Source organism: Vipera berus (assembly GCF_964194415.1).
Source record: "Vipera berus genome assembly, chromosome: 2".
NCBI classification, from domain to species: Eukaryota; Metazoa; Chordata; class Lepidosauria; order Squamata; family Viperidae; genus Vipera; species Vipera berus.
In genome coordinates, this window is record NC_138203.1 from 155,836,367 (window position 1) to 156,329,877 (window position 493,511).

The following is a 493,511-nucleotide window of genomic DNA, read 5'->3' on the forward strand; positions in this document are numbered from 1 at the left end:
TCTGGACCAGCCTTCCCTATGTGTGTTGGAACTATAGCTCCCTAGAATTCATAGTCATTACTGAGCAAATTGTTAATCTCATTTGGAATCAGCTGGAACGATGGCAGCTGTTAAAAAGAGTTTTTAAAATCCATTGGACCAGTAGAAAGGAAAGAGAGGATAACCATTCCCATCTCCAAGTTTTAGCATGGATCTCTATTCTTTCATCTGTAGGCCAAGTCTTGTAAAAAAGAAACCCTTCAGGATTAGTCTAGCATCAAGAACTAAAAAGGATTATCCAAGGAAAAGAATGCGGGCGTTTGCATGTCTCTTCCAGGAAAAGGGGATCTTGATGAGGATTACTAACCATGGATTAGGAAATAAATGTATTCCTCTTTTGGCTGTTTGCTTTTTGTACTTTAAAATGTTGAGAGCAAAAGATGCACCTCATCCCCTTGCATGGGGAAGGATCTCTGCTGAAGCACAATTCCTACAATCCAAAGAGCATTCGTGGCCACAAACTGTCCGTCATATGGGCAGATACCACTCCAAACCTCAGGAAGATTTCACTCACTCTGAAACCCCAGTGGTTTGTTTTCCCTTTCTGACTTTTGAAATTCACCTAACAAGTACAAGTGCACTGCAGCCATTTGGCACACATAAAGCAATGAACGTGCTGAAATAGGCTAGTTAGCCTATGTGTCTGTGTGTATTATACCTTGATAAGACACTGTTTAGAAACAGGTTGGTCGTGTGTCAACCATTGATGCTCGATAAAAGAAGCATAGATCCAAATTGCATGTGACCTCTTTGCCTTGCAGGCCAGGTAATAACAAGGGCAACAATACCCTCAGTCAACAGATAAGAGTAGCACGCTTCCATAAGCCGGGAACTCCAGAAGCAGCTGAAAAATGCAGGACAGTACCTTAAAAGAAATAGTAAAGCTGAGCTGGCATTTTGGTGCCTTCTAGGCTCCCAGCAAGAAGTGCTGGGAAGTGTATCAAATGCTCAGAGGCCTTTCGAATTCTTTTTTATCTGCCTTTCACCCTGTGCCAGTGCATGCCTCTGATTCACTTGGGATGGCTCTGGACTGTCTCTTTTTCAGTCCAGTAGTCATGGCTCCCAGGGCTTCATTTACTAGACTCATCTGCCAGGAGTTTTAAGCTACACCTTGGCTGATAGGCTGCTGTTTCAGAGAAGAGCCTTTTGCTGTTCTATACTGTTCACTGGCATTCACTCACAATACTTCCCATTACAGACATTTTGACAACTTTTCCCCAATGGGTTGCATGTACACAACCTCAGATTACTTCACCCTGATCTAATTTCTCATTACTTAATGGCCAATCACTGAGAGTGAACAAACTAACACCAAGCAGAAGTTTTACAATTTTAAGGGGAGAATGAATGAGCAGGGATCAGGGTGTACCATCCATCCTTTGCCTGTGGATTCTCACACATGTTTGGCATTTGGAATCTAGCGAAGGGAGAAAAACCTGGGAAAACAGTTGCAAATAACAGTCAGCATGTGATGGAAAAGTTTACTCTCTCCTGATACCTGCTCCTTTTTTCTCACTTGCCAAAGATCTCCATTCTGTATTATTTTTATAAAGAACATTTAGTATGGGGAGGCCCATATTTTCTTACAACAGTACTCCCATCCCAAAGCCCAAGTTATGATATTGTCCCTTGGTTCTCTTGTTCCTAAATCACAGTGGACAACTCACCTGCGCCTCTGGATTGCCTATGGCTCCGAACACCCTGTTGGCATCTACCAGAGCTCTCCAAGATTGTGCCGCTAAACATCAACGGTAAACCTTTGCATCCTGAAAATGGAGTTTTGTGCTGGGATGGAGGGAAGGAAATAAAAAAAATGTGTTAAGCCTTAGAAAGAGTTAATAAATCAATGGAATGGAAGGGGAAAAGGGAAAAGGGAAAAGGGAAAAGGAAAGGAAAGGAAAGGAAAGGAAAGGAAAGGAAAGGAAAGGAAAGGAAAGGAAAGGAAAGGAAAGGAAAGGAAAGGAAAGGAAAGGAAAGGAAAGGAAAGGGGAAAGGCAAATCCAAGTGAAAATCAATGATCCATTTCTTGCAATGCTCAGCCAAACCCCGAGTTAAAACAAAAAAATCAGAAACTAATGTCTCTATCTCACAAAAAGTTGTATTGTCTATATCCTGGATAAACCTAACCAGCAAATGATTATTTTATCTGCTGCAGTATTTTTTTTTAAAAAATGAATGAATTATATATGAAGGGACAAATACCACTCCTGTCCCCATTGCCTTATCATAATTCAGAACTTCATTGGGAGGAAAGATACGTTTTCCTTACAACTGGAAACAACTTTGGATTGCTTCAGCAAGGTCCTTGGTGGGCCAGAGATGGCACCAAAAGTTGCTTTCCTGAGACACAGAGCTGATACCATTTATGGGGTTCACTGTCTACACGAAACAACTAGGGAGCAATGAGAGAGTTGGAGGGAGCTGATGCTACCCAGATTGACTGCTCCTCACTATCCAATTCCCAGGAAAGTTATGGGTACCTTTGAATATTATTGAGGGGCTAATGGGGCTGGAAAGAAGCTGAAATTCAATGCCAATGAGATGGAGTTGTGTTGGTAAATAGTATTCTTGGATTCTCAGCTCACAGTAAATTTCCAGATGGCCACTGTGGCAAACAGCCCTTTGGACCAATTTCTGCTAATGTTCCAGCTGCTGAACTGGAATTGGGACTGCTGCTGAATTGGACTAGAAGACCTCCAAAGTCCCTCCCAACTCTGCTATTCTGAAAATGTTGTGTGAAGAGCCAGGAAATCCCATAAACCCATAATGTACTTTATTTGTATGCATAGGGGTGCATAATGAGATATAGTATGACCCCAGCAACTCCCTTTGGTTATGTTGGTTTTAGATAGAGCATATGGTGCGAATCTAGCTTTTGCCCAGTCTGCTTTTCTGATATTCTTTGCCCTTTCATGCAACTTATAGTTTGTGATTCTTACACTGAAAGTACATACTATTTTTTTTTTAAAAGTGTTTTGTTGAGTTGTTGTTACATGTAAGAATAAATGTAAATTTTTCTTCCTCCCAATTCTCTTGATCAATGTCCTTAGTAGGATAAGAGGAACATTATCAAAGAAGGAGAACCCTGTTGTTGCTTTCTTGGGCCTTTGGCAAACTGTTGCCTAGCCATCTGTCTCCAAACCTAGTGTTGCAACTTGACGAATTGAGATGTAAGTATTAGCCTGTGCATTACATTCTACAACTTTTCTTCTGCTGCTTCCTGTTTGGCTCCTGATTCGTGTTTAGGGCTGAGTTTACACAGCACAGAAATCCATCATATGATTTGCTTGATTTTCATGTGTGTTTTCAAATCATGGCTTATGGCTTAATGTGTTGTGTGACCACAGCAAGGTTTAGCATGATCTGTGACCTCAGTCAGTCAGTGTTTTTTTAAAACCTTATATGAAGCAATCCCATTCTATGAAAAACTCCCTTATCTTTCAATAAGTTCAGTTCTACATTAATTAATCCAGACAATCTGAATAAATTAAATAGTTTTCTATGTAAGAAGAACATGATCTAAACCTATGCTTAACCAGCTGTCAGATCTCTTTAAGATGGAGCACACAGCTCAGCATGATCTAACTCCATTTCTCTAGACTCCTTAACAAGGAAGCATGCTACATTTTCTGAATTAAAAATTGGCAGCTTCCCTCTCTTCAACATTAGAAAGGACCTGGCAGAGAGGCATCCAAAGCATTCACTCAGGGAGAGATGCAACAGATAGACTGTTTGACAGCAGATAATTCTGAACTGACTCTTGAGTTACAAGAAATTACAGCAATATAGAAATGTAGAACCGAACAGGCAAATAAGCAAATGGTCTCCGTATTGTGACTGACGGTGGGACCGAGAAGAGAGAATAAAGGCAAAACATCTGGTTCTGTTTTCCCTTGTAAAATTGTCTCCTGCACTGACCAAGCAGGGTCTTCTCTGTAATGACTAAATGCAGAAGACTCAGACACACACATGGTTGTTATCGAGCAATATTGTGCAAAATTAAATTGGCTACTTTAGGCTAAAAACAGAGCCAGAGAGCAGACATTCCAAACATGTGCACTCCTTTTGGTGAGATCTGGAAGCCATCACAGTCCAAGGATGGCTACTTCAAACTATCTACAAATAGTAAAAAAAAAGGTTGCTCAATCAGATGAATACACAGGACTGTCTTTAATAAAGTTATCAAGAGCATAAAAGTAAAGGGGACGGGCACAGGCTGAAACTAATAAGCTGTTTGGTAAGCTTGAGATAGTTCATATGTGCAAAACATTCCTCAAAAGGCAACCTGAAAAGGCAAAGCACCATACTAAATTTACTAACTGTAGCAAGATGTGGAGGAAACTTTCCCCTTGGCTAGGCTTAAGTGGCTCAACTAGAGGCTGCATTCAGGACGTGAGCATCTCAGATATGAACAGAATATCTTTCAGAAGCTGTCAGTCTCCCTTGATACATATGACCAGGAAAAGCATTTTTTCCACACCCTGGAGATACGGGTATCTTAGAATTGCTACTTTCAAGTTACCAAAACATAACAGAGTCCATCCGATTAAGAACAAGAACACATTAACTAATCAAATTTGCAGATGACACTAAGCTGGCAGGAACAGCTAACACCCTATTATAGGCTCAAGATCCTGATGGATCTCGACAGACTTGAACAGTGGGCCCTATCTAACAAAATGAAATTCAACATAGAGAAAAGTAAAGTTTTACACTTAGGCAAGAAAAACCAAAAGTACATGTACAGATTAATAGTTACTCAATAGCAGTAACTGTGAGAGGGATCTCAGAGTCCTAGTGGACAATCAATTAAATATGAGCCAGCAGTGTGTGGCAGCAGCCAAAAAAGCCAATGCAATTCTAAATTGCATTAACAGAGGGATTGAATTAAGATCACTTGAGGTACTACAGTAGTACCCCTCTATAAAGCCTTAGTAAGGTCACACCTAGAATACTGCATCCAGTTTTGGTCACCACACAATGAAAAAGATATTGAAACACTAGAAAGGGTGCAGAGAAGAGCAACAAAGATGATTAGGGACCTGGAAGCTAAAACATATGAAGAATGGTTATAAGAATTGGGCATGGCTTGTCTAGTGAAGAGAACGACCAGGGGAGACATGATAGCAGTGTTCCAATATTTGAGGGGCTGTCATAGAGAAGAGGGGGACAACCTATTTTCCAAAGCACCTGAAGGTCAGATAAGGAGCAATGAATGGAAACTGATCAAGGAGAGATTTAATCTAGAAATAAGGAGAAATTTTCTGACAACAAGAACAATGAACCAATGGAACAGCTTGTCTTCAGAAGTTGTGGGTGCTTCATCACTGGAGGCTTTCAAGCCGAAACTTGAGAGCCACTTGTCAGAAATGGTATAGTGTCTCCTGCTTTAGCAGCGGGTTGGACTAGATGACCTACAAGATCCCTTCCAGCTCTGTTATTCTAGTCTATTCGCATGCCTTCAGCCTTTTCACATGCCTTTTCAGCCTTAATAGGATTTAAGTGTCTTAATTATGTTCGGATTCATAGCCCAAAGGAACTGTCTTGAGGTGGGCCAATTTCAATCAGGTAAAGTATTATCCTGCTTCAAGGTGAGCTTTACTGAACTTCAGGTAATTTCATAAACATGTCTAAGCAATTTTCTTGGCAATGATATAGAGATGGGTTGCCACTTTTTTCTGCCTGGATTTTATTTGACTTCCCAATCCAGCCTACACTCCTAGGAGCTCCTGGCAGTACTTTTATCTACCAATAGATGGCATAATAGAGGCTTTGTCTTTTGTTGGAAACACGGGTTCAATTTGTTGACCACAGACGTGGGTTTTTGTAACAGAATGCTGAAATACAGGTCATTCTCTATGTATCACCACAATTGAGCTCAAAATTTCTGTGGTTAAGCGAAACATTTATTAAGTGAATTTTGCCCCATTTTACGACCTTTCTTGGCACAGTTGTTAAGTGAATCACTGCAATTCTTAAGTTAGTAACACAGTTGTTAAATGAATCTGGCTTCCTCATTGACTTTGCTTGTCAGAAGGTTGCAAAAAGTGATCACGACCCTTGGACACTGCAGCCGTCAAAAATATGAGTCAGTTGCCAAACTGACTGAATTTTGATCACATGACCATAGGGATGCTAGAACGGTCGTAAATGTGAAAAACAGACATGTCACTTTTTTCAATGCTGTTGTAACTTTGAACAGTCTTTAAATGAACTACATGCCTCTACAAGTTTGTATATGTAAGTCACAAAGTCTTTGACTGACACCTGCCGTTAGAGAACTCTCAAGAAGAAGGAAAAAATTACATGAACTTCTAAGGTGGATCATTGCTCAAAAGTCCTATATTCACTATATTTACTCAAGATGCTTGCTGAACCATGATTTAGGAAACATATACACAACAGGCTAAATTAAACCATGGCTGATCAACTACTTTATGGTAGCCACAAAAAGGAAATACTTTTTTAACTGAACATGTGGTGTGAACCCCCCTATTTCCTAGGGATGAAAACATTCAAAAGAGCAATGTAGCCATTCAAAGAGCTAGTCATATAATCTGTTAAGCAAAGCTTCCTGGTTGATGAAACTGTGCAAGCCACCATCTTCAGAGGGCCCCCATGTGGCCCTTTCACCACAATCCCAGGTTTAATTGAGACTTTGTGTCTCATCTGAACTGGGACCAGCTGTTGGTTGCAGTTTGCAGGAAATGGAACTTGAAACCAAAATTGTACACTCCTGTTAACTATTAAAGTGGCCCAGTGGAGGGTATAAATCAGTCTGAATTACCTCTGCTGATGGCAAAAGCTTTTTGAGGGATTCTGCTTAACGGAAGTGGACCTCTCTCTTTCTGAAAGGGATACAAACACCTCTTCACACAGATGCCAAGTTGAGTAGAAACAGCATTGCGAAGGCTAAGAGTAGCCGGGATTTCATCAAGTGAAAAAAACATAAGCCTGTAATATTAAATCCCTGATTGTTTTTTAATTGCATACATTACAGAAATACTACATTAGTAGAACTGTGGGCACTTAAAACAGCTTTGATTTTCCTAAGCATATATTGTTATTTTATGGTTGTTTTATGTATGTAATGAGAAAGAGAACAAGGAAATATACAAAATGTAAATCTTTAAATGAACCCGAACACCAAAGAGATGCCATATAACTTTCTGAACAAATAAGAGGAAGAGAACTTCCTAGAGTTAATTAAGAGTTGTGGGTTTAGCTTTGTATCTCTAACACTTAAGAGCAGTGGAATGTGGCACGTTCAGGTAGCTCAAGAAAAGTGATGCTGATTTGTGTTTTTTTCCTTGTGGTGTATATTTTGATATCTATATTCGCATCAGTTTTCCTTAGGACAACAAAGAGACAGATTATTTGTCTTCATGATTTATTTGTCTTTTCAAGCTTAGGTTTTTCTTTACAAAGGATGTTAATGTACTTCCCTCTTCCACCTAGAGAAGAAGTCTTTGAACCGCCAATGCTCTAGTGATATCTCTTCCGATCTTTCTGATATCTTGGAAGATTCAATTCATGTTCTACTGTACTGCCACCTTTTTTAAAAATCACACTTGATTATATAGAGTATATTTTTATATAAAGTATCAATGGTTCCACTAGTTTTGAGGTTCCAAGGAAGAAATAATTTATTGCAGAGATAGATAGATAGATGATAGATAGATAGATAAATAGATAGATAGATAGATAGATAGATAGATAGATAGATAGATAGATAGATAGATAGATAGATAGATAGATAGATAGATAAGGTCCCATTATTGTGGCTATAACTGTAATGTGTTTAAGCTATTTTTTTAATAAAACAAAATATTCCAGTTGTAGAGTATATTTTTATTTATGTTTGTTGATTAGTCAAAACCTATAATAAAAATCAATTCCTTCATATTTCCCTAGATACATTGAAACCTCTAAGTAGCTCCAGCTTTTCCTACTATAAAGGATAGCGGTTGACTCAGAGGTTCTTCCAGGCAGAGAGGTATGCTGCCAATGCTGAGAATTTGTATGAAAGAAATTTAGCATTTTGCTAGACTTGTTTTTAAAGTGATGGAGATATGATGGAGTACACACTTGTCAGTTTTTCTGGCTTTCCATTAGTAGCTGGACTGGAGTCAAGGTACTGGCTCTCATTGTTTTAATGTTCTTCACAGCTCTGCTTTTGCATTCCTAGAGAAATTATTTCTTCTTATGCTTAATCATATACAGGGAAAGAACTGAGGATAGCTAAGTGCTGTGTTCACACAACACATATAACCAAGTCAATTAAAGGCCTAGCAACTAAATTTCTGTAACAGGCAAAACTGAGCAACTTTTAACCTAGGTTAGTTTTTTGACATCTTCACGCAGTGTACAAATCCAACCCATTTGGTTGTGTAAGGCAAACTTGGAATGTGGCTCAATTCAGTAATCAAGTTAAGCATGTTATGCAAATGCAATCAAAGTGCGCATTTGTTTGAGATAAAGTTAACACTTATTTTGGCCCTCATTTTAATGAAATTAGTGTGAAAATGGCTGATTTGGCACTACATATCAGCAGTGTAACCTGGAGGGGTTTTTAAGGCTGCCAAAATGGGACGAGAGTGTGATGTGACCACAGATTGCAGACTGGCCAAGATTTGTTTTTCTTAGTGCAGCTCACAACTCCACTGTTTCGTCCTCAATAAAACAGCTTGAAAATGCGATTCAGGCAGCAATCCAAAATACATCAGAGCAAGGAGAGGGGCTAACTTTTTAGCAGACATAAAGGGAAGGGCGTTATAATACCTTTAGCTTCCGGTGCAAATCTACCCACCAGTTTATTTCATGTATGGAAAAAAATGTTAAAAAGCACATTACAGTTACATTCTCAAATGAGCAAATATGAAACTATTTACTCTAGTTACAAATTCAAAGGAAAAACTCTCTATATAGTAGATATATGATGGAGTTGCATCCCGAAAGTCCCTGATAGGCACTCAAATTCCAGAGGTCCCCAACTCCGGGTCCATGCCAGTCCGTGGCATGCCAGCAACCAGTCCGCACAAACAAGCAAAACCCCATCCGAGGGATGCAGGCAGCACACAAAACTATGCACTCTCCAGTCTGAGGAAAAGCCTTTTTCCTCGGAACCGGTCCCTGGTGCCCAAAAGATTGGGGACTTCTGCTCTATTCCACAGCTACATTCTAATAAAAGGGGACTAGTGTTAAGTGTTGCATTAAGGTAGGGAGGACAGCCATATCCTGCACAGGGTCAAAAAACCCTCCACTTTACCAAATTAAAAAAAAAAAAGAATCTATCCCTTTAATTCCTTGCTTGTTCCCATTCCATTCAGAATAGCTCCTTTAATTCTTTGCCAGTATAACATTTCCACTATGCTTTTTTCTAAACTGTTATTCTAACTCTTGGAAATTTCTTTGATTTACTTAACATCTATAGATAGAAATTCATAAACAAGCATTTTATATGATTTTTTTCCATGATTCCTGGTTTTCCGAGACAGACTCTAGAACAACTTCTGCTATGCAAGTTGGTAAACACTGTATTAAATAACTCTCTCTCTCTCTCTCTCTCTCTCTCTCTCTCTCTCTCTCTCTCTCTCTCTCTCTCTCTCTCTCTCTCTCTCTCTCTCTCTCTCTCTCTCTCTCTCTCTCTCTCCCTCCCTCTCTCTCTCTCTCTCTCTGTGTGTGTGTGTGTGTATGTAATGTTGCCAGATGCTAAAAATTAAAGAAAATTAAAGAATTAAATTAAAATTAAAGAAAATTAACATTATTAGTTATGGATGGAATGGAGCAATCATTTCAAGATTTCTTTCTAGGAGTTCATCGCATATTTTTTTTTAGAACAACAGGAATGCACAGCTTAATGAATCAGAGAGCGGAAGATCTTAAACCTCCTCAGGATAGGAAAGATTTATTAGGATTCAGGAGACCCTGTTGGAATTGTGGATCTAACGAAACATTCACAGCTGGGACTTTGTTCTCTCTCACACAGTTGTGGAGAGCCAGGCTGAATTTGGGAGAGGATATTAGGCCCATCCTCAGCAGGATGACTTGGATATGCCGGTTAGCATTAAAAAGCAATTTAAAAAGCATAATGCACAGAAAGCACCTAATTTTACAGCCAGCTGGGTGTTAAATTAATTGTGCATATATAGAAAGCAGCAGAAGATCAGAGAATGAGAGAGTCGGCCTTTGAAGGTATGTGCTGGGTGAGTGGGGGGGGAAGCCCCTTTATTTCTTTGCTCTGAGGTGACTTTAGTCACCCTCATAAAAGATGCTTTGGTCAGCAGTGGAATGATATAGCAAAAGATTAAATTAATGCCTTTCTGACTGACTTGATGTGGAGCGTTGGTTATGAAATCATATTCAAGAGCTGGGCATTCAAAAAGCCCATAGTTGCAAGAGTGTGTGAGGAATAGGATACACAGAAAGACACCGTCCCAGGGACAATTTTTATATGCTCATCCCACTGAGAGCCTTGGTGGAGCAGTGGGCTAATGCCTCCTTAAGTAACACCAGCTGCCTGCAATTAGTGCAGGTTCGCATCCCACCAGGCTCAAGGTTGACTCATCCTTCCATCCTTCCGAGGTAGGTAAAATGAGGACCCAGATTGTTGGGGGCAATTAAGCTGACTTTGTAATAATGCCGCTTGGGTGTGTGTGTGAAAGCCCTAACAAGCAGGCATATACATAGAATGAAGGCTACTGCTAAGCTTGTAAGCCGCCCTGAGTCTTCGGAGAAGGGCGGGATATAAATGGAATTAAAATAAATAAATAAATAAATTTGATCCTCTCACTCTGAGCAGAAATGGTTTGCAAAGAACTTGCCTTGATAGCTACACATCTCCAAACAGGTTGTGAGGCATTCAAGAGCCACATATTCTACCTGACATTCATGGACTCCTACATATTTCTATGTTCATAATCTATTACAGGGGTCTCCAAACCTGGCGACTTCAAGACTTGTGGACTTCAACTCCCAGAATTCTTTAGCCAGCCATGAATTCTGGGAGTTGAAGTCCACAAGTCTTAAAGTTGCCAGGTTTGGAGAGCCCTGATCTATTACATGCATTCATTTACCTATTCCAAATGGTTTTGTGGTCCCACCTTCCCAAGAAGAGTCCCTGAATTTGGAATTCTACATCTAACTATTACTACCAGGTACAGGTGGTCCTTTATTTATAACCATTTGTTCAAAGTTACAACAGCACCAAAAGAAGTGATTTATGTCTAGTTTTCACACAACCATTGCAGCATCCCCCTTGTCACATGATCAAAATTTGGACACTTGGCAACTGGCATCTATTTATGATGGTTGCAGTGTCCTGGAGTCATGTTATTTACCTTTTGTGACCTTCTGACAAGCAAAGCCAGATTCACTTAACATCTGTGTCAAGAAAGGTTATGAAATGAGACAAAACTCATTTAACAACTCTTCTTTAGCAATGTAAATTTTGGGCTCAGTTGTGGTTGTGAGTCGAGGACTACTTGTGGCCTAGTGGTTAAACCTTGGCCCCAAGTAACTAAGATGTAAGATTCTTTTCAACCCTTTTGGGTGATTTTGAACCAATTTATATCTGAGTTCAAACAGGATTCTTGTTAAGGTGATCAAATGAACACCATGTAATGGCCTGATGAGGATTATTATTATTTTATCATAGATTAAAGTTTTGTGTGATTTCCATTCACATTTTTGTTTGCCTTCCAGAGTTGCTGTGACAAGAGGAACAGCCATATAAATAGCAATGAATAAATAATATTCTGATCAGAATCAAACCAGCTTTTTTCTTTTTTTAAAAAAAGGAATGAGCAGGAAGTGCAAATGATTGCAGCAATTGCTGTTCTTCCCCTGGGGAGATTTAGCCATTACACTGAAAGCTGCTTCTCTGATGAATTTTATCCCTCTTTGTAACACGTTTCTATCTTTCTATCCAATTATCCCTTCTTCTCATCTTAGCTCTATCTTGCCTTTCCCCTTCCCTTTTCCCCTACATTCTTCTCTCACTCTGTCCCCATCCTGCTTTTTCCTCTTCTTCTTTTCCATGGGAAGGAGTGAGGAAATCAAATTGTTTTATAAATGGAGGAGCTGATTTAATAAACAATTAAATTTAACCCATGACTCTGGTGTTTTGACTCTGGTGCTGCCGTTTTTGAAATCTGTATTAATGATAGCTGTATGTAATTGAATTACTACTACCCAGCCACCACGTTGCTTTTCAAATATGTGAATGTAATATCAGAAAATCAATGAAATTTGTATTAAACAAAATGCAGTTTGAGTGGAATTTGTTTTGGAAAGAGGGGGTCAACCTATTCTCCAAAGCACCTGAAAGAAGAACAAGAAGCAATAGATGGAAATTAATCAAGGAGAGATTTGATCTAGAACTAAGGAGAAAATTCCTGATAATTAGCACAATTAACTAGTGGAACGGCTTGCCTTCAGCAGTTGTGAGCGCTTCATCACTGGAAGTTTTAAAGAAGAGATTGGACAACCATTTCTCCAGAATGGCAGGTCTCCTGCCTTCAAGACCTCCTTCCAACTTTGTTATTCTGAAATCTAGCCTGGGTAGTGGGTGGAACAGAGAGCTATCTGATCAATATTCTAGGGGAGTTAAATTGCTGGATTGTATAGCAATTGATTTTTCCACAACAGAAGTCAACAGTTAGGGCAGCCTTTTCTCCTGGACTTTGTGGCTGCAGTCCTACTTGGGGAGACCATTTGGGGAAGAAAGCCATGTCAGATGGTTGGGAATAAGTGATATCACCTTGTTGCCACTCATCTATTACTGGAAGCAAGTCTTTTTTTTTCCTTTGGAAAAGTAAAAAATTGTATGTTCAAGTGAGCAATTGTCTATTCTTGACTAGTCAGTTAAAATTTGCTGGCTTCCGGTTCCGGACTTTTGGTGCTCCCAGACGACTTTCGGTGCTGCCAGTTTCCAGCCCTAATTGCAGACCTGCCATGAGGTCCTCATTTAGTGGCCGTTCTGCAAAACGCTTCCGCAGCTGATCAATATGGCGGCGAACAACTCACCTCCCCATCCATAGCCACCTCGTAAGAAAGAGGTCGTGAAATTTTGACAATTTTACCCAGCACCCACAAGTTCCCATGCCCATAGTTCCGGGCCCACACCCCATCACCCACTTGCAACCCCCTTGGAGCCTTTGGGTGTGCGGTGTCTGCTGCAACCCAGTCAGGATGTAACTGGTCCAGTTTCGTGACAACTGGGCCCCGTTGTCCGAGACTATGACGTCCGGCAGCCCGTGTGTAGCAAAAACCTTCCTAAGCAACTGGATGGTCCTAGCAGTAGTCATAGTAGATATAGGAATTACTTCCAACCATTTAAGAGTGGCTGTCGACCACTATCAAAAACAGCTGTCCCTGAAAGGGCCCAGTGAAGTCAATGTGAATCCTTGACCACGGTGTATGAGTCTCCTCCCATCGGTGGAGAGGGGTCTGTGGCATTTCTGGTCTGGACTGTTGACATGTGTAACACCCGTGTACTTGGGCTTTGATAGCCTTATCTAACCCTGGCCACCATAGGTAGCTTCGTGCCAGTGCCATCATCTGGACGATGCCCGGATGGCCCTCATGCAGAGACTGAAGCACATGGTGCCTTAATGAACTGGGGACAATAACCTGCTCTCCCATAAAATGCAACCTTCGTGAGCTCAAAGCTCGTGTCTATGAGTGAAGTAGCTCTGGAATCTTGGCCCAGGGCTATTTTCAAGCCACCTGGTGTAAATCCATGACAAAACTCTACTTAAAACTTTGTCTGCAGCAGTTTCTGCAGCCACGTTCCCAGCATGGAGGGCAAACTCAGGCAAATCTTGAATTGACAAGATGCGAGCTGGTGGACCCGGATCTGGCTCTACCTGTGGCAATGGCAACCTACTAAGGCCATCTGCATGGCCCATGTTTTTGCCGGGTTTGTGAAGCAGCCTGTAGCTGTAGGCTGACATGAAAATGGACCATCTTAACATTCTAGGGGACAGTATTTGAGGCATCTGCCTATCTGTAGTAAATAACCCCAACAGTGGCTTGTGGTCTGTGAAGACGTGAATTTCCTTCCATACAAGTAATCATGGAATTTCTTCACCCTGGCCACAATGGCCAAGGCCTCTTTGTCAATCTGAGCGTAATTGCGCTCAGCTGAGCACAATGTCCTTGAATAATAGGCAATAGGGACTTGAGTCCCATCACTAGACAATGGCTTACAACAGCCCCCACCCAATAAGGGGATGCATCACATGCAATGCATACGGGCAATGTTTCATTAAAATGCGTAAGCACTGAATTGTAGGACAGAAGTGATTTTACTGCCTTAAACTATTTTCGTGAACCTTGCTCCACTTCCATGGAGTGTTTTTATCTAAGAGCCCGTGTAACGGCTCTGCCACCACAGCCTTGTTAGGAAGGAACGCATGGTAAAAATTAAGGAGACCCAGGAATGCCTGAAGCTCTCCCTTAGACCTGGGGCTCGGTGCCAGCTGAATTGCCTTAAGCTTGGACTCCGCAGGATGGATGCCTTCAGCATCAATATGGAATCCCAGGAACTCAGTGGAAGGGACCCCAATGTTACACTTGTTCCTTTTCAATTTGAGTCCTGCTGTGCAGAACCATTGAAGGACAGCTTTGAGCCTCCTTGCAAGCACCTCAGTGGACTCACCAGCGATGAGCACATCATCAAAATAGGGGCAAACCCCCAGAATGCCCTTGAGTGTGCACTCCATAACTCCCTGGAAGATTCCTGGGGCTACGCTAACCCCGAATTGAAGGCATTCGACTTTAAAAGCCCCCCCATGTGTCACAATTGTTTGGGCAGCCACTGTGGCCTCATCCACAGGTAACTGCTGATAGGCCTGTGCCAAATCTTACTTAGCAAACACGGTACCCCCTTGCAGCGATGCCAAGATGTGGCTAACGACTGGCACCGAGTATGCATGCTGCTGTAGTGCCCGGTTAATGGTGCACTTATAATCAGTGTAAATTCTGACCTCCCCGTTGGCCTTAAGTGGCGTGATAATGGGAGTTTCCCATTCACCCCCATCTACGGACTGTAGTACCCCCTGACTGACTAGCTTGTCCAGCTCTGCGTTGATTTTGTGTTTCAGTGCAAATGGCGCTCTATGGGGCTTGATCCTAATAGGTGTTAGGGCAGGATCAAGCTTAAAGTCCTACGGGAATAGGGCGGTATATAAATTTAATAAAATAAATAAATAAATAAAGGCTATCGGAGGGCCCTTGTACTCTCCCAGGCTTGTGTCAAAAACATCTGTGAATTCCTCGCATACTGACGCCAAGTTTGCAGCTTGTCTCCAGTGGATCCTGGTTACTTGAATGCCCAAGCCATCAAACCAATCAAGCCCTATTAATCTTGTTCTCTGGCCCTCCACCACAATCACATCTAGGGGTCCCAAAAACCCCTTGAATTTGACAGCCAAGGTGGCCTCACCTTTGATGGCTACTCTGGAATTCTGGAAGTCAGTGAGAATGATGTCGAATGGCCTAAGCTTGGCCCATCTCTTGCTGCAGTTGCACACGAACTGGAAGGTCTCCAGGGAAATAATGGATACAACTGAACCAGTGTCCAGTTCCATCCTGCAAGGAATGCCTTGCAGCTTGACTTGAAGCCAAAGTTTTGGCTTAAGGGGACGGCGAGCTCCAGTGTGGCAAACACTCCGACAACTGGAGCAGAACCCTACTCTATGCTGCCCCAGGGCCCCAGTACCTCTCCTGATCGGATCGTCTAATTGGCAGTCCTTCTGGTGACCTCTACAGACTGCTGCAATGTGGCCACTTTTCCCGCAGGCCCGACACGTGGCTGTCCAGAACCAGCAGTCTGCTCATTGGTGGTGGCTGCCATAGCCCAAACACTGAAGGAAGGGAACTGCCTTGTAAGGGGACTTCAGTTCCTTGTCGTGGTGCCGTTGGATCTTGTTGACTTTGTGGTCAGAGTCGACATCTTCTGAATGCTTGGCCTCCTTGTGGTGGACGGCTTCCTTGTGAAGAGTGCTTTTGGTGGGCCACAACGACTTCACGGCCCTGCCGGCAGCTTCATCCTCCATGACCTCTTTTAAGGCTTCTTGGAGTGAGAGAGTCTCTTTGGCAAATAGTTTTTGTTGTAACTCTCTGCTCCTGAGTCCACAGACAAGTCAGTCGCGAAGTCTTTCTTCCAAGTCCGAAAATTGGCACAGGTGCGAAGCTTGTCTCAATGCCGTGATGAATTCTGTGGCCGTCTCGCCGGGTTGTTGAACTCGTTGTTTGAAGGCATGCCTCCACACTATCACCAACAGCTTCAGTTGGAACTGGTCGCCGAGCCATTTCTTCAGGTCCATGTAAGTAACAGACTCCAGCTGTGCCGGTGCAACTAAGTTCTCCGTGATGTCAAATGTTGCAGACCCACAGACACAGGCCTTCAAGCCATCTTCTGCGGAGGTAGTTCTCTACTCTTGAAATGTAGGACGACCATCTCTCTGGGTGAGTGACGTCGAATTCCTTGAGCTTTCCAACCTTCGACATGGTGAAGGTCTTCACGGCTCGGGTCTTGTGTTGCCTCTTTTGCTTCTTTGTTGTAGGCCCTGGGACCGGACCCCAGGGCAGGTGGTCACTAGTGTGGCTTGCTAGGCTGACCCGGGGGGGGAATGTGGTCCCTGCCAGGTGCTGTGCTGGCCTCACCCCCTAGTGATTTTCAGCTCTTTTGAAGAAAACAGGAACATTGCTTTATTGAGGCAAACAGGTACAGAACTGAAACAGAGGCTTCTGCGCAGCTATTTATACAGTTGGCTACTAGGCGGCAGCCAATAGGTTTAAAGGAACCCATTCCCGCCCCAAATCATCCAATGATCTTCTTGGAGACAGCAAGTCTGGCTAGTCAGTGACCATTACACAGACACACCAATTGAGCAACCTTAAGCAGCATTCAAACATACTCGTGAAACAGTTCAAGTAAAATCCCAATACATTACAGGTATATTATTATTATTTAGCAGCTGCCATGCTCAAAAATTCTGGAGATCCTAACAAAGCTGAAGCACAAGGAATAAAGCAAAAAGAACATAAGCATCTTGAACAAACTGTGATCAACCGGGATTCTTTAGATCTATTAACTATCCTGTGGGCTTTAGTCCAGAATGAAGAAAACACAGATTGCAGTTTCAAAAACACACATGAAGTTACTTCTTCAGCAGGTGAACTCTTTGGAAAAGGCCCTAACCTAATTTTTTTTTCTATTGCACTGCACCAACTTACTGGCCAGTAATTAGCTTTGTGAAATCCTGCACAGCAGTCCAAACAACTAAGGCCTGCAGTTTGGGAGGGACTGTTTCTGTGTGCCAAAACCCGAACAAATCTTTGTTTTAGCTCCTCCTGTGATCTTGCACGATGGAGCTAAGAACCTGGATTAAGGAAGAGTAATAAGCTAGAGAAGAAAAACATAAAACATTCACTCATTTATTTTAGATATGAAAGGGAAGGTGACCGTGGTGATAGCTTTTCTTTTTCTGATGATAAGAAGAAAACATTTGGAGTTTTTTTTTATTTAAAGAGGACTTTAAAAAGACAGAAAATTAGCAACATCTGGGCCAAGCCATAGAGGACGGATGAGAGAAGAGAGATAAAAGACAGAAGAATAAAAGACAAAAGGCATTTCAGAAGTCACTCTGCTCTCACAGAGGGTTAGTTTGAAGAAGATCTTTTTATATCCTTACTGTAGGAGGCTAGGACAATCTTGGCCACTGGCGTGAAGTCATATCATATCTGATGGCCTCTGTCTTTGTGGGGAGCTGGACCGGAACAGTCCCCAAAACAGGGAAGATGGGAGGAAGGAAGGAATAATTCCCTGTTTTCTCTTTTCAGAAATATAATAGAATAACAAAATAACATTTAATAACAGAACAGAATAACAACAACAATAACAACAATATACTCAGACATTACCTTAACAGTTCTTTTGGTTAGGACTTGAGCTGTGAAGTTTTTACTAGTCCCAGATTGTGAATCAAATTGAAGATTAAATCTATAATACTACTACTACTTCTAATAATAATAACAACAACAACACCATCTGAAATAGAATCGCTGCTCAACACTGTCTGTATATATAACCAAGATATTGCAATGGAATTTGGATTGGACAAACGTGCCACACTCACTATCAAACAAGGAAAAATAGTGAAAACTGAGGTAATCAAAGCACTTTTCCAGCTGATATCTGACTCCCTCGCTGAAGAGTTATTACATTTGTTTATATTTGTTATGATGAAGGGTGGAAGTCGCTTCTCTCGCTATATCTTTTCTTTTTCTTTATTATATTCTTTTCTTTTTCTTCTTTCTTTGCTTGCACTTTTTCTTCTTTCTTTCCATTCTCTTCTTTTGCTTTAAGTTTATTTTGCATTAGTTTTACTTTTGTAATTAAAATTCTTCTTAATTATATATTTTTTAAAAACCCTGTCTCTTTGCCTTTTAATCACATTTTTAAAAGTGTTCTGGTTTTGTTTATTTTCTTATGTAATTGTTATTTGGGCTTTTGTTGTTATTTTGGCTTTTTTGTGAGATGGGGGGGGCATATAAATATGATGAAATAAATACAGATAGTTTCTTGACTTACAACCATTTGTTTAGTGACCGTTCAAAGTTACAACAGCATTGAAAAAAGTGACACGACCATTTTTCACACTTGCAACCATTGCCGCATAGCCACGATCTAGTGATCAAAATTCAGACACTTGGCAACTGACTCGTATTTATGATGGTTGCAGTATCCCAGGATCATGTGATCACTTTTTGTGACCTTCTGACAAGCAAAATCAATGGGCAAGCCAGATTCACTTAACAACCGTGTTACCGATTACTGGTTCCTTAACAACTATAATGTTTCACTTAACAAGTATAGCAAGAAAGGTTGTAAAATGGGGCAAAACTCGCTTAACAATTGTCTTGCTTAGCAACAGAAATGTTGGGCTCAACTGTGGTCATAAGTTGAGGACTACCTGTAAACAAGGAATTTCAAATTGCCTTTCTCGGGAAGGTGTTTTATATAGATTAAAGCTTATTGCAGCTTTTTCTCAGTTGCTGTTGTGTAGAATGATATCTGGAGGACATAGAAGGAAAAAGGCACTCTCAGTTCATCTTATTTTCCAGTCGGATCCTTCTAATGTCACTACTGTAAATTCACATTGAATAGCAAAACCCAAATATTGTTCTCCAAAGCCAGCTTTGTCACCAACATCATCTCATTATTTGGTATTATATCACGGTACAAGGGCACATTAGATGGTTGGCATGTAACTGTAACAATCAGATAACTGGAGGAAATGTGGATGAGAGGAACTTCATGACGTCAAATCATACAAAGTAAAAATAAAGGGGCTTTCATTATAACACAAATGCAAGTGTTGGTTGTATACTAACCTTTGACTCAATCTCAGGGAAAATTTAAGTCCATTATTTCCAAATACATAGCAGCCTCCATCTTCGTGACTGGAATTATTCCAAAGAATTTGTAAAAAATCTAAATAGACTATTCATGAATTCAGGCCCAAATTCTTAAGAGACAAAAACCTAACATGTTACCTTTGCCCCAATTTCCATGAAGAAATCTATGGAAAGAAGGGATCTGGAACTTTAGATTGGCATGCGCAAATCAACACCATGCAAACAGACACTTATATTACAAGCACAATATTATTTATCTTATTAATCAAATGTGTACAGTTTCCCTCCCCCAATCTCACAAAATGAGACTCTGGGTGATATACGGTGCTCAAATAACAATGGATATAAAAATAGGCAATATAAAAATATAAACTTCAGATTAAAATAACAATTGTAAAAACTAATCTACCAACCCTAGAATAAGAATTGATACCTAGCCATGGAGCTATCTAGGCTTATCTCTGGTTTCCTGGCAACCCCCAGGCCTGATGACATAACCAGATCCCGAGGGACTTCTGGAGCATCAAAAGGGATGGAGATGATCTACTTCATGGAGGGGGTGGGGGAGGAACTTCCATAAGGCAGTCACCATGGCAGAGAAGGCATATTTCCTGGAACCCACTCAATGTAGATCTCAATGTAGGTCCTTAGCTTATGGTACCCATAGCACAATTTCTTTGCCACAGCAAACAGAATGGGCTGGGGGAAGCAGGGAGAGATGGTCCCCCAAATAGCCTGTCAAAGAGAAGAATCTCTTACATTCCCAATACATACCTTGATTAGAGTTTCACCAAAGGTGTAACAGTCTATCCACAATAATAACCACAATACAGGTAGTCCTCAACTTACGACCAGAACTGAGCCCAAAATTTCTGTTGCTAAGTGAGACATTTGTTAAGTGAGTTTTGCCTCATTTTACGAACTTTTTCACCACAGTTGTTAAGTGAATCACTCCAGTTTTTAGTAACACGGTTGTTAAGTGAATCTGGCTTCCTCATTTATTTTTAAACAAGTTTTATTGTTTTTTCAATTAAAATCTACATATTTAGAAAGCATCATGATGACTGGGTAATCAGAGATTCAGTAACAGAGATTTCAGTAGACAATTCAAGGTTACATTATCAAAACATCCTTCTCAATTTCCCTTAACATTTCATACAACCAGTTTAAACTAGTAAATTTCTAGAAATAGCATGGTCAGTTGAAAAATTTGTCAATTCAATTTCATTGAAATATATCTATATCCTGTTATTAAAGTTTGCCTAATTTTAATTATATTATTCAAATTTAGCCTTTAACATTCCAAATAATATTCACAACCTAAATTTCCCTTATTTCATTACAGCAAAAACTATAGCATCTAACATGTACGCAGTGGCTGAGTAGCTATGATCTACCTAATAAGCATCGTCTGTTTCACATCCTAATACATCACACGTTACTGACAGGACCATAGCCTATATTTAACAATCTGCAACTATTTATACACAACCAGATTCTGTTTTAAATTTTAGCTAATTCTTAATTCTTAAATAGAATAATCAAATGTCTTTTAGCATCAAAAGTGGGATCTATAAACCAAATTTCCATTATGTCAGTGCACAAATTATAATATCTAAAATAAGCCCAATAGATACATAAACACATTCTAGTTCTATCTCATAAACATTTTCTATTTTAGATCCTGATAGATCACTGATTACTAAAAGGATAACCTTTGATGGTTCTCTAAGAACTCACTTTTTAAATCCAACTTTGGGTTTCTTTTTTTCCAATCAGGTTTCCAAACCAAGGCCTTTGAATTAATAATAATAATAATAATAATAATAATAATAATAATAATAATAATAATAATAATAATAATAATAATAATAATAATAATAATAATAAAGTTGGAAGGGACCTTGGAGGTCATCTAGTCCAACCCCCTGCTCAGGCAGGAAACCTTATACCATTTCAGGCAAATGGCTGTCCAGTCTCTTCTTTTTTTTTTATTAAAGAGTTTTACAAAAACAAAAATTTACAATATATCCCCAAATCCCTCCCACCCCAAACCCACCCACTTCCCCCCCACACTTCCCAGAGCTAAATACAGGATTATAGTTACAATAATCATATTCTAAATAAGAATTATGCATAATATACAATTAACCAAATTCATAATGCGCTTTAACTCTCTTTTAACATATCTACCAACAACGTACCAATAACAATATCCCACTAAAATCTACTCATAAGCTAAATGGTACTTTTTAGTCCCATATTTGTTTTGAATATAATTTATCCATCTCCTCCAAACTGAAATATATCTTTCCTGTGAATGATCCTTCAGATAAGCAGAAATCTTAGACATTTCTGCAAGATTCGAAACTTTAAACACCCATTCTTCTACAGTGGGCAAACTATCCTTCTTCCAATATTGTCCCACCAGTAACCGTGCTGCCGTTATCATGTTCAACATCAAGTTAGTTTCTTTAACATCATAATCTACAACAATGCCCAATAAAAACAATTGCGGGGAAAACTTTATCTTTCTCTTAAAAATCTTTTGAATGTTCCACCAAATTTTAATCCAAAAAGCTTTTATATTTCTACAAGTCCACCACATGTGAAAATAGGTAGCTTCTAAACTACCACACCTCCAACATTTAGACTGTAAATTAGGATACATGTTGGACAACTTCTTGGGATCCAGATGCCATCTATAAAACATTTTATAAAAATTTTCTCTTAGATTTTGAGCCTGGGTAAATTTAACATTTCTGACCCAAATTATCTCCCAGGTGTCCAACGAAATTGGTTCCTGAATATTTTGTGCCCATTTTATCATGCAGTCTTTAACTAGTTCCGTTTCCGAATCCAATTCAATTAAAGCATTATATATCCTCTTTATATGTGCACAATTTGAATCTCTAATTTGCTTTACTAAATTTTGATCTGTAGTTGTGATGCCAACCTTTTGATCTGACTTCCACCTAGCTTTCAATTGGGTATATTGAAACCAAGAGTAACTTATGTTTTCTTGTCTTAACTCCTCTACTGGTTTAAGTTGCCAATCATTCCCTTGCAATCTAAGTAGTTCCTTATAAGAAACCATATCCATACTCACTCCCATAGATACGCCCTCTATCGCGTGTCCAGGAATTCCCCAAATCGGTATTTTATAATTTAACTTATAATAATACTTTTTCCAGACACGCAATAAAGCATTTCTAAGAATATGGGATTTAAAAGCCGTCTACCTTCTTATCATAAAGCAAGTATGCATGCCATCCATATACCAAATCCCATCCCTCAAGATGAAGTATTCTCTTGTTAGTTAGATTAAGCCAATCACTAACCCAGGTCAAGGCAACCGCATCATAGTACAATTTCAAATTCGGCGCCTTGAGTCCCCCTCTTTCCCTGGCATCTTGTAAAATCTTGAATTTAACTCTTGGTTTTTTCCCCGCCCAGATAAATTTGTTAATACCCTTCTGCCATTGATCAAGGTTGGCATCCTTTTTCAATATAGGTATCATCTGAAACAGAAAGAGAAACTTTGGTAGAACATTCATTTTAACAACTGCAATTCTTCCCAGTAATGATAATTGTAATTTTTTCCAATTATTTAAGTCCCTTTGTACCTTCAACCATAGTGTTTCATAATTATTCTTATACAATTTTACATTTGAGGCTGTCCAGTCTCTTCTTAAAAACCTCCAGTGTTGGAGCATTCACCACCTCTGGAGGCAGGTTGTTCCACTGGTTAATTGTTCTAACTGTCAGGAAGTTTCTCCTTAGTTCTAGGTTGCTTCTCTCCTTGACTAGTTTCCATCCATTGCTTCTTGTCCTGCTTTCAGGTGCTTTGGAGAATAGCTTGACTCCCTCTTCTTTGTGGTAGCCCCTGAGATATTGGAACACTGCCATCATGTCACCCCTCACCCTTCTCTTCATTAGACTACACATACCCAATTCCAGCAACCGTTCCCTTTGCCAGATAGGTCTCCCTTCACTCCAATACATATTATTTGAATCGAAGGAGGACATCTAGCCATCAGTGATCCACAAAATCCAAACCATTTGTAATCATTATGTTGTTGCCCTGTTAGTTCTAGTCTCTGTATTTGCTCTAAAAAAGTTATCTTCAGTTTGGTCTGGATTCCTCTTCTGTCTGGGTTAATCTGCTCTAAGTAAAGAGTCTTATCCAATTTTGTAATTAATGCTTGGCTATCCAGGCTTTCAGAAACTGTCTTTGTTGATCTTCCACGTCCTCTATGTTAGCATCACTATCTTGTACATAGTATACTTCTAAAGTTATAGGCTCTTTTGATGGAGTCAAAAGTTGAGTATTAAGTTTTCCCATAGTTTGTTGTTGGTCCTTAAGGTAATTTGCCATAGTGATAGTTCCTTGTACTTTTAGAGTTGTCCGTTCTTTGGATAGTTGTTGCTTATATTCCTCTGTCTCAATAGTAATATCTTCCAATTTTGTTATATTCTGAAGTATAAATTCTTTAGTTGCAGTCTGGGTTTCAATTTGTGACTTAAGGTTGGCATGTAAATTATTAAATCTGGAGATAGACATGTCAGTGACTCTGTAGATTGTTTCAAGTATGAGGTTATAATCAAGCAAAGTTTGTGGGTGATCCTTCTCCATTTTGTAATAATTATAAATAGTCCTTGGTGAAGGCTATGTTTCAAACAAAAATCAGTAAGAGTCCACCTCCACAAGTCTAAGCCAAATTCATCTCCAGCTGTTTCAGGTTTTTATCTTAATGCCAAGGTCAGTCCAAAATGTAAGCAAGCTTGTTGGCCAATAGTATTCACTAGATGTCACCAGAATACTTCAACATTTTCAGACAGTATCTTTTTACTTATTTCTTTTTTTTGTCCCCTTTTTTAGACTAATAGGTAGAATAGTCCATTTCTGTAAATATAGGAACTTTGGGCCAAAAGTAGAAAGGCAGTAAGTCCAATAAATCAGTATAATTTAGTAGAAGGCTGTTTCTTTTCTCTCCCAATGTAGACAAAGGCCGCTCTTAAGGAGGGTGGGGGGAAAAATCCCTTCCCTCTCTTCTCGCAGGGGGAAGCAAATTCAATAAGCTTTTGACAGGGAAAGTAGACAATTAGGAAAACAAGAAGGCAATTCTCACCCAGTTTTCAAGTGCTTTCAAGTGCTTGGTTGTGCTTCTGGCTTCATCAGGCTAAATGATGGACCATGGGAGTGGCCAATCTTTTCTTCTTTGGTTCGGAGAGTAGCTCCAATCCAACAGGAGGGCCGCCGCCCTTCTATCGCTGACTGGAGAGACCTCTTCCCTGCTCATCACCCCTCTAGGGTGACTTTCGACCCCTTTACAGGCCCCCCCCCGATGAAGAAATCCAGGCGACACGAGGAGCAATTCCCTCTCACATCTGGGAGCACCAAAAGTCCAGAACCGGAAGCCAATCTGGCTTCCACATTGATTTTGCCTGTCAGACGGTCACAAAAGGTCACACATGACAGCAAGACACTGCAACCATCATAAATATGAGTCAGCTGCCAAGCATCTGAATTTTGATGATGTGACCATGGGGATGTTGCAGTGGTCACTCTTTTCAGTGCCGTTGTAACTTCAAATGGTCAATAAATGAATTGCTGTAAGTCGAGGATTACCTGTACAGATTGCCATTAAAAAATCTATTTTAAAGGAATGTGAGGTGATTGCCCATCTTTCAAACATAATACCATCCATAATGTTAAGACTGAAATTCCCAGATTCCTAGCCAGCATGACCAGTTAGCCACCTTGCTTGGAAATTTGAGGAGACAGAATTCCAACATGTTTACCGAAGGTGTCAGTACTTAACCACCTGAATCTGAACTCAGAAAAGTTAAGCAGAGATGAAGATAACTAGATGGGAGACTATTAGGGAATCATAGTACTCCAGGCTGGGTTTGAAAGTTGAAAAACATCTGTTCCCCAAGCAGTGGCAAACCAGAGATAAGGTTGGCCTCATCACTCCTGAGGTTCTGAGGGTCCCTCAAGAACTTGTTATGCCAACAAGTCTGTTGACAGATGAACTCATGAGGTGGCTCCTTTATTATTAATATCCCTCCATCTATTATTCTCTTTTCCCACCTTAGCTTGATTTTTATATATTTTTTTAAAATAATAATTATACATTGATCTTAACTAACAATTGTCTTATTTATTTACTGAAATAGGATGCTTTATAAATTTAATTAATAAGTAAACAAATAAACTGGTTTGTTCATAGCATCCTAGGGAGCAGATCATCTTCTCAGCAGTCGAGAATCAAGAAAAAGAATAAAAGAGTTTTGGAGCGGGGACATCCATTCCTTGCTTCATAGAAATAAGATGAAGAAGATGAGGAGCACTCAGAGAAGCCAGACGTCGCAATTCTGTCCTGTCATTCCATGGTGCAGTAGCTCAATCAACTTCATGAATTTCCTTGAGCAATGGTAACATCTCATGATGATTGAGAGAGCCTCCCTGTTTACAGTGTCAAATGCCTTTGTTAGGTCAAGGAAGATAGAGTGAAAAGGCTTGATCTGCTCAATGCAGTTCGTCTTCAAGACTGAACGTTGTCATAAAATCAAAAGATACTTTAACAAAGTATTAGTTTCATTGTACATCTTTATACAACCACCTAACTGTAAGTTTTTTATTGTTACATTTTCCCTCTACAAGACTTCAGTTTGTTTTTCAATTGAATTGTACAGCTTATATGTTATATTTAAGGTGGAAATAATTCTGATTGGTCTGATTTTTTTAAAAAAAATAATCTCAAAAACCTAGCATGTAAACTTTCTATGTCCAAGTAATATAGAGTGATATCATTTTAAATCATTCAATTTAAAACAAGGAAAATAAAAAAAATAAAAAAGAAGACCTGCAAAGATCTCAGAAACAAAGTACCAACAAATTTGACTGAAAACCTCAAATATCCCTCTGGTTGAAGAAGAAAGAAAAAGTCTAATTAACCATTAACAGATAACCTTTATCAGCAATTGGTACAAATCAGGTACAGATTTATTCTTCCAATGTTGTAATAATCATTCTTTTGGCCAGCCTTCATGCACAAAAACTCCACAGCTCTTGATGTCTTGATAAATTTCAAATACTGGGAAGACAGCCAAGCAGAACATATGCATCTTCCATTTGCAGAGATTGTGCTACATTCTTGTTGAATGAATACTGTGGATTTCAGCCCAAAATGTGGCAACGATAGGGCAAGTCTAGACTATAGGAGTTAATATTCCAACATTAGTTGCTAGGGGTAGATGCTGCTATTACTCTATCAGCCACAACTCAACTGTTTGAAAATCTGAGTTTTAAGGAAGGGGACATCGCCAGAGTGACAGAAGAGATCCTCCTGTTTCTATCAGTAAAATTTCCTCAGTGCATTTGGAAAGAAATAGAATGATCTAATAGAGAGACTCCTTCTTATCCCAATCACTAGCTCAAAGTAAGAACAACACAATACCATGTTCATCTGTAATTTCAATTTCCCTCTTATCCAATTCCTGATTTGAAAAAAAAATAGTAAGGAAATTGTGCCAGCACATCAGCAACAAAAGTAAACGGCTGATTGTGAATTGTTTCTCTGCCATGTGTAAGTAGTAGTTGTCTGGTGCCTTCAAGTCAGTTTTGACTCATGGCAACTGCCTGGACAAATCCCTCCAAATTCTTGTCAAGGATTTTCAGAGATGGCTCCCCATTGCCTTCTTCCTAAGGCTGAGCAAGTAGGATTGGCCCAAGGCCAACTAGTTGGCTTCATGTCTAAGAGATGACTAGAATTTACAGTCTTCTGCTTTCCAGCCTGGTGCCTTTAAACATTGTATGAAATTGCCACCTGTGAAGTACCACTGGAATGAGAAGAAGTAGCAAATGATCTATGTCTAGCCAGAAAGGAAGAGAGTCAGATTCCATACAAGCACAGTTACTCAAGCATCACTAAGCAACTGCTCTCCAGATGTTTTACATCACAGCTCCTACACATTTCTGCCCTTTTAAACTAGGACTGACTGGATTCAAAATCCCCAAACTCTTTGGGATACCAGAATACTTATTCTCTATCAGAGTGTACTTGGACAAAAGTTTACATATATCATAAGAGGGCAATATGTTCAAAGGATGTAGCATCTATGCTAGTCTTATAAGGATCTCCCCTGATTCCGTTTTCCAGAGAACAAAGTTTTGTTTATGGTTGATCCCATTACTATTTACATTTTGTTTTAAATCTGGGAAACAGCAGAGAGGTGTTGAAAGTTTAATAGTAACATAATTGAATAAAAGTGAGAATACTAATGTGTTAGTAATATAATTTATTTCCCACCCGATTCATGGTAAGTGTGAAATTTCCATTGTATTACCTTAATTACATTAGCAATGCATGGGTGCATTTATTTTTCATTGTTGAATCATCAATCAAGTAATTACTGATTTGTGAGTGTGATGGTAGTAACATAGCATTCTGTACTATGTTCTAGAGTTTGTTCATGTATGAAAAGCATCATCTTTTCAAATCTGTGAACACCTAGAAATAAGCAAAGCATTACTGGAAGCCATCATGGGTTTGTCAAAAAGAGATCATGCCAGACACACCTTTTTGCATTCTTTGACAAAGTGACTAAATTAATGGACCCACAAAATGCTGTAGACACAGTATACTTGGACTTCAGTAGGCATTTGACAAAGTAGGACACAGCCTACATCGACAAGGAGGGAAGCATGCAATGGGGTACCCCAAGGTTCTGTCTTAGGCCCAATACTCTTCAACATCTTCATAAATGATTTAGATGAGGGGATATAAATCATCAAATTTTCAGATGACACCAAGCTGGTGGAAATAACCTGTAGAAAGATAGGCTCAAGATACGAAAGGATCTTGATAGACTTGAACACTGGGCCCTATATAACAAAATGCAATTCAATGGTTAGAAAAGTAAGATTTTACACTTAGACAAGAAAAAACCAAATGCACAAGTATGGAATAGATGATACCCGGCACAACAGTGATCTAGGGATTTAGGAGTCCTAGTGGACAACCACTTAAGTATGAGCCAATAGTGTGCTACAGCCAAAGCAGCATGGTGGCCTAGAGGTGAAGATGCTTGCCTCCTACTTGGATGGTTGAGAGTTCAATCCTAGGCAGTGACAGATGTTTCTCTATCAGGGCACAAAGAGAAAATATCTACTCTGAACTCTGAGTAGGCATTAGGAAGAGCATCCGGCCAGTAAATGCTCAGTTCCATTCAGCTATGACCCCACCCAAAGCAAGGGATCACAGGGTCTTAAAAAGAAAATAAAAGTGTGCTACAGCCACCAAAAAAAGCCAGTGCAATCCTAGGCTGCCTCAACAGAGGGATAGTATCAAGATCATGTGAAGTGTTAGTACCACTTTATGCTGCTTTGGTAAGACCACACTGCATGATACAAAAAAGATGTTGAAACTCTAGAAAGTATAAGAGAAGAGAAACAAAGATGATTAGGGGGCTGGAGGCTAAAACACACCATGAATGGTTGCAGGAACTGGGTATGTCTAGTCTAACAAAGAGAAAGACTAATGGTGACATGAGAGTAGTCTTCTAGTATTTGAGGGGCTGCCACAGAGAAGAGGGTGTCAATCTATTCTTCAAAGTATCTGAGTGCAGGACAAGATGTAATGGATGGAAACTAAGGAGAACTAAGGAGAAATTTCCTGACAGTGAGAACAATTAATCAGTGGAATGGCTTGCCTCCAGAAATTGTGGGCGCTCCATCATTGGAGGTTTTTAAGAAGAGATTGGACAGTCATATGTCCTGAATGGTACAGGATTTCCTGCTTGAGCAGGGGGTTGGACTAAAAAACCTCCAAGGTCCCTTCCAATTCTGTCATTCTGTATTTTATTCTGTATTTAAGGACCTGGCTCAGCCCTCTTGCTTTGGGGTCACAGACAAGCATGCAACTATGAGGTTGATTAGCACCCTGAAAGCCCTCCCCTTGCCTTTTAATCAAATTTGAATGTTGAATTTTAACTATTTTTGCATCTATTTAAAAATTCTATATTCATATTACATATTTAATATTTTATTTGTGCACTGTCCATGTTATGAAATGAGAAGCTTGCTCTCAAACATTTCAGCAACACCTAAAATGAAATTCCGCATCTACTGTGTTCTGAGCCAGAAGCGATCAGCTTATCTGGAATGTGCTCAAGAACCCAACTTTGGGGTGTAGCAAAATTGGGACTGTAGCCTGCTTTCTTGTCATTTCAGAAAAGCTTAGTTCCACTAGATGTACTACACAGCCTCTCTAAGAACTGCGCCCAGTTTTTGATGTTAACAATGAAAAATCAGTTTCTCAAGGCTTTTAAAATCTGAAGTTTTAGTTAACTTTTGCCTATGTCCATGTTTTCTTAGACATTTCCTCTGTCTGATAAACTAAGTCATACTCCAGACACAATTTTCTATAATAAATGATTCATAGAAAGAAAGATTACTGCAAGGTGCTAACATCAAGACTATATAGAAGTCAAATACCCATCTTATTGCTTCTGGGCCCAAATGTTATAGTTCTTTTCTGTTCCCTCCCAAATCCAAATAAAAACATTCTGAAATGGGCTTGCATGCAAAAAGACACAGAACAAGGCTTCATCTAAGGGAAAGAATATTGTTTGGGCAGGACAGAAAGCCAAGAAGGTCTTCCAATAATCATGCAGAAAACAGCTAAGCCTTAAGGCCTATATCTATATCTAGACTAACATGGCCTAACAGGTCTTGTGTGGGTTTCTACAGCCTTTCATACCAGTTAACTTTCAAATATCATATCATTTTTGGAGGTGGCAGCCAATGGAACAGAATAAAGCAATTAACTTTTTAGGCTACAATTTCTCGTATATAGGTGTTACAAGAACCAAAAGTAGACGTTATCTTTAATTTGGAAACTATGTCTTCTTGGTCTTAAGAAAGCTGGCAAAATTTCTGATTCACTGGTGTGACTATTGTAAGTGTGTTTTTAAATCTTTAGGGGGGCAATTATTACATTGTGAAGGTTAGGGTTAAAAGTGACTCTGAGCACACATTCATGAGAATTGGATGTCCAGATTAGGAATTTTAAAAAAGGAAATCAAAATGGAGCCTTCAACCCTATGACTGAAGCCTTATCACTTTTTAACTAAACATCACTCCTGTGCGAATACTTGTCATATCTGCATCTCAGCTGATGTTGATTCCCCTTTATGGTTTAAACATTGTTTAGTAACTTTCAAGAGGAAAGGTACTTTTTGGAATTGATCCATTTATTTCTTGCTATGAAAGACATAGCAACATTCTTAAACTACACACACACACACACACACAGACAGACAGACACAAACACACACATATATATTTTTTTTAGGATCTGAGGCTGCCAAGCTCTACAGCAGCAACTTCCTTTGGTCTTATTAGTCACAGATAGAGTATGAATGATTTGGCAGTGTTTACAAAGAGTGATTTGGTTATTTGACATTGGCCCTATTTTCTTTTCAAGAATCAGAGACACGACCGCATTTTCATTCCAGAATGATTTACAATCAGCAGCACGGGTTATATGCCTTATGCCTTATGACATTGCAATTTGTCTCCTCTCCAGCATGTAAGAGAGTTTAAAGTTGTCGTTAACTGTTCCAGTTTTACAATAGGGATTGTCTACTCTCCTTGACTGTGGACATGATGTAGCACATTGACAATGTGATTGGTGATGTGGTCAGGGATCTATCCTAGTGGAGACAGGTACTTTCTATGAGATCCCACATTATGGGCCTTAGGAGAAAACTGGTGTTTGCAAAGATGTCTTTCTGGATTACAAACGTATTCTGAAGTGTTAGTCAAGTTCTACACCAGCTTCTTATAAACACAGGCCTAGCATTTTTTTAAAAAAGAATACTAGTTATGTGTTGTATGAGAGGTTGGGTTAGCCCAGAAAAGACAGCTGTGTATTGTTGGATCTGTCACCAATATTCTATAGAAGGTTTCTGCTATTTCTGTTAACAAGAGATTTCATGTGACCATACTAACTATTGTTTTTAATTACTTTGTCACAGTACCATTTTATATACTCCACTGGTCCTTCTGATTGCTAATAGCCACAATCACTCACTGCTAGCATTGCTATTCCTTTGCAGCACAAATGGAGAATAATTCTCGATTATTCCCTTCTGGTTTATTTTCTTCTTCACACTGATTGAGAGATCAGGGGTAGAAGATGGACATGGGTAAAATGTAAGGAAACACCCCCAACCACGGGCAACCCCTTTCTTTGTGCCTGTGATCTGTCCATTTTTTAACATGGGTCTTGTTCTCTTTTGAAAGACCTTTCAATCCATATCAAAAACAGCCTGACAGGTCACAGCAGTGGAAAAAGGACAGGGGAAAATCAGGGGGGAGCTTTAAGGGCACAATCAGATGGCCATGTTAAAATACAATCCATTAGAAAAGTGTGCCAGGATCATATCTGCCACTCCAGTGTCAAGCACTGGGGAAATCAGGAGAGTCAGGCAGTTCAAATGAGTATAAAGATTTATTGCAAGCTTAAGCTCTCTACAAGAATCTGACCAACTTACAGTCAAGAGAAATGAGCAGGAGATAAGAAAAGCATTCAAGGTGGGATGGGCTTAGATTTCTTGTGGGCATGCAGGGACTCGTGATGTCTGCTCAATAAACCGTTCCTGAGAACTCAGCACTCGTCTTGGTTGCTTGATTTTCCTGCTCTCCGGACGAGGCTTGAGACGTGACTTGTGATACATTTGACCCTCCCTTGGGCTCAGCCTAGTTGTCTCCTACCTCCAGTGGCAGAGACCAATTTTGTCACATTAATGAAGCTAGCAAGTAGTGCAGCTTTTATGGTCTGAATGAGGGACAAGTCAAGGAAAGGAATTGGTTGATACCTTTGGCTTTATTTCCCCATTCGGTAAGCATCACCTGCTGGGGGATAAATTCCTTTCCTTACTATGTGATGGGCCCAAGCCAGGTGGATGCTGCCAGATGACTTGACAGGTTAATTTGGCTTCCTAACAAGTTGCCCAGCTACAAGGTTGCAAAGGGGAACCTTGCTTTGTGCCTGTGACCCCTCACTTGGGCCTGTTCAGGGTGTGAGTTCTATCCTTGTACAAGGCAGAGGGAATGGCCTTGAAGGATAGGAAGGAGAGCTGCTTACAAGAAAATGGTAGCAGATAGAGGGCCAGAGCCTGGGTCAAGAAAATAGGCAAACCCCTCACACAAAGATAAAGGAAGGGAGGAGAAAAGTGCATTCAGAATAACAGAGTTGGGAGGGACCTTGGAGGAGGAGCAGGAGACCCTATATAATTTCAGGCAAATGGTTGTCCAATCTCTTCTTAAAAATCTCCAGTGTTGGAGCACCTGCAACTTCTGGAGGCAAGCCAGTGGTGGGATTCAAATATGTGAACAACCAGTTCTCTGTGTGGATGTTGCTTCTGGGCCTGGGCAACAAAAAATTAGCTACCGGTTCTGCCAAACTGGTGCAAACCAGCTGAATCCCACCACTGGACGCAGCCCAACTGAAAGGTCATGGGCATGGAGGACAGGTTGCCAGAACCATCTCCCTCTTTGCCTTGCAGCCCTTCTCCACAGTATCATGTTGATTTTAGACACTGGATTCAGGTCAGAAGGATGTTTATTTTTTTTATTTTATCACGTCATATGAATAATTAGAAGTGGTGTTCATAGCCAAAAGTAAAAAGGGGAGAATACAATTTTTAGCCACTGAGCTGAGAAGTGTGATCACCTGTATACGGGAATTGAAGTGCTAATTCCGTTTCAGCTAGGGCTTTGCTGTTGTCAGATACATTATGTGGGAGAGATGAGTTTTACACTCTCCATAATGCTGAACAGTGGCATCCCTGCATACGAATGCAGAGAGATCTCTGAGCTTCAAAAGAGCAATATAGATTTGACATCTGATATGCAAATAAAGTTGCAATCGTGTCATTTCCTACGGTTCTGTCATTACAGAGGCGCATGATCAAAAAAATGGGACTGTGCCCACTTCAAAGAGAAATGTTAACAGTTCTTTGAGCTAATACTATTGCTGATAAGAAAGCAAACTTCATTATTCTTCCCCGACTTCAGATTTCCATAGCCTATTTCTGTTTACTTTCAGTAGGTAAACACACTTTTTTTCACCTCCCATTTTTTCATGACATGAGGGGTTTGGGAGGGGTGGTGGTGGATGTATGTTTATTGGAACTAAACTCTCCTCTCTTCTCCCCCTTTTGAACAGATATCTAATGCACTAATTGTAGGAAGAGAAACGATCTGCTCCCAACAAAATGTGCAACATTCCACACTAACTTCTTTGTCACTTACTGCTCCTTTGATGCTACTCTTTCAACTTTTCTGTCTCCCTCCTCTGTCCCCCCCTCTCTGTGTGTGTGTGTGTGTGTGTGTGTGTGTGTGTGTATTGTTTCTATTTTTAAGAGCCAGCGATCAAGACAATGCACTAAAAAGGTCTCCTTCCTGAGTGCTTTAGACAAATAATACAGTCTCAGCTTAAAGCCATGAAAGGATCCTTGATGCCTTGTGGGCATTTACTATTTTAATCTACCAAGAAGTTTGAGTTAAGGTGTTGTTGTTGTTTTTCCTTCCTCCTCTTAGCTTTCCATAAAGTAATTCCAAACTGTAAGCCACAGACTGACCTAACTACTTATTAAAAATGCTAATATGCTTTTGTGCTTTGATGTCTGGTGAACAATAAAAGGAGAGAGCTGCTCTGGGACACTCTAATCCTTTATTTGTCACCAAGTTATGACACCCAGCAGAGCCGTGTGACAGTCCAAATCAATCACTCCCTCCGCACTGCAGGCCTTCGCTGCCTCCTGCAGAGCCTATGCAGTTTAATTAGCTTTTTTTTCACACCAGCATAATGTACATCTGCAGCTTCAGCAAGAAAAAGGAATGGGGAATATTTCACTGCGATGAGGTTTTTAATAAAAAAAATAGTTCACCCTTTTTGTAAGAAAAAAAATGTCTTGGGGGAAAAAAAAGAAATATAGCAATCTTTTGTCATTTGACTTCTGAAGTTTGCAGCAGAGATCTACTTGGATGGAGTGCTCAACACTATGCCACATACATTTAAATTATTATTTTTTAAAAAGAGGTAACACAAAGCCCCTTTCAGTTAAAATCCAGCATTTCAAATGCCTGTTCTTTTATAATGGGTGATCAATCATGGCTGGATCTGTTTGCTTTCATGGACATGTGTGTGTTTGATCCTGCTTCTTCCTAGATATTTAAAACAAAATATGGTTCAATAGAGGCTTAAAAGTTCCCTTTGGAAAATTAAAGAATGTTCATTCTCTGTGTCCTTCGGTGATTGTGTTAGTCTGTGTTAAAACCACTGAAGTAAATAAAAGATGTCTGGATGAGGCATTGGGCCACCATGCCTCTTAATCTGAATATTCATTTTCTGGCCCTGAGTGTGTGACAAAGAAACTCCCCCTCAATCAACCATTGAAATCCAACATCAGAAGACCACTGGTAGAAAAGAATGTATGTCATCTAAGTGTGTGTGGGATCTTCCAGACTTCTAGGCTGAGACACCAGAAGCTCTTTAGATAAATGAGATGTCATCCTGAGGGAAGAAAAAGATATATATATATATATATATATATATATATATATATATATATATATATATATATATATATACACACACACACACACACACACACACACATACATAGAGAGAGAGAGTCTTTAACATCAAAGAGCTTTGATTCTGCCACATAGCATTACAAGCACTGTAGGTCTACAAAGATTTCAGATGAAAAGAAATTAAAGCTCAAGATTCAAGCCACTTATTCTGGACTAGCCCTTTGGAGACTGCACCAGAAGAAAGGAGTCCCTTCTGGAACATTCCTGGCTTTGCAGGATATAAAAGAAGGCTGCTGGAGTCACACCGAGGTGGCTAGAAGTTGAGGAGTTTCAGATGATACTCTTACAGCCAACATTATTAGGGCCACAGAAATCAATGTCAGCTCTTTGATGATATTGAAAAATCTTGCTAAATATATGACGACCGTATTAGATTATGAGATGGGCTACTCTCTAGGACTCTGGAGGCCTTTCTTTACTGGAATGGAAGCAAGTTGTGAGGCAACTTTGAAGGGGCAAAGGAGTGGCTTTCATCTGGGCAAGTTTTCTTTTCTAGTTTTGTCCATCTCTCCCCCTACCCAGGAAACAAAGTGCATAAAAAGTATTAGGCTTATATCACATTTTATCTTGGAGAGAAGCCAGGTGTCAGAAATGACTAGAAAGAGGAGAGGTAGAACAGGCATGGGTCATAGGGATAATCGATTTCATGCAAGTATCCTTTTCTTCCAGAGTAAAGATGGATGGATAACACTTCTGTGCAGCAGCAGGCATTGGCTTTTATACAATTTACGGCCACAACTGAGCCCCAAATTTAAGTTGCTAAGTGAAAAACATGTTAAATGAGCTTTGCCCCATTTTACAACTTTTCTTGCCACAGTTGTTAAGTGAATCACTGCAGTTGTTAAGTTAGTAACACGGTTGTTAAGTGAATCTGGCTTCCCCATTGGCTTTGCTTGTCAGAAGGTTGCAAAGGGGGATCACAAGGTCCCGGGACACTGCAACCGTCGTAAATATGAACCAGTTTTCAAGCATCCGAATGTAAATCACATGATCATGAGGATGCTTGCAACGATCATAAGTGTGAAAAATGGTCATGTCACTTTTTTCAGTGCCGTTGTAACTTCGAACGGTCACTAAACAAACTGTTGTAAGTTGAGGACTACCTGTACTGATTGTAATTGTCAAGGCCCCCTCAAAGAACCCCGAGAATTTTAAACTGAGGAGCACATATCTGCCTGACACTTGAGCAGGGGGCTGGACTAGAAGACCTCCAAGATCCCTTCCAGCTCTATTCTATTCCAAACTGCTGGTCAGATCCTAGATCAGGGGTGTCAAAATGCCAGGCCACAGGCCGGACCCATCATCCCAAAACCACGCCCACCCCATTTGCCGGCAATGGAGAAAAAGCTTCGATACATTGCGCGATGTCACGTGACGTTGCGAGTTGACGTGTCTGTCTTAGATCACGGACTCTGTTAAAAATCTGTAATTTTATCTATTTATTTATTTATTTGTATCCCATCTCTATTCTTTTTACAAATAAGGTGTATGAAATGTTGTTTTAGGCCAGGAAAAAGAGCTGGACTGTGCCAGTTGCGTATTATCAGTCTTGCCACCAATGAGTCAATTATAGATTTTCAGCCAGAAGAGCTTTTGAGCAGCCATACATTTTATGGTTTTTGTTACTTCGGGATTTTCCTATATTGCATACTCTATAGGATATTTCTGGTTGTTAATTGCCATCACCACTCACTGCTAGCATTCCTTTACAGAGAACATATAAGGTTTCTTTATTGAACTCCAAGCATCACCAAGAAAGATAAATTCTACTAAATCAACAGGGTACATTTACCCAAAATTAATATGCGGCTTCTCTTTCTCATTCGGTTTCTGCCCTACTCTTCATCAAAAAATGCAATGAGCAAGAAAAAAAATTTAAACTTAAAAGTGAAATATTTTAAAACACACAAAAATAAATCAGCAGAAGCAGCAATTAAAATGAAGCCTGAAATTTAGCAGAATGGATAAAAAACATTGCCAAATTGAATTATACTTATTGTCCCAATGCTCTGGCAAATTACAACTTCCTTTAAAGTTGAAGTAATCTTAAAGCTGATGCAGAGCAAATCTTGCGAGGGAAAGGATCTACCACGTATGAGAGAGGGAGAAATCAGATCAGCTCTGGTCTCACTTATCACCTCTCCAACTACATAAAATCAGGATCATTGACATAAAAAATAAAATCAGCTTTTAAACCTAGGTATTTTAATTCTAAGCTATGATATTAACATGGCAGGTGGGAGGTTTTTTTCACCATCCTCAAGAATAGTTAGAGTAGACAGTGTTCTCTGGAAAATAAGAGCCTTGGTGGAGCAGTGGGCTAATGCCTCCTTAAGTAACACCAGCTGCCTGCAATTAGTGCAGGTTCGCGTCCCACCAGGCTCAAGGTTGACTCAGCCTTCCATCCTTCCGAGGTAGGTAAAATGAGGACCCAGATTGTTGGGGGCAATTAAGCTGACTTTGTAATAATGCCGCTTGGGGTGTGTGTGAAAGCCCTAATAAGCAGGCATATACATAGAATGAAGGCTACTGCTAAGCTTGTAAGCCGCCCTGAGTCTTCGGAGAAGGGCGGGATATAAATGGAATTTTTTTAAAAAAATGCTAGCTCAGGAATTCTGGGAGTTGAAGTCCACAAGTCATAAAAGAGTCAAGGTTGCCTACCCCTGGTCTAGTGGTTAAGGCACTAGACTAGAAACTGGGAGACTGAGAGTTCTAGTCTTGTCTTCAGCTGAGCAATTTTGGGCCAATCACTCTCTCTCATCGCAACTCATCTCAGAGTTGTGGTGGGAAAAATAGGAGGAAGAAAGAGTTATAGATATGTTCATCGCCTTGAATTATTTATAAAAATATAAAAATATATTTCTCCTAGCAAGTAAATTGAAAACATCATATGATTCCGGAATTGCTGAATAGGAAACACTCCTATTGAATAGCCTTATATGCACATGCTACTGAATGCCAAGTCACAAGCCAGCCTCACTAAATTGCCCAATCTGGAACGGCACAATGTTGAAGCAATTGCATCTCTAACAGAGGTAAGATAGTCAGAGAACTCATGAGTAATCTCCATGCATTCCATTTATTAAAAGGGTTCCATTAGTTGAGCGGCTTTTTTTTGCCCAAGATGGCGACGGCTGCTGCCTAAGCTCCGTGCTCCCTGCGTTGGGCTCCAAATGAGCTCGGGGGGCGTCACAGCCGTGGCGGCGACCCGATGGAGAGGCTGGAGGTGTTGCCAGCAGTCGGGAGGCCGCTTTTGAGCGATGTGGAGGCTTTTTTCTTCTTTCCTGGTCCCGCTGGCCCGAAGATCGGCCGAGGCGGGGGGTGCCGGCTGTGGCGTCGCTGTTTCCAGCTGGTAGGCGCTTTTCTCTTTTCGGAAGGCCTCCTGGCCCGAAGATCAGCTGAGGTGCAGCCGCCCCGTGAGCATCATCGTCCCCAGTTCCATCAGGGGCTTCCCTCTTTCGGAAGACCTCCCAGCCCGAAGATTGGCCTGAGGATCGGCCGGGGTGGTTGTGCTGCTTGAACGCTATTTCAGCAGGTGGGCTCTCTTTTCCTTCGGCCTGAAGACACGCGCCATGTTGCTTGGATTGTTGCTGCCCCCAGCGATGGCAGACGCCGCGCTGCACTGGGCTGCATTGGGACTCCTTTTTGGGAGCCCTCCCGGCCCAAAGATCGGCTGGAGAAGGACCTTGCAGCTGGAACGGTTGCTGGACATTTGGCCCTACGGAGATATGAACAGGGGGTGGGCGCCTCTTTGGTGGTGTGAAGACCCCCCCTTCTCTGTCTGGACGCTCTGCTGGGCTAAAGGCTGGCTTGGATGAGCCCTTGCTGTCTGGTCTGCTGTTGGGTGTTTCTGTCAAAGATGGTGGCTTGATGGCCTGATGGCGTTTGGACCTTCCGTGATAAGACCTTGGTGTTTTGCTTGGTTAGGGAGGCCCTGGTTTGAGTTTCCTGGAATAGCTGACATACACTGTACTTGGCACGAAGGACTGCCTTCTTAATCGCCCGGTTGGTTGGAGCAGGGTGGAACATGAACATTATCCCCACTCCTAAGACTTCCTATTGCCAGTTGATATGTACCGGGATTACGCCGTGGTGAGAGGGCGGTGGGATTGTCCATCAACCACCCACTGATGTGAGATATCAGTGGGATGGGTTTCCCTGGTACCCTGGACTCAGTCCATCCCTGGTGGGCTTTCCTCAGCGGCGGTGAGAGAGTGGCTGCGGTTGATTCACCTGGTTGACTCGGGTGAGAGCCGAGTTGGACTGAGTTGGGGGGATTGAGATGCTTATCCTGGCTCATAACATCACATCATTATGTCATCTAATTGCTCATTGGTTTATGGCCCTATGCAGTTGTTATCATGATATGGTTCATATATAATACTCTAGCACGGACTTGTATGCTCTCAGGGGGGCTCCTCCCTCCTGGATATGACCGGTCGCTATGTCCCTTACTTCCCTTAAGGACGGGCCCAATTGTTGGGACCCTGAGAGGTGGCTGGGCTTAAATAGGGGCCTCTGGTGGAAATGCATTAAGAGGCCCCTTGTATTTAACATTTAAGCCGGTTGTTTTAAAGGGTTAGGGAGGGGGGGAATGGGAGGGAGGGGGGGAATCGGGGAGGGTTTTATCAACCGGCTGTCAGTCTGGGCCTCCAATAGTTCCCGGTGAGATGGGGTTGGGGGCGTGGGCTTTTGGTTCCATTGGTATTGGGGTGGGGTTAAAAATCCCCATGACGATTGGGAATGGCAGCAGGCGGTTACACAGAGGGCCATATCAATATCTGGGACCGCGCCCCCGCTATCTTCGAGCGGTGGCGTGTTCCGACCCTCCGGTTAGTACCCTTGTATCCGGGGGCGAGGGGGATCAGGACCCTGAGCTCAGACTGGTGTATTTCAATGCCAGATCCGTGGTGAACAAGGCTCCCCTCGTCCGGGAATTGATCAAGGAGGAACACACGGATCTGGCATGCATTATGGAGACCTGGTTGGGCCCAGAGGGCAGTGTCCCTCTGGTTGAACTTTGCCCTCTGGGTTTCTGTGTGCTACACCAGTCTCGGGCTCAGGGCAGGGGCGGTGGGGTGGCAGTGGTTATACAGGAGACCTTATGTCTGCGGGAGACCACCGTTGTCCAGATAGGCAGGAGTGAGTCCCTTCTCATGAGATGTGGCCCTCGGGCTCAGCTGGGTCTTTTGCTAACATACCTGGCACCCAGCTGTGTGGCAACGGCCCTGCCTGAGCTGCTCGACACCCTCTCAGGGTTGACGGTGGAGTTTCCCAGACTTATAGTTCTGGGCGATTTCAACCTGCCTTCCCTGGGAGAGTCATCAGAGTTAGCTCGGGAGTTCATGGCTTCCATGACGGCCATGGACCTGACCCAAGTAATTCAGGGCCCGACTCATGGGGCGGGTCACACCCTTGACCTGATTTTTCTATCTGGACAATAGTTGGATGATTTGGGAGGGGGCTCGCCATCTGTTGTCCCCCTGTCATGGTCCGATCATTATCTCCTGCGGCTGGTCTTCCATTGTGCCACCCCCCACTGCCGGGCTGTGGAACCGACCAGATGGTTCCGTCCCAGGCACCTAATGGACCCAGAACGGTTCCAGATGACGCTTGGGTCCTTACCTATCTCCCTTACTCACAGCCCGGTTGATGCCTTGGTTGATGCCTGGGAAAGGGCGGCTACCGAGGCACTCGACCGTGTTGTACCCTTGCGACCCCAGACTTGGCACAGATCCCGTTGGGCTCCATGGTTTACTGTGGAGCTCCGGGAGATGAAGTGTCAGAGATGGGCTCTAGAGAGCGGTTGGAGGTCCACCCGGTCTGAATCTGACCAATTGTGACTAAGAGCCTTCACAAGGTCTTACCTCGCTGCGATGAGGACGGCGAAGTCTAATTACTTCGCTGCCCTCATCGCGTCCGCAGATAATCGCCCAGCCGCCCTGTTTAGGGTGACTCGCTCTCTCCTTAATCGGGAGGTGAGGGAGGAATCCTTACAGGGTCGGGCTGAGGAATTTAGTCATCATCTGGTGGACAAAATCGCTCAGATCCGGACCGGTTTCGATTCTGACTGGGCAGAGTCTGGCATGGAGGATTCAAGCAGTCTTGAGCATGTTATCTGGACTGAGTTCGACCCTGTTTCTCCTGATGATGTGGACAGGATTATGAGGAGACTGAGCTCCACCATTTGTTTACTTAGGACCGCCCCCGACCTTCGCTCATTTCGTAGGGACTTGAAAACTTGGTTTTTTGAGTTGTCTGGCCCAGACTGAGGGGTTTTAATTATTTAATTAATGGGGTTTTAGTTAAGTTCATGGATTAATTTAATCTTAGTTTTAATCATTTTTAATTGTATATGATGTATTTTAACTTTTAATTTTCCCTGTAAACCGCCCTGAGTCCTACGGGAATAGGGCGGTATATAAATTTAAATATAAATAAATATAAATAAAGAAGAGGGAGTTAACCTATTCTCCAAAGCACCAGAAGGCAAACAAGAAGCAATGGATAGAAACTAATCAAGGAAAGAAGCAACCTAGAACTAAGGAGAAATTTCCTAACAGTCAGACCAATAAACCAGTGGAGTGGTGTGCCTTCAGAAGTTTTGGGTGCTCCATCTTTGACCACTGAATTTAACCCTTTTCTGTAATATCCAACAGAAATTCCCCCTCCTCCTTGCTATTAAGTTCAAGCCGAAACAGAGGCAGCTATAACAATAATCATAATGTAGCTATGGGACTTCTGGAATTTTGTTTTCTATTTTTAAAGTTGTCTATTTTTTTTTCTAAAAAAATAAATACAACCTGTCTGAATCTTACACTTTTCTATTTTTTATTTGCAATTGTTTTGCTTGCTCATTATCCTATCCCACTGTTGTTATGATTGTTATTGTCAATATGGTCAATGTTCATGAATGTCTTTGTCTATAAAGCATATTTTAAAAATAAACCTGTAATTTTGAATCTTACTGGATAGTTGAGCTACCCTTCTGCAACAATGATGTAACAGTCTCTCACTTTAAAGAAGCACTCTGCACACATCTTCTGTGGCTATAACACACTTTTTGAAAACGACCCCTTCTTTTGGGGGTTCATATAAGCATTTTGTGCATCACAGATACATAACAACAGCATATAAAACAGAAATTCTGTTCCTCTAATCTTCGCTCTCCATCTGTCTATCCTTTCTTGTTCCTCCACTCCCACCCCCAGATGCTTTTGGTATGATTAAATATTGTACAATTAATCAATTAATTGAACAATGCCTCCTTCCTTTGCTGTAATTTGGAATGGAAGAGTGTTTTATGAATCTTTTGTTTGGGCATTATGCTGATTTTATTTTATTATTCTTTCATGAGTGTCTCTGAAGGTTATTTTTCAGCACAAAGTGATGTCATTTATCTTTTCATATAAGCATGGAAACACAGTTTCTCCCTGATTTGGAACTTTTAGCTGGGACATAAATCATTGCTATATAATTAGTAGCTGGGGAAGGCCAGCAAATCATTGGTGTTACTCTGTAATTAAAAGATAATTAGTGAGATTGGTCAGATTTTACCTGGAATGGTTGTGAACGAGAAAGCAGTGATGAAATGGTAATTACACAACACAGAGGTCTGCATGATCCAGTGTTGACAAACCAGTAGCAGAATCCATGCCCCATCCAGATAAAGACATGGACATTTAATGTGTTTTGTTAACAAGGACTAAGTAGCAAATGCAATGAAACATTATCATGTTAATAAGTACTTGAAGACATCTGTTGATATGACAGATGATATAAACAAGACGAAAGAAGTGGGGATAAGATAGGCTTAAAATCTATCAAAATGATATTTTTCCTCAGCTTTACAATATCCTAAAGGTAAGATGGAAACAAAAGAAATATAAATGGGGGATGGGAGGAATGGCAAAGAAACAACCTGAAAAACGCACAGAAAGGTATAACATAATCAATACTTCATGCACCTGAATTATAGCATCACCAAAGACAGGAAAATTGTATGGAATTTGGGTCATAGCATGATGCAATTTGCAGCTTCTACTAGATGAGCCATAATAGCAGTGATGTTCAGTAAATAGTGGATTAAACAAACTGGAGTGAAATTGTATTCACTGCCAAATTCCATACGGCTGATGTTTACATATTACTGCCAAGAGAATGAATCTATCTCATATTCTTTCCACACAGAAAACTTTCTTCCTATTGTATTGTTTTTAATATAGTTATAGGATATCGAGCACATTTATGTATGTACTGTATGCATGAATGCATGCATGCATCCATCCATCCATCTAAAAGACTTATATGGCTGTCTCTCTTACTGCATATGCCATAATTCTGGGCAGCTCACACCAATAGCAATAAAAATATAAGCAATAAAAGCCAGCCTCCAAAAACCAATTCCCGGTGCCCCAAACAACACTTCCTAATACATAAACATCACAGTCACTCCAGACCAACTTTTAAAAGCCTTCCAGAAGGCCTGAAGGGAGAGGGCTGGAAGATCTCAGGTGCTCCACAGGACCATTTCTACTATTGAGAACAGCTCCACCACTTTCTTTGACAAGGTCATCCTGCAAGATTTTCAATGTGTAAATTACAATTATTTGTTCTGAAAGGTGGGTTTAATTTTCAATTTTTTTATTTATGTCTTCTGTTGAGCATTTCTACTTTCAGTCGTTGCTTGGAATAAGACATTTCAGAGTTCAGCTTCGCTTTGGGCTCAGAATTGTCATGGAATCTTAACATGAAGATGCTGGAAGAGAATCTGGGGATGATCTACTCCAATCCAATTCCCTACCAGTGGAGTAATCCAACACCACAGTATCCCTGACTGATGACCATCTAGCCTTTGTTTATACTTATCCATCAAAGAAGAGTCACCATCTTCCAAGACATTTGTTCTATTGTTGAACAACTCCTATATGAAGAATTTTTCTCTGATCTCCACCCAACATTCACTTCCTTGAAATGTAAATTCAATGCTACTTGTCTTCTTGAGAAAAGCCTGAACAATTCTTCTCTATCTTCTACATGACAACCCTTCAGATACTTGAAGGCAGCTGTGTCTTCCTTCAGTCTTGTCCTCTCCACGCTAAACATGCCCAGTTATCAGACCCCACTGAAATTTAGTCCCGTGACCCTTGTTTGTGTGGGGATCACTTGCACTGAATGCTGCAAAGGATACATGGAAAATACTGGGTCACAGATAGAACTCTGACCTGTTTATACATGAAGCAAATGCATATTTATCCATTTAAAACTAGGCCTCTTACAACAGTATTATTTTGGATAAACTCAGTTCTAAGGAAGTCATTAACAAAACGTTTACAGGATTAAAATGAATTTGCTTTATCTCAAGAGTATTTCTTGATGGAATAGTCCATTTGAGGATTTATTATTTGGCTTGTCTTCCAAAGCTCTACAGTGGTTAGAGGTTTTGGAAGAATCATTTTTGGTTCCTTCCTTCCTTCTTTATAAGAAGTTGATATAATTGATATTACTTACAAATGTAACAAATATTTACATTTAATGAGCTTAAATGTCCTGTCCTAGTAATAAGTGGAAGATTGCATTAAGCAATCTAGAGCCTTGGTGGAGCAGTGGGCTAATGCCTCCTTAAGTAACACCAGCTGCCTGCGATTAGTGCAGGTTCGTGTCCCACCAGGCTCAAGGTTGACTCAGCCTTCCATCCTTCCGAGGTAGGTAAAATGAGGACCCAGATTGTTGGGGGCAATAAGCTGACTTTGTAATAATGCCGCTTGGGGGGGGGCGACAGCCCTAATAAGCAGGCATATACATAGAATGGCTATTGCTAAGCACATTGATTTGTGCTTCTTAGATTGTAAGCCGCCCTGATTCTTCGGAGAAGGGCGGGATATAAGTGGGATTAAAATAATAATAATAAAAAAATTAATATTTTAAAAAGAGGTTAAGAACAAAAAATATTTTGGTGTTTACTGGATGTTTCAGGGATGGCTATAATCAGCTGGATATTGGAAAGGTAACTAAAGAGATACAAATATATGGTATTTGGTCTTATCTTAGTATTGTTATAACTGGGGTAAAAAATAACAGGATAGTTGACATGACTGTATCAGTTCTTTTATATATAGCTGTATATACATAATAAGATACCTATGAATGGGTTTTTAATAGTGTCTCCTATACTTGGAATTGATCAAAATATCAAGTATTATATATTTTTCAGGAATAGCTAAATTAATTATTATTCTTTACAGTACTGAAAGGAGAAATGGACTCCTGATTGTAGTAAGGAATGCCTTTTATGTATTATTTGCCAATGTATGAATTATTGTTTTTTCAGCTAAGGGGCAAAGACGATTTTCAAACAATAAGGTCAAAATATTTGAAACTGCTAAACTGCTCTGTTCAACAAAGCTATTAGCTTTATGGATGTTCAGACCTTCAAAAGATGAATGGAATTAGACATGGAATAATCAATTAGAAAATGTAATTTGTGACAGAATGTAAGACATATATCTGTATCTATATATCTATATTGTCTATATCTATATATCTCTGCCATCTATATTTATATCCAATTAAGTTTGTGCTGAGTGCAGCATTGCTCTTTCCCCCCCATCCCTCCCTCCCTCCCTCCCCCCCCTCATATGATTTACTATTTTTACATGGGAACTCTAAAGTAACACAAGGGCAAACTATGTCAAGCCCAAGAATGCTATATGACAACTATCCTCATCCCGGATCAGTTTGTAGTCTTCATTCATGAAGCACCGAGAGTTCAGAAAATGGCAGAAAGTGATAAAACAACCCATGCAGCTACTGCCTCTTACTGAAGGCACCGTGTGGACAGGACCATCTACCTTGGCCACTAGGGAAACAATTTGGGATAAGGTACCTGTACACTGGAAGTTGATCAGAGCAGTATGTTTATTGCTATTCACTTATTTACAAGAATCTCATTAGACTGACCACCCTGACTACAGAACAAGATAAGTATCCCAAGGTTAAGGGGGTCTGCTTTCCGCCACTTCCTTCCCTTCAACGATTCCAGCTAAGCAATTCTCTTAATGCCTCTCCCCACTTTAACTGCAGATTCCACCACAGCAGCAGTAGTTATAGCTCATTTAATTGATAATGACATATGAGAAAGAGATGTTGGGATAGGAAATGTATACCGAATAAGACCCAGCGTATGAACTACAGTATATAAAAAAGGCAAATGTAAATTGGGATGCATCAATAGAGATATAATTTCCAAAACAAATGAAGTAACAGAATAACAGAGTTGGAAGGGACCTTGCAGGTCAAATAAACTCATTGTTTATTTCATGCTGGAACTGTACTGGGGAAATGTCTGCAACAAGCCGCAATTATCTAAGGGAACACCTGCTGCCGGCATCAACTTCCCATCGTCCCGTGCGCTCCCACAGGGAGGGCCTTCTTAGGGTACCGCCGGTCAAGGAATGCCAGCGGGTTATCCCCAGGGGAAGGGCGTTCTCTGTGGGCACACCGGCCCTTTGGAACCATCTTCCCACGGAGCTTAGGACTGCCCCCGACCTTTGCTCATTTCGCAGGGATTTGAAAACTTGGCCTTTTGAGCTGTCTGGCCCAGACTGAGGGGTTTTAATTATTTATTAATGGGGTTTTAGTTAAATTCAGGGACTTAATTTAATTTTAGTTTTAATCGATTTTAACTTTATATGTATGTATTTTTAATTTTTCCCTGTAAACCGCCCTGAGTCCTACGGGAATAGGGCGGTATACAAGTTTAAATAATAAATAAATAAATATAGTCTAGCCCCTAGGCGGCAGCCAATAGGTTTGAATCAACCATTGCCGCCTCGAGATAGCCAATTGCAACACAGGAGACTTAAAGTCTGGGTTGCTGGAGAGCCGTTAGCTGCTCCAGCAACCCATGTGGTGTTTAACAAGAGCCCAGTACATAACACCAGGGAAGTCTTCTAGTCCAACCCCCTGCTTAGGCAGCAAACTCTATACCATTTCAGACAAATGGTTGTCCAATTTCTTCTTAAAAACCTCCAGTGTTGGAGCATTCACCACCTCTGGAGGCAGGTTGTTCCACTGATTAATTGTTCTAACTGTCAGGAAATTTCTCCTTAGTTCTAGGTTGCTTGTCTCTTTGATTAGTTTCCATCCGTTGCTTCCTGTCCTGCCTTCTGGTCCTTTGGAGAATAGGTTGTTCCCCTCCCCCTTCTTTGTGGCAGCCCCTGAGATATTGGAACACTGTTTATCATATCAGTCATTGTTCTGTCATGTTCTCATCACATTCCACTTTAAGTATAATATCTAGTTCTAGGAATCTCCTTTAAGAAGAATTCAGAGAAATGGAATAGTTTTAGAGAAGAACAATCAAGATGATTAGGGGACTAGAAAGTTCCTATGAAGGGAGTATGAAGAAAAAAGTTTAGCTTTAAAAAAACTTGAGGGATGAAGCAAATGTGACTGGGATTTTGATGGCTCTGACACCAAACATGATCATAATCTGGCTGACTAACCTCTTAACATTAAGAGCAGCTCAATATGAAAACCAGTTATCCAGAATAATGATTGTGTTCCTCTTCCCTGTATTCGAGTGAAAGCTAAGTGGACAGATGACTGCAAGAAATATAAACCTTTCTATTCTGCACCATTCAGTCGGAACTGAAGAAGTTTCTTGGATGAGAAGCTAAATGCCTTCAAGGAAAAACAAAGGGAGTCTAATTGCCTTTTGAAAAAGCATCTTTGGGACAACCATGACCTGGATGACTGAGAATGTCCATAGACATGAAAGCTAAGCAGCTAACTGGTTACAGTGTTTTTATTTGGATTCTTTTACTGAGTGGGGACCGAATTTAAATGATTCAGCTTCAGGATTCTTATTTACAAATCCCCAACATTGCAACATAAACAAAGTACCTCATTCTGACTTTAACATTCCATCTTCCAAAGAACTCATCTCAGCCTTTTATCCAGTCCCACTTTATATCACAGATTGGCATGGTAGCTTAAAGAGTAATTGAAAGATATTAAACAAGTTTTAATATAATGATACAATAACAGATATGAAAATCTAATTACTTACTAACAAATAGTTAGAAGAAGGCAGTGCCATCCATTAGCATATTATTTGGGCCACGAATAATGAGAAAATGTAGTCAGGAAGAAAAGGATGGTTGTTCATATCCAAATTTCTTCAAAGTTCCTAAAACACTTTTCTTTCAGTTGGGTTTATCGTCTGCTTTAGAGATGGCCAACTCATCTTAGATTGGCTGTGGATACTGATGTCTACAAGTATCAAATTTAGACTGCAAGGTTTCAGAGGGACCACTGCAGAGCCGTACAAAGATCCATAAAACTCTTTCCTGCCATCTAGTGGTCTTCTGGCTTTTTGCATTCCATGTATAAAGTCTATTTGTGTCTTACTTTGTAGTTCAATACCAAAGGTCAGTGCCTTCCATGGCAGAATACAATTGATGAAGTTATCAGTGTGTTGCATCGCACATGTTCTACTCTTTTGTACCACAAAGTAAGATGTTTTTGATCGCATCAGGTTTCCATACCCCAGCTTTCCCTACTTTACCCTTTGCATCTTAAATTATGATATTTAGGCAAGAGTAGAATCCTATCAAGTCCTCATTTTTTCTGCGGGGGAATTGTACCAACAAACATTTAATATCAAGCACAGGTTGTGGGGATTGCCTACCTGTAGTGGAATCAGAGCTACCTGGTGCTACTGCCATTGTCATGCCCCAGCATCCCATACACACAGCATCGCTGATGAGATTTAGATTTAACTATATTTGTTAATTGCTATGTCCACCAGTAACTCAATACTGTTTATTTTGTATTTGTATTTTTATTATATGTATTTCTATTTTTCCCCAGTTTCACCCATTCTGTTCCTTTCATAAAGCATTCAGATCTACCCACACGATCTGTCTTATTGGAAGATAGGTGGATTTAGCTGCATGTCAAGCTGCACGCACAGCAATGTGTAGTAAGGCGGAAGAGTCATAATGCATTTAGCCATCATTTTTCAATCCAGCATGGCCTCTGAATAAGGGATAGTTGCATAGTTGGGGTTAATTTTCAACCTGAATAAAGATATCTGCCATAAGAATTGCCAGTCTCTGCTAAACCTTTTTGGCCCAAGCAGGCAATGTGGAAATATAATTGGGCAAACAAAGCAAAGAACCATTAGAACAGAGTTATAAAGGGCAAGGAGGAAGACCGATAATTATCTTTAAAAAGAAACAGAAATGTTTACTTCTTAATAATCAGCTTTATTTATTCGAGTGCACCCAAATGCCCCCAATCCCTGTGGTCATCAAGTATGGCATTTGAAAAATGAAAAGATTCCATTTAAACGATAAACAGATCAACTGGAAAATATTTCTGTAGTCCCTCTTGGTTTATACTCTTACATTTGTTGATGTTTTAAGCTGCTCCAAATGTAAGGAAGCAGACAAATGGCAAACCGTTTCTGCTTCAAGCCAGGCAAAATGCACGAACACATCCAGGTAAAACCTCCAAGAGTTCAGGCAACTCAAAGATATTACTTTCTAAAATAAAATAAAATAAAATAAAATCGCAGAGCCTGTTTCCAAGTGGATAGTCACTGGGCTTCAGCAAGGCAGTTGGCTGTAAAAATATGGGAGCCAAGGGCGCTGCTGATTATTTTCAGAGACCAACAATACAGCAGAATCTTAGAGCTCTCCAAGACTTTGGAGGAAGAGGGTCTTCCATATGGACTGCCGTTAGCTCATTCCCTGCTGTAGGAGGTAGTGCTTGGCCACCTGCATTTTAATCTCCGAAGATGATAACCGAATGATAGGCATGTTTCCTTTTGCTCTTTGCCTTACAATAAACCTCACCAGATTATCTCATCTTCTGCTGAAAACCTTGCAGAAGAAAGTTCTCTCTGAATCCGATCGAGTAGGCTGGTAGAGGTTGGCTTTGGCACTTTCCAATAGAGCTGACTTCCCAATCTGGGATCCAAAGAAAGGGTTCTCCTTCTTTTCATTTCTTTTCTTTTTTTTTTCTTTCTGTCTGCAGCCTTTGAAAGCCTCTAACTTCCTGACACTTGAAAGTCTTTCCAACAGGGAAGGTAGGGATGGAGCTTCTGCAAAGACTTCTATCAAAGGGGAGGCCCCATCTTCAAAGCCTTGGTGCTGGCATCCCTTCTGAGAGTTGCTAGTGCTGGAGGGGATTCCTTCTTGAAAATCCTTCAGATCACAGAGGGGGAAGTCCTGCTTTGAAGATTCTTACTACAGTGGGGCCAAACCTCCTATTTTGCATTGCTTTTCAAAGGCAGGCAGAGGAGGGGCAGGGCAGAGAAGGGGAGAGAGTGGGATGAATATGCTCTTTTGCATGACATTTAGATGTGCCAACCTGCTCTTAAAGCAACAGGGCCAGGAGTCCCATGCCACAAGGGCTACCTGCCTTCAATTAGCTCAGATGCTCCCAGCAATTTAAAGAGGTGTGTAAAGGATGAACCAAGGTCAAGCATGTTCCACATGGTATGTTTGTTCTGTCAAGCTGTGGCTTGCTGCAGTGTGCCCAATGTTTGCAGCAAGGACTCTGGATTTTACAGATCGTGTCATGAACAAGACTAGTTATTAATGGGATAATGTTAGGTTTTCCTTTGTATCCTCCCCCCTCTTTTTAATAATTTCACTGCCAGGCATCTGTACCATTTTAGACTGAGGACACATCATTAGAGCATTACAGAGGAGACAGCAATGAATCAACTTCTTTGGTTTCTTTTCCTCTACTTCAAAAATCATGTGACATGGAATTGGGTATGTGTAGTTTAATGAAGAGAAGAACGAGGGGGGACATGATAGCAGTGTTCCAATATCTCAGGAGCTGCCACAAAGAAGAGGGAGTCAAGCTATTCTCCAAAGCGCCTGAAGGCAGGACAAGAAGCAACGGATGGAAACTAACCAAAGAGAGAAGCAACCTAGAACTAAGGAGAAGCTTCTTGACAGTCAGAACAATTAATCAGTGGAACAACCTGCCTCCAGAAGTTGTGAATGCTCCAACACTGGAAGTTTTTAAGAAGAGACTGGACGACCATTTGTCTGAAATAGTATACTATAGGGTTTCCTGCCTGAGCAGGGGGTTGGAGTAGATGACCTCCAAGGTCCCTGGTGTTATGTACTGGGCTCTTGTTAAACACCACGTGGGTTGCTGCAGCAGCTAATAGCTCTCCAGCAACCCAGACTTTAAGTCTCCTGTGCTGCAATTGGCTATCTCCAGGCGGCAATGGTTGATTCAAACCTATTGGCTGCCGCCTAGGGGCTAGACTATATATTGTGGCTTGTTGCAGACATTTCCCCAGTACAGTTCCAGCACAAAATAAACAATGAGTTATCCTGTACTCTGTTCTGCGTCTTCATTCCTGCACCAAAGAACCTGCTATTTAACAGTGGCGACAAAGGTGGGACCCTGCTTCTCTGACTAAAGAGCTGAAATATACAAGGGAAAGGCAGCACATGCCAGAGGGAAGAGGCATTTCCCCCCTCCCCCTCAAGGTTGGCTAGCAAGCTACACTAGCGACCTCGTGCTCGGTGGATTCATTCCCTGAGCCTGAAGCAGGATCCGGAAAATGCAGGAACCAGTAAGAAGAATGCCGAAGGTTGGCAAGTTGAGAGAGTTTGACGTGAAACACCCGGAGGAATGGCCATCATATCTTTTGCAAGTAGAAAACTACCTCAGAGCCAACCAGATCGCGGAAGAAGGACTGAAGACTGCAACGCTACTCTGCGTGTGCGGCCCAGCTACCTTTGATTTAGCTGAGAACCTTTTCACGCCAACACCAATCGAAGTGGTCTCTTTCACAGATCTCAAAAAGAGGCTAATTGGGCACTTCCAGGCCAAGATGTCTGAGATTGGCTTGGCAATTCAAGTTTGACCAGAGAGTGCAGCTTCCCAGGGAGACAGTGTCAGAATTCATTGCAGGCCTAAGGCAGGTCGCATGCCTATGCAAGTTTTCAAATTTAAAAGAGCGTCTACGAGACCGGCTTGTCTGTGGCCTACAGGACAGAATGCTTCAGCAGAGACTATTTGCTAGGCCAAATTTAACATTTTCGGAAGCACAGGATGAGGTGATGGCTGACGAAGCTGCCAGGGGGTGCCGTTCAAACTGTACAGCCGCCAAATTGACAAAGTTAGAAGAAACAGTCCACCGTTAGGATGCCAAGCGCACCAAAGAACTCTCCAAAGAAGAAGAACCTGAAATCAACTGACTCCAAAAGCAACCCAACGCGCCACACCACAAAGGCCAGCCGTGAGAGGACAATTACAAGGCAGCTCTCTTACCAAGATGTAAGGGGTGCAGCGGCAACCATTTCCACGCCAAATGCAGATTTCGTTCAGCTACGTGTAGAGCTTGCAGAAGGACAGGCCACATCGCTGTGGTTTGCAGAGCCCGCCAGAGAGACCGGCCACCCAAACACCAGTCAGAAGAACCGACTAGGAGAGGTACTGGGGCCCAGGGTCCAGTTAGTGTGGGATTCTTCAGAAGCCTTAGAAGCGTATGCCGCAGCGGGGCTCAACACCCCCTCAAACCCAAACTTAAGCTCATGGTAGAGCTACAAGGAGTTCCATGTAAGAAGGAATTGGACTCTGGCTCTGCAGTCTCAATCATTTCTCAAGACACTTTTAACTTTGTGTGCAGGCGCAGTAACAATTGGGCCAAACTAAGACCCTCAGATATAATCCTAACGGATTTTGAAAACGTGCATGTTAGTTAAGGGAGAAGCCACCTTGTTAGTTAAGTTTAAAGGGTTTTTGGGGCACCTGGATGTAATAGTAGTAGGGGGCCAGAGAACAAGTCTCATTGGACTTGATTGGTTTGATGCCTTAGGTATTCAGATTACTGGCATAAACCGGACACAAACTGCAGACCTCGCATCAGTGTGCGAGGAATACGTGGATGTTTTTGATTCAACCCTTGGAACATACACAGGCCCACCTATCTCATTTAAGCTTGATCCCAATGTAGTTCCAATCAGGGTTAAGCCTCGTAGGGTCCCCTTTGCCTTAAAACATAAAAATGATTCCAAAATCGATAAGCTGGTAGAACAGGGCGTGTTACAGCCTGTTGATGGGGGGTGGAGTGGGAAACTCCTATAGTCACCCCACTTAAAGCTAACGAGGAAGTTCGCATTTGTGCTGATTATAAATGCACACTAAATAAAGCCCTCAAGCAATACGCATACCCGGTCCCAGTAGTCAACCATATTTTAGCCTCCTTGCAAGGAGGTACTATTTTTGCTAAACTTGATTTAGCACATGCCTATCAGCAATTGCCAGTTGATGAAGCCACAGCCGCGGCTCAAACGATCATGACTCACAGGGGGGCTTTCAAAGTTAAACACTTACAGTTTGGAGTCAGTGTTGCACCGGGTATTTTTCAGGGAATCATGGAGCGTACACTTAAGGGTATTCAGGGTGTCTACCCTTATTTTGATGATGTTCTTATTGCAGGGGAATCCCCAGAAGTGTTGGCCAGTAGGCTCAACGCTGTTTTGCAGAGGCTTCACGAAGCAGGCCTCAAATTAAAAAAGAACAAGTGTAGTATTGGGGTTTCTTCAACAGAATTCCTGGGTTTCTGAATTGATGCTAACGACATTCACCCTGCTGATTCTAAAGTGAAGGCCATTAAAATGGCTCCTAGGCCCAAATCAAAAGGAGAGCTACAAGCATTCTTGGGTCTCCTAAACTTCTATCACACATTTCTACCTCATAAGGCTGCAATAGCAGAGCCCCTCCACAGGCTGTTGGATAAGAAAGCTCCATGGAAATGGACTAACTTACATGGAAAAAGTTTCCAGGAATTAAAAGCACTATTGTCAGAAAAGTCCACTGTAACTCACTACAAACAGTCTAAACCTGTATGTCTTGCATGTGATGCATCTCCCTATTGGGTGGGGGCAGTTTTAAGTCATAGAAAAAAAATGGGAAACAGGTTCCTATAGCATTCTACTCAAGGACATTGTCTTCTGCTGAGCGCAACTATACTCAGATTGACAAAGAGGCCCTAGCCATCGTTGCTGGAATCAAAAAATTCCATGACTATTTATATCGCAGGGATTTCACTGTCTACACTGACCACAAACTTCTGTTGGGACTTTTCACAACGGAGAAACAAACCCCCCACATACTATCTCCAAGAATGTTGAGATGGTCTATTTTCCTATCTGCATACAATTTTAAATTAGTTCACAAACCGGGCAAGGAAATGGGCCATGCTGATGGCCTCAGCAGACTACCACTGCCACTAATGGATCCAGATCTGGCTCCTGCTGCTAGAATATTGTCCATACAGGACATACCTGATTTTCCCCTCCATGCAGGGGACATTGCTGCTGAAACTGCCACAGATAAAATACTTAGTAGAGTGTTGTCATGGGTATACATGGGCTGGTTGGAAAAAAGTCCAGGCTCAGAATTTCAAAGCTATTTTGTCAGGAGGCATGAGTTATCTGCACATAAAGGGTGCATATTATGGGGGAACAGAGTCATAATTCCCACTTCCCTAAGAGACAGGGTTTTACAATCATTACATGAAGGCCATCCAGGCATTGTCAGAATGAAAGCTTTAGCTAGAAGCTACCTCTGGCGGCCTGGCCTTGATAAGGCCATTGAGGGTCAAGTCTATGGTTGTTATACATGCCAGCAATCTAGGCCTGAAATCCACAGGCTCCAATTCACAGGTGGGAGGAAACACATACTCCCTGTTCTAGGGTTCACATAGACTACACTGGGCCTTTTCAGGGGCAGCTCTTCCTGATAGTAGTGGAGAGCCACTCAAAATGGCTGGAAGTAATTCCAGTTCCTAACATGACTACTGCTAGGATCATCCAGGTGCTGAGAAAACTCTTTGCCACACATGGGTTGCCAGATGTCTTAGTTTCTGACAATGGGGCTCAATTCACTGCTGCCTTTTTTAAAGCTAATCTCATCAGACATGCAACGTCTGCACCTTTTCATCCATCTTCTAATGGTCAAGCTGAACGCATGGTGAGAACAATGAAGGAAGCACTCAAGCACATTGTTACAGGTGACTGGCATAACAGATTGGCAGATTTTTTACTCTGCCAGCATTCTACGCCCTACACTGCTACAGGCGAAAGTCCTGCAGAACTGCGTTAGGGGAGGCGTTTGATTACTAAACTGGACAGGTTGCATCCAGATAGAGTGGCAGCAGAAGCCTCTTGACCAAATGGGCGATTGGGTTTTGGCCAGGAACTATGGTCATGGGAATCTGTGGGTTCTTGGTCAAATGACCAAGGCATCCGGACCCCTATCTTATGAAGTGGGGGTGGAGAGAGGGCGAGTTGTCAGACGACACATTGATCAGCTCAGGAAATGGTTTCCAGAATGGCCACTAAGCGAGGACTGCATCATAAGTCCCTCCCAATGTCCTCAAACCTGTGGCCAAGCCAGGCCTCACATAGACTACCAGGACTTTTCCTTCTTCACTGAGGTGGAACCAGAGGGAGAACTGGGAAGCTCTGGAGTGCAACATGGACCTCCTGAAGGAGCAAGCCAACCAAATCTCAGCAACCGCTGTGCCTACTCTGCCGAACAGTCTGACTCTGGGGTGGGCCAACCTAGTGAGGCCCACCAGAGTGCATCGAATCCCCTTGACTCAGGAGCACAAAGGGACACAAGTCTACCCAGCCTACTGGGTAAGCTGGTAGACCACAAAGTGACAGGAACTCCGAGACGTTCCTCTAGGGCACACAAGCTTCCTTCATATCTTGCAGATTACATTGTAAAATAAAGAGCTATATATTGTTGTAAAACCTGTTGCCACTAGACTACAGAAACTAGTGCTATGTTGTAACTGTCTATTACTGCAAAGAGAAGCCTGATCATTGAGACGTTGTTTAATCTCATTGTAACCTACATTGTTTTTTTTATTATTTTTATTTTTTATTATTATCACTTTACTTTAGTATGTTTGAATAATGAGTCTTGACAATTGTTGAGACTAATTGGTGTTGTCATATTCTGATCTAAGAGGGGAGGGGTGTTATGTACTGGGCTCTTGTTAAACACCACGTGGGTTGCTGCAGCAGCTAATAGCTCTCCAGCAACCCAGACTTTAAGAGCTGCAATTGGCTATCTCCAGGCGGCAATGGTTGATTCAAACCTATTGGCTGCTGCCTAGGGGCTAGACTATATATTGCGGCTTGTTGCAGACATTTCCCCAGTACAGTTCATGCATGAAATAAATGATGAGTTACCCTGTACTCCGTTCTGCGTCTTCATTCCTGCACCAAAGAACCCGCTATTTAACACCTTCCAACTATTATTATTAATATTATTTTTATTGTTGTTGTTATTGCTGCTGCTGCTGCTGCTGCCTAAGACGCATGGATGTTTGATCTATATATTCAAGAAATTCATATGACAGAGTTCTTGACTGCCGTTTCGCACTAATTGTGGAGAAATTGCACTTTTGAAAAGCTAGGCCCTTGCAATAAAAGAGAAGGCAGGTCTGGTGATATGGCACATGTTATTCACACAGAACCAGGGATTGCAACCTGTAACCATTGCAGCCTACTTTTATTTGCTCCAAAATTTCTGAAAGACCTTCTGTTTTCTTTCCCTCACTCTACTTTTGTCTGTGTTATGAAGCAAAAAGGAAAAAAAAAACTAATGGGTCAAAAATATCCAGAGTGATAGGACTTAAAACATAATTAGCTTGATGTTAAATTCAATTTCAGAAAGATTTTGAAATTGTTCTGTTTATTTATTTTGTAAGGTGCATTTTTCTCAAGATCTGAATGATACACTTGAAGACAAATAGGTTGAGAGATCTGTAATATCTTCCACAGCTTTCCTGTTTTAATTCAAGACTCTTGGTGCAGTTGGTAGCGGCTGAATACAGAATTTTTATTCAATTTATTCTCTCTCTCTCTCTCTCTCTCTCTCTCTCTCTCTCTCTCTCTCTCTCTCTCTCTCTCTCTCTCTCTCTCTCTCTCTCTCTCTCTCTCTCTCTCTCTCTTCTCTCTCTCTCTCTTTTAAATTAGCCCCAAACAATTCTCTTTTTGGCTTGACCAATTTTTCTTAGCCATATCCAGCTCTGAAAATAAGTCTTTGGCCAGACACTAAAGATTTAATGCAGCCATCAGCCCAAAGACTATTATTCCTTGACACAGAAGATCTCAGATTCAGTCATTAGCTGTTTGCCTACTTAAGCTCTTAGGGAGCAGGATTAAGAGCTGAGGCCAAAAGTCCATATGTGTATGAACTCACATGCCCTTATAAAGGACCAAGAGCCATTCCAAGAGATTGTTTTCAATGAGGCATTGGTGGCCGATGTATCTTTATTCCTCTCCAGCCTCCAGGATGTACTGCCATGTCTTCCATGAAACAGGACAGGTATCTCTTTGAAATCTGAATTTAGAGCTAAAAATTACATGAGGCAAAGTGCCTTAAACCAGGCAGCACAGTGGGAAACACTGTTCTCCAGCAACCATCAACAAAACTTGGCATCAATTGAGAAACTGAACAGAAGATTAGTCTTTTTTTCAGAGTTCCTGGAATCTCCAACTCTTTTGTTAGCAGCATGATTAGACAATTAGCACAATTAACCTGAGTTGGCTATCACACCAATCCTGGATTCCTTGAGAACATTGACATTTGTGCCATGAACGTAAGATATACTGTATGTGCTTCCTACCAGGCATCAGAACAAAGCAATGGAGCCTCAGTGCTATTACATAGTTTGTAGAAATCAGTCTGGACTCTTGTGAGATTTTCCTGTGGATTGCCAGTTCCTTGAACTGGTGGTCAGTGACTTCATAGATGTAAATGGTGGGAGGAAATGTAATCAAGCTGATTCTTTTTCTCTTTCGTTTTCCATAACATTAAAACTCAAGGGCAGACAACTCATCAATGGTACTAAATTCAGAAAAGATTGCTTCCTGTACTATAATTACAGGAATGCTGCCACAAGATATGGGTCTGGCTCCTGGTTTACATGACGTGAGAAGAAAATTAGGCAGATTTTGCAAAGATCTGCAACTACTACTGCTGCTACTACTACTACTATACTACCTGCAATGGGAGCTCCAGGGAGTCTTTGGGTCCTGAATGCTGTGATCCACCAGGGACCTGGGCCAAGCAAATCAAAACCATCAGGCTGTGTGTGGGCTTTCCAGAGAAGCCTGCCTGGTCTCTGTGGGAAACAGGAATAGAGGGGCCAATAGTTTTATCCAGCAGTGCTACTCTTTTTAAGTCTGTTCTTATCATCCTGACCTTAAAGACCACGTCACAATTCCTTTTTGACTGCTGGCCTAAGTGATAGGTGCTATCCAAGTAACACACACCGGCTTGCCTTTGGAGATCTCTTCTGGCCAGGCACCTGGTCCTCAAAGTCCATGGCCCACCAGAGTCCTTCTCTGTGCCGCAGCAAAGCTGAAAACCCCAGGCCAGGTTTGAAAGGCTGAAAGGCCAGGTCTGTTGTTTCTTTGTTCAAACCCTGGTCATTTGTTGACTCAGGTGGTCACTGCACGTGGTGGCAGAGCAACACAGACACTGTCGCTCCAACGCGGCCTTTTCCAATAACCACTGCTCTGAGCTTGGATACCTGGAGTGAGGATGCACATGCCAGAGAAAGAATGTATCAAAAGCACACCACCGATTCAACATCAGAGAGAACCTCAAAGGGAGAGGGAACTAGAACAAAGAACAAAAACATTACAGAAGTGCCACACTGGAGGAGGAAAAAGGAAAAAAGAAAAAAGAGGGGGGAGGGAAAGCCCTCTGTACTAACAGGAACAAGGTCAGCCATGAAACGTCCTCAAATTGAAACAGAACAGTCTGCAATCTCCAGAAAGCAAAGCCAACAACGCCAAACATGTCAAACAGATATGTCCCTTTCCTAATATTTGCTCCCATTTAGAGAGGTTTGTTTTTGACGTTCTTTGGCTTTGTTTTGGAGGAAGAAAGAAAAAGTTATAAAAAGGAGAAGGAAAAACAAAGAAAATGGACTAGGAACAGGCCCAAATACCAGGATGAGTAGTAGGGAGCAGAAAATATTAATAATAATAATAATAATAATAATAATAATAATAATAATAATAATAATAATAATAATAATAATAATAATGCCTCCTTAAGTAACACCAGCTGCCTGCAATTAGTGCAGGTTCGCATCCCACCAGGCTCAAGGTTGACTCAGCCTTCCATCCTTCCGAGGTAGGTAAAATGAGGACCCAGATTGTTGGGGGCAATTAAGCGGACTTTGTAATAATGCCGCTTGGGGGGGGTGTGAAAGCCCTAATAAGCAGGCATATACATAGAATGAAGGCTACTGCTAAGCTTGTAAGCCGCCCTGAGTCTTCGGAGAAGGGCGGGATATAAATGGAATTAAAATAAAAAAATAAAAATAAAATAAATAATAATAATTTTATTTGTATACCGCCCTTCTCCCGAAGGACTCAGGGTGGTGAACAGGGCAAACATATAAAAGTACAAGAATACAAAAATTAAAAGAGATTAAACAGGGTGCCCAAAAGCTTACAACAGTAAGTTAAAATACATTAAAACAATAATAAAACCCAAACCCATCACCCATCAGGCCAGGCCGGCTTGTTCGAACAAGTAGGTCTTCAGATCGCGTCGGAAGGAGCGAAGGTCGGGCGCCATCCGGAGCTCAAGCGGCAAACGATTCCATAAATCTGCCACGCCCACAGAGAAGGACCTCCCCCTGGGGGCCACCAGACGACATTCTCTGACCGGTGGCACCCTGAGGAGGCCCTCTCTGTGGGAGCGCACAGGGCGGAGGGAAGTTGATGCCGGCAGCAGGTGATCCCTAAGGTACTCCGGACCCATGCCATGTAGGGCTTTAAAGACCATTACCAGCACCTTGAATAATAGTACAGAATTAGTATTAGTAATAGTATTAGTAATAGTATTCGTCTTTTATGCAATGCAATCCAATGCAATCCTACAGACATCTTCCACATAACACCCCAGATTTAACAACTGATGATAAGGAAGAGATATAGTTTGTATAGTGGACATGGCAGTACCTACAGAAGCAATATAGAAGAGAAAGAACTGGAGAAGGTAACAAAATGTGAAGACCTGTGAATAGAACAACTTGTGGCAAAACACTAAATAGAAATAGAACAACTAGAACCAATAGTAATAGGTGCCTTGGGTACAATCCCAAAATAACTGGAGCCCCACTTGAATACCATCGGCATTGACAAATTCACCATCAGACAATTGCAAAAGGCAGCTTTACTTGGAACTGCTTACATCCTGCAGCAATATCTGTAACACCATCGGACATCCACATCTGCCTAGCCCAGCTCTTTGGGAAGGACTCCATAGGTGGACAAAAATGCCAAATCCAGTCTGAACATCTGGCTGGCTGACTGACAAACCACAATAGTATTAAAGGAAGAATTGTTCTCTAAATAAATTAAGTGAAAACACAAGTTCAGGGCAGAGGGCAATTGGCTCCTAATTACAATCCCTAAAGAAACCAACTACTCCTGGACAGTGGTGGGATTCAGATATGTGAACAACTGGTTCTCTGCATGCCACTTCTGGAAGTCCATTCTGGGCCTGGGCCACAAAAAATTAGCTACTGGTTCTGCCAAACTGGTGCGAACTGGCTGAATCCCACCACTGCTCCTGGAGTATTTCTGCAACTAGCACCATCTGATCTCACCTTCCCAGGGCTTATTCAAAAAACTAAACTGATGTAGTGATTAAGATGTGGGCCAGGGAAACCTAGGTTCAAGTCACCCGTTGACCATGAAGCTGAGGGCAGTCACTGTTTTCTGCTTGCTCACCACAAGTTCTTGTTGAAGATATAAATTAAGGAGAGCTCCCAGTGGTGGGATTCAGCCAGTTTGCACCAGTTCGGCAGAACCAGTAGCTATTTTTTTGTTGCCCAGGCCCAGAATGGACTTCCGGAAGCGGCATCCACACAGAGAACTGGTTGTTCACATATTTGAATCCTACCAGTGAGGCCCCCCCCTTGCCTCCCCCCCCTTGATGTTCCTGGAGAGAGCCAGTAGATAAATGAATGATACCAGGACTAGAGCAGTTGCAGAAGTAGCAGAAATAGCAATAACAATAATAATAGACATAAGAGAAGGCTTGAAAGGGAAGGTGCTAAGTAGTCAGTAATGAGACATATGGTGGGTGAAGGCAAAACATTGCTCTGGAATATATATTCCTTTCCTGCAGAGTGTATGTTCTAGACAGGAACACACACACTTCTAGACTACATTTTGGATATTGGAATTGTGCGATTCCCACATGGATCATTATTCTCATATACTTGTCCTTATGGTACAAAATGATACAAAATGACTGCATCATTTTGTGTCATCCACTTATGTCAAACGTTGTCCAAAAAGTAGAAGGAGGGAGGAAATGAAGTGTCCCCTTCTTCCCTCCCCCCCACCCCAGGATTTGGATGACCTCCACTTTGCAATAGTTTAAAACAGTTGTCTCCAACCTTGGCAACTTTAAGACCTGCGGACTTCATCTCACAGAATTTCTCAGCCAACCATTCTGGCTGGGAATTCTGGGAGTTGAAATCTACAAATCTTAAAGTTGCAAAGGTTGGACACCCCTGTTCTAGAGCAGTCTTCTGCCTTTTCACCAGTCTATTCCTAGGGCAGGGGTAGGCAACCTTGGCCCTTTCATGACTCATGGACTTCAACTCCCAGAATTCCTCAGCCAGTGTGCCTGGCTGAGGAATTCTGGGATTTGAAGTCCACGAGTCATGAAAGAGCCAAGGTTGCTTACCCCTGTCCTAGGGAATTATCACAAGGCATCAAAGGGTGATGCAGTCTTATGTGATCTACACATGCGTCTTGGAGAAATTCTAGAATGTGCAGCCTCACCAAAGTAGGCATTTTTCAGTGAACATATCCACGTGAAAAGGATTCTCTGACTGACACATTGAAAATCCCTGCATGAGATTATGATGTTTCATGGGCAACAAAGCAAGCAATACCGAAGTATGCCAAGTCCCTGGGTAATAAATTATTGACTAAGAAGGGCCTTGCCCTGTATATAGTTCTTAGCTGGCAAATAAATCAGTGTCGGGGGGGGCGGAATTGGAGAAGAGGATTAGAAAATTCTATGGATACGTAAACCCACAATTATCACAAAGACTTATAATTTCCACAGATGCATATTCACAGTTTGGCATGTGTCTAACTACTGAGTCGCAATTCAAAATGGAAATCAAAACACATTTAGAAATGTATAATTTTGAAATAAAATGATGTAAAGGCAGAATAATTCCAGACTGCTTTGGGAATGGGACAAAATAGATGTATGAATAAACGAAAGCAAAATTGACCTGGAGTAGAATTAGATTTCTTTGCAGCCTACATGTACGACCCAGTTCCAAAACTGTGATGGCCAGCACACACACACCTTGCAGTCACGTGACCACACGTCAGGTGCTCAGCAGTCACCCACAGTTATGACCATCTGCAGGATCCTGCAGTCAGGTGACTGGGTTTTACAATGCAGCATTTACTTTGGGGTTTGACAAAAAACAGCCCATAGTGAAAAGTTGTTGTTCTCTTTCCAACCACGGTGTTCACTTTATGAACACAATTCTGAGGGTCCTAGGCTAGAAATGGCTATTCTGCATCATTGGTTAAAAATATAGGAACATTAGGCTGGATTCGTGCAAAGCCACCCATCTTTAGGTATGAAAAGAGAGTCACTCTGTTTCTGCTCTAAGGCATTCGATGTATCACATGTTCCTGGCACGAAACGGTTTTTGGGGACTAAACCACAAGCCCATGTTCTCTTTTCCACTCCAAGTTCTGGTGGAAGAAAATAGAATAGAGTAGAAAACGTTAGAATAAATACAGGAAAATGTATCGGTTGGCAGACCCTTTTCACTGCAGTCAGACTCCTCCGCTAGGGAAGGGAAGCTTCCTTAGATATATTTGTTTAGGGGATTGGGCTCTGCTGTTTCATTTTAAAGCAGGCCCTTCCTTTATTTATTCCTCTGTTTATCTCAGTTCCTTGCCTGTGAAGCAATGCTTGTTAATGAAAGGTGAAAGGCTTTTTGATATCTAAAGCCAATGTTACAATGAGCTTTTTTCCCCATGAGAGCACCTGGTTCTCATGTTTAATGAGTAAACACAGGAAAACAGAGACTTGAAGGCTGATTGTTCCCACCATCATTACTTCTGAACTGACATTAAAGAGAAGCAAAAGACAACAGCACAGCGGTACTTTGGTGTCTTTTTTTAAAAACCATATTTCCTTTTTTTTAAAAAAAAAAAGCAACCTGTAATGAGATACACTGAAGTGGATCTTGTGGACAATCTGCTACGTTAAAAAAGATTATTCCTCCAAAATGGAATTTTGGGCAGGAAGAAGATAAAGAAAGAGATGAATTGTGCAATGGTGACTTGTTTCTTTTGAGGAAATGAATAAAATATGAATAATGTAATTACTAACCATCAAAACACAGGGAACAGGTGCCCCACAGCTCTGTGGACTGCAGCAAGCAAAGACACAGAATTTCAAAAATAGGCTTTCGACTTCCAAGTGATTGTGCAAAAATTCCTCCAAACGTCTACACGTAACATTTTGTAGCTGGATTCATCAATCTTAGGTGAAAGTATCCTTTAATTATGCAAGGTCCTCCCCAATTAATTAGCCCTAAAAAGAAGCAAATTGCCAATCTCGGTAGTGTAGTGCTGAGCAGAGAGAAGGATTTATTTGAATATTATTGCAGGAATAACACAGGAAATATTCCCACTATTTTAACCGGTGAAAACATCATTGAGCACTATGAGATTCTGATAAAGTAATTGATCCAGATGATCAATCAACACCCAGATGAGCAGAGAATAACATTAGATCATCAATCAAGAAGCAAAGAATGCTCCAATCGAGGAACTGCCAATTCAGACAAACAAGCTAACGGTAAACCACAGCCTAATCAAGGGACCACCAAGATCACTCCCACTAACACTGACAGGGCCAGCCATTTGTGTATAAAAAGAGAGAAAATCCCACTGCCTTCTAGCACTGACGATGTTACCTGGTTTGATAATGAAATGTCTGCCAATGAAGGAGAATATTTGTAGCTCAGGGTTGAAATGAGGGGTCCTTGGTGCTCTCTGGGCTTGCTTGTTTTCTTGCAGACGTTTCATGACTCTAACTAGGCAACAAGCATCAGTGCTAGTAAGGAGTGCGGTTTGCTATCAGTTTATATTCTGGTGTATGGCCTGTCTGTGTGGAAATGTCTGCAAAAATGAAACAAAACCCAAGCTCAGAGGGCACTGAGGACCACACACCTGATCCAGATTTTGCCGAGGTCAGCCTTTCCTTCAATGCCCAGGTTTGCTGCATTTGGTTCAGGATCTGCTGCTAAACCTTTCTTTCTCTTCCTGCTTTTGCTTATTCGGGTTCACCCTCCGCTTCTATCCAGAAGTGCAACTACATGCGGTTGTGCGGGTGATAATCTGCAGCAGTTCCTTACCCTCCCTCCTTCCCTCTCCCTCTCCCTCTCTCAGACTTAGGTAGAAAGGACAAACATTGGATGCAGGCGACAGCTTGTTAACCCTCCCTTTAGTATTGTCAGGGTAGAATTACCTGTAGTGGTTAACAGAAGGTTATCATTCCTGTTCCAAATGATAATGACTCTAAATGACTTGATTTCTAATCTGGAAAAGGTTGCTGAGAGACTGACATTAACTTCCAGGTTTCTGCCCTCAAAGTAAGGAGCAAAATGATCCAGACACAGTTTTATATACGTATCAGACCAATATTGGTCTGTTAAGACACAAACACAGAGACACACAGGCTCAGTCCCGTGTGTATAATCATCTCACCTTTACAGGTAGTCCTTAACTTATAACCGTTCATTTAGTGGCTGTTCAAAGTTACAATGGCACTTTAAAAAGTGACCGTCTTGCACACTTGACAACCGTTGCAGCCTCCCCATGGTCACGTGTTCAGAATTCAGACACCTGGCAACTGGCACTTATTTATGACGGTTGCAGTGTCCCGGGGTCATGTGATCACCTTTTGCGACCTTCTGATGAGCAAGGTCAATGTGGACGCCAGATTCATTTAGCAACTGTGTTAATAACAACTGCAGTGATTCATTTAACAACTCTTTTGCGTAGCAATAGAAATTGGGGGCTCACTTGTGGTGATCAGTCAAAGACTATCTGTATTTCATAATCCCCATATGTTTAGGAAGGCACTGTCATTCTTTTTAATTTTATTCCTTTATACCCTTTTTGTTAGTGGAGATCATTGAATGATTATATTGAAAGGAGTTGATGACATCCCATAAGCCAGGGGTCCCCAGCCTTGTCAACTTTAAGACTTGTGGACTTCAACTCCCAGAATTCCCCAGCCAGCCATGCTGGCTGGGGAATTCTGGAAGTTGAAGTCCACAGGTCTTAAACAGTTCACAAGGTTGGGGACCCCTGCCATAAGCCAATCATTGCTGTTCAGTGCCTTCAGGCCTCAAGCTATAGATGCGTTTCCATGTCCCAATTAACTATTTTTTTTAAAAAAATGGCTCAAATTGCACAAGACTCTCAAATCTTATCAATCTGTTTTGAGAAAAGAAAAATGAAAAGAGGACAACGAAAGATCTGAAGAATTATTGTACAAAGAGCCAACTTCTCTTATCATTCATAAGTTCAAGGCATGGAATAATGGCTTTATGTTACAGAAAAGTAGATCCTTGTTAAATGTTGGTGGGAGGGGGAGCCTAACATTAGAAAGGTTGTTTAATGGTGCAACCAATTACTGAGGTGAGTAGTCTCGCCTCCCTTAGCTGGACATGTTTCAAGCAAAGATTAAAAAGACACCTCTTGAGACTTCATTCATTGGGTTCCTGCACAGGACAAGGGAATGGATTTGATGACTGTCTGACATTAAAAAAACAACAACTGTGAAATATTCTGACTATTACAAAAACCATTTAAAATGTAACTTTGATTTTGGCACCAGGATCCACCTGCAGTTCTTTGATGGACCATTACCAATTGGTCTTCCCCCAGGGACCTGAGAGACACTGTTGGATTTTTCTTGAGGCTTTAATGCCCACTTTGATTAAGGCCTTGGTCAGTGCTTGGAATGAGAGTGAGAAGATGAAATGGATTGTCCCTATGTGGCCGCTTCACTAATCTGAGGGTTTGAAATGGCAAAAGAGATACCCAGAACAGAAGATGATGAGTGAATCCATTAAACTCAGAGCCTTTGTTAAGTATTATCTTGTGGTAACAACAATGACAACATGTAACTATTGTTCGACCCTGATGATGTTCATGGATTGCCATCCAACAGCTCTATTCAAGGAGATTCAGTCCTTCTTGGGGTTTGTATGTGCGTGTGTGTGTAGGAATATCTGCAGAGACTGTTTGAGAACTATTTGAGGCATCTGTTGATTAAAGCCATTCTGATCCACTCTAAGCTAGATTCCAGGTATGCAAAGCCTGTGGAGTTGATTATCTAAGAGGAACCTGAATCTGTTGATCGCAAGGAAGTAGATATATGCTTGGGACTTTAAGTATGGCCAGCTGTGTCTTACATCCACACCTAGAGACCACACCTAGAATACTGCAACCAGTTTTGGTCACCACACTATAAAAAAGATGTTGAGACTCTAGAACAGGGGTAAGCAACCTTGGCTCTTTCATGACTCGTGGACTTCAATCCCCATAATTACTGAGCCAGCCATGCTGGCTCAGGAATTCTGGGAGTTGAAGTCCACGAGTCATAAAAGAGCCAAGGTTGCCTAGCCCTGCTCTAGAAAAAGTGCAGAGAAGAGCAACAAAGATGATTAGGGACTGGAAGCTAAAACATATGAAGAAGGATTACAGGAACTGGGCATGGGTAGTCTAGTCTAGTGAAGAGAAGGACCAGGGGAGACGTGATAGCAATGTTCCAATATTTGAGGGGTTGTCACAGAGAGGAGGGGGTCAACCTATTTTCCAAAGCACCTGAAAGCCAGACAAGGAATAACAGATGAAAACTGATCAAGGAGCGATTCAACCTAGAAATAAGGAGAAATTTTCTGACAGTGAGAACAATAAACCAATGGAAAAGATTGCCTTCAGAAGTTGTGGGAGCTTCATCACTGGAAGCTTTCAAGAAGAGACTCGACTGCCATCTGTCAGAAATGGTGTAGAGTCTCCTGCTTGAGTGGGGGTTAGACTAGATAACCTACAAGATCCCTTCTGTTATTCTAGTCTAATCTAGTCTAGTCTCCCTCCTAGCTGGTCAAAGACTTCTGGGAGACAACATGGTTCAGTTCAAGCAGTGGTAAATTCAACCTCAAGCAAAGGCATGATTATGACAGCTTTGATGGAGGAAGTTGTCTGTCCCCACTTCAACAAGCTATTGCTAGTCCCAGTAGGGTTTAACATTTTTTTTGTTCTGTTTCCAACCTTTCCTTCTGAAGAAATGTTATTGAGAAAATGGCTAGTCTGCACTCTAGAGGGTCATAGACAAAGCAGATTATTTCAGCCCCTTTTAGCCCAGTTTCAGACCTGACATAGTACTGGAGTGGCACTGATCTTGCTTGTGGATGACTTCTGATATCAGGATGGTGATGGAATATCCATCTGAGCCTCCTTGATATCTCAATGGCGTTGGATATTATTGAGCATGGTATCCTCCTTAGCCAGCTCAGAAAATTAGGAGAGGGAAGCATAGTGTTGTGCTGGTTTGCTTCTTCTTCCAGATTCAGTTACAATAATTGTTAAGTTGTCAGAGGGAAGTCTAGATTTAAGTCCCTGCTTTGCAGATTTCCATGGGGTTCTATTACCCATCTTTGATTTGACATCTATACAAAGCTTCTGAAGGAGGTTATCTGTTGGCATAGGCTTAATATGTGGGTGATATCTAATTGTATATTTTTACCCTGGTTTGACCAAGTGATGCCATTAAGATTCTTTCTTAGGATCTTGAGACGATAGGGTCCTGGATAAAGAGGAACAGGTCAACCCTAGAAAGAATAAGTGGCTGTGGGGTTTGTACTCTTCTAGATTAAGGGTTTTTCTATCACTGGTCCTGGTTAGACTCCTCCACCCACCACCACCACCACCACCCAGAAAAGAATGGTGTACAGTTTGGGGGTTTTCCTAAACTCTAGGCATCTGCTTGAAGAGCAGGTGCTAGCCACAGCTAAGGTAGCCTTTTATCAACCTTTCAGGGTGGACTAGGTCAGAGAACAGAGAACACAACTTTACAGTTGTGAGGTATAATAACAGACTATTCCCCTCCACCACCTTTCTCCACCTTATATCAAGCTGTATCAAGGAGGGATTATCTTGAGCTTCATTCTTCTTCCTTCCTTCCCAGGAGTGAGCTATCATTTATTACATGATTTTTATATTCCTTCTATAAGGCTATCTCTATACTCTTTCGCACTACCTCCCCATCCGACTCAATCCCTGCTCCCTAATGAATTGGAAGGCCCTGGCAAGTTGCTATGGGAAACAACTACACATTCACTTCCACCCAGCCTCACATGCCAGTTCTGCAAGGTCAGAAGACAAAATGTGCTATGCAGAGCAGACAGCACACCCTCCTTTCCTGTTGCACAGCAACCTGCACAGGAGATTCTACCCTGGTGGGAAGTAAGGGGTCCTCTTCATCCCTGATCTCATTGATAAAGTCAGCATGTCACAGGGATAGGGTTCATGTGAGAATTTCAGATGGAACCAGTGTACATGAGCTTCTGTTGCACTCTCCCACAGTTTCTCAGACTCAGGAAAAAATTTTCCAGTGAATAAGATATTCCAAATGTTTCTTCCTGCATTTAGAATCCAGAATGCTTTCCACTTCACGGTCCTCTTCTCTTTCCAGGGAATCAGGTGTTCTTGTTTTTATTTTACTGGAATTACATTATTAGCAGAGCAAATAATAAGAGAATCTGGAAAGCCTGCCAGATTATGCCTCTCTCCCCCTTCTTATACCAAACTGGCGGGACCAACCTGGATTTCTTTCTCGTGCCCTCTTCTCTCCCAGAACTGAGGTTGCTTATTCATTATTTTTTTCTTCAAGGTTGTCTCCATACTGTTCCCTACCTTCGTACAAATCCATCTTGTGCACCTCTTGTCCCCATTCCAAAATCACTTCTGCTTTGGTCGCCTTGCAGTTGGATTATTGCATCATGTCCCGCATAGGACTGCTCTTGAAGATCATTTAGAACAGGGGTCCCCAACCCCTGGTCCATGGACCAGCACCTGTCTGTGGCATGCCAGAAACTGGGCCGTGCAAATAAGCAAAGCCCCATCTGCGGGATGCAGGCAGCACGCAAAACCACACCTCCTCCAGTCCCCAGAAAAACATTTCTCCCTGGAACTGGTTCCTGGTGCAGCTGATCCAGAATAAGGTGGTGTAGATAGATATGGATGCACCTCGATATCTCTATGTAATACCACCAGATGCACCTTAGGATGCCTATGTAAACAGCCACTGCATGGACTTCCAAGAATGTTCCAGGTGCAATTCAAGGAGCATTTGTCACATATAAAGCCCTTCATAGCAGAAGGATTGGTTATGTGAAGGAACACTTGTCTTCAATTATTTCTGCCCATCCCACAAAAATCAAGATAAGAAATGTGGGCTTGCTTTGGGTCCTATCTTTTTAAAAGACGATTCAACCTAGCAGCTGTGCCTTCCCTATCATTGTAACTGCCCAGTGGAACAACATACCCTCCAAGATCCAGAGTGTTGTGACTCAGGGCCAGCCTGTGGGTCCGACAGCCAGCTCCGATGTATCGGATGACTCAGATGAGGGGGAGGGAAACGAACCGGCTGATGATGGTTTGGAGGCTTTGCAGAGCCCTCATCCGGGGACCTCTTCTCAGCTGCGTGAGCCCGAGAGTGCGGAGGAAGATGACCCACAGCTGGCCCTGTTCAAGGACGCCCGACGCAGGAGGCAGTCGAGCAGGAACAAACAAAGAAAGGCTGTGGGACTCCTCGGGAGGAGGCACAGGGAGACCACGCCCTGAGCTCTCTATAAAAGGAGTGTTTGGGGAGGGGCTGGTTGCTGAAAGCAACTTTTCCGCTTGAGAAGACAAGCTCTAGTGTTTTTGTTAACTGCGTAATAAATCTTGGCAGATGCCTTTTAGCCTTGGACGCTCTCCAGTCTCTTCTTTCTGAATAGGGGTTTGCCTTACTACAAGGCCAGAAGAGGGCTGGTTCAGAACACAGATGGCCTAGTCCCTGCTAGCCTTTCATAAGATCCCAAGGATCTGTGTTTTCTCTTTTTGCATTGGAGTCTGTTTTCAGGGGGTTATTTACAGTATGTAGAAAGATGGGCTACCTCAGGCGCATATGTATTTTAATTTTTGGTGCTTGATTTTGTTGTCGCTTTGACTAGATGTTAGTCACCCATAGTTCTATAGACAGCCATACAAATTGAATAAATTCAGATACAAGTACTGAAAGTGTCCCAAAGGTGTTTTTTCAAAAAACGAGTAGACTTTGTTTTTCCTTGAAGACAGTTTGCTTCTCAGTTCTGAAGAACTGAATGAATGAACTGAATAAACTGGAGAAGCTTCTCGGATGAGAAGTGAAATGTCTTCAAGGAAAAACTGAGTTTTTGTAAAAAGCAACTTTGGGACAACCATGACCTGGATGACTGAGAATCTCCATAGACATTTAGCTACGTGCTTTGGGAAGATTTGAAAGTGTTGCAGGGATACTGCTACAGCTCCAGAGGCCTGCTGAATGTCTACCTTGGTTTCTATATATCAACTCATATAGGACTTAGTGCCCACCTGTCCAGAAAAGGCATTGATAAATTGAAATAGTGGACAATGCCCTAATCATGGAGGACAGAGGTCAGAGAACATCTTCCCAGGTCTATTTTCTGATAAATGGCTGTTGGGCAACTAGTTGGTCCTACCATGATAGCCGTTTTCAGTCCTGAAAAGTAACCTCAAAATTTTAGATGCCATCAACCTCCCAAATTTGCCTAGTCTTCATCTTCATCCAACAAACATTTTTTAAAAATAAAATAAAAATAAATAAACTCACAGGGCAGAGTCTGTGGATCTCTAGGTCTTTTTCTGCCGTCAGTTTTCTATGTTTCTATCTGTGCTGATCAAAAATCGAACCCTGAGGATAAATGTGTGGGCGAGGGGTGCATACATTTTGTTTTTACTCCATCCTGTGCAGAGATTAAATCTGGCATTGCTATTGAAGAGTTGAACTGTAAGGGGATGGCTGTCAATTTAACTGAAGCCTGATATGAAAATACTATCAATATCTAACCCCTTTCGAATGCCAAGATACCGCTAGATTCTTCTCTTTAAGTGAGGAGAATAAAGCATTTTTCCCCCCCTATTGGCTCAGATCACATAAGGGCTCCATGCTTCAGCAAAGGAAAATAGCTTTCTCACCTTCTTTCACCCAGTTCATTTATACTCACTATGCCTTGGGTATGAATATGCACACTCAATTCAGGAACAGCTAAAAATTCAATCAAATATTCCCCATTGAATGTCCTTTGTTTCACAGTATTGTGGGTTGGTTTTTTTTTAGGTCTTCCAGAGAACAACAGCATAAAATTTTAATGAGCTTAGAAGACTTCCAGCCACTTTTCCCTCCCTTAATTTTGTAAACTTTCTTTATAAATTTTTAATGGCAGTTTTGATATTCACTATTTTATAAAAACTATTCTTTAAAAACCCACCATGTAAATTTTTCATGTGCAGCTGAGACCTGCAACGCCTTTGCTTATTTGTTTGTTCGCAACAGTAGAAACCCCCATAAAAGTCATAATGAGATGGGTCAAGCCACTAACGGTAAAATAAAATGTACTTGGTTTGGCCATTGCTAAGCATTGGCTTCTGCAAGGCTATCTTTTATATATTTGCTTATTCACTACCTATTGCTTCCTTCCATCAAATTACCTACCACCTTGATGTGAAGGTAAGACTCAGTACTAGGTCCCTGCTGGTAAGATGAGAAAGGAAAGGCTGAAGATGCAAAGGGCAGTGAATCTCTGCAAGCATGAGAAAAACAATCCAAGTAGAATCAAACTCTGCAGTGAATCACTGCAGTTGTTAGTAACAATGTTATTAAGTGAATCTGGTTTCCCCATTGACTCTTGCTTGTCAGAAGGTCGCAAAATTCGAGCACATAACTCCGGGACACTTCAACTGTCATAAATATGAGTCAGTTGTCCGGTGTCTGAATTTTGATCACGTGGCCATGAAGATGCTGCAAAGGTCGTAACTGTGAAAAACGGTCATAAGTCACATTTTCCATGCCTTTGTAACATTGAACAGCCACTAAGCGAATGGTTGTAAGTTGAGGACTACAAAAAAAACCCAACAACTTCACACATTGCTGAAATATTTAGACAAACTTAGGTATGTGAGGAGTTATTCATCTAATTCAATAATTCATCTACTGTAATTTACTCAATAAGAACATCAAACATTCACAAGTAATTCTGAAGGCAATAATGGCCATTTTCTCAGATCAGCTGGTCCAAAGTGATGAAGCTGGTTATTGATGATGCTAAAATGAAAAGGGGTGTTCAGCGGAAGGAGGAGGTGGGGCCAGATTCTCCTTGGACGGTCACGGATGGACTCTTGTATTATCGTGACCGGCTCTACGTTCCGGGAGGGCCACTCAGGGGACTCATCCTCAGCCAGTGTCACGATAACCCGGCGGCGGGGCATTTTGGCCTGTTCAAGACCCTGAACCTGGTCTCCCATACCTTCTGGTGGCCCCGAGTCCGACATGACGTCCAGTCCTATGTTACCTCCTGCATCCCATGCAGGCAGGCCAAGTCAGCGACAGGGGCCCCGCCTGGATTACTGCAGCCTTTGCCAACACCCAAAAGACCCTGGGGGGCTGTGTCCATGGACTTTCTGACGGATTTACCCCCATCCTCTGGTTTTACGACAGTGTATGTGGTGGTGGACATGCTGACCAAGATGGCGCACTTCATCCCCTGTCGCGGCTTACCGTCAGCCCACGCCACTAGTCATATGTTCATTCAGCAGGTGTTTCGGCTGCACGGCCTCCCTGATAGAGTCGTCTCTGATAGGGGGGCCCATTTTACAGCCCGCTTCTGGCAGGAGTTGATGCATGCGTTGGATATCAAGATTTGCCTCTCGTCCGCGCATCATCCTCAAACTGACGGGGGAACCGAGAAGGTCATTGGTATCCTGGAACAATATCTGCGCTGCTACGTCAATCTGCAGCAAAATAATTGGGTGGACTATCTGGCCATAGCTGAGTTTGCATTTAACAATTCGCGGCACACCTCCACACAGATGACACCGTTCTTGGCCAATGTGGGATATCACCCCCGGTTTTTCCCCCTTTCTCCCGTGGACTCACCGGAGCCGGCAGCGAACGACTTCATGGCAGAGTTACAGGCGATCCATCGATTGGTGCGACGTCAGTTAGAGAAGGCCAAGGCCGATTACAAAAGGTTTGCTGATCGGTCAAGACGGGATACGCCTCCACTATCGGTGGGAGATCGGGTCTGGTTGTCCACCAGGAACCTACCGTCAACACGGCCAGTGAGAAAGTTAGATCACCGATATTTAGGACCGTTCCCAGTCGAGGCTGTCATCAATCCGGTCGCCTATCGCTTAACTCTGCCACGTTCCCTGCGCGTGCACCCAGTCTTTCATCGGTCTCTGTTGGTCCCCAAGTAACCGGCCTGTCCACTCCGCCGAGCGGAACCTCCCCCATCAGGACCTCGTGATGGAGGCAGCACCCCCGAGTACGAGGTCGCCAGCATCAGGGATTCCCGTTGGCTGAAAGGTTGTTTCCAGTACCTGATTGAATGGAAAGGTTACGGACCAGAGGACTTCACCTGGGAAGATGCGACCGCCATTCATGCCCCTGCGTTGGTGACCGCTTTTCATGAACAATTTCCATCCCGACCGCATCCGGATCGGCAGACCCGGGGGAAGGGCCCTGCGGTGCGGGATAGTGTTGTGATTCAGGGTCAGCCTGTGGGTTCGGCAGTTGGGTCGGACGAATCAGAGGAGGAGGGGGGTGTTGAAGACCTTGCTGAGGGAGTTGAAGATCTTGCTGATGATAGCCCTCAGGCAGGCCCCTCCCACTTGGTCACCATGGAGACCCAGCTGTGTGAGCCTGACAGTGTGGATGAAGATGACCCACAGCTGGCCCTGTTCAAGGACGCCCGACGCAGGAGACAGTCAAGTAGGAGTAAACAGAGGAAGGCTGTGGGGCTTCTCGGAAGGAGGCAGAGAGAGGCCACGCCCTGAACTCTTTATAAAGGGAATGTTTGGGGAGGGCTGGTTTGCTGAAAGCAACCGCTCAGATAGTGTTTCAAAGCTCCTGTATCTTGGTACGTGTCTTGTTTGTTTTTTGTAGTAATAAATTTGGCAGACATCATTCCAGCCTCTTGCCATTTATAAAGGGGTTGCCTTTTCTGCAGGGCCGGTAGCAGGCTGGTACAGAACAGCACCATAGTTCAAAGGCCTCAATTCTTTGGCGCTCAGCCTTTCTTATGCTCCAACTTTCACTGCCATACATTGCAACTGGGAAGACCATAGCCTTGAATATGCACTATTGTTGCTAGGGTGATGTCTCGGCTTTTTAGTGTGCTGTCTAGATTTGCCATGGCTTTCCTCACCAGGAGCAAGTGTCTTTTAATTTCTTGGCTGCAGTTCCCATCTGTGGTGATCTTGGAGCCCAGGAAAATAAAATCTGTCACTACCTCCATTTCTTCCCCACCTATTTGCCAGGAATTGAGAGGGCTGGATGCCATGATCTTGGTTTTCTTAATGTTTAGTTTCAACCCAACTTTTGCACTCTCCTTTTTCACTCATAACAAGAGGCTCTTTAGTTCCTCTTCACTTTCTCCCATTACAGTGGTATCATCTTCATATCTGAGGTTGTTGATATTTCTCACGGCAATCTTAATTCCAACTTTTGATTCATCTAGCCCTGCCTTTCTCATGATGTGCTCTGCATATAAGTTAAATAGGCAGGGCGACGGTATACAGCCCTGCCGGACTCCTTTCCCAATTTTGAACCAATCAGTGGTTCCGTGTCCAGTTCTCACTGTTGCTTCTTGACCCGCATATAGGTTTCTCAAGAGACAAATAAGATGGACTGGTACGCCCATCTCTTTAAGAACTTGCCACAGTTTGTTGTGATCCACACAATCAAAGGCTTTAGCATAGTCAATGAAGCAGAAGTAGATGTTCTTCTGGAACTCCCTAGCTTTCTCCATGATCCAGTGTATGTTGGCAATTTGATCTCTAGTTCCTCTGCCTCTTCGAAATCCTGCCTGTACTTCTGGTACTTCTCGATCCACATACTGCTGGAGTCTAGCTTGTAGGATTTTAAGCATTACTTTACTAGCATGTGGAATGAGTGCAATGGTGCGATAGTTTGAACATTCTTTGGTGTAGCACTTTTACTGCATCGTCTTTTAACATTTTGAACAGCTCAGCTGGAATACTGTCACCTCCACTAGCTTTGTTGTTGCTCAGTTTTTATTAAGGCCCACTTCACTTCACCTTCTAGGATGTCTGGCTTGAGGTGACCACCTCATCGTGGTTATCAGGGACGTTAAGCTGATTCTTGTATAGTTCTTCTTTTCCACCTCTTCTTAATCTCTTCTGCCTCTGTTAGGTCCCTGCCATTTTGGTCCTTTGTCATGCCCATTTTTGCATGAAACGTTCCCTTCATCTCTACAAATTTTCTTGAAGAGATCTCTAGTCCTGCCTATTCTATTGTTTTCTTCTATTTCTTTGCACTGTTCATTTAAGAAGGCATTCTTATCTCTTCTAGCTATTCTCTGGAATTCTGCATTCAATTGGGCGTATCTTTCTTTTTCTCCCTTGCCTTTCGCTTCCCTCCTTTCCACAGCTATTTGCAAAGCTTCCTCGGACAGCTATTTTGCTTTCTTGCATTTCTTTTTCTTTGGGATGGTTTTAGTTGCTAACTCTTGTACAATGTTGCAAACCTCTGTCCATAGTTCTTCAGGCACGCTGTCTATCAGATCTAATTCCTTAAATCTATTTGTCACCTCTACTGTATATTCAACAGGGATATGATTTAATTCATACCTGAGGGGCCTAGTGCTTTTCCCTATTTTCTTCAGTTTAAGCCTAAACTTTGCAATGAGGAGCTCATGGTCTGAGCCACAGTCAGCTCCTGGTCTTGTTTTTACTAACTGTATAGAGCTTCTCCATCTTTGCCTGCAGAGCACATAGTCAATCTGATTTCTGTGTTGACCGTCTGGTGATGTCCATCTGTAGAGCCGTCTCTTGGGTTGTTGGAAAAGAGTGTTTGCTATAACCATCGTATTCTCTTGACAAAATTCTATCAGCCTGTGCCCTGCTTCATTTTGTACTCCAAGGCCAAACTTGCCTGTTATTCCAGTTATCTTTTGGCTTCCTGCTTTAGCATTCCAATCCCCCATGGTGATAAGGACATCATTTTTTGGTGTTAGTTCTATAAGGTGCTGTAGGGCTTCATAGAACCGGTCAATTTCATCCTCTTCAGCACCGGTGGTTGGGGCATAGACCTGGACTACTGTGATATTGAATGGTTTGCCTTGGATTCGAACTGAGATCATGCTGTCATTTTGGGGATTGTATCCCAGGATTGCTTTTCCTACTCTTTTATTGACTATGAAGGCTACTCCATTTCTTCTGAGGGATTCTTGCCTGCAGTAGTATACCTGATGGTCATCTGAATTAAATTCACCCATTCCTGTCCATTTTAGTTCGCTGATTCCTAAGATGTCGATGTTCAGTCTTGTCATCTCTTGTTTGACCATGTCTAGCTTGCCTTGATTCATGGATCTTACATTCCAGGTTCCTATGGAGAGAAAATAGCCTCCTCAGGGTGCCACCGGTCAGAGAATGTCGACTGATGGCCCCCAGGGGGAGGGCATTCTCTGTGGGCGCGCCAGACCTTTGGAATCGTCTACCGCTTGAGCTCCGGATGGCTCCCGACCTTCGCTCCTTCCGACGTGATCTAAAAACTCACTTGTTTGAACAAGCTGGCCTGGTCTGATGGGTGATGGGTTTTGGGTTGTAATTACTGATTTTAACTAATTTATTATATTTGGGCACAATTGTTTAATCTGTTTTTAATTTTGTATTGTATTTTTGGTATTTTATTGCCCTGTACACCGCCCTGAGTCCTTCGGGAGAAGGGCGGTATATAAATCAAATAAATATAAATATAAATATAAATATAAATATAAATATAAATATAAATATAAATATAAATATAAATATAAATATAAATATAAATAAATATAAATATAAATATAAATATAAATATAAATATAAATATAAATATAAATATAAATATAAATATAAATATAAATATAAATATAAATATAAATATAAATATAAATATAAATATAAATATAAAATCTTTACAGCATCGGACTTTCCTTTCACCACCAGATACATCCACAGCTGAGCGTCCTTTCGGCTTTGGCCCAGTCGCTTCATTCTTTCTGGCACTACTAGTACTAGCCCTCTGTTCTTCTCCAGTAGCATATTGGACACCTTCCGACCTGAGGGGCTCCTCTTCCAGCGTCAAATCATTTTGCTTTTTGGTACTGTCCATAGGGTTTTCATGGCAAAGATACTGGAGTGGGTTGCCATTTCCTTCTCCAGTGGATCATGTTTTGTCAGAACTCTCTGCTATGACCTGTCTGTCTTGGGTGGCCCTGGACGGCATAGCTCATAGCTTCATTGAATTACACAAGCCCCTTCACCACAACAAGGCAGTAATCCATGAAGGGGAAAGTTGAAATAAAATGTGGTAAAATAGATGTTTTAGGAATCACTGAACTTAAGTGGAGCATAATGGACCATTTTCAATCTGATACTGCTTGATAAACTATTCAGTGAATGAATCTGTATGAAAAAATGGACTGCAATAAAAAGGACAATTAAAAAGGACAGTGTTAACTATATGCTCAAATATAACTTATAAACCTCAGAATGGTAAATATTAGTACTGTGACTATCCTGTCTGATGGACGTCAATGTTATGTAATGATATGCCTTACTTCAGACACCATGGTGTAAAACACTGAGGACTTCTATCATAACTACAAGAGGTGACAAAATGCACCATTTACAAAGGATATAATGCTATTAATAACTGATTAGAATGCCAAGGATGGACAAAGAAAGGAACTTGGAATTACAGACAGCGTGCAAATGATTGAAATATTGTACTAATTCATCACACAGGTAAAGTTTGGCTTAAGATCCACGGAAGAGAGAAGAAAGAGGGAGAGGGAGAGAAGGAGAGGGAGAGAGGGAGAGATTTAGAAAAGTGAGACATAAGATCAGATAGCTAGCGTAAGATGGACAATAGACAGCATGAACATTTATGGAGAAGATCTATCTTTGCAAGGCCTTTGATGGTACAGATCATGTGGAATATATTAAGGCAAATTGAGGAACGTTTTCAGTGGATAAGAAGCTATCTGGGAACCAAGTTTTGGGGAAAAGAATGGTTCAGAATAGGGAAAAGAGTGAGGTAAAGGAGCTATACTGCTACCACAGAGAATTTGTTATAAGAACAACAGGATTGGAAGAGATGATGGCTGGAATCCAAACTGGAAATCAGAATGTTAATTATTTTAGTTATGCAGACAACAACACCTTGTTAGCTTCAAGTAAAGAGAACCTAGTTTCCTTGGGCTCAGTAACAAAGCCAAACAAAGTGCTGGGAAATTAAAGAGGAGGTAAATTCTAAGGCACAAGGCAACAGCAGATATAGACAAGAACATGAAGGATTAAAATACTTCCATGACAGCAGTTAATGCCAATGTTAAAGTACGGCTATAGAAGTTGGACAGGGAAAAAGAATGGGAGAAAAAAATAATAGAGAGATGCTTTTGAACTATGGGGTTGAAGATGGTTGCTATGAATACCATGAACTGCAGGAAGTGCCACTCAGCTGGTTCCCAATAAAATAAACATTGACTGCTCTCTTGAAGTGATGATCAGCAAGTAGAAACATGCATATGTGGCGCATGCAAGATAAGCAAAAGATGGACTAGAAAAACTACCATGCTTGGCAAAGAAAGAAAAAAGAGAAGGATAATATCTATGGAGGGGATCAAGGAGATGACTGAGATGTTTTTAGAAAATTTGCAGACCATCACCTGGAATAGATCGAGGTGGTAGGCATTTCTCCCTACAGTTCTCAGGGGTTGGACCTAACTTAACTAACTTAGCTATTGTCTTCTTTGTATTATCTGGAGCATCTAAAAAGTTGGTTTTCCCTACTCTCTCCAACTATTTGTTCTCATTACCTGAACTGTCAATGGTCCAAGTCCAAACATACAGCACATTGCTAGGAGCTGCCTCTGTGCATAGTTACCCACACACGGCTTCCAGCAGTTAGTCAATCAAAAGATGGCTGGTGCTGGTGCTCTTAGCCACAACCATACTCACCATGTGCCAGAAGAGACAGTGATCAAAAACCACAAAATTGTATGTTATTTTTCCCTCCCCAAAATTTAGTCCTCCTGATCTTTGGAACTACTGACTGGCAATGGCAAAATGTATTATAGCTGTGATTCTCAAATGCAACATCTCTTTGGCCAAAGTTTGGTGCCAATCCTGTGGAATGGTGACAGAGATATAACAGAAATATAGTCTTGAAACGACACATTAAAGCTGCACAGAATACAAGGCCATTGTTGTTTAGGAAACCTATAAAGTTATTGGGCTGCCTATAGCAACAAGATTTATTTTATTTTAGTCAACAGTTTTTATCCTGACCATGAGACTAGCACATACTATGACAGTGCCTGAATGTGATTAAAACAGTACCCCATTCAATGAAAAGATTAAAATTAGATTCTATTGTAAAAATGAAACACAGCAAAAGGGCAAAATCAGCTCATCCCACTGGACTAAAGGACTGGGGGCTATCTTAAACTGTGATTTCTTAGTTGGTGCCACTTCAAGAGGACAGGATTCTGTAGCCAAGCGCCACCATTAAATTAATTTTCTTTCTTACTGAAGTTTGATGCTTTCTGAGCACTGCAGATATAACCAGAACTTTTCCTGATTACCAAGCTAACACTACACATATAGATACATAGAAAGTATTGCTAATAGAAGACAATATTTGTAGCTCGGAAATCAATGGAAGAAACAATTCAGAGAAAAAGACAGGTGAATTTATTTTGTACTGAAAGGCTTAGTTCTTCTTTCAATTTCAGCTCCTTTTCTTTATAAGGATGAAAAAAAATACTGTAATAAATGTGGATTTATATTAAAATGGCTGATTTTCTCATCCTTCCACTGTCAATCATAAGGGAAAAAGGCATTCTAATTTTAAGTTCCCTGTAGTTGTCTGTCTGTACTTGGCAATAAACTCATGAATAACAGACATCTCTGTGTCACTCCTAATTGGTCTACCTACTACATTTGCTGAAAGAGACGGTGTTGATTTTTCAACAGGTTGTTTCTGAGATGTGTAATTGAATGCGAGTCATTCTCATAAAGACAGGCCATTATCACCTTCCAGAAAATTGTCACACCTTTGTTTGCTATTAGAAGCTGTCAATAAGAACACCATTATGACTTCACATATCATCTTATGTGTTTTCCTCATGACATCTGAAATGGCAAATCTCCACTTGAAGCAAGAGTTTTAGGTAATGAGGTAATGAGAGAGCAATGCTTTTGTTTAGTAAACCTTGCACACATACATACCTGTCATACTGTTATTTCCTTTGGCAGAAACAACGGTATGCAAAGCAGAAAAAGCAATATGATGGTAGTAAGGAGAATAATATGAAAGCAAAAGATGAAAGGAAAGGAAACTTTATTGAATCTAATTCATCATTTACCAACATCGATCATTATGCCTCTAGATACCTTTCTACCCTTCATTCTTGCTTCTTTGTTCCATATCTTCATACATTGCTTTAAATTTCTCACTTCTTTCATTTGGAGGATCAGCTCCATTTAATCATAACTTTCTTGGTTCACCTGTTGCTTTTACTCCTTTTGCTTTTACTCTTTTTTCATTTATGGGTATTCCTCGACTTATGACCAAAATTGAGCACAACATTTCTGTTGCTAAGCAACATAGTTGTCAAGGGAATTTTGCCCCATTGTACAACCTTTCTTGCCACAGTTGTCAAGTGAATCACACCAGTTGTTAAGTTAGCAACATTGTTGTTAAGTAACTCTGGCTTCCCCCTAGACCAGGGGTCAGCAACCTGAAACAGTGAAAGAGCCACTCGGAACCGGTTCCCTCACAAAAGGAAAAACTGGGAGCCGCAAAAAATGTGTGTGCATGTGCATACATGCACACATGCGCAGAACAGGGTTTGACTGAAGAGTGGAGCCAAGGTGAGATATGCACCTACCCTGCATATTTGAATTGATTGGTTGAACTTTTTTAGTCCCAGTTTTTTTTTTTTGGACTGCACATGGCAGAGGACTGGGAGCCGCAGGAGATGGCTGAAAGAGCCGCATGCGGCTCCGGAGCCGCGGGTTGCAGACCTGTGCCCTAGACTTTGCTTGTCAGAAGGTCACAAAAGGTGATCACATGATCTTGGGACACTGCAACCATCATAAATACATGCCAGTTGCCAAGCATCCAAATTTTGATCAAGTAACCATGGGGATGTTGCAATGGTCATAAGTATGAAAAATGATCATAAGTCACCTTTTTTGGTGCTGTTGTAACTTCAAACAGTCATTAAATGAATGGTTAGAAGTCAAGGACTACCTGTACTGCTTTTACTCTCCACATGTTTCTTCCATTTCAAAGTATTTATTAGTCTCTCATCTTGGTGTTTTCCCATTGCTGAGTTAACTAATTAATGAATACAGCATAAACTTTAGAGTGCTTATTGCATGCTGCCTCCATTCCTACTCCCTTGTGCTTACTTAACTTCTTTCCAAAGTAATGGATGACCTAACTAGTTGAGGCTGTCTTCGGATGATATCAAAATAAGGGGAAAATATTATTTTAGTAGCCATATTTATTTTATTTTATTTTTATTTTTATTACATTTATATCCCGCCCTTCTCCGAAGACTCAGGGCGGCTTACAAGCTTAGCAGTAGCCTTCATTCTATGTATATGCCTGCTTGTTAGGGCTTTCACACACACCCCAAGCGGCATTATTACAAAGTCAGCTTATTGCCCCCAACAATCTGGGTCCTCATTTTACCTACCTCGGAAGGATGGAAGGCTGAGTCAACCTTGAGCCTGGTGGGACTCGAACCTGCACTAATTGCAGGCAGCTGGTGTTACTTAAGGAAGCATCAGCCCACTGCTCCACCAAGGCTCATGGCTAAGGAAGATTTAAGCCTGTCCCTCTCAAGGGCTAAGAGCAAGATGAGGGCAAATCATGGGATTGTAGCCAACAAAGGAAAAAAGTAGTCAGCCGTATTTGTATTGAATTTAGATGCAAGTGAAAGTGTCTGATCCAAGGTGCTGTTGGTTACTGTCAGTAAATATATTCATGGCTGTTTGTTCTCACATGAAACCTATAATTCATAGATAGTCAAATGTTAATTAGTGTACCTCTTCCTACTTAGCCCAGGTTTTGTTTCATCGCTCTGAATATCGCTGTTCTGTTATACAGGACTAAATTTTGTTCTGCAAAACCAGTTGATGTATTACATCATATAAGTCTCAGGATATTACAGCTGAAACAGGGAACCAAAGTTTAAACCATGCTTGTATGGTGGAAGTTTCAGCTAGTGTTGGGAAGGGAGGTGTTAAGAGACTCGCTGGCTTAGAGTCTTCACCCTGCAGTAAGCACCACAGGTCCTAACTCCCCCACAGTCCTTGAAGCTTTATCTGATTATTCCCAGAGAATGCAGCTAGTCCGGTGAGATTATTGTAAACAGGGCATTGTAACAATAAAGAAGTAACACTGATCGGGGGGTGAAAGCCCTAATAATATAAGCAGGCATATACATAGAATGAAGGCTATTGCTAAGCACTGTTGTGATTCAGGGTCAGCCTGTGGGTTCGGCAGTTGGGTCGGACGACTCAGAGGAGGAGGGGGATGTTGAAGACCTTGCTGAGGGGGTTGAAGATCTTGCTGATGAGAGCCCTCAGCCAGGCTCCTCCTACTTGGTCACCACGGAGACCCAGCTGTGTGAGCCTGACAGTGTGGATGAAGATGACCCACAGTTGGCCCTGTTCAAGGACGCCCGACGCAGGAGGCAGTCAATTAGGAGTAAACAGAGGAAGGCAATGGGGCTTTTCGGAAGGAGGCAGAGAGAAGCCACGCCCTGAACTCTATATAAGGGGAATGTCTGGGAGGGCTGGTTTGCTGAAGGCAACTGCTCGGATGGTTCATGTTTCTTAAAGCTCCTGTTTCTTGGTTCGTGTCTTGTTTGTTTTTGTAGCTATAAATTTGGCAGGCGTAATTCCAGCCTCTTGCCATTTGTAAAGGGGTTGACCCTGCCTTTTCTGCAGGGCCGGTAGCAGGCTGGTACAGAACAAGCACATTGGTTTGTGCTTAAATTGTAAGCCGCCCTGAGTCTTTGGAGAAGGGCGGGATATAAATGGGATTAAAATAAAATTAAAAAATAAATTTGTTGGGCGTTATGAGGCCTGTTATCTTCCATTACTGAATCTTCTCATGGTTCTGACAGAAATAAAATGGGAGGGAGGGACTTTGTGTACATAGCTTGAACTCCCTGCAGGAGTTGTAGGACACCAATATCACAAATACAACAAATGTTGAATATTATCAATAAAGACGAACAGGGAACATAACACAGGCGCCAAGAACTTCTCGTCATCTTCTGTCTCAAGCATATAGATAGCAAGGAAAGGAATCAATGCTGTTTCTTTAACTAGACCAGGGCTCTCCAAACTGGGCAACTTTAAGACTTGTGGACTTCAAGTCCCAGCATTCCCCAGCCAGCCAGAATTCTGGGAATTGAAGTCCACATGTCTTAAAGTTACCATGTTCGGAAAGCCCTGAACTAGACCAAACTGAGCAGATCACTGACTTCAGCTATTGCTCTCAGCCCTACCCTCAAGCAGATGATTCTAAAAATATATTTATATCCTTGTGCAACTGTAAGACTGTACGTAATAGCTTATGAGCTTCAAAAATGAAGACCAGCCATCTTGGACAGCATCCCAAGCATGCAGTGATCTTTACAATGTTTGTCTCTGCAATGTATGGAGTGATGGTGTTGGTTCAGCGAAGAGAAGAAAATTGGGATTGCAGTTTCAAAATGATCAGACAGCCACAAAAGGTAACTTAAGAGGGGTTGGCTGGTTGCTTGGCTAGACCAGAGTAGGCACAGTTTTGCTTGTAATACTTTGAAGCCTCCCTCTTTCTTTCTTTCTTTCTTTCTTTCTTTCTTTCTTTCTTTCTTTCTTTCTTTCTTTCTTTCTTCTTTCTTTCTTTCTTTCTTTCTCTTTCTTTCTTTCTTTCTTTCTTTCTTTCTTTCTTTCTTTCTTTCTTTCTTTCTTTCTTTCTTTCTTTCTTTCTTTCTTTCTTTAAGCCAAGCTTAGTGGTTTGGGGGAATAGGATGAAAGAAGGAAGCAACTTGCTTTTCCACTTATATTATACAGTGATTGAAAAATGTGAAGTTTGTTGCCGGAAACGAAGAGTCGATCTGGCACTACGTATTACGAAACGCTGGAAGAAACGTGCTAATGCAATGAGCGATAGTCTCAGCATCCTCACAAATATTTTGCTTATGATTGCCAGCTGCTGTGCTGAACCTAAATGGCCACTGATTAGAAATCTTGCCGTATAGTTTTTCCCACTTAAGGTCACTTTTAATTTCTGATTAAAGGCATAGAATTTTTACAGGTGGTTCCCCAGTTAACAATCCCTCGTTCAATAACTGTTCAAACTCATGACGGTGCTGAATGAGGGTTAGTTATGACTAGTCCTCATACTTACATCGGCCAAAGTATCCTTACAGTCATTTAATCATGATCCAGGCACTTGGCACCCAGCTCACAATACAAAGTCACAGCTTTTCATGGTCACATGAACGCCACTTGTGACCTTCCTGGCTGGTTTCCTTCAAGCAACATCAGGAGGACACAAATGGTGACCACATGAAGTCCTTGCTTAATGACTCACTGTTATTTGCTTAATGATGGCAGTTGAGATCCTCAAACCAAAGCAGAACTTTCCTTTTAGTATTTACATTAAACATTAGAGATTATTCCCAGTGTCTATTTAAATGCTTTCATCTATTATTTGTTGCTGTCTCATAACTTTTATTTCTAAAAAAAAACATGTTCTAAGTATCTAAACTTGTCTTGTTGTGTAATGTGTAGCACATACGGGAGCCACTCTTGCTTAAATTGCCCTCTTTTTACCTTATTATTAGAAATTGCTTTAAAGTTTTGGCAGACAAATATAAGTTGAGATGCTTCACAGACAATGGAATACAGTTATGCAAATAAGACACTTGAAAGTAATCAGACTTTGATGAATTCTCTGGATATAAAATCATAAATAAAACAAATGTAGTAACAAGATATTTAAACTTAGAAGAAGACTGTGAAACAAGAGAGTCTAGATGTGAGATAACACACCAAAAAAAGTCAAAGAAATCCGCTTCTGGACTTTGTGCTTGAGGTGGAAAAAAATGATACTACTGGTATGATTTTGGGTTTTACTGATTAGACTGAGTTGTTGATATAGAAATGGCTAGTTCATACCACTATAGAAATGTAAAAAGTGGAGATTCGATCTTAATGTCTTATTTTACTGCAACAGAGGGAGTCGGAAGTCAGCTTTGCAGGATTGGCAAAGAATCATATTTCTATGGAGTGGGGGGAAATGACAGTAAATTTTTAAATTTTGTAAGATTCAAGAGCAAGGGATGGCCTTGCATTTCATTTATTTGTGTGTGTGTGTACATAAATAGTGTGTATCAATCAATCAATCAATCTATCTATCTATCTATCTATCTATCTATCTATCTATCTATCTATCTATCTATCTATCTATCTATCTCTATATACCGGTATACACACACACACATACACACACGCACAATTTATAACAAGTTAAAAACATTATAAATTTTAGAGAAATAAAAGAAAAATAGTGCATAGATAAGAAAAAGAAAGAAAAGATTATAAAGAAGTGGTTTCTCATCTTAACAGTAGTTATAAATGAATTTATATTTTCCCCTCTGTCTCTTAAGATTACTTCTTTTCTTTCCTTCCATTATCTACCTTTTTTTAATCATCAGTGACATTCCAACAGTTGCTGCCAAATTGTGATTTTTAATGTTAAGACTAAGAGATTATAAAGTACTAAATAAATTTTTACTAACCTCAGTCCAATAAAAGCTTTTCCACCTCGTCTTTAAACTGAAGATTTTAGGATTTCAAAAACCCCTGTGAGCAGACTCATGCAAAGAAGGATGTCTTTTAGAGCACAATGTCCATTAAATGGCAGATGGAGTTTTATGCATGTGTAAGATATTAACGATGTATGTAAAATGTATGCACCAAACAATGAACTTTGTTGTCGTGTGTGAAGTAAGTTGCTTGAAATTTTTTTTAATTTCCTGGCATCCAAAACTCTGCTGAACCAAAAATCTAAAACACAGACAATTACTGTAAAGCAAGAAAGAGAAGATAGATAACCTTTCTTGTCATTTTTTTACTGTGGGTACAACGGCACGTTTATTACTCCCAAATCTTGCACATATTTCCTTATAACTGAACAAAAATTGAACAATCTTACAAGATACTTAGTTACTGTACTAAAAAAAAAACTACTATACTAATGATCATTCAATAACACTCTCTAAAATAAAGGAAAAGAATCCTGGGGACAGAGCCGTGGTGGTGCAGTGGTTAAAATACAGTATTGCAAGCTAATTCTGCCGACTGCCTCGAAGTTGATTCAGGCTTCCATTCTTCTGAGGTCAGTAAAATGAGGACCCGGATTGTTGGGGGCAACATGTTGACTCTGTAAACTTTTTAGAAAGAGCTGTAAGCACTAGGAAGTGGTATTTCAGTCTAAGTGCTATTGCTGTTGCTATTCACATGCCTGCACATATAATTCAATTTTGTTTGCCTTTTGCGAGAACATGGAAGCTACTTGCAACTTCATTATTCTGGGAAGCGTTTTTCACATTCTGGTTTAGCCTGCAGTTCTCATATTTCCTGGTAGCTTCTTGTCTAAAGACTAAGCAACTGCTGAGATTTTGAAATGAATCAGCTTTGGCTAGGGCGCCCATTTTGGTTTCCACAAACTGAAATTCTGAACATCTTTCATGGGCATTCTCACAAGCAGTCAGAAAGGAAATGGTGGGGGTGCCACCCAAAAGTTGCTATCTTATTGTAGAAGAAAGCACCAGTTTCCCAAAATGCAATCATGTGAAGCTGAAAGAAAACAAACTTCTCCAGGAATCTAACTACACAAGACAAAAAATGAGACACTTGGTTCTAGAACACAGGTTCAGCTCCAGCAAGCACTGCAGCAATTCTCAATGGTACCAAAGGGATGATCTGTGTGTGATGGCATTATGCAAATGCCACCATTTCATACTTGCATCTGGGCCTTGAACATTTACATGATGATGTTACTGCATACATGTCATCCATGTAGTGGAATGTAAGTCTGGAGTCCCAGGATGGAAGGGCTGCTTCCCAGACAGCAAAGAGGCAGAGATGCTTAGAAAATCTGTTAAGTAGAAGAAGGTTAAGACTGCCCTTCCCTAGCAGCTGACAGAATATATCTACAGTTATGTGTATAATTGCTTTAGTCTGGCAAGATTTTTGTCTGCAGGTGAACAATAATAAAGAAACTATTCAGAAATAATTCCTATGTCATTCTTGGTTCTTGGGGGCTGACAATCCATATGCCACTCTTGTATGTGTGTGTGTGTGTATGTATATATATATGTATGTGTGTGTGTGTGTGTGTGTGTGTGTGTGTGTAATGCTTGTTAAGCATTCAGAATACACTTGCTTGGTACCAGACACAGGACAAATCTTATTTCCTATTTCAGCCTAGCCCAAGGCCATCTACAGGCAGTAGCCACAGCAGTGGCAGCTCATATTTGTGTATATATGTGTATATATATATATATATATATATATATATATATATATATATATATATATATATATATATATATATATATATATATATATATATATATATATATGTGTGTGTGTGTGTGTGTGTGTGTGTGTGTGTGTGTGTGTGTGTGTGTAAATTTTAGATTTACACAAATATGAGCTGTCACTGTTGTGACTACTGCCTGTGGATGGCCTTCGGTTAGGCCGAAACAGGAAATAAAGATTTGTCCCATGTTTGGGGCCTAGCAAGGTAATCTAAATAGTTAACAAGCATTTAACATATATGTGTGTGTGTGTGTGTGTATAGGTCTTGGCATATTTGGGTCTTTTCCCGTGTAAGATTGAGAGTGTCTTGGCAACATTTTGACGAGGTCCCACTTGTCATCTTCAGGCTGGTGTCTTCGGCTTTGTGCTTGTGCGAGCAAAGCGTGATCAGAGACCCGAATACGCCAACACACACACACACACACACACACACACACACACACACACACATATACAGTCATGGCCGAAATTGTTGGCACCCCAGAAATTTTTCCAGAAAATCAAGTATTTCTCACAGAAAAGTATTGCAGGATCACATGTTTTGCTATACACAGGTTTATTCCCTTTGTGTGTATTGGAACATAACAAAAAAAGGGAGGAAAAAAAGCAAATTGGACATAATGTCAAACAAAACTCCAAAAATGGGCCGGACAAAATTATTGGCACCCTTAACTTAATATTTGGTTGCACACCCTTTGGAAAAAATAACTGAAATCAGTCGCTTCCTATAACCATCAATAAGCTTCTTACACCTCTCACCCGGAATTTTGGACCACTCTTCCTTTGCAAACTGCTCCAGGTCTCTCTTATTGGAAGGGCACCTTTTCCCAACAGCAATTTTAAGATCTCTCCACAGGTGTTCAATGGGATTCAGATCTGGACTCATTGCTGGCCACTTCAGAACTCTCCAGCGCGTTCTTGCCATCCATTTCTGGGTGCTTTTTGACATATGTTTGGGGGTCATTGTCCTGCTGGAAGACCCAAGATCTCGGACGCAAACCCAGCTTTCTGACACTGGGCTCTACAGTGCGACCCAAAATCCTTTGGTAATCCTCAGATTTGATGATGCCTTGCACACATTCAAGGCACCCAGTGCCAGAGGCAGCAAAACAACCCCAAAACATCATTGAACCTCCACCATATTTCACTGTAGGTACTGTGTTTTTTTCTTTGTAGGCCTCATTTCGTTTTCGGTAAACAGTAGAATGATGTGCTTTACCAAAAAGCTCTATCTTGGTCTCATCTGTCCACAAGACATTTTCCCAGAAGGATTTTGGCTTACTCAAGTACATTTTGGCAAACTGTAATCTTATGTCTCTGTGTCAGCAGTGGGGTCCTCCTGGGTCTCCTGCCATAGCGTTTCATTTCATTTAAATGTCGACGGATAGTTTGCACTGACACTGATGCTCCCTGAGCCTGCAGGACAGCTTGCATTCCTTTGGAACTTGTTTGGGGCTGCTTATCCACCATGCGGACTATCCTGCGTTGCAACCTTTCATCAATTTTTCTCTTCCGTCCATGACCAGGGAGATTAGCTACAGTGCCATGGGTTGCAAACTTCTTGATAATGTTGCGCACTGTGGACAAAGGCAAATCTAGATCTCTGGAGATGGACTTGTAACCTTGAGATTGTTGATATTTGTCCACAATTTTGGTTCTCAAGTCCTCAGACAGTTCTCTTCTCCTCTTTCTGTTGTCCATGCTTAGCGTGGCACACACAGACACACAATGCAAAGACTAAGTGAACTTCTCTCCTTTTTATCTGCTTTCAGGTGTGATTTTTATATTGCCCACACCTGTTACTTGCCCCAGGTGAGTTTAAAGGAGCATCACATGCTTGAAACAATCTTGTTTACCCACAATTTTGAAAGGGTGCCAATAATTTTGTCCGGCCCATTTTTGGAGTTTTGTTTGACATTGTGAGGTGTTCTCACGATGAATCGTTAAAGGAGCTCCCAAGCAAAGGCAGAACGCAGAGATGCAATCATATTAGTTTTATTCATGATAGATCAAAGAGAAAGAAATACTTGGCATGAAAGCATTCATGCCTGCATGTAAGAGAGAAATAAAATAAAACAAAACAAGCTAGGATTACATGACTAAAATAGAGGTTAGGTGTAGAGATAGAACTGGAGAACTAGAAAAAAGGAGAGCAAAGAGCAGCCCCTCGTGCAGAGGTATTTATGGGGGGTCTTGGCCCCTCCTTGACCATAAAACACTCTCACCAATGGGGCTGTGGGTCCGAGACCCTTGGCTCATCAGTGGAAGCAAAGAAGCCTCTTTGCCTCCATCTGATGACCCTTTTGGGGAACTGCCAATGGCTGGCACTAAACATCTAACAATTCCCCTTCTTGCCAGCCAATGACAGGGACCAGTGAATGTATGTAAGGGGCGAGCAGGTGTCATAGACATGTATGAAAACGTTCAGAAGGCCAAACACAAACGCTTACACAGAAGGTTGTGCCGGTCAACGGGAACAGGCTTGGTAAACAGATCAGCTATCTGGTCAGCTGTATTACAGTGCTCAACATGTATAAAACCCCTTTTGGTAAGCTGCCTGACATTTTTGTAGCGTATGTCTATATGGCGAGATCTAGATCCTACTGCATAAGCCTCCGAGATTGCAATGGCAGCTGTGTTGTCCTCTAGAATTTGGATGGGCAGAGGGGGAGATGCCCAGATGCTTGTTATCAGTTCATTGAACCAAGTCAAATCATTGGCCGTGTCTGACAGGCTGGCATATTCAGCCTCGGCCGTGGAGCAAGAAATAAATTTTTGCTGCCTAACATTCCAATGTACTGGGCAGCCATTTAGCAATATGAGGAAACCAGAAGTGCTCCGTCTAGTTTTGGTGTCTCCAGCCCAGTCTGCGTCTGAGTAAGCGGAGAGCTGGGCCGTCTTCCCCTTCTCTGGTTCTAGCATGAGAAGAGCATCAGCTGTGCCCTTTAGGTATCTGAGCACCCTTTTGACAGCAGTCCAGTGGAATTCCTTTGGGTGTTCCACGTGCCTGGACAATAGATTCACAGCTAAAGCTATGTCAGGTCTGCTCCAATTGCTGATGTATAGCAAGGAGCCAATCACAGATCTGTAAAGCGTGTTATCTGTGAACTCAGGACCGTCCTTATGGGTGTGGTTGTAAAAGTCGGTTTGCATTGGGCTATGCGTAGGATTGGATTCTGTCATTTTGCATTTGGCCAGTAATTCCTCTATCTTTTCTTTTTGAGATAGAGCGAACCCCCCTTTAGTGGCCAAAATATGCACACCCAAGTACTTGTCAACCCGCCCCAAAGACTTCAGAGTAAACTTTTCTTCCAGGGCCTTGGCAAATTCATCACACCTTTCCTTGTTAGGCCCTACATATAATAGGTCGTCCACATAAACTAACACCCGTTCTGTGGTACCTTTGGAATTGCGTGTGAAAACACATTGATCTGCATGAGATTCTGAGAAACCAACTCGTTCTAAACTCTTTCTAAGACAGTCATACCATAATTTCCCTGACTGCTTAAGACCATATAACCCTTTGTGAAGCAACCATGTATTTCCCCCTTCTTGCTGGTAGCCAGGAGGAGCCTTCACGTAGATCTGCCGGTCCAAGTTGGCGTGGAGGTAAGCCGTCTGGATGTCAAATTGGAAGACTTCTTCTCCCAGAGCGGCTGCAGTCACGAGGGCGGCCTTGACGCTCTCTGCCCGGACGGTTGGAGAGTAAGTCTCCGAGTAGTCCTCCATATAACGTTGAGCGAAGCCCTGGGCTACCAAACGGGCCTTGTATAGGTAGAGGCCATTGGCAAGTGGTTTGGCCTTGTAAACCCACCTTGTGCCAATGACTTTCCTCTCCTTTGGAGGTTGCTGGGGGGTGAAGACCTTAAGTTGTTTTAAGCTCTGCATTTCCTTCTCCATCGCGAGCTGCCATCTCTCCTGCTCTTCGATGGGCAGCTCCTGGATGTCAGAGAAGGATTTTGGGGTGACCACAACGCTGTTGACAGACGCGATGTGGCCAATGTCAATTCTCTTTGGCGGGACCCCCTTGTTGGACCGCTTTGACCTCCTTACCTGCTGCCACTCACCGCTCTTTTCTTCCGCGGGTCTCTGAGGTGTCGCTGGGGGTGAAGACGGTGTGTCTTCCTCCATGGGACTGGACGCATCTTCGTCTTGTTCCTCACTTTCGTCGGTGGCAGGGTACGAGGTCGTCTCAGGTGATGTCGTTGTCGATGTGCCTCTGCTGGGTCGGTTGGCATATGGGCTCAGATCATTTGAGTGGATCTGAGTCCAATTGGAGTCCTCTTCGAAAGAGGCAGATTGGGAAGTCACAGGCCTGCCCCCTTCTCCCAGGAAACGATAGGCCTTGGAGCCAGGAGCATAGCCCAAGAACCTTAGTCTCTGGGAAACAGATCTCCCCTTCTTCCGCAGCTGCTTGGGGATGTGTACCCATGCATAGGAGCCAAAAACGCGCAAATGTGCCAGATTTGGTTTCCTACCGTGAACCAGGAAATATGGGGTCTGGTTCACAACACTGCTCCAGGTGCGGTTTAAAGTGTAATTGGCATAATGAATTGCCTCCCCCCAGTATGATTCTGCGACACCCGCGTCTGCAATCAGACTACGCATCATGGTTTGCAGGATTCCATTCCTTTTCTCAGCTACACCATTTTGCGAAGGGGTGAACGGTGCAGTTAGAAAATGGCGGATGCCCTTACGCCTTACCCAGTCCTGGAACTTCTGAGACATGAACTCAGCCCCACGATCGCTCTGCAATTGTGCGATCTTGGTCTTGTACTGGGTCTCTACGAAGTTGTACAGCGACTTTATGGCGTCAAAGGCTTCAGATTTCTCTGTGAGAGTATACACATGACCGTAACGTGAAAAATCATCAACAGCAGTGAGAAAATACCTTTTCTTTCCTAGGGAAGGTGTAAAAGGCCCAACTAAATCAACATGTACTAGTTGGTAAGGGTGTTGAGTCTTACGGGATGACACCTTTGGTATAGGAGCAGCCTTCCTCTTTGTTTTCTTGCAAATGGCACAGTCCAGAAACACATCACAGTCCTTGAGCTGGACTCCCTCAGCAAATTCTCCCATCTTTTTAACTACAGGGAAGCTTGCATGACCCAGCCTTCTGTGCAATAAGTGGGCACACTTATCATGAATTGGCTTCCCTATTGACACTCTCTTGGCTCTGGTTGCTTTGAGTGGTGCTGCAGGTGCCTGCTGAGATTCAGGCTTCTTGCCCACACTGCCCTTGGAAAGCCTTGGGGCAGGCTGTGGTGGCTTGGGAGAAAAATATGGCAAGCCATTTATTATTGTAATATTTCCAATGACCTTCTGGTCCCGGGTGACATGACCTCCCCCCTTGCGAAATAGGACTTCCACTTTGTCATCGTCACACAATTTGGTGATGCTCAAAAGGTTGTTGGCTATAGAAGGCGCGTGCAAGACACCCTCAACTTTGCCAAGTCCAGGTAGAGAAACGAAACCCTCCCCAACGACTGAGGCAGTATCACCGTTTGCAACCTTGACAGATGAGGTAATTTTCTTTAACCTTTTAAAACCTTGGCTCATATTAGTAATGTGAGAAGAAGCTCCAGAGTCCAGCAACCATAAGTCAGTGGAGCTATCAGCCTTTGTTGTGGGGGTGAGGGAACAAGTATGCAGTGAATGTCCCTTGCCCCTGCCACGCCCCCTTCCTCCCCCTTTGCTTCTTACTTGATTGGGACCACGTTTAGGGGCTTGATGTTGATGGGGGCAGTCTTTCTTGAGGTGCTCCTCAGAGCCACAGATGAAACATTTAAGCAGAGCATTAATTTGCTCTGAGTTGTGGCGCCCCCTTCTGGCTTGCTGAGTGGTGACTCTAGCGTATTCTCCAGCATTTCTCCTTCTCCGATCTTCTTCGATCAGTCTCCCTGTGAGGTAGGACAGATTTATGTCTTCCCTCTTGACCGCTTCGAGTGAAACAATGAAATTGCTCCAACTCCTGTCTAGAGAAGTAAAAATTATGGAGAGCATGCTCACATCAGACACAGGAAAATCTCTGGAAATCAATTCTGCCCTGAGTGCCTTTAATTTTGCAAGATGTTCAGGCATGCTGGCACCAAACTTCAGTTTGGTTGTATAAAGCTCAGTTGTATATCTGGTGATGGAACCAATGGTATTGCTGTTGAATAAATTGTATAACAGTTTCCAGACCTCAGCAGCTCTGAGACCAGTTGGAATGCTTGGGAACAAGTTATTGTCCAGAGAACTGAGTAGAGCAGAATAAGCCTGCAAGTGTCGCAGCTCTTCTTGACGTCCCCATGAGCTGTATATCTTTACTCCAACTGCTATAATTCTCCCCATCCAGCTGTAGTTTTTTAAAATCATTTGGCAAATTCGCTGCAGGAATATAGTCTTTATCAGACCCACTTTCAAAATTTTTTGATATGTCCATTGATGTAAAAGGAAGCGGAAAAATGCTTAATTCTGAAGTGAGTTCTTCAGTGAAAGGGTTCCCTCTAGTGGTCGAGGAGGGAATCCTTTCTTGATTACTTATTGACTCCAGGTGGGCGTGCCCGGGAACCATGTGACCCAGGGGAGGGCGTTGTTCAGGGTTTCTCCCTTCTTCCCATGAGGCATTGGGAGGGCGGAGCCCAGATTTGCCGGCCGGCATCCCTCTCTTGTTGCTGCAAGCACATGGATTTTCATCATTGTCTGTTTCTCTTTGCCCTCGCTGGTCATGAAGACCTGAAGAGAAGGTGGGAGGCCGCGGGGGTTGATTGTTGGGAGGCTGCAGGCTGGATTCCCCCCGGCAGTTGGGCTCTGGGGAGAGGATGGGAGGCCTTGGAGGGGGGGTGGGCACCCCCGATGTCTGTTTGGCCGCTGTCTTGCTGGCCTCAAAGGCAGTGGCCAGAGCTTGCATGGCTGTCTGGAGGGCCGTTGTAACAGTTTTGGCTGGACAGACATCATTGCTATCATAGCATTTTAGGCTTTGTGGGGGGGAGAAATCAGGAATATGCATGCTGTCTTGGCTGGAAGCCAGGGATTGCATGTCATTTCTGCTGTACGCCAGGAAGTGCTGGCTATTTTGGTTGGAAGCCAGGGATTGCTGGCTCTCCAGACTTAAAGAAATCAAGTCTTTGTTAGATATAGTGGGGGCCGCCATCTTGTTTCCTGTGCCAGACCACGTGGGCGGAGCCATCTTGTTTCCGCTTGCCCCCGGAAGCTGTAGCTCACGGCTGGGAGGGGGGGTTCGCGCCAAAAGTCTTGGGGTCCCGGGGTCACTAAGGGAGGCGGGCGCCATATTTGGGGGCCTCGTGGTCTCTAGGGAGAGGCTCACCAGGGGTTCTGAGGCTTTCTGAGCTGTTCCCTGGGCTGCCCCTCCCTCCTCCTGCATTGCAAGGATCTCTTTAAGCAGCTCTTCACGCTCCTGTGCAGTCAGTTTACTCACGCGGCGTTTGGTCTCAGCCAGGTCCGTCTCTGCAGCATCTGAGCAGCCTTGGACAGTTCGCAAACCTTGTATGCTCTCCTCTGTGGCGTTCAGTTGTAGAGAGGCATATGAAGGGGTCTTGGACGCTCTGCTGGATCCTCTGACGGAATGAAGGCCATCTGTGCTTTCATCTGCAGCTGAGGTTGCTTCAGGGACTGAAGTCTTGGATGTAGGCAGGGAGGCTGTCTTCGATCGATGACTCCTGGTCACGATGGGAGAAATCCTGCCATCTGTTATAAATGGATTGGAGCCGGGCCTTTCAGACATCTCGTTGGCTAGTTCCTGGCTGGCTTGGAAGCTTTCCTTTAAACCATCCTCTGACTACCAACATGTGAGGTGTTCTCACGATGAATCGTTAAAGGAGCTCCCAAGCAAAGGCAGAACGCAGAGATGCAATCATATTAGTTTTATTCATGATAGATCAAAGAGAAAGAAATACTTGGCATGAAAGCATTCATGCCTGCATGTAAGAGAGAAATAAAATAAAACAAAACAAGCTAGGATTACATGACTAAAATAGAGGTTAGGTGTAGAGATAGAACTGGAGAACTAGAAAAAAGGAGAGCAAAGAGCAGCCCCTCCTGCAGAGGTATTTATGGGGGGTCTTGGCCCCTCCTTGACCATAAAACACTCTCACCAATGGGGCTGTGGGTCCGAGACCCTTGGCTCATCAGTGGAAGCAAAGAAGCCTCTTTGCCTCCATCTGATGACCCTTTTGGGGAACTGCCAATGGCTGGCACTAAACATCTAACAGACATTATGTCCAATTTGCTTTTTCTCCTCCCTTTTTTGTTGTGTTCCAAAACACACAAAGGGAATAAACCTGTGTATAGCAAAACATGTGTTCCTGCAATACTTTTCTGTGAGAAATACTTGATTTTCTGGAAAAATTTCTGGGGTGCCAACAATTTCGGCCATGACTGTATGTATGTTGTCCGAGGACATCTCCATGGTCATGACTAGACGCCAAAGGCGCACGGAATGCTGTTACCTTCCCACCATAGTGGTCCCTATTTTTCTACTTGCATTTTTACGTGCTTTCGAACTGCTAGGTTGGCAGAAGCTGGGACGAGTAACAGGTACTCACTCTGTTACGCGGCACTCGGGATTCAACCCGCCAAACTGCCAACCTTCTGATTGACAAGCTCAGCGTCCTAACCCACTGAGCCACCGCGTCCCATATATATATATATATATATATATATATATATATATATATATATATATATATATATATATATATATATATATATATATATATATATATATATATATATATATATATATATATATATATATATATATATATATATATATATATATATATATATATATATATATATATATATATATATATATATATATATATATATATATATATATATATATATATATATATATATATTGCAGTTATAGACATCTTCAAAAGTATCTCCATGTAGTAAGAATCTTGAAAGCCTGACAAAGCCCCTGTCTACGTCAACTCATGCCCAACCCTATAAAGGTGGCATTGTTTTGAGTTTCTTTCTCAAATTTTGATCACATGACCTCAGGCATGCTGTGATGGATGTAATTATGAAGAACTGTCATAAGTCACATTTTCAGTACTGTTGTAACTTTGAGCAGTCACTATATGAATGGTTGCAAATAGAGGACTGCCTGTATAACACTGGCGAAAAAAACAATCCTTCACTTAAGCTTTTCAGCATAGTACTAGAGCCAGCCTATTGCCCCCAACAATCTGGGTCCTCATTTAACCGACCTCGGAAGGATGGAAGGCTGAGTCAACCTTGAGTCTGTCTGAATCAAACTCCAGGCTGTGGGCAGAGTAAAGACTGCAGTACTGCATTCTAATCACCATGCCACTATTGCCCACTAGACCAGCACATTTTATGATTATTGTGTGTTAGAATTTTATCTTATCTTTTCTCTAGAAGCTCATGATCCTTTACCACAAAAACAGCCTTGTGAAGTAGATTAACCAAAAAGTAACTAATGATCGACTTGAAGCTGGTCCAGTGGAACCAGCACACAGATTCCCCAATTGGCTAGGCGCATTTCAAAAGAAAAAAAATGAAATCATCTGAGTTATTTTTTTTATTTCTATGTATGCCCCGGGCTCTCCTAGGGAACAGAGACATTTATGGAAACAAATACGATACTTGAAAATGGCACTTTTCTTTCCAATATGCCAACTTCTCAAAGGCTGCCATGAAGAAAGATCAGGATCTCTTTCAATATTAATTTCATAGCTATTATGTATCACTAAAATTACCAGTAATCTTTTCTTGATGGAAATAGTGACATCTGGAAATCCTGATAGTGAAATGACATAAACTCAATTTACATTTGCAATGAGAATAATATTATATGCTTTGGTGCACATCCGTATTTTCCAAAATGTGAAGCCCTGTACAAAAATTGTATTTTACAAACATACTTTTTTCCCCACACTCAGATTCCATGATATCATAGGCTCTACCTTGGACAGAAAGTCCTGCAAAAGTAGTTTTTCAGCCTGGTGACTTTCTTCTGATTCTACACAAACCAACACAAAGACACAGGGGCTCATTGTAGTGCCCATATGAAATGATACACAGTCAAATTAATCCCAGCAGGAGTTGCTGCAGTAGAGGCCAGACTTGTATAGAAAGAAATGAAAAGAATGGCTGAAGAGTTTCAATATAGGATAGGCTGCAGATCTGCGCAATAAAACTAGGTTATCAAAGTTATCAAAGCTTTTTCAAGAAACTTTGTAACAAAAGGTAGGATTTCTCAAATAACTAGAGCTATAATCCAATTAATTTGGAGGCTCTGAGTTGGAGAAGGCTGACATAAGAGTCAGGATGTAATTCAGCCTGATTTCAGCTCTTAACAGGTATGTCAAGCATGACCAATAGTCAGTTGACCACAGTAGTCAATTCAAGGGCAAAAATGCTGGATTTGAATCTGTACACCTCGCGTTCAAGGTCATTTTTCAGACCATAGTGAGGAACAGATTATAGAGCTTGGATGCAAAATAGAATATAAGTAGCCACAAACAGACATCTTGAATATTGAAGTACTGTGATAAACCTGATACTTCAAGGCTAAGCAGAAGAAATATATCCCAATTTTTGCTAACAGGATGGAAAATGCAGCTCCTCAAGGAATGAGCTCCAGAGCTTGGGAGCAAAGCAGCTGAAGAACCTCTCTGCAGAAAAGTGAGTTTCTATGAACCCATACACATAGAAAAGGAGTGGGGCTTGCATCCTGATAACCCTTCTCCATTTTGCCTTCTTAGACTACAGCTACCTACAGAGGCCGCTTATGTCCTGTGTGCTCTGCTCGGTATTAAGGAGGACGTTCTTTCTCTTTCTCTCTCTCTCTCTTTGTGTGTACACATATGTGTTTGTGTGTTCCAGTCAATGTTGATTCCTGACAACTGTCTCAACAAGCCACCACAGTTTCCCTAGCAAGGTTTTTCAAAAGTGGTTTGCCATTGCCTTCTTCCTAGGGCTAAAAGATTGTGACTGGCCCAAAATCACTCAGCTGGCTTTGTGCCTAAGGTAGGCCTAGAACTCATAGTCTCTTGGTTTCTAAACTGTTGCATTAACCACTGCACCAACTGGGTCTCAGACTTGGCAGGATGTTAAAAGTTAAGGAGTTAATGGTACTATGCAAGGATCTTATTTCCTAAATTGTAACTGCTTTGAGCTAATACTAATAATAATCATAATTTCATGATCATTCTGTTCTTTTCTGGTTTTCAAATTTTCATATCCTTGTGGTGAGAAACTACTTAGCCAGAATCACCTCAAGATGCTAATTTTGCACATGCTAGTAACCCACCACTAATGAAGTCACTAAGAATCCTACTTTTTTCCAATTTTTTTAAAAAATCCAATTCTTCTTTTTCTTATATCACCAAATAAACATTTACAATCTATAAATATACTAAGGTACTTAACACTGATATCTCGAGGTATACAAAAGTTTGAAGAACACAAGGATAAAAAACACAGACAAGTGAGAAAGATCAGTCCAGCATGAGAATTAGAAGTATGGACATCTGTAATAGTGAGGGAAGCCACATTTATTTGCTGAAATAAACATTCACCAAATCTTGTTTTGGAGAAGCAAATGAGTGCTGGTTGAAATTATTTGGGCCTGGTTTTGGCTTTTCCCTTGTTGGGAATATTGCTGCCCCCTAGTGGCCAAGGGTTTATGACGCAGCTTATTAAAACACATCCAGAAATACAAACTGTCCAGTAAGAGAAAGAGAAAGAGAAAAGAAAAGAAAGAAAAGAAAAAGCTACCAGATCTGGCTTCCAAAAATTAGGACAACCGCTAGAAGGATGCAGAGATGAGAGATGTCTTTATCTTTGTGCTGCTATCTGGTGGTTGCCCAAATCCTTGCAGCTCAGATACAGTAGCACTAGCAAAGATGACTCACAAAGATAAAATCCATCTTTTCAAAACATGCACCAATCAAATGTATAGTTTTTGCAAGGCTATACGTGCCCCACTGCAACAATCAAGGGGACAGGAAGAAATCCCCGTGGGAAATCAAAGGAAAACCCGCAAGGTTGGGCCTGGACATACAGCTATCTTTATGACATTGAGTTAAAAATTCATCTCTATTCATATTTTCAGTGTAGCAGAACAAACAGAGTCTGGTGACTCCTTAAAAAGGAAACAGATTCTTTAGGGCATAATAAAAAGCTTTACTAGCCCAGAGCTACTTCCCTGCATAAAATCCTGGCTAAGATGCATGGAAACTCAGCCTGCAATAAATCCATTAGTCTTGAAGATGCCATTCAATATTTTAATGGGTTTTTTTTTCTGCATACACAAATATTGTTATCCTTCTAGAAGTTTTCTTTTACAAGGAATTGGTTCGCAGAAAAAAAAATCCTTCTGCTTTCCAGCCATCCTGATATACATTAGAACATTTCCAGAGTTGACTCACATACTTTAGGAAGGCTGCGTTTAGCTCAATTAAAAGCTGCAAAACAATGACAGTAGCAGTGTAGGTAGCTAGAGTCAGAGTCAGTTGTTGTACATCTTGTCCTGTCTCAACCATTGATCTTGATTAGTAGTTGTAAGGTTTTAAGAAGAGGTTAAACTTCTTATTTGGACATGCCAGGAACTGATTCCCAAGACCCAATGCAAACAAAGAAGTTGCTCTATCAGCATTTGAGCCCTAGCAATATTCTTTCTTTTTCCTCCTTCTCAAGAACTGACATATACTCTCACCCCCAACTCGGTGATAACCCCCTCTTTTAAAAAAAAATGCTTCTATTTTAACATCTTTTGTATTGCTTCTGCTTCTGTTACTTTTTGCTTTGCCCCTCTTTATCTTTTTCCCTCACTTCTAATCTTTTTCTCTCCCTTTCTCTTTTCTTTATCCTTGTTATGATTTTTTTTAAAAAAAAAACCTTAAACAAAGGAGGAAAAACAGCATGGGGTTGAGGATTAATATGTGTTTGAGTCTTTGAGGATCAGTGGAAGATCAATGCTGTGAAGCCACAAGCTTAAGTCAATACGTAGAAGAGGACCCTCTCAACTGCACCTGCACATTTTGTAAACAGTGGCAGTGCCAAACTTTAAGAGAGGCTGGGCAAAATGGGATGAAATGTTTTCCCAAATTCTATTGAAAGCCGACTTCTATTAAAAGCCAATGGCTTTTCCATTCCCATAGGAATTGTAGTGGGATGAATCTAGCATCAAAGTCTACAAAGTCTTTTTTCCCATCAAACCTTAACCAAAAATGTGTGCGGAAGTACATTCTGAAGTTCTATGTATACACTAATAGTAATGTTTAAAAAGGGACTTATACTGCTGAAATTTATTTTTTTTTAAAAAAAAACCTCACATGTGGGAATTGTAGTATCAAAGAGAAAAAGCAGCTTGATACACTTTCTTTTACAAAATTTCCATGTGAGTGTGTGTGTGTGTGTGTGTGTGTGTGAGAGAGAGAGAGAGAGAGAGAGAGAAAGAGAATGTGTTCTAATATGAACAACAAAGATAACTCAGTTTTAGCTATTTAAATATTCCTAATGAAGCACCAAGGGTTTTTCCTTGTCTCCAGATAGGACTACTGAGATGTGCTTTGGAAAAGTGAAGAAAAAAATCCTAAAGAATGTTGGCAAGAGAAAGAATATGCTGTCTGATTATATCCAGAACCATTTAAACTGCTATGACTCCATGAGATGTAGGACTCCAGACTTGTATTCAGTTGTTCAGCCCTAGCAACTTCCTCATCTGAAAACAGCACAGAGTAATGAGGCACTCCATACAAAAGCAGACTGTTGACTCAGGGGTTTTTTGTTGGTTTATTTGTTTTTGGTAGGATAAGGCTCAGGTGAGCATCCCCATTAGAATTGTCTACCTTCTAGACTTATCCAACATCACTGTACCATAACATCATGTTTCTTTATTAATGGCTGGGTGATCCTGCATGAAGCTGTAAGTCATTTAATGGGAAGAACTTAAGGGCACAAGCAGTGCCCTGCTGGATTTGTCCCTTGGCCCATCAAGTTTAGCAGTCCATTCGTATAGGGGCCAACTAACTAGTGGGCAGAAGCCTCCCAGCAAAAGACCTTCAGAAGCAGTCATCCTGCCATCAAGGCTAATAGTTGTTGATCTTCATTATTCTCATAACCAAACTGGAGATTATTTTTCATGTGTAGGGTGAAAAAAAGTAACCAAATATAGAGAATGTCTATGTGAGCTTGAGGACCAAAAATATATGAACCAAGGTAAAGTGCGTTGGTTTATACTTAGATCACACACCAAGTATACTGGATTATATAAAGATGCTAACACCATCAAAACTGACACTAGCCAGAGCATAGAAAACCTTAAAGAAGTAGTGCAAGATCGGAGGATGTGGGGAGACCTGAAACATGAAATCAGCAAGAGTTCAACTCAACTAAATGGATATCATCATCATCATCTGTCTCATCTTCTCATCTTTCCTACTACTTTCTTCTATTGGCATATATGATTTATTATTTGTTGTTGTAACTTATGATTAATTATTGTAACTATGATCTATGACAGGAGTCTTCAAACTTGGGCCTTTTATGACTTGTGAACTTCAACTCACAGAATTTCTCATCCAGGCACGCTGACTGAGGAATTCTGGGAGTTGAAGTCCACAAGTCATGAAAGGGCCAAGTTTGAAGACCCCAGATCTATGATATATGAACTATCACTTTGTTGTTGTGTTTACACTGAGAGCTTATGCACCGGAAACAAATCCCTTGGGTGCCCAATCACATTTGGTCAGTAAAGAATTCTATTCTATTCTATTCTATTCTATTCTATTCTATTCTATTCTATTCCATTCCATTCCATTCCATTCCATTCCATTCCATTCCATTCCATTCCATTCCATTCCATTCTATTCTATTCTATTCTATTCTATTCCATTCCATTCCATTCCATTCCATTCCATTCCATTCCATTCATCATGCTAAAACTTGTCTCAGATCACACATCAACACCAAACAAAGGATAAACCATAAGCCTAAGCCCCAAAGAACATGCTTTTGAAATCTACATCTTGCCTTCATACTTGTAGGCAAGTATACCCAAGCAGCTGCTCCTGTTTTACTTCCCACACAAAATAACTGATTAAGGATTCATTCTTTTCCCAAGGCTAAGGCACTTAGCAGGGCCATAGCCTTTGTTTATTTTCTTTCCCAGGATAACTTGCATTAATTGCAACCAGGAGTTTTACTCTTGCTTCCTTGTCAAGTCATCCATCTGCCTTAGAAAGTGACAGCTAGTCCAGAGACTGTATTACCTGCTGGCCTTGCTTGCCTCTGTTTTAATAACAGTCAACCTGCACTTGACACTGTTTGCTTTTGAAACTTCTGAAGTCAGACAAATTGCTCTACCACTCCTTCTCCCTCTCTCCGTCAATCATATTGAGGGACAGAAAAGCCATGGCAGGATGGGGTGCAGGGAGAAAAAATTGACTGGGGAAGAGAGAAAGGATGGGGGAGAAGAATGCACAGGGAATCTTCCTTTCATTTCCTCAGATTTCCCTGTTTATTTTTAATTGATCTTTTGCAATTTGGAATTAACGAGATGAGCACCGGCCCCTAGAGTTGGAAACGACTAGCACGCATGTGCGGGGGAACCTTTACCTTTACCTTTATATATGGTGCACCTATAGAGGTCCACCTCTTCATAGGAGGAGAAATGTTGTCTTCTTGTTGTTGTTAGCTGCGAAGTCATGTCCAACTCATCGCGACCCCATGGACAACTTTCCTCCAGGCCTTCCTGTCCTCTACCATCTTCTGGAGTCCATTTATTGCATTGGTTGCCAGTTGCCCTCCAGGTGAGATTCAAGGTGCTGGTAATGACCTATAAAGCCCTACATGGCATGGGTCCGGATTACCTACGGCAGCACCTGCTGCCGGCATCAACCTCCCTCCGTCCAGTGCGCTCTCACAGAGTGGGCCTCCTCAGGGTGCCTCCAATCAGAGAATGTCGATTGGTGGCCCCCAGGGGGAGGGCGTTCTCTGTGGGCGCGCCAGACCTATGGAACTGCTTGCCGGTTGAGCTCCGGATGGCCCCTGACCTTCGCTCCTTCCGGCGCGATTTAAAAACTTATCTATTTGAACAATCTGGCCTGGTCTGATGGGTTTAGGATTGGATCTAATTTTAACGTAGTTTTAATTATTGTATTATATCGGGCATAATTATTTAATTCTTTTTAACTTCTTTTTTAACTTTTGTATTTATATTCTGATATTTATTGCCCTGTACACCGCCCTGAGTCCTTCGGGAGAAGGGCGGTATAAAAATTTAATAAATAATAATAATAATAATAATAATAATAATAATAATAATAATAATAATAATAATAATAATAATAATAATAATAATAATAATAATAATAATTTAAGCTCACGCCTACTGCTTCAGTGACTCCATCCAGCCACCTCATTCTCTGTCGTCCCCTTCTTCTCTTGCCCTCAATCTTTCCCAGCATTAGGCTCTTCTCCAGTGAGTCCTTCCTACTCATTAGGTGGCCGAAGTATTTGAGTTTCAACTTCAGAATCTGGCCTTCTAAAGAGCACTCAGGATTGATCTCCTCTAGGACTGACCGGTTTGATCACCTTGCAGTCCAAGGGACTCGCAGTCTTCTCCAACACCATAGTTCAAAGGCCTCAATTCTTTGGCGTTCAGCCTTTCTTATGCTCCAACTTTCACTTCCATACATTGCAACTGAGAAGACCATAGCCTTGACTATACGCACTTTTGTTGACAGGGTGATGTCTCTGCTTTTTAGTGTGCTGTCTAGATTTGTCATGGCTTTCCTCCCCATGAGCAAGTATCTTTTAATTGCTTGGCTACAGTCCCCATCTGCAGTGATCTTGGAGCCCAGGAAAATAAAATCTGTCACTACCTTCATTTCTTCCCCATCTATTTGCCAGGAATTGAGAGGGCCGGATGCCATGATCTTGGTTTTCTTAATGTTAAGTTTCAACCCAACTTTTACACTCTCCTCCTTCACCCACAACAAGAGGCTCTTTAGTTCTTCTTCACTTTCTGCCATTAGAGTGGTATCATCTGCATATCTTAGGTTGTTGATATTTCTCCCAGCAATCTTAATTCCAACTTTTGATTCATCTAGCCCTGCCTTTCTCATGATGTACTCTACATATAAGTTAAATAGGCAGGGCGACAGTATACAGCCTTGCCGGACTCCTTTCCCAATTTTGAACCAATCAGTGGTTCTGTGTCCAGTTCTCACTGTTGCTTCTTGACCCGCATATAGGTTTCTCAAGAGACAAATAAGATGGCCTGGTACTCCCATCTCTTTAAGAACTTGCCACAGTTTGTTGTGATCCACACAATCAGAGGCTTTAGCATAGTCAATGAAGCAGAAGTATATGTTCTTCTGGAACTCCCTAGCTTTCTCCATGATCCAGCGTATGTTGGCAATTTGATCTCTAGTTCCTCTGCCTCTTCGAAATCCTGTCTGTACTTCTGGTAGTTCTCAATCCACATACTGCTGGAGTCTAGCTTGTAGGATTTTAAGCATTACTTTACTAGCATGTGGAATGAGTGCAATGGTGCGATAGTTTGAACATTCTTTGGCACTGCCTTTCTTTGGAATTGGAATGTAAACTGATCTTTTCCAATCCTGTGGCCACTGTTGAGTTTTCCAAATTTGCTGGCAAATTGAGTGTAGCACTTTTACTGCATCGTCTTTTAACATTTTGAACAGCTCAGCTGGAATACTGTCACTTCCACTAGCTTTGTTGTTGCTCAGTTTTTATTAAGGCCCACTTCACTTCACATTCTAAGATGTCTGGCTCGAGGTCATTGTGGTTATCAGGGATGTTAAGCTTATTCTTGTATAGTTCTTCTGTGTAATTTTTCTGCCTCTTCTTAATCTCTTCTGCCTCTGTTAGGTCCCTGCCATTTTGGTCCTTTGTCATGCCCATTTTTGCATTAAACGTTCCCTTCATCTCTCCAATTTTCTTGAAAAGATCTCTGGTCCTCCCTATTCTATTGTTTTCTTCTATTTCTTTGCACTGTTCATTTAAGAAGGCATTCTTATCTCTTCTAGCTATTCTCTGGAATTCTGCATTCAATTGGGCGTATCTTTCTTTTTTCCCCTTGCCTTTCACTTCCTTCCTTTCATCAGCTCTTTGCAAAGCTTCCTCAGAAAGCCATTTTGCTTTCTTGCATTTCTTTTTCTTTGGGATGGTTTTAGTTGCTACCTATTGTACAATGTTGCGAACCTCTGTCCATAGTTCTTCAGGCAGTTCTTCTATCAGATCTAATTCTTTAAATCTATTTGTCACCTCTACTGTATATTCAACAGGGATATGATTTAATTCATACCTGAGTGGCCTAGTGCTTTTCCCTACTTTCTTCAGTTTAAGCCTAAACTTTGCAATGAGGAGCTCATGGTCTCAGCCACAGTCAGCTCCTGGTCTTGTTTTTACTAACTGTATAGAGCAGGGGTCTTCAAACCTGGCCCTTTTATGACTTGTGGACTTCAACTCCCAAAATTCCTCAGCCAGGCACGCTGGCTTAGGAATTCTGGGAGTTGAAGTCCACGAGTCATAAAAGGGCCAAGTTTGAAGACCCCTGGTATAGAGCTTCTCCATCTTTGGCTGCAGAGCACATAGTCAATCTGATTTCTGTGTTGACCATCTGGTGATGTCCATGTGTAGAGCCATCTCTTGGGTTGTTGGAAAAGAGTGTTTGCTATGACCATCGTATTCTCTTGACAAAATTCTATCAGCCTGTGCCCTGCTTCATTTTGTACTCCAAGGCCAAACTTGCCTGTTATTCCAGTTATCTTTTGGCTTCCTACTTCAGCATTCCAATCCCCCATGATGATAAGGACATCATTTTTGGGTGTTAGTTCTATAAGGTGCTGTAGGGCTTCATAGAACCGGTCAATTTCATCCTCTTCAGCACTGGTGGTTGGGGCATAGACTTGGACTACTGTGATATTAAATGGTTTGCCTTGGATTCAAACTGAGATCATTTTGTCATTTTGGGGATTGTATCCCAGTATTGCTTTTCCTACTCTTTTATTGACTATGAAGGCTACTCTATTTCTTCTGAGGGATTCTTGCCCGCAGTAGTATACCTGATGGTCATCTCAATTAAATTCACCCATTCCTGTCCATTTTAGTTCGATGTTCAGTCTTGTCATCTCTTGTTTGACCACGTCCAGCTTGCCTTGATTCATGGATCTTATATTCCAGGTTCCTATGGAGAAAAAATCTTTACAGCATCGGACTTTCCTTTCACCACCAGATACATCCACAACTAAGCATCCTTTCAGCTTTGGCCCAGTCGCTTCATTCTTTCTGGCACTACTAGTACTAGCCCTCTGCTCTTCCCCAGTAGCATATTGGACACTTTCCAACCTGAGGGGCTCCTCTTCCAGCATCATATCATTTTGTCTTTTGGTACTGTCCATAGGGCTTTCATGGCAAAGATACTGGGTTGCCATTTCCTTCTCCAGTGGATCACGTTTTGTCAGAACTCTCTGCTATGACCTGTCCGTCTTGGGTGTCCCTGCACAGCTTAGCTCATAGCTTCATTGAATTACACAAGACCCTTCGCCACGACAAGGCAGTGATCCATGAAGGGGAGAAATGTTGTACATGGCCCAAAATGAAAAGGACAACCTGATCTGGCTGAAGACATTTATGCTAAAAAAAATGAAGAGTCTGCATACTTTGAAATGGATACATATGAACCCGTGGTTGTCTTTCTATTGCTTCATTCTAATTGTAAAAATGTGCCTTCTGTTCCCACTCATTCCTGAACTCAGAGAGAAAATTGAATGATTTCTACCTCAGGTTCCCATCTCAAAAATTAAGGCTCCCATTAAAAAGAGGTTTGTTATGTGAGCAGATGTGCATTAAATTAAATATTGCATTTTAAATATTGTAAGATATCTTCTAGCTAGTCTGATTTCTTTCTTCAAAACTATCTGTTCAGATAATGTAACACTTACAAATGTTACGAACCCAGTGACCTAGATTGGGCCTAAGGTGATTTGTAGATTTAGAGGTGAAACAGTGGCTTGAGGTACAAGAAGAAAAATCATTTCATAATGCACAAACACAACATACACATCCCCACGTATGTAGTTTCCTGGTCATGCCTATGATCCCATCCAACCAGGAATGAAATTGTGAATCAAATAATTGATACCTCAAAGTCAGACAGGGTTCACTGAATAAAACTGGGAGCAATTAAGAAAAGGTATCGTGCAGATGAATAAATGAACATTCCCCCCCCTCAAAAAGCAGCTTTCCAGTCATCCCAAAGACATATTTTTCTTCAATATTCATCCCCCCCCCAAAAAAAACCCAAAACCAGATGACCAACTTCAATTCCAGTCAGATTTTCTTCCAGAACTCAAAATCAACTTGATGTTTAAGACTCAGTAATTAGTTTTTGTTTGTGAAATGGATCAAACCATGAAACTGTCTGGGACCATCTGCTGTCTGCAGCCAATAGCAGTTATGGGCTGGGAGGGGAGAAAAATATTTCTTGAGTATTTCCCCGTCATCTTGATCTGAACTGAGTGGCCTTGAAAATGCCTCTGTTTATGCTTTTATGTCTGATAAAGGGGAAGGATGCTCAACTTAGTAACAAGGCCTCAGTCATATACTGTATATGTTCTCAAGAATGGAAAATTGTCCCTGATGAGATGAGGCAATGGTTTGTGGTTTCTGGGGGAGGAAATTTGATGCAGGCTTGTAGCTCAGTTGTTTTTTTTTCCCCTTAGTGCTTGAATGTGAGAATCAACAGCCATTGTGGCTGAGAAAGAAACCCAGCCTGTCTTTCAAAGAGACATCACTTCTGTGGGAAAAAGAAGAATGAGGGAAGCCAAACCATCTGTAATTCCATCACTGCAGTCATCCAGCTTCTGGAATAGGCTGGCTGTCAGTTCAATGGGCTGGGCCTCTGTATGGAGCCTTAGCTTCTCTGGTATGTCCTTAATGTAATCCACAACTACTCTCTTCCAACAGACTCTGATTAAAGTTAGTGGCTCTGCCATATTAAAACTTAATTCTAGGCTGCCGGCGCACAAAATAAACTGGAATTGATAAATAGTGTTTCCAGAGACTAGTTATATATTAATCCAAATTACAGATAAGTAAATTGTTTACAGTTAGATTCACATTGCAGATAGAGTGGAAGAGATTCTGACAGCCAAGCAACTGAATTCCATCTCACTGGAATTCTGCTACTGTATGATGATGCTCTCTTTTTACATGCCCTTGCACTCGGCTTATGGTCTAATCCACTTCATCTAAACAGTTGTTTTTCTTGTGGATATTTTATACATTTTAACATATTAGCAAGATAAGTTTTGCAAGCTAGTTTGCTAGACAGCTCCTGAAGTGAGCTCTTTCTTTCTTTCTTTCTTTCTTTCTTTCTTTCTTTCTTTCTTTCTTTCTTTCTTTCTTTCTTTCTTTTTCTCTTCCTTCCTCCCTCTGTAAGTACTCTTCACTTATGTTTGCTTAACATAACATGCAGATAATATAAATTGAAGAAGAGACTCTCCTGTAAGATGCAACTGGTGAGAGAAAGATTATCATTTCTTCAAGTATCTATGAATGTTCTTCCTTCCAAACCTTCTTCCTTTCTAAGTAGAAAGAAAATCCATACAGATTTAATTACAACTACAATACAGAGTAGTTTCATTATGGAACCCTGGACTAAGTACATGAAAAAAAATCATCAGTAGGAAATTACTAGCTGCCTCTTTTTTCCTGGTTTTAATTGATTACAGAGCCAGGCTGGTGCATGGATTAAAACAATGGATGGTGAATCTGCAAGGATCTTTCACAATCAGTTAGGTTAGAAACTCTCATCTTCCATGACTAATAGCAGAAAATAATATTGATTACACTATAGTTGTGCCATGAAAATGTAAGACAACTACTATGTCAATTCTGCAGGCATGTTTTTTTTCCCTAAGCAGACTCCATGTCTGTTTATAGAAGAACTCAACAGGCTTGGCCTCATCCTAGCTCAGTGTTTCTCTAAACCAGGGGTCTCCAACCTTGGCAAGTTTAAGACTTGTGGTCTTCAACTCCCAGAATTCCTCAGCCAGCCAGGGTTGAAGTCCACAAGTCTTAAAGTTGCCAAGGTTGGGGACCTCTGCTCTAAACCAGTTTGCTAAACCCTCAGGAACTAGACTGTCTGCCTATTTCCCAGAACCCAATCTAGCACTCCATTGATTTGTGAGTGTGAGTGTGTGTATGTACATGCATGTAAGACCCTAGCTATCTAAAACAGCAAGCGAGGAGACAACATTCTATTTAATGAAGTCCCAGAACATTGGTTTAAGCTGGCAAATTTCAACAGACACATCTCCTAAACTGTTCTGGTGTTATTGGTTCCTCCAATGTTGAAACCTGAGCATCTCCACAGCACCGAGAGAGCTTTCTAGGGCCATCCTATGTGATGTGGAGGCAAACTGACTTACCCAGAGTCCTTAAATTGCCAGTGGACCAATTCATGAAGCTCCTTGTGAAACTTGTTTTTCACACAATTAACTTGTACAGGGCATAGAAGAGCTTTTACGCTGGCAAGGAGCAGTGGCTTTTCCCCCCTCAGCAATCCTAGATATAGGAAGGAAATACAAAAAGATCCTCTATTTAAAAATGCAAATAGGAAGGTAGAAACAACCGAGCATGTTTTCTTTGCTTGTTAATATTTGTCAGCCCTTCAAGGCAGACCAGATTAGGATGCCAGTGACATGAATGCTAATACTATTTTTATTATAAGGTTATTGGAATAGAATCTTGCAAGTCTGAATGCACTCTCCCCCCCACACACACACACACACACTTATTTTACCTTCGTGAGAAGGAGGAAAGATCATGTCTGAAATGCATCTTATTCCCACCTTAAGTATGAAAACCAGCCTGGGTGACCCCAGCCAGTTACTCTTTCTCATCCCAGGAATATTGTTGTGGGGAAAATAGGAAGAGGAAAGAGTATTAGATATGTTCACTGCCTTGAGTTGAAATAATAAAAAAGATGAGATGTAAAAATATCCCTCTACATAAATTCTGTGGGACAGCATGTAAGATCAGGAAGACGTTGGTTTCTCCACAATGTTAGCAGTAAGTGTTTTCTCCTCAGTATATTTACCCTTCTTTATTTTATTTTATTTTATTATTTTCTATTCTGTATTGTTCCACACTGATCTTCAGCAGTAATAAAGTTTAAGGCTGTCCTAGTGTAGTGGTGCCATCAGGGCACATGGAAGGAGGCAGGAAAGCTGGCAAAATGTTTAGCGTTGTGTGATTAGGCTATAGCTCAATGGCAAGGCACACATTCCAACTATGGAAGGTTGGATTCTTGGCACCTGTAGAGAAAAGCATTGGGGGCTCCTGTCCTACAACCCAGAGTAACTCTTGTCAGTGTCAACAACAATATTGAGGAAGATAGAGTGAAATCCTGTGTCAATGGAAGGCATCATCTTACTGCTCCGTATGCTAGGTCAGCATTCTAACACTGGAAGGTTTGAGCCCCAACAATGATCAGTATTGATCTTCCACTAAATGGATACTTTTTCCCTTTTCCTTGAGAAAGGAAAAATGAGATTTTTTTCCAGAGGGTTTATTTGGGGGAGGGGGGGTTGATAAGCCAAAGCACCTTAAGTACTAATGAGGAAGAACAACAGAGTGATATTAGGGTGTAGCTTCTTTTTTTTAAAGGCAATCATATCCTTGTGATATACAAGTTAGAGAGTAATAGACCACTAATGAATGATTAAAAATTTAGATGGCTGCCTTTGAAACCGTTTAAAAAAAACCTGGAAACTTCTTAATGAGCAGCTATTGGAAAGAAAGCATTTAAAAGTTCAGAAAATGCCTCTGTGGAAATTTCATTGTCTTTGATGCTGTAAAATAACTGCAGGGTGGATTCATTTCAAGTTCTCTTTAGCATACCAGTTGTTCAGAAATACTGGGCGATATCTTTCTTAGCAATGTGTGAGAAAAACAATGTCTTCCTCGCTTTCATTTATCTGCAATTTGACAGGAGTGCAGTTTATTAACTTGAAAAGAGACAGATACATTATCTGAAACAGAGAGACGATGGTAGGTATTGCTTCCTTTTTATACCAGTGGGAGTCCATGATACTTTGAACTTGCTCACCATTAAATGCCTTCCTGAGTTGTTGAAGTGCCTTTAGAAAGAAAGCCTGCACATTTATGATGTAAATTCGTTATTTTGATGGTCTTTGAAATCTGTCAAATTCACATCCAATTTAATGTGCTACTAAAAAAAAACCTTTTTCTTTTAAAATACTTTTCTTTGGAGATTGTTCAAAGCTATTTTCATGTTAAAAAGTATTGTTATGCCTAATATATCCTGAAAGTGGTTTAGCAAGGAACTTATACAATTCTGTTTCAAGTCAATTCAGCTTTTAAAATATGCCATTATTTCAAATAAGCTTTGACCAGGTAGTTGCCTCCTTTTCTCCCCCATTAACTAGGATGCACTTGATATCCATGGTACAATTAGGCACAGTGGGTGTGTGGCCCGTTTTATCATCAGTCAAATCAAATCCAACCCTTCTGGATTTTCCTAGACCAACTAATCACCTGCATGGACATACCTAAAGTTATTTGGAAATTCAAAGTTATATTTTGGGCCTTCCAGGCTAACCAACATCAGATCTGAAAGATCCCCCTCTCCTTCCAACAGATGTCCTAGTTACATTATCTAGGCAGATGTTCACACTAAGCCATTTGATGTCTTAATGAAGGATCGGCATTTTAAATACTCCAAACTGCTAAACTTAACTGCTATTCTGTTTTAATTTCAAGGGCTGGTTATTTATCCCAGAATATGTGTCATGGGGAGGAGGGGGACTCAGACTAGGCATTATCAGAAGAAATCAAATTAGTTTTGATTGGCTTGAAATGGATGGAAGTCTGGGATTCAATCTCAAAGCCAAGCAGGCATCCTTGGGTTGCTTAATCCTTATTACACAGTAGTGGCTTGCTGTATCTTCACTTCTTCATCAGTTTGCAAGATATTTTCAGGCTGATACAGAGATCTTCGTGCAGATCTCCTTCAAAGCAACATACAGAGGAAGCTGTGTTAAGAGTTTCAGAGAGTGTTTACAGATGCCTTATCAGTCCTGGGAGGGAGGGAGGGAGGACCGTTGGCAGATGGAACAAATTTCTCCAAAGCAGGCAAACACAGCTCTCCTAATCTGCAGAAACCATCACACTTGGGAGGTTCAAAGACCTTTTTTACAAAGAAAAAAAAATTAAATTGAGCTGTCAGCTGTTGGTACCAAAAAAAAAAAATCAGTGGCAAGAGATATCCGTGTGCACACACACATGTGCATGTCTATGCTTTCATCAGTATTCTAATTTATCTACAATTAAACTTTTCCTTGCCTTTTTTTAAACCAGTAGTCTCCATATTCAGGACTGCTTTAAAAGAGCTGCAGCTCATGCATGCATTGGGCTCCAATAAAACCAAAAAAGGGAAGCCCTCTAAGCAAAGGGGCAGGCAAAAGCGGGCCATGGGGGGGACATGAGGATAAAGAAGGGATGGCTAGCTACTTCCATATCCCCACCCCTGTGGGAACATGTTGTGTTGGTCTCTTGAGCCAGTGAGATTTTGGGGTGGGTATGACCTTTCAGCCAGCACAGAGATAAGTCCACCAGAATCACTCTTCTAAACAGACTTTTACTGTGTGCGACAAAATCTCTCACTCAGTTCTTTTACTCGGTGAGAAAGGGATATTTCTTATAAAGCACTTCCTCCTTTAGTTCATTTTGAAGAAGTATCTGTAATATAATCTAGGGCTCTATGTAATAGAGGTCTCAAAGACTGGCTTTGCACTGTGGATATCCACATTTTTTTCAGACAAGTTCTGCCATACACTGATTGTAGGTAGAAGGGCAGGTTTCCTAAGAGAGATGAAGTTAAAGAAGCACTCTATAGCTCTAAAAATGGAGCCCCTCTTAAAAAGAATGTATTGTCCATTGCTTTTTTCTTTTTTCTTTTTTTTTTGAAGGATTAATCATCCTGTAATAGATTTTTTTCTGCTACCTGGATATTGCTGTCGGTTATTTATTTTTCATTTTTAAATCCTGGCTGCATACAACCAACTGCCTTCATCACATGAGCTGCCAAGGCTGACTTTAACAGGAAATTTGAAATGGATGGAATTCAGATTGGTTTTTAGATACGGAAGAGGAATATCGATGGAGATTAACCTGTGAATGGTCACGGAAGACAATGTGTCACGGTATCACACTTATTCCACTGTGAAATGACCACTGAGTCTTCCTGATTTGAAAATGGTTTGATTTACCCAGTAAGGCCTTGACCTGTGTTTACAGTTTGCTAAAACTTTTAATCCTAGAGTGAGCTCCAGCTATTTCTTCTGCTCCAATGTCACCATCTCACCTCACACTGCCATCACCACTTTCTCCGATTCTAGGGCAGAACTGGTTATATGCATGGGAGAATGCATTCCAACGGATCTGATTGTCATGATTCCGTCTCCCTAGGAAAACACCCGCTACCACATAAACCACCATGACATCAGTCTGAGGGAGAAAGGATGTTCCCTCACTGGGCTTTAAACAACAAAGTGTTTCCTTTGCAGTAGAGTTTTCTATAATCACACTTAAGTACAGGCTCATTGTGGTAAGAGAGAGAGAGAGGTCACTGATACTTTTTTTTCTCACAGGAGGAAGTTGCTGAAATGCAGCTCATGCAGTTAAAAATTACAGCCTTTTTTTCCCCTCACACACCCCACTCCCAAGAAATTAGATCTCACACACTGCTTCTTTTTGCTCTTTTTCCCATACTGAAAGTCATATTGTGTAGTCTCAAAACATTATTTCTTTCAGCGTTATACGGAGTTGCAGATCTATCTCTATATACCATTTGTCTCTTCTTTGTTCTCAGCCCCATTATTCTACCATCCTTTTTCAGTCTCTATGTCTCTCTGTCTCTCTCTCTTTTGGTCACTCAACAGTGAGATGCTGGTGAAGCGAGCACAGCAGCTCCTGCATTTTCTGCATCGCATGAGAAAAGTACATCTTCCTTCCCCTATCCTTAATCCTTTCTATAGAGGGACGATCGAGAGCATCCTGTCATGCAGCATCATAGTCTGGTTTGGTAGCATTACTGCTACAGACAGGAAGGCGGTGCAGAGAGTGGTGAGGATGGCAGAAAAGGTTATTGTTGTGATTCAGGGTCAGCCTGTGGGTTCGGCAGTTGGGTCGGACGACTCAGAGGAGGAGGGGGTTGTTGAAGAGCTTGCTGAGGGGGTTGAAGATCTTGCTGATCTTGTAAAGGGGTTGTCCCTGCCTTTTCTGCAGGGCCAGTAGCAGGCTGGTACAGAACAGTTATCAGTAGTTCAGTTCCTTCTATCCAGAACATAGCACATAAGTGTTGCTTGAGCAGGGTCCGCAGGATTGTCTGGGACACTACACATCCTTTTCATGACCTGTTTTCCTTGTTACCTTCTGGGAGGAGGCTTCGTGGTATCTGAAGCAGAACATCCAGATCCAGTCACAGTTTTATTCCCTATAGCATCAACCTTGTATGTATGTGTATATATAATGTGTACATGTGTGTTATGTATGGGTATGGGTAGATATATATTCTTTTGACTGCAGGCAACAGAATTTCATTTTTAATGTGGGCCAGTGTGCTCACAGTAAAAAAAATGACAATAAAGGTTATCTCATCTCATCTCATCATGATGCAGCATAGGTCATCCACTGCAGCCTATGAACGTGACCAAGGGCACATAGAAGCCATAGAATTATAGGGCTGGAAGGGATCTTGGAAGACTTCTAGTCCAATTCCTTGCCCAACAGTCCCTTTGATTAATTGTTCTCACTGTCAGGAAAGTCCTCCTTGGTTCCAGGCTGGATCTCCTTTTGACAAGCCATTACGTTTTATGTACATATTACTACTTAGTAAGCTATAAGGTGATTTCATCTGTCTGATTCCATTCTAAAGCTGCCATTCTGTTTATGGACTTCATTGCTACTAGATTGAGAAACTTTATCTGTTTATTTAAGAACACAACACATTCTTTGTCTTTTAGCATGACTGCTACCAACAACCTACTCCAAGGTAGAGAGCAAAATGTACAATGATCATGGTCTGTATAACAGACAATAGAACCATAATGTATTGAAAACACTGACAATACCAAGATCTTTGTGACAGGGAACCTGACAATCTTCCTCAACTTTCCTACTGATAGAGATTTGTTTCCTTTTTCAGAATAACCAGACGCCCAATAGTTTGTCAATATGACAACAGCGTTTACAGTTCATTTCAAATATTTAAAAGTATATTTTAAATGGAAGAATTGAAGAATATATGTTAAACGTGATTTCTGGAATTTCTTCTGAAATTAGAATAATATATATGCATGCATGCGTATATCTGGAAGTATACACCATCCTTCATTTGGTACCTCAAGGCAACATACTTAGCGCTCCCTCCTCCTATTTTTCCCCATAGCAACAACCCTGTGAAATAGGTTCAGACACTTTCCCATTAATCTTTGAAATGCATCAGAAGCATTTATGAACTCAAATAGGATCCTAGTCTAGCCCATTCTTCTGGTCTCCAAAATATAATACACTACAAGATAATTAATTACAGTATTCACAAATCTGGGTTGATATTCCTGACAATGATAGAAAAGAATGGTGAGTTTCCCACAAGTCCATTTAATACCCAGAGGAACGATTTATTATCTGATATAGTATTTTGATTAAATACACAATAAGCAATATGAAGCTGTAAACGACCACTCTACTTCCTTACACAAAGAAGCGGTGATAAATACTGTAAAAGAAATAACACCTACTGTTCCAGACTAAGATTAAGAGAGAGAAACTATTAAAAAAAACATTGGCCAGGCTCTAAATATCCAGATCATATCTTGAGATTAGCCAAAAGATATGGAAAACCCCAATTTTTGTAGCCCAGATATGCCGGTCCTAAATTATCCATACATGAGATCACCAGAGCATAAACAAACAGTTTATCTATTTTGGGAGTCAGAATGAATCCAGCAGATCCTGATCAGATGAAAATGGCTTGGGTTGACCTAGGTTTAATACATTGTCTGATGAGGTAGAATTCCCAGATCTCAAATTACTGGAAACACTTTGCAACCAGGAGAATTGGACCAGGAGATAGTTTTGAGAGGTAATCTGGTTGAAGAATCAGGTTTGCATATTCATAGTCAAGTTCAGATAGTGCTTGAACATACCTGGAGCCATATTTATGGTATTTCAACATGAAAGCCAAAATCTCTTCAAACAACAATAACAAAGAGAGGTTAAATGTCTTACCATCTCCTGAAACAATGTAGAAAGAGAAGAGAAGAAGAACAAAACCCATCTCTGTGGCATATTCGTGGTAAAGGGAAAGGAAAAGAACCATGAAGAAAAAGACTATGGCCACAATAGGTTAGCAAAAAGAAAACAGGGAAAAACTTTGAAGCCACCAAACGTTTGTTATAAGATGGGTGGCTATATAAGTATTTAAAGTGCATAAATGAATAAACAAATAACCAGACATTCCTAGAAATACCAAAGCTGGACAATTTGGTGACCAAGGCCACAAATATTACAGAAAGAAACAATAGTACCCCCAAAATGAGGACCAAATTCTCTGGCCAACACATTTTATTCAATATTTTCTCTGCATGTTATGAAATGAGTACAATTGGAGCCATCTTAGCATTATTTAAAGCTAGAAGGTTGACTAATAATCTCTAATTGTCAGCTAATATTGTACACATTCTTTTACTTCCTGGTTAGTAGCAATAGCAATAGCACTTAAACTTATATACCGCTTCACAGTGCTTTCCGGCCCTCTCTAAGTGTTTTACAGAGTCAGCATATGGCCCCCAACAATCTGGGTCCTCATTTTACCGACCTCGGCAGGATGGAAGGCTAAGTCAACCTTGAGCCAGTGAGACTCAAACTGGCGAACTGCTGGCAGCCGGCTGGCAGCAGAAGTAGCTGTTGTGATTCAGGGTCAGCCTGTGGGTTCGGCAGTTGGGTCGGACGACTCAGAGGAGGAGGAGGGGGGTGTTGAAGACCTTGCTGAGGGGGTTGAAGATCTTGCTGATGAGAGCCCTCAGCCAGGCCCCTCCCACTTGGTCACCACGGAGACCCAGCTGTGTGAGCCTGACAGCGTGGATGAAGATGACCCACAGCTGGCCCTGTTCAAGGACGCCCGACGCAGGAGGCAGTCAATTAGGAGTAAACAGAGGAAGGCAATGGGGCTTCTTGGAAGGAGGCAGAGAGAAGCCACGCCCTGAACTCTATATAAGGGGAATGTGTGGGGAGCGCTGGTTTGCTGAAGGCAACCGCTTGGATAGTTCATGTTTCTTAAAGCTCCTGTTTCTTGGTCCGTGTCTTGTTTGTTTTTGTAGCTATAAATTTGGCAGGCGTAATTCCAGCCTCTTGCCGTTTGTAAAGGGGTTGTCCCTGCCTTTTCTGCAGGGCCGGTAGCAGGCTGGTACAGAACATTAGCCTGCAATACTGCATTCTAACCAATGCACCACCATGGCTCAAGGTAATTAAAGAGGTGCTCTGCACATGGTCACATCTATCTTAGTACTTTCTCTGCGGATTATTGCAATGCACTCCTCATAGAGCTGCTCCTAAAAAAAATTGGGGGGGGGGAGTTTCAACTGGTCAAGAATGCAGTGGCACGTGGAGCCCTAGCTCTGCTTAGATTTGCCCTTAACAATATTTCATGAAGGCAAGCATATATTAGTTGTCTTGGTAATTTGCACAGCTGTGGCCAAGTAACCCTTCATATCTACATTTTTTTAAGTATTAAACTATGCCCCCCCTTTCATTAGTTTCCTCTACATGTTGCATATCTGTCACTCAGCAATGGAATTGTCACATCCTGTGGCCCAGAGATAGCTCCATGTCCCCTTTTTGTCAGCTTCAGATTCCTTATGATTGATGAAAACTGACAGCACGCTGCTGTACAGTATTTGAGGTGGGAAATTCAAAAACAAAGAATATAAATTGTAAAATAATCTTATGGCAATTTAATCAAAGAAAGAAATCAGTTACATGCCTTTGCAATTAGATATAAAACCCAATTAGCAGACATCAATTCCCCAGGAAAATGAGAAGTGCAACTCAGCCCCCAATAGTTGGTTTTTCTTTTCATAAATTTCCAAGTAGCCTTTTTCTGAGAAATTACTAGTTAGTCTAACACTATTTCGATTAATAGATGCTCTGACTGTCCCATATTTCTGGATCTCTTCAAAGTGTGTGGTTGTATCCACAGCTGTTAAACTCCTCTGTTAAGAAAAACATCTGGTATGATAATGGCCCCCGCTCCAGTTGCAACCCCCCCCCAGATTACAAACATCTAGTTTATTTTTGTTCCACGCACACACTTTTTTATTTTTTTGGACCATCTTGGTTTCATCTCTGTCTCCTCAAATGCACTCCCTCGAGAGAGTATCCTGGACAGCAGCAAATTTGTCTGAAAATGGGTCATTTCTGCAAAGTTTATCTTGATTTTTCCAGTTTCTTCTCTTAGACTAGCTTGCATTGTTTCTTCCTCGTGTTGCTTGCTACTTCAGGAACTCTCAAGGTGTCAGGTAAATACATAGAGCTCGTCAACATTCCCTTATATTTTCATGCCTATTCTTTGTTGTTCTTCCCTTTTCCAGTTCCTAATAACAAAAGCTTCATCCTTGAGTTAATCATCCTTCAAAAAAAGCTATCCAATGAATAAAGTCATCGTGCATTTCCATGGAAACAGAATAAAGAATAAAAATGTAAAATCAGTCAAGCTCTGTTTGTGTTGACTACATGGAGAAGTCTATGTTGTATTCCTAGCAGCAATATGAAAGGGACTTGCTATGGCTCTTTTCTGAGATGATTTTATTAATGATCCCACTATCTGTCCTTCAACGTTGGGATTTCCAAGCATTAACCAAGCCTTGAATTATCTTTCTTTCTCAAGATCAGGAATGGTTTACCATTACCTTCTCCCTATCAGGCACAGAAAATCAGGAGCCAGGATAGAGTTCAAAAGCATTATGAGTTTATTCCATGTAGCCAATACACAAGAAGCTGATCTACTAATGGTCAAGGCAAATTGGCGTCAGATAAGAGTCAACAGACTTCAAGAGAAGAGGGATTTAAGTCTTTTATAGGGGCACAGCAAAGCCAAACTGGTGGTGTGTTTGACCCCACCCTCAGGGTCACCCGGGTCATCTCCTACACTCCCACACAGTGAGAAATAAAGTCTATGCCATTGTCATTCAAGGGATCTTCCACCTACAATTTCTTCCTATATTACTGCTGCTCCATACATAGGCACCTGCTTCTTTTAGCTAGGATGGCCTTCATGTCTTGGGTGATCCTGTTGAGATTATCTACCCTCCTTTCTCCCACACCACCACAGTGAGGCTGTTCAGCAAGATTAGAAGGAAACATATAAATATAGGTTGTAAAAAGCTACTTGGTTTTAAAGTTACTATTGCAACTGTGCTCACCGCATTCCTCTACTTCAGCTAAGATATGGTTGTTTCACCAAAGCAATTACATTACTACTTGATAAATGAGTTTTGTCATTTTTATTGACAACAGCAGTGTGTGTGTGTGTTTGTGTATGTGTGTGTGTGTAATGCATTCCATCAGAGAGAGAGGAATGCCTAAATGACCAGCCATGAAGATATTTCTAGTCTACGTTTTTAAAATCACATTGCCAAATTCAAACCCCAAATGACGTCTTTGTGCAGTTCCTTGCCTACACTGTTGATATATATGAAAATATTGGCTTACTTTACCAGACAACCATAATGATTATAAAGATAAATTGTACATAAGTGTTTTGAAGTTTGTAAAAGGCTATATAAACACAAAGGATTTTTTATTGCTAATAAAAATCAGCATTTACATCATCCCATAAAAAACATTGCTTTTTTTTGCAATTTTTAAATGTTTTCCCCCCCAACACTGTTGCACATTTTGATAAATGCTTCTTCCAGCTAGAGGAAGAAGCACAACTGAAAGAAATGGAAGTTTTTTTCTTTCAAACTCTAAATTGTTTTGCCAGCGACATGCAGGTATTTATGATCAGAATGCTTCCATCTCAACCAAGGCCTTCAGCAAGCATTCTGGACAATACTCACCGACTTCATGTATTAGATTAATATGGCTGAAAGATAATCTGAAGTGGGTTAGAATCATAAACAGCCGTATCAATCACCAGTCCGGTATTCTATGTTATGCTACCCTACTTTTCAAGATAAACTGGTTGACTTCAAGCACTGTTTGTGACTTTCTGAACTTTTCTTGCTCAATCTTTCTATCCACCCTTCTCTCTGTCTAAGTCTGTATGTGTCTATTCTCCTTTTTATAGTCCCATTTTCTTTCTTTATTTTATTTTATTAAATTTATATACCGCCCTTTCCCGAAGGACTCAGACCTTTATAGAATAGAATGATTAAACACAAGGAATTTGTCGGCCCAATGCCTGCCTTCCCCCTTCTGTATCTTTCTTTTCTATTTCTAAATCTGCACATTTGTCTCCCATTTTTTAGGTGTTCATCTTGGCTCATCTGCCACTATGTCTGCTCCCACTGACCTCTGTGTATATGTGTTCTGACCTTATAAAAGTAAAGGCCAACTATAGAAAGAGATAAAGAGTAGATTTTGTGAACTTACTGCAATTAGTAGTTTTATCGCCCAGGAGAGTCAGTTTGCATTTAGACATGACCCCACAAAAGGAGTCGCATCTGCTACACTTTTAAAAAATGCCAGTTCATGCACCCCACTCCCCCCAATCTGGAAGCTTGGGCCTTAATGTAAAATTGTTCCAATAGCGACAGACTTTAGAAGGTAAGCAACCAAGGATATGGTAGAAGCAAGTCTTAGAATAGGCTTGGGCCAGAACTATTGTGGATTTCAGTAAATAACACTGAGCAACAAAAAAATTGTTTCCTGAACACTTTTGTGTTAATGTGGAATTGCCAAATCTTATTCTCCAGGGAAGTCCTTCATAATGGCATCATCCATGATTTTTCAAGTCTTTTCTTCAATGATTTCCATTATTCTTTCATTCTGTATAGGCCTGGGTTTATTTAATGTTTCACTCTTAGCTTTTACTATAGTAGACAAAATATCGGGAGGAAATCAGATTGCCCACTACTGGTATATGTTAGTAGTTCAGTCCTGCACATGTTTACGTGTGAATGTGAACAAAGCTTTCCTTACATTTTCAGCAGTTTATCATAGTTTTATAAAGGCTTAATGGACAGATGAAAAAACCCAATATTTTCTCATTTTGCTTGAAGAGTAAATACAATTTAGTTGAAATATGTGCCAGCTGATTAGTTCTGATTGGTCTTCTTGTTACTATCTTGATCTCTAAGACACCAAATCCTCCACTCATCCTTTGTCAAGTTTTAGTTCTAATATTGGTAGAAGGGATGAAAAAAGGATTCTGCCAGTACAATCTAAAGGAATTTTTGTCTGAGGATTTTGTGTGGGGCAAGGAGATAACTCCATGCAGCTATATATTAAATCTTTTTTATTCATTCCAGTAGCCCCAAAAAGAATCTGAGCTACAACCCAAAACTGTAGACTATCATGAAAACTAGATCAAAAGCGTGCAGCCTATTCTTAGAATTCCATCAACCTGAATCTTATTTTTTTACTTGAAGGACATAGGAAAATTCAACATAGATGTTTTAATGGCCAAGACAGCTACCTTCAAACTATTAAAAAGGAATCTCTCAAATACTAATTACCGTATGTAAAATGGAAAAAGCAAAACATTGGATAGCCCTCGCAGATGACCTCTTTTTCATATTTTAATTTTAGAACCCAACGTTATTGAGGGCAAGAAGGTCATTATACTGTGTTTGTTCACTTTTTCTCCTACTGCGGTTCCTTACATGTTCTTTTTCTCCAACACAAACACAAGCACATCTTTCAAGTATTGTAATGGGAGGGGGCGGGAAGGACCACCCAAGTGACTGAGCTGAGAAAAATGGAATGTCTCAAAAATTATTCTCTTTTTAGTAGTTTCCAGTGAGAATTGCCGAGCATTGTCTTTTATAAAATGAATTTATAATGTGGAAATTTTGTAGCAGCTATGCATTTGCTAATTATAACTAAGACAGCATCAACTTTATGGAGCTTTTCAAAAAGAGAAGATGGGCTTAACACAACCCACAGTATCAAATTCAGATGCTCACTTGAGAGATACTTAACACACCAAAACTTATTACATGCACTGTCAGTTTCCAATGTTTTATTTCTGAACCAGAGAAGGGCAAAAGACCAAATTTAATCAGCCATTATCTAATAACTCCAAAAGATATCAGTAAGATACATTATTTAACATGATCACATTGTATGAAGAATTAGATTTATAATGGAAATTTCCTACTTGTTAAATTCTTTTTGTTATTATAAGTGTCAGAGTTTTGGAAGGAACAGGAGATTTATCTAGACAAAAATCCTGTTAAAGCCAGTGGAGTTGGCGATAATTCATGTGATTAAAATTCTATCTTAGTCCAAAGGCTATTAATTGTATTGGGACGCATGCAGTTTAATATTCCAGTCAGTCCAGTTGATGGGTTTAAACATACTGGCTGTTTATTTGAAGTTGTATTTAAATATTATTATAGCAATTTGCACTCCTCGTAGAAGTCAAATAATTTTGGTGAAGCAGGGGAAAAATACTGTTGTCAGATGTGACTAGACTGGTCTTTCCAAATATTGTTAAGGATCATATTGAAATTGTGGTACAAAGGCAACTGCAATTAGTATAAATTACATGACTTAAAGCTCTGGGAATATCAGCTTTGCTTTGGTTCATGGTTCTGACTTTTCACTTGCCTTTCCCTCATCAAGCTTTCCTTTCTCTCATGGATACATGAGCAGTTAGGCATCTTTTGTCTTTCATGCAACCAGCCATAAGCACCAGGGCAATTTGTGTTTGCCCTCATCCTCATTAGAATTCTTCTAATCTAAAGATCTTGTCATCCAGCATTGCGTTAACATTGTCTTGATTGTGGATGTTCGTCTAGTTTAGTTGGCAGAATGTTGAAGTGGATTGTGGGGACCTTGCTGCTCTCTAAGCTTGGCTGTTTTCTTGTAGACATTTCATTACCAAACTAGGTAACATCATCAGTGCCTGAAGGGAATGGAATTTGGTCTCTTTTTATATACTAGTGGTTTGCCCTGTCAGTGGGTGAGTTCTTGGTGGTTCCTTGATTGGGTTGTTGTTTATTTTCAGTTTGTTAGTCTGAGTGAGTAGTTCCTTGATTAGGATATTGTTTACTTCTTGAGTGTTATTTTAGCATTAATCTTAGTGTTAATTTCTGCTCATTTGCAATGAGTTGCCAGTTTGTTCTCCAGTGGATCATAGTTAGTCTGATTCCTGGTTTATGACTTGTCCATCATGAGAAACCCTCCTGGTAGTGTACATCCTAACAATATAGTTCATTGCACCTGATTTGGGAGTTATAGACTTAGTATGACAGGTTGATTCTTCGTACTCATTTGAAGCAGTTTTACCCATATTGGGAATATATATTGAATTTTAACTTGTATATTTCCCTGCCACCTTAGCTAAGCAATGCGCTACAGAAATTATATAATCTAAATTATTCCAGAATGTAAAGCTGTAGCTATATGTTATACAAATGACTTTACCATAGAAGCAAATGCAATATTTATAAGGATTTTCATATGTTATTTTTAAGTACATATAAGAGAAAAGAGGTCTTTATTACCTTTATAGATTTTTTTTAGTTTCAATTAGCTTTGCTGGAGAAATGTTTATTCAGTTATTGTAATATCTTTGGCAACTAATAGTCAGCTTGGTTGGTACTTCCATGGGAGAAAATATATGCACAGAGAAATTAAATAAGATTATATGATAGCACACTTTCTATTCACCATGTACGTTAGCATAATACTTCACAAGATGGAACTTTCCTCATTCTGTCCATACAGTTGTGATTGTACCAACAACATGGCAAGACTTAATGACAAGGTTTGATAAGCCCCAAATAAGGTAGGAGAGAGTCCTGAACATGTTAACTAGTTAATCACTTTATGCAGATCTTTTTCTCAACTATTCCAAAACCAAAGGAATCGTATTTTGGGAAAAAAATATCCCAAAGTTTTAGATGGCTACTAGTCAGTCTCAATAACAATTTTATTTCTTTTGGCATTTGGGGTTCAATGTTGATGTCGTTTTTTCTTGGAAAAATCTACTTGCTCAAATTCTTTATTTATTTATTTTTAAAAAATCAGAATGATGGCCAATCCTTTCAGTAAAAGTTACTTCTTTGCCTGTGGTGTGGGGCAGACATTTGGGATGGTCTTCTAAAGCTATAATTGCCAGATTTTAATACACGTTAACCATGGAATTGCATTGCTTGTCCAATTTGTAACCATCCTTCAAAATCAATGTTTTAACCATTTTAAAGGTGGTTATAGGGGTTATATTTTTATTTACTGCTTATTTCATTTATGTCAGTATTAAATTCTATGTAAAAAGTAAATGTGTTTGGTTAAGAGTAGGGCTTTCATGGAATAGCTGTGGCTGGGCTTTTCCGTAATTTGAATTGATTCCTTGAGGAAGATGTAAACAATAAACTTTTAACAGGAAAACATATTTGCTCCCTGCTCTCCCTATACTTGGAAAGACTCGGTGTTAAGTTTACAGTTCATTACAGTAATAAATCTCCTGATAGCAAAAGAGCCCGGGGTCTGATTTCAGCAGAAACTGTGGATTTACTAGAAACTGGATGATTCTCAGCTTTCCCACTTGGTTCCTTTCCATCCATTTCCAGTTTCAGCACCGCAAGTAAAGAGTATGTCAGCAGTAAGAAGGACAATTGTGTTAACTTAGCACAAGGTTGGCGGTACTGTATATTTAATACTAAACCTTCTCAAATAGAGGTAGTTCTCGACTTACGGTCACAACTGAGCCAAAATTTCTTTGCTAAGCAAGACAGTTGTCAAATTGATTTTGCCCCATTTTATGACCTTTCTTGCCACAGTTGTTAAGTGGATCTAGCTTCCCCACTGACTTTTCTCATCAGATGGCGGCAAAAGGTGGTCACGTGAGCCTGGGACACTGCAACCGTCACAAATATCACTCAATAGCCAAGTGTCTGAATTTTGATCATGTGACCATGGGGATGCCGCAACTGTCACTTTTTTCAGTGCCTTTGTAACTTTGAACGGTCACTAAACAAATGGTCGTAAGTTGACGACTACCTGTAATCTGTTGCACAATTAGGATATGCACAGGAGACAAAATCTTTGGAAATGAATCCCTTAATCAAGATTATTGATGAACAAGCTGGAAAGCACTGATCATAACACCTTTCCTTGCAGGACTCTTCTTCTCTCCCTAGAGGAAATTGTCCATTTATTCCTCCTCTTTGCTTTCTGCTTTTTAACCAGTTAGTAACTCATGAAAGGACAGGTGGAACATGAGAGGAAAGCAGGAGCACACATGAAAGGCCAAGTCCTTTTTTCCCCATGACTGCTAGGTTTGCTCAAAAGCCTTTGATGGAGAACTTTGTCAAAGGCATTTTAAAAGTCTAAAAGCTGCTCAGAGCTCTGCTTTGCTAAAAAAAACTGAGGCAGCGCTTTATTTCAGACATCTTTCTATCAAGTATACAGGTAGTCCTTGTTATGTATCCAGTGCAGGCATCTGCATAGCACCAGCCACTAGGGGGCGTTGGCCTGGACGGTTTTGGCGGGAAACCTAGTTTCGGCGGGAAACCCAGGGCCAACCCCATTGGCTGGACGCCTACCTGGCTAGGTATTTAAGGAGGCCAGGTAACCCTCGTTCCTCAGTACGTTCCCCCCCCCAATAAAGAGCTGAACACGTACTCCGGCTGGCGTCTCTTCCTTGTGTCGGACCCACTACATTACAGTCCTCAACTTACAAGCACAATTGAGCCCCAAATTTCCATTGCTAAGCAAGACAGTTGTCAAATGAATTTTGCACCATTTTTACCACCTTTCTTGCCACAGCTGTTAAGTGAATCACTGCCCTTGTTAAATTAGAAACATGGATGTTAAGTGAATCTGCTTTCCCCATTGACTTTGCTTGTCAGAACCTGACCCCGGGAAACTGCAATCATCATAAATACATGTCAGTTGCCAAGTTTCCAAATTATGATCATGTGATGGTGGGGAATGAAAGGATTTATATTCCTTGCAGACAGCTGGTCATTTGCATTCTTTTAGAGAGTCGTTGAAGCCACTTGGAAGTTTATCTGTGTCCTCAGGGTCACCTGAGTAGTGCAAATGGGTGTGGAGCAGTGGTGGGATCCAGCCGGTTCGCACCACTTCAGCAGAATCGGTAGCTAATTTTATGTCGCTCAGGCCCTGAATGGATTTCCGGAAGCAGCATCCACACAGAGAACTGGTTGTTCACATATTTGAATCCCACCTCTGGTGTGGATCCTTCTTGGAACTGTAGAAGGCTGTTCAATTTTGACATAGATGGCTTCTTTGACCCCTCTTTCAAACCAGCAGTCCTCTCTGTCCAAAATGTGGACTTTGTTGTTTTCAAAAGAGTGGCCTTTGTCTTTTAAATGCAGATGGACTGCTGAATCTTGTCCTGATGGGTTTGTTCTCCTATGTTGTGCCATTGGGTTTATGAAGTGGTTGTTTTGTTTTGACAATCTATAGATCTGCACATGTCTCACTGCATTTTACAGCATATACCATGTTGCTCAGTTTGTGTTGGCGAAACACAGTCCTTTCAAGGAATATGCAAAGAATATAAATCCTTCCATTCCCCACCATCCAGTCAGAGATGAAGATGTTTCTTGGATGAGAAGTGAAACATCTTCAAAAAAACCAAGAAAGTCCAGTTGCCTCTTGAAAAAGCACATCTGGGACACATTGTTCATAACGTAGAAGGAAAGCCATACGCCTCTTATATCCACTGCTGGTAAAGAGACTAGAAAAAGTTCTAGAAGAGTTCTAAAAATTATACTCTGCATGCTTTCTTTAACCTCTTTACATAACACTTGATCTCAATGTTGTTTCACTTTTTTGTGTGGTAATGGTAGTGGGGATACTACATATTCTACCTTGATGAAAGCTGTATATGTGTTGTGACCAAAGCTTCAATCTCATTTTCATCAAATGCAGAAGAAATCAACTTCCTGCTAAAGGTGACTTTACCACAACTAATTGGAGTAGCCTGTGCCCCCATAATTCTCCATGAAATAATGGATATGTGCACAGAAGGCCTTTTTCTGCATAGGTCCCCTGTGCAGACTGGGGTGTTTTAAGTTATGGCCTTTTGATTTGTTCTTATATGTTGATTTTGATTCTGTGGTACTTTTGATATGCCTGATAATAATGTCCTAATCAAGATCAATTCTAGCCAACAAAGCACCCCTCTGCTTTTTTTGAGGTGGTAACTATTTCACCTGAAACAGCTTGCCTCTGTCTCTTTTTAATAAAGAGCCAGGCTTCCCTGAATTAGTCAAGAGGAATCATGAGGACATCTATGTAAGACAAAGGCCAACATCTAAAACAAATCTTGCTGATATAAGTCAATGTAGCTGGAAGCAAAGTTCAACTTTCCACTTTGCTTTGAAGTTGTCTTATGCACTTGACTTTACAGAAATTGAGATCTATTCTGGTTTATCCAGAGAGTCTGCAGCTTCAAAATACACAATCTTTGCAGCTGATCAAGGATGGATTGCGTAAATGGGGTCTTTTGGTCTCTTAGAAGCTTCCCAGACAGAATCCTCATAAAATTCTTTTCTCCACCCTGGTAGAATTGTGCCACCCTCTCCTGACTCCACGCTAATCTTTGGTCTAAGGAAGCTGGCTGCAGCCTTCAAAGCAAATGGACTGCCTTTCAGCTCTGAATGCAGTTCCTGTCTCTGTTACAGACTTCGTACGTGACCTTGATTGAGTCACTTAATCTACCAGAGCCTCACTTCCCCAGCTGCAAAACAGGGATGTTGCCATGTCCTTCAGCTAATCCTTTCATTCTGTTTATATTGCTGGCAAAGTCTTTGAGGAATAGCCTTTGCCTTACTGATATGCTGACATACTTCATTTAGAACAGAAGGAATCCATTTCAACTTAGTTCCTGACAAAACTAAGTGAAAACCTATATATTCTGAAGCTATAGAGCAGCGTTTCTCAACCTTAGTAACTTTAAAGCAGATGGACTTCAACTCCCAGTATGTGCTGGCTGGGGAATTCTGGGAATTGAAGTCCACCTATCTTAAAATGTGCAAAGTTTGAGAAATGCTGCTACAGAATATGACAAATATGATTATAGTTAATGTCTCCAGCTAAAAGATATACCACCAGGGTGGATGAAGGCTTAACCCTGGCCATAGATTTGTAATCATCATCATCATCCAAAATGCCACTTTTAGTTGACATATATTGCAAATTCTTAGGAATTACGTACATTATCTTACATTGGCAAGTCAGTGTGAACCACATGTATGAAATATTAAAGATTTCACACACACACACACACAGATACACACCTATTTATTGTCTCCCTGGGGGTACAATAATAACCCACTTGGTAAAACTGATTGCTTTCATACCACCCTAAATCATGCCACTGTAAACCCCAAAGAAGAGCAACAGCAATAGCACTTAGACTTATATACCACTTCACAGTGCTTTATGGCTCTCTCTTAAGTGGTTTACAGAGTCAGCCTATGGCCCCCAGCAAACTGGGTCCTCATTTTCACAGACTTTAGAAGGATGGAAGGCTGAGTCAACCTTGAGCCTGGTGAGATTCAAGCTGCCAAACTGTTGTCAGCTGGCAATCAGCAGAAGTAGCCTGCAGAACAAAGTAGACAGAGTGTCATTAATGTTAGGTTGTCATAACATTAATGTAACAAAATGGTTAAGGCACCAGATTAGAAAACAGGAGACCATGAGTTCTAGCCCAACTTTAGGCATGAAAAGCTGGCTGGTGTCTTTAGGCCAGTCATTTCTCTCAGCCCAATTCACCTCACAGGGTGGTTGTTGTGGGGGAAATAAGAGGAGGAAGGAGTGTTAGATATTTCTGCCTTGAGTTATTTATGAAAAATAATAAAGGCAGGATAATGAACAAACTAACATCTTTGGGTAGGAGTACAATACCGGGAAGAAATCTATTTTTTTTTTCAGGGTAATGGATGTCAGTTTTGTTTTGGTGTTATATGCATTTTCACTGATGTTTCCTGTGGAAAACCAGCGATTTTTTCATTGCTCTTCTAAAATTAGATGGCATGATTTTCAGAAGTAGCAAAAATGGGTTCGGAGGGGTGGCGTGCCACTTAGAAACTGGATTGTCTATCTCCACAACAGTCCATTTTTTCTTTCAAAAGAACGTGGCTTCACTTACCAAATGGCTGGGTTCCTGAAACTTGGAAGTCAACTGCAACCCTCTCAAAATTGGATAGTGCTGCAAGTTTAGGTGGCAAATGAGAGGGCTCTGGGACTTTGTAAAAGCCTCAGGAGAAACTTTGGAATGCCCCAGTGTTGCAGTTACCCAACCCTACTTCAAAAGAAAGGCCGACATAATGGATGCACTGTAAAAGCACACACAGTATACCTAGACTATTTAGCAGCTCAGTTTGTTGTGCAAAGCTGGCCAATGAAGTTGATGGATGGTTTAGTGTGTTGTGTGAACCCAGCCAAATGGATTAATTCAATATGCTATGGTTAAATAAACCATGGAACAGCATGTTGTGTGAACAGAGCCATAATAACTCCATCCTTGAGACCATGGAAAAGATGCCCTTTTTTTCTATGACATATTACTGTATTTTTTTCCTGTTAGCATATTGCCTGTTGTGACAAAGTTCTGCTGAAGTTGTGCTTAAATTTAATCCTGCACATTTAACAAGTAGAGAGAACTCCAATTTTTCTCAGATCTGAGCTGTTTCACACCCCACATGGTCTGATCCCACTAGAAACACCCATGTGCCTAAGCACCTATTCTTTTCCTAGATACTTAAATGCACATACTTTATAGAAGCCTTTGACAAAGCCCATGTTGCTGGAGATTTGAATAGGCAAAATGTGGTTTGAGCAATTTCTGTAAATCAGGATTACAAGCCACTACCTGATCCAGATTTGCAGTTCTGACTTGATTTGAATATTACAGCAAGCCCGAGAAAGCAGGAAATATCATGTTAAACTGGACCTGCAAGCAGAAGAGGAAGGATATCTTATTCTAATAGCCTGGAAGATCAGAGGACATGGTATTTTAAGGCAGGAAATTAAATTATAGGAAACATAGCAAATGATTTAAGAGCAACTTAGGCTTTCTTTTCCTCCACTGAAGTAAATTTACACATCTCCCTCATGGGCCATACACAGATTGTTACTGTACCTGGAACACACACAGGGCTATGTGGAATCCATGTGTATATTTCCTTATTCCACATTACATGTGCTGAAGTCCAAAACAGGGAACTATGCGCCTCTTACACTTCCTTTCACAGCCCTCTTTTATAGATGAAAGAATGACCTTGAAGCTAGCAGAAGCCATTTTGAAGGTGGAATAATATAAACAGGACACACAATCACAGTCCCTGCTTCTTTCAAAGCCTGTGACTGCAGATAAATAACCTTAACCCTAGTCCTCTTTCAAAGCTTAAGGCTGAATGCTAGTTAGCAATTACCGTAGAGTTTGACTGAAAAAGAAAGCAGATAAAAGGTAGAAAAATTACAGATTGACATAGATAAGCTGAGAACATTTATATGAAAAATGGTGTGGAAGTGAAACCATTCTGGGCTAAACAAAGCGGACCTTTTTACAGCAATCAGTTGCATCGTTGCCAATGTGGCAGAACAACAAACAGACAAACTCATCAATGTACCAATGAAGCCAGCTTGAAAAGGAAACTAATCACTAGCTTACTTTAGAAGAAAGTCTCAGTTGTCTGAGAAGGCTTCAGAACTTGGTTTTGTTGTTATTCCAAAGAACTGGGTTTCTAGGCTCCTGCTTCACAGGAAATCATTCAACAGATGAGCCAGTTGGTCCAAAACATAGTACAGTATGCACATACCTTGTAACTTTAAAAAAAATCTGATCAGGTTTTTGAAAATTAATCTTGTCCCATGGTTTTAGTCTCACAAATCTTTCTAGTGATTTCATAATAATAACTAATAACTAATAATGCTAATAACTGAAGACATATAAAACATTTGGGAGTAACTTTGATGATGTTATCTCTCCAATACTATGCATAACATAAGATGGGTGCATTATTTTTAAGGCAGGAAACCTGTAACAGCTAGTGCTTATCAAGTCCCAGTAATAGAAGTAATCTTATAATTTCTTTTTATAAGATTTTATAAGTCTGGGGAAAAAGTGAGTAACAGGTTCAGGATCCCCTTTACTCTCTCTCTCTCTCTCTCTCTCTCTCTCTCTCTCTCTCTCTCTCTCTCTCTCTCTCTCTCTCTCTCTCTCTCTCTCTCTCTCTCTCTCTCTCTCCGTCCCTCCCTCCCTCCCTCTCTCTCTCTCTCTCTCTCTCTCCCCCCCCCCCAAAGCTTCAGCCCAAATCACTCCCCAGAACAGGCTGGAAGAGGAGACCAATCTCCTGGAACAAGACTTCTGCACCCTCCCCAACCAAATTATTCAACCTTTTTATGAAGTCTGCTTTTTGTTTGCAGAAACTCTGTTCTTTACCACTGCTATGGTCAAATGACATTACAGTGAAAGTGGACCGCTTTCAAAAGCCCTTGATCTGCAAATCCTCCATGGCAATTAGGGGATTAAAATGGCAGCAGAAGCTGGCTACATTGGCATTCTGGAAACCTGTCTTACCACGTCATCCAGAAGCATTTTGTACAGCCAACTATTGATATATGTTACAGAAAAAACAATTTCTCCTAGAAATCCACCAGAATGCCCATAGGTGGAACAGCTGCAAGATTATTACATATCTCCCTATCTCAGCTAATAAATAAGAATTGCTACTAAATAGATTTCATTCATTCTCAGTTGGGACAGAGCCAGCATGAAAGAGCAAAAGAGGACCTGGGGGTCCTAATCTCCACTACTCTAAGTTCCATATCAAGGTCCCTCTCTCCATTCAAGACATATGCCATGGCAATGTTAATCCAATTCATTTACCATATTCTGTAGATGATAAATGATTATATGCCCCAATGAGGCAGAAACTCCAGATCATAGCCTCGTGGGCTGAACTGGAAATATATATTGGCCTTATAATCTTGAATTCAAATGCATCTGTAGTCCTGGGAGGAGAGCTCAATGCTAGATTGGTCACCACTAATCACACTGTCTGTGCATAGCACAAATGTCCCTCTTCCACTCCTGTAGTTGGTGGATTCCTCCTCACCTGTTGCTCACAATATTAGAAATCAAACTTTGCAGGCCTCTCAAATGATAAATGCTTCAGATCTCCTACAGTGCCTTTAATCTTTCCCTGACACCAGCTTACTCTCCTGAAGTTTTCCTGTGGAACTATGACACCCTTATCCAAGAGCTCCACCAGCAAGTAACCTGTAGTCACATTGTACCCTTGAGGCAACAGTACCACCTCAAGCCACAATTTGACAAAGGCTGTGTTAATGCCAAAAAAGCTCTTGCTGCCACTTATCAGGCTTATATATCTAATATACACTTGACAGCTACATAGGATCTCCTCCAGCAGAAGAGCTACTACAAACACTCCTGGCACGCAAGAACAGGGAAGTCATGAAAAACAACTGGATATGACTCATTCCCCCTTCATGGATTACTGCCTTGTCGTGGCAAAGGGGATTGCGTAATTCAATGAAGCTATGAGCTATGCCGTGCAGGGCCACCCAAGACGGACAGGTCATAGCAGAGAGTTCTGACAAAACATGATCCACTGGAGAAGGAAATGGCAACCCACTCCAGTATCTTTGCCATGAAAACCCTATGGACAGTACCAAAAGGCAAAATGATATGACGCTGGAAGATGAGCCCCTCAGGTCGGAAGGCGTCCAATATGCTACTGGGGAAGAGCAGAGGGCTAGTACTAGTAGCACCAGAAAGAATGAAGTGACTGGGCCAAAGCCGAAAGGACGCTCAGCTGTGGATGTGTCTGGTGGTGAAAGGAAAGTCCGATGTTCTCCATAGGAACCTGGAATGTAACATCCATGAATCAAGGCAAGCTAGACGTGGTCAAACAAGAGATGACAAGACTGAACATCGAACTAAAATGGACAGGAATGGGTGAATTTAATTCAGATGACCATCAGGTATACTACTGCGGGCAAGAATCCTGAAGAACTATGGACAGAGGTTCACAACATTGTACAACAGGTAGCATCCAAAACCATCCCAAAGAATAAGAAATGCAAGAAAGCAAAATGGCTGTCTGAGGAAGCTTTGCAAATAGCTGAGGAAAGGAGGGAAGCAAAAGGCAAGGGAGAAAAAGAAAGATATGCCCAATTGAATGCAGAATTCCAGAGAAGAGCTAGAAGAGATAAGAATGCCTTCTTAAAAGAACGGTGCAAAGAAATAGAAGAAAACAATAGAATAGGGAGGACCAGAGATCTTTTCAAGAAAATTGGAGAGATGAAGGGAACGTTTCATGCAAAAATGGGCATGATAAAGGACCAAAATGGCAGAGACCTAACAGAGGCAGAAGAGATTAAGAAGAGGTGGAAAAAGTACACAGAAGCACTATACAAGAATAAGCTTAATGTCCCTGATAATCACAATGAGGTGGTCACTGACCTCGAGCCAGACATCCTAGAATGTGAAGTGAAGTGGGCCTTAGAAAAGCTGAGCAACAACAAAGCTAGTGGAGGTGACAGTATTCCAGCTGAGCTATTCAAAATCTTAAAAGACGATGCAGTAAAAGTGCTACACTCAATTTGCCAGCAAATTTGGAAAACTCAACAGTGGCCACAGGATTGGAAAAGATCAGTTTACATTCCAATTCCAAAGAAAGGCAGTGCCAAAGAATGTTCAAACTATCACACCATTGCACTCATTTCTCATGCTAGTAAAGTTATGCTTAAAATCCTACAAACTAGACTCCAGCAGTATGTGGATCGAGAACTACCAGAAGTATAGGCAGGATTTCGAAGAGGCAGAGGAACTAGAGATCAAATTGCCAACATACGCTGGATCATGGAGAAAGCTAGAGAGTTCCAGAAAAACATCTTCTTCTGCTTCATTGACTATGCTAAAGACTTTGATTGTGTGGATCATAACAAACTGTGGCAAGTTCTTAAAGAGATGGGCGTACCAGACCATCTTATTTGTCTCTTGAGAAACCTATATGTTGGCCAAGAAGCAACAGTGAGAACTGGACACGGAACCACTGATTGGTTCAAAATTGGGAAAGGAGTCCGGCAAGGCTGTATACCGTCTCCCTGCCTATTTAATTTATATGCAGAGCACATCATGAAAAAGGCAGGGCTAGATGAATCAAAAGTTGGAATTAAGATTGCCGGAAGAAATATCAACAACCTAAGATATGCAGATGATACCACTCTAATGGCAGAAAGTGAAGAAGAACTAAAGAGCCTCTTGTTGTGGGTGAAGAAGGAGAGTGCAAAAGGTGGGTTGAAACTTAACATTAAGAAAACTAAGATCATGGCATCCGGCCCTCTCAGTTCCTGGCAAATAGATGGGGAAGAAATGGAGGTAGTGACAGATTTTATTTTCCTGTGCTCCAAGATCACTGCAGATGGAGGCTGTAGCCAAGAAATTAAAAGATGCTTGCTCCTGGGGAGGAAAGCCATGACAAATCTAGACAGCACACTAAAAAGCAGAGACATCACCCTGTCAACAAAAGTGCATATAGTCAAGGCTATGGTCTTCCCAGTTGCAATGTATGGCAGCGAAAGTTAGAGCATAAGAAAGGCTGAGTGCCAAAGAATTGAGGCCTTTGAGCTATGGTGCTGGAGAAGACTCCTGCGAGTCCCTTGGACTGCAAGGTGATCAAACTGGTCAGTCCTACAGGAGATCAACCCTGACTGCTCTTTAGAAGGCCAGATCCTGAAGTTGAAACTCAAATACTTTGGCCACCTAATGAGAAGGAAGGACTCACTGGAGAAGAGCCTAATGCTGGGAAAGATTGAGGGCAAGAGAAGAAGGGGACGACAGAGAATGAGGTGGCTGGATGGAGTCACTGAAGCAGTAGGCGTGAGCTTAAATGGACTCCAGAAGATGATAGAGGACAGGAAGGCCTGGAGGAACATTGTCCATAGGGTCGCGATGGGTCGGACATGACTTCACAGCTAACAACATGACTCATTCAGGTAGTCAGATTCAATGACTCAGTGTCATTCTGGCATATCACATCCAGCTGCTAAAGCAATAGTCCATCCATGATGGATTGTCATATCCCCCAAGGGACCTAGAAGGAATACTTTTAGGAATTCTACATGAATACCTTTGTTGAAAGGTGTTGAAAGTGGATCCCCTAGCCAAACTATAGGAAATCTGTCAATATGGGCTGCTTTCAGATAACAAACCTGCTACAATATGTAATATTTCCAGGTCCTGGATGGTAGCATTTAAAATGCAGCAGATGATGATGATGACCTGTGCCATAAACTATTCTTAATGGGTATCTGGTTCATCATACTAGAGTATTCAGTGTCTTGATATATTCTGCCCCATACTAACCTTCATGGTCCTCTACATTCCTCTAATGCTCCCACCTCTCCTTTTAAATTCTTTTAGACTTGTTTTTATATATAGTTTTTTTATATATCTTTTAGCTTTTCACAGTTTTTTTTACTCTGATATATCTTCTATGCTTTTTAATTGACTGTACCCCACCCTCCTTGAGCTGGTCTGTGTCCATAATAAAGATTTAGTTGGACACTAGAGGGGACTAATGATATTAGGCAAAAAATAAAAAATAAAAGGGAGGGGGAAAAGGCGGGGCAGAAATGTGAAAAGCCTGTCTCTTGTCTCTTATTAGCATTGGAGCTTGCAAAATGACTGAAAGCATTTGAAATACTTCAGGAAAGTTTTGAAGAATGGGGTCCAAACATAGCAGCTTCAGTCTCAGCAATGGTGCATGCTTCTATGACTAGCTTATGTCCCAAAAATATTAAAGAAAAAATATTGATGCAAAAGAGAACATTTGGGAAGATTTATAAGATATTTTTTTATTTTATTTTATTTTATTTATTTTAATCCCATTTATATCCCGCCCTTCTCCGAAGACTCAGGGCGGCTTACAATTTAAGCACAAACCAATGTGCTTAGCAATAGCCTTCATTCTATATATATGCCTGCTTATTAGGGCTTTCGGCCCCCCCCCAAAGCGGCATTATTACAAAGTCAGCTTATTGCCCCCAACAATCTGGGTCCTCATTTTACCTACCTCGGAAGGATGGAAGGCTGAGTCAACCTTGAGCCTGGTGGGATGCGAACCTGCACTAATTGGAGGTGGAGATGAAACGAATTTTGCAGACACTGACATCCCCTAAACTCCACTGAGGATGTTACCTAGCCTGGTAATGAAATATTTGGATGCCAACCCTCAAGCTCGGAGAACAAACCTTCATCCTTATCGTACACCTGAGCTACAGATATTCACCACTACTGCAAATTTGCAGAAGTGTTAGAAAATTTAAAAATATGGACTATAAGACACAGAAATGAAATAAAATGGAAACACAAATAACAACAAAAGAAATTGATCTGAATAAAGCTTTTTACTAGATTCACAAAAGAAGTTTGTTGAAGTCTAGAAGATATCTTTGTGTTTGGTTCTAATAGACGAGGACTCAGAGTGGTTTAACAAGGAATGAGTTTATTGAATACACAAAGTCAACTGCTAACTGTCAAATGTTGCAACCCTTTTATAGAGAAAGCGTTTGAACTGTAACCAATACAAACAGTCTCTTTTCCCGCTCCTTGGTTGTGGCGTCCAATGATTGCACCTTATTTTCCCGCTTTAAACCTTGCAAGCTGCACTGTGTTTGCAATCTCTTCCATGGCTTATTGCTAACTATTTACATACATAACACCCCTTACCCCCCAGTTGGTGTCATTTCTTTACAAAATCCATTAGGTATTTTGGTGGCCTATGTACTCTGGACGGGTATCTGTTGCTTTGGCTATTAGGGACCCTTCTTTCTGGTTGACTGCTAGGCTGCTGGTTACTCCTGGACCTGGGCTCTGGGTTACTGGCTACAGATGTACTGTCTTGAATAATAGGTTGTGTTTGGGATTCAGTGGTCACTGGCCTACTTCGCAGGGGTATTTCCCAATCAATTGGACTGAATTGTTGTTGTTGGGCATCAGGGAATGTGTTATCAATCCCAACCTCTACATCGCTTTCAGGCCTAATGTTGTCTGTACTGTTTCCCCTTACTGATCTTTGGTCCCCCTCAGCAGGCACACACCCACTAGATCTTTTCCTCAGCTGGTCTATGTGTCTTTTACAGATCCTATTCCCTTCCCCCTCAATGATGTATGATAGGGGACCTAAGATTTCAGTTACCACCCCTGGAATCCATTTGTCCCCTTGGCCGTAGTTCCTGGCCCAAATCAAGTCCCCCACCTCAAATGTTCTGTTAGGAATGTCTAATTCGATGTTTGGTTGGAGTCTGTCAGGGTGTAATCTGTCCAACTTGGTCAAAATTTTCCTGCCCCACCTCATTTCAGCTGGACTTTTCCCTGTAGCCGAACAAGGGGTTGTGTGTTGAGCCAACAAGAACGCAGCTAGTCTCTGATGCCAGTCTCCACGAATGATTCTTTTAAGCGCGTCCTTCGTGGTCCTCACATTCCTTTCAGCCAATCCGTTGGAGGAGGGGTGGAAGGGTGCAGACGTCTTATGCTTAATCGAGTTGGCCTTGAGGAAATCCTGAAATTCAATAGATGTGAATTGTGGCCCGTTATCCGACACTATTAAATCCGGCAACCCATGAGTGGCAAAGAGGCCCCTTAATGCCTGTATTGTTCTGCCTGCCGTTACTGAACTGACCGGTACTACTTCCAGCCATCTAGAGTAGCTGTCGACCACTACAAGGAACGTTAACCCCTGGAAGGGTCCAGCGAAGTCAATGTGAATCCTGGACCAAGGATTCCTAGCCAGCTCCCATTTATGTGTGCGGATGTGTTGTTGTTCGGGCCTGGAACGTTGGCACAGATAGCAATTGGCAACGCATTCCTCAATGTCGTGGTCCAAACCTGGCCACCACAAGTGACTCCTAGCCAGGGCCTTCATCCTTACTATTCCAGGGTGTCCCTCATGCAATTCCAAAAGAATAGCTGATTTGTGGATTTCTGGAATTACTACACGAGTTCCCCAGAGTAAGCAACCCATATGAACTGATAGTTCATCTTTCCTTCTGAAAAATGGACTGTATTTTACATCCGGGTTGGCGTTGGGCCAACCACTCATGACCCAGGCCATTACTCTCCTTAAGATGGGGTCCTTATTGGTTGTCTCAGCTATGTCTTTAGCAGTTAGGGGTAAATCAGGAATATCCTGTAGGGACATTATTTGTCCCACAGGGGCAGGGTCCTCCTCTGTTATGCTAAGGGGCAATCTGCTGAGGGCGTCAGCGTGTCCCATGTCTTTGCCCGGTCTGTATTGGAGGGAAAATGAGTATGCTGAGAGGAAAATGGACCATCTCAGCATCCTGGGAGACATAATTTGGGGAGTCTGTTTATCTGTGGTAAACAGTCCCAGCAGGGGTTTGTGGTCTGTCAGTATTGTAAAGTTCCTGCCATACAGGTAGTCATGGAACTTTTTAACTCCTGCCACTATGGCTAAAGCTTCCCTGTCTATTTGGGCGTAGTTCCGCTCAGCCTTGGTTAGTGTGCGGGAGTAGTAAGCAATGGGTCTTTGCATTCCCTGGGTGTCTAAATGGCTGATTACTGCCCCAACGCCATAAGGCGAAGCATCGCATGCCAGGTAGATTGGTCTGTTTTCTATAAAGTGGGTTACTGTGGAACTACTGGAAAGGATGTCTTTTAAGGTCTGGAAACTCGCTTTGTGCTTATCTTGCCAATGCCAAGGGGTCTTTTTATCTAAAAGCCTGTGCAGTGGTTCTGCAATGGCAGCCTTATGTGGCACAAAAGTGTGATAAAAATTTACCAAGCCTAGGAAGGCCTGTAGCTCAGCCTTGTTCCTTGGTTCAGGAGCCCCTTTTATTGCTTTAATTTTTTCAGGGGTAGGGTGGACTCCGCTTTTGTCAATTCTGAACCCCAAAAAATCAGTGGATTTAACCCCTATGCTACATTTTTCCTTTTTTAATTTTAATCCAGCCTTTCTAAATCTACCCAGTACCTGTTCCAGCCGCTCTATTAACATTCCTTCATCTTTTCCAGCTATTAGGACATCATCAAAGTAAGGGCATACTCCAGGTATGCCCTTTAAGGTCCTCTCCATCACTTCTTGGAAGATGCCTGGAGCTGCTGCAATTCCAAATTGCAGTCTGTGGACTCGGAACGCCCCCTTGTGGGTAACAATTGTCTGTGCCTCTGCAGCCTCTTTGGAAACAGTCAACTGTAAGTACGCATGCGCCAAATCAAGCTTGGCGAAGATGGCGGCGTCCTGGATCGTGGCGAGGACCTGCTTCACCGTCGGGACCGGGTAAGCATGCTTTTTCATTCCAATGTTGAGGGTGGCTTTGTAGTCGGCGCAGATTCTCACGTCCCCGTTAGGTTTGAGGGGTGTGACAATCGGCGTCTCCCACAAACCGCCCTCTACAGGTTCTAAAACTCCGAGGCCTACAAGCCGGTCGAGCTCGGCCTCGATTTTTTCTTTTAAGGCAAAAGGTACCCTCCGGGCCTTTAGCCTGATTGGATTTACTGAGGGGTCTAGGTTAAAATTAATGGGGGGCCCTTTGTACTTGCCTAGAGACCCATCGAATACGTCTGCAAATTCTTTGCAGACGGATTCGAGGGTCTTATTTCTAATCACTGAATTTATTCCCCCTATCCAAATTCCCAGGGCAGGAAACCAATTAAGCCCTATTAAGCTGGTCCTATTCCCTTCCGTAACTATCAAATCTAAGACCCCTTTAAACCCCTTAAATTTTACTTTAAGACTGGTCTTCCCTTTTACGATTATTGGACTTTTTTGGAAGTCCATTAATTGAATATTTGTTGGTTTAAGTGGAATTCTTTTCCCACTTAGTTGTTCAATTTTCTCAAGGGTTTCAGTGGAAATTATCGACACTGAAGCCCCTGAGTCGATTTCCATTCTGCAAGGGACCCCTTGCAGAAGGACTGTGATTTTTAATTTTCCGTCCGGAAAATTGTGCCCCCTTTTCCGCCGTCTCCGATTGACGCGGGCCACCTCCCTTAGGGTTGGAATTTCCGCCCGGGTTTTAGGGGTCTCCTTGCCACTAGCCTTGGGGGTTACCTTACCCTCTGGCCACACATCGACTTCGTTCAGACGGGTGTCCCGAACGCGATTTCTGCAGATGGCCTGGATGTGGCCAGTCTTGCCACACGCCCTGCACTTGGCGGTACGAAATCGGCAGGAAGCGCGGGAATGGTTGCCGCCGCAGCTGCCACATCGGTTCTGGGTTTCGTTGTCGCGTGGTCTGGTTGCTGTGTCCCGCCACGGTCGTTGTGCCCCGGTCGGTGGTCTTTGCGGTGTTGCGGGTTGTTGCCGGCGGCCAGGTTCAGGCCCCTCGCTTCTGAGTTGTCTTGGTGCCATCTTACCGAATCGCCTGGAGACTTCGGCGATCTCTTCCTCCCACTGCTGATCCACCTCCCCACAGTCCACATAGCCCTCTTGGTTAATTTCGGGTGCTGCCGCCATGCTACTGCGGGGGGGGTCGCGATAGCCGGTTGACTCATACGTTAGAAGTTCGTCGAGCACGTCCTGTAAATCGCCGGTAGGTTTGGCGATTATTCTATTTTGTAATTGTTCGTCACGTAAGCCCAGCACGACTCTGTCCCTGATTCTAATTTCTAAATTATCGTATTTGCAACGTACTGCGGCTTCCCTGACGGCGGCGACGAATTTCTGTATGGACTCCCCCGGTCTCTGATTTCTCTTCTCGAAGATGCGCCGCCAAAAGAGTTCTGACCTTCGGGGAGTAAAGTGAACTTTTAATTTTGCGAGGAGGTCGGCATAGGGCACGCTGGAGACTGGTTGAGGCTGGCATAGCCCGACAGCAACTCTGTAGACCGGTGTGCCGCAGATTGTCAAGAGTGCCGCCGCTTTTTTCCGGTCGTCGGTGATTCCGTTCACTAACAGGAATCCTTCGACCTGACCGATGTATTCTTCCCAATCCTCGGGGAAGTTAGGGTCGAATTCCTTCAGTGACCCAATCTGCGCCATTCGGAGAATTTTTTTATTCTGCCGCGGCCGCTCGGTTGACTTTGACACGTATTCGAATTTTGCCGCCTTTGCGCGACAATTCCGCCGATTCTCTGGTCTTCTGTCTATCCCACCTTCGTCGCCAGTTGTTTGGTTCTAATAGACGAGGACTCAGAGTGGTTTAACAAGGAATGAGTTTATTGAATACACAAAGTCAACTGCTAACTGTCAAATGTTGCAACCCTTTTATAGAGAAAGCGTTTGAACTGTAACCAATACAAACAGTCTCTTTTCCCGCTCCTTGGTTGTGGCGTCCAATGATTGCACCTTATTTTCCCGCTTTAAACCTTGCAAGCTGCACTGTGTTTGCAATCTCTTCCATGGCTTATTGCTAACTATTTACATACATAACACTTTGAGATGGGAAAAAGAAAAATAGAAGAGCAATCAAATCCTATAACAGCATCTTAATAAAGATTAAGATTGTTAGAAGCAAACGGAAGGAGTTCAAAGTCTGTTAGTTTGATCAATATTAAAATAAGACTTTTTGTATAAATCTTGGATCCCTTTATGGAATTTTTGCTAATACTAGGATTAAAATGTTAATAATATATGGATGTGCATATGTACAAGCAATTTTATTTTTATAGATTTATTAATCAAATTTGTATAGCCACCATCTCACTAAAAGTGACTCTGGGCAGTGCATAGATATAAAAACAGATCCAAAAATATAGAAATCTACATTAGGAAATAAATAGTGTAAAAACAAATACACAATACACAAAACATACAATAGGATATGTTATGGGAAGAAGAGATAAATGCTTGTAACATTATAAATAAATGAATTATTAAGTCTGCACTCGTCCTTAAGATTAGAAGATACAATAAGAATATTTCTTTTCTTTTTGATATACTTTTTATTCTCATTCTCCTCTGCCAGCAATTTCCCCTAAGTAAAGGGTTGGATCAGTCTTTCACTGCACATGCATGCTTTTAGATACTTCCCTTTTCCATTATTAGCATAATATGCAATGCTTTCATCATAAAAATTAAGTTTCTAAGCATGACTTATTTGGAGGCAAGTTGTTTGAAATTTGGTTTCCATTAAATGACCAATGAGTAGCATAATTAGTTCATAGCCTGGTTTAACATTCTCGGGAAATGAAGTGATGTTTTATTTGTTGAATATTTTAGTAGAAAGGAAAGCTGCTCCAATAGCAAAGGAAAATTCTGTTAGAATACTTCTTTCACATGTGAAGCTCTTGATTTATATTTTATTCTGCTTTGAGGTATTTTATAAGGTACATATTCAAATGTACGCAAAAAAAGGTAAGGAGGTACACATATTCATAAAATGTGGGAGTAAATAAGTCTTTAACTCCTCAATTTAAATAATTCAAAATTAGGCCTAATTGGTAAATCAAGCCTTTAGTACACGTCCATACAGGCAAATAGTTTAATATGGAAATGGTTTGCCATTGTCTTCTATGGTGCTTGTTTGAGTATACAATCCAAGCTAGCATGTTGAACTTCCCAATGAGCTCCATTCAAGTACTCACAGCCTTAGTTAGATTTCTAGACTGGCCAAGGTCAGATATGGTAGGTGCTGCCATCTAGCTGAGAAGTATTTACTCTTCAAAAATGTAACCAAGAAACACACATTAAAAGGGTGAAGGCATCTTCAGGCCAAGCTCAGTTCCAACTGACTGTCCCATGCCTTTGTCTTGTCAGTGTTATGGAACTGGATTGCGGCTGTTTTCTCCTGGGATGCCTTTTCAACTTCCAAATCTAACCAGAGCCCTGGAATTACCTATCCAAATCTTAAGCATGGCCATCCCTGCTTAGTTTTCTGAGATCAGCCAAGGTCAGCTAGGTATTGTACCAAACAACCACTTTAACCTGTAGCTGGGATCCATTGAATAAAGGTCTTCCTTCCCAAACCAGGTTGAAGCGAAACAGACAGAAGATGAGAGTTTAAGTCTTGCAGAACTCATAATTTAATTATAAGCACAAATAAAGAAGCCAGAATCACAAGTACTTGTTTTTAGGAATTTAAGAGACACTAATCAATCAGTCAAAGACACTAATCAATCAGTCAAACTTAGAATATGGTAAATCTATTCTTCAAATTTATACCAGGCCTGCAAAAAAGGATGCTTGGCTACTTCTTCTAATATTAGCTATACTCCTAACAGAGCCTAAGATTGACCATCAGGAATGCAGAAGGAAATGGTTATCAATGAACTAAAAAAAGAATAATGGCTGTAACATACAAATGGAACAATGGGAGAATATGTTGATGAAATAATTGAGATTTACATGTTGTCATCTTAAACATAGTTTCTATAAAATGATTCTCTCAATTGTGATCATAAGTCAAGGACTACCTGTATTATTATATGATATCTTATTATAAGATATGTTATTATAAGATATGAAATCTTACCTAATTATAGGAATACCAGCTCTGAAATGGGAAAAGAAGTCTAGGCTTGCTCGGGCTATGATAGATGATCTGGAGGGCTTTAGCCCAATTATTTATAAAATAATTTTCCAATTGAAATTACGGTAGTATGGTTTAGGATTCAGTGAATCCAATGTTATTTCTTTCTTGTTCTGAAATTCCTTCTTTCAGGACCCCCCATCAGTAGGAACACGTTCCGTGCCACTGAGAAAATCTGCCTGAGTTTCTCTTTGTGGCTGGAGTGGGCTGTTAGCCTCTCCTAATCTCTGCCAGCTGCACAAGTAGACTTTTAAATTGCCTGTACAATCTTATTTAAATATTGCCATTCTTGTTCCAATAGCCTTAGTGCTGATCGTTTGCTATAATGTATGTTAATATATAATATTTACGCATCTTCATGCATCTTCAGGCCACAAAGAAGAGTGGGTCAAATTATTCTCCAACACACCAGAGGGCAGGACAAGAAACAATGGATGGAAACTGATCAAAGAGAGAAGCAACCTGGAATTAAGGAGAAAGTTCCAAACAGTGAGGACAATTAACCAGTGGAACAGCTTGCCTCCAGAAATCCGTGGGCGCTCCATCACTGGAGGTTTTTAAGAAGAGACTGGATAGTCACTTGTCTGAGATGGTATAGGTTCTCCTGCTTCAATGGGGGGCTGGACTAGAAGACCTCCAAGGTCCTTTCCAGCTCTATTCATTGAATTTCTGTCAATGTCACAAACTGCACAAAATATTAAAAAATATATAACATAATAAACTAGAAAAATAAATACAAGTTACAATGTTAAATTACATTATCATTACATTAACAGTGGATAGGGGGTATGCATTGCTTTCTCATCATGCTTTCTCTGAGACTCAGGCAAATTACACTAATCTGTGTTTCTTAGGAAGAAAGTAATAAGCACATGTCTAAGTGTCATGTCTATATTTTGGCAAGCCTGGAAATAACATTTGGTTAGCATTCAAAGCATCTGATTAGCTGCCATATATTCTGGAATGTAATCTTTGGTATGTTATTACTTATTATACCACAGGAAATGTAACTAGAACTGACAGAGCTAGATATCATGGCACAGAACTGAAATTATATACAAATTAAAATGCTGGATAATTTGATTGAATAGATAATAATAAATAATAATAATTGAAATACACAAATCCACATGCATATACAGTACATACATTAAAACTTAGAGGTTGTTGCTTACTTTTAAAATCTCAGTATTTGGTATCAATTATTTGAACATGGAAGAAGAGTTTAATTAATATTGTGATTCTTCTAAGCAAAGTTAAACTCAGCAGATGAAAATGTCTAGGCTGGGAAGTACTAAGTACTTGGATGGGAGACCCACAGGATATATCCCAACTGCAAGCTGGACGAAGAAACAGAAATATAAAGAAAGCAACAGCAAATCATTTTTTCATTGGTGCTAAGAAACTCTACTGGCAAGGCAGAAAGACAGCAGGATTTGGGCTCGACTTGAAGGAGATTTTGACTTATGCACATCTGACTTGGAAAAAGTTGCTTGACTTTTTCCCCTCCCAAATTCATTTCAACCTCCATCTGAAATACTTGGTATCGCTGTTCATCCACTGCCAGTATTAGTAACTCTCACTCTAGGGATGTGAAATAGGGCCATCTTGTGGAGGTATCATGTAGTGCTGGCTTCCAAAATTGCAGAAGAAAAAACATTGTCTCAGAGGAGGGGGGGAATCTTTTTACTTACATGACAATATGTTAATTGAGATACGTTAATTACCCAATTCACTGTACCTTTTTAATTCTGGTATGAGACTCTTTATTGCAGGCTCAGCAATGTATCTCCAATAGGCATGTGCAAGTTGTCATGAGATGGCATTACCTTTCTCTACTGTACTTTTTAAAAAATACAATGCTAGGGTTAGGGTTAGGGTCAGAGGTCTGATTGGAGGTCTGGAGGCTAAAACATAAGGAACGGCTGCTGGAATTGGGTATGTGTAATTTAATGAAGAGAAGGGTGAGGGGTGACATGATAGCAGTGTTCCAATATCTCAGGAGCTGCCACAAAGAGGAGGGAGTCAAGCTATTCTCCAAAGCACCTGAAGGCAGGACAAGAAGCAGTGGATGGAAACTATTCAAGGAGAGAAGCAACCTAGAACTAAGGAGAAACTTCCTGACAGAACAATTAACCAGTGGAACAACCTGCCTCCAGAAGCTGTGAATGCTCCAACACTGGAACTTTTTAAGAAGAGACTGGACAGCCATTTGTCTGAAATGGTATAGGGTTTCCTGCTTGAGCAGGTGGTTGGACTAGATGACCTACAAGGTCCCTTCCAACTTTGCTATTATGATTATGAGTATGAGTAAGAAAAGTAAACACAGGACCTTATTGTAAATGTGTGGCATCAGTTTTCAAATGGTGAAAGCATCTTCCTTGTGCATGTGAAGCCCAGAAAAGCAATTGAAAGTAAAGAAAGAAAAGATTGCATTTCTTTTTTTTTAATTATTACTAAAATAAAAATTCCAACATCAAGTCATCTCTGCCTGATTTAAACCTAGAAGCCGTGCGGGCTAGTTATTCAGAAATCAATGTCCTCCCCTGTTATCTCCAAAGAAACAAAAGCGAAATGTCTTCAAAGAAAAACAAATAAGGTCCAGTTGCCTCTTGAAAAAGCATCTTTGGGACAACCATGACCTGGATGACTGCGAGTCTTCATAGATCTCCCCTGTTATGTTTGTATTTATATTTGCATTTGATTTATGAAGCCATGTTTTCATGCGCATGCCTCTTTGGCTATTCTGTGAAATGTGTGCTTCTTAATACGATACTTAACATACTTAATAATAGTATGTTTGCTGACTAGTGATACCCAGCTTGGACTCAATTCTCTGCAATGGAGTAAGGGATTACAGGGGAATGCTGCCCAGCTGATTAGAACAAATTTGTATGTAAATAAAGTTTAAGAGTTTGAGGTGAAATCTCCAGGCAGTTACTTACTTTATTTAATTTCCTACCTTTATTTTTGTAAACAACAAAAGGCAGTTAATATAGTTAATACTTTTTCCTTCTCCTATTTGTCCCACAACAACAACCCTGTGAGGATAGTTGAGTTGAGAGAGGGTGAGTGGTCCAAAGTCACCCAATTGGCTTTCATGCCTAAGGCAGGACTAGAACTCAGTTTCCTGGTTTCTAGGCCAGCACTTTAATCACTATATTAAATGCTTCTATTGAATGGCTCAGAGATGGAGAAATGATTAATTTGTGGCATCTTAAGGACTAACAAATCTGTTACAGTAAATAAGTCATGGACGAGAGGCTTCTTCATCAGGTGCATGAAGTTATGCAAACTTTGCCTGTAACTTATACAGTACACATTTGTGGAGTAATGGAACACTCAGTGTAAAACCTCAGTGGATTGTCAGCTTCTACCAGAACTTCTCAAAAATTCAGCCATGCTTTTTTACTAATTGCTTCTGCAAAACAAAAGACAAAAAAAATCCTGACTACTCCTACTGTTTAGAAGGGTAGTAACTGAATTTTCATTGAAGAAAAGTACCCAGATTTTAGCTCTTAAAAAGGAAAAGATAATGCAATAGAATAGCTCCTATACATTTTTTTTATCATGTAGTCCCGATACACCATGACTTAGGGGAAAAAACCCCACTGATTTCCAAGACGCTGTTTTAATTATGCTGGTTCCTATCCATTTGAACTTACATCATTCATTTTCCATATTTTGGGTAGGATGGCAAAAGGAGGAGGTGTCTTTATAGATATCGAGCTATATGGGTGGAAGTTTCATCATAGGATCAGACCCTTGATTGCTAGGCAGGGCAGAGCACAGCCTTCTGCAACACTCTTTTGATTATGATTCCTCCTCTGCTTTATCCTTAATGATTGCTGATGTTTGTTCCATCATACTGTGAGCAGACCTGGTAGATCAAAATAGCCAGTCATCTTTTTTTAAAAAAAAATGCTTCCCCCCCCCCTCTTTTGTACTTTGTTCTTCAAAGTAACGAAATAATCTCAAGCTTCTGAAAACCTCAAAGGGTGAAGGCAAACATCAGGGCTAAGAAGAACAATGGGGGTGTATCCCCCAATGGAGATCCATGTCTACATCTCTGCATGGTTATTACAATAAAAAAGAAGGAAAAAAAAGTACGGCCCTTGTACTAAAAAAATCCTGGGTCAATTACTGTCACCCCATGGAGATTTGCAAGTTGTTGTTTAATGATCCCTGTGCAGCCCACGTAGACAAAAAGCAAGTTTTCATATTGCATTTTCTGCATCCCAAACGACAGATTGCAATGGAGAAAATATTTTAAGAGTGCAGATTGCATGTTGTAGAAAGGACCTTCTCCATTATTGACTTCAACATTGTTCTTTGTATTAGAAAAAAATAATTAACCAACCAGAGTATCAAGATCTATGCTGTAGTCATAACCATCAACCCAACTGTGAATTTCTGTCCAATTAAAAGAAAGTTTGAAACCAGTGGAAGCTTCATCTCAAATCTTCATATCTCTGCTGTACATTTTTTATCACCAATATTCTGTACCATTGTAAGGAAATTCCATCAATGCCCAAAGATACACGTGTCTCAGGCAAGATGGGTGAATAACAGTGAAAGGAAAATCCTAGATAGTGGAACACATATAATTTGTACTCAGCATACTTTTCTGACAAGTGTTAGTAAACACAACGTAGGTAGTGAACTGAAAAGTAAATTATGTATATTTGTTATCTATGGCTAGTCTAGAGAAAAGAAGTACTCGGTGTGACATGATAGCAGTATTCCAGTATTTGAGAGGCTGCCACAATGAGGAGAAGGTCAGCTTATTCTCCAGAGCACCAGAGGGCAGGACAAGAAACAGTGGATGGAAACTAATCATGGAGAGAAGCAACCTGGAATTAAGAAGAAACTTTCTAACAGTGAGGACAACTAACCAGTGGAAAAAGCTTGTCTCCAGAAGTTGTGGGTGCTACCATCATAGGAGGTTTTTAAGAAGAGACTCGTCTGAAATTATATAGGGTCTTCTGCTTGAGCATTGGGTTGGACTAGAAGACCTCCAAGGTGACTTCCAGCTCTATTCTGATTGACTGACTGACTGACTGACTGACTGACTGATTGATTGATAAAAATAGAAAAGTGGTACCATTATATTCTTCTGCCCACATCGCTACTGTAGCTTCAGCAATAAGCTAAGACAAACAGTAGATGATCCATGGTATCCTTGGTGGAATCTGAGTTTGGTGGTTTTCTAGCAGATGTTTCATTACCAAACTAGGCAACATCAGTGCTAGTGCTAAAGCAGATTCTACCCAATATGAATATGATACTATTTTCATTGCCCATCAGTAATCTACCACCTGTTTCGCCCATTTATTTCTAGAAATAAAGTTTGATGCTTAAAAAAAAGGCGGCATGGGAGAATACTTATTCTCTTGATCCTAGCACTGGTGATGTTACCTATTTTGGTAATGAAACATCTACAAGAAGACTACCAAAGTCAGGGAGCACCCGGGACCTCAGAATTGAACCCCAAGCTACAAATATTCTCTTCTATCAGTAAATGATCCATTCATAGCATTTCATAGTGACCTCATTCTGAAACCTCATTCTTTTCCATAATCCTAGTCATCAATGTGCTGGCTAACTTGAAGGAATCTAGGAGGATGGAAATCTCATGGTTTCATGTCAAAAAAAAATTCTTATTGCAGAATGGACAATATTTCAATGAATCACAGCTTTTCTTGCAATGTTCCAAATTCTATTTTTCAGAACTGTATATTTAAAAAATACAGATATGGCTCTGTTCTCAATATTTCAAGATTTGTGCTGCTAAAATAAATTCAAGGATGTATGCAAAACTAATTTACATAGTAAAATGTGGGTCTAATCCTCAAAATAGACAGTGCTGAGTGAGAAAGCTGTTATTAAAACTGAATTGGATCTAGCTATTTAATTAAATCTGGAACCCATAAAAACAATGGGGCAAATTTATTTGTAGATTATTTTTAATTCAGTGGGAACTACATTCATTAATTAAGAGCCCAATTGGTAAGACTCGAACATAAGTAAGTTGCAATAAAGGCACAGAGGACTGTTTGAAACCAGCCCGTTGTTACTTATGAAGCATTTAAATCATGGGTGTCTAACTTTTTGGTTTATCTGGGCTGCACTGAGTGAAGAAAAATTGTCCTGTGCCAAATATAAAATATATAATATAGCTAATGTATATAAAAGTTTACGTTAAAAGTTTATGATCTTGTATGGCCACATTACTAGCTTGCTCTCCAGGGCCTTATGCAGCCCACAGGCCATGAGTTGGATACACCAGATTTAAATGTTGTGGCTGTTGTATCTTTGGAAATGGTACTGACCTACCTTCATGCTTTATGTTTGGACTAAGGAATTATAGAAGTATAAAGGAAAGGAGAATCATCACAAGAATAATCAACTGGGTTAGAATAGGGTCTTCCTGAATGTGTGCTTCAGATTTGCAAAATGTCTTACAAACTGTCTTTCCCATTCTGTCAGCCTCATAGGGTAGACCAGATCAAGAAATCAACTCTCCAGAAAGGCTAAAACTGCCTTTATTGTGATTGGCTATGATAACAGAATCTAGCAAGTCCTCCTCCATCTTCCTATACTCCAGTAAATCAGGACAGTCTATGCCTGGGTGCTGTTTCCCAATATTATCTAGTTCTTTGGGATTTCATAGTGTTTCAGTCCCTTTGCCTAGGTCAGGGGTAGGCAACCTCAGCTATTTTATGACTCATGGACTTCAACTCCCAGAATTCCTGAGCTCAGGAATTCTGGGAGTTGAAGTCCATGAGTCATAAAAGAGCTGAGGTTGCCTACCCCTGGCCTAGGTAATGTTTCTTGTATATCTCCTTCAAGGTCATCATCCTTACTTTCTACACAAACCCAGATGCAGAGAATTTTATCACAAGGGTGATCTGGATGATCAGACCTCAAATGTCACCATACATTTGACATGGTCACAGAGCCTTGTTCACAAATTATGGAACTGGTGCTAAAAATATGACTGATAGGCCTACCTTAGATGGCCATGAAAGGAATTCAGACAAATTCATGGAGGTCAAAGCTACTGGTGTCTCTAAGGGAGCGGCCCTCAACCTTTTGGGCACCAGGGACCGGTTCTGTGGAGAAAGGTTTTTCCACGGATCAGAGGGGTTGTGGTTTCGCATGCTGCCTGCATCCCGCAGATTGGGCTTCAATTGTTTGTGCAGCCCAGTTTATGGCATGAAGCAGCCCAGTGTCGGTCCACAGACTAGGGGTTGAGAACCCCTGCTAGAAGGCCTGATGACTGTAAATTAATTTCCTCCAGAACCAAGGCCAGATGCCTTTGAACACCAGTGATGGAAGAGTAATAAAATCACCTTGTTACTGATTTTTCCCCCCTCCTCGTAGGGAGCCACAACATTCACTAAGAAACCACATCTCAAGCCCTATAGCGTTAAAGGTTTTGGTTGGTTAAAAACTGAAGGTCCCTAGCAATTAAGATCAGCTCCTATAAATGGGCCCAAAATCACCCTACATGGCTATGCAGAGGAAACTAAATCATGGCTATCAAAATAACCCTTTGATTACAGGCAGTCACCAATTATTTACACATCAAAGATGCACGCTCAGCTGCAGAAGGCTCCAAGCCAGTCTGTGAAAGAAATAGGACTGGCTGTGTATTTATGACTTCAAGAAATGCAATCATTAAAGAAAGACCAAAAGAGAGAGAGAGAGAAAGAAAAAATCATAGTCAACCTCCTGAGGATAGCTCTGTCTTTTGCTCAGACAATTTATGCACGTCTTCTTCAGCCTATTGCTCTGCTGTTCTCCAAGTAAAGTGCTGTCTTTATTTCTAAAGTAATCAAGGAATTCTCTCTCTTTTTCCCTTTACAAAATTATCCCCTAGGATATCAACTCCATTATTTACAGCCTTGTCTTAAAGTTGCGATTATAAACATTGTTGGGCTGCAGAGCTTTTTGCAATCTAAGTCTTCCCGGGAAATGAATTTTTGGAGGGCAAGGACAGGTGGGGAGAACTTTGCCTTTAGCCTCCTTTGTATCTGGGGATGGGGATAAAAGCGACATGAAAACTAGTTTTGCATATATTCAAATATACAGGTAGTCCTTGGCTTACAACAATTCATTTAGTGACAGTTCATTTAGCCCCCTTGTCCCCTGGCCGATGACGGTACTGTGTGCACAGCGTGTGTGCTCCGACCTTCCCCAGACACACCAGCTCTGCCGCACCATTTACTACTAGTGACTGTTCAAAGTTAAAATGGCACTGGAAAAAGTGACTTATGACCATTTTTCACACTTATGACCGTTGTAGCATCCCCATGGTCACATGATTTACATTCAAATGCTTGACAACTGACTCACATTTATGACGGTTGCAAATATCCCAGAGTCATGTGATCCCTTTCTGCAAACTTCTGACAAGCAAGGTCAGTGGGGAAACCAGATTCACTTAATGTGTTCCTAATTTAACAACTGCAGTGATTCACTTAGCAAATGTGGCATGAAAAGTCATAAAATGGAGCAAAGCTGCCTTAACACATTTTTCACTTTACAATATAAATTTTAGGCTCAATTGCGGTTGTAAGTTGAGAACTGCTTGTATATACCTGCACAGATAAAGACTTTAAGATAGTGGTGGGGGGGTTTAAGAGTCCAGAGAATGCTTTTCTAAGGTCAGAATAGAAAGTTACATCTCTCTTAAGAGGAGAAACAGCTACTGAAAGAAGCAATCTAGCTAAAAAAAATCCACATTGGTTGACTGGCTTGGAGCATTTTTCTCTTCTGTTCAGATAATTTGGGCCAACCATCTGCCTCCTGGTTTGCATTGCTGCACCATTTACCTAGCAGCAAGTCCTCTTGAACTGAGACATTTTAAGGTCACACATTCAGAAACCCAATTATACAATACTGACAGTTCTGTAAATTAAAGATGTTCATTCCACAGAAAAGCAATTGGAATCTTATGGTACCATCTAAAATGGCCACCATTTTAGATATATGGATTTGAAGGGAAGAGGATTCCTGACTTTTTTCAGGCTTCTGCATGAGCCTGAAAAAAAAATAGGTCCTGTTGTTTTAACAGTCATATTAACTTTAATGAGTAGATTCCTTAAAGCAAAAGCATTATTTTCCCCAGGTTCAACAAAAACCAGAGCAATGCTGCACTTGTATGAACTGCAAAATATATATAGCAACCCCTATGTAAATCTGTGTGTGTGTGTGTGTGTGTGTGTGTGTGTGTGTGTGTGTGTGTGTGTATAGGTAAAGGTAAAGGTAAATATATATATATATTTGAAGTTATTAAAAAAAAAGATGAACTCCGGGATATAAGAGAAAATTCTTCTTTACTGCTGAGCTTTCGTCAACAAGCTGTTGACATCATCAGAGCAAGGGCTGAATGATAAGGGAGTTATGATGGCTGACTTGGCAAACCGGAAGCCGGAAATCAGTACATACATTTGTATGGCAGTTATAACATTCAAATTGTGGAATGTGGGTGTGACCTGTTCGTGACAAGCTCGCTCGTTTATAATTACAGTGGTTCCGGCTTTGCTGGAAAAGGACGGTCTGGTTGATTTTTAAAAGCTCCCTTCCACAGCAGAATCAAGCCTGCAACAACCACACGCGAGGGAATGAGACGACCTCCTTGACTCTACTTCGAACGAAGAGCCTGTCAGCCAGCGCATGACTACACGTGGCACGATGAGACTTACACGCCTAACAGTTGATACATGCCAAGCAGCTGCTAGGCGCGACTTTTAAAAATCAACCAGAGACCGGCCTTTTCCAGCAAAGCCGGAACCACTGTAATTATAAATGAGCGAGCTTGTCACGAACAGGCCACACCCACATTCCACAATTTGAACATTATAACTGCCATACAAGTGTATGTACTGACTCCCGGCTTCCGGTTTGCCAAGTCAGCCATCATGGACGTCTGGAGGACGGCTCCCGTCTTCCATGTTCAGATTCGCATCGCTGGGGGGTCCTAAAAGGACCAAAGAGTTGCCCTGGAGGGGTGACCAGACAGAAGGGGCTTTTGCAGAAATGCGGGGGAGCTGCAACCCCCCCATTAGTGCCTGCATTCCCTTTGTACCGGCGGACGAAAGACTGGCCATAGGAATATGGCCAGTTACTAGGCTGCAGACAGCCGAAGTCAAGCTTACCATCAGGCAACATTAAAGCAGAGTGGAAGAGACGGGGTGGGGGGGGGTAAGATTCCTCTCTTATACCTTAATCTTCTTCTTTTCACCTAAATAAGCTTCTAAGTACTTTCCCCCCTGTGGAGAGGGAGGGGGAAATTCAACCCTCCCTTCAAGTAAGCGGCGAGCAAGCCCAGGGGTGTTTTTTTTAAAAAAAAATGTTGAAGAAAGAAATGGACTAAAAGAAAAGAATTTCCAAAGTACTTGGGGGACACCCAGTGGCTAAACTTGAAATTGCAATCTAACTTTCTCTTTTAAAAAAACCAAGAAAATATTTAAGAAAAACAAGATAAGAGTAACCTTGAACACTAGATGTGAAACTTCACTATGGAAGAGTTTCAAAAACAAATCCATGTTATGTGGGAAATATCTTACCAAACTTATCAGTTCCTTTCTACAGCTGGCGACGAAAGAAGAGCTTTTGGGAAAGAATTAGAAAGCATCTCGATGAAACAAACTCAAGAATAAGATTGAAGAAATATGAACATTTTTAAGAGGCCTGAAATAGATAATACCAAAATAGACAGGATTGTATTGGGATTACAAGAGATTGTTTTGATAAGTAGACAAAAATACTAACTAAAAAATAAAAATAAAATAAAAATAAAATACAGATGTATGAATACTAACATTGAAATATTGAGTTCTTTAAATGATATGGGTTAAGATGTATATATGCTAAAATGATAGAATGTAACTAATATACTTGGATGTAGACATGAGAGGATGTATTAAATGTTGAAATGGAAGAAATTTTGGTTAATTTTTAATATGTGGAAACTATAAATGAGAAACAAGAATATTATATTGTCCTCCTCTTCTTTCTTCTCCTTGCAATTGGTATTTTAATGACTACTATTTTAAATATTGTATGACTGATATGGATATGGAAATGAGATAAATAAGAACTGGATTACATTACTAGGTATTGGAAAAAATTGTGTAAAGGGAAAGGAGGTTATTTAGCAATAGGAAAATGAGAAATCTTAAAAGTTTAATTTCAATATCAATATAAAATTAAAGCTAGAAAAATATATAAGGTGTTTGATGTTTTAAAGATGGAATGTTAAAATATAAAATATACTAAAATATTGATAAATATAAAAAAACTATTAAATGACTGATGGATAGCAATGAGAAGTATGTTAATTTAGATAAGAGATAGTATGTATTAAAGGAAAAAAGAGAGAGGAAATATTGGTTACAATAACTTGGAGATTTGTAATAATATGTATTTGTCTGAAATAGAACTATTGTAACCCGGACACCACGTTGCTTTTTAAAGATATTATTGTAATATTGGAAAACTAATAAATAAATAAATAAATAAATAAATAAATAAATAAATAAATAAATAAATAAATAAATAAATAAATAAATAAAGTGTATGTACTGACTCCCTTATCATTCAGCCCTTGCTCTGATGATGTCAACAGCTTGTTGACGAAAGCTCAGCAATAAAGAAGAATTTTCTCTTATATCCCGGAGTTCATCGTTTTTTATTTTTACTAACTTTACTAACCTGGGATTCCAGTTTTTAAATTTATTATATATACATATACATATATGTATATATATACATATATACATATATACATATATACATATATACACATACACACACACACACACACACACACACACACACACACACACACACACATACACACACACACACACACACACCGTATTTTCCGGCATATAAGATGACTTTTTAACCCATGAAAATCTTCTCAAAAGTTGGGGGGTCGTCTTATACGCCCAGTCGTCTTATAAGCCGGAAAATAGTACATAAATCAATTGAGCGCCCCCATTCTTGCAAAGCAACTTCAAGCCTCCTTAGTCCAGTCCCCCCTCCAACGTGACTCTCCCTTCCCACCCCCAAGAGCCTCTAAGCCCCTTCCCCTCCCCCTTGCAAACGCCAGACCCCGGGAGCGGCAGGAAGCCCCTCCCCCTCGCCCAAGCGGCATCTGAGCATAAGCAGAGCGCGCCCTGCTACCCGCTATCTCTCCTGGCAGTCTGGACAGCGGTACTTGGCGGCCTGGCGCCCCTCTCGCCTGCAGACCACGCAGCGGCCCTCGCCAGCCGGCCTTGGCATGGCTGCCCCAAGCCCGGCTCTCCAGCGCGTCTTCCAGGCCCGCCTGGCCGACCACCTCCTGGGCAGGGCTTGGTTCCAGACGCGGCAGCTGCTCCATCTGCAAATGTGCTCTCAAAGCCGGATTGCGCTTAGCTGTGCAGGCTGCCGAAAGGCAGGGACTCGGAGTTCCCACGGTGGTTGTGGCTTCTGGCGTGCTGTTTGCAGAGTCTGGCCTGGAAGAGCGCATTGTGTGAACGCAGCTCTTATGTTTATTCCAAAGGGTGGGTGGAAGGAAAAGCCCCTTTGGGCTTCAAAAGGGAGGCTTTGCACCATCTGCATCAGACAGGGCTGAATTGGGCTTCTGTCAGACACTTGGCAACTGGCATGTAAGTATTTTCTGGCGTATAAGACAAAAAATCTTGAAAATCTTCTTAAAAGTCGGGGGTCGTCTTATACGCCCAGTCGTCTTATACGCCGGAAAATACGGTATATATATATTAATATTTATATATTTTATATAAATATATACATAAGGTAAAGGTAAAGGTTCCCCCGCACTTGCGTGCTAGTCGTTTCTGACTCTAGGGGCCGGTGCTCATCTCCGTTTCAAAGCCGAAGAGCCAGAACTTGTCCGAGGACGTCTCCGTGGACATGTGGCCGGCATGACTAGACGCCAAAGGCGCACGGAACACTATTACCTTCCCACCGTAGTGGTCCCTATTTTTCTACTTGCATTTTTACGTGCTTTCGAACTGCTAGGTTGGCAGAAGCTGGGACGAGTAACAGGCGCTCACTCTGTTATGCGGCACTCGGGATTCGAATATATATATAGTTAACATTTGAAACATATCTTCCCTTGCAGAAAAAATCTAACAAAAGCGAGAGAGACCTTGTGGCTTAGAGGCAAATAACACTGCCTTGTATGCAATCAGCCCAGGTTCGAATCTCAGAAGGGTATAGCTGACTGATGAAGACTAAAGAGTTAGAAATGCATCTCAGTTTCCCTTTAAATTCTTTGTTAGTCATTTACACAAATATATGAACTGTCCAGTGTGACTACAGCCTGTTCGATGGCCTTCAAGATAGGCTGAAAACAGGAAATAAAGATTTGCTCCATGTTTGGGGCCTAGCAAGGTAATCTAAATAGTTAACATTTGAAACATATCTTCCCTTGCAGAAAAAATCTAACAAAAGCGAGAGAGACCTTGTGGCTTAGAGGCAAATAACACTGCCTTGTATGCAATCAGCCCAGGTTCGAATCTCAGAAGGGTATAGCTGACTGATGAAGACTAAAGAGTTAGAAATGCATCTCAGTTTCCCTTTAAATTCTTTGTTAGTAATTTACACAAATATATGAACTGTCCAGTGTGACTACAGCCTGTTCGATGGCCTTCAAGATAGGCTGAAAACAGGAAATAAAGATTTGCTCCATGTTTGGGGCCTAGCAAGGTAATCTAAATAGTTAACATTTGAAACATATCTTCCCTTGCAGAAAAAAAATCTAACAAAAGCGAGAGAGACCTTGTGGCTTAGAGGCAAATAACACTGCCTTGTATGCAATCAGCCCAGGTTCGAATCTCAGAAGGGTATAGCTGACTGATGAAGACTAAAGAGTTAGAAATGCATCTCAGTTTCCCTTTAAATTCTTTGTTAGTAATTTACACAAATATATATATATATATATATATATATATATATATATATGTGTGTAAATTTTAAATATATATATATATATATATATATATATATGTTTGTGTGTGTGTGTGTGTGTGTGTGTGTATGTATGTAAAGTTAAAGTTATTAAGTGAATAACTTTACCACTTACTTAGGCAGTGATTTATGACTTTCCAGTTGATAATGGCGATGAGAGAGACATAAAGAGAGAAAGGATATCTGCAAAGCTGACCAGATTTGACCATTGCTATTTGACAGAGGAAAAGATCTATGTATGGCTCCTACCAGAAGAGAAAGGAATATAACAAGCCCACAGTTGCCCACAGTACTGGAAGTCCTCGACTTACGACCACAATTGAGCCCACAATTTCCACTGCTACGCAAGAGAGTTGTTAATTGAATTTTGCCCCGTTTTATGACCTTACCTGCCACCCTTGTTAAGTGAAGCGGCACAGTTAAGTTAGTAAGATGGTTGTTAAATGAATCTGGCTTGATCAGAAGATCGCAAAATCAGAAGATCAGAAGATCGCAAAAGGTGATCACATGACCCCTGGACATTGCAACTGTCAAATACATGCCAGTTGCCAAGCATCTGAATTTTGATCACATGACTGTGGGGATACGACCATGGTGGTGTGATAAATAGTCATAAGTCACTTTTTTCAGTGCCGTTGTAACTTTGAATGATGACTAACCAAATGGTTGTAAGTTGGACTGCCTTGGGTTAATTGTACAAAGATTATTAGTTTTTTTCTTTAGAATGAAGATGCAGAAGTATTATAGTTTGGGTGAGACTCAGGCCGGGAGACAAGCTCCTGTTTATAAAATCTGATAAATATTAAAAATTAAACTAGGCTCACGACTATTATTCTTCTATTGCATATACCTACACACAAAAACACTCACAAAGACATTGATTGCATTATTATCCTGTTTTTAAACACTGCTCTGGGTTTTATGGGGGGAAAAGGAGAAGAAAGTTTCTTAAAAGTCTCAGTGATCATCTTACACATTATTTACACAATTTTCTCTTCCGGGTTCCCTTAAACAGCAATATTAATGTAAAGGCTTATGGATACTTAATGGAAAAAGTCCACATACTTTGTAGAGTAGGTGAACTTCTGGGAACTAAGCATTGGCAAAAAAAAGAATTAAAGAATTTAATTTAAACGTTCTCTCTCCCAACAGTCATTCTTTCCTATGAGCCCCATGTATACAAAGCATGTTACCTCAGCCAAGCTGTTTCCTTACATTGTTCCATCCTGATTGTGATAAGCAGAAAAAGTGCTCATTTTACTACAGCTACCAAATCTGGGGAGCAAAAATCCTGAGGATGACACCAAAGTTACACAGAAAACTTCTTTGCTGCCATCTAGCTTTTGCAGCCCAGATCTGGGGAGCCCTGAATGTTTACAGTACTTAAAATTCTCTCCCTGTGTCATTAAGACAAAATAATAGGAACAACCACAAATAGAACAACATCCTCCACTAGTAAAGTGTTGGATGGTTCATAATAATTGCTCTAATGCCCTAGCCTGGACAGCTTCTCCCATTTTCACAGTCCATGGCTTAACTCATTATAAGCTTTGAAAGAAAAAAAGCAAGAAACAGATGGATTATTTCAGGAAGTCTTCAGAGCGATGGTACTATTTCCTTTTCACTGTTGCTATGGGTTACCATTTTATAAGCATTCATCGACACTGATCTTCCAGAAGATCTTCCTCATCTTCATATTTCTATGTTGCTAGTGATTAAAACCCTGGGGTGTGATGACTCAATGGATAAAGACACTGAGCTTGTCAGCTGGAGAGCTGACAGCCCAGGTTCGAAACCCAAGTTCCACACAATGGGGTGAGCTCCTCTTACTTGCTCCAGTCCTGCCCACCTAGCAGTCCAAAAGCCTGCAAATAGATACCACTTTGGTGGGAAGGTAATGAATGGTATATAGCCATGCTTGGCCACATTATCACATTATCAACACTGGCTCCCTTAGCCAAGATACAGAGATGAGCACTGTACCCAAGAGTCGAACACAGCTGGACAGGGAAACCTTAACCTTTACTACTGATTAAATATTCTATGCCTTGATCGATAGAATTGCATACAAACCAAATAGTGCTTTCACAACCATCCTGTGGTTTGCTGAGGACATGGCCTTTTCACAAATGTCATTCCCTTTCCAATAGATCACTTTCCTCCCTCACACATACCCCAAGCATCCCAATTCTCCTTCTCCTTCAACACATTTCTCCTCGCCTCAATATCCTTTTAAAACTTACCCCACACCCCCAAAGAAAGAACAACTAACAAGCAACCAGTTTTATGTGGATGTGGTAAAATTAAAATGTCGGTATCCTAAACACAGAACATAGAAATAGAGAAAAGAGTTAAACACCTTCTCTTTGCATGTATCTGATCTTAGAAATGTATTGCTCAAACACGAAACTTGTTTTAAACTCACCTCATCGTGCATTCACTCATTTCTCTCCTTTATCCAAAGATGAAATTGGCTTTTGTTCATTGGCTTTCTCTCTCAGCTAGGCCTGATTGGTTTCTCCAGAGTTTTTGTGTCTTGGCCTCTGGGTTACCTCCTTCCCCAACTGTTCTAACACCTTCCACCACTGTTCTCTGCCTTGCTTGCATCTCAGGTCTGTAACTCCATTGATTCTGTAAGACCCAAAGCATGTCCACCCGGGAGGCTTCAGGACCATTCAGAAATGCCTAGCCAAAATTGTGAAAAAGATTAAAAAGACCCCCCCACACACACACACCTTCATTCCTGAGCCAACTGACGTGCCCCTGGCTGTGTGTACATTAAATTACAACCCCTTCTGCTCTCTTTGAATGAGTGTTGCACACAGGTGCAAGGTAATAGCTGGGGGCTCCAGCAGATTGTATTTTTCCAAAGTATAACAATTACAGAGTTCTCTTAGGTGGGGGCTTTTCCTCTTCTCTGTTCTGGTGTCTGTTTCATAGTTTTTTCACAGAAATGCCAAATTTGTAAGAATGGTATGAATGTGCATGTGTGTTTAGGTCACAGATGATGAAAAGGGAGAGTTTTGTTACTTTCTAGAATTTTCAAAAAAAAAGTCAGGTCATGGAAAGAATTGAAGACTTGGGTTGAGTACCTAGGAACAAAAGCATAAATCTAGAACAGGGGTAGGCAACCTCGGCTCTTTTATGACTCATGGACTTCAACTTCCAGAATTCCTGAGTCAGCTGACTCAGGAATTCTGGGAATTGAAGTCCATGAGTCATAAAAGAGCTGAGGTTGCCTACCCCTGATCTAGAACATGCTTGGCTGGGGAATTTGGGGGATTGAAGTCCATTTGTCTTAAAGTTGCCAGATTTGAGAAACTCTGTTCTAAGCTTCCAGTTTGAAATGCTTCCAGGCCCCCATCTTAAATTGATGCACTGACTCTGCAGTTGAAGTGGGGGAGGTAGATAATCACGTTGCTGAAAACGACTGGATTTGCCACAAAATTTCAAGGGACTTGAACTAGGGGGACATTGGGGCAGAACATTCCAGCCCTATATTGCCAGTCCCTGGCTTAGGGTAGTGTGTGAACCCAGCAATTGTGCTTGGTAAATAGTATGAAACCAGGTAATGGAAGTTTATTAAACCATGGTTTATGGTAATGCAGGCAGAATACATAGACCATGTAGAACCATCATTAATGTATAGCTAGCCATTGTAGTCTGATTTGCTCTAAAATAGAATGTGGGAACTCCATATGTGGTGCCATACCTGAATGCTGGTTATATGTATTTATCATAAGATCACATAGCCAGCTGCTTAGTCTGATTTTGACATTTTAATCCCTTTCTAGCCCTTCCCAAGGACCTGGGATAGCCATATCTTGTTGTTTAATAATATTAAAGGTATTGTCGCCGAATGTAAGTTGTTCCAAGCAAAGTTGCCCTTTGCAATTGATTGATTAATTTGTCAATGCCAATGGTGTTCAACTGGTACTCCAGATGTTTTGAGATTGCACCCAAGGCACCTATTATTATTGGCACTATCTTTGCTTTCTTTTGCCACAGTTGTTCTATTTCTATTTGCAGGTCTTTGTATTTTGTGTGTCAGGGGTTCCAGTTCTTTCTCTTCTGTTCTGCGGTCACCAAGTATTGCCGTGTTCACTATCAAAGACTTTTTTTGTCTTTATTATTGTCTTTATTATCAACAATTGTTCCAGTTGCTATTTTTTATTCTATTCTTTTCTATTACTTTGTTTTGCAGAAATAGATGCTACTGTGTTATGCTATTGTTTGTAATCAGTCTGTGCAACTTTCTTTATAAGCAGTCCGTACAAACCTGTTGCAGCAGTTTATTATTAACAAAATGCTTCTAAGAGTTGGTTTTAAAGCCTTAGTGTCAATATATCTCAACTGCCACTACTCTACAGGGATGATTCATCACAACTGAACACATGACAAGTAAGTATAACCTGACTGGCAGATAAAGCAATTTTTCAGCTCTACTCCTGCTAAATAGAGGTTCTGTCCCACAGGTCTAATCATAACTACTGACTATGACATTTATCAGGTTAATCAGATTAAACTGCCATAAAAACTTCATTTCTTAAGTGAATTGATGTGAGAGGCTTTTAGTCATTTCAATAGGACTAAAGCAAGTTAATTCCAAATATTCAGAAAATAAATGTCTATAGATCCTCTTATAAAAGTAGCTTTAGCTATCAAATCTTACTTCCTCATATTGGCTTTAAACACAATTTGCACCTCTGCAACAATGATGTCGAACATATGTCTACTGTTGTTGTTTTCTGTGGCATTTGGCCAAATTAACTATTGGATTTACCAGAAACCACTAATGTGAATGATGCAGGATTTTATTCCAGCCTTATGACTGTAAATACTGAGAGCTATTTTCACCTTTAAATCACCAAGCTATGTTTTGACAAATAAACAGGCACCAGTGGTAAGCCACAAAGAAAATTGGATTTAATTTTAATGCTGGCTTATAAGCCCAGTCAACAAGTAGTTCCGCTGGATGTCTCTTTTGAGACAAGAACATCAGTTGGGGAGGAGCCCAACTTCTAATATCCATCCTATCCTGAAAATGGTTAACTCACATTGCCACGGGAAGCTGTGCCATTCATTCAGGGTGCAACGGAGATAGGCATGAACATCTGTGTTGCTGTCTCCCAGCTATTTCATGATGGCCTTGAACAAACTGCAATATTTATACTTAAACCTGGTGGGAAACTGAACTGAAATGCCAAAAGAAGAGAATTTTTGTAACTCAGAGTTGAATTGTGGGGTCCTTGGTGCTCTCTGAGCTTGGTTGTTTTCTTGCAGACATTTCATTACCAATCTAGGTAACACCATCAGTGCTAGAAGGAAATGGGGTTTAGTCTTATTTTTATATCCTAGTGGCTTCTCCTGTCAGTGTTGGTGGGAGTGTTCTTGAGGTTCCTTGATTAGGCTGTTAGAAACATAGAAAACCAATGGCAGAAAAATACCTAGTGGTGCATCGAGTCTGCCCTGTGAGTTTGTTCGTTTTCTTCTTATTTGTTTATTTTTAATTATATTTTTTATTTTAAATGTTTGTTAAATGATAGACATGTGTTTATCCCAAGCGTATTTAAATTCCGTTAATGATGATTGACCCACTACCTCCACTAGAAGTTGGTTTCAAGCTTCCAACCACTCTTTCTGTGAAGTAATACTTTCTAACCTTACTTTTGAATCTCTCCGCTGTCAGTTTGAGATCATGCCCTGGGTTGAACTGAAATGGTTTGTTTGATGATTATTTGCCTAACGTGTCTTTCCTTCAGGAACTCAAAGCAGCAAAATAGCACTTCCTCCTCCCATTTTTCACCCCCAGCAACAATCCTGCAAGGTAGGTTTAAGCTGAGAGTGAGTGAACCAAAATCACCTAGGAAAGCTTTAAACTACATCAGTGCCATGCATCTTTGGGAGAAACTGTCCTCAAGTAGGTTACATCCTCCATGATTCTTTTACACAGAAGGATATTAAATTCAGCCTAAACTGGAAAAAAAGGAGATAGGTTCCACCGACTTCAGATGGAATTTTTCCAAGTAAATAGGAACAAGGTTCTGAGAATGCTCACACTAAATTACGTATTGCATTAAAAATTTGTCAGTGGGCATCGCACTTGTCTTTTTCTCTTTCTCCTTACCTACAGCATCAATCGCTATGCACTGGGGGCCATATTGTGCATTCTTATCACACAAAGTCTTGAAAAATATATCTTACATTTTAAACATACCTACAAGTCCTTGAAACCCCAGTTGGTTTTCTGCCAGCTATCCCCTTAACCAAACCTTACCAAATAATTTCTCCTGCTGAAATAACTCAGCAACGTGTTTGAAATTCAGATACGAGCTTGTATTTCTCTTGAAATGGCATCGTGGCAAATGAAAAGGGGATTAATTTTCAGTTCAATCAGCTCAGGCCCAAACCAAAAGGGAATGTGGTCCCAGTGGAAAATCGGCACCGAGTTCTTTGGCTTCCTGATTTGAATCACTTTGTTTTCCTTCCAGATAGAAGAGGGTGGGCAAGGGGGGAGAGGGAAGAAAGAGAGAGAAAAAAGGGAAATATAGAAAGGGGAGGAGATAGAATCTGGCCTCAAATTAAACATTTTCTCTTTAAGCTGTGCTTTTGAATCGGGCTCAGAGGAAAGAACTGGAATATTGTAATACCAGAGATTGAGGACTTAAATGAGAAGCCAGGAGGTGGCTTGGAGAGGGGGGGGGGAAGAAAGAGATGTGGGTGAGGGAGAGAAAAAGAGGGCATGAGTGAAAACAGCATCTGCAGCCCCAAAGAAGGAGGAGATTTGCTGCGTTTGATCTCCTCTGTCATTGAAACTTAATGATGAGTTCCACTGGGACCTTCTCATGTCATCTAATTCTGGTGGGGAAATGACGGCAGGTGACATTAGGAAAAAACACAGCATCTTGTCCTAGCAAAAGCTACCTCTGGTGTAATGTCTCTTTCTCTCATAGTGTGGCCTTCTGAAGTAATCCCACTAGCTAGTGTTGTATCCCCTTCATGGATTACTGCCTTGTCGTGGCGAAGGGGCTTGTGTAATTCAATGAAGCTATGAGCTATGCCGTGCAGGGCCACCCAAGACGGACAGGTCATAGCAGAGAGTTCTGACAAAATGTGATCCACTGGAGAAGGAAATGGCAACCCACTCCAGTATCTTTGCCATGAAAACCCTATGGACAAGTAACAAAAGGGAAAAAGTTATGATGTTGGAAGATGAGCCCCTCAGGTCGGAAGGCATCCAATATGCTACTGGGGAAGAGCAGAGGGCTAGTACTAGTAGCACTAGAAAGAATGAAGCGACTGGGCCAAAGCCGAAAGGATGCTCAGCTGTGGATGTATCTGGTGGTGAAAGGAAAGTCCGATGCTGTAAAGATTTTTTTCTCCATAGGAACCTGGAATGTAAGATCCATGAATCAAGGCAAGCTGGACATGGTCAAACAAGAAATGACAAGACTGAACATCGACATCTTAGGAATCAGTGAACTGAAATGGACAGGAATGGGTGAATTTAATTCAGATGGCCATCAGGTATACTACTGCGGGCAAGAATCCCTCAGAAGAAATGGAGTAGCCTTCATAGTCAATAAAAGAGTAGGAAAAGCAATCCTAGGATACAATCCCCAAAATGACAGAATGATCTCAGTTCGAATCCAAGGCAAACCGTTCAATATCACAGTAGTCCAAGTCTATGCCCCAACCACCGGTGCTGAAGAGGATGAAATTGACCAGTTCTATGAAGCCCTACAGCACCTTATAGAACTAACACCAAAAAATGATGTCCTTATCATCATGGGGGATTGGAATGCTAAAGTAGGAAGCCAAAAGATAACCGGAATACAGGCAAGTTTGGCCTTGGAGTACAAAATGAAGCAGGCCACAGGCTGATAGAATTTTGTCAAGAGAATATGATGGTCATAGCAAACACTCTTTTCCAACAACCCAAGAGATGGCTCTACACCACTGATTGGTTCAAAATTGGGAAAATTGGGAAAGGAGTCCGGCAAGGCTGTATACTGTCCCCTGCCTATTTAACTTATATGCAGAACACATCATGAGAAAAGCAAGGCTAGATGAATCAAAAGTTGGAATTAAGATTGCCGGAAAAAATATAAACAGCCTAAGATATGCAGATGATACCACTCTAATGGCAGAAAGTGAAGAAGAACTAAAGAGCCTCTTGTTGCGGGTGAAGAAGGAGTGTGCAAAACATGGGTTGGAAATTAACATTAAGAAAAGCAAGATCATGGCATCCGGCCCTCTCAGTTCCTGGCAAATAGATGGGGAAGAAATGGAGGTAGTGACAGATTTTATTTTTCTGGGCTCCAAGATCACTGCAGATGGAGGCTGTAGCCAAGAAATTAAAAGATGAGCATAGATATTGGAACAGGGCAAGATCTGCTACTGAAATACCCAAGTACATCCCTTGATCTGGGTGCTTTACATTTTTATTTGAATGGATGTTAAAAGGTAGCAGTTCCTTCCAATCAAACCCCAGTCCTGCATGATTCATGGTTAGGTCCCTGTGAGAATGGATTTTAATTTTCCATTGGCTCCCCTTTTTTTCTGACATCTCAGCTTAACCTCATCCCTGGTTAGTTTCTGATGGACTCCCATCCAAATACCAATCAAGTCTGACCGTGCTTAGCTTTTTTTAGATCAGCCAGCATTACTAGATTCTTCCACCCGCTACTTCAGATCAACAGGAAGATGCTATTAGCTGCTTTGCCTTAGGCAGCAAAATCTTTTGGGCCAACTCTGCACCAGCAAGATCTTGTGTTTTTATTTACTCATTCAAGCATACCTGTTAGTTCACAAAGTACATTCAAGCTACCCATTTTGCTTCAGAATAATATTCGACAGGAATTGACTGGGGAGGGGAGAAGAAAGCAGGACCCAGGACTGACCCCATCCAATATAGGATGACCTGTTTTGTCATAGAAAGTGAGCCAGTCTATAGGTATTCGATTTCTCTTTGCTCTTGTGCCAAGCAAGTGGAAAGTGTTTGCAGGATTTTTCATTTTTAGTGCAAAAATAACTGGCTTTCACATGATGTACTTTAAATAAGGTGAATTTTTGGGGGGAGGGTGAGTACTGCATTGCTGCATGGGTAACAAACCCCACCACACACAAAATCTTGGATTGGTGTTGGGAAAGCAGTCATTCCTATTTTTCCACTCCTGTACCCCAGGGAAGAAGTATTGCGCCAGCCGGCCATCATCCAAGTGCATCCTGAGAGAAAAATCAGCATTGCCAGCGTGTCAGGACATTATGTAAATGATCCTTCAGACTTGGCTCCACTGGTGTCTTAGCAAAGGACATCTCTTCTTTTGAAACTCAATTTCTTATGCATTTCCCCCTTCAGGTTAACAGATATTACCAACTGCAGCATTTTGAGATATAAGGAAACAGTCATTCCAGAGAAATTGCTCACTATCTTTGTTTTGCATCCAAGATGTTCACATTGCAACTCACCGTTCTAGTGCAGACATCAAGGACAACACTAAGGAAAGGAATAACAGAATAAGAGTTGAAAGAGATCTTGGAGATCTTCTAGTCCAATGCCCTGCACAAGCAAGAGACCCCCATATCATTTTGGACAAATGGTTGTCCAATCTCTTATTAAAAACCTCCAGTGCTGGAGCACCCATAACTTCCACTGATTTATTGATCAGTTGTTCCACTGATTAATTTTTCTGTCAGGAAATTTCATCTTAGTTCTAGGTTGTTTCTCTCCTTGATTAGTTTCCATCCAGTGCATCTTGTCAGCCTTCAGTTGCTTTGGAGATAGGCTGACCCCTCCCCCCTTCTCTGTGGCATCTCCTTAAATATTGCAACACTGCTATCATATCACCCCTGGTCCTTCTTTTCCTTAAACTAGACCAGTCATGTCAAACCTGTGACATCACATGACGTTGCGCAACATATTGTGACTTTTACCCCATTGCCGGCAATGGGTTGGGCACGGTTTTGGCATGATGCATCCGGCCCGCAGGTTGGGAGTTTGACATGCCTGAACTAGACAGACCCAATTCCTGCAACCGTTCTTCATATGAAAGAAATCAGGAGCTGGATGTCCCAATCTGTAGAGCATCTCTGGATAATGAAGCATCTAAAAAAACATGTACATTGAAAGCGTTTTTGGATACTGTAAATATGGCGTTTCAAATAACTATGGAACTGCTGCTTTGAAATAAGACTTTTTCTGACTTTTTTGTTTTTTGAAAAATTGTTTTCTTAGATGGTCCATAAGATCTAAACCATAGAAAAGGAAGAGGTTTGTGTCTCTTCTATGATATAGAAATGGAACTGGGGACAGAGAGTGGGGAAAAGAGGAATGACTGTATGTTAGGCACACATTTCTGCAGAGAACATTTGTGGTCTTTCTTAAGAATGAGAGTCCATTCACAGCCAAATGAATATATGCCACTTCTGCATATGTCTGCTAGGAAATACTGCAGAGTTTGAAGGAGAGCTCTCCATAGAACTGCCAGAGTTTTCAATCCCTTCCTGGCCACTTAGTCTGCAGGAATTCACAGGTGAGGTTTATCAAAAGACGGAAATAAATGCCATCCCAGTGATATCCACAGGATAAGGATAAAAACAGGCAAGGTGGCAGGCAAACATGTGCAAAAGGGACAGGGCTGATATCATGACTCCATATGCACAATTTTGCCTGTTTCCACACATACCCACATCACAAATTACACTGGGCTAATTTCTGCAGGGTAAAGTCCACTTAAAATCACAATTAGAGCAAGTTGATGCCCCTACTGCTAGTCTGTGAATATCACTTAGAGTTGGTCACAACCAAAATGGCATATAAACCTATGTAAATAAACATGGTGAAAGCATCTGGGTCACAACTGGGCATAATTTCCTCAGATTTTATCACTTTAGATGTATGTACTGATATAATTTTCCTCAACTGTAGTATTTAAAAACAGTAACTGTCCACCTTAATAGAAAACCCCCAGCTGAAATTTCACATGGACAGGGGAACAATGCCAGGCAACTTGTTCCTCCCATTGAATATTTGTGTCCCCCCCCCCCCCCCGCCGTCATCCAGGAACACAGCCTGAAATCCTAGGCAAAGTGTCAACTGTCATGAGATTTTGATGAACTCGCTCTAGGAATCCAGAAGATCTTTCAATAAGACTGCCCAAATTGTGTTTTTGTAATTTTAGTACCTAAAAATAGTTTCTGGTCTTTTGTTTTTTTAAATAAAAAAGAGTATTTCATGAGGACTGGCGTACTAATGTTGGAGAAGACCATAGCCTCTCTGGAATTTGTAGGCAACTTGTTACTGAGATTTTTTTTCACTACAGATAAAGAAAGCTTCCTTCAAGTGGCATATAGTTGCCACTACATAAAGAAAGGAAGGAAATGCTCCAAGGAAATGCAGCAAAGTGAGATTTGTGCATTTCCTCAGTAGCTGTGCAATAAATGGTCCTCGATAGGAAGGAATTCCCCCTTCACCCTGGGCTCTGGGATTTCTCTCAAGCAAAGTCAGTGCCTTGCCATCATACCTTCATATTATCTCCATCCCAGGATGTCTGGACTGCCTATGGCAGTGATAACAAACCTTTTAGAGACCAAGTGCCCAAACTGCAAGCCAAAACCCACTTATGTATCGTTGGGTGCCAGGTGGGTGTGGCCAATTGGGTGGGTGTGGCCAATTAGGTGGGCGTGGCTGCAGTGGTAACGGCAGACTGGGTGGGACTAAAAAGTTCAATCAATCAATTCCAACTGTGCGAGATCTTTTTTTCCCCGCGAGAAGTTGAAATTGATTGATTGAACCTCTTTTTTTTGTACATGGCGGTGGAGACCTAAAGCGAAAAGGTTTTTATAAAACTCAGCTGAAGGCCTAGGATGGGGGAAACAGTGCGTGTGCCCACGGAGAGGGCTCTGTGTGCCACCTGTGGCACGCATGCCATAGATTTGCCACCATGGGCCTATGGGATAGCTTGCACAGAGGCTGAATTTCAGAAGTCATTTTTCCTTGTCAAAAATGCGAGTAAAAACAATAAAAGCAGCGTAATGCTGACTGTCTGTGAATCAGAGACCTATTCTTCAAAACACCTGAGGGCAAGGCCAGAAGTAACAGATGGAAAAAGACATCCAACCTAGAACTAAATAGAAAATTCTTGTCAGTTAGGATAATTAATCAGTGGAACAACTTGCCTCCAGAGGTTTTGGAAGCTCCAACACTGCAGTTTTTTAAGAAGAGATGGGATAACCAGGGCTTTTTTTCTCATAGAACGCTCAGAACGGAGTTCCGGCACCTTTTTTGGATGGAACCTTGTAGGGTAGGCAAAGTGGGTTGTATGACATGTGTGAGTTCCGGCACCTTTTTCTTTTACAAAAAAAGCACTGGGGATAACCATTTGTCTGAAATGGTCTCCTGCTTGAGAAAGTGGTTGGACTAGAAGACCTCTAAGATCCCTTCCAACTTTGTTACTCTATTATTCTGTAACCAGTTTGGGAAGTTAAAAAAAACAACTATCCAGATAGTGGCAAATCACTTTGATATTGTTGCCAAAGAAATTGGGTGGTGGTATCTGTTGCAAGCAGGAGTCAAACTCAATGTGAAAACATTTTTACTTTTGTTCTGGAGTCAGTGGGGCTTCTTTCCAAGTAAACAATGCATGAGAATGCGATTGTGAAATAGATTTGTGAGAGCTTTTTATAATAACACTTTCTCTGTGAGGCTGATATTAGAGAGAGGAGTAATAAAACCACAACTTCTAAAATACTTCAAGTAAACATGCCCATGCAGATAATACTGCCTTCAGAGTCTGTTGTAAAGACATACTCTTCTGTGGGAATATGTTTTACATTTTAACTGTGATGATCAAAAAGGTCACCTCTCTTTTTCCAGCCACTGGATGTCTGCCAGTGGCAAGATCACAAGAAGGCCCCAGAGCCTGGGGGAAGCCACTGAGCAGGTTCATATGGGAAGAGATGAATTCAGAGATGATCTCCAATCCCGGGCTGTTAAAAGCTAAAGCTGAAGTTGAATAAAGTAGAAAGCAGCGACATTGGCATTAGACCAACATGGTGCATTCTGCCACTGGCAGACCACAGTTAGATGGACATCACAAGCTGGATGAACAGAAGTCTCCAGGGTAACCACAGAGAGGGTATATTACAGTAATCCAGTCAGGAATTGGCCAGATCATGAATGGCTAAGACCTGGACTTATTTCTTCAAGAAAAGACCATTTTCCTATGTCCAGTTGTTACCTCCTATTGCTGGTTGGATTAAGAAATGTTATCACTGTCTTAATAAAGCTCAAAGAGTCTGAGAAAAAATGTATAGATGTACGTGGGCCTTCTACTTATCTCTCTGAACAAGCGAGAAGTTGCTGAGAGGTGCCTAACGAACTCAGAGGAGGTGATGAATAATTCATATATATACATCCACTTAACAAGCAAATTCACTAATAAGCCAACCACCTGTGGCTTGCCCAGCAGAAAAAGAAAACACCTGGTTCTGTTCCTGGTTTGATAAGCCAATATGTTTAATCTCCAGATCCTCTCACTGCATTTTGCCTCAGATAACTAAAGTAGAGACTCGGAGACCCTCTGCTCCAGCCATACTCGTAATAGTGACAAAGCTTTGATGTCCCCTTCTTTCAACAGAATGTTGTTTAGTTCAAAGCAGAGAACAGAGGCACTTCTTTGCTTTTAAATTATTAGCTCCCTAAGTCTTCTGTAATAATAGAGTTTGACTGAAGTGTGCAGTTTATTAACTCCATAAAGATGATATTATTAGAGTGGAGAAAGGCAGCTAAAAGTTTTGCCTTGCAGTTCAGCAGCAGGGGTTTTTCAATACTTTGATCTCAATCGATGCTAAATGTCTTTGTGTGAGAGAAAGGAAGAGAGCAGGCACCAAGCTGAAATTACTTTTGGCACAGATGCGGCATCAATTATTTAACCCTTTTCCTTACAAATTAAAGTCTTCAACCGGTCCTCTAATTCTGGTTTTAGTTTCCTCGCCCGCCTGCTTTTGGTAGGCTACCAAGTGGAAGACATCTTGGGCCAAGGGCTAATTGGATCCAGGCTGACCTTCTCCAGTTCTTGGCAGGCTCTGATTGTAGGTGCGCTATGGGAATGGGTGAATATTAGCAGACTTCTCCATCCAGTGACAACTAAACCTGCCAGTGAAAAGCAGACTCCACATTGCTACTATTTTATTTCCCAGGAATTCTTTTAATCTTCCTCGCAGTCATCTTCACTGCCACTAAGCTGGACATCCTAAAAGCATGGCATGAGTTGAGCAGCATTCCCTCCAGATGACCAATGATAGATCACAGTTGGTACCTCAGTCCCATCTATGTCGTGTCTCCATATGCTGCCTGCAACTGGAGCAATTCCTGAGAAAAAAAGGAAGTTCCAAGCCTCTCCTTGGCTCAATATAAAAGCCAAACAATAGCTTGATATTGCCACTGGAGGAGATCCAGGGGTAGCTGGCAAGTGGGTCAAATCTTCTCATGGCAAAGATGGTTGGCTAGTTTCCTGTGTGTTTCAGAAAATGAGTCAGCCAAAAGGCACTAAGTTTTTCCTCCTTTGGCCCAGACAGAACCTTTGAGAAAAGGAGGTTATTATGTCTATGTGCCAAGCTATATTAAAAAAGGGGCATTGGAATAAACCATGGTAACAGATGCAAGTTCCTTCAAGCTGCAAAGCCCGGTTGATCTTTGCAAGTTCCTCCAAGCCACAAGGCCCGGTTGATGTCCAAGTCTCAAGGCCTTGTTGATCTTTGTTTAAAGTAGAACTGAATCTCCTTTCCATCAGCCTGTAAAGGAGGGAGCTAAATCTGATCAAAGAAAAGCTGTGATTTACAGTGAATTCCTTCTTGTATAATTCTATTCAAAGTTTGGAAATTGCCTTGAAATTTGTAACGCTAATCTGTCATTTCCCTATTGTCTTCATCTCCAAATCAGTATCAGGATTATGCAGCATTTTGGGGGAAAAGAGGCTTTGGGCACATCCATATCCACAGGCAATGCTTCTAAGAACTCACATCAACTGTATCTCTGGCCTGCTTCTGGACATATTTCTTTACTCTCAACTCTCAAATAATAAGTTTGCTTTTGTAAGTCATACTGCTGCAGATATTACTTTTTGATGCATGGGCCCTGAGCTGAGTACAAGGGTAGTGCAAGCTTCCATGCCGCCAAAGGTTTTTCTGCAAGCAGCTCTGCACTTCTAATCTAGGAATTAGGTAAGAGTATGTTGATTGCTGCCTGCTTTTGGATTGTTTACAAGCACTTCATAATTTTGACTGGCAGGATCCAGGAAGAGAGCCTTCTCTGCCATTGCCCCCTTCCTTTAAAACATTTTACCCCAAAAGTGAACTGGGCCCCCACTCTTCTGCCCTTCTGAAAGAGCATGAAGACCTGGCTCTGCCATGTGGCATATGGGGTGGGGTGGGGAGCTAAGAGTGCTTTGCAACCTGTGGTGGTTGGTGGCTTGAGATTGCTCCCTTCACCTCTTTTAACGTTTTAATATCCTCATTTTAAACTTGTTTAGTCCTTCTTGGAAGTTTTACTGGTAGTCCTATGCATCTTCAGTTATGTCCATATGGTGATGGTCCAATAGAAACTCTAGGCCTTTTGCTATAATAGTGTTCTCTGTATAAGGACTCTAGACAGACCCTTAAATATCCTGTCTTGAAGAAATTCCCAACTAAAGAGTACAACTTCTACTTAATGCTACTACTCTCAGACAACAACTTGAAAATCACTCTAAGACCATCCCCACCAACACTGACAGAGCAAGCCACTAAAATGTAAGCTAACAGCAGACCACACTTATTAGTAGCACTAATGATGTTACCTCGTTTGAGTAATGAATTTGTCTGCAAGAAAACAAGTAAGCTCAGAGAGCACCAAGGACCCCCCAAAATCACTCGGTTCTGGCCTGCCATTTTACAATAATAAGAACTTCTTATAATAGTATTTTATTTGAATTTATTTTAGTAACTATGTTCTTCATTATTCTTAGACTCCATTATACTTATTGTTTTTCTCTTATACGCATCATGCGTACGTACGTATGTACATACATACATACATACATACATACGGATGTAGTACTTCTTTTAGTCAGTGTTTTATTTGTATCTGTCTTTGGGGCTGTATCTGTCTTTGAATTGAACTAACCTGGTTTCAATTCCGTTTTCATCTGTGTTTTAAAAAAAAAAACTAGGTTTCTATACTACTGTATATTTTATTGTAAACCCACCCAGAGTCACTTAGATGAGATGGGTGGGGTAGAAATTAAATAAATAACTAAATAAGTAATTTTCCTTTGTGACTTACATTCCATATCTCTGCCCCAGAATATTGCCTTATCAGAATAGCTTGGGGAATTTGGCTGCTGTACTCAACACCTTCTGCCAAGATTAGTGTCCCAAGACCACTTTAGGCTTACCGAAGACCAAGAGAACACACTTGAAAACGTATCCAGTCTGCTTTCCAGCACAAATCTCCACATAGCAAAAGAGATGGTCATGGAGACGTTCGTTTTTAGGATAGGTTTTGTAGGGTAGGTTTTCTTCCCTAACCTTTTGGGCAACAGGGACTGGTTACATGGAGAGAGGATTTTCCACAGACCAGAGGGGGTATGGTTTTGTCTGCTGCCTGCATACCACTGATGGGGCTTTGCTTGTTTGTGTGGCCCAGTTGCTGGCATGCCACAGCCCGGTAGGTTGGGGACCCCTGTTCTAGGGCTTAGCAGTAGTGGCATCCTTTCAACTCTTAGACTTGTTAGGATGAGACCGAGCTGCTCTTCCTCCTAAGTTGAAAGGCAAAAGGGATGTTGCAAAGGGTGGAGTGGTGGATTTTAGAATTAAGATAAAGGAACATTACGGATGACCCCAAGTTGACTTTCATGAGCTGCTGGATACAAAGCAGACAAATAAGCTGCAGACCTTGTCCAAATTATTTTCCCTTTGAAAACAGCATGTCTTATTGGCCAGAGGCAGGCAGCGAAAGTTTAAAAAGTGAAAGGCAGTACAACCTCCCCTGAAGAGAACAGCTGGGCTCAGAAGAATAGATAAAACCTTGACGGGATCATATTTCCCTTAGCAACAATAGTGCACTCCTTCTGGGTGATGGTACCTACCTTTCTGGTGCGTTTTTAACGGTGCTTACCAATGAGATTGTGTTCACCAATGAGATCATGACTAATTCTTTAAAACCCAGTGTCTAAGATAAGGCTTCACCCTTGCTTTGGAAATGAATTTCCAGATGCCGTTCTAGACCAAGGGTAGGCAACCTCGGCTCTTTTATGACTCATGGACTTCAATTCCCAGAATTCCTGACTCAGGAATTCTGGGAGTTGAAGTCCATGAGTCATAAAAGAGCCGAGGTTGCCTACCTCTGTTCTAGACAGACTACAACTATTTATTCTGTATTATAGAACAGAGACTTCCATCTCTGTGTCTTTAATTGATACTGCATACCAGGCATAGCAAGTCCAGGGTTCCTGAGACAACAGCTTCTCGTAATATTATTATGCCTATCCACACTATTTCTGAGAAGGGAAGAGTTTCAGGAGCACTGGTGTTTGTCAAACTCAGGTGTCTTGGTAGGGGAATCTTTGGAAATTGATGATGTTTCTGTCATAGACTTAATTGCCCAGAGAGGAAACCTGGGATAAAAGGAGGGGATGCCACATTAATACTGTTATCCAGTCCTGGTCTTCTTCATATTGCTTGGGGAGCATCTAATTCCACCAAGTTCTCTGCAGAAAGCTAATTCAGCTCTTGCCTCTTTCTCCTCAGTTTCAATGGATGGAACAAAGAGCAAAGTCACCTTGAGGGTTCATCGACATATTGCAATGCGCTTTGGGGCAGAAACCCCTTACTTTGTTGGATAAGTTTTCAAATTAACCTCAGTATTACCATCTGTCCTTCCTCTGCAGACCCCAAATCAGCAATATCACAAACAGGTAATTTTGGTTCCAGGATTTAATAATCTTATGATCTGAGCAGAGTGCTTCTGCTTATAATTTGTATGTAAAGGCATGATAAATCAGAGTCTGAGCTTCAGACCTCTGCCCTAAAATCTTGGCTTTCAAAGCATCATAATTATTTGATAATGTTTTATTGTATATATAAACAAGCCTGTTGGTTCAAAGCACAATGATATGAAAATAAATAAAATAAAGTCATGTCCTATTTGATGAAAGCTTTTCAGGCCTACTTTGAAATCTCTGGCAATCTGTTTGAGAAATGGTAACAATCTATATGCTTTGCACAGAGAAAGTTTCAGAGTCAATTCCACATTAAAATGTCTCTGCTAAAAACCTGCTTCCAGCCTTCAAAAGCAATTGGGCATTAAAATAGACAATCCTGAGCTGGATGAAATAATTATCTGATATAAATCATTTCCGTATTTCCACTTCTGTAGAGTTCAAAATTCATCATATTATCTAAAATCGTCCCATGTTGTTTTTCAACCCAGGTGGATGAATTTTGTCAGTAAGGGAGCACATTTTCTAAAAAAAATGCTTTTAGAACTTTTAGAACCGCAGAAGAAAGATTGATGCTGTGATGTGATAAATCATGCAAACAGGCAAAGCCTGGGATTTACCAGTCTCTATTAAGAGATTGGTAAATTGCTTTGTGGTTTATTAGTGACAGTTTTAAGGGGAACTTGTTGTTTCTTCCCCAAACAAATCTGTTTTCCAAAGTTGTTTTCTTCACATACCCACCTTTACTGTTGAGCTTACTGCCAAATTTTGACAGTATAATTTGGGTTTGCAAAACACCCCCACAAGCTACAGATGTTTCATTACCAACTAGGTAACATCATCAGTGCTAGTAAGGGGTGTGGTTTGCTGTGAGTTTATATTCTAGTGGTTGTGTTGGTATATCAGTGTCGGTGGGAATGGTCTTGGTGGTTCCTTGATTAGGCTGTTGTTCACTGTTGGCTTGTTTCCTTGAGTTGGTAGTTACTTAACAACCAATAGCAAGCTCAAGGTGGAATGGGACAACTCGCCACAGCCAACTCACCATGGCCATCTTGCCCTGGTCAATTTGTTGCGGCAACTTACCATGGTCAAAATGCCACAGGACAACTCACCACAGGACAATTCAACTATTCAATGTAATTATTTAAAATAATTAAAACATTATTTTAATTTTTGTCATTCACATTTCATTTTGCCCCTCCTTTAGCATCCTTTCTTTAATGATTCTATTCCACCATTTCTTCAATATTAGTGTAACTCTTGTCCCCTGGTGATTTGGCCATGGTGAGTTGGCCATAACAACTTGGCTGCAGCAAGTTGGCTGTGGTGAGTTGTGTTCAACACTGAGCTACAAATATTCTCTTCTATCAGCTGGAGATTGCCAATGCATTTGACAGAGTGTCATTAACCAACCTTCTGATTCCCCCCCCCCCCAAATGAACTGGATAACAACACCAGTGATCAGTTAGCAACAAACCTACTAGTTATTACTGATAGAAATGTTAATGCTATATGTTTGAAGAACAACAGTTTGGGGAAATGCAATTGAAACTATTGTTTGTTTGTTTGTTTGTTTGTTTGTTTGTTTAAATTTATTTTGTCACCCATCTCATATTGAAACAACTCTGGGCGGCTTATTTCTGGATAGGTGCTGGGGAGTGAGAAACTTCCATATTAAAACTATCTGTAACTGGAGTTCTTAAACTTTTTCTGCCTTAGAGAGTCTGGTGAAAGTATGGGAAAATAAGTGCATAAAATATACTGCTCAAAAAAATAAAGGGAACACTTAAACAACACAATGTACTGTATTTAATAGTAGGATGTCTTATCTTGTGTTCCCTTTATTTTTTTGAGCAGTATAGAATAGTGAAAATAACTCCCTCCCCCATCCGAGTTCACAGACTCCCAGAATTCTATCTATGGGTCCCCAGTGAAGAACCCCGCTCCGCCTTCTTGTGGCATTTTCCTGACAGAGAACAACAACAACAAAAAGTAAGGAAAAAGACAATACAAATTTTTTTCTCACTGCAGACAAATTCATCTTTATTTGCAACATTAAAAGCCAACATACTTAAAAGATATAGAAATACGTTTCTTAGGAAATCAATCATTGTACTGTTGGGAAAACAGTCCGTTGAAGGCATCCTTTTCCAAATAAGTACATATGTGCACACTAAAACATACTACATTTACATTAGTCACACAGCATAGGATGTCTGATCCAGGTGCCTGGAGACTGTGAAGATCTGGAGTCAACAGGCTTCAACTGAACACTGGCAAGATAGAGTGGCTTTGAGTTTGGGAGCTCCACAGTTCTAGGACTATGTCATCTTTGGTGCTGGATGGGGTTGCACTGCCCCAAATGGACCCCGTGCACAATCTCGGGGTCCTCTTAGACTTATAACTCCCCCCGAGCAGGTGGCCATATTAAATCTTTATTTCAGTCTAAAACCAGCATAACAAGGCTGGAGTACAGTCAATTAAAAAGCATAGAAAATACATTAGAGTCTAAAAAATATTGTTATAAAAAGCTAAGAGATATAAAACAGGGGAGAGAGAGAGAGAGAGAGAGAGAGAGAGAGAGAGAGAGAGAGAGAGAGAGAGAGAGAGAGACAGAAGTCTAAAAGGAATCTAAAAGGTGGGGTAGGAGCATTAGATGAGTATAGGGCAGGCGGGTAGGCAACCTTGGCTCTTTTATGACTTGTGGACTTCAGCTCCCAGAATTCCTGAGCCAGCATGTCTGGCTCAGGAATTCTGGGAGTTGAAGTCCACGAGTCATAAAAGCACCAAGGTTGCCTACCCCTGAACTAGATGCTCATTAAGGCTAGTTATGGCACAAGTCATCATCATCTGATGGATTTTAAGTGATCTCAACACAGACCTGGCAGCACAGACCTGTTGCATGTTGTAGCAGGGTTGGTATCTGAAAACACCAGAGCAGTATAGATTTGTTACGGGCATTTATACAATAATGGTGAGATGAGGCTAGTACCAAGGTCTAAGTAAAACAGGCACTGGAGAAACAGTTGTTTCTGTGTGTGCAGAATCACCACTCATGCCTTAGTGAACTCCCGATGTGTTCTGTATGGGGCTGCCCTTGAAGAGTATCCAGAAACTTCAGCTGGTGCAGACTGCAGCAGTGTGGGCAGCTATACGTATTTCTAGAAAAACGCATTACTTTTTTTTCTCCGGGAGCTGCCTTGGTTACAATCCAAGGTGCTGATACTGAACTTTAAAGTCCTACATGGCCTGGGGCTAGATCATTTGAGTGACTGCCTCTCCCACCAGATCCAGCAGAGAGAGCATGCTGTGGGTCTCAATGACTAGGGAACTGTCAGCCTTCCCAGGTAAACCAGACAGGAATCATAACCAGATGAGCTTATTCTACTTTATTGTAAGGCCAAAATAGAATCTTAACAGAATCTTGCAAGTCTGAAAGTACAAACTTCCCGCTACCACTTTTAACTGCCCAATCAATTTTCTTCTGACTGTTCAGCCACTGGTGCTTTTAGGATGGAGGCTGCACTCAAGGTTTTGTCAGGAAACATAAGCCAACCTGGTCCTGAAGATTATTCACCTTTTTTTATTCAGACAGACCACAATGCCTGAGAAGCCTATTCTTTCTCTTCTCTAATTCAAACCCTTTTGAAGCATATTATGACTAACTTACTCAATTTCACTATTGTAAAACTTTGCACCAGTATGTATCTGTATCTAGGAATTTAGCCATTAAGGGTCTCCCTCCATTGCTAAGTTGAAGCAGCCTCCTGTTGGATATCAACCATCCACTTGGGAAGAGGGCTCAAACAAAGAATCAGCCTAGTCTCGCTACATAAACACTAGAGGACAAGGTCTGGCCTCCCCTGAACGCCTTTGAATGTTATCTGGCCTTTTCCAGGTGAAAACTACCAGTCTGGGGAGATTCCTGTGAAACAGGCAGAGAACATCAAAGTAGCAATAGCAATAACACTTAGACATATATACTGCTTCACAGTGCTTTACAGCTCTGTCTAAACATATTGTCAGCATACTTCCCTCAACAATCTGGATCCTCATTTTACCAGCCTCATGGAAGGCTGAGTCAGCCTTGGGCCGGTCAGGATCCAACTCCTGGCAGTGAGCTGAATTATCCTGCAATACTGCTGTCAGATGCCTATCTTCGCTTTCTTTGAAGCTCGCTAGCAACTGCCATAAGCAAGGTGGGAGGGGACATTGGGGAGGGGAAGTGTGCTGGAGGTGTGAACGATGCTGTGAGAATTTGGAGAGTATGAGTACTAACAGGAGCCAAAAGTGCCAAAGCAAGCTATGTGCCTGCTTTCAAGGACACGGGCCCTGGGAAAGGAATTTACAATGGTGTCTGAGGCACCAGGTTCCCAAAACATCGGAACAGATCCTGATTGGACTACTCTCACTAGGGGGAAGGTTTTGGACATCTGGGATTGCTTTCAATATATGTTTTTCACACTGTTTTTCTTCAGAGCTTGCACTCAGCATCTCCAGTAAAAGTATCTTTTCTCTAACACCTATGAGGTCAAGGGTCGTTCTTTACTAGGGAGCAGGCTGTGGCCAGTCTGACAGTTGCATTCTAACCACAGTGCCACCTCAGCTCCTAATTCAAGTACTTAGCTTGAACTTTACATGTGTGAGGATGATTGTTCACACCTGACACTTCCCAACATTCCTTAGTCAGCCAAAACTATACTAATATTTGTTATCTCCTCCCTGTTGACCTGTATTTGTTCTGACCCAACTCATGGCAACCACCAAATTCCTTCTAAAGGAAGGGTCGTCAGGATTCTCTACACTTTCATGCTACCTTTACATAGCACTGGAATAAAAGGGAAAGTACTATTTTAATACTAATGCAGCTAAGTCTGTCTTAAACCAGTCTCTCCTGACTTGGGAAGAGCTGAAAGCAACACAATGTTGCTGATGCGCATTGGTGTCATAGTGAGATGCAGTTGGGAAATGTTCTTCAGTGTTTGTCAACCTCAGCAACTTTAAGATGGGCGGACTTCAACTCCCAGAATTCCCCAGTCTGATAGGTGTAGTCCACCCATCTTAAACTTGAGGCTGACAAACACTGGTCTACGTGTGTGGCTTCTGCACTATCTCACCTAATCCAGGTACCCAATGATGTTGTCTATTGAAATTAGAAAGTTGCTAATTTGATAGCAGAGTTTTAGGAGATGAATATTACATTCTTGGTCTCTCCAAAGAAAAAAGCAGTATATAATAAATGCAGATAAAAATGCCAACATTTCAAATATAAGAATTTCCTGATATATCTTTTCAGCAGTAATACATCATGAAGAACCCAGCCCATGATTCAGGGCAATTTACCAATATAGTGAACGTTGGACAAGTGGCTGGCATCTTAGATTTCTCTCTCTCTCTCTCCCTCCCTCTCTCTCTCTCTCTCTCTCTCTCTCTCTCTCTCTCTTTTTTTTGAATATGGAAATAAAGATGTTTGATTATAAGGTATCTCCCCAGTGGTTTTGACCTAGGGAGTCAATTGCTATTATTTTTATTTTATTTTACTATTTTGTGGCATATTTTGGTATTAGGTCTTGTCAACTCCTATCATCTACTTGACCTTCTAGGATAGAGGGCGAGATTTAAAAATACTTTATTTAAATAAAACCAATAAATGGAAAAAAAACTATTTGATTTTATACTCTCAAATTGTTTGAAATCAAATAGTTTTTGATTTTATAGGCAAAGTTGCTAAACAACCAGGCCCTTCCTATTCACCAGGACAATGTGCAGCCCATCACAAGATTGAAATCCTGTAGGCCAGCATGGAATTAAGCTATTCACTTAACATCGCCCGAGTTTAACCCAAGAATGCCTGGAGAGAGAAATAGTTCAAGATATCTTCTTGTGGCTTGATTATTAGTGATCCCTCTACCAAGCCACCTGGTTTTGGCCTGGCTCACTCTGTCTAGATGAAATTGGACAGAATTAGGTGTACTATTGGAGGAAATGCCTCTGCCTTGAATCTCCGGGGCTGGAAACATTCTCCTTGTTGTGATTGTAGTGCTGATATGCAAATTATTGAACATATTGTGCAAGACTGCCCACGACGTCTGTTCTTTTGTTTCCTAGAAGATCTACACGAAGCAAATTCCAGAGGCAATCAGCTGCATAGTGAACTGGACATCCAGTTATGAGGCCACTGCTGTACCCCTATAGAAGTTTTTGTATATCATTTTGTGGATTGTGTGTCTGTGTTTACTTCTCTTTGTTATGTTCCCATCATACACTAAATAATAAAATAGTCATTCCAAAAAATATTTACTGGTAGTATTATGGATAGGTCAAATGGTAGGTGACTAATACCTGCCAGCTCAGGCCCAGGAAAAATTAGTCATTTTTAAGTGGCTCACATCCTCATGGCTTCAAAGACTTCTTATCTGCTTTGTCCTCCTTCAGTCAGAGCTTCCCAAGGGCAGATCACCTCTTTGGCAGAATCCTTGTAAAGCCAGGGATGGTGATCTTCTTCCCCTCCAGCATCCATTGGGTGGATTTTGCTCTCCAGAGAAATCTGAAAGAAGCTGCTAAACCAAAGACAAACAAAACAAAATGTCACAATTTATGTATTCTCTTTATTTCTATTTCATATTTCTAAACCACCCATCTCCCTCGAAGACAATGACAACGAAGATATCAAAACGGTGGGGAGCTTCTGCCTTTTAAGATCAACTATCACCAGTAAAGGAACAAGCAGTCAAGAAAAGATATTCAAATATCACAATACGTGGTACCTACAAAGATCTGAACCATTCAGGCAATGATATTCCCTTGACACTCCATGAAAGCAAAAGTTGAACTTTGAAGAAGCAAGATAAAGAGAATATTGACCCATTTTAAGTACAGCATTGGAGAAAATTCCTGTGAATACTATGGACAGTCAAGAAAACAAACAAATGGATTGTCAAACCAATCAATCTAGAGGCAGAAATGAAGAGAATCAAACACTTTGGACACATTATGTGCAGACATTATGGTAAAGGCCTTAGTACTGGGAAAGTTAGATGGAAAGAAGAAGACAACCAGCAGCAAGGTAGATAGACTCAGTTACAGGGGAATTGGGTATACAGTTGAAAGACCTGAAGGGCCAGGTTACGGACAGATTGTCATGGAGAAAATCTCTCTATGAGGTTGCTAGGTACATAATCAATCACAAAGCATTATTAGGATTACTGTATTCCCCTGTTGTTTGGGAGAATAAGACATGGCTGCTAAGCTCAAGTGAAACCACCCACAGGATACTTACGTGGATGCTTTTTTGGATTTTGGTTGAAGATCTTCTAAGGGTTGCACTTTTCCCTGTGCCCTGGCAGGATGCTTAGGTGAAAGGGTGGCAAACACTGGTGAATTCAAGCATCGCCATTTCAAGAACCTGCCTAGGGGCAAGGCCATCTTTGGCTTGGGTGGCACCTTGGACTTGGAGTTGATAGCATTTGGAGAACTGTGCCCATTGTCCAGTTCAGAATCCATGGAGTTCTGGGCCCTTTCCAGGAGGGAAGGAAAGGGGTCAGAACCAAACCTGTTAGGTTCTAAGTTCTTCTCCGTGACAGATGTATTGTCTAAGTCTACCCGAAGAGGTGAGGAGTAGCTGGCACTGTTTGGCAGAGGGAGTTGCTTGAGGCATTGAGAAGGAGGCAGAGGATCAGAGGTACCAGTATAAATGGCCAAATGCGAAACAGGAACAGTAAACTGACATAACTGCAGGGAAAATACAGAAAGAGAGAGAATGGTTATAGCATAGACAATTATATAGAATTCTTATAGAAAATTGAGTATTATACTTAGTCATCTGTTACCTTCTTCACTACACTTCACATTATGGTCTTTCCAGCATTCATACAATTCTATGGGGAGCCTCCATCATGTCTTTCTACAGTTCAGTGTGAGCAAAGCAATGCTACTGTGAATTACAGAGTGCATGATGTCACATTCAGTCTGATCTGGCTTCTGCCAGTAGGTAGAAACCAACCAGTCCAGATGTGCCAAAAGTCTAATCTGCACATTTGATCTCAAATTAATTTTTGAGAGTGGGAAAATTCTACATCTCTTATGGCCCCTTGGCTGCCTGTTGAGGACTACGATATTGCAGCCTCAGATGCATGGCCAGTGCTAGAAGTTATCATCCATCTATCTATCTATCTATCTATCTATCTATCTATCTATCTATCTATCTATCTATCTATCTATCCAGTAGTGGGATTCAAATATGTGAACAACCGGTTCTCTGTGTGGATGCCACTTCTGGAAGTCCATTCTGGGCCTGGGCAACAAAAAATTAGCTACAGGTTCTGCCGAAGTGGTGCGAACTGGCTGAATCCCACCATTCTTTCTATCTATCATCTATCTATCTATCTATCTATCTATCTATCTATCTATCTATCTATCTATCTATCTATCATCTATCTATCTATCTATCTATCATCTTCTAACACTAGCTGTACAGCAGCAAAGGATAGTCCTTAACCAATTCAGTACTAAATATATTGTATGTGTATGTGTGTGTTCATGCATCAAAAAATAAAACTAGTCCAGAAATCCTATGTTTTCTATATAGAGATGTGTATTACTATTACAGTTCTGACACAATTCTTAATACAAATGTCTGATCTGTTGTTAAGCAAGTGTGACACTATTATGCATAAGAACTCACGGCGGGGAGGGGGCTGTTAAAGTTTTTCAGTCTATTCCTTAAAAAAATAAACCCATTTCCCCGAAAGTAAATTCCTCCCCAAAATCAGAAGGGTTACCCCTCATTCCTAAAGCACATACTTGATATGTATAACACCCCAAGTTTAGCTTCAACCTATTCAGACAGAGCTGGGAAAAATCTCCCATTTGAAGAAAATCAAAGCAAAATATCAAAGCAAAATATTGGGATAAATTGATAAAATTATAATTAGAGCAGTTTTCTAGAGCCCTAAAATGTTAGGAAATTTTTTTCCCCCTGTTGATACATTTTAATTGGCTACTCTGTGGTTATCCAGAACATGTCTATGGAGATTCTCAGTCATCCAGGTCATGGTTGTCCCAAAGGTGCTTCGGCTTCTGAAGAAGCTTCTTGGATGAGAAGCAAAACATTTTCAAGGAAAAGACCAAGAAAGCCCACTTGCCTTTCGAAAAACACTTTAGGTTATCCAGAAGATGATAAATAGTATTGGCATCTACTGTGGCTACCCATAGAAATCAATCAACCAACTGTAAGAGTTCTGCTACTCAAATTTGGTTGAAGTCTGTCAAAGTTATTACCTGATTGTCATACCCATGTTATACAATTGCATATTCCTAAATAAATCCCTTTAATAATATGTATTCATAGTCCTCGGCTTATGACCGGTTGCTGAACAACCCTTTGACGTTACCACAGACCGGCCCTGAACTATTTTCTGAGTTACAATGGCTGTAAACACACACTACCATAGTCACATAATTGTATTTTGGGTGCTTGGCAATTGGCTCACCTTTACAGCTGATTACAGCATTCCACAGTCATGTGACCACAATTTGTGACCTTTTTGCTAGTTTCCTGCATTCTGGTTTCCAGGAAAAAAAATACCCATTGGGGAAAATGGATTAGCTTAATGACTGTTGCATTCACTTGTTTTAAATGTGTGTTATATATGTGTACACTTTGAGAGGAAGCAACTACATTTCATTTTAATGTGTGCCATTGTGCCCACAAGAAAAAATGACAATAAAGTTTATCTATCTACTTAACATAAGGGACGCGGTGGCTCAGTGGGTTAGGACGCTGAGCTTGTCGATCAGAAGGTCGGCAGTTTGGCGGGTCGAATCCCGAGTGCCGCGTAGCAGAGTGAGCGCCTGTTACTCGTCCCAGCTTCTGCCAACCTAGCAGTTCGAAAGCACGTAAAAATGCAAGTAGAAAAATAGGGACCACTCCGGTGGGAAGGTAACAGCGTTCCGTGCGCCTTTGGCGTCTAGTCATGCCGGCCACATGACCACGGAGACGTCCTCGGACAAACGCTGGCTCTTCGGCTATGAAACGGAGATGAGCACCGGCCCCTAGAGTCGGAAACGACTAGCACGCATGTGCGGGGGAACCTTTACCTTTACCTTTATCTACTTAACAATTACTATGTTCACTTTCACTATTGTAAAAAATGGTTGGAATAGACAGCCATGTGATGTCTTGATTTATAATTGCAACAACTTATAACTATAATTCTGGCCCTAATTATGATTGTAAGCCGAGGACTAACTTTAGTATGGGCATGATACTCTAGGAGTATATTGGCAGAGCGGTGCTGAATTTTATTTGATTCTACTCCTGTAGCACAAAAAGTAGTTATTTTTACATGGTTAATCAGAAGGGGAGGTAGAGAAAGCAGAAGCTGGTTAATTTGGACTTTTTTTAAAAAAAAGATCACCTTAACTAATGCTGTCATTTGGTATAATAAATGAACATTAGTTCTCCAAATGCTGGGTCAAATCCCTTGAAAATAGCAAACTAGCTCTTGTAAAAATGATTGTTTTCTGACACTGTATAACAAACACCTTAATGATTATATTGAAGCATGTTGTTCATATTTTAGTTAGGGAGAAATATTATCTGGAGCATGCAAGGGAACCTGTCAAGGAAAACAAAAGTGCCTTTTGGAAAAACACAACTTTGAGGGAGTTCACAAGTACCTCCTGCACAGACATGCATCTCCAAATCACATTTTGCCTGTTGAATCCAGGTCTTTGCACTGTTCTACTATGTTGAGAGATGCATAGTCCAGATATTAAATATATTTTTCATAGAAACACATTAGGATGCCCTATACAAACTTCCTAGAAATGAAATGTATTATAAATATATTATAATAAATGTATTATAAATGTTTGCTGTCTAATCACAATTTAAATACGTTATAATTAAAAAAATAAGATCTATTACCTAGGACTTTCTAGATACCTAAAATGGTTTAAGCTTAGTTGCTTAATCAAAATGGTGAGCAACTTTACTCCAACCATAAAAAGATATTGGAGTTAAATAAATGAACTCCCAAATCTCATAGCATTTATAAGGGAAAAGAAAATATGGAAAAACAGGATCTGCTTCTGTGTGGATAATGCGAGTAATTCTTTTCAAATTCTTCCTAGCTCTGTTTCCTAATTCAGTTTTATGACCAGGATCAATGGAATGTCACTTGGTTTTAGATAAAAAGCGCTCCAAATCAAGATTACAGCCTTTGCCAGTATTACATGCTGAAGTTCCTGCACCTGTGTACATTGAATATGGAGAGGCTTATTTCACTGTTTGTAAACAAAGATGCCACTTCCAGTTTTCCTTACCTTGAAATTCTCACATTGTCAACTAAGATGGCCTCAAATTGTCTCATGTAATTCAAAAGAATTTGCTGTTTCTTGGTGCTTTCTATCAAACTTCTGCATCTTGTCATGCAGGTATCTTTTCTGTTGTGTCTGTCATGCTTTTATTTATCTCCCTTGATCATTCATCCTATACAGTGTGAATTTCCTGGTGCATTTCTTTTGCCCTTGGCATGATACGTCTTTGTTTCAAATATCACCGAACAGCCGATCTCATAGCATGCCATTTCAGGTACCAAATGTGGTTACACACAATGGTACAAATGCTTTCCTTCCAGTTTTTCCTTGTCTGTACTGCAATATTGGAGAGGAAGGATCTACGTCCAGCCCTGCTCGCTATCACATTTATCCAAGGGTTTAAAAGGACATTACCACAGTATGAAACTCTCTAATGCAAAATACCAATGTATATGTCCATAGAACATGAGACACCCGACTTCAGTTTGCTTCATACAATAGGAAATTCAAGCTGACTGTTCCATTGCAGTAAGAATGGGCGATGGGTGTCTCCACATAGTGTTGAGTTGCAATTCGCATCATGTCTTATTACTAGCCATACAGGTTACAATAGATGGAGAGTTCCACAAAAACACATTACCCATCCTTGAACTGACAATGGAATATTGTGCTGTGGCAGTACACAAAAAAGTTGCACTCTGGGAATTCTGAGTTTAGCCCATTTTTGTAGTAGGGGGGATAGAATAGTCCAGGTAATGACTATGCAACATTGTTCATCCCTTGATCATAATATTTAAATTTCAATAATCATTTTAAGGCTTATTTTTAAAAGGCATCAATTAATCTGGAAATGAGGTGTAACAGACTGAGGAAGTAAACCATAGGGGGTTAACTGGTAATAGACTGATACAAATATATTCAGAATGAAAACCTAGATTGATCCTAAAATAAAGTGAGGATGCATTCAAAAAGAACTGCTTTGTTGATGAATTTCTTTCATTTCTGCTTTACTCTTAATAGACTCTCATTTTTTCCTTTCTTGTAGTTTTAGACTTTTAGTTGTTTGAGAGTAATTTGTATCCCAAAGGTTAGTAAACCTTGCTAAATTATTGTCTTTCATATTTTTTTTAAAAAAAGATCTTTAACAAGTAACTCATCTTACTGTTGCTAGTGATGCTTTTGGACCGACAAATGGTTGTCTAATCTCTTCTTAAAAACCTCCAGTAAGGGTGCTTCAACACTGGAGGGTTTTTTTAAAAGATGATATTGGACAAGCATTTGTCTGAAATGTACAGGGTTTCCTGCCTGAGCAGGGGGTTGGACTAGAAGACCTCCAAGGTCCCTTTCAGCTCTGTTATTCTGTTATCCCGACCCTCACAGCAGAATATAAATAGACAGGTTTGCAATTTATTACACCATTTCCACTCTGCTATTCCTCAAAAAGCAGTTAGAAGTTCTATGGTAGCTGTTGGGAACTGAGGGAACACCATAAGGCATTTAATGTTCACCTTCCAGTTGACAAGTAAGAGAATTGAGGGGGGGAACCCTCCATCTAATCAATATCCTGAATTGTGAGTTTCAAAGAGATGCCACTTCCTTTCAAGAAAAGCAAAAATGTGGTTTCTCCTGCTCCCCTTCCATGTTTTCAATTCACCTGGTATTTTTGCTTGGTCTTTTTGAAAAGAAATGTGAGTGTTGCTGTTGCAAAGATGCCATTTGTTTTCACACTTAACTGTTGCAATTATTGGAATGATAATGCTTGGTTTAGACCCCAAAGCCAATGACCCCCAAGATAGGACAGCCCCAGAGCAATTCTAAAGGGCTGCAAAGTACTTATGTAGAAAAAAAATCTTTATCTGACAGATAATATTGTGGCAGGAGAGGCTTCAGTAGCAGACAGCATGATTTGAAAAAGCTGCTCTTAGTTAAATTTCTAAAGAAGAAAAAGAATTCAAATTAAAATGATAAAGGTAAACACATGGGGAAAATAAAAACATATGGATGGAGACAAAGACAATGAAAGACACACAATGATTATTTCAAGTTCTAGTTTTATTTAACTAAGGGGAATAAAATGGGGGAAAAGTATGACAAGTCTGAATAATAAAAAGACAACCCATTGCTTGTAATTAAAACAAGGTGAAGCACATTTTATTTTTAACAGAAAACAAAAAGCAGTAACAGTATTCATCTTCTGGATCGTATATGCTAACCAAGTGACAATGGAAGACAGCATGGACAACAACATGGTTTCAACTGTTTTATTTAATTCTTAGGAAATGTTGTAATTTAGTTGTAAAGTCATTCCACCTGAACTAGAACATACCTATCATGTGCATGCCATTCTAGGAAAAAAAATGACATAATGGCTAATGAATGGTTTCTCAACATCTTAGCAAAACTGAAAAGAATCATGGCAAGAGTTAGATCAGCTTGGGTCCCCTTCCATGGTCAAACAAGCAGGTATAGAAATAAAGATAGTGTCTTAGTCCTGCCTGCAGAAACACTGAATTCCTATTGTAATTATGAGAACTGGAAAGCAAAAAGAAAGCCTATTCTTGCTTGTTAAGGATCAGGAGATCGAGGGCTGCTGTATTGTGTGGTTTGATGTTCTGTATATGCAGGGCTTTTTTTGTCACAGAATGCACGGAATGGAGTTCCGGCACCTTTTTTCGAGTTGTGTTCTTTTCCTATTGTCGCCCTTCCTATCCCCATTTGCTTTTGAAAATGCCCCGCTGGCGGTACGGTGCGAGTCAGGTCCCCTCTGATGCTGTCTGCCTCCTCTAGCAGGAGTCATGAGGCGCCGGAGCACCACAGCCAGAGTGTGGCTTGATTGGCTGGGTCGGACCATGTGGTGTGGAAGCCGATGGTGGCGGTGGGAGACACATAAACATGGAGGCCCTCTTTCATGAGAGGGTGAGTGAGCCTTTTGCCTTCCCATACAGAAGGTGGGGTATGAGGTTAAAAAGAGGCAAAGCGAGAGGAAAGAAAGGCAGCTGGCGTGGAAGCTTGCCCGACAGCAAACCTTTGCTGTTTCAGTTACTTGGGTAGTTCAAAAGCTGGGATGTCTACGAAAATCTCTTTTTAGTTTTTATACTTTATAATCAAACTGCAGAGGGGAAGAATAAGAATAAAGCCAATGTCTTGTGATTTGGAGGTGTCATTATTAATAATATATATTAAGTATGTATTGGTCAGATGTAAAGGTAGACCTACAATATGAGGTTTAATCAGATCTATTTATTAAATTGGGTTTAACTTAAAAGGTAAATGAAAAGTAATCTGTTCATTGACAAAATTTCAACTTTAATTTGTTTCAAGTCAATATCCATATTAAACTCCAAATGTAAATTTTTCCACCTTATTTGACAACTTCTTAAAAATAATTCAATCTTTTACAAGCAACTAAAGTTTGTTTTATTGGGCCAATTTCATTCCACATAGAAAGCTATTTCTATTGCTATTTCCAGACGAGTGTTAAGACCTAGCTTTGCCAGTTAGCATGGTGGGGGATGTCTAAAAGTATGATGCAACCTTGGGGATAGCTACTGGCTTAAGGAAACTCTTCCTGCCTTGTTAATCTTTTAGCCTTTTCAATTTTTAACTTTGGTTTATATTTTTACTTGTAAGCTTTAAATGGTTCTTAATCCTGTTTTTAATTATGCTTTTATTCATGTGTTCATATGGTTTCATTATGATGTTGTAAAATTCGCAGTCACTTAAGTGAAATGGGTGATGCAGAAATGAAATGAAATTTAAATAAATAAATAAATAAATAAATAAATAAATAAATAAATAAATAAATAAAGAAAGAAAGAAAGAAAGAAAGAAAGAAAGCAAGCCAGCCAGCCAGCCAGCCAGCCGTAATCTAGCACAAAGAATCTGCCAAAAAGACCAGGCTGCTAAGAAGCTTTTGCAAACTGGGTTGCTCCTTCCTTGATACTTCTACTTCGGGAGCAATGTGTATTTGTGCATGCATCTCTAAAATTGGGTTTCTTCATTATTCTTAGCTGGGGAAGCTGACTCCCACCTTGTGCCTGAGACTTCCAGCCTAAGGCTTGTGAACAATGCATACATCTCTGTTGGGGTGGCTGGCAATTCCTATGGTTATAGTATGCTAGAGGCCATAATCTATTATTAGTCTTCTTTAAGATATACTCAAACATAGGATATATACTATACATTTTCTAAATAACTAATGTATTACTAAAGAATCCCTGAAAAGATTCTAAGGAGCCCTGAAGTTACCCCCCCCCAAAGACTTTCAAAACATTATTTTGGTGTGTTATATAGCTACAGTGTTGACCTTTTTAAACAGATAGAACATTTTAATTAATCTCCATAGCTGCATTTTCAAAGTTGAGAGTCTCATGAAGCTCTGCCTAAATTATAGCAGTGCTGCTGGGCTACATTTAGATTTCTTTGATCTAACAGAAATTATCACTCCTAGGATTGTTTTAAGATCACATCCTTGGTATGTTCTCATGGCCTTTTTGACGATGGTATTCTAGTTCTGCCAATATCACAGAGATTCCCAAACCATTCCTTGTATTTTGCAACCGATGATGAAAAGCAGTGACAAAAAAAAGGTCAAAACTGAAAGTCAGCCTAAACCCAGCTAGATCAAATGATAGAAATAGTATCTGCATGACTGAACTAACTTCCTGAAAATAAATGAAACGTACTGAGAAGTTGTATGAGCCTCAATTCCACTTAGTTGTTCAAAAACCACTGTAATATTTCAAGCACATACTGACTATGATTAATAGCTGTAGATTATTTAAACAAAAGGTCAAGCCCTGCAATTCATCTTCACCTTTCAGCTGGAGAAGCATTTAAGTTTTGCTGACGTTGCTCATAGTGAATGCAAGGGGAAAAAATACACTTCTTCTGGCATTTCCAATCACTTACTTCAAGGGCTTTTGACCTCTGTCTGCTTTGAGACACATGGCAGTCAAGCCTCTATGACAGGCATATGCAGGTAATCCTTGTTTTATGACATTTGGGATCAGAATTTCTGCTGCTAAGCAGGAAAACTAATTACATGGAACACCAATGTAAATATAATACGTTCAGAAATTACACACAAAAAACTGCTGTCTAGAAAAGCCCAACAGATACTGCATTGTCATGTATGTACATTAGAAAGCTTCTTCTTATACTCCATTATTGCATTCTTTGAGACTAAGTGGAATAACCCTTCTGCACTGAACAACCAATAGTATTCAAACCGTGGAATTTGGTGGCTGGTGTTAATCTTATCCATTAGAGAGCATATCCTTTAAACTATCTATCTATATTATTAAAACTCTCCTGTTAGTCTGACTGTAACCTTTAATTGCACAAAACAGTGCATCATAAGGTAATAATTTTTTAATCCATGGACCTCTAATGGGATAACTTAAAGAGTGTATCCAAAATCCAGGACCCGTGACTCCCGTGGGATTGAAATTTGGCAGAGTTGTGACTAACTCAGTACCGTCATACCGCTGCATTGCTGCAGCCAGCTGTACTCATGTGATTGCAATTTCCAAAACTCCTTGCCAGCTTCTCACAAGGAAGGGAATGGGAAGTTGGCAGAAAATCAGAAGACACTCTCTTTCCTGCTGTTTCTTTACCCGCCTACGGTCATTCTGTTTCTCTGTTTGGGTAAGGAAATATCTCTGAAATATTGACCCAACAGGTTATGAGTTGTCTAGTATAAAATACATTTGTCCAGTAGAATTGTAAAATCCACTAAGGGCTTTCCTTTAAATGGTAACCATGCAAATGATTAAGCATCTGGGCACCTAGGATCTTTACATTCCTTAGGAAATCTGAAATATCTGCCCCAAAGAAAGATGCTATCCTATTACTGCATATTAAAGTGGATCGTTGTAATTAAACCTAAAAAAGAATCTGTACATTATCTGCAAACATTTTCTAAAATGAAAGTAAAACACAACCCATTGTATAGAACCATTCTGAACAGGAAAAGACGATTAAATGACATTAAGGGGTTATATCATAAAGTAAATCTGGATTATGCACAATCATTTAAATGTGTCCACTAGTCTCCTTCCTCAAGGCCTGCTCCTTATCAAATTCCTGAGTTGTTCTCTAGGCAATGACCAGATAAGAAGATTCTGATCTGGCTGATGTATTGCAATAGGATGCTTCAGCCTTTTTTCTTTTGTTATTGACAGGCATAGAGAGGCCAGGCAGCTGGTTGCCATGGCATCCAGACTTTGTAGTGTTTGTAGAAGTGGGAGGGAAGTTTATAGAAAACACGGTGTAAAGTGAGCTGAGCTGATATGAAAAGCATCACTGCCACACTCGTAAGGGGACTTTTTTTGCCACCTGCGTTCTAGGATTCTGTCATCAGCAGAAGGGACACTGTTCTGGATACCATGGCAACAGCCAACTGTAGATGGAAGGAAGGCAAGTGGGGGGGGAGAAAGAGAGAGAGAGAGACAGAGACACACAGAGAGAGAGATTGCTAATGATGAAACCCCAGTGGCACCTGCAGGCCAGGAGGAGGAAATGCAGCCCTACATAGAGCCAGCATCCTCCTCCTGGCTCTGTGGGTTTTCTCCTGCCATGGGCCCTCCAGCCCTATTGGGACCCTATTTAGCAGGTGGGGCCTCCTGCTTGAGCTGGCTTCTGCGATCCAGCTTGCTCATAACCTGGGTGATGTCCACATTGGTGGCGGCTTCTCTAGCTTTGGCTTCTTCCTCCAGCTGCCTCAAGAGGATGGGGCTGGGACTGGAGCGCAGGTGCTTGCGGACAAACGGATTGTAAGAGCTGAACAGGAAACAAATCAAAGCCAGAAGGTTACTATAATCATTATGATCATTATTAATTAACATATTTCTACCGCCTTTCAATAAAGCGATGGAAAACTGCAAAAGCGCCTTTCAGGTATAAAACCAATCTACTACAGATTTTAGCTCACAAAGGCTCATGTCTCTTAATACATTTGTTAGTCAGAAAGAGTACTCCTGTATCAGGATTCCTATCATAGAGTCCTCTCTTTTCTCACAATGTCTACAATTAGTTTTAAGTTAATGGTGAATATTTGTCCAACTGAATTCAGCATATGCCTCACCGTCTCGAGGCAGCCCAGTCTAAAATTAAAACAACTTGGAAAGAGCAATTAAACTCAGAAAGCCTTTTTCATGAAAACCTAGCCAGAATATCCAGCATTTGTGTGGGTTTGCATAAAACCCTAAACAGATGCACAAACATTCTGGCCCTCATCCAGAAATGTTGGAATTGTATCAGAATGGGAGCTTCATCACTTTTCCATCTATCTAAATTTTACACTAATATATTATAGAAAGTTAAGAAATGCTTTAAAATAGAAGGGAGAAAGAAAATTAGCAAAACCCTTTCGGGTTAACAAAAATGTATTTAACACTGAGGCAGATCTATACTTGATCCCTTTTATTGCTCATTGTAAATATTTATTGCAATAAACAATCCTGCGATAAGGATTATAGGTAAGTATTTCAGAAAGATGCTAACTAAATAGTATTCTACAAGCTCAGTAATCTGCAAAACTATGAACAAGTATCTTTTTTGAGCAGTTAGTCCTTGACTTACAACTTCCATTTAGTGACCATTCAAAGTTACAACGGCATTGAAAAAAGTGACTTATGACTGTTTTTTCTTTGCAGGCTAATTCTGCCAACTGCCAGGAGCTTGATCCTGACCGGCTCAAGGTTGATTCAGCCTTCCATCCTTCTGACGTTGGTAGAATGAGGACCCAGATTGGCTATATGCTGACTCTGTAAACTGCTTAGAGAGGGCTGTAAAGCCCTGTGAGGTGGTATATAAAGCTAAATGCTATTGCTATTTTCATACTTACAACTTTTGCAGCATCCCCATGGTCACAAGATCAAAATTGGGATGCTTGACAACTGGCATGTATTTATGATGGTTGCAGTGTCCTGGGGTCATGTGATCATCTTTTGTGACCTTCTGACAAACAAAGTCAATGGGGAAGCCAGATTCACTCAACAAAAGCATTACTTATTTAACAACTGCAGTGACTCATTTAACAAGTATGGCAAGAAAGATTGTAAAGTGGGGCAAAAATCACTTAACAACTGCCTTGCTTAGCAATGGAAATTTTGGGCTCCATTGTGATTGTAAGCCAAGGACTATTTGTACTATTTTAGTATGTGGGTTAGGACGCTGAGCTTGTCGATCAGAAGGTCGGCAGTTTGGCGGGTCGAATGAGTGCCACGTAGCAGAGTGAGCGCCTGTTACTCGTCCCAGCTTCTGCCAACCTAGCAGTTAGAAAGCACGTAAAAATGCAAGTAGAAAAATAGGGACCACTACGGTGGGAAGGTAACAGCGTTCCGTGCGCCTTTAGCGTCCAGTCATGCCAGCCACATGACCACGGAGACGTCCTCGGACAAGCGCTGGCTCTTCGGCTTTGAAACGGAGATGAGCACCGGCCCCTAGAGTCGGAAACGACTAGCACGCATGTGCGGGGGAACCTTTACCTTTACCTTTTAGTATGTAACATGCTTGGCAAAATATGTTCAGCAAATATATTAATAAAATCACGATCAATTATAGTTGGATCTAGCTAGAACAGTCTTTCTAAGAATTAGAAAGTTAAAGTTAAGTTCACTTGATTCTAAACTGATCTTTAATGAGATCTTTCTCATCCTATTATATGTTGAGGAAGATTGGGGAAATTACCATGATTGTCAGAAAGCAACTGTCATGATTTTTCACTCCTTGCATATTGGGGCCGTGCAAAGTCTTTGAAAAGAATACATCCAAAATACATGCAAAACACCCCTTTTTGAACAGGCTTGTCTTTTCCAGGCTTGCATGGCTCCTTCAGAAGTCAATTCTGTGTCTCATACCACGTGAAGTGGCTAGGCATGTCTATACTGTCTTATGCAAATGATTCAAGTTAAATATATACATGCTATGTTTCATTGATATGAAATCACTTCCAAAGGCTATTAGGGAAGCATCTAACTTCTAATTCTATGACATCTTAGAAATGTAAAATAGAATGTGTGATTTTCTCTCTTTTAGGTAATTTTCATCTTTTTTTTCCTCTTATGAAATAGTTAGATAAGTACTAAACCTTAATATTTAAAAATATTTATTTATTATTAACTTTATTTGCTGCCAATTTCGCAGTTCAAGGCGACTCTCAGTGGCATGATGTCTCTGATTATCAAGCTGGAAGTCAGACATTTTTTCCTCAGGGAAAGAGCACCTTAAAATGTGCAAATGTATAAATAATAATCATTTTCCTTTAGTTCCTAATTTAAACCAACAATGAAGAAATGTAATTAAGCCTCAGATGACTTGCCTTTTTTTAACTGTTTCTTGCGGTACAACTGCCTTGGACAACATTTCTTTGTATACCGGAGACTTCAAATAGCGACCATAAGAATCCTACTAGGGAAAAGAAAGGGCAACTGGTAGTTGTAGATTGCAAGCATCCTAATTAAAATCATTTCTCTATACAGCTGTTTAGGAGTCAAAGAGGCTGGGAGTGGAGGCATCAAGAGAATATTCTCACCAAGAAGCACAAGAAAACATCTCTTCTCAATGTTAAATATGCATCCTGAAAAACCACTGGTTAAATTAAAGCTCACATGGTTAGAATTCACACACACAGTAACAAACAAATAAAAAAGAGGCAAGGAAGATGTTTTCTCAGATGCTGAAATATACAACAGGGGTTGGGAAAGACATTGTCTATTGTTGTTGGTGTTATTTTCTATTGAGCATTGAACCCAGAGCTGCTGTTGAAAAATGGGTAGCCGTGTAAATTGAGTAAAATAAAATGAGGAAATAACAGAACAATTGTGGCAAAAGAAAGGTAGTACCAATTACAATAGGTGCCTTGGGCGCAGTCCCAAAACAACGAGAGCACCACTTGAACACCATCGGCATTAACAAAATCACCATTTCCAACTGGCTACCTATGTACAAGTACCCTATAAGCAGGTTATGTAATAATGATTGGATGAGATACTAATATATTAGACTTTTCCTTTGAACAACTGGAATGCTGAGCAAATCGTTTTTGTTTCTTATGCTACTAAAACAGTCATAAGATGGAAGAGAGGAATTGAGTAAAATAATGGTATACTAAAACTTTTGGGTAACAACTTATTATGGTTGGTCACAGTCAGCCATATGTTTGGATTTGGCATTTTTATCCGCCTATTGAGTCCTTCCCAAGGACTTGGGATAGGCAGATGTTGCTGTTTGATTATGTGAAAGGTATAGTAGAATGTAAGCTGTTCCAAGTAAAGCTGCCTTTTGCAATTGATGGATGGTGGTTTTGTCAATGTCCACAGAGTGAGAGCTGGTGTGAAGGACCACAGGGAGGTGGCAGTTTCGCAGATAGGAATGAGCACATTCAGAAAGGGGGCGGGGAGGGACAAGTGGCAGCACACCCCAGAGATGTAGGTAGGAGATAGAGAAAGGAGTCTGGATAGAGTTCCCTAGAACAGGGGTAGGCAACCTTGGCTCTTTTATGACTCGTGGACTTCAACTCCCAGAATTCCTGAGCCACCATGGCTCAGCTTGGAAACTTCTCCCTTTCCCCTCAGCATGGCTGGCTCAGGAATTCTGGGAGTTGAAGTCCACGAGTCATGAAAGAGCCAAGGTTGCCTACCCCTGCCCTAGAATCTCCCAAGGTATATCTGCCAGGCTGACACTAGCAAGTATTTAGTCTGGCAAGGTTCAATCTGAAATATGCAAGCAAAAAAACAACAACCCTGAACTCTGGCTGAATTATTCCATGCTGTTCTTGGGCTTAACCTGACATGAGCTAAAGTCTATTCTGCCCCATTCAGATCTGAACAGCCTCCAGACACTGGGTCAAGGCATTGACAGCGTCACCTGTGCCATCTGGGTTGACAAACAGTGCTGAGTATCAGCAGCACATTGATAATACCACACCTCAAACTGGTGGATGACCTTACCTGGTGTTGTCATGTAGAAGGTGAAGAGGAGAGGAGAGAGCATCAAGTTCTGAGGCACCCCACACAAGGGGCTGCAGATGTAATCTCTCCTCATTGTCTCCAACTGGAACTGACTACTGTACTAAGGAAGGAGATGAACCACTAGAACACACTGCCTCCCACTCCTAACCCTCACAACTGGTTCACAAGGATTGTGTGGTCAATAATATTGAAAGCTGCTAAGGGATCAAGGAGTACCACGCCCATCCTGGTTCTGCTGAAAGATCAACAGCAAGTGTGACCAGCACTGTCTCTGTAATATACCCTGGCCTGAAGCCACACTGAAATGCTTCCAGAAATCTGTTTGCTCTAAGATCCTCTAAAGCTGTCATCAACCACCAGAAAGGGGAGATTGGAAACTGTCCAATAATTCTCCAACAGGGAAGGGTCCAGAGCTGATGTCTTGAGGAGGGGGCATAGCATTGCCTCTTCAAGGCTGATGGGACCACCACCACCACCCATCAAAGAGGCTGAAACCACCGCATGAACCCACACTGTGTTCACCTGTCCTAACAAAGAGGAAGCTAGACTAATAGATATAAGGACTTTGTCCACTCCAATGCCCAGGATATCTCAGTTCCTAAAAAACTGAATTTTCCTCTTGAAAAACTTATCTTTGTATGAAAGTCATTCACTTTATATAATGAAAATCATGTGGAATCAACCCCAAATTATCTTTCCTCACACAGAGATGTTCCAATGTGTTCTCTTTGGAGCAACACGCAAGAGATATTTGTCTATATCTAGGTGTGTGTATACAGCAGGGACCCCTATCCCCAGTCTGTGGACCAGCACTGGGCTGTGGCATGCCAGAAACTGGGCATCGTGAACAAGTGAAGCCCTATCAGTGGGATGCAGACAGCATACAAAACCATGCCCCTTCCAGTCTGTAGAAAAACCTCTCTCCACAGACCCAGTCTCTGGTGCCCAAAAGGTTGGGGGCTGCTGGTATATAGCATATTTGTTAATATCTTTTTTGTTTCCTTCAAAAATATCTAGGTAGCTGGGATGGAAACTCAAATGACCAACCTTTTTCATGAGCATGTAAATATGAGTCTGTGCAGCATCTAAGACATAACGTTGAGGGTTTTTGAGGCCTCTGACTGTAATGCCCATAGTCGTGCTATCGATATTAATCCAACGTCTTGCTCCTGGAGCCAAGAATGTTCTAGAATTGAAAATTATAAGGAGGAAAAATATTTAATAAAATCAGGGAGATGGGATTTTTTCCCCATAAATAAAATGCTTTTATTCTTTTTTGAATATGAACTGATATTGTATCAGTTTCACATATCTCAAATATTATTTTAATAGCCAATAATATACAGAATTAATATCACAGAACATAACAACTATCACTGGAACCTTAACATATTTTCACCATCTCCAGCTAACATTTTGGTTAGGCTGTAGACTTCGTCAATGAAAAAATGTCAGATTTTATGGCTAGCTGACCAAAAATAATGTGGGATAACAATCAAATAAATAAACAAGATAGAAGAATTCTCAATAATAGCCTGATACTATTAGATTCTATTGTTGGACACAGTTCTTTATTTCCATTATAGTATAATATGATTATATTCTTAGACTGTATTCTCACTGTCATTCCTTTCACTACTTAACCACAAAATACAGAAATGGAACTAAACAGAACAAGGAAAGTTACTAGAAAGATTCAAACTAGAATATGCTCACTTGTAAATTTCTTCTGCTTTTTCTTTCGCTTTAGATTGATCTCCATACTTCAAATCTTCACAAGCTTCCCAAAATCCCAGATTCTCCCCTGAATTAAACAGGAACGAAAAACAGCATTTTTAAAATTAAATTTATACACCCCCTATCTCAGAGGTCCCCAACCTTTTGGGCACCAGGGACCGGTTCTGTGTGTGGTTTTGTGTGCTGCCTGCATCTCATGGATGGGGCTTTGCTTGTTTGTGCGGCCTGGTTGCTGGCATGCTGCGGCCCAGTACTGGTCCACGGACCGGGGATTAGGGACCCCTGCCCTATCTCATTACCGAGAGCAACTCTGGGCAACGTTTTATGATATCAACTCTTGTAAGACAATATTAAAAACAGAATAATGTAAGTCTAGAGTAACCATACTAAGACCATAACCAGACTTCTAGAACATTAGCAGAAGTAATTTTTCTGACTCCATTCTCCAAATCAAAACAATTTCCCATAAACATGAGAATTATTTTCCCTGGTATATGGCCATCAGATTACACCCTATTTTATTCATGAATGTCCCAAACCAGGGGGATTTGTAAAGGGCCAAAAAAAATAATGTTGTTGAGCCCTTTTACTAAACCACAAAGATTCTGTTATGCCTCGAGTATAAAATGTCTTCCCCTCTCACAGACAAAATGTATAATAAGTCACGCTTTATTCTTGTTATTAATAGCTGCAATGTAATCCCACATCACCTTACAAATAATTAAGGGATTAAATCACTTTCTCTATGTAAAATTCCTCTCAGTTTGCTGTGGGTGACATCAGTGACTTCAGATTGTATAGAATACCTTGACATGTGGAAAAGCAGGCTCATCTTCATACCTACCACTAAATTCCTTCTTCAGGAACAGCTGGAAACTCTGACGTCCTTTGGGGTCTTTCATCAGCTCACTAAAGTTTAAGGCCCATTTCTCCACTCGCGTCTTGGTGGGGATTTCTACCCTGCCCAAAGAGAGAAAGTCTCCTTTAAATTAACATTGATTTCATGAACCTGCCCATGTGTTTATTTATAAACAAACAGTGCTGTTTGTCCCTGAAATCAATTCTTTTGAGATTTTCTATTTTGTTTTGAGTTTTGACAGAACCGAGAACTCTGCCTGTCCTTCCTTAACAAATGGGTATTCACACTTGAGTATCTTGGCTGCTTTTGACTGGTTTTTCCTCAGACTTCTAATGTAATGACCAGGACAAGTCAGAGTGTCCCTCAGGTCAAGCTTGACTCATAGTTAACTACAGGGACGCAGAAATATTATTTTCTTACCAGAAATGTTGTTTTCTTAGCAAAAAACAAAAATGGTTTACCATTTTCTGACAACAATTTCCCAGCTTCCCAGTCTAATCTATATTCTGTGATAGCAGTATCGAGACCCATCCTTGCTTAACTTTTTCAAGCTAGCCAAAGTTGGCTAGGTATTGCTATATAAAATAGCCAGTGATTATGAATTGTAATATTTATTAGGATCATTATAGAAACATATTTCCCTTTAATTTAGGCAATTTCTTCACTTTGTCATTTTTTATTTTTCTACTATAGATAAAGCATGGATCCAAATTACATTTTGGAAAATGCACACTGCAGACAGATGGATTAAATTTTGTGGTGGCATCTGCAATGTGGATTGACAAGATCTTCCCACAGATAAGCATTAAAATCACCCATTCTAAATTATAATGTAAATTTAGAGTTTACATTTGTCAGAATGTTTATTCAACTAAGAAATGTCTCCTCTCCTTTCCAAAGGTGCAGCCACAGTTGACAAAACAGAAAAATAGAAAGAAAGATTTCAGTAGGTTTCAAAAAGTGATAACTGACTACTTCTATAGCACCAACTATTCTATTTTGCCCATTTTTTTCTTACCTTCTGCTTGCTAAAGCAGGCAGAAAAACAGGAAAACATTATATGAAAGAAAGAAGCACAACAGCGCCTTCTTGCTTTGCCTGAACACTAGAGCAGGAATGTCTCTAGATAAAATAATGTAACTTCTCCTGCCTCCACCTTAGTAAGCAAGAAGAGGTAAAAGGTAAAGGTTTCCCTGTCCAGTTGTGTCCAACTCTAGGGCACGGTGCTCATCTCTGTTTCTTGGCTGAGGGAGCTGGCGTTGTCCGAAAACAATTTCCATGGTCATGTGGTTATAGGCCAAAGGCACACATAGAAATTTTTAAACCAAAAGTTGCTCTGATACTAAAATTGGACTGGAGGACATCCAGAGTTCCTTCCAACTCTATTATTCTGTTCTGTTATTCTTTCTATGATTGCGTGTATCCATCCCATCAAGCCCAAAGAAAGTCTGGAAAGTTATAGGATCTCCTGCCATGGGCTGGGGGTTGAACTAGAAGACCTCCACAATCTCTTCCAACCCTATTATTCTATGTTCTAAAACTAAAAGAAAAGAAAAAAAGCAAAAGCAAGTAAGAGTCAATGTATGTTAGGAGCTGAAATAAATGCAATACGTACAGTTTTGCATTGAGTTCCCAAAAATCCACATCATCAGAAACCCAAGGGTTGCTGGGCAGGCATCCTGAGATTATAGGGTCATTGGAGCTGAACTGTTCACAGTACTTCACTATTCTGAAAATATTAGAGACAAAAAACAGGGAAACATCTACATGCAGTTATTAGTCCAGAATAAATAGATGAATCAACGTTATTCACATTTCCAATGACATCCCAGCCAGGAGAACATTTCACTGTTGATATGATGCAATCAGTAACACTGCAGTTTCCTGGCTAGCATTATTATTGATGTGCCAGTGATATCGTTCTTGTTCTGTTGGGGGTTAAGAGATATGGGGGATCTCTGAGAAAATGGCTTCCAAGGTCTAATTATACTACACTTGAGTCTCTGCAGGTAACAGCACTTAGCCAACCTTATCTGGACTCAGAATTTAGACACGTTTGGGCCTGATTGCTATTTGGATGGGAGACATTTCAAGACACTACAAGACTGTCCCACTTCAGAATGCTACAATGGAGAAGATGTTTGAATGCATGCCCAAACATCAAAACACCAGCCATAGAAAGTTTGCATGATATAAAGAAAAAAATCTATCTTAATTTTATCCCAGATACAGCACTTCTCTATCTGGAGGATTGTTGTTTTGGCACGGGAAGTAATTCGAACATGGGATCCCTCACGCGCTGTTTGAAGACTAAGTACTGATTACATCAAAAAAAATTTCTAAACAAGTTCATTGAGGATTGAACCGTTGATATTGGGTTTCTATCGGCAAATGCTTGGGCTGGCAGATATTCAAGTCCACCTTACATTTTTAAGACAGTCAAAAACCTGGCTAGAATTCTGACGTTGATATGCTGTAGTTCAGGAATGCAGCTGGGATTTTCTATAAATCCTCCAAAGTACCTTCCAGCAATACTTGCTTATAGAAGCAACAAACTCTAGCTTTGGTTTTTTTGCAACTCTATGGTAATTTCCTGCTTATAGATGTTTCAGATGAAAATGATTATATCCACAGTAGTGCATATTTATTTATTTTTTTATTTTAATTCCATTTATATCCCGCCCTTCTCCGAAGACTCAGGGCGGCTTACAAGCTTAGCAGTAGCCTTCATTCTATGTATATGCCTGCTTATTAGGGCTTATGCCCATAACTGCTTATAAACTGCTTATGCCCATAACTCCTGGGGCTGCAAGGTTACATCATAAAGAAGAAATAACAATTAGTTTAGGAAATAATATGCAATAAATTCAGAACAGCTCCTTCCCACGGAGCTTAGGACTGCCCCCGACCTTCACTCATTTCGCAGGGACTTGAAAACCTGGTTTTTTGAGCTGTCTGGCCCAGACTGAGGGGTTTTAATTATTTATTAATGGGGTTTTAGTTTAAATTCAGGGACTTAATTTAATCTTAGTTTTAATCGATTTTAACTTTGTATGTTATGTATTTTTAATTTTTCCCTGTAAACCGCCCTGAGTCCTAGGGGAATAGGGCGGTATACAAATTTAAATAAAATAATAATAATAATAATAATAATAATAATAATAATAATAATAATAATAATGTCCCTCTCAGCGTACCACAATTCAGAAACAGAATGAAATATGCTGAAGTTACAGAAAAAAAATAAACAGTACAAGTATTTTCAGGTATTGCTCCTAGCACAATTAATCAGGAAAATACATTTATAGATTTTTTTTAAAATGCCCAACATTTGATGTGCTAAAAGAATAATAATTGTGGCTTTAAACAAATGTATGACTCAGAATCTTAGATCATAGCAGAAATGAGAAATTGATCACTAAGAATTCATATACAGATATAACAAGCAAACACAACCCTTTTGAACAGAGCAACATTTAAACTTGGTCCTTTTAAAACAGAAAGTTCACAGGCACATTTGGAAAATATCCTAATTGCTCTAAAATGGATTATTATCGTATAACATTATTCGATAACTATTTCTTTCAACAGGTAGGTGGATTGGAAATAATGCTAGTTATGAGTCAGAAGAACAAGCAAATAATGAAAATTTCAGTAGTGTGCATGGTTTATTTTTCAGCGATAGGTTTAGTTAAGATTTCCTCCCTCTCAGAAAAAGGGACTCTGTATGTCCATGAAGCGACGCTGCCCTGGAAAAACTAGAAAACTTCAACTACATCTCAATCTTTTTAAGTAGCTTTATGATGCACTCCCCACAAACTGGCAACTGAAAGTATGGAACTGAAGTTCCTGTTCAGAAGTCTAATTGCAGACAGCATGACTGTCCTGCTTATTAAAAATCCCAAGGAGCATCGCACAAGGTTACAACTATACATTTGTGGATGCTGGGAAACGTGGGAAGGAAACTTGTGAAGAGAAGGAGGAATGCAGTGCTTTTTTTGTAAAAGAAAAAGGTGCCGGAACTCACACATGTCATACAAGGTTCCATCCAAAAAAGGTGCCGGAACTCCGTTCTGGGCGTTCTATGACAAAAAAAGCCCTGGAGGAATGTATACATTTGTGTCAAAGATGCACCACTTAGGAGCTTGTTTCGATCAAGATGTCCAAAACATGACTTGCGCCCTCATCATCTCACATTACTGCCACATGTTTTAGATGGGGTTACCCTCAGTACTGATTCAGAAACTGTAGCTGGTCCTGACTGTTGACAAAGGAGAGAGTCCCAAAGATGGTTTTTCAAAAGGCAACTGGACTTTCTTGTTTTTCCTTGAAGATGTTTCACTTCTCATCCAAGAAGCATCCTCAGTTCCGGCTGAATGCTGGGGAATGGAAGGATTTATATTCCTTGCAGTTATCTGGCTGTTAGCACCATGAAGGTGGATCATTAGCTCTCTGAGAGTCATGGAGAGAGGTTTAGCAATTGACAGCTATGTTGAAGTTGCTACATTAGTTAACTATAAACCTCCAGATTGAATTCTGTCCCAATTTTAAAGTCTTACCTGCGCGCTTCTTTCTGAGAGTGTCTACTTCAAGTCCCCAACTGAGTGAGGTCAAAGGGGTGGGTTGAGGCCCCCATGCTATAGATCACCTTGCCTCCTGAAGTAAGGACAGCCCACCCATCCTCAGGTTAACTTTCACAAAACAACACAATCCTTCATATTGTAGGCTCTGGGAAAAACAGTAGACCTGCATGCTTTTATTTTTACGTATTGGTTTCTAATATTGATTTTAGTATACAATCCATCCTAAATCATGAGAAGTTGTATAAAAGTTGTATGAAAAGGATGAGATGGATGGATGATGAGACAGGGTATGTGTGCATGTGAGGTAAGAATATAAAATGTGTTTGTAACTAACGGACATAGAGAAAGGGAGAAAAGGAGGAAAAGACTATCTGAAAATGAAAGATGGAAACTTATGCAGTTCTCACTCAGTTATGTCCACTAATACTAGTGTGGCTTTCTTAAACAGTCACTTTTCATTAATGAATACATACATCTGTTCCTTTGGGGATTCTTAAAAAAAACACCTCCTCTGAATGAAGCTTAAGTATCATAGCAAACCTTTTCTAGCTTTAAAAAGGCAATTTCTGGCTAAATCTCTTCATCAAAAGTATTGGTTAAAAGCAGTGGTGGGATTCAGCCAGTTTGCACCACTTCGGCAGAACCGGTGTTGCCCAGGCCCAGAATAGACTTTCGGAAGCGGCATCCACACAAAAACCCAGTTGTTCACATATTTGAATCCCATCACTGGTTGAAAGACATACAAAATGTCAGTGCTTACCCTCCCAGAGAGACAGATGACTTTGTTGCAGTCTTCATGAGGGCCTGTTGGAGGTACATGATCTGTAAAGGCAGATATATTTTATATGTTAGCAGAACAGCAGATAATTGACTTCAAGCTTTATTCACTAAGAAATTATTGTTCCATAACATTGTGTGACCCACTCTTGCAAGAAATGGATACCCAGCAGGCAGATTCCTGAATTGTAGTTTAAGTCTTGATTAATTTTATTGTCTAGGAAAGAAGAGAGATAAACTAGAGACATTTTATTACAAGCTCGTTTCCATCACCTGCTATCCCTGGCCCATATTATTCCTACAAAGACTACAATTTAAAAGACAGAGAAACAAGAATGGCCCTAAAAGCAATGCAAGGATTAGACAAGGGTATAGTCTACTTGGAGGCACAACAAAAGGATTAACTTAAGCCTCACATGTGGAGGGACCAATTCAAAAGACACTTCAGTTTTGAAATGATTGCAATGACAAATAATAGTGCACTGATGTGAGTGAGAAGGAAGGATGGGGCTTAGGTAAACATTCAGCCCTCAGCCATTTTGGTATATTACATAGATCAAATGACTTTGTGTAAATGATATAGCATAAATGCACTCAATGTAATCATTTGAAAATTGGGGGTCAAAAGAAAAAAGTCAAAGGATTAGTTTTACTGTCAGGCAGAATACAGGCAGTCCTCAGCTTACAACCATTTGTTTAGTGACCATTTGAAATTACAATAGCTCTGAAAAAAGTGACTTATGAGTGTTTTTCACACTTACAACTTATGATCACATGATCAAAATTTGGACACTTGGTAAATGGCTAGTGTTTATGACATTTGCAGTGTTGCGGTGGTCGTGTGATCCCCTTTTGTGACCTGATGGGGAAGCCACTTAACAACTATTACTAACTTACTTGTAGTGATTCACTTAACAACGGTGGCAATAAAGGTCATAAAATGGGGCAAAACTCACTTAACCACAGCCTTGCTTAGCAATGGGAATTTTGGACTCAGCTGTTCTTATAAGTCAAGGGCTACCTCTAAAGTGATTAATAAGAACCAAATGTGGGCATCTGTAGAATATGTGTGCAGAGTATGAAACGAGCACCATCCTATCATGATGAAAATACTGTAGTGTATCTTACATACTTGTGCAGGCATTGCTACACAAAGAGTTAACAGTACGTTTTGTAACATGGTGTCACCATGTGTGTGTGTGTGTGTGTAGGGAGTTAAGGCGATGACCTTGGAGAAACGAGGCAGAGGTGATGTTTGCAAAAATATGCTTTAAGCCCAGGAAGCATAAGAATGAATTCAGTCAGGCTTTCAAGATTCTGTTAACACAGTTTATCCCGAAGAGGCAGAGTTCCAGTCAGATTTGTGGAATCTCTTTCCTGACCTGGACTGTCTGAAAAAGCTGAACAGTTTGTCATCACTCTGATGTCATCACAGTTTGCTATGGATGCCCACAGAAGCTAGTAACCAATTATTAAATGATGGCCAGAGATGGAATTGGAATATTCTACCTTAGGCCATATCATCTCTTAAGCCATTCTGAATGGTTGCAAGGGAGGAAGCCCTAACTGGAGGAAGATCCCAGGACAGCAGTACAGATAGTCCTCGATTTATGACTGGTCATTTTGCAACTGTTTGGATTTCCAACAGATCTACCTGGGTGTCACTTAGCGACCTAGATTCAAAGTTCTGACCTTTATCCTCCTGTGGTCATGTGACCAAACTTCAGGCACTAAGCAACCGGGCTGCATTTATAGCTGTTTGATACAGTATCCCATGGTCATGTGACTGCTTTTATGGCAGCTTTGCTGAAAACCAACATTTACTTCCAGTTTTTCAGCAAACCAGTACCCAGAATGAACCATTGGTTCAGTTAACAACTGTTATTATTATTTGCTTAACAATCACCGTAAAAAGATCACAAAATTGACCCACTTTACATCCGTGATGAGTTATGACTATGATGGACAGGTTCCATTACATTCATAATACGAGGAATACCTGTATTCAGTCTGTCTAAAAATGGAATTTGGGGGATACAGATTTTTTTAAAAAGCAAAAAGACTCCCAAGATTTTAACGTGCTCAAAAGGTGATTCTTGACAATCTCTGGTTCGCTAAATAAGATTTTTACATGTGCTATAAAATAAATACTCATGCAGATTATAATTAACAATATTCATTACAACAAATTACAATGAATTACCTCTGTCCTATATACATTAATTGTTTTTTTCTGTAAAACAAAGAAACACTGCATTGAAAAGAGTATCACAGTCTGTTTGACAATTAAAACATTTAGATTGGCAACAATCCACTTCATCTAACAAAATGTGAAGAAATTCCCCGGACTGAATGATTTTACTAAGTCTTATTTAATAGCTAGTAATGCCTGTTTCTTCTCAGCTTGTATGTGTGTATATATGTACATACACACACTCATACACAAACACATACACACACAACCCCAAAGTAAGACCTACCCCCAAAATAACTCCTAGTTTTGGGATGAGGCGCTCACCTAAAAATCAAGCTAGGGCAGGGGTGGGGTGTGGAGCTGCCCCATGTACTCCGCATCAGCTTACCTTGCAATCAGGCCTCTCCTCACTGGCCCACTTCTTCTGCGGCGTCTTCTGCAGCCAGGCCTGCATTTCTCAGTCACAGGCCTTTCCAAAAGGCCACTGCAGCCTAGAACCGAGCTATGGATTCAGTCCATAGCTTGGTTCTGTAAGACCTCTGCAGCCGAGAACTGAACTATGGATTGAATCCATAGCTCAGCACTCGGCTGCAGAGCCCTTACGGAAAGGCCTGACTGCGAAATGCAGGCTGGAATGGAGCTGCAGAATGAAGGGGCTCCTTCTGTCGCAAAATAAGTGGGCCGGCTGGGCGGGGCTGTCGGTGCAGGAGGTGAGTATAAAAGACATCCCCTGGAAATAAGACCTGATGCCTCTTCTGGATGCAAAAAAAAAGACCTGGTCTTATTTTTAGGGAAACACAGGTATATATAGCTGTATGCATTTAATTACAGATGTATTGTAATGGAGCTAAAGTAGACTCATTTAGGACGCACAAATTAGATTGATCGACTTTAGTGAAAAGCAACAGGAAACAATATATTGCAACATATAAACATTGGAAATTAAAAAAATATCCACTGTGGTTATGCTATGATTTAAATAGCTCCGATGATGTTATATGACATCCACCAGCCAAGCCAGGGACTGAAGGCTAGAAATTATCTGGAGGCTGTTTGTACTTGCAGTTCCCTTTGAAGTATCATGCATGACTTTGTTTGAAATAAGATGATGGAAAGGGAAGGCACAGACTTTCAGGAAAAACCCTAAGTTTTGTGGAGCTCCTTATGGTTCTATGAGTCTCATTCAAACACTCATTAGATCACATTTGGCAAACACACATAAAAGTTATTAGAGGCACGCAAATGTACAGCATAAGGTCTAGATACTAATTTCCTTTCCTTTATTGTTTCAAAATCGTTTTACAAGAGGATGCATTTCAGATAGAAGGGCAATTGGGGGGGAAGGCCCCAAGTAAACTTCCTCACTTTTTTTGCCAGTTTTACACCAAAATTTCCCTTTCTTTTCTTTTCTTTTCTTTTCTTTTTTCATGGGATTCAAATGCATCTATTCTTTTAAGGAGAGGTAATTTTTCACAGGCTAATACCACAAGATGATTCTGGGCCAGTCATTCTCTCTCTGCCTTGCCTACCTTGCAGAGTGCTAATGGGCATAAAATGCGGGTGTATGTCACCTTGAATTCTCAGAGACAATAAATAAGTAACGTATGCTTTCAGTCCAATCTATAAAAGGTCACTTAGTACCATGAATGACTTAGTCATAGTGAGGTTTACTTAACTCAATATGATCTTGGTATTGCTGGATACTAGAGTATTCATATACTATCAATAGAATTATATGTATATATTGTATTTTGCTCAGAAATCCCAGCTCTAAAGTTCCGAGCACTTTTTATCACAAAGTGCCACTGAAGGAAAATTTAATTCCAGTTACCCAATGTTGCAGACCCAATTGAAATCTGGGCCACCAGTGGTTGGTTTTAAACTCTGAATGGCATCTAAGCACAAGCCCTCCTGAAATCTTGTTATACTCATATATTGTTAGAATCAGATGTTGCTTCGTGCTACTATGCCATTTTTTTAGCTTCTATCTATACTGAAAATATTTAAGACATTTACATCCCATTTTTTCTTAGAAATGAGAAAATAGCAAACAGAGGTACTAATCTTTGCAACTGAACCCTATAGATTAGTATTGCCTCTATCAAATGTGAAAGTACAAATAGCACTTCAAAAAAATTCTGTTATACAAGAAACAAGCTTTAAGAAAATACAGGTGAATTTGGGATACATTTGCTTATTTGATATCTATTTTATTTTTGTAGATACTATTAGGTACTATTTTATTATTGTAGATAATGCATTATAGAATAGTATGATAAATCTGAGGCAAGTCAGTTTAAAAAAAAAGAATACAATATCACAATTAACTACGAAGGTTTCATTGGAAGTTATTTTTTCTTGCCAATTTTAAGAGTCACTTCTCAGACAGTTAACAATTTCAGGAACAGCTTTGTAAACAAACACCAGCAAGTTTATCCTTTATCAATAAAAAGATCCACCTTTTTTGCTTGTATACAGAAAAGCCGCTAGAAGAAAAAGACAAAAGTCTCTGCCCTCATGTCTTAGGAAAATGAATCGGTTTAGAGGGAAATAATTAAGTTGTTGAAATTTCTGTAATCTATCTATCTCTTTCACTTCAATAAATCTTTTTAAGACTACAGATTCATGCTTGGAAAAGGATTTCTTTGGTATGAGTCAACTGTTCAAGAGCCACATATCAATAAGGATATAAACAAAAGGAAGTCTACTGTAAAGATGCACAAGTCAAAACTGGCAAGTCTTTCAGGAAAGCCTGCCTGATGGTTCCTGTCAATTATCTTGAGGCTGTGTCACTGTATAATGGCTGCTGGGAAAATCTGTCTCCAAAAGAATAGGAAACTGTTCACTCATACTCAAGACAATAAAACGGTGTGGCAGGATGGACACTACATCTGGCTTGCTTATGTAACCTATTTAATTTGTTAGGGCAGTTTCTTATCCCACTGGACAGTCTGCAATTACAATGAAATCCCAAGTGAGTTCCAGCCCATCAGCAAAGACAATATGGGGACTAATTAAAAAAAGTTTACAGTTGTAAACAAATGTTTATAAAGCAGCTGAATTAAAGTAGATCCAACCCTCATTCCAGTTGATTTTCATTTCCCAGGCTTAAATATATAGCAGTGGATAAGGAGGAATAGGAGGAGATTCATCTTGAAACGACAGCACATTAGTCTTTTATAGGACAAGCAACCAAGAGAACGAAGATCATATACATCAGAGAAAAACAAACTAGAGAGAGAGAGAAAACAAAAGATAGAAGGGAAAGGTTAATTAACTATTTCCTACATAATTTCTATATTTTCATGTTTAACTTTTATCTATCTAAATTATTTTCCAGAAAAAGCAAAAAGCAGATACTTTTCATACATTCGGTACTTACTGAATCAAAGTTATATTTCCTATTTTAAACTGCAATCACCCCTCTGTTTTCTACCAGTTTTTTCATCATCGCATTACCGTATTAGTTTATTCTTCATTTAGAATTCGTCTAAATGCAATCACTGATTTCAGGTTGTTGAACTTTCTGTTATTCCCTGCATACTTAGAACTGACAGTTGAGCATAGCAAAACTCCCAATGACCAAAACTGAATCCAGAAGTTTACAAGACGTTTGCAGCTTTTTGAGTCACTGTGCAGTGATGACTGGAATAAAAAAGAGTTCTTCCCTACGAAGGGGAGCAGAGATGGTGAAAGGACCAAAAGCAGTGGGGAGGGGGGAGAAGTTGAAGGGAGAGTGTGGTGAAAATGATGCCACATATATGTCCTAATGAATCCAGGGTTAAGATTCAGTGTGGCTTGCCTTGGTGACCTTTTTCCTTTCAAGATCCTTGGGCTGACAAGGAAGGTCTATCAACCACCTTCTCTTACAGGGAAAAGCTAAGTTCTAAACTTTTGCACTTGTATGTCCTCCATGCCAACAAAGCCCACTTGCCACTGTGATTCCCTGCCTCTGAGAACTGCAGTGTAGTCGAGAGCTTGATTTACAAGAGAGGTCTGTTAGCCCTGCAAAGCATCTCATGAAAATAATGCAAGAATTGTCTTGAGGGGGGGTCTTTGGTTGGATGCAAACCAAGCATCATCCAAGCTTCACCTTCCACAAGAGTTCTGGTGACCTATTAATATCTCTTCAGCCGCCAAGATTTTCTATCTCTCTTATGTCTTCAATTGTCTTTGGAAAGCTCCATGATGGGACTGGCCTAGCCTGCTTAGCAGTATTATACAAATCAGATAGAGCTGAAATTAGGTACAAGCTTAGAAGGGCTTAATTCTCAGAGCTCTGGATGCAGTCCAGATCAAACTAATAGAATTTCTGTTTCTTTAAAATCTATTATGCCTTACGAATGCATCCCATAGTGGAAAGAGAAGGAAGGAAAGAAGCAAGAAAGGAAGATAGAAAGAAAACTCAAAACCCTTTTGCAGAGAAAAAAATATATGCTAAAACCTTTGTTTACATCATGATCAATTTGCACGCACGTTTTGTTACCTTTGCTTACTTATTATTCCAAATTAAATGATGATGGTCTATAATGAGATCTCCCATCTATTTACATTTCAATTTTTGATAGTCATAGGAGAGCTTGCTGAGTTTTGGTGGAAAGTCAGATACTTTGAATAAAGGTATAAATGAATTCTAAAAAAATTTCATTTGATATGTTGGAACTATAATACCATAAAAAAGGGATCAACTAGTCTTCCTGATGAAGACTGATTCCTGCCATTCTTAAGGATCTTTTTAAAAATAAAAAGGCAACGCACTTATTCCATATACATATATAAATGTTCTGTAACTATATGTTACTGAACCCATTTGTGTAAGTTTACAAGACTATAAGACTATAATTAGAATGTCATTAAGGCTTACCTGGTTTACCTTATTTTCACAAGGATCTGTCACTCGGTCCAACCCGTACTCAAGTGTATCTTGCAATCCAGGCTATAATATAGAGACAAAACAAAATGTAACAAAGGTGTATTTATGCCATATTATTTTTTTTAAATATTAATTGGTGTACAGGCAGTCTTTCACTTACAACCCTTCATTTAGTTCAAAATTACAACAGCATTGAAAAAGTGACTTAGGACCATTTTTCCCCCATCTCATCTTTGCGGCATCCCCATGGTCACGTGATCATAATTGAGACGCTTGCCAATTGACATGTATTTATGACGGTTGCAGTGTCCCAGGGTCATGTGAACACTTTTTGCAACCTTTTGACAAGCAAAGTCATTGGGGAAGCCAGATTCACTTAACACTTAACACTTAACGTGTTAGTAACTTAATAACTATAGTGATTCATTTAATAACTGTGGCAAGAAAGGTCATAAAACGGGGCAAAACGCAGTTGCAGTGTCCTTAACAACTGTCTTGCTTAGCAACAGAAATTTTGAGCTCAATTGCAGTCGTAAATTGAGGAGTACTTGTAAAATAAATAAATAAATAAATAAAGCCACAGTAATAGACGGGCCATAAAAGATCCAGTAGCACATTTCCCTTTTCTATGTATCAATGCTGTGAAATGTATCCATTGCTGCATTAGGTAACTCCATAAACCGGAGCATTTTTCTAGCAAAATCTGGGCAAGGGAAGTTGACTCATAAAAAAGGAAAGCAAGCATTGCCCATTGGAGAAAGGAAGGCTTTGACATAATAAACAGATTGGTACTGCTATCACATCTGCTTTGAGCACAGCTGAGTTTGGATCTGCTATCTGACGTCTGCTGAAGTTGGGCCATCAATAATTAAACCTCAACCAGTGCTATCTTAAAAGGGGAGGGGAGGGGAGAGGAGGGGGGGTGAGGAAAACAGTTCAAGAAAGAGAAAGATCCAAAAGTGAGCCTGACGTGATCAAAGGTGTTTCAGCAGGAAAGATGAACTGGGACCAAAGGGGCTGTTGCAGTGTGCAGACCTTATCTACAGATGGTACTTCCCCACCCCCTCCCCCAAGTCAAGCTCCAATTATAGCCTGACATTTGCTGGAGGCTTCTACTTTTCTGTCTGTTAACTGCTGGGCTCTCAGTGGCCATTTGCACTGTGTGCACAATTAAAAGTGGCTCTTTGATTATGATTTGGGATTAGGGAATGTAGCTCCTTGGCAAGCGTCGGAGTCTTACAACCTGCTGTGATCAGTGTAGTAACTGCTCAAGAAACAACCCCCAGCATCTGCCAGAGGCGCCTCCCAAAGACCAGAAGCAGTGCTGTTGTTGGGTGCCCAGCTTGATGTCTTTTTCCAACACGGAAAAGTTGCCAAAAGCACCCTGCGGAGCAGCTGAAGGCATGGAAGATGAATGAAGGGAAATTAGATAATCAGGAGGCAGGGATTCCACAAACCTGCATTTAATTTTTGGGCTTTGGGCGATAACTTCAATTGGTTTCGAGTTGAGATTACAGTCGCAACCCTGTAGAAATAGGAATCAAACTACAGTAGCTTCGTTCATGGAATCAAATATAAACAATACAAACTTTTGCACAATGCGCAACTGCCAGAAGATGCAGGGATAACCCATGGCTGCTTCCTGGGCCCACTTGTCCCCTGCTTCCTTGTCTCTTTCTTCTCCCTTTTTTACTCCTGCAACAGACCCCAAACTGTATGCTCACAAAAAGGGAGGGAATTTAATAACTCACTGATGTCATGCCACAATTCCCCACACAAATGTTTAGCATTTATTATTTATTGTTTAGGTGTGAATGTACGCCTAGAACCACCAACTAGAGATAGTCCTCCACTTAAGACCACAATTGAGCACAAAGTTTCCATTGCTAAGCAAGACAGTTGTAAAGTGAGTTTTGCCCCATTTTACGACCTCACTTGCCACAGTTGTTAAATGAATCACCGCAGCTATTAAATTAGTAAATGGTTGCTAAGTGAATCTATCTTCCCCATTGATTTTTTTGCTTGTCAGAAAGTAGCAAAAAGTGATCACATGACCCAGGGACTCTGTAACCCAGATTGTTGGGGGCAATTAAGCTGACTTTGTAATAATGCCGCTTGGGGGTGTGTGTGAAAGCCCTAATAAGCAGGCATATACATAGAATGAAGGCTACTGCTAAGCTTGTAAGCCGCCCTGAGTCTTCGGAGAAAGACGGGATATAAATGGAATTAAAATAAAAAATAAAAAAATCATGCATACATGCCAGTTGGTTAGTCTGAACTTTGATCACAGAAAGCTAAATTTCTGTTGCCAAGTGAGAAATTTGTTAAGTGAGTTTTGCCCCATTTTACAACTTTTCTTGCCATATTTATTAAGTGAATCACTGCAGCTGTTAGGGTAGTGACATAGCTGTTAAGTGAATCTGGCTTCTCCATTGACCTTACTTGTCAGAAGCATGAACCCAGGACACTACAACTGTCACAAATGTGAGTCAGTTGTCAAGCATCCAAATGTAAATTACATGATCATGGGAATGGTGCAATGGTCATAAGTGTGAAAAATGGTCATAAGTCACTTTTTCAGTGCCATTGTAACTTCAAATGGTCACTAAATGAACTCTTGTAAGTTGAGGACCACCTGTATCATACATTGGCTGGCCATCTAAAATTCTGTTGGATAATTACTAATCCAACAGAATTTAAGATGGCAAGCCAATGTAGGAATACAGACAGATCACTTAGAAACCCATTCCAAGTGGAGGCTGTCTATTAGGTTTGATTCACTACTCAGGCCTTGTAATTTTCCAATCGTAGTTCCCATGTAGGGAGCAAAGGAAATAATTTCCATGCCAAAAGACTAAGGACACGACTTAAAATATATGGTGAAGAACATTAATGGAAGACTTAAAGACTCTAAATATCACATATATATCTGTTTCAGGAATAAAGAAAGCTAGCGATCCTTTTTGAAACAAGACCATCTATGTGTTGTGTTGCTGTGTAGATCATCATTTTATCTTTGGATTCAACCTGCCTTGACAATCAATGACTCATGAGGGAAAGTAATTCTCATTTTCAAAGTCATTTTAACACAAAAGAATGAAGTGTCCCATTGATTTAAATCTGGGAGGGAATATGCTTAGGGGCAAGACATTCAGCATGCCTGTAATGTTGCCTCCAGTTATTACAGTACATTGTAATCATCTTGTGTTACAGCACAAACATATTTATTCAAAAGGTAAGTCTAGTCTTGCTTACAGGAGTCCGTTGCACCAGCCAGTAGGCTTTCTCTTGGTAATCCAAAGTATACCGGTCTTTTTTCGTTCGTTCCTTTCCTGCGCTGCAAATGCAAGAAGCCTTTTTTAAAAAATAAATCAAAACAGGAGACTATATTTTTTTTCTTGGGATTATTTATGCACTCTAACAGGAAATAACAAACATGGTATGGAATTTTCTTGCAGATCTTTAATACACACAATGGAGAAAAATCTGCCACTTCATTGTATAAATATTCCCTTTTTTGGATTCAGGGATCATTCTTTGTATATTTCTTTCTAAATAGTAGAAATAGTCCATCCTTGAATAAGCTAAGAAGATGGTAAGTAAAATGCTTTCTTAAAAAAAAGAAAAAGAAAGAAACAAATTACAATAAAGGAATTGTGTTATCTCCATTTTACGGCCAAGGGTCTAAGGCTGTGAGTTCTAAATTAAGATGAGATAAAGCAACCCCAAACTTTACTATCATATTATGAAATTGGCCACAGACAGTCACTAAAAAAAATTATCCTAAAACAGATATCTGTGTAAGCAACCCATTACCAGAGGAAAAAGAAAATAACATTTATGCCTCTCAAACAGACTATGCATGCCAAGAATTTGGACATGGACAGACCATTGTCAATATATTTTATTTATGGGCAAAACTGCAAGTCCACTATTAATGATGAGGCTCAAAGCAAAGGCAGAGGCAGGTCAATTTTTGAATGACCCTTCTTAAAAGGAGGGAGAAGGTAAAATAAAATTGCTATTGAACACCTGCAGCTGTTTATTACTTATTCTTTTGCTCAAACAAAATGCAGGTAATCCTCAATTTATAACCACAATTGAGCCCAAAATTTCCACTGCTAAGCAAGACAGTTGTTAAGTGAGTTTTGGCCCATTTTATGACCTTTCTTGCCACCGTTGTTGAGTGAATCGCTGCAGTTGTTAAGTTAGTAATGACTTCCCTGTTGATTTTGCCTGTCAGAAGGTCACAAAAGGTGATCACATGACCCTGGGATACTACAACAGTCATAAATACACGCCAGTTGCCAAGCATCCGAATTTTGATCATGTGACCATGAGGCTATCACAACGGTCGTTAAGTGTGAAAAATTGATCATGTCACTTTTTTCCAGTGCTGTTTTAACTTCAGTCACCAAATGAATGGTTGTAAATCAAGGACTGCCTGCCCATCCCCATCCCCACCTTAGTTAAGAAATGTCTCCCACCTGTACTGTTCCTTGGCTTGCATAATAATGAAGTCCCATTTATGATTGAGGCGTTTGTTCAACGTGGTGTAATGTTCCTGGAAAAGAAACAGTGAGAGAGGAAGGCAAAGGCAAAGGCAACATTGTTATGCACTCACAACAAAGGACATGATAAAGAGTGACAACACTGACTTTATGCACCAAGCATAAAACAAGCAAGGTGGATAACCTTTTTCAACAAAACTTCTTAACATTAATCGCAATGGCAATAGCAAAGTAGTCAGCACTTAAAGGGATAAATATTTTGATGATGTTTCAAAATAATGCAAAGGAAAAGGTTGTGTATTTTATTCTACATAGGTATAAGATCACTTGTTGAAAAGAGATCCCGGGTGGAAGGTGGAATTAAAAATGCACTGGAGCATGAACAATACAATAACATTAAAACATATAACATATAGTATGGGTAGTCCTCAATTTACAAGCACGACTGGGCCCCCAAATTTCCATTGCTAAGCAAGATAGTTGTTAAATGAATTTTGTCCCATTTTACAACCTTTTTTGCCACTGTTGTTAAGTGAATCCCTGCAGTTGTTATGTGAATCTGGCTTCCCCACAGACTTTGCTTATCAAAAGGTCGCAAAAGGGATCGCATGACCACCACCACCCCCAGGACACTGCAACTGACATAAATACATGCCAGTTGCCAAGCGTCCAAATTTTGATCACATGACCGTGGGGGATGCTGCAGCAGTTGTAACCGTGAAAAATGATCCCAAGTCACTTTTTCAGCACCGTTGTATCTTCAGACAGTCACTAAATGAAAGTTTGCAAGTCGAGGACCCCCTGTAAAGAATGCATAATGATGGTAAGAAGAGAAGTATGTACTTCAGACTGAAGCCTAAACAGCGTTTTGGAGCTGGCATGGACGTGTACCTTCCATCTCCTTAAGAAGCAGTGAAGCCAGGAAAATATGTTTGAGTTAAGGCACTGCCAGGGCACTACGCCTGCTCAAAAACATCTTATTGTATCCTATCAGAACCTCCCTAACTCAAGGGCCCTCTTTCTTGCAATCGTACAGTCTCTATGTGAGCCTAGGAAAAGAGCCAGCTTGGTAGCCACATTGTGCACACTGTTGAGATTAATCAATGCCAGTTCAAACTAGAATAAGACAGCACCCGTCTATGGTTGAGATCTGGCATGTACAAGCCAGTGGTTACAGGCTTGACCCCCCCTCTGCCCAGCATCAGTATATGTCAGAGGGTTGGGAGGAATGCTGTCTTTGCACTCTGGATTAAAATTCTGTCTCACCTGGAAACTAATTTGTGTGGGAGATGTCTGTGACAGTTTGTGTCTAGCGTTATTTATTGATTTGCTTGTTTATTCAATTTCTATAGTTGCTTACCTCAGTCAATGACTCTGGGTGGCTTACAATTCCAAAAGAAAAAAAAAACTGCATAAAGGTAGTCCTTGACTTACAACAGTTCGTTTAGTGACCGTTCAAAGTTACAACGGCATTGAAAAAAGTGACTTAGGACCGTTTTTCACACTTACGACTGTTGCAGAATTCCCATGATCAAAATTCAGACCCTTGATAACTTGACTCATATTTGTGACAGTTGGGCAGTGTCCCAGGGTCGTGTGGGCACCTTTGGTAATCTTCTGACAAACAAAGTCAATGGGGAAGCTTAACAATTGTGTTACTAACTAAACAACTGCAGTAATTCACTTAACAATTGTGGCAAGGAAAGTCATAAAATGGGGCAAAATTCACTTATCAACTGTCTCACTTAGCAACAGAAATGTTGGGCTCCATAGTGGTCGTAAGTCTGTACTGTTTAGTATATGAGGGGGTGTAGAAATTCTGACAGGCTTCCAAGATTCTATTATTATATCCTACACACTTCGGCTTTGAAACGGAGATGAGCACCGGCCCCTAGAGTTGGAAACGACTAGCACGCATGTGCGGGGGAACCTTTACCTTTACCTTTACAATAATAACGTAGCATTCCTGTAATCCTTGGGGTGTCTATTTCCTAACCTGGCTTACCTCAAAGGACTGACATGGAAAGCAACTGGACTTTCTTGTTTTTTCTTTGAAGACGTTTTGCTTCCCGCCCAAGAAGCTTCTTCAGCTCTGAGTAGATGGTGGGGAATGGAAGGATTTATATTCCTTGCAGACAGCTGGTCATTGGCATTCTTCTCAGTCATCCAGGACATGGTTGCCCCAAAGGTGCTTTTTAAGGCAGCAACTGGACTTTTTTGTTTCTCTTTGAAGACATTTCTGGTGACCCTGAGGACACAGAAAACCTCCAAATGGCCTCAACAACTCTCTAAAAGAATGTGAATGACCTGCTGTCTGCAAGGAATATAAATCCTTCCATTCTCCACTATCTAGTCAGAGCTGAAGAAGCTTCTTGGATGAGAAGCGAAATGTCTTCAAAGAAAAACAAGAAAGTCCAGTTGCTTCCTGAAAACGCACCTTTGGGACAACCATGACCTGGATGACTGAGAATCTCCATAGACATCAAGCTATGCAGTTTGGGATGGACACCCTTCAAATGGTGAGGGAGTATGAACGGATTTCCAGAAAACATTGCGGACTACAGGAACGTGGCAGAAAACATCTTGCAGCCACGAAGGCTCCATGCACATTTGCAGTACTCAGGTGACCCTGAGGACACAGAAAACCTCCAAATGGCCTCAACGACTCTCTAAAAGAATGCAAATGACCAGCTGTCTGCAAGGAACATAAATCCTTCCATTCTCCACCATCTAGTCAGAGCTGAAGAAGCTTCTTGGATGAGAAGCGAAATGTCTTCAAAGAAAAACAAGAAAGTCCAGTTGCTTCCTGAAAACGCACCTTTGGGACAACCATGACCTGGATGACTGAGAATCTCCATAGACATCAAGCTATGCAGTTTGGGATGGACACCCTTCAAATGGTGAGGGAGTATGAACGGATTTCCAGAAAACATTGCGGACTACAGGAACGTGGCAGAAAACATCTTGCAGCCACGAAGGCTCCATGCACATTTGCAGTACTCAGGTGACCCTGAGGACACAGAAAACCTCCAAATGGCCTCAACGACTCTCTAAAAGAATGCAAATGACCAGCTGTCTGCAAGGAACATAAATCCTTCCATTCTCCACCATCTAGTCAAAGCTGAAGAAGCTTCTTGGATGAGAAGCGAAATGTCTTCAAAGAAAAACAAGAAAGTCCAGTTGCTTCCTGAAAACGCACCTTTGGGACAACCATGACCTGGATGACTGAGAATCTCCATAGACATCAAGCTATGCAGTTTGGGATGGACACCCTTCAAATGGTGAGGGAGTATGAACGGATTTCCAGAAAACATTGTGGACTACAGGAACGTGGCAGAAAACATCCTGCAGCCACGAAGGCTCCATGCACATTTGCAGTACTCAGGTGACCCTGAGGACACAGAAAACCTCCAAATGGCCTCAACGACTCTCTAAAAGAATGCAAATGACCAGCTGTCTGCAAGGAATATAAATCCTTCCATTCTCCACCATCTAGTCAGAGCTGAAGAAGCTTCTTGGATGAGAAGCGAAATGTCTTCAAAGAAAAACAAGAAAGTCCAGTTGCTTCCTGAAAACGCACCTTTGGGACAACCATGACCTGGATGACTGAGAATCTCCATAGACATCAATCTTGAAAGTTGCCAAAAGTTTTGAACAACTATTACTCAGCTTGTTTCTTGGCTGTGGTGCTTACAAGCAGCCAATTCCTAGTTCTATATGGTGTGGTACTGTACGGTGTATTATGGTGTGGTGTGTTATAGCATGGTAGATAGTTCATACTATATTCTTTCAAAGAAGAAGGTTGCTGTTAACCCATTCATAGATGAGATGACAACAACTTTGAACAAAACTGCCTTTAAGTTAACCTATTTTGCTTTTGCTTTTTTGAAAACAAACTGTTTTTAATTTTCATCTTAATTTTCATACCTTGTTATTCTTATTATACGGCCTTAAGATTTTTACTTCCTTCTCTTACAAAGTACTCTGGGTTCCTTTGAGGAAAAAGTAGCATATAAATAAAAGAAGGAAACAGGTGAGATATGCTTATCATATCTCAATAATCTGATTTGGGTAAGATGCTTAGACAGAACATTGCATAAGAAAAAATATCTTCCTACCTTTTCATAATCTTCTAGCGCTCCTTTCTTCTTAATATTTCTCTTTACTAGGTAAATGGCTGGGGATATTTTTTTAAAAAAGAGAAAATGCATTATATGCACAGCTGCAAAAACCAAATGAATATGATTAATGATTAACATTTAGCCTGAATGTTATAGAATATTTTCCAAAGGGTGTCCACCAGGGGCATCCAGCCAAGACAGATGGAATTCCAGGAAACCAAGCTTCATAAGAACACAGTTGCTGGTGTTTAGTTCAGACACATCATTTTGAACCACACTATAGGTGTGGAGGAGGCAACAGCAAGTAAGGGGCAGGTAGAAGTTCAGGGAACTTTAGATGGGAAGCATCCTTTAAATAACAGTAGCCAAATTCCTTGAATTAACGTATGTGCAAGGTATATACGTATACAGCAAAGATCAGAACTGCTGTTTTCTGATCCTGGTCAGCATATTTTTACTCATAACTTTAAAATGGGAATGACTTTTAATATTGTTCAAAGACCAAGGGTTGCTTAGGAATGTAAATTTTGCTGCATTGTGTCCAATGAAGATACTGTAGAATCTCTTGAAGCATATTTATTTATTAAATTTTTATGCTACCCTTCTATTCTATAAGGTGACTCTCGATTGCTTACAAGTTATAAAAACAAGTAGAACAATAATTCAAATATTCAAACCGCACAGATGAAGAGTATAAAACTAGATAGATAGATAGATAGATAGATAGATAGATAGATAGATAGATAGATAGATAGATAGATAGATAGATAGATAGATAGATAGAGCTTTGATATTTTCTTAACAGGCTTTATCAGATGGTGACAATTAGCTGCCCTATTTACAGTAGCTGCTTCATCCTTAGTCAGATCACCAATCTATCTATCACACACTTAGTTATCATGACTGATTATGGCTTTTAAGACCTTCTCTTGCCTCACCAGAGGTCCTTTCAACTGCAGAGGCTAGAAACTGAACGTAGGCCTTTTTGTAAGTAAGCTGGTACCTTATCACAGAACTAAGAGACTCATACACATTACCTGGTTTGGTAAGGCTGAATGAAACGGTTTGGAGGATAAAAAGGATATCTGCAATTGGCATACAAGAAGCAGTACTGAAAAGATTGTGTACAGTAGAGTTGTTTACCAAAACCTATTTGACTGAAGAGCACCGGTATGTATGGATATCTTCTTCCTTTTCAAGAGATTATATCTTAAACTTCTTAAACCTACAGGTGTAAAAGGGAGCCTGTCTTTGCTGTCTCAATGCCTTCATTCAGAGAAATACACACATGGGGGAGGTAAACACTGTATTTTTAAATTTAGCCCAAATATATTTCTTTAATCTGTTCTTTTAATTTACAATTTCAAGTTGCTAGGTACATCATCTTTGTCCACCAAATTGTTTCCTTTCTAGTGCAAAATGACCTGGCCGTATGCCTTCCAGCTCTGTTCTGATACTGTTATGCATTAAAAAGGATTAAGGCTGGGATCTCACTATTTGCTAGTTTACTTTCTTGGTGAATACCTCCATCTTCCAGTTCTTACACAGTACAGTCTCTTTTAATTCATTCAAATTTCCCGGGAATCCACAGTGGGTTCCTAAGCAGCCCAGAATTGTTTTTCTCATTGGAATAGCATTTTATTTTTGAGATGAAGGTTTCTACCTTCGATCCCACCCAGAATTTCTTTAAATTTGTTGAAATTGGATTTTCTGAAATCTAGCCTATGTGTATGTTCTTGAGAGAGAGAGAGAGAGAGAGAGAGAGAGAGAGAGATGAACTGCTATTTAAAATGACATTTTAAATAAAAAGCAATTAATGGGAGAGAAGAACATACTTTTCACAACAAATGACTACTTATATCAAAGTTATTAGATCAGGACATTTTGATTTTATTTAACTTTTGCCAATATTGATGTTTCACCAAGAAAAGGGAGGTAATATGTTAAACTTACCATAATCCGTATCTTCTGCTCCCCACTGCTGGGTTGGCCAAAAGTAGGGTGTCTGTAGGATGGAAGACAAAAACTAAGAACCAAGTTATTGATAAATTTCTTAACAAGTTCTTCTAATTCATTCTTAGACAAATAAAGCTTGAAAGGTTTTTAAATTCATTCCAACATGTTTCTTCCCTATTCTTCCCAATTATTTTAGAACAGCTTTGAATAATGTTTTGACAATGGGGGGGAGGGTAGCCAAAAAGTGTGAAAGGAAAGCTGAAAATGCTAAGAGGTGGTGAGCTTAGTGGCTCTTCAAAGTTACAACAGTCACTGAAAATGTGATTTACAATCGGTCCTTGCACTTACAACCATTGTAGCATCCCCATGGGCACATAATCAAGGTTTGGCAACCGACATATATTTGTGAGGGTTGCAGCATCCCAGGGTCACATGACTGCCCTTTGCGAACTTCCCAGCCAGCTTCTAACACACAGTCAATGCTGGAAGCTGGATTCACTTAACAACCATGTGATTCACTTAACAACTGCAGCAGTTCAACTGCAAAAGAGTCATGTAGCAAAAAGAAGTATAAAATTATGCCCAACTCACTTAACTGCTATGCTAAAAAAAAACACAGAAATTTTGATCCCAATTGTGGTCATAAGTCAAAAGCTACCTGTGATAATATCAGAAAAATTCATTAAGCTTTAAAACTGCAGATTCTCTCATAGTATTTGCATTTCATGGTGAAAATGTTATATGTAGTGCAGTGTAGTCCTCATTTAGATACCACAGTTTGAACTGGCAATTTGGCTGTTAAGTGAAGCAGTCACTAAGCAAAACCGTGGATGCGTTATTTCCTTAATTCAACGTTCTTTTGCTTTACAGACCTGCAAAGTTTGTAAAAGCAAGGGTTCCATTGTAGTTACTTTTTCATCACCCACTGTAACTACAGAGAGTCATTAAATGAGGTAGTCGCTGAACGAGGACTACTTATAATCAGTTTGCTGCTGCTTTTCACTTTTATGTTGAAATGGGTATGGTTGATTTACTCCATCAAAATTGTGTTTCATTTTGTGATTATTAAATTTTATAACAAGGAAAATATGAAAGATGCAAAGATAAGCCAAGGTAGGATAGAAGCAAAATGTGGATATTGGAGGTAGAAATGGTGGGGAAAATTTGTCCTTACTCCTTTTCCAAATACCATGATAGAATTCAAAGCAAAAAAAATGTCCCTCTTTTATTTATTTATTTATTTGTTTGTTTGTTTGTTTGTTTGTTTGTTTGTTTATTTTTGGGACTTATATGCCACCCTATCTCCCGAAGGACTCAGGGCGGCTAACAACAATAAAAACAACAATACAAAAGTTAAAAGAAATTAAATAAACAGCCCCAATAAATAAGTTAAACTAAACAATTAAAAATTAAAAAAACATTTTAAAAAACCCTGTAGTCAGTCCAGGTCAGCCTGATGAAAAAGGAAAGTTTTAAGGCTGCGGCGAAAGGACCGGAGATCCGGGGCCATCCGGAGCTCAAGGGGGAGTTGGTTCCATAGGGCTGGTGCTCCCACAGAGAAGGCCCTCCCCCTGGGGGAGACATTGTCTAGCCGACAGCACCCTGAGGAGGCCCTCTCTGTGTGAGCGCACTGGGTGATGGGGAATCGTTCCCGGCAGCAGACGGTCCTGCAAATATCCCGGGCCTAGGCCATGTAGGGCTTTAAAGGTAAGTACCAGCACCTTAAATCTCTTTTACCGTGGCATGGCCTGTATTGGGATTACAACTTTCAGAATGTCCAACCTGACTGACAATTCTGAATTTTATAATCTGGGGGTATGATCTGGAGATGTTGGGGAGACCTGTACCTTTGCCTCATGCCCCACACTACTTTTTCTTTTAGCGTCATTTTCTTAACATTTTAAGGGTTTTTATTATTTGTTGCTGTTGCTTTCCAAGATCATTTTTACTGCATGACACTTTAGGGAAGCAACTGTACAGGCCACTGTGACTGGCAGGCAGCAAGTACAAGCTTTCAGAAAATAAACAAAAATGCATCATTAGTTCCTGCCAGGATGCAAAGCAGGTTACCTTTCTTCTATCTGCATTACCAATCCCCCTACCTGGAATCTATAGAGGCTGGTGTCCCCTCTGAGATTCAAATTCCTTCGGTCTTGAAGAGGATAGATGTACCCACACTTGATGATCATACTTCCCAAATGTAGTCCCTCTTAAAGGAAAAAAACAGTACAGATCAGTTGCTTTCAATGGGACACACAGAATAAAGCCAAACAATCAGAGACTACCTACTTTAGGGGGGAAAAACACATTGTTTAAAAAATAATTGCACATCCCTACCTTCACTGGTAATCTCCAAACGCTTCATAATCCATTGCAGTATATCACAACCTGGAGCAGAAAGACAACGCAGGGAACAGCTTTAAGCTAACCCAAGTTTCATTCCCGCTTTTCTTCCTGGTTAGTACATGCAGCCCTCGGCTTATGAACAAAATTGAGTCCAAAATTTCTGCTGCTAAGCAAGACAGTTTTTTAGTGAATTTTGCCCCGTTTTATAACTTTTCTTGCCATGCTTGTTAAGTGAATCACTGCAGTTGTTAAGTTAGTAGCACGCCTTGTTCAGTGAATCTGGCTTCCCCATTGACTTTGCTTGTCAGAAGGTCATAAAAGGTGATCTCATGATACTGGTACATTGGTACCATCATAAATATGAGCCAGTTGTGAAGCATCCGAATTTAAATCACATGACCATAGAGATGCTGCAATGGTTGTAAGTGTGAAGAACGGTCCTAAGTCACTTTTTTCAATACTATTGTAACTTTGAATGGTCACTAAATGAATGGTTGTAAGTCGAGGACTACCCATAGAAACTATACTTATATGTAGAGGTAGTGGGAAAACTAGAAATCACAGCACCATGAGCAGACAACTTGCATGTAATATTAGGCTAAAAGGGAAAGCAGGATTATCAAAAATATACATGTGCATGTCCTGTTTGGTGGCAAATAAAACCAAAACATCACACTTACAAAACATTTGCAGTTTTTTTAAAGGCCTTTAAAAATCTTTACTACTTTAAAACAAACACACACACACAAGAGAAGCAAATTACTGCAGGGAACCACAGCACGGTGGAAAATATGATCATAGCTATCTTCTGGAACACTTGTCAATCTTATTTAACCTGACTCTTAAATTGTTTTAGTGTTTCTTAAGTTTACAGAAATGGGAGGCTGGAGTGCTGCTACCAAAGAAAAGGCTAACTTGGCTTCCAGTTTGTACACGCGGCGCTTTCGGACGCGCAGGAAGGGTCCGCTCCCTGCTGTCCGTTTTTTTCTTTTTTGGAGGACCCTGAAAAGGGTCAAAAATCGCCCTGGCGGGGCGACTACTGCGAGGAGGCCTTCCCTGTGATCACGGAAGGGCAGCAGCCCTCCGCTTGAATCCGGGACAGCTCCTTTGGCCCGAAGAAGAAGAGACCGGCCATAAAGATGGCCAATCATTAAGCCGCTCCCTGCCGAAAGCCAAAAGCACTACCTAGCACTAAGAAGCAATCTGGAGGACCTGGGTGAGACTTTACCTTTCTTATTAACCATTTTCCTGTGGGACTTTCCTAAAAATTGCCTTCCCCATTTTTTGAAAAAACGGCGAATAGTTACTTTGGGAACAAATTTTAAAGCCTTAAAAGAAAATCAAGTAATTCAGCAAAGAAATTAAGCAATTTTATCTGTATTTACTAAAAAGCTCCTATTTTGGAGGTGGGGATCTACTACTCTATTTTCTCTCTAAACTGTGAATTAAGGGGGAAAAATTGGACTAATGCTACAAAAGTTTTATATTAATTAGGGGGAAAAAGAAAAAATTTACATTGCATTCTATATGCTACTGATGACATATTGTGGTGAAACTTGGTACAGCAAGTAAATCTTTTTCTTGTTGTGAGAACTAACTGAATAACAGAGCTGTCCTTGACATTACTTTTATAAATAAGTGTGGGAACACCTGGCACTGAAAACAACTCTTTTGGAGATGGATAATTTTTGACTCTTATTAAAATAGCCTCCATGGAAGATTTAGCTGCAAACAACAACGAAATGGATGAATATATCCCACCACTTGATTATAAACTGATAGTGGACACAATTTGGGCAATGACAGAGCAAATTAAAGCCAAACTGCAAGAAAAATCTGACAACTTAAAGCCACTAAATCAAATTCTGACCTTAAATGAGGAAATGTCAATCCAAAAGCAAATAGAAGAAGTGGAAACTAACACTAAAATAGGAGACGTCAAAGAACAACAAATGCAACCTACAGAGAACCTTAAAGTCCAAATTTCAATGTCAACTACAAAACTTACAACTCAAAGAGCAATAGCACCTGAAGAAAGCAATATTAAGAGTGAAGACACTAAAGGCCTTCAAATATACTATATTGAGAATTCAACTAATCAAATGACAACCATAACACCAGCTACTACTTTATACCTAATCAAGATGGAATTGGAAGAAGAAAAAGACTTGACTGATCTAATGACAACTATATTACATGAATCATCAAAAACTGAATTATTAAAGCAAAACTTCAATGGTTACAAAGGGGACACTTTTTTTGCAAAATTGACATTTGGATACTTTCCGTGGATTCAAATAAGGGGTATAGGAAGAAAGGGAGATACATTTGAGAATTTAAAGATGGTAAAAGGGAAGCCTGATTGGCACAAAAGGAAGGCAAGAGTTAGATTTAAAAAACTGCACTTGTTTTTTTGGGGGGGGATTCCTAAAGATAGAGTATAAAAATACCTTTTAATGGATTAAGGGGAATCTCTTAAAAATATAACTGATTTTACATTTAGGTTTTAGATCTGTAAGGGAAAACAAAATTAAGCTTTTAGAATACAATTTTGAACTATTTTATAGAATTTGGAATGATATATCAAAAGATAGTATTTTAACAATTGATGTATGGTTAAGACGACTTATAGAATATATTAGTTGTAATGATATAGAAATTCATCTTATATTTAATTTTTAAAGGAAAGTTATCAGAATCGATATATATCATAGAATTTGGAAAGATATAATATAAGATATTTTGATATAAGTGTTGTTAAGATAATAAATAGATGATATTGGTAAAAATAAGAATGTTTTGAAATGAATAATGTAAGTTTTGTAGACAGGATAATTACTTTTGATTGAAAGAGGGAAATGTGGGTCACCCAAAAGTAAGCTTTCTTTCATTTAGTATAGGCTACTTTAGATTACTTCATTGTATTTAGGTAAAACCTAAAAACAGGATATTGATATGTATTAGTGAAAATATATTGAAAATTCTTTTAATTAACTAGGTCACAATTAGAAACGTATTAATTTGATTAATTTGATTATGTTATAACTAAGGGAAGCGAAGAGGGAATTTTTGTTGATGTAACCTGAGCTATGTACAAATAACCTGTTATTTGATATTGTTCACTTTTGATTACCCAACCACCATATTGCTTCACAAATATTTGAATGTAAATAGCATAAAATTAATAAAACTTATAATATATATAAAAAAGAAAAGGCTAACGTCTAGCATTGTTTTTGTTTGCAAAATGTCTTTCAACTTCACATACGCCACCTAGAAATCTTTGCATATTAAAAATGGAAGGCGACAGCAGCCTAAGGGCTTTGTTTGCAAAAGAACCTATTTGCCAAGAAAGAAAGCAACACAGGCAATTTAAGATGGTTCCTGAATGTTAGTAAGTTGTTTACTTGCTTTCTGGGAAATGGACATATTTAGAGAGAGGTAGGTCATCTTTGGATATTTTGTGAGTAGGCAAGACATAAGGTCATTTTGTTAAACTGCCATTTGCATAACACCAAATAAATTCAGCAGCTCAAAATGGCTGACCTCATCTCAGCTATTGTAGTTATCTGAGGAATGATATGAAATACAGGTAGTCCTCGACTTATAACCATTTGTTTAGTGACCATTTGAAATTACAACAGAACTGAAAAAAGCTACTTATGACCATTTTTTCACACTTATGACCATTGCACAATCCCCATAGTCATCAAAATTCAGATGGTTGGCAACTGGCATGTATTTATGACAGTTGGACTGTCCTGGGGTCATGTGATCACCATTTGTAACTTTCCCAGCTGCCTTCCAAGAAACCAAGTCAAAGGGGGAAGCCAGATTCAGTTAAGAACCGCATGATTCACTTAAAAACTGCAGAGATTTGCTCAACAACTTTGGCAAAAAAAGGCCATAAAAATGGGGCAAAAGTCACTTAACTGTCTTGCTTAGCAACAGAAATTTTGGGCTCAATTGTATAAGTCGAAGACTACATAGAAGAGAAAGGATAAGAGTATGAACAAAGGAAAGAAAAACACCTGTTACTTGGTCCCGTTTTTTATTTTAACCAAAATAATGGCGCCAGTCCCCAAATGATCCCTTGGCCTAATAGTAACTTGAGTTCTGTGGTCTTTTTAAAGACTTCAGTATTTATTGTGATTCTAATGATTTAAAGCGACTTGCTGTTTGACCAAAAAGAACCCTTTTCTTCTGATTTCCAAAGCACATGTTTTGCTACATTTAGTCGTTAAAAGATAAAACTCTGCCTTGAGTTTGCAGCTGAAAAATTAAATCATAAAGCAACATATGGGGAAATCTGAACTAAACTGTATTCTCTCAACAAGGTGACTCAGTGGGAACATAGTATTTCCTCTACAAAAGAAAACAGCAGGTTAGCCAGCAGTCATGTATTTCAACTAAAGAGTTACTTGGAAATTAAAAATGCAACACAAAAGCTGGCATCAGATTTTAAAGGATAGAACTTATATCCCAACCACTAAAAGAGTATTCGGGGAATACAAATGAACATTAACGCTGTCTTCAAGTACATTTCATTAATGGAAAATTGCTAGTAGAGAAGAAAATGAAGAAGACGCATTTGTGGTTTTCTAATCTAAGAGGGTTTTTTTAAAAAAAAGAAAAGTAAAAAAAAATCTTACTTATGAATCAGAAATGTAATGCACATTTTCAGGTCTGTCAAAACCAGATATCTAATTTGGGAACAAATCCATTTCTCTGGGCATGTTCAGTCACCTTCAATTCTAAACGCTGCCAAAATGCAATTCAAAATGCTACCCTTTCCTGACATGTGACTGCTTGATAGGCACACACCAGCAGTCAGGATTTCTTATCCCCATTATGGAGACTGCTTCCCAAAATAGAGGAAATTAAAAGATTAACCTGCCACTCAGACCCTGCTTAGGTCACCTTATCTGCATCTGCTTTTCCCCTTAAGAGATGATGCTTATTGTCAGAACCCTGAATTCACCTGTTCCTATATTCACAGGAATGCAGAAGCCTTCTATGTTTTCTTCCTCTTAAAAGATATAACCACTGCAATTTCAAGTATTTTTTTCACTGATAAATGCGTAAAATATAAGTAGGCAGGGCAACTGAAATGGTTTAAATTGGAGACTGCTATGAGACAATTACTGTATGAAAACAACACCAATCAAATCACCTTTGAACTAAGAAAACCATTATTTGATGCACATGACATAAGTTCAAAGTTCAATGAACCACAGAAAAGGACTGGGAAAAATATTTCGAGGTAATGACTGGCTAGGGAAATGGTGTCGATAGGACAGAAATATTTCCTAGAACTAGCATCTGAACTAGTTAGAGCACGCTGGCTGAGGAATTCTGGGAGCTGAAGTCCACAAGTCATAAAAGGGCCAAGTTTGAAGACCGCTGAGTTAGAGTAACAGGCTGCACTTTTACAAGGCCTGTAAAAATGTGTGCAGTCAAACCATGGCAAGCAGGTTCAGGAAGGCTTTAAATGGAATCTGACGGTTGGGGGGCTGGAAATGAAAAACCTGTAATAATTTGGGGTAAAATCTTGTGCACTTTAGAAAGAGGACTGTTGCTGAAGGATGCTTCTTAAACTACTCAAAGAAAAATAGGAAAGAACGCTAGTTCTTAAAATCATGACCTGTGTTGTCTACCCAGTAAGAATCAGAAGTGATGAAAAGATGGTAGACTGTTACTTTAGTGGGCTGTAAATAAAGGATTAGATATTTCCTTATAAAGAAAGGGATAGAAAGCTAGGAGAAGGGAAGAGGAGAGAACCAACTGACAGTGTAAAACAACAACGGAAACAAAAAGGGGACAATCTGTATATATTAAAAGAAAAGAGATACAGATGGCTCTTCTGGAAACGTAAACAGTCAAATGAGGTTTTCCTGCTGTACCTCTAAAGAAAAAGATATATCTTATTATACTCAATATAAAATTATTATTAGAGATTTAATTTTCTTCAGTCAACTCTGAGTTACTGGAAGACAGAATATTATCTCTACCCCATGCCTAAAATATTAACTTCCATGATAATCTTACAGTTCTTATATTGAGATTATTATTTTGTAGTGACAGTACATTTTTAATACACATACAGGTGCTCCTTGATTAACAACCACTTGTTCAGTGACCGTTTGGACTTGCTACAATGCTGAATAAGTGGTACTTATAACCCGTTTTTGAATCTTATGTCCCTTCAGTCGTGTAATCCCAATCCGGGTCCTTGGCACCTGGGTTGCAGTTATGATGTTGCAACTTTTCACAGTCACTTGACTTTCTTTGCCAGGATTTTACTAGCAAAGTCAATTGGGAAGACTGCAGATCACAAATGGTGACCACATGATGTCCTTGCTTAACAGTCGTGCTGAATTCACTTAACCAGGAAGTCCTAGAATTACTGTCACAGTCATGTGAAATATAACATTTTATAGCAATGGAAATTCCAATCGCAATTGCCATTGCTAGAGAATAAGCTATGGAAGCAAGACAAGAACAGTTTTCCCTAGCATTGTCTGACCTTAAAATAGATGCTGAAATTGGTTTTAAATGAATAGCTTCTAGTATTACCACCAAAACTATTACGCAGCTAGTCTGTCTTTGTGTCCTTAATGGATTCTCTGGTACAATTAAAATAATGAAAGAAATGGGAAATTAAAGAAAGGCTACAAAGGGCAGACAATAATGTCAAGATTTTTATAGGGAAGGTTGCTATGAGGGTGGTGGAGAATCAGCTGCAGAATATTCTAGAAGCAGCAGATTATCTAGATTCCTTACATCTGATATTCATGTCTTCATTATCCTTTTTCTTCTATAGTGTCAGGATGGCAATTTCCGTTGTCATCTTCTTGAACTGCTATTATGACTGTTTCCCAACATCAAACGCAGAAATAAAGTGACTGATGAATATGGAGTAATAATACATAATGAAAACCTAATGTTTGAGATTGCCTTCTATTGTCCAGTATGTCAGACTTACCAACCACAGCATGAGGAATGCTGCTGTCCGGCATGTTCTGTATTTGCGTTTTGATGCCAGATTGTGGATCTTGCATTTCTACCAACAAAACCTCCAACTGCAAATTGTAATAGAGACATATTACAAATTAAACAAAAGGAAAAACGGTAAGAATTACATGAGTATACAAAATAAACAGAGATATTATTCCTTGACTTAATTAAATGCACCAATAAGAAAAAAGGAATTATTTTAACCACTGTTTTAAGTGTTTTATTACTGGAGACATTGGTTTTAACTGTGGCTGATTAATGACAGGTTGGTTCACAAGAAGACCATCTCCATCCACAACATGGTGATTGAGGAACACTTTAACCTGGTGTCAGATCATTTCTCATTAGAAGGTGGACCAGAACCTATGAGGATGTGGGGAAGCATTATTTTGGTTTGTCCCAGTTGCCTAATAGATCTGGATGGTTTTCAGAGGACACTTGAGGTTTTTCCCAACAATCTAGTGGACAGTTCTACCTCGTGCTTGGTCAACCAGTATAATGTGGAGGTAACAAAACTACATTTTACAGAGCGGCCTTTCTCCATTTGCCAGTCCTAGCCTACTCCAGAGGATCTGAAGGAAATGTAGTGACTCAATATACTTGAAATGATATTGGCATAAAACCATAAATGGACATGACCAAGCATTGACAAAAGATCAAGTTTAGAGTTATACAGAGCAGGGGGAAAAATCATTTCTTCTTCTTGAAACCCAGATCCTGGGTTTGTGGGAGGGATGGGCAAGCTTTAACATTTACATCAAATGAAATTGTGTTTTTTTAAAGATAAATTTGCTCGTATTCAGTTTAGTTTGGATACCAATGGGGCAGAACTACAGTGATGTCTTGTGGAATTATCTAGGATTCTTTGGAGCCCGCAAGTCTGAGAAAGTGAACAGGACCTCTGTGTAACACTATTATCTATAGGATTGATTGATTGATTGATTGATTCCAGGCAAGGTTTCTGTGGCTGATTTGGGAGATAATTAACACACCTTTGCAGAAAGACATGATGTTCACTGTCTTGAAAGGGACAGAAGTAGTGCATAATGTGAAGAAGCTGTCCCTGAACCCAGACATTCCTGATAACTTTAGCCCAATTTCCAACATCTGGGAAAGGCTGTGAGAAACGTTGGGGTGGTTCAACTTCAGAGGATCCTGGAAGAAACATATTATCTGGATCCTTTCAAGTTTTATTTTTATTTTTTTATTTTATTTTAATTCCATTTATATCCCACCCTTCTCTGAAGACTCAGGGCGGCTTACAAACTTAGCAGTAGCCTTCATTCTATGTATATGCCTGCTTATTAGGGCTTTCACACACACCCCAAGCGGCATTATTACAAAGTCAGCTTAATTGCCCCCAACAATCTGGGTCCTCATTTTACCTACCTCGGAAGGATGGAAGGCTGAGTCAACCTTGAGCCTGGTGGGATGCGAACCTGCACTAATTGCAGGCAGCTGGTGTTACCTAAGTTAAGGTTGACTGGTAAAAACTGCACTTGTCATTCTGCTAGATGATCTTTATTGGCATTTGGATGGGAGGAGTGTATCCATCTTGGTCTTTTTAGATCTGATGAATGTTTGATTTCAATAAGTCATTGCCTGCAGCAGTTGGAGGTTGGGGGCACCGCTTCTGGAGACAGTTCCATAAATATGCAATCTTTGTGCCCTGAAATTATAGCCCTACTTAGGTAAAGATAACCCTCTCTATACTTTCTATGTTAATTTCTCCTAATTTCTCTACACAGTGTGCTTGATGTGGGTGTAGAAAGTAGAGGAGGACTCTGACACAGAGAGGAAAGTATTGTTACCAAGGCAAAGAGTAGATAAACATTGCTTAAACCTGGAGGTTGGGGAGGGTTATGAAAATGTTTCAGATAGATACCCCTTAATTCACATGATTTATAGAGGAAGGAAGACATTCAGACTTGTAAGACTCTGTTACTACTGCCAATGTTAATAAGAACAGAGTTAGGCCTGTGTGGTATCTGTTGCTTGATCTGATCAATCTTCTAGACTTGTAATTTCCAAGATATCTTGTAAATGTGTAATTCTTACCAGACCAAGAAGACACATGAATTGACATTATGACCTTGTTGCAGTTTTCATTGGATCTAGTTTATTTCTTGACCCAATTCATCAGTCCTTCATACACTCAAAGCTTCTTCTCATACATTTCTACATATACCAGAAGATTATTTTTGGAGGCTTTGGTCTGGGTGTCCTCTCAGAGCAGTGAACCTTGGAATATGTTCCTCTCAATCCTGGAATCACCCAGGGAAGTACACCTAAGTACAGTACGAACTTTATTATTTTTTCTGGAGGTTTGTTTTTCCAGGGTGTTGTGTACTGCGCTCTTTGCTGGAGGCGAAAGAGTTCAAGCAGGAACATGCTTTATCGAATGCAGGAACTGAACTGAGAACCAATAGCTGCTACGCAGCTATTTATACTCTGGCCACTAGGTGGCGGCCAATAGGTTTAAAGGAACCTATTGCTGCCCTAGAGCCAACCAATGGTGGTCCTGTAGAAGGTCTGTCTGAGGAGCCAGCGACCGTTACCCAACTCCTTGCTTAAGCAATCTCACAGCATTCAAAACCCACGTGGTACAGTTTAAGCAAAACTAGGCCCAATACATTACAGAGGGATTACTCAGTGGGTTGTCTTTCAATATATATAGCAGGTGGTGGTTTTTACTGTTACCGCACCTGAAAGCAGGACAAGAAGCAATGGATGGAAAATAGTCAAGGAGAGAAGCAACCTAGAACTATGGAGAAACTTCCTGACAGTTAGAACAATTAACCAGTGGAACAACCTGCCTCCAGAAGTGGTGAATGCTCCAACACTGGAAGTTTTTAAGAAGAGACTGGACAGCCATTTGTCTGAAATGGTATAGGGTTTCCTGCCTGAGCAGGGGGTTGGACTAGATGACCTCCAAGGTCCCTTCCAAATTATTATTATTATTATTATTATTATTATTATTATTATTATTATTATTATTATTATTATTATTATTAATCCACTTGCACTGTTTTATGTTTACATGTTTGATGACAAACAGCCTTATGTTTATAAGTGACAGTTTTCCTACTAAGTACCTGCATGTCATAAGCATTTGAATTAAAATTACCATATTAAAATCAAATCTGATGTTTTTTAATTTTTATTTGGTGTGCGTTGGAAGAGGGGTAGTCTTATACGGCGAGTATAGCCCGAACCCTATAATTTAACAGGGAATGTAGGGGGTCATCTTATACGCCCAGTCGTCTTATACGCCGGAAAATACGGTACATAATTTTAGGATTCTCATTTGAATTACTATGCTTCGTTATATGGATTTGTGTTGTCTTTTCATTTCTTATCGGATTATTTTAAAATTTATTTTAAAATTTGTTCTAAGCCAGCCTTTGCCAAGCTGATTTTGAAAGCTGTCATGCCAATTTTAAATATTTAAGATCTTCCAACTTCTAAAAACAATACTTTGTAAAATAAGAATGTTATAAAAATTCATAATAATAAAAATTGACACCTGCCATAATAGGGAAAATAGATACGCACCACAAACAACCCCAAGATAGTTCACTCCATGTTCTCTGGCCTACCCCGGGGCCTGGAGGAAAAGTCAAGCCTTTGAGGCCTGTTTAAAGGATAGCAACTCTAAGGGCTGTTCAAACTTCCAGGAAAAAACTATACCAGAGGGCCACGACAAATGTAACGGTGATATTATCCATTCAGTTGTGTCCGATTCTTGGAGATTCCATGGGCCAGGCCTCTCCACCTCTTCTGATCTTGCACTACTTCTTTGAGTTTTTCTATGGTGTCAGCTTTGATAGTGTCCAGCTACCATGTTGTTTGGGGACCTCGTTGGTTTTTTTTTTAACTGCTAACTCTTCCAAACATAATTGCTTTCTCCATTGAATTCCTGCATCTCATTTACTTTAACATGACATGGCCAAAGTAAGTGAGATGCAGTTTTGTGATTTTGGTGACAAGGGCTCCATCAAATGGCATGGCTCGAGAGGTGGGATATGAAGTGAGCCCACTCTGCTGAATCTTATGAAATGGGCAGAAACAATAGAAGGAATTAGCTACAATTCCCATCAGCTCAAACCAAGATGGCCAAAGGTTCAGAATCACAATTGGGAAAGATCACTAAAGTAATCAAATCCAACACCTGCTCAGTGAATGTGTCCAAATTAAAGTCCAGTTAAGCAAGGGGTTATGAAGTTTATAGCGGAAACTAGCTGAGGGCACTAGTTATTGCCGGCGGGTAACACCCAGGGATAGGGCCTTCTCAGTGGGCGCGCCTGCCCTTTGGAACCAGCTGCCCGCGGAACTTAGGACTGCCCCTGACCTCCGTTCATTCCGCCGGGACCTGAAGACCTGACTCTTCGAGCTCTCTGGCCCAGGCTGAGAATTTTTAATTTTTAATTTTAACTGGGTTTTTTATTTTCTCTCAGGATTTCATTTAATCTTTTTTAATTGTTTTTAACTTTTGTATGGATTTTCTTTTAAATACCCTGTAAACCTGTAAACCGCCCTGAGTCCTTCGGGAAAGGGCGGTATATAAATCTAAATAAATAAATAAATAAATAAATAAATCTATATTTCAAACAAGATGCTTAATAAGATGTTAAACAGTAACAGTATGCTGATAGGATTGCTTACCATAAATACATGGATATGTAATGCTTAATATCTACACCAGATAACTGATGGTCCCTGAAAGCCACTAAAAAGTTTTGGCTGACTGATAAAGAATCTGCTTTTAATTTTGAAGCAGATCTAGTAATTAGTAATTTACACTGACTCGAAATAGTTGGACAGTGGTTTTGGATCTGTTTAATAGATTGTGTACTAAACTGCAATAGCAAGCATCGTATTCCTTCTTTCAAACATTATTTTTATTTTTCTGATTTAAACGCACACATATTGTGAACAGTTTTAATTTTCTCATGTTTAAAGACAATAAATCCAGCTCCCTTAAAAAAAAACTTTACTGTACTTAACATTCATTGTACCAGAAACCTGAAGAGAAATGAGATGCCTATACATTTCTATATTCGGAAAACTTTAAATTCTTTTAAATTGGCATGATATCAATTGAATGAGTAGCTGTTGATCTTAAGTTATGTCCCACTGGTTTGTAGGATCTGCTTGTTTCTATACTCCACTTGCCTAATTCCTATTGTTATGAACACTGTTAGTACATGATGCAATGAGAGATTTTGTCAATCAGCAAGCTTATTACAGGAGCCTCACACCGATTAGGGCTGAGAGGGAGTGACTGACAGAAGGTCATCTTGTAGGCTTCTAGCCCTAAGGGAGGATTAAAACCTGACTCTCTCTGCTCCTAGACCAAATCTTTAACCAGATCTCTATCCACCACACTATGCTAGCTGTTCAGTTTAATTGATATAGAAATAAACAAGGAATCCGATCTTAAGTTATACCAACAGTGGTTGTTTATCATAAATGCATGGAGTTACGATAGACTAAGGAATGAGAACCTCTCATCTTTTAGCAGCTGCTGAACTATAATCCCTGGCTATGCCATTATAATCAGTATTTTAGATAGTAGGAGTTGTAATTCAGCAACGTTTGGGATCACAAGTTTTCCTTCCTTGTACAGGTAGTGCTTCGCATACAACCAAAATTGAACCCAAAATTTCTGTTGCTAAGCAAGAGAGTTGTTAAGTGGGTTTTGCCCCATTTTACATTTGAAAATGGCCACTAAGCGGCGGCCAACAGGTTTAAAGGAACCCATTCCCGCCCCAAATCAACCAATGATCTTCTTGGAGACAGCAAGTCTGGCTCAGTCATTGGCCGTTACACAGACACACCATTGAGCAACCTTTAAGCAGCATTCAGTACAAGTAAAAATCCCAATACATTACACCCCTCCCCACTAGAATGTACACACATTATTTAATAACATAATCTTGAAGGTATTTATCTATGTGACGGTTGAGAACGCCTGGGGGTTCCGGGCAACTCCCGGTCTACCAGCTTGCCTGCCGGGCTGGGTAGACCAGGACTCTTGGGTTCACGTGAGTCAAATTGACTTGAGTCCCTTTGGCTGGCCATTCCTGGTCGGCCCATACCAAAGTCCAATGTGGTAGCTGGGTCAGCGGAGCTGTTGCCTTGTTCGGGTTCTCCTTCCCCATCTGGAGACCCAAGTTGCACTCCCAGACTGTGTCCATCTACGGCCACCTCCCTGTTCTAATGACTGAATGAGTCCTCAGAACATGTGAACTGCTCTGTTAGGCTGCCGGCTGTTGTGGCGGACCTGCTGTGAGGTCCTTGTTTAGTGGCCGTTCTGCAAACCGCCTTCACAGTTGATCAATATGTTGGCGAATGACTCGCCTCCCATCCAGGACCACCTCGTAGGAGAGGGGTCCTGAAATCTTAACAATTTTACCCGGCACCCACTAATTCCCATGCCTGTAGTTCCGGGCCCACACAGCATCACCCACTTGCAACTCCCTTGATGCCTTTGGGCGTCCGGTGTCTGATGCTACCCGGTCAGGATGCAACCTGTCCAGTTTCATGATTAATCTTCTTCCCCAGTGAAGCTCTGCTGGGCTTTTGCCCGTTGCTGTGCAAGGTGTAGTGTGCTGGCAAACCAAGAAATCAGCCAGCCTATGGTGCCAATCCCCTGAAACAATGCGCTTGAGTGACTCTTTTGTCGTATGCACCATGCGTTCAGCCTGCCCATTAGTCAAGGGGTGAAAGGGAGCCGACGTTGCATGCTTTATGAGGTTAGCCCTCAAGAAGGCCTGAAATTCTGATGCTGTGAACTGGGCCCCGTTGTCCGAGACTAAGACGTCTGGCAGCCCATGTGTAGCAAAAAGCTTCCTAAGCACCTGGATGCTCCTAGCAGTAGTCACAGTAGGTACTGGAATTACTTCCAACCATTTAGAGTGGCTGTTGACCACTATCAAAAACAGCTGTCTCTGAAAGGGCCCAGCGAAGTCAATGTGAATCCTTGACCACAATGTATGAGTCTCCTCCCATCAGTGGACAGGGGCCTGCGGCATCTCTGGTCTGGACACGTGTAACACCCATGTACTTGGGCTTGATAGCCTTATCGAATCCTGGCCACCAAAGGTAGCTCCGTGCCAGTGCCTTCATCCGGACTATGCCCGGATGGCCCTCATGCAGAGACTGGAGCACATGGTGCCTTAATGAACTGGGGACAATAACCCTGCTCCACCATAGAATGCAGCCTTTGTGAGCTGAAAGCTTATGTCTACGTGTGAAGTAGCTCTGGAACTCTGGTCCTGGGCTATTTTCCAGCCACCCTGTGTTAACCCATGACAACACCTTGCTTAAAATTTTGTCTGCAGCAGTTTCCACAGCTACATCCCCAGCATGGGATGCGGGCTTGTTAGGAAGGAATGCATGGTAAAAATTCAGGAGACCCAGGAATCCCTGGAGCTCTCCCTTTGATCTGGGGCTTAGTGCCATCTGAATTGCCTTCAGCTTGGACTCTGCAGGATGGATTCCTTCAGCATCAATACAGAATTCAGTGGAAGGAACCCCAATTTTACACTTGTTCCTTTTCAGCTTGAGTCCCGCTGTGCGGAACTGCTGAAGGACGGCTTTGAGCCGCCTTGCTAGCACCTCAGTGGACTCACTGGTGATGAGTACATCATCAAAATATGGACAGGCCCCCGGAATACCCTTGAGTGTATGCTCCATAACTCCCTGGAAGATTCCCGGGGCTACGCTAACCCTGAATTGGAGGCGCTTGACCCTAAAAGCCCCCCTATGTGTCACAATTGTTTGTGCGGCTGCTGTGGCCTCATCCATGGTAACTGCTGATAGGCCTGTGTCAAATCTAACATGGTACCCCCTTGCAACGATGCCAAAATGTGGCTGACTCTGCAGTGCCCGGTTAATGGTGCACTTGCAATCAGCGCAAATCCTGATCTCCCCATTGGCCTTAAGTGGCGTGACAATGGGAGTTTCCCACTCACCCCCATCTATGGGCTGTAGTACCCCCTGACTGACTAGCTTGTCCAGCTCTGCATCGATTTTGTGTTTTAGTGCAAAAGGCACTCAATGGGGCTTAATCCTAATGGGCGTTACAGAAGGATCAAGCTTAAAGGCTATTGGAGGGCTTTTGTACTCTCCCAGGCTTGTGTCAAAAACATCTGCGAATTCCTTGCATACTGACACCAAGTTCGCCACTTGTGTCCGGTGGATCCCGGTTACTTGAATGCCCAAGGCATCAAACCAATCAAGCCCAATTAGGCTTGTTCTCTGGCCCTCTACCACAATGACATCTAGGGGTCCCGAAAACCCCTTTAATTTCACGGCCAAAGTGGCCTCTCCCTTGACTGCTATGCGGGAATTCTGGAAGTCTGTTAGAATGATGTTGGACGGCCTAAGCTTGGCCCATCTCTTGCTACGGCTGCACACGAACCAGAAAGTCTCAAGGGAAATAATGGATACAGTTGAACCAGTGTCCAATTCCATCCTGCAAGGAACGCCTTGCAGCTCGACTTGAAGCCGAATTTTTTGTTTAAGGGGGCGGCAAGCTCCCATGCAGCAGACACTCCTGCGGCTGGAGCAGAACCCTACTCTATGCTGCCCCGGGGCCCAAGTACCTCTCCTGATTGGTTTGTCTGGTTGGCGGTCCTTTTGGCGACCTCTACAGATAGCTGCGATGTGGCCAGATTTTCCACAGGCCCAACACGTGGCTGTCCTGAATCGGCAGTCTGTTCGTTGGTGGTGGCCGCCACAGCCCAAACATCGAAGGAAGGGAACTGCCTTGTAAAGGGGCTTCTGTTTCTTTTCTTGGTGCTGTTGAATCTTGTCGACTTCGTAGTCAGAGTTGACGTCTTCTCATTGCTCGGCGTCCTCGTGGTGGCTTCCTCGTGTGGTATGCTTTTGGCGGGCTGCAACGCCTTCACGGCTCCAGCGATGGCTTCGTCCACCATAACTTTTTTTAAGGCTTCTTGGAGCGAGAGAGTCTCTCTCGCGAAAAGTTTTTGTTGGATGTCTCTACTCCTGAGTCCACAGACGAGACGATCTCAAAGCCTTTCTTCCAAGTCCATGAATTGACAAAGGCACAAAGCTTGTCTCAACGCCGTGATGAACTCTGTGGCCGTCTCGCCAGGTTGCTGTACTCGCTGTTCGAAAGCATGCCTCCATGCTATCACCGACAACTTTGGTTGGAAATGGTCACCGAGCTGTTTCTTCAGGTCTGGTACATAACGGACTCCAGCTGTGCCTGTGCAACCAAGTTCTCACAGAGAAGTGTTGCCACCTTCAGGCCATCTTCGGCGACTTGATTTGCTCGGAGGTAGTTCTCCACTCTCAAAATGTAGGACGATCATCTCTCTGGGTGTATGACATTGAATTCTTCGAGCTTTCCAACCTTCAACATGGTGAGAAGTCTTCGCGGCTCGTGTCTCGCATTGCCTCATGCTGCTAGCTTCTTCGTAGGCCCCGGGACTGGTCCTCAGGGCAGGTGGTCTCTAGTGTGGCTTGCTAGGCAGACCGAGGGGGGGGGAATGCTGTCCCTGCCAGGTGCTGTGCTGGCCTCACCCTCCTAGTGACTTCAGGCTCTTACAAAGAAGCAGCATCCCACCTTTCTCGCCAGTGTTGTGTAGCTGGTTCTTTGCAGGCAATAAGCGAGTCTGGTTCAGTCATTGACTGTTATACAGACACACCATTGAGCAACCTTTAAGCAGCATTCAAACAGACATGTGAATCAGTACAAGTAAAAATCCCAATACATTACAAAAGTAATATGGACTCCAGATACACGAAACTACAATGTCCAGGAGACGCGGGAAATGTAACCAATAGTGAAGGCATTATAATACATATGACAACTATTTAAGAAACTACAGCTTAGTAAGCTAATATATTCCTTATGGACAACAACATTTACAAACCTCTGCTACCGTTAACAATTTCATAGTTACACAGGCATTGCCATTTTTTTAAACAAAAAAATAGTCAGTTCTTACCCAAAATCTTATGACATTATCTACATTTTATAATCCAATTGTGATATTTGTCTTGATAAAATGATAGCGGTGATCACTATCTGGTGACAGTCTTATTTGCTACCAATCTGATATTAAATCAGCAGCAGACTGATTGCAGAGGCTTATTAAAGAGGAAGGATAATCTCCAAGTATTGATGTGCTTTTTCCCCCCTAAAGCTTCTAATTTTTTTCCTTTTCTTTCTTTTTCTTTCTAACATTTCCCAGCAGTCCACTTTTTGTATTAGTCAACTGTTGATCCATTGGTTGCAACAGAAATTAACTAACTAGTTTGTCACCCTAATCTGATATCTTGGGCTAAGAGACAATGGTTGGCCCTAAGTCACCCAGCTGGCTTTCATGCCTAAAGTGGGACTCATGGTCTACTGTTTCCAGCCTGGTGCCATATTCACTAGGCCAAACTCTCTCTCTTTCCTGAAGCTATAATAAGGCCATCAAATTATGCCATTTCTTGTCCTCCCTTTAGACAAGTGACCTGCAGAAAAGTACATCAAGCAATGTGGCTTAAGCATGAAGACGAATGTGGCTTGTTTGGTCTTGGTTTACTATGAAACCAAGCATCATAATTTACACAGCAAATATATGACTTAGTGATATGTTAACCGGTTATTGTGATTTATTCAGTAGTTCATATACAGCGAATGCATTTCCCTTGCCAAAGTTCGGAAATCAGGCATTCCTAGTCCACATTCCTTCATAGGTTTATTCATAATGTAATTTTATTTCTCTCTTGGGAGATTGATCTACCACTCAGGAAGAAGGGCTGGATGCTCTTGGCAAATGCTTTTACGCTAATTGGACAGAAAGTGGCAATATTATTGTTGGTGTTTTTAACATCTTTTAATCTCCAGAAAAACAGTACGGACTATGTCAGCCTCATCTCTCCCATTCAGTGTGGTTCAAGTTTGGGGTGCCAGGCGAGGAGCTCTATAAAAGATGGTATCAGGAACTACTACTAAGCTGTTCCCCAGCAACAGGAGGCAAGACCAGGATTGAAGACTAAGAGGGTTTCTAAATAGGAGGTTTGGAACCTCCAGTGTTTTACTCAACAAGTCAGTTGTTCTGCTACATCATTGTTAAACTAACTATAGTTTATTCTGATTTACTTTGAAAAAAACTTCCCCAATCTTCCCTCCAGAAGTATTGACTACAACTCCTACTACTTCTAGCCAATACTGGGAGTTTAGTTCAGCACATCACGTTTGGGAAACACTGGGGAACTATCCTATTAAAGTGGGTAGAATGAAGTCCTGGCTTAGTGATATTTAAATTAATGTTCTGTGGAACAAAAATTACTAATACAGACCCAAGACTCTATCAAAATATACACACATATTCTTGTCACACCCTACATTATTTTATGTGGAATTTAGTCATTTGCTAAATTTCAAATATCCTGATGTTAAAAGTATACCTCGACAGATGTAATATAATATCCACTCAAAATATTGTCTATTATGAATGATTACATATTAATCAAGATCTTTACATGTACTGGATTCAATTTCATTTGTTTCAATATCTGAGGGCTCATGATAATTATCCTAACTAAGAACTACCTAATTAACTTTTTAAAAAAGGATTTCAATTCCCAATCCTCTTTTATAAAAGGGATTATACTTCTGAAATAAAAACAGTAGATTTACGAATTATAGACTGGGATTATGATGCATTGCACTAAAGGCCAAAGTTTGCATGGTTTCAACTTAGCAGAGCACATGTACTCAGTCATTAACACCTCTACTCCGCAAGCTGCATTGGCTTCCGGTTGCCCTTCGGGTGAGATTCAAGGTGCTGGTGATGACCTATAAAGCCCTTAATGGCTTGGGTCCGGGTTATCTGAGGGAACACCTGCTGCCGGCATCAAGCTCCCTTCGTCCCGTGCGCTCCTACAGGGAGGGCCTTCTCAGGATACCGCCGGTTAAGGAATGCCGGCGGGTTATTCCTAGGGGAATAGCGTTCTCTGTGGGCGCGCCTGCCCTCTGGAATGATTTACCCGTGGAACTCAGGACCACCCCCGATCTGCGTTCATTTCGCCGGGACCTGAAAACCTGGTTTTTCGATCTATCAGGCCTGGACTGAAGGGGTTTTAGCTTTTTAAATATCGTTTTAATTGGGCTTAATTAATTTAATGTATTTTAATTTTATATTATCTTTTATATTGTATTTTATGCTGCCCTGTAAACCGCCCTGAGTCCTTCGGGAATAGGGCGGTATAGAAATTTAATTAAATAAATAAATAAATAAATTATAGTTCTAACCATCTTCGTGGCTTGGTATTGGAAAGCTCCCAGCCAGGGAAGGAGGAGGGATCAAGCAGGAAGCTAGCCTTGAATCCTTGTACAGTCTCGAGAGACCTGACGCTCCCATTCCTCCCCCCCCTCCAACAAGTTCCATGGAGTCTTATCTGTTTGTTCCCAAGAGAAGGCAAGTAGTCTGGAGAGATTCTTGAATATGCATAAGGTAGAACACAATAAAGTAGTCACCTTGGCTTGAATTCTTCACATGTGGATCTGGTGCCTTGCACCTGACACTTGGCTTATGAGTCAGTGTCGTGTATAAATCAGGGTAAACTCAGAATAAATTTCCTATGAAAGAGTTATGGAGTTAAACTTCCCATGTCAAGCCTGGCAAGATGGCATGCACAATCAAAACAATCTAAAATGTTGCAAATTCTCAGCTATGATAAACATTTTGCAGGCTGATCCCTATTTCACAGTCTCCCAGCTGATCACAAAGATAATTGTGATCAGCTGCCCTCTGTCAGGGGGGCCTCTGTTTAATCTGTTATCTGGAGAGTTTTTAAGCCTACCTGCCTAGATTTCCTGCCTTCAGTTCTGCCCAAGGAAAACTAGAAAAGGAAAAACAGAACATTTTCTCGCAGGAGGCTACTTATGTTTTTTAAAAAACCACAGTGAATCTTATTCTGTTGTACTGTGTTTTTGTATCAGGAGATCACAAAAGAAAAACCCTCTGTGGCAAAATTGTTTTTCTCTTCTCTCAAAATGTGTCTTTCTATAAAAATGTGGCCTGTAGTTCACAAAATGATATAGGTAGTCCTTGACTTACATCCATTTGTTTAGTGACTATTCAAGGTTACATCGGCACTGGGGAAAAATGACTTATAATCATTTTCCACACTTACAACTGTTGCAGCATCCCCTTGGTCATGTGATCAAAATTCAGGCACCTGGCAGTTGGTTCATATTTATGACGTTTGCAGTGTCCCGGAGCCATGTGATCACCTTTTATGACCTTTTAACAAGCAAAGTCAGTGGGGAAGCCAGATTCACTTAATAACTGCAGTGATTCACTTCACAACTATGACAAGAAAGGTTGCAAAATGGGGCAAAACTCACAACTATCTCGCTTAGCAACAGAAAAGCTGGGCTCAATTGTGGTCATAATTTGAGGGTTACATGTATTTTCCTCCCTTCAAATTACCCAAGCAGAAAGAACACGGTGAAACTGAATCTTTAAGGTTAATATGTCAACCTTGTGAAATAGTCCAGACAAGAAGAACACCCCAGATGAACTAATCCTACTTTATTATAAAATTACATTCGCAGAATCTTGCAATTTCTCTCCTCTGTTTTTAGTCTGTGAAAAGCTAGAGAGGGTCTCCTCTGAAATGCTTCCCCCACTTTCCCCTCACTTGCAGAATAAACTGCTTATCAAACTGTTCCCTAGGCCAGGGGACCCCAATCCCCGGTCTGTGGACCAGTACCAGGCCACGGCATGCCAGCAACCGGTCCACACAAACAAGCAAAGCCTCATCCGTGGGATGCAGGCAGCACACAAAACCACACCTCCTCTGGTCCGCTGAAAAACCTCTCTCTATGGAACTGGTCCTTGGTGCCCAAAAGGTTGGGGGCCTCTGCCCTAGACTATGGGTCCACTTCCTGTCTCCCACATTCATTCTTTCATAATCATAACCATCATAACAGCATCTGGGGAAAAAGGAAATATATTGTGGCATCTCACTTTGTGCGTTTATATATATTTGCAGTGTGGAACAAATATTAGCAGAAAAAATAGATTTCCTCTCAGGTTTTTTTAAACCTATATTTTTGCCAGCTTTTCTTAATTGCTGCTCAGCAAAAAGTGTTGTGATGTGAATGTGCTAGACTACATAGTACATACACTTGAAGTAGTAGGGTTATCAACAAGAAACCCAAGAATCATTACAGCACAGTGAGGAGCTACAAGAAAACCTAACTTTGTGGCCCACTAGGGGTTGACTGGACTTTTACAGCCTAGATCTGATAGCCCTAAAAATGGGTGGTTGTTTGTGTCTCTGTAAATTCAAATTTAGCGCAATAAACCTCAGACAAGAGAAGATTTCTGAAGACTGTAACAAATCAATATCAGTTCATTCAAAAAAGAAAATCAAGATACCATGAATAAAGGACAAAAATAAAATGTAGACAGAAGCACCAATAATATTCCGTAAAACATAGAAAATTATGTTGAGAAAAACAGCGCTGAACCCACTAGCCCCTGACCAGGAATGAAAGCCAGGTAAATCTTGGCTAGATTCAACATGATGTACTTCTTCTTGACATTCTATATTAGGACTGTTGCTATAGAGAAGTTCCTACCTCATGGCACTGCCAGCTATATTGGAAATAAAAATATGATGGTGAGCATGAGTAGATTGGTATAAGGGAAGGAGTTCCTTTAGCAGTTTCATAAGGAAGCAAAGGAAAGGGGGATATTTTAATTTTATTTATTTATCACATTTTATTTATTTATTATCACATCTCCCTCACAGAGGGAGGTCCAGGTTAACCTATAATAATTAATAAGTGTAATGCTGTAAACTTCAAGGGGTTGTGACTTTTACGTTTTAAATTATTTCTAGTCCGAGGTGGATGAAGAATTAAACTGTTTTCAAATGCAGAAGTTCCGAACAGAAATAAAGGCAGCATTGACATGCAAAATAGCAATGATTATAATTAACAAGAGAATAACACAACCTTCAAGAGCTTATAGGCCCCCATACTTGTCAATGTTATTTTAACCAGCTTCTGGCATATCTACAAAGGTGGCTCTGTAACAGGTTGCTCTCCTTTTCAAATGCCAATGAATACAAAGACATCACCCCGCAGCAAAGGTCCACGCAAAGGAAATAAAATAAACAGAGGTAAATAAATCACTATGAAAGACTCAACTAATGAGAAGATTTCTGAAGACTGTAACAAATCGCGCACCTACTCGGAGGCAAAATCCCCCTTCTCTCTCACAGCCAAACCTTGGTGATAAAGCATGCCAATCAGAGGGTTTAGAGCTGTGCCCGAGGTTTCCTGTTCTTCCAAATATAAGGTAATGTAGGTCCTAAATATAAAATAAACACTGAAAACAAGACTGGCTTGTTTACCTTTTTCAAGAATGTCATTCTCGGCCTGTACCGCTGTCCTTCATCTATCTGCGTGATGGTCATCGTGATCTACTTAACGAAGCAAAAGAATTAGGGGGGAAAAAGCAATAAATGGGCTTTCACCAATTGCAGAGAAAAAGGTGGTGCTAGGCTTAGGGATCTCAGGCGAACCGCATTACAGTGCTGAAACTCGGCAGGCTACAGAATAAAAGCGCCGTGGAAGCTGGCACAGGTTTGCTGTAGCCAATCAACACGAGGCACTCTGGTTTTATTTGCATGAGCGGGGATGTGCTTCCTACCTGCCAGCATTAGGGGGAGCCCTTTCATCTTTTTACAGGGCTGAGCTGGTAGCAAAGAGAATTTGTATTGTTCTAAAAAATACGGTAAATAATGCTAGGGTTAGACCAGGGGTAGGCAACCTCGGCTCTTTTATGACTCATGGACTTCAACTCCCAGAATTCCTGAGTCAGCATGGCTGACTCAGGAATTCTGGGAGTTGAAGTCCATGAGTCATAAAAGAGCCGAGGTTGCCTACCCCTGGGTTAGACAGTATTAGCCAAATGCACATCAGCACAAGATAAAATTACGGGAGGAAATCTCCGTGCTACTTGGTTGAATAGGTTCACAGACAAAAATTTTTTCCACATTTAAATATAATGTGACTAGTTACAAGCCATTTTATTTCTGGTTGATTTACTCACACTTGTGGAAATAATACAGAATATCAGACCAAACTAAAGATTTGTTCCTTTTTAAAAATTTATTTCCTACTTTTCTTTAGAAAGCTCAAAGCAGTTGACATACAAGTCTTCTCCAATTTTATCCCCATCAATCTGATACTTTAATCAACATGCTATACTAGCTGATCAGATATTGGAATAAACATATCTAACTGGAAATGATGAAATAAGTAAGATTCTTGCAAATATTGTTATAACACCACCACTAGCTCTGCTCCAAATAAGTTGCGGCTTATTGACTGGTTATAGGGAACACAAAACTAAAACCACTGAACAGCTACTCTGTGTGTAGCATATGTAAATCCAACAAAGAAAAATATTTTTAAATAACATTAGAGATATATGGAATTATTTATTAACATTTCTATGCTATTGTATTCCCAAGGGCTTGTATAGATGATATAGATGATGATGATAAATAAATTTAATAAATATTATTACACAGAGAGAGTTTTATTGCTTTTAACCTTGTAAGCTGCTCAGAGTCACCTTGTGGTGAGATGGGCAGCAAATAAATTTAATAAATAATAAATAATGATTGCTGTATGCATTATTTTTTATTCCTTAGGGCAGTGTTTTTCAACCTTTTTTGGGCAAAGGCACACTTGTTTCATGAAAAAAATCACGAGGCACTCCACCATTAGAAAATGTTAAAAAATTTAACCGTTAATGGTTCCTGGAAATTTTACCGTTAATGGTTCCTGAAACCATAAAAGAAAATAATTCTTCTCACCAGTAATTTTCGAGCACTTCTGGGAGTTGAAGTCCATGAGTCATAAAAGAGCCAAGGTTGCCTACCCCTGCTTTAAGGCCAAGCAGAGGGAAGTTAAGAGAGGTTCCTTTTCGTTATAAACAGAAATACTGTATCTTCCCAAACAGCCCTGAGAACAAGGAAGCCCTAGTTTGCTAGCTAATCATTTTTTTTTAAAAAAAATCTAATGTAATCATTTATCATTATTATGGCGGCCTAAAGCTTTATTAGCGCTTGCGGGCGCTAATGTCATCCCGAAGCCCATCCGCCTTTCTCGGCCAGAAAAAAGTCGGCCTGGGGAAATGGAGACCATCTCCCCCTTTCCCCCCCACCACTTTCTCCCGCCCTTTTCTTCAGCGCTGAATGGGAAAGGAGGTCGATGACGTCTTCTGCCACCAGGGAAGGATTCGAGCAGAGTTCGGAGAAGCCTCGAACGATCCCACCGCCTCGCCCGATCCGTCGCGGCCGTCCTCCAGGGGGTGTTGTGGTAGTGAGCAACGGCGCCCCCTCCCCTTTTCTCCCCGGGAGCTCAAGAGAGAGTTGGGCAGAGAGGAAGGTGGCAGCAAGGCGAGAGACGCAAACAACTTTTTTTTTTTGCTTCCAGCGAGTTGCGGGCACCCGGCCCCGCCGTCCGCGGGACTTGTAACTTGAGCCTGCAAAACTGACTGGAGCGCGGCGCTGCGAGGCGAGAGGGAGCTGAAAGCCGCCTGGGCAGCGGAGAGACCGAACTGAAAAGCCCGCTCGGGGAGGCAACGGCGGCGGCGGGGAGTGGGGTGCTTCCTTTCCCCGGGTCCTAGGCTCACCCCAACGCTGGGCAAGCCAGCAATGGGTAGGAGAGAAAGCTCGTGAACCTCCGGCGAACTTTTCCCCTCCAACGTGCAGGGCAGGCGGAGCGGGGCAGGCGGATGGAGGATGCGCTCTGCCCGGCGAGCTGTCTAAGAAGAAGGAGGCGGCGGCGAAGGCGGCGGCGGTGAGGGAAGCACCGGGGAGGACGACGATGAAGCAGCAGCAGCAGCTGCAACTGCAACTGCCGGCCTCGCCGCCTCCGAAGCACTACGGTGCGGGCTGTCCGGAGCCCCGGCCTCATGTGGCCCCGGCTTCTTTGGGCGGACATTTTTTTTAAAATCTTTTGAATTTTTCCCACGGCACACCAGGCAACATCTCGCGGCACACTAGTGTGCCGCGGAACAGTGGTTGAAAAACACTGCCTTAGGGAGAAGTCCAGCTTTCCAGACATTTATATTTGTATTTATACTTTGTATTTATATTTATATTTTGTATTTATCAAAGGAAGCCATACAGAAGAATACACTCAGATTGGAGAAAACTAGAAACTCAATAAAAAGTTGAGTTGCTGAATATTACATATTTTTGCATAGACAGGTTTATTAACATGCATAATCCATATGTGTAAAATGTTTTGAGTTTTGATACAACTGTTTCATGAAAGAAATTGATGTTTGTAATGCTTTTGCTCCTGAACTGGCATTTAGATTAGTGACAGAATATTGTTAGGAGTTCCTCAATTGTTCTATGGATACCACTGATTCTTATATGTTGTTTGATGATACTCTTTATAGATAATTATCATTCTTTGCACTTCCTACATATAATTCTCTTCTGACTTTTCCTATTCCATGTCCCCTCTCCCAAACCTGGGAATTAAGTTATCAATCTGGACAACCACAAAATGACAGTAAAGAGGTACAGTTCTGGCCACCCTAATCCTCCCCTCTTAGGATATATTCCATTTAATTGATGAAGAAAATTAAGGCATAAAACAATATGTTATAATAAACAGCTGAATTCACAAAACAACTTAGGTAACAATAAAATCGTTTTGGATACTTTGTAGTTTAATATCCTGGGGAATTTAGCCATTGTCTTAGAATGTTATATGAATCAGGCCATTGTATTAACCTATAGTCTAGATTATTTATTTGGACATAACATAGTATTTAAACAGAGTACTCCATGCATAATGTATCATTGGACCCTTTGGATTTTTTAAGAAAAAATGATGTTACTTTGCAATAGGCTGACTGAAAGAACAGGGGCAGTAGAAGGAAGGGAAACTGTCATCTTTTTTTGTGCTCTTAATTAATTGCTTCTGAAACCATTGGCAGTCAAGACTAACCAGGTTTCAAACACCTGCTCCGGAGTTCTATTCCTACATTTGTATCTTCTGTTTCTTAAAAATCTATTTCCTATTTTACATGGAGTCTACTGCTTAGGAACTGGTTTCAAGATAGAAGACTTTCTCTGTGTAAAATTGCATAGAGAAATAATTACTTTGCACAGAGCTTCAGATGCTCTTCTAAGTATTCAATAAAAGGCAAAATACACAATTTATATAAATAATTTTTTCTTCTCAGTGTTCATATAAGTGTTTGAAACTCCTGACTGCTATTTGAAAACATTCCGTAGCACCAGAAAATACCCTCATTTAGGATTAGAATCCTAGACGTTGAAGCCCAAGATAATCTGGAGGGGTTTAGTCTGGTCATTGATGATCTATGCGAGAATTCTAATTAAAAGATAGAATGGGCCAATCTGTGCATTTACTAATCTAAGTTTCTAATCAAGCTTGTGTGAATACAACCAGAATTAAAGGTAAAGGTAAAGGTTCCCCCGCACATGCGTGCTAGTCGTTTCCGACTCTAGGGGCCGGTGCTCATCTCCGTTTCAAAGCCGAAGAGCCAGCGCTTGTCCGAGGACAACTCCGTGGTCATGTGGCCGGCATGACTAGACGCCAAAGGCGCACGGAACGCTGTTACCTTCCCACCGGAGTGGTCCCTATTTTTCTACTTGCATTTTTACGTGCTTTCGAACTGCTAGGTGAGCAGAAGCTGGGACGAATAACAGGCGCTCACTCTGTTACGCGGCACTCGGGATTCGACCAGAATTATTTGTATACAATAAGGGCAACACTCATCTTTCTTCAACATGTTAAGAGCAGCCTGAAATAATACACTGCTACCCTCTAACCTGTTGTCGACACTGCCATACACTATTTAACTTGGCCTACCCATCTGCCCTAAGTTTGGATAGCTTGCTTTTCCGTTTTGTGTGTTATACTCCTCCCACCCACAAGCTACAAAAGCTTTAGCTAGGGAGTCCACAAGATACAATAAAAAGAAATATGAGTGGCAGCCACAACAGTGCAAATGAAGCTCTGCCTGTTTTTCATGTGCAACTGTTGAGCTTTGATCACATTGTCTTGGTTAACAACTTGGCTTTTTTATTATTATTTTCACAGACAAAGATGTTGTGGGTGGCTGGGCAGGCAACTGAACTAAGTACCAAGGGAACTAGCAGTCACTGTTCAGGCCTTGCCCCCTCTCCACCCCACCCACCACCTGAAACAACAGGCAGACGTTATGACTATTGGAAGAGATTTTAGGATGTTGACAGGAGCAACCCAGAAGTGAATAGCATGAATGAGATCACGTTAATAAATGCTTTCTTGATTGTGGCACAAGACTGCAGAATTCCTAACTTATCAGGACATTTGATGCCTGTTGGGTGATATTGCTGCACCTGATTAGGATGATGGTTGTTCAAATGTTTTGGAATATTACTTTATACTGGTGGGGAGAAAGGTACACCTTAAGTTAACTAATATGTCATAAATTCTGGATCTGCATCCTAACAGGGGCAAATATAAACGCGAGTTCAGTCGAGGACCATAATGAGGCAACAGCTCGACAGGGCAAAACATCCGCTGCACCCCAACAAAAAGTTCGAGCCCTTTTCTTTTTAATAAATCAGTCCATTAAAAAAAAACCCCCGTCACGTGACAAATCCGAAGAAGGGGAAATTCCGAATACACAGACCAGATGATAGGATCACGTGCTAGACCCAGGGGCGGGGCCAGCCAACTTAGAAGACAAGAAGCGGGTACCACGTGTAAGCAGGATGAGTCTTCGATTGGGCATTCTTGACGCGACGCTCTCTGAGCGGCGTCTCCTGTCATAGGGGCAGGCGGAGGGGGCGGGGCCTGAGCGAGCGGCCCAGGTTCCACGCAGGCGCAGAGCGGTGCAGGGCCGCTCCGGCCGCTCCCTGGCTGGCAGTGCTCGCTAAGATGGCGGATTTCCTGCCGTCGCGGTCCTCGCTGTCGGGCTGCTTCCCCGGCTGCATGCTGAATAGCACCGAGGCCGAACAGCAGCGGCGGTCTAAAGAGATCGATAAGTGCCTCTACCGCGAGAAAACCTACGTCAAGCGGCTCGTCAAGATCCTTTTGCTGGGCGCGGGCGAAAGCGGCAAGAGTACCTTCCTCAAGCAGATGCGCATCATTCACGGGCAGGACTGGGACCGGCCAGCCCGGGAGGAATTCCGCGCCACCATCTACAGCAACGTCATCAAGGGTACGGTTGGGGGGGGGGCTGCAAAGGAGAAGGAGGGAGGGCGAGCGGGCGGGCTGAGGTGATTCCGTCGGAGGTGCAACTGGCAGCGGGGCGGCTGCGGTCGGTCGGGCGACGAAGCCCTGAGAAGAGAGAGAGAGAGAGAGGCGGCCTCGGGAGAGAAAGACCAAAAAGCCAGGGGCTGCCGAAGAAGCCCCGGCGTTGAGGGAGAAGCCGTTGCGACGCCCGAAGCCCCGCGGGAAGGAGATATGCGCGGGCACGGCCGCCAAAAAAAAAAAGGAAGAAAGTCACGCCTTTTTTTTCCCTCTTCCTGAAAGCATGGCTGAGGCGGCCACCTTCCGCCCGACGCACTTTTAGTCTCGTTTTTCGATTCCGTTGGGCGGTAGCGCTTTAGAGCAATGCTTTTCAACCTTGGCCACTTTAAGATGGGTGGACTCCAACTCCCAGAATTCCCCAGCCAGCAACGCTGGCTGGGGAATTCTGGGAGTTGAAGTCCACCCATCTTAAAGTGGCCAAGGTTGAAAAACACCTCGAGAGGGAAACCTGTGGCGGATGAGGGGAGGGGAGGGGAGGGTGGACGGGGGTGGGGAAAGTGGGCTGTGAGGAGATGGGCTCCGGCCTGGGGTAGCGTCCGAGGGAAGAGGGGGGCGGCAACAGCGAGGGCAGGTGCCCCCGTCCTCGCCTCAAGTTTTCGGAAAAAAAGGATGGGAGCGAGGAAGTTTGGAGAAATTGGCGTCCCGTCTGGCGGATGTGGCCTCGACGGGGGCCTTTGCCTGAGCTAGAGATGCGGGAGCTGTTCAAGCAGGCAGGCCTCGGGGTGTGTGTGTGTGTCAGAATCGTCCTTTGTGCCCCGAAAGGCGTCGTCCTCGGTGGCTAACGGGATGGCGTTTCGGATAGCCTTTTGTGTCAGACAGCCTTGTTTCTGTAAAAAGTTGCAACAGACGTTTGCATTTTGCACTGAGGCTGATGGAAGGAGGGAGCCCAGAGACGGAGGGATATATGTGCGGGAATAAATCATTATATGTATAGGTTTGGAAGCATTGCTATTGTGATCACAAAACTAATGTGGATTGCACGTTATGTGAGAGGTGGTGGTTGAAATGACCGAGTCTAACTCTTAAAGGCATCTTTAATTTGGACATGGGGAAATGTTAGGAAGGTCAGTTTCCAGAGAATGTGATGAAAATTTATAGTAGCAATATATAATGGATGTATTCATTTATACCCGTGTGTCATTTTAAATTAGTATTGTGTGAAGTATGCATTTTGCTTTTAAAAATATTTCTTATGCATTGTCATATGAAAAGAGTTGTTGAATGCCTAGTTCAATACAAAGATATACGGTACTGCATTTTCAAATAAATCCAACTGAATTCTTGTTGCAAGTTGTAATCGTGGAGATGACAGTTTTTATTTTTACATGATGCTGTGAAACTCTGAAAAGGGATTTTGGAGGGAGAGGTAGGGGTTAAGCACTTGCTGGTTAAACAAATGAGAATGGTGAGCATGGCACTAGTGGAGGGTTTAGTTCTAATCATGCAGTACCAATTCATAGAAATAAATTTGGAACTTTTCAAACAGCAAATATATTTCTTGTCTTTTAATACCATGCAAGAAATATAAACAACTTTGAATATCAGCTAATTTGTTTTCTTATACGCACCATGTCTTAAAAATCTGGAAATATGTGATAATATATTGTACTATAAATTAAGATTGTAGCTTAAATAGATACTATTTGACACTGAAAACCATAATACATATCATTTTCATATTTAGTTATTAGGAAATGAGGGTAAAACCAACTTCAAATATATGAACTGTATTTGTTTCCATTCTGTGGCTGTTTTAAGATTAAACTAGCTTAAATATAGAGTTTGGTTTCAAAGATGGCTTATATATTGAATGAATAAACTAAAAATCATTTTTCTGTGAATGCAACAGAAATGCAACTAAAGTACTTAGTTTTGTTACAAAGATACATACATACTGAAGTATTAAGGCCACTGTTACAGTTTCATACAAAAGACTGCTAATAGAAGAGTACACTATAATATAAAGTATCTGTTGTAATTTATACTCCATCACTAAAAAGTTAAATGCCATTCAAAAAAATATATATTTTTTCATGCTTGTCAGCAGTATATGGTATTCCTTGGTAAATAACTTTACATGTACTTTTTCAAAATTATACATAAAACCTCAACTGCTAATTGCTATTCCAAATTATTAGATACACTAAAAACAAACATTCTCAAACTTTCCTCTTTGATAATGGGACAATTTGTATATCTAATAAACACAGTAAAATGTGTAACAGCAACAGAATATGTTTTGCTATAAAAATCAAGACATTTCCTTTAGTTTTATTGTTTAGATTTATATCCACCTTTCCAGGAGCTCAAGGCACCATTACTCCCTTTTCCAATTTCCCGCTACAACTGTGCAACATAGTTTGACCTAAGAGAGTGACTTATCCCAGATTACCTAGTGATTGAAAATAGAGTTGGACCTGGGTCTCTCCAACCTTGTCCAACGCTGAGTCTTGTGGGTAAAAAAATATTGATAATACGTTCAAACCAGAAAATAATTTGGTCTTTGTTGTTGTGGTCTTAGACATGTTTTATGCTTTATGACAGTATCATATGATAAATAATGATTACATCAGCCTTTATATAATACCGTACTGTGAATTATACCAAGTGGATTGGGTTTTGTAGCCCTGATAATATTGATAATATTAATAAATATTAATTTACATGCATAAAATATATAATACATTTATATATAATAAATATTAATATAATATTTAATAATATAGTATATAACACATATAATGTATTATCCTAATACAGGTGGTGACCTTTAAAAAAAGAGAAGTGCTAATATAAGACTGTCGTCTAAATCTATGACACTTGTGGAACAAGAATCTTAATTATATAGTTTGGTCTCTTAGCCTGTGCAGTACATCAATATTCCATTCAGTCTTGAACCAATTAATACACATTTTGCTTTTTAAATTTTTATTTTTAAATATTTCTTAGGTGTTTAAACATCAAAACAATTGTTTAAAATGTCACATTTATTTGTATTTTAAATAAATCCAATGCATTTAATCAAATTCTTGTCACATCTTAAAATCATTTAAACTTTGACATATATGAGAATGATTAATCTATATTTTATCATTTTCTCCTGTTTGCTGCAGCTGTTTCTCTGCTTGCTTATGAGATGTAAAGCTGCTGAGTTGAATATAGTAGAACTCCCAGAAGCATGTAATTAATTTTAGCTACTTTAAATGTCTGGAATTGCATATATGGAAATAAATAATGATTGATACTAAACCTTTTATTAGAAAATTAAAATTTATAAAATGTGATTCCAAATTTGCTTGAATCAGGATGCTAAATGTATAGATTTCAACTCAGGCTTAGAGCAGCCATCACTCACAATGTAAAGAAAGAATTCATAATCATACTTTGAGAAATTGACTTCTTTATTATTTAAAAAAGTTTTAGTATTTATTATATGTTCAAGGGCAGGTGAAATAAAAGGAAATCAATGTATATAACCTGGTTCAGGCTACTATAGTGGATTTTGGATTGTTACCTGTTTATAGTCAGCATAAATGTTTTTCCATGTAGTTTCTTACATTTTGGATGTGAATATGTCTGTATACATGGGTCATGTTTTGTGTTTTGAGAGTAACCAATTATTAAGATTAATGTAACTGTATTTGGAACCTAACACATAGTTTCAATTTTGTTGAAGGTGTTAGAGTCCTTGTGGATGCTCGTGAGAAACTTCATATTCCATGGGGAAATCCTGCTAATCAAACAAATGGTGACAAGATGATGGCCTTTGATACTCGTTCAGAAGTGGTGCAAGGGATGGTGCAAACTCATACTTTCTTACAGTACCTTCCAACAGTAAGAGCGTTGTGGGCAGATAGTGGTATCCAGCATGCTTATGATAGACGCAGAGAATTTCAGTTGGTAAGACACAATAACTCTTCATGTTTTTGTAGTTACTGTGATGGTATAATTTAAAATCTTTTATAAACTAAATTGAGATACTTTGGGTGAACTTTTTGTTACATGAACATGAATTTTAATTGTGTAGGTAATGATGTACATAAAGATAAGACCAGTAAAATTAATTTCCATATAGCCAAGATGCAGAACTGTAACAGGGTTTAGAATTTAAATGTTGACCTATAACCAATATTCAGCAGGCATATCATGTGCAGTGAAACTTCCTATTTTCTCTCCATTCAGATCTTGGTGCTTTCTGAACTGGACTGCTTTTCTTTTCTTTTCTTTCTTTTTTGCAGACATTTCATAACCTAGCTGGGTAACATTATCAGTGCAAAGGAGGCTGGGCTTTTTTGACTCTTTACATATAGTGGTTTAACCTGTCAGTTTTGGTGGGGATATGGTTACCTCCTTGATGGTTTCTTTATTAGGGAATTGATTCTTTCCCTGGTTGTTCATCTGGTGCTGTTTCCTGATTTATTGGGTGTTGGCTGTTGGGGGAGGGGGGAATACGTACTAGGCTGTTTGTTTCCTTCCTAGGTTTTTGATTGTATCTTTTAAATGGTACGGTAACAGTTTCGCAACTGACTTAGCTACAATTTCAGCGGGTAAACTGTTAACATTATAAATCAATCCAAATCCAATAACATTAGTGAATTTCTAGAAACTTTGGTACTCGGAGAAATCAGTAATCAAAAGACACGTGGAGATAAAGTCCATTTATATATGCCCTCTCATACTGATGATGTTATCTACCTGGATAAAGTAACACCTGCAAGAAAATAACTAAGCTCACAGACTACAAAGAACTAAAAACAGTTTAGCTATACATATTCTGTACTACAGAGCGCTTTATGGGCTGTGGGCCACATCCAGCTCTTTAACTCCCTCCTGTCCAGCCCACAGTGATGGCCTTCACAACAGTCCCAGCTTCTCATGTGGCCCCTTGGGAAAAGTAATCGCTCACGCCTGCTCTACTAATTCCTCTCCCTTATATGTGTAGAATTAGGTATAATATAAGGGTAAGTATTTAGCACCTGAGATATGTTATAGAAGAGCAGAACTGATCGACATGGAATGTATGAAAATGTTTTTCTACTTGGACAGAGTATTATTGGATTCAAATCAAAACCAACAGTATGCAAAATAAATCAGTAGCAACACACCTTTAATGTATAAATGTGAAAATAGAAAGGAAACATTTCATGACTTTATGAGCCTCTTCTGAGATAATTTTGGAAAAAGGAAGCCTCTGTGTTTTTTTTTTCTTTTAAACAATTTTACACAGGATTTGGGGTTTGGGGAGAAAAATTAATGCAAAGCCATTTCAATTATTGCTTGAATCCTGGAAAGCAGCTTTCTCCAACCTTGGTACCTCCAGATCTATGGTTTTTAAACCCAAAAATTCCTCAAGGGGTTTGATCATTGCTGATATTTTGGGGAGTTAAAGCCATAATGGGAAAATGTTAATTAGGAAAGGTTGGTCTACTACAGTTTCATGGTTCATGAATGTTTTAGCAGTACAAAATCTCCTCTCTCCCATTTAAATAAGAACATTAATGTTTCAGAACTCTTGCTGTGACTTGTTTTAAGTCACACAAAAATAGCTAAGCAGTATCTCTTACTAGTTTGTTTAGCTTAACTCTATAACCCTTGCTTCATATTTGTATTTAATTTGATTACTGACCTTACTTTGCTTCTATTCCATTGCTGTACTTCATTATTTGCATGTTTCCTAATGCAGTAGTGTTGCATGTGAGTAATTGTGATGAGCATAAAATTTTAAAATGGGATTTATTCATATGGCGCAGGAGCAACCCCTACACTTAGTACTACTACATGAGGCTACTGTTAATAATAATAGTTTTCAAAGCAAAGTGACTTTCCACAATTTCAAGATAATAATTGCCTTTTAAATTACTTTTTATAATGGTATATTCAAGCATATTTGACTGTTTTTCAGTATGAGCATTTTCACAAGAGATTCATATATATGGTTTTAGAGAGGTGCTTTCTTCATTTCAGCTATATACTGCTTGCTTTGAAGGCAAATATACTAGTTACCCACTGTGTATTTTGAATGCAGCTTTTCTCAGCATGTTAGAGGAAGCAGAGGAAAGAGATTCATCCTTGCACATCCTCCACCACCTCTTCCTGCGTAGAAATTTAGTACCCTGAGTACAGAAAAGCACATGTGACTTTCAGCCAAGTTTGGAAGTATGAATTGCTTCTTTGCGCTAACTTCTTGCATCATAATCTTTCCCTTCCCTTTCACTTCCTCTGTCTCTGACAAACATAAGTAATAAGACCTGCATGACACAGTACCAGAAAGTGGTGGTGTTCTTCTATACATTCAGTTCTTCTTATTTTCAGTATTTCAGAAAGTGAACAGGACATAAATTGCCTTTAACCTGCGATATATTTTAAATCTCCAAGTTGTTTATTAGTTACGTTCTGAGCAATTGCTTTTTTTTTTTGAAATCCAATTGTTTTAGTGTATATACACACAACTGCCAACCTAGCAGTTCGAAAGCACATAAAAATGCAAGTAGAAAAATAGGGACCATTACGGTGGGAAGGTAACAGCGTTCCGTGTGCCTTTGGCATCTAGTCATGACCACATGACCACGGAGACGTCCTCGGACAAGCGCTGGCTCTTCGGCTTTGAAACGGAGATGAGCACCGGCCCCTAGAGTCGGAAACGACTAGCACACATGTGCGGGGGAACCTTTACCTTTACCTTATATACACACACATACACAGTCATGCACATACATAAACATACAATAAATAAATTAGGCTTATGTGTGGTAGTAATTATGACTGAGTAGTGTACATTCCGTGTACATTCTTGTCAGTAAGAAAAGTTAAAGCAATCTATATTGATATAATGCTTTTAAATGGATATATCTGAAATGGAGCTTTTTGAAAAAATAATCTATACAGTATTTGAGACTATATTACTGTTAGTGTAAGTGTGATAATGTAGATCAGATTTTCAGCTAGTTGAGTTCAATTTTCAATTCAGTCATCTTCCTTCCTGCCCAATAAAAGCGTTCCTTAAATGGTACTGCACTCACCAAACATTTCTGCCACCAGAAAGGATAAAGACAATATTTGCCAGTTCTTTATTTTCTTGTCATTTATCAGTTGCTGTTTATGAAAATCTCAATAAGAGGATCCCTCATCTCAGTGGAGCACTAGTGATGTTCTGTGAGGAGAGGGAAGTCCTGGATAGGAAGAGAGAATCTCTAGATCCCAAGGTAATTTATGCCTTAGTTACCTACCATTTGGATCACAGTAACATGCTCTAGATCAGGGGTCCCCAACCTCCAGGTCACTTGAACAGTGGGCCGCTTCCCTCTCTCCCCCCCCCGGCCGCCAAGCCATAAAGATTGGGGGCCAGTGCTCTAGATAGAGCTGTGTTGAAGAGCGCTCAGAAGTTGCAGTTGGTCCAGAATGGGCAATTTGGGATGTTTCTTGTTACATTCATGTACACTGCTGTTCTACAAGCTGCTTTTGCCCCTAATAGGCTCCTTGTGCAGGTATCACCTATAACAGGGGTCGGCAACCGGAAAAAGGAAAAGAGCCACTTAGAACTGGTTCCATCACACAAACAAAAAAGTGGGAGCCGCAAAAAGTGCGCGCACGTCCACTCACGCGCATGCGCAGAAAACATTTTGCGCATGCGCAAAATGGGAGGCACCTGCGCGGCGACGGGTCTCCCCTTTGGAGAGGTGCGCGCCGTCCCGTTCGGAGACCTGCTGCGTTCGTCAAACATGGACGAACGCGGCAGCCGTGCAAACAGGACGGCGGCGGCTTGGGAGAGGTGCGTGCGCACCTCTGCCCTTCGGAAAGGTGCGCGCGCACCTCTCGGAACGGGCGGTGCCACTCTCCATTTGGAGAGGTGCACGCGCACCACTGCCCGTTCGAAGAGGTGCACACGCACCGGGTGACTGGGAGCCGCAGGAGACCCGTGACCTATAAAGTTGTACATGGCACGGGACCAAGCTATTTAGGGGACAACCACCTTTGCTCTTCCCATCAGATCAAGAAGAGGGTAAATTTCCGGTCCCTTCATCTGTTAGCTTTTCGTAGCAATACCTGCATCCCATCAGAGCTTCAGATGGCCTGTTAGCCTTTAGTAATCTTGCCTGTTTCCCCAGGGTCACAGGTTTAGGTGAGGTGTATTACTATTAATGGATTTTTGTTTTGTTTTGGGATTTGGGTTTGTGTGACCAGGGTGTTATCCTTCAATCCCAAAGGTTGTGTGTTATGTTGTTTGTACTTTTAATCCTTGTATGTTGCCTAGAATCACTTAATGTGAGATGGGCGGTCCCATAAATAAATACATCAATTTATTCCCCTTTTATCATTAGGATACTTTTGCTGAAGCAAACGTCATGTATATGCAACATCCACACACATATACTTCTCAAACAAGAGCTTGATGGATTGAACATCAAAGCTCAGAAAGGTATGCCTACTTACTAAGTCAGAAGTAAAATCATTATTATCTGAGATGCACTATTATTTCTTGGATAGAGAGCTGAACTCGTAAGATTGCATTTGAATCCTAATTATAAAGCACGTATTTCTTGGGTTGGCTAAATATTTCAAAGAATTGTAAAACTAATAATTCTGAAATATGATGGAAATGTTTCAGCATAAGGAAAAATAGTTCCATTGATATATGACAGAACACATTTCTGTGTTTTGCCTCAGTACACAATTGGGACAAGACACTGAGGAAATAGAAGTTTGAAACAAGTTGAAAAAGTGCTTGTTATCTATTGGATTATTAATACGTTCACATTTTTTCAGCTCTCATATTCTCATCTCATGGAGCTTGGTTTAAATTATATATATATATAAATAAATTGTATTTTCATTACAAGCGGGAAGTGCATGCCATTCAGTTAAATTGACACATTTTTAGGTAGAAGACATAAAATGCAGCACTCCTTCAAAAATGATTGTAAGATTCAATTATTTTCAAAGTGGCATATAAAATTGACAAAAAATTTTCACATAGGCCTTATATAAATACATATCTGATACATATATTATTGTGCTACAGTAATTTTTACTGCAAATAGTTTCTACAAGGGACTGTAGGGAAAGTATCATTTATTTTTTTAGTCAATTTTCAATATTAACTTTCAAATTGTAGTTGTATTACTAATACAAGACAGGGTATGCATTTTTATTTGAAGTAGAGCTTGATCTGAGAAACTAAAGAGCAGAAAGCAACTTTATACTAGCAATAATTTTTAAATAGCTTGTCTTGCGTACAAGAGATGGCACTCCTAGCTATGGAATATTTGCAGACAAATGGTCACGTCTATATAACTTTTACTCAGTAAAGGGATATACTGTACTTGACCTTTACTCCTAAAAGTAGTGGATGAAACTATTTCACTTTAGAATAAATTCCACATCAGACTTGTAAACATGCTAACAAAATTTTGATTGTAATTTATACAAGGGTAAATATATATGCAATGTTATTTACAGATAAAACCTTTCAAATCAGCAACTCTGATGTTAATTCTTTTCACTTTTAATAGGATAAAATAAACTTCTAATTTCAATGTAACATTGAGAGCAGAGTTCTGTTATTGGGTAATACTATTGTTTCTATGTACTTGCTATTGAGCTGCTTGTAATTTCTTTCAATTTATGCTTTAAGTGGCTGCTTATAAAAATACATGAGCAAAGGCCCTTTTGGCTTGTAAGCTGTTGAGTTGCAGGCCTGTGAAGTTACACAATAATAAGACTGGCATTCTAAGAGCAGTAAATGTTTTAATTCTTGCTTCCAATATCTGTTATGCAGAAAAAGGGTCCTTTTGATGGTTTTCTGCTTGTTAGTACCACCAAACACTGCAATCATTTCAGTCTGATACTGTATAAATGAACTCACCTGATATAGTTTTCCCAATTAATGGAGACCACAATGAAGTTGAGATTCAGAAATATAAATATTTTCAGTAGGTTATGTGCATTAACGAAATAGAACGTGGGAAGAAAAAGTAGAGTAGGATTGTTTGCCTCATTCTGCTTCAATGTTTGGGAATACCTCTTTTGGACTTTATATTAAATAGGACTAAAAATTAATTATTGAGCTATGCTTGATTAATTAAAATGTGATTTAGAACTTTGCAAAGATCTTATACATAACACAGTAATGCAGTGATCCCCAGCATATATGGCTTTGCAGACTGAAAGGGTGAGGGGGGATAATGGTTCCATGTGAGCGGCAGGCACATGTGAAGCTCCATTTGTACAAATGGCAGGCACTTGTGCATGCATATGAAGTTCCATTTGTGCAAAATAGAGTTTCATTCGCGCACACGAGTGCCCACCCCTTGTGCAAATGGAGCTTCACGCACACGCTCGCCTGTCACTTGTGTGGCCCAATTCTGAATGGGCCATGGCCCCAGTGGTTGAGGACCCCTGCAGTAATGCACTATATCTTCTGTTAACATCAGCAATATCTAGCTACTACATTGTCGGGGTGAAAATTGGGTTTAGTTTTTACTTATAGTCATCCTTCATCTTCTTCGGCAGTAATAATGTGAAGACACATAATTTCTTATCCTTTGAGATCTCAGAAATTACGATCCAGATCACTTTTTTTCTGGTTTTTTTAAGCTGTGATAAGTTGTTAGGAGCTTTTATTTTTTTATTATTGTATACATGTACGTCAAATATTGAAAGCACTGCAGTCACACGATTAATCAGATATTGCCAGTTGTCTCCCTGTTATTCATCACCAAATATGTTACGAGGAGTAGATACAGAAATACGGAATTTTACTTTATTTCATTATGGAGTAACTTTTACAAGTAAAGGCTATTTGTCCTTCAGTCCTGCTATACTTAATTATAGTACCATAACAGCTACCTCAAACAGAACACATTTTCAAAGGAAACCATAGTGACTGTCAAGATCAAAACAGTAGTAAATAACTCTCTTAGTTTTAAACCTGTATGTATTAAGGACTATATGCAGGTAGATTTGGCCAAAAGCAGAAAATTTAGGACCAGAAAGTTGTTGTTTTTTAAAAAAAAAAAAAAAGCACAGCATATACTTACATTATGTATTTTTGGGATATTTTTTTTTCTTAAACTTGGATAAACTTGGGGCATTGGGAAAGAAGAAAAAGGTGCATTACAACTATAGGACTATTTCAGAATAATGCAAAGTTTGTCAATAATACATATTTGCATTTGACAATTTATAATACTGTATGGCTCAGATAACCTTTTCCCAACATTCACATTTTAGATGATACTAGTTTGAAACACCTTGCCACCAGATTTGCCACAGGACCAAACCCCAGTGATTGTTGCCTTCACAAATTAGCTCAGAGCAACCAGAATGATTCTAGTTCCATTTTTATTTTATGTTTTTGCAAGATTTGGTTTTCTACCATAGCTTAGTTTCTTTTCAGAATGTCATGCAAACACAGGAAATGTTAAAAGAGGAAATATACAATGTAAGCAAAAAATGGCATGACCATTTGCTAATGATTTAGTTATGTTTGTACTGAAGGAGAATAATATATCTTGCACTCAGCCTTGAATTGTATTCTCAATATCCTGTTTGAAGACTAAATAAAATGATATAAATTTTATGAATTACATTATCCAATACAAGAAGGCAAACCAAGTAATTGACAAGTTGGTGAACAGTAAATTATATATATGCCAAATAAATTTGAATTAAAAACAATTTTACTAGAAGTAATTATGTTGATTAAAAGCAGGAGAACTGTGTGTTTGGGAATATTTGGTATTTTATGTCCTAGTTTGTAAATAGATATCGTACATGTAGAAACCAAGCCCTGAAGACGTGGTTTTACCAACAGACCAGGGTGATGTGAAGCCCATCAAGTGATTGTTTCAATTGTTGTCGTAAGCTGTGGGTGGGAGTTTATTGGATTTTTTATTGGTGTTTTTTTTCTATAAGCCATCCAGAGTTTTCTTAATAAAAAACAAATAATTTATACGCACACACATACACAACCCCCTTATATTGTGGTAATAGATTACATTGTAAAAACCATATATATGGAGATTTGTATATATTCTCTTTCCCACCTCTGCATACAAAGGTTAACAGTGGTACAAGTTCTTCTACAGGGCAGATATTTACAGTACTCTGTACTACTTTACATCTGTTCATCTGACAAAACACTTGATTTAAATGGCCTCTATGAAAGAAATATAAGGAATCAGTTTATTCCAATTTATTCTATTTATGTAGTTTAAAAAAGCGTGACTGACAATTCACTCTCTGTCTGCTGCTGTTGTTTCTATCAAAGCAGTATTATTAGTATGTGAAGAAATTTTCACAAAAAAAAACTAGCCCAGAAATGATAAACTGGAAGAATTAGAGCAGTACAAGAAGTCCTTGGTTAACAACAGTAATTGGGACTGGGAACTACATCTCTAATTTACGTGGTTGTAAGGCCTTGATGCCATGTGACCGCATTGACTTACAATAGTAGTTCTGGTTGTTTCAGTTGTGATTATTAAGTGAATCCTGAACAGTTGTTAAGTGCAATGTCATATGATCTCCATTTGTGACTTCCTGCTGACTTCCCCATTGACTTTGCTTGTCAGAAACCTGTAGGGAAAGCCACAAATGGCAATCGTGTGATCGAGGGACATTGTCACTGTCATAATTGCGAGTCTGTTGCCAAGTGTCCAAATCATGTTCATGTGACTGGGGATACTGCAGTGACCACAGTTTAGGAGACTAGTTGTAACTCTCCTTGTTCATTGCCATTGTAACTTTGAACTGTCTAGTCCCACCTTGAACACAAATTCAGTTTGATGATCTTGGACCAGTGACTCACTTACTGTCTTCTCAATTCTTAAGGTCAGTCTTGTGCACCCAGAATTAGTCCCTTGGTCTCTTTCTTCAACTTTCCTGCACTTAGCCATTGCCAGGTCTTATTATCTGCTTTCCCTGCTGTGCTGGCCATGTAGTGCTTTGTCTTCCTGTGCTTTCATTCGATTCTTCATTTGGTCTTTCTTGTAGGCAACTTAGTCACTCCTGTAGTCAGTAAGCCTTCCCAGTATACTAACTTCAGTGCATCTTTTTCATTGTCCTTCAGATATTCTTTCAAAGCCCTTTCTTCTTCTTCAACTATATGATGTACTTGCCGCATTCCATGCCACCACTATTTGCCTTGGTAGGTAGTCTGTCAATATTGCTGCAAGGATGAAGGGCATGATTCATTGTCATTATTTTTCTGATCTTCTTATCCATTGCTTTTAGTTCTGCTTGAGTCAAAGCCACTATTCCAGCTGTGTATCTAATGACTGGCATTGCCCAGATATTGATTGCTTTGATGGTATTCCTCCGTTGAGTGGACTTTAAGATCTTCTTCATTCTCTTGATGTACCGTATTTTTCGGACCATAAGACGCACTTTTTCCCCCCAAAAGTGGGGGGGAAAACGAGGGTGCGTCTTATGGTCCGAAGGATCCGTATGGCCAGCCCCAACCTCTGCAAGTGGAGCACGAATCAGCACGTGCTGAGAAACGCCGATCTCACGCTCCTGCAAACTCCCTCGCTCGGTTTCAGCTTCCCTTGCTACAAGAGAAAGCAGGCTGAAACAGAGTGAGGGAGATTGCCAGGAATGCGAATCGGCTGATCTCGCGCTGCTGCAATCTCCCTTGTTTCAGCCTGCTTTCTCTTGTAGCAAGGGAAGCTGAAACCGAGCGAGGGAGTTTGCAGGAGCGTGAGATCGGCCGATTCGCATTTCTGGCAATCTCCCTCGCTCCGTTTCAGCTTGCTTTCTGCAAGAGAAAGCCGGGCCGCAGGGCCGCCTCCACGGGTACTGCTCTAATGCAGAGAGGGAAGGACAGAGGGAGGGAGGGAGGGAGGGAGGGAAGGAAGGAAGGAAGGAAGGAAAGAAGGAAGGAAGGAAGGAAGGAAGGAAGGAAGGAAGGAAGGAAGGGACAATGGGAGAGGGAGGGAGAGAGAGAAAGAGAGGAAGAGAGAGAGGAGAAAGAAATAAGGAGGGAGAGAGAGGAGAAAGAAAGGGAGAGAAATAGAGGGAGAGAAAGAGGGAGGGAGAGAAAGAAAGGGAGAGAGAAAGGGAGAGAGAGAAGGAAAAAGAAAGAGGGAGGGAAATAGAGGGAGAGAGAGAAAGGGAGAAATAGAGGGAAAGAGAAAAATAGAGAGGGAGAGAGGGAGAGAGAAGGAGAAAGAAAGGGAGAGATAGAGGGAAAGAGAAAAATAGGGAGAGAAAGAGGGAGATGGAGAGAAAGGGAGAGAGAGAGAGGAGAGAGAAAGAAAGAGGGAGGGGGAGAGAGGGAGAGAAAGAGGAGAGAGAGAAATTAAATTAGTAACATGACTGTTAAGTGAATCTGGTTTCCCCACTAACTTTGCTTGTCAGAAGGTTGCAAAAGGCGATCACATGACCCTGGAACAATGTGACCATCATAAATATGAATCGATTGCCAAGCATCCGAATGTAAATCACATGACCCTGGGGATGCTGCAACAGTCATAAGTGTGAAAAATGGTCATAAGTCACTTTTTTCAGTGCCATCGTAACTTTGAACAGTCACTAAGTGAATCATTGTAAGTCAAGGACTACCTGTACTTTATCATTTTTTTCCTTTTTTGGTGGGGGGTCAAGTTTTTGACACCTTGCTGGGCGACTGGTGGTACTCGAACATTGCCTTGTCCTAAAAGTGGTACAACGGATGAAAAGGTTGAAAAGCCCTGTTTTAGTATACCGGTACTATTTGGTTCAGAATTTTTTTTCTTGTTTGCCTGCTCTAAAAACTGGGTGCGTCTTATGGTCAGGTGCGTCTTATGGTCCGAAAAATATGGTATTTCACCTCTAATCTTTTTCTTGACTTCAGCAGTAGTAGTAGTAGTAGTTGTTATTATTATTGACTTCAGTTGTTGTTGTTATTATTATTAAGAAAATGCTAGAATTTATTGTGATCCGTTAGAGAACTAATCCCTCCTTTATCACTTGTACTTAAGGAACCAGCATTTGAATAACTGAACTGAAATATTTGGTTCAGCTTTCTTCATTTGCAGTTGCAGAGGAAAGCACATTATACAGCTTCTTTGAAAATAACATACTTGCTGAATATGAATTAGTTTGCATAACAGTGAGCATCTGTAGTTTACTCAAATCTCTCAACTGGAAAAAGTGGGGGAAATTGGGGCCTGTAGCTGAACTTGGCTCTGGATAGCACTGATGAACTCAACAAAAGAACAGATGTCCCATGATTATTCAGAAACGTTGGCTAAAGACCAACCAACCAAGAGAATTTAGTTAAGGCCTATTTTAATGTTCCAAAGATACAAGGAAGACTACTTTACACACTTAATGTACAAAAATCCAAGCAAGTTTCAGAACTAGAATTAGAGAACATAATGCTGACTGGCTTACACTACACAGAAGTGTAAATGGCAGTGTTATTCATGCCGGTTTTATTGAACAATTGGATCAAAACAAAGAAGAGTTATTAAGAAAAAAGACAAAATTAGCTGATCAAATCAAAATCATCTGTTAGGGCACATATGTAAACTTTATTTAGATACGATAAACAGAACATAAAAACTATATGATAAAATGGATGCAAATTTTAAAGAAATACTTACAATATGACAATGGGAAGAATTATGGACCAAATCTATAAAATCTACATCAAGTTATAATTTAAAAGGAAAATTGATATAAAATGTTCTACAAAGTGCTGCACAACTCCATTAATATTATCTAAGCTAGACGTATCGTACAGTAATAAGAGTTGGAAATGCCATTAAAAAAAAGTAGTACCCCAAAGTATTTGAAAGGTATTCATGTACAATGCAGAAAATTAGAATTTAAATTTAAAATGAAACCACAACTTTTTAAATTAGGTATAATCTCAGCAAAAGTTAATAAGAAATATCATAATTTAATAAATACATGCTTAGAGCAGTGAGAATAAATTTTGCTCAGTACTGGAAGAAAGATACAGTTCCTAGAATATTTCATTGGAAACTTGGAAGACATGCAGTACAAAAATTTGCTTCTCACTATGTGTCTTCCTAAATCTGGGGTTTCTCCTAGGGGTCTGGCTGTTCAAGGGTTCTGTGCAGTCTCTTAACTGTTTCTAGCACTGCACTCTTGTGGACAGGGAGCTCTGATGTTGTTCCTGGGATCTGTTGAAGCCATTCCAACCTTAGAGTCACAGACCTGAATGCTCTACTTTTCACATCCTCTCCAGTTCCCTTTTAGGCCCTGGTACTTTGCCAGCTTCTCACATTCCTTCCTGATGTAGCTGTCACTTGGCACTGCTACTTCTATCACCACTGCTGTCTTCTGGTCCTTGCCTGCTATCATGAAATCTGTTGTTTGGTCAGTACCTGCCTACCTGTATGGTCCTGGAAGTGCCACAGGATCTTAGCCTTGTTATTCTCCATAACACTCTGTGGAATCTCCCTTTGGACTACGGAAAGTCTAGCCCAGGGGTCCCCAGCCCCCGGTCCGTGGACTGCTACCGGTCCGTGGCATGCCAGCAACTGGTCCGCACAAACAAGCAAAGCCCCATCCACGGGATGCAAGCAGCACACAAAACCACGCCCCCTCTGGTCCACGGAAAAGCCTCTCTCCATGTAACCAGTCCCTGGCGCCCAAAAGGTTGGGGACCTCTGGTCTAGCCCATACACTGTGCAGATATTCCTACATACTTTACCAACTACTTGGTTGTATCATTTAAAGCATGCTGTTTCTGCCTGCATTATATACCCAAACACTACGTGTTGGACTGTCTCTGAGGCCTCTCTGCATATAGTCTGCACCTCGGGTCCTATCTAGTATGGTGGGTCTCTGTTTCTGTGGATCTGGTGCATAATGCTTGTTGTGCCATTAGGATCAGTGCTTTAATGCTATATTTTAGCCTGGCCCTTTCCAGTCACTGGTAGGTTTTCCCAGTGTCAGCCATGTCAGCTGTCGATCGATGGCACATCCCATGCAAGGTCTTGACTTGCATGGCACTTCTTTCATGACCAGTACCAGTACTATCCTTCCTTGCGTTGGCCAGTCTGGGTGGGAGACTACTGCTAGGTAGCTGGTTCATTTGTGCTACTAGGCATTCATGCGTTGTTAGTTTCTTTAGATAGTAGGTGTGACTCATGCCCAGGCTAGGTGCTGGGCAGTTCTTCATGTTCTTTACCCACTGTTGCCTACTACTGTGATGTTGACTGCTTCCTGTCCTGGAAGACTGCTGTACTTTCATGTCCGGTAGCCTCTTTGCACTGGTGTTATGTCTTCTCTTTCTTTCTTACGTTTTTCCAGCACTGTCAGTTAATGTGTTGTTGCACTGCAATTGGGAGTACATTTGAATGATTATTTGGAGAACAGGACACTTACCTTCTTGGCCTCTTCTTCTCTAGTATATCTCCTTAGCCTGGCTAGCCTTTATTTAGCAGTTTCAAGGGCTTCAGATGGAGTCAGGCCTTTGTATTTTTTTAGCAGCCTTGTGGAGGGTGCATGTGGTATTGTGTATGCATGGGAAACATCCTTCTTACATTTGCTTAAATTTCTTTTGTGTGTGCTATGTCTATGTGTAAACTAGAAATTTCAGCAAATTGAAGCAAGAAAAGTTCCCATACGTACAATATATCATGTAGCATAGTAAATCATTTACAGCTGGGCTTCTAAGGGGGCTTAATGTCTATAATGTTGTAAATTAGCAGATGTACAAACGGGGGAAATAAGAAACCCAATGGTTCTTTTTGTTTTTGGATTGTTTTTTGGTTTTCCTCTGAAGTTTATCTTTTTTTTTTACTAACATGTTAGTTATAGATAGAGATAAACTAACTAATTTGTTTTGATATTGCTCTTAACACATTAGACTCCAGCACTAAGTAATCAAACTGAGACTAAAACCTTTATTGCAAACAAATAAATATAAACAAAACCAAACCTTGATGCAATCTGCAGCAGCTTCTTTTTATCTGATGTATTCAATTTCGAATGAAAAAAAGTCAAATAATTTAAGTTAGTAATTCTAACATTCTAAATTGTAATTACAGACAGTTCTTGGGTTACTGGAATTTCCATTGCTAAGCAATGCAGTTGTAGAGTGCAATGCCACGTGATTGCATCAGTTAGCGATGGAAGTGTGAAAAATGGTCATAAAGACACTTTTTCAGTGCTGTTGTAACTTCAGATAGTCACTAAATGAACTGTTGTAAGTTGAGGACTACCTGTATAATTTTATATTAAGGGCTTGTTTGTTGGTTTATTAGGCTGGTAGTTTGGTAACAGTAGAGAAAAGAGTATATAATAATAAGAGTAATATAGTAATGTATAATAGCACCTGAACTCACTAAGTTAAGAAGATTGTTAGGTATATGAACTGAAAGAGTTAATAGAACTTTACATGCAGCTCAAGTTCTTCCAAAAGTGAGTTCTATAAATCAAGCTGCTTCTGGGCTAATGGTAATGAACCATCTACTGGATTGTTGCAATAATAAGACCAATGACAAACAAAAAAGAAACACTGGAAGAACTTGAGACCAGTGGTTTATAGGATTACAAAAAAAACTTTTTTAAAAAAACAGGGGAAACCATTCAAAACCCAACTATTATTGCATTGAGCATGCAGACACAGAAACAGAAGTACAAGTGGTTGGAATGGTGCCAGACTGTGAATGGCAGGTTTGAAGAGTGTTAAATTTCAGGCTTTTTAATAGCAAGCAGTAATTTAAAATTCATGGTGCAAAACTACCTAACTCTACTGATGGCCAGTTCCAGATTCCAGATTTAAAAGCATACTGTACTGTATGATAATTTGCAGAATGTAAACTGTTCAGCAAACACTTGTAAGCTATGCCCCCTTGCTGGCTATCATTTTTAGTCTTACTGTCGGAAAGCACAAAATGTGGTTGGGATTTCACTGTCTTAATAGCCGTTTGTTGACCATTTAAGTCGGGGGTCTTCAAACTGGCTGAGGAATTCTGGGAGTTGAAGTCCACAAGTCATAAAAGGGCCAAGTTTGAAGACCCCTGATTTAAGTCATGGTTATTGCTTTGTAAATAAAGTATCAGTCATCTCAGTGTGAAGCAGTGTTTTATCTGCTTATGTCTGGATTCACTGAGATTCTGGTACCTAATATTTTCTACTTTGCTGAATGACTGTTCAAAGCTGTCATTTATGAGACTGCACATTACTCCTAGTATATCTCACCCACCTTGACTTTTACCTACTGATTGCTGCTTTACCCACTACTGTTGCAATTTGTTTGTTTTACAAAAGATGTCTTTCTGCTAGTTGACAACTAAAACATAGGACTGCAAATAATTGCAAGTTAATAGCAAATTTTATGTGATTCAATAAGTATATTAACCCTCCCAGAAAAAAATATATTTTGTCATTGTCTCTGCTGACACTTGAAGTGGGTGCAGATAACACTACAGGTGGTCCTCAACTTGCAACCATTTGTTTAGTGACCATCCGAAGTTACAACAGCACTGAAAAAAGTGACTTAGGACCATTTTTCACAGTCATACCTTTGCGGCATCCCCATGGTCCCATGATCAGAATTCAGATGCTTGGCAACTGCTTTATATTTATGAAAATTGCAGTGTCCCGGGGTCATGCAATCAGCTTTTGTGACCTTCTGACAAAGTCAGAGGGGAAGCCAGATTCATTTAACAACCGTTATTAACTCAACAGCTGCAGTGATTCACTTAACAACTGTGGCAAGAAAGGGTGTAAATGGGGCAAAACTCACATCTGTTTTACTTTGCAACAGAAATTTTGATCTTAATTGTCATTAGTTGAGGATCTTGTATATTTAGCTCAAAAAGGTCTCATGCAGAACTATCCTGGGTCTGTTATTAGGGACTGCTTCAATGATGGAGGTGGCTTCTGGTGCTTCCTGAATGCCATCCCTGTGATTTTTCAATTATAAATCATGCAAAGGCAATTTATCCCCCCAGTGTTAGTTCTTATATTCAGACTGGTTCCAGGAAACCATGAACCCAACAGACTAGTCAATATATTCTCTTTTTTCTGAGTGAACCATCATCTTTACCAGCAGCAGCTTTTCTTTCTCATGGTATGAACGAGTGCTGCTTCTGGAACTCAGTCATGTGAAGGCTGCATCATCCTGTTCCACCTTGATGAATATATCTCTGCTGCCCATCCTCCCCTTGCATTCTCCTCCATCACTTTCAATCTTGATTTGTAGTACTGGAATGTTTTTAATAAAGAGAGAGTGGATGTTCACTAAAATTTAGTAGTAAGGCTTCCTTTCAAATGGATACTTATGTATCTTGCAAAATACTAATATATATTACTTGCATGAAGGTATATATATTTAATTAATATAAAAGGTTAGGGTTAACCTAAGCCTTATACTGTTAACTTATTAATTAGAAGTGCATAGTATTATTCTATAGAGAATTGGTTGTGTGGGGGAAGAAGGATATCTTTTTAGACAAGTTTACCAGTGTATGTTTCCAAAATCAGTGTCTGTAATATCTGTCTTCTGTCCCAATCCCTCTACACCAGAGGTGTCAAACTCAGTTTCATTAAGGGCCGCATCAGCATTGCGGTTGCCCTCAGGGGGCTGGATGGGTGTGGCCTACTGGGGGCTGGATGGGTGTGGCCTACTGGGTGGGCATGGCTAGAGTGCGTATAGCCTACTGGGTGGGCATGGCCAGCTCTACAACGTTCGCATCAAGGGTGCCTATGGGGGCCTGGGCAGGAGTGGGACAGATCTGAGGGTCTCTGGCAGGAGGAGGGTCTCTGGGCCAAGGCCAAGGCAGTGGGGGCCGTTCCCTCACTGTTTCCAGGATGGCTTTGCGGGCCACATGAAACCACTTCGCGGGCCGGATCTGGCCCCCGGGCCTTGTGTTTGACATGTCTGCTCTACACCATGTCCTCATTTAGTATCTACAATCCATTTCTTAAATCTGAAATGGTTGCTAAGCAAATACGAGAGAAGGGGGGGGGAGAGAAAGAGAGATGCTGCAAATATCACTGGTTTTGCTGCCTCATTTAGATAAAAGTTCTCTTGTACAACTATGCCAGTGTTACTTTCACTCCAGCATAAAATTTGGTTGTGTGTACATTGATTGGGAAGTGATTTTTTAAAAAGAGCATTTTATTTGGAAACAGTGCAACAGCTAAACAAGTGTTTATGTAATATTTCTCAACTTTAAGAATGTAATTTTTGCTATTTTTCTTACTTCCTCTTCAATTCAATGGCTCCAGTCAATGATAAGGCAGTTAGAAGTTGTGGTTGCTGCTTTATTGATTAATATATGTGTATATGAAGGATGGGGGGGGGGCATAGCAGGCTGAGAGAATCATTGAAAGAATAACAAAAATCTGTTTTGTTTAGATTTGAAGTGGCAGTTTTGAATTTGAAACAATATTTTGGATGATGATGATGATGATGATAATGGCAACAATGATAGGGGCAGCATACACAGAATTATTTCATCCAGGATTTCTCCACTTAAAACTTTTGTGAGATAGATCAGGTCAGAGACACTGACTGGCCCAGTTATCAATGAAGCTTCTATGTTTGAGAGAGGTTTTAAACTTGTCTGTCTCCCTTCTTACCAGGATATCATATTGCCCCTTCATGTATTAAAATAGGAATTTTTGTATATCTTAAATAAAGTCACCAAAAGTCAGACACAAAAAGGACAATATATATCTTATCAAGTTTCTACTTAGGATATTGATTAAAAGATATCAGCATTTTTGGATGTATGCTAATATTAAACATGGCGATAGTCCCCTCGTCATTTCATCACTGCAGATCTAAAAGTGACCGTTGTAGAAAAGTGGGAGTTTAAACAGCACCATCAAGTGACAAATTGTTAAATTCACATATATTAAAAGGTTTCAGGCAATCTTAGAAGGTCTCAACAACTACAATGGTTATTTTTAAAACATGTAATTGTTAATTGATAAGGTACTTGTAATCTGCCTCATATGTAACTTGTCTACATAACCAATTTGTCTCTTCCTTTCTCCCCACCTGCCTCACCCCAATTTACATCTTATATCAATCTACCCACTCTGTGCATCTAATCAAATGAGGTGCAGCTTACAAAAATGTACTTTTAATGATCTTCATTAGTGAGAGAAGATGCTAGCAGATTCCTGATTTTTGCGATCATAGACAACATAGACTACTTATCTTAAAATATCACATGCTAAGAGCATAATATAGAAAGAGATCTCACTAGATGGTGCACAATGACCTGCACAATGTAAGCAATTCTGTTGTCTTCGGGAATAGTCAAAGGTACTACCCTCTTACAATGGTGAAATAACATAAGATTTTAAACATAAATATCCTAGACTTAGAGTGAATGAGTTGTTGTTGTTGTTAGCTGCGAAGTCGTGTCCGACCCATCGCGACCCTATGGACAACATTCCTCCAGGCCTTCCTGTCCTCTACCATCTTCTGGAGTCCATTTAAGCTCACGCCAACTGCTTCAGTGACTCCATCCAGCCACCTCATTCTCTGTCGTCCCCTTCTTCTATTGCCCTCGATCTTTCCCAGCATTAGGCTCTTCTCCAGTGAGTCCTTGCTTCTCATTAGGTGGCCAAAGTATTTGAGTTTTAGCTTCAGGATCTGGCCTTCTAAAGAGCAGTCAGGGTTGACCTCCTCTAGGACTGACCGGTTTGATCGCCTTGCAGTCCAAGGGACTCGCAGGAGTCTTCTCCAGCACCATAGTTCAAGAGTGAATGAGTAGGAGGAACCATTTTGTAATTTGTTCAGAAAGCAAGATGTTTTGGGGAACTACTGAGAGTAATTATATAGAAATCTGCTCCCCCCCATTAAGTAATTTTCCTTATTTACCTTTCTTTAAATAGTTCTTTTTAAACTGGTAGTAATTTACATACTCTGGTCCAGTATACATTGGCCACAGCCCAAGTATCAAGGATAGATGCTTGTCGATGGTTGCCCCAACGGTGCTTTTTCATGAAGCAACTTTTTTCTCTTTGGAGATGTTTGGCTTCTCCTCCAAGAAGCTTCTCCAGCTATCTCAACCAGAGAGAGAGAGAAGGCTATTCCATTCCCCACCCTCCAGTCAGAGCTGAAGAAGCTTCTTGGATGAGAAGCGAAACATCTTCAAAGAGAAAAAAGAAAGTCCAGTTGCCTTGTGAAAAAGCACCTTTGGGAGTTCAAAATAAATGTACTTAACTGCATAATGCACCAAAACAATGGTGGTAGTGTGTGCCAAGACTAAAATCCTCGGGATTTTTTACAGATGAGCATTTAACGTTTAGTTGCAACTTTCATGCACAAAAACCTTACTTCATATCAAGTTGTTCTTTAAAAGCCTATTTCAGAACATAGTTAATAATTGTATTTATCCTTCACTTTAGGGGGAATCTATAAAATATTTTCTGGACAATTTGGATAAACTCGGAGACCCAGTAAGTTTTATTTCTAAATTTGGTATTTGTATTACTATGAAATGCTAGAGGTTTTCTTATTTTTAGCTTCAGATAATGTCAATAATAAAATGTAACATCATTTCTGAACTATAACTACATTTAATTAATATTTGCTTGTAAACTAAATGTTGTAGACCCTATGATGTTCTAAAATCCAGTGCCAAATATTGATATTGTGTACTGATACTCTGTTTGCTGTTTGTTCTAAAGCCACTTGAACTATAATTCTTGGCCCAAACCCATCCATCTACTTCCTAAGAGTTACTAACTTAGGAATTTAAAAAGACTATTAACTCTGGTTAATAGTCTCATTTTAGCTAGTATCCAGTTAGATCTAATACCTGGGTACATTACACATGCTATTAGAAATTTATATCTTCACCAGTTGTCAGTGGCAGAAAGGTCTAAAGCATGGAAATGAGAGGTCCAATATGTTCTATATTATTATTTAGCATGTAAAAATGCTATTTGTTTATGTATGCAATGCTTTTCTCATGCAAATACCCTTACTAAAAGTATTATGTTAAGGTGACACAGATAATAATTAATAATAATAATAATAATAATAATAATAATAATAATAATAATAATAATAATAATAATAATAATAATAATAATAATAATAATAATTTTATTTATATACTGCCCTTCTCCCGAAGGACTCAGGGCGGTGAACAGGGCAAGAATAAAAATACAAAGTTACAAAAGTTAAAAAAGAATTAAATATATGCCCACTAAAAACAGTAAATACAAATATTAAAATAACAATAAAAAACCCCACCAATCCCCCATCAGGCCAGGCCGGCTTGTTCAAATAAGAATGTCTTTAGATCGCGATGGAAGGAGCGAAGATCGGGCACCATCCGGAGCTCAACCGGTAACCGATTCCATAGCTCCGGGGCGCCCACAGAGAAGGATCTCCCCCTGGGGGCCACCAATCGACATTCTCTGATCGGTGGCACCCTGAGGAGGCCCTCTCTGTGGGAGCGCACAGGGCGAAGGGAAGTTGATGCCGGCAGCAGGTGTTCCCTAAGGTACTCCGGACCCCTGCCATGTAGGGCTTTAAACACCATTACTAGTACCTTGAATCTCACCCGGAAGACAACTGGCAACCAATGCAGCTCACGGAGCAGAGGTGTGACATGGGAGTATCGGGAGACTCCCAACACAACTCTCGCGGCTGCATTCTGTACCAGTTGGAGCCTCCGGGTGGTCCTCAAGGGCAGCCCCATGTAGAGAGCATTGCAGTAGTCTAAACGAGAGGTCACGAGCGCGTGAGTGACTGTGCATAAGTCATCCCGGCTTAGATAGTTGAAGTAGATTAGTCATTTTTCAAGGAACAATTAAATTTTTGCTTTCATGGACTTTAATGTTACACATTGCTTTACATTCTTATGTTACTTGGTACCAACACTTGTCTCAATAAAACAGGAATCTAAAATAAGGAATTTCACACTTAGTTTGCTTAAAAGCTTACTCTTATCACTATTTTAGCTTTTGATATTGCATTTGATACAATCATTCTGTGGTTTCTTAAAATGTAATATTTTTTCCAACTGTAAGATTATTTATTTTATTTTTCAGTAGTTATATTAACAACTCAGATTATTTCCCCCCAGGATTATCTTCCCTCCCAGCAAGATATTCTGCTAGCACGAAGACCTACAAAAGGAATACACGAGTACGATTTTGAAATTAAAAATGTTCCCTTCAAGATGGTTGATGTAGGTGGCCAGAGGTCAGAAAGAAAACGTTGGTTTGAGTGCTTTGATAGTGTCACTTCAATACTATTCCTGGTTTCATCAAGTGAATTTGATCAGGTACTTATGGAAGACCGGCTAACAAATCGCCTTACAGAATCTTTGAACATTTTTGAAACTATAGTCAACAATCGGGTTTTCAGCAATGTGTCCATCATTCTCTTCCTAAACAAGACAGACTTGCTTGAGGAAAAAGTGCAAAAAGTGAGTATCAAAGACTATTTCCCAGAGTTTGAGGGAGATCCTCACAACTTAACAGATGTCCAAAAATTCCTGGTGGATTGTTTTCGTACCAAACGCCGAGACCAGCAACAGAAGCCCTTATACCACCATTTCACCACTGCTATTAATACAGAAAATATTCGTCTGGTATTCCGTGATGTCAAAGATACCATCCTTCATGACAACCTCAAGCAGCTCATGCTACAGTAATGTTGAAAAGACTGATTTGTGTTAATCGTTTACAGCAGGAGTTTAAAAACTAAACCTGGTCTTGTCAGACCTCATGATGTGTGGGTAAAAGCTGCTGCTGTTCTTATTGCCAATTTCTCTTAAAATCAAAATCTTTTCCTGTTCATTATCTTTAATCAGTTTTAACTTTTAAGACTTTTTTTAAAAGCTAACTCCAGGTTTTAAATTATTCTGTCTTTTTCAACTATAAAGCCTGAACTATTAACTTGTAGATATGTGCTTGAAAGAAATTATTTGGAAACATGTAAAGTTCTTTGAACTGGTTGGAATTTAAGAGAGCTATTGAAGAGTTTTCCTGACTTAGACAACCACCACCAATTGTTGTTTATGGTAAATGGCTTTGCTTTGTCAAATAATTAACCTATATTTCAAGTTTACAAATGCACTTCTGCTTCCATGCCAATAGAGAGTGCTTTTAGATGGTACCAGAAAAAAATTGCCACTGAGTATTTCAGTCAAAATGAATCATGCATAGGAATTCTTGGTCTTGATTTTTGCTAGATCATACAGTTTGACAGAACCCCATGATTTTACACTTTGGGCCTCAGCTAACTTCAACCAAAAAGCTGCTTTCTGCAGCTTTGAGAGTCCTCCTCAGTTGCCATGAATAAGCCATTGTCTGAAAACACTCCTTTTTTTCATTTACTAAGATATTGTGAATTGGATAATGGTGGAAGCCAAGCACAAGATTTATTTTTCCCAAACAATTCAGTTTATAGATGTCAAATGTAGCTTATTAAAGAAGGCTAACACACTCAGTATATACAGCTGTAGGTGACACAGTAGTGGCCATTATATTAGCCAAAAAAACCTAAAATTGAATTAAAGTGTAAATCAGCTGAATGATATCAGACAAATGACACATTTAAAAGGGTAAAATTAAAAAATTATTCCACCTTCTGGCTCAGTTACACATTTTGAAGACTTAATTTTGCTATGAAATATTCTGTAAAAATAATAGCTTCGTTGATGCTTTGGTATTGGTCAAAAGCCAGTGTCACCTGTAATTCTGAATATCTTTATATATTTTTTCCTAGGCTGTACCATATTGAGCTTTAAAGAGTATATTTACAAAAGGGATTGACACTTGGGTTCTAATGTCTAATGCAATAAAATATATTTACTTTGCTTAAGAACAAAAACAATTAGCAAATTTCCCTCTTTTGTTTCATTTGTTACAGAGGCCATACTTAGTCGTTCTAAAAGAAACCCAACTATTCTGTAGTTTTTGTAAAAGGAAATCAATGTTTTTATATTTTTGAAAAACATTTTGCCATTCATTAGACTAGGATAATTAAGTTTGTGTGCCAATTAAATGCTTTAACAGTAATTGGCCTAGTCCAGTACCAGTAAATGGTTAATTGATGCAGTATCTTATAAACTAAAGTGCCTCTTGGTTTTTTTTAAACTAATAGTGGCCTTACAGCGAATATCAGTTTAACTGGTTGGAGGGAAAAGGGCTTCAAAATCATAACAGACAACTGAGTGCAAATAAATGATCTTTGTATTTTTGCTAAAGAGTACAAAGCCAATATAATCAGGACCTTCAAAATTCTAGGGTGAAACAAAATGAGATGAGGGAATGTCATGTTTTCTATACTGGTATTATTTTAGAATACCACCAACACTGTTAAAAAGAGGGAAGTGAAGGGTTTTTTGTAAGGCCTTTTAAATATAGACTTTAAATTACTATCTTGCAGTTAAAACCATCAGAAGTTGGTAAATAAAACTATATAAATAAAAAAGTGAAAGATCAGTTTTACAACTCTGCTGACAGAGTACTGTTTAGAGTATCAATTTTCCTTTGTATTCCAGAAAAATGACTCTTAGAGGACAGTGAAGAAATTTTTTAAGGTAATGTTTTATTCTGGAAATAAAAATAAGCAACTGTGGAACATATTAACTTAAACGGTCATTATAAATAATATATTTCATGCATATGGGCTTACATGTATTTTACGTAGTTGTGAGGGACTACAATTTTAATGATAGGTAATGGTGGTTTTCCCTTCTTACACAGATGTGCTTCTCTCCCCATCAGTCATATGGACAGATTTTGAGAGTGGCAGAATTGGTAGAAAAAATAATCCAGACACAAAGAGTTAGTTAAATAGTTCTTTTCCAAGGCATTTCTCCCCTCAATTTATCATGGACTTTTTGATTTTTAAAAAGAAATATTGGAAGGATGACCTGTGTTGTGCCAATTTTGGATAAGTGAAATGCTGTATCAAAACCTTTGGTGAGAGAGATTGAGTCAAGGTTGCAACAGTTAAATCACCAGCTCGCAAACCTGAGGATCCCTTTAGTTCATTGCCGTTTTTTCTTTTTCTTCTTGTCCTATTACTATAATGGGCTCATGGGCTTTAAACATTGTTGGGTACAGACTTTAATGTCCCCTATTGGGTATCTGGTATTTTTTTATACCATTCTTAATGTGTTCTGTAGTCTAAAATAAAACAAGTTAAAACATTCTTGCTAACAAGAGTGGCTTACTTTTGTCAAGTACAATTCTTTGTTGCCAGAGGCCTTCGTAGAAACGTTTTTTTACATTTTTAAAAATTGTTTTTATTTGGTGTTATAGTTTTTCAAATTCATGAGGACTTTTTACAGAGTATCTACTTTTGATTTCAAAACAACTGATCTTTTTTGTATTTTAGATTTTCATAAAATTCACTATTTTAAAATCTAAAGTAGAGGTATTTAAGTTCTTGCATACTTAATTTCCTTAAACTTTAACCAGGTCATTTTTTAAATAAACATAGTATTTAGACTTGTGCCTTATTTTGCAGAAACTCAATACAGTGAACCATTCCTCAAGGCTTGAGAAACTTCTTTCTCACTGTGAAATAGGTGAAAATACAGGATAGAACGGAGCTTTGCCTCATTCCCAATTTCTTGTACTGATAATGCCAAAGAGTAGTTTGAATATAACTTTTGACAAAAGAAAGACATTGGAAGGATCGTCCTGATGCTCTGTGACCATAGTGTGGCAGATGCTTTTCTCTCAACTTAAATTTGGCTCAGTTTTGAACAGAACTGGACACTGTATTTCTACAACTGTTGCTGAACTGCAACTGCAGTTATCCTTCCTAACCGGTTATGTTAGCTTGCATTGCTAAAAACTAATGTTCAACATCAAACAACCATATATTGCTTGGCCCTATTTTAAAAAATAAATTTAAATTGAGATAACAATAACAAATTTCTTCTTAAGCTGTTGGTTAGATTTTGTGTGTATTATGGTCATCTGTTCACAAAGCAATTAAGAACTTCTGATTGATGGTACCACAACTTAGTCTTATTTTAAAATCAGGTTAAAATATACAGCACTGCAATAGTGTCCTTGGCAGTTTTGTTTATCCTATACTTGAAAGCAGACGATTGCCAATTATTTAAAACTGCTTTCACCTTCTTCAACAGCAGCAAGTTATTTGCTATAAAGTTGTTTGTGAAACATATTTTAATGACCCCACAGAATCTTTAATGAAACCATGATTTGTATTACTTTTGTATAAATGAGGGATATGTTTTATGACTATAGTTTTGAAATATAAGTATCTTCTGTAACTTTCTAGGGAAGAAGAGAATCTACTACTTTGTAAATTTGCCCCATCCCTTTTTGTCCATGGTTGGCAATAAATTATTTCTAAAGAAAGTCTTCAAATGTATCATTTAAAATGGTTTGATTACTAAAAGATGAAAGCTTCATTTAGTTGTACATTGCTCTCTGTACATAATTTGCAAGTGTTCAAGCCATTAATACTGCCTTGTGTAAAGTAAATTACTGACAGTAAATAAACAATATACATCCTCATGAAGCCTGTATTTTTGTACTTTAGAAGTGTTTTTAATTAGTTTTCAGTACAATCATTTTTGACCACCTAGATTTAAACAAACTTTAATTAAGCTATCCACTAAATTTGATTTGTTTTGTGGTATGCTCTAGTGCTTTTGCAAAGATTAACGAATCAACTTTGCATAATTCACAAGTAAAAAACACTTTAGGTGTTAATGTATAGAAACATTAACTGAAAGAAGTTAAATGCATACAAAGAGAACAGCAATTACTTTCTGTACTAAGTAGGATTTCAGTGCTTAACTAAAGAGCCTCAAAACTACAATCTTCCTCAATTAGTTTTTCTCTGCTTAGATAAGTCATTGTTTGCAGTCTCTTTTTGAACCTTGTGTTTTAAATGCCCTGATTCACAAACAGACATGAATAAACAATTGCTGTTCTGGTTTATACCACATGGTAACCTGCAAAAAGCAAACCACCTTTTTATGGTAAATACATATATGAATCAAGTTAAACGTTTTCAATCTTGACCTAAAAAAGAGGAGCTTGAGCACAATATATTAGGAAAGAGATTTTGATCTTTTATGCAATGCCATCTATGTGATTGATCTTAGGTTGTTTCTACCCACCTAGAAGTCTTGCCTGTGTTGAGCAAAATTTCTCAAGTTTTCCTTCTCTTATTGCACAGTGACACGACAAATGGAAAATTCTCCAATTCAGGCAAAATGACTGAAGCAAACTTATTTGAAGGCCAACCTCTGTCCAACAGAAAAATCCACCAATCTTTTTTGACTTTTAAAACTTACTGGCATTAAGTTCATTTGCATTATTTTTTTATCCATCTACTTTTATCTACACATAAAATTTCAAATCAAGACAAATAATGCAAATACAATAGTATTCATTACCTATAAGATACTTAAATGAATAACATAATTTAGTAGCCAATCCCTAGTGCTAAAAGCAGAACAGCGTATTCCTCTTTCCCTTAATGTTTTTTTTCATGTTAACAAATCTCTACAGCACTTGTAAATAACAGAAAAGCTGCTTTTCTTGCCACTTTTCCTAGGCTAAAGGAACTAAGATATCTTCATTGACTGTTAATGTCAGTCTTGTTTAAACTGAGCCATTCTGGAGAGGTATTGTGTTGTATACCACTTGTTTTAGTAGCTCCAAGAGTGGAGATTTTGTCTTTTTTTTCTTATGTATTACATTGTAGTAACTGCAAAAATTTAAAATTTCATTGTTTTAATGCGAATAACAGATAAAATCTCTGCTTTCCTTCTCTGGGTGTGTATCACAGGAAGCATATTTTTAAAGACACTTGTTTAACAATATGCATTCTAAAATACTGAATATATTGCTTGCAATATTACAAGCTGATTTGATTTTTGTTCTGCTGTTAGAAATAATATGCACTCACCCGTTATATATCTGTCAACCCTTGGTGGCTTGCATAGTATATAATATAGCAAAACATTTAAAACATCCTTGGTACTATATATATTAAAATACCTACAGAGACAAGCAACAGTCATGAAAACTTCTAATAAATAACAGCAAGTACAAAAAAGGAAAACATAAAATCACAAATTATGAACTATAAATACAGTATATAATTATAAAGTTATAAGATTATTATAGCATTTCTAAAACCAATTATGAACAATGTTGATGCTACATACTCTTACAGACAGACAAGGCTTCATCTGAACAAAAACAAATATGGAACATATTTTGTGGTTTTGTAATATTCCAACACATGATTGGTGTAAAATTCTGGTAGGATCTGCATCACAATCTGTTTGACTTTAAAAATTGTCACAATGGTGTGTCTGGAAATGTGCATAAAATATATATAAAATATAAAATCAAGATAAATTAGGACACAACATCAAGGCTTGCCAACATACTAGCTGTTACAAGAATAAATGAAACTGCTGAATACTGTAACAATTTCAAACGACTTTGTTCCTTACAGTGAGGGGAAAAAGTATTTGATCCCTTGCTGATTGTATATGTTTGCCCACTGACATCAGTCTATAATTTTAATGGTAGGTTTATTTTAACAGTGAGAGACAGAATAACTACAAAAAAAATCCAGAAAAACGCATTTCAAACAAGTTATAAATTGATTTGCATTTCAATGAATGAAATAAGTATTTGACCCTTTTGCAAAACATGATTTAGTACTTGGTGGCAAAATCCTTGTTGGCAATCACGGAGGTCAGACATTTCTTGTAGTTGGCCACCAGGTTTGCACACATCTCAGGAGGGATTTTGTTCCACTTCTCTTCAGATCCTCTCCAAGTCACTTAAGGTTTCGAGGCTGACATTTGGCAGCTCGAACCTCAGCTCCCTCCCCAGATTTTCTATGGGATTAAGGTCTGGAGACCTGCTAGACCACTCCAGGACCTTAATGTGCTTCTTCTTGAGCCACTCCTTTGTTCCCTTAGCTGTGTGTTTTGTGTCATTGTCATGCTGGAATGCCCATCCATGACCCATTTTCAATGCCCTGGCTGACAGGAGGAGATTCTCACCCAAGATTTGATGGTGTTTGGCCCCGTCTATCATCCCTTTGATGCGGTGAAGTTGTCCTGTCCCCTTAGCAGAAAAACACCCCCAAAGCATAATCTTTCCACCTCCGTGTTTGACAGTGGGGATGGTGTTCTTGGGGTCACAGGCAGCATTTCTCCTAAAATGGTGAGTTGAATTGATGCCAATTTTGGTCTCATCTGACCACAACACTTTCATCCAGCTTTCCTCTGAATCATTCAGAAGTTCATTGGCAAACTTCAGATGGGCCTGTACATGTGCTTTCTTGACCATGCGGACACTGCAGGATTTCAGTCCTTCACAGTGTAGTGTGTTACCAATTGTTTTCTTGGTGACTGTGGTCCCAGCTGCCTTGCTATCACTGACAAGATTCTCCCGTGTAGTTCTGGGCTGATTCCTCACTGTTCTCATGATCATTGAAACTCCACAAGGTGAGATCTTGCATGGAGCCCCAGACCAAGGGAGATTGACAGTTATTTAATGTTTCTTGTATTTGAGAATAATCGCACCAACTGTTGTCACATTCTCACCAAGCTGCTTGGCGATAGTCTTGTAGCCCATTCCAGCCTTGTGTAGGTCTACAATCTTGTCCCTGACATCCTTGGACAGCTCTTTGGTCTTGGCCATGGGGCAGAGTTTGGAATCTGATTGATTGATTGCTTCTGTGGACAGGTGTCTTTTATACAGGTAACAAGCTGAGATTAGGAGCACTCCCCTTAAGAAAGTGCTCCTAATCTCAGCTAGTAACCTGTATAAAAGACACCTGGGAGCCAGAAATCTTGCTGATTAATAGGCGATCAAATACTTGTTTCACTCATTAAAATGCAAATAAATTTATAACTTTTTTGAAATGCATTTTTCTGGATTTTTTGTTGTTATTCTGTCTCTCTTTGTTAAAATAAGCCTTCCATTAAAATTATGGACTGATAGATCAAATACCTTTTTCCCTCACTGTATGTGGCTGCATCTAGCTAGCATATATTAATATATTCATTTATGTTTCCAAAAGCTAATGTTCTAATGAATATGAATGAAGAATTATATAAAATTCAGAATACTCTAGTATTCATCCATATGCCCCCATCCTTGAATTGTATACTAACTTAACGGGCAGTTATTCCCAGATTTGGCAATCAAAATATTCAAATTATATGTCATTGGTATCAATTGTAATGGGAAGAACCCTCATTATATTCTCTTAAAATTCTAATCAATTTGCTATGCTGCTTTGATATATGTGTGTGTGTGTGTGTCAAAACCTTAGTTGCTCATTGTAATATATACCATTGTCAGCTGTTCTGTCAGCTCTGTTACGGAACATCCCTTCTTCGCTAAATACAGATATAGTCCTCCACTTATAACCATAGGAATGCTGCAATGGTCATAGATGTGAAAAAATATTTTAAGTCATTTTTTTCAGTGCTGTTGTAACCTCAGATGGTCACTAAATGAATGGCTGTAAGTCAAAGACTACTGTATATACGCTAAATCAGGGGTCTTCAAACTTGGCCCTTTTATGACTTGTGGAAGTCCACAAGTTATAAAAGGGCGAAGTTTGAAGACCCCCTGCGCTAAATAATACTAATCCAAATGCTTGGGTTAATTTACAGAACCAAAGCCAGATATTTAGTTCACACAACAGATTGAGCTACAAAGTAACCAGCCACAGTTAAGCTCAACAAACTATAGAAACCCGCCATTGTTTACTACTGTGTGCAGTCTAACCAAAGTAATTTTGGCAAGTAAAAGCACAGCCCCATTCCTGCCTGCTACACTTCACTGCATAAACAGCCCCACTTCAGATGTTGCATTCTGGCATCAAGAGACATCCCTGCCGATGTGCGTATACAGAGCCATTTGTGTGTAATCTGTACAAAGGCTTCCCGGAATCCCAAACTAGTGGTGTGTGGTTGCAGCAAAAGCTGTCATTTACAGTGCTAATGTCACAGTGGCAGATAAAGCAACACAAACGGGCAAGTTGCTGGAATTGGGTATGTGTAGTTTAATGAAGAGAAGGGTGAGGGGTGACATGATAGCAGTGTTCCAATATCTCAGGGGCTACCACAAAGAAGAGGGAGCCAAGCTATTCTGCAAAGCGCCTGAAGGCAGGACAAGAAGCAATGGATGGAAACTAGTCAAGGAGAGAAGCAACCTAGAACTAAGGAGAAACTTCCTGACAGTTAGAACAATTAACCAGTGGAACAACCTGCCTCCAGAAGTGGTGAATGCTCCAACACTGGAAGTTTTTAAGAGGAGACTGGACAGCCATTTGCCTGAAATGGTATAAGGCTTTCTGCCTGAGCAGGGGGTTGGACTAGATGACCTCCAAGGTCCCTTCCAACTTTATTATTATTATTATTATTATTAATTATTATTATTATTATTATTATTATTATTATTATTATTATTATTATTATTATTAAATTATTATTATTATTAAGTTAAAACACCCAGCCGCTTCGCGCCTTCGCCTCTACGGCACACAACGCAGACGACGAAACTCCCCCCTCCTCCCGCGTGGGCAGCGCCTCTCCTGAGGTGAGCCTGCGTGCCCCTTCACACGTGGTCTGGCGATGTGGAAGTACGGGCGTTAGGAGATAAAACTCCTCGAGAAGGAGAGCGCGCGCATGCTCCCCCCGCCCGCCCAGGGCTTTTCCAGCCCTGCTCTCAAGGCGCCAACCTGCTTCCGTTGAGACTTGCGGCGGGGGCGGGACCAGTGGCCTGGCAACGGAGACACGGAAGCGGTAGGCCGGCCAATGCGTGCATGCTTGCGTTATCAACAGCGGCAGGAAGAACGGCAGCCCCGTGCAGTGAGAGGGGCGGGGGAGCGGTTGCTTCCTGGAAGATGGGGTACAAGAGTCGGCTGCAGCAGGCAGGGGATAGCCTGCTTTGGGCGCCATTTCAGAATAAAGTTGCCCCTCTCTTCTTCCGGGGTGTGAGCTTACGTTGAAGATCAAATTATTCCCCCTCGCAGGATGTTGTTTCTATATTAAATTAAATCACTACAGAAATTGACCGATATATGTACGTAACATGGGGATTTAAGACAGACGTGAGTAAATGGGGAGAACGGAAGGCTTTCCTGTCTTAGGTGGTAAGCTACCTTGGTAAACATAGGTGATTTCAGGAAAATAATAATAAGCCGGATCAGCGCTAGTTCGTTCCCCTTTCTGACATGGGAAATCCGAGCCTACTGGCAGGACTCTGGACCAGATTGGGAAACTCAACAACAACAACAACAACAATAACAAAACCTTTCAATATGGCAGTGGTAAATCATTTTCAGAGCGTTGCCAGGGTAATTACTTGGCTGTGTCCAGGTGTTCACGTGAATTCAAGCTCAAGGTAGAGGTGCCTTTATTTGCTGAACTCCTTTGTGATACCCTGTCAATAAATTGCACCTGATGATTGGGGAGGTGCTTTGGGAGCACCACGTATTGGGAGAGAGTGTAAGTGGAACAGGCCGTTGGTGGAACATGAGGGCTAATATTAAACTGCATTTCCTAGTTACCCCTCTTAAAGAATGAGTTGCTTATCGTGGAATTAAGAGGATTTGATATACTAGCCTAACAGAGAAATATGCTAAAGCAAGTTTTAATAAATATCTTACTACTTTGCTTTCTGGAACTCCAAAATACAAACTCAGTAAAATTTTTGGCTGCTGGGTTATCCAGTTAAATTTTCAATTTTTCCCAGAATCCGGTGAAATTTCAGAAAATGAATGTAAAAACAAACTCACCTTTATGAATATGCAAACATATGAATGTACAACATGAGACCTGTTCTCAGTAAATTATAATCTCCTAGAACGTGTTTATCGTTATGTAGGAAAAATAGCTAAAGATTATAATTCTGCCTGCTATCCCGTATATATGCATTGCAAAAATATATTCTGTAGAATTATTGATGAAAGTTACTAAAAACTTTTGTGACTCCTTCAAAACTTTCAAAACTTTTGGAAATATGTTGTACAAGAATACCTTTTGAAACAGATTCTGAAAATTTAGCTTAACTGGTTTCCTTAAATTATATTTTCTTAGTTAAATTAGAAAGATCTAATTTGCTTCCCAATCTCTATGCGCAGAATATGAGATTAGATTTGTGTATATGAAAGGCAGTCTTCTTAGGAATCTGTTGCCATGTGACAGGTAATTTTTTGAAACCGAGAGGACTTTCAAAAACATGGTATGATATCTAGTATGGAATATGGTATTATATCTAAAAAGAAAGAAAGACATTAGACATTCTCAAGTCTTGGACAAGTAATATAATTATTCTAGCTTTCCCAGCCTGTTGAAAATTGTGGGTTCCATTGATGTGCAGTGAAAAGTGGAAACATGTTATTTTCAAGACTTATTAGTATATAAATGCAGGACATGCATTCATATTCATCATGATCTCTTTTGTAAGAAGAAATGATATGCAGAAAAAGAATAAGAAATAGTAAACCAAAGACATTAATGTATGAAATGAGACAAAGGAAAGGAAAGATAGCTGTTTCTATTTTTTAGATGCCTTAATTCCTTCTTTCTCTTTTTGAGGATCTCATAAATTCCATCTCACCACATATGTATGCTATATATATACCTCAGAGTGGATTGGCACTAGGGAAACCTAGTTCAAGCTACTGTTATCAGTGGAAACTCGCTAGGTGACTAGACCACTTTTTCTCCTTCTCCCAGCCCAGCGTAACTTACCAAGTTGATCTGGGGAAAAGTAGGAGGACATAGTTTGATGCATGCCATCTTGAATTCTTGAAGGAAAGATGGGATAAAATAATCTAATAACTAATTGTTGTACTCTGAGATGTGGGTTGAGCAAAAGATGGCATAACACAATCTTAAAAAGAATAAAAGAGTCTCCCTAATAGTCACTTCACAATGTAACCATATCATTTTTAAATGAAAAATACATGATCTGTCCACTAATGATAGAAAATGGAAAACTCTTCCATTAATTCTTTCCGCAGTTTAATGTTTGCAAATGTTCCAGATTAGCATAATTGAGGGAGAAATGTTAGATGCAATGAATCAGGGACTCAATTAAATAATACAATAAATTATATGTACCACAGAGATTAAAGTTGTTATGAATTATGCCTTATATGAGAATCATCTGGATCCTAGTCGACAATAAATCTCAAACCAAGATTGCATTTAATTAATTTTTTAAAAAGTTGTGATCAGTGAACTAATTCAGGAACTAGACTGAGGACAGCTTACAGCAAACCTTTCCCATGGTGATCTTGTTGGAAAGCAGAAGTTGGTTATGAAATAATAGTTGGTACAGAAATAGGAAGAGAATGGAGAAGTTGATTGTTGCATGGGTAAGACATGACCCTTGCTGAATATATGCTGCATGCCCAGGCCTTGGCTTGTTACTTATCTGCCTGCAATAAGAATCAAAGGAATTTGCAAGACTTAACTGATTGTGAAGAGGAACTGTTTAAAATAAAAATGCATGCTAGAGCCAGATTTCATAACCAATATTCATCTTTGTTTCTTGTTACTAGATGAAGGTAATTAAGCATTCTGAGGAGACATTGAAAACAGCTCTGATCTCCAAGGACAGACAGCTTTTGAAGCTTTATGAGAAGTTTGATCCCAAGGAGAAGCATTTGCTGAATGAAGCATTTCAACCAGGCAGTGCTCTTTTTAAGCCTATAACTCTGCATTCTGAATCAGACTGGATCTTTTCCCATCCAGAACCCACCCAGGATTTTTCACAGTTTTATCATGACCCCTGCAGAAATTTTCCAACCCCACAGAACAGAAAGATTTACATCCAGCCCATTGGTAATATTAAACAAGCAGCTATGAAAATGTTTATTTAGCCATTAAATAGCAATTAATTAAAAAGGCAGCTTTCAAGCTTTCCACTTGCATAATTGTCATCCAAACCTGGATATTATCAGGCCGGTTTTTCAGGATAATTTTCTCTGAACTGATAGCTTGACCTAAAGAATCCTACATATTCCTACAAATGCATCCTACATACTCCTACAAGGGCAACAAGTGATAGAATTGGATGAGTTTCTATCTTCTACTTGAGAAGGTTGCTAAGGCAGTCTTGACTCTTCCCATCACAACATGTAGGAGATCAGATTTATACTGTATCTAATGGAAATTAAGAAAGCAAAGATAATAAAACATAAAGCCCAACTCAGTGCATGCTTAAATTCAAAAGAACCTATTTTGAGTATTAAAATATGTATCTAAGTGGGCATGTAGTTAAGGTCCTTCATTTCCCTGAATCATGATAGCTGCTCTTTATACTGCAATGCTATTTTTGTTCACTAAATAATCTTTGGCTTTTTCTCTTCTCTTTTTTAAAATAAGCTAATTTTTTTCTACTCAGAATTGCATAGCTAGACAATTATAAAGGAAAGTTAATATTTTACTGTTGTATTTATATGATTATTTTGCCTATAAATAGTGGAAGGAAAAAACTGCTATAAACTGATGTTTTCTGGACCTAGGTTCTTTTGGAGATGCCAAAGTTAGCACAGATGTCTACTTGAAATGGCTGAGAGATTACTGTGAAGCATTTTACTACAGCCTGACTGTAAGGATCCTAGACCCAATGCCCGTTTCACACACAGGTTGTGCTTTTCGAATCAATGAATACACACAAAATCTGCAAATTCATGCAGGTACGAAGAATAGACAAAACTGATACCTCTTATTTCAGGATTACTGTTATGGCTGCAGTTCTTGATTATGCAGTTATTGCCTTCTGTGGAGAGACGTTGATACCTGTTTTTCATATAGGGTATCTCTTGAATTACCTAAAGAAAAAAAAGCCAAAGGATGCTTTTTGCATTGTGGGAATAACCATGATAGATCTTTACCCAAAGGACTCTTGGAATTTTGTCTTTGGACAAGCCTCCTTAACAGAAGGTATGTGGTCGCTTCCTTTTAAGTTCTCGGGATGATTTATAATATGACCTTGGCCAATCATCTTTTCACAGTTCATATGAAATAGAATTACCTCTGACTGTAAAGAGAAAATTACTTGAGACTGAAAGTGCTAATGAGTGGGGGATTTGCACTGCAAGAAAACTGGATCTGCAAGTTTTCAGTAGAAGCCAACTCTGTGCAGGAGTCATAGCCTGTTGCTTGAGGCATCACAGACTTGATTTCCTTTAACTCAGATGCACTTTAATGTGCCTTGAGTGAACACAACAATTTTTTTGCATTCCTTGTTTATCAGTGTAGAGGAATAGGTGGAAACAGGACACTGCTTTTGTAACTTCAGGCTGCATCAGAGTGCAATGTAGTGCAAATGTGGTATGTCACTATTAAAAACTAAAAGTAACATCTACCCTCAGTTTTATTTTCTGCTAGTTTCATGGAGGCATCCGTGCGGTTTTCTTGATTGCACGTTGGTATATCCGTAGTTTCACAGTTTTGCCAGAAATTAGGATAGAAAGAATTCTGAAAATGCAGGCGTCGCACGTCATTCCTGTGTGATTGGCCTGATGCCAATGCTCAGCATCTTGGGAAGAGATCTTCCATGCAGAAATAAGTCTTTTACTGGCAAGCCCAAGGATCATGTAATTAATTGATCTTGACGAGGTTTGCGCATTTATTAGCATGCTAAAGTACAAACAAGTAAATCACCTTACGTGTTAAGTGTAATCCCAATCTCAGAATGCTGGAACAGTGCATTGAGTCCTAATATAGCTCTGATTATGTGAATCGTCTCCCACAATCTTTGCAGTCTAGAAGCATTCTGTTCACATATAAAAACTGACAGGTACCCTAATGAGCAGTGGCATTCTATCTTGAGGCTCAGGAATATTTAAGGATTGGGTTATGTTGTACTGTCATTGACCAAAAGAGGGCAATGGTAGTACTGTACATTTGAAGCCTTTTTATAATAAAGCATAGGAGCCTTTACTTTGCCATCTTGGAGTAAAGCATTTGTATTGATAGCCATACATTGGATATCTTGGTTTATGCAAACAAAATATTTTGGAAGGGAACATGAAACTATCGGAGAGGTGGTATACTTTCTCGAGCCTCATTTTCCTGACAAAAGACACATTCTCCTCTGAAATGGTTACTTGCACAAAAAGGAGTTGTGGTAATAAAGGAGAATATTTTAGCTCAAGAGTTGAAATGAATGGGCCTTGGTGCTCTCTGAGTTTGGTTGTTTAACAAAATAACAGATTTGGAAGGGACTTTGGAGGTCTTCTAGTCCAACCCCCTGCTGAAGCAGGAAAACCCCGCACCATTTCAGACAAATGGTTGTCCAGTCTCTTCTTGATGTGCACTGTGCAATGATGATGTTACTGGCTTGGGTAATGAAATGTCTGCAAGAAAAGAACCAAGCTCAGACAGCACCAAGAACTTCTCATATTCCAGTACTTTTTTCAACTGCGTAGAGGAGGCAATTAATAAAATACATGAGAGGTCATTAAGATTCTTTCAGTCTTTACTTGGGCTCCATTTCTCCTCTCCCATTTCTTCTCATCTGCCTTTCCGAAAGGGTGGTGCTAAGCTCCAGTGCAGAAGTGTTTTGGAGGACTTTGCTGCCCTTTCTAAACTCACTTGCTGAGCGGACTCTTTTGCAGCTGAATTGATCCAGGTGGGGTGAAAGAGAAAACACCTTTACTTCAAGACACAGATTGTTGCTCTGAAACAGCAAGATCCCCCCCCCCACACACACACACTTAGATATTTGATCTTTTTCCAAGCCAAGGATAACACTTAGCTCTGGCATCATGCCAAGGGATAGGCAGTAAAAAGTGGTTATGTCAAAGATTGAATTGAATTTAAATGTAATTAAAATAAATAGTCATGAATTAAATATGGAACCTGATTAGTCTATTATATTTAATAATTTCTTCTTCCTGTCATTTTAAAAGTTGCAGTTTTGTGACCACCTTTGAAGTGGGCTGCAAGGTTTCTATACTAGAAGTACTCTTTTTGAATACGTACAGTATGTATGTATGTATGTATGTATGTATGTATGTATGTATGTATGGTTAATATAGCAGTCCCTGTTGGTACAACTTTAATTTGAATTCCCTTTTGTTTTGATAAGGGGTGGGGATCTTCAGCTTTGCCAGATATGACAGTGACTTCTATAGTGCAAACTACAAGGGCAGATTGAAAACAACGAAAAAGCTTCCTGCAGCTGATTATTCTGTGTTTGATGGTTACTATACACCCGAGATCACTAGTAAACTGCTTCTGAGATCCTGCAAAGTAAGTGTTTTAAATTGCTAGAGTTATATTATATTGAGTTATATTATATTGATACTATATTGAAACCAAATTTCTTTTTTAATATCCTTGCTTAGTTTTAAAGCAGCTCCAGCTCCTTTTATTAATGGAACAGTAGCCTATTGAATTTTTTCAACATGTGGGTTGTGTGTTTAGAGTAGTGTTTTCCAACCTCAGCAACTTGTAAGTTCTGGGGACTTCCACTCCCAAAATTCCATAATCAGCTTGCTGGGAGTTGCAGTCCACAGATTTAGACATTGCTAGGGTTGGAAAACACTTGTTTAGACCTTGACTGAAACTTGACTGAATTGGAAGTGTAATAATCCTGCAGTTTACTTTTCTTAAGCTACATGGAAATCTCTTGAGAAGATTTCCACAGATTCACATTACAAGAATCTGACTCCTTTATTCCTGCAGTTTTATAGTGCATGTATGCCATATGATAAACAGTTAATATAATTAAAATTAAGTTATTTTGTCATCTTTAAAAATGAAATTACTTGAAATGGATACTGGCCATTCCTTCACTAGTGATTTATAGAATCTTCTAGGATCACTTATCATCATTACAGCATTATAAATCCTATCTTTTTTATTACAATTTAGCAGAATGATTATTAGATGCTACAAGATGTTACAAGTACATGGTGAGGAAAGAGCAGCTGATTAGGTTGGCATTACAAGCCTAGTCAACCACATTTTAAGCTAGCTGATTGTGATAATTCAGCTTGTTTGTTTATGTGTTAATATGTCACACAAAACTGAAAGATCATTCCTACCATAGGATAAGCATGTGATATGAGTACCATAACTCCATTCTTTCAAGAAATAAAATATTTCCTTCAATGATTATTTTATCATTATTAATCTACACCAAAAATATTACATTAATTCATGTGATCATTTGGATGTTAGATTGAAATCATGCAGAAATGTGAGGACACTTTTTTGTACAAGAAGATCACTGGCTTGTGGATTAGAGAAAACTTTTAGAAGTTAAAGCTTGAAATGTGTTTTGACTCACTATTTTTATTGTACTTTTCATATCTTTAATATTCTGCTAAAAGATTAAAATGGATTGGCTAATATTTATATTGAATGAAAAGTATAAAGGTAAATAAAAAAGGCTAAATACTTTTGATTTGATTTGTTAAATTTTATCACTTGCCTTTTCTCTAGGTGTTCAGATAGCAAAGCTATGAGGTTGGAGTGAGAGTGCCTGACCCAAAATCATCCAGCACATTTCTTTGGTTGAAATTGGCCTTGTATCTGGCCATCTCCAATTGTAATCCAACACCAGTCTATCCCACTGGCCAGTTCTACCTTTTCTCACAAAATCTCTTGTAGTTCAAACCACCCTGGATTGCAACTACAATTATTCAAGTCCATTGTCAATAGACATTATAAGTCAAACATAATGAGAAGGCTGGTTTAAATAGAACTCTTCCATTCATATTCTGTGGCAGAGCAAGAATTCAATCATCATTTTTCCCACTATAAAATAATTTTGCCAAGTTATTCCAAATCCTGCAACGAAAGTGTACACTCTGATTTGAAAAACAGCGGTGCTGTAGGGACTAGCAAGCTCTTATTCAGCACAACTGTTGTGGGTTTTAAGCTGGCTTGTACCTAATGAGAAGGAAGGACTCACTGGAGAAGAGCCTAATGCTGGGAAAGATTGAGGGCAATAGAAGAAGGGGACGACAGAGAATGAGGTGGCTGGATGGAGTCACTGAAGCAGTAGGCATGAGCTTAAATGGACTCCAGTAGATGGTAGAGGACAGGAAGGCCTGGAGGAACATTGTCCATGGGGTCACGATGGGTCGGACATGACTTCGCAGCTAACAACAACAACAAATGTGATTTGGCTATATATGTGTTTCAGACTTTGACTCACGAGATTGGACACATCTTTGGGCTCCATCACTGTCAGTGGTTACAGTGTGTTATGCAAGGATCTAATCATCTGGAGGAATCAGACAGACGCCCTTTAGACCTTTGTCCTATTTGCTTGCGCAAGCTGCAGTCTGTACTTGGGTTCAGCATTCTGGAAAGATACAAGGTATGTCACTTCAGGATCCTTTTAACAGTGTGAGAACTGCTTTAAATGCTGCTCTTCCCAGCTCTGGCAGAAATGAGAAATCCAGATTAAGCAGGACGGATTCATTATTTTGCTCCACTGCATGCCAGTGTCCATTCTGTGCTGCTGATGGTAATGATGAGGTCAAGGAAGAGTTAGGTGCTAAAGTCAAAAGCTCAGCTTGGCAGAATAAATAGAAAAATCTGCTGGGCGGTTGGACCTGTTAAAAAAACAACAACAGCAACTTCTGAAATATTAATCCATTGACCTGTCACACCCAGCCACTTGTATGTATAGGATTGATTTAACACACACGAGAGAATTATGGCTTGTTTTGATTGTTTTGTTTATGACATTAAGGAAATGAAATGCATCCACAGTACCTTTAAAATTACAATTAAAAACTCTGACATTAAATAACAAGAAAATAAATAAAAATATTAAAGGTGGTGTACTGAAGTCCATAAATATCATCAGGAAGCTCTCTGCAAAAGCTCAGTTTTTAACGTGTTCCTAACAGGTAATGAAGCTATATATTTTACAGTTCATAAATAGAAATGGTACTCTTTCATCAGAATTGTAAAAGGAAATAATCTGATGGTCCTCTGGATGACATTGAGCAATGACTTGGGAAAGAACAAAGGGGAAAGAGGAGAACTAAACAAACACACAGGCATTTTTTTGATGTTGGATGTTGATGATTAATTTGATTACAGTGTGCATCCCTCTTCATAAAGTCTGGAACAGTTTTAATGAGAAATCTATTAAGATTTAGGAGTCAAAAATCTTTTAATTTCCTTTGTTTGGATTACTGTTACTGTGGCACAATCGTGCTTTCATCTTAAGTCTAAATGCAATTAGCATATTTCCTTGCCTAATTAATGCTTAAGCATATTTTTTCTCTTCTTCCTAGCTAGGTAGAATTGGATTTCCTACTGTGTATAATTTTCAAGGTTAATTTTAGTTGGACCGACACTGACTTCTTCCAGGATGCTTTCTGATTTCCAGAAATTATATTTGACCAGAGAGCACCTTTAATTATGAAAGCATACAGGAATAATTTCTTCCCATACAAGATTTTTTTGCAGGAATATTAACTTCTGCTGAGAAATCCATCTGACAGACATAAGGCATATTGATCATGTTACCCAGATTATGGGTTTTGTTGTTGTTAGCTGCGAAGTCGTGTCCGACCCATCGCGACCCTATGGACAACATTCCTCCAGGCCTTCCTGTCCTCTACCATCTTCTGGAGTCCATTTAAGCTCGCGCCTACTGCTTCAGTGACTCCATCCAGCCACCTCATTCTCTGTCGTCCCCTTCTTCTATTGCCCTCGATCTTTCCCAGCATTAGGCTCTTCTCCAGTGAGTCCTTCCTTCTCATTAGGTGGCCAAAGTACTTGAGTTTTAGCTTCAGAATCTGGCCTTCTAAAGAGCAGTCAGGATTGATCTCCTCTAGGACTGACCGGTTTGATCGCCTTGCAGTCCAAGGGACTCGCAGGAGTCTTCTCCAGCACCATAGTTCAAAGGCCTCAATTCTTTGGCGCTCAGCCTTTCTTATGGTCCAACTTTCACTGCCATACATTGCAACTGGGAAGACCATAGCCTTGACTATACGCACTTTTGTTGACAGGGTGATGTCTCTGCTTTTTAGTGTGCTGTCTAGATTTGCCATGGCTTTCCTCCCCAGGAGCAAGCGTCTTTTAATTTCTTGGCTACAGTCCCCGTCTGCAGTGATCTTGGAGCCCAGGAAAATAAAATCTGTCACTACCTCCATTTCTTCCCCATCTATTTGCCAGGAATTGAGAGGGCCAGATGCCATGATCTTGGTTTTCTTAATGTTAAGTTTCAACCCAAGTTTTGCACTCTCCTTCTTCACCTGCAACAAGAGGCTCTTTAGTTCTTCTTCACTTTCTGCCATTAGAGTGGTATCATCTGCGTATCTTAGGTTGTTGATATTTCTTCCGGCAATCTTAATTCCAACTTTTGATTCATCTAGCCCTGCCTTTCTCATGATGTGCTCTGCATATAAGTTAAATAGGCAGGGCGACAGTATACAGCCTTGCCGGACTCCTTTCCCAATTTTGAACCAATCAGTGGTTCCGTGTCCAGTTCTCACTGTTGCTTCTTGACCCGCATATAGGTTTCTCAAGAGACAAATAAGATGGTCTGGTACTCCCATCTCTTTAAGAACTTGCCACAGTTTGTTGTGATCCACACAATCAAAGGCTTTAGCATAGTCAATGAAGCAGAAGTAGATGTTTTTCTGGAACTCCCTAGCTTTCTCCATGATCCAGCGTATATTGGCAATTTGATCTCTAGTTCCTCTGCCTCTTCGAAATCCTGCCTGTACTTCTGGTAGTTCTCGATCCACATACTGCTGAAGTCTAGCTTGTAGGATTTTAAGCATGACTTTACTAGCATGAGAAATGAGTGCAATGGTGCGATAGTTTGAACATTCTTTGGCACTGCCTTTCTTTGGAATTGGAATGTAAACTGATCTTTTCCAATCCTGTGGCCACTGTTGAGTTTTCCAAATTTGCTGGCAAATTGAGTGTAGCACTTTTACTGCATTGTCTTTTAAGATTTTGAATAGCTCAGCTGGAATACTGTCACTTCCACTAGCTTTGTTGTTGCTCAGTTTTTCTAAGGCCCACTTCACTTCACATTCTAGGATGTCTGGCTCGAGGTCAGTGACCACCTCATTGTGATTATCAGGGACGTTAAGCTCATTCTTGTATAGTTCTTCTGTGTAATTTTGCCACCTCTTCTTAATCTCTTCTGCCTCTGTTAGGTCCCTGCCATTTTGGTCCTTTATCATGCCCATTTTTGCATTAAACGTGCCCTTCATTTCTCCAATTTTCTTGAAAAGATCTCTGGTCCTCCCTATTCTATTGTTTTCTTCTATTTCTTTGCACTGTTCATTTAAGAAGGCATTCTTATCTCTTCTAGCTATTCTCTGGAATTCTGCATTCAATTGGGCGTATCTTTCTTTTTCTCCCTTGCCTTTCGCTTCCCTCCTTTCCTCAGCTATTTGCAAAGCTTCCTCAGACAGCCATTTTGCTTTCTTGCATTTATTTTTCTTTGGGACGGTTTTGGTTGCTACCTCTTGTACAATGTCGCGAACCTCTGTCCATAGTTCTTCAGGCACTCTGTCTATCAGATCTAATTCCTTAAATCTATTTGTCACCTCTACTGTATATTCAACAGGGATATGATTTAATTCATACCTGAGTGGCCTAGTGCTTTTCCCTACTTTCTTCAGTTTAAGCCTAAACTTTGCAAGGAGAAGCTCATGGTCTGAGCCACAGTCAGCTCCTGGTCTTGTTTTTACTGACTGTATAGAGCTTCTCCATCTTTGGCTGCAGAGCATATAGTCAATCTGATTTCTGTGTTGACCATCTGGTGATGTCCATGTGTAGAGCCGTCTCTTGGGTTGTTGGAAAAGAGTGTTTGCTATGACCATCGCATTCTCTTGACAGAATTCTATCAGCCTGTGCCCTGCTTCATTTTGCACTCCAAGGCCAAACTTGCCTGTTATTCCAGTTATCTTTTGGCTTCCTACTTTAGCATTCCAATCCCCCATGATGATAAGAACATCATTTTTTGGTGTTAGTTCTATAAGGTGCTGTAGTGCTTCATAGAACTGGTCAATTTCATCCTCTTCAGCACTGGTGGTTGGGGCATAGACTTGGACTACTGTGATATTGAATGGTTTGCCTTGGATTCGAACTGAGATCATTCTGTCATTTTGAGGATTGTATCCCAGTATTGCTTTTCCTACTCTTTTATTGACTATGAAGGCTACTCCATTTCTTCTGAAGGATTCTTGCCCACAGTAGTATACCTGATGGTCATCTGAATTAAATTCACCCATTCCTGTCCATTTTAGTTCGCTGATACCTAAGATGTCGATGTTCAGTCTTGTCATCTCTTGTTTGACCACGTCCAGCTTTCCTTGATTCATGGATCTTACATTCCAGGTTCCTATGGAGAAAAAATCTTTACAGCATTGGACTTTCCTTTCACCACCAGACACATCCACAGCTGAGCGTCCTTTCGGCTTTGGCCCAGTCGCTTCATTCTTTCTGGCGCTACTAGTACTAGCCCTCTGCTCTTCCCCAGTAGCATATTGGACGCCTTCCGACCTGAGGGGCTCATCTTCCAGCGTCATATCGTTTTGCCTTTTGGTACTGTCCATAGGGTTTTCATGGCAAAGATACTGGAGTGGGTTGCCATTTCCTTCTCCAGTGGATCACGTTTTGTCAGAACTCTCTGCTATGACCTGTCCGTCTTGGGTGGCCCTGCACGGCATAGCTCATAGCTTCATTGAATTACGCAAGCCCCTTCGCCACGACAAGGCAGTAATCCATGAAGGGGAGATTATGGGTATATTATATTAACTAATATTTATTGAATATGTACATAGGAGAAACAAATATCAAATAAAGATCTTCCAGTGTACTTGATCTGCCTTTTTTGTTGACATTTTTGGTTAATATTCAGACACAGAACAGAATGGAAAACCTAGGTCTTCCTTCTGTTTCATTTTAATTTGCTGCAGTCACGTTTGCATTGTCTCTTGCATTACATCTTATACAGTTCATTAGTTTTTGTGTTAATCTGTGAGCTATTAAAGAAACAATACCTTGCCTCAATCCTAGGTTAATTAGGGTGGTGATTTGATATAGTGCTACTTTACAAAGTCCAAGTATATTTTATTAGATGCAGTTGTATCTTATCAAGCATAGACATTCTTTCTCCCAGCCAAGAAAATCTGGATTTTTCCCACCTCTACCTTTGCAGCTTTGTGGAGGGAGACGATTTGCTGTGAAATATGAAGATTTAGTTCAATGGGATCAATGTCTCCTTCGCAGGTAGATTTCTCCAGCATCTAGGATGGCGAAACTCGGAATAAAATTGGAATAGAAAAGCCTACTTACTACTCAATGCTTTTACCTATCTGATGCAAGGATGCTTCCGGCTTTACAATAATCACTCAAGCGTGTCAGACTTTTCTTCTCCCATCAAAACTTAATGAAGCTTGACGAAGAAGCTACCAGGGGCACTTTGTTCTGCCATATATTGAGCCACCGCAGGCAACAGATTTGAGGGGAAGTGGAAATTAACCTGGTCTGGATTTAAGAATGGATGTATAATTACGGCAGACGCTTCAAAGAACTCTAGTACTCACAAAAAGCAGGAGGGAGAAACCATACCTTCCTGTGGGAACTCCTGTCAGCAAGTCGTCCTCTCCCTGAGAGTGGAGACCACTTAGCGATTGCCTCAAAAGGTATTTGGGGGTTCTGGTGCGGGGACGGGATTCCGAAGTTCCACTCTTCGGCTCCTTCGGGCGGAATCGGCTCGCCGCCTCCTGATTGGTTCAGACCCAAGGAAAGGGGAGGCGCAAAAACCTCGCTTAACATTTGCAGTGAATCTGGGAACCTGGTCGGCGGCGGCGGGGTGCGTGAGCGGTGCGGACGTGTGAGTGCAACAAACTACCTTTGCCGTACAATTACCTGATTATTTTTTTTAAAAAAAAACACGGGTGTGACTTTGGGCTTTGACTTAACTGAGATGATGGGTTGGGAGAGGGGGCATCAAGTGAAAGGAGGGCGAGCAACCATGCCAAGCTGGGAGAAGCGAGTCCTTCGGCCGCAGCAAGGGCCGGAGCCGCAGAAATCTTGCAACCCGCGTGCAGAACGGCCCTCTAGTTTGGGGAGGGAGAGAGTCGGCGAACTAGCTCTCTTCGGCACGCTGCCCCGGGGCGACCAGGCTGCAGCAGCGGTTTCAGTTGTGGCTCCGGCGGATGCGGTGCAGTTGCACCGGCCCTGCTAGCTGCTAAAGTTAGGAGGTGTCCCGGGACGCGCGCAGCCCGATGTCGGGCGGGTTTCCTCGCAAGGCAGCTACTCCTAGGCGGTGAGTGGAAGGGAGTGCAGCCTTGCCCACGTTGGGGGGCATTAAGCTGGAGCTGGGAAACGACGGAGGCCAGGCCCGATGTGGCGCTTCCGGCGAGGGACGGTGGAATTTTCCATGCTGCGCTCCCTGCGCAGGCTGGCAGGGAAGGCCTCGCTTGGTGAGTCCCCCGCCCCGCCCCTCTTGGCAACATTGCCCCACGCCCAGCGCTGGGGCCGGTGGCGTGCGGCAGCTCGCCTCGGCCGACACGGCAGCCTCTGCTCTGCTCTGGCCCTTCCCGGACTAGGCGCTTTTAAAACGGGCCATCCGGCTCCAGATCTTTTAACTCTTTTAACAACTTCACGCGTTTTGCAATCTAACCCGGGAGCACCCTGACCCTCCAAGCTGGAGCAGAATTGCTCCCGAAGCATCGGCTCCCGTCCCAAAACATAGCTAGACACAGCTGGAGTCACTATGGTTACGTGATAAGATAATAACACAGGTGCAGAGCAGAAAGAGGTGTACAATTAGAAATGAGCGAAGCTGGCAAAACTAAAAAAACAACACGCAGTGACATAAACGAATTCAGAAGTGGGTTTAAAAACCCGGTTTCTGACTTGTATGCTGCGCGCAGCTCACAGCTATCCTCTCCCGGCCGACCTCTGCGGATTTTAACTTTTTCTTTCTTGTAACGGCATCTTGAGACTTGGTACTTAAGGTTGCTGTAGTATGATTGCAATTTAGGGAGCTGCACCGTCCCAACCTCTGGAGAGAGGATTATACTGGCTTGCACAGCCAGCTGTGAAATCTCTGAAAGTGGTTTAAGGTGATCCCCCTATACTAGATTCTCAATAGTCAACTCCCACTTACTATTTTATCTCCCGAAGCTTTCTTAATAGTTATAGCATTTCCATCAAAGGCAATGTGGTTTTTGCATTGTAGTTTTGTTTGATATGCGTAAGAATTTCAAATTTTTTGACATACGCTTCAACTTGGAAATGGAAGTACTGTTTGGTCTTTGCCCAAGGCATGTGTTGAATTTTAAAAAGCAACCCATGGATTTTCTGAAAGGTGACTCATTTAAATGTTTCCCTTCCTGCTAAATGGTTCTCATTATGTCCTTCCGTGCCAGTTTCTTCTGTCAAATGAAAACAACATCCAAGTGAAGAAGTTTTGTTCTTGAGGCAGGTCCCTAAATCAAGGAACTAACTATGCTTTTGGAAAAGGTCACAAAGGCCATCTAGTGCAAGACTGCAGTGTGCAGGAAAACCAATTAAAATCCTCCTTGAGAGATATTGCTTACTGTCTGGAAGCTTTTTATTAAATATTATAACTCTAATACCATCTGGTATGCTTTGGAGTGAATTGGGAGTCAGTTCTGATGACTCACCTGAGAACAAGGTGTCTTAAGCATTAATTCTGATTATGTATGTATGTGTGGCCTCTTTCTGAACAAGGAATGAACTATTGCAGTCACAGCTGGTTGACTTAAATGAAAGTATTTTCTAGGTGTATTACACGAACAGGACACCAGAGGGCGCTAGCTATCCTTTTTTAAAGCAAATTTACCAGCTCTGTTTCTGCCTGCTTTCCCTACTCAAGCCCTCCAGATAGGTCAGAGCAATTCCCATTGACTTTCATTCAGTATATTATTATGAATATGAGCTATAAACCTAATCATCTGGAGGATACCAGATTCGAGAAAGCTGCTGAACATATTTTAGCTTAGATTGTTGCATGAACCCAGCCATATGTGGTTCAATTTATTGTGAGTACACATATTGGGTTAGTTTGGTGAATTATGGTTAATTATGAGGAAAATATGATGCATACCTACTCTTTGTCCTTGATGGACATCCTTCATTCCATATGTATTTTGTAATGGAAATGGGGATGATGGTGAGTATGTTTCTTCTTTGTAAAAGCTTGCGGAAACTGCTTTTGGTGTAGTAGACACAAAATACTTTTCCTGCCAGACGTATTCTTTTTTAGAAAGAGTTGCACTGGGTGGAATGATTGTAGAGAAACGTCCAGGATCACTACATACATAATGATCCATTTTCATAATGGGTCTGGATTATTTGAGGGAACACCTGCTGCCAGCATCAACTCCCCATTGTCCTGTGCGCTCCCGCAGGGAGGGCCTTCTTAGGGTACCGCCGGTGAAGGACTGCCGGCGGGTAACTCCCAGAGAGAGGGCCTTCTCTGTGGGTGCGCCTGCCCTTTGGAACCAACTTCCTATGGAACTTAGGACTGCCCCCGACCTCTGTTCATTCCGCCGGGACCTTAAAACTTGGCTCTTTGAGCTGTCTGGCCTAGACAGGGGTTTTTAATTGGGTTTTAAAGTTTTAATTTTTGGGTTTAAATTTAATTACTTGTTTTAAATTTATTTTAACTTTTGTATTGTATGGTTTTAATTGCCCTGTAAACCGCCCTGAGTCCTACGGGAATAAGGCAGTATAGAAGTCAAAATAATAAATAAATAATAAATAAAATAATAAATAAGAAAACACTCTCAAACATAGTCTTGAAATTTTGCAAAAGGACCTTTATTTGTACGAAGTGACATAAGAAGCCTAAGCAAAGTAAAAGAGCAAGTGAGTGGAAACAGGCAAGCAAGGTGCATTGAAGGGCGACAATAATCTAAGATCAGAATGCCACGTTTGACCCAAGCAGCAAACAGTGTGGTTGGAAACAGAAAAGCTCTGGAAAACGTCATGGCCAGAGCAAGTGAAGAAAAGGCTGACATGTGACTGGGAGTTGAAAGCATATCCTAGGATAGCGAGCCTATGACATGCACATAAGAGGTGCATGCCACAAGCATTCCCTCACACCCAGCCACTGTTCTCAAAAGCATGTTCCATTCATGTGTGATTTTTAAAGGCTAGAAGGCTGCTCGAGAATGGGTTGTATCTTGGATAGGCTGCAGAGGGCTGTCAACAGAAACAGAACATTGCATTGAGTTGTAGGGCTGATGCTGTGGCCTAGGCCTCTGCTTCAAGCCCAGCATTCGCCTGCCACTGAGTGCTGCTGTAACCAAGATGGAGGAAAGATAATTATTTCTCATTTGCTCAAGTTGTGTGTGTGTGTGTGAGAGAGAGACAAGAGGGAGGGAGAGACAGAGAGAGAGAGAGAGATGCCAGCAGAGTCTGATTAGTTATTTCCAGATTTTTGACATGCCAAGCCCAACGGTCTTGCTCTTGCTATCCTAGAAGCCATGGGGCCAATGGGAAAGCTTCATGGGCAGATCCAAATTGGCCAGCAGTTCCCTTAACCGGATTGGGTCTTACGATGAGATATTTCTATAATTTATTTATGTGCACATTTCCATATTAGGATGAGTACCGGTACTCTGTGGTTTTACAAGCTTTATATAATAGGCCAAGTAGCCCTATCGCTGGCGTAAGCACAGTATGCTAGATAAAAATGCTTTACTGCTGGGTTTCCATGTCTTCACCTCTTCCTCAATTCATGACTGAGTTTTAAATAATCCTGAGCTGTGCCACGTTTATGGTATTTCCCTTTTGACATCATTCCAGGTAAAGCTTCAGATATATAAAACCTGTTAAAGCTTTGCTCACCTTACCTTGGAAGGAAGTTAACATAGAAGCCAAGTAGGAGTTTACAGTGGAGATTGCAAATGCCATGTTGATAGCAGGTTTTTTTGCCAACTCAAAGAAAGGGTGACAGCACTAACAAAAAGACAAGTGCTGAAGTTTGGAACAAAAGAACCTTTGAACCGAAATTACGTTTTCCATTAAAAAAAGTTTATTGCAAAATTCATTATTTGGTAGGACTTCCAGAATCCACTAATTTACAGTACAGCATCCTGCTTCAACCATGCTTAATCCTGATTTTGAATATCTTGTTCCAGATGCATGCGTTCTGATCACACCAATATGTTATGTACATACATAGCAACTTTAGATGCCCTCAGTTACATACATTGCATTATTTAGTATTGGAAATATTTGTAACAACATCACAGTAGAACTTCCTTAACTTGCAGAGACAACTGGTTTTTCCAACTACATGTCAGTATGCTTTTCCTCATATAGATTGCCCTTGCTTAGTGATTGGAACTGGTTCTGGTGAAATGATCACTAAGCAACACAGTCACTAAGGGAATCAAGTGACTGAAAGAGTGTGAGACACACAATGGTGCCTTCTCATTCAGATCCAAGTTTTCTTAAACAGGGTCTGTACCTGATCTCTCCCCCCCCCTTTTTTTTTTTGGTATGACTGTGAGATTGCTTGAGGAAGTTATCTCTTCCTAAACTTGTTTTCTATATGCCCTCTGACCTCCCATAAAAGTGTTAATTGCAAATTCACAAGCTCAGCTTTGTAGCCTTAATTATAACCCTCTGGTACCTGTTGCCTGAAACTGATCAGACGGTAACAAGTTTCACACTGAAGGTTTTTATTGTGGTAAATGCATTGGTTGGAATATGATTTTTTAAATTACTGTTTATTTGCAGTCACTGTTTGTTGCTAAAGGACTACCTGCATTCTGGTAGTTTTATATTAGAATTCAAACTACAGTTTAGATAGGTTAGACCAGAAAAAAGTATGAAATCAGCATTTGCCATGACTCTGGCCTTCTATTCCAAACAGTTTTAAGATCTACATTGCTATACCTAGCCTACATTTTCTGCTTTACTAGGAATGTAACAGTATATGGTATGCTTGCTAAATAAATAACCAGGCTTATTAGCACATGCCTCATATTTTATTACTTTATTAATTATTCCCTCCTCCCAGTCTTTCTCCCAGTCTTCTCTGCAGTTTATCGAGGCTCTACCATACATGATAAAGTGCTGAAAGTAAACGATCCCAAATTGTAACATATGTCTTCATAATTTTCCAGCAGGGAGATAAGGTGGATTGCTTAAGATACAGGGACACCATGTCCTGTGCCTAGGGCATCTTGATAAAAGTATTTATTTATTTTATTTTATTTTTATTTATTTAATTCAATTTATATACCGCCCTTTTCCCGAAGGACTCAGGGTGGTTTACAGGGCAAAATTAAAACAGGATTTTATTAGAACATAGTGCAAGTAAAATAGCTCCTAAGTTCAAGTTTTTGTTGTTTTATAAGAATATTTAAAATCAGGATGTTTTAAATCGTTTCTCTGAAAAATTTGCCAGCATTCACCTTATTTTATGTCCTATATTGCGATGGTATAGATTTTGAACTTTTTTTTTCTTTTTGGGTTGTGTTTGGTAGGGGCTTCAGGAAAAAACCCTATCAGGAATCACAATGATTTTAATTTGTATAGTCTTAGTAGAATAATTGACATACAGTGCCATTATGAATGGGATCATCAAGAAACATTTTGAATCTGTACTGTGTGTATTCAGAACAAAATCTTTTCATTTTCCCATTTTCCCCCTGAGTTGTCTAATGAGAAAAAGGCGTATAAAAGTGTGGGGTAAGCAAGCTCGTGTCACCTTTGATGATTATTTATTAAAAGTCAGTGAACAATAATCAACATGTTGCTGCCACCTCTTAGAATTCCCTCTTTATACAAAACCTACTGAAAACGGGAGGTACACAAATTGCATTTTAAAAAGACTAACTTTCTCTTTGTTGCATTTTTCTCTTTGCAGTGATTGTTACATTGATCCATGCACTATATAACTGCAGTGAATGGAGCTTTAAAACCAGGGTTACCAGATACCGGTATATTGTAAAAATCTGGATGACTACTAGATCAGAGGTCCCCAACCTTTTGGGCACCAGGGAGCAGTTCTGTGGAGAAAGGTTTTTCTGCGGACCAGAGAGTGTGTGGTTTTGTGTGCTGCCTGCATCTTGCATCTTGTTTGTGTAGACCAGTTGCTGGCATGCCGTGGCCTGGTACTGGTCCACGGACTGGGGGTTGGGGTCCCCTATACTAGATGACAGCCAATAGTTAGGTTTAAGTATCTGTCTGCTGCCCTTTTGTGGTCACCTGGATTTTAAAAACATAAACCAGATAACCCTCCTACTTCTCCAAGGCTTGGTTTATGCATTTGGCCCCTTTAAGGTCCCAACTACGGCTGCATTGAGGCACATTGTCCAGTAGGAATTACAAGTAGATGACTGAAGCTTAGATTATATAGTTTCACCTTTCACATGCACTCTACTGTAAGGACAACTGTGGTCATACAAATGGAATGACAAAATGTACAACCTTCATATGAAGGTACTGATGGAACAATCAGAGCTTCTTTTTAACTCATAAAAAAACCTACACATGAATGAGGGTAGAAGTTAACAAAGGTAAGAACAAGCCCCAAATATACAGCATGCACATTCTCAAACTTGTGCATAGAGGACTCCAAGCCTACAGGCATAGACCTAACTGAAAGATGATTCGTAGTATAACCAAAGACAGTGGAATGTTTTCAGAATAAAAATGTTTTTCTCCCTATTCAGGAAACTACTACAAGTAGTCCTCGACTTACAACAGTTCATTTAGTGACCATTCAAAGTTACAACACATCACTGAAAAAAGTGACACATAACTTTTTCCACACTTACAACTGTTGCGGCAGCCCCGTGGTCACATGATCAAAATCCGTATGATTGGCAACTGACTTACATTTATGAGGGATGCAGTGTCCCGGGGAGGCCATGTGTTCACTTTTTGCGAACTCCTGACAAGCAAACTCAACGGGGAAGCCATATTCACTTAACAAATATGTTATTAACTTAACAACTGCAGCCATTCACTTAACCACTGTGGCAAGAAAGGTGATAAACTGGGGCAAAATGCACTTAACAAATGTCTCAATAACAGAAATGTTGGGCTTAGTTGCGGTCGTAAGTCGAGGACTATACTGAATCAATCTTAATATAATTCCATACATGCTTGAAATATTTTAGTGGATTTAAAGCACAGCCTCCGTTACATCGGAGCAGACTCTCAAAGTCTTATTAACTAATTCTGTAGTCCTGTTGTTTCAATCTATGAACTCCAAAACAGCATACAGGCATCTGTGTTTCATTTCTTTAAAAGGCTTGCAAGACTTCTGTAACCATAAAAATAAGCAGGCGCACTCTAAAAAGCTACATACTACAGTAGAAATGCATCAAGAAGACTTGGAAAGAGTTTGGGGCAAATGGTTTGTTTTAAATAACAATCACAAAATAAAAATAAATAACTTTTTTTAAAAATTAAAACTGCTAGAATCAGTGATTTGCCTGAATGTCAAAAGGCAAGTGAGTCTTTAAAAGTGCAATCCTATTCCTGCACAATTGGAATTAGTCCTTCTGAGCTTGATATTGTGATTTTGAATATATCTACTCAAAAAGCAAGCCTCACCAAGGTTGCATATTTATGCACATTCAGTAGTGAATCTTGAAAAAAAAACTACAACATATAAATAATCATACTTAAGATTAGGTAATAATTTTTATCTGCATATTAAGGTAATACTGTTAAGAAAGAGCTATACTAACTGGCCCTAAAATAGAACTGGTAACTTTTGTGGAGTTTAACCAACTTTTTTTTAAAAAAAGCACAGAAAAGCTACTGGTTAATTCTCTAGTGAATTGACAAAAGTTAAGTCCTTCCCGTGTGTTGCTGGATTCCAATTCAAGTCAGGCTGAACAGGACAAGGAGAATTGGCTGTCAGTTCCAAGTATAAATTTAATACCTGTTCTCCAAAATTAAAACGAAGAGCAGTTATACTTATTTGGTGAAAAGAAACATCTCAAGACTGTTTCATCAGATTAGGGTTTTTTTGTGGCACTACTCCTGTGTTGTTAATTAAGAGAAAAACATTTCTGGTGTGTGATTCTCCTAGGCAATAAAAAGCCATAGATAAGCATAGATAAGCCATAGCTGATTTTTCTTTAGCATAACATCTTGCTTCTTCACTATGATTTGGAATTGAGATATTATGCTTTGCCTGCTTTCCATTAGTAAGAACATTTGGATCACAAATTCATGCTTGGTAGGAGTGTGTGCATGGAATTAATCAATGGAACTTAACATGCCACGTGTTTTTCAAATAGTAGATAATATTAACCAGTCTTTATGAAAGGACTGCTAACATGTTCACCTTTCTTGTGTTGCATTCCCTTTAATGTGTTAGTTTTTAAAAGGTGGACTTGAGCTGACTTATTTTTCCCCAATCTCTAAATAATATGTTTTAAAATTCAAGCTATGCTATTACAGCCCTTTACAGAATCCTCTGTTTTCCCAAAATCAGTTTCTATAAAATCATCTGGTACGTGCCGCAGTGGCTCTGAGACATTCTCTTGTGTTGATCGTTTTTTTCTTTGACATGTTAAATTCTTGCAAGGCCTCACCAATGAAAGGAATACAGCAGCCAGCAGCATTCCAGCAGCACAGGAATAGAATGCAGATCTGTAATTTTTTGTGATATCCACTAGTACACCTGTAAAGCAGGGGAAAAAAAGCATGTTATGAAAAACTTCACACATACCAGTTTGTCACAATCTTTTGAAACATTTTCTTCAGATTTTTCTTTCCTGAGCATGACTATAGAACACCAAATCCAAGTTTAAAAACAATTGGAGGGGCACCTGGGCTTAATAACTGAATTACTTAAAACAGTTATTACATTGTTTAAAAGGAAGGGAACAGAGTTTACCAAACTGTGTTCCCATGACGCATGCTTGGGGTTTGGGCCCATTCTAAATAGCTCAGAATTGTAAACAATCCTAGAAATGGTATTGACGGTGCTCCTTGAACTGTAGCCATTCAGCTCACTACTACAATTATTTCCAAACAGTCTTGAAGATAGAATGATGATGGTTGTTTGTCTCGGGCATAGAAGTCAAGTGAGATCATTTGCTCTGTTGAAGTTTAATAATTTGTCTTTCACTCAGGTTGAGTGTTTGCTTCTGTCTTATTTAATGTTCAAGTTCTTTAAGCCGTGGCTGAACAACTTGTGGTCTCCCAGATGTTTATGAACTGTACCTTTCACCATCCCTGTGATGGTTCCTGGGCTTAATAGTCCAATAACATCTAGAAGGCTATACAGGTCTCCTCTTCCTTTTTTGCCTTCCACATGTAAACTTTGTTCTGATTCCTTCTTTGCCTGCATATTACTAAACTCAGAATAAAAATCTACATGGCTACAGTCAAGTAGAGATTTCTAAGGCTTGTAAAGAGCTGGGTTCAAATATTAATCTAGCCCTGAGCAAACTCTCTTGTCACTGTTAGCCATCTGTAAAATAGAAACAACCACCATTGTTTTATGCCTTAGTGTTTGAGGCATAAAACAATACAGAAATCTTGAAATTAAATGTGAAAGTTAAGATTCCATTGCTTATAATGCGATTGGTAAAGATGCTAAGTTCTTGCTGGGCAATGCTAAAATATTGGTTGGAGGGGAAAAAAGTAGCAAGATTGTTTACTAACACTTACATACAGCTTCACAGCCCTCTCTAAGTGGTTTACAGTCAGCATATTGCCCCCGCCCCCCCAAAATCTAGCTTCTCATTTTACTGACCTCGGAAGGATGGAAGGCTGAGTCAACCTGGAGCTGGTCAGGATCGAACTCCTGCACAACCAGCAGAATTGGCCTGCAATACTGCATTCCAACCACTGTGCCACTGCGGCCCTTTACCCATTAAATTGATCTAATTTCATTGCAATTAAAGTGAGTAAGTTTCAGACTAGCTTCTTTAGGGAGGCTGATGAAAATGCAATGCTTATATTAACTACGTGAGCTGCTAATGTAAACTCTTGTCTTCTATTATTGACCTACAGTCCTTATCATTAAGAGCATTTCAACTTCCTTCTGCTTTCCTATATATCCTATATAAGTTGAATGGAATGTTCCCTGCTTACACAAGAGCACTTTTTCCAGTTTTTTACTTGTGCTTTAACTGTGATTTAGTATATATATTACCATCAAGATAGAAAGCTGCCTAATACAGAGTTAGGTAATAGGTCCACATTGAGCAGAATCTTGTCAATGCTGGCTGGCAGCATTTTCAGTGAGGGCTTCTTTTTGTCTTCCCAGCCCTACCTGATAACAACACATTGAACCTTGGGAAACAGGTATAATTGTTATGGAGCCCCAGCATGGGTAGTAACTAGAGAGCATTTAAGAAGACCTCTGAACTGCTACTTAACCTTACCTGCAAGGGGTGGTCCAGCCAACCCTGATAAGCTTTGAATAAATACATAGACCCCTGCAGCAGATGCCATCCTGTCAATGCCAACAACATCGTCTTCAGCCAGCATGGGAATGTGTGTGCCTGCAACCGTCCCGAGCATGAATCCAAAGAAAATGCTACACAACATTAGCCCCCAAAAATCATAGGTGAAAGGGAAGGCAAAAAGGGCAACGTCCAGCAATATGACACAAATGAGTTCAATGTAAATTTTTCTGATGGGCTTTCTGTTGAGGACCCAGCCAGCGCCGATTCTACCAAAGACCTCGGCGATTGCCATCGCTGAGAGAATGTAAGCAGAGCGATCCTTGCTGATGCCAAGGCTCATGCTGAGGGGAATTATGTATAGCGAGGGAGCAAAGAACCCCAAGGTAGCAAATAGACCAAAAAGCGCGTAACATATAAAGCCGTAGTCTTTCAACACAGAGAAGTCTAGGAGTTTGGGTTTGGGTTCCTGGGTAGAAATGCTACTACTGGCTATGAACATCTCTGTGTTTTCCTTTGGTTCTTCGCTTTTAAGTTCCAAGTTGGCATCTCTAGGTATGTTGTGAGGTGAGGTAGTTATTTCTACTCCCGAGTCAATGGAGTCTATTGAGGTTCGCGTCTGTTCATTTTCAAGCATGTACTTTGTCTCTCTTTGCTGTTCCGCTGGTGATACTTTCACCACTTCTTGTGCTATGATTGTGATGGGCCGCAGCAGCAATCCACAGGCAACAATTCCAAGCTGCAGTAGACCAACAAACAAGAGGCTGGCTCGCCAACCAAAGTATTCCTTTGAAGCAGTGATAGCTGTAAAAGTAGGAAAAGGTAAAATATATGAATGAACTTGGAAAATGCACACCTTTATAACAGTAAGGTCAATTTTTGCCATCATTTGCCCATCTGTAGTTTAGGGCAGGCATAGAATTCTTGGCTAATTCTTTTGGGATAGCTTAAGCATGAGAAACAGAAAGGGTTTTAGGGTTAGATTATACCATGGGTCAGCAACCTGAAACAGTGAAAGAGCCACTCGGAACCGGTTCCCTCACAAAAGGAAAAACTGGGAGCCGCAAAAAAATATGTGCACATGCGCATACATGCGCGCATGCGCAGAACAGGGTTTGACTGAAGAGTGGAGCCAAGGCGAGATATGCACCTACCCTGCATATTTGAATTAATTGGTTGAACTTTTTTAGTCCCACTTTTTTTTTTTGGACTGCACATGGCAGAGGACTGGGAGACGGCTGAAAGAGCCGCATGCGGCTCCGGAGCCGCGGGTTGCAGACCTGTGGATTATACCAAGACTTTCTTTACCCAGATGAGCTTTGGTGCTTCCAAACTTTAGCACATACTAGACGGAAGTATATATGCTTCTGCCAGCTTAGGAAAACAGGATCAAATGCAGTTCTCTTACTTTTCTAAATCTACACTCTGTGAAACTAAAAATAGTGTCTTACTCCACCATGATGGAATGAGTTACATGCAATAGATATGGGAGCTAGAGCAGAAGTGGGAGACACTAAATATGGCCAAAATAAAGGTTCCAACCTGGAGGAGGACTGAAAGCACATCTCATCTTAGCACGTCCAAATAGGCCTGATGAATTCTAGTAACCTACTAGAATTGCATCAAGCCACTTGGACATGCTAAGACCACAGGATTTGAATTTCAGGTATGATGCCCCCGCCCAACCCCAATTCATCTTCCAGATAACTACATAGACATTTCTGCTATTAATACCACAGTTGGAATTGCAACTCGAGCTTTATTTTTAGCTCAGGAATTTTTGCACAGGTTGTATGTCATTTTAGTCTGCTTATTGGAAAAAATAGCAAGAATGAGAACATGCTCTGTAGTAGTCTGAGCTCACGTCTAGAATAACGAAGGAGTCAAATCATGCCCCCAATTACAAATGTAAGCACAAACCCCCTTTGACAGTCTCCTTCCTTTATATTTCCAGGGTAAAGATCTGGATATCCCTTCTGCCATCCTGCCCTCTATTTTTCTAAATTTCCCTTCCCCCCCCCCCCCACCTTTTACTTAGCAGATGGTGTGATGTTTTTTCTTAAGACGGGAAAGAAGTTCTAATCACTCGGGATATAATGAATGGATTGATCTCTGACTCTAATGAAAGCAGCATGCTTACCAAGAACTTGCTATACTTTTCTAGAAAATATATTTGAAGTTGACAATATGATTACATCCTGTCTCATTGCACTCTTCCCTCCCAATTCTCCCCACAGCAATCCTATGATATATGTTGGATTGAAAATGAAGGACTGACCCCACTAAGTAGGCTTCTACTGCTGACAGTAGCCTAAAATTTGCATCTATAAGACTAATACTTGCACTATTACATAGCTGTTTTGTTCATAGTGCCTTCAGATCAGTCCTGATTGCTGTTGACTACATGGACAACTCCAAACAATTTTCTTGGCAACATTTTCAGAAGTGGTTTGCCAATGACTTCTTCCTAGGGCTGAGAAAAACTGACTGGCCCCAAGTCATCCAGTTGGCTTCATGCCTAAGGCCCAACAAAAAACTCTTGGTTTCCTATGTTCTAGTCTAATGCTTTTACCACTAAAACAAAATGACCCTCAATTGTCTATTTACTATTTTGGGCAGAACTGTATGATCTTTTAAGAATTTAGCTAGAAATGTTGCATTTGGAAAATGATTAAGATGGAAATCTTTTCTCTATCATTAATCCCTTTTTTGTTATATTACAAAGTAACCCAAAGAGGAACATTAATTTGGAGTTGTACATTCTCTACAACAGGGGTCCTCAACCCCCAGCCCATGGACCGGTACCAGTCTGTTGGGAACTGGGCCACACAAGCAGCAGGCAAACGGGTTAATCTGCACATGCACAGGATCCAGGATGAACACCCAAAACCATCCCCCACCCTGGGTCTGTGAAAGACAATTTTTTCTTCCAAAACCGGTCCTGGAGCCAGAAACGTTGGGGACCGTTGCTTTACAATTAATATATTTATAAATAAAAAATATAAGTTTACCATGTCCCCCTGTCCCCAAGGAAGTTAGGTTTGTGCAGGACTATGTTTTGATATATCCATATCAAAAGGGTGAAGAAGCATACAATATTAAGACGCCCCTATGTCAGAAAAAGCAAAAAATGTGTTTTTTACCTGGTGCAAAAGAAAAAACAGCAAAGCATTCTCCTGTAGAAGCCACGGCAGTGACCAATGAGCGCTTTTTGTCAAAGTACTGAGATAGAATGGTAACAGTTGGAAGAAAGGCAAAACAGTATCCTAAACCTGTGAATAAATGCCATATGTTAGTATAAAGCGGTAATTAACATGCTCCTGCAAGATCAGAAATATTTATTTTCCCCAACTGTTTTTTTTTTTTTTTGAAAAAGTATTTACTCAGGATACAGGTGAAACTCGAAAAATTAGAATATTGTGCAAAAGTTCATTTATTTCAGTAATGCAACTTAAAAGGGGAAACTAATATATGAGATAGACTCATTACATGCAAAGCAAGATAGTTCAAGCCGTGATTTGTCATAATTGTGATGATTATGGCTTACAGCTCATGAAAACCCCAAATCCACAATCTCAGTAAATTAGAATATTACATGCAATCAATAAAACAAGGAGTGTACATAGAACAATATCGGACCTCTGAAAAGTATAAGCATGCATATGTACTCAGTACTTGGTTTGGGCCCCTTTTGCAGCAATTACTGCCTCAATGCGGCGTGGCATGCAAGCTATCAGCCTGTGGCACTGCTGAGGTGTTATGGAAAACCAGGATGCTTCAATAGCGGCCTTCAGCTCTTCTGCATTGTTCGGTCTCATGTCTCTCATTTTTCTCTTGGCAATGCCCCATAGATTCTCTATGGGGTTCAGGTCAGGCGAGTTTGCTGGCCAATCAAGCACAGTAATCCCACGGTCATTGAACCAGGTTTTGGTGCTTTTGGCAGTGTGGGCAGGTGCCAAGTCCTGCTGGAAAATGAAGTCAGCATCCCCATAAAGCTCGTCTGCGGAAGGAAGCATGAAGTGCTCCAAAATCTCTTGGTAGATGGCTGCGTTGACCCTGGACTTAATGAAGCACAGTGGACCAACACCAGCAGATGACACGGCTCCCCAAATCAACACACTGTGGAAACTTCACCCTGGACTTCAAGCATCTTGCAGTGTGTGCCTCTCCATTCTTCCTCCAGACTCTGGGTCCTTGGTTTCCAAATGAGATGCAAAAGTTGCTCTCATCAGAAAAGAGGACTTTGGACCACTGAGCAACAGACCAGGTCTGTTTTTCTTTAGCCCAGGTATGACGCTTCTGACGTCGTTTGTTGTTCAGGAGCGGCTTGACAAGAGGAATACGACATTTGAAGCCCATGTCCAGGATCCGTCTGTGAGTGGTGGCTCTTGATGCACTGACTCCAGCCTCAGTCCACTCCTTGTGAAAGTCCCCAACACTTTTGAATGGCCTTTTCCTGACAATCCTCTCCAGGCTGCGGTCATCCCTGCTGCTTGTGCACCTTTTTCTTCCACACTTTTCCCTTCCACATAACTTTCTATTAATGTGCTTTGATACAGCACTTTGGGAACATCCAAGTTCTTTTGCAATTACCTTTTGAGGCTTTCGCTCCTTATGGAGGGTGTCAATGATGGTTTTCTGCACAACTGTCAGGTCAGCAGTCTTCCCCATGATTGTGATTCCTACTGAACCAGACTGGGAGACCATTTAAAGGCTCAGGAACCCTTTGCAGGTGTTATGGCTTAATTAGCTGATTAGAGTGGGACACTGTGAGCCTAGAATATTGCACCTTTTCACAATATTCTAATTTTCTGAGATTGTGGATTTGGGGTTTTCATGAGCTGTACGCCATAATCATCACAATTATGACAAATCACGGCTTGAACTATCTTGCTTTGCATGTAATGAGTCTGTCTCATGTATTAGTTTCCCCTTTTAAGTTGCACTACTGAAATAAATGAACTTTTGCACGATATTCTAATTTTTTGAGTTTCACCTGTATACTACCGATCATTTGTCTTGAAATTCTGACACGTTTTGCTCATTCTTGTTAACAGGTATAGTTTTTCAAATAATTAGAATGCATCATGATACATTTGCCCTAATAATCTCCCAAAATGTATCCTTGCTCTGTGAGTGGGTAGAGGGTGAAAATTCAGGTCTGCCTATGATGGCATTAACAACCAGGGTCACTCAGCAGAACTGAGAACTAGGCAGATTTTTCTATTTCTGAGATACCTTGCCCTCTTCATACAAGAGCCACTTCTACTCCTGAATGTAAGCATTTCTTGCAGAATTTATGATAGTTAGAAATTCCTCTAAAAGAAACTCACCCGATACTATGCCAATTGAGATGTACATTTCAACCAGTGTATGTGCAAACGAAGCGGCAACCATTCCACTACAGACCAGTACCCCTCCAATCATCACCACCAGACGATGACCAAAACGATTAGCTACAATTGTAGAAAGAGGAGCTGCAGAAAGAAGGAAGATTTAATTGTTTATCTACATCTCTTTTCAGACCAGAACACTGGAACCCAGCCTAGGTGCTTTGGTTAGCAGGGTCTTCTGAATCTCTATTCCCCTTATAACACCTTGTATAACACCTTATAACACCTTGTATCCAACAGCTGAGAACGTGGCAACATACAAGTCACTGGTTCAGTGATTCAGATTTACCAGGCACCAGTGATTTACTTCTGATTATTTTAATTTTACTTTATTAGAGCAGTCCCAAGTGGTATGTCGTACATACACGTTTACATAATGTATGAGAACCAGTCTGGTAGTAAGAATTACATCACCAGGCTAGAAACTGGGAGATGGGAGTTTTAGTCCTGTCTTAGGCACAAAGCCAGTTGGTGATCTTGGGCCAGTCACTTTCTCTCAGCCCTAGGAAGGACGCATTGAGAAACCACTTTTGGCAAATCTTGCCAAGAAGAGTGCAGGGACAAGTCCAAGCAGTTGAGAAGACACCAATATAAATAATCTGTTGGAACACCTGCCCATTTGCCATTATGGAGTTAATTTATTAATTAAATATATATTGTGAGGGGAACAATATACATTTAATTAATAAATTAACTCCATAGTGGCAAATGGGCAGGTGTTCCAACAGAAATTCTATTTCTCAGATCCCATCAGGTGACATGGTTTGTTCAACAGGTAACCAAAATATGCCAACTCTGCAGGATCAAACAGAATGGACAAATACTATACAGGACGGTCCTTTAAATATGTCTTGAATTAAGCCATCATCTAGAACAGTTATGAAACATAACATGCATAAAAAGTAGACTTTCTCCAAGAGCCCGATTGTGTATCAATGTATCCAGAATGCAATCCTTAATTGTTCTAATATTTCTTTCAGAATTATCTTCTTGAAAGACAAGTTTGACTGAGTAATCCCACTTGGGATAAATATATGTAGTCCTTACTTTCTGACTGCAATTGGGACTGGCAAATCTGTTAAGTGACATAGTTCTTAAGCGAAACATCACAACCACATCAGATTTACAGCCGTTCCACAGTAGTTAAGTGATTCACTATGGGTTGTTAAACGCTAACAACCTCTGACCACGACTTACCGCTGGCTTCCCTATTGACTTTGCCTGGTGGAAGCCAGCCCTGAAGATTGCAGATAGTGATCACAGGATGTTCTGACCATTATAAATGCATGTTGGTTGCTATATGCCCAAATCACGATCACTTTACTGTGGGGAATGCTGCAATGGCTGCAAGTTCAAGGACTGATCGTAATTGTCACTGTTGTTCACGGTTGTCCTACGTTTGAGTGATTGCTAAACAAATGGTATTAAATGACCACCGATAATATAACCAAGCCTTATGCTGGGTAGGGCCCCTTTTAAGTCCACTGAAACCACAAGTTTTAAGTCATAGGTATCTGTATAAGACAAGGATTGTAAGACTTCATATAAAAACAATTATCTAAGTATATGCTTACCTGTAAACGTAAGTACAAATACACATATTGAGATTATCCATGATATCCTGCTGTTGCTTTCATTAAAACATTCCACTAAGTCAGTAAAGAAGACTCCAAAGGACTTGATAATGCCATACGTCAAGGCTTCCACAAAAAAGAAAGCGAATGCCACAATCCATCCCCATCCTCCATCAGGCACTTTAGTATAAACATTTGGGGTAATGCATGACATTCTGGTTGCTTTGACAGTCATTTTGATCTGGAATAGAAAAGATTTAGTAAGATTGGGGTATCTTCCAAAAATGCAAGGCACATAAATTCAGTTCCTAAAACATAAGGAATTAAGTGTGAAATAAATATTAAAAAATATAGTTTCCACTAGACCAGTGATGGCAAACCTTTTAGAGACCGGGTGCTCAAACTGCAACCCAATTGTATCATCGAAGTGGGTGTAGCCCATTGGGTGGGCATGGCCCATTGGGTGGGCGTGGCTGCAGTGGTAACGGCAGACAGGGTGGGACTAAAAAGTTGAATCAATTCCAACTTTGTGAGATTTTTTTTCCCCCGCGAGAAGTTGAAATTGATTGAACTTTTGTTTTATAAAACCCAGATGAAGGCCTAGGACTGGACGACGGCGCACGTGCCCACAGAGGGCTCTGTGTGCCACCTGTGGCACCCGTGCCATAGGTTCGCCACCACAGCCCTAGACTATAAAGAGTTGAAGTAAATTTGTCAATTCTCCCTTCTCATTATCACAAATTACGCTATGATCTTTTAGAGCTAGTTTATTTATTTATTTTTGGGACTTATATGCCGCCCTATCTCCCGAAGGACTCAGGGCGGCTAACAACAATAAAATACAACGATATAAAATTTAAAAAGAATTAAACTAACAGCCCCAATAAAATAAATTACAATTGAAGTTAAAAATTAAAAAACATTTTAAAATCCCTGTTGTCAGTCCAGGTCAGCCTGATGGAAAAGAAGTGTTTTAAGTCCGCGGCGAAAGGACCGGAGATCCGGGGCCATCCGGAGCTCAAGGGGAAGTTGGTTCCATAGGGCTGGCGCTCCCACAGAGAAGGCCCTCCTCCTGGGGGTCGCCAGTCGATGACGGCACCCTGAGGAGGCCCTCTCTGTGTGAGCGTACTGGGCGATGGGAGATCGTTCCCGGCAGCAGACAGTCCTGAAAATATCCCGGGCCTAAGCCATGTAGGGCTTTAAAGGTAAGTCCAGCACCTTAAAGTTGAATTTCTAAGCCCAAAATATATTTCATCATAAGAGCAAACTGATGCCATTCAACAGAAAGCAATTAAGGAGCAGATGAAAATATAATAAAGAGGGCAGTTCTGGGGGTGGGGGTGGGGGGAGAGAACCCAACAATGATCCCAATGCTGTGTAGTGAGAGTGGGGAGAATCCTGAATTTGCAATCTGCTCTCTAAGCTGGATTTTGTTTAAATCTATCTTGCTGTTAAAGAGATGTCTTCACAGTTGAAAATACTAAACTATTCATGTTTTAAATGTTCCTGGTTCTGCTTTTTCAAGTCAGTTTTGACTCTTAGTGATTGCCCGGACAAGTCCCTGCAGTTTTCTTGGCAAGGTTTCCAAAGTGATTTGTCACTGCTTCTTCCTCAGACTGAGATATAGAGCAATTCGCCCAAGAAAACCCAACTGCTTTTGTGCTTAAGGCGGAACTAGAATTTCATGGTCTCCCAATTTTTAGCCTGGTACTTTTAACGGTTGCACCAAACTGGCCCTTTTTAAAGCACTAGAACAGCCTATACAGGTAGTCCTTAAGTTACAACAATAATTTAGGTCAACAGTTATGGTTATAAAGCAAATCGTCATATGACTGGACCCAATTTTACTTTTTTTATGGCAGTCATTAAGTGAGCCCATTGTTTACTATGGGGTGGTTTTTGCTGGAAACTGGAAACACACTTTGGTTTCTGGCAAAAATGGCATAAATCAATCACGTGATTATGGAGCTCTGCAGCCACAAATGCTGTTGCTCAAAATGCAGTCACATGACCTGGGAGGGTTTAGAGACGGATGTTGGAACTGAATTCTAAGTAATTTTTTTGGGGGGGAGCGGGTCCATCAGAACCTTGATCATAAGTCGAGGTCTACCTGTACACAGTACAGATGACTGTTGGATGCTGTGTACAGGACTGCCTATGCACAGGCAGTGATTGCTGATGCTCAAGGTGCTTGATAACTCAATAAACGCTCCTTATCTAGTGCACTCTAAAACGGAGTCAAGCATGCCTGAAGAAGTTCTTTGTGCTGATACTTTGTATAGTCCCAGGTTCATGGCACACCACCTAACCTTCGAGTGGTTCTTAGAAATACGAGTATGTTCAGAGCATTTTCCACATGGCTAATCTTAATAATACACTCTGTTTTGAGTGTATTGAGGAGAATTATCTGCTTCAGCTTGGAGACTGCAGTCCCCTTTTTCTGCTCTGCTGATGCCTCAACGTGGTAGATTATACTGCTACTAGGAGCCAAAGAGAGTCCCCAGGTAGCAATAGGTATTTTAAACACAAGAAAGTGCAGGAATATATGGGGAGTTCTAATTTAGTGGGGCTGGACAAGGAGGACATTGGGGAAAGTGGTATTAGAAGATCTTGGCGCTCTAAAAATTAAGTATAACACCAGCACTTTCTGAAACAATTTGTTCGAATTCAGTATCTCAATATGATGAAATCAGAATTTGTACTAGTAAAAGTATATTTTCTCAATGGAGTGCAGAGCAACTTTTCACAGGGGGAAAAACAAGATAGAGCTTTGCCAAAGTTCATGACAAAAGTAATAGTCATTGACTTAAAATTCTTGAACCATCCATCTTCAATTCCAGGATTCTTGCAATGCAAAGATTTGCAAAAAGCTCTGGGCAAGTATCTTACCCGCTGCAATTGTCAATCATTCTTTAGCTGCCAGTTCTGTTGAGTCACTTGGAAACATTTATACACACAAAGTTCCGCTTTAATCCCAGTTAAAACAGTTCCAGGTTCGACTAAACCTAACTAGGAATTCTGTATGCTTGATATTTAACATTTTTGTATTTGTGTTATGTACTAATATATACACTATTGTAGTACTGTATTCATAAGGAACAACTTCCCTGATGTCATAGCCAGCTTAATTATATGTAGTGAAATGTATCTAAGTGCTTAAGTGTGCCAAATTGCATGAGACATTCATTTAGGAGAAAGTTAGAAAAATAGTTAGAAAAAATGGTTTAAAGTATAAAGAGTTTTAATTGTTTGCAGGAAAACATTTGACAGTCATCAGTAACTTTTATCAGTTTTTATATCAATAAATATTTTTTAAAATTAATTTATTTTGTCAAATGCCTGAAAAATAGGATTCAGTGTTGTATAATTTTAAAACTTGGTTTGCAAGAGGCAAATTAAAAAAAAACTTTGTTTTTAAACATTCATTAAATCACTTATGCTTTAGTCCAAAGGCACTGCTATGCCATTTTAAAGCAAATTAGTTATACGGGTTTTTTACATGTTAATTAAAACAATAGGTAAAAAATTATACAGAAAGCAGAAAGGGGAATCAATAATTATTTTTAGTCAACCTGCAATACGAAGGTGCTTATGAAACCATAAGCCTGGACAGTTTGTGCCTGTGCCGACAGATTTGGAGAAATAAGAACAGGCGGTATCTTAATATTTCAAGAATCTGTGTAAAATAAGAGCAAAGTAACTTTTGTTACTGTAGAACTTAATGCAGACCACGTAGCACTATGGTATTAATAGTCCTACTTGGTTTGCCTTGTTACATGTATGTCCTGGTATGTTAAGGGGTGTAACAAAATCCTAGAGCAAAATCAAACGTTAAAAAAATTGCAAATTTTTCCAAATTTGGGACAGAAAGGAGTTGAGGCTTTCTGTAACCCGAGTCATAATACAGTAATCCATACATAGCATTGCGTGTACGAGATCTTGATCAAATCCTGTCTAAAGCCCAGCGCAGCATAGGCTCCAATATTATAATTTCATTATTAGCAATCTGGAGAATTGTGCATCGTAGGTCGTGTCTATTCTATTTCTGCTTCAGCAGAGTACTTCGTTTAAGCCTTCCCGGTCGCTGCTCAGAAAAGCGCAGCGTAAAAAGATGTGGTATCCAAGGGCTTTGTTTAGTGGAGATGCGACCCCTGCGGAATTCCATAGCGCGGAACAGAATTTTTAGCGGCCACGTTGCGCCATCCGGTTTAAAGCGCATTGATAGAATGCAAATCTGCGCTGTTCTATCGCCTTGTATAAATAACGTCATACAACGCTTTTTTTTTTCCTTCTAAGACACGGGGAGAGACAGAGAGAGCTATTTTATAAGCAACGAGGTTTTTTTTTCTTTTTTAAAAAAAACACGTTTTCTTCCGAATGGAAGAATAATCCCCTTCCGTTCCACGCGCCCAGTCTACACGATGCGTGGGAAGCGAGCACTCACACGAAGGCCCAGGACTGTATATCTTCATCTCTTTCAAGGCACAGTTCCACACCACTTTTCTTCCAATCGGATCCCCTCCTCTCCCTTTCTTTCAGAGAGGCGGATGCTCTTTTCGATTAAAATAATATTTAAAAAAAAAGAAAGAAAAGCGCGACAGCAAGACACCCAAACTTGTGCCCAGAAGAAAAGTCACTTACCAGGTCAGCAGAAGATGTTGCTGCTGCAACTTGGGGAGAGTAAAGTGTGGAAGAAAAGGATCCCCCCCAAGCTGCAGAGAAGAGCACCTTTGGCCTATGACCTGGTCAGCAACATGCTGAAGCGGCGGCTGGAACACCCGACCCTTCGCCCTCAGTAGCGCGAACCAAAGACCCGGGCTCCAGAAGGCGCGGGAAGGGGGCTGCAGTCGCCTCAGACTTATACTCCTGACCCCCTTTGGAAAAGGTGGAGCCTGCCCTGCGCCTAAAATAGACCCGTTCGACGGCAAAGAGTAGCCAGGAGTCTCGGCTCGTTATCCGACGCTAGGCTCCCGTTGCTGGTGCCAAGGTTGCTCCATGGCCAGCAGGCGCTTCCTTCGCTCCTGAATTTTTTTTTTTTTCCTCCGGGGGGATTTCTGCCCTCGGCCCGACTTTTAGCAATCTCTCTCGCCTTCCCACGCGCACTCTCCCCGCTGCCTTTTTTTGCAAATGCGGCCGTCTCTTCTGCTTCACCACAGCAGCTCTCGCTTTTTTTATATATACCGGCTCGAGCCGGTCTTTACCGGCGGATCTGGCGCGCGCTGTAACTCAGCAGCGCCATGTGCGCGCCGGAACCCGGTTTCGCAATTGCAACTACAAGCAGCTGAAGAGCGGGCGGCCCTTCCGCGCTCTCGAAAAGGAAGCGCGCGCCGGGCGGCCGCAGGAGCCGCGACCTGAACCAGTAACGTGGGAGAGGCGGCGGCAAAGCCAAGGAAAGGGGTGGAAGGGGTTGGGTGGGGAGGATGAGTTTGGTTTCGTTTGGAGAGCTGTCGGGCTCTGCCACGTTTGCTTCCCTTCGCGACGCTTCCTCCCCCCTCCTAACGCCTTTAAAGCAGATGTAATTCGTCTGAACCGCAACCCGGACGCGCGCTTATTAAAGAGACTTTCGCCGTTCCTTTTTTTTTTTCTCGTCAAGTTCCTCAGCAGCGACGAGGCGAAGCTCGGAAAACCATTCCCCCTCCCCAGTGGTAATGACTATTCTAAAAGGGGCAATATGTGAACTCCTACACCCCCCCTCCCTTTCAGAGAGGCTGATTGTGCAAAAGGCAGCTTTGCTGCGCCGCTTGGGAGTCCGTAGTCCGAATTTTAACTGGGGTTTTATTTTCAGGGATAATTTAATCTTTTAAATTCTCTTTTAACTTTGTATTTTATATTGATGTGATTTTAAAATGCCCTGTAAACCGCCCTGAGTCCTTCGGGAAAGGGCGGTATATAAATCTAATAAAATCTAAATCTAGTTTAGTTCACCCCCGAAGAGCCCATCTCGGTTGGAGGGAGTCCCTTCGCATGAGACTCCCCGCTTCCCAAGACGTTGTTCTCCGCCGTTTTTTCTGTCCGTCTCTTTTTTTTTTCCTGCCTCCAGCAGGGGAGGCTCTCCTAAGAACTTCGACCTCCTGTTTCTCAACAGTCTGTACCAGGGGTCTTCAAACTTGGCCCTTTTATGACTTGTGGACTTCAACTCCCAGAATTCCTCAGCCAGCAAAGCTGGCTGAGGAATTCTGGGAGTTGAAGTCCACAAGTCATAAAAGGGCCAAGTTTGAAGACCCCTGGTCTGTACTGTTAAAAGGTACCATCTCCCGCCTCCCTCCCCCCCCCTTTGCATGGTTTCCGCTCCAGTGTCTTTATCAGTAGGTGAATTTGCGGGGGTCGTCTGGGTGGGCCACAAGGACAAACTCCCTTCGAGTATTACACGGGGATTGCAGACGCGTGCAACGGCGGAGGAGCCTCTCAAGGGTCTACCTCAGCTCTTCATTCGCAGGAAGGTCACTTAAGGTAAACTGCCGCAGGGAGCGCCAAGCTTCGCCTTGCGGAAGGCATCCGCGCGAACTTCCTCCTCGTGCCCTCCCTGCAGCATCGGCGTTGTTTCCAAAGGAGAAATGGCAGGATTTGCTACTATCCCCCGAGAAGCCGTTCAAAAGAGGAAGGAAGGACACGTGGACTTTTGAGTCCCAAGCTTTGCGGCTCGGGACCCTGGGGGCAAATATGACCCAGCGCAGGAATCTGAAAAAGCAGCAAGCCGTCCCGAGTGGACCTGACGTACTCAGATCGAAGTCCGGGACCCTAAATGGCACCCAAATATTGCTTTGTGGCTTCGCATTTGGAAATTCTTGGGGTAACCGCTACCCCTTCCAGGGCAAAAAGCTTCGCGTGAAGCAGTCGCAATGCGCGGCGAACGAAACTAGCAAAAAGAAAGAAAGAAAATCGCGCCAAATTGCCACACTGCAAGTCAAGCTGACCGACTCGAGAGTTGATACAACCCCACGGCTTTCCTCGGGATACTTGTAACTTTTGAGTTTCGCATTTGCACCACAGCTTTTAAAGAAGCGTCGTCTTAATTGCTGGGGCAGGTTTCTTAAGAGAGGGGGGGGACTGGTAGCGCTCCCTAGTGGTCGGTCTGCCTTGGCAGAAGGGTCCCGGGCGCGAGCCTCAGCGCGTGCTCTTGCCTTCGCGGCGGCGCGAGCTTCTTTCCCAGGTTCAAGCTCGTGCTGCTGCTGCCGCCGCCTCTACCGATCCGGGCAGAACAGGTTTCTGCCAGTTTGGGTGTGTGGCTGGCTGGCTGGCTGCCGTTGCACTTGCACTAGAGACTCCTAATCTCCCGGAAGCCGAGCTGTCCTTGTTGCAACGGATGATGCTGATGACTCAATAGATTGGCGGTGCCTTGCAAAGCGAGCAGTATTCGCAGAAGTCGGTCGCCACTGCCTTCCCCCTCCGAGTTGGCAGTTTGCAGTCTTTAGCCTTAGCCTCTTCTAAGTTTAGTTTTCTTTTGTTTTTCTCCTTTGGGTGTGGAAGAGGAGAAATGTTTTTTCCATGCTGTCAGGTCTCTTGGCTCCCGAAGATGATTTTTGCTGTATTCGTTAGCACTACTTGTTAACGCTAGTTTCACTGATCGCTGCTGTGAGTTTCTTCACCGACTCACGTGCGTGAAGTTCTTGAATGCTATCTAAAATTCATTAGAATGGTAAATTTTAAAGGATACTGCAGAGCTAGTTTGCTTCAGAAATCCAGTCACAATATTTCCACTTCCTACAGCAGCAAAAGACTTTTCCCCCTTCAGGTTCGCTTGTGGAAACAGACTGAAAAGCAAAGACTGTGTGTATAGATTTAAAGTGTTTACATAAACTGGCCAACCAGTCTTTGAGGAAATGCCATTTTATTGTAATAACCAAACAAAAAAACACACAAAAGAAACAATAAAAGAAAATACTCAAAAGATTATTCTTGATGGTTTTTAAAGGTCCCATAGAGCTCAGTTAAATACAATTAAAAACTTGGGGATGAAGCCGTTTCTTCCTTTTTACTGTAATGTGATTTGGATAGCACTCTAGCAATCAGAATCTCAAGGAAACTTAAATATAACAATTCTATCTTTTCCGTACTGGAAGCTAGATGTTGGTTAAGATGGGTGGCCATATAAATCTATTAAATAAACGTTTTATCCCAAGTATGAATGCTCACTTAGTTTTAATGTATTCAGTGAAGTTTGCATTGAAATCAGTTTCAGATTCTGTAGTGAGCATTTTTACTGCAATTCTGGTTGCAGATAAATTTGGAAGACTGAGAAAGCTGACAGAAGCCAAATGGGTAAGTGATGCCCGCTTAGAACAGTATGTTTAGAGTCATTTAAAATCAAATGTACTTAACATTTCATTGGATATGAGGGCCCGGGAGGGTGACATTACAGTTTAACTAAACACTGAAGTGAAGTTTCCCCAATCAGCACTCCTGTTATTGTTATGTCATATCTGGAGTGCAACAGGTTGGGACAAGGCTCCTTTTAAGTGAATTTGCGAACTGGAATAAGGATAAACCATTTCTGCTGGATCTGAATTTTATTAAATATATGTACATTTAAATGAAATATATTAAGTATATTAAAGTATTAAATAATTCTGGAGCACCTTTGTGTGTAAAAAGATGAGTTATAGGTACTGTTGTTTATGAGAAGAATATTCTGCTTCCTCCTCCACTTCCCAAGCTTACTGCAGCATTACTCTTGATTCTCTCCATCTGTCTTCACTACATTTCTATGAAGTTGGGATATTATCTCTTTCTTAAGTGAGCTAAATAAGAATTTTAAGCTTTGTTTGTCCAATCTGCATTCTAACTACTGTATGACAATAACATAGATAATATTTTTAACATGCAGCTACGGGAAAGCAGTGGCCTGTCCAGAATCCCCAAGGATTGGGGCATGACTAAAGTTTGATTTAAATTTCTCCAGCCCTTGACTCTCATGGTTACATCAACAAATCCGAAAGGCTGATGGCGCATGTTTGTTCAGTTTCTGGAAAAGAACACCTTTTGGCCAGATAAGCTGTTTGTACTTCAAACAAAAATGCATGACGCTATAAGCCCTTTTTTGTTTCTGCATTTTCTTTTCTTTTCTTTTTTTTTACAAATTTTGATTACAACCATACAAATTAATAAAAAAAACTATACTTGGAAAAAGAAGAGAATCGAAAGAAAATAAAAATAAAAAGTGCAGGAAAGGAGTGACGTGACTTCCAGCCTTCATCACAACAAGGATAAACAAATTTAGTAATTCTAAATCTCCTTTAAGGTTACAAATATATATCTTTTTTCCTGCCCTTCCCTTACTTATAAGCAAATCCATAAAACATTTTTAACTTTTCAGTTAGCAAAAACTCCCTAAAGAACTTTGCAAAACAAAATAAAGTCTTACATTAATCTGGAGCACGTGTGGGTGATCTTCTGTCCTCTCCTTATCCAGAGAGGTTCTAAAGATCCAGTTTATTCATCAATCCCTTGATTTTTGACATGATTGTCAGCTCTGCTTTTGCGGAGACATCTTCAGTTCACCACACCTCCCCCAAATATCTATTTCTCCATGTTCTGAATGGGTTTTATTCTCTGAAGCATGTGCAATGCCATTGCTTAAAGTTAATTTTCTGATTTGGCTTTTTAAAATCAATTTCATCTTCCTATACAAACACTTAACGTGTTTCTGCATATGTCGCTAGTACTCAGTATAAATCAGACTTTTGGTTTCCAGAATCCCGAAAGTTAGCTATCATTGCTGTGGTCAGTACTTGAACTTTGACTTTTTTGTCCTCATTTCATTCATCTCAAATTAATAAAGTGAAGCCATGTCTCATTTAGTTTACTCAGTTGGTAGAGTATGGAAACTTGACACTTTGCCATGCTGATCACAAGTTTGTAAGATAAAACTTCTGCTTTGCTAAGCTGATCAGACATTAAAGAAAACTGGAAAAAAAATTAGTCAAACGTTCATTTCAAATAAAAATACCTACAGTGGTCCAGAAAATCAAATTCTGATCAGAATGGTAAGAATACAAATTAACACCAATAGCATGCACAATGGGAACCTGTTGTCATTACGGATTGAACTCTTTTCATTATTGTTTGAGCTTTTTTATGTTTTGTTTGAATTAAAAGTCATTCAGAAATAAGCTTGGGAGAAGAAAGCAAGGAAATAGTTTCGGAAAGTACTCCATAATATATAGAACAAATGGAGGACATAAGAGGAATCAGTGGAAATGTACAATATGAGGAAGAAGCTGTTTGTCTTTAGGAGGGCATCCTGTGTTTCTGCTAGTTATCAGACAAATTACGTTAAGTAAAAAAGCAAAGGTTTGTGAGAAATATGTTTCCGGATATTCTTAAAGCAAAGGAAAAGCAAAGACGATGAAGGCAGCAGCTTGCTCTTGGACGCAGTCATTGGTGGAAAGCCCTGCCTTGCGGTTTAGTGTCCCTTGTTTGTTTCTGCCTCTGTTATCGAGGTTATATCTGCCAAAATAAAAAAAGTCTGCTTCCTTTTCTTGGGATATTGCGTGTAAATTACTGTACCCTGGAACAAAATCATTTTATCCTAAGATCAAATTCCAGTTTGGAGTATTCGTAGTGCCTAGCCTCAGAAATCTGCCTACCCTTCTTCCTGTGTTTCATTTAGGAAAGATTTTGTTTACAAATTCATTTCATTTTGTATATAGTAGTTAGAAATATTGAGCTTTACCAAATACGTATATTTAACAATGTGTCTGGACAATGGAATTATTGGGTATTTAGCATGGAGAAGATCCAGAATCTTTTCTAAAAAGCACACACTAAGGAAAGATGACCTTTCCAGGTAGCGAAATACACTAGGTTAATTAATCTTAAATGCTAAGTGATGTTTTTATCAATTCAGTGTAGTTTATATTACAATAAAAATGGATATAAATCAAGGGGACATTACAGGATTTGTAGCTTGTGGAATCCTTGGTGGCCCTCTAAGCTTGATGGGTTTCTTGGCAGACATTTCATTACCAAACTAGGTAACATAAGCACTGATGATGTTACCTAGTTTGGTAATGAAATGTCTGCAAGAAAACCACCAAGCTCAGAGGGCACCAAGGACCCCACAGTTCAACCCTGAACTACAAATATTCTCTTTGATTGGTATTTATAGCTTGAACCAACCACCTTATCTATCCTAGGGTTCACTTTCAAAATAAAAAGTAAAAACAGTATAAACTTACCATTTTGACAGTGTGGGGGTCTTCTATAGATATCTCCAAATCTTAAAGGCCTCTTGGCAATCTAGGGCAGACTGGGAACCATATCAGTGTCTGGTTTCCACTCTACAATTTCAAAATAAATGACAACATGGAACAAAGATCCATGCAAAAACTTTTGAAAAATCAGAAACTTTATAAGGTTTTAAATCCCTCCCACAAAGAAATAACTGAAGAAGTTGTTTATTTCTCGGATAAGGAACTCAATAAAGCCCCCAAGTGCCCCTCCCACCATTAGCTAATAACTAACCTTGGTGAGGCTATGGTTTGCAGTTTCTTCTTAGACTTGTTAGCATTCCTCTAATCACTAAGACATCCCATGTAGCTTCTCGGGTTTCTAAAATCTGGGTAGGCAGTCTATGACTCAAGTTTTGCAAACAATGCCAAAAAGCGGTTGCTTTCACAAAAAGGACCTACTTAAAGTCTGGCTGATCTTAAAAACTACTAAACAGTGCCTGACCTATTTAATGCATGGATGGGAAAACTACCAACAAATTCCAGGATTGTAGACTACTTGGGAAAACATCCTGGAAGAAAGTAATGACACCGTATCTGTTTGTAGAGAAAGTCACATGGGTTTTCCCACGAAGTTTTTTTAAAAAAATCTCATACTACCAGTCAAACTCAGCACTTAGGCCTGTACCCTTAGATAGATTTCAGGCATCTTTGTTAGGTCTGCATGCAAATGATAATCAAGAGCTGGTGTCTTCTGTGTACAATCCTTCTGAGAAGATAACGTATCGTGGACTATTTAAGGAAAACTGTTAAGCAGCTCTGGTGTCCAGAGCACAGGAGTGAGGGTAGCTAGTCAGTCTCCATTTCTTTTCCTAAGCGTGACACATCACAAGCCCTAGAAAGATCAGCTACAAAATCCTCTGTATTATGTTTCCGACTACTTGGAATGGTGTAATATAAGAAATTCTCCCCTACGTTCAGTACTAACACGATGTTGCATAAATCCTTCAAAGGAAATGCCTTGGATCATGCAGAAGTATAAACAAAGCACCTTCTGTGCTGTTTCAACATCTTTTTTCCAGGCCCACATAAGAGTTTGTGAAACTGCTCCTGACTGTCGCTGCCTATACCTGTGGAGGAAGTAAGGGCCAGTGTTCAAAATAGTCCAGTGGTCCTGGAAAGCAACCCAGTTGCTTTCATGAGTCAAAAGGAAGTGCTTTATTTTGTTTTTAAGAAATTTTGTGTGCCAATTTGACTCAAAAGCTCACAGAAATGCAGTCAAAATTTGCTGTTGGCAAAAATTCAGGTCAGCTTAAACCCAGTCTGAGTGCCACACATCTTCAATTCTTGTATGCTTAGTGAAAGTGTCTAGTTGGGTCTTTAAATATAAATAAAATTATAAATAATAAATATAAATAACATTATTATTATTATTATTATTAAATGCAACTTTTACAGTATATTATAGTGCCATGTGGGTTTTCTTTCCCTTTACATAAGCTGTAGTTAACATGGGCTGAAAAACTGAGCAGAGTCAGACATGGTCAGTACTTGGAAGGGAGACCACCAGAAAATCCTATAGCAATAAATTTAGAGAGGGAAGCTGAAAAAACATCTTGGAAGAAAGTAATAATAAACTATATCTATACTCTTCTAGAGAAAACTACATGGATTTAGTTTGACATGAAGGAGACATTACCAGGTGTTTTTTTTAAACACTAGTTACTTCCCCATCGCCCTCAAAATTTCCCTAGCAGTGCTTCCTTTAGCTCATGGCTCAGTTGCTGGATCTTTCGCAAAACATTAGCTTCACTTAGCTGCAAACAACATGACTATTTGTAAGGAAATGTGAGATTTACCTGCAAATATGCATTAGGACAGTTCTTAAAATATACCTTTCTATAAAAAGTTTGATTTTGTAATGAACTTTTCCTGAAAGAATTATGGACCGCAGCCATTTCAGTTAATTGCTGTTGTCTCTGCTGTGGTAGCATCCACTTTCTTGATGATGTACAAGAAAGAGATCTGAGATCTTTTAGAAACCTGTTCTGTTCTGCCTGATCCTGTCCAGTGCCAGCAGCTAATATGATGATGGTTAACATTTGGGCTCAGCAGGTCAAAAATTCAGAAAAACATGACTCTGCTGGTGTTTCTCATATACACACCCCTCTTTCCTAACAAATTCGCTTTAGATAGTGAGATGGACAGCATATAAATTTAATAAATAAATATTTACATACTTGTAAATATTTTTCTATTTGTCTTTGTTTCTCAGAAAAAAATGCCTATCTGAGGCAGCTTCTGGTTGCACAAGACCTGTAACCTTCAGAAGATGCTCTTGTGTGGCCTTGCAGCTTCCAAAACTCATGTGCCACCTGGAGGCTGCAGAGGTTGTGTGAGTGCAGACGTTTCGAAGGCCATCTGAGGGGGCACAACATTTTTTTTTATTGAAAAGTTTTACAGTACATGTTTGAATACAAAACCCCTCCCCTCTCCCCAAACCTCCCCAACTCTCCCCTCCCCTCCCCCTTCCCCGACTTCCCAGAGCTAAATACAGGGTATAAAAATACAAACATAATCTAAAATATGCAAACAACAATAAGATATTAAATTCTATCGCACTTTAACTCTTAATAAAATAACTACAAGCTAATTATACATCATATAAATCCGCTACTTATTCAAATGCTAAGTGAAACTTTTTAGTCCCATATTTATTCTGAATATAATCTATCCATCTCTTCCACTCCACAGTATATCTCTGTTGCAATTGATCTTTCAAATACGCTGAAATCTTTGCCAACATTTGCACAACATTTTTGTGGGGGCTCTAGGCGTGTCCCCAAAAATGGCACATGTGATAGGTTTGCCATCATTGAACTAGTCCCATTGAAGTGCAACATGTCCTTGCTGCATGAGTAGACCGTGGCAGGATGAGATCACACTATATTAATTTGTGGTCTCCAGTGTACTCTTTTCCCTTTATCCTCCCCTTAAACAATGCCCTTTTATCTTATTGCCACTTAGGAAGGAGATAGTGGTGATTCGGCTTGTGGGGGATCTATGCTCTACTCCCCAGAGCTGCTTTTATATGATATTTTGGGTTGGTACAGTGGCCAGGAGGTGTTTCACAGGCCCAAGCATTGGTCAGTGGAGGGAAGTGCCTGATACTGCATTAGTGGAAAGCAGAAAGGAAAAGGAGATAATGAAAACTGTTTTATTAATCAAAAAGATGAGAAAGGATACACACACACACAAATGTGTGTGTGTGTGTTTTGCTTTTTTGTATCCTTTCTCATCTTTCTTTTTGATTAATCTATATAATATGTGTCGCGCCCCGCAGGCCCGACATTCAGCAGGGGCCTGACGTCCGGCACAGTGCCCACGGACCCTCGTCGCGGCAGGACACACAGGCCCCACCCGTCACTCCGCAGACACACCTCCCATGCCACAGTCATCCCCCGCACCCTTCCGGCTCGCAAGGGACACAGACACCACCCGTACTGCCGCAGGCGGCCGGCTCCTGCGCTCTCCCAACCGGCGAAGCGCCCCAGACGGTGTCCCGGGGCTTCCCGGTCAGCTGTGGGGCACACGCATGCGCAGGACAGCTCTGCCGGGCCCTGCCCGGTGCCGGCAGGCTCCGCGGCCTCCTCGTCAGGAGACGGGTTCATTCACGCTGCGGTGCCTGCATCAAGGCCGACGCCGGTGCAAACAGGAGAACACGGCGTCAGCGGGCCTGCTGAGGGGCAGCTGCTGGCTCCCTCCCTCTGGAGCGCACGGCGAGGGATTGTGCCCACTGAACCCGCCGGCGTGGCTGGGAATTTGGTGGTGCCGGGGTCCGTGGGGGGTGGAACGGTGTCCGGGGTTGGGTGGGGGCCGCCCTTGGGTGGGGTGTGGGTGTGGTGCATGAAGGTGGTGGGTCACAAGATTGTGGACTCAGACCTGGGTGGGAGCTTACCTGGCGGGTGGAGAGCGCTGGGTGTTGGCGAGGGGCAAAAGACTGACGGGGTGGGGCGGGGCGTAAATAGGGGTCGGGCGGATGTGGGCGTGTTTGGGTGGAGTATGGGCGTCTGCCTTGGGCGGGTGTTTAGCAGCGTTGGTTGCGGGTAGCGGCCAACGCTGACTTCGTTTTCCTTTGGACTGCTGTTTGCTTTACAATAAACTCTTCCTGTGGACTCGGCACTCGTTCCAGCTGCGTTTTTCCCTGCTCTTCCGGACGGGGCTGAGAATATGTATGTATGTATGTATGTGTGTGTACACACACACACAGACACACAGACAGATGGACAGCCTTCATCCTTGACTGTATAATATGTCAACTTTTTCATTTGTTGATACAAAGCCAGTTTTCTCTTGATCAGATGGTTGAATTTTGTGTATGGCTGGGTGTAGAATAGGGAAACATTAAGCCACACCACAGTTTGACCATAATTACACTGTGGCTGGGTGAATGCCATCCGCTGCCAATTTTTTTTTGTCCAGTGCACTTCAAGGTGCTGATTTATCACCTTTAAAGCCCTAAATGGCATGGGATCAGGATATTTGTGGGACTTCCTTTTCCCTGAGCGTTGCTGCCAGTTACACTTGGTCAAATAAGGTGGGCACGCTCCAAATCCCTTCTCTTACGTACCGTCATCTGGTAGAACCAAGGAGGTATGTCTTCTCCTTAGCTGACCCTGCTGTGTGCGGAACACGGAGGACTTTGATGAATTGCAGAGGTAAGATGAGGATGGAGTCCAGCAAGATAAAAGGCTGATATGTGGGAGAATGTTGCCCCAGAGTACCAAGAGTTTTTATTGTGGTTCTTTGGGTGGTGGTTTATTTTATTTTTTATTTTTTTTAAAAAAAGTTTTTTATACCTGTGTGAACTGCCCAAGACTGTGGCTCATAATATGAGCAGCTCTCCAAGTCTTTTAAATAAATGAATAATTTCTTTTTTTTTATTGAAAAGTTTTAGAATACATTTTAAAAACATAAACTCCCTCCCTCCCCCTCCCCCCACTTACCCTCCCTCCCCCTCCCCCCCCCCCCCGACTTCCCAGAGCTGAATACAGGGTATTAACTTTTACAAACTAAAGCTAAAATATGCTAACTAACTAAAAAAAACACATTAAATTCTATCGTACTTTAACTCCCCTTAAACATAACTAAATAACTAACTAATAATGAATACCTAATAATACATCATATAAAACTAATACTTATTCATATGTTAAATGAAACTTTTTAGTCCCATATTTATTCTGAATATACTCGATCCATCTTCTCCATTCTACAATATATCTCTGTTGCGATTGTTCTTTCAAATATGCTGAAATCTTTGCCATTTCCGCCAGGTTTGAAACTTTCAAAGTCCACTCTTCTTTAGTAGGCAGTTCCTCCTTCTTCCAATATTGCACTACTAAAAGTCTTGCTGCCATAATTAAATTCAACATCAATTTAGTATCTATAACAGTACAATCTGTAATAATACCCAACAGAAATAACTGGAGAAAACCTTATCCGTTTCTTAAATATCTTCTGCATGTTCCACCAAATTTTAATCCAAAAAGCTTTGACTTTTTTACAAGTCCACCATATGAGTCCTTCGGGAAAGGGCGGTATATAAATCTAAATAAATAAATAAAATAAATAAATGAATATGATAATACCACCTCCAACATTTAGGCTGACAGTTTGGATACATACTTGCTAATTTTTTTGGATCTAAATGCCATCTATAAAACATTTTATAAAAATTCTCTTAAATTTTGAGCCTGTGTAAATTTTACATTTCTAACCCATATCTTTTCCCAAGTATCCATTGTTATGACGTCCTGAAAATTCTGGGCCCATTTTATCATACAATCTTTAACAAGTTCCGTTTCTGAGTCTATTTCTATCAATGCATTATATATCCTTCTTATATGTGCTTGACCTTGATCTCTAATTTGTTTAACCAAATTTTCATCAGTTATCAATGAATAATTTCTTTCAATGGCCGCTGCAAAAGGCAATCCAGAAGGCTTTGTATGATTGACTCCCATAGATGTTTCAGGATTATAATTCTAAGAAATCTCAAATTTGACTATAGGATAATTTCTACATTGTTGTTGTTAGCTGCGAAGTCGCGTCTGACCCATCGTGACCTCATGGACAATGTTCCTCCAGGCCTTCCTGTCCTCTACCATCTTCTGGAGTCCATTTAAGCTCACGCCTACTGCTTCCGTGACTCCATCCAGCCACCTCATTCTCTGTCGTCCCTTTCTTCTATTGCCCTCAATCTTTGCCAGCATTAGGCTCTTCTCCAGTAAGTCCTTCCTTCTCATTAGGTGGCCAAAGTATTTGCGTTTCAACTTCAGGATCTGGCCTTCTAAAGAGCAGTCAGGGTTGATCTCTTCTAGGACTGACCGGTTTGATTGTCTTGCAGTCCAAGGGACTCGCAGGAGTCTTCTCCAGCACCATAGTTCAAAGGCCTCAATTCTTTGGCGCTCAGCCTTTCTTATGGTCCAACTTTCACAGCCATACATTGCACCTGCGAAGACCATAGCCTTGACTGTATGCACTTTTGTTGACAGGGTGATGTCTCTGCTTTTTAGTGTGCTGTCTAAATTTGCCATAGCTTTTCTCCCCAGGAGCAAGCATCTTTTAATTTCTTGGCTGCAGTTCCCATCTGCGGTGATCTTGGAGCCCAGGAAAATAAAATCTGTCACTACCTCCATTTTTCCCCCATCTATTTGCTAGGAATTGAGAGGGCCGGATGCCATTATCTTGGTTTTCTTAATGTTAAGTTTCAACCCATGTTTTGCACTCTCCTTCTTCACCCGCAACAAGAGGCTCTTTAGTTCCTCTTCACTTTTTGCTATTAAAACTATCAACTCAGTGACGCCCTTCCCAGGCAAGTTGAGATTTGCAGGGATGACTTTGGAAACTCAACCTCTTTTCTACTCATGAAGCAAATAATTATTACCCCACACAGGCTTATTTGAGTAAATATAATGAAGCTTTCTCTTTTTGCAGAAATAAATAAATTGTTTGTTTTAAACGATTACCTCTTAGGGAAACTGGTAAGCAAGTTCCCAGTGAGTCATTTGGGTTCTTTATACATTTTCTCAGGCAGATTTTCCGACACATGACTCAATAAAGAAGAGCTTTTGTAGAAAATTAAATCCTATGTCTAGAAAATAATAATTATTTTGAAAAGTGTGCTTCTGGGACTTTCAACAAATTCTGCACTTTTGTTCTGAATCCACCATTCATTCTGTTGAAGTTCTTTCGCATTTGTGTACTACTTTCCCCCTCAACTTTTGAGTGTTTTGATAATGTGCCAGAATCCAATCTGGGTCAATCACCAGGACCAAAGTTTTAGTCTTCCAAGCTTTCAGATTTGTGCTGGAGCCCATCCTCAGGAAACTTCTCTCACACCAGAATGCATAGTATTTATGTGGTACCTGGTTGTGTGTGGCTTTTTAGTTGTTGACTGGGGTATTGATGGCCAGTTATTAAGTTGTTGGCTGTTGTTTTCTTGTGCCGCCAAGTCCTCATCTCCTAAGAACCTGATAAGTAAATTAGCAACTCTGTTGACTAACAAGGGGCCCGTTTCCCAGGCTTCAATAATTTCCCTGGCTATTTTTGTACCTGCTCAGTCAGCAATCTTAATAGCTGCGAAACTGAATGTATGCCCTTATTCATTGCAATGTGAGGCTCCCAATGAGTTCAGATCTCCTCATCTGACCACTCACTTGTGTTCTTGCAATCTGGTGGTTAGCTTCCTCTCCCTTCCCCTCTGTCCTACATGGTCACGGGAGCAATCCATGCAGGGGATCTGGTAGATTACATTAGAAGTATTTCCTACCTCCAAGCAATATTTGCAATGCATAATTTGTCCTTGTATGATAGTCTGGGCAGTGTGCGATGCCCACTTGCAGATCTCGGAACCTTTGTTCTCTTGCTTCTGAAAAGTGTTTGATGTATGTAGACTGTATAAATAGGGACTGTTTCTGGCACTGTGGATCTCTGAATATTTTTTTAGTCCCATTAAAATGAAAACTGGGGATACTTCAGGCAGTGATATTTTTCTGATTAACGTTAACTTCTCAGTTAATGGCCATTTGTTCAGCAACTGTTCAAAATTGCAAAAAAGCTGAACAAGTGTATTTATGACCAGTCCTCAAAGTTCTGACTGTCCCAGCATCCCTGTGGTCATATGATTTTGACCTGGGCTTGGCAACCGGCTCACACTTATAATAGTTGCAACATACTACAATCACATGATCACTATTTGTGAACTTCCCTGCCAGCTTTCCATAAGCAAAATCAATGGGGAAGCCTGCAGGGGAACGTTGCAAGGTGGTTCTATAAGTTGCTCCTGCCACTTTCTGTGTGCCTGTTCTCCAAAGCAGCCATCCTGTACCCAGTTGCACCACTGCAGCCACTTACCAACTTGACAACCTGCTTGCGAGCCTCCCATTGGCAGGAAGTTGAAAGGAGATTATCCTATGATCCTGACTTAAGTACAGCAACAGGAACTGCTGGGATTGCAGTCCTTAAGTCTTGTAGTCATGTGATGGCCTCATTGTTTGACAATGGAAATTGTGATTCTAATTACCATCATTAGGTGAGGACTAGGGACGCAGTGGCTCAGTGGGTTAGGACGCTGAGCTTGTCGATCAGAAGGTCGGCAGTTTGGCGGGTCGAATCCCGAGTGCCGCGTAACAGAGTGAGCGCCTGTTACTCGTCCCAGCTTCTGCCAACCTAGCAGTTCGAAAGCACGTAAAAATGCAAGTAGAAAAATAGGGACCACTACGGTGGGAAGGTAACAGCGTTCCGTGCGCCTTTGGCGTCTAGTCATACCAGCCACATGACCACGGAGACGTCCTCAGACAAGCGCTGGCTCTTCGGCTTTGAAACGGAGATGAGCACCGGCCCCTAGAGTCGGAAACGACTAGCAGGCATGTGCGGGGGAACCTTTACCTTTTTTTTTAGGTGAGGACTACTTGTACCTTAAAATTTACCTATTCTTGAAAGTTTGTAATCAAGGGAATAGAATATCTCTTAGTATTCTTAAATTTTAGAAAAAAATAATTTCCTTGTACTTTTAACAATTTACCTGTGAATATGTTTATAGAGTTGCAGTATTTATGGTGCAAAAATCCAGGCAATCACTAGTTACAATATGGTAGCCACAAAGACTGTGCAGTTCTCTTTGCTGCTATCTAGTGGTCAGTAGACCTAGATATGGCAACTGCAGCTTAGGCCCATCCAGTTGAACAGGGGTGTCAAACTGCCGGCCCGTGGGCCAGATGCATCATAGCGAAACCATGCCCACCCCATTGCCGGTAAGGGCAAAAAAGTCATGATACATCGCGTCACATGATGTTGCAAGTTTGACACCCCTGCAGTTGAACATAATATATGTAATCGACTTACGACCACAATTGAGCCCAAAATTTCTGTTGCTAAGAGAAACATTTGTTAAGTGAATTTTGCCCCGTTTTATGATCTTCCTTGTCACAAATTTAAGTGAATGGCTGTAGTTGTTAAGTTAGTAACATGATTGTTAAGTGCATCTGGCCTCCCCATTGACTTTGCTTGTCAGAAGGTCGCAAAAGGTGATCACATGACCCTGGGACACTGCAGCTGTCATAAATGAGTCAGCTGCCAAGCATCTGAATTTTGATCACGTGACTATGGAGATACTGCAATGTTTGTAAGTGTGAAAACGGTCATACATCACTTTTTTCAGTGCAGTTTAACTTTGAATGGTCACTAAATGAGCTGTAGTAAGTTGAGGACTATCTGTAGTTTTGTTTTATTGATATTTGCTGATGCTTGTAGGTCCGTCACTCCCCAGTTGTATCTACCCACCAGGAATGGCTTGTTCTGGGTCTTCTCCATTACTGGTGGGGCCCAGGAAGAGAACGTTTTCTGTTGGGTGCCCAACTTTATTGTTTTAAATATTTTATATGGTGTTTTACTGAAAGACCATAAGCCCCCTGGAATCACTTCGACAAGATGGATGGCGTATAAATTAAACAAACAAATACAGAATAAACAAACAAACCTCTTTTCCTTGGGGATTAGACTTGTTCTGACTCTGCTGGTCTTTTGTGACTTTGAAACCTGGTTTTGTTAATGAGCCCAGAGCCCTGGCTGTGTAATTGAGGCCATATCATGGTTTATTAATTGTTGTATTAATTGTTTTATCTCAGGTGTTGTATACATATATTATTATTGGTTTATTATATTTTTATTTTGTTTTTAATCATTGCTAGCAACCCAGTATGTATTTAAGATGGGTGCCAATATACATTGAATTAATTAAATAAATAAATATTTTGTTAAACATGGGCTGGGTTATCTTCACTACTAATATACATCTATTTGTACTTTACTGTGCATTGCTTTCTGTATCGTAAAAAGATAAAATCTCTTGAATCAAGTTTGACTCTTGCTGACCTCATGGATAGAGACAGATCTGCATAGGTTTCTTGATAACACAATGACTTTTTTTTTTGAGTTCCCACTCAGGCCTACTGCCCTGCTCTTTTGTTGTGGCTTCCCACCCAATTGCTAATCAGATTTACCATTGAATTGTCAAGATCAATTAAGGAGAGCTAACTGCTAGTGTATTCCTAAAATACAGATATTTATATCCAGGACTTAAAATGTTAATTTCTTTGTTTTGTAAAACACTTTTGTTGTGTAATCCAGATTTTACTAAAACAAGGAAATTTATTCTCTGTGGTGCACCTATATCTCTCTATTTTGAACATACTATATATCTGTGCTGTCATTTGCTTGCTGATATCCTTGCAAAAAACATTTTTTCCCATATGCTGTTTCCAGAAATGCCTATAGAAGAATAACTTTGATCACTGATAAATCAAAACATATATGAAAACTCTGGAAACTGAGGACTAGATTCTTGCCCACTCTTGCTTATGAATCTTTGTTTTAATACAGTCCTTTCCCTTCACATACTTTTCATGAAAACCTTCATTGCCCGTAACAATACTACAGGTAATCCTCAATTTACAACCATTCATTTCAGGGTGCAATGTTACAATGGCACTGAAAAATCTTATGACCCTTCTCTTCTGCAGCATCCCCAAGACTTTTGCAGTATCCCCAAGGTCACATGATCAGGCACTTGGAAATCGGTGTGTATTTACAAAGTTGGCAGCATCCTGGGGTCATGTGATTGCTATTTGCAACCTTCCGAGCTGGTGCTTTAACAAGCAAAGTCAATGGGGGAAGCAAGATTCACTTAACAGCTGCAAGATTCATTAACAACTAAAGTGATTTGCTTAGTAGTCATGGCATGAAAGTTTGTAGAATCAGGTGCTACTCACTTAGCAACCAGGTTGCTTAGCAACAAAAATCTTAGGTCGATAGTGGTCATAAGTCGAGGACCAATTGTATGCCAAGAATGTGTCCCACAGTGCCTATAAAGTGTCGTGTTATTAAAAAAAAGTTTTGTTTGTTTTTAATGTGGGCATGTAAACCAGCAGGTAGATAAGCTGATCAAGCAGTACGGTATCTGCTGGGATGGATTAATAAGAAACATATGAACAGGAAGGATTTGGATGGAAAGTTTTGTTGTTTTGGCATTTTCTGGGTTTGTATCACACATTGTATCACAGTGCAGTTCTCTTAAATATCAGACTGAGGCCTTGGCAAAGAGTCCTTCTTGCTCTTAAAATATGTGGAGCATGGTGTCTCTTCAAAGACGTTGCTGGGTCTGTTTGTTAAGCCACATGGGACCCGCTTACATCCTCCCAGTAAACAAAACCCGTTGCCAAAAATTGAGACAAACTCAGATTAGTCACTTACAAAGTGAAGAGTCTGCCAAATAAACTCAGAGAGGGAAATACTAGCAATTCTAGGAAGTGCCGTCCCAAACACACTTGTTTTTCTTATTTTATTTTAGATATATTGTTGGTATTACTACCTCAGAGGGCACCAGAAGATAATTGGGTTTGGATAATTCTACATCTTAGATTTGCCAGGTAGTTCCCAGTCATGTGTTGCCTCTTTTTAATTTGATTAATTGTGATGGGAAAAGACATGTATCTCTGCTTCTAATTTAAAGTTGTCCTGTCTGAGCAAAACTATGCCGTTGACAGTCACTTAATTCAGTAGTGCCATACTTTTATTTATTCATTTTTATTTATTATTACATTTATATGCTGCCCATCTCACCGTACAAAATTACTCTGAGCAGCTTACAGTGCAGTACTTCGTTAAATATGCAATATGCATTCATTAGATTCACACATTGCACTAAGCCACGCTGTGTACATTTAGCATTCTGGATAAACCCAGCCATTGTAAACCACATCTTATGGCTTAGTATGTTGCACAAACTCAAGTCACTTGAGGTTTAACAACAAAATATTTTTTAAAAATGTCAGGGCTTCCTGCAGATCAAGATCAGCATGTCAGGACCAGAGCTACATTTGGTCTCCCTCTTATTTCATTCCATTTAAAACTTAATTAAACTTAAACCTAGTTCATATGATCAGTTTGTTATGTATCTTAATCATTTTCCCTGTCATACTAACCGTGACAATAACTTTAAAGGTCTCTGTGATCACATTGAAAGCTTCGTGAGTCACCTTGTGGTCTAAATTTGTGCCTTCTGCAGACCAGGTCATTATGTTCTCCCTGTCTTCTTCCATACAATACAATCATTTGCCCCTCTCTATCAGATCTATCATGATGTGTGTTTCTCTGTTGTATGTGCTAACATTGGCTGCTGCTGGCAATAATGAGGAAATTAATAATGTAGTAACATAGAATGAGGAATGAGAGGTGTGGTGGCCTAGTGGTGAAGATGCTCGCCCCCCACTCAGAAGGTTGAGACTTCAGTCCTAGGTAGTGGCAGATGTTTCTGCCTAGAAAAAATATCAGCTGTGAACTCAATGTAGGCATCAGGAAGGGTAGCCAGCCAGTAAACCCTCAGCTCCGTGCAGTCATCCTGATTCTACTGCGAACTAAGGGATTACAGAGTCATAAAAAGGGAGTTTTTAAATGTAGAATGAGGAATGTATTAATGTTTTGTGTTCATCCACTGTCTCAGCACAATCTTGTCTCTCAGGCTTGTTCTGGGGAAAAAATGGAAGGAAGGAACACAATATCTGGCAGCATCAACTTCCTGTCTGAAAGGCAAGATAGAAATCTAATAACTAAGCAATGACTGCCTTAACAACAGTGGTGCCTACATGTACCTGTTGGCTCCATGGACAAGCAAACCTAACTTACAAGTTCTCCATGATTAGCCAATCTTAGATTACAGAGATGGACTAAATTTTGATCCAGGAATACTGTCTTTAGCAGCAGGCAGACACTGTTCATTGTAAAAAGAACTGAATTATCCATGTCTAAATACTGTTTTAAAAATCAAACCTTGATAATTTTTTGCTGTTCTTTCCTGTCACTCACTTTTAAGAGTATGATTCCCAGCATGACTGAAGGTTGTAGTCCCCTGATCAATTCTCTGACAGCAGCTTTTATGTGTGTGTGAGTGTGTGTGTGTATGTATGTATATGTATGTATGTATGTATACAGAGAGAGAGAGAGAGAGAGAGAGAGAGAGAGAGAGAGAGACAGACATACACACACATACATATGCACACCACATAAGTGATGAGTGAGTGTGCAAAACTCCATTTGTGCAAATGGCAGGTGAGCACACAAAACCATCTCCCCACCCCACCCCTGGTCCGCAGAGCTGGAAAGATTTGGGACCACTGCTGCAGATGATCTTGCAGATTTTTGCATGCACATAGCAGTTTCTTTACCACTACGCTATCATTTCAGTTCTGATATGGGAAGGCATAGCACCTGAATATAAGTGAGGCTGTGCAGCTTCTCCATGTTGCAGTCCAACACATTTGGAATAAAGGTAGTCCTCCACAACCATTCATTTAATGAATCTAGATTCCCCATTGATTTTGCTTGTCAAAAGGTCGCCAAACGCGATCACATGATCCCGGTACACTGCAACTGTCACATATATAGATTCACTTAACAATCGTGTTACTAACTTATCAGTTGCAGAGATTCATTTAACAGTTACAGTAAGAAAGGTTGTAAAATGGGGCAAAGTTCACTAAACAAGTGCCATGCTTAGCAATAGAAATTTGGGGCTCAATTGTGGTCATAAGTCAAGGACTACCTTTATTCATATTTTATGTTGGTGCTTCCTGGGAACCTGCTCTTGGAGAAAAAAAAGTGAAGAGCGAACTTTTCTGTACTGTGACTCTTAGATCTTTAATTAACCTCAGTTATTCCAGCGAAAGGGACGCGGTGGCTCAGTGGGTTAGGATGCTGAGCTTGTCGATCAGAAGGTCGGCAGTTTGGCAGGTCGAATCCCGAGTGCCGCGTAACAGAGTGAGCGCCTGTTACTCATCCCAGCTTCTGCCAACCTAGCAGTTCGAAAGCACGTAAAAATGCAAGTAGAAAAATGGGGACCACTACGGTGGGAAGGTAACAGCGCTCTGTGCGCCTTTGGCGTCTAGTCATGCCGGCCACATGACCACGGAGACGTCCTCGGACAAGTGCTGGCTCTTCGGCTTTGAAACGGAGATGAGCACCGGCCCCTAGAGTCAGAAACGACTAGCATGCATGTGCGGGGGAACCTTTACCTTTACCTTTATTCCAGCGAAGCTTATATTCGCTTATTCATTAAGCCTGACCTTTGCTAGGGAATTTATCTGAGGCTCGAGCAGGCCTAACTCCTGAATTCTTGCCTTGCACGCAGAGTGTTTTAATTTTTCAAATCTCCTTTTCTCTTTGCTGTCTCAGGTTTGAATTTTGTTTTGTTTAACCCAGACTTTACTGATGCCCGTTGTTTAATTAGGTCATTCTTACCCTTTCTTTCTTTTGTTGTGTTGACTGACTGACCGAATTTGTATCTTCAGCTGCACATTCCTTCCCCAAGGTCTTTGATACTCAACTGGAACCATCTGTCATAATACTGGTCTTAGCTGGACTCAGCAGGCCTATTCCACCCACCTCAGACTGCTTATGCTCACAGTGTCTCTCTGTCTTTGATACTCCAGCCGACTCATTCCCCTTTCAGTAAGTGTCATCCTCTGATAACATTCTCACTGTCCTTGCAGATTAGACTGGACTGATGGTGATATACAAGGAGCTTTCCTCTGTGGAAATTAAGTCAGTTTTGTCCAGTTCTCAGCGGATCAGGCTGTTAACATCTCATAAAAGTGAACTCTGATTTATTAACTTAGTTAATAAAAGCTGGGTACATGTGTATGCAAGTTGTCAAAGTGATTGATCTGCAGACAGTGTTTACCATTGATTGGTTTCAGTATTGTGATAGGATGGTGAGCTTTTAAAATGTGCATAAAGGCCTTCTCTGGTGAAGGCAAACTAGCTAAAAGTACAGGTAAGCGCTCTGGCCAGGTAGAGATACTACTGTTTTAGATCTGCCAGCTATTTCTTCGAGATGTACTCTTCCTGCAAACCTGATGGAACTGATAAATGCTGATGTGGGAAGTTCTAAAGCAAAAAAATAAAAAATAGCACCCTTATGGCCAGAGGTTCAGGACTAGATCCCTCTTAAAAATCTGGTGGTGCTAATGGAAGTTTAAGGGGCCTTGTGTATGTCCCTAATACAGGTAGCTCTTGAGATATGATCACAATTGAACCCAAAATTTCTGTTGCTAAACAAGATAGTTGTTAAGTGAGTTTTGCCCCATTTCACGATCTTTCTTACCGTAGTTGTTAGTGACACCGTAGTTAAGGGAATCTGGTTCCCATTGACTTTGTCAGAAGATCACAAAAGGCAATCACATGACCCCAGGATACTGAAACCGTCATAAATACTGCACTACCCCCAAAATAAGACCCAGTCTTCTTCTTCTTCTTCTTCTTCTTCTTCTTCTTCTTCTTCTTCTTCTTCTTCTTCTTCTTCTTCTTCTTCTTCTTCTTCTTCTTCTTCTTCTTCTTCTTCTTCTTCTTCTTCTTCTTCTTCTTATTCTTATTCTTATTCTTATTATTATTATTATTATTATTATTATTATTATTATTATTATTTCCAAAGGAGGCACCAGGTCTTATTTTGGGGGGGGTGTCTTTTCCACTCACCTCGTGGTGGTGGCACCAACAGCTCCCATCCAACTGGCCTACTTCTGTGGCTAATGGAGGAGCTTCATTCTGCAGCTGAGAATGGAGCTCTGGCCTGCATTTCACAGTCAGGGGCCTTTCCTGAAGGTCTCTGCAGCCGAGAACCAAGCTATCGAATCCATAGCTTGGTTCTCAGCTGCAGAGGCCTTCTGGAAAGGCCTCTGACTGTGAAATGCAGGCCAAAGCTCCATTCTCGGCTGCAGAATGAAGCTGCTCCTTTGATTGCAGAAGAAGTGGTTTGGTGAGGCAAGTGTTAAGCCATGGGAGGCCTGGCTGCAATGGTAAGCTCCACCACCACCACCGCCGCCCTAGCTTGATTTTTAGGTGTGCACCTCGCCCCAAAACCAGGGCTTATTTTAGGGGAGGGCTTATATTAGGCCCACCCCCAAAAATGAAGCTAGGGCTTATTTTCAAGGTAGGTCTTTGCGTTATATGAGGCAAGGACGAGAGAGGCGGTGTCTTCGGTTCAAAGGTTTATTAACGTAGCCCGGACGAGAACAGAATGATTACAACAGCCTTATATAGGCAACTGTCGAACAAGTCAACGAATCAGGGGTGGGTGTTTTCCCGCCGAGGGACCCTGTACCAATAATCAGCTGGCAGCTTTTGACATTTCCCCAGTGATAACGCATGCGTGTTGGGCTGGGGAAATCCTGTCAGCTGGCTGCCCGAGCAGCCGGGGTCGGAATAACCCAGCCAACATTTTGACAGCTAGCGCCTGTCAGAATATGCGGTCTAGGCGCATGCACCATTTTGACAGCTTTGCGGCTGCCGCCGCTTTGACAGTCCGTGACTTCTGCTGTTTGACAGCTTGCGGAGAGGAGCGCATGCGCGGCTTTTGACAGCTGTCAGAGCGGCCGCATGGAGCGGTTTTGACAGCTCAGGGAGCGCGACTGCGCGTGCGCGTTTCCTTTGACAGCTGTCAGTGCGGCCACGTGGAGTGGCCTGTGACAGCTGTCATTTGTGGAATACGCTGCACCCCTTTCCCCCCCCTTGTTTTAAACAATGTAACTTAGAACAATTCTTTAACTTGTGTTTGAACGTGTTGGCGTGCTGCCGGCCCACTCGAAATCCGTCAGGTATGCAGGGGGTCGTTTGGGTTGTGTGGATCTGCGAAGCGGCGGTTCCTTGTCTATCACGGGATTCTCCTCGGGGGTCACGGTTTGAAGATCGGGGGGTGTTGGGGTGTTCTCGGGGTGATCAGTGCTGTGGGGGTCAGGAACTTCTGTGGTTGGTTCTGGCGGGGTATTGGTGGGTGCCCTGGGTCGTAGTTGGTCTGCGTGTCTCCGCAAGGTGAGCCCTCCACCGATGTTGACAGTGTATGACAGGGGGCCGGTCTGATCGAGGACTACCCCCTGGGTCCATTTATCCCTTCCCCCATAACTGCGAGCCCAGACACTTTGTCCTTGATTGAATGTCTTTGATGGCGGAGCATCGGGTTTTTCTGCTGCCGGCCTGTCTGGGTGGAGTCTGTCGAGACGAGTCACCAGCCGGCGACCCCATCGGAGTTCTGCAGGGGATTTCCCGGTGGTGGACACGGGTGTGGTGTGGTGAGCGAGGAGAAATCGGGCGAGTCGGAGGTGCCAGTCTCCGGTGACGAGCCTGCGGAGGGAGTCTTTAGTGGTCTTCACCATGACCTCTGCGAGGCCATTACTCGACGGATGAAAGGGGGCCGATGTCGCGTGTCTAATATAATTGCTCGTCGTGAAGATCTGAAAATCACGGGAGGTAAACTGAGGCCCGTTGTCAGTGATAATTACGTCGGGAAGACTGTGGGTCGCGAAAACCCCCCTTAAAGCTTGAATGGTGGCGCTTGTGGTGGTGCTGGAAACCGGAAGAACCTCCAACCACTTGGAATAGCTATCTACTATGATTAGAAAGGTCTGTCCCTGGAAGGGGCCAGCGAAATCGAGGTGGATTCGGGACCAGGGGTTTTTTGTGGTTTCCCATTTGTGTATGGGAGCATGGGGGGGGGGCTGGTCTGGTTTGCTGGCAGAGATAGCAGCCGGCTACGTGTTCTTCAATGTCCCTGTCAATAGAAGGCCACCATACGTAACTGCGTGCCAAGGCTTTTATCTTTGTGATGCCAGGGTGACCGTCGTGTAGGGTGTGGAGAACCCTGGTTCTGTGGCAGGGTGGGACTATCACCCTGCATCCCCATAGAATGCAGCCTAAGTGGGTGGTGAGCTTGTGGCATTTCGTAAAATAAGGTTGGATAGAGGGGTTTGGGCAGGAAGACTGCCAACCTGATGATGCCCAGGACAGGATTCTGCTGAGTATTGGATCCCTGCTGGTGGCGGAGGCGATGTCCCTGGCTGTTACTGGGCATTCGGAGAGCTCCTGTATGGCTAGTATACGGCCTGCCGGGGCTGGGTCCGGGTCTATTTGCGGCAGGGGGAGTCTGCTGAGGCCGTCTGTATGGGACATCTCTTTGCCAGGCTTATAGATTAACTGGTAGGAATATGCGGACAGAAATGTGGTCCACCGCAGCATGCGAGGGGACAAAATTTGGGGCGTTTGTCGATCCCATGTGAATATTCCCAGGAGGGGTTTGTGATCTGTGTAAATGGTGAAAGGTCTGCCATATAGATAATCGTGGAATTTCTTAATTCCCGCTACTATGGCCAGGGCTTCTTTATCGATTTGAGCGTAGTTACGTTCGGCCTTTGAGAGGGTCCTAGAGTAATACGCTATTGGGGCTTGGGTGCCATCGTTTAAGGAGTGGCTTAGGACTGCCCCGATTCCATAAGGGGAGGCATCGCAAGCGATGCATAGGGGTTTGGTCTCGTTGTAGTGCGATATGGTGGTATCGCTGGACAGTAGTTGTTTTAGCTTATTAAAACTGTCGTTATGCGTGGTGGCCCATTGCCAGGGGGCTCCTTTGTCTAGCAATCTATGGAGCGGCTCCGCTATTGTGGCTTTACCTGGTAGGAAAGCGTGGTAAAAGTTTAGGAGTCCTAGGAATGCCTGGAGCTCCATTTTATTTTTGGGGGCGGGAGCAGCCTTAATAGCTTGGATTTTTGAATTGGTGGGGTGGATGCCTTTGCTGTCTATCCTGTAGCCAAGGAAATCTGTAGAAGGTACCCCGATAGAACATTTTTCCCGTTTAAGCTTTAAACCGGCTGCCCGGAATCTGCTGAGGACCTCGTGCCGTCTGGTTGCTAGTATGTGGGTGGAGTCGCCCGCGATGAGCACGTCATCGAAGTATGGGCATACTCCGGGGATGCCTTTAAGGGTGCGTTCCATGACTTCCTGGAATATTCTGGGTGCCACGGATATGCCGAACTGGAGGCGGTTTACTTTAAACGCCCCTCTGTGTGTGACTATAGTTTGGGCGTCTGCGGTCTCTCTGGTGACAGGGAGTTGCAGGAAGGCATGTGCCAGATCTAATTTGGCGAAAACGGAGCCGGAGCCAATTTCTGAAAGAACGTCTCTAACAGAGGGGACGGGATACGCGTGAGGGTTCAATGCGCGGTTCAGAGTAGCTTTGTAATCTGCGCAGATTCTCACGTCTCCGTTGGGCTTGACAGGCGTCACAATTGGGGTTTCCCATGTTCCGCTGTCAGTGGGCTCCAGGACTCCTAAAGTGACTAAGCGGTCTAATTCTTTGTCTATTTTTTGCTTTAACGCGAAGGGGACCTTCCTAGCCTTGATTCTAATTGGTCCCAGCTCGGGTTTGAGCTTGAGGTTGATGGGCGGGCCGTTGTATTTGCCTAGTGAGCCATCGAATACATCTGCAAAATTTTTGCAGATGTTTTCCAATGACTCAGATTGGATGCGGTTTGTCCCTTCAAGGCGAATGCCCAGTGCCTCAAACCAGTCCAGTCCGATGAGGCTGGTCCGGGGTTGCTCGGTTATTTGAGCTACTAGCTTCCCTTTAAATTTTTTAAATTCGACCCTTAGGTTGGCCTGTCCTTTCAAATCTATGGGGGTGCCCTGGAAATCCGCCAGCAGGACCTTCGAGGGTTGGATGGGGATACGGTGTTTGGATTTGGTTGCTATTCGTTGGAGTGTGTCCCCTGACAGGATGGAAACGGAGGACCCGGAGTCGACCTCCATCTCGCAGGGGACTCCCTGAATTTTGACCCAGGCCCTGACCTTAGCACGGATGAGGTGATTGGCGGAGGTTTTAGATAGGGAGAATACGGAACCTACAGACCCCTGGGGAGGGCGGGGGAAGTCAGTCCTACCTGCGGGGATCTCGTCAAGCTCGTGGAGGGTCTCCCGGTTTTGACTGCGACAAGCAGAGCGGAAGTGGCCGGTCTTGCCACAACCGTGACACTTTGCGTTCCTAAAACGACATGTGGCCCTGGCGTGGCCCCCGCCGCAGCTTGCACACTTTGCCCTGTTGCCGGTCTGAGGTTTCTTCGTGCTGGGGGTTGCTGGTCTGTCCTGGCCATGGTTTCCTTCGCGGCCGGCAACCATTCGATTGAATCGGGAGAGGATTGCGTCGACTCCGGAGCCAGGCTCCGGAGGCCCTTGGTCGAGCTCCCGAGCTTGGTGGACGGATGCGCCGGGGTTGTCGCCAAACGCCGGGGGCTCTTCGCGGTGGCTGTCCTCATATGCCATTATCTCTAATGTGAGCTCTGCGAGGTCCACTTGCCACAAGCTTCCTCTGCAGGCGCACGTTTTGGAGGCCAGTGATGACTTGGTCTCGTATTCGGTCCTCCAGGTCGGGGAAATGGCATTTCCGAGCGGCGTGCCGGACTCCAGCGATAAAAGCGGTGGAAGGTTCTCCGGGTTGCTGTCGACGGCGAGCGAAGTAGAGCCGCCAGTACAGCTCTGACCGCCTCGGCATGAAGTGTTTGCTGAGGCGATCTGTGAGCTCGGCATAGGGCACTGTGGTGACCGGGTCCGGGCTACAGAGTCCAACGGTGATGTATACCGCCGGCCCGCTGAGGCATAGGAGCGCGGCGGCCTTGTGGCGGTCCTCGGTGATTTTGTTCACGACGAGGTACCCCTCGACTTGGCCCCAATGCGACTCCCAGCCTTCCGGGTGCAGACGTCGAACTCTCTCACATGCCCGAGATTAGCCATGCTGGGTTAGCGGTACTGTGGCACTAGAAGGGTTTGCTTGCCCCAGTCGGTGACTTAGCTCGTGACTTCAGCGATTTGACTGGGGCAGCTTCGCCTCTAGGCCGTGACTTCAGCTAGTACCGCAATCCCACCTTCGTCGCCAGGTGCGTTATATGAGGCAAGGACGAGAGAGGCAGTGTCTTCGGTTCAAAGGTTTATTAACGTAGCCTGGACGAGAACAGAACGATTACAACAGCCTTATATAGGCAACTGTCGAACAAGTCAACGAATCGGGGCGGGTGTTTTCCCGCCGAGGGACCCTGTACCAATAATCAGCTGGCAGCTTTTGACATTTCCCCAGTGATAACGCATGCGCGTTGGGCTGGGGGAATCCTGTCAGCTGGCTGCCCGAGCAGCCGGGGTCAGAATAACCCAGCCGACATTTTGACAGCTAGCGCCTGTCAGAATATGCGGTCTAGGCACATGCGCCATTTTGACAGCTTTGCGGCTGCCGCCGCTTTGACAGTCCGTGACTTCTGCTGTTTGACAGCTTGCGGACAGGAGCGCATGCGCGGCTTTTGACAGTTGTCAGAGCGGCCGCATGGAGCGGTTTTGACAGCTCAGGGAGCGCGACTGCGCGTGCGCGTTTCCTTTGACAGCTGTCAGTGCGGCCACGTGGAGTGGCCTGTGACAGCTGTCATTTGTGGAATACGCTGCAGTCTTACTTTCGGGGCAACATGTTACTAGCCAGCTGCCAAGTGTCTGAATTTTGATCATGTGACCATGAGGATACTGCAATGGTATAAGTCATAAGTCACTTTTTCAATGCCGTTGTAATTTCAAAATGAATATATATTAAAGGTGTTCTTAAAAATGTCCCTATCTCTTGAGTATTTGGGCATATAGCAGAGGGGACTTTGTTCTTCCATGGCTCCAAATTACAGATTACATTCTGAACCTTTTTTCTATCCTTCCTCAAAAATGCAAGAGACTGCTAGCAGATACTGTATAGCATTGATAAGTCTGTTGGCCACTGCACTGGTTTCTTGATGCTTTCCTCATAGCAATTCAGGAGAGTAGGTTGTCAGTCCTTGGATCTTGGCTCCAAATTCATTGTTATATTCTATTCATGTAACAGGCCTTCATAATTACACAGAATAAACTCTGATCCCTATCTGTGAATCATATGCCAACTTAGCTTTAAAAGAACAGTGCTTTCCACCCCCAACTATACCAATTTATAAATACAGCGGTTGAGACTTACAGTACTATGGGGTCTTTAGTCTTCTCTGAGCTTGGTCCTTTTTTTTTTTAACAGACATTTTATTATTGGATTTGTAGCTTGGGCTCCTTATAGAGGGGGTTTTGGTGCTCTCTCAGTTTGGTGGTTTTTATTATAGATGTTTCATTACCAAACTAGGTAACCTCATCAGCACTGATGAGGTTACCTAGTTTGGTAATGTAACATCTGCAATAACCAAGCTCAAAGAGCAGCAAGGACCCCACATTTCAATCTTGAGCTACAAATATTCTCTTCTATTGGTATTTACAATACTAGTACAATTAGTACAAGTAGAATTAATACTAGTGCAATTAGCAACAAGGTTCTAATATTTATTGATGTTTACAAATAAATAACAAACATATTAATAATGCAGTCGTCTTTTGGAAGGAGCACCTTGATCTTCTTTCCCTGAATGATTTGTTTTAAAACTTAAATCCAGTGGCTCAGATTAGGTACTCTGCTTAACTTGCATTAACTCTGCTTTGTTCAGTAAGCTGCAACGACTGGGTTCACACATGCTACATCATAAGCTGTTGTGTATGCTAAAGTAGACAAATATTGTTTAGTGTGCCGTAAATTAAGCTATTAGGAATTGAAATGACTTGCACATTTAAAAAATTTGGAAAAGAAGCAAGATTTGCCTTATGTAACAATTAAATGAGACATTAACATCATGGGAATCTATTTTTTAAAATACATTTGCATTTGCTCAAGATTATTTCCATAAATAAGTGTTTAAAGGGTTAGTCTAGAACTGTGGAGATCCATATTTATGTCTCCCCTCAACCATTTAAGCTCACTTGGTGAATTTAGCCCATTCATGCTCTCTTAGTCTAACCTATCTCACAAAGTTGCTCTGGCCAATATTTCTGCTTTCTCTGATTTCCCTCCCCCCCATTAAATAATTACATATGGAAATACACTGATAAGAAGTACCTGTTGAAAGCAAGATAACTTGAATTGATGCAAACATAGGTAGATCTTTGATGACTTTGAAGATTAACTGCACCTTGGTGCATGTTGTTTACCTGGTGAATTTAACTCTTTTTGTAACTTCTGATCATGGTCTTTCTTTTTTCCTTTCCTGTCTAGTGCTTTTCCCCCATCTTGAATGTATTCATTATTTTTGGCAGTTTCTGTCAGAAAGGGACATACGTGAATGTGTGGGAATATTTGTGTTTTTCTGTGAGAGTGATTAGTAAGTAAAAGAATTAACTTTTAAGTGGCTATATTTTGAAAGCAATTAATTACTAGAAATTTTATGTGTGTGTATCTATCTATCTATCTGTCTGTCTGTCTGTCTGTCTGTCTGTCTGTCTGTCTATCTATCTCCTATATGTATATGTATGGTTTGGGTATATGGTTATATTACACACGTTTCCTGGGCAATGAATGGGTGAAGAACAAATGTTCAGAACTGGTTTTAGTGGTGTTAAGAAACCAACAGGATCCCAAGCAGGCAATGCAAAAACATGGTGCTTTGTGTTTATGAGGTTTTTAATTTTTTTAAAAGAATTTAAGAATCATCTTAAATTCAGAGTCACATTTTGAGTAAAGCAAGTAAACAACATGTTATACCTCTACCTGCAAGCTTGCACATGCTTTTTTCTTAATATCTCCTTCTAATTCTCTTTTCTGCAGAATTTTGGGAATGTTGCAGTTGATCTGAAATATCCACAGTGCTTCTGAAGAAAAGAACACTTGGGAATATTTACAGCTGGATATTTTTAATGTTCATGAGATGTCTCCTAGAACTGCTCTCCTGATGCCATGGATATTCTGCTTCTTAAAGCACTGGTGTTGGTCTTGGTCAGTTGTTTTACTGGGCTTCTTTACTACCACCTCAGCCTTATTTTTAAGTGGGAAAGAACAGTTTTCAAAAAACCAAATTTCATAGTAATTTTGGCAGACGATATTGGATGGGGAGATTTTGGAGCCAACTGGGACCTAAAAAAAGGCACACCTAATTTGGATAAGATAGCCCAGGAAGGAATGAGGTGAGTTTTAAACCATTCTTTAGCATTCTTTAGCATTTATTTACCACATATTTAGAGGGTGTAGACGATTGTTTAAATGCTACCGGATTATAGGATTGTGCCTATTATTGTGTATTTTTGCTTGCTTATTGATTTATCACATTTATATTGTGCACAATCAAAAGCTTACTTTCAATAGCTTATACCATATGACAAAATGAGAGGGTAACAATAAACATGGAAGATTCATAAAATTCAAATTAAAAAATAACAGAAACATTCCAAGCAGTATGTTGTATCAGTCTCCTGTGAAAAAAACCTGTTTTTAGCAATCTCCAGAAAGCAACTAGAGTTGGGTCCAAACACACTTCCCATAGGAAGTCATTCCAGAGAGCCAACCCAATGAAGGGAAAAAATGGCTCTGGGCTTCACCCACCTCCACGACCTCCCCCCAATGGCAGAAAACCCATTGCTTCTTGTGGCATGATTGAAATGGTTGGGCCATTTCCAATAGAAAGATGTGGTCTTGAAGGATCTTTAGAGATAATAATTTCAAGGTTATTTTCAATAAACATGGTTTATTTATGTCTGAAATTTATATGTTGCTAAACTACAAAAGAATGATATATCAGAATGATATAAAAGTAAATCGAAAGAATTAAATAAGAAAACATAAATGCCATTCATTTCTTAGCCACTGAGTATCCAAACCCACCCACCCCAATACTGACAGCATTAATCCCACTTTCCAGAAAGACACATCATATGGTCAGCCCACCCAAAACTTCGTAAAACAGCCAGATAATTGCTTTCAATTGCAAATGGGAGATAAATTAATTTCATAAATATAGGACCTTGAGGGACTCTGGTGAAGGTTGATTACAAATAGATTGTTACTCATTTGGACTACTGCAAGGCTTGAAAGTCCCTTTGAAGAGGAGTGAGAAACTAGCAACTCCAGAATGTGGAGACTATACAGCTGGCAGATCAGTCCAACTGTTGCCAAGTGTGACACCAACTTTAAGGACATTATGTTGCCCTCTAATAAAGTCTACATGGCATAGTATAATACATCTGGTACCATCTCAGCAACATTGAATGGGCTAATCTGGTTCAGACAGAGGAATGTCTAGAATCTTTCCCTCTCAGTGCAAAGTGAATTGGAAATAGGCTAGATGGCATATTACCATAGTTGAGAGTATATTTATTTCTTCCATCCTATAAGATGGTTAAAACTATTATACTACCAAGGCCACACTCATGGTTGGCATTCATCCATATTTTTATTTTATTTTTCTTTACTCTTTTCTCCTTATTTTTGCTTTATTGTTCATCATCCACGGTCTTAATGGAATATCAACGAATACGATAACAATGAAATTGTATGGATACTCGTTAATTTGGGTTAGTTTATTTTTTTGTCCTGGCTTTGCCCTTTTCTGGTAAGTATCCTTGGAGATGGATGGTCTAGAAATATGAAATATAAATAAAGTAAATATCCACAATAGATCTACACACAATTTATTGGCAGTGAGATGGGGACCTTTCATGATTGGTTTCATCAAGAGATGGCACCCCTAAGTTGAACTAATGCAGAAGGAAGGCTTTGTATAGATTTTTCATCTGGGTTTACATATTTTTGTCCATTGATACCTACTTTTTTCCTCACTCTCTACTCAATTTTTTGTTGTGTGGAATGATGGTGAAACTTCAAGGTCATATTCCTTTGGGGTAAATAGGTTGGTGTTATTATTATCAGTATCATCATTGTTGTCATCATTGTTATCTAAACTTGTATGCTGCCCAACTCTCAACATTTTTGGATGGCTTATGTAGTAGAATTTGAAAGGTTAAAGAGCAATTTCCAATATTTTATTCACACTGCCCCCGCCCCTCCCCAATGCTCAGTCTTTAAAACTGTAAGTTGCTTAATAACTTGCATTTCTTTAAACCTAGGAGGCAATTAGTTTGAACCATTTCTTTTACAGCTACAAATGCTAATTGTATGACATGATTTAATATAAAGATGACTCCTTTTAGCAAATAGTTGTTTTGTAGGAGGTACCAAGAATTTACTGCTCCTGTAAAGACGTCAGTTCTGGCTATTAAAACCTCCTCAGGCAAATGGTCAAACAAGAAGATGAGATAGCACTAGTGATTGAGACTTCTGTTTGCTTAGTGTACACTTGTTTATCTTGTGTCATCTGTCTTGAACATATTTGCTTCATACCATTTTGGCACGTAAACAAATCTTAGAGAGCAGCTGGTCATCCTTCTTTCTACTAGTTGTAGCTCATTTTCCTTTAATATATAGGCCAACAATGTGTTTGATTTTTCTCTTGTTTTTTCAGAATATAATAGCTCTTATATACCAACCAATAGTGCTTTACAGCCCTCTCTAAGCAGTTTACAGAGTCAGCATGTGGCCCCCAACAATCTGGGTCCTCATTTTACCAACCTCGGAAGGATGAAAGGCTGATCTTGAGCCGGTCAGGATTGAACTCCAGACTGAGGGCACAGTTAATCTGCAATATTGCATTGTAACCACTGTACCACTATGGCTCTTGCTTTTGCAGAACCATATGAGAGCAGTATATATGTTCCGACATGAGTTCTCTCCCCTCTTGCATTATTTTGTTTATTTTTCTATTTCGATTGGTCATAAAACTGCAGCATAGAATCCAAATAGCCTATTTCAGTTGTGTACAACATTTCAAACACATGGTAACCTTTCCAGACTTGCAGACCACACCAAGCTATATCGATAGAAGGGAACATTTGTAGCTCAGGATTGAACTGTGGGGTTGTTGGTGCTCTCTGAGCCTGGTTGTTTTCTTGTAGACATTTCATTACTAAACTAGGTAATATCATCAGTGCTAATAGAGAGTGAGGTTTGTTCTCATTTTATACACTTGCCCTGTTAGTGTTGATTGGAGTGGTCTTGGTGGTTTCATGATTGGGCTGTTTTTTTTTACTGTTGGCTTGTTTGGCAGTTCCTTAATTGGGGTATTTTTGCTTCTTGATTGTTGATCCTATGTTAATCATGGTGTTAACCTCTACAATCAATCCACATGTGTGAGAGGAGATATTTCAGTTCCTACAAGATTATTTCACTCATCCCAGTCTCTGTCTCCTCCCGTTTCCTTTCCTTAACCTGGTCAACTCCTCTGGTATGAAGAAGAGAATACATATACATTAGGCATTATAGAAATAAAGCTGATGAAGTTGGAACTGCTGTTTTCCACCCCAGACAGACCTGTTATATCAACATTGATCCAGTAGCTCCCAATCTCAAGTTTGTGAAAAAAAATAAATGCATTGGACTTACCAAAGGCCCCTATTATAAAGTAATAGTTGAGCTAGGCTAGGGAATTCTGAGCTCACTGCTATACTCTTATTAGTATAGCATATACTATTAGTATACTTATTAGTCTTACTCAAAGAATGAGATGCTTATTAATGTTCAGTCAAATGCTTTTACCCTTTCAATATAATTAATCAGATTCCAAAAATTTGTTGATTACAGATTCCCTCACAATCTGCCATCATGCAATAATTCATCCAAGACATCATGCGAATCCATGCAAATAATTGTACTGATTTCTTTCCTTTTGCATTTATTTTCCCTTTTTTACACTTGCAACAAATTGTAGCCATTTTTTTCTCATTCATTGTTTCGGCTTTATTTTATGCACAACAGGAGTTTTAAAATATGCAATCCACTCAATAAGATTCTGCTGATAACTGCAAAGAGAATATAGAGTCATCTCTTATAAAGATTTAAAATTGTCACTTGTTATGAATTATTTCAGTCAAATACAATGGCTAAGTAGATTGTTTTATTTGGAGAATGTACACTGTGAGAGACAGTGGTAAAGACACTAGGCTAGAAACCAGGAGACTGTGAGTTCTAGCCCTATTGATGCACCAGCTGGGTGAAGCTGAGCTAATCACTCTTTCTCAGCCCTAAAAAAAAGGCAATGGCAATGGCAAACTCCCTCCAAAAATATCAAGAAAATTAAAGCCCTTTGTGGCATGGGACCAGGCTATCTGAGTCGTCTCCTCTCCCAGGTTATTTCAGCTCACACCATTAGATCTAGCAGAGAAGGCATTCTGTAGGTACCATCAGCTAGGGATCTACATTTGATGGGTCCTATGAGATGTGCCTTCTTTGTCATGATGCCTCTCTTGTGGAACATCCTCCCCCACCCACCCAATGTATGGACTTGCCCAAGTAGTCACCAGGATTTTAAGAAAGCCAGTTTGGTATATTAGTTAAAGTTACTGGACTAGAAACCAGCAGATTCTGAGTTCTAATTCTACTAACCAGCTGAGTGATTTACAACTGAGTGATTTGAGGCTAATTGTTCTCTTTTAGTCCTGGGAAGAATGCAATGGCAAACACTTCTGGAACAGAGTCATAACATAGTTGAAGCCCACTCCCCCCAATATAGTATTTGAAGTCGCCGAGTTATAATTAATTTAATCATCTGTGCCAAGCAAACTCTTCTTATAAATCCAGGACATGAGAATGTAAATCAACTTTCTTCAGACTTATTTCTTCAACTATTTTGGGGTGCAGCTGTGAATACTTTTTTCAATAACTGCTCATGTTGATCTGTAGCTAATGTATGCTGAAGTTCAAAATTTGGTAGGGTACTGGACTGGAAAAGATGGTCATATGCAGAATTGTTAGCATAGCTAATTCATGTTATGAATTTTTTGCTCCATTTTTTACGGTCAAAGCTACTTTAAAAAAAAGCCCATTCACATGATAAAAGTTTTTTTCCCTATATATAACTTTCCTTAATCCTGCATGAAAAAATAGACTATATTGTGATCTCTTGAGATTTTAAAATTTTGGATTAACTGACATTTTCCTCTTTGTAGTGAATTGTTGATGTAGAGGATAACCTTCATCTTGAAAAAAAAACTGATGACTCGCCCATTATATGAGGCCATTCTCAAGAATGTTTGTCCTGTGCTTTGAACCTTCAGGCCTTTGATGTCATTAGATGGAATAAATTATCCTTTAACTACATTAATAAGCACATCTCCATTTCTAAGTTTCCATAGCCCAAAAAACTTAGTTTGGACTTTCTACACCCCAAAGTCTGTAATGGGAGATATTTCAAAAATCAATCAGTCACATTACTTGGATGAAGCAGCGCTTTTAAAGAATGAGTTTTTAGGAAGGTTTGGATACTGCCAGTCTGACTGAAAATGTCACCTCATTGGCAGATTTGTCCCCTAGGAAGAATTCAGCATTGATTTTCCCTTGGGTGTCCCATGAATATTAGCAGCCTTGAGAAGCCGAGTTAGCAAACATGCTGTACATCCCACATTTGTACTAATTCTGAAGTAATGATTTTTCTCTGTGTACATTTGAACATTCTGAGCACTTTCCCACTTCTAAAGGCTGATTTAGAATTGCCCGCAACTGCCCATAGTCATCGCTGCATACCTATGCTGCAAAGCGGTTGATGGGTAAGCGGAGGTTGCAGAAGGCTGCAGATGGGCTGACATAAACACCTCCCAAATCTCAACTGTATTGTGCGGAGATATGCACCCTGTATGCTGGTTGGTTCTGACTTCCTACAGGGAGGTGCGGGAAGGCAAAACGTATTCACCAGGAAATGTTAAAATTTGCTGACTTGTAAAAAGGAACACCTATGCAACTATCCCCAAACAACAGATGCATACATTCCATGCAGTCCGGTGCAATAGAAGTCTACTCTAGCCTTAAGACAATACATGATACAAATATTGCAGGCTTAATGGTCATGTCAGTCAATAAAAAAATCATGAAAGAAACAACAGTGCTCCAGATCTATAGATACAAAAGTGCACAGTGTGCATGAGGAGAAGGCTGAAAAAAAGGAAGCACATATTTTAGCATCAAACCACATTAACCAACTAGTCTCCGTCACCCTGGTCTACAGTAATCTGCTTTAAGAAATAATGACAGGCAGCAAAGGCTGTAAAGAGCTCCTCCAAAGGTAAAAGCTATTTCTAAGAAATAATAATAATAAAAAAACTACACTTAGATACCTTGCCAAAAACCAACTCAAGAATATTTTGTTTCAAAATAAAAGGAGCGTAATAAATGAAAAATAATAGGAATCTTTTCCTCCTTTTTCTAGATTTGTAGATTTCCATTCAGCTGCATCTACCTGTTCCCCATCACGTGCTTCTCTGCTTACAGGACGTCTCGGCCTTCGTAATGGCGTCACCCATAATTTTGCTGTGACTTCAGTGGCAGGCCTTCCATTGAACGAGACAATATTGGCAGAAGTTCTGAAAGAAGCTGGCTACCTCACTGCTATGATAGGTAATTTAACCTAGCACACACACACACACACACACACACACACACACACACACACATATATATATTAGGGGACGCGGTGGCTCAGTGAGTTAGGACGCTGAGTTTGTTGAGCAGAAGATCGGCAGTTTGTTTGGCGGGTCAAATCCCGAGTGCCGCATAACAGAGTGAACGCCTGTTACTCATCCCAGCTTCTGCCAACCTAGCAGTTCGAAAGCACGTAAAATGCAAGTAGAAAAATAGGGACCACTACGGTGGGAAGGTAACAGCGTTCTGTGCGCCTTTGGCGTCTAGTAATGCCGGCCACATGACCACGGAGACGTCCTCAGACAAGCGCTGGCTCTTCGGCTTTGAAACGGAGATGAGCACCGGCCCCTAGAGTTGGAAACGACTAGCACGCATGTGCAGGGGAACCTTTACCTTTTTTTACATATATATATGATTGATTACTGAAAAAGAGATACCAGTAAGTTATTTCAGTTGTAAATGTGCATAGAAGGCCAGAGTTTCCTCAGATAATTTGGTAATATTTGCCATACCTTTGCAGCAGAAATCATCTTGGATCATGAATCTAGGGAAGTGCGTGTATTTTTTTTTTTACATCATCTAAGTCTAATTCTCAAAAAAGCATCAGTTTCTTGATTGCAAAGTGTATCCCAAGGTATTCTAGTTTGGCATGAGCATGCCCAAAGACACTTTCACTGATAGCCAGGAAACCCAGCAGTATTGCTAAATTCCTGTGATATGAAAATTCCTATCCAATCATAGTTTGCTATCACTGTGTCAAATTTTTTTGAATTTGGCAGTTTGCTCTTAAGGTTTCCTCCAGGATCTTAGTAAAGTTCCTCTCCCAATAAATTTAAGGTTTTTAAAGATTTTCTGCTTTATCTTTGGATTCTGTTGCGGGTTTATATTGCCCTTTTAATTATGTCTTAGTTTCCATATTGTTGTAAGCTATTTGACAATGTTTACAAAGGAAGATGGGGTGTCTTTCTCATGGTATATGCAAACTGGCCTTAAGACCCACCTTTATTGCATAAGCATTTGATATCCTGGAAAGTCACTGCATTCAGAATATTTGGGTGCTGAGAGAAAGATGCACTTTCCCTAGGATGCAAATTGGTGAGGTAATTTAAGATGTAATGAAAGTGAATCATTTGTAGGTCTGGGTTTTATGCTGAGAAGGGTTGTTTTTCTTCTGTTTTTATGATAGGAAATATCATATCATATATCATATTTCCTATGGATATTTTCAGATTGGGATTCCTTAGATTACAGTTCTTATGCAATTTTATCTATTTATACTGCCTTTATTGCTTTTACAAGGTGGCAAACGTATCCAACAAACTTTTCTCTTTGTATTTTCCCCACAACAACCCTGTGAGGTGGGTTGGGCTGAGAAAAAATGAAGGTCCCAAAGTCATCCAAGCTGGCTTTCATTACTAAGATGGGGTTTGAATTCATGGTCTCCTGCTTTCTAACTTGTTGCCTTAACCATTAGACTAAGCTGGCTTTCTTATTACAAACATTATCCTAAAACAAAAAAATAGGCTTGTCTTTTTTAATATTAACTAGATTCAATGATTTTGATGAGTCAGGATAATATGGTTTGTGAATTTTGGTCCTGTCCTCATTTTCTCAACTGATTGCCCAGAGCTAAAGTAGCCAATATTAAATATTTTCCACACTCACTATTTTGCATTGACATGTTTTAGGTGCTGATACTTTTCTGTTCCACATCACTTCTTTATAGGGAAATGGCACCTGGGACATCATGGCTCTTTCCATCCCAGCTTTCGTGGTAAGACATCTTTCTATACGTATTTCCTCCTGCTAAAATGCCAAGGTTGTTCTAGTTGAAATTGCAATTTCATAAAAGTGAATGCTTTGATACACATACCTTTCACATAGATAACTAGGATATTCTGGATAGGAAGCAGGATATACAAGAATGTAGCTTTTCCTTATCCTGCTAGTTTTTGTAAGGAGGAGAATAGATTTGCTTTTATACAAGGAAGTATTTTAATCTTATATAAGGTCCATGACCACAACAAAACAAATATATAGATACATAGATATGTATATTTTTAATCCTGTAAACTCCAAACAAGCTCTTAGTTTTGATCAGCATTAATATTTCATCCAAAATTCTTCTTTGACTGCAGATATATTAACTGGGTTCACATTATGCTAGCTGTGATTTGCCCAACCATCATTTATGAAATAAATAAATATTAGTTTGCCAGGTTCAAGTGGGGACAAAAATGTGTATTGGGCTCTGCTTGGAGCCCTAGGCTACAGATTGCTCAACTGTTGTCTGCAAGCAGCTGTACTAAGCCAAAATGAAATAGGTTACTTAATACAATGTGTTAAGTGGTTTTATCTTTTTCAGTGTAGTAGCTTTTTTAAAATTCCACATTTCATAAATTATTGGAGGGGAAAAAGATAAAAGAGATAGATAATCTGTATACTACTAAAACTTTCCTACCGCTTGTCTGCTTGTAACCTTCAATTAGCCCAAGTGTTGCATCATAGTGCAAACATTTTTCAATCAAGGTATCTCAAATCTGCTATGTTAAAGAATCTGTACAGAATCCATGACCCATTTACTCCTTTTTTAAAATTATTATTATTGTTTTTTCCCCTCTACATACATATGTTAGTTTTTCAAACAGCGTGTGACCTGGGTTCATAAAACGCTAATACATAATCAAGTCCTACTCTTTGGTTCTCTCTTCTAGCCATTTGTAGAATAGATTCCAGCTTTAGTAGTATTCTGTTTCTTCTTTATCTTTCAGCCTCATAGTTAATCTGTCCATCTCCATGCAGTCCAGTATCTTTTTTATCACTTCTTCTTCTGAAGGTATTCGTTCATTCTTCTAGCATTGCGCATAACTTATTCTTGCTGCAGTTATAATATGTAAAGCCAAATATAGATTTTGCTTATTAATCTTTTCTGGTACTATACCTAATTTAAAAAATTCAGGATTAAATACTACAAGTTCTCCTAATATTTTTTCTAGCCAAGCATGTATTTTTTCCAATAAGCCTTTACTTTGTCACATGTCCACCAGATATGATAATACGTACCTAAATTATGTTTACATTTCCAACATTTACCTGATACATTTTTAAACATTTTTGCTAATCTTGCTGGAGGCAAGTGCCATCTATAAAACATTTTATACAAATTTTCTTTATACGCAGTTGACATTGTCAATTTATAATTTCTCTCCCATAATTTTGGCCATTTTTCTAATTCTGTATTATAACCAAAGTTTTCCGCCCATCTTATCATTGTCTGTTTAGTTTGTTTACTTTTCATCTCTAAAATTAACAAAAAAATATACATTTTCTTGATTAATTTCTCAACAGAAGTTAATAATATCTTATCAAATACATTTTGATCTTTATAAAATCCATACAGTTTCATATCTTTTTCATATCTATTTTGTATTTGTAAGCATATCCACCATGACATGTTGATACCCTGATTTACCAGCTCTTGTTTCGATTTAATGTCCCATCAGTATTTAAAATGTTATGTTGCGTGACTGGACCGAGCAGGAACAGATGACATGACAGTGGGTCAGTAACTCAGCTTTATTGTGGTTGAAGCAGACAGAAACCTCCACAGCTCAACGCCCTTTAAATATTGTCGCCGGCAGGCAGGCGGCCAATCGACTGCGCTGAAAAGTCCCGCCGGAACTGCCTGCCCAATGAAGGCGAGGGTCGACACCACCTGTTGTTGCCGGGTGTTGACACAGCTGTTGCCGGGGCTGAGCTGTCACTTAACAATTAACATTATGTATATAGCATAAAATATCTATATGTCCAAGTTTTTTCAAAATCTAACAAATTTTTGTGTGAAAAAGCTTCAATTGTTGATAACCACCCTGTAATTTTTACATACGGTATATTTTCGTTTTAATTTTTTCCCATACTGTTATCAAAGCATTTCTAATACAGTGATTTTGAAAATACTTATGGATTTTGTTTTTACCATACCACAAAAAAGCATGCCACCCAGTTGTAAGTCATGTCCCTCCAGGTATAACAACCTTTTGTTCCTAAACATTATCCATTCTTTCACCCATGTTAATATAGATTCTTGATAATACAAAGCCCACTCAGGTAGGCCAAAGCCTCCATTTTCCTTAGTATCTTGCAAGGTTTTCATCTTTATTCTAGCTTTCTTTCCTTGCCATACAAACTTCAAAATTAATGAATTCAACTCTTGAAAGAAATTTTTCCCAAGTTTTATCAGAATTGTTTGAAACAAACGTAAAATCTTAGGCAGTATATTAATTTTAACTGTAGCAATTCTTCCTAATAATGACAGTTTTAAATTTTTCCACTTTTCCAAGTCTAGCTTTATTTGTTTCAACAACCTTGTGTAATTATCTTCTTTTATTGTTGAGCACTTAGCTGATAAATATATACCCAAATATTTTACCTTTTTCACTATCTGTACCTCTGTTACTTCTGACATTCGGCTTTTTTGCTTATCCGTAAAATTCTTAACTATTATCTTAGTTTTCTCTTTATTTATTTTTAATCCCGCTAATCAGGGCTTTTTTTCTAAAAAAAAAAGGTGCCGGAACTCTCATCTTGTTATTTATTTATATAATTTTATTTATATATTTATTTATATAATTAAACAATTATATATTCAATTCTTAACATACATTTAATTTATTGTATTTAAGGCAAATGTTCATAGATAATTCCAAACTTTTGTCCAATTCTCGTCTGGCAAATGTTCTCGACTCCTTTCCTTGCTCTTAGTATCTATGGCCAAATGTCGTCCTCTGAGTAACCACAGATCAACGTACTTTGAGGGATTGAAAAGTCTTGGAGGTGGTCCGACAAATTTGATGAACAAAAGTGCTGAAATTGTCTTAGTCTTTAACGAAGCTCTTGTTGAGGTGGCAATTAGATTCATCTGTGAAAATCCACGTTCACATTCACTTGAAGAAATAGGAATGGTATTCAGAGTCCGTATCAAATGCAACAGTTTTTCTGGATATATCTTTTCGAGAATGTATTCATGGAATCCATGAATTATTTCTCTTTCATTTAGTTGCAGTCTGATAAGTTTCTAATCTCCACTTCTCCAAATGTCAGTTGAGTATTAACATCTTCAGGCCAATGTTTTTGATCAAGTACGCGAGACCAATATGCCAACTCATCGTCTTTGCTATCAAGTAATCTTTTTTCAATTGACTCTTTCAGTTTTGTATAAAATATACTTGGGTCAATGGGAGGATCCTTTCTTGAATCTCTTTTGTGAAGTAAAACTCCACGAAAGCGAAGATCACTTGCAGCAGCAACAGCACATTTATAATAGGGCCCAAAGTTCTGTCTTCTTTCTTCAAAAACTTGTACCAGTATTTTTATTTTCTTATTTTCCTTATACAAGTTGATGTTGCAGTCCTGTAGATCCAAACTTAAATCTGACAATTCTTGGAGAGCATCACACATCAATCCTAGGTCCAATAAAAATTCTGTAGATGTTATTTTTCTTTTCAAGCCATCATAAGTGCATTTATCATTTTTATCTCTTGTAGGATCATGCATTACTTGTTCAAAATGATATACAAGGGATTCAAAATTATTCCATACAGCCAAAACTGTACGCAAACTAGATGACACCCATCGGGTACTTAAAATTCTTCCAATTTTCAGCAGCTCAGTCCCCAGTAATTCTGCACATGAATGCAACTCTCTACTATTCTTTGGTGAAGCATGGTATATGACATACAGTTTATCAATAAATGATTGGAATCTATTTATTCCTGAAGTTTCCTTCGCAGCATCGCCTACTGATAATTCTAGTCTGTGATTAGCACAATGCCAAACTATAATAGAAGGAAAACGTTCTGACCGCAATTTTTTCACTCCACTTTTACATCCCATCATCAGAGCAGCGCCATCGCATGCCAGAGAAATCAAATATTTTTTTTCAAATAATCTTCTGTCATCCCATAAGAGTAAAGACATTGGAGTAAGGAATCAAATATTCCGTCTGCTGTTACTTTTTCAAGTTCTAACAAGTCCCAAAAAAAATTTACTGGTGCATTCATTCCCATACCTTTGATACAGCATTGAACAAATACTATGAGGGTAGTTTTTTTGCTTATTGTGGTTGATTTATCAATTATCAATGAAATTTTATTATTGGATCGAACAATTTCTTTAACCACAATTTTCCTCATTTCTTCACTTATATGATTAACAATATTAATACACGTATTTGTAGAATGAAGAATACGACCCAAATCAATTCCGTTCTGTTCTTGCAGATCAATTTCATTTTCAAAATGATGGAATGATTGATTTTCCTTTGCTACTTTATATGCAGTTCGAAAAAATTTTCCAGTTATTATTTCTACACGAGATAATGACATTAAAAAAACATTCTCAAGAGTCATTTTTTCGCTTTCAGCAACTATTTTTAATGCTGCTTTATGTGCAGCAGATTCTCTGTGATCAAAAGAAATTTTTCGAAGTGAGGTCAACTGTTGCTTCCTATCTGTGCCAGAATAGGCTATCTCATTGTTAATCCATTCTTTGAAAAGTTTCATACCCATTTTTGACTCAACACCAAGAGTTCCAACTTTTTTACAAGGCATACAGCCAAGTTTCATGTTACAAGCATAGAGCCAGTCATTCTTAATGCAAAAATCTTTTTTTTACTCATAGGTCCAGCAGTCTGGCCAGTCATTTGAGGTTTGGCTCTGCTTATCAAGATCAGATATATTAACAGGCATTGTCATTTCTGTGTGTTCTGTCGTGCCTGTTGATATTCTGGCCTTTTTGTTAGCAGGACAGGTTGTTGAAAAGTAATTGGTGATTTTTTTCATGTTTTAATTTGGTGTCACACTTTTACACTAAAAATAAAAAAGTAAAAAAAATCAGTTCTACAATTATAGTTTCTTTTAAAGTTTCCTAGTTTTTTTAGTAGCGAACATTGAAGTTGAGAGAATGCATGGAAGTTGACATTCATTTCTTTTACACTTAACAAGTTATATTTCCAGTGCCCCTGCCAGGGGTTCCATTGTTTCTTTAAAAATATAATCTTAAAGGGCTTGCCATTGTGATAGAAGATTGCTACCACTGCTCCAGGGTTTGGCTAACTTAAATATGCATAGCATAATTAGATTTATTATTGCTGCTAAACTATGGATTACTGATTCACATTTGCCATGGATTGTCTTCTGTCCATGGGAGGGAAGCTTGGTAGTTTCTAAATTTCATAATTTTAGTTATTCCTTTGTGGCAAGGTATATATGAGAACAAGCTGCAAAGGTCTTTAAAAACATGTTTCTCACATATTTATATTTTTGAATCATAAATATTAAATCTTTTTTCTTTCCAATGATCCAAACCAATGCTTTAGAAAAATAATTTCATTTTAGCTACAGTAAACAAGCAAATTACACTAAAGCTAAATTTAACGTTTTCAGAATTAGTATTCTTTCAGTCACAATCTTATTCCTGATTTGGCTGATTTTAAAATGTGATTTAAAATCATAAGCACATAAAAAGAAAACAGCAGAAACAGCTGCAAATTAACTCAACAGTTCTATGCTTAGCAACATTTCCATTTAATCAAAGTCCTTGCTCTTTCCAAATCTATTTCAGGGTTTACTTTCTATATACACAAACAATGGGAAATGAGTTTCTGGGCTGGTTCAAATTTTTTACACATTCCAAAAATTTCAGGTAATGTATCTGTTCCATATACAGTATAAATATAAAAGCATGATAGGCTCTGTATTTGTACAATGGCCGATTATCTCAGTGTGCAGAAACGTGGATAACTACAAACAGAAGTTGCAACCCCTCTCCTTTTCACTGCATGGGAGTTCAGACCTGCGATGAACTGGGCTGATAGATCTAGAATCTCATATAATTATTTAGTGACAGCAGTCTATTTTATAACTCTGTAATAATATCAGACACAGGTATGTGATATGCTGTCCAATTCAAAAATTAGTTGAGGATTCAAAGAAATAAGAAATACTGTCAGACTATCTGGATTCTTTACTGACCCAGATCTGTGTATTTGCATAGTGTGTTTTATCAGTAACTCTGATCACAAGGAAGGAGATGCATGATTCTGCCTCCTGGCCAAGGATTTAGTTTATGAAAAGTGAGCATCTGTAAACTCTAGTCTGGCTCTTAAGGCTCCACTCCATGTGGCTTGGATTTCTGTGTTAGATGGCTGCATTTCAGACACCATTCAATAATCTGATTGATACAGGCCATAAAATTAGAAACTGAACACTCCAGAAGGTAGAGGTCAACCAGTAATTTATTGTGATCTAATGTGCTGGGCAGCAGCTCTTTGTGGTCAAGTAACAGGCTGTGTGAGGAAAGGAAGGGTGGGACGATGGAAAGGGATCAACCTGCACTGCTGAGCAAGGCAAGAACTACCGTATTTTTCGGACCATAAGAGGCACCCAGTTTTTAGAGCAGGAAAACAAGAAAAAAAATATATTCTGAAGCAAATAGTACCGGTATACTAAAACAGGGCTTTTCAACCTTTTCATCCATTGCACCACTTTTAGGACAAGGCAATGTCCGAGTACCACCAGTCGCCCAGTGACTGTTCAGTTACGACGGCACTGAAAAAGTGACTTATGACCATTTTTCACACTTATGACCGTTGCAGCATCCCCAGGGTCATGTGATTTACATTCGGATGCTTGGCAATCGATTCATGTTTATGATGGTCACATTGTTCCAGGGTCATGTGATTGCCTTTTGCAACCTTCTGACAAGCAAAGTTAGTGGGGAAACCAGATTCACTTAACAATCATGTTACTAATTTAATTTCTCTCTCTCCCCTTCTCTTTCTCTCCCTCTCTCCCCCTCCCTCTTTCTCTCTCTCTCCCTATTTTTCTCTTTCCCTATTTCTCCCTCTTTCTCTCTCCATTTCCCTCCCTTTCTTTCTCCTTCCCTTTCTCTCCCTATTTTTCTTTCCCTCTATTTCTCCCTCTCCCTCTATTTCCCTCCCTCTTTCTTTCTCCTTGTCTCTCTCTCCCTTTCTTTCTTTCTCTCCCTCTCTCTTTCCCTCTCCCTCTTTTTCTCTCTCTCCCTTTCTTTCTCCTTCTCTCTCTCTCTTTCTCTCTCTCTATTTCTCTCCCTCCCTCTCCCATTGTCCCTTCTTTCTTTCCTTCCTTTCTTTCTTCCTTCCCTCCCTCTTTGTCCTTCCCTCTCTACGTTAGAACAGTACCCGCGGAGGTGGCCCTGCGGCCCGGCTTTCTCTTGCAGAAAGCAAGCTGAAATGGAGCAAGGGAGATTGCCAGGAACGCGAATCAGCCGATCTCACACTGCTGCTATCTCCCTCTCTCGGTTTCAGCTTCCCTTGCTACAAGAGAAAACAGGCTGAAACGAAGCGAGGGAGATTGCAGCAGCGCGAGCGAGATCGGCCGATTTGCGTTCCTGGCAATCTCCCTCGCTCCGTTTCAGACTGCTTTCTCTTGTAACAAAGGAAGCTGAAATCGAGCGAGGGAGATTGCAGGAGTGCAAGATTGGCGTTTCTCAGCACGTGCCGATTCGTGCTCCTGGAAATCTCAACACAGCTTGTTGAAAAGTTTTTTCCCCCCAAAAAAAAGGTGCCGGAACGCCGTTCTGAGCGTTCTATGAGGAAAAAAGCCCTACCGCTAATTCACCTTACTGTTCTATTTTCCCCCACAATTTTGGGATCATCTCCAAGGGTTCTTCCAAAATAAATAATAAATCATCAGCAAATGCTTGTAATTTATATGTTTCACCCTTTATCCCCAACCCTCTAATTTCTGTATCTTGTCTTATATTTCGATTTAAAACTTCCAAAGTGAAAATGAACAACAAGGGGGATAGAGGGCATCCTTGCCTTGTGCCTTTCCTTATTTCAAAGCTCTCAGTACAATCTCCATTCACAATCACTTTGGCTGTTTGTTTAAAATAAAAATAAAAAAATAAAATTTGTAATTGATGAATCATAAATTGCCATGAAAGATTATCAAATGCCTTTTGAGCCAAAATGAAATAGGTTACTTAATACAATGTGTTAAGTGGTTTTATCTTTCTCAGTCTAGTAGCTTTTTAAAAATTCCACATTTCGTAAATTATTGGAGGGGGAAAAGATAAAAGAGATAGATAATCTGTATACTACTAAAACTTTCCTACCACTTGTCTGCTTGTAACCTTCAATTAGCCCAAGTGTTGCATCATAGTGCAAACATTTTTCAATCAAGGTATCTCAAATCTGCTATGTTAAAGAATCTGTACAGAATCCATGACCCATTTACTCCTATGTAATTGAAATTTGAAAACTAGCAGGAAGTCAGAAGTTGCTCCCGTTCCCACTGCTTTTTTGCCTGCCTGTGGACTTTCTGTTTCTCTGTTTAGGTAACAAAATATCTCTGAAATATTGACCCAGTGGGTCATGGGTTGCCTAGTGTAAAATACTTTTGTCCAGTATACATTCTGGTGAGAGAGAAATTCTTTGAGAATGAGCGCCAGCACAAATCCAAAAGCTCAGAAGACTAAACCTCTGGTGCTGGGGATCAACCCAGATTGGATCTTGCAACATTATCCTGGGTCACGCATATTTGCCTTCATTAGTTCTGTGCAATTGTAAAAATTCAGCAATGACCCAATGGGTCATGGGTTGTCTAGTACATATTACAGTACCATGTTTTCCCGAAAGTAAGGCCTACCCCGAAAATAAGCCCTAGCTTGATTTTGGGGGGTGGGCCTAATATAAGCCCTACCCCCCACACACAAATAAGCCCTAGTTTAAGGACGAGGCACAATCTAGGGTGGAGGTGGGGGTGAGGCCTGGCTATCTTGCAGCCAGGCCTCTCCTCGCCAGCTCACTTCTTCTGCGGCATCCCCAGGCCTGCATTTCTGAGTCACAGGCCTTTCCAGAAGGCCTCTGAAGCCAAGAACCGAGCTATGGATTGAAGCCATAGCTTGGAACTCAGCTGTGTAGGCCTTACGGAAAGGCCTGACTGCAAAATTCAGGCTGGAATGCAACTGCTGAATGAAGCTGCTCCTTTGGCCCCAAAAGAAGTGGACTTGATGGGCTGTTGGTGCTAGAGGTGAGTAAGACATCCCCCGAAAATAATACTGGTGCCTCTTAGAGGCAAAACAAAGACCCGTTCTTATTTTCGGTAATAACAAAGATATGGTGCAGTAGTTAGAATGCATTATGGCAGGCTAATTCTGCCAACTTCCAGCAGTTTTTACCGATTCAATGTTGACTCAGCCTTCCATCCTTCTGAGGTTGGTAAAATGAGGACCCAGATTGTTGGGGACAAAATGCTGACTCTATAAACCAGGGCTTTTCAACCTTTTCACCCATTGTACCACTTTTAGGATATGGCAACCTCCAAGTACCACCAGTCGCCTAGCTCCAGCCATCTCGCTCAGGCTTGTACGATGCTGCCACCGGTTCAGCTCATTCCCCTCCCCCGCTACCACTTTTATAGGATGGTCGTGTACCACCTGCCAAGTGCCAATGTACCACAGGTGGTACCCGTACCACTGGTTGAAAAGCCCTGCTGTAAACTGCTTGGAGAGGGCTGTGAAGTGGTATAAGTCTAAGTGTTGTTGAAAATACTGTGTCTTTTCTGGCAGTAATGAACCTAAACCTGCTTACGACTCTTAAAAAGAGCCTTGGTGGAGCAGTGGGCTAATGCCTCCTTAAGTAACCTTAAAGGTAAAGGTAAAGGTTCCCCCGCACATGCGTGCTAGTCGTTTCCGACTCTAGGGGCCGGTGCTCATCTCCGTTTCAAAGCCGAAGAGCCAGCGCTTGTCCGAGGACGTCTCCGTGGTCATGTGGCCGGCATGACTAGACGCCAAAGGCGCACGGAACGCTGTTACCTTCCCACCGTAGTGGTCCCTATTTTTCTACTTGCATTTTTACGTGCTTTCGAACTGCTAGGTTGGCAGAAGCTGGGACGAGTAACAGGCGCTCACTCTGTTACGCGGCACTCGGGATTCGACCCGCCAAACTGCCGACCTTCTGATCGACAAGCTCAGCGTCCTAACCCACTGAGCCACCGCGTCCCTTAAGTAACCTTAAGAACCTGCAATTAGTGCAGGTTCGCATCCCACCAGGCTCAAGGTTGACTCAGCCTTCCATCCTTCTGAGGTAGGTAAAATGAGGACCCAGATTGTTGGGGGCAATAAGCTGACTTTGTAATAATGCCGCTTGGGGGCCCCCGAAAGCCCTAATAAGCAGGCATATACATAGAATGAAGTCTATTGCTAAGCACATTGATTTGTGCTTAGATTGTAAGCCGCCCTGAGTCTTCAGAGAAGGGCGGGATATAAATGGGATTAAAAAAAATTAACTCTAATAAAACTATGAGATCACAGTCAGTGCTTGAATGTTGACATGTATCCTGCCAAGACCTTGCAGTTGGGTTGCCATGGATGTGTATTTCATTTCAGACAAAACTGACCCTTTTGTTGAGATAACCAGGCATATCTTCATCTTGTGTCTTTTTGTTTCTAGGTTTCGATTTTTATTTTGGGATACCATATAGTCCTGATATGGGCTGTACTGACACTCCAGGTTATAACCTCCCTCCCTGTCCGGCTTGTCACAGATGCTCCACAACAGTCAGGTATGTTTATTTATTGCTTACTGAATTTATATCCCAGCATGATGTAGTAACTCTTGGCAGCTCATAGAGTATCATGAAAACATAAAAACTTTCATAGTATGTTTGAAATTTCAACTCAGTCACTGTCAGAACATCAAAAAAAATCCATGCACAATGAAAAGATCATCCCAAACTAAAAATAAAAATAATAAAAGATGCTACAATGTGTAACATAATTGGAACACCTTTCAAAATATTTCCATATTTTACATCTTCCTGAAAACTCTCAAGGTGTGGACTAGCCTGAATTCCATGAAATAGTTCCACCGGTACTACTTCTAAGAAGAGGACCTTCTTCAGCATGATAGATGGAGAATCCATGAATGGGTTAACTCTGTCTTCCTGCCCAATTAGACTAAGTCAGTCAAACTTGCCACGCCTCTTCTGGTCCAGGACACCTCCCAGTCACGACTTAGTCTGTGCCCAGAGTAGACGTGGAAATTTTGGCGCCCAGAATCTTGCTGAGTCATCTCTTCTGAGTAATTAAGCAGGTCGTATATATATTTTTTCCCCTTTGTGGATTCTTTAATTAGGTAACATTTTTCTCAGGATACAGAGTTTGCTTTTCTCCATCCAGCTGTAGCTTTGATTGAGTTGTAGCTCTGATTGAGCTTCAGCCTTCTGGACAACTGTTTCACTGTTGCAAGTCGGTGGGGAAGGTTTCTCAATTAGATAGCTTTTGCTGTAGTTCTTTTCAGGATCTTATCTTTCTCTCAGAAGCCCCAGGCTGTTCTTTCGCGGCACACTAGTTGCGGCCGCCATTTTGAATTCCAGCTTACCAGCAGCTGGCCGAGAGGAGGTTCTTCGTCAGAAAGCCTTTTTAAGCTGTCTTTTTAAGCGTGCTGATTAGCATCAGAGGCACGCGAAGACTCTCAGAACTGCCTGCCTTCTCTCCTGAATTAAGGGAGAAGGACAGGTTGCTTCTCTTTTCACTAGCAGCAAGTAGTGGCCGCCATTTTGGGTGCCACGATCGCATTGCTTTTCCTCTGAAAAGGCTTGTGCAGCCTTCTTTGCTAGCCTCTGATCTCGGCAGTCATCCGCAAGTTACTGCAAGAGCGGGCAGAGGTGATACTTGTTGCACCACACTGGCCAAGACAGCCGTGGTTTTGCTGACCTCATGAGTCTGTCAATCTCTCCCCCGTGGAGGATTCCTCCAGATCACATTCCACTCAGCCAGGCTTTGCATCATCCAGAACGCCAGTGGCTCCAGTTGACCGCCTGGTACTTGGACGGTGGCTCCTGACACATGAGTCTTATTCATCGGAGGTAATTACGATGATTCAGGCCTCCAGATGGCCTACAACAAACAGGATCTATGACTCCACTTGGAAGAGTTTCTGTAGTAGGTGTGATAAGAACCAGTTAGATCTTTCAGCTATTACTATCCCGAGGATCTTGGACTATTTATTGGAGGGGCTTAACAAGGGCTTGGTGCCCAATACCATCCGCTGACAAGTAGCAGCTCTCTGCACCATATTTATTTGGGGCAATTCAGAGGCATTGGCTCAACATCCTATGGTACGCTTATTTCTCAAAGGACCAACCCCAAACCTCCAGTGGTTCACTGGTATCCCTCTTGGGATTTGTCACGGGTATTGCAGGCCCTTACCTCTCCTCCATTTTAACCCATCAGGACCTGTACTCTGTGGTTCTTGACAATTAAGGTGGCCTTCTTGATAGCCGTCACGTCGGCTAGACGCATTTCTGAATTGGCAGCTCTCTCTGTCAGACAGGACTTACGCGTTTTTCATGCTGACAGGGTGGTCCTCCTTTATTCCTAAGGTCAATACCTTGTTTCATAGAGCGCAGGAAGTCATTTTGCCGGATTTTTGTCCTCATCCATCTCTGCCTTGGAACGGCAATGGCACAATCTGGACATCCGCAGGGCTTTGTGCCACTATATTAAGCAGACAGCGTGTTTTCGCAAGTTGGAAGCCCTCTTTGTTTCCTTTCAACCCTCTACTATGGGGCAGAAGGTTTCTGCCTCCACTATAGGCAGGTGGATCAGGGCTTGTATTGCAGGGGCGTGCCAATTTCATTCCCTGTCAGTTCCCAGGCATATCACTGCTCACTCCACTCTTAGTGCTGCAACTTCTGTGGCTTGGGTGACACAGGCGTCCATTGAGGACATTTGTAGGGCGGCAACATGGTCCTCGCCTTCCCCTTTCGTGAGGCATTATAAACTGGATAGGTTTGCCTCCGCAGACGCCTCATTTGGCTGGAGAGTGCTGCAACAGGTAGTGCCACAGGGTGGGACACAGGCCCAGACTGATTCCCTCCCATAGGGACAGGGCAGCTTTGGTATGTCCCATTCGTGGATTCTCTATCTATCATGCTGGAGAAGGGGAGTTGTCTTACCTGAACGCCTTTTCTCAGCATGGTGATGGAGAATCCACACCTATCCCTTAGTGTCCGTCAGGTCCTGTGTCGGGTATGGGAGCCAACACGTCAGACCATCATTTCCTTCGCCTTTGTCGTGACTGGGAGGTGACAAGTTTGACTGACTTAGTCTAATTGGGCAGGAAGACAGAGTTAACCCATTCGTGGATTCTCCATCATCATGCTGAGAAAAGGCGTTCAGGTAAGACAATGCCCCTTTTAGTTTTGTTTCCCCTCATTCTGTGGAAGCGTAGATCTACACAAAGTTTTCTCCTAAACCAGCAGTCCCCAATCTTTCTAGCTTGGTGGCCCAGCGCAGGGGGGGCATGTGTGTGGCAGACACATGCATGCATGTACAGCTCCATTTGTTTTAGCGGTGCACGTGTGAAACTCCACTTGCTCAAACGGAGGGCATTTGCACGAATGAAGCTTTGTGCACTAGCGCAAGCACCTTCCACTCATACAAGTGAAGCTTCACTCACACGCTTGCCGATTTCTCCCATGGCCAGGTTTCGAACAGGCCACAGCCAGGCGGTTGGGGATCCCTGCCCTAAACAATCTAAGTCCTCATTTAGCAATCACAATTGAGAGTAGCAACTCCATTGTTAAGCAAAACAGTTTCTAAGTGGGAAATCATTTTATTTATTTACTTATTTATCAAATTTGTTGGCTGTTTACCATATCACAGGGTAACTCTAGGTGGTCTATAAGCTCATGTGACTGTGTTTTCCTTTCCTCCACTCCTTCCCTCTAAATGCTCAACACGGTGTTGCGATAATTAGAAGAAGGGAATTAATATTTGTATTTACATTCACTGGAAAGGAAGGGATTACAAGAGAGTAGCAAGCATAGAATGGGAAATACAAATTGAAAGGAATGCAATGACCCCAGCAAACAACTGATGTATTCCCCATTGTGGGTTTGTGTTTCTCCTATAATCCTTTCCTCCATAATTTCTTTACCCTGCAAGTGGGAGAGGTCAAAAAAATGGGTCAGGCACAGAGGGAATTGTTTTCTGTTCTGTTTTTCTTTCCCCCCCCTCACCTGTTTATGCAGTCTTTCTGTTCTGTGCGGGGGGGGGGGCGTGGAGAGAATCAAACAAGTGATCTTTAGATGCCTGACCCCTTTTCCCCCCTATTGTGTACCTGCTTACTCTCTTGTAGTCCCTTCTTCTCCAATCCCCAAAGAGGGGAAAAAGAAAAAAAAACGTGTAACAGGGATGCTGTGAAGGCGTTGATTGTAAATTTATTTTTCAACACTATTGTAACTTTGAATAGTTGCTGAACAGGACAGTTGGTAAGCGAGATCTACTGGTGGTGGGTTGGCTTCATTTAGGTTGGAGGAGATGGTCCTGCACCTTCTAAGTCCCAAGCTATGCTAAGCCTTAATGGTCCTTTCAGAGCAGTTTGTGGTAGTTTGAAACTTCGTCACTTGTGTTCCACCCTATCTTTTTTCAGTTTGGATAGAGGCTGTCTCATTGCTCTGACAAGTAATTTAATCTAGCCCAGAGAGCAAATGTAACCTTGGCTCTTTTTTTTTAGCTGATTTTGTTGTGCAAAGGCTATGAAACTACCAAAATAAGTAATATTTTTAGAGCCCACTCTTGTATTAATCTCTCATTCCATACTCAAGATCTTATGAATTTTTTTTCCAGTAACCATCAGACAAACTGCTATCCTGAAGTTGCACTTCCTCTTTTTGAAAACCTTACAATTGTCCAACAGCCTGTAAACTTAACTGCCTTAGCTACAAAGTATACAGAAAAAGTTATTCATTTCATCCACTATGCCAGGTAAGAAAATCTCCATGAACTTTGACATTACTTAGGTAAAATAGTAATGAGTTGGCATTGTACAAATTGCCTCTGTCCTTTTGTCTCATGAAGCTGCAAGGAAAAGATTGAACATTTTACCTTCCATTCTAAAATCCTCGCTAAACAATCCTAAACTAGGATCAGAATTTCCATTGCTAAATGAAGCAGTCGTTAGGCAAACCTTCAGATCACTACTCCAATGGCAGTTCCAGTAGTCCCAGTCCAACTGCTGCTGTCCTGGGATCCATGTGCTGGGCATGGGTTCGGTTGTTCAGATGCATGCAGCAAACGCAGTAGTGGGCAGAGCCACATCAGTCAAAGGGAATTTGCTGGGCCCAGCAAGGTAATCGAAGAGGTAATCAAATAGGGCAGTATCGCAGAGCAAGGGAAAGAGAGGAAATGTTGGCTGTCTGGATGAAGGTGGAGGCTGTTCAGGGTTGTTGCAGAAGAGGTGGAAGTAGAGGGACAAGGGGCTCCCATTGGTCCATGCTTTGCAGCTTGCGTTGGAAGCACACCTGGAGACTTTGGGAACTATTAAATTATTAAGGTCATTTCGAAGGAGGGGAAACTTGACAAAGAATGTTATGTTTCATGACAGCTGTATGATAATCTGGTAAAGTTCCCAGTGAAAAATAAGTCTGTTGCATCTGTTCAGTTGGAAGTGTTAACTTCTGTAGAGCTGATTGCAGAACCTTTAGGGGATCAATTACTGTATTAGATACATGGTAAAAGGTGCAGCCAGAGCTGCTGAAGGGAAACATTTATGAAAAGCTTTGAGCGCCGGGGAAAGTGATGATAATCAAAATGTGCCAAATAAATACCTTCCAAGCACACCGAGAAGGGGGAAACGGTGGAAGAACACTAGTTTTATTGTGGTTCCTGATTCCTGCATTTTCCAGCGAGCAAAAACAATTCAGATCTTTTAAATGATTGCTGTAAACAAGTAATGATAAACATCGCTACAGCTCAACCAAAACAAAATGAACTGACTGGGATAGAAATCATGTGTCTCTAAAAGCATTCAGCATGAGCTGCTAATTCCATACCTAATTGTACATCTGGTCACTCTGATAGTTTTATTTAAATCTCTTAACTATCAAAGGGATCTTGACAGGTTAAAGAAGTGAACTAGAAGCAGCAGGTGGAAACTTATTTCAACTAAGTTTCCACCTGCTGCTTCTAGTTCACTTCTTTAACCTGTCAAGATCCCTTTGATTATTATACTGTTTTCTCTTCCATGTTGATAACATTCCATGCATCCAATCATTGAGATCATTAATAAAAAATATTAAATTGCTTATTCTTTCTTCTATAGTGCACATTTGCCATATTTATGAAGAACTTGTGTACTATTTTTTCCCCTTTAAACATATCTGAAGAAGTCTTTTTGATGTTCTGAGCAACCTGGATTATCCTGAGCTCATTCTCAGTTCTATTTTTTGTGCTACAATCTTTACAATGCACATAAGAACAGAATCTTTATTGTGGTCAATGTCCGGGCTACGAAACTCATGGGTACATAAAACTGATATAGATTAGTTAGGGGAAAAGATTTGTCAGTCAGGTTGCATCTTACATATCAAGCGACAGAATTTGGCCATACTTAAGAGTTATTTGAATCTGATAGTTAAGAGATTTAAATAAAACTATCAGAGTGACCAGATGTACAATTAGGTATGGAATTAGCAGCTCATGGTGAATGTTGACATAAAACGGACAGTACAGTAAGATGTTAGATGGTTGTTTTTTTTCTATAGCTGAGCAGGGAATTGTAGGACCAGTTTAATTTAATAGTTACAGTGCTGGCCTAGAAACCAGGAGACTGAGTTCTAGTGAAATAATACAAAACACTTGTAGCTCAGGAGATTTCCGATTTGCATCGCAGCAGAATGGGATGCAGGAACGCAGGGCTCTGCCTGCCGCACCCATTTTCACCCTGCTGGGGGCCCTAAAAAGGGCCTAAAATTGCCCCGAAGAGGCGATGAAGAGGAGGAATGCCTTGTTGATCACAGAGGGACGGTGGTCTTTCCGTTCAATACAAGGAAAGCCCTCCAAACTGGCAGGGGAAAAACCGGCTATTAGCTGCTGACAACCAAAGAAGAAAAAAGAAAAAAGCACCAATTAATACTCGTAAACAGCATGTTTGGAACTGGGTGAGAATATTGATCCTTTCTTTAATATTTTACAACTGAATTTCCTGGGAAAGGCTCCCAAGAAGCTAAAAACCTTCAAATGTAAACGGAAGCGGCATTTTAATTTTAGGGGGGGGGGGACAGAAACATACAATAATGAAGTGGAAGTAACATAAAGCTACAGTTTTGATAAATTTGAGAACTGAGATAACTATTAAGATTTTCTCTTTGAAAAACAAAACAAAACAATACTATATATGTTCAAATGAATGAAAGGCTTAATTTATTCCAAAATCAAAGTAAAACTTGATTTAATTTTTTTAAAGCTATAGCTCAGACATGTCAAACACAAGGCCCGGGGGCCGGATCCGGCCTGCGAAGTGGTTTCATGTGGCCTGTGAAGCCATCCTGGAAACAGTGAGGGAACGGCCCCCACTGCCTTGGCCCTGGCCCAGAGACCCTCCTTCTGCCAGAGACCCTCAGATCTGTCCCACTCCTGCCCAGGCCCCCATAGGCACCCTTGATGCGAACGATGTAGAGCTGGCCATGCCCACTCAGTAGGCCATATGCACTCTAGCCATGCCCACCCAGTAGGCCACACCCACCCAGGCCATACCCACCCGGCCCCTTGAGGGCAACCGCAATGCTGATGCGGCCCTCAATGAAATTGAGTTTGACACCCCTGCTATAGCTAAATTTGATTCCACTTGGAAGGTTAGATAATATTATCAGGTAGGTGTTAGAAAGAGAGGGGCTCATTCCTAAAAGTCTACTCTTAGAATGAAACCCCCCTCCTTCAGTGTTTTTGTTTGATTTGATTTTCCTACTTAAATTGAGAACAGAGGCAGACAATCTTTTATAAGGCAGTGTAATTCTGATGTACTGCAGTCTTTAGCAATTTTTTGTTCTGTCAAAAATAGTGTGAATAGAATAAGGCCTCTTCTGGTTCCAGAGAGAGGAATACATAAGTGGGGTTGCATTAATGGCATTGATCATTCCTACATACTAAAAAAAAATCCTCTATACTAACACAGGCACTAAGCTTGCCTTGTTAAAAAGCAGAATTTAAGTTTCAGTCTTACCAGAGGTGGAAATAGAAAGTTATTGCAGAAGGCTATTTTATTTTATTTGGTACAGAACTTTGATCTGATTCCAAAACTGTGCTTCAGAGTATATGGAAATGCAAATTAGCATATGTCTGCAACTTTAAAGCAGCTACAATTTTCCTCACAATTACTATCAGGAGTTGCATATAGGTGCTATACTTATTCTGAAGTCCTGTTTCGTTATATGCCAACAAGTGCACAGGACATTAAAAAAAAATCAGTTAACAGGACTCTGCTGGAATTAGATTATGTATTCAAGACATTTTCACATAACTTCAAAAACCTGAAAAGCTGCCAATGAACCTTTGAAATTTTCTGGCTGATTTTACCATTATTATTTTAGTTTTATATTTCAGCACAATTTGTACTCATAGAAGATCAAGACAAGCACACTTTGCTGGTTTTGGGGTTAATGAAAAAGCTTTCCTTTTTAAATGAATCTCAGGGATTCTCTTTAATTGGGTATTAGGACTGGATCATACTGGTTAATCCCTTATGCAAGCATCTGAAACTAATCCAGGAGACAATTCATTTGGGTGGACAAGTTGGCATTTTAAAACAGCTTTATACACTTATATTTATTTTCATTTTCTTGATCCTTTTTGTTCTTAGCTTTGAGCAAATTGTGAGTTCTTGAGACTTATGTGGGAGGTTTCTTTTATCATTATTATTAACTTGGAATGCTCCTGTTAGTAGAGTAGAAAAGACAGTTGCCACAGATAAAAGAGTAAACATTCCCAACTTGGAGTAATTGATAATTCCTCCAACTTCATATTTCATTGTGTGCCTTCATAACCAATATCTTTCTTCGTTGCAATTACAAGTGGCAACCAAATTCCTACCTAAATAGAGTCAAACAAATCTATTATAACATCTTCCTATTTAAGAGAATCATTGTTTTCTTTTTTTAATATAGTAATCAGGTGGGGCAAATTTATAGCTCTCTCCTTCCAATACTCCTAGGAAGTTCTTAAAGACTAACACTAAAATTATATGCATTAAATGTTATTGTTTCCTCAGCAATCGTGAAACTGAATTTTAATATGGTTGTTTGTGTCTGAACCCAATATTTATAAGGGACTTACTTTTTCCCCACTCAAATTGATTTCCTTCAGTAGATTGCACTGAAGGAAGAAACTGTTTGGAGAGGCAGCAGACAATTTATCGTTTCCTTATGTCTTTCAGGTGCCACAGCAAAATCACAGTAGTGATATTGCTAATAATAACAATACTCTAATTATAATATCTTCTGTACATCTTCTCTAGTTTTGGGTCAACATAAATCTATCAAGACAGGAAGTAATAACAAAAATAATTAACAAAAAATATTGACACTCATAAATTGCTTTTTCATTTTTTTAATAGACTGCATTTAACAGGTATTGTTAGCAAAGTAAATTATTTACATTTTGCTGCAAGTATGGCTGCCAAGTTCATAAAATTGAGGGCGGATGGAGGGTGGCGGAAGGAAGTACTAAAAGTTACTAATCTGCATACGTTCTAAAAAGGAAGGAAATTCAAATTATGAGGTATAAAAAGACTCTACTTGAAAATGTTTAAAGTTACAGATTTTTTTTATTTGTACTCTATGCAGTAATTTTTGGAAGATTTAGTGTGATGTTGACAAGAAATTACCATTCTTGACTTATATACATATACCTAACAGAAAGCAACCAAGAAAAAAAATGAAAATCCCAGTGAAACCAAATATACACCTGTATTACAATAATGCATAAAAGTGATTCTTTTTTTAAGGAACAAATGAAAGCTTCCCACACTTACCGCAGGATTATGATAAGTGTGGAAAGCTTTAATTTATTCCATAAAAACAGAATCACTTTTATGCAATTATTGTAATGTATACATTTATATTTAGTTTCATTGGGATTTTCTTTTTTTCTTTGGTTGCTGTCTGTTTTGGTATATGTATGTGCATATGTTGTATATGTGTACACACACTCATACACACAGGGTAACAAATACACCAGAAGGAAAATGATGTTTTGTATTTTGTTATTTTTTATTTTTCTATATTACGGCAATAAAATTTTAAAAGATTAGTAGATTGTTGTAAAGATAAGTTTAATAAAGATTGTTCTGTGTTATCTTGGAAATGTTGAAACAACTTGTATTTGTTTATTTTTAAGGTCCATGAGAATATAATATGCTAAATTACGCAAACACACTCACGCACACAGGCTGTATTTCTGGTCCCGTTTTGCAGCCGTCATCCCCTCCTTTTCCTTTTGGAAGGCCCTGGGGAAAAATGACTTCTCTGAGGAAATAAATCTGGCTGTAAAGGAGAAAATAACACATGTCAACTGGCTAGGTAAAAATAAATTAGTCTCCATAATAATATCATCTTTTGTTTTACTTGGTCCTTCCTGGCAACACACCTTTCTCCTGTACTATATGTGAATGCTGAAATCATAGAGAAATTTCAAATAGTATTCTTTGAACAATGCACTCTCCCCTTTATAGGGTTAGGGTTAGGGTATCTAAAAAAAATGGAAAATATTTCAGTGTCCCAGGGAGATACTGTTGCACTGGTTTTGGAGTAGACATTCTTGATCAAAGGACTCACAAAGATAGATTTTTTTATAAAATACTTGATGTGGGATTTGTTAAGAAATTAAATCGTATTGTGCATGGATCGTATCTCTTTGTATACACACACACACACACATACACACACACACACACACATTCAGTCTTGTTTCTGCACAATACTGCAGGGAGATGAACCTTTTTTTTCTACAAACATTTATGCACTATAATAAATCTAACATTGAGGATGCCTCAACATTCTTTGCTGATGAGTCAGGGAAGATTTCTTTATCTTCCATTCTTGCCAGATCCTCTTCTTTCCTGGGAAATATATGAAAGTTGATGTAACAGTTGTAATTTTAATCCAAGTGATTTATTATAGTATTCAAAGAAATTGCTTTGCATATCAGTCAGCTATAAATCAGTGCAGGATAGAAAATGATGTCATTTGCTAAATAATAGCAGGGAGAAGTAAACCGTTCCATGTGGAAAGTCCTGGGAGAAGTTATTTCCTGAGAGAGAAACATAATATGAAGTGAGGGAGTTTATATCTGGATTTGTACATTGATATATTCTTTGTTTTGATTGATCACATGCCACACATTGATCATGAGCAACCACATAGATTTCCTCCATGATCTGTCAGTAATTTGGTCTTCTAAGGATGCACCCATCAGTACTGTAACTGTGGTGTCTGTCCACCTTGCTATTGGCCATCCTTTTCTTCTCTTTCCTTCCACCTTTTCCAGCATTGGACTGTTTCCTAGAAAGGTTTTTTCATTCTTTTGTTTATCCTGAGTTTATTGAATAATCAATTAATGCAATTGCACGAGAAGTGAGCAAAAAATCTAGCAGCTCTGAGTGGGCATGAAGGATTCAGAGAATATGTGAGCAAAGGAGAGCTTGACACAGTGTATGGGAAAAGTAGCTCACAAAATCACACCTGGACGAAAATAAAGAATCTTTCTTTTTTAATTGTGCACTTAGATTTTATTCAGGATTAGTAACTTGGTGGAGCAGTGGGCTAATGCCTCCTTAAGTAACACCAGCTGCCTGCAATTAGTGCAGGTTCGAGTCCCACCAGGCTCAAGGTTGACTCAGCCTTCCATCCTTCCGAGGTAGGTAAAATGAGGACCTAGATTGTTGGGGGCAATAAGCTGACTTTGTAAAAATGCCACTTTGGGGGGGGGGAAGCCCTAATAAGCAGGCATATACATAGAATGAAGGCTATTGCTAAGCACATTGATTTGTGCTTCTTAGATTGTAAGCCGCCCTGATTCTTCGGAGAAGGGCGGGATATAAATGGGATTTTAAAAAAAAACTCAGACATTGATAAGTTTCAGGATAAGTAATTCCTCAGCCAGAAAGTCACACTGGTAGCATTGTCTGTGGGAGGAATAAAAACAGAGAAGATGGTGGAATTGGCATTGCAATTGTATTCTATTGGCCTTGCTCTCTGTTATAAAAGGAGCTTCCTGCCATCTTACCTTTTTTGACCCTCGCCCCCTCTTTCACAGGTGCCACTGCACACTGAAGAGGAAAAAAATAATAACTCTGACATTTAAGATCACACTGTAAATTGGCTTGCCATCCTATAAGTCCATAGTACAGGTAGTCCTTAACTTACAACAGTTCATTTAGTCACCGTTCATTTACAACAGTACTAAAAAATGACTTATGGACATTTTTCACACTTATTGCAGCTTCCCTATGGTCACATGATCAAAATTCAGGTGCTTGGCAGCTGGGTCATATGACAGTTGCAGTGTCCTGGGGTCATGTGATCACCTTTTGTAACCTTCTGACAAGCAAAATCAGTGGGGAAATCAGATTCACTTAACAACCGTGTTACTAATTTAAGAACTGCAGTGATTCATTTAACAACTGTGGCAAGAAAGATTATAAAATTGGGGCAAAATTCACTTAAAACTGTCTCACTTAGCAACAGAAATTTTGGGCTCAATTGTGGTCATAAGTGACTACCTACATTATACTTCCAAGACAAGCGAGCCTTGCAATAAAATAGTTTATTTCTCCTAATCCTTTGTTAGCTCATGTATTCTGATGGGTAGCTCTAAATTGCTAGTGTCAGTGGAAAACTAAGTCTTGAGGTTAATTTTTGATTGGAGATCCCCAAGGTTGGTTGAAAGATCAGTAGTTATATACTGTAAATGTTTCAAAAAACAAACAAACAAATAAAGTAACAGCCGCTACTCTTACATTGCAGCAGCAGTGACTATGATCTGTACTCAAACGGATTGCAGTAATAAGCCCCCTGAATCTGTGTTGTTTCTGATGAAACATATATAGATGTGAATTCTCTAAACCAGGGCTGTCCAACTCGGAACGTCACATGACGTGTCACGACATATCGTGACTTTTTTTCCATTGCCAGCAATGGGGTGGGCACAGTTTTGCCATGACGCATCCAGCCTGCGGGCCGGCAGTTTGACACCCCTGCTCGAAACTCATCCAAATCCCAAGAACCACAGCATTCTTAATGAAGCTGAGATTTTGAATTGGTGCAAATATTTAAAGAATAGTATGAACCCTGCTTGAAATAAAATTTTATTCCCTAATTAACATTTCTCAGCTTTATTCCTAGCCCACTTGTGCTTCCCACGCTTCATATCCTTTCCCAAATTTAACCATGCTAAGATTTCTTCTGTCTCCAAGGAGAAAAGGAAGGAAAAAAGGATTTATATTTTTGTAGCTGTTAAAGGGGCTGGAGGTTAAGGAAGTTCCAAGAAGGACAAGAAAATCTTGTGTAATTCTTTTTCTCTTTCTTTCTCCTTTCCTTTCTCTTTCCCACCCAATGTCTTAATCAAAAATAGAACATTCCCTGTCTGTCTTACAGAATGATGTTGACTGGGGAGCAATTGATAATGTTAACATTTCAGTGCAGGTTAATTAATATTTCCTGACCTGGCAATTAAATATAAACCTTTACAAGATAAACAATTTTACTAATACATTTCAGTGACCCAAAATTTTGTAAGCGAGATAATGGAAGCATTAAGAATGGACCACATTGTTCAACTATTTCTCCTAATAGCAAAACCCAGAAAGGATAAATATAGAGCAGACATGTCAAACACAAGGCCCGGGGGAGCCGGATTTGGCCCGCATGTGGCCCGCGAAGCCATCCTGGAAAAAGTGAGGGAACGACCCCCACTGCCTTGGCCCTGGCCCAGAGACCCTCCTTCTGCCAGAGACCCTCAGATCTGTCCCACTCCTGCCCAGGCCCCCATAGGCACCCTTGATGCCAATGATGTAGAGCTGGCCATGCCCACCCAGTAGGCCATAGGCACTCTAGCCACGCCCACCCAGTAGGCCACGCCCACTCTGGCCATACCCACCCGGCCCCCTGAGGGCAACCGCAATGCTGATGTGGCTGTTCTGTACCAGCCTGCTACCGGCCCTGCAGAAAAGGCAGGGACAACCCCTTTACAAACGGCAAGAGGCTGGAGTTAAGCCTGCCAAATTGATTAACATAAAACAGAGCAAAACAAGACACCAACCATGAAACAGGAGCTATGAAACAGGAACTAATCAAGCGGTTGCCTTCAGCAAACCAGCCCTCCCACGCATTCCCCTTTTATACAGTTCAGGGCGTGGCTTCTCTCTGCCTCCTTCTGAGGTGCCCCATTGCCTTCCTCTGTTTACTCCTGATTGACTGCCTCCTGCGTCGGGCATCCTTGAACAGGGCCAGCTGTGGGTCATCTTCATCCACGCTGTCAGGCTCACACAGCTGGGTCTCCGTCGTGACCAGGTGGGAGGGGCCTGGCTGAGGGCTCTCATCAGCAAGCTCTTCAACCCCCTCAGCAAGCTCTTCAACACCCCCCTCCTCCTCTGAGTCGTCCGACCCAACTGCTGAACCCACAGGCTGACCCTGAATCACAACAGCGGCCCTCAATGAAATTGAGTTTGACACCCCTGATATAGAGGAACATTCAAAAGTCAGTGATGCAACCTTCTTATTCAATCTTGACCACAAAGTTACAACATTATGGGGTCTTGGGGGATTTCTGCAAGTTGAAATAATGCTACTACTCTATGCTAATCATCTTGCTGGGAAGAATAAAATTTCTTGTAAAATTCTGCTTCTTCCATCTATTCTGGCTTTCAGGCACCATTATGCTGATGCAACCGCTAGATAATGCCCATTGACCTCTATTTTAAAGTGTGTGTGTGTGTGTGTGTGTGTGTGTGTGTGTGTAGAAATGAAAAGTTTAAGACAGTCTAGATAATTACTAAAGCCCATAAGATACCTCTTCTATTATATCTCATGCAATTTCAGCCATTTTCATTCTAAATTTATATGCATTTTTTTTACATCTGCAGCATTGCGCAAAACTACTTTAATGCCCACTGCCAGAAAAACTTGCTGATCTATATGTTTTGTGTAGAAAGGACATAGTACTGTCTAGATGAAAGGGGATAAAAAATAGCAAGAGCCTGTGACTGTTTTTTTCTAGTTTTTAAAAATGTGCTTACTTTAATTGTATATGTAGAAAGGCCATCACTAGGAAGTCTTCCAAACTTTTTCCTAGAGTTCAACTGTGGTGATAACAGAAGAGAAATCAGTGAGGCAAATTCCAGAAGTTATATGTGATGTGGGGTTATAGAAATGCTGGTAATTATTTATAAAATTTATAGGCCACCCATCTTACCTCAAGGTAACTCAAGGTACCGTTCAAGAATAAAAAAGGAGGTAGTGAATGGAAGGAATAGAATGGTAACTACAAGAGAGAGAGAAAGGGAGGAGGAAGTCATAATTGTATGTTTTTATTTTCTTTTTTTATACTTTCCTTTGATACTTTTTTTATACTTTCCTTTGTGCAGGGGAACCTTTACCTTTACCTTTACCTTGATTCTTTATACTTTTATTATATTTAAAATTCTAATGAAAAATAAAAAGAAATGAAGGTATGAGTCAAACCTCTCTGGATCAAAGTCAATCTTTTTAGTTAAGATTGGAAAAGAAAAGTGCCATTGTACAACTTCTTGCTCCAGCCCCTGCAAAAGAGACAAACAGGAGTGGTGCTGAGAGAAACTGTTCCTGGATGTTATTTCAAGGGAATCAAAAGTTCAAGTAATGACGAATTTCAGTGCACGAAGGAAAAATTATTCCTGTCAGTTTTTTTCTTTTAATCAATTGCTCAACTGGGTGGTGGCTTATGTTGCAAAATGGTTTTCAAAACTGTGAGATGACACCATAGGACAGAAAGTGCAAACAGAATAATCCCAGAAAATGAAATAGAATCTGTTTTTCCACTTATCCCAGGAAAAAGTAGCAGTAGTACCAGCCTTTGGTTTCACAGTATTTGTTAGATCAAGTAGGGTCATTGACATCCTTTGATCCAACTTTTATAGCCAAGATGGATTTTTGTAACAGCCAATTGGGAAATTATCAAGTATGGAAGAAAAGGGAACATTATTAAATACAGAGAGAATAAAGGCATTAGCTGTATTTAATTTTAATTAAAATGAACATTAATCCAATTTTGTTTTTATCTCTGCTCAGTTCTAAGCCATGGTTTCCTCATCAGATAAAAGGGAAAATGGAGCTTTGATTCCCAAATTTTTGCACAGATCTGCTTTAGTGTACCTTCTAATTAAATATGAATTAACAGTAATTTCTTCTGGAGGAAAATGTGAGAATTTCCTTTTACAGTTATATTTTTTATAAATCTGTAATATATTTATTTTTATTATTGTAATTATTTTCTTTTTTAAAAACATATTAAGTTGCTCAGAGTCACTGGGTCACCTTCTTAGAAATCAATGTCCGCTAGGAAAGCTGATATGAACAGGTTTAATAAATGAGATAAATGAAAGTTTGGTAGGAAAGGAGATTTGCTTAAGAAGCCAAAGAAAAGAAAATACAAAAGTAGAGGTACAACCCCAACTGAGCCTCAAATTTCTGTTGCTAAGCAAGACAGTTGTGAAGTGAATTGCACCAGATTTTGCGACCTTTCTTTGCACATTTCTTAAGCAAATCACCAATTTTTTTAAATAAATCATGCAGTTGTTAAACAGACCTGGTTTCCCCCTCCCCCATTGACTTTGCTTGTTGGAAGCCAGCTAGGAAGATTATAAATGGTGTTCCCATGATACGCTGCAACTGTCATAAACACAGGCCAGATACCAAATTTTGATCACTTGACCATGAGGATGCTGCAGCAGTCTTAAGTGTGGAAACCGGTCATAAGTCCCTTTTTTCAATGCTTTTGTAACTTTGAATGGTCACTAAATGAATGGTTGTAAGTCAAGGACTACCTGTACTGTTGTAATTTTAGTCAGTTGCTGTGTGAGACTACCCACTACTAATGGCAATAATTGTGTAGTAATTGTGATCAAGGATGTTGCTCCTCCACATAATTAACTTGCAAACCTTTATTTTATTTCATTTGCCAGCCAGAAAGGCCTCCCTTTCTTCCTGTATCTTGCTCTGGCTCATATGCACGTGCCTTTGGTCTTGTCTGAGGCACCTTGGAATCAATCTTGCGAAGATCCCTATGGAACATACTTGAAGGAAATGGATGCTTTGGTGGGACGGGTCAAGGATGCAGTTGACAGCACAGCAAAGGAAGATACATTCCTCTGGTTTACAGGTGAAGTAATAAAGCCCCTCACAGCAATACAGGTGGCACAGAAATGTCATTTTAATGGGGACATTTGAAAATCTATTCCAAAAACTTGCTAGGTACAATGGGGCTAATAGCATGAATCAGCCTGGTAAATTAAATAATGATGTATGTTAAATGTTTCAGGTGTGGTGGCTAGGCACTCTGATCCAGTGCAAGAAGCAAACATCCCTGATGGATAGCTGTCAAGTCACTGCTTGAATACACCAGGCCCACATGCCACCATCCGTACCTGAGAAAAATGCCACACTTATACAATCTCTGTAACTCTATTTAAAAGGAATATCTATCCCTCATTCTTGATTTAAATCTAAAATATTACCTATCCCCAATCAGAAAGAGATGATGGAACAAATTCATATGACAGCCCTATTTGAATATTGAACATTATTATGAGCTGCTAGATTACATTCCATACTATAGAATTATATTAATGGAGAACAATATTGATTTGTTAAGGTAAGCAGATTGAAGATCCAGTTAAGTGATTTTCCAACGTGACATTGCAATAAAAAAAAACCTGACTATATTTATGCTTGATTTATATGCCTGTGAAAAAGAATATTTGTAGCTCAGGTTGAACTGTGGGCTCCTTGGTGCCCTCTGAACATAGTGATTTTTTGCAGACATTTCATTGTCCAGCTAGGTAACATCATCAGTGCTAGAAAGATGTGCTATTTGCTGTCTTTTTATATGCTAGTGGTCTGTGCCGTCAGTTTTCGTGGGCATGGGCCATACCAACACTGACAGGGCATGCCACAAATATAAAAAAATGGACCTCAAATGTAATAATAATAGCAGTAGTAGTAGTAGTAATAGTAGGCTCCTTGGGTGCAATCCCAAAACAACTGGAGCACCGCTTGGAACACCATTGGCATTGACAAATTCACCATTAGTTACCGTAATTGCAAAAGGCAGCCTTACTAGGAACTGCTTCCATCCTGCGACAATATCTATAATACCATCAAACAGCCACATCTTCCTATCCCAGGTCCTTGGTAAGGACTCAATAGGTAGACAAAAATGCCAAATCCAGTTTGAACATCTGGCTGATTATGTGATGAATAATAATAATAATAATAATAATAATAATAATAATAATAATAATAATAATAATAATAATAATAATAATAATAGTAATAATAATAATAATAATAATAATAATAATAATAATAATAATAATAATAATAATAATAAAATGAAGAAGAAGAAAAAGAAGAAGTAGTAGTAGTAGTAGTTGGAAGGGACCTTGGAGATCATCTAGTCCAAGCCCCTGCCCAGGCAGGAAACCCTATACCATTTCAGACAAATGGCTGTCCAATCTCTTCTTAAAGACTTCCAGTGTCGGAGCATTCACCACTTCTGCAGGTAGGTTGTTTCACTGGTTAATTGTTCTAACTGTCAGGAAGTTTCTCCTTAGTTCTAAGTTGCATCTCTCTTTGGTTAGTTTTCATCCATTGCTTCTTGTCCTGCCTTCAGGTGCTTTGGAGAATAGCTTGACTCCCTCTTCTTTGTGGTAAGCCCTGAGATATTGGAACACTGCTATCATGTCACCCCTAGTCCTTCTCTCTGTTAAACTATACGTACCCAATTCCAGCAACCGTTCCTTATATGTTTTAGCCTCTGGTCCTCTAATCGTCTTTGTTGCTTTTCTCTGTACTCTTTCTAGATTCCCAACATCTTTTTTACATCGTGGTGACCAAAACTGGATGCAGTATTCCAAGTGTAGCCTTACCAAGGCATTGTAAAGTGGTATTAATACTTCACGTGATCTTGATTCTGTCCCTCTGTTAATGCAGCCTAGCACTGTGTTGGCTTTTTTGGCAGCTGCAGCACACTGCTGGCTCATATTTAAGTGATTGTCCACTAGGACTCCAAGATCCCTCTCACAGTTACTACTGTTGAGCAAGGTACCTCCTAAACTGTGCATTTGGCTTTTCTTGCCTAAATGTAGAACCTTACTTTTTTCACCATTGAATTTCATTATGTTAGATAGTGCCCAATGTTCCAGTCTGTCAAGATCCTTCTGTAAACCTGTCTTCTGGAGTATTGCCAGCTTGGTGTCGTCTGCAAATTTGATGAGTTCCCCATCTATCCCCTCACCCAAATCATTGATGAAGATGTTGAAGAGCACTGGGCCCAGAACAGAGCCCTGGGGCACCCCACTACACACTTCCCTCCATGTAGATGCAGTTCCATTCAGGACCACATGCTGAGTACGGCCGGTCAGCCAGCTATGAATCCATCTGGTGGTGATGCTGTCTAACCCACATTTTTCTATCTTATCAAGTAGTAGTACATACCTATTGGGTTTCTGCTAGACTGGAATGGCTATTTTAGTTTAAGATGTTAGAAAAATATAAATTGGAAATTGAATTAATTAATAGATGTACATTTTAACTCTCTTGCATGGCTAGGTTTAATGATTTGAATTTATAATCCTAAATAGGAAGGCTTCAGGATAAGCATCCAACATATTCTGTAGTGCAGATAGATTCTTCCTGTGGAATATAGTCCCAAAATAATAAAGGTCTTTATTTAAAATTAATTAGCAATAGCATTTTAATGGAAAATGGGAATGCAGTGGGAGAAGGGGAACTATCAGTGCCCAAAATTTTATGCAGCCTGGATTCATGGCAATTTGGACATGCAAAGCTAAGGCTGCAAGCCAGGCTCTCTCTAATCCCTGCAGTCTAGCTCATGGCTCTTAAAATAAAGGGCCTGCTGACTAGTGATTACTGTGCATACTGTACTCTAAAGAAAGATGCAGCAGATTCATGGAGAGTGAGAAAAAAGATTCTTTGCCTTCATACAGTCTTGGCTGGAAGTCCTCAGAGAAGCAAAAATGTTATGGGACAGATTTCCCTGACTGGCGCTAGGACTCCAACCCTGTGCCTCTAATGACCTAGGACAGGGGTGTCAAACTCAATTTCATTGAGGGCCACATCAGCATTGCGGTTGCCCTCAGGGGGCCGGGTGGGTATGGCCAGGGTGGGCGTGGCCTACTGGGTGGGCGTGGCTAGAGTGCGTATGGCCTACTGGGTGGGCATGGCCAGCTCTACATCATTCGCATCAAGGGTGCCTATGGGACCCTGGGCAGGAGTGGGACAGATCTGAGGGTCTCTGGCAGGAGGAGGGTCTCTGGGCCACGGCCAAGGCAGTGGGGGCCGTTCCCTCACTGTTTCCAGGATGGCTTCGTGGGCCACATGAAACCACTTCGCGGGCCGGATCTGGCCCCCGGGCCTTGTGTTTGACATGTCTGACCTAGGAGAATTAAAAGCAGTAAAAGTATAGAGGTATCAGCTCCCCTCTTATTTATTTTCAGTGCTGCTTTTTTTTTCTGCTGCTAGCTTTGTTTTCTTCCTTTGTCTGTCCCCCTGGCTTCTTTGTTTGCTCAGAGTGTTTAGAAGTTAGTGATGATTAGCTTCCGTACGCAGAACTCAAGTCTTGTGTTACAATGCAGGTAATCCAGTTTTCCGTACTTTAACTTCATTAAGATGGAACAGTCTTTTTTATTCTTCGTTACTCCATTGTTGGGCTTCTACTAGCAACGTACACACTAAAAGGCTTGCAGCTGGAAACCCTGGTTAAAAATAAAACTTCAGCCATTTGCAGGGAGTCCGTGATTTACAGCCACAACTGAGCCTGAAATTTCCATTGCTAAGCACGACAGTTGTTAAGCGAGCCTTGCCCCATTTTAGGACCTTTCTTGACACAGTTGTTAGGCGAATCGTTGCATCTGTTAAGTCAGTAATGTGGTTGTTAAGTGAATCTGGCTTCCCCACTGACCTTGCTTTTCAGAAGGCCGCAAAAGGTGATCACATGATCCTGGGACATTGCAGCCCTCATTAATACAAGCCAGTTGCCAAGCATCCACATTTTGATTTGGTAACCCATGGGGGTGCTGCGATGTTTGTAAGTGTGAAAAATGGTCATAAGTCACCTTTTCAGTGCGGGTACAACTTCAAACGATCACTAAATGAAGGGTTATAAGACAAGTATTTGGGACTGGGGTCTTTTGTTCTGTTGCATAGAGCAGCGTTTCCCAACCTTAGGAACTTGAAGATGCGTGGACTTCAACTCCCAAAATTCCCCAGCCAGCATAGCTGGCTGGGGAATTCTGGGAGTTGAAGTCCACGCATCTTCAAGTTCCTAAGGTTGGGAAACGCTGGCATAGAGATTCCAGAAGTGAGTTATCTATGCATTCTGAAGCAGGAGCTGGCAGTATAACTACCAGCCCAAGTAGAACTCTTTCATCTGTGGCTATAGCCTCATCCAGACACCCTCGAACTGGTGTTGAGATGAGCAGCAAACAAATCCAATAAACTCAGATTAATGTTCTGAAAAGATAGTGCTCCCCAGTGCTTTTTTTGTAAAAGAAAAAGGTGCCGGAACTCACACATGTCATACAACCCGCCTTGCCTACCCTACAAGGTTCCTTCCAAAAAAGGTGCCGGAACTCCGTTCTGAGCGTTCTATGAGAAAAAAAGCCCTGGTGCTCCCCAAAAGCATCTGACAGGCTGATGGTTTATGACAGATACCAGCTTCTTGCAACCATCACCGATTCTTAAAATTGGTCTCTTAGAGATTTATTTTGTCATATGGTCTATAGGTTCCAAGAGCTTTAGAGAAAAAAAAAAAGGAGATTGAGTCAGGAAGGCCTCCTCTTGAAGGATCAGCTGGTAGCTCCTGTCCCACAAATGAATCTCTGCTAATAAAAAATGTTTTCCCCCCTAGGAATTCATGGAACAAAGTAAAAAGGTGCTGCGGTAGAATGGAGGTATATTTTTTGTGTGCTTGTGCTGTATTTGAAGGAGCTTAAACAACTTTATCCACTGCTAGATTTAATCATAAATGAGCCGGGGGGGTGGGGGTTTCTCAGAAATGGTTTTTAAACCAGTCAGACATCCAGATGAATAACAACACTTGTTATTAACATTCAGATTAATTTACTGGAACTGTAAAATAGATGTTCAGATTAATTTGCAGCTCTGATGTTTTGCTGCTTCAAGCTATAATTGTACATTTGTGAAATCTGTGTTTGACTTTTGAGTCGTCCTGGATCTACCAGTTAAAGAACTGGGCAGTGCCTCCTTACTTACTTTCTCCACACCGCTGGGCTCCCATCTGAAAAGAGAAATCAGCACACAAGTTCTGCTTTTATATATAGAGAAAGAGATAGAGTTAGAGTTAGAGATAGATAGCTAGATAGCTAGATAGAAGATAGACAGACATAGACATAGACATATAGACAGATAAAAATAAAACCCAGAGTAGGGGTTTCAGACTCTGTAAATTTGTGAAACTGGTTTAGGGCATAGCATACAGTTCAGTTTAGTTTGAATCTTAGTGTATCCTTGCTCCTTCTGAACTTACAACACTTACATAGCTGTAGCTGAGTTTTAGCCATAAAGCAGATGAGGTGATACAACTGGCTGGTCCTAGATTGTTCTCAGGAACAGCTGTGCAGTGTAGGTTAACCTTGGCAGGGATTCTTTCTTGTCACCAAATTTAATGTAGACGATGAACAGACTGCCCAATTTACTTATAATTTTTAAAGGGGTTCTGCATGTATCAGTTGTCCATTCTGAAGTTTGTTCACCACAGGCACTGTTTGCTTGAACAAATTCTTCAATTGTAGCCAAAAACACAAACCTTGTCACCTTTGACTAATAATTAAGCACTTCATTACATAAGAAGAAAATAGCCAGTTCCGAAGTCTGCTGTTAATGAGTTGTTTTCTCCCAAGTGAGGGACCTAAAACGTCGTTCATTAAACTCCAAGGCAAACTCTTTCTTACTATTGTTTTGTCTTTAAGAATTATTCAAGTGGCAAGTAGCTTTCCTCCTCACTCAGAAAAAAAGTGTCTCTGCAAGTTGTTTCCCCTGTTTTGAGAAAAAAACCATGTTAATCTTTTAGACTTTGTAATTGTCCTGTTTCATAGCCCTGTTTAGGGACCCATTTGTATTCAATGTGTTTGGCAGCCAGATTTTCTTTTGTAAAAAAATACAAATTTTATTAAAATAAATTTTTATTAAAACAAATTCACTGTTGTGCATCATCCAGACACACACTCTTGTGAGATGGTCAGCCATATAAATAGGATGAATATTTTTAACAAAAGAAAATCAATATAAATATTAGAAAATAAAGAGTGAAAATAAAAATAATGAATGAGTAGAATAGATTGAAATATAAATAGAAGAGGAAAAAAGTGTTCAGGTCTTGACAAATTACAATATTTGTTGGCTATAAGTGCTGAGGAAAATAACGAACACAAGAAGAGGCGACCAACTGCACACAGTAAGAACTTCCACATTAACCTTATGTTACTCTGGGAGAATATGCCAGCTCTGTTTGATAGATCAAAACATGCAAAACAGGTAAAGATGGGAAATGAGTTGAACTAGTCATCAGGTGAAAAAAGCCCATAGTTGTCAGGGAGGCTGTGAACTTTTGAGGCATTCCAGAACCTACCCCAGCTCGTAAAGCATATGTTAAAATTTCAAGTAGGATAGAGGAAGCATTTGCTATTTATTTTTCCTCCAGCCAATAGATTTGTTTGGCCAACTTGATCTTATCATCAAGTTTTGCATAATCGCCAGGCTGTTCAAGGAAAGCTACCCATTTTGTTTCTGCAGTCTAAACTTTTATTTTAGAATTATACCTATGATGACACTTTTTGTTTTGATGGGTCAGGGATTGTAACAATAAGGTGACTTTATTGTTTAGTTTAGTCATCATCTGACGGACAAAATCGCTCAGATCCGAGCCGGCCTGGACTCTGACTGGGCGGAGTCTGACATGGAGGAATCGGACGGTCTTGAGCATGTTATCTGGACTGAGTTCGATCCTGTTTCCCCTGATGATGTGGACCGGATCATGAGGAGGCTGAGCTCCACCACCTGTTTGTTGGATCCGTGCCCCTCCTGGCTGGTTTATGCGGCCCGGGAGGAGACACAAGGCTGGTTCCATGCAGTAATAACTGCTTCTTTGAAGGAGGGTGTCTTCCCTGCCGCCTTGAAGAGCTTTTTCTTTCCACCCCGAACCAACCCAGCGATGCCCTTGCCGTGATGTCCCGTTGCCTGGAGGCGGTCCAGGTCTGGATGGGGAGAAACAGGCTTCATCTCAATCCTGCCAAGACTGAGTGGCTGTGCATATCGGCATCTTGGGTTAACCAGACCATTCCACCTTTAATGATGGGGGGGTGAGGTGTTACCTCCCCGTTGATAGGGCTCGCAACTTGGGTGTCCTCCTTGACTCCCGGTTCAATTTTGAAGACTACATAGGAGCCGTGACCAGGGGGGCTTTTGCTCAGGTTCGCCTGGTGCGCCAGTTGCGACCCTACCTGGACCGAGATGCCCTACGCACAGTCACTCATGCGCTCGTGACCTCCCGTTTAGACTACTGTAACGCTCTCTACATGGGGCTGCCCTTGAGGACCACTCGGAGGCTTCAGCTGGTGCAGAATGCGGCCGCGCGAGTTGTGATGGGGGTTTCCCGATACTCCCATGTAACACCTCTACTCCGCGAGCTGCATTGGCTTCCGGTTGCCCTCCGGGTGAGATTCAAGGTACTGGTAATGACCTATAAAGCCCTAAATGGCTTGGGTCCGGGATATCTGAGGGAACACCTGCTGCCGGCATCAAGCTCCCTTCGTCCAGTGTGCTCCCACAGGGAGGGACTTCTCAGGGTGCCGCCGGTAAAAGATTGCTGGCAGGTAACACCCAGGGGGAGGGCCTTCTCAGTGGGTGCGCCTGCCCTCTGGAACCAGCTGCCCGTGGAGCTTAGGACTGCCCCCGACTTCCGTTCATTCCGCCTGGACCTGAAGACCTGGCTCTTCGAGCTCTCTGGCCCAGGCTGAGAATTTTAATTTTAATTTTAATTGGGGTTTTTTACTTTTTCAGGGACTGTTGTAATTATTTTTAATTGTTTTTAACTTTTGTATTTCTTGTTTAAAATACCCTGTAAACCTCCCTGAGTCCTGCGGGAAAGGGCGGTATATAAATCCAATTAAATAAATACTTCCTTTCCTTTCTCTGAAGATGTTTTATGCATTTTATGCAGAATTGACTTGGGAGGCCAGTGTGTGGTGTAGTTGGTTCACATGGTGTAGTAAGATGGAGGGTTTGTTGTCACTGTGTGTTGTGGGGGTGGGAGCACAAAGGGAGGCTCAGCTAATCTCAATGTACACATAGTTGTACTTCGACAGTAAAGGTTCATTTTATTTAGAGAATTTACTAAACTCCTGCATTAAGGAACAGGTGAGTCTGCAGGGATGGAATTCTGCAGTCTTTTAATATCCTTTATAATCTTGTATCTTCCTTTCCAGCTTCATACTTGTATATACTTGAGTATAAGCCGACTCGAGTATAAGCCGAGACCCCCAATTTCACCCCCCAAAACTGGAAAAAGTTATTGACTCGAGTATAAGCCGATGCGCCGTTCTGCAAGCCTCTGCCGCCGGCGGAGGCTGGATCCGCGCTCTGCAAGCCTCTGCCGCCAGCAGAGGCTCGATCCGCCATTTTGCAAGCCTGAATACACAGGAATACCCTGTGTGGCCGCGGCTCTCGGGGAAGCCCTGGCTGTCCGCTTCCTCGCTCCACGCTGCCATTCGGGGCCCGCGCGTTCCCCGGGCAAATCGCGGCGCCCAGCAGGCGAGGAAACACGCCCGCTCCAGTCGCCCCCCCTTCCCTCAGGAGACGCGAAGCAAGTGACCGCCCGGAGCTTACCGAGGACTTGCGCGCGGCCGAGGCTTCGGTGCTTCCAGGATCGCGCGCACCTCTCCCAAGCTGCCGCCGTCCGGAGACCTGCCGAAGTTTGGGGAGGTTTGGGGAGGTGCGCGCGCACCTCCCCAAACCTCCCCAAACGTCGGCAGGTCTCCGGACCTCCGCGCCCTGCCTGCCTGCTTCTTTCCGCTGCGGAAAGAAGCAGGCAGGCAGGGCGCGGAGGTCCGGAGAACTGCCGACATTTGGGGAGGTTTGGGGAGGCGCGCACCTCCCCAAACCTCCCCAAACTTCGGCAGGTCTCCGGACGGCGGTGGCTTGGGAGAGGTGCGCGCGATCCCGGAAGCACCAAAGCCTCGGCCGCGCACAAGTCCTCGGTAAGTTTTTTTGTTGACTGGAGTATAAGCCGAAGTGGAATTTTTCAGCCCAAAAAGTGGGCTGAAAAATTCGGCTTATACTCAAGTATATACGGTAATCCATTTGATAGTAAAAGAAGAAGAAGCTTGATAAAGCTTGGTAAACCATGTGTAATTGTTATTTTTTAAAGAAATATTCAGTTGAAAGAAATGGAAATTACACTCTTTGGCCCTTCAACTGTAACCTTGCTGTGGCTGCTGCCATTGTTTCCAGTGAAAGACACCTTCCTGTTCTGTTTATCAACAAGGTCTCTTCTTATCTTTCTAGGAGACAATGGTCCTTGGTCTGAAAAGTGTGACTATGCAGGAAGTGTTGGTCCATATACAGGGATGTGGCAAAGAACAAAAGGTAACAGGACTTTTTGAAAGTTCTTGTCAGTTTTTCTGACTAAATAATTTGGGCTGCATTTTCTTTTCTTTTTTTTTTTTTTACTTTTTCCCCAATCTGGTAGTTCCTCTCTTCTTTTGAAACATGCTTTGCTGGGCACATGGCTGCATGACGTTAGAGGGCTATCCTATAGTCAATTTTGCCTCCAGCAGTCATTTATGAAATGCAGTCAGCGTGGGAAAGTTGTCTGTGTGACGTTCACTCTTTCAAACATGATAAATAATAGCTACATGTTATGGAACATCAAAAACAAACTCCTTTATGGCTTCCAGCCATTTTTATTTATTCACACTATTGTGATTGTACTTAACCCTTAGTTAGTTTTGTCAGAGACACCCAAGTTTGAAAAGAAGATCCCTTTGATTTTTCATGGTTTCTCTCACACTTGTTTTTCATGGTTTAGAAATACTGTCACAGTGGAACTTTGCACACTCCTGTCAGAACAGGGACTGACATTCTCTCAGCTCAGATAGCAAAGGAAGAGGGACAGTTATTTCTGCTTTTACAGACAGGAAGGTGCAGTGTAAATGCAGATCTTTCCTGGTTTTGTATATGATACCCTTGGCGTGTATGTCTGTGAGTGAGTACGCATGAACCGATGCTCTTAAGGTCATATTCGCCAGTTACTCTTTGGGAATAGCAGCAGCTGGCTTTTTTCCTCATCTGTTTCCTGTCCATTTCCAAATATAGAAGGGAAAAAAAAAGACTGTGGCAGAACTCCCCCAGAGGAAGTCCCAGGGTTTCTTTTCTTTGTTTAAACACTGTCCTGTAGTTTTAAAAGATCATATCTGCACACATGATATCGTTTCATTCATGCAAATGAACGTCTCAGATTGGCAACCCTTGCTTTTCCAAAATAAAATCGATGTCATAAAAATCATTTTTATATTAATATATAAAAATTAATTAATAATAAATAATTTTAATTTTAATCTTTAAAAATAGATTGTGGAACTTGATAGGGAAATTCCCACAGCGTCAAGGTAGTGTCTCACTGTGGGTTTATGATGATGATGATGATGAATGTTTGTAACAGATCAGTGTGTGAAAGGGCGTTAAATGCCAACAGTGAATAAAGTTGAAATAGTGGTCGGCAATTTGCTAGCCTTTGTTATTTGAATATCAATAGCTCTCTGGAGTCTTAGATGCCTTTTCATAAGCTTTTTGATTTGAAGCAATTTTTAAAAATTAATTAAACCCCAAATTAAATTTACAATAGATTGGAATGTTGAATAAAATGAAATATGCAAAATGTAGTATATGTAATACAACATCAAAGGGAGGAGGAGGAGAAGAAGAAGAAAAGAAGAAGGAATGAGATAAAATTCCAACATTCTGTTTTATATAGCTGCATAATTCATTTTGCATTGTAAAGTAATATTTTTCATCTATTTCTGTTCTTAAACTGTTACCTTATCTGAAGATGCTAGCTACTTTCCTGCTTTTTTTGTACACAAGGATCTAGAAAAAAGTTTATCAGTTCATAGGGAGACCTTCCTATGAACTGAAGGTTCTAAAGTACTAAAAATATTTCCTTGAGGGGAAAAAAATCACCATCTATGTCTTGTTGGGATAGAATGTCTTATATATGTATGAGATAATTCTGGGTTTAATTATGGTAAAAAATCTAGGACTACCAATAATGAAGAAGAAGAAGAAGAAGAAGAAGAAGAAGAAGAAGAAGAAGAAGAAGAAGAAGAAGAAGAAGAAGAAGAAGAAGAAGAAGAAGAAGAAGAAGAAGAAGAAGAAGAAGAAGAACAACAACAACATGGAAGGGACCTTGCAGGTCATCTAGTCCAACCTCCTGCTCAGGCAGGAAACCCTATACCATTTCAGACAAGTGGCTGGCCAATCTCTTCTTAAAAACTTCCATTGTTGGAGCATTCACCACTTCTGGAGGCAGGTTGTTCCACTAGTTAATTGTTCTAAATGTTTGGAAAAGAGTAACATCTGAAATTGGTCCAGGAACATCTCCTTTGGTGCTGATTTTTCATTTTTGTTTTTTTTTAGTTTCTCTCCTGTTTCTTTCAAAGGAACGTTTTGTTTCTGTCATCTCTCAGATTTTCCCTGGAATTTGATGCAGTAGAGAATTTGAATAGCCTCTGATGAAATAAATGCCAGAATATGAATTTGGTTGGAGATGTGTGCTTCCATAAAGACGTGATCCAGAAAATGTCACTATTCAAACTGATATGTATTTGATATTCTTTGTGCTTCAAGACAGCGAATGAAGGAAAGATAGGTCAATTTGTCAACTGGCCATCATTTATTTGAACTAAAAGAATTGGTGGTGGGATCTAAATTGAGTTTGTTGCCTTTAGTCTGCTTTTTAGTGGAGAATCTTTAGATTTAACAAGCAAAACTAGAGATTTGTCACAAGTGCATCTGTTGTTATACTGAGTCGGTGCTTCCGGTCAGTATCCCCATTAAAACTGGCTTTCTTAAGAGAGAAATCAAACAGTTTCATGATGGGCATCTGAAAGAAATCAGATTGGGTGAACTAAATCTTTTTGCTCTAGGGAAAACAACATTTCTAATGAAGGGATATTCTGTGGAGACTCAAACCTTTGAAATTGCACAGGGCCACAAGGGAACAATTTTCCGTGTATGCTAAGGGCACAACAAGTAATTGTTTTATAATAAAGTTTCCTTCATGTTGACCTCAAGTTACTGGCCCGGTTTTGGATATTTTCATGTATGTACAATCTCTTAGCAACACAGAGCAATGCTTTTTTTTTTAACTGTCCCTTGACTGGGATATCTTGGTGGTTTACAGGATGAACTTACCCATCTTAACTTCTGATGCTGCAACATCCTGAGGAGGCCATTTTATAGCAGCAAAGTACAGGAAGTCCTCGACTTACAATAGTTTGTTTAGTTACTGTTTGAAGTTACAGTGGCATTGAAAAATGTGACTTACGACCGTTTTTCACACTTGCAACTGTTGCAGCATCCCTATGATCATGTAATAACAATTCAGATGCATGACAACTAATTCATATTTATCACGATTGCAGTGTTCTGGGATCATGTGATCATCTTTGGCAACCTTCTGACAAGTAAAGTTAATGGGGAAGCCAGATTCACTTTACAACCGTGTAAAATGCAATGATTCACTTAACAACTATGGCGATAAAGGTTATAAAAAGGAGCAAAACTCACTTAACAATTGTCTCAGCAACAGAAATTTAGGCTCAATTGTGGTCGTAAGTGGAAGACTGCCTATACTGTACAAATTGAATTAGCCTAGTAGCAAAGACACATTTTATGGTTTTGTGCCAGGAATAACCCATGATATGATGATGATGATGATGATAATGAAGATACAGACATTGCTGTAATTGAAAAGAACCATTTTTCATTTATTGATATAGCCATTCCAAGAGACAGTGATGTTAAAGACACAGAATTGGAAAAGATGACAAAATAACAAGATTTGGAATCAAAGATTACAAATTATGGAAAAAATGGTATTAGGGCAGTTGGTGCAATACTATGAGTGTTTAGAAAGAAATTGGATTGTCTAAATTTGGAATGATTTATGACCACCAAATTACTACTAACATAACTGATTATCTCATCCATTATTAGATATAGGTAGTCCTAGATTTTTGACCATAATTAAGCCCAACATTTCTGTTGCTAACTGAGACATTTGTTAATTTGCTCCATTTTACAACCTTTCTTACCACAGTTGTTAAGTGAATCACTACAGTTGTTAAGTTAGCAATACATTTGTTAAGTGAAACTGGCTTCCTCATTGATTTTGCTTGTCAGAAGATCGCAAAGGAGGATCACATGACCCCAGGACACTGCCACTGTCATAAATATGAGTTAATTGTTAAACGCCTGAATTTTGATCACGTGACCATGGGGTGCTGCAATGGTTGTAAGTGTGAAAAACAGTTATAAGTCACTTTATCAGTGCCTTTGTAACTTCGAATGGTCACTAAACAAATGGTTGTAAATTGAGGACTACCTGTATTACATTTACAGCTGCAAGCCCTTCAGTAGGGTTCAAATCATGAAGAAGAAAACCAACCAACATCAACTATGAAATGTGATAAATAGAAATAGTAAAGGCTTATTCAAATTAAGTTTGAGATCTGGTGACTGGTTTGAATAATGCTTGGGTACTTCTTAACCACTTTCTTGGCAGTAGTCTGAAGTGGTTTGGCATTACCTTTTTCCAAGTCTAACCTTCAGCCCTTGGATTTTCTGGTGGTTTTCCATCCAAGTATTAAAGAAATTCAGTCCTGATTAATAGCTCAACCCATATCAGCGAGATACCTCCATCTTAACTGGGGAATAACAGTCTTGGTATGAATAACAATAAAAACTGTTCCTGTGATTGTTATTGTTTGCCCCTCCAGAAGCCAGGTTAATCCTCTCAAAATGGTTTCCGGTATGCCACAAAACGTCTATTTAACTTTCAGGATTTGGGTTATCATTCCCATCTCCCCACTCCCTACATACATGGGCTTCCTTGTGGGAGGACAAAGCCTGTAGGATGATTTTTGTAATGCATGCCGATAAGGGCAGGACTTTAGTCATAATACATGCCACCACTTGCAAGTTCTATACTCTTTCCCTCACCCTCTGAGACTTGTCTCTATCTGCACTGCATCAAACAACAATGAGCCACTTAGTTAACGTAAGTGAGGGCAGATAGGTTGGGTGACACATAAGTGTTCTTTCCGTTATGTCATTACTTGTTCCTTCATGCTGGGGAACTGGCTTTATTGCTGCCCGCAACTATTCTATAAGCATAGTCATTGGAGCAAGATCTGTTTGGGAATGATTGATTTAAAAAATCTAGATTTATAAGGAAATAGAAGGGGGACTCATCAAATTTGAAATGATACTAAGCTGGCAGGAATAGCCAACACCCCAGAAGACAAGGTCAGGATCCAAAAAGATCTTGATAGACTTGAAAAATGGGCCCTATCCAACAAAATAAAATTTAATGTGGAGAAAAGCAAGGTTTTACTCTTAGGCAGGAAAAACCAAAGGTACAAGTACAGATTAGGTGAAACCTTGTTCAAAAACAGTAACCGTGAGGGGGACCTTGGAGTCCTAGTGGTAGATCCCTTAAATATGAGCCAGCAGAATGCAGCAGCAGCCAAAAACACTAATACAACACTTGATTGTATAAACGGAGAAATAGAATCAAAATCGCGTTAAGTATTAGTACTGCTTTATAAAGCCTTAATAAGGCCACACCTGGAATACTGCATCCAGTTTTGGTCACCACATTACCAAGAAGATTTTGAGACTCTAGAAAGAGTGCAGAGAAGAGCAACAAAGATTATTAGGGGTCTGGAAGCTAAAATATATGTAGAAGAGTTGCAGGATTTGGGTTTGGCTTGTTTAGAGAAAAGAACTAGGGGACGGACATTCATGCTCCTGCACCATCCTTCCATTCCTCACCACCGGTCAGAGCTGAAGAAGCTTCTTGGATGAGAAGCGAAATGTCTTCAAAGAAAAACAAAGTCCAGTTGACTCCTGAAAAGGCACCTTTGGGACAACCATGACCTGGGTGACTGAGAATCTCCATAGACATCTATCTGTGGAGTTTGGGATGGACACCCTTCGAATGGTGCAGGAGTATGAATGGATTTCCAGAAAACATTGCGGACTACAGGAACGTGGCAGAAAACGTCCTGCAGCCACGAAGGTTCCACACACATTTGCACTACTCAGGTGACCCTGAGGACACAGAAAACCTCCAAATGGCCCCGACTCTCTAAAACAGTGGTGTCAAACTGCCGGCCCGTGGGCTGGTTGCATCATGCAGAGGCTGCGCCCACCCCAGCTCCCACAATGAAAAAAAAAAAGGTTGTGATACGTTGTGACATGTCACGTGACAACGGCGAGTTTGACACCCGTGCTCTAAAAGAATGCAAATGACCAGCAAGGAATATAAATCCTTCCATTCCCCACCATCCGGTCAGAGCTGAAGAAACTTCTTGGATGAGAAGCGAAACATCTTCAAAGAAAAACAAGAAAGTCCAGTTGCAATTGTCTGCTAGGGCTAGATTTTCAATTTGCTTCATGCTGTGAAAAGCTATTAAAAATTTTCGTATAGCAGGATGCTTTGGAAGATGTAAGTCCTGGCTAAATTGTTTTCTGCTCTGTTGGATAACCAGAGATGAAGTGAAGTGAATGCTTTGGGGGAAATGAAGTTTGCCAGTTTAGGAGGTGAGCCAAAGACCCTTCAGAGAAAAGTGGATTAGTCTGATCTGCTTCCTATGTTTCTGTGTGAAGAGGCAAAGGGGAAATTGCCTACAGTGCCTGCAGGAGGGATAATTTTTTAAACACAGCAGCTGTGCCAGGTGTATCGTTATATAAATGTTTTTGCAGTCTGATGAAACAGTTTGTGCAAGGAACATTTCCAAATCTTGTTACATAAGCACACCCAGCTTCATCCCCATCTTGACATCTGGACTTGGAAGCAAAGTTGGATTATCTTGAAATTTGTGGGAAGTGTTTATTTTCATTCATGTAGATTTGCTGACACAGTTCTTCAAATCTCCAAATCTTAAACACTTGTAGGTTTTGATATCCTCTAAAGCTGTTTTTGTTGTTTGGGTGGGAACCCTCATGGTTTGGCCTTGTTCTTTGAAAAGGGAGCCACCCTTCCTTAGCTTGATCACTGATTTGCCTAATCCTCCCTAATTTGGCAACATCTTTCATGATACGCATCTACTTCTTTCTCTCAGCTTCAATTCTAGCCGTCTCCACGGTGAATTCCCAGGTCTAACATTATGCTGGAGCTACTGTACATAGTTTTATGTAAGTGTAAATAAATCCGCTGACTAGTAAAACTGGACTTTTATCCGTGTCATTCACCAAGTTGTTCTCTGCAGCATCTTGGGTCTACTATGCTTTCTGAAGGGCTCCCGAGAGAAAGTAATTTAAAAGGGCCAGAAGTGTAAAACTTACATCCAAAGGTAGCTTGATACATACTATGTCATGCTGTCTCTTTGAAACTACTTCTAGTCCTTAGAAGCTGCCATATAGCAATAGCCCTTAGACTTAGATACTGCTTCAGGGTGCTTTACAGAACTCTCCGGGTGGTTTACAGAGTCGCTTATTGCCCCCAACAATCTTATGTCCTCATTTTACCAACCTTGGAAGGATGGAAGGCTGAGTCAAACCTTGAGCTGGCAAGGAAAGCCAAAAATAACTCAGACACTGAATTGTGGAGTTAGGGACTTGGCTCTTCTGAAAAAAATGAGGCGATATTGAGACATTATACTAATATTTATTCTATATGTTCAACTGTTTTCATTTTTTATTTAGAGTATCATTACATGTCTTGATAGACCACTTATCTTTTCCTTCCTGATGACATTTTGTCTTCTTGGCTGAAAAGGATTACTTTTTTTTATACCCTTATTTCATTTTTGATTGATTGAATAAAAAAAGCATTGGACAATAAGCATCTGAAAATGCTTTCCCCCCCCCTTTTTAAATTTTACAGGTGGTAGCTCAGCAAAGCAGACAACCTGGGAAGGGGGACACCGTGTTCCCACAGTAGCATACTGGCCAGGGAAGATCCCAGCAAACGTGACGTGTCCTTTGATGTTGAGGTAGGAGAGGAGAATGCTTTCTGTTGTTGATTGTTCATGTAAGATTATTTTATGGTCCATCTAGAATAGCGTGTAGATGACTATCTTCCAAACCATAGCAAGCTGAGCTGCTAGAACAGCTGAGAAGATACATTCCCGAAGATGGAAGAATTTGTCATCTCTGACATGATAAACAGAAATAAAAGGTACTAACCAGTAATGAGCTCTGTAAAGTTCCACAGCGTTTTGCAATCTATTGCTTTCCTTAACTCCTCCTTCAGGCCTGTGGAGAGCAATTATAAATAAGGCTCTAGATTCTAGAATAAAGGTTTTGAACAAACAGGCCAATTGCTGATCCTTCATTGTTTGTCAAAGATCAATGTTCTCCTAAATAGAGCGGAATTTGAAAGGGATCAAAAGTTCACTTTTGAGATGTTTGCTCAGAAACACTTCAAAATATTTTCCTTCTTAGGATTATAGTAAACATCTGTTGTGTTTCTGGAAATGCTTTGGCATTGTTTGTCTGGAATAACTAGTTTTCTTGAAGGACTCCCTCAAAAGGAGTCTAGGGTATTGCTACTGTATATTATAATTCCCAAATTACATTTCTGTGAATTAATCTTCATGTTGTCTTGGTCAGGAGTGTTAACTACATAAGAGATGAAAGTTGCCCTTTCAAATATTCCTGACATTAACTTAACCAGTGTGAAAACTGCACACTTCCTAATAAGCAAGATATAAATATTAATTTGGGTCCATCTTGATGTTATGATTGCAAAGACCTTTAGCAACATTCAGACATCACTTTATAAACTATACCTTAGTGAGGTAGAATATGCCTGGTCTCATTTGGCTTGGTTACTTTCATTTTTTCTCTCACGTGACAGGAAAGGAGCTTGGAAGCTTCTGCATTTAATTAAACAATATTTGTTGTAGTTTATGTTATTGATTTCAGCAACATAAAGAATTAAGCCATATCTTAACCATATCTTAAAGTTGGTAGTAAGCCTTCCAAGGTGAGTAAAGCAGTGCATACAATGACTAAGTGCATGAAGGAAAATTTAGACTCTGTACTGAGATTAAGCTATAGTTTAGTTAAATGCAGCTTGTGCACAGAAGACTAGAGACTAAAGCCAGAGGAACTGCAATAAAAATCAATGAAATTGAATCCAAGAAAAACATTGAAAATTGAATAAATTTCTATAAAGCAAAGCCATCACACCTTCAATCTATAGACTGGTCCCCCAACATTTTAGCAGTGCAAGAAATTCAGCATATCATCAATCATTCCACTGAGCCTGCTAGAGTATGGGTATACCACAGTTTTTGATCTACAGTATTCTACTTAAAAAGGTAATATTCTTGATTCTAGTCCTGCCCTTGGCATCATATACTATCTGGATATGTCCCCTTGAATGTGATCTATTGTAACTTGCTTTAGAAAGGAGGTAAAGGAGGGTCTTGCCTCGTCATTTTTGTTGTCTCATTGCCCTTTTACTCCTGCTGTGGGCAGGGTATTTGCCTTTCACAGCTTTAAATTTGTTCTTAATTTAATATGTCAGTAATAATTTGGCTTTATTAGCAACTACAAATGAGTTCCACAGGTGTTACTCCTTTATTAAAGGAGTATTATAAAAGTAATTAGAAAGCATTATAAAAGTAATTTTCACCCATGGAAGTGTCAGAGCAGTTCTAATTAATGCTAATAAATGCTACAATATTTTGTGCATTTAGTTATTTATTTTTAAGTATTTGTACAGTACTTATTACCTCAACAGCTTATGGCTGCTATATAGACCGCTCACAAAAGTTTGTAACATTTCCAGATGCATTTTAAGTACTGTCATCAAATTAGATGCATGAGACCTGGGAACACATCTCCGTGTCACTTTATGTTCCTTATGTTCCATTGTAATATTAGGTTCTTAATTAATCAGTCAGTCATTCAGTTATGCCAAATCAGAACTGCTGCATTATGACCATTTTATTAAATCCATCAACTCCCTATATTTTTGGAATACTATTTATCTTTTAGATTGATAGTTCTGGGATAACTCTTGATAAATTTTGTTGAAAGGACATCATATCTAGACTAGAGATTAAAAGATCCTTTCTTCGCTTCCTAGTTCTGAAGCTCTTCCCTCGTCCTTGACTCAACAGAAAACTATTCTTGTGTAACATTCGTTGTCCCCTTTTCCAATCCATTCCTGCCTCTTTTCCCAATCACTGCCACCTTCCCTCCAACCTAATTAGAAATAAAGCCTAACAGATTTTTATGCACTTTCAGTCTGCATGTGAACAGTGACAGGATTAGAAAGAAACCAGTATTTGAACTCCAGGAAAATATTTAAAAATGTATTATTGTGAGTCAGCATGTATTTTTATCCTGGAAGAGAGCATTTACATTCTAAATTCTCTTTCTCATAACTGAGAAAATACTGTTATCGTACATTAGGAAAACTGACAGTATGCGAGTCCCAAAATGTATCTCAGATCTGTTTGCCTGCTAGTGAAGGCACCTACAGTTGCAAGAAAAAGTATGTGAACCCTTTGGGATTATGTGGTTTTTTGCATGAATTGGCCATAAAATGCGCTCTAAACGTCATGTAAGTCACAACAATAGAAAAACAGTCTGCTCAAAATAATACTACACAAACATTAGCTGTTGTCATGTTTTAATTGAAGATAAGATGGAAACATTCACAGTGCAGGGTGGAAAAAGTATGTGAACCTTTGGACTTAATAACTGGTTGACCCCCCTTTGGCAGCAATAACCTCAACCAAACGTTTCCTGTAGTTGCAGATCAGACCTGCACAACGATCTGGAGTAATTTTGGACCACTCCTCTGCACAAAACTGTTTCAGTGTAGCAATAATCTTGGGATGTCTGGTGTGAATCGCTCTCTTAAGGTCATGCCACAGCATTTCAATCGGGTTGAGGTCAGGACTCTGACTGGGCCACTCCAGAAGGCGTATTCTGTTCTGTTGAAGCCATTGTTTTGTTGAATTACTTGTATGCTTTGGGTCATTGTCCTGTTGCATCACCCATCCTCTACGGAGCTTCAGTTGGCGGACAGATGGTCATACATTTTTCTGCAAAATGTCCTGATAAACTCTGGAATTCATTTTCCCATCAATGACAACAATCAGTCCAGGCCCTGAGGCAGCAAAGCAGCCCCAAACCATGATGCTCCCTCCGCCATGTTTTACAGTGGGGATGAGGTTTTGATGTTGGTGTGCTGTGCCATTTTTTCTCCACACATTGTGTTTTTCCCAAACAACTCAATTTTGGTTTCATATGTCCACGTTTGAAGTTTGCAAAAGAGCACCTGGGTGTTCCACAGCACTACTGGCAAAATATACTGGCATTATGTTGTCTGGAAGGCAGAAAGAGAAATTGTACTCACAACACTTTGTATGCAGTTTTTCCTTCTCTTTCATGGAATTGATATTTGTTTACCAATCCACATTGGGTCTGCACCCATAAGGAGCCAATTCTTTCCCTAAAGTTTGTGGAGTTAGCACTTCTTTCTCCTTCCCTTGGGAAGAAACTGTATATCCATCTTCCATTTCTCATAGGATAGAGAAATAATCTACCATAATCTGCCATGCCTAACCACTTAGTTAATGGCTTTTGATGAATGCCATTACCAGGGCCTTGATGATTTCCTGCTTGTTAAAAAAATAGGCCAATAAAGTAGGTCATCTAATGAATAGAAGAAATTACACTGTCATTAATTAGGCAGTAGTCCCTTGACTTAAGTCTGCAGACTGAGAAACTTCTCTCTCTCTGAATGTGACTTTGTGTGCTTGTGTAAGATATTTATGAAAGAAACAGTGTTATCAGATTTACATAGACAAAAAAGAACTAAAAGAAAAAGGGACATTTGTTCCATCATGTATTTATAGAATAAAGGGTTCAGGTAACTGGAATCTTCTAGTTTGTTTACTGGGGACCATATTTAGCACAACAGGTTGTGTGAGTAAAACAGTGATCATTAAAACCTCATCCTTGTCTCCCACTTTCCTTGGCATGAGGAAGTCTCCCTAATAATTTCTCGAGGATGTATGTATTAGGAAAGATAAGGAGAGTGTACGCAGAAAAAAGCTCTGGTCCCTGAAGAAATGTGATCTGTGCCAATTTGGCCCACACCATTCAAAGGAGACAATCAAAAACACAAAAAGGAAACCAAAAGGACAAAACACTTCCTCATCAACAATCAACACCCAGATAAGTCATCAGGTCATCAGCATTTTGTTGATGACTTGGTTGTGACAGTATCTCAACCGTTACAGTCGGTTATAGACTTGATGGAAATTATAACTCGGTATGGTAAGGTTTCTGAGTTCAAGGTGAATAGTAATAAGACTAAGATATTATCTAAGAATTTATCTATGAGTGAAAGGGATATGTTATCTAAATTAACAGGTTTTGAAATAGTGAAAAAGGTTAAATATTTAGGAGTATATATTGCAGCTTCAAATGTAAAATTGTATAAGAATAATTATGAAACACTGTGGTTGAAGGTACAAAGGGATTTAAATAATTGGAAAAAAAATTACAATTATCATTACTGGGAAGAATTGCAGTTGTTAAAATGAATGTTCTGCCAAAGTTTCTCTTTTTGTTTCAAATGATACCTATATTGAAAAAGGATGCCAACCTTGATCAATGGCAGAAGGGTATTAATAAATTTATTTGGGCGGGGGGAAAAACCAAGAGTTAAATTTAAGATTTTACAAGATGCTAGGGAAAGAGGGGGACTCAAGGCGCCGAATTTGAAATTGTATTATGATGCGGTTGCCTTGACGTGGGTTAGTGATTGGCTTAATTTAACTAACAAGAGAATACTTCATCTTGAGGGATGGGATTTGGTATATGGATGGCATGCATATTTGCTTTACGATAAGAAGGTGGACAGGGCTTTTAAATCCCATATTCTTAGAAGTGCTTTATTGCGTGTCTGGAAAAAGTATTATTATAAGTTAAATTATAAAATACCGATTTGGGGAATTCCTGGACACGCGATAGAGGGCGTATCTATGGGAGTGAGTTTGGATATGGTTTCTTATAAGGAACTACTTAGATTGCAAGGGAATGATTGGCAACTTAAATCATTAGATGAGTTAAGACAAGAAAACATAAGTTACTCTTGGTTTCAATATACCCAATTGAAAGCTAGGTGGAAGTTAGACCAAAAGGTTGGCATCACAATTACAGATCAAAATTTAGTAAAACAAATTAGAGATTTAAATTGTGCACATATAAAGAGGATATATAATGCTTTAATTGAATTGGATTCGGAAACGGAATTAGTTAAAGATTGTATGATAAAGTGGGCACAAAATATTCAGGAACCAATTTCGTTGGACACTTGGGAGATAATTTGGGTCAGTAATGTTAAATTTACTCAGGCTCAAAACTTAAGAGAAAATTTTTATAAAATGTTTTATAGATGGCATCTGGATCCCAAGAAGTTGTCTAACATGTATCCTAATTTACAGTCTAAATGTTGGAGATGTGGTAGTTTAGAAGCCACCTATTTTCACATGTGGTGGACTTGTAGAAATATAAAAGCTTTTTGGATTAAAATTTGGTGGAACATTCAAAAGATTTTTAAGAGAAAGATAAAGTTTTCTCTGCAATTGTTTTTATTGGGTATTGTTGTAGATTGTGATGTTAAAGAAACTAATTTGATGTTGAATATGATAACAGCAGCACGGTTACTGGTGGGACAATATTTGAAGAAGGATAGTTTGCCTACTATAGAAGAATGGGTGTGTAAAGTTTTGAATCTTGCAGAAATGTCTAAGATTTCTGCTTACTTGAAAGATCATTCACAGGAAAGATATATTTCAGTTTGGAGGAGATGGATAGATTATATTCAGAACAAATATGGGACTAAAAAATTCCATTTAGCTTATGAGTAGATTTTAGTGGGATATTGTTATTGATACTTTGTATGTAGTTATGTTAAAGGGGAGTTAAAGCACATTATGAATTTGGTTAATTGTATATTATGCATAATTTTTATTTAGAATATCACTATTATAACTATAATCCTGTATTTAGCTCTGGGAAGTGGGGGGGGGGGAAGTGGGCGGGTTTGGGGTGGGGGGGGGATTTGGGGATATATTGTAAAATTTTGTTTTTGTAAAACTCTTTAATAAAAAAAACACCCAGATAAGCAGAAATTAACACCAAGATTAATCCTAGACCAACAATCAAGCTGTAAATAATACCCCAATCAATGAACTACCAATTCAAACAAATAAGCTAGCAGTAAACAACAGCCTAATCAAGAAACCAGCAAGAACATTCCTACCAACACTAATAGGGCTAGCCACCTGTATATAAACAGAGAGTAAATTCCTCTCCCTTCCAGCACTGATCTACAAATATTATATCTGTGCCAATTTATCATCTCAGGTTTGGGATTTCATTTGCCTGTCTAGAATAATTAAGATGGAGCAGGCATTATGGGAAGAACACTTATTTTAGGCCAAGTAGGGAGGGCAGATGGTTTGAGAATTAGTATATGGTGATGAAAGAGGTGCTAAAGGGTGTTGGGGGGGGAGGAAATACACATAATTTGTCAAGGCCTGTTTCTTCCTCTTAATAAATGGTATTTGGCAGCAGAAGAAACATGTAGCAAAAAGAGAAGACACACCCACACATTCATTTGAAGAAGATTGTGGTAGAACCGTGGGAACTTTCACTTTTGAAGAGAAAAGTCCTCTTTGAAGAAAAGTTCAAATGGTTGTCTTAAAGATTCTGTTGGACTTCTCCAGCAATAACTAGAGAGTGGAGGAAGCCAGGATTTAGACCCCAAATAATAAAAAGACTGTAATATAGAAAGGCCACAGCACTGCAAAGTGCTAGGATGTCTCTTCTTGCCCTTCTTTGGCTGGAGCTTACCGCAAGAATGTGTCTTTGCACATTAGAACTTGAGAAGACTCTCCTCAGTTCTATTTGAACAGATTTACTTATTCCTCCAGGTGAGAAACACGGGGACTTTTGAAGCGGAGAGCAACTATAGCTTTATTTAGGATATGTCAACAAGGTCTCTGTGGTCTTCAGCAATTGTGCCTTACTGAAGATCACCAAGAATTCCACCAAAGCAATTCTCTAAAACCATCCACTTATAGCCTCCCCGAGTTTTTCTAAGAAATAATAGGATACAACTGTAGGGCTCTGGGACATTCAGTTCTGCACAGCTAGCAAGTAAGGTTGCTCAAATAGAGTAAGTGGGTAAATGAGATACAGGTAGCCCTTGACTTATGATCAAAATGGAGCCCAAAATTTCCTCAGCTAAGCAAGTTAGTTGAGTGTGTTTTTCCCCATGTTATGACTTTTCCACAGTTGTTAAGTGAATCACTGCACTTGTTAAGTTAGTAACATGGTTTTTAAGTGAATGTGGCTTCCCCATTGACTGCTTGTCAGAAGGTCACAAAAGGTAATCACATGATTCTGGAACATGGCAACCATCATAAATCTGAAGCAGTTGCCAGGCATCTGAATTTTGATCACATGACCATAAGTCTGAAAAGCAATCATAAGTTACTTTTTCCAATGCCATTGTAACTTCAAATGATCACTAAACAAATGGTTGTAAGTCAAGGACTAGCTGTCTTTGGGGCTGCAGTTAAAGAACTAGCCACACAGGTCAAAATATATTTGCATGGATTGGATTGAATTGGATTTCGCTCCCTAAAAGAAAAAGTTATCCTAGAAAGATATTGTCTTTTTGGGAAAAGATAAGTGTCTATTAGAATTGTTTTCGGTAAAAGCATGAAAATACCAAGTGTTGATTATTTTGATTTTTCAATGTTTCAAAAATCAAGATAGCTGTTACACATATGATGCTGATAGTTTCATGAAGAAAACTGGCAGTATTTCAGCAAGTTAGCTGCTGTTTCTAGGGAGTGAGGTACTCTCATGAAAAGTTTTCAAACTAGCCCAAATACTGAAGAGCAGTTAAGTTAAATGAAGGATGCTTACAGGAAGTCATGTAACATGCACTGGAGAATTAAGTTACACCAGACAATTCATTTTCAGGCCAGAGATCATGACAAAATTCTGCTGACGGACCTTCTTGTTCATAAACAAGAACACCCTGTTTTTACTGATATTTAATAATTAACTCCCAAGTGCTAAGTGTGCACTCTAGTACTTAGACTGGACCAGTGACCCGTGGTGATGACAATTTTTTTTTCTCAGTTCTGTGTACCAATGTTTCTCCTTGAGTCCATCCTTTGTTTCATGCTGATTACTTTCCCTACAGTTTTATGTGCTGCGTATGATGTTGTTACCTTGTTGCTTTCCAAATCACAATATAGTCCGGGACAGAAAATGAATGGAAACCCTGTGAGATCTCTTGTGTGTTTTCTGACCACAGGATACGGCCACTTTGCTCAAGCTAAACAAGCCTGGTTTAATCACTGCCTTAATGGGGAAATCACCCATTATGTGTGCTTGTTGAGGTACTGTACATGGGGAGGGGGTGTGAACACTTAGGTAGAAAGATACCAAATACATTTACAGGGAAGTTCATATTTTATGTTTTATTAGTTCCCTTCTCATGCTTTGGAAGATGTGAAGAAAGAGAGAAGTAAATATAGGCGGTTTTTGACTTGCCACCTTTCATCTAGTGACTGTTGAAAGTCACAACAGCACTGGAAAAAGTGAGTTATGGCCATTTTTCGTACTTACTACTGTTGCAGAATCCCCATGGCCACATGATCAAAATTCAGACTCTTGACAACTGGCTCATATTTATGAGTATCCGGGGATCATGTGATCACCTTTTGTGACCTTTTGACAAGCAAAGTCAATGGGGGGAAGCCAGATTCACTTAACAACCACATTATTAACTTAACAACTGCAGTGGTTCATTTAACAACTGTGGCAAGACAAGTCATAAAATGGGGCAAAACGTACTTAACTGTCTTGCTTAACAACTGAAATTCTGGGTTGAATTGGGGTTGTAGGTCAAGGACTGCCAGTAGTAACAGTGGTGGTAAATGTGCTTCTAAATGTGCTCCTTTAATGACTGGTTCTGTGAGCTATCAATTGCCCTCTCTTGGTCTACCATCTTCATCGTAATTCTCAGGAAGCTAAACAAAAACATCCATTATATTTTTTTGCTGAATTTTTCATGCCTTGTTCAAGGAGCAGTGTTATCTTAGAAAATTCTTCCTTCAACTGATAATCCTCCATTTTCCCATTCAACAATCTTCATTTTGACTTGGAGACAGGATCTTGTTCTCAGTTTGCATAATACTTAACTCCGACTTCAGTGAGGAATACAGGTGGACTGCAGAATGGCAGAGCAGTTGTTCTTCCCAACACACACTAATGAGATTATTTGACATAGTGAGCCTGGCTGTTTTCATCAGACATTTATATCTGAAAAAGAGACTAATGCTGTGATTTGCTTTTGATCATAGAATTACAGTGTGGTTTTCAATGGTCACTTTGCTCAAATATGCAGTATGGATCACAAGTGTGGTGAGGCTTCATGCTGTAAATATCAGCCCCCTGTAGACATTCATCTCAACTTGCTAGGATTCCAAGTCTACAAACTTAGCATTCCAAATTCTGCTGTTTTATTTATTTTTATTACTTTATGCCACATTTTTGGACTCATTCAATCTTTTTCATAAAAAAAACCCCTTTTCGTTTGTTTTTGTTTAATTTCACTGTTGTTTTCAACCTGTGTCTCTCACCCATCAAGATGAATCTTTGCTATATTCTAGTGTCTGAGGATTCTATGCTTTTTCAGGAGTAATTTTCTCCATACTCCAAAATGGTTCCTTGCAATTTACATCCAGGAATCTTAATAAAATTATAGGCATAAATCAGACCTAGCTTAAATGTAGCCCTGCAAAGCATGCCGATGTGAGCAGACGTGCGCACGTGCACACACACACACACACACAAATTTTGCAACACTCTGGATGTCCCTAGTGTATTCTTTGCTTGAAGTTGTATTTGTTCAGCAATCAGCTTAATGATCTTACAAGAACATATTTTTCACAGAAGAACTTGTACTGTTTTTTTTCCTCAATGATGTTTATTATTTTTCCTGTTTGTTTCTTAGCAGCCATGCTAAAATTAATTGAATGGAAAAGAAAAAAGACTCAAGTTTCTTTCAGTTCCCTCAGCTAACATTTCATAAATCTCTTAAATGGGCTGATATGTTTCAGGTCAGAAAAATCTTCATTGGTGCTAATGGGTTTATCAGGTCTAATTTTCACTTCTGTTTTTCCAGTATGGTTGCACTTTTTAGAAGATGCTCATCCAAACATGTTTTTTTTATATAAACAAACATAGGAATAAAACAATGGATTGTATCCAATGTACTCATAGCATAAATAAACCTTTGCAAGAGAAATTTTCTGCCACCTCCTCCCTCCTTCAATCTCTAATCGACACTTTCAGAAACATCTGTAGTGAGTAAAGAGGCTGTTGGGGGAGGATAATTGGGGGATTGGCCACTTGTGCAGACCCAGTTTAGCCTATATAATTGTGGTCCAGACATTTGAATGATCAGTTCCTGGTAGTATTCATCTGTGTACCAGATGAAGAGCTTTTCAAGTATTAGAAATAATTTCTTGATGGAAGGGGCTGTGAACCAGGAGTGCTCTGTGAAGTGGAATGTTCCCCATTACTGGAGCTTTTCAAGAGGAGCCGGAGAGCCATCTTCCAGAAACACTTAAATGGTTCTTGAACTGTCCATGAACCCTAGAGGTCTCCTGAAGTCACTTCATGGGATGCCCTGTTGCTCTCTGATTCTGCTGTTTGAACTAGATGTTCTCTGGCATCACTTCCCATTCTGATCCTACCGTTCTTTTGTTAACTATAGTCAACATGGCTGCTTTGTGGGTATTAACGTTAAGACCATGCTACAGCTTACAGGATGATAGTAGGTATTTATGATACTTGAGAAAACTTGTGCTAAGGCAAAGAAAAAAAAATCCCCTGCTATAATAGTGAGGCTATGTTCAAAATCACCCAGTAGTTAGCATTCTTGTGCATTAGTGGTAGAAAATCAACTGAATTGGTTCAAATAATTGGGAACTGAGACATATCAGGTTTTTATCCCACCCTCATTTATTTCTTCTCAGTGCTGATAGGTCAGATGACAGTTGCTTTCCTGATCCTTGTGTCAGTTCCAGTTTCTGGATTATGGCAGTTTGCAATCAAATAAGCAACCATATAATACTGTGTGTTCTTATATGGTTTGGCTGTTCTTATTGCCTATTCTAATTTCTCTGAAAAGTATTGTAGCACACATAAATGAAATAATATTTTCCATGGAATGGTACATTAACAGATAACTAGTATTTTCCCCTTTAAGGAGAAGTTTTCATGGAAGTTGCTTGAGTCATTCTGATGTACTTGGTTAGTTTGGAGCATACTGTAGGGTTTCAATTTAGGATATTTTATCATTATATAAATGTCACATCATGTTAGCACCATGTGATCAAGGGCCTTGTGGACTCTATATGGCTAATTTTTCACAGATAACATGAAACTTTGTCTAGAGAAAAAGATTCTGGATTTTACATCTAACCAGAGTGAGCTGGACATGGATGTAATTACAGTACTTAACTTGAAGTTGGACAGTGTGCATATGAACAAATAGGATCTGACATATTTGGTAACAATATGTGTTCATCTTTAAACTTTAAAATCCAACCTCTTAGCTCACAGAGAACAGTCTTCTTTAGTGTGTGAGGGATATTTGGCAAACCCAAGAGGAGAACCAGAGAGAAACTCAAATAAATTGAAACTAGAACTTCAGTATCCTATGCAAGGCTTTTCAATACTTTTATGGTTGTTTGTGAAATCTCTGATGTCCATCATAATTCAGTAGAATTTTCTCTTCGCAAACCTTTCCAGTTCAGCTCATACAACAATACTATGCCAAATCAGAACTTGCAAATTTTATCCTAATTTTATGGTTTGCATTATGAGGAGAATGCTTTATCTTATAGAATGGTTTTATATGTACATGGTCTCTCTCTCTCTCTCTCTCTCTCTCTCTCTCTCTCTCTCTCTCTCTCTCTCTCTCTCTCTCTCTCTCTCTCTCTCTCTCTCTCTCTCTCTCTCTCTCTCTCTCTCTCTCTCTCTCTCTCTCACACACACACACACACACACACACACACAAACACACTTTTTAAAAAAGGTGCAGCTAGATCTTTAATAAGCAGTCTCCAAAATGTAATGCTATATTTTGGCATCAGATGAGGTTGCCTTAGGAATAGGTTTGTAAGTCTTTTTTCATAATTTGGTTGCCAAGTTCAGCCTATATTCTAATAACAGGATATTCTCTTCTGCAGCACTTTAGACATATTTCCTACATTGGTATCTCTGGCGAATGGCACCCTTCCTCCCAACAGACGATTTGATGGAATAGATATCTCTGAAGTCCTGTTTGGGTACTCAAGCAAAGGACACCAGGTATGGCATTTACCTTCTGAACACTGGGTAGCAACATCAACTGCTTGAAGGTTAGAAACTCTGAACTTCCCTAAAATTCCTCATGTTTCAGATGATTATCATTGCCACAAACAATTATCCTGCCTTGCAATTTTTGATATATTTTTCAACTGGTTTGCTTTATCTTGTTTTTGTCTTCTAAATATTTTGAATTGGTCTTAAATGCTGCAAGCTCTTTCTTGTGTGATATATATGAAATTGATAAGTTCATATAACAGTTTTTTAGCCTCAGATGCTCAATTCCTGTTAGGGAAATACCTGTTATTCTCAAGCTTGAACTGCTGGCTGTAAAACAGTCAGTTAAAGCCTCAATTGTATTCCATAAGCTTAAAGTTTACTCTCAATCATGCATGTATTTTATGAAATATAATCACATTAATAAGCCATTAAGACAACACAGTCTTTTTTGCAAAATTGGCCAACTTCAGAAAGATTGCTCCTACTTGCACTCTCATTCTTGTTGAGCACGGCAGTTGATCTGTAAACAACTTAATACTTAAGCAAAATCCATCCATTACCTCTTAGAAAACACTATGGCGGCTTGGCAATGGAACATTTGCCTTGGATAAACAAAATCTCTGGTTCAGCCTCTGGCATTTACAGGGAGGAAACAACTTTGATCTGAAACCAATTGCCAATTATTTATATAAAACATGCTTTGAGGACTAGTAGTTTGATGTTATCCACACTGAGTGTGCATGTGTGCAGGTACTCTGTGGCTAAGATTCTCGGTATGCCATTTAAATTTTCTTTCTACATTTACATAATGTTGCAAAGACAGGAACAGTAGGAGGTTATTCCCAAGTAAATGTATGTAGGTTTGTGCTGAACCAGTTCTATCCTTTGATTTGAGTTTTAATAGGTACAGTTATATAGCAATTGGTTACAATAACAATTATTTTCTTTGCACAACACAAACATTTATGTAATCTTTCTGCTTTTTATTGTTTGCTGGCTGAAGCTTTTTAAAGAACAGAAATGCAGAGTTTTGTTTGAATTTTTTTTGTCTCATAGTAATTTCATTATCAAGGGACGCGGTGGCTCAGTGGGTTAGGACGCTGAGCTTGTCGATCAAAAGGTCGGCAGTTTGGCAGGTCGAATCCCGAGTGCCGCATAACAGAGTGAGCGCCTGTTACTCGTCCCAGCTTCTGCCAACCTAGCAGTTCGAAAGCACATAAAAATGCAAGTAGAAAAATAGGGACCACTGCGGTGGGAAGGTAACAGCGTTCCGTGTGCCTTTGGCGTCTAGTCATGCCGGCCACATGACCACGGAGACGTCCTCGGACAAGCGCTGGCTCTTCGGCTTTGAAACGGAGATGAGCACCGGCCCCTAGAGTCGGAAACGACTAGCATGCATGTGCGGGGGAACCTTTACCTTTACCTTTTTAATTTCATTATCTACTATTCTTTCCGCCTGAGAAAAAGAGCTAGTAGCTTCCTTTCTCACTTTGTCTGTGCCTTAGAAAATTGATGACATTTCTGTGTCTGAAGAAAAGACTTTCTTCCCTTATTTTCTAAATAAAATCTTTAAACTCTTTTTTTAAAGAAATTTCAGTGAGAATTTTTGTCTTGATGAATAACATTCAACTGGTTGCTATTTTTTTGGTGATTTCATACAGTTGATTTAAATTTTTCCCCTTGCAGCTCTTTTGTTCCACTAAGTTGTGCCCTTCAAGACGTCCAGGACTAATCAGCATTCCTAAATCTTAAATTCCCAAATTCTATGCATAACTGCTTTCTAGGTGGTGATGAATGCAAATGGAAGAAGCCCAGTTCTGGATCCCGTAATTATAAGTTTCTTCCAAATACTTTCACTGAAGAGATCTGTTGAGGGTTTCTAAGCAGGAGAAGACTATGATGCCTTCTTCTGCAACAGGAGGAAGAAGGAAACAGGGTCCAGAAATTCTACATCTAGCTAGGGGGAACAGTTTACAAGTTTTTCAAACACATATCCCCCCACTTTTTTTTAGTGACATATCTTTCTCATGCCAGACTAGTAGAATAGCTCCACAATATTCCTGTGATCGCACTAATTTGCTCAAAGGAATTATTCAGGTTTTCTTTTAGAATTGTTATAACATCAGTATTTTTCGCTAAGCATACGTTCTCATATGCTCTTAAATCATCATCATCCCCCCTATAAATCATCCATATAATGGCGTTCTGAAGACATCATAGAATTTGGGATATGTAAACTAATAATACAGTAGTAAAATAATACACTTGATCTTGCAATGTCTAGCTCAGATCTCAGCCCAGCTTTTAATAATCATAACTGTTCTTTCTAGCATTGTAGCATCTCAGGATCATAGATACAATAATAGTAGTTTATCTTGGTGTGCAGTTTTAAGTGACAAAGGATAAAGGCATGTAGCATTTATAAAATTAGATTAGAATTAAATTAAAATTACATTATATTAGGATTAGATTTAGAAATGACATTTTGGAAGTGTTTGCCCTTCCTTCCTTCCTAGGGCTATAACTGGTGCCTCGGGTAGATCTAGAATTCCCGGTCTCCTGGTTTCTAGCTTGGTGTCTCAACCACTACACAAAACTGGTTCTCAGTAATATGAGCCATAGTTACTTTTTTATACTATATAGGAAAAAATGTCATATGTTTATTTATGTTTGTTCTTTGCAATTATATAACATTTTCCAGAAGGAGCATTTTATTTCTCATTATAATTTTTTGTAGTTGTCTGCACTGATGGTGGGGGGAAAGAATTATTCCTGAGATTACCGAGGAGGGTGACACCACTTATCCTATTAGTTGTCATATTCAGTGGGAAATAGTCACTTTCTAATCCCCCAACTTACTTGTGATTGACAAGAAAGAAGGCAGTGACCTGATCAAAAAGGGAAGTGTTTCCACCTCATTTCACTGCCAGACCACAGAAGCCTTTGTTTGGGCATTGATGTTAATGTCAGTTGCCAGCTGGAGACTGGGAAATCTGAACTGAGAACCAGTAGTTCTCTGCAGATGGGTATGGTTGAAGCTTGACACAGTGGTAGGAGGAAGCTCGGAGAGTGAGGAAAGTGTGTTAGTGAGAAACGGATAGAGCTGCTGTCTTAGCCCTGAACCTTTGATGACTTTACTATGACTTTCTTCATTTTAAAATTAATTGTAACTATCATCCTCTATTCTGCCTATCCTCCAAAGTGCTCTAGAAGCCCACCAATATCTAACAATTAAAATAATTAGAAGAGCTGACTTCAAGCTTTCATCACAAATCTACTTCTCTGAGTGGTTTTGTAGCTCTTTTAAGACTGATTTTCTTAGTGAAAAAAAATGGTGTAAATTAAAATAAAAATGCAGACAGGTTTCCTGAAAGCTGAAAGGAAAACATTCTAACTTGTTACATTGCGGAGGCAATATCTGAGGTTTTACATAAATGCATATTTTAAGAATATATTTGAAAGTTTTTGCCTACTATACTATATTGTCTTGATAGTGAAAATTATAGGAACTCTTTTTTTTAAAGAGATAAGAGTACTCTGCTCTATAAAACAGATTTATGATTGTTTCCTATTGGCGGAAGAATGTGAATTTCTGGAGCAGGCATGCAGAAAAGATACAAGTGAAAGGCCCCTGTTTTAATTGCAGGGTGGGGGAAGAGAGCTTTTCAGAGGCTAACAATAAATCAGTTTTCCATATGTGGCATTTCAGTTCTTTCATCATGCTCAGAATGTAAACGTTTTTTTTTAAGAAAAAATAAGCCCTGTTGAATAAAATGGATCTTAATCTTAGGAAATAAAGTACTGTACACAGGTTCCTGGTAGCAGATATATTTCTTTTGCACTTGTTCTGTTTTGCTTGATTAGTTTTACATATTTTAAAAGCAACCCACAAGCCTAGTAAATTAAATACTCACGCTAGATAGCGTCATTTCATTTTTGATTTTTTTCTGATTCTGAGGAGTGTGAAGAGTTCAGCCCAGCTAGATTCAAAAAGTGCATGGGAATGGAAATAAGGGTTTAACAATTTGGGTTCTAAATAATAATGGGAGCATATTAGATGCATATTACCATTTGAATTTCTGTATGTGAAGTTCTTGATACTCTGAACTTAGTTTTTTGCTTCCGTGCATTTCATTACTCAACTAGGTAACATCAATGTGAGTATTATCATCATTCACTCACATCGATGAGGTTAACTAGTTGGGTAATGAAATGTCGGCAAGAAAATATCAAGCTTAGAGGGCACCAAGGATTCACAGTTCAACCCTGAGCTAAAGATATTCTCTTCTATTGGAATATATGTAGCTTTTTAAAAATGTCATTAAGCAAAAGAGGACACTTTTTAATCTTCCCAGTTTCTCTTTCCTCTAGATGTTGTTCCATCCCAACAGTGGTGCAGCTGGAAAATATGGAGAAATACAGTCCCTTCGGTTGGACCAGTATAAAGCCTTTTATCTTACAGGTATGTTTTTTATTGGAGTTTATTAGGTATTTCTGAATATTTCCACACTGTATTTTTCTAGTAATATGTGTTTGAAAGTAATGAAATGTGAACAAAACAAATATTTTACAAGTTAGTTATTACTAATCCCTAGTATCACAATTTGTTAGTGTCCTAGCAGTTATTTGTTTCTAGCTCCTCTCCAAAGGGAAGATTTTTAAAAAAAAATGTTCTACATACAGAATAAGAGAATAATTCCACAGAAGTGATTTTAAAAAAATAGACTGAATAAAACATCAATAAAAATGTTGATCAAGTATCAACAAAAATGGTTTTTATGAAGTCATATAATATGGCATTCAAGTTTATTCTGATTAGGGAGTAGAATCTCTGCTTTGCCATGGTTCATACCAATATACCGAAATTCAGTTACAAAATTTGGTTTTGTTGAGTATTTTATTTCTGGAGTTCAGTAGAGGAGCATCAGGAATTACAGGAGGATTCAATGGGTAAAGCTGGCATGGAGAAAATATTTGAAGATATGTAGTGAGAATTCCTGCCTGATGGGAGTTCAAGAATTCAGCCTGTGAGAGAAGGAGTGTTGATTGGCATCCTGGATATTATAGGCTGGTGGTTTTTGAAGTGTTTACTGGATCTGGGATTCAGTTCTGAGATTCAGGTTCCCCAGGCCCTGTACTTTTAAGGGAGACAAAATGTTTCCTTTTGTTCTCAGACTTTTACTGACATTTGACAGATTCCAATTTATATTCCTTCTACCATGCTCATTGAAACTTAGTCTTAATGCAGTTGGAGAGCTAGCCTGTGAAGTTCACTCTTGGTTGGTTCAACTATGGAAGGATCAACTTTCCCGTCACAGACAGTCACATCCCTAGGAGTCTTTGGAGGAAAGAAAAACATGTGGAAAAAGAAATGCATACTTTATTTTGCAAAAAGGAAGCATGCAAAACAATGACACATTTCTTCTTCTTCTTCTTCTTCTTCTTCTTCTTCTTCTTCTTCTTCTTCTTCTTCTTCTTCTTCTTCTTCTTCTTCTTCTTCTTCTTCTTCTTCTTCTTCTTCTTCTCCTTCTTCTCCTTCTCCTCCTCCTCCTCCTCCTCCCCTCCCTCCCTCCCTTCCTTCCTTCCTTGTTATCAACTTGATCCTGCTATTTTTAGAAACACTTGTTTGCTTCCTTCAGCCCACTCCCATTTTCTCCATTTTCTGAGTAAGAGAAAATGCCTTTGTCACCCTAGGGAATTGGAGGAGAATGAAGCCTCAACCTTGCATTCACATGGATTCTTCTTCAGGATATATTTTGTAAGTCTCAGCATGGTGATCAGAGTCACCTGAAATGCAAAATGGGTAGCGAATATTTATTGATTAATTAATAATAAATATTTATAAATAAATAGATATAAGTCAAAGCTGGAGGACACTTCCATGTAGCTGCTGTACTTGCACAGAACTTCCTTTTGGCTTTGTGAAGCCTGAGGGATGAACAGGGGACATTGTGTAGTACAGGGAAACAGTGAAAGAGCCACTCGGAACCGATTCCCTCACAAAAGGATAAACTGGGAGCCGCAAAAAATGTGTGCGCATGCACGTACATGCGCACATGTGCAGAACAGGGTTTGACTGAAGAGTTGGAGCCAAGGCGAGATATGCACCTACCCTGCATATTTGAATTGATTGGTTGAACTTTTTTTAGTCCCACTTTTTTTTTTGGGACTGCACATGGCAGAAGACTGGGAGCCGCAGGAGAGGCTGAAAGAGCCGCATGCGGCTCCGGAGCCGCGGGTTGCAGACCTGTGGTATAGCAGAACAAAGCAAAGCACCGTAGCCTTTTGGCTTTGCCTTTGGAAGCAGAGGAAGCCCATTGCTTGGAGAATCAGTTTTACAAAAGAGCTTCACTGGGTTTTTCATCAGTGCAAAACCCTCTCTTGAAAATCTGTACAACCCAGGTATTTTCTCTTCTCAGACTATGTGTCTTTCCAGAAAATTAGTTACTATGTTATATTAACGTAATATTTCCTTAAGATATCTGCCCCTTTTTAAAACAGTATTTAAAAAGCAGAACAGCAGGACAATTTGATAGTCTTCCTTATGCCTGTTATTTTGGAATAGAGATGTAAATTCTGTAGAAGCCTATAGACACTTGCACGGGTTGAGCTTCTGAGCTATAATTACCAAGTTCTTGCCCTGCTTTTATCTCTGCCAGATGACATAGATATCATTGCATACAACCAATGGCATTACCGTTCCTCCCACAGTGTTTTCCCAGTAACTCCTCCAGGAGTCTATAGTTAGACTCCTAATGTGTTTCTTTCTGTGTCCTACCTACCTACCTTTTCTCAAAAGAAACAAAAGAGCAAAACTTAAAGATAATGAAGGGGATCCATGCATTGTCAAAGAGAAGACAAATACATAAAAGCACTTTAACAAAAAAGTGAAATAAATATTACTAATAATATGTCATTGCAACAATAGTTTTATATATTTTCTAATGCAAATGTTGTTCAAATATGTACATTTCTAATACATTTATGTGACCATCATTTTAACCTACTGTATACGGTATAAATGTGCTCCGTACTTTATTATACTTGTCCATACAAAGTTACTTCTATAGGCAATACACTTATAAATGGCAAGTGCAGTCAGGTTTTCAGTCCATTGAGTGAAGGGGTCATTTAATTATCTCTTGAATCCTGCAATATCAGCCTTTTGGCCATAATAAAGACACAGAGAATTCATTTACATTGCCCAGTTGTTAAATTCCATACAGTAGATATGTAGTTTAAAAGAATATTTTCCTCGGAAAATTTATGCTTTTCTTGCACAATCACATTTAGATAATCCACTACCTTCTTCCAAAACTTGGTAGAAGTGTAGGTCATTGTAGAAACATATTTTAAAGAAACATTATCCTTAGTACATCTTTAACAAAATAATGTTTTTGACAACTCTTTTCTATATAAATGCAATGGAGTCCAATATGTTCTAAATATTATGTTCTGTTGTATAAGTTGTAATTTAAAGTACATTGACTTCTAGCTATAGAAGTTAAGACGGCTTTTCAACCTTTTCACAGATTGTACCACTTTTAGGACATGACAATATTTGAGTACCACCAGTGCTTAGCAAGGTGTCAAAAACTTGATGACTAAAAAAAAAGGGAGGGATTTTGGGTTTTACTCATTAGATTCGTTGTTATAGAAATGGCTAGTTTATAATATTATGGAAAAGTAAAAAGCTGAGTTTCATTGTTAATGCTGCAATAGAAGAAGTCTGGTTTTTTTTCTTCTCCCCCTCACTTTTTTCTCCCCACTGTGTCCTACAATTTGCTTTTGTATTTTTGTATTTTATTCTATAATCTAATAAAATATTATAAACTGTAGGGGAAAAAGGAAAAAAATACCAGTTTTAATTTCTTTGGTGGCTGTTCCTTTGCTGAATCACTTTCCCTTTGCACTGACAAATGTATGATGAATTTATCCATATTTATTAATATGCACCACTACCAGCTAGCTCGGGGGTCTTCGAACTTGGTACTTTTAAGACTTGTGGACTTCAACTCCCAGAATTTCTCAGCCATCATGGCTGGATGAGGTATTCTGGAAGTTGAAGTCCACAGGTCTTAAAAGTTGCTAAGTTTGTAGACCCCTGAGCTAGCTGGTAGGCCATTCTTAGCTCTCTTTCCACAGTGTAGTAAGAATGCATCTCCCCCCATCCCTTCCCTGTACCCTTAAAGACACAGGAATCAAGTGCAAAGTAAGAAAAGCTCACAAAATAAACACATAAACTCAGGTTGTTGTTTTTTCTTTAAGCTGCCTCAGTTGTGTCACATGTCACAATGTTACAACTCAAGACTGAAAGGCTCTGGCAATTGCGAAAAGCTTTAGCTATAAAATTAAGCCTGTTTACCTTCAAAGAAAACTTTATAAAAGCCATAGACAGACTGAAGATAAGGGCGTAAAACTAATTACATTTGTTTAAAGGGATTAAACCTATGGAAGTCAACACTTTGGACTCATTGCTAGCCTAAAATACAGATTAAATTTTCCAATAACCAAAGCACACAAAGGAGCCTCTGAATTACAAAATGCTGTAAAAACTATACAAAAATCCTTATGGTAACCCAGTCAAGCTGCCAGCTGATCCAGAACTAAATAAACCCACCTCCTTTCTGACATGACGGCTTTTCATTTCATCAGTGCAGATTGCATTCTCCTGGCTGGAGAAAACAAACCAGGGGACCTTTTCTTCCAGCAACAGCTGCTGCTTCTCTGTCCCTGTTTTCTTCCTGCCTGCTGACCTGTCCTTCTCGCTGGGGTTGGTCTGGCTGGATCCTGAGAATTGACTCTCAAGAGCACAAATTTGAGAGCAGATTTCCAACAATAGAATTGCATAGAATGACTTTTTTATTGAAAAGTTTTACAAAATTTTTAATAATAACCCCCCCATCAACCCTCCCCCCTTCTCTCCCCCCCCGGACTTCCCAAAGCAGAATACAGGGTATTACATATAGCAATCTTATGCAAACATATGCTAAATATCTATTACAACGTTAACAAACCTTCCACCCTTTAACTCCCTTATAACAAAACTAAAGTAATTATAATAACATTTCTATAATTGTAAAAATTATTCATATGCTATTTGAAACTTTTTAGTCCCATATTTGTTCTGAATATAATCAATCAGTATGCTGATGATACCCAGCTTTTCATCTCCACCCCAAACCAACCCAGTGATGCCCTCGACGTGATGTCCCGTTGCCTGGAGGCGGTTCGGGTCTGGATGGGGAGGAACAGGCTTCGACTTAATCCTGACAAGACCGAGTGGTTGTACATACCGACATCTCGGGTAATCCAGCCTATTCCATCTTTAACTATGGGGGGTGAGGTGTTACCCCCCGTAGATAGGGCTCGCAACTTGGGCGTCCTCCTTGACTCACAGTTGAGTTTGGAAGATCACATAGCTGTGGCCAGGGGGGCTTTTGCCCAGGTTCGCCTGGTGCGCCAGTTGCGGCCCTATCTGGACCGAGATGCCCTATGTACAGTCACTCATGCGCTTGTGACCTCTCGAATAGACTACTGCAATGCTCTCTACATGGGGCTGCCCTTGAGGACCATTCGGAGGCTTCAGCTGGTGCAGAATGCGGCCGCGCGAGTTGTGATGGGGGTCTCCCGATACTCCCATGTAACACCTCTTCTCTGTGAGCTGCATTGGCTCCCAGTTGTCTTCCGGGTGAGATTCAAGGTGCTAGTGATGACCTATAAAGCCCTAAATGGCATGGGTCCGGATTATTTACGGGAGCACCTGCTGCCGGCGTCAACTTCCCATCACCCCGTGCGCTCCCACAGAGAGGGTCTCCTCAGGGTGCCGTCGGTCAGGGAGTGCCGGCCAACGGCCCCCAGGGGGAGGGCATTCTCTGTGGGTGCGCCTGCCCTCTGGAATCAGCTGCCTGTGGAGCTCCGGATGGCTCCTGACCTTCGCTCTTTTCGCCGTGACCTGAAAACCTGGTTATTCGAGCTTGCCGGCCTGGACTGAGGGATTGGGGTTTTAAATTCATAATTTAATTTATTTTGTTTGGGGCTAAATTTAATTTAATTTATTTTTAACTTTTGTATGTTATATTTTAATTACCCTGTATACCACCCTGAGTCCCTCGGGAGAAGGGCGGTATATAAATCTAATAAATAAATAAATAAATCCATCTTTTCCATTCCAAAATATATTTTTCTTGTGACTGTTCTTTCAAATATGCTGAAACTTTTGCCATTTCAGCTACGTCCATTACTTTAAGTATCCATTGTTCTATTGTAGGTAAATCTTCTTTCTTCCAATGTTGCGCCACCAAAAGTCTGGCTGCCGTTATTAAGTGTAACATTAATTTAGTTTCTATAACAGTACAATCCGAAATAATCCCCAATAAGAATAGCTGCGGAGTAAATCTTATTTTTTTCTTTAAAACTTTCTGAAAAATCCACCATATTTTTATCCAAAAGGCTTTAACATTTTTACATGTCCACCATATATGATAATAAGTTGCCTCTTCACTACCACATCTCCAACACTTAGGTGGTTGATTTGGATACATACATGCTAACCTTTTAGGATCTAAATGCCATCTATAAAACATCTTGTAAAAATTCTCTCTTAGGTTTTGTGCTTGCATAAATTTTACATTTGTAACCCAAATTTTTCCCCAAGTATCCATCATTATGGGCTCTTGAATATTCTGAGCCCATTTTATCATACAATCTTTAACTAACTCCGATTCTGAATCAATCTCTATAAGAGCATTATATAACCTTTTTTATATGCGATTGACTTTGATCTCTAATTTGCTTTATCAAATTTTCATCAGCTTTTACTATACCAATTTTCTGATCTTCTATCCATCTAGCTTGTAATTGTATAAACTGAAACCAAGTCTGTACTATCTTTTCTTCCTTTAAAACATTTAAAGGTTTCAGTTTCAAAATATTCCCTTCCATCCTAAGTTCTTGATAGGTAATCACATCTTGTTTCTGCTCCACATTTATATTTCCTATTGCATGTCTAGGTATAGGTATTTTATTATTTAATATATATTGGTACTTTTTCCAAACTCGGAGCAAAGCGTTCCTTAAGATATGAGTCTTAAAAATATTATCCACCTTTTTGTCATAAAATAAATACGCATGCCATCCATACAATAAATCATACCCCTCAATATTCAATATTCTTTCATCCATTAAATTGAACCAATCACTAATTGTTGATAACACAACTGCATCATAATATAATCACAAATTATATTATAATCTGAGTCCTTCGGGAGAAGGGCGGTATAGAAATTCAATTAAATAAATAAATAAATAAATAAATTGGGCATCTTCAAACCCCCTCTCTCACATGCATCTTGCATTATTTTAAGCTTTACTCTCGGTCTTTTCCCTGCCCAGATAAATTTATTAATACCTTTTTGCCACTCATTTAAATTTGTGTCTTAAGTATTGGTATCATTTGGAACAAAAATAAAAATTTTGGTAAGACATTCATCTTCACGGCTGCTATTCTCCCCAACCAAGACAATTGCAATTTTTTCCAACTATCAATCTCCTTTTGTACTTTTTGCCATAACAATTCATAATTGTTTTTATATAATTTCACATTAGATGCTGTGATATATACCCCCAAGTATTTAACCTTTTTTACTATTTCAAATCCTGTTGATTTTTCTAACGCTTCTCTTTGTTTTATAGTCATATTTTTTGTTAATATTTTAGTTTTTTGCTTATTAACTTTAAATCCAGAAACTTGTCCATATTGTATTATCACATCCAGTAATTCTAAAACCGATTGAGTAGGTTGACTTAAAGTAACAACCAAGTCATCTGCAAACGCTCTCAATCTATAATCTTGATGCCTAATTTTAATTCCCTTTATCTTATTTGATTCACGTATTTTAATCAATAATATTTCCAGTGTTAAAACAAACAACAATGGTGATAAAGGGCATCCCTGCCTTGTTCCTTTTTCAATTTTACAAATTTCTGTTAAATTACCATTAACAATTATTTGTGCTGTTTGCTTTTGTTATATTGCTTTAATAGCCTGTAAAAAATAATCCCCAAATTCCATCTTTTCTATTACTTTCAATAAAAATTGCCAATTCAATTGATCAAAAGCCTTCTCTGCATCTAAAAATATCAATGCAGCAGAGACTTGGTTGTTTCTTTCCAAATATTCCAATAAGTTAACAATTTGTCTTACATTATACTTCATTTGTCTACCAGTTATAAACCCCGACTGATCATTATGTATCACTTGTTGCATTATATTCATTATTCTATTTGCCAATACTTTAGCAGATATCTTATAATCAGTGTTTAAAAGAGATATTGGTCTATAATTCTTTGGTTGACTAAGATCTTGATCCTCCTTTGGAATCAATGTTATGAAAGCTGTTCTCCATGATGGGGGCACTACTCCCCCAAGTTGAATTGTTCTAAATAAATCCTTCAAAGGCTCCACCATTTCTGACTGCAAATTTTTATAACTAGCTGTCAATCCATCTGTCCCTGGTGATTTACCCAATTTCAACTGTTTAATTGCTAAAACAATCTCTTCAGAAGTTATTAACTGATTCATTCCATCCCGCTGCTCTTGAGTAACCTTAGGAATATTCACCTCTTGTAAATATTTATCTATATTTATACTTTGAATTGTATCTCTTGCATATAATTTAGAATAAAATTCTGAAAATACCTTTCTGATAATATCTTGTTGATAAACCTTTTTATCTTTATATTCTATTTTCTCTATCGTCCAAGACTTTTCTTTTTTCCTTAACAAGTAAGCTAACCATCTACCTGGCTTATTAGCATTATAAAAAGTATTATGTTTAGTGTATCGTATGTTGGTTGCCACCTGGTCTGCCATCAACATATTAAACTGCCCTTTCAATAAGTTGTTTCTTTCACTTTCTTATCAGCTGGGTTCAAGATAAGTAACCTCTCCTTCATCTTTATTTCCTCTTCTAACTCCTTTCACTTTTGTTCCTTTTTATGTCTATACTTATTATTCAAATGTATTAGGACTCCTCTCATATAAGCTTTACTTGAATCCCAAACCATTTCAATCGAGGTGCCCTTATGCATATTCATTACAAAAAATTCTCTCATTTGTTTTCTACATTCGTTCACAATTTCCTCATATCTAAACAAATTTTCATTTAATCTCCAAGATCTATCCCTTTTCTCTTGAACTAGTTCCATCCACACTGGACTATGATCTGTTAATGTTCTTGGGCATATCTTAATTTTCTTCACCCTAGAAAAAATCATTGGTAATTAGTATAAAATCAATCCTTGAAAAAGATTGGTGCCTATCTGAAAAAAATGTAAAATCCCTCTCTTCCATATTTCGCTCTCTCCAAATGTCTCTCAATTCCAGGTCATCCATAAGCTCAAAAAAAGATCTAGACAGTTTCGCACGGTTTGATATTCCATTAGAAGACCTACTTCCAACCAAAAGTATTATCTTTCCTTCTATTATAAGTTCAATTGCAATATATTGTCCTTGTGCATCTGCCTCAATTAATTTAGCAGTTAAATCTTTCTTTAAGTATATAACTACTCCATTCTTCTTATCCGGGGCAGATGCAACAAAATGTATTCCCAATCTAGAGTTTGTCAAATACTTTTGGTCTACTACTCTATGTCTCTCTTGCAAACAAATAACATCATTTTTATATTGTTTCAAATAATGAAATATTTTTTTCTTTTGTGGTGAATTTAAACCATTAACATTCCAAGTTAGAAACTTGGTCGCCATCTTTCGCAACTAGAAGCTTTTGGAACAATTCCTGCAGATTCATATGAACTTGTTGCTTTGGTCTTGCCCCTCCCACTGCTTCCGTTTTAGTAACTTCTTGAGTTTTAATTTGATCTTGCTGTTTCTGCTGTTCTTGCGCTTTTCGTCTGGCTGCTGCTCACGTCACTCTTTGGCCTCTAGGTTCCTCTATTGATTTCAAAGGCTGGTCCATATCCACAACTAATTGTAGTTCTTCAACCAACAAATTCGAACCTTCCGCATAAATCTGTTTCTCTTCCATTTGAGCCTGTTTTTTCTCTCCTTCGCTTCTTTTTTTTTTCAGGAAATAGTGGCAAATCTCCTTTCAGCACATTAAAATAAAATTCTTTTGCTTTCCCTATTGTATTAAGACGATATCTAGTACCTAAGAAGTTGACCACTATTCCAGCTGGTATATCCCATCTGATGCTGCCTTTTTTTCAATTCATTTACCAGAAAAGCAAACTCTTTCCTTTTTCTTAAAATTTTTGGAGGAATTTCTTTCAATATCAAAACCTCTTGATTTTCCACTTGGAACCTTTTATTATAAAAAGCTTGAATAATTTCATTTCGAATCACCCTCTTCGAAAAATAAATCACCACACCTCTTGGTAAATTCCTCTGCTTCGCAATCCAGGAGTTGACTCTAAAACCTTTTTCAATTTCCCGTATGAAATCCTCAACTTGCCAACCCATTATTGGAGCAAAGGCCTTTGCCAGTATCTCTCTCAGGTTTTCCTGTTTGTTCTCCTTCAGTCCTCTAATTCTTAAAGCAAATTCCATTTCTCTATATTGTAGCATTACTGTTTCATCTTCCATCTTTTCCATTTTATTTTGAGCCTCAGTTATCTTATCTTCCAAAGCAGTATTGCCTTGAGTTAATTCTTCCATACGATCATCCATGTTTTGAATATGTTGTGCCAGTCCCTGAAATGCCAATAGAATATCTTCCCTTATTTCTTTATTTTTAATCTGCATAGTTTCTTTAATTTCTCCAATCTCTTCTGACATTAACTCAAATTTAGCATGCATTTCTCCATCTATTTTTTCCATCTTATTTTCTATTTTCTCCATCTTATCATTTATTTCTTTAGTTTGAGATTTCAAAGCCTCCTGCAGGTCTTTTAATGTCAAAGTTTGTGGGGGGGGGCATTAAAGCCTGTAAGTTTGATTGCTGTGCTGGCGAAGTCCCTGCATTTCTGGGGGCCCCAAGTTTTGATGATTTTAATGACATCTTAAATCAATTTTATTCTCTGTATTCAAAAAGATTAATCAAGTCAAAATGTTTATAGTCTTGCTGTTCTCTTCTTAAAATTCTTTTAGGTTCTTATAATTTTCTTATAGTCTTTACAGTTTTCAATATCCAAACAGCAACTTTCACTTTCAAAGCACTTTCGATTCTCTGTTACAAAGAATCATTCAGGCGCCATCTTCCCTTTCTTTTTAAAACGACAGAAAGAAAGTTGAGATTCCACAGTTAAGGTCTTATACTTGCTGTTTATACTGCTCCCGCATCCGCTCTGCCTGCGTTAATTCCTCAAGATAACAATCAAATCAAGTCAAGTCCAGCAGGAGTGGATTCAGCATCTTGCTCTGCTTTGAAGCAGAGAAATCCTCCGATCCGGAGTGTTTCCAGGCTTCGGGGGAGGTCTCACCCTCCAAGCCTCAGAATAAACATTCTGGGGCTCTAGGGGAGCTCTACCCCTACCTGGAATCTCCCCCTCTTCGCCCGAAGGGAAGGGTTTTCAGCCGCGGAACAGCTGATTGTCGGCTGCTCCGTGGCTTTAACGGAGTCAGAGAGCTGGCGGTCGATTTCGACCTTCCACGCCACTGAAGCGCCACCTGGAAGTCCTACATAGAATGACTTTGAGTGCAGTTGGGATATGGCTTTGGGGCTAACATCTCACATATGCAGTCATCTATTTGGTAAATTATTGTGGGAAAATATGCAAACTCTGACTTGTACAAACAATCATGAAAGATATTATGATAATAACATCTCTAACTGGAGTGGAAAAACAGGTATCGCATACTTGAAGATTAGTGGAACTGCAAAGTACCTCCGTGGATCCTAGGCCTGCTCTTCTGTAGAAATCTTACATTAGCTATTAGAATAGTTCGCCAAGAAATCCATCATCAGTATCATCACATGCTGAAAAAGTTGTGTGGGCATTGAGGAACGTTATTCTACTAATGGGTTATGTAGATGGAGTACGCAAAGTATCTATGATTATGCTGTCCTGAACTGCCAGTTCTGTGACTAGTGGAATGAAATACAGGACACACACATTTCACTTTTTGATGTTGAGCCAAAGTAGCAAAAGTGGCTTGGTAACATTCCAATTGTTCGGATGCAAAACCATCGTTAAATTATCCAAAATTCCTCCAAGATTGAATTTTTGAAATGTTTTTGTATTTGAATCATGTTTTATGGTGAGTGCTTGTTCTTGCAAAACATCTGGCAGAGAATGGATTAAAATTTATGACTAGGATTGCTAGAAAAGTTGTCTGGGAAATAGTAGTTGAATTCTGCTAGTTTGTTTTACATTTCACTGGGGAGAGTAGGGATGAGAAGGGTCATTAGGTGACATGTTTTATGTAACGACTGCCACAATATGCGGCTGTAATGGTCAGGCTCCGTTATGGTCATATCTTGAGGACAAGCTGTACTAAAATCTTCAGTGTACTTCTTTTTACTAATTGCAGCTACACTTTGTTAATATATGCAAGTGAATGTACCTCAGTATTGCTGTTTACTACTACTATTAGAAATGCATGTTATGCTTTATATTTTATATCCCATTATGTGTCATCTGATAAAATCAGTCTCGATCAGTCCCAAATATTAATAAACATGTTAGAAAAACTGAAAATCAACTTTCTAAAACAAACCCTGGTCTCTCTACTAAATATGCCAAATAGTAGAAATTAGAAAATAATTCCAATTCATTGTATAGATTTGAAAGTTATTTTTATGCTATTTCTTTCTAAAAATCTCCTACCCCTTCTTAGAATTTGTTCATATTCTCCAGTTTAGGAACTTGTACAGTTGGCAATTTAACTCAAAGTACTTTAAAATGCTTAAAATCCCAGCTTCTGCCAACCTAGCAGTTCGAAAGCACGTAAAAATGCAAGTAGAAAAATAGGGACCACTACGATGGGAAGGTAACAGTGTTCTGTGTGCCTTTGGCGTCTAGACATGCCGGCCACATGACCATGGAGACATCCTCGGACAAGCTCTGGCTCTTCGGCTTTGAAACGGAGATGAGCACCAGCCCCTAGAGTTGGAAATGACTAGCATGCATGTGCGGGGGAACCTTTACCTTTTTTTTACTTTAAAATGCACTACTACTACAGTAGTACACCCAGATTATTATTTCTCATAATGTAGAGTGGCTGCCACAAAGATAACACTTTCAAAAGATGGCAGTTAAAAGAACTTGGATGATTTGTCTCTTTTCAGGTGGTGCCAAAGCATGTGATGGAAGCATTGGTCAAGAAGTACATCACCAGCCACCTCTCATTTTTAACTTGCAGCGTGATATTCAAGAGCAAGAGCCAATGGACATTCACAGTGCTGAGTATCGTTCTGTTTTGCCCTTAGTAAATAAGGCCTTTATGGATATTCTTCAGGATATTGCTTCAGACAATGTCTCTATAGCAGATTATTCTCATGATGCAGATGTGATCCCCTGCTGCAACCCCCAACACTTGGCCTGCAGATGTGAATTTGCTTATTCTAACTTATCTTTGGAAAAATGCTAAACAACTTCCAAGTTAACAAACATCTGTCCTCCCAGAACTAGAAATCAAATGGACAAAGCTGCTACAAAAATTACAACATTCTAGGTTTGGATTTTATATAATAATTTATGTCATATCTTTGTACAGAATTTAGCTTGACTCATAATTGAAATATGGGACTAAAATGTTTGGACTATTTGATACCCCTTGATTTAAGTCCAGCTCAGCTGGAACTCAACATCACAATGTTATGTCTCCTTGTCCCCTTTGTACATCACAGAAAAGCAGGAGTGGGGTGTCAGGGCATAAGACAATTGCACAAATTGTAACAGAAAGGCAGGAAAGAAGTATAGTTAAGATTGGTAATTTTTAGCAGAACCATGTGCATTTCATAAAGTCAGATTATAATCCAAGTAACTCAGAAAAAGTTTGGCACTGAGTCAATCCTGGGCAGCAAGTTAGACAATGTTAAATTTGAACAATTAAGACAGCTGTGATTTTTTGTAGTAATAGAATATGGTTAATTTTTTTATCAACCATTTGCCAATATTACATGTAACAGTTTCTTTTCATAGTCATTCAGGCTCATAATATATTTTGATTATTTTTTAAAAAAAATAGTTCTCGCTGTTGATTTCCAAACTTGATCTGTGATTTTTCCCTGAAAAGAATAATTGAGGCAAGGGAAATAGGCGGTGACTGTGTTGTAAAAGTAAAAAAGGTTTCCATGAATTTATATGTGCAGCAATGTATCCATACAACTTGAGCTATATCAAGGCTTTTCTTACTCCTTTGCTGTACTTTGCTTCCTGAAAGGGAAGTGTATGATGGGGGTTATGCATGCATTTATTTCCCAAGTTACACAAGAAGAATGAACATGAGTGGAGACACAGCGCCTGTTAACCTCATGATTTTATGGACAAATATTTCAGCATTCCTCCAACTCTGGAAGTTGGGAGATTTCCTTTTATTCAAGTAGATAATTGCAAAAATATTCTGCATGGGTAAATTCTCATGCATATACTGTACAACGACATAAATCAGTAGGTTCTTTTATAGGTACATTTATACATGGCATAAATAAGAAAAGGGCTAGCTGGAGTATAAAATTCAGCTTCAATCAGATGCATTTATACTGTGGTTCTTGAGAAGAGAATAATGTGCATATACAGTACCAACCATAGAGCATTTTAAGAAAATACACAAAAGAGGGGCAGAATACATCAATTAGCAAAAGTGAAACATACTGTGTGAAAAGTACTGGAGCGTCTCTGGTTTGCCCCACATTTGTGGGTTCTTCTACATTCCCCCTTGTTTTTCCAAACTACCTCCCATCCGCCGCTCTGTGTTGTGTTGCTTGCCTCTCCTCATGATCGCTTCATTTTGTTCGTCCGGCTTCCACGGCACAAGATTATCTACCAAAATCAAAACAGAACGACCTTACTTTCCCTGGTCATGTGCGTTGAGCATGGAGTGTTGCAAACAGGCTTGAGATGCATGCAGAGGGAAGCGGCGGGGAGATGAAAGTCATGGCATCATTTCACTTTTGGCAAAGCTGATGGGTTTCTGGGCCTCCCTTAGGGCTTTGTCCTCAATTGACAGAAAAGATCTGACTCAGAAATAAGTGTGTGTTGGGATCTAGACTCAAAATCTATTCCTGGGTTAAATAATGGTTCCTATATGTGTTTTGACTGCAAACTTAACACACTGGAACATCTTGAAGAATCAATTATTTAAACATGTAGAAAAAAAGGCAACAGCTCAGCATACTGGCTAAAAGTAACATTTATAGTGTAGGTTTGTCATTCTGGCCATCATGAGAAGCTGTCAATAAGAGTTCTTGTAAGACACAGCAAGCCGCCTTGGCTCTTTGAAAAGTGTATGATGCTTCTGTTTTTCAAAATCTTAGTCACACTGTGGTGCTTCACTTTACCAAATTTTGATCCTATTAGCAGCAACCCAAAGTTTACATTCTGACATTATGAAGTCACAACTGAACCAGACTCCAGCAAGAGAATATGGTACTACTGTTGCTACCCTTCTTATGCAACATAGTGTAGCACTGAACATGCCGTGTACTCTAGAGTGTAAATTATTATTTCACAATCAAAAACTAGATGGCTCTCCTAAAGCATTCGTGTTTAAAGGCAGATCAAGACCTGTTTCCATAGTTGTTCCCATTTTCCATAGAGAGATGACAGCTTTTATCACATCCAGAAGAATTCCAAGTAGAGAATGATACATGCCATCATTTCTGTAATGACATGTTTATTGTATTGGTACACAATAAAAGACAAGGCACATAAGGAGATGTGGTATATTAGTGGATTATGGATATCTGGTTAATAGTTAATTATTATTTATCCCATCTTAGTGTCTTAAAACTAATTCAGCTCCCTTTGGCCTTGTGCACATCTATGTAGTTTTCTTGGCAATAATATATTTCCTGATTTTTTTTTATTTTTAGTTTGAAATTTAGAGAATTCTTGGTGGTCTCTCCTCTTAATACCGTACACATCTGACCCTGTTTGGCTTTTTGAGATCAACTCAGATTGGCTATATCTTGTCATCTAGCTCTGCTTTAGGCTAGGACTTTTGGGCAGATGAAATTACACTAGATATCAAAAAACATGTGACAGCAGATAGTAGTAAGTTGGATCAGTCAGTACATCTCTTGTCTGTTTACATCTTGCTTTTTGTTTTTATCAATAAATTCAAGATACCAAATATACACAAAATTCCTTCCTCCTCCTATTTTCTCCCACATCAACAACCACCACCCTATAAGTTGAGTTGCATTGAGAGTGAGTAACTCGTCCAAAGTCACCCAGTTGGCTTTCATGCCTAGGGGGGGACTGATATATGGTTCTTAAGATTTTTTTTAAAAGAAACATATATATACTTCCTTGTCTGCTGGTAGGGCTCCTATAAAATACTGTACCTGGAATGTATGGGCAAGAGAACAAGTTGCATTGAAAATGGGTAGGGACTGCAGTCCTTCAATCTAGAATATCTAAGGGCCCATCTTAAGGAATAGTGGATCTGAAAGATTTCTGTCTCTGATTTCAGGAGAGAAGCTATTAATGGGAGAGAAACCAATGGCAATAATTTCTCCATCACTTCTGCTCTGCTGATAGAAACCTAGCAGGGCTTTAAAAACCTTTTAAGTTTTGATGTTGAAGTGTTCCAAAAAGAAAGGTAGGATTACTTGGGTAAGAAACACAGAGATGTCTGTCTTAGAGGCTGTTTATTGAAGTCCCATGTTTCTATTTATTCAATTTAGATGCTATCCAACTCCCATCAACTCTGGGAGGTTTACAAAATGTATTTTTTTTTTAAACAGACAAAAAACAACATAAAACAAAAAAGAGCAAAGATGGCAAACCCAGATGGGGACAAAGAAAAAGAAAATAAAAGGGGACTTGAATCACATTTGCCTCCTTTGCTACTTTCTTTTCATTTTTTTCTTCATTTTCATAGTTTACTTATTCTCTGAATAAGATACTTCATTACCACAATTTTATAGTGTATTAAGGATGGTTCATAAGTAGCACAGCAAAGAATAAGAGCATGTCGACCAATCAAATTACTATGATTTGAGAGGCATGACAAATGCTAAAGAACTGTAATCCACCCTCTTCTATAATGGCAGCCAAAGGTAAAATAAAACACGCTTAAAAACAAATGGAAGAGCTTATTAATGACCTGAACAATATTGCTGAGCACAATTAAAGCAATTGCTAATTAGAGCTACTGTATCTGGGCTGAAGAAATCTAGATTACAACTAGATAGTTTTTTTTAAAGGTACAAATTTCATAATTTTATAATATATAAAACTGCAACACTAGCACCAAGCACAACAAAGACAGTGGTTATACAGTGAAGAACAAAAATCTAAATACTATGTATGTTAATTAAAATTGGATAAATGTGAGTGAATGGCCACTGCATGGCAGCAAAGAGCTATTATGGACTTCGGTATCAGCTTGTTGCCAATTAATAGTCATCCTAAAATTTTACAGCCCAGATAGGACAGCTCTAGAAGCTCAGTAAATATGTATGCCTGTGTATTAATGCAAGAAATAAAAACTAGAAGAAAAGAAATCATTTTTAAATATAATACTTTTCCCCCCCAGAATACTGGTCATGGCCACGATCACCTTTAGAAAAATTAAAAAAGAAGAAAGCAAATAGAATTCCAAACTGGCTTAGCTACTAAGAAGTAGAGTGAAATATTTATCTCTGGCTTTCCTGTACAACTAGCAATAAATACCCAAATTGAGTGCCTTTGGTCTCCAGCTATAATTTCCCACTTGCTGTAGCTTTAATGGAAATTATAGGTGTCCCTGTACATACCTAGTGAGAAAAGAAACAGGTCTGACTGTGCCATTACAGGTAGTCCTTAACTTACAACCATTTGTTTAGAGACCATTCAAAGTTACAACAGCACTGAAAAAAAGTGAATGGCCATTTTTCACGCTTATGATCATTGCCGCATCCCCATGGTCACATGATCAAAATTCAGACACTTGGCAACTGGCTCATATTTACGATGGTTGCAAGTGTCCTAGGGTTATCTGATCACTTTTTGAGACTTTCTGACAAGCAAAGTGAATGGGGAAGCCAGATTCAGTTAAAAACTGCAGTTAACAACTGCAGCGATTCATTTAAAAACTGTGGCAAGGAAGGTCATAAACTGAGGCAAAACCCACTTAACTGTCTTGCTTAGCAGTGGAAATTTTGGGCTCACTTGTGGCCGTACATCGAGGATTACCTGTATAGCAATCCTGTATGCAACTGAAGAGGAAATCTTTGGGTCTTTGGGTCCAACTGATGCCCTGGACCAGGGGTAGGCAACCTCGGCTTTTTTATGACTCATGGACTTCAACTCCCAGAATTCCTGAGTCAGCTGACTCAGGAATTCTGGGAATTGAAGTCCATGAGTCATAAAAGAGCCGAGGTTGCCTACCCCTGCCCTAGACAGAGCCACTCTTTTCAGAAGTTACAGAGTGGCATACCACATCCCGATTTTCCCTCCCAGCTTTAATGCAGGGCGTTTCAACCTTTTCACCCACTGTACCACTTTTAGGACATGGCAACATCCAAGTACCACCAGTCACCTAGCAAGGTGTCAAAAACTTGATGACCAAAAAAGAAGAAAAAAAGTGATGAAGTACAGGTAGTCTCCGATTTACAACAGTTCGCATAGTGACTGTTTGAAGTTACAATGGCACTGAAAAAGTGCCCCACAAGCAACAGCCAAGCAAGACACCTGCCTGGCGGTGCTCTTCCTCCTCTCCGAGGTTTTCATTGTTGTGAGCATTTCTGTTGAGGATTGGCAGCGGGGGTGGGGGTGTGTGTGTTTGGTTTTTATTCCTCCCGTCTGCTGAGTGGTTGCAGCAGGTTTTGGTCACTTCACATGACCCTGGGACAGTGACTGTCATAAATTTGAATCAATTGCCAAGCATCTGAATATAAATCACAAGACCCTGGAGATGCTGCAACATTCCAGCTGACTGGCGCTTCTTCTGGGCTCAGAAGCACCAGGATCAGCGCCGAGCTCCAGCTAGAGCCTGGCGCTGATCCTGGTGCTTCCACTGAGCCCTGACAGCCCTGCAGCTCCAGCCGTCTCTCACTCAGGCTTGTGCGGTGCTGCCACCAGATCAGCTCATTCCCCTCCCCCATTATCACTTTTCTAGGATGGTCACCTACCACCAGCTAGGTGCCAGTGTACCACAGGTGTACCCGTACCACTGGTTGAAAAGCCCTGCTTTAAGGGCCTTAACAAACTATTGAGGTGGTCAAGGCAGTGGCAGAAAGGGAAGAATGGAGAATAAATAACAGCAGAAGCAAGACAAGATATCTAAGCAACTGTAGTATGGAGGTATCCAGGGCTTCCTGGCTACTTCCAATTAAAATGGCTTGAGAAGGAAGGGATCGCCTGGGAGACTTCGTGCTCCCTCCCCCCCCCCCATGATTCCACTGTATATTTAGGATTTTTCAGCCACCTCCATCTCATATAAAAAACGATCTGGAGCAGTCCTTGCTGTCAGGAAAGTTACGCATCTTAGGAAAGGGGTTGCTAATTCCTAAGAACAAGAAAGCTGGACTGAAGCCCAGCAAGATAGGGGAAAAAAAACATCCATAAGAAGGAAAATGGTAGCCAATATAAATAGCCTATTTGAAAAATGTCTCCATGAAAAAAGTTCGAAGTCCTCCCTTTTAAAGGTATATTATTATATTTTGGATAACGCACCTGCGTCAACAGAGAGGGAGAAGCTTGGAAGATACAGCATCAAAGCTCAGAGAATTCAGGCATCTGCTGGGATTGCTGCTCCGTCTCTTTTTTCCCTTGTGCTCCCTGACATTTTATTTACTTGTTTATATTTCATATTTCTTAAGTGCCCACCTCCCTCAGAAATAGATAGCCTCTTCTCCAGTAGCCCAGGCATGGCAGTAAATCCCCGGCCACTGCAACTACACAAATGATGCTGGTGACATCTTTCCCCTGATCTTGCTACAAATATCCTCCACCCACTGTGGAGAAAGAGTAGGGCAAAGGGCAACCTTGATGCTGCATCCATCAGCCAAAGAACCACGGGATGTAGAAGAATAAGGCAAGAGGAATCAAATGGGAAATACAAGCCTTCCTTTCAAATTTTGAAACAGCAGCCCCTTGTAAGTTTCTCTTCTTTTCCGGGCTTGTTTGGAGCCTCTTGGAAAGCAACAGGTGGGTCAAAGAGCTGCTCTGGCGTCCAAAATGCATTCTCAGATCTGAACTAAACCCTGAAGACACCATTATCTTGGAAGGATAATTTTGTTAAGGATTTTGTAAAGATGCCAGATGTGGCCTCGAAGTACCTGATGCTGCCACATGTGGTTGAACTTTGAAAGGCATGGAACTCAGCCCTCCGTTTAACTGGCAGCCCAGAGCCTTGTGTAATTTGGATTCGCTATTACAAATATACTTGGAAAACAGGTTGGTAGGCCTCACTCCAAAAGCCCACAGTGGGAGTCACACACCCCACACACAGAGATGGCTACCAGGCAGGAGAGGAAGGGACAGATTGCCCAGAAGAAAAGATTTAAGCTTTTCTTCTCAGCACGAATTTCACAATGCTGTTTTAAGTATTCCTAATGCTCACAGGTGGAAATTCATTTTCGTCATCCAGACATACTGGCCCAGTAGCAAATTCATGCTCGGGTATTATCTCTCCTCGAAGGGCTCCCCCATCTTCCGAGTAACCTGCAATATGAGAAGACAGCTTAGAAACCTTTAAACTGAATGTTAAAGAATGCTTTTTACGCAGGCACCCCTCTTTCTATGTAAATTATTGGATGGCTAAAGAGCATCAAGAGGTGGCCTGTACGTGTCAATCAACTATCACAGCTGAAACATCACAATTAGGACTTTATTGTAAAAATCCTGACTTCATGTGCAAATGATACATAGACACTCGCAGAGGTATCAAGGGATTTTCTAAGCCTGTGAACCACTTTTTCGACATCTTGTGAACAGAAATATTCAAAACTGATCATTGCTTAGGGTTTAGTTACTCAAATACAATGTATAGAACATGATTTAGAATTTTCATGTGGAAGTATTAAAAATGAGTGAACAAAAGCAAACAACTGAATGCCAACTGCCACTGATTGTCTTCATTTCATTTACTGGCTTCCCATGATTTCAAACTATAGTATGGTCCATATCTCATCTTACAGCCTAAATTTAATATCTTCCCTTCCTATCCCTTGCACACTTTGATTACCTCTATAGTTTTCTCATTTGGGTAACTTGCAGAGAGCCTTTGCATTCACAGAAGTAAAAAACGTTTATTAGCAAAATTCCTGAGATACAAGACAAGATTGAGGAACATAATAGAAAAGTTGGCATTTGACAATGATTATAATCTTCAGTGCATTTTATGTCTTCAAAGAGCTTTGAGTTTTTCATATTAAACTCTTGTCCACTTTGAATTATTTAAATAACAGGTTTTTTTAAAAAAAATCTTAACAAAAACCCCCTTCCCAGGCAAAAAGAAACCATTCTTTTATGTTACCAGCACAACAGAATAAGATACTTAGGTTCCAGGATGATGTATTGTCCCACACATAGGTTAATGCTTCCTGCTTTTATTCTGGCAACGTAGACCTCTACAAGTCTACTTAGCAAAATATTGCCTGAAGCTATGCTGGAGTGAGACAAATTCCAGAGAGATGTTTCTAATGTCTCCAAGCTTTAAATGTTTTCAGACTCAGAGATAGTAAAGAACCACAAAAAGCTTCCAACTCCCATTACGTAAAACATATGACACTGAAGCACACTGGAAAGTGAGGTAGGTACAGTAATCAGGCAGTTGTAGGAGCAAGGACCAAGAATGATTCTGAGAAAGGTGAGCAGAGAGGCAGATCCTGCTGGCCATTATCAAAGACTTGGGCATAGCTCCTGACGTTTCCAGCAAAAATTGATACCCATAGTATGCTCACACAGAGAAGGCCTCCTCAGGGTACCGTCGGCTAGACAATGTCGGCTAGCGACCCCCAGGGGGAGAGCCTTCTCTGTGGGAGCACCAGCCCTATGGAACCAGCTCCTCCCTGAGCTTCGGATGGCCCCAGATCTCCAGTCCTTTCGCCGCAGCCTCAAAACACTCCTTTTCCACCTGGCTGACCTAGACTGACAGGGATTTTAATTATGTTTTTAATTTTTAACTCTAATTTTTAATTTATTTTAATTTTAATTTTATTTATTCTACAGGGGCCTTTAATTTTAATTTTAACTTCTGTATTTATTGTATGTTACTGTTGTTAGCCGCCCTGAGTCCTTTGGGAGATAGGGCGGCATATAAGTCCCAATAATAAATAAATAAATAATACTCCACATGACTACAGAGAGACGATGTATTATAAAGGTAGCTTCCATGTCACCATATACCCTTTCAGTTAGCGCTGACCTATATGTCACTTTGCCTGACCTCCACACCATTTCTTTGATTTCTTGTTTATTCCTTGGTTCTTCCTTTTTTTATTTTTGCCAGCTTTGCCTTTGTTCACTGAATGGGTGGGTGATGGATCACAGAAGGGGTAAACCGTATTTCTCACTCCATTTCAGCAATTTAGCTGAAAAAAAAAATAAAGGGCTACAAATATGTTACAGGGAATTTTGTTCAGGATTCCCCCTCCCCCTTTAGTGATTTTTGCTAAGAATGGCTGGGGGAAGATTAAGAGTAGATGCAAAAGCCTGTGTGTAAAAGAAATATTAGTGTATACTGTGAGCAAGTGTGTGTGACAATACAGCAAAAGGCAATTTGGAGATGGACAGTTGTTTAGAATTGCCCAGATTCCTGTGCCTTGTGTTAATGGGTTCAAAATGCATATTTCCCCTAGATACATCTCTCTTATGCTGAGGTTTGAGTAGAAAGTCTTCTGGGAGAGGACAATTTGGCCTAAACAGCAATGGACAAAATGGTGCTCAGCTATTCAAAATTCAGCAAAATCAATTTGGAAGGAAAAATGTTAGGACTACTATATGGCATGTGATCGGAAGAGTTAAAAACAAGATTTCCAAGTACGGTATACATCAAATAATTAAATTCCACAAACAATAATGCAACATCCAGAAATCCGTGGATGGGTGGGGAAGCTGTTTGCCATTATTATATTACTTTTTATCTTGCGGCAAGACAACATAATTAAAAAATGTCTTTCTGTTCATTTTGACTCTTTCCAGTGTTGTATAATTGTTCTTATTTACGTACACTCATATATATAAACACAAACACCTACCAGTATCTGCTTTTACTAAAGTTAATATATATATATATATATATATATATATATATATATTCTTGTTTTATGGAAGCTGAGATTTTTAAGACGCTGAAATCAGTATCATGATCGATTTCCCTTCGTGTTTCTGCCATGAGTACACAGCCTTAATTTTATATTATGTATCGTACACAGTCTGGCCACATTATTTTGTGTCCTATCAGAATATATATATATATATATATATATATATATATATATATATATATATATATATATATATATATATATATATATATATATATATATATATATATATATATATATATATATATATATATATATATATATATATATATATATATATATATATATATATATATATATATATATATATATATATATATATATATATATATATATATATATATATATATATATATATATATATATATATATATAAAATTTGGTTCTCACAAAATAAGGAAGGATTAGCAAAGCGTGAAGAGACGTTTTAGTGCAGGGGTAGGCAAACTCGGCTCTTTTATGACTCATAGACTTCAACTCCCAGAATTCCAGAGTCAGCTATGTTGACTCAGGAATTCTGGGAGTTGAAGTTCATGAGTCATAAAAGAGCCGAGGTTGCCTATCCCTGTTTTAGTGTCTTTGGTTTGTGCTGAATTCAGCATAAATTTCAATAATGCCAAATACCTTGTACGGTACAGGACAGTGCCAAAGACATCAAGTAACGCAGTATATATTTTTCATTATAATATAAAAAATGACAGACAGAAACTCACCAATACGCAGTAGGGAACAATTCCAACATGACTAAAATGAGCAACTCACAGCTTCCTGTAAATCTGGTACTGACCTGGCATCATAGGAGGGGAAGGCACTGAAGTCTGCCTAGCTACGGTAGCAGCGTAGGTTTGAGTGGCTGGAGACAGGAGATCATTTTCTTTGTTCTCTTCTGGCTTTACCAAGTCAAGCAAGCTAAGAGAATGTGGGCCAGGGCGAAATAAAGGCTAGTCATTACCCAGTAACTCCAACAAGTAATTGTATTGTTATTTGTTGCATAAGCTGGACTTCACAGAGATGGAGGTTTTCTGCCATCTCCGGCCCATAAGGATGCATTGTTTGCCAAGCCCAATGGACAGAGATACTATAATGCTCTTACGCAGAAGACAGTTGCAGCCTGAAATCTTTCAAAGGTGCTTGGGAGAAGAGTAGGGAAGGTGTTTATGTCTGCGGAGATTCTCAGCCATCCAGGTGCTTTTCCAAAGGGAACTGGACTTACTTGATTTTTTCCCCCCCCTTGAAGATGTTTTGCTTCTCATCCAAGAAGCTTCTTCGGTCCTGACTGAATGGTGGGGAATGGAAGGATTTGGAATGGAAAGAATGCAAAGAATATAAATCCTTCCATTCCCTACCTTTTGAAAAGCACCTTTGTGAAAGATGTTTATGCTGATATAAAGTTATTGCCAAGGCATCTGAAGAGGATCAAGACTACAACAGACGTTATGGCGAAATTTGTTTAAATAGAAAACGGTGTCTTCCTCGATGTACTTTTAACCAAAACCTTGTCCTACTCTTGGTCCTTCAAAAGTAAATCCTAAAAACAATTTTAAATTTCATGCAACAAGTTAAATCAAAGACGAAATAAAGTTTTGCAGGTATACACAATATGCATACACTCATGGCCAGGCATGGGAGCACCGATTAGCATCTAAATCAGGTGGCTCTGCCAGAGCAGAGTACAGATGCAATCTCTGCCACAGAAGTATAAGAATGTAATTAACAGTTAATGTAATTCCTAGAATACTTCAGTTCCAGGCTGGGGTGGGGGGGTGGGGGCTTTGCATTGTTGATGACATGAAAGGGACATGTTGTCAACCTCAATGGTTACTAAATTTATATATATATATAGCACAAATTAGGTCTATATGTTTCTTCTGGGTGCTCAGGCACCCAATTTATCTCCCTGCAAGTGCTTTTATGGTTCCTTTCCTGCATTCCTTTTCCCTTCAACCTGTGTTTCCCTCGGGCTGCACTTTGGAGCTGTCTTGTTCCATCTATCAGAATATAATTGCGGAGACTTTCCTTGAGATATGGAATTCTGTTTCTCTTGAGCGATGGCCTGTAGACTTTTGATATTCAGTTCTACAATCTGATAATTTTCACTTCACTTCTCTTTCACCTTTACACGCCCCAGCATAATTGTACATATTTTTTGTGAATGACCCTTATGAAAAGATTGTTACACATTCAAAACATGATTTTTTTTCCTCCTTAATATCCTGTTTTATAAAAAAAAAAGCGACCACTGCTGGTGGAAATCTGTTATATGTATACAGTGTACACAATCCCTTTTAAATTATCGTACATTTTTCTTCTTTATTTTCTCTACATTTTCTTTGAATTCTTGAAACAACTAAGCTGTTACCTGTGCTTCTTGATTAAAACACATTCTCCACCATCTTGGGGATCCAGGTTGTAGATGTAAAGATGTCCACCAGATGTTGTAACTAAGAGCCGAGGCAACTTTTGGATCCTAATAAAAAATGTACAGGAACACAGCTGAAACAACCTCTAAATAGGCTGTACCATTTGCCCACGCTAGATTTCCTGGAAAATGGATTTGTAAGGTGAAGTTGCTTATGGGAGAGATTTGGAAAGCCAAATTTGGCCTATTCCTCTGATTTTAGAGTAAAACAACTACTATAGTATTTTTAATTAATAGTAGGAAATATACATTGGGAGGGGGAACTAGAGATATATGCAGACATACATAAACATATGATTTTGAATCTATTATAAGTCTACATTAGTCACACTAATATAGGTTTTCCCCTAAATAAAGGGGAACATGTATGTGATGCAGTTGTTGGAATAGAGCAAAACTTTTACTAACCAATCTACTTCATGCAATTCTATTATTTGCCATGAAATCCAAAGTTTACTTCTAAAACAATGTGCTGTACGGTATTTTCTTCTCCCTTTGAGATTTGGCCCAATGTTAATTTAAAAAAAATTCTCTTGCAGCTCTGGGTCATGAAACAATAGCTATAAATGGTATGACCTATATTAATATGCTCTCAGTCATCCCCTAAATGTGAGAAAGATGTCCAGAGATTTGGTTCAGGAGATACTTTGAGGGAAATGCAGAATGTTTAGCATAATAAAATCAGTTTTGTCTTGCATATAGGATGCAACCAACATTATTGCAAATGTTACCAATGTAGGATGTACATCAATGCAGAGGGGAAAGTTTTGCATTTTGTGAGGTTTGAAGAAGCCTCTGTCTGCATATGCCAGAACTGGATAAACCATGATCTGCAGACTGCTTTTGTACTCTTACACATCCCCTGGGAGTTGCCACTTTTCCTCATATATTGCCCAACAGATCAGCAATAAGCTGGCTAGAGAGGAATAAAAAAAATCTACAGGGAAATGCCTCTCCTTTTGATAATTTGCAGAAGAGTAACGTAATGGACAATCAAATCAGAATCAGAAAAAGATTTAACATGAGCCACCTTGCAGCGAGATAGGTGGCAAACAAAGAATGAGTGAATGAATGAATGAATGAATGATACTGGAATAAGAATTCCCAGGGCAGAAGATATATAAAAATAGAGAGGAAATACAACTGGCATGGTATTTATGAGGTGGCTGGATTAAAACTGTATGGACATTTAACTGAAGTGCCTAGAATCAAAATATGTACCACTGGTTCACAGAATGTGGAAACCGTGAACCAATGCAAACTGGCTAATAGAATATGTTGATTACACTACATCACTTCAGTGTCCACTCTTAACAACCATAATGTTCAGAAACTATCTTCCTAAGCTCATAGATTTAGAGTAATAGTGACTGTGGCCATGAGATAAAGAAACATGTTACTGTTACTAGGGAGAAAGACGTGAAAAAAATGGAATGTTTTACCCTTCCTCAACACTATTTGATGCACTCGCACTGTGCCATATATGAAACATTTTCACTGGAACCAGGGTGCCTCTCCTAAATAAAATAAGCTTGTCCAACACAAAGGAAGGCCATCTTGTTTAGCTGCTATAGCCCAGCTTACGTACGTGGACAGCACACAGATGTTCCTTTGTCCAGAAAAGTTCAGGCGCACGGTAGCAAAGGCCCGGTCTTGGCTCATCATGCCTGATACTTGAGAAGGGAGGTAGTTGGTGGCAGCCATGAACATCTTGCCCATGTAGCCACTCCAGGAGGGAGGTTCTTCTGGCCGACTAAGACAGACAAAATACCAGATTATAGCATTCTATTCCAGGAACATCCCATACAATATAATAGCGACAAGGTCTTCCATTTCCTAAAACCTAAAAAGCATGTAATTTCATTACTGCTCCTCATTAGACTTCTCTGTTTCCCCTTCACTTCACCATTTCAGAGATGGGGATCCTCAGATGTTCCTAATAACAGGAATAAAATCCTAAAACCTAAAGTGAAATGAAATAGAGGCGGATGGTGTTATATAAATAGCAGCAGCAGCAAATCTGAAGTTAAAATATTATTTACATTTGCATCAGCTGTTTAAGTGTTACGGTTTAATGTAAGCCTGTACTCCTCCTTTAGGCATCAATGCCAGAGACCACGGTCTATCTGTAATAATCTGGCAAGATTCTCTTGCACAGAGAAAGGGAAGGCTATAATCAATTACCTGTGACCCATTGCATGAAATCCTATTCTTTAGAGGAAGTCGCCCAAACCCATTTCTCACCAAGCACTCAGAGGTGATTCAAAACAATATTATGGTAGGCACAAAAGCTATGGCAGGATGAATCCCAGCTCTCAGTGAGGATAGAGATTCCCAAAGGCAGTTGACAGCAACAATTTTAAAACATGTTATGAAATCAAAGCAATCTACCGAAAGGTCAGTCTAAGAAAAACCAACATAAAAGAGGGCATTTTAAAAAGTGTCTACTATAATCCAGACCTGAAGTACTATTGAAGGGAAGTCATTCACAGGAGAAGTGTTGTTATGGGAATAGTGGAGGAAAGAGTATTAGATATGATCACCGCCTTGAGTTATTTATAAAAATAAGAAAAACCAAATAGTATAAAAATAAATAAAACTGCTACTGCTGTGAAGATCTACCTTCAAGCTGCCAACTGGCAATCTCCAAACCTTGCCTGATATGTGTAGGCACCAGCAGGAGCTAGAATAATCTGATCCTGGAAGGTTTGGGGTTTGCCTCCTAATACCCAAACCTTCAACTTGGCTTAATAGCAGGCTGGAAAGAACTAGCAATCATCTTTGGGCCCACTTGTGGTAAAGGCAGCCCAAAAAGGACATTGTTGCAGCATTCACCTCTGGATATTGCAAGCCCAAGGCAATGTCACACATAGCTTGTCATGGTCATCCATTTTTGAGGTAATCTAGGCACAAGTCTTAATGCTCGAACTTTTGCTGATAAAGGATGCAGCTGACACACCAGCCTAAATAGACACATTTATAATGGATGGCTACCATACATTCCAATGTTATAATAAAGATGTATCTTTCCTTGATTCTGACTTATCTCTCTTATGATCACCCTCCGCCTGGTGTTCAGAAGGAGAATGCAGCAGAGCCTTGGTGGAGCAGTGGGCTAATGCCTCCTTAAGTAACACCAGCTGCCTGCAATTAGTGCAGGTTCGAGTCCCACCAGGCTCAAGGTTGACTCAGCCTTCCATCCTTCCGAGGTAGGTAAAATGAGGACCCAGGTTGTTGGGGGCAATAAGCTGACTTTGCAATAATGCCGCTTGGGGGGCGGGGGGGCGAAAGCCCTAATAAGCAGGCATATACATAGAATGAAGGCTATTGCTAAGCACATTGATTTGTGCTTTAGATTGTAAGCCGCCCTAAGTCTTCGGAGAAGGGCGGGATATAAATGGGATTTTTAAAAAAAGTTACGTGTTCAGACAGGCATTCAAAGTATGATACAATATATACAAACATTCTCATTTTGTAAGCATGGGGTCAAAAGCAATCACTTTTGCTAGGAGCTCCAAGCCTTAAACCAGCTGCATAAAAGACTAGAAACAGGAGCAGCAAAGAACCCTTTCTAGGATTGTATTGATAGCATAAATGCAACATATCCACTTTCCCAATAAAGATTTAAAAAGTCTAGGATAAAATACTATGGCCAGGAAACCAAGTCTTGGCCACACAACAGGTTTTTGATCAACACTTCTGAGTCCAGCTTCAACTTCAGTCCATCACTTTGTTATTCCTAGCTCCCCTAACTGATCCCTCAACTTGGTATACAACTGCTTTTACAAACCCAAACAAATCCATTTCTGTACTACAATTGTACCTCATTGTGCGGCTTCACAAGTATCAGAACTACAGATGCCAGTACTGCCATTTGCAGTCGGCCATTGGAAAAGAGTCAGCTTGAACACATAACCACCCAAAACCCAAGTCCTGGCATCAGTTGGCAATAAATTAGATATGAACAATCCATGTTTTCCATTCTGCCAACAGGCTTTCTGGGATGGTCAAATTTGCTGCCAAATCAAAGCATGTAGAAAAGCATCTGTAGCCAGTTGGAGTAATTCTCCCAATTAGTAATCCTTAACTGTAAGCAGATCTACTGTGTGGAGTATTTTTCTCAGCTTCCATCTACAAGAACCTATCAAGAGAGACTTTCCTTGATACAGCTCAGTTCTCAATGGCACGTGTACAGCATCATTCTGATACCCACCTGTCGGTGAGATGCTCCAACTTAAAGATATGCACTGTCTCAGTATTGCTTGATGCACACAAGAACTGGGAATCCATACTGAACACAAGGGAGCTGATATTCACATACCTACAGCGAAGGGAAGAAAGAATCCAGACAACTTAAGTGGAATAGGAAAAGGTAATAGACTGGCCTAAATAAGCAAGCCTGAGAGATTCTTGTAGGATGGAAAAACTTTTTTTTAATCCCCTGAAGGATTTATTAGCAAGGATATAGCACTGAGAATATTGGTCTAGGTCGGAGCACAGCAGCCAGATTCAAATCCATTGTTAGCTGTTGGGATATTTTCTGGATGAAATTGGACCAATCACTCACTCTCAATTAAACCTATCTCACAGGATTACTGCTGTGGAGAACATGGGAGGAGTGTGCACTATGTAAATTACTCTGAACTCTTAAATGAAAGGCAGCATAGAGGTCTAGCAAATCAATCATCCACTTTCTCTGTGTTTTTATTTCTGTGGGTGTTTCTGCATAAGAATATCCCAAAGTCTGACTACTTTAGAATAAGAAAAATAATACACAATGTATCGTTGAAAAGTTTCCTCTTCAAGGCCTTCCAAAAGTGGGGCCATTCTAATTTCAGGAGGGGGGTACTCTAGAGCAGAGGGCCCCCAATCCCTGGTCCGTGGACCACTACCGGGCTGCGGCATGCCATCAAGTGGTCCGCACAAACAAGCAAAGCCCCATCCGTGGGATGCAGGAAACAATCAAAACCACGCGCCCTCCAGTCTGTGGAAAAACCTCTCTCCATGGAACTGGTCCCTGGTGCCCAAAAGGTTGGGGCACCTCTGCTCTAGAGGGCAGCAGCTACAGCAGAAAAGCAACATCCCCTGGTCCCTGCCCTCCAAATGTTTTGACCGATGGGACCTGGAGCATGCCCATCCTGCTGGACCAGATAGGAGAGACAGAAAGAACTGGAAGAAGGTGACCCCTCAGGTAACCTGGTCCCGGGCCATGAGGGGCTTTAGAGATGATGACCAGCACACAGAATTGCAACTAGAAAAACACTGGCAACCAAAGTAGTGATGTTACATGCGCGGAATAGCTGACACCATTTTACAACCCGTGCAGCTGCATTCTATGCCATCTGAAGCTTCTAAATGCTTCCCAAAGGCAGTCCCACGTGGAGCTCGTATGCTGACGTAGTTTCCCTTTTTCCTCAGAGATTGGTTCCACTCAGTTTGACAGAAGAGGAGACACTTTATCTGCTGCCCCTCACTTGCGGGTTGCTTGAGGCTTCGATGCTCTCGCTCTACCTCTTTAACATCCACATGAAACTACTAGGTGAGCCCTGGATTCTTCATGTAAATTTGTCAGTGCATTGACCCAGGGTATGAAGGCTGCTGAAGTCTGGATGAGGAAAATCTTCAGCTCAAGACTGAATGGCTGTAACTGGACTGCTGGGTCTGGGATGCTTTCACCATTGCATTTCCCATTTGAGACTAGCGTGCAACTTGGGAGTCCACCTGGATTCGCAGCTATAGCCTGAAGAGCAGATGGAAGCTGTGACCAGGAGTTTTGCACAGGTTCACCTTGTATCCTAGCTACACCCTTTCCTTGATCACAAGGCCCTTCAGATGGTCGCTTATGACCTAATCATCTCACAGCTGGGATTACTGCAATGCACCTTACATATGGCTGCCCTTGAAAACAATTTGGAGGCTATAGGTGGTCCAAAATACAGTGAGTCCAAACTGTGATCATGTGACCCATGGAGATGCTGCAACAGTTGTTAATTGTGGGGGGGGGGAAGTCATAAGTCACTTTTTCCAGTGCTGTTATAATTTTGACTGGTCACTAAATGAATTTTTGCAAGTTGAGGACTACCTGTATATGTTTTTAAATATTCTAAACTGCCCACTTGAAAGAACAGGTTAGGGATAGATCATCACGGAGAAATCAAAGATGACCTGGCTGCAGGTATCAATCAGTGAAGCAGCTCAGAATATTTTTGGAGTTAGGCAGCCTCAGAAACCAATAAAATAAATAAACCTGTTATTTCAAGTGAAATACTGGCATAAGAGCAGCAGACCAACCTCTTCATTCCTCTCCTGAATTCATACAGCTTTTGTCCTTCAGGGATGGCAAAAACACGAAAGACAGTTCCCTGGAAGGAAAGACAAGAGACACAAAAGTAAGAGACTATCGTGTGAAAAGGAATAGCAGTGTTTTGCTTCTGGAGAGGAGATACTACCCACCTTTCAACTTTGCCTGGGTAACAATTTTGTAGCAAGGAGCAGAAAAGTTGGATCACCAGAGAGACTAATAGAGATTCTACCAGATTAGACCCACTTTAAGGTCATAGAAGAGGCTTTTTATATTTATGAAATAGGTGGATTAAAGCTAACAGATGCTCAAGTTAGCTATTTTGTTGTTTTTTGTTGCTTGTTGTTTTTTTTAACAGAAAACACACCAAATTTCCACAATGGGAAACTGGAGAGTCACAGAACTACATGCAAACCCCAACCACACTTACTACACAGCAAAGTAGAATGGATTAAAAGATCTCAGTGGCAGAAAAAGGGATGGCCTTACTCCAAATATTTATGTTTTCTCTATCTGCCCTTCCCTGCTTCCTCCTAGCCATCCTCCCACATCTCCATCTGTCCCGTTTTTTAATTTGTAAGTTTCTTAATAGGGTCTAACAATAATAAGGATTTTTTTAAAAAATTAACCTAGGAACAACTACAGGTAGGTATCAGAGCAAAGTCTATCCTAAATAAGCACACAAATAAATGGATGGTTTATTTTTAGCTAATGCCACAGAACATTATTCGAAAGCTGTTGTCTCTAGAATTTACACCTGAGGAAATATTGTTTAGGATGAAGCAATGTTTGCTTAGGTTGGGTGGCTACTAGTTGGGTCATAACATGCGGTCTTAGAACAAGGACTTCTGATCTCTATGAGATTTGTTCCTGAGCATGTAAGATCTGAATGATAAAGATTCAACGTATTTCTAGGTGTATGACCCAGCTAGTAGATAGAGGTAAATGTACAACTAGAAGTAGAGTGATTACTCTGATAGCAGTCTTTAAATAACTGAAAGGTCAAAACTGCTCTCCTTTCTGAACGCTGGACACAGTAAAATGAAGTTAGAGGAAGGCTGATTTCTGTCAAAAAGACTCTTAAGAATAGTTTGACAGTGAAATTAATTACTGGAAATAAGCTCTCCCTTCATTGGAAGAGGTCAAGAGATACATTTGTTTGGGATGCTTTAAATGTGAATTCCCATTCTGAGAAGAAGGTTGGAAACTGTGGCCTATATAGGCCCTTCAAGTTAAACAATTCTAGACCCTTTTCCTGCTATTTCATCAAAAGTTCTTTTGATAAAAACTTTTTCACTCCTCTGGGTTCTAAAGTCTCTTGAATGACTAAGCACTCCAAATGAATGGGACCGTTGGACAGACATCTCTTCAAGTCATGCTCATAAAGGCTATCAGATTTAATTAAGATAACAAAAATGTTGGAAAAGTGGAGGAGAACAAATTGAAAAACTAGAGCACTAGACTACATTTTTGTCCTATGCTGAAGGTAAGGCAAGACAGCATTAACCTAAGAGAGAAAAACTAAAGACAGAAAAAACTAAACAATATGGGGAGGAAAAAACAAAAGAATCAAGAGGGGGAAAAACCCGAAATGAATGAATAAATTTTTGTCCTAGGCTGAAGGGAAAGTGAGGCAGCATAAACGTGAGAGAGGAAAAAAAACTAAATGAAATTTTATTTATTTAAAACATGTATATACCTGCCTACCTTATAGCCATCTCTTGGCAGCTCCCAATAAAGCTTTTACTACAGGTGGAAAAATGATATCCAACAGAATCAAATGATAATCCAAATACTTGTCTTCTTTAGTCCATTTCCTCTGAGAAAATGAGATCTACTTGTTAGTCTCCCATCACATTGTTGACTTACCTTTTCAGAAGCACTTGCTAGTTTTGAACCTGTAGAGTTGAAAGCCAAGGCTGCGAGGGGTCCTTCATGGGCAGAAATAGAACAAACATCTCTCTGTTAAGAAGAGGGAAAGTAAAATATGGTTATAGTAACTAAAATATATTTCAGCCTACCAAAGTACAAGATACAATGAAGTAAAAAATACACTGCAGGATCCAATTTGGGTCTGTCACTGGGACCATAATGTCATGGTTCCGACAGAGATGAACAAAGCAGAACTTCGAGGCTTGCAAATTCCTCAAAGAACATATTTATTAGTTACAAAGTATCTGCACATCAAAAGTGAAACCAAGTCTGGAGACACACATAACAATTCCCCAATACAAAGTTTAAAAATTCCACTTCCAAAGCTGTGCAAGCAACTACATTCCCCAATACATCTTCTTGACAGGCTTTTTACACAACGCCCAGCCTGCAGTCTTGGAAACAGCCAATGACCTTGGTTCCCATGGGATAAGAGTTTATTTTGACTAGCAAAGCACCTGGCAACCCCCCCCTCTCCATTTTATGTGGCAACTGAAAATGAATAGGAAAAATGGCTGCAGCCATGCTCATTTGTAGAATTGACACATAGGTTTTGTCTTCTGAGCTTTCAGAGAACTGAGCCCATCCTTAGAGAACTTCTCTCTAGCAGTGTGTGCTGTTCTCTGTGTGGTATTTATATGGTGTTGTATGTGGCTTTTTAGATGTTGATTGGGGTGTTGATGGCAAGCTATTAAATCGGCTGTTGTTTGCTTGTGCTGCCCAGCCCTCACATTCGAAGTACTTGATAAGCTGGTGCTAAATCTGCACTCCTGTTGACTGATGAAGGGGCGTTGATGAGGGGGCGTTTCTTAGGTTTCAATCACTTCCCTGGCTGTTTTTGTGCTTGCTTGTCCAACAATCTTAGTAGCTGCAAAATTGAACGTATGTCCCTGTTCATTGCAATGTGAGGCTACCAATGAGTTCAGGTCTCATCTGACCACTCGCTTGTGTTCTTGCAAACTGATTGTTAGCTTCTTCCCAGTCTGTCCTACCCAGTCACAGGGGCAATCCATGTAGGAGATTTGGTAGATTACATTGGAAGTATCTTCCACCTTGAAGTGATCTTTACAATACATAATTTTTCCTCGTATGGTAGCCTCTGGGTGGTGTCTGATGCCCACTTGCAGATCTCAGAAGCTGTGTTCTATAGCATCCAAAATGTTTTTGATGTATGACAGGGTGTGCCATGTGGTTGGTCTTGTACTTTGTCTTCCTTTCTCTCCTCACGGTATTGCACAGACATATTGTAAAAAATGATTGTGGGTACCCATTCTGTTTGAATTGTTCATGTAGGTACCTGTTATCCTGCTGTTTGGACTTTTGGGTACTACAGTGGGTTCTCACCCTGCCATATAGTGTTCTGATGCAACTCTTTTTGAGTGACAGTGGATGGTTGCTGTTGAAATTCAGAATGTGTCGAGTGTTGGTGGCCTTGTGATAAACTGTGGTTTCTAGGCTTCCATCCTCTTGTCTGTTGACAAGTACATCTAAAAATAGTAATTGCTTAGCTGTTTCTTCATCCATTGTAAACTGTATGTCGGGGAAGATGGAGTTCAGTATGGTATGAAAGTCTTTAGGTACATTTCTCTTGATGATGACAAATGTGTCATCCACATAATGGCACCAAAATTTAGGTGTATAGTTCTGAAATTCAGGGTGTTCTAGTTCACGCAGGACTGTTTCTGCAATGACTCCTGATATTGGGAATCCTATGGGTGTCCCTTTTATTAGTTTGTACATTTCCCTTGCTTGGGAAACGGGCCCCTCGTCAGTCAACAGAAATGCTGATTTACCACCAGCTTATCCATTACTTCGAATGTGAGTGCCGGGCAGCACAAGCAAATGACAGCCAACAACTTAACAGCCAGCTATCAACAGCTCAATCAACATCTAAAAAGCCACATACAACAGGCATTATATAAATACCACACACAGAACAGCACACACACTGTGAGAGAGAAGTTCCCTGAAGATGGGCTTCAGTACAAGTCCAAAAGCTCAGAAGACAAAACTTCTGTTCCCAGTGACTGGCCCAGATTGGATCCTGCAACATTATCCTGGGACACATATATTCGTAAAAAATGCATTGCCTATCTAACATTATGATATTATTATTATTATTATTATTATTATTATTATTATTATTATTATTATTATTATTATTATTATTATTATTATTATTATTATTTATTGCATTTATATACCGCCCTTTCCCTGAGGACTCAGGGCGGTTTACAGGGAGTTAAAAATCAACCATACAAAAGTTAAAAAACCAATTTAAAAAAGATTAAACCAACCCTGTACAATTAAAAACCCCAATTAAAATAAATTTCTCCTCAGCCTGGGCCCGAGAGCTCAAAGAGCCATATGCAAATTGTACGGTGTGTGGAACCAGGTATAAAACAGCCAGGTTTGGATGCCTGGATGTAATATGCACATTCCATTAGTCTTGCCCCTAAGATATATTAGTGGTCCAGACATAATTTGGAACACATACATTCTAAGGAGAGAATCAGTGAAAAAAGGGTAGAGCTGACAGAAGCATGTAGCAGCAATGAAAGTAAGGATAAGAAAGATATTCAACAGGCGGATGTGAAAACAATGGCAGCAAACAATAAAGGAAAATATCCCAAATTGACTCATCAAAACAAAAACAACTTTCTGCACAGCCCTAAGCATATGCTGCATGCTACATCAAGGGTCCCCAACCCCCGGGCCGGCCAGCAACCAGTCCACACAAACAAGCAAAGCCCCATCCGTGGGATGCAGGCAACACACAAAACCACGCACTCTCCGGTCCATGGAAAAACCTTTCTCCACAGAACTGGTCCCTGGTGCCCAAAAGGTTGGGGACCTCTGTGCTACATAATGCTCCTACCTTATTTAAATTTGACTCTCAAGCCACAGAGTTATCAAATCTGTGCCCTAGAATACCTCTGTGATTCATTTTTGCACCTACCAAATTGTTTCCGTCATACAACACAATCTCGCCGACAACAGGACTACCAGGATATGCCACGTAGGAGTTGGAATGGTTGATAGAAAGTGCGCATAAACCTGCCAAGAGAAGAAATAGTATGGTCAGGAAGTAATTTAAGCTCAGGGATACAGAAGTAAGGAGTTCACAGGTAACGGCATGGCTTCTCCTGGAAAAGCCTAACCTGTGCTGGACGAGTGCTGGCAGCCACAAGCATTCTGGACAAAAACCGTCTGGACTCTTGTGACATCTACAGGCAGCAGATGGTATAGTTCCATTCAGAATCTGACCACCAAATATGACATTCTGATTGATTTTCCCCTTTACAAATCCACCCTTAACAGGATGGCTTTTCCTTTATGCAGCCATTCAGGTTCAGAGATCATCAGGGAGATACCAATGGAATCCTCCTGGGGAACTGCTGACAAGGCTGGTTTCATGGTCTAACGCACAACAGGCACAGCAAAAGAATGTGTGTAAGCAAAGAATGAATTCACTTGGATCTGAGTGCTTTTGTTTCTATACCGGAAAGTGATCAGCAGGCCCACTAAGCAGAAAGAGTAGAAAGCAGTAGCAAAAATTAGACATTGTTCAAAAACCATAGGGCAGTAATTTAAAGATTTATTGCATAGTGGTTGCCACTATGTAAAGAGATAACACACTATATCCAACATTATTCCCATTTGTTTCCTTATTTTTACCACTTTATGAAAGTCACAAGGAATTAAAATGTTAGGTATATCATATCAGCGATAACAAAGGATCTTCACAGATTCAAAATCCATCTTGTATGCAAGCTAAAGTTGTTTTAACTTTCCAAGTCATCCCAAAGTGCTGTTTTTTAAAAAGGTGATTGGACTTTCTTGGGTTTTTTTTCTTTGAAAAAGTTTTGCTTCTCATCCAAAAAGCTTCTTTGGTTCTTCTTTTCCTTTTGGAAAAAACACCTTTGGGACAACCATGACCTGGAAATTGAGAATCTCCCTTGACAACTTTCCTTCACAATATTGCAGAATTGCCTATTTCATTAAATAATTTCTTAGTGACGTTCAAAATCCTTTGTTCAAAATGATTTACATTGAAAGATTCCATTTGTTAAAAGTGACCTGTTCTGAGTTTGAAACACCTATTCTGGAAATATCTCAACCTAAAATAGGTCTATATTAAAGTCAAAACACCTGTTTTAACCTCAAAATATCTGAAATACCATCGGGTACTTCCATCAATACTACTAATCAAAATGGATGTGAGGGCGATCTGGCTGCGACATCTGTCACCCCATTGATCGCCAGGGTTGATTCAGCTGATCTGGCTGGCTAGGCAGGTGTCCCCTTCCTCCCTCACCGCTCCATGTGTGTCTCTCCCGAAGCTGTGTGCTCCGTGGAAGAGGATGACCACCCCAGATAGAAGGAGTGTACCGATCTTCGGTCAAGGGTATACTAAACAAATTGGCATATCATGATGTCAAATCCACCCCTTCTCCATTCTGCTCATACATTGTGGATTTAGTCTTGAGTGGTTGAGGGAGACCTATTTGGGGAACAATCCAATGAATTGGAAAAAAAACAATTAGCACTTTATGCTTGCTTTTCTGCCCTCCTGATTATGGACTCGTAAGAAACTGTACACTATGCTCACACTCTTGTGCACCACAGATGCAATTCAAAATGCATTTGTTGTGAGGATGTATTTGCCAATTTGGCCTGTCTATTGAGCCCCCACTCTGCCCCCCCCCAAATGTGCTGGCAAATGAAATATAAAATACCATCTTCATTATTATTTTTGTTGAACGAAGGTTGTATGCCTGATGGCTTTTATTTATTTAATGTATAAGCTGCAGAACTCAGAAGTCAATTTCCAGTAGTTTACACCATGCATCCGCGCGAGTTGTGATGGGGGTTTCCCGATACTCCCATGTAACACCTCTACTCCGCGAGCTGCATTGGCTTCCAGTTGCCCTTCGGGTGAGATTCAAGGTGCTGGTGATGACCTATAAAGCCCTAAATGGCGAGGGTCCGGGATATTTGAGGGAACACCTGCTACCAGCATCAAGTTCCCTTCGTCCAGTGCGCTCCCACAGGGAGGGTCTCCTCAGGGTGCCGCCGGTTAAAGACTGCCGGCGGGTAACACCCACGGGTAGGGCCTTCTCAGTGGGTGCGCCTGCCCTGTGGAACCAGCTGCCTGCGGAGCTTAGGACTGCCCCCGACCTCCGTTCATTCCGCCGGGACCTGAAGACCTGGCTCTTCGAGCTCTCTGGCCCAGGCTGAGAATTTTTTTAATTTTAATTTTAACTGGGTTTTAATTTTCTCAGGGTTCTATTTAATCTTTTTAAATTTGTTTTAACGTTTGTATTGACTTTCTTTTAAATGCCCTGTAAACCGCCCTGAGTCCTTCGGGAAAGGGCGGTATATAAATCTAAATAAATAAATAAATAAATAAATAAATAAATAAATAAATAAATAAATAATAAAATATGAAAAACGTAGAAGTCAAATAAAATTAAATCTATAAAATAAAAAAAGCAAAACTACCAGAAAACAATAGGTGCAGTGATGACCATCGAAAGACCCTTTTGTGGAGGTGTAAATGTTGGCAGGGCTTTATCCGGTTGGGTCTGGGGATGTGAGATTTGTCGCAAGGGAATGCACAACGCTGAAACTGTTTCATGTTTTGTTCCAACAGAATGTTCTCAAAACATGGTTAAGCTCAAAACGAAAATCCATTTCGTGCACGTTCCCTCTTTTTCATACACAAAAACCTTATTGCATACAGTATTCACCATCTTCTACAACCCATGTTACCCGATTTTTCTGCACAGTTCAGCAGCAAGCACATTTCCACACTAACTACTGACTCTAGTAAATGAGGGATGATTCTGCAGCACACACTGATAATGCAGTTGAAGATTCAGAATGTGCTGTGTCAGAAAGCAGAGAAAAGCCTACTCGTACAGATCAGACCTCTCCATCTTGCTGCCTGTATTGGCCCCACCACTCCAAGAATCCTTAGACAATTACTATGCTGGACAGACAAAACTAAAGATTCGTAAGCCTGCTCCATTAAGATTCCTTAAGTCTTCCAATCCCACGCTTTACTTTTTCTTCCTCCTACACAGCACCCTCCTGGCCTACAGGCAAACTTAATACCATAAATACAAATGATGTTTACAAATGTCATAAAAGTCCAGTCACAGAGGAAGAGCAAGTCCTTCTGTTAATACTCAAAGTTCTCTTTGTATTTCTAAGTGCCACTTGGCTCTGGGCCAAACACATTCAGCAGGTTGTGTTACAGCATTGGCATGAAAGCATGGCAGACAGGAAGTATGGATTTATTTCATCTTGGGACCAATTTTATGCTGCTTTAAGGAAAAGCAAATTTAATATATTGAGTGACCATAAATTGCATTTTTAAAAATTTAGGGTGCCAAGAGCAAAAGGGGATAACATGTCACAGATGGCATCTCCAGAAGGGCTGATCTAGAATTGATCTAGTCCCTCCTTTTTGTTAAAATAAAACAGCTACATTAAAGTTACAAGATGTTTAGCACACTTAATGCTGTAGGAAGAGCGGCAGGACTTGGTGGTTGAGTTAAAAGAGAGATCAGCCTAGAATCCTTACATAGCCACAATTCCGTTGACACTTATCTAACCCTAAACAGAAACTATTATTTGAGAAGATTGCTAAAAGATAGGGTTGTGTTTTTTTTTGCAATAAATCAATATAATTGGACCTTCACATTAGACCTGGTCTTTCCCACCTGATAAAATTCACTGCTATTTTTCTTTTCTAAAAATGGGTTTTTTATACTTTAAGAATCTGACAAATTATTGCCATATTTCAGCTGGATGTTACACAAGTTTGGAGCCACAACAGTCCTATACAATCCATAGTTTCTCATCCCTCATCCAGAATAATTCAAGCACCCAAACTGTCTTTTTTGTTGTTGATTAGGACAGAAACTATACTCCAGAGAAGAAGAAAATTCCCATTCTGAAAGAGTGTCTTGCTATGCTGGGAAAATCTATTAAGTTCAGTTTTATTCTGGCTCCCATTTTCCTCAAATGTAAGTTCATTTTGGCCTGCATCCTTATTAGTCTGTAATTTTTATAAATCAGCCAAGTACATATATTTAGGTTTAAATTGCTCAAGTATATGTAGTATTTACGTTTCTGAATTCCTAGCTTCATTTCAAAATTCTATTGTCATCTAATAAACATCTGGATATTTTGCAGTCCAGATATAATAGTCCTGGATAAGTATAAAAGTGCTGCCTCAGAAGTCCTCAACCATTCAAACTGCAATATTCCCATGAAATGAAACAGCTTGTACATTATAGAAGAAACAATCACATTATTTTGGAAAGTGCATGTATCTATAATATCAGAACACAAAATATCAGGAACCTTCAAAATTCAGATGCTTGACAACTTCTTCAAAGTTTCTACTGCCTTGCACTGGAGTCAGGACAGATTTGTAACAATAGAGACTAAGCTGAGCATTGATTTGGGGAGCAGAATTGGGCAGAGATCTTGCTGATTATATGTTTTCTTGAAACAGTTATTTATGTTGCAATAACTCCAAGAAAGCTATAATGATGTAAACTCGCAACAGTTAGAACAGAAAGCAGCCAAAACAATACTTAATCTGCTTACAGCTACAGTTAGAGGTAACAACAAGACCAAACTATTCCTATTGCAGAAAGCTGCAGGAACATTTTACTACTGGCACTATCAAGAGAAGGTCAGAAAGATTCTTCTTTTCACAAAGTCCTTTACTCTTCTTTGGCAAGTCATGCTTGTTCCCTTACCTGTTGTGTTAGGAGGGGTGTTCAGGATTGTTTTCAGAAGCTTCATGTCTTTAATGTTATGAATATAAATAGATTCTTCCAAGCAAACAATCAGTCTCTGCAAGGATAAAAAAATTAAAACAAAACTCTTGTTATTTAGACATTAGAAAGACCCCAGGCAGCTGCCAGATCCCATTAGGGCACGGGTGTCAAACCCGCTGCGCCACGTGAGGTGTCACGACGCATCACGACTTTTTTTGCATTGCTGGAGCTGAGGTGGGCGCAGCCTCCACATGAGGCAATCAACCCGACAGTTTGACACCCCTGCATTAGGCCATTCCAGAAGGGTTCAGTCACAGGCCAACTCAACCTACCCTTGAGGAAGGGAATAGGATGACTCCAAATTTTATCACTTTTGATATGCACTGCATAATTATATCATCTTTTCTTCAGCTACTGCTAAAGAGATAGGCAGAAACAAGATCACAAACAGTTCTCTGTAACATGCCATACTTGGTATTTGAAAAGAGAGATAGATATAATTCAGAAATAGCATCTGACACATCGGCCCCTATAGTTCTCTGTGACATGGGAGTGTTATCTTTGCAAAAATGTTTTAACTCAAGTGAATCAAGCTCAGTTCCTGGTGACGATTCCAGAATTTTCTAGAATCCTACGGCTGAAAGGGATTTTGGAGGTTTTCTAGTGCAACCACTTCCCAAGGCAGGAATCCTCAGATCATCCCAGACAAATGGCTGTTTAATGTTTGCTTGAAAACCCCCAACGATGGAATATAATTAATAGACTTCGTTTGCATCCTTGGCATGGTGAACAGATTTGAATTGCCACAATATCCTTGTACCCACTCTTATTTTAAAATGTCATGAAATTTCAATCTTATTTTTCTTTCTTTTTTTTTACCTTATGTTGGGATAATATGCTCAACATTTAGCAGTATAATGGTGATTATGGCATTTATAGTAGCTGCTGTAGTTTCTGTACTATGAAATGGAAAGCACACTGGAAAAAGGAATCAGTGGACACACATGCTCCAAAATTACTTAACTAGCTGATAATGCTGATCCATGCATAATATCTGTTTGGAAAATTGCATTTACCGAAGCCCCTGCAATCCTATATTCATTTACCTGGAGGTCAACTCCGTTAAACCCATTGTTGACTTATTTCTGAGCCTATATTACTGAACTGTGAAAATGTATATTAGCCAATTCAGCTAATTACTGAATAACCTAAAGAAAGCTAGATAATTACAAAAAATATAAAGGTAAAGGTAAAGGTTCCCCCGCACATGCGTGCTAGTCGTTTCCGACTCTAGGGGCCGGTGCTCATCTCCGTTTCAAAGCCGAAGAGCCAGCGCTTGTCCGAGGACATCTCCGTGGTCATGTGGCCGGCATGACTAGACGCCAAAGGCCCACGGAACGCTGTTACCTTCCCACCGCAGTGGTCCCTATTTTTCTACTTGCATTTTTACGTGCTTTCGAACTGCTAGGTTGGCAGAAGCTGGGACGAGTAACAGGCGCTCACTCTACTACGCGGCACTCGGGATTCGACCCGCCAAACTGCCGACCTTCCGATCGACAAGCTCAGCGTCCTATAGGAACATGGTTTCTTCCTTGTCCAGCATCTATGCATATTAGAAACAGGAGCAAAATATCATCTCTGACAAATTGCTAATGGTATAACCATGTTGGGACCATCTGGTTACAACAATCTAGATCTTTTAGCTTTTTCAGTGAAAACACAAGAGCCATTTACAGGATTGAGCGAGGCAAAGAACACAAAGCATCTGAAATCACACTAACAACTTGCTTGGCATCCTAAGGCCGCTGAAAATGTAGTGTTTTTAAGAGGAACTTTATCTTCATAAAACCAAATTTGAAATTATTGCAAAAATAGGATTCACTACTTAAATCCTTTATTTTTTTTAGAAAACAAACTTTTTTTCTAGATACAGCATTCCAAACAAGGACTGTCAAATGATCGAACCATGTTATTTCAATAAACATGTTATTTCCAAATAATGTAGCACTATATTTTCCAGTACCTCATATATAATGCTAAAGTAATCAGAGATTTTCCACTAATATGATTCATGCAGAAGTGGTGTATTCTGAGCCTGTGTCATTATCAATGGTAAGTTTGGATTTTGCAATGAAATACTCTGCTTTTACAACTTCTAGAATTCCCTGTAAGAGCAATCTGCTGCCTATATAAAAATGTCCACTTGTTGTCTAAAGCTGGCTACTTATTTAAACATAAACTAAAACTTCCTTGTCTTTTCCCCCATATCTCCTAATATCCTATTTTGTTTCTAAATCCCTAAAAAAAATGGTCTGACCAAAAATGTACACGGCATTGATAGGAATTCATTTATATGCTGATCACTAAGCTCTGAGTAAAATCACATGCCACTGAAATATAACTTTAAAATTACATTGAAAGTTTTACAACAGGTTCAGCTAAACTACAAAGTGCCCCTGAAAAAGGGATACATCCAAAATTCATCATTTTGGAATTTTTCCCTTTCCTCTTTATTGTCTATAGCAGACATGTCAAACAGCTGGCCCGCGGGCCGGATGCATCATACTGAAACTGCGCCCACCCCATTGCCGGCAATGGGGAAAAAGTTGCGATACGTTGCGTGACGTCACATGACATCACGAGTTTGACATGCCTGCTCTATAGTTTTTAGTACCTGCCCTCCTCTTCTTATAATGAATTTTGATGAGCGTGAGGATTCAAAATAACATTCCAGCACTATGCCAACTTTGAGACTACATTCTTGGGTGAGAGAAAAAATTCCATGGAAAAAGGGACATTTGCATATTCCACGTGGCACGAACAAAAAATATTAGAAAGATAAAAAGAAAAGGATAACTAAATGAGATTAAAATGGTTCAATTATAAAGAACAACTTGGAAAATTGTAGATATTCAGTTAGGGCAGAAGGAATGTAGTTGCTACATGGCAAATAAAAAATGTAATTTTTTTTCTGACCATAAAAATAGCAGAGACATGTGTCCCTCTCAAGATCATACAATACGTCACATTACATGAAAAGATCAGGACAAGTAAAAATATACACCTAGCATATTGTTAGTTTTTGAAATTTAACTCCCACAGCTGTATTTACAACAAAAACAAAGTGTTCTGTCACTTTAAAGATTAAGAAATCTCTTACTGAAGAAGTTTTCATGGATAACAATCCAGTTCATGTATTTAAAGAAGCAGACCATGATTATAATTGAAAAATGTGTATGGAATAACCAATTAGCCTATCCAATGATAAAATACTTTGTTGCTGCAATGGTGGTGAACGTAAGAAACAGTTGGTGATGGATAGTTGTAAGTTTTGAGTTTTTGAAGGATAAAACACATTTTTTTTAAGATTAAGACTTCATGACCAAACAGCAGTCTCAATGTTCAAAAAAAATATATAGAAGGGCAATACCTTCATTCCCTGCTTAAATCCCAAAGCATCCTGGTGGAGCTTCCTTAAATGATGGTTTATAAAATTGGTCTGATAGAAAATGGCAATTTTCAAAAGTCTGTGTACAGGCAAGGCAAGATTAAGTGCTCTCCATGTTTGGAATTATGACAAGTTCATAATCTGTAACTAATTTATTTATATATCCACAAATTAGAAGCTTCTGGAGAAACCATAAAGCAGTTTATCCAAAATCCTAGAACCTTCTTGTTAAGAATCAGAACCTGATGCAAAGCAGGCTCTTAGTTTCAAAGGAACAACCCATATTCACGTTCCCATTTTTAAAAAATTCTGCTTATACAGTAAACTATCATACCCTTTCACCAACTGGAAACCAGATTTTATTTTGCCAAACATATGTGACTAATAATGACCTGGCACTAAAAAGCTTCATCAGCTTAATTTAAAAGGATTCCTCTGTTCTAAAATGCTAAAAGTTTCCATTCATGTGTCCAATCAAGAAAAATAACCACACAAATACTCTTACACTTTTCATTATTTGCAAAAAATAACATTTCATCATAACGTCCTTAGCACTTTATGTTAAGGTTTGCAGCCACGTTTGACAGATGACATTCTTCACTTTTCGTATTAGATGCTGTGGCTATATTAGAAGGGAGATCTACTGTGAAGGCAAATGGATCATTTCATAAAATTAGAGAAATATGAAAGTTCAACTAAGATTAAGGCTTGCCTTTGATATGGAATAGATATAATAGCAATAGCAATAGCACTTCAGTGTGTTTTACAGCCCTCTCTTAGCAGTTTACAAAGCCAGCCTATTGCCCCCAATAATCTGGGTCCTCATTTTGCCAACCTCGGAAGGCTGGAAGGCTGAGTCAATCTTGAGTCGGTAAGAATCAAACTCCTGGCAGATGGCAGAATTAGCCTGCAATACTGCATTCAAACTACTGTGCCACCATGGTAATGAGTAATTAAAGATTACATCACTCTGAAATATAAGATAGGCGGTGACACTTCAGTTAAGCCATGAATTGTTTGAATCATGGTGAGTAGAGTACATCAACACTGACTAGATTCTCACACTGGCTTATTATCTGTTGTAAATGTGATACAGACAAGTAAAAAGCCTCTAGATTTTACCTGGCGGTTGAGCCGAATGGAAAGGATATTGCTAGAATAGCTGTAGTTACAGATTTCTGTCCCTTTCTTGAAATGATAGACATTCATCTGTTGCGGCTTCACCCGACTCACCACTACCACCAGACTGCTGGAGAAGAGGCGCTCCACAATGAAAACATCTGGGATTTCATCTGAATGGAAGCATGAGAAATTGTCAGAGAGATAGCATGTTTTCAAAAAGGAAGGAAAAAAGTTATTGGCTTGATTTCTATCCTACATTTCTATACCAATATTGATGAAAGGGCCAAAACGCTGATTCTATTTACTTATTAATTGCTGATTATCCATTATCAATTCATCTCCATTCCAGCTGAAAGAATCTGGATCAGCAATTCATGATAACAAAAAGGTAAAATCTCTGAATCTTTGCAAGCCAGGTATGATGATGTTCTGTGAAAAGAAGGAATACTTTTATATACTCTGTAATATAGCTGGTATTTCTTTTGGGACAGTCATTCTCAGCCCAACCCACCTCACAGGGTTGTTGTTGTGAGGAAAAGAGAAGGAGGGAGGTGTGTTAGATATGTTCACCACCTTATTTGTAAAAATAATAAAGGCAGGAGACAAGCAAACAAATGAATATATAAATAAAATATTATTGCTTGTAGGCACATTAAAAACCAGGCTTTTGTTAATTTAGAATGGCTTTATATATGGCAGATTCACCTTCTTTAGAAATACTCATAGCCACGTAGCTGAGACAATGAAGAAAAGTTATAGATATTAAATAATTAAGTAAATTTATTATTATTAAACTTGCCGCCCAACTCTTATAAACTCTAGGTGGCTCACATCAAAGACATTACAATAAAATCAATAAAGATAAAAAATGATAAAATTAGCTTTAATTAAAAGAATGAAAAGTCTAACTTTCCATCAGCATACACTGTATTTGCAGCATTTCATGTTAAAGAGCTCTCAACCAGCTTTAAAATCAATTATCTTCTATCATGAAATGTAGCAACACACAGATATATCCTTTTTGTCTGCCTGAGTCACCTGTAAACATTCTTGGAACTCTGACCTTGAACAGTATGTTGTGTCCTGGAAGTAAGAATATATAGTTCAATATATCCTGACCTGCCAGGTTATGCTGAACTACTAATTAAGTTCTCCTGCTTGACTTTACACAAAATGGTTACAATTCCCTCTCTTCCTTTCCTGAAGTCAAAACTATTTATTCACCATTATTTTAATTTTTCACGTACAGAGATACAGGTAGACCTTGACTTACAACCATCTGCTTGGTGACCAGTTACAACAGTACTGGGGAAAAAAATGACTTATGACAGTTTTCACACTTGACGACTGTTGCAGCATCCCCACAGTCACGTGATCAAAAATTCAGACGCTTAGCAACTGACTCATATTTATGATGGTTGCAGTGTCCTGGGGTCATGTGCTTAGCTTTTACAAATTCCTGACCAGCAAAGTCAATGAGGAAGCCAGATTCATTTCACAACCACCACTTCGTAACTGCAGTGGTTCACGCAAGAAAGGTCGTAATATGGGACAAAACTCACTGATCAACTGTCTCACTTACCGAGACATTTGGGGCTCAGTTGTAGCTGTTGAGGACTATCTATTTTTAGGTTTTTCAGAGATGTTAGCACACAGTGCACCTGTGTTGTGGTTTAAGTTTAAATACTTGCAACAGGGTGTTTTCAACATGCCGACATCTATAAGATTGTACTGCACAGTACCACATTCCTTTGGATATAACCTTTGACAAATCCACCATATCTGCCCCAATGGGAGCAGCCATTAAATGGCAGCAAAGATTTAATCTTTTATGTAGCTTTTGTTACCGTTTAATTGTTGTATAAAGTTTACCCTCCAGAGATGGTAGTTTACTTCGGTATTAGACATTCTAGTCCCAGATTTACCTTTTCTCCTCTTTCTTTTCTGGCCCAGTTGCCAGGACTAGATGAAAATTTATATTTCTGCATGAGATTAATTGTAGTGCATTTATACCCCTTTGCTGCCATTTAGTCATCAAAGCTCAGATACCGTTGTCCTAACTTTGAGGATTAGCAATACCCAACAGCTTCTGGGAGAACTGTCCCAACAAACCTAAAGCTCTGTCAATGATATAATTTGAAGCATAAAACTCAGAGAAGAAAACTTGAAATTAAATTGTATATATTACATTTAAATCCTACTTTTCAGATTGTTTATGACATTTGGTCAGTCAATTATTTTCTTCTGTGCACAGTGTTGGTTCGCATCAGGTATATTTTAGTGGTGCATTTTCTTTATGGTTTCTGCTCATTCCTGCATTTCTGGGACAGCTAAATCTTGGGAAGCAGGGCTATCTCTCAACTTTGAATTTTGTAAGTAGAATTCCATGGGAAATATTCCTTTGGTCAAATATACACTATGTTCGGCTATTTGAGTGTAACTTAGTAACAATCAAATATGAAAAAGAAGAGTAGTTGCATGGAAACAGCTAACAGAAACAACAGTTCTGAAATGGCTGGAGTAAAATTCAATGAACTCACTCGCTAAAATAATATTTAGCTGACATGTGTGCAATCTCATGAAGTGGGAGAACAGCCCTTGACTTACTCCCAACTAAAACACTCAAGATAGCCACAAGAATTTGAAAGCTTCAGCTTCTGCATCGTATGAACAAACTTGCAATTCCCTATCAACCAAACCTAGATAAGCTGTGATTAATCTTAATTAGTTAGGAAATTCAGTTAAATTCAAAAGACAATTTATATTAAGCTAGCTTGTGTTTAATTATTATTATTATTATTATTATTATTATTATTATTATTATTATTATTATTATTATTATTATTATTATTATTATTTACTTGTACAATATTTTGGGGGGGACAAAACACTAAACCATGTTAAACCTAAAACAGAAACTTCTAATTTCTATGCTGCTATGTTACAGACATCAATAATGCCACTCTCATAAATTCAATCACAGCATAGTATGTCTCAGGATGCAGTGATTCTGTGCTAAACGAACCTGAATTATTTTGAGCTAAATGCAGTGTGTTTAAGAAGTCTTTATGTTTCAGCCAACTGCTTGTAAACACCTCTACTTCCACCCCTTGCCTCTAATGAAGGGAAATGTACGTGTCCCAGGATAATGTGGCAGGATCTAATCTGAGTCAGTCACTGGGACCAGAGATCTAGTCTTCCAAGTATTCAGACTCTGGCCCTCCTCAAGGAATGTATCTCTTGATGTGTGCATTGGGCGGTTCTATGAGTAGTATTTACATAGAGAAGTTCCCCAAGGATTGGCTCCAGCCTAAGTCCGAAAGCTTGAAAAACTACGTAAATCTCTGGTCCTGGTAACCGACTCAGATTGTATTCTGCATGACTTTGCCTATCTATTCTGTAGCTTTCATTCTGTGATTCTTAGCAATGTCATGCTAGATAAATGTCATTGTCAACAAGTAATTTTCCTCATTAAACGGTTTTATATATATATATATATATATATATATATATATATATATATATATATATATATATATATGTTTTCTGAGGTTTTCGCGGGTGCCTGTATGTGGATCCTTGGTTTTTCGGGTTTTTCCCCGCGTAGAACTAGAGGTGTAGGCGCAACGTTTCGACGGAATCCCATCCGTCATCATCAGGCTTTAGCTTCCTTCTTCTGGGAGGCCAGAAGAAGGAAGCTAAAGCCTGATGATGACGGATGGGATTCCGTCGAAACGTTGCGCCTACACCTCTAGTTCTACGCGGGGAAAAACCCGAAAAACCAAGGATCCATATATATATATATATATATATATATATATATATATATATATATATATATATATATATATATATATATATATATAATTTTATTTTCCTGAATAATTAAATGAACAAGCATAGTGTTTTTGACTCATTTGTTTAATTGGGCTCCTTTTTAATCTAGTTTTAGGATATGTGGACAACAGATCATGTTTTATGGTCATATTTACGTAGGAATGTTAATAACTCAAAAAGATTCACAAGCTTTTAATCAACAGTGATACTGGTATCAAACAGTAGAGAATTTCCCACACAGTTCTGATTTCTTTAGCATGCAACTGTCCCTTTAATGCAGCTGCATCTGCATGGCTGTTTGAATTACAAGTAAGGCTGCAGCTAAGAAATGCCATCTGCTTTCTAGCAGAAAAGATCAGATGAAATTGCTTCTTTGGGGCACACTAATGTGTTATAATGCAGAATAAAAATCATCATCAGCTATTATTTTGTCAGGCCAAAACACAACGGACTTACTGCTTTCATGGACCTGATCCAGCTGTTCCACAGAACTCAGAGAAAAAAGTCTGTATCCAGTTTTGGTTCCAATGGCCAAGGAACTATAGAAGAGAAAAATGACACTAATTACATGCAGTAACATACAACCCATATAAAACACTCTTGGAATATCTGGATATTTTTCCAAAAATAGCTATAGTAGAAGACTAACAGGGAACCACAAGCATATCACTCTGAATCATATGGAAAAATAATATAAAGAAATAGTTGCCACAGTAATTCAAGCCAGTCCCAGTTGTTTTGAAGATATGAAAGAGTCCTTGGGAAGTCATTTTACCTTCGAGTGGATCAAAAAATTTTTTTAAAAAAACAATTCTATTCTATTCTATTTTATTCTATTCTATTCTATTCCTATTCCTGTCTGTTCTTTCTCCCTCCCCATCCCTTCCTCCCTCCCTTCCTCCACTAGGACCTTCCTATCATGTATGGAATTACATTCTTACATCCTCAAGGGTCACACAAATATTTAATCCATGTCATTGAAAGAACTGACCTCTTTTGATAACTTCAAATAAGCAAAAACAATACTGAACTCTAATAGATTTAAATGAATTTGAAAATTTGAAAATCTCCTAATTCAAAACATGGAACATTAGCTAGGCCTTATTGCTGATGAAATATGACTCAGAAACTAGAAAGAACTAATCTCTACAAATTGTTTCACATTCAGGAGATATATTTACCTTGGTTGATCATCTTATGCAAGAGGATCCCATCAAATATACTCTAAACCTAAATGAAGGACTAATGAATAGACAAGGTATTCAGATCTAGCTTTCAAAATTTAGTGTTATCTGAACAGTTATCCAGCTGAATATTCACAGAATGTTAACAGATCCTGAGAGGATGTCATATAGTTAGTGATAATTAATTCTGTTCCTGCCCAATGTGAAAATGCATGTGGATAATTCTCACTAACAGCACCATTTAAAACGCAAACGTTATTTACAGACAGCCTGCAACAGGCAATACCTAGCAAAGTTGCTATATTCAGACTCTCCATTTGCTAAGTATTTGATTGCAATGTTATTGGATAGATAATTGTTCAAATTTTAGATCAAGAATGATTTTCATATGGATTCTTTGATCACCAAGAAATGTTTTTAAAAGCCCTGAGCTACAAAGAAAGTTATCCAACCTATGGCCCAACAATCCTTAAGCTTTGATTAAACTTGAAGGTGAAAAATAATGTGGCAATCTAAATCGGGATGCAAAGTGCCAAATACCTGCCCGCCAAAACCTTGACAGCTTACACTATTTGGGGCAGGAGGTACAGAAGTGTTGGGCACCTTTTCTTCTGCCATATTGTCTCTCTCAACAAATTCTTCAGATGGAGAAAGATCTCCAGTTCTGGGATATTCCTGGGAAATGAAAGGATTTTGAATCCCAAAGCAGTTTCATTCTACTTTTCTTCAATCCTGCAGAAACCTCTCAAGTTGAAGGTCTACTGCTACCACGAGTAGAGAACCAGTTCATTTAGCACAGCTACCCGAAAAAGGCTAGGACTGAGCAAACTGCTGGTAGAACAGAACATTTCTATAATTCATCTCACTTTTCTTTCAGAAAAGACAGGCTTGATTCACAAACACTGTTAAATGATATAGTGACCTGGTAGTTTTTACTTTAGTGTCAGGTTATACTATTATACTACGGCCTTAATCTTATATACTACACATTTCTGTAAGTTAAGTATAAAGAAAGCCACCACATGATAGTTTGACTACAACCGTTATTTTTATTTATTTGTATACAACCTTTATTTTTACAAATAACTCAAGGCAGCAAACATATCCAATATACCTTCTTCCTCCTATTTTCCCCACAATAACAACACTGTGAGGTGGTTGGTTTGAGAGAGCATGACTGGCCCAACTCACCCAGTTTGCTTTCATGGTTAAGATGGGACTAGAACTCATGGTCTCCCAGTTTCTACCCTGGTACTTTAATCATTACACTATCAATCAAGTTGAATATTGAATATTCTGAAACAAAATGGAAGAAAATACATTGGCACATAACATGCCTGCATCCTACCGATTTTCAATTTTCAAACCGAATGCCATAACCCTCTGAAGGGTAACAAATGTGAGGGGTCTCGTTTCCATTCTGCCTGGCTAGTGCTGTCAGCTTTTCCCAGCAGAATGGGAGCGGAGTCTGGTAGCAATTTCAACCATCTCCTGTATGCTTTGTTGTACAACAAGTATCCCATCCTCAAAGGAAAAAAAAATCCAAGCATTCCACTGTTTCTTCCTTGTCTGTCAATAATGTTGGCTTTCACGGACCCTTTTTATACTAGGAGCTAATGAATGAGATAGTGATTGGAAGGCAGAAACAAAGAGCAATAACAAAATATATCTTAGTGAAAGATGTTTGTAGGGGTCCAGAAATTGTATGTCATGACTCTCTGAGGGGTAGCAAGGAAGCCTGGGGTGCTGCTGGTGGGGGTTTGTTATCCCATTCTCCCTGGCTATTGCTGTCACTTTTTCCCAGATTTCTCTGGAGAGGGAGAATGAGAATGAATGTGTACTAAAAAACTGTGCAAAGATAATAGTGATTGAAATAGTATTTTTTTATTGGTATCTTGCCTTGAAACAATATTTTGAATCCAACTGCAACCAAAAAATGCAACAAAGCAAGCTGTGATATCCTCAAGAAGAGCAAACTGTAAGTTTTCATATACTGTTCCCTTGCATGAAATACAAATTTCCCAAATTTGGATATAACGTATCTCTGCTAAACATCAGATCTAGGCCAAGAAAGTTTACACTGTCACAGGATTCTGTTTTTCTGCAAAACGCTACTGTATTTTGGGTTTTGTTATACAGCTATGAAGCTGCTATTGTTATTTAAAAGAATTAAATACACTGCACTTATATGGTGTGGTTTAGACAAATTCAATTTCCCTATCTTGATTCACCACAATATCCCACACTAAAAATCGTAACAGAAGTTCTTCAACAGATAAGCTGATATATAAAGACCACAGCTGTAAAATAGAGTTTCAACCAAAGGGGCTGTTGCTGGAATAACATATACTGTAGTATAGCAAAGTATCATATTATAAAGCGCAAAATAGGTAAAGAAGGCAGAATAACTATCTTGATTAGGAATAGTGACACACAGTGACACATCTGGAAGATGGTTTTGATTTGGAATTCTTAATATTATGTTCTCTTAACACAAAGCATAAATAAAAAAATAATGTTTCTCCCTTCCCCCCCCCTTATTCAAGTTATTCCTTTTTCTTCCCCAATGAGAATTAACAAAACTAACCTATATTTTTCGTCTGCAGAAGTTAAATTCCCTAAAATGTGAAACATATATATGTGTGGGAGTGGGTATATGTGTAGTTTTACAAAGCTATATTACAAATAAACAATTTGCCATTTCACTACATATCCAAGTCAATTCAGGTACATATCCTATTCACAGTAGACAAAAACAACTTTGGTACAATTGGAATTTCAGTGCATGGAAGGCACACTCACAAAATGGCTCCTGCAGAAGGTACATACTTCTTTAAAAAATTATTTCAATAATGAGAAAGTTCTATTTAACAAGCTAAACTAGCCTTCTAGAAAACTAGCATCCTAGTGAAACTTTTGCAGAGTCCAAAGATAGATCTCTAAAATGACCCTAAAGGTTGGTGCAAGATTTCTTTTTCTTTATACGTAAGTAAAGACAGTCCTCAACTTACAATTGAACCTGGAATTACAGTTACAAGTTGTTACAGTTGTAAGTCAAGGCAACATGCAATCAAACCTGATTTTACATTTTTGCGGCAGTCACTAAGCAAACACAGCAGTCATTAAGTGAATGCTGCAGTCATTAAGTGAAAACAGTAGTGTTTGCCAAATTTTGTGGCAAAAAAGTCACAAATTGCAATCATGTGACTGAAGGATGCTGCAAATAACGGTAAAAGTAAGCCAGGTTCTAAGTGCCCAAAATACAATCATATGATCATGGGGGATATGGAGAAACACAGTATGCAGTTGTTGAAAATGAGTAGTTCTGGGGGAGCTCTGCCATAACATTGAATGGTTGTTAAACAACCAGTCATAAGTTGAGGACTATCCATAGATAAGGCAAAAAGCCTTACTGATACCAAAAATGATAGGACACATTGCTTCCAGTGAGCAATATGTCACTTACCAGTTAAGAAAAAATGCCTTTTATTTCTCAGAATGTACTGACCGAAATGTGATAACACACCAGCAACCTAAAACCTGTGCCAAATATTTCTACTGGGATCTAAATGTTATTATTTAGAACAATTTGCAAATTACCTGGCTTCCAGACATGAACCGGATATAAAACAACAGTCACAAACCTGTAAAGCAGGAAATGTGATGTAAGAGAAAATTAAACATTGCAATGGCCTAAGATTGACAAATACATTCCACTAGATACAGCTCCAGGAGAGCCTAAAGTGGATCTGAATTCATTATCAATTCCAGAGCAACTTTTATCCATGAAAACCAACATATCAAAGGAAATATTCCAGCTTGGCCTCTTCCCCTTGAAAATAATTTGTTGGCTTCCTTCAAACTAAATTCCACTATCTTTCTAACATGGTAGTCTGGATGCACTGTGAAATATTCCTGATCGTAGTTTTACTCTAAATAGCAGCTCACACAAATACAGGTAATTCTCGACTTATGACCTCAACTGAGCCCACAATTTATGTTGCTAAGTGGGAGAGTTAAGTGAGTTTTCCTCCATTTTATGACATTTCTTGCCACAGTTGTTAAGTGAATCACTGCAGTTAAATTAATAACATGGTTACTAACTTATGTCTTTGCCCTACCCAACTGCCCTAGGCTGAAAATACAGGGAAGATCATAATTCTTTTAGAGATGGCTGAAGGAAAACTCCCAGCACCTGGAAGAAGAGGACCTAGATAACATTGCAGCACAAGCTGACTTTCTTTAGAAGCCAAGACTCTCACTAAGGTACGGTATTACCTGAATAGTATGTTATTAGCTATACTTTGCTGAACTCTAAGAAAAGGAACTGGCTACAGATCAAGTAAAGAACACACAGCTTTCATGCCAAGATTCTAGATTCAAACTTAGCATCTCTTGACATGATAGCAATGTTTCAATATTTGAGGGGCTGCCACAGAGAAGAGGGTTACAATCTATTCTCCAAAGGACCTGAATGGAGAACAAGAAAAAATGGATGGAAATTAATCAAGGAGAGAACCAACCTAGAAATAAGGAGAAATTTCCTGACAGTTAGAACAATTAACCAGTGCAATGACTTGCTTCCAGCAGTTGTGAAAAGTCCATCACTGGAGGTTTTTAAGAAGAGATTGGACAATCACTTGGAGGTTGGACCAAAAGACCTCCAAGGTCCCTTCCAATTCTGCTATTCTGTTAAATCTATTAGATAAAGCTAAGGATTTTTTTCCACACAAGTTAACAGTACTGGCTATTGGTGTGTCTTATGCAGTTTCCAAAATCACCCATGATTTCTTGTGAAGAATCTCCAGATTCACAGGCAACTGGGAAGAAACATAAAATAACCGGTTGATCTACTTTACTACTTCTGATTCTTTAGGCACCACAAGCAAGAAAAGAAACACAATAGACCTTTAATCTGTCCAGCAAGGCTTATCTTTTTCCTTCTTGTTCTTTTCCTCATTTTGTATAAAAAAAATAAATATATATCCCAATTTCTAATTCAAAATTCATATTGTTTTGAGTATTAATTTATTAACCAGAAATCAGAATTGCTACAAAAATAAACTCTACCATTGACAAAATATCTAAGGGAGTGAAGATATTAAGGAGCTAGGTTTTCTTATATCCAATTCTAAAAATACGATAAAATACTAGGTAGTCCTCGACTTACAACAATTGAGACCAAAATTTCTGTTGTTAAGTGAGTTTTGCTCCATTTTAGGACCTTTCTGGCCAGTTGTTAATGAATCATTGCAGTTGCTAAGTTAGTAACACGGTTGTTAAGTGGATCCAGTTCCCCATTGACTTTGCTTGTCAGAAGATCGTAAAAGGTGATCACATGATCCCAGGACATTGCAGCCATCATAAATATGACAGATTCTGCAAAGATGTGTGAAAAATGGTCATAAGTCACTTTTTTCAGTGCTGTTGCAAATTCGAATGAATGGTTGTAAGTTGAGAATTACTCATATCCTGATCATTCTAGCACATTAACCCAGGTGGTGTTATATATCTTAAACCAGCAGCCCCTAACCTTTTGGGCAGCAGGGACTGATTCTGTGGAAATTTTTCCATGGATTGGAGGTGGCGTGGTTTTGTGTGCTGCTTGCATCCCGCAAATAGTGCTTTGCTTATTTGCACGTCTGGGTTTCTGGCATGCCATGGACCAGTGCGGGTCCACAGATGGGGGTTAGGGACCCTTGTCTTAAGACTTAAACTAAAGTATAATAATACACAAATAGAACAAACTGAAGCTTTGGAAAAACCAAAAATATCAAATATTATGAACAGGTCTGCTTTTTGTTAGTGTTGAATCTTCTCAATATATTCCCTTCTTTTCTTGTAGTTTATCAAAATAAGAAGATATTTCCTGTTGACTTTTCTTTCTGTGGTTTAGATGCTTTATTTCTACCACTATTACTTAAAGCCAGTCTAGTCTACATCTTTCTCTATATTTTTAAAAATGTCTAAATTCACAGAACCTACTACGAATTGCTCCATATCCTGCAAGTTTCATACTTCAACAATGCTCATTTATATTAGAATCAATTTCCTTTTTACCATAATGAAGATTTAAGGCTGGTTTTAATTTAATCAATTGTGGTTACATCTGGGGGGAAAAGCTTCTCGGAGTCACATGGCAAATGAATAACCATATAAATTGAGCAAAAAAAATACTATGCCAAATCTTTGTTTGGAAGAATGTATGAATGATATCAATTTAAAATTATGCCAGTTCTAATTTTACCACATGAAAAGTAGTATCATATACCTCAAAACTTTATATATTTTTGTTACAGTATACAAAGTATACAAAACAGTCATCACTATCTTTTAGTAATACCTTATGCTACAGAAAGATGGGTCAATTACAGCTTCCCACAACTTGTTTCCAAAGTTAGTATGCAACAAGTAAAAAGGATATGACTACTTACATACCTATTACACTATTCTGTAGGAAATATTATGCAACTGCAAGGGAAATAAAAGGCAGGATATTCTGTGATATTGCTCTGGTCACAGACCATGGCCACAGACCCACAAAACTTGAAGATTTAAATCATAACATTTCTTCAAGCCTTCGTGGACTCCCTGTGACGACATCGTGCCCCACACCCCCGGATCTTAGATCACAGTCAAGAACCACTGCTCTACACGATTACATGTTCAATAGCAACAGAAACACTAGAGATTTGATACTAAGAAAATGTCTTGTTTTCTTTTATTTTAAAGTTCCTTCATACAGGAAGACACCCTTCCTTTTTTCCAGGCATCTTTCCAGCTAGCCATTAAATAAACGTTTAACCTATGTAAGCTAACACAGATGCAGAGCACAAAACACATTTCTTTTTTTAACTTTCCAGTTATAAAAAGAGATTTTCCTTGACACTTGGATCATGGCATAATAGAAAAGAAATAAAAATCAGCAGTTCAGGAACATCATCAGTGCGAAAAAGCTGGTAGGAGAAACATGTAGCCTCTGGCTTCTAATTTTTGAAAGTTCAAAGATATTCATAAGCTGGTGGGAGGCGAAGGTAAACAGAACCACGAAAACCGGAACAATCTCGAGGTTCATTAAGATCACCTCAATACCACATTTTTTTTAAAAAAAAAGGGACGAGAAAGGAAAACAACAGCCATGCAGGAAGAATCCACACCTTCTGAATTTAAGTATCCCACCAGCGAACACTTGAAGCTCCCTCTTAAATAGCTCTATTTGCAACAGGCTGTTGTTGTTGTTGTTGTTGTTTACTCCATCCCCATTTACTGACAACTGAAAGCTAAACAAACTGAAAGCTAAACAAATAACCGATCAAACATCCCCGGGATCATTATAGGCAGGTCTACAAACAGCCGGCAAATGACTAAATTGGTGCCTTTTTAAAACCCGCCATTTCCCAGGCAAGGTTGCTTGCTTCATGCCACTTCTTTCCTTCCATTACACATCCCTATCCGTTCCCCATCTTATTCGAGTCTTCCTCCTCCTCCTCCTCCTCCTCCTCTCCTCCTCCTCCTCCCTCCCTCCCTCCCTCCCTCTCGACAGCAAAGGACTTGGCCCCGCTCGGTCCCATCCCCATTTACGTACGTGCAATCCTGGTTATAGGAAAAGCAGGTCAGGGCCTCTCGCTCCCCTTCCCCGCCTGCGGCGGCGGCCTCCATAAGCAGCGACAGCACTGAATCCTCGGCCTCGATTTCACCCGGTCAGCGGAGCTCTGGAACTCCCCGCCAGCCCTCCTCCCGCCCGCTGTCACCGCTCCCGGCGCCGGATAGCAACAGAAGAAACAAGTCACCAAACCATGGCCGGCCGAAAGGCGGGGCTTTCCACCTCCCCGCCCTTCCCTATTGGGCAACGCTGTTTCGAACTCGCCACCTCGGCCCCGCCGCCGCCAACCGGGTTCAAGCTTTCGATCGCACTCAGGAGGCAAAGCTCCCAAGCCCCGCCCACGACGCCAACAGGGCCGGCGGTGGTTGGGCAAGGAGGTGGAAACAGCTGACAGTGGCCACGTGGTTGTGTTATGGTTGCATCAGACTGGAGTCGGGACAAGAGTGGGCGGCAGGTGGGCCGGAAGGGCTGAGGTGGCAGCCGCGCTTTCGGACTCGATGTCCGTTCTGGAGCCTGATGTACGCTGGTGTACAAAACGGAGCAGTTTCCTGTTCCACCCGCACGTCATGCTTGGGATGATATTGTGGGTGTGCAGCTCTTTACTCCACTAAGCTTTGGGCTAAAACCTACTCTTGACTTCAGTACAACGATTGCTCTAAAACAATCGATTAAACATTACTTGCAACTCAACATTGCAGTCCTTTGCAGTGGGCTAATGCCTCCTTAAGTAACACCAGCTGCCTGCAATTAGTGCAGGTTCGCATCCCACCAGGCTCAAGGTTGACTCAGCCTTCCATCCTTCCGAGGTAGGTAAAATGAGGACCCAGATTGTTGGGGGCAATTAAGCTGACTTTGTAATAATGCCGCTTGGGTGTGTGTGTGTGTGTGAAAGCCCCAATAAGCAGGCATATACATAGAATGAAGGCTACTGCTAAGCTTGTAAGCCGCCCTGAGTCTTCGGAGAAGGGCAGGATATAAATGGAATTAAAATAAATAAATAAAAATAAAATAAAGAAGATACACAGAAACGCCTTACCTATGCAGCTATTTATGTACTTATTTTAGTTGCAGGATCCAGCCTGGTTTGGTCACCAGGACCAGAGGTTTAAGCTCTTCCGAATTTTGGGGACTCGTGCTGGAGCCCATCCTCAGGGAACTTCTCTCTACCAGAATGTCTGTTTTGGGCTATTCTATGCATGGTATTTATGTGGTGCCTGGTTATATGTGGCTTTTTAGTTGTTGATGGGATGTTGATGACCTGCTATTAAGTCTGGCTGTTGTTTCCTTGTGCTGCCAGGTCCTCAGCTCCTAATACTTCATAAGCTGGTGGTAAATCAGCAGTCCTGATGACTGACAAGGGGCCTCTTTCCCTGGTTGCAATAATTTCTCTGGCTGTCTTCCTACCAAGTTGGCCTGCTTGGCCAACAATCTATTGAAAGAAAATCTCTCCCGTTCGTTTCTCCAGCTGGGAATAAGCCTTCAGCACAGATGAAAAATAGACACTAAGTGAAGCAAGGTGCCAGAAAGTGGATTTTATTTCAGAAGCCAGACAGGATAGTGACTTAGCAAAGGGTTCTGGACTAGCTAGTAGACTTTCCATGGAGGGTGGTCCAACTCTTATACCCCCTTGTGCCTTTGAAGTTTTGATAGGATTTGTAAAAGCTATTTTCTGGGTCTGGGTTTCTCTTGAGATTTTTTATTGCTCCTTTCTGATTGTGTAGTATTTCCAGAGAAAATGTTTTCTGTCTTTGGGATTTAGATGGGTTCAGATTTCCAATACATTTTCAGTTGGGTACTATTATTAATTGGTTAACAATCTATCAAATCTTAGTAGCTGCAAAACTGAATGCATGTCTTTCTTCATTGTAATGTGAGGCTATCAAAAAGTTTGGGTCTCTTCATCTGATCATTCATTTGTTTTAGTCTTATTTTAGTCCCTAAGTGGTTGATATTTGGTGGCATATAATCAATAAGTCAAAGATTTAAAATAGTTGGTCAGTTAATTCAGGGGTCCCCAATGTCCAGTCGGTGGACAGGCACTGGTCCATGGCATGTCAGAAACCAGGCCACACAAACAAACAAAGCCCCATCCACGCGATGCAGGCAGCATACAAAATCACACCCCCTCTGGTCCACAAAAAGAAACCTCTTTCCACAGAACTGGTTAATTCTCTTAATTCATTTATCTACGTGGTCTAAGTTCAGACCACAAGTAACTTACAAAAAGTGGAGGGGGTATATAGACTGCAGAAACAAATTAACAGACTTCAGGATGTTTCAACAAACAATGAAAGATGCTATCATTCTCCTGGTTGTGTATAGCAAGTGGTATTTATCAGTGGGTACTTCTGAACAATGTACTTCAGGCATTATTTGGCCTGCAAAGAATCACCTGTTATAAGAAAAAGCATATTTATCCATGAGTAAATCATCTTTATATGTGAGACTAACACAAAAATCACTCCCTCCAGTGCAGAGATTAAGGTTTGTGCTGAATTAGGTGCAAGATAAATTCACACCCTTAAATAGGGAAGCCCCTCTTAGGAAAACTATTGCTAAAAACACTACACAATAAGAGATTTAGAACAATAAAATACTCATATCCTAAGCTAGTCATAACTGCTATTCCTGCAAGGATTTAAGTCAAAAATAATCAAGAAAGTAACTGGTTTTCTCACCTGATAAAAATATGTCACAAGTTCTGACTGTGATATGTAATTGCCAGAAGTGAAAGCACTCCTGATCTGACATGAATATCCATAGTCTGGATAATGATAGTTATTTTTTGCTATTTATTAATAAGTCTGATGTACAAAATCATTTAAGGTGATTTTAAATAAGAAATAATAAAGTCACCTTAGCTCCTGAATCCACTTTATCATAGGTGTATACTAAAGGTGTATACTATAGGCCACCCAACCAAACAGAGGAGATAGATGAACTTTTTGCTAGTCAGTTAACTAAGGTATGTAGGAAACACATCACAATAGTAATGGGGGACTTTAACTACCCTGACATCAACTGGGAGACAAACTCTGCAGACAACTTTCTCTCCCAAAAAGTAGAGAAGGGAACTAGGGGATTAGCCATTTTGGATCTAATTTTCACTAACAGAGATGAAATGATAGAAGGTGTTGAAGCCACAGGAACCTTGGGAGGAAGTGATCATGCAATATTGGAATTCAACATTATGGAAGCACAAGCAATAGAATACAGTCAAACTAGAGTCTTGGACTTTAAGAGAGCTAATTTCAATAAACTTAGAGAGCTTGGGAAGGATTACATGGATGAGAATCCTCAAGGGGAAAACAACTCAAGAAGCTTGGGAAATTTTGAAAAGTGAGATAATAAAAGCCCAGTTTAGCACAATACCAACAACGAGGAAAAATAACAGCTCTCAAAAGAAACCAGCATGGCTGCATAAAGAACTCTCTGATAAATTGAAAGATAAAAAGGACAAGTACAGAAAGTGGAAAGAGGGGCACATAACTAAGTCAGAATATCAGCAAATAGCCCAAGCCTGCAAAGACGAAGTGAGGAAAGCTAAGGCTCAAAATGAACTAAGGCTTGCGACCAAAGTCAAAAATAACAAAAAAAGCTTCTTTCAACATGTAAAAAACAAGAAAAAAGTGAAGGAAATGATTGGTCCATTAGTGGGGGAAAGTGGCAAGAAGGTGACAAGCAACAGGGAGAAAGCAGAACTATTTAACTCGTTTTTTAGCAGTTCGAAAGCACGTAAAAATGCAAGTAGAAAAATAGGGACCACTACGGTGGGAAGGTAACAGCGTTCCGTGCGCCTTTGGCGTCTAGTCATGCCAGCCACATGACCACGGAGACGTCCTCGGACAAGCGCTGGCTCTTCGGCTTTGAAACGGAGATGAGCACCGGCCCCTAGAGTCAGAAACGACTAGCACACATGTGCAGGGAAACCTTTACCTTTACCTTTACACAAAACAGATCAACCTATCAAAAATAGTGCCATAAAAAACAGATTAGAAAGACAAGTTAAGATAGGCAAGAAAATGGTAAGTGAGCACCTGTCCAGCCTAGATGAGTTCAAATCAAGGAACTGGCAGATGTGATCTCAGAACCACTGAACTATATTTTTCAAAGATCCTGGAGCACTGGGGAACTACCAGAGGACTGGAAAAGAGCTGATGTAGTTCCCATCTTCAAAAAAGGGGAGAAAAATGGATCCAGGAAATTACAGACCTACCAGCCTGACCTCAATACCAGGGAAAATTCTGGAAAAGATAATCAAACAACGAATCAGTGAGCACCTAGAGGCAAACAAAGTCATTACTAAAAGCCAACATGGGTTTGTCAAGAACAGATCATGCCAGACAAATCTTATTGCATTCTTTGACCAAGTGACAAAATTAGTGGATCAGAGGAATGCTGTGGATATAATTTACTTGGATTTCAGTAAGGCATTTGATAAAGTAGATCACAAACTACTACTTGATAACATAGAAAAATGTGAGTTAGATAGCATCACCACCAGATGGATTCGTAGCTGGTTGACCGGCCATACTCAGAGTGTAGTCCTCAATGGAACCATATCTACATGGAGGAAAGTGTGTAGTGGGGTGCCCCAGGGCTCTGTTCTGGGCCCAGTGCTCTTCAACATCTTCATCAATGATTTGGATGAGGGGATAGATGGAAACTCATCAAATTTGCAGACAACACCAAGCTGGCAGGAATAGCCAGCACTCAAGAAGAGAGGCTTAAGATACAGGAGGATCTGGACAGACTTGAACATTGGGTGCTATCTAACAAAATGAAATTCAATGGTGAAAAAAGTAAGGTTCTACATTTAGGCAAGAAAAACCAAATGTACAGGTATAATATAGGGGGTACCTTGCTCAATAGTAGTAACTGTGAGAGGATCTCAAGAGTCCTAGTGGACAATCACTTAAATATGAGCCAGCAGTGTGCTGCAGCTGTCAAAAAACCCAACACAGTGCTAGCCTGCATTAACAGATGGATAGAATCAAGATCACGTGAAGTATTAATACCACTTTACAATGCCTTGGTAAGACCACACTTGGAATACTGCATCCAGTTTTGGTCACAATGTAAAAAAGATGTTGAGACTCTGGAAACTGTACAGAGAAGAGCAACAAAGATGATTAGAGGTCTGGTGGCTAAAACATATAAGGAACGGCTGCTGGAATTGGGTATGTCTAGTTTAATGAAGAGAAGGACTAGGGGTGACATGATAGTAGTGTTCCAATATCTCAGGGGCTGCCACAAAGAAGAGGGAGTCAAGCTATTCTCCAAAGTGCCCAAAGGCAGGACAAGAAGCAACTAATCAAGGACAGAAGCAACCTAGAACTAAGGAGAAACTTCCTGACAGTTAGAACAATTAACCAGTGGAACAACTTGCCTCCAGAAGCTGTGAATGCTCCAACACTGGAAGTTTTTAAGAAGAGACTGGACAGCCATTTGTCTGAAATGGTATAGGGTTTCTTGCCTGAGTAGAGGGTTGGAGTAAATGACCTCCAAGGTCCCTTCCAACTTTACTACTATTACTACTACAGGAAATGTCCATCTTTGTGTAGAAGGAAACTTTGTGAAGTCATTGGCTTTTACACATTGTATAAGTAGTAGTTTACCACACTCTTAAGCTATAATTAGCTGAGTGTACACATAAAAATACCAACAAAACGATTGCATCTACAAGATATGCAAAGCTAAAACTAATCAACAATTTCATAATTCCAATGTGCAACTCAGATCAGTTGCCACAGGGTTCTTTATTCAATTTAAATAGACCATTAACATGTGGAAAAACAACTGCAGATAATTGAGCAGTTTAGAAAAAAGAATCTCATGTAGCTCCTGTTCATGCAAATATAAGAAAGTTACAGTAATTATGGTTTGCACCTAAGACATTATCTACAGTTGCTTCATATGGAACAGAATATTATATGAAAACTTCAGACTATAACAGATAGGGAAGAGTAGAGGTGTCCATTAGAAGCAAAGAAAACAGATCATAAATCTCAAATTCTGCCTCTATAGTATCTATCAGTTATTCAGATTAGCATATAGTTTATTTATTTACTTTATTTTATTTATTTATTTATTAATGGGATTTATATCCCGCCCTATCTCCCGAAGGACTCAGGGCGGCTAACAACAAAACATATAATAAGTACAGAAATTAAGATAAAAATAAAATTAAAATCATCTGTGCAATAAATTAAAATTAAAAATTAAAAATAAATTAAAAATTGTAAATATAATTAAAATGCCTGTCAGTCCAGGTCAGCCAGGTGGAAAAGGAGTGTTTTGAGGCCACGGCGAAAGGACTGGAGATTTTGGGCCATCCGAAGTTCAGGGGGGAGCTGATTCCATAGGACTGGCGCTCCCACAGAGAAGGCCCACCCCCTGGGGGTCGCCAGCCGACATTGCCTAGCTGACGGTACCCTGAGGAGGCCTTCTCTGTGTGAGCGTACTGGGCGATGGGAATTCGTTCCCGGCAGCAGATGGTCCTGCAAGTATCCCGGGCCTAAGCCATGTAGGGCTTTAAAGGTAAGTACCAGCACCTTAAATTTCACCCGGAGGGCAACCGGTAGCCAATGCAGCTCACGCAGGAGGGGTGTAATATGGGAGTATCGGGGTGCTCCCATCACTACCCGTGCAGCTGCACTCTGCACCAGCTGAAGCCTCCGGGTGGTCTTCAAGGGCAGCCCCATGTAGAGAGCATTACAGTAGTCTATACGGGAGGTAACGAGTGTGTGGGTGACTGTACGTAGGGCATCTCGGTCCAGAAAGGGGCGCAATTGGTATATTAGGCGAATCTGGGCAAATGCCCCCCTAGCCACGACTCCAATATGATCTTCAAAACTGAGTCGTGAATCTAAGAGGACGCCCAGATTGCGTGCTCTATCAATGGGAGGTAACATCTCTCCTCCTATAGTCAAAGATGGAACCTCTTGGACTAAACGAGATGACGGTATGTAGAGCCACTCAGTCTTGGCCGGGTTGAGTCGAAGCCTGTTCTTTCCCATCCAAATCTGTACCGCTTCCAGGCAACTTTGCTCAGATTACAAATAACTTCAGAACATATATGTGCAGGATGAAATTAGAGAACCTAGAGATGAAAGACAACTTAAAATGATAATTAGTTTTCATAAACATAGAAAGTCTCAAGAGCAATTAATGCATACTTTGAAGAAGCAACAAAAGAGATTGGCCAGTGCAATTCAGAAAGGAAGACCCCGCACCAGAAAATCATGAAGGGAAAAATCACTAACCTAGCATTCTCACTGATGTTTTTCTATGAATAAGATTTATATTTCATGATGAAGTGGCTAATCGTGCAAGTGCTCATTTGCAGTAAAAATAAACCATGGGTTATTTGTGAGAACGTAGCCCGAGCTCCATGAAATATAGGAGAGGTACAGCATAGAGAGAGAGCAAGTTTGGTGTAGCAGTTAAGGCACCAGACTAGAACTGGAAGACTGTGAGTTCTAGTCCTCCCTTAGGCACAAAGCCAACTGGATAATCTTGGGCCAGTCACTCTCAGCGCTAGGAAGCAGGCTATTTGAAATCTTATCAAAAAAAAATTGGCAAGGGACTTTTTTAGCCAATCACCAAGTCAACACTGACAGGAAGGAAGGAAGGAAGGAAGGAAGGAAGGAAGGAAGTGCAAAGAGCAGCTATATATGGTTCCAGATGCAAGTTCAGCACCACAGGTACATTCTTGGACAGGGACAAAGGCTTACACACTTTCAGTTAGTCACTGCTGATCACCCAGAGCCTCCTGCCCTAATGCCTCTCAGTGTTG

General features: G+C 40.2%; 6 protein-coding genes and 1 long non-coding RNA gene across 22 annotated transcripts; 3 read left to right on the forward strand and 4 right to left on the reverse strand.

Annotated features, from left to right (window-relative positions):
* Positions 1-190,355: 190,355 nt before the first annotated feature.
* Positions 190,356-249,892, reverse strand: RGS9 (regulator of G protein signaling 9). The gene is made up of 17 exons (XM_081318558.1): positions 249,671-249,892; positions 234,237-234,333; positions 227,243-227,293; positions 227,008-227,114; positions 224,903-224,954; positions 222,947-223,005; positions 218,805-218,881; positions 217,573-217,654; positions 214,318-214,380; positions 209,454-209,483; positions 207,234-207,295; positions 203,506-203,619; positions 201,876-201,991; positions 201,011-201,098; positions 200,342-200,480; positions 197,644-197,729; positions 190,356-195,101 (listed from the first exon to the last, which is right to left on the reverse strand). Exons 1-17 carry the CDS (start codon positions 249,731-249,733, stop codon positions 194,924-194,926), a joined length of 1,464 nt encoding a protein of 487 aa, XP_081174684.1. The 5' UTR covers positions 249,734-249,892; the 3' UTR covers positions 190,356-194,923.
* A 5,071-nt stretch (positions 249,893-254,963) lies between these two features.
* GNA13 (G protein subunit alpha 13) lies at positions 254,964-285,071 on the forward strand. Of its 2 annotated transcripts, XR_014025234.1 has the most exons (5): positions 254,964-255,528; positions 259,297-259,520; positions 278,955-279,005; positions 280,646-283,111; positions 284,047-285,071. XR_014025234.1 is itself a non-coding variant. In XM_081318556.1 (4 exons), exons 1-4 carry the CDS (start codon positions 255,246-255,248, stop codon positions 281,216-281,218), a joined length of 1,131 nt encoding a protein of 376 aa, XP_081174682.1. In that variant the 5' UTR covers positions 254,964-255,245; the 3' UTR covers positions 281,219-285,071. The 2 variants fall into 2 exon arrangements, 1 of the variants encoding a protein (XP_081174682.1); XM_081318556.1 differs by having other exon boundaries at positions 280,646-285,071.
* Positions 285,072-290,532: 5,461 nt separating this feature from the next.
* Positions 290,533-298,196, forward strand: AMZ2 (archaelysin family metallopeptidase 2). Its single transcript, XM_081318557.1, has 6 exons — positions 290,533-290,661; positions 293,122-293,404; positions 294,088-294,261; positions 294,380-294,508; positions 296,661-296,824; positions 298,022-298,196. Exons 1-6 carry the CDS (start codon positions 290,632-290,634, stop codon positions 298,031-298,033), a joined length of 792 nt encoding a protein of 263 aa, XP_081174683.1. The 5' UTR covers positions 290,533-290,631; the 3' UTR covers positions 298,034-298,196.
* A 6,157-nt stretch (positions 298,197-304,353) lies between these two features.
* Positions 304,354-445,239, forward strand: ARSG (arylsulfatase G). 6 transcript variants are annotated; one of them, XM_081318542.1, is made up of 14 exons: positions 304,354-304,406; positions 357,152-357,507; positions 363,630-363,817; positions 365,568-365,615; positions 371,462-371,542; positions 376,335-376,446; positions 380,519-380,656; positions 392,883-393,079; positions 402,523-402,603; positions 410,129-410,237; positions 422,565-422,685; positions 427,054-427,144; positions 439,932-440,317; positions 443,282-445,238. In XM_081318542.1, the coding sequence occupies exons 2-13, from the start codon at positions 357,281-357,283 to the stop codon at positions 440,231-440,233; spliced, it is 1,695 nt and encodes a 564-aa protein (XP_081174668.1). In that variant the 5' UTR covers positions 304,354-304,406; positions 357,152-357,280; the 3' UTR covers positions 440,234-440,317; positions 443,282-445,238. The 6 variants fall into 6 exon arrangements, with proteins under 6 accessions (XP_081174668.1, XP_081174672.1, XP_081174669.1 ...); XM_081318545.1 differs by lacking the exon at positions 304,354-304,406 and adding an exon at positions 329,819-330,169 and having other exon boundaries at positions 443,282-445,239; XM_081318544.1 differs by lacking the exon at positions 304,354-304,406 and adding an exon at positions 348,127-348,144 and having other exon boundaries at positions 443,282-445,239.
* SLC16A6 (solute carrier family 16 member 6) lies at positions 308,569-333,408 on the reverse strand. Of its 2 annotated transcripts, XM_081318550.1 has the most exons (7): positions 333,374-333,408; positions 333,088-333,189; positions 321,911-322,151; positions 320,277-320,420; positions 318,087-318,215; positions 314,923-315,747; positions 308,569-313,208 (listed from the first exon to the last, which is right to left on the reverse strand). In XM_081318550.1, exons 2-7 carry the CDS (start codon positions 333,088-333,090, stop codon positions 312,967-312,969), a joined length of 1,584 nt encoding a protein of 527 aa, XP_081174676.1. In that variant the 5' UTR covers positions 333,091-333,189; positions 333,374-333,408; the 3' UTR covers positions 308,569-312,966. The 2 variants fall into 2 exon arrangements, with proteins under 2 accessions (XP_081174676.1, XP_081174677.1); XM_081318551.1 differs by lacking the exons at positions 333,088-333,189; positions 333,374-333,408 and adding an exon at positions 326,552-327,039.
* Positions 428,372-431,464, reverse strand: LOC308662573. The gene is made up of 3 exons (XR_014025235.1): positions 431,303-431,464; positions 429,717-429,844; positions 428,372-428,469 (listed from the first exon to the last, which is right to left on the reverse strand). It is a non-coding gene; the product is annotated as an uncharacterized lncRNA (long non-coding RNA).
* WIPI1 (WD repeat domain, phosphoinositide interacting 1) lies at positions 440,838-485,848 on the reverse strand. Of its 9 annotated transcripts, XR_014025231.1 has the most exons (15): positions 485,696-485,848; positions 477,383-477,465; positions 473,090-473,259; positions 468,499-468,595; positions 463,677-463,774; positions 460,655-460,747; positions 458,776-458,846; positions 456,698-456,805; positions 454,073-454,237; positions 452,425-452,532; positions 450,853-450,974; positions 447,359-447,459; positions 444,487-444,569; positions 442,372-442,466; positions 441,028-441,627 (listed from the first exon to the last, which is right to left on the reverse strand). XR_014025231.1 is itself a non-coding variant. In XM_081318552.1 (14 exons), exons 1-13 carry the CDS (start codon positions 485,767-485,769, stop codon positions 444,513-444,515), a joined length of 1,347 nt encoding a protein of 448 aa, XP_081174678.1. In that variant the 5' UTR covers positions 485,770-485,848; the 3' UTR covers positions 441,028-442,466; positions 444,487-444,512. The 9 variants fall into 9 exon arrangements, 4 of the variants coding, with proteins under 4 accessions (XP_081174678.1, XP_081174680.1, XP_081174679.1 ...); XR_014025229.1 differs by lacking the exons at positions 442,372-442,466; positions 444,487-444,569 and adding an exon at positions 440,838-441,021 and having other exon boundaries at positions 441,460-441,627; XR_014025230.1 differs by lacking the exon at positions 444,487-444,569.
* Positions 485,849-493,511: the final 7,663 nt, after the last annotated feature.

Coding starts and splice junctions, on each gene's coding strand:
- RGS9 (XM_081318558.1), bottom strand. CDS start 249,733: ATGACCATCACGCAGATAGATGAAGGACAGCGGTACAGGCCGAGAATG. Junction 223,006..224,902: donor AGCAGAAGATACGGATTATG/GTAAGTTTAACA, acceptor AAATATCCCCAG/CCATTTACCTAGTAAAGAGA. Junction 200,481..201,010: donor AAAGCAGAAGAAATTTACAA/GTGAGCATATTC, acceptor TTTCAATTCTAG/AACATTCTTGGCTCCAGGAG.
- ARSG (XM_081318542.1), top strand. CDS start 357,281: ATGGATATTCTGCTTCTTAAAGCACTGGTGTTGGTCTTGGTCAGTTGT. Junction 402,604..410,128: donor GATGTGGCAAAGAACAAAAG/GTAACAGGACTT, acceptor TAAATTTTACAG/GTGGTAGCTCAGCAAAGCAG. Junction 410,238..422,564: donor ACGTGTCCTTTGATGTTGAG/GTAGGAGAGGAG, acceptor TCTCTTCTGCAG/CACTTTAGACATATTTCCTA.
- GNA13 (XM_081318556.1), top strand. CDS start 255,246: ATGGCGGATTTCCTGCCGTCGCGGTCCTCGCTGTCGGGCTGCTTCCCC. Junction 255,529..259,296: donor CTACAGCAACGTCATCAAGG/GTACGGTTGGGG, acceptor ATTTTGTTGAAG/GTGTTAGAGTCCTTGTGGAT. Junction 279,006..280,645: donor TGGATAAACTCGGAGACCCA/GTAAGTTTTATT, acceptor ATTTCCCCCCAG/GATTATCTTCCCTCCCAGCA.
- WIPI1 (XM_081318552.1), bottom strand. CDS start 485,769: ATGGAGGCCGCCGCCGCAGGCGGGGAAGGGGAGCGAGAGGCCCTGACC. Junction 477,466..485,695: donor TCCTATAACCAGGATTGCAC/GTACGTAAATGG, acceptor TCTCTTCTATAG/TTCCTTGGCCATTGGAACCA. Junction 454,238..456,697: donor TTGGAGCATCTCACCGACAG/GTGGGTATCAGA, acceptor TGTCTGTCTTAG/TCGGCCAGAAGAACCTCCCT.
- AMZ2 (XM_081318557.1), top strand. CDS start 290,632: ATGTACGTAACATGGGGATTTAAGACAGAC. Junction 290,662..293,121: donor CATGGGGATTTAAGACAGAC/GTGAGTAAATGG, acceptor TCTTGTTACTAG/ATGAAGGTAATTAAGCATTC. Junction 294,262..294,379: donor AAATCTGCAAATTCATGCAG/GTACGAAGAATA, acceptor TTTTTCATATAG/GGTATCTCTTGAATTACCTA.
- SLC16A6 (XM_081318550.1), bottom strand. Junction 318,216..320,276: donor CTCAATTGGCATAGTATCGG/GTGAGTTTCTTT, acceptor ATTTATTCACAG/GTTTAGGATACTGTTTTGCC. Junction 313,209..314,922: donor GGCTGGACCACCCCTTGCAG/GTAAGGTTAAGT, acceptor CCTGCTTTACAG/GTGTACTAGTGGATATCACA.